At 34.1% G+C, this 522,581-nt stretch overlaps 2 protein-coding genes across 3 annotated transcripts; both read left to right on the top strand.

Annotated features, from left to right (window-relative positions):
• Positions 1–78,453: 78,453 nt before the first annotated feature.
• Positions 78,454–79,875, top strand: LOC126919989 (calphotin-like). The gene is made up of 2 exons (XM_050729772.1): positions 78,454–78,565; positions 78,859–79,875. The coding sequence occupies exons 1-2, from the start codon at positions 78,551–78,553 to the stop codon at positions 79,741–79,743; spliced, it is 900 nt and encodes a 299-aa protein (XP_050585729.1). The 5' UTR covers positions 78,454–78,550; the 3' UTR covers positions 79,744–79,875.
• Positions 79,876–90,255: 10,380 nt separating this feature from the next.
• Positions 90,256–467,341, top strand: LOC126920560 (SAM and SH3 domain-containing protein 1-like). 2 transcript variants are annotated; one of them, XM_050731139.1, is made up of 16 exons: positions 90,256–91,510; positions 91,541–92,561; positions 378,500–378,688; positions 382,869–383,029; positions 390,016–390,062; positions 412,457–412,596; positions 442,988–443,149; positions 443,506–443,562; positions 447,325–447,391; positions 449,789–449,954; positions 450,908–451,136; positions 455,716–455,814; positions 458,285–458,623; positions 460,521–460,736; positions 461,737–461,887; positions 462,381–467,341. In XM_050731139.1, exons 2-16 carry the CDS (start codon positions 92,064–92,066, stop codon positions 463,115–463,117), a joined length of 3,258 nt encoding a protein of 1,085 aa, XP_050587096.1. In that variant the 5' UTR covers positions 90,256–91,510; positions 91,541–92,063; the 3' UTR covers positions 463,118–467,341. The 2 variants fall into 2 exon arrangements, with proteins under 2 accessions (XP_050587096.1, XP_050587097.1); XM_050731140.1 differs by lacking the exon at positions 455,716–455,814 and having other exon boundaries at positions 90,256–92,561.
• The last annotated feature ends 55,240 nt before the right edge of the window (positions 467,342–522,581 follow it).

Below are 522,581 nucleotides of genomic sequence, written 5' to 3'. Positions count from 1 at the left end.
GGCCTACTGGCTATGCTAAGAGAAATATTATGTCGGGTTGTGTAACTAGTGCTTTCGAATTGATAATTGACAGATACATAATGGAACACATAAAAGATTGCGCTGAAACCGAGCCGCATCGAGTTTTGGAAAAAGCCTGGTCAATCACATTTATTGAGTTACGTAGTTTTCTAGGAATTCTATATGCTCGGGACGTATATGAAGCGAGATCATTGAAAGCTTCCGAAAGATTACAAACAGATAAATTTGCGCTGATATCCGAAATATGGAACAGATTTATAAGTAATAGCCAGGCTTGTTACAAGCCATATGAAAATAGCTCAATAGATGAACAATTATTTCCAACGAAAGCCCGATGCAGGTTTACGCAATATATACCGAGTAAGCCTTATAAATTTGGCATTAAGTTTTGGTTAGCAGTTGACGTCCAAACAAAATATATTTTGAATGGTTTTCCTTATATGGGGAAAGATGAAACTCGATGCTCAAGGAAAAAAAGGACAAGACAACTTTGTTTTCCTTACATGTATATAAATTAGAAAACTGCACGCTTACTGTGTATAAAAGTAAATCTAACGTAAAAATCCTTCTTCTAAGCACTAAACATACAAGTGTACAAGTAGAAGACAATTATAAACATGTTCCAGAAGGCACTGCTTTTTATAATAAAACAAAGTGTGGTGTGGACGTCGTTGACCAGATGGCACGCAAATATAGTGTGAAAGCAGGGAGTTTCCGATGGCTCAAGTTTTTTTCAATATTTTAGATTTGGCAGCGATAAACGCGTGGATATTATGTAAAGAGTGCACCGGATCGAAAATATTCAGAAAGGAGTTCATATTTTGTTTAGCCGAGGAATTAGCTAGAGAACACAAGGAGAACATTTGCCAAAGATCAGATGCTTCATTTCTGTCACCTTCATTGTCAGAAGTGCGAAAAAGTTGCCAAGTGGGCTACTGCAAAAAAAAAAAATAGAAGCAATAATTGTTGTATATATTGCAAAAAAAGATAAAGATTTCAATAAATATAATTACCCTATACCGTTAATATTATTATTATCATTTCCGTGATAATTAAAAAAAAGACTTTTTACTTATGAATAATTTATTTAAACGTCAAGTCCAATATTGTTCAATTCAGACTTAATTTGAAGAAATCGATTTTTTATAGAAAATGCGTATTTCCGTTTACCCGTCAATTTGACGGGTGCTCGTAGAGATAGGTATATAAGAAACGTCCGTAAATCTAGTGTTAAGTTCGAGTATATTTTCACGCGTATTTTAATTCTATCATGTCTATCACGTCAGCTTTGACCGAACAGTGTTTCTCTATCGTTAGAAAACTTAAGCTTGAGGAACATATCGCTTGAGGAAAGAGTCATTATTGATATATGTGATTTCTCGCTATTCAGTTCGCTGTTAAATTTTAAGCTAAATAGTTTCTTAAGTCGTCGTAAACCTCTTGTTCTATTAAAATAAAGCTGAGATTGAGTCCTATAGATATAACATATATATGTTACTATATATATATGTAACTATACATGCTACAATTCGACGACCACAGCAGGATTAAACAGTTGAAATACGAATAAGTTTTTACAAATGTTTGAATTTTATTAATCGAGTGCATGATTAGTATGGAACTTTTAAAAACTGTCAAATAAAAACGATTAGAGGCATATATCTCCACATATTGCAATCAAAAGGAACCATTTTGAAACCATTCACGAATTGCCTGTCGAGCACACACTTCCTCTAGGGATAGTAGAATGAAGAAATGCTTGAAACGATAAAAAAGCTTTCGGTGCGCCGCTCGAATAGATGTACGCGTAGCGCGAAAATCGCTCGTTTTTTTCCTGCGACTTTATATTATAGATGGAGGATGATATATTGACTCAACCGAAACTGTTTCGTGTATTACTGATCTAAGGCGGATCGAGATCAAATACACTGTATTATACCACTTTACATTATACAGTGTGAAATGTTAGATTTTCGTTGTATTCGAGAGTATTCGAATGTAGGTTTTCTCATTTCCTTTTGGTACGTGTCAAATTATGGTTTGTGGAAATATTGGGGCACTTGTCTGTATGATATGCGTTATATAAAATATTTTATAATTTGATTATTTCCACGCACATGTTATTTTATTGGTACAATTTGAAAGTAATTTCGAAGCAATTGGAAAATGTATATGGAAATTATAAGATATTTATTGGAAACATATATTTAGTAAAAAATTAGTATACACTGTAAATCACTGCCATCTTAAGTATATTATAAGTGTTAAATATGAATATTGAATATTGAGGTTTATTAGTATAATGGATAATTGATTGTTTAAATACTTTTATGATTTCTGCAACATATATACTTGTATTAAATATATCTTGCAATTTCTATATATTTTTACATTGGTTCCAAACTTTGTCGATACAATCATGAAAGTCGAAACTTGTAACAGCGTTAATGAAATTTCAAAAAATATGTATATCACATATAATATATTTGAAGTGTTTTAATACTTTCATGAGCTTGTGCATATGTATATATCATAAATCTATAGTTTTGAGGATTGAATTAATTGGAATGATCAAAGAGTTGAGCCTAGAAGAAATTTTGTATCGTAGCTCAATTTCATTTAAAAAATAACGGAATTTATATTTTTCATGTTCTTTGAGTTTTCTATGGATAAAGTGTGAAATCATTTTATAATACAGGTGAGTTAAAACTTTTGTACATCGCGTTGCACTGTATGCCTGCTCTGAATCTTCGGCTTAACAATTGCTCTGTTTGCCTGTTTCATATTGAACATAAAACACGTTATGTTTATACTTTTCTATGGCGGAGAATCTTTTATTCTTATCATATGTGTCATATCAAAATTAATATTGAAATATAAATATTCGTACGTATAAATCCCTAAGAAATATATTTCTATATATAATGAATCAAAATATAACTTTTGAATTATGAAATTTACAATGTACGTCAAGTAATTTATCTCCTCTCGCAATAATGGGTTTGGATATATTGGAAGTTGTAGAAAGTCATCAAGGAACTCCATTGAAAAATAAATAAAAGTTTATATATAAGTGCTCCGCAATTCACTGTTGTAATATATTGGAAGTATTGATCTCATGGTATACGGCGTCTCGCTTATTCCCTAAGGTCACATTTCGAAATGCGTTTCATCAGCTTCGCCATTTTATGATTTACTGCCTCGTTCTCTCGAAAACTACTTGTACCAGAATAAAAGAAAATACGCACGCGTGTTAACAGATAATAGTTGCGTGATACAATATTTATAGCATTTCTTAGTTATCGCAGGTTGAACGTTTTAAAATTTATATTCGGAGAAACATTAATCGTTCCATAGACGTCAATTCTATGCTTTATACTGCGAGATGAAAGAAATTATATTTTATTATATATAAGAAATTATAAAACAATTCAAAATGACTACTTTAACGAGAATTCAACTTTAGAATTACGACATCTAGCAATAATTTACAGGCAGAATGTTCTTAAACAAATGTTAAAAAATTTTGTTAAATTGTAAATTCGCACCATTAAAAGCAAGTTAAAGCGGAAAAACGCGGTGGTGTTTAAATATTTAATCGCGTTAATAGTGATATGAATAATTAAGTAATTGTGTGTCGACGAACAATGTACAAAGATAGACAAGAGAAACTAGAAATGTTGGTTCAACTTGACGACGGTTATAAAAGCTTGATTAATTAGCCATGCCGTGACGACAGACCTTTCGTGACGTGACCCAATCCACAGCTTGCGAACGAATACCAACATTCCACCCTCGCTCGTACCATTTTAATGACTCTTCTCAAACCGAACAAAAATGAAGGTATAGAACTGAGTGAAAAATTCTGAACGTTATTGATCGCGGAAATTACGCGTTCGAAAGAAACTGGAGCATTACCCGTGTGTTTTTCGAACGCGAAAAATTGTTCATACAAAGAAGATATCGCCAATTATTATTAGCGAAATGATCGCTTCTAAGTAAAAATACGTATTTCTGTGTAAATATTTTCGTGTAACAAAAATTTTGAATCTTCTGTTTTCATGATTATTCGGGTAACAATTTTCTATTTGTGAAATTTATCTTTCTATAAATCTCATAATTTTGTAAGGGGCGTTATTTTTTATAACAAAGAAAAGATCTATCAAACAATTCTGATGTATATCTTTGAGTGCAAAACACAACGAGGTACTAGTAGATTACATTTAAAAAGTAGAATTTTATAAGGGTTGTTTATTGTTGCGTGTACGAAACACTTATAGTTATGTGTTTTTTATTTTATTATGTATATGCTACCTGGGCGCTCTCTGATTGATTATTTCGTTATTCACTCGGTAATAAGTAACCATTACCGCGAAAGTGTTTTTTAATGACGATGCAGTATAAGATTGTAAGATTCCGAGAATACATGACTAAATATTTTTCATAAACGCCATAGTGCAACATGTCGAAAGGAAATTATAATAAAATGCAATGTTCGAAAATAAGCTATTTCCTAACTATTTATGTTATTAATTTACTTAATCACTACCTATATATTTAAAGAACTCTTAAAAATATAAGCCTCATTTACTACTTTCTCGTTAATTAAGAAAATCGCCTATACTAAAACTTTATTTTTAGCATTTAGGTTTATCAATAAATGTAGATGTTCTTATTTATCTCTGTAATTAGTTATTACATGTATTACATGTATTATATGTTACATTTTCTTAAATGTTTACGTCGTATACATCGTATAATAAGAATTTATGTATACAGTTAGGGGGTGAAATTTATTTTTCCAATTTGATACGTTTCCATTTGTGCCATTTACTCCGTTATGAAAACGAATCAAGTAAGTATCATACACATACATATATTCGTATAGGTATATAGCGTACTCGGTGCCTTATGTAAATGCCGACGCATATGTACAGAGAGGCACCATGTCCGTAGGGACGAACAAGCAAATTGAGATTCACGCGTCTGCCGACTTTGCGAGTGGAACTCAATCGATGTTTCTCCTCGTAAACGTTCATTTGTGTTGCCAAACACATTCCACGCAACTAAAAGGCGACAAATTAAAGATCTCTGCTTGGCATAATCCATTAGAAAGTGTATTTATTAGGCATTGTCATAAAATTTATCTTATTGTATGTATTATAAAATAGGCAAACAGATGAAAAAGCTGAAAAGAAATCTCTAGGGGAAAATATGTACCTATTCGCTATTAATTTTTTATTAAATGCTAAACGATATTTTATACATATGAAATTTAATAACAAATGTAAAATAGAATTGAGAATCCATTATTCGTTAAGCTTATTAATTATATGAGCAAATTAAATTAATTATTTGAAACAATGAATCTATAAAATTTTGAATAATCAATAACGGAATATATATAAAAGAATATTCAATTATAATTTTAAAATATTTGTAATTGAAATTTTGCAGATGGCTGCGTTATGCGATTAACGAAATTTTCTACTTTTCAGGTAATGAATTGTTCGATATGTCCATCAGAAAATTCGTCCACACTGTAACGAGTTTCAAGTGTATTCATTCGGTTTAATGATTTATTTTATCCTTTATTCAATCGACGGAACATTGCTGGACCAAATCGTACAATGTTATATTCGCGTTTATGAATTTACAAAGAGGAGAGAAAATTTCATTGAGAATACTAGAGAAGCATGTAATTCATTGGAAACTAGTTTATATATCTCTGTATCGATGTTAATCAATATACGATAAATACTTGATTAAATTTCATTTGTTAAAGGGTATACACACAAACGTGTGTAAAGTAATATCAAGCGAAGAAAGTTTTATCCCTGACTGTACATTAGTATACATGTAATTAATGTTTTATTTAGAAAAACAGAGTGTTTCATATTCATCGATCTACTACAAACGCGCTCCATAATCTACTTTCATCAACGCAATTCTGGTTAGTGCGCTATTTAACCGCGCGAAGAAATTAATCGTTCGAGTAGTCACGCCCTTCGTCTGTAAGTAACAGAGAATTTAGTTAGGTCGTTAGACGTTGCATAGAAGTAAGCGGTTATTTAGCGGACGCTGACGGCGAGTCCTTCCGAAAACTTTATAACTTTATCACTGATATTCCGGAGTACCTCGAAAGAATTCTCTGATGCGAAAGTTTGAATGAGTCCTCATGCTTTTCGGTGGCCACTTTGTGATTCGACTTTCTCTTCTTTCCTTTCCTTCCGCAAAGGCAAAGGAATGTTCGCCAATTTCCTTTTCTCTTGTCTTCGTTTCTCTTTCCTCTTTGTTCGTTCGCACCTTCCGGTTTTTACGCCAAATCCATTTGTACCATTCTCTTGTCACTTGTATAAAAGTCAAAAATTGTTGGGTAACGGTGAACGAAAAGTGAAAGAGGATCGTTTGCGTGGATCTTGATACTCCCTCGCGCCGTAGTCGAAAATTACTCGGGCGTCAGTCCCTCGCTGGTAGTTGGATTGCGACTGTAAATTGAGCGAAACAAAGTTACGTGCGAACAGTCTGGGACTGTTTGTTACCAATTAACTGGTGCGAAGGGAAACTCGTCCAACGTGCAAATGGATGGAACGGTGTACGGGATACAAGCTTATCATTAAGTTACTTTTCATTCAAATTTTTCTGCATTATATTTTAGCCGCTTATTTACCCAACTTTTGTATTTTTTAATAGTTTTTGAAATAGGCTGATACGTTAGTAATTTTTTTTTCTTTTTTTGAAATAAATTACTATAACTTGTATTGATATGTACTAATTAAAGATATAACTATATTCAATAGAACAGAATAAATGAAATTTAACATGAATATATTAAATTGTACTAAATTATAGTATTTATTTAAAACATTCGTTTTTAAATTTAATGTAAACTTATTGCAGGTAAATCAACATTCGTACGATGTGAAATGAATTTGGTGTTTGTATAGAAACAAATTAAAAGTTTGCAGAGTGTATTTAAGAGTGTAAGTTCATTTTTTACGAGAACATTCTGATATCGATGCTCCTCGTATCTTCGATTATGATATTAACTTAGTAAATTAAGATACATATTATATGCGTGAAACGATGCATTCTTTATACTTTTATCTCCTTTTTATGTTTGATGTCATCCTATTGTCACTTGCGCTGCAATTTTTCTGACTACGTACATTTTCTGGGTAGGATGTTTTTATTATTTTTGAAATATTTCTTTATGTGTAATAAAGTATTGTTGAAATGGGAATTTAAATAGAAAAATGTTTCGAACGAAAGTTGTAGGATGCTAAATATGAAAATAAAAGTTTTCGTTTCTTATTGAAATAATTGAATTTATGACGTTGTTACATTTTTGATTTCTTCATAGATCGTACGAGATCTTAGATTTCTCTCTTCGGTTTTTTTTTGTATCATCCTATAGGAAGTTGAAATATATAATAAAAGATATATATTGTAAAAATTTCAAAATGCACTCACATGAGTGAAAAGTTCATCCAGCTGCAGATAATCCCACCTTTGTTCCAAAGAATTTCATATTAGCCATACTTTATACGGCTGCATCAACGAAATATGAGGCTAGGAGAAGTGCGGTGCGAAAGATATCCATTACGAAATTAATATTTCTATAAATTTTTCAAATATATCGGGCTGCATTTTTCTGCGTCAATGATAAAAAGGGGTAGAGATATCTCGTTGGCCCAGTGAGGAAACTGAGCCGCGAAGACGGCGAGCTGTCGTTCCACCCAAGAATATTACGGTATTATTGAGAATAATAAATCCCCCGAGGATGAGCCGGAATTAATTGCAAGGGCGATTGCAAGCAATTTACGACACTGATTGCAGCTGAGATGAGAACCATCTTGGGAGAACCTTTCGGACGACTGAAGAAAAGGAACCGTCTCTTCCTCTCTCCTTATTTCTTTCTCTTCTTTCTTTCTATTTCATTCGGTTGCGCTAGTCTCTTCTCTCCCTTTTCCTTTTTTCTTTCCGCTCTTTCCTTCTCCTTTCGAGCACGGATTTGAATCTACGTTTTACGGCGCAATTAATTCCCTAAGGAGAGTTGCATTTCTTGCTCCGTCAAGGCACGGAAAGGGATTTGCAAACGGGAAGATTCGCGAACTTCCCATAGGGAGTCGGATGTTGGATAGAGATAGAAGATAGTGAAGAAAGAAATAGCGACGAGGAGTCGAGGAACGAAGGGAAAGGCCGGTAAGTCGATGGCAAATCGTCTGTACAAGCCAAAGGATATATGAGGACTGCACTGGCATTATCCACGACCACGAACCATTTCGAGCTTATCCCTGTTTCTTCCCTCAACTTCGTCACTTAGTGCATCGTCTCGTTTCTGAGAAATTAAATTTACTCCGGTTTACGATTTTATCTGTAGGATCTAAGTCTATCAGTCTTGCAAAAATAACAGAAAACTGGAGAATTTTATATTTACATATGTGAGGAACGTATCTTCTTTGGATATTGTAGGAATATATGGAAATAAGGGGAAACGTTTTATCTTAAAGGAATTATTCAGTCTTGCGTCTTTTTATTCTTTTACTTTTTGATCATCCTGATTTAGGTCGACGGTGATAAGAGATTTGCACGCAAGGAATATTTATATTGAGAATATATCTGTATTTCCAATTTGTGTCTTCTTATAATCGTATCGATAAACCAATCCATTTGATGACCACATTAATACAAACCAAATTTAATTGCCTGTAGACAACAAACAAACTAATTAGTAACTGTCGATATCAAGCTTTAGGTACTAACGTCTCCACAACATAATATGATAATAATATAATAATAACATAAAGTATAAATATGTATAGTATGAAATATAATAATATAATATATAAACTGATGATAAACACATTATTACTTATATGAAATAAATTAAACACTAGAAAACTGATTGTCGTTGTAACTTTTAACAATCTTATACATTATTTTAGTGGAATTTAAAAAATTTAGAACGCTTGCATATTCTATCTCGACATCACTTAGACATTACCGATTTATATAAAGTGAAACATTATAAAATTTAAACAATATAAAGTTGATTATTCTACTTCGAAAAATTCATACATTACTTTATTTTAATTCTACAAATTTATAACACTGTTTGCATGTTTCATATTTATTTGACCGTTATTCTTTCCTTGCCTACCCATGTGCAAATATTTTGTTTATGTAAGATAGAACAAGCAGATGGAAACCGTTGGCGGCAACATGCTTAAATTATTGAATCACATTTACTGGAAAGTATCTCTCTAGTGTTGGCTTCGCCAGCGAAAACATCATTCACAAGGGAGTCGCGGGCGACGATGCCAGTGCAATTTGAATTTCAGGAGATTTTTATATCCGTGAGAATTCGAAGGCACGCCAGAGACCTATATCGCGTAGCACGGATCATTCCCGCCTCTCTGCCAGCCTTTTGCCAACCTTAGTTTTACAGAATACACGTTTGAACCGAACAAACGTTGGCGTACCTGGAAGACACGTCTGCAAAGGAGCTTCTTATTCGCTTGACGCAAACCCCCATCGTTGGTACCGCTTCTGCTGTCCGCTAGGGAAATTCGATATGAAGTCTACCTATGTATATTTGAGAATCTTCCTTGGATGCCGCTAGCTAAAGTAAGCTGAGCTTTCTTAACCTTTCCATGAATCCGCCTCGTTTATTAAGAATCTCCTTAACATAGCTTTGGTGTAATTGTATATATTCAAACTTGATCTTATGTTTGATTAGATTCATTATGATACAGTAGCTACGATTATCATATACATGGCTGTGCATGTTTGTGCATTTAAGATGTGAAGAATTATACGAATAAAATGTGTTGGATTTGAAAATGCAATAGATACATGGACATGTGCATAGAAATATTGTATATCAGATGCACGATAAATATACATAAAATATACTTAGTATAATAATCCTATATTATTATGGTTATAGCAGCACATTTATGTTATGTAGACATTATGGCTGCTATTTAAATTACTATCAATTGTGAACATTATTTGCTGTATTAGCAGCGGTTAATTGATAAGCTTCATAAGGAACGATTACTTTATAATACGACATCACATGATACGATGGACTACCTTTTTTGAGTTATTTCAGAATGCTGCTTTAAAGAAAGATAATAGTCTATGACGTTTATTGGCTCCTCAATACTTGATCGTACTATTTAAAATCTTATCAACCACGTAATATAGATTTAAAATTGGAATTTCTCTTTGAAAGAAAGGAAATTTCTTATAAATGCAGTAAAAGTTCTTTACATAGTTCAGCAAATTTAAAAATTACAAAGAGTATTAAAAGAAACCCCTTTTGTCTAACAAGATACGTTAGATAACAGGAATTAATTTAAAGCTTATTGTAACTTTTCCATATGTAATGAGAAATTTCTTATACAGAGGTGTAATTACAGAAGAGTACGTAATTACAGAAGGTAACATATTACAGTTACATTTCATGAACTATTTTTATATATCTCATATCATATTTTAAAGAAACTTTTTTTAGTTTAAATAGCATTATAATTAACTTACTATAAAAGATTTCCTACTAGAAATTTATAACTTTAATGAATAGTGAGATAACTTATTTTTCTTATCGTGCTCTTTCGGCGATTTCATTAGTAACTTTCTACGAATCTTGTTCACTGTGCAAAAACGTCATTTAATTAAAAATGTCACTCGACTTAATCAGACGGACTAACAATCTTTCGCTCAAGATCTTTACATGGTTCATAAAACCTTCTGATCTGTTCCCTTCTAAAATTATTTAGTGAAATTAATTATCTATATCGTTGGATTTCTAAAAATAAATTTTGCATGATATCGTTCTGAACTTGAAAATTTGAAACAGGTCAATTAATTATGTAAACTATTTAGCAAAAAGATATTCTTTTTACAATTTAATCAAAAGTATTACACAAGCGAACTAAAGGAAATTCCTCACGAAGAAATGGATCAAAGGAGCAGAATAAAACTTTTATATTCCAGGTTTAGCTTTCGAGAAAATAAATTTTAAACACTCTTCGCGTACATCTATCCGTTTATGGCTAAAATACATTTCGTTGAGCAACAATATAATTCTTATTCCTTTTAGCTATATCTAGACAACTTTTATGAACAATTGGATTCGAGGAAACATAATGAATATTTTATCACGAATATCCTATTTATAAAATTGCATTTCATATGTAATGCATCTTCAAAATCGGCTTTCTAAAAAAATGAACGAATCTTACTCTATATTATGAGTATATTTTTATATAAGGAATCACCTTATTCATCTATTATTTGTGCAATATTTCGAGTCATGGTATGTTAACGATATCGACAAATAAATGAGATATTATAATAATATTAGCAAATTAGTCGTATATATAATGTTAATTAACAAATAATAATCACTCATCTACAACTTCGTCCCCGAAAATTCATGTTAGATCTTTAAGAAAGTTTCTAATTAATTTTCTAGCTAGGCAAACACATGTACACCGAGGCTATGCGTTAAGCCAAAATCTTAATTAGATGTACCTCGAAGGGGAAGTTGAGCCACAAATTTATCGAAGTCAGGCATATCTCTGACCCGAAACTTCTATCTTAGGATACATTCGCTCGCTCTTTCTCAACGGAGCACGCTCACGAGCATCGAACTTTCTCCTACTGTTGGTGCAGCCTGCTTGTTTACACGAATCCGATTTAATCGAATTCGCCTGATTCACCGATGCACCCCCGAAATTCTAAGTCGATCCTGACGCGATCGCGCTAGTCTACCACAGTGTTCTGTGTCTTTTGCCGCTGGCGTAGTTTGTTGAACAACGAAGATTGGCTAGATCGAGCAAATTCGTCCCGAATTTGCATGCTGTGGACTTAGGTCCGATAGGCAGGAGGTGGCACGATACGGAGAAGTGGGAGAATGGGCGCGTTTAACTAAACTATACCGGTAACGATGGAGTAGTTCGGACTCATACAGTCGGGGACAAAAATAAGTGGACGGGTAATGGAAATAGGTACCAATAAAGTTTATTAAATTTTAGACACGGATTAAAAGATGGGCTAGGCAGTGGCTATAGTATCGGGCCTCGCTATTTTGGAAGAATACATCTTATTTTATGAGTATAGCGTGCGAGTACTCCCATAAAAATAAAAAAGAAAAACTGCATATTAAAAATGTCTACTAAACAGTTTATATAAAGGGGGTTAAAATAAAAAAAATCAGTTGAATACAAAATGAAATTTATTACCAAATAAATTGTGATATTTATTTCAATAAATTGTTAAATTTCTTTTAAGAAATTATTATGATCATCTATGTACATTTATTTCATTGAACCCTCTCCTCGTTAAGGCTCGTTAGTCTGGAGTTTCAAAAAATTTAATCCGTCCCTGAATATGACTTGTCCGTACACGTTGCACGACTTTACAAAAATGTAATTTCGATTATTTACTGAATAGCTTATGTACTATAAAGGTATATAATAAATACAACTTAAGTATGTAATGCTAATACTAATTCGATTAGGCTTCATTAATACCTATTTCCACTAGGTATCTATCCACTTATTTCTGCCCTCGACTGTAGTTCGCAAAAGGCGACGCTGTACTTTGCTAGAGAAGACAAGACGAAAGACAAAGAGACGAGCATAACATAAACCGAGAGAATTATATCGAATACGTTTGATGAACAGAGAGAGAGAGAGAGAATCAATCGTGGTCTTGCAGAAGAGATAAAGAGAGGAAGAGAGGAAGGATGAGAATTTGCGTTAGTAAAGGAGACTATAATAGAAACCTTTTGTTGCCTGTGTGCTAAAACAACGCATCCTCGTCGATTTGCACGCACCAACTGCCTTTTCATCTGGAAAGCTCGAGCAAGTTGCATGTCATTAGCTGGTCATATTCTGAGCTTAATTTTGTGTATAATGGATATACAACATGTGATTGGAACTATTATATAAGTATGGAGAAGGTGACTTCTTATGTAAAAATGTATAAAATAATATTAAATAATAGTATATAAATGAATAATAATGTATAAAATAATGTTTGCATCTGAGATTTAGTTTTTGACAAAATCTTGGAATTCGATATATGTATGTAAATACATTCATATGTATCTACAACTGTCAAGAAAGAATTGGACATGTATCTTTGTTGATAGAAACAAATTGAATAAAATTAAAGGTAACGAAGCTGCAGTGAGTTTAATCGTTTATTGTCAATATAATTGGAGAGTACACGAAAAGAACATGTTACGTTCATTTTTGCTAATGTTTTGATTTCGAATAATTTATTAGATTCGCAAACATAAGTTTCTGGAAAATAGGTGATCAATTTTTGAAATTTTTTAGATTAAAGAGTCACTTTTAAAATGTTTACTAGAGTACAAACATACACACTCAAGTAAAATGCCACATTCAAGTAAAAAGACAGTTTTGGTAATAATAAGATTGATTATTAAATCTCAAAATTGTTTATCATGTTTTTCGTCTGTAGTCTTCAATTACATTTAATTCAGATTGAGTTTTAAAAGTTCAATCCGCAAGAGGAGTTGTCAAATCTTGCCCAATTATTTTATTGTTTGGAAAGATTATAATAATCTTCGAGTTGTATAATTTTCAAATTATAAGTAATTTAGCTAAGAAAGAAATTGAAATCATTTTAGAAATTAAAATACACAGCTGATGAAATATATAATTCGTTAAAAATACAAATGTAATAATAGAGAAATTCTTTTGGTAATGGAAACATTGTGTCGAGCATGATTATAAAAACAGATCTAATAGGTTTTGTAAGTACGGTAGTGTTGTTATAGACGGACGTGTGCTTTTACGAGACAAACGATCCTTTGATATGCAAAATATTGATGATCCCCTTCGACTGATAATGTCACATTTGAAATTTCCATCAAGCACTTAAGAGTAATCTCATTACTAGAGTATCTGATATGCAAATCATTTGGTTTTTCGATAATTATTTGTTTATCGTTTCCCATTTCAATTTGTTTTTCAATGTTTATCCTTAATGTTATCGTCACATTCAAAAACGTTATTCATTATTTTGTGAATGAACAACAGAAAGAAAAACAAAAAAATATATAGAATAAAAGAGATATATATATGTCGGAGATGAAAGGGACACCGGGGCCTTCCCTTCGGAATTCTTCGGAATCCCCAATACTTTATCCTGTATAATTTAACTCAATTATAATTGTCCGAGACTTGTGATAATGAGCTTGGGCTCGAGGCGACAACTAGTTGCCGAACGTAGCCGCGGTCACGAGATGAACGTTTTTATCTAACAGAGGTATAGAATAATTCTGTAGCTCTCCTTAAAAGAAATAGTTGTAGTTGTCGACACGTGACATTAAACATTCCAACGGTTTCTGTCCCGTGACTCGCCACACACAGATGCAAGATAAGTACCAGATGTCGATGCATCTCCACAGTACATGTTCAGCTAGCCTGAGGACCTTCTATAAATCTTAGGATTTAGTTAACTAAGATCCTCCAAACGGACAAACAGTATTTATCCTAACAGTCCCTAAATCTACCACCTACTACGGAAAGATACGGGAAATCTGCTTTTCTCACGAACTACGCTTCCCGCTAGCAACTTTCTCTCAAGGGTGGTTAGCATCCTTCTTCAACCACCAACATAGAAATTAACCAATTAACAGGAACGTCCATTTCCATCACTTTCCGAACGAAGGCTTTCCTCGACGAATCCGATGATCTCGCGTCCTTAGACACACCCCATCATAGTTTTCCTCTGCAGCATCATCGTGACGGAAATTCATTCTCTCGTGAGGTCTCATTAGCGAGTTACATAGCGTCTTTACGCTCGGTGGATATTCTACGTTCTAACAAAGAGTTAGTCCAGTAATACTTGTAGCGTAGATAAGCAAGTTGAGTACAACTTGGACTTTGGAAGAAAGCGCATTTTGTTATCCCGTTGATCGCGGATTCGTTATTGAACCTAGGATCATTATCATTAGCATCTCTAGTATCTAATTACCACGGTTACTTGTTAAATTCTGTGATAATCATATTTGCACTGGCCAATATCTTCTCTATTGCATAACAATAATGTCTAATCAAAATGAAGATTCGTTTCACGCCCCTAACCCAAATTATAATGCGAGCCCGACATATATATAAATGCAAGTTTCGCTATTCACCGTGCACCAACTAGAACAGAAAATACTAATAAATAGAAACTCAGTAAATATGACTATAAATGGACAGAATGTGTTTAATATACAAAAATATATAAAATTCGTAAAACAGAATACTCTACTCTTCTGACGAGTAAAGTGAATTTTTATTTAAATTCTGTTTCCTTACTTAAGCTAAGATATAAATTTCCATATAAATTTGCGTTCTACTTATGATATACCTAATTTCTTTTATTTATGACATTTTAGCAAAATGAAATGCAGCAATCTGAGAGAATCCAGTGGGGCGACAGTTATTCTCAATGCCTATAACTATCAACCTAACTTGGTAGTACTTCCTAGACAGATCAATTTGTACGTCTCCTGGATCCCGGATCGGAGATGAGCACATAATTGGGTGGTCTAGATCGGCTATGGTATAGTATAGTAGGAGGCCAGTAGGGCGAGGTAGAAGAGGCATGGTTCATCGATATCTATGATGTTAACCGAGCCGTGCTTCCTCGCTGATAGGCTGCATAATTACCCGAGGCGTGCGTTCAGCTTAACAGTCGCATCATCATCTGATAAACACGTTATTACTGGACGATCCAACATGCATCGTTACGATGAAGCGCGAGCTATGGTTTCCTTGCAAATTAATGACTATCTATCAAAACGATACTTTTAGCCGTGTGGTTGTTACTTCCAGGTATACCGGATAATTTATTTAAATTTAAGCGTTTCAGAGATAGGGATAAAGATAGTAAGAGAGAGAGAGAGAGAGAGAGAGAGAGAGAGAGAGAGAGAGAGAGAGAGAGAGAGAGAAAGGGAGCAAAATAGCAACTTCATAAAGTCAATTGGTATTCTTATTAATTTTATTGCTAAAAATTATATTTTATGATATACATATAAGTAGGGTTAGGTGTCTGAGATAATTTATTTAAATTTAAGTGTTTTAGAGAGAGAACTAAAATAACAGCTTCATAAAGTCATACAATGTCACCAGTTTCGTTGTTAAAAAATATACTTTATGATGTTGTAAATAACTAAAAAAGCTTTAAGTAGTCTAATATCTTATATTATAAATGTTATTGTATATATACTGGATTAAGTGTATGAGATGCAATTTATTTAGTATTTCAGTCAATTTTGTTCTTACAAAATATATTATATGACCTTATAAATAGCTAAGAAAATCCTAAGTGATCTAATGTCCTTATGCTATAAATTTTATTATACATTTGTTGGATTTGTTTCATATGATTTTAGTATTCATGAAGTATTATGAGTATGTACACATATAGATTATATGTATCGTAATGTGTGAAATTTGTATTCACGATATTCGAAGATTTAAATCTGCTAAACTATGAGACAAGATTACTCATCGCTGTATAATGAATTAAACAAAACCTTTGAGCAATAAAATATCACTTTTGGCCAACTAATTTATTATTATTACTGTTGTTTTCAAGGGTCAGTACGTTTTAAAATCTTGATTTGAGACTCCTAATACTTCTAGTTGGAGATCAAAAATTTTTATGTTACGCTAAAAATTCAATTGCAATATTTTTCCTCCGCAAACATTTACGGAAATTTTATAGAAATGATGCACGGAATCAGCGATTTTTATGCGCCATTTCAATCTCTATTGTTGCAAAAATGAAGCAAAATTCAACACATTGATCAATAGTTCCGAAATACTTTGTATAAAATTTCAATATCAAAGGTTTAAGTTGGGCAATCATACAGAATTGTTATTTTATCGTTTAAATCGGCGAGTTACGCAAATTGATACAATAGCGCGTGAAGGTATATGTAAATAATACGCGAACGAATTAAATGGAAATAATATACAAAAAATTAAATACGTATATGCAATCGACGATTGTACGTTCCTCCATAATTCTGCTTTTATCTTAGTTTTTCTTGTGTGCCCTTTCGCTTATTCGCGACATCCTGTTTTAATTACTTTTTGTCTCAAGAGGTTTTTAACCTATGCTTTTGCCTTAGTATGGTTCCACCGAGTCGTTGCTCGTTATTGTTTCACTTCTTCTTTTGATGCTCTGCCTAATTGTTGCGTTTAACCAATAAGGCAATCAAGTGTAGTTATTTTCACTGCACACACCATGTTGTCAATTATTATTATATCAGAGAGAACTTCTTTTTAAAATAAAAATCACTGATTCTTTTCTACTCGACGTTACAATATTGTACTTTAATAAGCTGCTAATTAACTAAACAATAAATGCATTCTTGTAGGGAAACTGACTTCAAATTTTAGTGTATTATATTTTCTTCACAAAACTGTCCGAAAAAATGAGATTTTGTTGTTCCTGATTATCAGAAAACAATTTCTCTTTTCTTCAAAGTTAAAAAATTTGATGCTGAAGGAGTTAATTAGACATTTGATAATAGGGAAGAAGTTAAATAATGTTATAACGAAGTCGCGTTAAATAAAATTTAGTACCATATCAAAAGAATGAAAATAATGTTGAAAAAGATATTTTTTATTTTAATCGACGTAATCTTTTCTTCATTCATATTATGGGAAAAATATAACGTATAACCAGTAAAGGTTGGTTTTCTTTTCGGCTCATCTCACTTGTTGAACTAGCTATAGAAACGTGACGATATCAAAGTATGGTGGATAACGCGATAACGAGTGGATAATCTCGTACAGTGTGCTGGCTAAACAACGATTACATCCTCGGCTTCTTGCCTTTCTCCTGCTTGAGACTTCTACACGATTTATTTCAAGTTTAATAACAACGAAGCAATCAGTTTATTAATTTCAATTTCCTTTTCTAATCGATATTATTCAGTTCTATAAAGTAAAATGTAACTGGTTCATTGCCTAAAACATGGCCGACGGTGTATTAATTATTCTCTAAAACTGTAAAAAATGGTCACAGGTAGCTAGAGCGAAAAAGTTTGAGAGATAGTTGAACCGATACGAAATCAATAGAGACCGCATATAAAACCGATACAGAAAAAGTTATCGAATCGATACGTCTACCAATTTCAATTCTTTATAACTGTTACACGATATAACGATTTTATAAAATGGTTTCTGGAATATATAGTATATATATAACAATATATGTATAATATAGCATAACTATTCTCGATTTTTCATTGCAAATGTTACACCGTATGTTATACGTGCCTTCATTTCACATAGTATAGGATATTCGGAGCGGTATATTTATAAGTTATAAGATACTTTGAAATTTGTACTGCAATTTTCAAGGTATAAATATTTGTAAATTTATAAACGTATAAAATTATTTTTCGTTTGTCAAATATTTTTAGAGCTATTTTCTTCATTTCATGGCGATTGTACTTCAATAATCCAATGGTTATATCAATAATTTATATTAAAATTGTTTGAACAGGTATTCAGAATCATATCTATAGTTTCTTCGTAAATACATAATAGATTTAAATTAAATCCATGAGAGTTACGCTCTGCACATTTCAACATTTCTCCTTCTGTTTGCTTAACAAAATACCCTAGTCATTAAATTGTTAATTTAATACGACTAATTCTGAATTTCCATTCACGGCTCTATCGCACAATTGAACTAATATTATTAGTGAAATTTCAAAAGTCACAAGATAAAACTTATTAATAAACTCTGCTGCATAAACGTAACAGTTTCCATAAATAATGATGCAAAGTGATGATGCAGCAGATATAATTTAAGAAAAATAATTCATATAGATTATGACTCGTTTGATTATCCTATTTGATCTAAAATTGAAAAACTACGAACGAGAAGTCTGTACGTAACGACGGATTTTTACGCAAATTCATATTTTTGAGAATATAATTAAAAGAATAGAGCTTTGGTAGTTTTATATCATATTTTTATATCTGTGCATTTTGTACAATACTGCACACTTAAATTCCTCATAAAGGCATAAAAATCCGCAGTCTATGATCTATGATTTCTAACTTGTCAATTTACCAACGTCGTTAGCTGCATAAATTATATCGTATTGTATACAGGTAGCAACTGTTCCCAATCCAATTCTTCGCTGAGATAATGAATCAACGTCCACGTTAAATCGTAAGGCATTGTTCCATTGCCAAATCTGTAGGAGAAACTGCGGTTGGTTACGAAGTACGAAGGGGTTAAAGTTTCCAGTACGCGATTAAGGTACATTTATACCCTCGCTGGTTTTTTGAGTTGGCGTCACGCCGAGGGACATCAAAACTGGTGGAAATACGTTTGCAGTGTAACGAAGGTGAAAATCATAGGCAGATAGGGGATAGAGGAAAGAAAAGGAACAAGAAACGTTTCTCGCATGACCAGAAGGGAACGTTTCATTTCATATCATTACGCATATTTATAGGCAGCTTGCGAAACTGCTGGTAACCTGGCTGTAGCCATTGGGTCTCGGTAAATAACAGCTTTTGAGCCCGAACCTACATGCCAGTCGTCCCAGTTACCCAACGTTGTGCGAACAACAAATAAATATATCGGCGAAAAGTAGTTGCGGGTAAGTTACGCGGCTCACCTAACCATAAATAAACAAAGTTGTGGCATTTATGGGAGCATACTTGTACGAACAACGTAGACCTATGACTCACCCGATCTGTTCTAGCATGTTCTTGGCGAAGGAGGTGTACAAGCACGACTCTGAATCGTTACCCTCGTCTCTTCAGCTATGGAGATTCCACGGGTCGTTCAGGAAATGCCGATGGATTTCCGAAATATTTTACACGGTTTCGCGGGAATCTGGTAACAATACGACGGTGATACAGCACTGGGTCAAAGGTTTCACTAGGTTATAATATTCCGACATGGTGATAGACTTGATTGGATATGCTGTAGAATGTGTTGGAGAAGAGGGTTGTTTGGATGTATGGTCCCTTTGCAAGGTAAACCGGTCGACTTTATTTTTTTTATTAATTTCGAAATTTCGTTATACAAGTCGATGATTAATATTCATTTTTTAAGAAACAAGTGACCTACTTCGATAAGTTGATTCGTTGCAGGAAGATAACGTGAATGATGGTGATTTCGAAGATAAACTTAAAGATTGGTTTGTAACATCGTTACTATCTTATGTTTTCTGTTCTATAAAGATGTGATTTTTCATATTCTGAAGAATGTGGCTTTTGTGAGCCACAATCTGTGGCTCACAAAAGATTATGCCTCAACGGTTAACAACTAATAGGTAAATTTTGAAATATTATGTACAGTTATAAGCATGGAATATTATTTCATCATCGAAGAAGAATGTATTCTAAATTATGTAAAATTTATTGATAATGTGTATATGATTAATTCTGATACACAAGAAGAAATGTTTTAATCAAGGTAGACGTATAAGATTGATTATGCTTATAATGCATTGCAACACGTATAAGTAGATATTTTTATATAATATTCACGCTTCCGTTTTTTACGCCCTTTTTACCGAGCCAGCTACCTCTCTTATTTTATCTCAAGCCTGTTTTAGTACGGTTTTCAAATTCGTAAAGTGAGATTTTAATACTGGCGCCTTATTGCATTCTATCATTATATTTTATGTGAATTTATGTGAATTTTATCGAATTATTAGATGTTGTAAAATATCATAAATTGTAAAGTCATAAAAGTGTATCAACAGTAAGTTATCTATTACGTTAGTAAACTTTAATATATATTTAATTAAACCAGTTCTCATTCATATTATATTACAAAAAGATATCTTCTTCAGTAAGAAATAGGTGTCTCGTATCTTCATACCAATTTCCTTTAAACTTAAACAACAGAATTATGATAATCGTGTGCCATTATGCTAATAAACTTCAAACAATTATCATACACAAATATGTTCGCGAGCCACTACATTCATTTTATTCATTTCGAAATCATTTTAATTTCTAGAAAACTGTTATATTATATCCTTACTAGCGTAATTACACTTTTGCTTGCATCAAATTATAGTTTCGAAGCAAGAAGAAAAGTTCACGATGAAATATGAAAATTCCAGAATATTACGAGTAGGACGGAAGATTGCTGAAATTCCACGGGTGATCAATCCGTATTAACTTCATGGGTCACGCACGATCTAGGAAAATCGAGAAAGTTAAGTTCAGCAAATATTTCCGCGGCTGGTTGAAACACCCTGTTTCGGCCGTAAGTAAATAGAAACTCCTTACTTCGGTCAAGGGGAGAAGAGGCTTCATGCAGCAAGGGCGGAAGTTCGGCTAGCAACTTGCCCAACGAATGTATATACCATCCGTGGCCAACTAAATGAAGCGACTTAAGTAAAAAGTTTGTTCGCATTTGGTGAAAATACTGCAGTGTTTACGTATTGAAAATACGGCCGAAATACCTAGCGAAACTCGTTGCCGCAAGCAGAAAATTGGCGACGCCACTTTGAACGAACAGGTCATGTTAGAATTTGCATCTTTTACTCTGTAGAATACGAAACGACCGAGGCATGGATAGAAGACGGTCTGAAATCGTGATCGGTAATTCTAATGAGAGATATTTTATGAATTTCTGTTTTTTAATATAATTATAACTTACGATTAGATGCAATTAGACGTTATTCTGAATCGTTGCCATCTAAATTTCGTTTCTTCCTATTGAAAAAGTATTCTTTTGGATATATATGTATATGTATGTAGTTATTTCTTGGCTCTTCGAAAAATAAATGATTCAAAAGTTGAAAAAGAATGTCTGAAGAAATTTTAAGCGACACGATGCGACGATACGATGCCATAGAATATTTGGGCCAATATGACATACTTTTCTACTCCGTAATGACTAATTTGGACAAGTAAGCGACCATTACTTGATACGTTGTACTATTTAAATTTTTATTCATTTGAAAATATCCCTTTGTGTGAAACATAATTGTATTTATATGGTTAGTAGTGTTACTACAGTAATGAACTGTCCAAAGAAAAAATTCTTTAAAACTTAAAATTCTGTCGCAATTTGTGGTGGCTTAAATTTGCTTTTAAGGCTAAAATAAATAAAATGAATAATATCAAATTTCAAGAATATATAAAACTATATCATATTTGCGTAATGAGAGTAATTAAAGTATTTCTACTAGCAATGGATCGTAAAGCAGCAATGCAAGTTTGTACAGTGTTTAGAGGCATAATTCAGCAATTACGTGAGAATTGACAGATTGGAAAATCCTATTATACGACTACAATCGCAGAAGCGGTAATGAAGGTGCAGCCGTCGCATTATAGTTTACAGTACACTAAACTAACGTATCTCTTCCTTGTTTTATGAGGTGTATATACCTTACGATAAGACTTTGTAGTTATAGGTCGTTCTCGCGAAAAGGAAGATACACGATTTGCTGGTTAGAGAAGGAGGATGTAGAACTTACAAGTCGTACACCTGGATGCAGATTAATTTTGCTGACGAGTACAAATGCATCGGTCGAAAGTTCATAGCGTGTATTCCTTGTAATTTAGTGATTACGAGTAAAACGTAGTTTGAATAGGGAAATTGTTACCAATTTCGATCATTTTGACGAAACGTCGAAGCGAAATTAAATCGATTATTTAAGATTCTAATTTACATGAGAAGAAATCAAATCAAAAGATACAAAACTTTATTTGAAATAAAATTAAATACAATTTTTAATGTTCTATCAGTACTATTGGTAGCAACACATAGAGAACCTCTTTCTCAAGTCTTTTGTGGAATAATAAATAAATTCAAATTAAATAAATGAAATAAATTCAAATTATAATTCAAGACATATATCTTTCTTTTATCAGTATTGTAAAAAACATATGCAAGATTAATATATACTTCAAACATGTTCGATTTCTTTCACATTATTACAATTCATAAAGTTCAATACCATTAAATTAGGTCTAAAATAGTTCTCAAATCATATAAAAATTTTTATAAGAAAACACACGTTCAATGTAATTCTCTTTCGAAGTTGAAACCAATTTTATGTTACAGGAAATCGTATTTAGTTATCTCTACAACAGGTGTTCAAACCAGATGCCCCTAATATAAACTGATAAACTAGTTATTGATTTCTTCATTCTTTCAACTACTGCTATCGTATTATATGTTATTGGATGAGTTCTCGTATTTCCAAGCCAATCATACTTAAACTTTATCAATAGATTTTATTAAGCACTCTGTAAAGAAAATATATACAAAAAGATTTTGATAGCAGTTCTATGAATAAAAAGCACTATTTAAAAAATATATATTTTAAAGAATTGATTCATCTATATTTGGAAAACTAACTTGCTCGAATTCTTCCAACAAGGTTGTATACTTCCCTACGTCATATATAGTATAGAATGAAATGAACATTTCGTATATTCGAAAGCAAAAATCTGTACACATTATATGCCTTATGAACGTACAAAAACTAAAGTTGGTAGAAAATACAACAAGAAAGTAATACGCGAACCTTCGTCGTACACAATTAGTTTCATAAAAAATAATATTACGTATGTATATGCTTGGCCAGAGAGAAAATAATATAGCCGGAAATCGTTGTTGATTTGAGTATACGCGTTGAATCAAAAGATAAAATTAATAACCAAGGCAATATTCACGGAACACAAAAGCTCCTCTGGTAAAAGAGGAACAATCGTCCGGGGCAGCAAGGGGCTGCGCTTTATGACCGCAACTCGTTTATCAGAATCGGATAACCGTGCGAAGATATTTCTCTGGTTCGAGCGTGCACGTATGAATATAACATTCATTTAGTCGTGCGGCCATGTGTCCGGTGTAGACCAGTAATCCGGCAATACTGCGGGAATTTCTCGAAACAAGAGCAAGCGTCGTGCGGCTAATATCGGTACGCTAGTAACTGCGAAATGGGGAGCATAGATCAGGTTAGCTATAGCGGCAATTCAAAGACAGAATTTCGCGGCTATTGCGTTTTTACACCGTCGACGGTATCTTGCACGTGCACAACCAACCGCGATAAACACGTACATAATACAGAGGCATACGTACATGTACTTTCTTTCCCCGTGTTTCTTCGTTTTTCTCGATATAAATCAACTGCACCGCTACCGTAAACTTTATTTGAAAGTACCGGGCGAAGATTTAAAGCCGTAGACAAAAATAATCCCGAGAAGAAAGAAGAAGGAGAATGGTCATGTAAACGGTGGTAGAAGTAGGACGGGAATAAAGAAAGGGTGGGTCAGCAGAGAAAGAAAGAGAGGGGCCGAAAGAATGAGAGTTTTCCCACGTAGATGGGATAGGAAGTAAAGTCGATAAGATGTATTGGACCGTGAACAACATTGGTCGCAGGGCTAACACTTCTTTACGTCCAGCGAAGGGTCGAAATTGCTGTGCCCACTGTTACAACGGGCCACCCCTGTATCCAACATTGGTTCTCGTAAACGAAAGTGAAAAGAAATTTTTGTTTGCTGACGTAATGCGACTTTGGAACAGACGTTTCGTGAAATCATCCTTAGATAGTCATTTTCTTCCTTTTCGGTATGTACGAGGGTTTCAGGTAGCTTGGTACTTTATGTCTATAAAGCTGCAATTTTATAGGAAATATTATTTAAGACATTATTTGGGTATTATATTGACCGAAACTGTTCTTTTTTTTGTATTAATTTGTATTTAAGTATTTAAAATAAAATACTTAAAATATACGGCAGGTTAAGAGCCATAATGATGTAAGTCAAGACTTTGAAAATTTGAATTTAGTCAAGTATTTCAACTTTTGAAAGCATCATCCCTTTAGTTTCGCAATTAATTAAATTTGAAGTTTATTCTCTGCCGCGGAAGATACATTTTCATGATTTGGATATAATGAGTTCTTTAGAGCAGATAATAAATGCGGAACACTGCCTTATGATCACTATGGTTCTCAGTGCTTTATATGCTATTAACTCTGCAGTAGAGATCTTAATTCTTTCAAAAGAATTAATTGTTCGTATCAATTGTTAATCTTTTTTCGTTTGCGGAAGAATGAAAGAGAATTTTCGTACCTCTAATTACATTTAACAGATTTCCAGCTCTTGTAACAAAATGTTTAATATATTATAATTGCTGTAGATATAATTGTATTGCAGAAGAACTATATCCGAATGAATTATAAAATTCTTGAATGAGATACGTAATTCTATTTGTTATGCATTGACCGTTACAATTATAATTCTGAAAACATTCAGAAACATATTTTACGTAAAAAAAATTTGGATACACATATATGTTTACTTACGTAAACATACAACGTGTTAATGTCTACAAGTTACGCGACCCAAGTTATGCAAATTGACAATATCCCTGTATCGATTAAATATTTATCGGAGATCTTAAATTTCCTAAGCGATTCCTGTTTGTCGATGTAACAGTCTTTTAATGATTATAAACATTATGCAATACTACGACATTAAGAAATACATGAAAAAGAAAAAATAATCTAATTTTGTAAAACATAGCTGTTTTATTTCTATGTGGTTATTGCTTATTTGATAAATTATTTATGTATTAATATAATCGTTCAAAATGCTATCAATGATTACTGCAGATTATGTGCAACTATTACTCAATCTTTTGACAATGTATAAACCAACGAAGAATTCAGGACGAAGGATTTTATTGCCCAGACTTCTTATATGTCTGATACATAAAAAAATACGTCAGATAGAAAAAATATGTATTATCAACATTTTCAATTTTAAGAAACACATATTAATAATTGGATTATGTACGAGGACATTTAAAGTGTTATAATATTAAAATAAAATATTAAATTTTAATGATTTAAGTGAAATTAATTAAGATTAGACCCAATTTACCAATTTATTCAAATTTATTTATTCAAATTTTTTACTAAATCACTAAATCAACTGCTATAACAGAAGATCTTATAGATCAGCCCTCAACTGAGGTAAGTAGTTTATGTGCATTTATACGTTAATAACGTCATCGAATATGACGTAAATGTGCTTATAGGATTTTGGGGTTCCCCTTAAATGAGTACAGTGTATACGCGATATAGAGTCCTTTTATTGCGTATGTAGTATGGTTTAACTAAATTACTTTTCACATAACCACTAGAGCGGTATGATACAACCACATAGTTCACAGATCAAAGGTTCCTGCTGAACATTTTCTGCCTTTCATCCACTGTGGCGACTTTTTGTCACGTAAACCAATTTCGTAGTAATCAATGAAATCATTAATACTTCAGCCTTCTCGTTGGGTTCATACAATTAATTTCTCCGTGGCGTTCCCCTTTTCACATATATCCATGCAATTTCATTGGTCGTCAAGCAAACTAATGAATAGTGCATAAAACATTGAATAACGTGATACAGAAAATATCATATAGAAACCTGTAGATAACGCGAGATAAACTTAGAAATTGTACAGCTCGAATCACAAAGATACCTTCATTTAAAATTAATGACCATCTGATTGAAAATTCGTGCAGATAGAATCCCTCGTGAAAATTGAAAGACGTCGGTATTATTGAATCAACGGCTGAGTGGTTACATTAAGAAGAGTTGCAGTAACTGGGTAGTATTACAAAGTCATAAGATCGTGGATCTATAGAAAAACTTGATGCGCATACTAAGAGCATCCAACTATGTTGCTGCTTTAATGCTAGTCCCAATGGGAGTACCGCAAGTCCCAGTTCCATCTGAGAACCAAACCACAATCTCCGGAGAATCATCCGCAAGATACTGCTTGTTAAGAATTTTACATCGTTTCAAACCGTAATGGTTAAATACCACAGATGTTCCGACTTATATTCATCTTGGCGAAAGATAAATAATACATGCATAAGGCGAATGTTTTCTACGGTTGAATACCAAAATATTCACAAGTGGATAGGGAAGCATGGTTGAAAGATTACCTTCAGATCAAAAGATTTGTGTATCGAGACTTTTTCATATTGAATGCGTAATTATATATATATATATATATAATTGTGGGGAAGAGAATATTTATAAAATAAGAAATATAAAATGCCACTATAATTTTACAAAATTGATTCATATTTGATAAGAGCAATGTATAAATGTAATATATACCTACTCACACCCTTTTATATGTAAATCACATATATTTCCAATATCGTAGAAAATTGTTAATACAAAGTTACTAAAATTCATTATGTATCAATCGCAAACTATCTTTTATCCGCCGCTGTATATACAATGATTAGGAAAGACATTTACACGTATCTTTATTTTCTAACGAAAACATTTGTCTTTTATCAGGTGCTGCATTTCATTGACACAGTATCAAATTTTTCTACCAATATGAAAGTTCGTATCTCCTATATCAATTCTCAAAATATTTTGTTCATTAAATTCTATGATTATATATTATTATTGACAATTCTGAAAAGTAAATATAATTCTTTTCTAAAGTATTCGTAAATAATCTAACAGTAAGGGAGCCATGGTGTGAACTTCTCTTTGACGTTTCACATGACGGCATGACGTTCGACTGAATACATCTTTTGGAAGAACGCAGACGACATAGATTCCATTCATTTTGGCTAGCTTCCTTTTCAGTAGCCAAGGAGTAGGAAGTACATTCGGAGAAAGCTTCGTTCATCGAGCCTATCTTCCCACTTAGAGAGAAACCTAACCACAACTAGTGAGAACTTTTTCAACGCGCCAGAAAAAAGTTATGTTTTTAAATGCTAAATAGTATTCTCCGTCCACCGTTTGGAGAGCATGGAAGCACGGGAGGCTTTTTAAAGGCAAAGATCAAGCCGGTTCAACTCGCCCCTTTTTAAATTTCAAAGTTTCTATATGTTCTTAGTAAAATTAATCGTACTCGGAACGTTCGTTTCACGTGGGTATTCAATTAAAACCTCGTATATGCGAAGAGCTCATTTTTTAATGGACTTTTGTACTGATCTTTCGCTTCTTTTGCTCCACGACTATACCACTAATTGAAATTCTTGCAAACAGATTTAACAGCATTACGATTTTAAATAACCTTAATGCCGAATCCAATATACAAGCTGGAACGAACATAATTTTACCTTTGTCGTACGAGAGTTTTCAACGTTTTTATTCTTTGAGTCGTAGCATAGCTAATTAGACAGTCGCGTTTAAAATATTTTCAATGCTCGTTACGCTTGTTTCTAGAATTTTACAACATTTTATATGATATATATACTTATCTTTAGATATAGAGCATTATTTTAAAATTAAATTTCTAAATATATGAATATTGAAAACGTATTCTGGGAACAGTCTAAAGACGCTTGATGAACTTTGTAATTAAATCTATGGCAATTATCAATTTTTCCTGTTGACCGAAATGCTATTAACATGCGTGCGAAATCAATCGAAATTATTTGCGGTGAAACGCGGAGACCGAATTCAACGTTCTGTTTGACAACTAAACAAACTGAACAAACCCCGTTCCCATTGATATGCGTACAAGACAATTAGTTTGTCCGAAATTAAGTGAATTTGTTATACGAAATTATGACAAAAATACAATGCAAATGGAAGGAAAATTTTCAAATAACACCTTAGATAATATCCATCCAATTTAAATGGCTATTTAAATATACTTAAATTTTCCTACAAACTACCGGTACAGTTCAAAATTTCTAAAAATTCCCTAGATTCATGAAATGAATTACTTGTTAAGAATGAGAGTAAATTAGGAGAACAATTATAAATTAAATTAAACGTTTTATACGAAGACAACTGGAAACTAACATAATAAGTCATACTTTCCATATTTTATAGAGAAACAATTTTAAAAATCAATATGTTGTCAATCAATTTTATATTTTCAATTTCTCTCTCTTTATATGATTTCGATATTAAATATATCCATTTCTTTGCCACTTTTTTGAACATTTCAAGAACGATAATTGTCACAATATTATGTGATCAAATCGTTAGAAAATTTCGTATATTTATCAACTATTTCTAAAACAATTTTCTTTCAAATTGTGTAAGTATATTAAAATATGCCCTTCTAACCACCAAGTAGCATCGAAATTAAAAAATAAAGAGAAACAGACTTGTCATATCTTTCCCGCGTGTGGTTCATGTATTGTATGTACAAAGTATGACAGAGTATGAATATTGTTACAATCTACATTGTGATTCCATGAGCGATTTAGGAATATAAGATCAGTGCATTAAGGGCTGGAAAAATGAAGTCTATTCATCATTTGCTAAGTTTGACAGATAGTTCGAAAGGCATATCAACACCGACGAACTATTACGCGATAGTGTTAAGTCATATCGTTTTCGAGCTCGGCACATTACACGAAATTTCGCTAATAATCCCGGCAAATGGCCGTATTCGTGCGCCGGCTTCAAGTATTCGCGGTAATGAATTTAACGTCGTTGTCGAAAAGTAGAGCCATAAAATAAATCTTGCCGGTAGCGAGGGCCATCCGAAGCATTTCACAGACGTTTATTACGTACTTTCATTAAAATCTTTATGAAATAGTGCTGCTTGCCTGTGCGAGAAGATGCTGCGAATTACGACGAACCTTTATCATGGCAATAATAATCGAACACGCAGAAACTAAAGCGTTTCGTCAATTCCTTGCAACTACTGTATTATTACATATACAATTAAATATTTGCATTTCTAATTATATTTAATAATTGAATGTTAAGCTTCATAACGTATATAATCTAATACATATGTTTTTTTTATTTAAATTTAAGTAACCTTGAAGTCATCTGATTTAACTAATAATGATGAGAATAGGAACTTGATAAATATATTTTATATCAAATAAGTGATATGCAAATGTGATTTCTCGTTGCTTCAATTCCAGTAACTTGAGTGATATAAATCAAGCTATAGATGAGCACTGTATATTAAAAAGGTTTATGTTATATTATTATCGTACTAGAATTTATTATTGTTAATATCTTGTTGTAGCTAATTTATAAATTAAGTAGTATAATAGATAGAATTGCAGAATATATGGTTGGCTATTTTCTGCGGTTTCGAATATCCACGAGGGAAGCCTGGAACATATCCCTCGCGGAGATTGGGACCTCAACTGTATTTCAACGCGGCACTATTATATTAATTTATAATAGAGGCAGCATATAATGGACCTTCCGCGATTTACTGTAGGGTTCGTCAAATTATTCGAAAACATCCAAGGAAGTATACATAAATCAATTATAATTCACATACAGTAGAATATTTAAATATTGAACCTATTTAAAGAATATCTATAAAAAATAATAAAATTATTTTTTACTTTTTAAACCTAAGAAATACATTTATTAACGCTGATTTCATTGAATAAATTATTATTATTTTAATTAAATGCGCAAAAGTAAGTATCAAATATTTTTGTTGCTACAAGAATAATTTTTCCTGAAAATTTTTAGTAATATAAATCCCGAAAGATCGATAGATTTAATAAATTTATACAATAATTTATACAATTTTATATAATTTATACAATTTAAAATTGTAACAATATTCATTGTTACAATTTTAAATATATAAACATATTAGAAGTACGTGGTACTACTTTTAATTACGTTCATACGTCCGTTTTCTTACGTAACTAATGACGTGCCGTAAATATTTATAAACATTATCATAAACTGAAAAGCGGTAAGTTAAAAGAAAGCGCATACGGCGAACCTTTATTAAACACGCTATACTGTGCAAATTTTACTCTGCGTGTGACACGTTTATGTAAAACAGCAAGGTCTTTTTTATGTCGCAAATGATGTTGCATCCTGTATAAACTCCTGCCCTGTGGTCATAATAAAACTGATCCTTTCGTTCATAATAAAATGTTTCATACCTTCGGTCCTTTTCTTCGCTTGTGTCCTATATACTTCGCTCTTGTATCCTACTTTGACTTTCCTTGAAGGAGATATTATACTACGCTTTGACTTTTCTCGATTACAAAATTGAAATGATAAATCAACAAATCTGAGATTTATAGCAAGCATCCGACCGAAATTGACAATTTTCAAAATTTCTATTTCCTTACATTTCAATATTTATCAAATCCCCTGTAACGATATTTATACCTCGCTCTTGTATCCTACTTTGTATTCCACGAACAGAATATCATACTGCGCTTTGACTTTTCACGATTAAGTATTTATACACTAAATTAACAAATCCAGAATCAATAGAATGTAACTAAGAAAAATTTCAAAACTTATTTCTCTGTATTTGCATATGTATTAAATTCTCTATGATAATATTTGTACTTTGTTTTTACTTTCGCTTTCCTTGATTACAAAATTTAAATAATAGTCTAACAAGCCTGGAATTAATTAGAAGGCAGCTGTGTAAAGAAACTTTCAATATATCTCCATATCTATTAAATTCTTCGCAATAATATTTCACGGCGAAAGAAATTTGTCATAGGCTTCACACCGACGGTTCGCGCGAAACCCATCGGCGATAGAGAATTTTCGAAGTTAGAGGAATCGTGATCGCAATAATAGATAGGTATCTATTGGAAGCGTCCAGTGTTTCGGAATGTAACATCAATGGGGTACATGAAAAATATGACTCGTATATACCAAACCACTTCTGTATATGGGATCGTAGGTGGTAAACGGCGATGTAGAAGTATGCTGCATGCTTCCAGCTAGTGTACAACCCCTATTTCTGTAATGTCATTACCCAGGCGAAGTGCCTTCGAACATCAAAAGGTGGAATATTTCCTGATGGAAAAGCACGCCTTTCCGCTTGTGAGGGCTTGCAAGAGGAACATGCGTGCACCGCATAAAAGAAGGACTCCTAATAAAAATAAACCCTGACCATTCATATTTCCATAAAGTTTTCTGCAGAACGTTAGCCGCTAGCTGGCATATTTACGCCTCGTTGTGAATACGAATATACGAAGCATATACGTTAAAAGCGCGTGTTTTACATCCGCGGCTTCTGTTAAGTAAAATATACATACGAAATACTCTAACGCACAAAGTTTTTACCAGCGATTTTTAAGGCTGATAGCTGGGAAACGAGAAAGACGCTGCTTTCTGCGGGACCACATCAAAACGAATTCATCCCCTGATATCATCTTTGGTTCTATGTGGTGAATGTGTACAGTACAAAACGCGAAATCGCCACGTTTCACCGTAAAAGGATAATGGACATGAGAAAATGTAGAGGAACGCTATACGAAGTGACGAATCGAAATTTTTAGTTTCTTTCGTTTCTATTAAGCGTTTGATAGCTTTCTCTTTATTAAGTATTCGTAACATTTCGTACAGAAGAACAGTCACTTAGACAAGTATATACGAAGGAGGATGTATAAGGGTTTCGCCATGGGCGGTGAATTTACTAGAGTAATGAAACTATCAGGTGGCCTGAGTTATATTAGAGCTTTGCCGCAAGCCCGCTCGCCAATAGCCTGTGGCCACTATTTGTCTGCTTGCCGACTGCACCGATTAAGATACTTAAACGATTAAATACCATTTCCAAGGTGCATGTGCACCAATACGTAAGAATCTGATAATTCTTAATATGTAATTGTATTAATTTCTATAATTACAAAAGGAGAACATCAACTCTCAATAGTATATATTTTGCATTTAGAATAGCATATTAATTTATGAAAGCATTATGAAAATTTATGGATTGATCACCTTGACCGTTTTGGTAATTCTAATGGATAGTATTAATGGAGAAGATGGATGTATATTTGAAATCAGTGTGAACGCTGGTATCGAGTAATCACTGTAATGTTAGCAAATCGAATGATTCCGCAATAGTAGCCAGAAGGATGGTCGATTCGGATGAGGAAGCAATCGAACTGTCGTCGGATGTTCGTGAACGTTAGGATGGCCTGTTACGTCAGAGGAAGTAGGCCGTAAATTTCATGATCTTATTCAGGGTAACGGGTAGAACATCGACAGAAAGATGTAGACTGGCAGCACGATGCTCGTTCTTTTACGAAACGCTGCTTCGTCGAATCTCCTTTAGTGTGACACTTCAGCGATCGCTGAAGTGAGAAGGAATAAGAAAACGCTGAACCGATCGGTTCGTCGCGTCCAGTTTATACGAGTTGTGCCTCAGATTTCATTGCTCTCTTTTTATGACCATCTCCATGGCGTATCATCGTTCAGTGAACCTAGATTTTTCATATCTGTACCAAAGTTTATAAACACGATAATCTGAAGAAGCATAGCTTGAAATTTTGTTACGTGGACGAAAACACAAAGAATGTTTATTCTAGAATGTTGAATTATCAAAAATTATAGAAAAAGAAACTCAAATTTTGTTGGATTTCATATAGATAAATTCTTTCTACGTGTATATCTTTTAGACTTAGTAGAATAATTTTTAGTAGTTAAATTCACGATTAAACCGTGGATTTTTATGCATTTATGAGAAAAAAGGCGTTGAAGTGTACAAAATGCACATCATATGCAAAAATATATAAAATATCCAAAGTAAAGTACTTGCTATAAAAAGATCAAATATCCAAAATTACATTCAATTAATATTCAATTAACATCGATTAATATTGTATAATATTCTATTCAGGTTCCATTTTCTTACATTCATACTAAGTTCGAAATTGCATAAGATATAAGTAATCTACTTTCAATATGTATTTTATGATTGTCATTGTGTTTCTGAGAAACATATATATAAAATATCATACACTATGAATTAAAAGAAATGTACCACCAATTTTTTGGAGAGAGAGAGGGAGAGAGAGAGAGAGAGAGAGAGAGAGAGGGAGGGAGGGAGAAAGAGAGAGAGAGAGAGAGAGAGAGAGAGAGAGAGAGAGAAGGAGAATTTCATTTCATAACTGTGAAATATCTTTTGCTTCTTATCAATTACATGAAATTAAGTTTCATTTGTAATAATAAGAAAAATGTGCAGATAAATAAATAATGAATGGATATAAATTAGATGTACGTATATATATGTAATATAATATGATATGCAACGTACAGATATAATAGCACATTGAAGATGCAGACGAATGTTATGCACATAAATGCTATGTATGGGATCATATTCATAAGAAAGCGTTTCGAGATGACCTGTGCTAGCTCGTACATTATAACTTGCTGATAAGGTGAGTTTGAGACAACCCTATTACTTTACTCCTCCACTGCTTTCCATAACAAATTTCGTCTATCTACGATATTTTTTAAACTACGATAAGAATTTCGTGTATTTGCATAACAGATAAATCATAAAAATTATGAGAATCAAGATGTTCAACTGTAACCTTCACAGATCTAAAAATATAAAAACATGTAAAATGTAATTCGAATTATTTTGAGAGATTATTATAGTTTATATATTCTTTTTCTTTTCAACGTTTAACTTATTTGTATTCATTTAGACATAATTAGATATTTTATCTCCTGTGTTACATTTAGTTTCGAATTCTTAAAACATAGAATGTAATATTATAATATAAATGAAATATGTTTGTAAAAAATTAATTATGAAAAATAAATTTTTATTCACATTTAGTGTAAAGAAATATTTCTACAAAGAAACTGTAGCTGCTTCGTATAAAGCAGAATATTGTTTTAATTCTCTTCTTTACCTTAAGGAAAACAATGTTATGTTTGCACGGATGAAATTTTATCTATTTCATTTTCCTACCTTTACTTCTAGTGTTCACGTTTATTAAGGACGCAGTTATGAACATACCGTTATACACCATTATTTCCAGGAACTCTATTAAGAAAGTAATTAATATTTGCAATTAAGCAATTAACAAATTCATATGAAACGAAGGAACGAACGTAAATGCAGGGAAGGCAATTATATTCTTTTATTCCATCGGATGAAATAGAATTACATGAGGATTTTCATTGGCAGCTTTATGACATTTTCGTGAATAAAAAGTGATATTTCTGAGTAGGAAAGTTAACGTATTATCGTTAATGCCAATTTATCTCTTGCAACAAAAGATTTAAGATTTTTTATGATAATCGTGCTCGATAGCTTCAAACGCGTCGTCGTTTGGTATTTCAAATGGATTAAATAAAAATTGTGTTAAAAATTAAAAAAAAATAAAAAATCTTCTAAATTTAATAAGAATATTATAAAATTAGAATGAAAACTGTTATGTATATTGTTAAGAAAATTGTTTCAATCACGCAAATTAAGACTAGTATAAAAAATCACTAGATTTTTTACTGATGGATGGGTCAAATTTAAGAAACACAATGCTTTAAGAAATATTACTGAAAATAATTCAGATAAAACAAGTTCTATATTTAAAAAAAAATTCAATTAAAAGTAAAAATTACCACTTATAAGAGGCTATTATTTTTTGCAAGAATACGACGATGTAGAATTTATTTAGAAACAAATAAAAAATAGCTATGCAGTGAAGTTTCGATGCAGGATTATTAAGTTTATTACCATTCATTATTTCAAAGTTTCCTCCAAACGCTGTAGAACGGTACGTTTTCGGGAGAACCGCTAACGACTCGAATTTACGCACAAACGTTAAACCCACATAGAAGTTTGTACATGCTAGGCGCAAGCAGTTGTCAGGATCATTTATTACAATTAAGGCACTATTTGACCGACTTAATATATTGTTTAACTGACAATAAAGCCAAGCTATTTTAGTATTCGAATTCCTGAATAAACACGAATATGAAATTAACAAAATATTATTCAATATTTTAGATTGACTCATGCTTATTTTAAGAAACGATATTCTTATATAATAATTCTTAATCGGCAAAAAATAAAATAAAAGTAAAGTGAAGAAGAAAATAAATTGCGCGTTCAAAGGAAAATTAATAAATTTCGAAACTTAAAATATTCATAGGAAATTTTTCGCGATGTGGAGAATTTTCGCCCAATTTAATATTTGCAGTTAATCTACTACTATCATGATATACAATTTAATTTCTAAAGCATCACTTCTTCCAAAAAAAGAAATTTTGTTTTCATGGTAAAGGACCATTCAAATAAATGTTATTCGCAAAATATTTTACTTTGACTGGGTCGTAAAAACTTTATGAACTAGGCACGTCAATTCCATTCCCCCCGCAGAGTTTATTATCGTAGCATTCGCTGGCTGAAAATTATATGTGCCTGCCGAAAATTGATTACCGAATTTTCCACGGCAGAAGTTTTCCATTCAGGCTTGGAGACTGTTAGCGCACAAAGCATGGATAGCTACGTCTCGATACTTCTATTCGCTTGGAAGTCCAGAAATGTTTCTCTATAAACTTGGCAATGACCCGATAAACTTCCTTGCCATATTACGAATTTCAAGTATTTTTCTAAAACTTTTGGTTACGTATCTCCAGTCATTCTAAATTTCCCGAGACATTCTCCGATATTGCACTCTGATTTTTGAAGATGCGACTTCTTCTAACAGTGGAAATCTATTTATTGTTCTTAATATTTATTGTTAGATATAGTATAATTGTTGAAATTGGGTTAATTTTTTTCTTGAAGATACCTCATTGAGTTCTTCTGGCTTATAATTATATATATTCTTTAAAACTGCCAATTTGTGAAATTTTAGCGTTTTATTATTTTACAAAAAGAAAGAGTGACCTTCGTTATAAAAAATGCTATATAATTAATAAATAAACTGCGGATTTATATAATTTGCCTGGTGAAAATCTAATTCGCTTGAATTGATCAGAATTTTATTAAATAATGAAAAAATATACACGATAATTGTTCTCTATTGGAACAGTATTGGAAAAATTAAAAATTTTTTGTCTGCATTTATGTCTCAATGAATATTTTCGATATAAACATTTATGTCTCGATGAATCGTTTAAATATTTGAGATTAACTATTTGCATACGAAATATGACTGGTCGTAGATATATCAAATGAAAAAATTGTTTCTCGGTGATTATTTGAAATATTTCATAATTTTAATGGAAAACTCATTATCTTTATCAAAAACGCTATTTGATTGACACAGGTAAAAGTCTTTTGTTTAAAATACAAATATCCTATAGTGTTTATTATATTTGATATACAAGCTTCCAAAATGTTTAAGGGAAATTCTATTTATACTCAAATTGTTACTTAACACGCGAAACAAATCTTAATATTAATTGATATCATGGTATTCAAGAGGCTTAGATAAATTGCAGGATTCTGAGATTATATTTAGAAACAGTCGAGGACGACTATTACTATTGCATAAATAGTTTTGTTTAATTAATTTCTGATTTGGGAGTTCATCTCCTAAAACGGACTTTGTAAATATCTAGTCTCTGAAACGTCAAACTGGTGTTCTCTGCCCCTTTTTCTCTCAACTTGTTTCACAATTTATTTAGTAAATTTTTGCTGATAGAAATAGTTGACATATAATTATTTTCTATATTATTATCTTTAATAGAAGCTTATTTCTCACATCTATCAAAAATATTAATATCAAATGTTTACTGAACAATGGCTACAAAAAATATTTTTACTCAGTCGTATTTATTACATGTAACGAGTGTATTAAATTTTGTACTACTCAGTAACACTTTCATATGGCTAAATAAATTTCATCCTTGAAATGAAATGTGATAGAAAACTCTTTACTGAGAAACAGGAGTATGTAAATACACAAACTTACAAATAATATTAGTAGATATCACTATCACATTATTTTTAAATAAACTTCCAAGCATTAGTTAATGATATTACCCTACTGACAAAAAAGAAACACCAATAAACTATCACAAAATTATCTACATTTACAAAACGATATTACTAGGCATCACTGTCACATTGTTATCACATTTATCTTGTTGTTGTAATTAACGAAAGACACCAAACAAGCTACCATTATAACTACCACCATCTAAATGAAATTATATGCGCATACCATTCGAAATGCAGTCTATCCACTTATTTGGCCCGATGCGTCTAAGGGCAAGGAAGATGTATATAAGTACACCAGCAACTTATCGTCCGCTTAGCAGTTAATAGATGGAACAATTAGCTTGCTCTTCTACTCGACTGTTGTACGACATTTCGGAGAATTGGCTCTCTCCAGTGGCGAAATGTAGTGGCAACGTAACTCTAGGGTCGATGCAAAACGGAATAAAGTATCCTCTGTTTCCGCGGTATTCCCAAGGAAACTTATTACCGTACAATCGTGTGCCCGTGGATACAATTCATACAATATCCTACCGTAGTGGAACACAAATGCTGCCAGCGTACGGCTTGTCTCGTACACCACACCTTGGCTGGCGCATAAAAGCGGCACGTGTACGTCTATCGTGTATCGTACGAGTAAGTGGCATACTTACATAAATTGAGGGACACCGGGAGGAAAACCGGCGACCTCTCTCTTTTCCGCGTTTGCACATTCTTCTCTCTATCCCTCTATCTCCCTCTCTCTTTCTCTTTCTATCCACGGTTCGTTTCCACGTAGAATACTTTTGTAACATGTTTGCGAATAAACAAAACGACGGTAATCCCAGTGAACCGCTCGTGCGTGCAGTTCTCCTTTGTCGTTGGAACACCGTTTACCCGTTTCAATATCAGTCCGTAAACGAGATCCCGAGGGATCCGCGGGGCTCTGAATTTTTCCACAGCCGCTCGCAGAATTCCATTATGAGATGACTTCGAACAAGTACCGTTTTCACGTAGATTCCAGAAATCCGCGCGGCCTATGCTAAATTAATATCGCCTAACTAGGGTAGAACTAGCTGAATTCTCGGCAAACAGCGGCCAACCTGTCCACCCGGATAAGATAAATTTTATTCTTCGTTAATACGAGGGTTGTGAACGTTTCGTTTAAATTAAAAATACAAGAAATTGGCGCCCTGAGGTGCAAATTGAGAGCTTGTTTGATGTTATACGTATAAATTGTAGCGAATTGCGGAGAACTTGGGTTAAACTCGAGTTGAATTAATCGAGGCATATTAAAAAGTATAGCGGGCAATTTTTATTTGCCGCAAGCTGTTTTCATGGGTTTAATGGAGAATACTTTATGGACCAAAGTAAGGAGACAGGTAGTGGCTAGTTCGCGAACGAGTTAATGGAGTTGTGTGTGGCATTTTTAAAACTTAGTTCAGATGCCAAAGTGAATCTGATTAATATTTCTCTATTTATCAACCAGTTAACAGATTTGTTTCGTGTATTTTTTGTATTTCTTAATGATTTGAAACAAATTTATTAAAGATGTAAAGTTAATAATATTTTAATAATACAGGGTATTTTTATTTAGTTTTGAAGTATAAACATATTTGAGAGGCAACAGAATATTTTCACAAAATTAATTAAATCAAATTATTCTAATTATGAAGAACATAATAAGAATGGTTTAACTGCATTCATCATTCCTATTGTATTTACTTTCCTGTCTTTTAGTTATATAAATTTAATTTGTTTTTTAAATAAATTAATTATAGAGCACATGCACCGTTTCTTATTATCAAGCTTTTCATTTAAATACAAAGATACAAATATTGGCTTTAAATTATGCATGAAACATAAATTAAGCTCTACATACATCTGTTAAATCGTTCCACAATTACTGTCTCACGTATCATTCAGTAAATTTCCTCTAATAATATAATTTTTACTAATTTTAGTTTTTATATTTTTTATTAATTTTTTAAATTTTTGGCTTGTAAAAGATCTTCTCAAATTTTGTATCATCTGTTATCGTATATCCTTCACAAATTATAGCTGACTTTTTCTTTTCATGTTTCACAATATATTTATTTCTAAATATATTACATTTCTTTCTTTATAATCAATTGTTGATAGTCGATACATAATTGATAGAATGTACCAGTATATTAATTGACAGTTCTTTGCATTTCTAGATGAATTGTAAATATAATAATAATAAATATAATAATAATAAATATAATAATAAATCAACCCTGAGATTGAAAAATTATATTAACCGTTATTACGAAATGCTAAATTCTTATCATATCAAACAAATTTTTGCATTCTTTCAACTCTTCAGATTTAATATAATATAATATAATATAATTTTCTTTATAATTTTCACTATTTTAATGGATTACAATTTTTCCAAAAATTAAAGCAATTTTCATACATCTGACACCTCAAGTTCGTTCAGACCAGCAATCCCATAAGCCCAACAGAAATCACTTTCAGAGAATTTGATTACAGCCTGTGAGAAATGTCTTTGAAAGTGTTAACCGCTTTTTGTTCCTTTCTTTCGCGTCCCTTTGTCGATCATTTGTAGATCAAAAGGTTGATCCATGAACCCAACACCCAATGTGAATAACCTTGTCACACCCAATCTACGGCAAGGATGCCTATACTCTAAAAAATTCTTTTTCGTCCGAAATTGCTGTATATTACTCATCCTGCTAACTATAAGATACCGATTATCGTGATCAAAGATCGACAATAGGAAATAACGAACCTTCTGACTGTTAGAAAGATTGCTTTTCTAAACAAAATTAATTTTCGAATTTAAATTAATTAATTTGAATGAATCCTTTTAGATTAAGTTTTTAAATAAACTAACTAAATTAATGTAATGAAAGCATAAGTAAAATTATTCATAACGTTGTAAATAAGTGTTAAGACCTTTAGTTTTAGTTTAGTTTAATAGTTTAGTAGTGATCAAATAATAAAAATAAACATTTTATATATGATTTCTTCCACAAATTTGTTTTCGTGTTTTCCTTAAGTTCTGCAGTTCATATCGATCGTTTATTAGAATTACGTTTCGCGATCTGAAAAATTTTGATAGTAGGTCTCTTAAGTTTTGATGGCAACTTTAAACTTCCTCTTACTGCTGGCTCGCCCGTTATTTGTAGCATCCCTAAATCACCGAGCTGCACCTTCCCTACGTATCCGGCCATAATAAACTGTTCCTCGCTTCTGATCTATGACAACATGTTCCACGACATATTGTCTAAATGATGCTAACAATAAGCCCAACCGATTTAATTCTTGCACTACATTTTTAAAAACATACGATAAATATGATGTCAACATTTTCCTCTTTTCATACGCTGAATTTTATGCGTTACTTCTTTTCGACTATTACAAATAGTTTGAAGATAATGAATATTCCAATTCGCAAATGAGAGTGCGCATTAAAATATTAAAATTATATTCGTTTTATATAAATTTTGTTCATATTCGGCGCACAATTACGCAGGATCTATGTAACATTGATAAAAATCCCTTTCCATCTCCTTCCACATAAGGACACATTTATTATTAAGTAAGAGAAACTTCGAGTTTGTTACGAGATTATGTCTATTATACATATAAATCAGTTAAAAAATTTTCGTCTGCACGTAACACGAATAAAATAGTTGTTATGTTATATAGTACGATGATCGATGTCATCACACAGTTCTACAAAATGTTAATTAAACGATGTTCAAAAGAATCGCGATAAGGTAACGATAAATTTCATGAAAATACTTGAAATCCAGATAATGTGAAATAAATACTGTTAAGAAAAGCTTACTTGAAAATCATTGATTAATTGATTACGTGTATATAATTAATATCTAATTTACGCTTACACATCCATCGTGATCCACAGTGTATCCAAAGTATTTAATAGAATGTTAGATGGGAAAAATTTAAAAATGTAAATGGCCTCACGTCGGATATCTCTCAGAAAATTTCCTTCAACTTACAAAATCTCTTTCCTTCTTGGTGGTATTAAACGCGTACTGACAACCGAGGGATCTCCGTTCCTTCGACGAAATACGAGAAATTAGAGAACTGACCACGCTGATCACGTACAGTGGCCGGGACAATCTGTTCGTTCACGTTTGACAGTTTATGTCAGCCGCGTCATGTGTCTACGCGTGATCTTTCCTACTAACTTCGACACGATGTCAATCATGCTTGCTCACCGGGAATTCGTTTCCCAATTTCAAATCTCTTTATCGAATGTACCTTTAACGTTAAATCAAATGTAGAGATTTCAGATTAAAACCTTTAAGTCACCTTACGATTGTGTTATTAATTATTATAAATCGCTAAGAGTGTGTATATTAAAGAGTGAACATAATTTATACACATATAAATAGATATATAGACTGAAACATATTAATTACATATCAAATTGTGACATATATTGTCCGTGTATATAATAAATATAAAACCGAAGAAATTTATATTACAGTCCAATACATAACATAAGCCTTACATTAATCTTTCTTGTTTTTAATTAATATTTTACTAGAAATTTATTTTTATACAATTTTGTGATTATGCCATATAGTGTTCGCTTTGATAATTGAAATAATATAATTGAAATAATATAATAGTAATTGAAATAAACACATATATAGTTTTATAGTTAATGTATATGTATTAAAGCTATCGTATTAACATATTAACTAGGAAAGACGAATTAAATCGTCGATCATAACAATATATTTTATTACTATTACTTTTTTTTTATTATTACAACATTTTATTACTATATGATTATTTAAACATAATTTATTTAGAAATTATCAATCATAATATTTTTATGTGCGAATCCTGTATTTTTCATACATGTCACTTAATTCCTTTTTCATTTGTAGAAATTAAACTTTAATAGTAATTGGAAACCATTGTCTGACCGTCAAGGCCCAAGCACCGTTGGAGAAACCCTCAATAAACCTAAGGCCCCACCATAAACCGAGTCTTATTAGTTGGCAGGAAGCTTCAATCCTATAAGTATTTTCGGTTTATTACTGGTACTTAAAAAGTCCTTAGGTCTATTGTACATTCTTCCAAATTACGGAGAAAGAAAATAGTTACCTAATGGGAAAAACGAAATAGTTGCCTAACGGAAAAACTGATTTTTCCCATAAATAATGTCGCCCATGAACCACGTTGATAGGAGGCTTCTTCCTCACATCCTCATTCCCAACTGTAGTCATAACCAATCGGCATCACGTATCATTGCCCTCACTTTCCTAACTAAAAATGTGAGCAACGAATCCGCGTTCTTGGTTCAAATGGCACATCGATACCGAGCTTTCTTCCATAATCACAGCAGACCGAAATTCAGATTCCCTATACCTCTCACAGTGCCTACAGGTCTGAGAATTCCTTCGGCTCTCACGGTGCCTAGAGTTCCTACAGTTCCTTCATCTCTCAGACTGTTCCTACTGCTCCGACTGCTCCTACTTCTACTGTTTCTACGCCATCAGGAGAGTCACTATATTGGTTCTCATAACCAACGAACAGTCGAGGTCAACATATATACGGATTCTCTCATCTAAGAATAATCCTTCTCTTCGTTACCTATATCTTAATCAACGGGGTTACTACTTTGTGTGATTGTATAAAGTGTTAGAAATACATAATTTATAATTCTGTGAATTACAGTGTTATACTAACTGAATCACCCCTTTTATCCTAACCGAAATCAGGGGATCGAACTATTCGTGGTGTCGATTATTATAATCGTAACGGGAATTTACGACTCCCGTTGACGCGTATTCTCGCAACCGCGTCTCCCCGCGATAGCTCGAAAATACATGGCCCTTCGAGCCGGATTACGTGCCATTAAAAAAGTGCACTGACCAGTGACTATACAGTGTCACGTGAAATCCACATTCCAACACCTTAGTCAACTGACCAAAGGAGCCGCTATCGAAGAGGAACACCTCCTTCGCTCAGCATCTACACGAGCCCACGCCGAACTGTAACGAGTAGCAACCGATTCCCAGATCAACGTCCATTTGATTAAGGTAAAATCGTTCCTACTATTAAAATTAAATATGGCTCACGCTGAATCGATCAGCACATTGCGGCGGATACGAAACGGCTTAGCCAGTCGATTTGCAAACACGAAGCGTCAACTCGACGAATATGAAGAGTCTGGACGTATAAACCAAAACTTTTTGATGTCTTGCTGCAAATCGTTCGACGAGAATTGGAGGAAAATCAGCGCGGTTCAAGACGAGTTAGAAGTGTTAGATGAGGGGGAAATTGCTTGTACAGCCTCTTTATTGCAAGATAAGCTGGAGATTGACATACGGTTCCTAGATCTCTTTGACCAAATACTAGCAACGAGCCCCTCGACAACAAAAACACACGATTCATGCGTGAAACCAGAGCCGACACCAATCACTTTACCAAAGGTCCACTTGCCTCAGTTCGACGGCGCCTTCGAGAACTGGACCTATTTCTATGACACGTTCTCATCCACAGTGGATCGAAATGAAAATTTAACAAAGGTCCAGAAATTCCAATATCTACGCTCATCTATAACTGGACGGGCCGCACGGAGTATCCAATCATTGGAACTCACAGAGGCCAATTACTCCATCGCGCTTAACACATTGAAGGAGAAATTTAATTGCCCCCTCAGGATCTGTATGCATCATTGGGAATTGATGCGCAGTTATCCCGAAATCAAAAGGGAAACTCCAGAAGCCATAGAGGATTTGCTGAAAACCATCAGCGTAAATCTCAAAGCGCTCGAAAAATTAGGACAGCCTGTAACATCAGATGTAGTGCTTATCGAGTTGCTCGCGTCGAAATTACCTTCGTCCAGCATGCGTAAATGGGAACGTACGTTGCCAAACCAGGAAGTACCTTCCTATCATCAGCTGATGGAATTCCTGAAAACACGGGCCAACAGGAATCTCTCTAAAGCAAAGGAAACAAAAGGGTCAACCCACAAACATCATCGTCATCGATAAAACCTACCGCATGGGCGAACCTATACCACAACCAGCAGGACGCTGGTGTGTCCGACCTGCAACGACCCCACGAACTCAGATATTATAAGATCTTCAAAGCCAAATCAGCTACAAAAGGCTTTCAACTCGTAAAAAAGGCATCGCTATGTACAAACTGTCTAGGCAGAGGACATTCGATGACACAGTGCACAGCGCGTTCGTGTCATATCTGCGGGCAACGACACCATACGTACCTACACCGAGAACAAGCACAGGCAGTTTCACGGTCGTCGAGCGGTCGGTCGTCGGGCAGTCGTTCATCGCACAAACGATCCTCTTATGGACAATCGCCATCTAGATCATCGAAGTCGCGTTCGTTCCACAATTCGAGATGGACCCCCAAATCTTCACAGAAACATACACCTTCGGCTCCAAGAGATACGAAAGTTCATGCTTCATATGAGTCACGCTCATCGCGGACTAAGGGCACTGCCTCAAACTCCTCGCCCAAATCCCAACCGGAGCCAAACTGACTAAAGAAACAGATCACAAAAAGAGGGATCGAGTTGACAAACATATCTCCAGACGTCACACTGCATCATGATCTGCTGGTCACTGCACAGATCGATGTGCTGGACCGAAAGGAACTGAATCACGTCCAGGACAAAAACGGTTATACTCCGCCGACGGAGAACACCACTGTACATGTTACACCTGACATGGACATCATATCGGAGAGTTTTTCTCCGGGACCTAATGTGAAGAATTCTCCATCGCCATGGCCAAGAGTAGCCACGCCTGCGACTGACCAAATCGAAATAATCTCCACGTTATTACCACCATGACTAATCATTTAATTGTCATTAGTTTTCAGAACGCACCAGCTGATCATAACACTTGTCCACTAAGCCCACAGATCACTACGTCGGACAAATCTCTGATTTTGTCTTTTGCGGATTGTTGGACCACGTCGGTACAACCACTAGATATCAGCGAGAAGGCGCAATCCGGATGCTCGATAGCTCGAAAATACAATTTATTTTCCCTCTAAATCCACAAATATAGCAGACACCGATAGTCCATAGCGTTCAAGCGATAAGATAAGTGTCAAAATGAATAAAAATGAATAAAAATGAATTTTTATTGAAGATCTTCGCTTGATATTTCCATCGTTTATCATCTCAGTCCTTCAACTCCAGTCAAAGCTCGAAGAAATTTGATAACTCCGACAGTCCTTTAGTTGTATATTTACACGAGTATGCAAAAGCCTCCGAAATGTAGAATGATATCAATAAAAGAATGTAAAATTTTTTTCATCGTACCAGGCTCATGCTTTTCAGGTTTACTCATGAAATTCAGGTCCACTTGTGATGAAATATTGGTATTGTCTGTTTGGTGCGCAGCAGGCGAACGTTTTCTGCCCTTCCTACCCATTCTGTTGCCTTATCCCCTTCTCCCTCTGTATTTTCCCTGTAGAATCGGTAAACGTGATAGACAATTGGGGGGATGCTAGTTTCAAAAACGTTCTCTGCATCGCGTTCCAGTATAATCGAGCGAACGACAAATACAAAACAATGATGCATTCTGTTGAAGAGCCGCCCGTGATTTTTGAAGCATTTACAACGGATGCCCCGTTGAGCAACGCCGATACGAGAATGCCAACAGATTAATGCTAATTTACTCAATATTTACGTTCCTCCTCGACATTGCTGGCCACGCAACATATTTCCATTGTTTCACTCAGCGGCGTGTCAATATTGGATGGAGTCGGAATGGACTATTCGGATGTTTGCTACGGTAGTCCGCGTATATGCCTCAAAACCTGACCCAATACATACCTACGAAACCTTCGCTTCCATGTTTTTTTCTCTCGTCATACGATGTTCAGTTCCTATCGAAACGTTGCATTGGCCGAGCCAATCGAAATCACTCGGTCGATCATTTTTTAAACTACTATCTCGTCCATTTTATTCATGAGGGCTCTAAAACATTTTACAATTAAAAATTTTGTATGTTGTTATTGAGAACGTATCTTGATGAAAAGAGATTATCTTTTCCTCTATTTTAGTATATATATATTAATTATATAATACGTTACATTACGTTACGTTATATTAATTATATAATATATATATTATTAATTATAGTTTTACAAAATGAAAGTTAAACTATTCACTAAAGTAAAAGTTCTTAGACATAAGTGGGTTTATAATTTTCTCTAGAGAATCTCGAGCTTAATGTACTGAAATATATGTATGATCTCATTTAAAACAACGAAGTTGATTTCCACATGATCTCTACGCGCCCACCAACAGAAAAATTAATAACATCAGTATATAACACATTTGAAGCCATTCAATATTTATTTGAGACATTTTCCGATATAAGTAATATTTGGTATCGAAAATATTTCAGCTTAAACTCTTAGGTGATTCACCTTGTATATTGAAATACTTCTTTTGTCGTAAGAAGTGTCACCTGGATTTTGAAACATAAGTATAATGCTTGAAACGTTTATTTTGTAATGTTTTAAATACTGTGTTATATATACATATTATCAGCTGTCGTTTTATTTACGATTATTCTTCGAATATTTACCTTCCAATATAAAAAATACATTACCTGGGAAAATTAAAAAGTTAATTTAATAGTATTAAGAAGCAATACGTTAAATGAAACGGGATATGACGAAACTAAAAACGCAATTGTACTAACTTCTTTCTAAAATTTTATTCGAGATTTAATTTCTGTGCTATCCTACGCAGAGAATAAAAGTAGTCATCTTCACTGACGAATCCACCAAATTCTAAACATTTAACCCGGCTAGTATTCTGTAGGAAAAAGGAGTACACCTATCTTAACCATATGTTCTATGTGGCATGCTCTCTGCAATAATTTATTCCACTTCACAACAGAATAAAATGTTATTCAGGCGATGTGGTCTTACCTATCATAAAGAATCTCCCCCAATATACGCGGAGAAAACGAAGAGGAAATTTTTTGTCTAGGTCGGCAAACTTTATTACCTGTAAACAAAACGGTGAGACAACTCGTTTTAACGCTCGGATACTACATTGAAAGCAGGTAAGCGAAGGTAGAGTATGGCACAGACGTATAAGATACTTGAACGTCAGAGATATGGTAAGCAATAAAAAGGGAATCATCATAAGTACGAACCCTACAAAGCTTTAGATGCGAGATTTGCATTCGCAGAAAAACGTAACAATCGTTTTCAAAGACATCGAACGAAATCTTCAAGCTACTAAAATTAATCCGTACAGACGCGACGTATGTATGCGATTCCATGAGTGTTCATAGAAATGACAGAAAAGATGGGAGGAGCATTACCGTCTGTTGCAGGATACACTGCATACAAGATACAACTCCCGAGAGCCAAGTCTTCGATGCGCTCGAATAATTCAGTATCACTATTAACACGCGGTTCCCATTCCAGCTACTGATGTGTGCAAAATAAGTGACAGTGACCATCACGTAGCCAGACGCAAATAGATTAAGCCTCGTTCAGAATAATCATGTTGCTTGACTATAAGACACTTCTATTTAAACACTTTGAATACATAACACGTTATATTATGATACGTTATATGATATTATGTTATACTATATTACGTTATATTATACCACATTAAATTATATTACGTTATGTTATATGATGATATATATGTAATATATTGATATATATGTAATGTAACATATTAATATTACATTACATTACCTTATATTATATCATTTTATATTATACTATGTTATATTATATTACGTTATATTATATTACGGTGTATTATATTACGACATATTATATTACGTTACATTATATTGCCTTATATTATAACACGTTATATTATACTACGTTACATTACATTACCTTATATCATAACTCGTTATATCGTACCACGCTATGTTATATTACGTTATATGATATTATGTTATATTATACTACATTACATGATATTACATTATATGATATTACGTTATATTATATTACGTTATAATACATCACCTTATATCGTAACACGTTATATTATATGTATAAATTATTCTGCTTCTTAGATTTATTAATGTTATTTCCCGTCATTAACATTTAGACGTTGTTATTTATACAAAAATTAAAATACATAAAAAATTTGGATCCGGTATAACAGTCCCGTTTATTCATATACACGCTATTATGTACTTAAATTACTAAAAATATGAAGAACTGTATCAAACGAAAGCTCTTCTCATTCGAGGGACAACTAACTTAGCGCAATTAATCAATTTATAGACTATAACATAAAGAACATAAGAAAGTAAGCAGTGTTTTCATTTCAAAATTCCCTACAAAATGATATTTAAGCCAATTATATCGAGAAACCATTAGTTTAGGAGATATTTCGCTTTGAAAAGTACGAACTCGTAGTATTAGTGCACGAATATGACAATATATCTGACATGGATATCTCCGTGGATTGGTATCGTATTGCGCAGCAGCACAGGAAAGTATCTTTGTACGTTGTAGTACTTTATTTCGCTTTAAAACATTTAGTGGTAGTCTAAATTAGTTAGTGATAATGTTATTTACAACTAACAAGAAGGTAGAGTTTGTACACTATTGTTGTGATGAATGTTAATCTCATTTTGAAGACTGTGACAAATTTTATGAACGCCATTCTATTAGACCAAAGTCGTTTATGATACTGGGAAGACATTTATAATTTCTCTTTACAATTAGTAGATATCTAATATTCGTCTACATTCCAACGTGATATAATATAACGTAATTTAACATAACGTAATGCAATATATCGTAACAGAATATAACGTATTACTGTATAACGTAATACGCTATAATGTAATACCATATAACATAATACTGTATAACGTATTACTATATATCTAAATACATTGTAACGTAATACTATATGACGTAATACGTTATAACGTTACACTATATAATGTAATACTAGACAACATAATACGTTATAACGTAATACTATATATAACATAATACTATGTAACGCAATACTATATAACATAGTAGGTTATAACGTAATACTATATATTGTAATGATATGTAATGTAGAATATTATATCGTAATAAATATATCGTGATATAATATAACGTAATACATTGTAGAATATTTGATTACATCTTACCGCGATACGAGTCTACGGTTTTTCGTATATGCCAACTTTATATGATATTAATTCGCTCTCCGAGAAATTGGGGGAACTTCCTTATTTCATGTAGTAATGTCGTCGTGCGTGAAAGTTCGTAAATTAATTGCGCGTGGCAATAGATCTCTGGGAAAATGCACGGCGTTACCCCTGAATGACAACTGTACCTCGTTGGTAATCTTTTAAAGCTGAATAAATAAGCACACATTCCGGTCGGAAGCGGTGTGTAAGTGCGTCAGGGATTCCCTCTATATTTTACAATTCCAAAAATGCGGGAATTTGTTCCAGGAACAGAGCAATTATCATAATTTCAATAATAGGAAACATACGTTTACGATCGATGCTACGATCCATAGTAGACAACTGGAACTGCGTTCCACTTTCTTTAATTTTACGAGTATTCATTAATTACTATTTTGCTAGGTAAAATTTCTTAACTTTCAGGATCATAAAACAACTGAATTTCCCTTTAATTAATTTTTTATGGATAATTATCTTAGCAAATATCGCAACTACCGTGCTACGGGTCTGTGATTTTTTTACATACTTCAACTTTATGCGAGATTAATTCCTTGTCTATGGAACTGAGGAAGCTTCCTTCTTCGTGTATAAAAGTTCGTGTAAAAAAAATTTATTACGCTTGGCGACAAATCTCTCGCGAAAATTCGCGGCGTCGGTCCTGAGTGATGAGGGGACACTTCCTCGCGTTCGTTTCCTCTATTTTTATTTCCTTCATTATTCTCTTCCTCTTCATTCATCGGTACAACATCCATCCCGCCGTCGTCATCGCGTTCGCCATCGGCACGGCGACGGTGACTGGCGGAGGCTGAGGCCGATCGTGATCCCTGATGTCAAAGATGATGATGATGGTATCAAAGATGACGATGGAACGACCGTGTGCTGTTGGAGTTCAGTGCTGGCCGCCATAACTTCTCGCGACGCCAGCTTCAGCCTCCGTAGGAACGTGCTTTTTAAGATCTTGAATCTTACCAGAAATGAATTTGCAATTAATAATGATGATTGTAGGAAATCAATGGTATCCTTAATTTCGTCATCACAGTTATTCATATACTACCGATGTTGGGTGGTCATGCATTAATTTTGCTATCAACAAGGAGATTTTCTATTCCTCTTCATCTTGAAGAAAAAGAATACTGAAACGTGATGATGGTGACCATAATGATGATGATATCGATGACGATCGGTTTGATCATTTTTGAAGATATCTTGCGAACTTTCGATATTTCAAGACAGTTGTTGAGCGAAACTGTGGACACCAAGTAACTAAGTAACCAACAATTAAATTGTATATATCGAATTGGGAATAAGTGTAAGAAATTTATCAACTATGTATTGTGAGTAAGGGCAATAGTTACTATACAGCTTCGGTGTATCGATATAAAGAGGGTATATACACAGTCCTGAGAACGATGATGATGATGATAATCGAAATCGGTGTTTGATACAACATTCAGTCGTATGAATATTTTTCTGATACAGTTGTACAGCTGTTGAATAATAATAACAATCCTATCTATCGATTCACACAATCTAATTGTAAAAGGGATCGGCGTTGGGTTAGGACTAGAATTTGAGAAGCGAGCGTAGCGAGCGAACAATATTGGAACGATGACGATGACACTGATGACAATCAATTTGATAATTTTATAAGTATCTTACAATCTTTTGATATTTTCAGACAGTTGTCGAGCGAAACTGTAGAAACCAAATAGTAGTAACCCCAAGTGACTAACCCTTGATTAAATCGTACGCGAGCAGACCTTCTCCTTACATGCGAACGAAAGGAGATCATCAGCCTAACGACTTCGCGCAAAGTTTTGCGAAAGAAATGGTACAGATAATTATTGAAACTGCTTCAGTTCATGGAAATTCACCAAATCCAGATGATTAATATGTTTCCTCTAATCGTTTGCCTCCATAATTCATAAATAAAAAAGCGTATTTTCAATGTTTATAAAAGTTTTTTACATAGATGCACTGATATGAACATCTAGTCAAGTTTGTCGCAGCCTATTAGCTCATATTACTTGCCGTATAATTAATAATTATACCAGTTATACAGTTAATTGTTTTACTAAACTGTACAGTAATACAATTAGTAATTATATATATCAAATAATATTGATTGCCCAAGTCTCACCGCGAGGAGGTGCTGCGAATGGGGACCCACCCTATCCGCGACCCATCCACTCTCCTTTTACGCAAAAAATTTAAAATTTATTTATTCAGTCGCATAAATGCTCCTTTTGGTTTGCACAAACAGTTCAAAACAAACAACAAAAGGAGCTTTAAGAAGAAACAAGGCGATGCGAAAACTAGAAACCTGACTAGTATTCATGAAAACGTGAAATCTAAAAATTAAATTAAATCTTAAGACTAATCTGATACTTAAACAAAAAGGACAAGACAATAAGATAAAATATATGTCATATAAGATTAACTAATACACAATATATACATTCTACAATGCCACGCTTTTACTACCATACCATGTTTTTACTACGATACTTCCATACTTCTTACTACTACTATATAAACCTATTTACTACCCGCACCTTACCTACTTACTTATTTGGATTACAACCTCGAAGTAGTCTACCTACCTACTACCATGAATGGCACTTACGTAAAAATCTAAATACCTGCTTACTCTCTAAGTACGCAATAATCTAAATGTAATAAAGGAAAAGGGAAGGGAAATTCAACCGAAGAAACAAATTCAATCGAAAAAACAAATTCAATCGGAGAAAGCTTAGTAAAATTCTATAAAATATGTGTAATTACTCCCTGATTGGTAAGGTCCAAACATTATTTCGTAATATTAGCTTCTTTTATTTGTTCTTTATTTCTCTCATTCGTTTGTATCTTAAGCATACTACATATTTAAGATGCTATGAAATATTCAAGTATGTAATTGAACTATGTTACTTTTTCTAAATTGATAAATCGAAGGCAAACTCATTTATTGGATTTGGTATATAAAATAAACAGGCATATCTAAAACAAGAACATTTCACACATGAAAAATAAACTACTAATAATGGTCAATTATAGATCAAATTATTATTGATTAAATTTTAGCAAAAATATAGAATCATTTGTATCTTTTTAGTCAAAACTAGGGTAACTTTGAAAACAAGAATTTTAAGTAATTGAATTTAAACTGAATTAAAACTTGAAAATTTCATTTGAAATAACTAAGATGAGAGAAAATGCGATTATTATAAGATCACTTGCTTTGTCTTTTAACTTTTAACAGTATCTGTTATTTCCTACAACAACATAGTGAATCGAAAGATATGCGCATAAATCATTTTTGCGAAATTTTTGTTACAAACATGACGATGATCGCGAATGTACTTTTGTTACATGCAAATAAAATTCGAATATTTATAAAATTCTACATACCTGTTAGAAGATTAAAAATATCATGGTCGAAAAGATTCTAAAAGTTACGGTTCTAAGAACGAACAATCACCAGCATTAATTCTAATAGCAATGAATTAAATTTTAGAAAATATTTCAAGCCTTCATAGCAACATTAAGATATTTCATTATAATATTTTGCTATGCATGAAATCGCTCACAATTTCATACATGTATATATATACTACATTCGTAACAAAGTTCTGTATTTTAGCAGTCATGGTAACGTTAACGTTGGCAAAGCTATATGTCTTATAGCAGTATTTTCAGCAATAAACGTAGTAAAAAGGGGCGTATTAATAAGGGGCGCTGAAAAAGAAACAAAGCAGTAACCAGAAGGGCTACTAAAATTCAATCGTCTTCCGCTCTATATAAACCCGATCAACAAACCGTGAGTGGAATGGAATATTCTTGTTTCGCAACGCTAATTTACTACGAATATTTTTGATGCAGAAAATTCTCAAAATAAAACGCAACGAGTGTTTTGTTATATCTGCAATATCAATTAATCAATCATTAAAAAAAAAACAAAATTGTGAGAATTCCCGAAATTTGATACGCAACGCTAATAAATATAAATCTACGCACTCGTATTTAAACAATACGCAACACTAATAGCGAGGGATCGCAGTGGAACCATTTAAGAGGTTGCTGATGAACGATCACACTTGTACAGCTTTTGCAGCTGTACGTGTGATCCAGGAACAGTAATCGACAAATGCAGTCGGGGGGTTTGGGCATTTTGTAAACGCAACTCTACTTAACAAAACGCGATCATTCATTAACGCGATACTACAGGGAAAAATTAGTAGAAATCGCGATGAAATAATATCGCAATGCTAATTTTTACAGTGAATTCAATGAAAATTACTATTTACTACATGAAAAAGCTACTTCAAAAAGCTACTTTTTCATATAAATTTCCAGAAACAGGTTGGTCACACGAAAACGCGCCGACCCGACCAGAGACTGTGCCAACCTGCCCGGCCCTACCTACTTATAATTAACAGACACCAGAAAGTATACTACCTATCCTTCCTAGCCCTATATTTAAAAAATGGCAAAACAGACACACCAACACACTCACACTACACCAACAACTACACTAGAGAGGACGTCCTGGGACGCCTCTGACACCCGAGCTTAATACGCAACATGCAGTTCTAAGGTATGTACCTTTTTCCTGAAATCGACTGACGGAGGCTAGTGACCATTGCGTAAAACGTGATAAAACACATCTAAAGAAATTATATTTTTAGAATAAACATAAGTAAACTTGGAATTATAATTGCAATTGATAGCAATATTAAGAATGTGATTATACTTAATCGCGTGGATGATATTATCACAAATTGTGATTGTATCGAGACGTAAATTGAATCTATATATATCTTGGCACTTTTAGTACTTGAAGTTGTAATGAATGAGAAAAAGAGATGCAACACGACCTAACAACACACACACAATATGGAAAATACGTCGTGCACGATACACTAACACATCGTCGGTCACTGAGAAATTATTACATTAGCAATGATCATCGTGTCCAATGTCTTTTTCCCATTCAAGTAGCACCTGGACACGTGAATGGGGCCCTGACAATGGGCACGGAAAGTGTTAAATCTGAAAATCTTGATCTAAAAAGATGGTTAGTTTGTCTAATTTTTATAACGGACTAACTTTCTTTGATTTTATGTTTTATCACTTTGTTTCATATTGTAATAACTCTACTTTGTTAATTTCATAAATAAGAACAAAATTTTAATATTGCTTAAAAGGTGGCGTTAATTGAAAAAAGATTAAGACTCAATCCAATGGAATAATTGACTCTAAATATATTACTAAGAAAGAAATAATCTCAGGCGATCTCTTTATCAAAGCATATACTCGAAAATGCAGAAGCAGTGTTCAAAATTATTACTTTGATTAAAAAATCTGCCTATCGCGAAGTGTCTTGTATGTAAAATTTCACACATTCTTGTACGAAAAAAAAAATGAATTTTAACTCATATTTTAAATTCTAGCCGAAGTGAAATAAACGAACGTGACTTAATATTCTCACGATCAATTCATTGCTTAAGATCAAGTATATTTATGTCATACAGGTATATTCGTGTAGATATTTGCCATTTCCAAATATTTATATGGAATATTAATAAGCATATTTATAAATAACACGAATATATTCTCAAGCGTATATGTTTAACTTAATTATTAAAAAACTAATTACTATAATCGCGCTGTGAAAGAAGACCTATCTTAAACTAATAAATTTGAAAAAAAGAATGTTACTATTCACGGGTATAAAAAATACCCGCGGTCACTATGCTCGCAAAAGTTCTACATAATACAGCCAGTCACCCGTGCCGATTCGAACCTTTCATCCTACGACATGATTGAGTGACCAAAGGAACAGAAATGCATGCGACTCACCGTTCGAAGCAAAGAAACAGAGGACGTTACCGCTATCCCAGCGAATATCATCAGGCAGACTAACATCAGGCAGGAACCGTTAAAAGGCCAATGGTAGAAATGGAGGTTGCGAAAAATCTGTTACAAAACAAAACACGATGAATGATCGCTGATTGTTTAAAATTTCGAGATAATGAAAAATGGAAGTTTATTAAATTTGTGTCTTTAGTAATGATAAAGATTTAAGTTCTAATAAACTGTAATATGTATGTAGCAAAATGAAACTCTGATATACAATAGAAGTTTGAAATGAAAAAATTGAGAATTCAGTGATTTTCAATGCATATTAGAGACAGTTTTATTGTAATTGAATGTTAACACTTTAACACTTTATTTCAATAAAAAGAAACATTTATAGCTTTTTGAATTATCGATAATTTGTATTTTCTAATTAACAATAATTAAAAAAAAAAAAAATACAAAGAAGTGGACATATTGAAATACGATATGTCAAACCACTTACAGTCTTCAGCTTCTGGAGAGATTTTATTATCCTCTTCTCGCGATCGCTAAAATTATAATTGGCGAACAAATACTCTAATATCGCGTACAAATTTCTTTGATAAAACTTTATTGCTTTCGCGTGTGATTATTCGATCGAATTTTATCAAAACTATCGTGATTTTAAAATATTGAAAGGAAACTATTGCGTAGGAAACACACTGACTCTATAAACCGCATTGCGCGCGGTCACAAATATTCCCTGAAAATAAAGCTTGAGGGCAGGGTGGATGGGGGTGGTAGGGGGAGGGGTGGAAAAGCGAATCATCGTTTCGACAATTTTATTCTTTTCGCTATAGAACATCTATTAAGAAAATACTATTTTTTTACACTTAGAAAATTATTATTAAGAAGTTGGGACAAGCATGACAAATATTAGTTGAAAATTATGAGATATTTCTCGATAGCAAACAAATGCTTACGAATACCGTGAAGGCAATGCAATCGTTTGCAAGAATTATACTGTTCGCTATTAGAATATATACTGTAAATTTTCGTTCTTAGAATATGAAAATGTCACAAATCAATGGTTTAATTGTTATAAATTAATGGTTTACATGTTATTAATTAATGGTTCAATTGTTATAAATTAATGGCTTAAATGTTGTTTATTAATAGTTTAAATGTTGTTAGTTAATGGTTTAATTGTTTTAAATAAATATTTTAAATGTTGTTAATTAATGGTTTAATTGTTATAAATTAATGGCTTAAATGTTGTTAATTAATAGTTGAAATGTTGTTTATTAATAGTTTAAATGTTACAATTTAATAACGCGAATGTTATAAGTTCATAATTTAATTCGTAAAATTTCAATTCTCCGAACTTCACGGTACGATGGTTGAAATACAAATGACATCGCGCGCGGGTTATGAATTCCTTACATACCTGTTGGTATATCTTTGGAAAGGTGCCAGCAGTCGATCAAACAGAAACGGTTTACTGATGTCATAAATGTGGTTTTTTTTAATGTTATAAATTAATGTTCCAAATGTGTTTTCAATTAATATTTGAAATGTTGCTAACTCTTGCTTTAAATGTTATAAGTTAATACATTCAATGTAAAATTAATCTCAAATTTAGAAATTCTTTTCTGTTCTCTAGTCTTTAATTATTTAGTTATGCACAATTATCGTACCAAATATCGCGGCTAACGCGATATGGGTCTGCGATTTTTCATGTGTGAAAATTCTTTGCGATATTAATTCACTCTCTAAGGAATTGTCGAAGCTTCCTTAGATTCTGCACTCGATTCTTCACAAATGTTCATAAATTAATTACGTGTGGCGAAAATGGCACCTGGACGACGAGGCGGCGTCGCGGATAATCGTTAAAAATTGAACAATTAGGCACAAATTCCAGTCAAGATCCACATAAAAATATTCTCAAGGATCTCCTCTATATTGTTCGATTCAGAAATAGGGGATTTTGTCCCAGAAACGGAGCAACAATTGAAAATTCGATGAATTAGAAAGAGACGTATGTCTGTTCTTGTCGCACACTAGTGCGCTCCTTACTACGATCGATGCTGCCATCTGTCCGATCCGGCTGGAACTGCGATAAAATAACAGCAGTATAGAATGTGTGTGGAGGTATTTACCTCAACTCCTATTAGACAAGGAGGACTACACTGTGCGACAAGGACAGATGTACTTCTCCCTCTAATTTTAAAATTATTCATTAATTACGCATCTTCCTGATAAAAGTAAAGAACTTTCAGGATCGCAAGACGAAAATAGAACCTCTGCTAAGATTCGCACACCGATTTCGACTGGAATTTCCCTGTAGTTATTTAGTTATGGTCAATTATCGTAGCAAATGTCATGGTCACCGCAGTACGCACCTGCAATTTTTCATATATAACAACTGTTTGGAAAATTAAGTCACTCTCTAAAGGATTGAAGAAGCTTCTCCAATTCCTGTACTCAATTCTTCGTGCATAGAAGTTATTGAAATAATTACGTGTGGCGTAAATTGTACGCAAATTCGGGGCGTCCCCCGTGGGTGACGAGGCCACCACGGTAAGTATCTGTGATTATGGATATGTAACAACTGTTTGCGAAATTAAGTCACACAATAAGGAACAGAAGAAGCTTCCTTAGATCCTGTACTAAATGCTACGTGCATAAAAGATCGTACATTAACTACGTGTGATGAAATTTAAGCGATATAATATAACGCGATACAATATAACGTAATATGTTATAATGAAATAGAACATAACGTAATATAATATAACGTAATATAATATAACGCTATGTGACATAATGTAACGTAATATAATTAATATAACGTAATATAATACAAAGTATTAGAATACCACGTAATATAACATAACTAGATACAATACAACGTAAAACTACACAACGAAATACTATACAACGTAATACAATATAACGTAAAACCATATAGCGTATCACTATATAACGTAACACAATATAACGTAATACTATATAACGGTCTACTATATAACGTAATGCAATATAAGGTAATACTGTATAACGTAATGTTATATAATGTAATATAATATAACATAATACTATATAACGTAATGTGTTACGGTATATTGTATTACATTATATAGTATTACGTTACAATGTATTACGATATAGTGTATTATGTTATATATTATTACGTTATATAGTATGACGTTTGAAAGTATTACGTTATAATGTGTTACGTTAGATTGTATTACGTTATATAGTATTGCGTTATATTATATTACCTTACATTATATCATTTTATATTATACTATGTTATATTATATTACATTATATTATATAACGTTGTTTGGTAATATGTTATATCATGTAACGTTATATTGTATTACGTTGTATCGTAAGTCTTTATATTATAGCACGTTATAATATACCACGTTGTGTTATATTACGTTATATTGTTTTACGTTATATTGTATTACGTTATGTTGTTTTACGTTATATTATATTACGTTATATTGTATTACATTATATTATATTATGTTATATCATATCAGGTTTCATAATTCCTCATATAAAAATCTTGATCCTGAAATCTCTGTTTTAATGGGAAACTCCATAATATTCTGAAATGTTGAAAAATGATTAGTTTCTGTGTATGTATATTTGAAATGTATATTCTAAATGACCTTATGTATATTTTATATTTTATAAATTTGTGTTATATTCATTAATATATCCGATATCAAATATATATTTAATATTACAATATTAAGTATATGCGTTTGTTTACTATTCGAAGATCGTTAGATATTCTACTTTTATCCTATTCCATGAACCGGTAAGCATTATTGTTACAAAGGTATCATCATAAAATATATAAAATCTACAAAAATGTTGTTTGTGAGAAAACATAGTTCCGATGCAATGAAATAATTTGGAAGTAAAGAGGTGAAAGTCTTGCGGTATTAAAAATGCAATCTTTCTCCGTTACTTTGCTAATCAATTTTGCTATTCCTTTCAAAATACATCATTCTCTTTTTGATTGCTTTTCATTAGAGCTCTTTGCTACTTTTATTAGAATTTCGACTATCTCATTAACTATCTAGTTAATACAAAATAATGGAAGCTACGTATGCTTGGTTATATCAGTTCATATTATCTTCTAATTTTTAATTTGTTAGAATTAACGAATGGATATTATATAATAATTTTTTCCCTTTTCTATGTAAAGGAACGTGTCTTGGAATTTAAATAAAAATTTCATGTCTTTCTCCCAGTCAATGTACTTAACGTAGAAATTTCAGCATGAAGAGAATGAAATGTGTTGCACATTCGGGCTCGCTTGAGAGAAATTTTTATGTCTTGGTCAATTTGCATTGTAAATTCGACCGCAGAAAACCCGCAGTCAGTTGCTAAATGAGATTTTAATGTCATAATGCAAGGCTAACATGCGATTTATTTCTTAGAAATAGTGAATCTTTTAATAATATATCAAAGTTGTTTATAATAAACTGCTAAACTTCCACAAATGTCCGTAAACTAATATTTTTAATAGCATTAGAAATTTTTTAGAATAATATCGTTCTTATGTAACATAAAAATATATGAATTGTATTATAAATAAACGTAAAGATATCATACATAAATTAATGGCAAGATGATTTATAAAAAATTTATTTATAAAAAAAAAAACGTGAGGAAAGTGAAAAGCAAAGATGGCGTGAATAATGAAATTTTACATTTAAATTAACGCAAAATCTATTAAGAATCACACGAAGCAATCACATCCGATTTTATGTATATTTAAAGCAAATGCAATGCAAATCAGCACTGCAGACACATCAAATGCTTTAAATTCATAACAACAACTTAATATGTGTCAAATATCTGGTCTTTTTTTATCAAGATAATGCGTAAACTGAGAAAATGAATATTGAAAGAAAATTTTAACAAACTGACACAATAATAATTCTTATAAATAAACTAGGACAACGGTGGAAATTACACTTGCAATTAGAAGGTGTTGAAAGTGTCACTTTTTGATGAGACAACGTCTTCTCTTCATTCTTCTTTTATTCTTTCTCTTGTGCCTTACGGCTTTGTCTCGTGCAGTCTCGTTGTTCTGATAATAATTAAGACGTGTACTGGAAAAGTAACGATTGTATTACAGTAACATACAACTAAATTTAGAGAGCATTAAAGATATCCAAAGTACTTTATCTTGATACGCTATTATGTCTTAATTTTTATAAAACTGCTTGTTGAAAAACAGGTAAATTAAACTTTGCAACTTAACTTCACTACTGTCAATTAGTGCTCGTTGTGTTTCGATCGATATTTTAATAGATATTAATGATTATGTCATAAACAGTTGTCAGAACTTGGCAACACTAATCAGAGTTCCTTGCAGCAATCTAGGTAAGCTCATAAATCATCTTCCAAAATATCAAGTTTATCTTACTTTCCACGTGAATACACCTATACTCAGTAATAATAAAGCTCACATAATTATAAAATCACATCTTAACCGTCTAATTCTCGAACTTTATATTGCGACATGATACAGGTAATTTGATGAATTTTTATCTCTATTGATACAAAATAATGGGCTTCAAGAGTTTATCTTGAAATATCTTTTTGAACATAAAATATCTTTTGCTTATATCAGAAATTATCAAATTACTTTTAGTGTATTTCATAATTTTACTAGACGATAGAGCAGTTTAATTTCGCAACGCTGTTCTTCGTTAAGTCGAAAAGCAGGAAATCTTTAAGACGACATTGTGTTGAAGACGCTTCTCCAAAATTAGTACAAAAGATCGACAAACGTAAACTGAAAACAGAGTTTAGACTCAACAAGGATACTATCGAAGCAGACGGAACAGATTCAACTAAAGGTTCGTTACAGTAGTATAACGATAAACCAACAATCATCCGAAGATCAGAATTATTCCAATCTCAGCCAAAACACAACTCGCAGCATCAATTTGTGACAGAGATAGCGTATCAGAATTATCTCTTGCTTTAGCACGCTGCCAATATTGGTCGAGTTTACAACTTGCTACCTCTCAAGACGTACATACTTACAACACGATAGTTACAGATTATACGTTAATTGTATATTATAACTTTGGAAGGAGTGAAGAGACAATCATAGAAAAGTATGTACCAAATATGTATGATGGATTATAATTCAATATTATTATAATTTGGCGCACAACATACGTATACGAAGATATATGCGCATATGCAGTTAATCGAGTGCTGGAAGTTTATCCACAGACTTGTTGACATTTTATTTAGGTATTTGATTATGCATCGTACGTTATATCGATAAATATATTATGATAAGGTTGAGAAAAATACAACTCTATATATACGTCCTTTATTTTTCGAAATTATCGGAACAGGTTCTTTGTTAATTCTTATAATCATGAAATAGAAGGTTAATTGATAAATTGAACAATATGTTTCACATTTTTATCGATTGCTCTATAAAAATAATGTTATGAATACAGAATGTATTGTAAAAATTGTAACCTTAAGAAAAGTAGAGTCTGAAGATAGTTCGATGCATGAATTCATATAAAAATATAAATAAATGTATTACACGCACACGAAAATCTCTAGATATACAACCGAATAGAACAATACGAGTCAACACACAACACGAAACGACTATTCCAATTCCAATTCCAATTCGCTACTTCAATCCATATTCCAATTCCAATCAACTACTACCCCGCATACGCATCTTCCACACAATACATACGTAGTACTTTGCGCCCCCCCCCATATGCTGTGTTTCTCTATTTTACAATCTCTTTTAGTCAATCCAGACAAACTGTGGAATTATTCTCAAAACATATTCGATCCTATCCATTCAAAATCTTACTCTTTCATCGCGCTTTAATCTCTGGTATTCGTTGTTAATAGTTGCTCGTATTTTTATTACTTGAAACGAGATCGATAGACCGTGGATATTTATAGAATATAAACTCGTATGTTCATTTTTATGTTCATTTTTATGTTCATTCTTATGAACCTCTGAAATCTTATAACTCATAATACGAGTGAATGTTTGGGAAATATATGTATATTATGTATATTCTGCGAATTTTCGGGTATTTTTCCCGCAACTGCACAAATATCCATAATAAAAAATGATATATTCTCCGTTCACACATGATATGAAACATGAACGAAGTGTGAAAAAGTAAATTCTGAAAAATGTTGCGCACTTACCATTTGTACCAGGCTGAATAAGTACATGGAACATTACTAATTATTAATTATTTAATACATCTATTCACGAATATTTCGTTCGTAATGATATCATACATCATCTTTAAATTTTCTGGTCGGTAATAAAATATGTAATCAAACAGGTTTGGAAATATTAACACGAAATATTTGAATGTATTAATGTCACGAAATACAGAATAACGCTAATATAAGAAATTATTTAATTTAAGTTGCTTTTATGTACTCTACGCTTACACGTAATTCAGTTTACATGCTTATGTTTATGCTGAATTATTTTCTACAATTTATACGGTTTTTATTGTGTAAAATTTATTTTATTTATCAATCATATCGAAGATTGTAATATTACAATATGCGATGCAATAAAAGTTATAAAAGAAATAAGTTCTAAACTTTATATCTGTCAAAAATCTCTATATTTTGTATAATGAATATTTTTTCGATATTGTATATTTATCTTATAGTAAACTCTGTTTCGATTCCCTCTAGTACAGCTATTATGTATAAAAAATAGCAGTAAGTGAATGATAAATTTCCTTGATCCAACTTACGAAAGATTTTAATCTAACACCTTTTATCATTTTAAATTAATAAATCCTATTGATCATTCATGAATCACGATACATCCTCCCGAAGCGAAGTTTCCTACACGTACATACAATAAAAGTCAGTATGATTTATCAAACAGTATTGCCAACAATTCTTTAGAATACAGGATGAATATTTATTGGTTATATTTTTGGTACCTTCCACTTAAATATTTCAGTATACGATAAATTATTTACAAAATCTCAGGCAAACATACATTTTGTATCTTTTTCGAATGTTTCCATATTCTTTTCACAAATATAGAATCGATCAAATTTATTTGTACACGTTGTAAACGTGACAAGTGATTACGGAGAAATATTCGCCACATCCTAAAACCGTAAAACGGAGATTTAAAAATTATGTTATCCACGAGTATTATTACTTTAACTTTCAAAGGTAAAATAATTAACAAATATTACGACTGTATACATATAATGCGTCTAGGGAATGGATATGTAAGGATTAATAAAATACTTGAGAACTTTTTCCTCTATCATGACATTTTTTACTGTCAAAAGAGCAACTTATAACTTCGTCCATTCATTGTGAAAAATTTTAATTTAATAATTCAACAAAGAATGCTGTGTCATTAATTTTATCATTTAAGAATTAAATCATCTATCAATATATTATTAATTTAAGTTACAAGATATTATTCAATAAAGCACAAAGAACCCTTATAAACTGATATTACACTGAATCTGCTAATCATTAGGCGTACTTATTGATTAATGTATTAGTGATAACGATTTAATGATCATATATATTATTAGCTAAATTAATTAGATAATGATCAATCAAACACATCGATCATTTTACATATTACCTAGTTTGGATTTCAGTCTGTAGTACATCTACGTTTAACATATTCCACAAGTTATAGCAGCATTTTCTGCTCTAAGCACTAAATATGATACATTGAAGTGTGATATACGTGTCATGTATAAATTGAAACATATTTCAACAAAATATACTGGGAATACGCAATAGATACCCAAAATATCATTTTAAGATTACAAAAAGACAATACTAGATATCAGTTTTATCTAATATTGGATCAGGCAACAGCAAATTTGTAAATGGTCAATCTATTTTTAGAGGTTTACCTATTAAATTTCAATGCATGGAGTACGCCAAAAAAATTGTTTACCACGAAAACAGAGAACAAAACATAAAATTTTACTCTGGCGTGTGCAATCACGTTATAGAAAGTAAAACATTTATGCAGACTGTTTGTTGAAAAAAGATCCAATTTCTCGTATGTACTATTCGAAATTCATTAACTGATGACTCTTAACGAGTTTAGTTTCCGCGAAGCAATTAATCTAGTGGCACCTGCGCGTTAAGTATTTGCATGACACTGACTTCGAAATATGCTAGCGTAAACTTAACGTTTTTTTCATTTCCATTGTATAAAATATTCATCGCGTACAAATTGCAACTGCAGAGGACAAATAATCACGTGAGAAGTTATTTACACTAGCTGAGGATTTTCCAACAATAATATATTCCTTTTCTCTTTTCAATTTATACCGGACTTATTTAAGAAGTTTCACAGCATCGCGTTAATGATGAGAATATGCCGCGCGTGAGCTGGCAATCCGAAAATTTGACGAGGAGCAAAGACGACGTCGATTCATTTGCAGAGAGAGAACGATAGGGAACTCGGTGCTTATAAGCACCTAGATCCTCGAACACCTTCAGACGAGAAAAAAGAATACTTAACAAAGTTCAGCTGGTCCCGAATTTTTTTTCGACTTCGTAGTATAACGCTCCTCGGGGGAGCCGTGGTAATTAGCGGGAAACGCAATTACGGGCATTTAATTAAAGCAAGTCGTCGTCGTCGTCGTCGTCGTCGTCGTCGTCGTCGTCGTTCTCTCTTACAACCTCACCCCTTCCGACCCACCCCCAGAACCCTTCAACCCCCACCTCCGTCGAGTCGTTGGAGGTCGCGCCCTTAGAGGCCACTACCGAAATTTTAGCATTTTTTCAGTAAACGATATCTCGAGTTACGAGACGTTCATGCCAGCTCTCTAATTATGCGTCTGCGACCTTTTCTTCTCCTACTTTTAACATTTCCTTGTTTTTCTTCGTTTTCTATATCGTTTGTTTTTGTTTTTTTTTTCACTTTGCCCGAGGTGAACACACGATGAAGTGAAAGCGACACTGGCACAACTAGTCTCTAAATTCACTCTAAACAAGTATTTTGCTTAAAACGCTGCTCTACCCAGTTTTATCCTTCACCCGCCACCCCGCGCGGCGAAGGGGAACATAGCGCAATTGATTTTTAACCGAGCTGCAATGTTTGTTTTCCCGAAAAAAACCACAGCTTTGTTATTTGCTCTTCGAGTGGCATGTTTACGCGTGATTAATCGCCCGGATAAAATTTAACCAATCATAAATTTAAAGGCATGTACACCACCGTTCGCGTATGCCTCCACGCTTTCGTCGATTTGACGTTACGATATATGGATTTTATTAAACTGTATTTAATAATGAGAAATTAATGATTACAAGTGATATTTATCATGATTTTATGGTACTAACGCATTGTAAATTTTATTTATGTAATAAGAAGCTTGCGAATATACGAATTCTTCCGAACTTTAGCATTTAATATATCTTATCCTTTGGCATTTAATTTATTACAATAGTATTAAAATTAGATATTTGTGTAAAAAGTAAGATAGAAAGAAATATAGTATAGAAATAGTGTATTAGGACTAAATAATTCATTTTTTACTAAAATAATCACGATGAAAATATGATGTATTACGTATATTGTGTATGAATCTGGTCTAATTTTTAATTAAAAATCAGCGAATTGGTTTACTCTTATTCCATAGAATTGTTTTAATCTATGAAAAAGTAATATCTAGCAGCTAGTGTGGATAAGAATAATTGAATAACAGTAAAACGTGCCCTAGAGCATTTAAAATTTTTTTTAAATATAACAGGCATGGCTTCGTCGTTATTTCATATCCCATATCAAAAATTTTCCATTTTCCTAGTTGTTAGTTGAGTTCTCGAATCTGTTGGTGAATAGCGAACTTTTCAAAACTCTCGTTTGTCAAAGTTAATTTGAACTAGTATAACTTCTGTAATTGTTTCGCTTTTGGTTACCTAATTGGATTAGGTCAGATGACATATTTTATTTTCAAGTTTGGAGGACTTTGATCCAATTTTTGTATGGTCGCTCCAAAAAATATTTAAACACTAATTTAAGTTTGAGTTTCCTGGTAATGTATCTTAGTTTATTCGTTAATATTATTAACCCATTAAGCACGAGTATATTTTTATAAATAGTTTTCTAGCATAAAAATGTGGCAAATACAATGCAATTATCAATACATTGACGATAACCGTATTTAAAGGATTAAGTCACCTTCTGGTTGTATTTCGAAATTGAGATAAAATAACAGCAGAATATGTTACGTTTGAACAGTATACACGTTTCATAGAAAATCTGCCGCATATTACGTATAAAACATAAATGTTGCGGATATACTACGTATATATTACTATACTATTAAACAAGTTAGTGAAGCAAATTATCGTGTGAAACGTTAAAAATTCTATAATACTTTATAATATATAAAATAAGTATAAAATGATATATACATGTATTTTATTTATAACTACGCTCACTTTACGTTTTTAATATCAAATGCAAACAAAATGAGGTTAATAAAATATGGGCGTTGAATATTAAAGTGTATTGTATATTTGGTTTTTCAGTCACGATGGGAATAACTTCCCACATGAATACACTTTTGTATACAGAAACGTATTTATAATTTCATGTTACTATATTCTCATCAGAGCAATTCCTGGGAAAGAATAAAATATCTGTTGTTCGGTTTTTCTAACGCGGATTCCTAAAATTTATCGAAGCTTTTTAGTAACGCTAATGTCCAAAGTCACGATAAATTGTCATTTACCGACCGAGATTATGGATACGAGCATGCAAACACCGGGATAATAGAGTATTACGATAATTACGAATGTTATTCATGTTGTTAAGCTCGTGTTAAGCTTTCTCTTTGTTCTCAGGTTGAAAGGTACGAGTAAAAAGCGATTACTATCCCACGCTGTGTAAATGTGAACTGTACGCTTAATTGAGCGATACTGATATATGTTTTTACACATCAAATATTCTATTTATATAAATTATACGCGTGGGAAATTGACACGTTTATACGAAATCACGTATATCTGAAGATACTTTTACCAAAGTTAAGTGAAAAATACACGAGCAAAATGAAAATAATTTCTTTGGTACTGTTTTTATGGTAGTAATATTATTATATTAAAGTAGTATTATATTAAAGATTTTGACTATTATTTCTATATTAATTGCTTAAAATTAGTCAAATTACATATTATTTAAAATATTTGTATCCGATGCCTACATTTTGCGATATAAATATTTCACACGAACCGAAGTGTCAAAATCATAGAAGACAATTAAACATACGATCAGTGATTCCAGTTTAAGTATACGATCTCTACAAACAAATTTACGTGGAAACTGAAAATTATTTACAAGGAAAATTAGTTCAAAACTTATAATGTTCGTTTCATTACTTAAAGAAATTCTTATTACAAAAATCGGTTATTAATAAAAAAAATATATAGGTAAAATATTTTGTTAAAAACTACACAAGCTTCATCAACATCAACTGTTCGAGAAACTTCCTTACAGGATATCAAAATGGTGATCGGTAATAATTTGTCATCATGAGAAATGAAAGTCACATCGCAGAAGTAAGAAACGAAACGAAATAAAGGCAGCTACTTATGCATAAATATTCATAATCTAGATGTTCTAATGTGTTAATTAACCAGCCAAGTGAGCGGTGACTTAAAAATATAAAGCAGATTATTGTCCACGAACATTGTCCTAGTTCATCGAACTGTCGTAATTAAGATGACTGAATGAAAATGCATCGTCACATTGGTAACAAATTCAGTAGTAAGCACCAGCATAGTCTCCTACTTATAACGCTAACGGAGAAGTGGGAAGCTGAGGGAAAACGGAGTATGTAACACTCCAATTAAGCTGAGGCATCAGTCTACAATGTCTAGAGTACTGAGCTTCACAATGAAGTCCTCCTGATGCCAGACACTGTAACGAGTTATAACGTTATAATGCCAAATACCATATGCGGGTTCTCGCAACGTTTTCCTCGTTTTCCCATGGATCCTCCTTTGATCTTCTTACGTCCGATGAGAAATCAACAGAGGTACGCAAATACAGCTAATTACCGAACGATAATCTTGTTTTAAGAGACTATTGATTCAAATACTACATCACAGGTTCAGATACTAGATCAGTTTCCCTTTGACTCGTCTGGATAAATCGCAAATTACTATACGTCACGTATAACATGTGATGTAACATCACGTGCGAAACTTATTCACTGTAATTTCTGTGCATATATCTTCTGGTATAAATGAGTGGAATTTTGATAAAATGGTACACGTAGGTGCAATTTTACTGCGTAGTTATACATATACTTTCGGTTTTCATAAAACGTACGCTGTTCAAAAGCACAATACCGTTTGGGAGGTATAAAGTTTTTATTGTTAAAGAAAGTAAAAGAATTTTTAGTACTTTGTACTGCCGAAGCTTCATTTCAAGATCTGAGCGATTAAAATTTTTAGACTGAATTTCTGACACGAAGCGCTTAAACTCTACGTGATTGAATACTAGTAACATATTTAGAATATAATATTTGTGGTGTCATCATTTTTCTTATAGCAATGATACACTCTAAAATTTTTGGTACACTATCTAATATTTCGTTTCACACTGTCAAACAAAGCAACAGGTTAAGATAAAAAAATCATCTAAAATATTCTTCATTTAACTTTATAAATTATTTATTTAGTGTTAAGTGTTTTAATTATTTTGTATTTTAATATTGAAATAATTGCATTATAATGCAAATTCCTTAGAAAATAACAATGAATTAATCTACTAGCGCCATGATTCTTAAACAATCAATTAATAATTGATAAAGTATATTTATAAACATAAAGGCAACTATGTACGGCTATGTTATTGAAAACAAAATATTCAGTTATATTAAAAAGAAAAAAGAAAAAATGTTCGATTGGATTGCTTGGAAGATTCCATAAAAGCTTAGTTTGTCCTTGTTCTGTACAAAGGAAAATCCGCTCAAATTGTCAAAGCGACGAGACATTCGTCAGCGGCTGGTTGGGCGTTCATCAGCGCTTCTTATCTTGCAGAAGAAGAAAATTTTCGAGGAGGTAGGGAGACAAAGTGCTTTTTAGTGAGTCGTTTCGAGGATTAACGCTTCGTCAATCACGATGGTTTCGCTGAGACGAAATTTTTCCAAGGACTCTTAGCACGAAATCCAAACCAGCTACTTGAACAGGCCCAGGAATTTGTTTCCCCTTTTTGATTTTCTTCTCTCCATCGTGTTCATCGTATCAAAAAGTTGTAGTGTAATGTTTCAATATATACCTCAACCATATTTTAAATTCTTCTTTTACATCATTATGCGAAATAACGTGCAAGTGGAATTATAAAGTGTATCCATACGATAATATTACAATTTATTTCTACTAGTTCTATTGTATTTTGAAATTTCTACTTTCTTCTAAGAATGTAGCAATTAAATGAACATCGAAAAATATTTAACATTTGTAATCGTTTGAAATATCATAAAATCGTTTATGACCAGCATGAATGTAAGAATATTCTTGTAAAATTATCAATTTCGTCATCGACATCTCAATATTGTTGAAGGTACAATTTAATTAATCCCTGGAACTAACAACTAGCTTGCATTCGTCGAAGTTTCGGATTCGGGAAAGTTCGTACTTTTTAAAGCGATTGCGAACCGATACAAGTTTGCGAATCGCGTTTTATGCCGGGCTCCTTCGTTTTCCACTCGGAATTCATTTCGGTTATGGAGCAATTCCAGGAATTGTTGGCAATTTACGGAAACTTGTCGTTGTTCCCAGGAGAGGAGGGGTACATCGAGCCGTGAAAGAGAACTGATAAAAACTAGAGCTAAAACATTCGCAAATGCCACTTGCACCGAATTGTTGGATGGCGCCACACATTTTTATATCTGAAAACAGTCCACATGCTTTGGTACATATGGAATTAAACAGCGGTGCAAACAGTTGGATTAATATTGTAAATTACTTTCTCTGTTATTAGTCTCTTTATATTTTTCGTGTTGAAAGTGAATTCGTGTATATTGGAGTAATTCCATAACGTAGATTGTTATTTCATTTAAAAAATAAATACGTAAAGTAAGTAAACATTAAAATTGTATCTTAATTAATGGATATAAGAATTTTTTGTACATTTATTTGGCCTGGCATAACAATTTTTACGTTATGAATGTGAATCTAATTTATGCCAAATGTAACAGAAATGCAAGAAAGTACTGCAAATTCTTCAAATCCTTCAAAGATGGACCAGTAGTTACTATTATAAGTCTCTCGAATAAAAGAGTTAAAACAGATACTTATAGTAGTTATTTCTGGATATCCAGAGCATATACATACAATATACATAAGTATACAAAAGAAATTTGTTATCTTATGTAGGTATTACTGAAAATACTATTATATATATTTTAACATTTATATATTTTATATATTAGATTACTTTATTTATATATTTTTTAGCATTTTATAAATGCTATTATACATATTCTACGAAAGCCGATAACACGCATTGTTACGAATAATAATGTACCATTGTCATGTTTCGTATTATTATATATAAATTATCGATAAACACATTAATTTCACAAACATTTTACTTTCGTTCTTTTATTGTAAACACGTAATTCGATACTATAAAATGTTCGGTATTAAAATATATTATAAAATATATTTTTCCTTTCGTCTTAATTAATGAAATCACTTCTCCGCTAATTAATAATAATGTCGGCATCTTTTTTTTTACAAATGTTCCCACGTATGATAAGTTTTTATTTTTTAATTCGATTATGAATCCATTCGGTGGTAGTTCTACTTTCTTAAAACGTTAATAAAGATCTGTTTAGTTTCTTGACTCCATGATGAGTCATCATCTAGAATCCAAAAAGATTCTACGATTACGTGACCCGTTTGGTTGCTTATGATTCAACAAATTTGATGACTTTCTACTGTAATAAATCGCGTTGACGCTATCTATTTCACATTACATACGTAGAATATCATATGCATACACTATATATTTAACTTTGATATTTATTGACATTACTTGAGTAATCAAGAGGCTCATTAGAACGATATTACTTATCATATGTATACACTATATATTTAACTTTGATATTTATTAACATTATTTGAGTAATCAAGAGGCTCATTAGAACGATATTACTTATACAGTTAAAACTACCTAACAAAAAAATCGACTAACAGAAATACGTGTTTTATTACTATAGCAAATCAAATACTGCTAAGTAACAGTTATAAAGCGGAACATTACAGTATCAATTAATTTTTTTCCATCAAAGTTTGAATTGCTGTAATATATCTACTTTGAGCCGTGCAACTTATAGAATATTAATTTAATTTCGCAACGTCACAAAAAGCTATTTCAATAAAACTCATAATTATTTTATTTTAGCAATACGAATTTATATTTTAACAGCGCCGAATATTTAATGACACTGTTATTAAAAATAACTAGTAATATAAAAATAAAGTGGAAATCTGCTCGCATATTTGAGCGCTATAATTGGAATCAATTTTAATGAATCAAAAGCTTTGGAATAAATTTAAAGTCGAAGTACTTTTTACCGGCAAACCGCTTACTTCGATTCCAATTCAACGACTGCAGAGCAGTTCCCTGACGAGAGCTGATCAGAAATTCACCCGGTGTTTGTTTGTCAGCGAAACTTTTTAAGCAAAACGATCCTGACAAGGGATTCTCGAAACTACTAGGACTTTGGTCCTTTCTCGTCGTATTTCAACATACGATCATATTCGTGGCGAATATACATTCTCTGTTCCGTCTCGTTCCAAGTCTCACGACTTTGAGACTTTCTCGCGAATAACTTTGATTGTCGATAGTCCCAATTTTCCTACTATCTCATGGACAAAAGTATCGATGTAAAAACGTATCTCGATGTTGGTAACTTTGTGGAGAAACTTTTTTTATTTTGTTTTTCCGAGGGAAATCGTTTTCATACCTGTTTAGTACTTTCCACTGTCTTAAATATATTAAAGCAACGTAGAGGGTGAAACTGACAAAAGTTATAGTTACGTGGTTGGCGAATTTTAGAATTAACTGCTTATTGCTTTTTACAGTTACAGTATAGTACTAATATGTTGTCTCAAAGTGTCTCTTGGTTGTTTTTTATTTCATTATTAAGTAAATGCACTTGATAAACTTAAATAAATTCGCTTTTTTCAGAAATTAATACTTATTTTTCAATTCTTTTTTATTTGTTACTTCAAGTTTGTCGTTAATCGTAATTACATCATTTGGTGAACGAGTTCTATGCTCTTGAAAAGTATTACTTGCTATCGATATTTGAGAGGATTTATTTCTTGATGGGAAATCAACCTCTTTCTGCTACGATAATTGCAACGATGTCTTATGGAAAATAAAAATATATTTGAAATGCTTAAAAATATGATACGTATGATAATAGTACATATGTATCATTTATAGAAATATGTTAATAAGTTTCCACTTGAAATAATTATCTTTTTTGAGAATTTAATATACAATGTTTCTTTATCTAACAAAGAAGTTCATATTTTTTAGGCTGGTTTCTATAATAATTCATTCTGATTCGATCACGTAATATCGTCAATGCAAATGACATTTTTGTATTTGATTTACAGTACAAAATTATTATCACATTTCCATATTACAGGAGAAAGTAGTCCTAGATTACGCAGTCAGTTAGGAAATATCTATCTTAATTACATGCGGAGCAATAATTTTCGAAATTTTCAGAATACCAAATGATAGCTATTATCTTCCGTAATCAGCTATTGACATTCGAAATTCACCAATTAAATTCGCTGCTTGATATCTCATTTCTATATGTACTTTCTCTAAACTGGTTGACACGCAGTTTCAAAATATACAGACTCGTCTTGTATGAAACGCATGAATAATTAACTCAGATGTTTTTTCTTCGGTACACTTTGATCTCATAAATTTGATACAATCTACAATGAAACACGAACCCGATTTCACTCGTCCGAAATAAATCGTGACGGTATTGGCTCGATCTAGAAGATGTCTGAATATTAACTTACTTTTTTACATTGATACAATTTCAAAGATTTGCCATATTTATTTGTATTTAATTAGAAATTTTAATATTTATAATTTAACCACGAACTAAATTTAACCGCCTTCACACGATTCCTCTTGTTCCAGCTGTGTTTTTATATTAAATCGTATATGCATAATTTATTTAAAAAAAATTGAAGTTATCAAGGCGGAATAATTCTTCGACGTAATTTTAAAGAAAGAAAATGTACTATTATATAACACAATTTTGCAAGATTGAAATTAATATATCTTGTGAACTAATAATTCTTTTACCATAAATAGCTTAATATTTTTTATAGTGAACGATGGTCTATCTCGAGTAATCCATTGAAAAGATATATGATTCCATTAACAAAAAAAAGTGGCCTTCATATATCCTCTACGCATTCAATTTTTATCTGAAAAATTTTTCATACAAAAAACAGTTTATGAGTAATTTAAGCTATACGGGTTAAGTGATTCACTCCATAAACTTCATATAGTATCAATTAAATCTCAGTTAGCCTCAAAAACAAAATTAATATTACACGCAACGTCGTTTTGTAAATATCAGCCTTCAAACTTATCCCAAAAATTTTAGTATAAGAGCACATCTTTTGCAGAACTACAGGTAGTCAGTAAATATACAAAAAACTTGGAGGGTTGTTCTTTTCAATTTTTCTCAAAGATCGCTAGGGGAAAGGAAACAAAAGCTGAAGTATTTATAAAAAAATCTTAACGAGTCTGTAATTAGTGTAATTACCGTTGCCACCATGCACTTAAGAGTTTGCGCAGTCTTAATGTCTCTGTCACTCGAAACGCTGCCCATAATTCCTTTTAATATATCCTGTCTAGGAAAAGGGAGAAAAGGGGTAGAAATGTAAAAAGTGGCAGTGCCGGTGCAGTATCTAGATCGAAGCTGTGAACGAGGGTCCTCTTCGGCGATTGCCAGCCAGAACGGATTACCTCTAATCTCTGACATTAGCTCCCTTTCTGCATCGACCGTGCTTTACACGTTTCTATGGGAATATGTCTCAATTTACTTTCTGCCTCCTTCTCTTCTCTTTTTTTTTCCTTCTTGCCTACAGACGTTCGTCCGTGAATACCTGAATATAGAATGGAGGAAATAAATCTTTGTAACGCCTGTAAACGAGAATTCTTTGGAAGCTGCTAACTAGAAAATCGTATTAAAATAGGGTCTGAAGTTCTTGCACCCTCCTTCCCAGCGTATCCCATTATTTCATAACAAATTATGCTCTACTTTAAGTAACGCGTTTCGTATAAACTAATGCATTTGAAACAAGTTGGAAAGATAAATTGCTTCTTTAATTCAAACATAGTTTTTAATTCATCATAGTTTTGATAATAATTTTAATTAATTGATTAATTAATTATTTAAAATCCAGCGAATTACATACGCAACTGATTGCTTAAATTTATGAAGAAGAGAAAATATGGTATTGGTATGAAATATTAATTTTGAAATTTATCTTTCCTTTTCTTAAATAATGAAGGTAGGTGACGAATATGTTCAAAATTTGAAAATTTGTCGATATCGATCGAAACTAAGTGTTATCGATTTTGCAGGAAACCAATTTCGGAGGAAAGCGGATAAGACCAAGCGATTCATTATCAAACGTAGTTATTACTGATTTGATAATCCAGGCTGTCGTAACGATAAGCATCAATCACGAAGTCGAGCCTTCTGTGTTTGTACAATTGACAAATTTATTCTGACAAGGATTGAAAACGCGTTTATACTGTCGTGGTTTACTTCGCATCTTTATTTAGTATATTACAAATTTTATAATTGTTTCGTAATATTTGTTTATCTATATTATTTTTTCATATAAATTTCAATATTATTCTCATTAAATTAAATTATATTGTACAATCAATTATTTTATATTCTAAATTGGTCGCAGCTATTACAAATGTTCACAGTTCGTTATATTAAGTTATGTAACATTCCATTAAACTTAAATAATACGATCATTAAACTTAACATTTTCAAATTCATTATAATTAATTAAGAATGTGATATGGAATATTATGAAATATACCCCTACGATACCCTATACGAAATATCTCTATATTCTTCATATTGATTGATGCAACTTATAATATTATAATATTAATTTATATACAAACTATGTTGGTCATTTAAACTTGTTAATTCACTGAAAATTGACTTAGTAAGAAACAGCTCCGAAAATCTTGCCACATTGCAAGGAATTAACAAAGTTTCAAAGCGTGTTGTTATCAAAGACAGTTGATACACGTGAGTCCTACGTACTACGTGAGAGGGATGAAAGAAACTACGTGTCTGAAACAGTGTAAGCAAGTTAATGCAAGAAAATGTGATGCAAATACAAACGACGTTAGAAATATAGATAGAATCCAAGATAAATCTGAAACTTCTAATGGTAATCTTCTTTATAGAAATATGAATATATGATAATTATGGATAATTAATGGTTTATATGATATTTCGTTTGCTTTCTCCAAATAATTAAATTTAACAATGTCATTTTGTACTTTCTTTCATCTCGTTCCTAGTATTTCAAGTTTCTAATTTCCTCTCTCGTCTCATCATAAATGACTGAATGTGAGTCTTCTAAGATTTAGGTCACGGGCCTATTTATTACAGCATTTAGAACAAATTTCTAAACTAGGAAGAGTCATAGTCATAAAACTTTTACAAATTTCGTTCTATATAACATATGTAATAATATATATATATATGTGTGTGTGTAATATATATGTAATAATATATATTTAACATGAATTGCCAATTTTACGTATCACAATACCTTGGATGCAATGGCACATAAAGATTAAAATATATTTCGAACTTTTATTTTTCTGAAATCATTCGCAAATTCCAAACAGTATTTATAATATCTCATAATATACAGTATGCTAATATCATTATAATGTTTTGCAAAATATATATTTTACCAAAAAAATTCTACATAATGAAATAATTACACCTTAAAAAAATTAGCCTTGACCTATGAAATATTTTTTTCGCGACCTCTCGCTTGTGTCGTGAGGACGTCTAAATGTATATGAGAAATTTTGGATGGCCGTCCACTAATTTTATTTAATGAAATGGAAAAGATCGTGATGAAACGAGGTTAATACAACGCGAAACGTTGCGTAATTGGAAATATTAGAGCGTAAAAGATGATAGAGAAACTTTTACGGCTAATTATGGCAAATGACATTGGCGAAACATAGATTTGGACAATATACCTGTCATTGGGTAATCGCTTGTTGTTCTTTTTAGAAAGATACATATGTGAGGACGATCTCAATCGTTAAAAAATTTGCATACCATCTTCAATCTGCGATAAATTTCGAATAAAGAACACGACAGCAAAGGAGCTGAATCATTTTTCACGACTTTTGCGTTTATGTAACAAGTTTCACACATAAAGATGCGAATACCTGATCGCTTAGTATTACGTGGAACACGTGGAACTTCCTGTAGGTGACCGATTTACATAATTTAGTAAAACGTATGTTTCTATTCTCTACGAACTGTACGCAATTTTAGGTATATTAACATGATCCTGTGTTTGTGTTGATTAAATAATCGAATAACAGAGTTACCAATTTTGCTTGACTATTAATCAAGGAAAAAGATTTGGACAGTTACACGAATATTAACTTACAGTATTACAATAACAGTATTGCAAGCAGACGAATTATATAGGCAGATATTCGAAATTTCTTATATGATAATATCTATTGGATGGAAGAATCGTGGACTGGATAAATTTCCTTGAGATAGCGATAAGTATATTATAGATTTCTTAATATCACTAAAGTATATGCTCTGTGAATATTGGATACAATTTTACGTAAATTATAACTTATAAATATAAATAAAATCATATCTAACCATAATAATCATTACTGTTATAATTGTTTTATGAACAAATTATCAGCGATTTCCGATGCTTCGGTGCACATTGCGTTTTATGTCAAAATTTATAGAATTAATATAAGCTTTTGCAGATTAAACCATAGTAATAAATATTTCTCTTTCCTTTACGAGTGAGTTGACAAGTCGATTGAATTGTTGGAGTAATTATGGTACGTGTGTATGACATTTCCAGCTATTGGAAACGGTACGTCATCATTGATGACATTGATTGTTTCCTATACAGATATTAAATTTGGAAGAAACATGTTAAAGTATATCAAAAAGTTGAAAATTATATTCTTTCATAGAAATTGAGTGCAATATCAGTAATGTTTATTTGAAACCTTTAACCATCATTCTTTTTCTTTCATTTAACAATCATAATTTTGAACAAAGAGTACAATTTTGTTATCGAGCAAAGCAGCAGGTTTGCACATAGAAATTCTCATAAACGGCAAAAGAATATATGCTTAAGTTTAATTATTTATCGTTTACTAAACAATTATGCAAAATCTATTTTCAACCATTGACATCGTAAATATTGAACAAAACATAATTTTCTCAATTTGATAAACCTTTGAAATATTTTTACAATATATTACGTCAGTATAAAAGTTTGGGGGATTTTGTATCTTACAAGTGAAAGGAGTTCTCGCGTGGCGTGTCACCGTATAAATACCGACAAAGTTTTCCTCTAAGCCACAGTTCGATTCCATTCCTTAACCCAAATACACCATGAAGACCTTCGTAGTAAGTAACATCTTTATCCACATAATGAAACTAATCTAATCTAATCGAAACTAATCCAAACAATCATTTTCTAATACACTTTCAAACTTGCATTAATTACAAAATTAATTTTCAATTCCTTGTTCTCTTCCATGTTTCCATTTAACTTTCCGTTAATCAACCGTTAAACACTTATTCGTTTTCATTAATAATTTAATCCTTTATTACTCACACGCATTACATTCATTTCATCACACAAAATTTCATCACACACTATTTAGATAAAAAATGCGACAACATGTATTTCCTTTCAGGCTTCTTTACTCGTCGCTTCACTCATCGCTATTAGCGCAAGTGAATCCGTAAAGAAGGTGCAGAAACGTGGTCTCATCGGTGGCAACCATGGCTTTGGCGTATCGGGCGAAGTAGCTTCAGCTGACTCCGGATACCTCCCACCTATATCTTCCGTAACATCTGTCAAGAAACCCTACGTAGTGCCCTCCGCTCCAGCCTCATCCTATGGTGTCCCAGCGTCAGTGTCATCTTACTCTGTTCCAGCGCCAGTTTATAAAGTTCCAGTCTCTGCACCAGTTCCGTCCTATAGCAGCTCTATTTCATCAGCAGTTCCATCCTACACCGCTTCTGTCTCCGCTCCTGTTTCTGTTCCAGTCCAGGCACCTGTTTCTATTCCATTCCACGCTCCCGTCTCTGCTCCAGTCGCATCTTATAGTGCCCCTGTTGCTGCACCTCTTCCATCGTACAGCGCTTCTGTCTCAGTACCAAGTTCAAGTTATGGTGTCCCTAGTCTGTCACCAGCACCAGTTCACAGCAGCCCTGCTCTAACTGCTTCGGTACCTTTGTCCGTGGGATCCGTCAGTGTACCTAGCACTTCTTATGGTGTACCAAGTGCCGTTGTTCATTCCGTGCCCTCTGTGGGAGTTTCATACAACTCAGCCAATTATCCAAGTAAAAATTATGGAGTCCCGTCAAGCTACGTTTCTGGAGGTGGACTTTCATTGGATTCTTTCAACGTGCCCAGCAAAGTTTATGGAGTACCTAGCTCAGGTAGCTATAGCAGTGGATACTCTAGTGGATCAGTATCAATTTTATCGTCAGGCAGCTTGGCATCGAGCTCTGGTCACGCAGCTTCCAATGATGGATATTCGTACCCTGTACCGTCGAAACAATTACTTTTCTAAATTGAAATTATATTGTCATGTGAAGTCAAAATGCAATGCAAAAGAAAAGTTTTATGAAGTTTTATATTGCGTTTAATTGGTCGCGAGAAGCTCCACAATATGCAGTGTTATATATTTCACAATTAGAGATGAATTGTTGAGTTCCTTTACAAAATTACGATCGTAGTTTATAAATTTGATAAATAAATTGATTGTTTACATGAAATTGTATTCTTCGTAAACTTTCGATACACGTGGTTTACGAAAACCATTGTACAATTCTTTATATATTTGAATAAAAAAGTTGTACTATTTTCAATTTATGTTTCAATACTTTCCTGATCCTTAAATATAGTTTCCGTGTGTTCATTTTGAACGAGGAAGAACGTTTTACTCTATTACGTTATTTTTTATAACTTCCTCGTTGCTTGTCATTCACATATTATGATATAATATAACGTATAACTTACACGTTTATGCATTACCTTAATTTTCATCTCGCTCTTAAATCTTTAGACATAAAGATGCAAATAAGTTCTAACTTTCTTAATACAAATTTGAATGCTAAAAACGATGATCAAAAGATGAAAACGATGAAAAAAAGATGATCAAAGAAATATGAAATCCGTAAGACTCGTTGAAGTTTTTAGTATGATTTCATATGATCAAATATCCTTTTTGGAAACACTCAACACGTGTGAAAATTTTGTCTCACAAAATCGTAATAAATAAGATTATTACTAATAGGATTATTGTTGATTCTATAATCTTCTTGGAAGGGATATAAATTTTGTATGCTCAAAAATTCCATGACATAAATTTTTATACAATCTTACATTACAGACCTTCTCAAGTAAACGGGCTTCATTTTTAAACTTTAAATCATTAAAGATAGCTATAATTGTGCGTCCACTAAACCTGAGTATAGTCGATGAAATTTCAAATTAGCTAACCCTCATCACTCCAATACTGTCAGTTGGAGTAGCAAACTTGCGTTTGGCAACATCGCTGCCAGTTCGAGTGATAAGGGTTAACAACCCTACTCGAACATAGCATACTTTAGTAACCTTAGGCTAACTAAAATATTTTTCTACGATTATTTTGTCCACTTCGCATATTATTACAGCCTGTTTACTGCAAAATGCAAACTGACGACTCAACTGTCCTTTACAGTGCTAGCATACTGACAACCAGCTTCATCGTACCAAAAAAGTTAAACCGCAGACGATAATGGCTGGAACATTTCTGAGTTATATGTATAATTTTTGGTTTACGTTTGTATCATTATTTTATTCAATTATATATACGATTTTATTTTTTAAAAGACAGATACGGTTAGGAATAATTTGTAGCTACGAGTTCTATTTAAAAAATATAATTTATATGTGTAGTTTCTCTTCTGCCCTAATGTCAAAAACTGCAATTATTTATGTATTTTTGTGTATCTAATAAACAAATCTTATAAAATATAAACCATAGAAACAGAAAAATGTGACCCAGTCACCTATCATCCATGATTCTCTATACAAAAAATACGAATAGTCAGAAAGCAATCTAGAGTTCAACAATCGTAATCAGAATTCGCACAAAGTTAGATTTTAGACGCGTAAATTCACGACGAAACAAGGCGAAATATAACATCAGTTGGAAGTTTCAATTCAGTTTATATTAACTAGTTTATGCGTACATTAGATATGCCATTACAAACTATTTCAAGTCACCCTTAGTTCTTCGTCCCCACTTCTGGCAATCACCCTTCGTGTCCCATTGGAAAGCCCGCGGTTGTGTACTTTTTCAGTTGCCTACCGCCATCTTCGTAATAGTATCTGTAGTCGTAGGTGATGTATGCGTCACGCTCGTGCTTCACCAACTTCTGCGAGTTGCCTTCTCCGCGAAGCTCTCGCGCGCACTCACACGAATGAACCCGCGTGTGCACGCGCGAACGTCGAGCCAAAAGCACGCGAATATACTTGTCGTGTATACTCCTGTCCACTTTTTGCCAGAAAACTGGCAGTCACGCACTATTTTACGATTTCTGCCGGGCCTCTGAATTAACCGGAGCTTTTCCAGCTACGAGGCCAGCCTTTTATGCATCCCTTCCAGAAACGAAGAACATACCTTGTATGTTGCTCCCGGGTTTATAATGTCGTTAAACTACCGTCTCTGATATCACTTCGTGCGCTCGTACACACGCGAAACTGGCTCTATCCAAGCTTCGACCGAAGAAATTGCGAGATTAGACGTAGAAGCCGGAAGTTTGTTTATAAACTGACCTGAGACGAGAAACCCAGCGGGAGACATTCTCCTAGAACGGTGTACTTCTGTTTGCACAATTTTAAATAAATCTGTTACAGATACGCTATACGTAGATATGAATTATTACCATACATTTCTAAATGCAGGCATTAAATGTCAGATATTTAAACATTTTTGAAAGAATTTATATTTTTAAATTTGACTATTTTTTGTACGAAGATATTAAAAAATTCGATAAATTCTTGTCCATTATACATATTGATTAGCTATTAGAAGTTTGGTGAACATAATGAAAGAAAAGTTGCCATTTGGATCATTTATTTTTAGTATTTATATACATACGTACATACATAATACAGTAACAATAATGTGTTATTATGTTAATGATTAATGTCTGCATATTCAACCACTAATTATTGAGTATAACTAAGATATGGTTGTAAGGATTGAAATAACGGTTGAAGAGAGAAGGCTACTTTATTACAGATTCATTAATATGTGCTCATTAAAATAAAGCCTTCCCTCTTTCCTTACAAATATTTGTACGTCATTTCCAATTCGTCTGCGATATTTGCAGCAGTAGTTATAATTAAGAGAACCTGTATGTAGAAGGTTCGAAAACAGGTATCCGGCTATAGTATATGTATAATGTATATAGTATATAGTATACGTAATATATAAAATACACGACATTAGCTGACAATTATCCTCAGCAGTTTTTGTTCAATTTGTTTCCTTTTTCTTTTTTTTTTTTTGAAAAACCTCGATGAAGGTTTATATATATATGTATTTTCATATACATTACAGAAGTTGTAAATTGCAATTTAATTATTGAAATAAACATACATTTCCCCATCGTAATACAAATTATTATAATGGTTTACGGTAATCAATGAATTTTTTCTATCCTCGAAAGTATTTAGTGTCTTATTTACATTAATATCCTTAATGTCTATTACGCAGCAAATTTTACTTTAATTATATTACTATTAATACATTCTCTTTTGACGTGTCTCCTTTGATAATTCAGTTCGTCAAATTCTTCTATGTATGTCCTTCGTTGATCAGTCCGTATCTTTCTCTTGTAATATTTTTAATAAAACACGTATATTCCATGTTTCTGTATTATGTGCTCTTTAAATGATCATTTGCAACCTTCTAATCGACATAAACATTTCACTTTCAGTGATTAAAGGGGCACTACGTAATCTAGTTAAAGATTAGAGATAACTACATACCCAATGGTAATGAATAAATACTTCGCTAACAATATTTGCAAAGGCATTATTTTATTACTTAGATGGAACAGACATTGGCAATTTGAAATGCGTACATCGTAGAAGCTAATTGTAAACATTTATCTAACGTGAAGGATTTAGGGCCACTGTAAATTTATTCGCAAGACCCCTGCTTAATTACACAGATTCCAAAGCATCATTAGCACCCTCAGTATTTAAGCTACACTGGAGAAGGCGAAAGTTTCTACTTCGGTCTAAGTTTTACAGATTTAGCTATATAAGTTGTCGAGCGAAATACTTTCAATATAATAAAGTTTAATTATTAATCCATCTATTTTATTTAAATTCAATCTTTTCTATAGATAAATGAATTGTACTTTCGAAATTTGAACGCGTTTGGATCGGGATGATGCTTCTCAAATGATAATAGCAATAGTACGGAAATTATTAGATTCGTAATCAGACTAATCGAAAGATCAAACACGAAGAAAAAGGACTGTAATTTCGGAACAAGTTAATATTAATTAAATTACCTGTGATAAAGATACAGATTTGACTCTTATTATTATATTCTAAAAATATGTGAATATTAGATTTTAATCTCTCTTTTTAAACGAAAGCATTACTTCAAAATTTCATTAATTTAATTTCAACTCAAAAAATTTCTAAGATACATACATTCCTTGGCCATTTACGTATACATAGCTTATTAAAGGATCCATTTTGATCTGCATGTAACGCACGAAATTAAAAAATTCCGTATATCAAGCGGGAAAATTTGAAATGATATGTAATGTAGCAGAACGAAGGTGAAAAATTGTTACGGTAACGAGCTTGAGCTGATACAGCGAACTGTGCAGTGTAAAGTGTTAATGACACGAAATGAAAACGATTCGTCTGAGACTAGTAAATCACACCGGTGAAATACACTAACCGCCTGGCCATTTAATTACATACAACGTTGCCGTAGCATCGCAGCATCAAACAGCCTGGCACAGTGGATCGTGCATCTAAATTTTTGCTTTGGACTTTATATCGGCAGTTAACGCGGATGATATACACGCATAACGCTCATCCAACGATGCCCACTAGCTTTTTGTAACCGGCCACCGGCTTAAGCTGTAACTACTCGCTCAACTTTTATACTGGTCCACGAACCTGCTATTTACGATCGCTATTTCGCAGCATCGCTAAGCGCGTTATTCTATGCTTCATTCGGACAAATCGCCAGTTAATGTCGATTTTTCTGACGTTCTTGTTATTCCATGATCGAAGTTACAGCACAATAAATATCCAGCAGAAGACATTCTCTGAATGGTCATCATTGATTTTTATGAAAGTTTCAAGATTTATATATCAAACTGGCAAGAATCGGAGGTGCACTTTTTCAGTTGTGATAACTTGAGCTTATAAAATGAAACTTGTTAATCCTTGATTCATGGATATTCTGATTTTTGTTTCTGAAGGTAGCAGAAATAATATACGTAAAGAGGTCTAGCAAGATTATGATGCAAAAGGTAATAGTTCCTGCCCTAACGAAGAATTTTAAGTAATTTTTTGTTTCGCCCAGATTGCTAAGTTATTACTATTATACAAGTCATGGTTTCGAACGTGTATTGAAAACTTAGGTGCATGAAACATATATAACTTAGGTGCATGAAATATATATATACTCGAATTCGTTGAATTTTTAGTTCATGCATAGCTACATATTAACGTATCCGTATTTTAATATCCATAACTTTTAGTAGATGAATGATATACATACGTACATAAGTATAAAAGTTAAAATAACACGAATCAGAATAAGGATATGTTAATAGACGTGTATTTAATATGCATTTAAGTGGACTTTATTAGTTCTTTTGTTCTTAGTTCAAGCATTGGTTCATTCCTCGTCTTGCAACATTTGTGCGTAATTTTTACGTTTATATCAATTTATTTTCTCATTAAGTACGAACGAACAACGTGAAGTAGATTAAAGGCAAGTAGAAATACAAACTAACAAGATAGTTGCTTGTAGGATAATTGCCTTGTAGATTGTAAACTAATGAACTAAATTACTTCTGAAATGCAGTTAGATCGCTTAACTTTTACTTAAGAAAACTCATTTTTTATGGCCCCTGTTCTTCCCCAGCTTGTTTTCTAAGTTTGTTTTAGTTGGCGACAGCGTGAATCACTTTCCTTGGAGATGTTGTCTGTTTACATCCTAAGGAGAGTAAGAGCGTTGAAATGAATTAGCTAATTACTATACCCCGCTACGACATCGAATTAATGAGGTATTGGCTGTTACTTCATCGTCATAGGAATAGGCAAACAGACAAACATAAATTTCATTACGGATGGATATCTAATTAATTCTGTCTAAGAATTGAGTACAACATTTCCATACGTACTATATAAATAAAAAATATTTTTGAAGATATGATTCAAGGGAAACTTTAAACACAGATAGTATCTAATTGTAAGATACCACTGGAGATTTATAAAATGTGATTTTCAATCCGTGATGAGTTTCTGGAAGAAAAATAGAATCTAATTGTTGTACAAAAATTTAACAGCTCGTGAAAGTGAATAACAGATCAGATACGCAACAATTCAATAAAATATATATCAATTCATGAGGTCATGAGTATTCCGTGAAGCTGTAAGGAGTAAGAATATATCGAATTTCTCTTGTGAAAACGAAAATAAATTTCTGCATTTCAAACTAAAACTACTGATTTCCAGTTCTATCTTTATTAAGCATTTTTCATTACTACCAGTTAATATCACATGATTCCAAGATTCTGAATCTTTTCTTATTGAATGAATTTGTACTTTCATTATTCTTTCCGAAAAGTCGGAAAATGGATATTCATAAAATTTATTTACAACACCTCGTGTTATATAATAAATTATAAGCTCAATAGTATACAAATATTGTAAGTATAAGATATGAATGAGTTACTATTATAGATCAATAAAAATTATGTTAATACATCTTAAATAATAATTTGAATAAAATATAACGTATCATCCATTAAAGTTCTATTTCGTGATCGATTCTTTTTCATTGATGGATATGATTGCATGTAACTTGTTCTGACCTTTTAAACGTAGATCCTCGACCAATAGATGTCGCCACCTGTACACAGGAGTACAGCGATCCAGAAGAGTTCGATAAAAAAATTGAAAAATGCGTGTGTATAAAACCACATTTTATTAAGTGAAAGTGACGAATCCTTTTAACATATTAACGGTTATCATTAAACCAGAACAAAAATCACTATAACTTGGAAAATATGTCGTGCAATCAATAGCTCTTAATACATAAACATAATTTATAAAGTAATACATATGTGAGGATGTTGAAATTATTAGATCTTTAGCTTTAAGACAAAAGTATATTATCGAAAACATATTGTAGCTTTAATTCTTAATAAACTTATTTTCCATGTTATCGTTATCTAATATCTGCCCAAATGCTGACATCTAAATGGTGTTATTGATAAACTATTACTGCCTAATAAAAAGCTGTTTTTTACTATTATTGGCTTACATGTAAGGCTGTAGATCTAGTTGCAGGGACACAGGCGTTTTCGAGCGACATAACGCCACATGGGAACAGGACGCATGGTTTTATTGATTGTTTTGAAACAGTAAAACACACCGTAAACACCACGTCACCGTACTCGTAAACAATAGATCGGTATTCGTATAAGAGTTGCAAGATAGAACGACTGACGAACCAATCTGTTTAAATTTATTTTCGAATGGAATCAGCGTGGTGCGGAATGCGTGAACGTGACAGGTAACGTGATACAAATTCAGAATGGTAAGTGCACTTGAAAAAATCTGCCGGAAAAATTGATTTCAATCGCACAGGGAGAAATGAGCACGTACATGAAATATCGACGAAATTATGTCACTGCTTATCACCTTTCAATTTTCTGCTCTCTGTCCTGATACGTGAAAACGTAAAAGTAATATTAATATCTTATATTATCTATATTTTAATTATGTACTATTTTATACGTATTAAATTTAATGTAATGTGAAAGAGATGTAGATGATTTATTAAACATGGGGACGAGTAGAGAAATGGATGTTGTTTCTCGTTATTATCGTTTCTGGCAAATTTAATTTATTATTGTACTATGATTTTGCTATTAAACTTCTCCCGTATAAGCTTTTATTTCCACTACGCTCCATCATTGTACAGATTAGAGATAAAACAAGCATTTAACTAGAATCCACGGGGAATATATAAGTTTTACCCTACTCCATACGTATGTAGTGATTGCTTAAGTTCAGAGGTCACATTTTATCATACGCAGTCAACTATAACAGCGCACGAATTCTATATATTCAAAAGGAAATCTCGAGAACACTTAAACAGAGATATTGCATTAAACCATCTATTTGTGCAAAAATGATTTAACATTTGGCAATCATATCGTTCAATTTAATTTACATAATCCGCTTTATAATTTTTATAACTTAACACAGAATAGTCAATAAATTTATAGCATTAAGTCTAATGTAAACCTATCTAACTTTCAATAGAAACACTGAAAAAGTACTTACGATAATTGTGGATTTTACTATAAGTTATACTGTTACGATTTTTAACATAAATTTTATTTTTTTTTTTTTCGCGTAGTGAATAATCAGCGAACATTTCAGTTTCGAAATTACAACAAGAATCATTGTTTAAAATTATAATCATTAAATATTTAGACCAGTGGAATTCTATAAATTCTAAGTTGCTTAGTTAATTTTTTTGGAAGTTTAATATATTAGACGTCATCACAGGATCATATAAGCACATCGAAGGTGTCACACGAAGCAAATCCATTGTCTGTCTCGTAGTAATTTCCCATATTGCGGAAACGAGTTAATATATTGACAGGTAACTCATCTTTCAATCTCATCCCTGGTCCAAAAGCAAATTACTCGACCGAAGCGAGGAAATAGCGAGGTCTGCATTGAGGGGGTCCTTCGTGTCCATGGCACGCGATGTCATATCACGTTATTGAGAGCTACTTGTCACTCCCTGCTTTGGCGTCATAACAGGACAGGACGTCCATGCGGATCATTCAATTAATTCCATCTTTACTCGCATAAATACCGACGATAACCGTAGGAAAGTTCTGTACGTCTACCATTGTCACTTGTCATTTGAGCACCATGTTATGAATGTGAACGGCGAGACATCTAAACACGAATGCATCTAATTATATCTGATATTTAGAAATCACCTACATCAGTTGTGTTAATGGATCACTACTCACACGACTGCATTCATTAATTATATGTAAAATGAAAACAAATTATATGTAATGTTTTAGAAACTAGTAATTAGTCCATTTTCTATTTATATTTTTTCTTAAAAATAACAAATATAGATAACTGATGTACACAACAATTATAATATTTATAATTTGCAGAAATTTGTCGTGTGTGATGTATAACATAGGATGTTCTTAAGAATAATTTTAAATAAAATTAATATAATTTTCTAAACGTTAGTATACACTTAAAAAGCAATATGACTTCAATCCCCTTAAATTCACTACGCCACACATGTAATTTTTCTATGTATATGTTTGATATGCAATATGAAACATGAAAATCAGCAAAGCAGAATCTTTGACATTCTATCAGTTCATTTTTATGAAAAAGTTTCTATTAAAAGGCTTTCCTAGATTTTCGAAGTAGCAAGTTACTTTCATACATTTTATAAACTGAATATTGTATTAAATATGATAACTATATTATTATTAGTAATACCATGCTCTTGTCCTATAATGTTACGTATTATAACAATTTAATTCACAAAGGAATTTTTGTGAACTGTATCAATAATACAAATTCTGAATATCATTCATCATCAATAGATAATTTTGAGAAAGAAAGAATCTATATTTCTATGCAGTGGAACGTTGGATAATGGGCTCTTTCCCTGTCACATTCACTGCTTGATGCAATTTAATTTTGTTTGAACGTAATATAATAGGCAGTGTGCGAGCCATTTATGTGGCAGGGTGTTATAGATTATTGGCTCGACGGGTCGTGAGTCTCATACCATTTCTGTTAGGTATTCATTTATAAATGCCACAATTCTAACAAAGACCCTGATTGCGATGTTCGTAGATAGTCATCGATGCTAACTCTCCTTCTCCCTAGCGTAATGCGTTCTGGGCGTGTGCACGGCACGAACATCGCTACTTGAAATCAACTTACCGCTCTATCTGTTCAGCGCCCTCGTTAAATTCAAACAATAGCCTTTCTTTTATTCGTATACGAATACGAATTTTGGAGTCGTACATATACGAAGATCCCACAAATGAGAAAATGATTTTTACCGAATACTTCCTACCGTATCAATTTTATAATATAAATAATATTGTATATAATTCTGAAAAATTACCTTAGAATTATTCACCTATGTTGTTTTCTAATATTATTACGCGATCTATTGGGTGTGACATAAATCAGAAATCAATTCCACTGTTTATTAATTTCATAATTTCATTATACAAGTATATGATTAATATACAATTCACAAGAAACAAATGGCCATTCTATTCCTACATTGACCCTGTTACGAAATTATTAATCACACGGTGCTCAATAGCTAACAAAGTTACAAACTACTAAGAACCATTAATACTAATTTTATTACTTATCTATATTGCGTTTAATTTGACCCTAGTCCATAACTAACTTTCCAAAATGATCCAATATTATTCCCTGAAATTTCATCGTTCAAATTATAGAATTCTTACAGATCGAATATATTTTAAAGCAACGTCTTCTGCTGGACTATAAAGCTACCGTTTTTGCAGTGTAATGTACCCGTGTCGAACTAGAGAAAGAACGAGCAGGAGAAAAGAAAAGAAAGAGAGGAAGAAGGACACGGCTGTTGCATCGTGGCAGCGCAGGAGCGCATCAACAGGATCTCGCTGGACCAAGTTGCTTCAACTACCAGTAGTGGGGATGATAGAACACGTGGTGGGGATATGCCGGTTAATGGAGTGGGGACACGGCACGAAGAAGAGACGAGTGGAGCTCCCTCTGGCGAATGTCTCGCGTCAGTCGAGCCGTGTATCGCGTCGCGGTAATGTCGTGTTGTAGTTGCGTGTTTCGCGTATCTCGTTTCGAGCACTGATGACGCTTTGCTTACCGTGATTATGAGCGACGTGAATTCAGTGAAATCAAGTTCGGCATATTGTTCCCGATATGTTTTGAAAGCAGTGAGAAGGAGCAGCGCGCGATAGATATAACACGCAGGTTTTATTGTGAACGCTGGACCGCGTGCTTTCCGGCCGTGTCGGTCTTTCCTCTTTCGGAGTTTTCAAGGTTACGGTTTCAATACCGGCACGAACGATCCCGGAGACCGCCGTTTCTGTCTGCGGTTTCGGTCGTCCTCTCTCTATCACTCACGTGTCCCTGTCGCCCCTTCTAAAAAGAATAAAGAAACTGGAATACACTAACTCGTGTAATTTTAACGTTCGTCGATTTCTATTTCATGAGCGTAACTTGATATTTTCATGAATTTGTATCGTTTTTTCCCACCTGTACATACGTGGTGTGTTTCTTGTTTACTGCTCCATTCAATTAGCTCCTCGTTAAATTTCATCGGAAACAGTGAAGTTTTACTTGTAAGCAAACGAAAGTATTTCTAACAGAAAATTGAAGAGAGGTTACGTTAACGATATAACATTACTGGAGCGAAATTGTTGGTAGTTTCGCGAGAAGAGACTTCAAGGTCAGAAAGGAATAACTACAAGAAGTAGTGTCGGTATCATAACAGTGTTGGAAGAAAAGTATTCTTACGATTCGACTGAACGTAGATTAGTGTATGTTCTGTGATTAAACTATATTGTTTGTTTGACGTCTTCCATCCTTCTGTGAAAGGTACGCCAGTATACATTGAAAACGTGCAAGTTTGTATTATCCTTCGAACAAAAGTGCTACAAAAATCCCTAGCATTCGAAGTACGTATAAAGTAATAGTGGTAAATATCTGATAAATAAAAGATTTCTTATTGCGCGTGCTACATTATAGAGGCTATAAACAAAGCCAATACCTAGCAGGTCGCGCGCAATAACATTCGTCGGTTGTAATTTGGTGTTCCGAATCGACACACGTGCGTTTGAATCGATCGCGTTTAAAAGGATTAATACCTTGGATCGGTTGAATTTCTCTGTTATTCTCTCTTACCGACCGAGAAGCGTGTTTCGTGAAATAGAACGAGGCAGGGACACGGAGTATAATTACCCGCGTTTTTCTTTTAATTCTTAACTGTGCACCGAGAGAGAGATAGAGAGAGAGAGAGAGAGAGAAAGAGAGAGAGAGAAAGAGACTCGTAGCAAAGCAGTGGCTCGCTTAGAAGCGTTCGAAACGAGAGAGAGATCGTATCGGCGCGTCGAACCAGTTCGATCGTCCGCGCCTCGTAATGAGCCGGGGCACCGCACGTTGAAGATCGAACGTGACCAGTGCAGTAACCCTCCTCCCCCTCGCGCGCGTAGTCGATCGGTATTCTCGAAGGAGCCGTTAATCGAGGGTACCGCCCATTACAAGAAAAAGCAATCGGACCCGGGATCGGTTTCAGGCCGATTCGATAGCGAATATCATACGTGACTTCGTTCTTTCCCTGAAGACGTCGTCGTCGATCCGCATTCTTTCGAAGATGTCGCGGCGCGTAGTTTCGAGACAGAGCGCATAGGCTAGGAGGAGACAAGGACAGAACGGGACGAGATCTCGGAAAGGAAGTCGAAGGGAGAGACACGTGTACACGAGAAGAGAGAGAGCGGCGGGGGCGTGATAAAGCCCTCGCACTCCTCGCCAACGACAGACATGACGATGGCTAGCAACATTGTGGTTGAGTGGCTGCGCTCGCTTCACTTAGGCCAATATTCCGAGTCGTTCATCGACAATGGCTACGACGATCTTGAGATTTGCAAGCAAATCGGTGATCCTGATCTGGATGCAATTGGAGTCTTCAATCAAACGCATAGAGCTAGATTACTTCAATCGGTGAAGACACTGAGAGAAGAGGGTGCTGCGAGCGTTTACTTTACCTTGGAAGAAAGCAACGATTGTTTGTGCGACAATGTCAGCTCGAAATCTTCTAGAACGTCTTCTGAGAGACCGCTCAGCGATAAAGAAGCGCAGAGGGCTTCGCCAACTGCCAGCTCTTCGAGCGGTGGTCAGGAATTAACCAAGTTCGCGGACGAGTACGAGGAGGGAAAGGCGGAGCTCGTCAGAATCCCAAGGATGCAGCTACGGGTGCTGCTGCAGGAGAAGCTGAGGCACGACGGCATCAGGCTGGCTTGTCAACCTTACACAACACCGGTAAGTCAGCTTGTCCTTTTTCCTTTTTGTTCGTTTTTCTTACCCTTTCTCTCGCTCTTTCTTTCTCTTTATGGACGTAAATTTTCTTCATCGCTATACCTGACTATTACGTTTAAGACAAAGTTAGTTATTTGCTTGCTATGGTAAAAAATGCCGCGAAAAAATTTACGGCTAGAAGCTCGGTACGATATAAGATGAGTTACATGGAATTCATGGAACTTTATCATCCTCGGAAGTATTTCGCTTTTTGATTTCTTTCCCCTTTTTCCTGAAATTTCTTTCACGTTTTTATTTTTAATTCCAACCTATCATTGACTAGCTCATCTACCCATTTGTTGTAATAATAACGATTGCGAATTTTTTCATAGACGTTTATGAGGTAGTTTATTTCTTTTCTAGTTTCTTTTTTATGTGTTATTTTATTTTAGATTAGATTATTATGATACGCATTGTAATCTCGTATCAGAGATATTCTGTTACAAATGGATAAAATAGAATTTGACGTATTCTTTAGAAACAGAGTATGTTGAGCGAAAGAAGTAAATTTATAAGGGAAAGCCGAATTTGTCATCCTTATTAATTGTACGGAAATAATAAATTATATTTTTGAATGGATTGAAATGAATAATTCTAACAATAAATATAATTTATGGGATAAAATAATAAATTTAACGTATATATCTATGATTCTATGATCGAAGTTAATAGAAAAGGCAGATTTATAAATTATCGTTAATTATATTAGCGCCATAATATTTTTGGTTATTTATGATCAATATCGGGAATACGAATCGAATTATCAAATTGCGAAATAACTATATGAATCAGGAGGATATTTCAGAAGAAAAGCAAGATAATGCAAAAAAACTCATAACCCTTGTAGAGACACGCCTTGAGAATGTAGATAATTCTCTGATTCATTATTTCGTTACAGTAACCCCACTGCTTCAGATAAGACGCGTACTATAATTTTATACGTTCTACGATGTATATATGTATTCATTATATCTTTCCGAAGACAACGTGTAGTTTATACATTTTAACGAAACGTTTCATCATACTTTTGTTTTATGTTTTTTATGAAAACGATGAATCAAAATAACAATGATTAGAAATAAATAAATATATATATTTCATTAAAGAAATTCTTCGTTTTTGAAGTTCGAATCGTTTATGTACTTTTAATATATGATAAATAATATGTGTAGCTTTCAAGCTCGATTGATTAGCGATAAAAGCCTGTCTCAAATTTCTTGAAATTGAAATATAATAAAATTAAATATAATGAAATAAATATAAATGCGCGCAGCCGCCCTAAATACTGTATCAAAATTATATATTTATTTTGATAACTAGTACAAATTTTATTGAACGTTGGAGAAGATTCATTTGCATAAGTCGATTCCAATTAATATTTATAATCGGTTCATTTTTAACTATTTAACTGAATCACTCGATAGTCTACATTCGATCTTAGCGAATATGGATTTTATAGCGAATATAGATTTTATAGCGAATGCTGGAATTAAAAGTGAAATAAGATAGCACGAAATAAAGTTTGAAAAATGTAATCGTTTTAATTTTTAAACTTTTATTCGTGACTTGTATATTTGTGTTATGTAAATTGTAAGTAGAAAAAAAGTAGAAAAGTGTGTGGTTCGATAATATTGTTTCAAAAATTGAAGTTATGCGACGATAAAGACAAATAACCGCATCTCATGCGTAATTACATTTTTTGTTTGTGAATACAAACCACCCGGAATAACCACAGGCTTTACGTTTTAAAAAGCAAACAATTTTAAAAAAGCGCATCATATTTTCATGTAGCAGTAGTTGGGAACGGTATTTTTGAAGTTTCAATTGAAAAACAGCTAACGAATATGAAACATATTTTCTTATCTAAAAACCGCATTGGGCGTTATCAGGTTCATATACATGACGTCCGATTAAATTGCACCAATTTGAATGAAACTTTCGATGTTTTAATCGTCCCTTCTTCTAATTTTTAGATTAACAAACATAGATAATTATAAATCTGTACTTTTGTCGTAACCAAAAATGTATATATGTAAGTTATAGTTGTGTAGGTATCGTTTCCTTAAAATTATTCTTATTATTTCATAAACTTTCATAGGACAAAATGACTGGAACTCGTAAATTTTTCAATTAAAATGAGTTATACATTTTGTTTACCTAAAATGTACTTAAAATTCGCTTGTTATTTTTTTATAAAACTTTTTCTTGTCCTGATAATATGAGGAACAATGTAAAAGAGTACTAGTAAACGTAGCGACATATGTATACTTACAAAATGGACGTTAATGTTATAGCTACTTGTATAAACGTACAAAACTTCTTTGCGCGAAGATTCAGAAGCTTTTGTTACCACGATTGAAAAAGGAAGGGAAATAAATAACAGATTCATCCGACAATCACGGTAACAGAAGTTACGTCGATCATAGTGTCGTAAACTAATAAATTGTATTGTCATATCACGTATTACCAATCTGACTACTAATGAAACTGAAATTGAGCTAAAGATAAAGTACACAATTGAAATGATTATTAGAACGTCACTGTACCAACGCGTTGTATCTCTGTCATGAATATGAAGCCTAGCCACATTATCGATTTGAAATAGCTTTAAATATGTTCGTAGTTGCTAATGATTCACATGGCTGGACAACGTCTTTCCAGTATCTGCTTGTGTTAATTAATCGCGCGAGGAGCTGAGTGCACTTTGAAAAAAGAAATGCACGTCTGATATTGGTATATACTGTATAAGCATGTGGGTAATTCTATCGTCGAGGATAAGTCTGCCATTACTTACGTCCGTTTCTTGACATTATGACCTCGTATTTAAACGGCTGGGGCCCTATTTTACTGGTTTATGGTCATGATGCTTAGCGCATTGGTAAAGGTACCGCGTAAACAAATCGTGGCAGCCGTCGAATTTGAATGACAAAAGGCCAGCTTTTGCGGAGACTGTAAATTACGTAGCAATTACGATTGTACCACGGTCGAAAATTTACGAGCACGTATGCTACGTTTCGCATCCGCACTCTCTCCTATTGGTTTCCGAATTTTAATTCAATCCCATCGCAATGGATTAACCGCTGTTATTCCAGTATTATAATCAATTTTACGAGTTTACGAAAAAATATTTGGGAGTTCTATGAGATGGATTTTATTATTCGAGACTGTAAAAAGATTATCTGTACTATCCGGCCATTAATAAAGCTCCTAGCTCGTAGAGTTCCCTGAGTGCAGACTGATCGATAGATAGATATACGAATAAATTATTGATAGGAACATCACAAAAAGTTTGTTAGCTGAGAATATTTGTGATAATATTCGTACGAATATTCAGATAGGAAAAGTTTCGCAGATTGCGTGTTTTGTAATTAGTAGTATATTTTGTAATGTAATATTGATTTTGATGTGAGCAAGTGTCGGTTTAAAACAAATTTGACAGTATTGCAAATATGCATATTTAAATATACACAGAGTTACAAATATTTATTACGCATAGTGCAAACACAAATATTTTGATATTAGTTTGATGAGAAATAAAACAGAATAAGTGTGTAAATTCTAAACTACATAGATTAATATCAAATTGGTCAAATGTTCTTTACATGATACGTATACAAAATTTGATACACTACGAGGATGTGAGACAAATAAATATTATTTTCGAAAAGAATTCGAGAACGCAAGTTTATCTTTAAAATATAAAATATACGTGAAAAACATTTTACTCCTGTTCAAAGGAGCAAACGAAAAGTGTTCTAAACATTCTTTTTCGTTTCCCTGTACCATTTTTAGAGAGAATTCATTTTCTACATTAATATAACGTAAATGTTATCGAAAATAGTACTTGAATAAGTTGTTTCGAAATATTAAAAAAATATTACAAAATAATAAAAAATAACAAAAATTTAATAAATATAAATAGTTAAATAACGTTGAACAATAAGGAAAAACACACTTTATATTAAATTTTCCCTTGTGGAAGTGCTGGTGCTTGCGCGCAAATGATTGCAAAAGGGAAAGGAACGCAATAAAAATACCTGTTCTCTCTCAGAGCACGGTGGTCCGGTCGTCATCTGCTCCTTGTTCCCTCTCGATGCAGAACGCACATGTTCCTGTGGGCGTGCGTGCACGCATGTAACCAAGGCTCTCTCGCGAATATATCGACCTTCGGCCAAGTGATATGTAGGTACTACCTCCGGCTTGGAAGCATACTTTCGTATTTATTGGTCCAATCCGGAAGGTCCGATTTGTTCGACGCCTCAACTGGGTATCTGGTCAATCAACATTCCAAGTATAGGGACCACGTAGTCAATCACAGCACCCGCGATACGATCAGTGCCACTATGCGCCTATTTATTTGTTGTTAGCTGCTCTTTCATGGTACAACTAGCAGCTACAGTCGAGAGCACCGCAAGGCAATTTAAGAAAACTTTATTCTCAGAGAATAATGCAAAAGTGTGCAGTACAATTGTAGAGGTCACGAACGAAATACGTACTTCCTTCAGAGTTAGTGAAAATTGCGAGACTCTGGAATGAAATTTATTTTGTTTTTGAAAGTTCTGTTTATCTTGTGCTTTTTGCATATTTGTTTAAGCAACATAGATGCAGAAGAGTTTATTTTATTTTTATTTGTATAAGTTTACTGCATGTCAAAAATTGTTTAGGAGAACCGAAGTCAAGGTACCATTTTCTGTAAATAAATGTATCTAGCACGATTAATAGTGTAGGATTTGATTCATTGTTTTATATAGTATAAGATCGTTTTCATGAAAAATATTGTCGTTTAAATCAGAACTTATCTTCATTAAATCCATACTTGAACGTTATACAAAAACTATGAATGTTCGATCAAATTTGAGAATTGCAAACAAGAAATATTTTCTGTTTCATTTTAACCAAATATTATAAACATTCCTCTAAGATCTAGTCTTCTACGTCTCTTAGGATCTGAACGAAGAATAAATCCAAATAACAAATTGTAAAAAGTCGAAACATGGATTTAATACAATTAATTTCTAACTAAATGAAAATCATCTATTTATTATGAATTATTCATTGTTTGCCTGCAAGCACAAAGAGAGCTTTCATTGAAATCCAGCTTTGTTGTCTCAGCTTGTATTAATGCATAATCCAAACATGGAATAATCAAGTGGTTGAAGTGTCATGTTGAATTGTATGGTGGGATAGCATAACGCGTGATTGTTGCTGAGACGCGAAACAGGAGAAACGCGCTATGATCGAGCAATTTAGTAGTTTCAGCTATTCCAGACAAGAGGAGAGAGTACGGCGACCGAGTTCATCGTATAGTATAACTGTACGCAGACCAGCAGTAATAGCGTTTAAATATTTGAGCAAATGTTCAATCGATATACGTATCCCTTAGCCAACCCCGTCACAGCTCTTTCTGAACCGTCCGTTTCCAGCTCCTTTCCTCTTTCTAACCCGTTCTACCTTGTAGGCGGCCGATCGAATACGTTTCCATGAAATATCAAACGCGACGAATGAGATTCTCTTATTCTATGTAGAAATAGGGCTGTGGAAGGAAGGGAGCATTATGTTTTAGACTTTGGACGATGAAAATATATCCGTATACTGCGTAATTGTCCGAATATAGGCACGGTTAGCGATATACTTCGATTATTCTACCAATAATTCAGTTGCTCTTGATAATGAATGCCAGTTTTCATCGCAATATAGCTATCTTTGAATAGAGACACAGAGAATTTTCGAATTATTTCTCTTATTTTTCTCTGAAGTAATCTCTTAATGTTGTTTGCGTTAGAATTTAGGTAAGGCATGATTTGTCGTTTCCAAATATCGATATTCATTATTTTTCTTTTGTATTGAAAATGCAAATATAGATATCCCAAAGTAGAGATACGAGAAATTGTCGGATTTTTTTAAATGTTGTAATGTAGCCTGTTCCGATTGCTTACGTTAGAATTAATTTGGGTAGGATACGATTGACCATTTTTTAAAGAAGTCCTTTTTATGAACATGTGGAATTATTTCATTATTTTTAGGATATTATGATAGTTATACTAATTTTGCATTGACATTTTCTAACACTTATTTTAATATATATGCTCTTTTTTATGGGGTGTATGAAGCTTTTGTAGATAACTGTATATGTATATGGCGTTGCCTTACCTCATCATAAGAAGTAGATAACAATCCATTGCTACACATTGATAAGCGTTCTACTTTAGAACACTACAATTTAACGGTACTCTCCTTTCATTAAAAAATTTAATGACGCTCTTATTACATTCTGTAGTGCACGAGAGAAACCATTCTATTCCAATCTTGGAAGGAGAAAGATATATTTCGTGTGATGAAATATAAATGAATATTTCCATGGTATATCACCCGAAGCATACATAACACACATCTAGATCAGGAAAGTAATCAGGAAAATCTTGGATATTTGATAGGGCATACTGTACGTGTAAGAAATTTATGGTTTTCGTAGAAAGAGCCATTAATAATCTTTCGTTTCTTTCTCGATCTTCGCCTTCCTTCTTCCGCCTCCGTTTCTTTCCACGATTTAACGATAAGATTTCTTCTTCTTCAGCTCGTATACGCGCAATTCTCCTGCATCTCTTCCCTCTTTTCCTTTCTTCTGTCGAAAGGAAGAAACATAGCTTTCCTCGACACCTGCGAAAGGCCAAGTTTGCCAAAACGTTAATGAAGTAGCATCGCTGCAAAGCGTCCTAATAAAGCACCAAGCCGTTCCGTTTCATTATAACTAACATTGTCCTCTTTGCATCTTAATGGTGCATAAAGAAAAGTATTAAGCATGATATTGCCTTCCAGCAGTACGTACACTATGCTTAGCAGAGAATTTAGTTTCAAACTAGATGCTGGATTTCTATGGTGTTTATAGCGTTGCATGAAACGTTTTTTATTTTCATTAGGACGCGTTAAGAGAAATCTATGGGAATGTTACAATAATCCAATAGTTACAATATTACGATAGGTCAGCGGAAACGTAGTATTTTTTTTTTATTATCATATCAGCTATACAAATTTGAGTATTGGTAAAAGAGTTGTAAGGTGGTTTTACTTTGAGAAATTAGATTCTGTTAGATAGCTGGGTACCTTAAGAATGGACATACTTATGATGTTTATGCAAAACCACCATAATTTTCGTTTAATTTAGATTTTGAAATGATAGTAGTTCTTCCAAGGTACTTCCTGTAGTCTTAAATTCATGATTTAGCAATTATCTTGAAAAATTGGATGATTCATTTTAAAGATCAATATGTATTCATTTTTATTATTTTTTTTTAATTTTCCATGTGTAGATTTAACAAAACATATTTTACATTTATATCATGCCATTAAGAAAGTGCAGCTATAAATTAAGATATGAATAATAGAATCGTTGCTTTAATCAAGTCAAACATAAAGTAAGCAGATACAGCGATTGAATTTAATCAGATATTAATCTATAAGTATTAGATTCGACTAGGAAACTAACAGAAATTGAGATTCGAAGAAGCACGAAATTGAACTTCGATCAGTGGCTCGAATCTTCAGCAGAGTGGTTCAGATCTTGATTAAAGCACCTGTAATTTAAATGTATAGACTTCGTTATTTTTCGTGCTGCTGAGAACATCAGAGAGACACGGTAGAAAGAATGTAGCAGTAAAATTGATCTTTTTTATCTCTATCTTTTTCAAACGATGTCAGTCTATTTTAAATGAAATTTATCTTATTATATATGTTAATGAAATAAATATTCAATTATCGGGACAAAATTGCTTCCTCGCTCATAAATATAAGAATCTCCGATTACACACCCTGATAATCATTGATCAGGAAATCAATGTCTGTGCAATCGGGAGATCAGATAATTGGCGCCTGGATAATTGATCTTTAGATCACTAACCTTCTGGTACAATCAGTCCAACGTATTATACTATCTCATTAGCAAATAATTAATAACGTTCATTCTACGTTATTTTAATATTAAAGAAATTTCGTACGTGGTACGAAGCGTCGCGTTGTTTAAAATAATATTAGTACAATAATATTTGTAAGGGATCCAAGCATTTGAAGTAATTTCATTTGTAACAGCTGTAGGTAATTGTAATTTGTATAAGCAGTAAGGTAGTAAATTACTCTAAAAGTTAAAGACCGTATTATAAGGAACATCAACAGCTGTAAATTATTAATAATTCTTATTACTGAAAAATACGTTTGTAAGAAATATTAGTAAATATCCTCGCAAAAAACAAAATGAATATCCTTGAATTTATAGGAAATCTGTTCTTAATTTACGATAGAGTAGTTTTTCCATGAAATGAGAATTGAGTTCGAACATTATTTGTATTATCAACGAAATTAGGAAAATATGTATCAACATGAATAATTTTAACACTACTATATCCATAGTGCTACATCAGCATTATACGAGTATTAATTATTACTATACGGCATCGATATGTACTATTGAATTTTCTAATAACCACGTTTTATTAATTCCCGACGCGGTCGAAACTAGCCAGTCGTCGTGGTATTGAGATTATATATTCTCTAACTTAAAAAATATCCGGATAGTCGTAATAAAATGCAAAAAAATGGACGAGCAACGTTATGGAGACGGGATGGTGAAATTTTTGTTTAAGACGAGCATTACTTGGTATTTTAAAAATCTGTTGTATTTCGAGGTAATTTAATTGCGTGATAAAACGTTTTCCCCAAGCAAGTGTATGCGCTGTTTGTTGGTGATGCTTTCAATGCACTTCTCATTGCCATTTTCTTCCTTTTATTCGTGCGTATGACAACGACACAAGTTTCGCACGAGTGTCTGAAAAATGTTTAACATCGTAATGTCATTCTGCCTCGTTCTCATGATAATCCAGCCGCGAAGTAGTGCATACACACAAGCATTTCGCATGCTGAAGCGAGACATAGGAAGAAGGGAGATGAGAACAGGATTACGTTAGGTCAACCGTGTATATACACACATATACATCGAGCGTGCTTTACCAGAGTTGCGCGTATATCTCTGAATGTCCACGATGAGAGTAGAAATCCCTTTGGACAGAGAGCCCTCTTTGATGTTTCTTTTTTGAATCCTCTTTCTCTTTCTCTTTATCTCTCTGTCTTTTTCATTTGCTTTTCACTCGAGTGTGGTCGATGTCCATCTTGCCGGTTTAATCTCCAGTAAAGATTCCTTCTCACCTATGCGCCGTTTAAACCACTCGATTTAAATAGACATTCAGGTAGTAATTTATATCTATTAGAATGAGTTAATCATTCCTCCATTCATGCATTCGGATACCTGTTTTCACGCTTCACCCTTAAAGTATTTCAATCTTATTCGGTTCTAACAACATAAAATTTTAAGACACGTTTGTATGATGATATTTGTTACATGTTTCTTTAACTTCATTTCTGTCAATTATGTAGTTACTGTCAGATACATGTTCGATGTTTTATATATATGGTACATGTAGAAGCAGTTAAATTACACTTTTCTTATAATTGAAAAATATTTTTTCCGAATTATAGACGTTTCGATTACAAGGAATATAATCTGATGAAAGAAACGGATCTTTTGGGTGGAATAGAGGTTTTTTTTAAAAAGATCTAAACATGTCAATTTTTTTGGTAATTTGATTATCATATCAACACTGCACAAGTGTAGTTGTGATGATAAATTTGACAAATACATGATATATTATTTATTAATCCATAAATCTCGGAGCGAATTACTGTCCACATGATGTATCATGGCATATTGAAGTTGCAAATTGAAAATTAATTCACGAGTATTGTATGACGCACAATAATTATAAATACTGCCTAGATATACAATATGATTTAAAAATGTTAGCCAGTTTTTCTGCGTATAAATAAAACGCGTAATCCATCTCGTTAGAAATTCAAAAGGTTTAATTAAAAATAGCTGTATAAATTTCCAATTCCATTTTATCTGGAACAATTTCACTGGGATTTGTTTTCGACGATGAATCAAAATCCGTATATCGAAGTAGCACGATGCTCATCAGTTCTGGGTAGGCTATACCTTCTTCTAACAATTTGCTCACTCCGCAAATTGGGTGCAGTGACTACTTATAGAATCGTGGTTTACTATCCGTTGGATATTCCGATATTGGGCTCTGCGGCAATTAGAAAATCAGATAGGACTGAAAATAAGACAGGGAAAACATTAGACGGATAATAAGAGGGAAAGGTAGGGGACAAAGGGAAGGAAATGAAGAGGAAAGAGCGCGTAAACGTACTGTAAGAACGGAACGCTTATTTACGAATGCATTATCTCGTCAGTAATAACCTGAGGTATATTAAATTGCATTATGCGCAATCACTGAGGGAGATAGAGGAAGTTTGTCCTTCCGTGTATGTCGTCTTTGTGCATTAATAGAATTTATTCGTTTCCTAGCTATTCTTTCACCCATTTTCTTTGTTAACTAACGATGACATAGGAAATAATTATGCCAAAGTAGAAAGCAACAAACCGTTTCTTAACTGTTACTTAAAGTTCATTAATAAATGACATTGTGTAATTTTATATCGTGGTTTTTGAAGCTTTATGTTTAAAACAACAATAAAGGGATTGCAATGCATTCACGTTTCTCTATTTAATAATTATAAAATGGAGTAGGTTGAAAAATTCCGTTAATTAACAATTCTCAAATCATACGTAAGCCTGCGTTCGCTCTAACTAACTTTATCATTTAAATTGCTATAGGGAAGCATAGAAATTCGAGTGCAAACGTATGGTTACATTTTTTTTCGCTTGCATACATCTACGAAGCTGAAACACCGTAAAAGCATTTTATCTGTAGTGTTATATTAAGAATATTTCACCTCTAACAAAAAAAAAAAAAAAAGAGAGAAAAGGCTTATCAATAAGGTAAATATCACAGCTGATCGAATGAACAATCCACAAGACATGCATATGTAGAATATAACTAGGTTCGTGTCCCGGTCTACTAACTTTAACCACCTAAATCACCATACTAATACGTAGAGCATTCACAATAGTACCTATACAGAAAGACGAATCTGATGTCTGATAACCATGGGATAACATCAAAATTTAAGTGTAAATGTACGAGAACATTTTTTCCACCTGCATGGATCTACATGAGTGTAGCTAACTAACAATAAGTAGAAGCATTACCGTACGGACTATTCCCTCATCGAGTTGGTAGGCTGGCACGCAATGCATGCAGCGCTATCTAGGCAACATTAAGGACTCGCCGGGTTGTATTACGGTTGCCTGGTAATAAACATGTTTAATTGCAACGCTAATGGTGCAGGCGGGGAGCGTAGCCCAGTCTCTTGTCCCTGTAACAGTCTAAAGCCATTGCGTCGGCTTTGCTTTCCGCCAGAATGCCATCGTTATTGGTAAAAGGAAAGGAGGAGAGAGGGACATCGTTTGTCGATGTTTCTATGGGCGATCGATCGCACCGGAAAATACGATCAAACCGATCGGTGCACTGCGTTCTTGTTCTAAAAGCTTCACTACCACGACGTTTGCTCGGTTATCGAGGGGGTTTATGGTTCGTCGAGTGTTTGTATTCGTGGATCGTTACCAACACCGGAAGTTTCCTGTAACGATGGCAATAATTGTTTCGATAGAAGCTGTGGTGAACTTGGTGGCCACGCTGAAAGTGAAAGGTGTTCCTCAACTACGGTTAACTTTAAGTTAATTTCCTTGCTAATACGTTATCGATATTCGTTAACGGTACTTGACTCCTCGCTTCTTCGTTTTTCCTTGTTAAACGCTTTATTAGGCTAGACTTAGAACGTAGCCATCGAGTTTTCAACGTTTTATCGGCTATGATCGTCTTTATTAGAAATAACGGCTACTAGCGGAATTTTGTAAAACGAGAGAGAAGTCGAGAAAACGTTAGTCGGTTTCTTCGAATTATTGTTTCTTTTAGACCTATTAATATGTTATAGAGGCACCTTTTAACTTGCTATTTATCGTGAGTACCTATGAATTGCATTACTTATTTGCTTTTAGCTTTTACACAGACATTATTTAAATAGGGTCAGTACTTTTCTAAATCTGAGTGGTACACGTCTCTACACAGGAGTATATTCATGAAAGCAAGTTAGGCAATTTGAAATGAATTTCTCTTTTAGAATAAATTAAACCAGATTTTTTCTGCGAAAAATAATTTTGCATAATGTATCTGCATGCTGCATTAAAAATATTAGCGCTGGGAAAGATACAAATATAGCAGTGCATACTGTACTCACAGTTGTGCTCAGTGAAGTGGAAGAAATGCGATCTTAAGTGATTTGGCTTCATAGTGGTCGACTGTTATCGGGTCCGGTATATCAGTAGCGTTACGCACCGAATGCTGATAAAATCAGTAGCAGACATGGCGCTCTTATCAGCAATGACCGATCGATCGTCCAAGAGGGTAGGATAGTCTGAGGTCTGGATCCACTGTGAAACAAAAGCATAGTCTCGTTAGTGGGGATTAAGCGAGACCCAAAGTAAGGAAGCAAAAAGCTCGGTGGACTAATGCCGAAAAAGGGGAAAACGGAACGAAAGGGGATCTTATGGCCAATGGATAGATCTTTTTGCAACAAAGATTCCAAGTTTCGAGCGTGATTGCGATATATAGCGAAGAAGAGATGACAAAGAGTCGACTAATAGCCGAGTCTGTAACTTTTTGCAACCTGTAAGAGATTCAACATATAGTTTAAACTATTCGATAATTAAATATAAATATTTAGAATTAACGCATAAAATATATTAAATTTTAATTTAGAAATTAGAATAGTTCTAATTTGGAATTTTGAAATATTTATGATTAATTTATATTGTGCTCTACGCGAAAAATAATATAGATGACCTTTATCACGTAAAACACAAAATATGGCGTAAAATAAAATATTCTAGAGTTCTAGATATGAAATATAAGATTTTGAAATATCAATTATGACATTTTTATGGAAATTTTTACTTATAACGCAATAATATATAATAATATTAGTTGAGACTTAATATGAAGGCAGCGCACATTTACCTTAATTTCAGTATAGATGATCGATAATTTTCAAACAATTGTTTCGAGTATTTGATCAGAGTTTTGTATTATGATCTGCTAACGATGTGTTTCATACATATCATTTGTATGCTGATATGATTGATTCAGAACTCCGGAAGAATAATTTCCTCTATCACATTGATGTTTTATGTATGAAGAAATGTCTGCTAAATCAACTCGTTGCCTGTTTTCATTGTAATCAAAGATCATCTTCGATCATTCTTCTTGCTGAGTATTTTCAGTATAAAATTCTCAGTAAGAAATCCAGAGAATTGTAAAAACTGCAGTCTACTATTATTTCAATACAACACGCTGCTATTCACATTGAGGTATGAAATGAAGACAAAGAGTGCACGTTATATTTCACAAATATGCAATGTAGTATTAGAAATATCCATGTCAAGTACAGCTCTACATCCGAGAACAAAGGATTAATTTACCTTTGATATAAGACCGTTTTACTGTCATAAAATTCAAAAGGCATTTCTGGTTGAAGTCAAGCCCATGGAAATGAAATGTAAAACCTAAGCTGAGATTGGTATCATTAGAAATTAAATATTTTTGCGAAGAAACTGTAGTTTAAAAGAAATTACAAATTTATTAACTAATTTTATAGTTAGGCAAGTAGAAATATAAATATATTTCTTATATATTTCAAGGTAATAAATATTTATAATGATTGCAAAATTTTATTCAGATCGTGCAAATTTTAAAAATGTTAAGACAATTAGTCATTAATTCAGAAAATATATACCGAATATATTTACAATACAGAGGACGTTTAGAACCAAAATAGATGCAAAACTGACCACATTTCACTTAATAAAAATAAAACCGAAAGATATCTATATATACACGAAACTTTATAATCGTGCTTTGTTACGATATATTGGTAGAAATGCTAAATTAAAAGCGTTTAAAGTATTTTAAATAAATGTACGAGATGTACGTACAGCCGTAAATACGTATCAGAGATTAAACTGTAATTAAATTATACACTCGCAAACATTTTACATTTTCTTTCCTAAATCTTTCTACTTCTGTATAGCTTCTCATAGTTATTTGTTTAAGCCTTATGTAGATTATTCCAATCTTACCCAAACTCTGTCTCTTTACGTGTATAAACTCGTTTGTGCAAAAGAGATGGGGGTTGGTTGTAGAAGCGAAATTAGACATTGCTTAGAAAACCTAAATAGTTTGACCCAGATACGGAATGCCTGGTGGCAATTCGTGCGGGATATGAAGTCAGATTATGTACTCTGAAAATTTTGCCTCGTTCGAGGCGTATCGAGATATACGTGTAATGGCTCCATTGTGAGGAGGATCGAATTGGCGCGTAACGGTGTAAGAATAGTAGCAAGTCGGGAATCTTTAATGCCATTCCGTTAACTGGCCATGAATTATTACCGTTTCCGGGATAGTTTCGTACGAGGCTGCACACAATATATCAAGCTCCTTTAACTTCGTTTCGCGGGCAAAGCATCGACCAAAGACTCAGCTGCTACTGCCTGGATATCTCTCTTACCAAGCAAGATTTCCCCCGATTTGCGAACGAGGCAGATTTACTTCCGCCTGCCGAGCCATGGCCCGCCAGAAAAATGGCAGTGTGGAAATCGGCGCAACTGCACAACCCCCGTCAGTCTATGCAATTTTTATCGCTCCAACAACCAGAGGAAGACGAAGCAGAGCTATTACTCGACTTCTGGCGAGCGAGGTTCTCCGGCTGTTTAATTACTTCCGTCAGGTTTTTTTTTGTCGTCCTCATAGTCAATCGCCTTTTCGTCTTTAACGAAGGAGAAAGAAATTTCTTTAGCTCTTAGAATACGGAACCTCAAAGGCTGTATACAGGGTGGTGTTGAAATAAATGGAGGACGATCTCTGATGTTGTATTCTGCTCTTCAGGGATGAGGAAAGGTTAACATCTTCAATGCTAAGATCTCCGACGATCTGGTTACTTACTGTACATTTTATTGTATCGTATATTGGTTAATAAACTTTAATGTTGTTACAAGATATATCGATCGCGCCAGAAATTATTTTGGAATCAAAAAATGAAACTATTTATTCGTCACTTCTATATTATTTATCATAGACATTAAAATATAACCAGTTATATATCTGTGGCGGCACTCGACCACGGAAATTTCCAACGGCTTCGCGACACAAAGCGCTATACCTTCAAAGCGTAAGGCTGACAGGCCTAATGTACTATCATATCCCTACGGTTCTTTCGCTGAATATTCGGAAGAATGCATATGTGGCAACCGTCGTGGACTTTTACTAAACGCGGGCGTAGTGAGGATATCGAGGGGCAACAAAGAAAAGAATCTGTTTGGTTTGCAACCAGAAGATTCATTTTGCCCCGAGCTGCGAAGTGCAAAAGGTTAAGGGTCATAGCGAAGCAAACACAATTAGAGAAACGGGTTATTGATTCTTGATAGTTCAGTGTTAATCGTTATTTGTTATTACCTATATAGACACATGAACGTTCATTGCGTGTAATGAAGAATTTTTTAAAGCTTATACATATATGGGTTTATTAACGCTGAAAGAGTTAAACGATTATTTTGTAGTTTTGGAGTGAATTGACTATAAACTTTCACATAAACATAAAATTACAAACAAAGAACAACCTAACATAAAATTTGCACATTTTAATACGCTCACTGTAATCAGCATCATTATATGTTTTATGAAAATGTGTTCTTTTTTACCTATAGAAAAAATAGAATATACATAGTATGGAAGTTTGTTCACCTATTTTTATGTCACAGCGTATAAATTGTATTTGCATTTTAGCGCGACAGGAAACTGAATGAAGTGTACGTTCGATGTCCAAACAAAATACGAATTACCGCGAATTTTCGATTCGTTCAATCGAATAATATACGAGCGGCACGATTTCGCCATTACGCGAACGTGGTTTGATTATATCTATCGCCTGCTATCGATCCTGCCTGATAATCTTCTTCACTGGAAGATCGTAAGGCACAGGGAATACGTATTGCTGGCACGCGTGAGTTCTCCCTGCGGCTCACAGCGGAAAGCTTTCAGTTAAAAGATCGTTTTTTCTACACTCTTCGATTCTACTATCTCGTTTCTTTTAAGTGCTTCATCTCTACGAAAATATGTCGTTGAAAGTTCGTACATTTGACAAATTTTCAAACCCCAAATCATAATTATAATGCTATTTCGGTCAGCTAAATATCCTAAATTTATTTTTATTCGTTTAAATTACTGTTGCTGTTTATTTACATTCGATTACTTGACAGAGTTGATTATTGAGTAATTGAAATTCCTCTGGTAGTCTTCAAATAAAGTTATTCTAGTTTTTCAGTAAGCTTTGCGAAGTTGAGATTAGTAATTTATTAAGTATAGTTAAACTAAAATATTTCGTTTTGACGATCAAGATTGGATAGACGGATGGTTAAACTCGTTAATTTCATGTATATTCGTAAAATATTTTTGGTAACCTGTAACGGAGTTGTCCTATACCAAGCGGTATAAGCGCGGAGATGGTGATTCTACATGAAAAAGCAAAGCGAAAACGCGAAATAAAATTTGTTCGTTTGGCGCTTCGCTTCCGAGAAAATCGAGTTTCAGAATTTGTTGGATACACGTGCATTTGATCGTCTATATGTTACGGTAATCGAATACATACAATGTAGTTAACATACGGTGAAATTCGTCAAGCAGGTGTACATGCGAATGTGTATGAATATTCAAGTTCAATTTTTTCAGAGAATCAAAAACTTTAATGATAAAATTTTATTGTACATTTTTTGTTTGTTTTTTTATATAAATTTATTCATTTGTTAGTTTTATCACCAATGTATTGACCAAAACAGTAATATACCTACTGTATATTAGATTACTATATCTGCGGTAATACGAAAGTCGTTACATCTTATAGAAAAAAAACATCTTTTTGGACATTTATTTGTTGATATATCAAGCGATAATAAAAAAGGTAGATCGTAGTAATCATATACAAATTTTATTTTATTAAAAATAGCCTCTTTACAAGATGTACGAAGAATTTTATCTGCAGTTATATATTTTCTACATGTTCAATTTTTATCATTTATCTATCTAATTTTATCAATTGAAGTATTTAATTGTAAAACGCTCTGAACACACACATTGTCATAATTCTATTTATAGTCATAATTTTCTATTTATTTATAGTCATAATTTTCTATCTATTTATTGTCATAATTCTATTGTAATAATGTCTTCAATTATGTTGTACCATATAATTACAGTGGTTATATATTATTATATTAGAAAAATTATCGTCACATATATCCTTATTTGCAAATGAATCATTCTTTTATCAGGTTCCACATTTCATTTTCATAAATACTTATAGTCATATAAAAATATATATCGACCGATTTGATTAGTATGCAAATACCATAACGAAGGCAATGATGTGCCAATACCGTTTCTAGCCGCTGTATAATTCAGCCAGTATGAACCAGACTTTACATAAAGTATGCATGTCACAGCTTACCTGTACGAGAAATATAGATATCTGAGAAGTTTGACGCATGAAAGTTGGCGAGTTCGTTGAGAGAATAGAAAGCCACAAACGCGCGAATTCTAGCTGCAAAACTTCTAAGTACCATTCTGCGCACGTAGAAATTCGTTTTATACCGTTTCATTCTTCGCCTTACAAACGAGTTTGTATAGTAAGGACATAATTAATTCTCGTGGATCGCGTTCACAGCTTCCGAGTCGAATTGATGTCGTTCATATCACCGGTGCGCTTAATTTCAACGATATGACGAAATGGCGAATGACTAATTAGCGTGAAATACTTTATAGATTATTCTATGGGAAGAATGAGAGACATAACCGTGGAAAAAAATAAATCGTTCACCATCGAACGTGATCCTTTTGTATTTATGCAGCTTATGACGATGATACACAAAACGCGAACGATGTTATATAATTTCTTTTTGTATAAAAACCTGTAGAATCGTCGCAACGACGATACGGCAGCTAACAATAGTAGCATTGCAATAACAGCCATATAAACTTTTGTGATTTCAAGCTTTATTATCTGGTTTTCGTTCAAGTTCTTAAGCTTAACAAAGATAGGGAGGTTCCACTAGCATTTTCATATTGATCCCGTTCTTTCTTCTTGTCGTTTTTTATCCTTTCAGTCATTCGGAAACAATCGCCTTTTCTTCCATTTTGATTAACTTTGCTTTCCTGCCGTTGCCCCTTAGATTATCTTGTTTGCCTCCGAATAAATTCCCGACGTTGAATAAAATTTAATGTACGTAAAAATGGATAATGTGCTTGTTCAATTATCTTACGCGCTACAATGCTGATTACTTGATAATGAATACACTTGAAGTTTATTTTCTAATTATTTATATTTAAAAGTCCCGCGTCGAGTATGCCTAAATTGATTTGAAGAATTTTACTTTTCAATTATACATATAATACAGAGATTTTTTAGTCTACTTTTACTGAAACGCGTCATACATAAAATGATACGATTTTCTTACAATAATAGAGTAACAGGAAAAAACATCTGTTACTAGCAGACATCTGTTAAGATAACAGAATAATCGAATCGTAGAATTAATATTCAGATAGTAGGTTGTTCTAATAGTAGAGGTTCGTATAAGGGAGGCTCCACTATATTTGTTGAAAGCTAAGGAGAAAAGCCAGAAATGTCACAAAACAGCTTTATTGGGAAAATTAAATTTTGATATTCCAGTCCATTAGAAAAGGAACAAGATCTAACGAATCTAACTGTATCGTTCATAAAACGAACTTCATATCTTACTTATCGTAAAAAAGAATAGCTAATAAAATATTCATTGTTTTACGGTAATTGTATTCTGTGCTTTATTTCAGTACAGAATAGACATTCTATTGTTTTTAATCAACGCGCAAAATCGTTAACGCTATCATCTTGCGCAGACATATTGAACATTATAATCGTCGTGATTGATAATTCTGCAGTCCCAGTTCTCAAAAAAAATATGTTGTAAAATGGAAATGTTACCACGAAAAAATGGACGTTCCTCGTTTTCTCCTTTATTCTCTGAAAAGCGTAGTACTATTGCGAAATAAATGAAGCAGAGTGATTTAAATAGGCTTTCCATAAGTGGTGAGGATAATCTATACGGCGGCAGGTGTTGATTGTGCTCTCGGCATAGGAACGTGGAGACTGGTTTCACGCGTTATTGTGCCCGCGAGGAAACGATAATGGTCCTTTAACCTGTAACCTCAAGTAATTACGGAGTTAACTGATGCAAATTACAATAATTTGCGCTAAAGAAGTAGCGGTTCCTCTGCCTTAGATCAGGCCTCGATGGCTTGGCCCTCTTGTACTCTTGCCACGCTTTTGTGTCAGTTGTAGTCGTTAACCGAGTCGCTTCCGGCACGGTTCAAACGTTATCTGCATTCTTTATGTGGTTCGAAGCTTCACCTATCGCCTCCAGCTGAAAACTCTTCCCTAACCATCCTCTATCGCGTTTCACATATTTCCCATATTTTTAACTACACGTTGTTTTAGTATATCTCCTTCCGAATCTGATAAAAGCAATTCAAGTTGCTTCTTTGAATATATTGATTTCATCTATGCTGATTTACATTTATATGACATGTTTGTATTGTGTGACATATATTTAATCCCTTTTTTTTGTATAAGTTCTTTGTATTTCTGAGAATTTTCTGTCGCTATCTTTTACTAACATATTTCTATACTGTGAATTGGATCCCCTCTTAAAAGGAAGTTTATATTATTTCTCACTATTAGATAGTAAATTTTAGAATGTATTCAATGCTTGATTTTCGTGCAATACAATGTCGATACACAGTATCTAATGTGTACGTAATTTCAGACATACCTATGACTATTTATGGGAATCCTATCCTATAAATATATCCTATCGTACGCTATAAATTATTTTGAGGAAATTACTTGATCGATGAGAGCTTTCTCAAGAACATTCGCATACAACTGAAACCATGTTATTCTAATCTATGTTGTGCAAAGATCAACTGTACGTTCGAATTATCAAATGTATTTCTTAAAAGATGTATTAACTAGGTCTGTTATATATCTAAGTCCATTAGCTAGGTCTGTCATAGTTTTGAATATTGGATTGCTGGAGAAACAATGTTGACTTTTGATCATATTAAGGAAGTCAGACACAGATGAATCATAATCACAGTTTACGATCAGTTCATTCCACATCGAACAATGTCCTGTATTTATGAAACACTTGGTTCTTGTCAGACATTGGTATTAATACTGATTGAAAGTCTCGGTATGCCAGATCAACTAAGCACATACTCTTTGAGCAATGAATTACGCGAACGGAATGTGGATAGAAGGGATGTTATCGCGATAAAACGTTTCGCAGGCGATAACTTTTGGCTCGATGGTTGCTGAATAGTGGCTACGATGCGTATCTTAAGAACAATGGCCTAATATATCTGGTTACGTATGCGTAAACACTTTTCTGCGTTTCCGGAGGGTACTTAGCATGCTCGATATCGCCGTGCTGGAGACGTGCAACGATAAATTGCGTTTTATAGCCACTGTGTACGTCACGATCGCTCCAACCGTCTTACCGATACGTGAAAAATGCTTGTTAAATAGCTTGTTGCAATTCTTGTAATGATTTCTCGCGCGAAGTAACCGTTTAGCTATCTCTGCACGCAGATAAAATGTCTATATTGATCTTATTTCAATTATTATTAACATTATACTTTTATAACGAATTAATTTACATATATTCATTTGTTTATATTCATATTCATTTGTAATATCATGAATTATGTACGCAATTACGATCGAGCATTAAATGTTGAATTAAAAAAATATTTGTTAGGTGAGTATCAAGTATTTGAGTATCAAGACGTGACATAAATTGTGATTCTATTACTTCGATAGTTAAAAATGTATTATATTTTTAAACCATCGAAGTGACGTAGTAACAAAAGCTTTTATCCAGCAGAACAAACAACGATTTAGTTACGCGTTGAATCTACAGGCGAACAAGTCTGTGCTTTTCACGTTTGATTCGTAAATCGTATCGTGAGTTTCAGAGGATGTTATCAGCTAAGGGTTAATCTGGTAGGCAACCTTCACGAGAAAATCATACACCATGTGCGCTGCACTTAAAATTTACACGAGAAGGGATTAATTCGCGTGATTCGCTCACAATATCATCGAAAATTTTCAGAAATATAATATTTCGATGCTGCCGAATTAAAAGAATATAATTATATAAATTATAGCTCCCAATTTAAATAAAAATAATTATATTCAAGTAATCATAATTTCCCGATTCAAATTATAGTGAATAAATTATAGCGAATGAATTGATATGATGAATGTGTTGTGAATATAATGTGCTGATAAAGTGATGAATTATAGCGAATAAATTATAGCTTCTCAGTTCCTGATTATGAATTTTGATATGCCAGAAGAGTATGGTTATTTGAACGAATCATTACAATCTTTTTCTTTTGTCAGTTAGTACCGATTTTTTTTTTCATGTTACCAATCTTTTCAACTTTTGACGGTGCACTGTATATTTTTCGTAATTTTTCGATCGATAGAACAATAGCTTACAATGGATAATTCATTCGTATTCTACCGAGAAACTAGATCTCCTTTGGATGGAGTTCTTGCTTTGGTTATGGAATTGATATCTCGTTGCTGTCAACCTATTGTCCGTGCCGCATAACATTCTCGTACGCGATCCATTTCTCATTTTGTCCAACAATTCAATTGAGAAATGATACTTTCCCCAATTGACAGAGATGAAAGGAGCTGCAAATTGCCGATGCTCCATTCTCTTCGAACTTTTTTCGTGAAAATGACAAATACCGTATTGTCTATGGAATGATCCAATACTAGAATAATTAGAATTCTAATAATTTAGCTTCCATGAAGCGAGCCACTCGATATCGATATGGTCGAATATTCAGCGAATTTAGTTTAATTAGCTAATTAATAGCCGTAGAACCTTCAAAATATTCTGCTTCACGAAGAAACAATGTTTGTTCAGCCCGTTACTGCTGCAGCGAAATAGAAGTATACATTAATTTTCTGTGGGGTCACGAGAAAGAGTAATATAACATTGGGTTTGATGCAAATGAAATGGAAGAAGAATAAGTAAGACTTTGTTAGTGAATATCATCGTTGAAAAATAAAATCCGCTTACAATCCAATTTTTTAAATTTACTGTCTTAATAATGAGTGCATCGCCGATTCAAACATATTTACCAAATTATTTGTCAAAGATACGCGTTATACCGTTGGCAAACGAAATTATTTATGAAAAATATGCATTATACTGTTGCAAACAAATACAGTGTTCGTTAAAGCAAGGAATAACTATATAATTGTGGAGGCATACATACGGAATGCTCGAGAAGATAGATATTAGAATAATATCGTATCCCAGGCTCTGAAGTTCAGCTGTCCAGTGAACTTTGCACTTCATACACAGGATTCAGCAGGCCACGGGGGTAATTAAGGTATACGGTCGATATAAATCACGGAGGAAAAGGGTAGTAAGGTCCCGCAGACCGTTTATTAATTTGTAATTGCAAGAGCTCCGCGTGTAGCTTTCCGAAAATTACAGGTCTGTCGGGACTCATTGCTACCACGAAGATTTAGTACTAACTAGATAGCTTCTTCCGGTCTCCGCTACCTGCGATGTAACCAAGTACACTGTACCCGGGTTAATATCAATACAACGAACTGATCCGTTGATGCTTTCGCACGCTATGTTGTAACAACCTTTTGTGCTACCTGTCGATCCCGTTCCCATGTCGTTATCGTTCTCGTGCTACATCATCGAACCCGATTAACCGAACCACTCGAACGTGACGACTTTTATGTTTCCCGATCGCTACACTTACCACAGGGGTGGAGCAACGAAACAAGCTGAAGTCATTATGCAAGATGACCCGTCGTGACTCTCGATACGAACAGCTGACTAGTGTTCTAGTATTTTCATTGTAGAACGAGTGTAATTTCGATGAGTCGTAAGTCACGAGATTGATACTTCAATTTTATGTTCTACAGTGTGAAAGCTTTGAAAGGTTTCGATTAAAGCGATTGCCATTCTCTTTTCTATATATCGGATACGACTTTCCTTTCTTATTGTTAATTATTTTTCATATGGCAGAAAAGTGAGATTGTGAAAGACAGCTTTACACGCGCCATTCAAAGCAATTAAGGGACTGCTATTAACAAATTTCACTTTTTTAACTGCAATATTATGTCGTAAATAGCAAATTGTCCTTGACTGTTTAAATTATTATTCAATGGATAGATAATCGAGTACCATAACAATTAATTTATCCCTGCATCACGTCACAAGGCCAAATCAGTTACAGAGGTGCTTTCATCCAAGAACATCCTCGTATTCCCATGGCTATGCAATTCATCGGATTTGAATGCCATTGAAAATCCGTGCAGCTTGATCAAATCTCTTGTATACATACATATCCTTAATCATCGCGTGTTATCCGATTTAAAGGTAAAAATTCAAACGGGAATAATTGTTTGGAAAAATAGTAAAGACATACCTAAAGTGTATGATAGAACACTGCGTACAGGCTATATCGAAAAGTTTCGGTTGTTTTTTCACTGTACATATTATTGTCAAATATTGAGGTTAGTAAATAATTGCTTTTACAAATGAATAAGACGTATATACAGTAATTTTAACGACGAAAAACAAACGAGAATGTACTTTCATTAATTTTCTTTCACCGTGTATAATTATATAGCGAAGCGAGAGGCCGAAATGAGGTTTTGAAACAGGGTCAAGACAAGAAAATGTCATTAGATGAGTCGAGTATCTTCCATACTAATGATTGTACAACTATACAATGCTATGCAATTTCAATCCGGCACGACACAGCGAGTCTTGTATCGATTTCTCTTAGTAATCGAAACGTTTCGCAGAATTTCAATTTGTCGAGCGAAATAGACGAGTGACATATTCTTCGTGATTTTTTAAACATATTAACCTTTCCTCTAATTGCTCGAGCGTGATAACTGTGATAAATAGTAAATAAATAGGAAAAGAAATAATATTTTCAAAGATAGATACTGCCGATATTGTATTCTCAAATCAATGAAAGCATTAATTATTATTTTATTCCTTTTGTTATTAAGCGAATAATGAAGGATCGTGGCAATCAATTTTAATGGAGATTTCTTCTTATATTTTTGCGAATGTTTATTTGTTACATGGCAGGTATATAGAATCAATACTTGTTTGAAATACCAGTCTTGTCATTAACTTAGAAGAAGAATATTTTCTGACTGTTCAAGAAACGAGATACTTGAATCGAATACGAAATGTCCAAGTATCGTTCTTTTTGCTTTATTTATTTTCTCTTTCAATCTTCGTACTGTTTAAAAAGTTAAATATTTAGCCTGCTGGTACGAATAGATTCTCAGAGTTATCTTGACTCTAAGATTTCAAGCTTTCGTGAATGTCGTAAACATTACTACGAGCACTATTATTTTTGAGATAGGACTGTGAGTTTATGTCGATGTTTCTGACTGTATGGGTTGTTTGAACGGGTACGGAGATTGATACTCATTGTTTGCGAAACGTCGTCATAAAATCGGCATAAAACAAAAAGGCCTATTTCATGTATCAGTGTTACTGGTACAGTGTCTATGAGAATTGTTTACGAATATAATGGTTGTATCTTCTGTCATTAATATTATGATTACTTATTTAACAAGTCCATTTATTAAAATGACGATTAAAGGAATATTTGTAACTTTATAATTTTATGTTTATGGAATTTGCTTTATTGGAATAATTAAATTGCATATAAAATGAATTTACTCAATATAATATGTTCAACTCTATATATTATTGCAAATGTACTTATTGTTGTTGAACTTACAGCTTCGAACGAATTAATCTTGCAATTAGAATAAAAAATTCATCATGTTGTGTGAATAATATTTTCATATGCAACAAAAATATATGAAAGAAAAACAATCAAGTTAATTAATTATTGATAAAGAGAACATAAATTTAATTTATTCGTATGAATATTACTCGATTCTGGTTTCAGACGTTTAATCGAACATAATATTCACATATATTATTGACCTGAATTTTAAGCAGCTTTTAAGTGCAATTGATTCTTTAGGAACAAATAATACCGTATTATTTGCTATTTGCTTATCACAATATTCTGCCCTTTATTCCTTCTTTCCATATTTATTCCACTTCAATTTCCTTTTTTAAAGAAGGAATAAAAATCTGTGAGCGCTATTTTATTTCTAAAACTCTGTATCAGATAACACTTGAATCGTACATCGAGATTGTAAACGGAGGAACAGTTCGTTCACTGTTAGGTAAATGTTTTGGAATAGTCAATTGATTTTGGACATAGAATGTACGAAAGTATAGAATTTCTAAAAGATACTTCACATTTTATCAAACACTCTTTGTCCTACGATTTATAAATTTGTAAAACTATTTATAATTGAAGTAAATAATTTTCATATATCAGGTATTGCCTGATTAATTTAATTAATAGCAGTGTAACTTTACATGAAAAATAATTCGTAAATATGGAATAAGATTATTTTCGTATGAACATTTGTTTTCAAAAGAATTAATTTTAAATATTTATATAGTCCCTTTGCTTCTTATACTAATTAATTACAAGCCAGTAAATTATTAACTACAGAATATTCTATACAACTAATATGAAAGAAAGATCTTTTTTTTCGTCTTTAGTACGATATTTTTACAAAAGGTACTTTGTGAATGGAGTACGTCGATCACTGTACTTTGATCAACGTGTATAGTGGTGAAAGCAGTTGTTTGAATACCGTAGTGGTAGCCGATAATGCAATGAAATCTAGAAATTTAATTAAGCACCGGCATAATTTCTCGTTAGATGGGAACGTTAACAACGTTCTCGACTGCGTTTTCGCCCTTTCATTATTCACCGTCGTATCAGCGGCGACGCCTCGAATGAAAATGTCACCGACCTCTTCACCCTTCGCTTACCACGCCTCTATCCTTCATCCTGTTCTCGAGTTTTACTATTCGCATCCTTAATTTCTTTACGACCACTCGTTCCTCTCTGCTTTTATATCATGATAACCGCAGGTCACTCGTTTTAACGACTTAAAGGACTTGATTATCGATTAAGGTGCCTCTTCGAATCATATTTTTTATTCGTTGTGCTTTTTGATTAAATATACCTACCCTCTTTTTAATCACGTTCCCAACTGTTATGACGATTGGCAATCTTAATGGAAAATTTAATCAACTCGGAGATGAGATCAGCTTTTAATGTCTGATTAATTAAAAAATTTGTTCAGCTATGATACCTATAGGTTAATGTATTTGTATAATTATAGATTTAATGTTTAACTCCATTTTATGTGAGAAAACAAATTGTGTGATTAGGATCTTGTGTGATTGTAAGGCTAACGCATAAAGTAAAAGATTTGGATGAGAAAAAGTATAATGAAAGCCATACAAAAGAATATATAACGCAAGCAGACGAAGAAGATTTTATCTGCATATTTTACAAAAAATCACTCAAATCCTCAGAAATGCATCGTTTGATAGTTCAACATTAATTGATGAAATTCGACGCTAACATTCAATTATTGAATATACCTAGTTCAGAACGAATTTTAGAAGAATATCATTTAAACTAAGAATAGATCGCTTTATCGTTATTCGCCATTTCAGTTACATAGGCGAAATAAAGAAAATAAGCAAATGGATCTCGCGTGACTTAAACAATACCATAAAAGCTTTAGACTAATGACCAATCGATATATGTAAAATTGAGAATTTAATAGATTCGCTAAACTGATAATTTAACGTATTTACAATTTTGAAATTTTTAGTGTAACGTTGTAGTGGAATTTATGATCTTAGATTACAACTTTACAGTACTCAAATTTGTTATTGGCGAGAAACATTATTATGAATTGTAGACCATAGAATGTACTGGAATGAAGTGTAATATAGTCGTATCACATGATCATTACTTATTATCATTTTCCAATGGGTGCACAGAATCTGTAATTTAGTTGGACATTCTTGTTCGTTGTAATGGTAGCTTCTATAAAGCAGATTGATTGATAGTCCAATTTCTCGCAATAAATGGTAATCTATGTTTAACAACGTCTCTCGTTATCTATTTAATAACTATAACTGAAGTCGATTGGTCGACGTAGTGTATCTACATCAAAATATCATAGTTGATTTTGCGCTATTGTACAGAAGCCAAAAGCTAAATAACTATCCAATATGGTTATACTTGCAAGATCGTAATTATGAAATAACAATACCCTCTGAAGTTAGATGCATTCAGATTAATACTTTCCACTTGAATTTATCTATAATCATACATTTTCAAAGCAATATTTGGAAAACGATACTAATTACGGACTACTAAGCAGAAAAAGTAAAGACGTTGAAACGTGTCTCAATAATAGAAGTACTATAAATAAAGATATTCTTTAGAACTTACTACATTCAGACTTTTATATTTTTAAATGATATCTTATACAATATTTACAAGCCGGTACCAGGAAAGCAGGAAGTATCAGAATAATAGAAGTATTAATAATAAGAGATTATTATTTCCATTCGAATTTCTTTGATAATAATATCATAAGCAATATACAAGGTGCTTCAGAAATTTTCCATTTCGTATCGGCATGGCTTACTGGTAAAAAGATAAGAAAAAATAAAGTCCAGATTGGAAACAATATTTTATAAAAAGACTGTGAGTGTTTACGTTGGATAGTTTCAACGATTTCACGCCTATGGTTTTCGCGAATGTCGTTATCAATGTTTGTTTTTTATTTTCTCTTTTGCTTTCTCCTCATCGTTAGTCTAAGCTGAAGCTTCCGTTTCCGCGGTGTTCATACATCCCTATTATAATATACGTCTCTATACGTACAATAGCGTACATCATGTTTATTATCTTACTTTTCTTTCTTTCTTTATCACATATGTGTATACATATTCACTTTAAAATTAGTTATCCTATTGAATAAATTAATTGACAGGAACTAACAGTATACGATTATACAAATTCATATTTTTATAAGCATTAGCAGAGTAATTTTCTATATGTCTGCGTACTATGTATACTCTACGTATATAAATTTTTTATAGACGCACTATTAGGAAATTGGAAAAGAAATTTTTGTGTATAGAGATACAGAAGGAGAAAAACTTTGTTCTATTTGACGATCAAGTCCTTAGAAAAGGCTGTAGATATATAGCGAAGCAGGTGCAAGTAAGCAGCTTGCACGATTCGCCGGTATACCCGACAGATGTTACGGTTATGCAGCCAGCTCATCAAAGCATTACGTGCTTTACTGCACAAACTTCGTAAGAAAAGATGGAAGAATTCGGTACAGGCGAAAAAGCCATCTTCCTTCTTACGTTTTTGTAACTTGCCATCCTGTCTTAATTGAGATCATGATGAAGCATCAGAGAAAAATGCACCAGCTGCATTGTACGTTACCTTTATGTCTCCTCGCCATGGTTGTTTATAAAAAGTTATTAAAATAAAAACTCGCTTGTCACGCCAATGTTTTATTTGTACGTGTAATATGTTTTACTTTCGGCTATTTATGCGTTTTTAATTTGTACGTGGTTTGTCAAGAAATATTCCTGTGGGAATAGAACACAGCTATACGTGTGGTTCTTCTGCGGTTTACTTTCGATCAAATATACGAAGTACAAAAAGAAATTTTAATTAACGAACGTTGTATAATTTTATCTGAATATATTCTCAGATTATACTTTATTTAATGTAAAATGGAAAAATACTGGAGGAATGTTTAAATTTCGAAATTTCTTGCCAATTAGAAACGAAAAGAAGAGATAAAAGGTGGCTCTTAAACCGAATAAAACGATTTCTTTACATTCATTCCTTAACTGTATTTGATATAAAATGAAAAGATATTGCAGATATGTTAAAAATGTTCGTATTTATTGTCAATTAAAAGGGAGGAAGAAGGAGACAACAGATATCGTTGCATCTTAAATTGCACGAAATAAAAAATTGTAGTACACACGCAGACACACACACACACATATGTAGTATGCAATTAATTCATTCTTTTTTAAAATGCATGTCTCAGTAATTGGAGTAAGCAATTTCGATATGATTTCAACCGCTTGACTTGAATTCTCCATTTTCATTAAATTTTTACGAAATAAAACGATGTGATAAAATTTTACCTCCTATATTTGGATTATTATTTGGATAATTATATCGAAGGCAAAGATACATATATATTGAATCGATTTGGGAGCAGAATGTTATCTGTTGTACTGAAAATTTTCTTGGCACGCTAAAAAACAAATTGAAATTGGATTTTTATACTTTTTATTTTGTACCACTAGCTTGTTAATTACAGAGTGACCGTCATGCATGTAAATCTCGCAATCTACAAGAGAATTTCACAAATTATTGCTTGATATATTTTACTAGATTTAAGCCATCTGTTGAATATAAATAAAATTATTTATCTGAATCACAAGTGATAAAATCACATAAATATTTATATCATATTTATGGAATATCGCACTAATATTCGGATTCTTTACGAAATACAATAGCTTTGTACAATGTGCAATTTTCCTTTAACTATATTGTTCTACTTCTCAATTTAGATCTGATATAAATTTCCAATGATATCTAAATTCATCCTGTCATCGAACTATCCGAAACTTATTTCGAATTGCTGCTATATGAATTTTTCGTTTTATTAAATATCTCTAAAAACGAGATGTTTATTTTTATTAAAAATTTCATCAATATTTAGTAGACGTTATGAAATTTTTTGAGCTATATTGTCGAACGTGGTTTTATATTTTATTTTAATTTTTTTTTTATTTACGTTGCTCTACGATATTTTTTGCTCGTTAGGTTTACAAACGCGCGCTATTTGTTGTTAGCTGTAAGAACACTATTCTGCTACATTTGTTATTTACATTTTTGTTGACTATCATATATCTCTTTCCTCGACGAAGAATTCAATGAAGAACTGTTTGCATTTTGTAATAATTTCTTAAAACAATATTACAACTTATTTTAAAATCCTTTATGAATTTTTCCGTCTAAAAAAATGTCCGTCTAAATATTTTTGTCAATTCTGAAGAATAACATTTAATTCAATACAAATTTTTTTTGTAATTTCTTATTAAATATTTTATTATGTTATTTTATATATTTCTTCACAATTTTGGTAATCTGTATTTTCAAATACAATTTGAGTTAAAGGGCTAACTTTTTATAGCAATGTGTTTCTTGAGATTCTCGATAAATAGCAGACTCCAATTTTATGGGATCGGGTATGGGATAGCCCATACGTGACTTGTTGCTCGATGGTTATCCTAAGTGACCATGCAACACTTTTGCAATTTTAACGAGATCCACGTATCTTCAATTATTGATATTAAAATGCGTTTCCTGGAAATTTGTATTTTCTAAACGATAATTAAACCTTCACGTTCTTAACAATTTGGAAAGAATTTTTAAATTGCGACTTATTTTTTTATATTCTAATGACTATTTCCGTTCCAGTCCCATTCACACTCGATATTTCATCCTGATTAAGCCATACTCGCTAAGATCAAAGACTGTTTATAATTTCGTTACAACCATATATTTCCATAATCTATAACACGTCCGCGTTCACGTTTCTGTTAAGTTAAATTTTGATATAAAAGAGCTTATTTCATGTGCTGAAAGTAAAAGGAATGGAACGAAATACAAAAACTCGTCATTGGAATCGTATTCTTTTCGGTTCAAAAGGAAATTTTTGACTTCGTTAGACTTTCACCTTTCGGATCGCCTTGAGCGCGCATCGATGCGATTAGTAAGTGTAGTTACCAGCTGGCAGACAGATACTTTATCGAGCAGGTGGAAGATTGTTTCGGGGGCCGCACGTGCGTAAATGGTTAGGACAAGCCGCATCTCATCGTGGACCTGGAAAACACCTGAGCCGTGAGCTCGCTGTCCGGGGACATTAGTCACGCTTAAAAGGAACGCCCCAAGAGCCCCTTGCAACCGAGTAATCTGTGATCTTCCTTTGTCTCGAAATGCTCTTTGTTCTTAGTAAACTGACGTAATCAATGTCGTTGACCAGTGATGATAGAATTGCTCGTCACTGGTGCATGCAGATTTCCTACAGGGTGGCCCCATCTCTTTGAAATCTCTTTGACAAGCCTGTCAGCACAAATCTTTCGCAACAATTCCAAACCCTCCAGTTCTTTTCAGTTCTTTTCACCAATCTCAATCTTTTTTACTTGATACGAAATATCAGTGGTATTTAAGAGACATTAATCAAAGAATGTGTTAATTTAATCGAGCTAAAAGAAAATACATACTTTTTCCTATTTACGAATTTTCGAATTAGGAATATTTTTGTAATAGATTCCACTTCAAATACACGACAAACTATGTCGAACGCGCAGTAACACTTTCGTCAATGTTAAGTTAATTGATTCATACGAATTATTTCAAATAATTTGAAAGGTATTTTGTAATGATGAAAGATATATCTTTTATTTAGAAATTAAATCGTGCGTCATAAGCATGGCAAAGCAAGGTGAAAAATACGTATTGACATAGCTCGTCATCATGATGTCATGAAATCGAATATCGATATTACTTATATGATAAAAAAGAATTATAAGCTTTTATACCATTATGGGCAACAAATCGAAACAAGGATTATTCAGTTGGTAAATTAAGAACCGTGGATATTTTATTCTCGTAAATACGATAAAAAATTCCAATTTAGCATTCAACGTAAATCATACGAAATTATTCTCAAATGTTAATATTCCAACAAGCTGATTAACTTTTAATCGTACAATGAAAAACACGAATATTTCTCATTTTGTTAAATCGTTTGGATCCAAATAGACCACCCTGTATTGTCGAAGCAATGCAAGTAATATCTTCTGGCATTCTGTCTTATTAGCTACCATGGAACACGCGATAACACAATTGATTCGAGCGCTAAGTGATATTTATTGAAGAAAGCGCTTACTGTCTTTTCTATGGGGTCTTGAAATCCGCAGACTGCACTGAAACCTTTTTCAACGTTGTTCTCCTTTTTTGTTCAAGATTCGTTCGTTTGCTTCTTTTTCATTCAAAGATTGACCTGCTTTTTTTCGTTACGCCTACGAGCAGGAGAAAGCTTGTGCATTAAACACGCGTCAGAACGTTTCCTCATAATAAAACGATTGTTTTTTTTCCACCACTAACCTGTTTTTTTCAGTTGAAAGGTATAAAGTACGAGAGGATGGAAACCTGTGTTAGTCGAATCGACATTCAGACAGGTGGGAGCGATTCTTTTGAGAATGCAATGCCTAATGAAGCATTTGCATCCTGTCGGGCTGTTTCGTGTACACGCTGACCCGTTTCTTTTAGCCGCAAAATTTACCGACAATTCTCAGTACGTATTTCACGCGCGTTGCAAGCAAGATTTTTAACTCCGCGTTAATAACGTTCACGTAAAGTGAAGATGGCCGAAGCAGAGTGTTGCTGCTTTTGACGATCGCTAGTAAAATTTATGAAAAAGACGACGAAAATATTGCGTAAGAAAAATTTCGATGCTTATAATTGATATAACAGCTATGAATGTTATACACAGGCTCGTAAATGTGAGAAATTCATTCACGTAAGATTTTTAATGATTTAGGAAAATTGATTATGTATGTAAATTGATATTTATCCAATAAATTTTAATAAAATCTCTGCGTAGCTCAATCTCTATCTATGTTTGGACTTATTATATATGCTGAATAATGGAGAACACATAATGAAACAGGTAAATATTACTTTATAATAACGAATTTCATCGAAACTCAATATGGGGAATAAAATTATCTATTCAAATTACAATGAGGAACATTTTCAAAAATTTCTAAAGTAGTAAAATTTATGAATATCCTGTTTCATTGTGTGCCCATCATTATTCAATACACATGATACGCGAAAGATCATCAAGATTAGATTTTCATTCAGCAGTATAACGTTAACAAACTTTATTTTAAATATTCGATTCTACAACTTTTACTTTTAATATAGTGTCTGCCGATTCATAATCATCAATTAAAACCTCAGCTCCCTTTGATAGCATGCTAATAAATTCTTTTTTACGAACTATTTTCTGCATAGAATATATTTCTAGTAGTTTCCTCGATATTTTGTTCTTTAATACGCAGTAACCCAGATAATGAAGCAGGTGAACACTTTGTAAAATATGTTATAAAAGCGTAGTAAAACCAAGCAATATTACGCACGATGTATTTCACATGAAACGCTCTATTGCTCTCTAAAAAGCTTGAAATTAAATTTCACCGTGGTTGGTTAACTGGCGTTTTCAGTTAAAGAAACCTTAGATCTCCTTTGTTTTGTATGGTAGAAAACTTTATCAGCGTTACATCTAACGTGACTCACGTTGTCGTCACGTAACAACATTAATGAGAGTTCTTGCTACTTAAACGCACGAGCAACGTTTACCTGGTGTGTTGGCTCGTATTATTTTTTTAACTAGACGTAGAACTTTTTCTACCTCCTTCTTCTTTACGATCCCTTGATGCAAAGAACGATTGCGTGGCATAAGGATAGTTAGAGGGTGAAGTGGTTTCGCTCACGGAGCCAGGGAATGAGGACGAACGAGAAAAGGGCGAAGATACGTGTACAAGGAGCATGCAAACATGCAGAAACCTCTCGTGCGGATGCCTTGGGGACCAGGTCGGATCACACTAATTAAATCATAGTCGTCGCTATCGTGCTAGCGAATTTCGACCTGTGTGTCATGTTTTCCGATCCTTTTATCTTTCCCCTGTTTAAACTCCTCTTTTTCAAATCCCTTTCGTTCATTTCCACGAATATTCTTAGCAAAATCTGTGAAATTAAACGTATCTCTATATCGAAATACTGTTATGCTAGGTCATAGGCAGGTACTATGCTTCGTGAATATATTTGAACGCCTATCATGGAAAACTGTTACGCACACATCGTGTTCGTATGTACAATATCTTGGAATTTCATTAGTACTGTAATGAGATACGACTATCATAACTATATTGGTAAACTAATACAATAATTATATCGGTAAATTGTTTTTTTTTTTTTTTTTTTTGCGGCCAAACATTCGTGAATTTTCGTAAAAAGAACGCGCCTTTCAAGAAATTATTATTTCCGTTTTATCTTCATTTAATTATACGCATTTAATTACGAAATATAAAATATATCGCATCATCTCATAACCGAGCACAATTAGTTTCATTAATTATCTTTTTTCGCTTGCTTCGATTTAAAAAGAAATAAAAGAAATTAAAGTTCATTACTCTCGCATTCTGTGCATAAAAATCTCCCTTGTCTATTTTTTCTCCCGTTATAAGACTATTTCAAAGAGGCGCATTTAATATTCTAATAGCTGACACTTGGGAAAAAAGCTATGGAAGGAAGGAGGTTGTGCTAGCGAATACGTCAGAAGCAAAGTAAATAAGCTAGCAAAGCGGAAAAAGTAAAATCCTCATTGGTGAATCACGTCTGTGTCACCGTGTATATATATTCGTGCCCTGTGACTTTTTCAATTAAACCATCGCTACAGCTAGCGGTTAAATAAGCCCAGTAGTTGCCCTCTCGTGTATCTAGCTTCTTCCCTTTTGGCTCACGGTGGATTCTGCCAGAATCAACTAACCCAAATTAATTAGTTTTAATAATTCATGAATCGCGTTCAAATGATACATCTCTCTGTTCCACGGTTCGTTTCCGTTCCTGTAACTGAACACGGTATACAGGCATTGAAACTAGTACATTTTTCTCTTGATTGACTATTCATTTCGCCCTGGCTTTTTCACCGTTCTTTGCTCCCATTTCTACTTCCTCTCTCTCTCTCTCTTCCTCTTTCTCTCTCCAGTTCCGCCTTCTGAAGTGCATGTTACGCGGACTTGTCACGAAGCATTAATGGAACACGAGTCACTGGGACCGCACAACCTCGAAAAAAATAATCCCTTGAAAATCCTGGCGCAGTGCGTCTGTACAAAAATTACGCGGCCAACGGGCCGTGCCGAACGCACTCCACACTCGTATATTCATTCAATGTCCGAGTTCCAATTACGGTCGCAATTGCACGTGCCAGCTCCTGCTAACCAAAAGAATCTTCTTTCCCTCACTCTTCTGCCTGTTAAAGATTTTCTCCTGCTTTGCTTTCCCGCGGCAATCCTCTACAAAGTTATCTATTGGACTGTTGTACGAGACATGTCATTTCTTAGTTAACAGTTTCGATTTTTACAGATAAATAGAGTGCAAATTTTCAAAATTTACAATCGACGATAATTCAAAGGATTAGAAGGAATATGACAAGTCGCGTTCCCCGTGTCTTACTGTAGAGCAGTTTGAAGATTCAATATATTGTCAACCAATCTTAATTTTAGTTTACTAATTTATCTTAAATCGGTAACCTTACAATTTGCTAATATTGTTAATTAGTAGTTATTGCGCAAGCAGGTGCTTTTAGATTTCCAGTGTTTAATTTTCTAATTCATACATTGAAATTAGCATCTTGTATAGGTTATCAGTATTCCATCTTTTACCTATTGCACAACTCATACAACTTACAAATGCTTCTTTTATAACTTCGCTTTTCAAGATACCGCTTATGTATACAGTTCATTTCTGCCCCTTGATTCGGGTTGATTTTTCTCATTTTCTCAACGTTTGCCGGATTCAGAATTCTGTTTGTACCTGTACACGTATATATGTTTAGGACTTACGTGGGACTTTACAGAACGAAGCTAAAAGCATCTTGCTCTTCGAAACGTTTTTATTAAAAACAAGCACGTAGGTAAAGCTATAACTTGTAGATTTTAATGCCTCGCAATATCCCTCGTTCGAATTTCACTTTCATGTCGCTTTTTTCTCGCTTTTGGCCAACATTCTTATTCTGTTCTCGCAACGGTGATTCGTTAAAAATGGAAAAACATGTATACCCGCCCCGGTCCAAAAATACCTAGCTGCCTATGCTCGAGTCTGCGGCGATATATCGTTCGACCGATGTGTACGTGCCTTCACGTACGTGCACACATGAATATCGAGAAGCCACGGTATGCGCCGGGGATTTGGTAGCCTGGTTAAATGTCTGCCATCAGTGACGTGCGTGTGGAATCGGCAATAAAAGGCTCGATGGAAAGAGAAAGGATATTTTGAAGAACTACCGAAAACCGGAAGAAACGCGTGAAAAGATTAAGCTTTTTCATGATATTGCTGAACGGTTCAGTATTTCGAAAAATACGTGCTTTGGAAAATAGCGTTGTCCGATTTTTCGCGAATCTCGTTGAAATATATGGAATAGCGAAGGTTGTAAGAGGTTTTTTGGTATTTTAACCAGTTAGCTGTTACGATCTCTTTAAAAAGTATGTACCTAAAATATGTCGCAAAAAGTAAGCGATGACGAGTATACTCGTAAAACACAGAGTTTGTGCGACTGTTGTAACATAAAATTAAACTGTAATGAACTAAGTTGAAATGGCTGTTTTATTTTTTAATTTTATTACTGACGGGGCTCGTCATAACATAAAATATTGCCATTTCCTCATGACGAGTATACTCGAGAAATTGAGCTAACCGGTCAATTCGAATGTCACAAGACATTCAGAGTGAATGTGGATTTTGATATTCTTCATAATAAATTTAGATAATCGATCCGATACGATAAATCGAGTAAATTTGCTATTTAAAATAGGTGTGAGAAAAAATGTTCAATGCAGCTGATTTCTTTGTAGTATCTGGCTTTAATTTGGAAAAGGTGAATTTAGTCACGTCTGTATGGTTAGCACGATTTATCAATGCTATAAATTCATACTCTGAAAAAATATGAGTTAAGTTACTTTTCTTCTCATTGCTTCGATTAAATAGTAGAATTTTATTGCAAGAGGCAGAATTGTTTTAAATAAATGAACACAGGTTGATAAAGGGCTTGAAAACTGAAATAAAACAGAATTTCGTACCTTGTATCTTCCAACTCTTGGACAATACTATTGCGAATAATCCCCAGGCAGATTTAGAAAAATTTTATTTGGAATAATGAATAACCGTTTTATTCGGTGAAAGCTGATTCGTTATTCGAGAATAAATCTTTATTCGCTGTTGATTGTCCGAAATATCTCCGCGACAAATAAATTGTAGGATTAAACGACACAACGCTTTCGGTATCTGTGTGTTGAACTTGGTACATAAACAGAAATAAACATGTCTCGAATCGAGACTTCAAACGGTTGAAGAAGACGCCACATTTTTACGTGGATAGCGTTGGTCGCGTCAAATGTAATGTCGATGGCAAACGGTATATTTATTTGCAGTCTTATTCGAATCAATTTTTAACTGGCTAAGTCTTTATTCTAGTAAAGAACTATTCATTATCCTGAAATAAGCTCGTTTTATTAATTTAAAGTTACATCTCCTGTTAAAATATTATCTTGATCTTTATGTACGCTACATACATATGTATTTAAAACTGCATTAAACTTTCTGTCATTTAGTAGCATTTTCATATAATTATAGAAATTTAGCATTACGAAAATGAAACGTATAACAGAATCTGACAAGAAAAAATTTCATCGGAAAATGAGCGTGTGCAAAATATACACAATATTATTTTAGTATATGAATATTCTTTTATTTGAAGAATTTATTCAAAATATTATTTGCTTTAACGCCTTTTCTTTTATCGCAGAAGGAAATTTAACTGATGAAAAATGATGTACTTCTCATTTCTACTTTTCTCTTTATCGTAAAATTAGCCATAAAATAAATTAACGGAGAAAAATCACAGTATTGGATGATCTTTAATTCTATCGAACACTTGGGAGGTTAATCGACTTTGGAACGATGGTAATCAGTTTAATAGAAACTTCTACGGGCGTCAATTTACTTTTGTCATTCGACAACGAAGATGGTAAACGAAATGGTATTCGGACCGGGCCACGCTTCGAATTCCAGTTGCAGTCAGGCTTCTCGTGAAACACATGGATCGGAGCGGAGTCTCGTCGACTCACAATACACTTAATTGGTCGCCAAGCTCGCGGTGCACCTTGGAACGCTTCCTCGAAGAACTTGCAACTCGTTTCGGTGTGATCGCTTCTTTTGCCCTTCTTCCCTCTTTTCTTTTAGCTTGGTTGCTCCCGGTATCGCGATTTTTCTTTCCGGATCTTCGGATCTACAGGCTCGACGGTATGCGCCGACGCGTGAGAACAAACGGGCTCCAACTGTCGCAGCTTAAGGTTCAAGCTTATTTACGCACGCTGGATTTTCGTGAATGTGATGGATGTAACGAAATATTGGACTAAGGGCGCTGGTTTGTTTGCAATTTTCGTGAATTCGCCTTTGCAATGAAATAATAAACAAGAAGCAGTATTTGGGTAACCGTTGCTGAAATATGACATGCCCTAATGCTAGTAGAAATAGATATTATTTTCTTAATAAACATTTCCAGTGCTGATAACTTTAGCATTTTTCTTTTATATTGTGTCTTTTCGTTTCAAAGTTACTCATTGTTGTGTACAATTAAGAGTCTAGAAACAGCTTCTGTTCCACGGTAGTCCAGATAAAATTTACTTTGAAGTATAAATTTTCTGCGCTATTCGTTATTATTAACAGATATTCATCTTTTCATGAACACTAAAATATTAATATTAAAAAAATGTAACCAGTTTATTTTACGTATTAAATATTCTGATCTGTACTTTAGATGATTTATATATCCATGCATGTTATATACATCCTGTGTATTTTTGCGGCTTCAGATTTCTCATGAATAAATAAAAATTCGCAGCCTAATTATTAATATAGACAGATTTCTCTTAATAACGCTTTTGTAACTGATACACGTATCTAAATAAAGAAAGTAGCGTCTACGATAATTTGATTTAAATTGCATTGTGAACTTGGGACGCGTCAAAAAAGATTTACTTATGATTTACGTAGCTTGGGGGGAGACCTGGAATACGAACTCCGAACTTTGAAGGGCAAGACCAGACTTATTTTTTGTTAAAAGGAGTGACATACTATGAATAATGATACGTGCGATAAGATTGCCACATGGAGTAAAAGTGTTTCGTTACGTAAGATGAAAATTAGCTAAGTCATCTTGTAGATCAGAGTTTTATAGTTTGAAAGACATTCTAATTTATAGTTTTAAAGTCGCTGAAAAGGTTAAACGAGAGATAACATATGCAGCAAAACTAAATATAAGATTCTAGGAAACCAACAGATTCAGAAACAAAAGCTTTTAAAAGAACGCATATTGAAAGAATAGTTGATTTTCATCGTTCCACAGAAAGTATGCTTTCACGTTTCCATTAGGAAATCTCAGGATAAAGTTTCGAAAAGATCAAAAAGGTGCATTTATTCTTCCGTGGAAAGGGATCACTTATTTCGGCCAAGGATATAAAGCAGCGATTCACCGCGAGCGAATTCTAAGTTACATCATTATCCTGTCAAGGTTACCGTTTCACATGAATCAGTTGGCGAAAATACAGTGACAGTGTCTCGTGATAGATGACATTGTACAAGGGGTGTACGCTCGATTCAACGTGGCAATAGTCACGCACCGTAGCGAGCTATCACGCCACGTTTTACTTTGAACTATGGTCTCGTTCCTTTCCGCCGCGGATGAGTCGTTACCACTATCCCCCTTGCCACCCCTTTTCCTCGTTTACGATCGAGTCTCTCAGCAGCAACCGCGGAGAACCCTCGCTTCTCGTTGCCACTCCCGACTCTGCTTCGAATAAATCACTGGACGCCTAAAGAATCGCGCTTACGATCTCGCTTCGATGCAAAGAATTGCTCTTTCTCTCTCTCTCTATCTCTCTTTCTCTCTTTCTCTTCTATCGTCTTTCTTTTCCCTTCGCTGTGCACGAAACTTTATCTTTTTTCCTCTCGTTCTCGAGACAGTATTTTCATCAGTTGGCTGAGAAAGAAAGATAAGGTGCTAATGTTACAGAACGTTCAAACTTCCAACGTAACACGGTCAGCCTGTTTTTTTCTTTTCTTTTCTTTTTTCTTGAATGGATTTAAGAAATGGTAATTGAGCGCTTAGCCCTTTGCGAGATGTTTTATTATTAGCTTTCTTAATGGTTGCATGGGTTGGGAGTAAAATTAATTTTAGCTTGTAACTGGTTCGTTGTAGGTCAAACGACAGACGTAATACTTCTTCCATATGGCTTTCATTTTCTGATTTGTCGTTAATCCCCTTAGCTGATTGTTTATAATATGATATCGTTTCTTGAATCTTGAACTCTTTGATGGCATCTGCAACAAGTACATACTTCCGAATTCTATCGATCTTTAATTTTCTTTTCATTTTTCTCATTTGACGTTGTCCAGGAGAGTATGTATGAGTGCATGTATATTCATTGATATATTAAACTTTTGGTAATTCTATCCAATAAAATAAACAATTCTCATGGATATTTTACATATATATCATCTAGTGCAACTACATGAAAGAATGACTTGGCCTAGTAGTTTCACTATAGCTATGTACCCTGATTTAAGTCGTATAATTGCATTTAAATAGACAATAACTAATACAGTTACTGACACGATAATATACTTTTCGATAACTCTTTAATAATTCATGTAGAATATACAATCGCATAGTAATCCATAGTAATTCCAAATGAATAACGACAAACGAAAATAAAATATGATCTGGTAACGGTAACATCAATTTCCTACTGCAAACCACAAAGCAACAAATATCTACAAAAAGTTTCATAATGCAAGAGGTTGATCAATGCTCAGAACTTCTCCACGATTTCACCATCTGAAACAACCAACTCCTTCTATCTGCCCTGGAAACAATGTTCGTTTAAAATTCGATCGTTTAGCATCTTGAAACAATCAGGCTTCGACAGCCGGTTCTGATCGAGTTAGTTAATTAGTATTTGAAGCAAACAGGTTCGAAGTCGCATTTGCATGACAATCAGAGCCGACGTGAGGCGGTATAAACGCGATTGTATATCCGTGTTTTGTCCGGGCCGAAGTAAGTTGCGAATTTTGACTAGTTCATAGCTGTGGAGTGAATATTGGATTGCAAACTCTGTCTATGTCTATATCATGGTTGGGCGGGAAGGGCTAAGAAGAAAAGAGAAACTAATAGGAAGCTCTAAATCGGGGCAAGTTAGGTCGTAAACGCGCGTCTGTTCGCTGCCGTAAATGGGGAACGGGTTGGCTGAATGTTCGGTGGGCGAGTCAACGAGATACCTGGTTTTGCGCGCGTATACACATGGAGGAGCGAGCGCGCGGCATCGTCGTCGACGTCGTCTTCATCCTCTTCTTCCTTCGTTCAGGCCGGCCACGTTCTTCTTTTTCCTCTTTCTGGTTGCCTCGTTCCAGAGTGTTCTGGCTCGGCTCGTTTCTCACGCTCGCCGATGGGTAGGCTGATCGCAACATCGGCCGATTCGGCCTCTTTCTTCCAGTATATACCTACTCGTATTCCCGATCCACTTGGCCAACGAAAGGGGAGAGCCAGACTTAAGCCCGTTAAATGGAATTAATAAGCTTTACTATGCATGCACCAGCCCGTGAAATACGATACCGGTTGGTGTGCTCGTTAGGACGACCAGGGGAAGGCTTTGTGCCTTCAAGGCTAACTCGCGCTCTCCCGTCTCACCGAAACTACATTTTCGTGTCTCCTGTTCCACCCTCCGTGTGTGACTATGTGCAAAAATGTAAATTCCCTTGCTCCACGCGTGATTATTTTCGGATAGCGGACATGCAACGAATAAGTTTCCCGTTACAATAATATCAATCGTGTCATTATATGTGCATGATGATTTATCTTTTTCTTTTTCTTTTTTTTTTTTTTGCGAATTACGAGCTGTTTAACTTCTCACTTTTATATCGCTGTTTGAAAAACCTTCTGTCTCATCGTTCGTCAGATACATTTTTCACTTATCGTGATGCAGTCCGATGCAGTATCGTTTTGAATTAATAGAGTAAATCAATGTTTCTCTCTTCTTTTTTTTATGATGACTTCAATAAAGTATTAAATTAATGAAAATATTTTTTCCCGTAAATTTTCATTCATAGATATGGGTCTTGGAAGGTAATTACTTTTTAGAGAGAGCATAATTCTCACATTTCTGAAGATTCTGCAGAATTAAAGGCGAGGAACGGTCCGATCACGGTACAAGATACTCCGTGTCCGTTCCAGCACATTTGAGAAACTCTTCATGGGACTCATTTCTTGCAACCCAACGAATAATGTACGGAACATCCATCATCTTGATGTTTCATTACTTTTTGTATATGTAGAAGCAGGTTTTTTAGATTACGATATATACGTAGCGTTGCAGTACTTAACATTGTTTTTTTCAAATTACGCCGCTGCATTAACAAGAGAGAGTCTTTTTAGATACACTAAATGTCCGTGTTACGTGATTCTGAAAAATATTTCTTTTGTCATCATGGCTCGTCAATGTCTTTCAGACACTTACTGTGATTTCCTTTGATGACTAACAGAAACGTCTTATAACCCCTAGTTAGAGTAGTTTTAACGTGTAACAGGTAAGAAAGAAACGTATCATTATATGAAAATTATAATAAAAAGTGTACTTAATATCGTCCTTTCAATTAGGACGATGCATTAACAAGCAAGAAAAATTCTTTACGTACACTAAATATCTGTTATGCGATTTTATAGTATTATTTATATTTATAATATCTGTTTTTTAAATTTGAGGAAAGTATGGAAAGATCGTTACTGTGCATGATTTTTCATCTCTCAAGTTCGAAAACAATGTGAAAAATTTCTTATTAATACGCACGACGTCACGTTAAATATCTTCCTTTTACACATTGTAAATCATTTTCGTTTGCTGAAATAAAAGTAAGATCGAGATATGATAGTTAAAAAGTCCTTACAAGGGTTAAAAACATTGAAAATCTGCTTGTTGAAAGAAGAACGGGATTGAAGCGACGACAGAGTTAAAAACCTCCAAAAGCTTTTACAATATCCATTAAAAGTAACCTAACACGTAACAGATAAAACAAGACATATGGTTGCATAGGAATAAAAAACAGATTCGTCGATTAAAACAGAATTAGCGTGTAACTTTCGTCAAGTAAAGCGAGAAGGTTTTTAAAGTTCAGGAAATTAAAGTTAGTGGAACAAGCAGCGTAGAATATTAACTAAGCTTAATTGATTTGAGAAAGTACACGTTGCCAGGTCCTGACTGGCGAAGACAATTGGGTCACACTCGAATGACTCGCATTAACAAGGGATTACGGGCACGGCCAGATGACTTTTACCTCTAACCAGCTTAGAAACTTTTCTCATTCCATAGAACCGCGAAAACTGCGGTCCAGTTTTTGTCTGACAGTTTCATTCGCTATGCAACTGACGTATTTCAGTTATCCAAGCTCCTAGCGTAGGGTGTGTAGGATCTTGTACGTTGGCATGGCGTCGATCGGACCTAAGAATTTTCGTCTTTTAGTCAGCCGCGAACTTCTCGCTGGGTTCTTCGCCTTCGCGAACCCACGTAACGAGAAAAGTCAAGAAAGTTCGGCCGCGATTCAGAGTCACGTTGCGATCGTATCTCGCCGAAAGATAAATCGCTTTTTGGGCTTTTTACGCGTCGCCTCGCTTCGCCTCGTCTTGTCTCGTCTTGTCTCGTCTGAGCTCACCTCGAGAATCAACTCCGAGACTCGACTCGATCCAACTCGACTCCCTCAACCAGCTTTCTAGCCGGCCCTCCTCTCTATCGTTACCGCCACGTGCGTTTCGTTAAAACTCGCGCCACTGAATTCGCCAAGTTTCTCCTACTTCGATTTAAAAGAAAATAGAAATGGAAATATACGAAAATACAGAGAGAAAAACTCGCGAGTACCGTGGATGGATATATGGAACGAATTGTGTGTAGGAAAGGAGCAAAGAGCTTTATCCTCTCAACGTTTTACCTTAAATTTATGTAGGGTGACATAAAAAGGCACCTGAGAGTTTAAAGGATTGTAGCAGCAAGATAAAAAAGTGTTTAATTAATCTAGGTTCTAAAGCCGATACTTTCAGCATAAATCGTAATTTGCATGTATATTTTTGTAACGCTTAATTAGCTAGTTCAATACGCACGTGATTGAATTACGACATTAAGTAGAAAATGTAGATAGACGTTAGAAAATACGAAACATGGTAGGAATATCCCAAGATATATATAGAGGGTGATTCATAATTTACATATACATGAATATTGTATTCAAATGCAAGAAAGGCATAAAATTCATTTCTTACGAAAGTGGAGATAAAGTTTCGTACCTTATACTATGGTTTCGTGTTAGCTTCAATATTCTGTCCCGACAAGATATCGTTAATTAAATAGAAACCAAAAGATGGAATCCAACCATGAATAACAAAATTATATTTTGCTCCTGCAAGATTAATTTTCGATTCTATGATCGATTAAGCATTTTTCAACTCTCTAAGTATTGCAAACTCCTAAGCGTTTACGCCCTTATCTTCATTAAACAAAATTAAAATAATAATTCAGTTTCCATCATCACGAATAAACAAGTTTAAACAATAATGATCATTTTTAGCTACCTTAAACAATAAAATGTTCACGCTCGGACTAAAATTGAAAAACATTTTACGGATGACGATGGGACAATATAAATGCGCATCTTTCCCATTCTGAATTCTGGCGGAGAACACTACGTTAAAGTTGCCACAAACAAGTGCGTAAATTATCGGTGAGATGTGCTCGCGTTGTGTAAATCTTTCCGCGTGTACACGCCGAAACATTTATCTGTCCGTGGCACGAAAAACCTTTAATCTGATAGATTAAAGTTTCTTTGGGGAGGAAGCGCGAAGTCACGCGGAAAGCAGCCACGAGTGAAAGACGAGAGGGGGAGGGGACAGGATGGCGACGTTGCAAAAATATCACTGGCGACTCTCAGCCACACTCGCCTTCCTCGATACTATCGATTTCACCCCTGCACGCTCGTACGTTTTACATATCCCCGCGTGAACGTCGTGTTTTTCTTCCCCTTGAGAGAATTATTTCTTTTGCTTCGAGTGGTAATGCCATGGTTTAAAATCATGGCGCTACTTGCAAAAAGGTCTGCCGGAGAAATTCACGATCTACATCCGTGTGTCCTGGATTTTTTCTCTGTACCGAATTTTCGATGCTTTCTTCCTTTTTCGCGACGATTTAATTTTGCGATAATTTTTTTCTATCTTATTGACTGTTTTCGTTCGAAGTTACAGCTTTCGGCAAAGACCAAGTGCATATAACTCGACCGTTCATAATCTACGTTAGATACCGATGTTCTATTTACCGAGCTTAAGTCACAAACCCATTCGGATTTTGTTAAATAAATATACTAAAATCTACTTTACTTATCTCGTTTATTTATAAATACGTATCTTCTAGCAAAAAAAGTCAGGCAAGCGTATTTTCACATTTTTCGATTGATTTTTATAACATTCTTCGAAATTCGTACACTAACGAAAGAAGATCGAATTTATTACTCCAGTCAATACATAAAGAGTCAAGAGAAATATTCACAATTCGATTACGCTAATCGTTTCCCCAAAGAGATACCGCCAAGATGGAAATCTTCCAATTTTATACGGACCAAGCGCGTTACGATCCTGTACCAAACTCTTTAACGAGGCGCAACGAGCAAAATTTAAATATCACGGGCCGTAACATCGTCAGTGAAATAACAATAATTCGAGATCCGCATCTGGTCAGTTTACATACTCGAATAATCCAATACCGGTTTCTGGTCGCGATGTTCGCCTCTCTGGTCCGCCGGAGGGCCAAGCACCGCTTGGCAACTTACCAGAAATTTATTTGCTTGCCCGACCAACTCGTCTAAGTACATCGATTCCACTTTCGACGCGAAACCTTGGGGAACCGTGAGATTTACGTAGCCAATTCGTAGTTGCTTTTGATGTTGCCACTATTGATCGACGTTTTGAGCTTCGTATCGTTCTGATGGAGATATCGTGTATGTGTGCATGTGTATGAGGTCGTAATTGATGATTTCATAACTTTGGTATCCATGCCGGGCATAATGCGATTATGTGCCTTAACGTGCGCGTTAGAAGTTTCACCCGAAACGCTTATCCCGATAAAATGCAAATTTTCTCTTTTCCTCTCTCTCTCTCTCTCTCTCTCTCCCCCTCTCCCTCTCTCAATCTCCCTCTGTCTGTCTATTGGCCTCTCTCTCTCTCTCTCTTTCTTTCTTTCTCTTTCTCTCTTTGTATAGATATATGCGTTGGAAATTAATTATTCGTAACAGCTACAGCGTTGGAAGGCAGCACCTTTTCCCGCGAGCTGATATTACGTTCGCTATAAACCAACATTGTCGGATCAAGGATCAAAGTCACGACTCGGAAATCGTTCTTCCACTGCCATAACGCGATGCTACACAGAGATGGAAAGTCGTAGTCACGAAGTTATCGACACGGTCACACCACGATGAATCCTCCTTGAGAGGAGCTTCCAGTAAAATAATTTAAGGTCTCGCGGGCACTCAGCCAAATGAGAATATATTTGGAATTTTCACGGTTCGAAGTTTTGTGGAATCTTTGATCTTTCTGTTTGAGAGAGTTTGGTTGATATATCGTACATTAGAATTGAATTCTACGGGAATAAATGTTTATTCGAGCAATTATTTAAACACATATCTACTTCGTTTCTTTCCAATAACACTATTCGATTAATAATGTATATGGCAATTAAATTAATCTGTAACTTATAAAATTCCTAACAAAATTACTTTGTAATTATCCTTCTGGAAAGATGATAAGTATAGATATGAGTTGCTCGGTAGACAGGCTACTTACTTAACGGTAAATTGAGATCTAGAGAAGAATGACGACTACGTACATTATTTCTTTTTACGCTCACCTTAGAATCTTAGTTTGCTGTTCAAGACATTGAATACTAATCGTGCATTGGAATAATGTAATTGGGAAATTCACAAAAAGTGAAATTGATTAATTTCACTTCGTATCTGTACACGTAATTTGGTACGGAACTGTACAAATATCGTAATATATCGTTCTTATACGATTCTTATTGTAAGTTGCACTTCTGAGACTTCAATGTACATACGTACGAAGAGACCGGAAATAGCACGTTTAATACGTGTACGCACGTGCGTTACCAGTTGAACGTTGCGCGCTAATTACGCACTGACAACGTTCGCACAAATTTATACGAATTCTAATTAAAATTTCATTTCAACATAGCGAGGTGTAATAACCCCGGATCCGTATCACCGTGGCGTTTTTTAAGCTGATGGCGGCAGCTGCCGGCGAAAACTAATTAAGCTCTCGTTTAACTACAAACACGAGTCGCGCTTCAAGCGATCGCTACCGCATCCCTTCCCGTTCACTCGGTAATTTCTCAAATTATCGAACGGTGAGCCCAGGTTCTTGGCACATTCGGCTCAACAAGCTGTTCTTCGATCAACATTGTATTATTACTCATTTCGTTTATCCATCTCATTTCAAGTTTTAATGTAATCAATCGTGAAAATTCCATGATTTATTGTATATTCGAAATTCTCATGTGAACGCTTAGTTAGTTAATTAATTCATTAATTTCAAAGACGTAACAAAGACGTAAGATCGTGTCGTAAGCACAGAATTCATAAAATATATCGTAAAATTATTCGCACGTGTATGTAAATTTTGCAAATCTTAAAATTTTCGTTAAGAAGATTATGATAATAAAAAATTTTACTAACGTAATCAGCTAATATCTATGTCTCTTTCAAAATAGCATATCTTTCCGTGTTTGACGTGCTTAGTCGCTTAGGCTGTTCAAGTGTTAAACAAATTTTACGCATAATTTTCTACAATTTACGGCAAAATATTTTCTATTAAAAACGAGATGTGACATATATTTGCGTTATAATATTCTATTGAAATTAATCAAGCAGTTTATGTTGCAAGAATTACTATATATGGTAATGAAACGATGGCTGCACTGTGGGAGGGCTTCCTTAGGATAGCTCTAAAGGCCTCTATGCTATAATTTCAGTCTTTGGTTCTCAGCTTTGGTATTCCTGTTGTGTTTATATACACGAGAATGCTTTAGAAACATGTTTTAAAATCATATTTTATCGCATACGTTATATAAAATAATGTGGGATCGAGTGAAAGGTAAGAAAATAAAACATATTTTTATTTTACCAAGGTATAATTTCGTCTGCTTGTCTACGTGTTTTTCTTTTACGCACACCGTTTCCTTACGAAAAAGTAAGCTACATTATATCCATCTGGCTATTTCAGGTACACACATAGGTACGCGTATAAATATTTAATACATACGAGGTTACTCATTTCTCTTGTAACATACTGTTAGAGATCTAGGTCTATGAAGAGGCATAAAGAAAGCTTTATCCGATAAGAACGACAATACACAGGAAGTTATCAATATATGGAAATTAGCAAAAGTAATACACGAGATATAACAAAATCGTTCATTAGCCATACATACGAAAAACAGCAAATGTGTAGCAGTAAATGTAAGTATTGTAGTAAATGTGTAGCAGCGAATGTATTTATCCGAATCCATTGGGATATGTACAAGTATTAAAAATACAATACAAATCGGCCTTATAATATGGTGTCCGTATAATGGAAATTCATTAATTCTCTCCAATACCCGTAATGTTTCGTTCCTATAATAGGGTGTTCACATTCAGATAAGTGAAGTTAATACGCGGAAGTTCATTTAATCTGTTATTGCGATAATAATCTGTTATTGCTAATAAAAATTTCACGTTATAAGCTGCAAAATAGAGCGACATACATTCCATCGATTAAAGTACCAAATTTGTTTGGGGCGGGATTAAATCGGTGAAAAATAATTCTGCAGTGGGACCTTTCTTAAAGTGTCAAAACACAAACAATCGCTTTTCAATGGAGCGGCGTCTCTTAATAAGATTAACGTTTCCACATTAGCAGGAACGAAGGGGAGAAAGATATTCGAGGGGTTGGATGATGCTTTTGTCGAAGCTTTTTGACAGCGATAAATAATCGGATCAAGCGTGATCAGGGATTTTCTGAGTCATTCCGACCACTCTCGCATCCCGGGCAATCATAGTCCCGGTCCATGTCGCGTTTTCATCGTTATTTCCCTATAATCTCCGTCCTTGTTCTGCGTGCGTGTGCGTCCTTTTTTCTCTCTCAACGCATAGGAAAATAAGCCGGAATCGTTGCATACATTTACTACGCGTGTCAAGACATTTCTATAACTTTTGACAGCCGTCGTCGAAACGTTTTCCAAATCGAGTTTATTCCAACGACTGTTTGCTTTGCTTTTTTAAATTCGCGCAATGCAAATGTACGTAACTGAAGCTACGTTTCGACGTAACTTCGATTTCCGTCGGTTGCTGACGAAACATTTCTAGCAAAAGGAGATATGTCCGAATTTATTCAAATATTTATCGCTCCATTTTTCTCCTATCGTGTTTTTAAATACACGTTTGACTTCGATTGAGCGCAATTGCTGTTTATCGCTGGTAAACGTATTTTTGTATAAATTTCTTTGGAAATATAGTAAATTCCTTGTTTCTTGGATACACATGCGTTATTAGAGTGTTTTACTATTGAAATGTATGTAAACGTCCTACGTTATCAGGTTGTTGACTGAAAGTCGCTTTCGAGATAAAAGATTTTAATAAAAACAACTTGTTTTGAAATGGGAATTTTTAATCCGAAGCAGTATTATCCTTATTTAATTGCATTCTTTTTCTGATTGTAATATAAACTATTGATTTTTGTAGAATCTTTTGCGATACAAGAGATAAAGAATTACAAAGATATTATTTTCGTAGTTATTCAATTGGAATTTAAAAAAAGCAATGCATTTGTGTCTTTGTCGTTTCGGTGATAGTTTACACAAATGGTATATTCATAAGAGGAAATGATCCAAATATTTCTTGTGGAAAAATATAACTTTGTTATTTGAAAAAGATGATCGAACTATCCTTTAGAGTTTCTTACATAAATATTATGTATAGCAAGCAAGCGCTATCTTGTATATGCCATCTTTTGGATATATGTAGCCCTGTAGAAACCCTGGCGGATATAGGATCCCGAGAAGAAATATTAACGAAATAAACTGAATTAAGTGGTGTAAACACGACACTATTTGTCACCACAATCTGATTACACGAAATTAAGTACGACGCTTCTCATTCGAATGGCGTGCCGCATCGTCATGAAATACCTTTTTAAATCTTTTCTCCTTTTTTTAAATTCTTTACGACACCTTTGCTGCTTGTTAGACTTCGTGTGCCAAGATCGATATAATAAATTTAGCTTAGATGCTCTGTAAAAAAATATTCGTTCATGATGAATATAGTATTCATAACTTTTATAAAGTTATCTATTTTCCACAAATTTGCATTATTTTGTAAATATAAATATTGAGATATCGGTGCATTTAGAGAAAAATAATCGAAGAATATTGTCTGTTGGTATTGTTTATATTTCGTTTTATTACTATTTCTTTTTTGTCGACGGTTCTTTGCAATAATCTTTTCGAAGAATTTTTCTAAACGAATATGCGAATATAAACGTCTCTTCGTGGAAGAATATCGCGCGGATATTGTGGAGTTCAACGTGTCGATTAATCGAGACGATCGTACATCGCATTTCGGTTTTATCGTGCTCGAGATACATTCGCACTGTGGTGGACCGCGGTCGATATTTGTAAGGGATTGCTCTGTATTTCATGGACAATGGGCATGTGGCAAGGGTGAATTAGGCGGTCACGTCGTTATCGGTGCGTTTCTGTAACACTTTGTGCGTTCAGTACCTGCACAGAGTTGTACCAGGATTAGAAGACTTCGAAAAAGATACGGTACGAACCAGAAATTAACAGAGACACGTCATTCAGATAATCAATTACAACAATTACACAGTAAATAATAGATAGAATAGCAGAGCGAATAATAATAACAATAAAACATAAAATACGATATAACATCAAATAAGTGTACAAAATGTAAAATAAAATGTATAAAATAATAATATTTAATGTATAGTGAATAATATATTTAATATATATTTATGATTGTCAATAATGTTAACAGTCTGGACCTACCTTTCATGTAAACAATATAGATCCGGAAATCAACTTCAGCCGTAAATATCAAATATTTTCTAAATATCAAATGTTTGCTATGATAATTATTCCAATAATTATGAATTGTTATTTGCTATTTGATTATTCGCCTAATCTATTTGCGATGATGTTATACACGGTATAAATAAATTCAGAATAGATCACGTGAACTTTACACGCTGATACTTGTTTAAAATCAATCATTCAATTTCGAACATATACAGGGTGGTCCGGTACAATTGAGTACGAGGAAAAGTAAGGCGAAAATAGAGAATAAAATTCTTTCATGTGGCGCTTCGTTTTCGAGAAAATCTAGTTTGAAAATTTGACAAGTGCACTTAAACTTGACTAATTCCGGACTGAAGAAGAATAAAGAATCGACAAAAATTAAATTACATGTAAAAATAAATAAGAAATGTAGAATAACATTTTTGACGATGTTGAACGGAAAAATTTTATTTTACATCTTTTACTTATTTTCGCATGTATAATAACCTCCCACTGATTGGTATAAATACTTGATAAATTTTCAAACTCGATTTTCTCAGAATCAAAGCATCATATCAACAAATTCTATTCTATATTTTTTACTCATTTTTTTCACATAGAATCACCTTGTACTCAATTGTACCATCAGTTACGGACCACTCTGTATATGTAGCAAATAACGACGAGGTATATTTTATAAATCTTCTGCACTCTGAAAATGTTTAAAAGTTCCTGAAACCTAAACGAACTAAATTGTAAAGGAAAAAAATTTATTAATGGTCACAAGTAATCGAATAACTAAATAATTTTCTATTTCGACATTTCTGTCTCAACGATCTCTTCTTGTTAGTTGCGTCGCTCTTCTGGCAAACTGACGATATAAAAAGGAAAATAACAGTATGCAAGGAAACCACGTGGACGGGAAGAAGAAGAATAATTGTAGAGGACGCGGATTTCTCGAAGGAGAATCAAATACACAACGATCTAAAGCAGGAAAAACGAAGTTGTATGGGATGTCACCGAATCGTCGCGTCACTGCTACGTGTTTTAATTTGACGTCACTCAGCACGTCAGTACCATCTGGTGTTGCGAGGCTTCTCGTCACCTCTCGTCTCGTCTAGGCCGCGCCAGTCACCAGGATTTAATATCAAACCACCCCGATCTGATCCTCCTCTCGCACGCTCGCCACGGACCCTTCTCGCTTCCCTGTTTCTGTCTCCGTACCGACAACGGCCGTTGGATTTTCTACTACTGCACATGGATGCTGCTTCCATGTACCCTCTGCTAAGCCGGATATGCATAATCGAACTATCGAAAGTGACGTTTATGAAAACCCGATCAAACGACACTTGCCCTCTCACACTTTCTGTCAATGTATCACGTTGTACGCGAGCCTTTTAAATTTTACTTATTCAAAACGAATGTTTAACACCGTGAAATCACGTGTGCGCTATAGTTTGTGATTATTCAAATGACTTGATATGTTCATGAACGTTGCTTGAATAATTTAGATTCAAGACACGTATGATTTTTAAACAATTACACTATTAAAACATTATTCATCGTTGCATTGAGTCGTTAACAATAGCAAGAAACGCTTACTTAGCTTTTGTATAATAGTAGAAATCATACAACAAAAAATATGAGAAAATTACGAAGATAAAGTTAAGTATAGAAAGTTTATCCTTCGAATAATTATGACAAGTGTTGTATCTAATTGCGATGAAAAGCTCGATATGTTTTATCGTAGTTCATCACCCCCTTCTTCTTGTTTAGCTTTACCGATGGAGAAACAGACTCGATGCTTTTTCTTTTTTCTTCCAAACTTTTCATTAGAATTTCGGCAATGGTCAATCAAATCGGCTGAATGAAACCTGTTTTTTTCGATGTCACTCATTCGAAAAGTCTTTGGTTGATCAAGGTAGGTACTCGTTCGACATCAGTCACAGAAACCAATCGTTTGAAAATAGTCTCTCGACAGCAATCCGGTATTCGGAGATACAAGTCTTTCGAGAGCGATCATTCGAAACAATGCAGTACAACGACGCTTATAGTTCATCGTTTGCAACGAAACACATTGCCAAGCGATCATTGTCAGTTTCTCTTCAATTCCAACCGGTTGCCTAATATTGATTTGTGGAACAACCTCCCAGCGAGAGAATCTCATATCAGATTGATTAAATTTTGAGTTACAATTCTGAGAAGGAAACAATCCACGCGGCACCATACTGGTTGAGAGATTGATTTAAACCCTTGGAGACGTTTTGAACAGGAATTTTAACTCGTCTATTTGCAATACGAATAATTTAAGCAACGAAACTTTCGATATTCGTTTAATGTAAAATATAACATTACTTTATACGAAATTGATAAATCGAAATTTCCTAATAGCTAATAACGTCGCACGATTATTATATTATCCGCAAACAAATGTCGTGATTCCTTCTTTTTTAATATCCTTTGATACAGAGATAACATTTTCTTAGAACTGAACATGCAATAAATTGAAATTCAATCGTATTTCGAATGATATTTTTGCTGGAGAATAAATCGCTTCGAAGCTGAAAACTCATTATGCATCGCGGTCACATTCAACGATGCTAAAATACAAACTTTCTTACATTCCTCTATTCCTTGGAATGCATTCGACGTCTGCAGGTTCTCGGTGAAAGAATGATTCCAGCACGTGACTTCGATAAATCGTCCATTCCGAGCCAAATACCGTCAATATTCTTTCCCGGTTGAACGAGTATATTCGGACGAATATGAACTACTGCAGATTCCTCTTATGTGAAATTCTTCGAGATTGTATTCTGATCCAAAGAAAATATTTTTGGACATCGTCGTGATCGTATCTCTCGTTATTTTTTGGCAAATGTTATCGTTATAAAATATTTAGATACTTTAATACCCGTAGAGAAAGAACCATTCATCGTTCGAACATCTACTATCCTAAATGTCCTATTGTTCCAATCATCTATTATTCGAACATTCAAACTTTGTAATAATTGTTGTAGTAGAAAGTGATGCAGAAATTGCAAAAATGTACGATATCTTCGGAGTTCTATGAACGTAGTTCGATACGTATTAACCTATTAAAATATAAATATAAAGTAACCTATTTATGCGATTTTGCAGCAAAGATCTGAGACCTAAAAAATTATTAGACCGAAAATGGGTAGGCTGAAAAATGCAGAATTCATATCTTTGTTTTAATTTGAATAAAGATTCCATCCTCTAAAACTCCAAATGCTAAAACAAACGTTTTATTTAGGACTCGTTACATATTCAACTTTAACAGAATGTCCGTTATATTTAGGATATTTTTTTCGAGTCAGAACGATAATTGTACAGTGCTATTAGTTATTGTATTTCCGCGGAGTTTATAATATTATTCCGGTGGGCGTTAAACCATCGAAGTCTCCGTCGGACGGAACGCAAATGGAATTCAAATATTTTTCCAGTGGTTGCGCTCTGCCGAAAAAAGCCGTGATACGCGGTCTCTTATGCAACAACGAACCGTAAAACGTGGGTGGCAAACGGGCAGACCGTAACGAATGAAGTGCGCCGCTGTAAAAATGTGGTTTTATAGATGCAGCTCCACATAATGTTCAAGTAACCGGCAGAGGATGGACCTTCCGCGAGAAAGACGCTGCGCGCTGTAGCTAAAAAGAGGAAGATGTACTGGTCGAAGAAAAAATGACGAAAAAGAAAAAAGAAGGAAGAGGAGGAAGAAGAAACTCGTGTGGGTGCGCCTGTAAAAAGGAACATCGTGCACGCGCCTGCACGTCGTAATATCTGACTCTTAAGCGTCTATACACTCGGTCGAGTTCGTTTTCTTCTCTGGTACCGACGTCTGCTTCACCTCTTTTCCTTCCTTGTGTTGTCCCTTCTCTTTCCCTCTCTCCTTCCCCCCTCCTCTTCTCTCTCTCTCTCTCTCTCTCTCTCTCTCTCTCTTACTCTCTCCTTTGCTTTCTCCTTTTTCGCAGCGTCTTGACTCCGTAAACCGACCATAAACCCTCGACGACAGCTTGGAATTTCTTGGCGTCACGACTTTACCAAACCGTATCGATCACCATTCTTGAGAAGCGTGGCAACAACCGGCATATATGTATTCCTTATACACCTCTGGCTATCGTGTAAACCCTTCATGTCCCTATTTTGAATGCTTTTCCATCTCGGGTGACTGCTAGGAACTTTCAATGGATCTTGTACTATAAATCCTTTGAACTTTTTCTAATGACCAGTGTGAGTTTTCTTGGGCATGATACACTGTTTAATGGAGTTTGAACGTTGTTGGACCGATTGGAACTTGAATATAAACGATAACAGGTTTCGAAATGTCGATCGGATTGTAATTCACATCTGCGAAGATGGATTTTACAAGGCTGATCAATAATCTTATCCCATTTAATTTGAAGAAATTGCAAAAAGGGAATCTATAAATTATTATTAGCATAAAAGGCTTGGAGTTAACCTGGCTTCTAAGAGTGATTAATCTCGTTGTTCAAAGGTCAACTTTACATTTGGTGCTCTTTGTAACCACACCTACCAATATCACGCAATCGAGTCGACGCCTTTCATTTGACCATTTCAAAGGTTCCTCTTGAAATTTCGCGTGATCAGCGACGGACGTGATGTTTATCGGGAATCAAGTGGTATTTCAGTTCGATCGCAATTATATCCAACTATAAATTACGAGGGTGATGAAAATTACGTCTGACGTCTGATGCCGCAGCTGCGTGTGGTCAGAGGTGCGAATTATTTGGGAAAATTAGGGTCATCGATGCGGTCAGTTGGCCGATTTTGGATGCAACGATAGCAAACGCGTGAGATCCGCGTATACGTACCTAATCCAGCCGCAACGAGAACAGTGGTCGAACAGTCGTGGACCGTTCTCTTGCATTCCCGTCGAATGCGCAATTATTCACGGAGCGATGCATGGCCTGAAAACAATGCTCTTGCCTCGAGTCGGTACCAGTGCCAGCTCAGTATCTGAAACTGAATCGCGATCCTCAAAATCGACAATTCGAATAAAATCCTTCGCTGTCAATTGCTCGAGCGTACAGTGCGGCATTTGAATGAAGACTCGGGGCAAAAATCAAAATTCGCTGGACACGTTCACGGACAACGTTCGTACGTTCCGTAGGCTAGGATCGTAGTTCACGTTCATAGATCAGGTTCGCAGTCCATGTTCGCACATTCGCTGACCACGTTCGCACGTTCCACAGTACGATATTTGAATGAGGATTCGAGAAAAAGATTAAAATATGTTTGCAATGTACAGTTTTCCTGAAACTTGATATCAGCAGATCCGACGCGAAGTGTGTTTACCAAGTCTTTGTTAATATTTAATATCTTGATTTCTTGTTTCTTCGTGTGACCACACACGGTAACGTTTAAGTAAAAAGGACCGATGCCAGGAACAACTTTCTTGCTTTTTCGTATCATGCAGAAATCGTTTATCCTCCCTTCAAAAATCCGCTCTTCAAGCAAGTCGCGAATACGAGTACATTTCACTAAAAAAGTAGAGTGTAGCAGTTAATAGTAGATAAAAATTATATAGCAATGTAAATTGTAAAAAGGAAGAATATTTTCTTGCTACAGAATGATCAAAATTACAGAATGGTTAACAATTTCTTTTTTTTTTTTCAAATTACTCTTTAAAGAAAGAAAGAAATTTTTTACTTGGATACTGAAATGATACGTATCTTTGCCCAAATTTTCCATGTTTAGGTAAGCATAATAGCAAACAGCACTAAACAAAAATTGACAAACAAGAATGTGTAATGAACAAGTGAGCTAATTTTCAAGCAATGTTGATGTATAAACAATTTTTATTATCTCTCTATCGATTTTTGGAGAAATTATTATTTACATTTAGGTTACTTACCTACAGACCGATAATATTATCGGACAATATGATCGATATAATCGAGCAATGATTATTTCGATTTTTGTCCATTGCACACCGCATTGTGGAGCAGCGTGTTCGCTCCTCAGGTAAACACTCAGGAAGCCTTGACCTCCTGAGAACAATATTACATTCTGTGCTTGCTTATTAACCCTCTGGCACGAAATAACAATTTTGGCTTGTCATGGCAATTTAACTCCTTGCCATTAAATGACGAGTGTTACTCGTTATGGTAATTTAATTTATACAAATTATGATATCTAATAATCAGGTTGTCGATACTTACGCAAATTTGTATTTTCATGAATATATTTCAACCATGCTCTATTCGTCGAATTTTTATATCCCAAACTTATCGTTATTTCAAACAGCAAAAAAAGTTATTAAGACCTATAAGTATTAGCAGCCGTTTTTTCATATTTTCTTTAAAATTAAGACACTTTTAGTAATATGAAAACATGATTGACAATGTCACGAAAGGGACAAAAACGCAGTAGAGTTAAAAAATGTAATCTAAGTAGAAAATCATTTTACCCATTAAAAATTATAACGAATATTATACTTTCGATGTTGTAGTGTGTATTTTTGCATCATTAGAATTTTTACATATATATAAACACGCAGTTTAGTAATAACATTGTGCACAAAAAGTATGATGACGTGCTAATCTCAATTAAATCGTACATCAAGCTGTTAACTTTTATCTAATCTGGTATAGATATGATCGTGCGCTGTGCAGTTAAAAATTCTAAAAGGCTTTGGGCTCCAACATCGGTGAAAGTAACGAGAAACATATGTTACAATTTCCATACATTGATACACGAAAGCTTTCGAATACGCGTAGACATCTTTTACAAATACATTATGTGTGTCACGTGAAATATTTTGGGAAATATACACACATAATTCTAAATGTAATTCTTGTAAATGTTTATTGACATAAAGACGCATAATTATTATATATTTAATGAGAGAAAAAGACGCAGATTCGTCACAAATAAAAATCTGATTTTACTGATTTTTATTGATTGATAATGTGTGATTGCGAAATGTTACGACGAATTCTACGAACAGCATTTAAATATTAATTCACATTATACAGGTCGTCGTAGCTGCGGTTTAAGAAGTATTAGTCCCACCTGCTAGTAAGCGGCTTAGCTAAAGCTTACCTGCTAATTAAGCGGTTTAACAAAGGCTACGTTAAATACAAAGAATACTTTGTACTCTTTTGGCTTTTGAGGCAATAAACGCTTCAAAACGGTTAAGTTAAATTTATATTTGCACCGGAATTTTACTTGAATGATTCATGACAGTACGCAGTATGAATGACTGCGTATTATAAACAAAGTGATTATATGCACGATAACGAGAATTTAATGGAATTATCTCATTAACTATTTTCTACGTGCGTAACGATCAAATTAATTACTGGTTGACGCGACGATTCCACTATACTTGTAACCAACTATGCAGTGGCGCGCTATTTATCGATAAAATAGTTTCGTGCGTAATACGGGCAACCAAATACGCATCTAACGACACTTAGGATTTTCCATTAGAATGCCTCCTCTTTGACTATTAATCGAACAATGCGTTTGAGAAATTAATTCTTATTATAGTGATGGAAGATTTTCTTAATTTTTGAAATTGATGCATTTTTTAATAAAATATAATCAATCGAAGGCCGTAGGTTACATGACAAACATATTAAAGTCACGTTTCTCGTCTTTTATGGAAGGTTAAAATTCCAGATCATACCATCTTTTGATTCATTTGATGTTAACATTAAATATGTTATTCCCATTCCCTTGGACACTTGAAAAATATCAACGAGATCGATTATACAAAATATCAATTAAGTTAAATAAAATTAATAAGTAACAATTAACTTAATATTATTCGTTTCTTACAAAACGTCCTGAATGTATTACCTATTTTCAAAAGGCTTGAATCCATCAAGTTATTCTTCTTGAATTATATCATATTAGAATAATTTTATTTAGTTATCGAATGCCGTAATAGCAGGTATATACGATAAGAATGTAACAAAGTGTTTAGTTGTTTTATATAAATATATTTGTCCAATTTGCTTATAGCCAGTTCATTGCTACGAGAGAATCGGAAGACACACCTATTTTATGCTATCGATTAGTATTCTCAGCAAAACACATGCCGTCTCTACATTCATGAATACTTAATGACAATGAATAATTTCTAATAATTTATATCGCTTATTATCGAAGAAAGCGTCTAAATAATTTTTAAATTTTATCCTTCTTATGAAATAATATGTTCGTATCTAAAGTTAATTTTTGCAAATACTTGAAAATTGATGAGTTCTATTCTCGCGAACTTCGGTGTAAATAAATATAAATAAAAATAATTTTAAAGTTCGATTCGAAGTGAAATATAATACAAAATGCAACGTTGTTCTGTGATATCACGTTACTGTAGGCAACCAAGTTTGCGTGGGTGTCATGGAAAATAGGCTTAATGCGTGCACGGATATCGCGTGTACCTGAGAGGTATACATGCAGTTGAATTTCGAATTATGTCGTACAATTGAAAGCGCCACATTGAGAAACGATCGGTCACTTTACATGTTATGTAGCACGTGTTCGCGGCGACACACGTGTTACAGCTCACAGCCACGATCTAACTGCTCTGGCTCTAGTAATCGTGCGTATAATTACGCGTTTCAGAGGAATGCGAATAACCTGTAACTACTCGACCGTAGACAATCGTAAATTTCCTTATATTTCCGGGCATAACTCGTTACAGATATCTGCAGATTAATCGTTATCCGTTCATTTATTTAAAACGCGTGGGTAAAATAAATTTTCTTCTCTCCGTTGTATGGGAAATTGTAAAATTTTACAGTTGAAAGCAAGAAATTCCAATTGACAAACGGAAGGAAATTTAATTACAAATCTGTTGGTGCGGATCTTTTGTAACCATATCTACCGGGGAAAATAAAACTTGTTTTGTATATTCTTTTTTATTTACAACCTCAAAGTTTACACTGACAATAAAAATCTATCGATATCGGAAAAATGAAATTAATCTCGTGTCTCTTTTGGACATTATTTTTTTAATGATTTTTTATTATAGTTTTCTTTTTTATGATAAGAGAAATGTGATATCGACTCGCTTTCTCTTAATTAATTCGACGCCTTTTCAAACAGCATTCAAATTTTGTTTATAGCTCGAGTAATGTATAAATGTAATTGGAAAAATAATTTTCCCTGTTCAACAAATTCGTCCAAAATTACTTAGAAAACAGATAGTATTTTTTATGACAGTAAAATTATTTAAAATATAGGTCTTATATTGGAAGAATAAAAATGGGAACTACATCAAAAATATACATAAACAGAAAAAAGTATGTGACGATGTACTTGCATTTTTGTAAAAAAACATTCAAATTCCTCAAAATGCAAAATCTATCAAATTTCTATTAAATATTATGAATTTTCCATTAAATATTAGTTGCTAATTATTTGCTAGTTAATTAATTTTCGGGCTTAACAATTATGGAATCTTCCTCCTTGTCGACAATTAAAAATAGCACGGAATATGAGAAAAGAATTCTTCTTCGAGCGCAGCGCTCATGGCGAGAAAACGATGAGTCATAATCTTAATATGTATATGAGAAGTTAATAGTTAATTTTATCTTACTTGATCCTTTCAGTAGATTATCCGAATGAAACTTCTGAATGATCTAGGCAGTAATCCCTTTTAATACTGCAACGAGTTCTTCTGATACTTCTTAAGAAGCTCATAAAGAAATAATGGATTTATGTAAAAAGTTAGTGTCTAGGCTAAGAGGTTCTAAGAGAGGATGTTAGTCGTAAATACGAAGTTATTTTTAGAAGGTGATCGTATTAATCTTCATCATTTTATTTTTTAACCAACTTCTTGAGCTTTCCCTCTTTTTGAGGGTAGTTTATGGAGATAGACATTAAACGGTCATTATTTTTGCCGGTTTTAGCGTTTGGGTTCCACGAAAGTCGCAAAAACATCAATACCTATGCGGTAGAAATGTAATTACTCGAATTAATCGCGACATTAGCCGCTTCAATAATTGAACTCTTCAGATAATCGAGTAGCTTTCTTTTGATAAGAGAAAGAGCATCGGTCATTTTCAACTATTTTATCACTATTTATATCAAATGGTAATAACAATTTTTGAATGAAAACGTAGTATAGTGTACAGTTTCTTTTAACTTCTGTTCTCACTTTTTTTTCTATAAGAAACCATCCCCAATTTTTCTATTAATCGATATTTCATTAGTTAGAGGGTTTCATAATCTATTGTATCTATATCTAATAAAAGTCAGTTTGTATATCTTTTAAATATTGGCTCCACTCGTATTGATTGATTAATAATCATTTTACAATATTTCCCATAAATAAATTACGTTTGTGACAAATTTAAAATTGCAAAGATATATACCTACGATGCACATGATATGCAAAAAATTTCAAAAGTAAACGAATATTCGCTATAATATATTCAGTAGCTGAAACGTGTCTCAGTTTCTTTAGTTTTATCCTAATGCACATAAAAATAAGGATTTGCATAAACACACTCAGTCTAGCGATGGCTATCGGCAGAAATATGTGTGCTATCATCTCGAGAATTTTTCTTCGTGAGAATTGCATGCCTACAACTAGGCATTTTAATTTAGTTCACGCCATGGTCACGCCATTCGGTGAACCAATTAATGACAATAACAGCACTCAGCTCCCCTTCGGCATCCCCCACTTTTATTCTGCAAAAGAAAGGCCGACCATTATCTCGAGACCAATCATGCATCGGAACATGTTCAATTGACATCGCGGCTTTTTTTACAGGAAGTTCGTTATCGTGCAATTTGCCATTAAGATGATTCACCGTTATGAATGTCAACTGAAATTCAGACAAATGGAAAGCACTAATCATCGTTTTTTAATCATCACGATTTATCCATTATTATATATGCTAATTGCCAAAAGTTTGGAATCGATTTTCCAATTATAATGTTGAAGCATGATCGAGAGTAATCGACATAAGCGATCGTATTTAGATCTTTTCTTCTCGATTCAGTTTTTTAATATATATATTTATATATTTACTTTTATAGATAATACATTATTTTCGAATCTATAGAATCGAATCGCGTCTCTCCTTAATTTTTTTACGTATTCTTTCGAAAATTTTTATGACGCGATCGACCTTTTCAAACCGGATCGAGCGGGCTTTCGACATCAAAAAAAGGTTACACCTAAATATTTTACAATTTATTTAAACGATAGTTTTGTTCCTCTTCTCAATTTTTATTTCCAATTTTTATGGAACGCCTATTGATTCTGAAATTTCTGGCTGACGGTGTATAGATTTTCATTGTAGGTAATTGTCAAACTATGTGATACGGTATTAATGGTTTATTATCTAATATTTAAGCAGTCATTTCTAATTAATAATTACTGTTTCGTTCTAACAAACCATAAAATTGGCAATTTCATGTATCTATATGTTTAATTGACTTTACGCAATATGAAGATACACGTACTTGGTATTTTTAATGCAGGAATTTAATCGTATTCCGATTAACAAAACTCGTTGGTCAGGTTTGTGGTATCTTTTTATAGCGATCAATTCGCCTTCTACATGGTTTCCTTGTAACTAATTGACATGTTTCTCTTCGTTCGCGGCAAGCTAATATTTTGTGATAGTAAATTATTGAAGGCAATTCATTAAATTACTAAAACGACTTGGCATCAGACACGCACTTAACTTAATGACTTAATGTCGATTATTATAAAATTGTACGAAAGCTTGATGATTTATGATCTCATTAATTCGAACCTCAAGGCTGCGTTAGATGTTCGATGTTTTCTTGAACTGTTGCTTTAGGTGATATTTAAATTGTTTTGCACGTCGATAATTAATTCCCATGCTTTGAGATTCATCGCAACATTTTTAGAAATATCATTATCTACAACTCTTTTCATAAAAAAAATATGAATAGACTATAGTATGATGTACAAAAGTGTCGTATTTAATAATTTACTAATTTGAAATAATTTAAAATTGCCTAATTTTACGAGTTTTCTATTATTTGTTGTAAATTATAGTAATACGAAAATGCTTATAAATATCCTCGTTTGTTTCAGGTAAGTTGCAACAGCTTCCAATATCTATTTATCCACCCAATTTTCGAGAACTGCGGTAAGTCAAGATACAATTGTTCTTCAATCTTAGGCTTTGGCTACGAAGTTCACGAAGTTACATGACATAATCAATACTTTTCACGCTTGCGAAGTCCATCTATCGTTTTATTATATTCGATGTTTACCAGAACTATTGACGATAATGGCGTAAAACTTCTACCAGAGAAATTAATATGAAAATATACACGGTACAAGGAACAAGGTATTTGAAACAGATATTAAATAATAAAGTGAAAAATAAGTATTAAAAATGTTAAAAAGCTGTCTGAAAGAAGGTAAAGCTATGCTTTTCGCAAGACAGCCATAGAGGAGAAATTAAAATCAATAGCAACAGAAGACTTCGTATTTTATGGTTTGTCAGTTTATGTGTCCGTGAACTAGTCGTCGTAGTACTGCTTCCTTAACAACCGAAGCCTTATCGGTCATGGATCAGCCCGGCAAGGTCTAATTAATATTCATGACTCACTCGCGAAGGACAGTGTGGTTAATGTACGTTTGATTGGCGACAGTCTGCGAAACCAGTCAAGGCTTTCCTCGAAGGACACTATCCTTGTTCGAATTATCCACGTACAACGAAATTAATAACTATATAACACTTGTCAGTATTGAGATTTAAAATCACTTAATATTTGTTGTATTATTTATAGCATATAGTTCAAAATTATTACAAAAAAACTTGTGACCTGCTTTAACATTTTTTAGCGATAATTTTAAAAAAGATTCAGCATTACATTATTTGCAATAGTATTGTAAAGTCGAATATTATAGGAGAGAAAAATCATTAATGAATCCGAATGCACGGCAGGGAATTCGTTTGTATTCGTCGTTTTCCCTTAAAATTACGAAACGTAGTAAATTTATTACACCGTCATTAAATTCGCAACATGAATTTATAGGTACTCATTTACATCTGTATTGCAATTTTTAACGTGCGGTAGTGACGTTACTCGCAGTAGTAAAATTAAAATTCACAAGATTATGTCATTGGAAAGACGAAGGAGTCACGTTAATGCGGCCTTCTATAAATATAGTTGAGAACGGGAATATTTTGGATAAGGCTATCATTCTCATGCGAGAAAAAATTAAATTTGGTTGTAAAATATCGTTTGTAGTTGTAGATCCGAATTGAAAATTTTTTGATTAAATGTCGCGAGTATTGTAACAATATTGGGAAGATCTATACAAAATTCGTTTTCCAGAACAAAACTGTAGCAGATACGCCATACCAATTTGTATAACTAATTCAAAAAATCCCTCGGGCATTCGGGAATCACATTTCCCTGTATTGAAATGTTTGCCAGTAGAGATTTATCACGAAACACGCTTTAATGAATTGTCGAATTCATTTTGTTTTTAAGTATTTTCATTTTATTTTCGATTCACTCGAAAGTGAATTATAATATATTGAATTATTAGAAATAAAAATGTATATTAATATTATATGTTAGATTTCGAATATTGCCGATTATTTGCATCTTAATATTTAATTGTAATATATAATTAGAATACAATACATTAGGTAAGGGGCACGAATTTCGTCTTATGAACATTTTTTTAGTACATACTCAAAACCAAATCAATTTCGTAGCCTAAAAAGATTGGTATAGTTATATTGGAAGCTTAGTAACGAAGATATATAATGAATGTTTTATAAAACTTCATACGAATAGAGTAAATAATATATATATATATACGATAAAAGAATACGTTTTTCAGTTGTTAATAAAAGAATTTCTAATTTTGTTTCCTTAGTTTTAGTGAAAAAATGTTCATATTATTTGCTTTTTATGTGCTTGAAATATGTTTTTGTTACAAGATATATATATATATATATATATATATAAGACAAATCATGAATCTATAGAAAAATCAAACATATATCATTTGTGATATAGATGTGCCAGCTCATGGCATCATTTGAAGCACGCGGTGCATCCAACACACTTTTCTCCCCTCACATTGTTCGAAAATTGATTGCCACGTATAAAACAGGCCAGATCTTGATCTTCTAAATCCTTATCATCTGTTGAAGGGATGCCTTCTTCACTTTCACTTGATGACTCTATTTCGAATTTCTTTCTGGAAAATATGTTCCTAATTTCGTCTCTGGCGACGTACGTAGAAGAGCATAATTAGGCACAATGCCATTTTTTTAACGTAATTCACAGGACGAGATTGCCACTTTCGAACATGAAAATAAAAGCAATATACTACACATCGTCAAAAATAATTTACATACCGTAGATTTTAAAATGCTACTTCAAATATTAAGAAATAACACAGTGCACTACTCGCGAGAAGACAAAACGTTACAGAAGACTTTGCAAACGACGAATTCTTTTGTTTTCTATTTCACTTTTAACTAGCGGCGTGTCAATTTTAAATTTCAACTGCCGTTTAGGTTCGAGTATTTTACAACACTGCTTGATCAGGCCACGAAATTTGGACCCTTTATTTGACGTTTGAACTTTTTTTAATTTTTTTGCAATAATAACTAATAAGCGAAGATTGGTAACTAAATAAACCAGACTAGATGGATTCGAAGAAAATAATCTCACAATCTTTGCGAATAAAATAGGAAATTATTTAGACGTAGAATCATAACTATACAAATTTGTACAAATTTCTCCTACATAAAATTAAAAATAGTTATACGACAAAGACCACAAGACCCTAATTCAATGCATAAACGTAAACATGTTTTCACGCAGGAGAGAATAGAAGTAAATACCTTGAGTGGTGTAGAATTTACGTTTATGCGTTTCAATGAAATTAGTTACGGAAATTGGTCCATCGAATGGATCGGAATGATTATACCAAGCACGTCATTCTTAGAGGACAATGTTTTCAATGTCATTGCTTTTAATACATTCATGTATACGATGGATTATCTTTCGTCGATCGTTTTAATTTGCGGGGGCGTTTATGAGGCGCGACCACCTTCGAGTAGTATAGTAAGCGGCTAAACGAAATCTCTTACGTGCTGCCATTTGATACGCTCGATTTCAAACGTTCTACGATGGAGCGAAGGTTCAGTATAGCCGCTCATACCATCGTATAAAACGATTATTACTCGTCGTTCCTGTACTTTCATTGCTCCATTACAACCTCATGTTAAATGGGGAATGCTGATACGCGAGTGAAATGCAACTTCTTACTTAGACCAAAGAACCGAATAATGGTTTCTAATTACGCCGTTCCACGATATCGATGCATACGTTTAGACGAACAAAAACTTTCCTATTTCTGCTCCTATCGATGACTAAATAATCGCAAATTGCGATTACGTATAATTACTTCGAATATAACGCTAAATTATCAAAGTACTTTTCCGTTATAAAATGTGCGTGGAAAATGGCAGAACAATGTGTACATAAATAAGCGGTTTATGAGCAATAAGGCAGGAATGTAATGAGGTAATCCTTTGTCTTCAAAGCACATGAAACGAATAAAAACGAAAGCTTGGAATTGCATTTGTGTCTCATTTAACAGAATTCGGTTTTTGCCCCGTGTTCGTTGAATGTCCCTCCTTTATTCTCGTTAAAACATTATTTATATCGTGCGTCTTAAATCCTTTCAGAATGCGTACAACGAGTTTAAGCAAGAAGAATAATTAGACAGTAATAATTAGACAATAAGTAGACAGTTATCGATTGTAATCGGAATTGGGTTTAGAATGAAACGACCGATGAACGTTGATTAATCAAGAACACAGTTTGAAATTGAGACATTAAAAATTTTAAACGGTCATATCGATTTTATGACAATATTAATTATTAGTATCATATTAAAATAAGTAGGAATCCGTGAACGTAAGAGAGCCATCAGACGTTCAAAGATACAGTTTTAAACAGATATCATTCAAGATAATCTTTCTTTACAGTAACAATTCACAACGTTATATCAACTTTGTAAGAGTTAAATATTAATATAGTAGTTATGAGAGTAGAAATGCTCTTTCCTATATTCGACGATTTGTTCTAAGAATTGATGCTACTAGTCGAGCTATAACTCGATAAAACATCTTAAATAAAAAATAACGTCACATCCATGAAGTGTACTTTACACAATAGACACGACACGTTTCACTTGATGAACTAGAATTAGTCTAATGCACTGCACAGGGTCTTTTAAGTGTAAAGTTGAAGATAGAAGGACTTGACGTTTCATCAAAAGGATGACTCATCTTAACGCGTGTCTTATCGTTTTCGGATGGCGACTGCCGCTCACCCTCTCGAGACCTTTTCAGATGGGTGACACTTATTTTCAGTTGCCGGTGACTACTACGCCCAGACATATTCGTTCGATCGAAACAGCAATGTCATTGAATGTCACTGAAGTAGAACAAACGGTAATGGCTTCAGAATAGAATGGCAATGATGATGTTAATTTAAAAGAAAAAAAGAAAATTATTATTTCTCTCCTAATAATCTCCCGTTCCTAACTAGTTTTTCGTTTTGTAATAGATAATTCGTGAAAATTTCGTAAATTGTAGTTTTCAACTCAAGATTTTTATTTCAATTCCATGTGAATAATCTGTTGACAAATATTTTGGAAATAAATAGATCGTAAATACTTAGGCGTAAAATATAAAAGTGCAAAATTATTCAGAATATACGTGTTCCGAAATATATTAAAATATGAACTTCTATAAACCTTTACAATCTAGCTATATTACGCGAGAAGTAAATTCTATTGGGCTTTTCATATTTCCTGAAAAGCAACGAACTGTCAGAAAAATATGACTAACTCATTACAGGGATTATTTGATGGATATGCCTCGCAAAACGAACTCGCTTTTCCTTTCGTAGACACCACACTCACAGCATACACGTAAACGTATGGTTGCTTGTATTCTTTTAATTTGTACATCATGCGTCAATGTCAGCTTCTTAGCTATCCGCCTCGGTTGCTGCTGCTTTTGCGCCAGTGGACACTTCTCAGGCTCTTTAGTCTGGTGGACCAGCCAGTCTGCCTGCATACCATCCTAATAACGGGATTCACCAGTGCTAACGACACGTTTCTCGATCCATCAATGGCTGTCGTGTTCTCCTTTAAGGCGATACTCTTAAGGATCGCTCAAGTGACCACAATTAAGATGATATCTTGCAAAGCTTCTGAAATCAAGCAAAAATATTTTCCCACAGTACTTGATGTTCCTTCACCATGAATACCTTATCTTCTACCTTAATGCGATGGATGTGCTTTTATGATGTTTGAAATAATTTTCACATAACTTTACAACAAAATTTCTGCAGTCGAAATAAATACGTAAATTCTGAATGCAATGACATATAATTCGTATAATATTGGTTTTGGTTTTCGATCAAAATAAAAGCGTGTATTCTTATATGGGTGATTCTAGAAAAGTGGGAATTTTTCGTGGCTCTCATTTTTATTTTTAAACCTTTTTTAAGGCTTTATTGACAGGATTGACAGCTAATTCGTTTATAGTTCTGTTTCTTAGATTTAATTATTATTATTTTCATTTTGATGTTCAAGTGACAATTATCAAGACTGGTATTGAGTTCGTTTATAATCTACGCGATTAGAAATTATTATTAGACGTACGATGTTGGATGTTTAAATATTGTAAATAATCCTTGAGAAAACTAATTGTCTTTTAACTAATTCTTTGTGATAAAAGGCGTGAGGAAACGTTTACTTTTTCAATTAAAAGGTTTAAATATATTTGAATGCACGAGACGTTTATTGAAATCTCAGTCCTCTGTACATAGTCTTTAAAGATATTCCAATAAATCATATATAGTTATTTATTTGTCTTGCTGCTTTCGTAGCAATACCAATATGTTTCCCGCCATACTTGATGTTTGTTACAGTTCATAAATTAAATGAAAAAGTATATGTATAAAATCGCTGCCAGATATTTCCCAGTATAGAATCACCTACATGTATAGCTAATTTGTTCAAGTAATTTAAATTTTTTTAATAATTTAAAATAAAATGCCTTAGGTGAAAAGGTTACTGTAGAGATTGTACTATAGTAATAGAAAGGTAACAATCATATATTAGGAATTTTCTTGATGTGACTAATAAAAATGTGGATTTAAAATTATTTGATGTAACAGGGATATAATGAACAAGGATAATTATACACGAAATTGTCGAAGAAATTTAATTAAAAATTCTCGAAGATGTCGAAAGTTACGCAAATTTAGGATAATAATCTCCCTTCAGAAGCTATTCATGTTCAGAATGAAAGTGCCGAATATAATCAGTCTTAGAAGCTGTTTCAAACTATCTTTCGTTCTACGTATAATATTTTTATTTCTACGTACATATAAGACTACATATTTTTAATCACATATAATTTGATTATTAATTTTCATACAAAAACAAAGAGTTGTTTTTAACTGTTATTAAAATGTTTATATTTTTATATTGGCGTAAAGCAATATTTTCCTATAAATATTGTTTATTTTTATAAAATACTAATTGTTAATTTTTGGTAAAAATCTGACACCTACCGAGAGGCAGATCGGAAATTACTTAATCGATGATACAACTAACCCTAATGTCCAACCATAATTACTAGGTTGCTTAATCGAGGATACGCGTTGAGTCACGTTATTACGTGCGACAATGGGGTGTTCCAAAATGGGCCGAGGAGCATGGTTGTTAGGATTAGGTAATTAGTACGAATTAGTACAATCGATCAAAACCTACTATCGTAGAGTTCTTATGCGTGAACGAGGGGCGTTATTGGGTCGACCTAATTATATCAAGTGTATAATTTGCTAGACAACTTAATTGAGAACGATTAGAAAATGTAAATAAAAATGAAATACAAACTTTCACTAATTACGATCTTAACACTTATAACTATTATACTTATTATATTAATCGTGTCCGACTATTATTTCTCTATCTAATATTAACATTAAACTAACGTTAAATCTTCCTGATAAATTTCAATAATCACATATGAAATTCAGTTATAACAATAATGAGAAAAGACAGTTAAAAAGTTTAGTAATTTACCATGATGGTATTACAAAGCCTGTAAATTGAAAAGATTGTCAATAAAATTCATATAATGACAATGAAGATAATTTCTGATACCGTAATAAATTTTTATTGCGTCCATAACACCATACGTACTCTTGATTTGTATTCTATAAGTACTATTTTATTATGTCGTATACCCATTACTATAATATTTTGCTTTATCACAACATCATTACGTCGCCACCAACCGCTCATTTATATCAATTATTACTTCCCACTTCTCCACTCGGAGCGAAGAACTACAATTTCTTGTAATCAACTGCAATTTCTTTCAAACGAGAAAAGATCCAAGTATAAAGGATTAAATCGCTGAGACACTTCAATAATAGAAAATAAAAGGCAACGTGATATAAAAGAATCACACCATATCTAGTACTGGGTACATCGATAGAATTTCTTTGTGCACTTTCTTGAGTTCCTTTTCTTTCTTGATTCACAATCAGCGACTTCGCCTTCTTGTTTCTGAACATCTTTCCACCATTTGATTCTCTTTATTTTCGCAAATCCTTTTAACCTGTTAAGCGTCAACGTTGCGTTAATGCGTGTTTCATTTATAATTTCATTTTACTCAATAAACACACAGTGAGTTCTATTCAATCATTGAGTTTTATTGAATTCACATTGTGATCATGAGAATAAATTCCAAAAACTTGCCCCACATTTTCCTCTAACTGTTTCTTATTTTTCTATTACTATTTCTCCTCCCACCTGGATCCCCAAATTTTATAAAGCCTGGAGAAATTTAAGTATTTTATAACACTATGATACTGATTATCGCTTCATAAAATTATAGTACCTTTATACCTCTGGTTTATATTGTACGCTTTTATAACACATTTATTATTCTAACATATTTTTTGCATTTTGACAACTCATTTTATCTACATTCACTCGGCCTTTAATGGATTCAGAAATTAGTCACTCGTTGATTCACGTGGCACGTGGGTGGCATTATGATTTTCACGATGACAAAACCGCAAATCGCTTTTTTCTTCATTTATTTTACTTTATTTTATTTTATTTTTGTAACGTCGTAGTGGGAGCTCTTGATATCCTTTCGAAAGATCGATTAGTCGAAAATGAAGAAATATAAGCTGTACAGTCATCGGTGAAGCTTATTATTAATTTTCTCTGACAAGCAATGAAATGGTCAGCCGCATTTCCGAAAAAATACGTACCTCCATCTTATTTATTATGATTTATTGCGAAATACGCGTAAAGATAATTTATAGGCATCGCTACGGGCAATTTATGACGACGTCCGCTAGTACCGACTGTCATTAACATTCTCGGTTAGATTGTAAATATGCTGAAGAAAATTTACAGAAATTGTTTACCGCGAGATGTGCTTGCGATTTGTGTACGTGTGCCTCGTGTAATATATCACGTTTGTGTTTTTAGAACCGTGAAAGCCAACATTTATTGCTTAAAATCAATATATGTATGCTATAATGTAACGTTACTAATAAGTACCTACGTGATTATCATTTGTATTATCGTCGTATTATTTCGAGTTTGTACTTTATAGTATTCCTGCAATTTGCTGGAACACGAGCGTCATGAAACTAATTGTTAAATTATTAATAAGATTATTTATAAAATGTATTAAGAGTCAAAGGAGACATAATGCATTAAAATTTTACCGGAAACGAATGCCATCATCGTTTACTTAAAAGGATCAACAAGTTGGCTTGAAATTCTAAATGCCAAATACAACACTGAAAGATAAGGCACTTCGTATTCGAATTTTTCCTCTTACTTTCAAGAAGTACAAATAGTCATTTCTTCGTTATAACGTACACAGAAAAAAAGCATTTCTGTAATGTATTACTAAGATCATTTTAATACTTACAAGTATACAACCATAACCGCACAATAAAATTTGTATCGTGTCAATTATAATACACCAATTGTAACCATATTTATTTCAGTTTTGCAACGTTTCTGCCGTTATAAGCTTTAGAAGGGCGTTTAAAATTTCCAAGAAACTGCATATATATGTATTTTATACTCAACCAGGCCACAGCCTTTGCAGGCTCGTTACAACGTATCGAATTTCTGTTGTAAAAGTATCAAAGTATAAATAGAAACAAGATACTGTTATAACTTGCCTAAACTAGAAGCATCAGTGTCGGGGGATTCTTTTTGAAAAATAAAACAACGGCTATTTGAATTTAACCGAGGCAACACAATAGGCCACAATCTTTATTGCCTTTCATCTTCATACAGTATAAAATATCCGGCGCACAATAGCAAGCCATCTAGAGGGCCGGCGCTGCGTGAAATGCGAATCTAAACGACTGGCGATCTGTGGACTGGTGCGCGCGCCTTATCGTTCCCTGAATTTTCTCCGGATCCATTTTCGAAGCCTCTGCCGCTCTCATCGTCAGCTTAATTCTCCCCCCCCCCCCCCCTGTTCCAATCTGGTCCCCTTTTCTTTTCCCATTCTTTTCCTCTCGATACACGAACATTTTCTTCCGCGTGATTGTAACATCATAATGGACGGGCTGCCTTCAACCATCGTCCCTCGATTTACTCCAACCTCGCTTATTCGTGTCACGCGATCCCGCTTTATTTGTTCTCGATGATTTGTTATTATTGTTATTATTATACGATATTTCGATACAACGTTTGAGGAGTTTTAGTTTTCCTATAGGCTACGTAAAGAAATTTTCGTGGAATTGGTCGTTGGGATTTAATTTCCACCAAGACTGCAAATATCTATTTATCTGCTGCTTGTGGAAAAATAACTTATTTGAATACACCAAGTTAATAAAATATACACGTATCCTTAAATAAATAAACATCGCGTCTACAATTATAAGATGGCAAGGTATAATGGCTCTTTAATACGTATGTAGTACGAGAAGATCGAGAAAGTACATCGATTAAACATAATTACACATAATACGTATAGATTGTGATAGTAATGGCCATGCGGTTTATACTACATATTATAGGGCTGAACGTAGAACAAATTTTGACAAACAGGCTAAGCAAATACCTTAATGGTTCTCTGTATTGGAGGACATAAAGTTCACGTTGAATTTAATTCTGACGTTTGACATAAAATTTATTTCCAATTTGGAAAACTTATAGTAGAATATAAAAGTACTAAAATATATGTAGATACATTTGTCATATTGTTTTCTGCATTTCGTAGAATGTTTAATGCTACATACATTTGTCAGGAATGATTGCGGTTATTTTGACTTTTGATCTATAAAATAATACTTTGTTTGAATTATGACGAGAACAGCTGTATACCTATACAATTACAACAATCGTCGTTACAACAATAAATTTCTCTGTACATAACAACTTTGTTAATCTAGACAATGGAAACTAAATAATCGTTAGAACAATGTAGTAGAGTGTGCGAGTAGATTAATCAAACTGTTGTAATTTGAAAACTGGTTAACTACTTTATACTCGCTTTCATGATGTCCGTCGTGTTACACCATGAGTTGTGTTCTAATGGCTGTTGTTGGAAAACGAGAAACCCGTAGCTTAAATCATTAATCAACCGATACGTCGCGCCGTGAGTAGCAATATGCATTTCATCCCTTAACTAGTTGCACTACCCCGTATTTCAATACGTATTACGCTATACGCATAATCGAGCATAAGTAATCCTAAACTGCAGCATAATAACATGAAATCTAATCATGCGTTTTGTTTAGGAAAAGATAGACGCGTATAGCACAGTTAAACATTCTGATGTAATCGATATTTTGCGCGTTGCAGAAAAAGAATAATATATAACATTCACGTTCCTTTTTTTGTTTCTTTTATTCAACATCTTGAATTCCTATGGAGAATATTTTCAGATATATTGCACATTTTTCGCTACAAAATTTTCGTCAAAGTATAAGATTACAACAAAGTATAAGATCTTTTGTAAACCGAATACAAAAATCGCTAATGTGGTTTTTGATAGATGAAACATTGTATAACAATGGAGAAGCAAGAAATCCAATTATTGTAATTATTTAATTAATTCTTTGCTCCTCGAAAACAGAACATTCCTATAGTATCATATATAGTTAATATTCTGCATTTCATTAAATTTATATTGCTTACGTTTGTATTGTAGTTTCGATAGTAGTTTCGCAATCGCGTTTTCCCACGTTCAATGTGATAAGAGAAAAAGAAAATCGTGGCCACATGCTTTCCTTCTATTTTTCTTATAAACATGCAGGAAAAAGTTACTTCCTTGTGTAATGATATTGTTCGGGACATTCGATAATTACAGCGTGTAATACCAAAGCCTGCCTTGCTTATATGGTCGAAATTCAAAAGATGGATCAGTCTCTATCGATTTCCGAAATATTAATTAAATAAAGAAAACAGACAGTCATTCCCGAAACGTTCTATTGAGCAAACAGATCGAAGGGATTATCCTAATAATAATTCATATTCTATAATTATACACATAGTGATATAGCTCCATTTCGCAATAGTATGAATATGTACATAGCAATATAATAATTTTAATAGATATAATCTGGGAAATTTGAAAACCAGATTTTGTATAGATTGAGCAAGTATAAGAGCGATATGCTTGCGCACGAAACCAGTCTGGCTATGTTTTCGTCGTAATGAAATGTTTTGCACGCCGGTACAATTCTCAATGAGTGGACCATCGCGGTGAAACGTTTAATCGATTCAGTATCTCGCGTTATTTCATACAGACTCCAATTGCGATTAATTTCGAACAGTAAATCGGATTACCAACCATATTGCTTACATGCAATTATGTGGTGTACTGAGTATACCAATTGGAAAATCGAATCTTGATGACAACCATTGCTTTGTTGGTTAAACTTTTCTTTAGTCACTCATTACGAAACTGGGGAACTTAAGAACTTAAAATATTAGATTGACCCAAAAGTTTCTTTGGTTTTATAAGGAAATAATAGATGCACAATATTGTTGGTTTTATATTATTTTATTGAATTTTATATATGATCTGATTTTGTCCTATTACTACAAAATGGATCATACATAATTTAATAAAATAATATAAAACAAAGTGTGCTTCTATTATTTCCTTATAAAACCAAAAAACTTTTGGGACCACCTAATATACACGTTTAAATATAATCACATAATATAATGATCCTATTCAGTGGAAATTTAACTTAAGAAAGTTATCGAAGCGTTTCATCAACAATTCAGGAAATATTTATTTTACTGTACAATTATGAAAATATTTCGTTCAAACTCTGTATAAGGAGATTATATTTTTCCATTTTCGAGATTATACTATTCTTTATGTTCTCGAGATTAACATTACAAATTATACAAATTTTAACGTATATTAATCTCGTGACTGTAATATTCTTTATATTTGTCACATTAACATTCTATCAGAACTTATATAATTTTTCAACGTATCTTGTATACTCCAGACTATGACATTATTTATATTTGCAAAACTAATATTCTACCACAAGTTGCATAATTGTTTAAAGTATATAAACGAGCGAAAAACGCAATATCTATATAAAAGGCGAAAAATTTAACTAAGATATTGGATACATCCTGTCCACGTATATGGCTGTACGGGATGAATATAGTTACCAGCAGACATAATTATGGTACGCCAGTGTGTAATTCCTGCATACTCCTCCGTGTCCCGTTCTTGCAACTCTTCCTTCCCTTTTTTTGCACGCTCCTATAATTGCCTCGGCAAGCCGATAGAGCAGAGGTTCTTGTAATCACAATAGCACCGTCGCAAAGGACTGAGCCTTGGCCGGGGGCCCTTTCATTAAGAAACAAGCGGATCTTCTGTCTAAGCTGCTATTCCGGCCACGTAGGAAACGAAAGTTTTGCCGCTCTTTGTCCCTGTGCTTTCCTTCCGCAAAAGAAATTAAGTAGCTTACATCGACGACATTAACCGTGCGTCTGTTCAAATATTTGATATCTACAGCAGTTTTTGATTTTCTTCCTAAATCAATTCGCATCAGAGATCACGATATGTACTAGAAGATTTGAGTCTCGTTTTTTACTGTTTAGAATTTCTGTAAATTAAATTACGTAGTTATTTCTATTCGAATGGTATAACTTTCGTCATTTGTCTTCCGTCAATATGCGTATCTGTTACATTCTTTTCTTTTTCGGTCAAACATGCTGCTTAACATACTGAAACAATTGGAATAGCGAGTAAAAAGAATAATAATATTAATCGAATATTCAGAATAAAAAAAGGATCTAATTTTAGTTACAGATATCTTGATAATTAATTAACTAAATATTTAATTTATATACGTGTAGAGTAATACTGGAAAAATATGACGGAAGTCTTGTAACATAGAAAATTGATTTTCTTAGGAATTCTTTATCTTAACTCAATTACGAAGATTTAATTAGTTTAAACTGGCAAGATGTAATTAAGCGATAAATGAACTCTTTTCTACATGAAAGGGGGCTCCAAACTGGGCAATTTTCAGAGATAATATTGATTCGTTTAAAGTGATTATGTTTAAACAGGTCCTGCAAAAAATGTACTGAAACTTGTACAAAGAAGGTCTCCCTTTTTTTCTATCTCTATCACAGATAGTTTCAAATTCGTATATATACATTATGATTATATAAATATTAATAAATAAAATAAAATAAAAATAAATATATATATAGTATATTCATTTAATCAAATAATTATAAATATATATTATATATTTTTTTTATTTATTTAAAAGAGAATATGGTCTCAGCCAAAAAATACAACCTCTACAATTACCAAAATTTCGATACATTTCACTTCGTTGTGTAAAAATTTTATTTTCTGTTTGTCGAAAGCATTTCGAACGTCTGAAGAGAGATAAGTCGTGTTAGCATACTATCTTCACGACGAAAGACATTAGTCTGTATATAAATAAGCTGGTGTAAATTTAGAAGGATTCTCGGACGAACACGTGTTACGCAGTGCACACAAAGAAGACGCTGTTGGACCACCTGCTTCCATAGGCAAGAGCCATTGCGGGAAAGACTAGCTCTCCATTATGTATACTAAGGATACTAGGGACTTTTTCTTTGGATGCTGTTTTGTCGTCTACCTGTTCGCCTCTTTCGACCTGTCTAATGCTCCCATTACGTGTATCCAGACAATACTACTCTACATGGAATACACACTTGAATACGATGTCTACTGGGCCAATATTTTAATGTGAATACTGTTTGCGTTTATACGTAGAAAGGGATGAAGAGATCAGTGATAGGGATTCAGTCTTGACCGTCAGAACGTGATCAAGATCTTCCCGTATTCTCTTACGATATATGTACTTCCGTTTTCTGCTTTTTTAAATCAGAGGTTACTTGTCCTTAGATTTACAAGTATTATGGATCGTTTATTTATGAAGTATGGTTCTGTGTTTCTTAGTCAGGACAAGTGAGTGTTCAGCAACAATAGCCTTTAACGAAGGTGTTTTTATAGAGATAAATTTTAATAATGTTTATTACGTTTCGTTTGAAAGTACAAATGGATTATACAAATATTTTATATATCTACAAATACGGTGAATTATTACAGTACGGTATATAGATGTCATAATACAAAATAAGTTATATAAGGTATAATCTTTAATCTGAAACGATATATGTTTAAGTCTTAATAACAGTAGTAGTATTTACAGTCATTTGTTTACGATGCCACAGTCGTTATACCTAGTTATAGCTTGTATGTAAATTCCAGAACATTCATGTTTACCTTCGCTTGTTGTAAGTAGCAGACGAATAACTGTGGCGATATTGTAAATATCAATGAAGGCTTGACGTAACAAGAAATTAATTAAGGAAATTGTTTTCACTGTCGTGCTTCGTTTGTTTTACACACACTGCTGACTAATTAAACATTAACATATAAGTAACTATTTATATAGTTGAATAAACCGCTCTGAGTCGAATTTCCAGGACAAATAACAGGACTGTAACATAACGTTTAAAGCTCTACGTAATTTTGGTTATTATAAAACACCATTTATTAGCAAATTATTAAAAATAAACCTACCAATGTAACAGTCTAACTAATAATCGCGTAGAATATAATAAACTATTCTTTAACGCTAAAATATGAAAAAACCTTTCTCACAGGGGTAAATCCCCAACCCAAAAATCCAAAAAATTATATTTTAGCTATTATTAAACTTGGGGTATATGTAGAGGATATGTAGGTATGTACTACGCAATTTTTTTTCCTACCCAAATTCACTCTAAGGGGGTGAAATTGATCCTTGAAAATCCTGCTATTTACCAAGTTTGAATTATGACTCGTGAACTATAAAAGACAGAGAGAAGTTTTCAGACGAAAGTTGCTTCTTTCAATTAGGACCATCATTTCGTGAAAAATATATCAATTTCGTAGCGAGCTATAAGGCAAAATCGGAAAATAACTAGATTTTCTGGAGTCAATTTCATTTCCTTGGAGTGATTTCAGGCAGCAAAGAAAATTGCGTAATGCATATCTCTATATACGTATGCTCAAAATTGGCACGTGCGACCCAATTCAACGATCAACCGAATCGAATCGAAGAAAAATTTTCACCGTCGGAACGTTATTTAAACTTGGCTGTGGAGTACGAAATTATTTATAAAGCGGAATTACAATCATAGGTCGGAAAATGGGAACGCGAAACAATCCCCCCCTCTTTCGCCGTAGAGAGGTAACGTAATAAAGTGAATTAGCCATTCGAACTGGGCAGCATTTTCTGGTGGCCCACCTTTTGTTACAATTCGATACGATGCATAGTGAAACTCGTAAAAAATGCATCGTTGCCTCTTGCCGCGGTATATCGCGTTCATCGCGTCACGGCTAGTAAGTCGATTAGAGGCAAGCGTTCGACGTTTCTTTTGTCCAAAACAGCTGATTCGTTCGACTCGATTTTACCCTCTGAATTCCAGCCGTACCATCGCAAACCACGTTCCTCTCTTCTCTCGTGACGCCTGCCGTATTGGTGGTAGTTTCTTTCCGCCCCTCTGACAACCCAACCCTCCTCTCCCTTCGAAACAGAATGATTCGCACCAGCAGAGGAACCCCTCCCCCCTCCCCGACCGACCTTCCGGAAATCAATAGTTACGCGAAGGACGAGTTCGCTAGGGGTACGCTCTCTCCCTTTGCTCTGTCAAGTTCTTAGGAAAGTTGCTTCAACAATTGCGCAGCATCAAAGAATTCGGAACAGGAAAATCGTGAACGATTCTCCGCCTTCTTCTTTCCCTTCTCTCTCTCTCTCTCTCTCTCTCTCTCTCTCACACACACACACACACTCTCACTCTCATTATCTCTATCTCTCTCTCTCTATCCGTCCTCTCTCTTTGATGGAAACTGAACGTTAATTGTGGGTGTAGAGAGGGTGAAATTAGAGAATCGTGTATGTAATCGATTTTTTTTTTATTCTATGGATTTGTGGTATTGATTCTTTTTCTTTGTCGTGGATTGAATCAATTTTAAATTATCGATTGTTTAAAGTAGCATAAGGATTATATATAGAAATGTCTTTGATCGAAATTGAATTTTAATCGAGGAGGTAGAGAGAGTAAAATTAGAGAGTTGTGCATATAATTTTCTTTTTACGTTTGCTGTAAAATTGATCGGTTTTACATTCGCTTAATAGTCGCTTTCATGAATAAAAATACTGTAATACTCCAATAGACTTAGCAAACAATTCGAAACAACAAAAGATTCCAACTATCAACAGCATTTTCTCACTTCAATATACAACATCGATATTTCATAGTCTCAAGTTATCGTGTGCTTATAACGATTACATTTTGATATCTGCTATAGTAAATGCACCGATATATGTATCCACCATATTTGTAACTTTGTAGAAAAAGCAAAACATGTTATTATAATAAATATTTATTTGAAAGAAGGCGCATTGAATTCGAAGTACAAGTCCTGTCATTTTTATCAACTCTAAATCTAATTATCAACGAAATATTCTAAATGAGACTTCTTATAATTGTGCACGCGCTTTATGACCAGAAGTACTATTTACTGAATTCATAAAGATGAGATGATTTTGGTGTAGGACGTGTAGGGTGTCAAAGAAATAGTCGGCAGTGTTTAACAGTATATTTATTAACAATTCTCGCTTTCGATTGTTTACGTACAATTCTCGATTCCAACTGACGATTCTCACTTCTCGGTTACAACTCAACTGTTTTCTTCATCCAATTCGTTTCTTTTTGTCGCCCCTCAATATCCCCACTACGCCTTCTTCCAAATATTCGGCGGAAGGACCGTAGGGATATCGAGGGATTATTAGGCCTGTCGGTACTTACGCTTCGGTGATATACTTTGTACCGACGAAACCGTTGGAAAGTTTTGTTGTCGACTGCCGCTACAAAGATATTTAGACTCAAAGATGTCAACGACGATTTTTTACATTCGACAAATACGAAACACGTTATCGAAATAAGAAATAAATAAAATAATGGGAATGAAAATATATCTAAGCAGGAAACATAGACGTAGCAAATGTATCGTTCAGGTTGAAGATAAAATTGGACTATTTCCAATAGTGTTGGAAGTAATCACGAAAAGGATCATGAAAGGGCCGTGTCCATCATTTTCAACTTCCAAGGGAGATTTACTTCGTTAAGAGATTAGTACAGTTCTGCGTCTTGCCTTCGATCTCCTTTAAGACGGTACAATTAATGATGTTTAAACTTTTCTAACTGCCGTCGGAACTTTACGTTAGAGAAAACGTCCGAGGAACTTTAATTAAACTTTCTCGGAGGACGGAATACCTTGAATTAAAATGTGATAGCGCGTAAAAACTCGGTTAAGTAATTAAACGTCCGGACAAATTTGCAAAGGGATTGCCGTCTGTTCTGCCGATAACCTTAATAACGTCTAAAGTATAACGTCTAAAGTGTAACGTCTAAGTATCAAGGATGATCTTGTTCGAATAGAATAAATTACAGGAATTTTTCATCTTGCCCTTTACGCCCGAGAAATAGAACATAATTGAGTTACAGTATTTCTACCACAAAGAATTCACTTCGTTGAAGCATTCCTTATTTGAATGTCAAGGAAGGTTTATATGTAGTTCGTTTCATCCTTTAAAATGAGTTTTCATGCAAATGATTTTTATTATCATTACAAGTAATGTTACAATTCATATTTCCAATACAATAGATATACAGTTGATAAATTACCATTTTATTCGCATGTTTATACATTGACATATTTTGTTATTACCAGTATTTCCGGTAAAACAAGCATGTCGCGCATTATTAAAGTGATATCTCGTAATATCGAATTGTCGTCGTTGTAGCTTGTAGAACTTGTTTGGAATAAGGAATTTATAGTAGTTTACAATCAATTCCGGAATGAGAATTAACCGACTTTTTATAGACGTAAAATCTGTTTAAACTTGGAAATTGAACTGATAGAATTTTCGTACTTGGAACTTTCGTACTTTTGAATCGATCGAACTTTCGAACTAACTGAACTTTTCTGCTAGAAACTCTGATATTTCTCGATTTCTCGTACCTTGTATTTTTCTGACTTATGAAATCTTGTAACTTGCAATCTGCAGATCGTTCTTGTGGAAAATCAATAAATTACACAAAGGTATAATCATTCAACTCGGTTTCATGCAAATTTTGATAAAATGTTAAGAATATATATATATTCTTAAACTACTAAACTAGATATACGTAGGTTTATTTCCTTTTCATTTCTGCATGAACATAATGAAACTTCTTTATCATATAAAAGAAAAAAAATACATCTTATCGGGCTATTTACTTTATCCCCGTTCCTTTTCAATTTTTTAATAAAAGAATTTGCTTTTATCCTTAATATTCATGCAAACACTGGAGGTAGTAATTCACTTAAATACAACGAAATTACGTTTTTCTCATTAACCACTGATTTCTTTGGTATTTCAAGAATAAACATGAAATGCTTATGTTTTTTCTCATTCATGGAAACCAATGTCGTAAAACATTCAAAGCGTACTCATAAAATACTTCTGTAGATGTTACGTTGTTAAAACATTTTTCCATCTTTCTTTTACCTACCGGGAAACTCAGGTCAACTTATATAAGCCTTTCATCCTTTTGCGTATGCGCAATATTATACTTTCACAACTTCCAAACTATAATAATTTATACATATTTAAACTATAATAATTTATATATATATATCTTTCTAAACCTATAAATTTTTGCAATATTTGCAAAAAATAAATAATTCTACGATACTTACATGATAAAACTGTGATAAAATTCTTTCACGAGATAATCTTTGCTAGAAGGCGTTGAAAATAGTTTTTAAAGGATCAAAAAGGATGTTGCATAAAGTCACACTTTTTACATAAAATATTTTGTAAACAAAGTATGCGATTCCCTTCGAGCTATCAGATAACATTCCATTCATCTGGTATTCTGAATATTTTTAAATTATTCGTGTCGCATAGAAAGGAGCCAGGATAAAGGATGGTATTTACTTTCTTGTTTCAACAAATCCTTGAGATTCTCGCTTATTACACTTGAAATTATCTCGCTTCTATAATTTTTTCACGTTCTTCCCGTTCTTGGTGCTCGTCCATGCTGAGTAATTCTTTGAAGAAAAAGAACGGCTTTATTATCATATTTTTCCGACAAATACGAACATGTGGAATTTCATGTTCGAGGGATGATTCTTTGTGTAGTGTACACTTTACAATTGGAAATATATTACTGCAAAATTTAATCTATTCGAAGTGAAAGAAATTTAATAAATATTGATGAACCAATTTAATTAACTTGAAAAATTATGATGAAATCATAAATTATGAATACATGTAATATATATATATATAAAAACATCGAATATAGAAAAAATATTTCAAATATTTAATTCGACATCGATGCTATTTTTTATAATTGCGTTTACGTAATTATTTGGAGATATAGCACCTTGATTACCAGAAGGACGGTCGAGTTATCGATTGAATAAATTTGAATCTTTTCCATTGTAAGAAGTATCATTAACCAAGAATAGTAGCTGAAAGAAATTAATACATTTCTATTCAAATATTTTTGCTTCCACCTAATAAACTACATTTATAAAATAGTTAAAAATGAATGATTTCGTATGAAACTAGAATTATTTCTATATTCCAAGAACATACGCACACAATATGAATTTTGCAAACAACGTGTGTTATAATTTGTGTAATTAATATATCGTAGAATTTCATGCTTACGGGGTTATTCGTCACTTTGATTCGACAGAGTAGAGAAATGCTTATCCCATGGTTTCATATTCGCGTGGCAGTGTTCATTTGCGAAGGACCTGCATAACACACGTTTCTCCTTCTTGGGAAATGCGCCCACGTATTGTACAGGTCGAGATGGCAAGGCAGGATTTTTCTCCCTCGTTCCTGACAGAAGGTTCATGATCCGAGATAGAGCGGTGTAATGTGACGTTCGTATGGGTGGTCTGCGACGAGAGAACGATGAGACTTATGCCCAAGAGCATCGTCACGTCCTGACATTTACAAACATTACATTCTCATTTGAGCTTGATGTTTAAAGCTGCGCCATTTGCATCGCGATATTTCTTCAATTCTTGCCTCGCCTCAAAGGTGAGAGGTGATGTGAAGCGAAACTAACGACGGCTACTTATAAAAAAAAAAAAGCACCTCGTTGGTACCTGTAGATACGAGATATGCAATCAGTCAAAGTCACGTACTCGAAATATACATGGCGAAGCTGCCTAATTAAATGGAAGTTTCAAACGCGAAAACGTGGAAAGGAATAATTCATGCTCATTTCTGGAAGAAAGTTTCCCGTAGATTTCGTAACAGTGTCTCATTTATTCCAATCTCTAATTCGATATATTATAGCGTTAGACAGTAACGTATCGTATTTGATAGAATCTTCTATTTTCTATTATATCGCTGCGTCAATTTATCGCTTTCCACGAATTAAATAAAATTATTTATTTCACGTGGATGTTTGCATTTTCGTGTAAGTGTAATTCTATGTGTCACGGAGGCATTATTTTTATTAAGAGGCAGATATGAACCGTGAATATTTGAAACACCATTTTATTCAACTCTATTTTCTCAGTATTTTATGCAATCAGAAGCTGTGGGTACGTTTATATTAGAATATCGATAACGAGTGAAGAGTGATTCGTGGAACGCGTGTGGAAATTGACGAATACGTGCACCACGTGGGGCTTTGGAAGCACAAGACAAGAATATATGTATGATATGACGTATCTAGTATCTATAAGAATTGTTGCATCATTGAAAATTGAGAAGAAAGTAGATAGTTCAGCAATAGAATCGTTTTTGAATCGTAATTTTTGAATATCTTCTTCACATTGCATCTATAATTTTATATTCAAGTACATTCCACCTACCCGAAGCCATAAATTCTACAAAATATAAAAAATTTGATTGACAAGTAAATGAAAAAAATTACAATAGCTATCTATTTGCAAATAATAATAGTTGGGAAATAAAAGAAAGGTTAACATGGTACACACACACAGTATGAATTCGGCTCCTCAATAAACAAACGCAGAGCTTCTCATTGTCTTAAAATTCCTCTTCCAACACCGTGCCAACCACTTTTTCATTTAACGCATCAATATTATCATTATGTGTCTTCAAACGACCACGCGCACACTCTTTCCTTTTGTTCTTATAATATATGCGCCATTAACGATCTATAAATTATCTGCAGAATTCAAGCTTCGCTATCCATTTTACAATTCAAATGCGTCCGTTCACAAGGGAAATTTCTAATCGAAGTAGTTGTCCGTAAATTGGCTACGTTTTCGGATTACTTACATAAAACTTCCAATGGCATCGAATAAATCTTGTCCCCTCTGTTCTAGTTGGCTCGATAAAAGCGGGACTGAGGGGAAATTCGCGTAATAAAAGTCGATGCTTATCCGTGCATATTTTTCCTCGATTTCGCCAAATCAAAACAAATCCAATCATACGAAAAAAATCTCGTTCTTCTTGGAGCACCACTCGATCCGCCGTAAAACAACAACGAACCCCGGTGGTGGGTGGCTAAAGGGGTTCTTCTCTCCGCCCTTCGCTTGCCGCGAAGGAGGAAGTCGCGTGAGCGTAAAAACGTGTTTTGCAAATGTGGAACTGTCGGTGAGATTTCAATAACCATCCCATAAATAGAGTGCAGGATTTCGAGATCTTTGGTAAAAACCTCCCTCGATTTACTCTCCTTCCGCACGTACGTTTTCCCTGCGTCCCATTTTGGCATCGCGCCCATGTAAATGAAAACAAATACTTTCCCTGCGTGCGCCGCTTTTATTGCCTTCTTGATGCATGCCTTTATAAGCAGAACGAATGGTTATCATTTCACCAACTAGATCTGTATGTTTATATATATATACACATACGTACATAACGTATATTTATAATTACGCTCTCGCGTGTCACCGACCTAGGCGCTCAGACTTCATTCCTACGCGGATTCGACTATGTAACCTGTTTAGTTGAATTATTATCGATTAGACTTTTCGGTATGGATTGTATTTTATGTCATGTGCGTTTCTCACGATGGTGAAGGAACAATGCAAAAACTGAGAAAAATGTGCCAGGAACAATGCAAGGCTACGGAAAACATTGGTAATTGGTAGCTACAATTATTCAATCTTACTTTTTTATGAAACAATTTTTTATCAGGTTCTATACATTTCATTTTCATAGTACCAGATTTTTGTTGTCATGTGAAAACTACTAATAACATGACACGAAATTTAATATAAATCTAATTCATTAGGAGATATATAAATTCTATGATAAATACAATGATGTACGAGGCCTGAAATGAAATGTGCTCTTTGCAATCGGTATAAGATTACTAAATTATAAAAAATCTATTCGGTTTACCATTTGTAAATAAAATCCTATTTCTACATTCATTTTTTTCAAAAAGAAAAAAGATGGATATCGATGTTGTTTAATGAAATGTTCGTAGATCATTACAATGGGATTTTTTTTCTTGCATATACTTACAGTATATCCAGTTTATCCGGAAACGTGTAAATATCTCAAAAAATGTGAAAAAGAGGAACATTTCAGGCGAATATTGTAGGGTATGTTGCTGATATTTAGCTGGTACTGTGATGTACATTTTTGGATTTTGTTGGAAGGACGAATTTTTGCCCAGCAAGACTCAGAATCTAATTCTCTTTATGTGTATGGCAAAAACTCGGTTATGAAAATATCAACTGAAAAAAATTAGGAATGTTGGAAAGCAAGGATGTACTGAAAAAGATTATTACGAAGTTTATTTGTTTGGTAGGTTATTCTTCGGTGATATAGCTGGGGTTAAACCGGATATATATTCCAGATATATTCCAAATTTAAGCACACCGTGCATCACCCCTTGGTCTTTTATGCTACAGCAGGAAGTAATGCGGGGAGAGTTAATGTTCGACGGGCCAAGAAAATTTTATTGGAAAACCCACGAAGCGTTTCAAACTATGGAAATCCATCACTCTCAGTGAATTTTCCTGTATTTCTGTGCTCTTTTCGGAACATTTGCTTTGATCCATCCTTTCCCCTTCTTGCATTTTCGGTGTGCCGGAACGAGGGGATATTTATGCATACTATGTTATTCCAACTTTTGCGGTTATGTCGATAAAAGTCGGTTATTTAGGGGTCAGATATTTCTTCTCTTTCTTACAGATGCTAAGGTATAATATGGGTCGTAATATCGCGAAATTGAAATTACCATTTATTCTCAAGAAATTGTAATATTGTCTCTCATCCAACATGTAAGAACATTCAGAGTTCTCATACGATAAAAAACATTTTATATCGTTACAATGAAAATTTGATTTTCGTCCGATACTAATAAACGAATTCACTCTTACAATGATATCTTAGTTAACGTTTATTTATTTTTTACTATTTATTTTTAACTAGGTGAACACCATTGCCTTTTACTTTGTTACATTATATAAGATAGAGAATTTAAGCGATATCACTAAATTGACAAGTTTATTATAAAATACAGATTATCTTAAACTGTATAACTTATCTCAAAATTCTTATGCAGTCTTACATGGTATCCTATTATTCACTGCTTGTCGTTAGTGCTATGTTAATACCACTTTAGTCTCTAAAGCCTCTAAAGTGAAACAATACTCTCAGATACTTGTTCCCCTCGGTTCTAGCTAGTCCTTTATAGTTGGGTACTTCAATCTGTACTGCGAATACTGGCATTCCAAAATTTAGTTAAACGGTTTAGCTATGGAATGTCGACAACGTCCTTCTATACATATATGTACGGAGTCAATGCGTAAATTATGTGAACGGATAATTATATAGTATTACCCTGTATTACGAACAAATTCCTATAGAAATTTTGGTATTACATATGACACTAAGGATATGAAACTACAACGTGATTCTCTAGCGTGGCATATTGATATTTATTTAATATGAAATTTAAAATATATAAATTTCTAATAGGTTCGAGAAATTGAATAAATTAATTTATAAAAATTGAATACAATCCTTATCTTTAATTCACTTGGGCTTTAAGTTTCTCTTTGTGGACTGGTGTAATAGATATTCAAAGGAATTTTTTAATGTACATAATGTTAAAATTTCTTTTATTATTTTTGTAATATAACTGTTAATGAAATGATTGGTTTCTATGCTGCTACTATTGTATTAATTATTATACAGATTTTATGACATTAAATGAAATTTGTTATCATTAGGTACATATTTTATATAGTTTGAGCGTATTTGTTGAAGAGACTCAACACAGTGGTACATGCGCCATATTATGTGTCTGTCGTCCATTGATCGTACGTGTCACTAATTGTTTTTTATTCTATACCATGCACGAGTCATTTATAAATAGATATATATCTCTTCCATAACCATATAATGATCGGGTCATACCTAGAATATTAATCGTGGTGTTGATCGAACTTATTATAAAAGATAAATTGTACTTGACTTTACTAACAAAAAGAATTGACATATCGTTTAACACCTTCCTATTTTTATACGTTGAACGTTGGCTGTTTGTTACGTTGGCTGTTTATACGTTGAACTAAGCCATGGACTTTTATTCTTCCAAATAAGAACATTTCATTCGTGGTTCCCTTAAGTTGATAAACGACACCCATAAAACGTCGCTACGTTCGCTACTGTTCTTTAAAATAGCCGTTGGAAGAAAACAACCGCATCTTCTTGGAATCAGTTTCTCTCGTAAATACAGGAACGTTACAAGAACAAAAACGCGCAAGAAACATGGCTCAGCCTACGTTTGTATCACGTGAGGTAAACCGCCAGAATACCCAACATGTTTAGTACATTTTAGTATTTTCCTATTTCGTACGTTTCCTGCGGCAAAAATATTTACGTGTTTTTCCGTCATTGCTAACTTTTGCAATAAAATAAATAGGAAGGAATTACCACGAAATTTCAATAAATATAATTTTTGTCTCTTTTGTATCGAATATTTGAAATTCAAACGAAGATTTATTTTTGGTTATTTTCAAGAAAGTAAAAAGGCTTATCGAAGTCTTTATGAGAGTATAAAGAGGTTAACTTGACAAATCTAATTTTCTAATTCGATAAATATGAAATAATATTGCAAAAATGAATTGACGCGATTATTATACGGAAAATGGCATTAAGCTGAAGATTGTCTATTAAAAAAAAAAAATTAAGCGCCACAGAAAGGTAAAAGAAGAGCTTAATGTCAATTGGATATGCGCATTATCAAAATAATTTATTAATGATCTTATTTATTTCAACTACGAGATATTGAATTTGAGGCTGTGTCTGGGACCAGCAGCCATGGCAATGTTACTCCAATAAGGCAAACGGTTTTTGAAGCTATTATTTCTCTCAGAACACGATATCTTCTATTTCGTTTCAAAGGAAATACCGATAGAGCATCATTATTCTTGTTTGTGTTTACGTTTCATTATCCTTTATCAAACTGGTAACGAGCAGCTTTCTGTAACGAGCATTATTATCGCCTACTTTTCATACAAATACGGTGCATAAATCTAGAATACGCGAAAGCACGTTTGTATACCTTCAATTCCTATACTTCTCTTGTTCATTTCAGATTAACCAATACAATTCGATACTTATATAATATGATGACAAACAAATTATGTATTTCGAAATATGGAACCTATCAATGTTACAATTAAGAGAACTAATTTTGTAATTCTCTGTGAAATACTTCTACATTGATTAACTCAATACGAACTATTTCAAATTTATAGTAGTTTATAAACGTTTATATAGAGAGAAGTTTATAAATGTAAATTTACGATAAACTTTAAGAAAAAAAATGAAATGTGAAAATGGAGTCGTATATACGATGAATAAATAATTCATATACATTTTATATATTAGTTTGTTTTTAGTCTGATCGTATACCTAACAATAATAAAAAAAAAAACGCTTGTGAATGATACGTCTGAAGAGAAATAAGATTTTGTACGATTTTAGTAATTCCACAGAGACGTCATTTTAAAACTCCGGAAGATTTAAAAGTGAGGAAGATTGCAATGGATCGTAGATAATCACAGACATTATTTTTCAAGATAGTATAATATCGAAACGTATTTTCTCCGTAACTTTGCTTTCATATAGCTCGATTCTAGAAGAGCAAAACTTTCCACTATATCTAATATTTTTCTTAACTTGTATAGCAGACATGTATAGAACATGGTATATTGTGCAGAAAGCGTATAAAGTACAACAAATAAGTTGCAAACATGTGGTGTGTGCTTATATCTGTGACGCTTTCGAACGTTCAAGTACCCGCAGGCAAACTCTGAGCAAAGTCATCATGCTGTAGCTGTTATCATACTCGCTGTAGGCAACTGCGGTTTAACGGGTAAAGGATAGCAATCGTAGTATTGCTGCCTGAATGTGCTTCTATTTGAAGATCCGACCGTTCTTGGTGTTATCTGTGAATGAAAGTTGCTGTGCAAACTGAATAACAGATAAGTGGTAATTTCATTTTCCATCGGATCGCCTCGTCTTTATCTAAAGCCATAGATTTAAAAGAACACTTTAACGATGATATTATTATGGTTTACTGCAGGTGAAATTGTTTTCTTCTGCAAAGCGTCGATCTGTCTTTTTTAAATTTTATATAAGTTACCAGCTGCAAGGACACGTCGTTACGTTTACCCTGACACAAACACATCTTATTTGATATTTTACATTATGAGAAATATTATCACGCATATATCGAAAAATATCAGATTTATTATAAAATAATCAGAAAGTAAAAGTAATAAAAGGCGTTTAATTTGTATTAAATATCAGCAGATTTTCCAATATGTATTTATGCGTGCCAGTGTAAGTAATATATATCGTATAAGTAAAGTTTGAGATTCTATATCAATGGCTGTTTAAATAATCTAAGTGCAGCAATGTAACGTATAATGCAGAATTAAATTTTTAACGTAACCGAAATAGAACTAATACTTGATATAAAACTAAATCAATTCCTCAGATATCTTAGTACGTGTTACGCGTTCATAATTTTTGATTGCGCATGAAATTCTTCATTCGATTGATGTTAATGACGCGGAGATACGCGAAAGGAAACACTTTCGATATGGCGGCGAAGAATTCAATTTGACCGTGGTGCTCGAACTTCCAGATGGCTCCTTCAGTCTGGTCTCTCTTTCTTTTTTCATCGTTTTTCCTTGAACTCGTTTTTAATATTGCCCTTCTCCCGCTCCATTTATACATATGTATGAAGAAATTTTAATGTTCTTCCAGCGTATAGGGCATCCGCACGGCAAGCCGACATTATTGCATCTAACGCGTTTCGGTCCCCTGCACGTGGCACTGCCTCTCTCGAACAACCTGCAAGAATTTTTCCGCAAATATCTATTAACCTCGCCTTTAGAATCTTTCGTTTTATTATGCCACATCGTGGTTCGCGAATTTCAAATTAGTTCTTTCTGTTTTTCCTTTCTTTAGAACATTCTCCAGTCCAGTTAAAAAAGCTGTTCGCGTAATTGTACAGTCGTGAACAATTTCAACAGTTACAGGCTTTCTCGAGCTTGTAATTCAAGACTCGTTTGAATTGCAAAATGGGTTACGTCGTTAGGTAGTGGTAGCTGATCTATCGATGTTATCAGAGTAACAATTCTACGCGTAAATGTTCGTTCGTAATTACGGATTTTGTTTAGCTGCCTTCACTTTTCCCACTTTCTGCATTCTGACGTTTTTCCCGTGAATTTATAACCTGTATCGTGTCTGGTAAAATTATAGAGTGTTAGATATAAAAAAGGTAGAGTAATTTTGGCGCAAGGTTCATTTCGTCAGGATGTTAATACTAACTAGGTTAATGGAAAGTCGAGGAGAAAATGTTTAAAGAAAATGTATACGTAGGATTATTCTCTGATTTGGAAGGGTCGCAAATTGTTTTTCTCCATCAAAAGTATTTAAAATTACGAATATTTTAAGTTGAAAGTACTTTGAATTAAACGAGAAAAAACAGACACGGAACAAAAAAAAAAAAAAAGATAAAACTTCAACTTCCTTCAGTTTCAAGGTGATAGAACATTTTAACGAAAGAGGAGCTACTGCCCTGTACCGAATAAAAAATTGCAAGCTGACCTCTTTCATTCCCATCTTTCAGCTAATATTTTCTATCAAAATATCACTCGTCTGCCGACTGAAACGAAATTATAGTACGTTAATCGTAAGATCGATAAGGTTCGGCGCACCGTGCCGAAAAATAATTAATCACGATGAAAAGTTGGCTGAAAGTTGCGCGTGCCGGAGTAAATCGCCAAAAGGGAGAAGCTTATCTGTGGAAAAGACGCACGAAAGTTCTCGGTATGCAGATGGTTAAGTGGTGTCACAACCCAGTCGTGATTTATGTAGCGGTGTAAGTCGTTGAGCATTATGTAATTAGCAGTAAATCTGGTAATGCGCCGTACGCTACTCGACTGTTGCAGTAGTCGCTCTAATTCCTATGTTGCGAACCAATCGCATTAGTACGACGCAGCTGTGCTTATGTTCGCCGTTTTCTCCAGATACTCTCTTCCTCGACCTTACGCGTTCACCATATTTAACTGGCCAAACAGTTACACGCATCATTTAACCCTCCCTTATTCTTCGGACGTATCGAATCCTTTCGTTTTTTAAGATTCTATGTAATAAATAGATCCTTGTCGATCGCCAAGCTTGATGTATCTTAATTCTTATAGATCGAAAATCTTGTAACCGTGTAATATTGTACGCAGTATATAAGATTGTAATAAAGAATGAATGTTCTTAATTGGATTGCGAATGTTTATGTGTTTCAGAGAAATTTCAATATGGGGAAATGTATATGGTATGCATATTATGTAAAAATAAACAACGTATTAAATGACCAAAATAAATATAGTAGTTATAATATTTAGAGGCGAATAATAGAAATTTTGAGCAGTGAAATGACCAACTAGAGATATGGCAAAAATAGATGCATCGTACTATTGGTTTTATATATCAAAACGGTTTGGTAATAAGTCGTTCATGGCAATATCAATTTTATATAATAATGCAATTTAATAATGAAACGTATTGAGCCAGGGTATGGTCGACATAAAAGCTGCTCTTGTTTGCAGTACAGTAATTTATATCATACACCTAGTTAACTTTATAATGACACAGAATTAATAATAATTTTACGTTAGCAAATTACGTTAATATAAATTTTGTAAAAGCGAGCAATTAAACAGGTTAACGATACTGTTTGACGGGCGATGGTAATTGTAGGAAATACATATATCTACTGCGGAAGTATTTTCAACGGTATTATATTAATTGCGTTTCATTTGAATATCGTTTCGTAATGAAAGTATATTTCGCACGAGAAAAGCTAAAGCTGGAGAAAATGAAGTCTACATTTTGGCTTCTCAATCGTGTACAAATCGAGTCCATTTAGTAAACAGTTTGTTTCAAGCATCTCGGATATATGTGCAAAATTATTTCTTTAATCAAACATCGGTAACGGAGTTATAACCTGAAACAATTACATACTCTATCCTGTATGTAATACTGTAAAAATATTACATTTATAACGTTTCGTATATCTCGTAACCCTATAACCGAATATTTATTAATAAACTACTGATATTTATACAAATTTATATTTTTATGAACACAACCAAATACGTTTTATCTATTTACCAAATATCACAATATTGTATACATTTTATACATCTTTAAATCTCTCCCGTATTCTATTTGTTAAACTTATCCAGATTGCAACGCGTATATGTCTATGCATTGAAGCTCATTCCATTGAACGAATTTAAATTCATATGAGCAAGTGGCATCTTTATTTGTTAAGTAACCATCTGATGTGCTTTATAGACGTTGAACAACGTTATTCGAATTAATTGAATTCTCGAATACTCAACAGCACGGCTGGATAAACACTGGTGGACAACCATACAAAGAGAATACGAATCCATTCCACAGGTAATTTATCGTTATCTAGCTTCTTCTTCGAGCATCGTTTTCGCCATAGCGATCGGCCCGACGTTTTCTTCTGAATCACCTGCACCGGCGCGCTCATTTCTCGCGCACGGACGATTTATTGGATTCTCATTCGGCGAACGTGGCTCCGCGAGAAACGCTGTCTAATTCGAATCGTTTCCGACGCACGAACGGCTGCCACGATTAATCGCTTTCATGAACAGGTGGATGTGGTCTCCGAGGCTACCAACAGCTTCCCCCGGCTTTTGTTTTCTCTTTCACTCTCTTCCTTTGTCGCATTAAGCCTGTCGACAGGTTTAATGGACGTGCTAGGACAATTCGATCCCCACCGCTATCGGAAAATGAGTTGCACGCCTTTACAACATTCTGCTTTAAACTCTTTCAACGATTAACCTTTTACTCCTCTTGATAGCTGCTTTCTCTTTGTAAAACGTTTAAATGCGTATTATCGTTCATTATTATTTAACAGTCACGAACATTCGTCCGTAATTTTTCTGCCTGGTATAAGATGACTAAATGATTCAGAAATATAATAGCGGACAAAAGGAAAGTTAAAAATTCATATTTGCGTATAATAATTAAATGACACATATACTTACTACACTGAATATCTCTCACCATGTTGAAGATAAACATGCGTGTTATATTTATTCATAATCTAATTCGTCTTATCAATTGTAATCGCTTCTTTTTCCAAAATGGTGACGTTAAACTTGTGTCTGTGTGACTGTAAACTTTCTTTTGTCCTTCGCTGTATTTTGATGTTTATAGTGCATATTTATTATATTTAGTATAATGTATATTTCGGATATTTAGAAATGCATTACAGTTTATCCGTAATTATATTGGGTTTGCTATGGAGCTTAATTAACAATTAACAATTGTTCTTTAATAGTCAAAGACATTTTCCTGTTGCTATAATTTTTCTGTTTGCTATAAGATAATTAAATATAGTTCATACATATTCATAAATGTAATATTCTTGATATTTAGTGTGTGAGGATTGTTTAAAAGTGGAACGATGCTTATTTTTAATTCTATTATGTTGTTGTATAATAAATTCTGTTTTTGAGACAGTAATCGGGATTAATTGCTTTCGTGAACAGGTGGATCAAATAGCATTCACCCGTTATGAATTTTTTAAAATGTATAATAAATACAATTCGTTTTAACATGGAAATTTTCAATGAAAGTAGAATCGGAACGTGTAACAAGCAGAACCAGAAGAAGTTTATTTTTATATATGTTTATGGATATCATCTTCATAAAAGTGTGGTGTAAAAATTAGGCTAATAATGAAAAAGAAAAGTGATCCGAAGATACACACTAATCAAGCAATACACAAGCATGATTCGCAAGCTGCCAGTTTTTAAAGAAATAATTAACAGAACATCGATCACGCTGTGTCCGACTACCTTCAACATTTAAATCGATGTAAAATATTTAGTGTTATACTCGTATGTACGAGCTTGTATTAAATAATTTACATTCAGATCAGTATCAGATTGTCCAAATATTTCCCACGCTATATAAAATCGAGAAGTCAAATTTAGGTTACGCACATTTGTCTTATTTTTAAAATAAATTAAGTTCACTCGTTTGAGTAATTAATGGCTTCAACGATTAGAAATGACCCAATTACTTACCATACTTATAAATTCATAATAAATTTACATCGTGCATCGGAATATTAAAATATCTTTTACTCTCTACAAAATAGATAAGTATAATTTAAGATTTAAATCCTATTCATTCGTTTCATCCGTACAATAACTAAGATTCAAGTCGAACGTCTCGTTTAAGTAATCGGTGATTAGAATAATTAGAAGTCATGCTGTTAATTTGTATATTTATAAGTTCATATATCACATATGTATATATTCAAATTGTTTCTAATTCGAATTCAATCGATTTATAGGTATCGTGTGGAATTGTATTTAAATAGTTGTAGAACGCTGAACGTGTAGCTGGCATTTTCATATAATAACGAGCCAAGGTAGGTTCGTGTAACCATATCGTCAGTGCAGCGCTCTAAACACCAGCAAGTCGTCAAATTATCGCAACTGCGAGCTGTAATACCACGGTGTTCCGAGTAAACGTTTAATATACAAGTAAAACATGCGCGTGCTTTAATAGCGCAACAAAGGTTAATTAGTGCCCCCACAGTTTTCATAACCACGCTCGTGTGGCTACAATTTGCAATTACCAAGTGTGCACGTATATGCGATATTCGAAAGTAGCGCGCGTCGTGCTCGTCGCCGTCGTCTCCGCTTTGATCGGTAAGTCTTAAAACCAAGAAATGAAACGGAGAAGTTTCACGCGATACTAAGGTATCGCTTCACACCAACGCATCAGAAGCACAGCGGTGAATTTCTCACTCTTGGAGAATAAACTGTTGCAAGAGGAAGCTGATGGTTCAAGAGAATACGATGTTCTATAGGGTACCTACGACTAAATATGGGTTTCCGTCCTTGCCGTGAAGATTGAAAGCCCGCCCTGGAAACACTAACACTGCGACGCATCTCTCTCCTTTTCCTTACTAATGATATAGGACTTAATTGGTGCAGCACTCAACACCGTCGAATTAACGTAGAACCCAGCACCGTCATTAATATGATGTATTGCCAGCGCCCGGTTGCTCCTCCCCACACCTCTCTCTCCTTCACTTCACTTGACTCGACACAACACGACTTGACTTCACTTGATTCCACTTCGTACACAGCTCTGCGCATTGGTATTCATTGCGTTCTTCTTTCCTCGATCCACAAGAAACACGATTTCAACCGAAAACTGTTCCCAATCTCTTTTACAAATCTCCTCTCCGATTGAGATTCTACTTCGATATATGTTACTTCGCTGTATTCAGCGACACTGGCACGATTCTCGACACGCTTGATACTGCTTGCACAATCAGACGCGTTACATTGATTCGGTAATCCATTGAATATCTATTTGGAGTAGCTTAGAGGTGCAGTGCACTCAGGTATTTATTTCTTCTTTCAATTGGATGTATCTTAAAGTAATTTTTACAGATGGTAGAGGTTTATTATTAGATTCTAGATGTTTATACACTTTTGGGGAATTTAAACGTAGAAAAATTGGACGAATGCATGTGATGTGTGAAAATATATGAAATATCCAAAGTCGAATACTTATTGTAATGTACGAAGCGTATCCGGAATATAAGACTGGCTGTTAGAGAAAAGCAGAAGCGTCTTTCCAAAACGTTTCGTGTTCATTGCATTCTGCATACTTCGAGTTACTTTGCTACATAGTTTTTACCAGTATTGAGGCTTGTCATAACGGGACACCAGTTTTTGTATCCCTTATAATTTCATAGAACAGTGCCGTCTAAAGTGGTACCCAGTGTGAACATGACTTCCGAAATTCCAAACGGTTCTAAACACAATTTCGTGGAGCAATAACCGTAAAATTTGTGGAGAATGAATGAATAGTAACGGAGTTGTGTTAGATTGTTTAGAATTTCGGAAGATACGCTCACGTTGGGTGCCGCCTTATCCCAGATCCTAGCTACACGTTTAGGAGGCATCATTCTATGAGGCGGGAATACGAAATCTGGTGCTCAAAACCTGGTTACGACAAGTATCTTAATAGCAAAAATTACGTAGCAAAGGAGTTTAATGCATAGAGAATGCAATGAACGTCTAAGCATTTGGCAATAAATTTCTGATTTTCTTTAATAACTAATCGGATATCACTTTTTGAATGCGCCTTGCATAAATAATGAAATCAATACGTATTTAGTTTCTTTTTTTTTTTAATGGCCTTTATAAATGCGAATTTGCATAAATAATCTAATTATTATATTGAATGTTGTAATCTACCAAGTTTTAAATGTACATTGTCTCAGTCTCACCGAAAATCTCAAATTTTTAACTATATATAATTACATATATATAACTATAGTCAGAAACCTGATTTTTGCAGGTGGTCGTAATTTGATGGCCGGAATTCACATATTTAATGTGTTAAGTTATTAACTGGATAATAATGGCTATTTCTGAACGAATAATTTCTTGTATACCGATAAGTAGGATTGATCATAGCTATTGTTTATTTGTATAGAATGACTCGTTTGTATTATACTTATAATCACTTAATATAAAAACGAGCAAGTAAATTTAATTGTCTAATATTATTCAAGTGGTGAATTACAATTCATTTTATTACGGTGAGTCTCGTCATTTTTATATATTATTATACAATTACATTATTCATTTAATTTATTTTTTTTTTTTCATAGATTCCAATTTATCTCTCTCTGTAATATAAAATGTTAAAATACTATGCATATATTCTGTATAGAGCTTCCAATTTTCATTTCGAGTAATAATTACAAACTAAATGAGATTAAATTTGGAATTAAAATTTATATATGTGCAATCCTAATCCAAACTAATATGCACGCCTTGTACATTAAGTTATGCACAAGTAACTATCGTTAATCATAATTTTGTACTCTTTTCTTCATGAACTTCTCTATTTTCGATACGAAATAATTTTTCACTTCTGGAGTTTTTCCATTTCTCACGGTACTTCATCGCTTTTCAAAGTTGGTTCCTTTGGAAATTGATCTGAACCATAATAGATTACAACACGGATTTGCTTTTATCGACTTTAATACGGCTGTATTTGACTTCATTCGTACTTGCATATTCGGTAGCTGGCGTTCCCCTGCAAATTCGCTCTTTATCGATTCGACGAAGGTCGTCGAGGTGCGTACCGTAGCTAGATTTGCGGTTTACCGCAGGACCGCAGTTCCATCACGATTTTTATCATGACGATTGCCACACTTCGCGGTGTTTAATTATCCTTTAAAGCGGTCCGATAAGCAATTATTATCTAAATACTCTCGCTTTAATTACGCCGCGGTAATAGTTCTCTGTGGAACCTATTATTCGTGCTTACTCTATGCACCCTTTCTTTTATTAATTTTCATTTTATATTTAATAAAAAATAGCCTTTTTAACGTAACGTAATTTAATGAATTTAATATTGAATATTACATATCAATTATTAATGTAAAAATATCACATAAGAGGATGCAATGTTGAAAATTGGAAATTAAAATGGTTAATTATTGGAAAATATTTTATATTAGAAACATTTCGACGTATAAAACGAGTTCTAGAATTTTCAAAAATATTTTTCGGATTTAAAAGTTTGGTTTTAAGGTAATAGGTTTATTATAGACGTTACTTTACTCGAATTTAAAGCTTATTAATTCTAATATAATTAACAATTTATTCGATTATAAAATTTGACGTTTTAAAAACGAAATATAAAGATCTTATTTTTTTTATTTTTCTTTGATATTACAGTTATATGATTGAAAATGCTTATCATAGCTGTGATAAAGCTTGAAATTCATCGAATAATTAAATTTTATTAACTCGAAATAAATCTAAGTTCCGAAGACTTTGTGCGGTAAGCTGCGATAAAATTTGCTTATTTTATCGTTTCTATCATAAGGAGATAAAACAAAACTTTATTATAAAGGTAATTAAACGGGGAAAAAGTTAATTGCCAGGCGATTTAAAGCATTCTGCTTTGGAGTGATTCTCGCAGAGCAAATATACGATAGAGAATGGTTCTAGAATTGGTGGAATTTAATTTAGATAAGTTACGAATGTGTTCGCATTACATCTTTGATAATCACCGCGTGCTTGTGTGGCTCTGTAAATCAGATTAAATTGAAATGGTTATATGCGCACAAACGAAACTTCATAACAGAAATTCGCTTTCCTCGTTTGAACATCGAGCTGTAAATTGAAAACGAACGTCGTTGCATCCGTAGGATTCGAAGTGTGTTATAATCGAGCTTGGTGAATTAAATTAGATAGCCGATAAAATTACACCACGGTCGAAACGTGCAGGCCGTATTTTATGTTCGGAGAAATTAAAACGAACCAATTCTTCGATAACGCGTTTAATGGACACGAGAAACGCGAATGGATATACATTTCATATTAATTAATAAAATATGTTAACATTTGTCATTTAAAGCAATGATATTGACTTATCGAGGAAATTTCTTGTTTACATCTTGAACATAGTATTACATCATTTTCTATATGAAATATAGTAATGTTTCTTATCTTGTACATTAAATTTTCATGGTAAAATCGAATAGTAATTACTAATGTTCGTAGTTATCAATGCAGTTATCAGCAAAGTTGTAAATTAATATAGAAATGATTTATGCTAATGAAATAGAAAGAAAAGGAATGTACGCAATGAAACGATATTGAATAAAATTAAAGAATACAAATAGAAATTGTTTTATACGTGTACTTTATTCCCTAAACTTAGCCCGGACAAACTTCCATTTACCTTGATCATTAGAAAATTCTACAAGATTTTATTAACATAGAAGAGTTACTCGAAACATGAAACTACTCTAATCAAAACCTTAAGAATACTTTAAGAGGAAAATTAAAAAATTTCTAAAAAATTGAAATATCGTACAACAAATCCTACTACATTACTAGTTAATAAAAACAGTTAGTTCCTTATACCTTAAAATTCAGCAAATTTTTCGATATAGCGCGTTACTTACAAAATAATGTAATAATAAAAATATCAAGAATTTGTATAAAATGTTACAAGGCAATATTTTATACAAATAATAAATAGATGACTGATCTAAGGGTGGAAAACCAGTCAAGAAATATTAACTGATCTGAAGATGATGAACCAGTGAAGTTCGGTGACGATGCTGTCGCAGAGGAAAGCTATTGCTGGGTGTTGGTCGCCCCACCACCGGTCGCTTACAGGTGGAAATGACCATTGAACATGGGAAAAACTCGACTTTCCCATTTTTTACCTGAAGGAGCAATAACCATAAGGAACGTCTCAACTTAAATATATTTTATAACGATTAAGGGCTTTAATGATAAAATACAAATGCTTAGTTTTATTACAGTTCTTTAGGATTATTGCGGTCCGACTAATTATATTTACACAGCTAGTGATCGCCTTGATCGAGGGATAGATTCTGGATTACGCACAGAATCATCGGGCCTAACAACAATTAAATTGCAATATAAAACAACTGTAGATGATGTTTGTGTGTGAAGAGGACGAAGGTCGTGAGGATTAATGACGAGACACTTGTTGTCGTAACCGTCGAATGTATTTGAGACAAATAAGTTAAATATAAACGTAGACGTTAATCGTTAATACGAAGTATAAATCGCAACATAAAATTGCGGGATAAATACTCGCAAATGCTTATCACGTACTTGATATGCGCTCGTTAGATATTCAAAGTCACTCCGGATGCCGCCAAATACTTGCTATGAACTCTATATGTACTCGGTAAGAACTATCGCTCGCGATCACGTCGGATTATTTATATTAGTTCGGGGGGAATCAGAGAATTCGAATTTGCCTTCCTACGACGGTTGCTGGTAGCGGTGACATCGTTTTTACATTACTTGTAGCCTAGTGGTCTTGATGCTTCGAGGCAACTACATGATTAGCTTTGTCCTATGATTCGTGTACCGCTACACAACTTTCAAAGTAAATCTCAAACCATCCAATATATCTACTTAATAGCCTCCAATCGAAGGAAATTTCCATATTTTATTCTTCTGGCATCCATCTCTCGCTATCGTTCGTTTTTACGTGAGCAAAGTAGATTTTTCAATTTGTCGCAAAAATTGCTCGATATTTTGTATTTTCGATGGAGGAATTCTTGTTCCGCCATAAATCCATAAATGCAGTTTAGAAAGAGGAACATTCTCGAAATCGTATTCATTGGAATGTCGTCCCTTTATTTGCAATATCAGTTTGGTGCACGAGTACCGTCTATCGTTGACCAAGCCCAGAGGCAAGCGACATTCATTCTCAGCTTCGGGGAACCCTTGCAACATTCGCGAAGCCCACCCTTGTCAGGATGAAGTCGACCCTCGATACGTCCGATGAATTTATACGAGTGCTCGGCCCGACTCTCTTCCATGTCTCTTATTCCCTTTCCGACTTCTTCCTCTCTCTTGTTCTCTCTCTCTCTCTCTCTCTCGCTCTTTCTTTCTCCTTCTCTCGTTCTTTCTTTCTCCTTCTCTCGCTCTCTTTCTTTGTCCCCCTCTTCCTTTACTCTTATTCTCCATTTGCTTTCCTTCCGATCCTACATCTCGGTGACCCGAACGGTCGAACGTCTTTTAGAATTCCTTCTTCGTTCCCAACACCGATGCTTGTTTGTTCGCTTGTCAAGAGAAATGGACAGGCCATGTCGGTTGCTCCTCAGGATCTATGGAATTTGTGCTACGGAACTCGATCGCAGCTGTTACAGAAGCGTAATGCGTCGAGATCCCTTTGTCGTAACGATTTCATTGATTTCAACGGCAATTCGCCATACATAAGAATAATGTCTTTCTTATCCTTTCTCAAATTAGTTTTAACGTGGCTTCAATATCGAAGCTCGTTAGTAGATTGCTAATTTTCACACAAGATTCGTATTTTTGATACAGTAAATTCTCGGTAGAAAATCGTTTTATCTACTTTGGAAAAAACATTAAACTTTGGACATGTTATATATCTGCTCATTCTACATATCTGTTGCGTGTAGTGCGTGCATTTCAGTATCCGTAAATTTCTTGTAAATGCATAGAAATTCACAGTCGACTCGTTAACATTGTTATACAGTTATTCGTTTATGTCTACATCGTTGAATAAAACTTTGACAATGTACAACCTTTAGTACAGTGTTGTGTAGTCGAATTTGGAGAAGAAAGGAATTTTAAAAATAATGAAATCTATCTGTTTCAATGAGCATAAAGTATTTTTGTTCGCGAGACTTGTCAGATTTTTGGGCTATTATGCTTTTGTTATTTAATGTAATTTTAAAAAGAAGGAAGTATTTTGTACGGAGCAAATGATAAGTATATCGTTCGGTTAATATACGTGGACGACATACATCATTCGGTAACTTATTATATATTTCGATACATACGTCGATTACATAAAAGATATTTTTCTTTTTTAATTTGAATTTTACCTCGTATCAACTCCTTGCTAATTAATTTGCTTTTATTTTCCTGTCAATTGGATTACGCAAAGGGAATTTATTCCGATAAAATCAATAATTTATACACGGCCAATGCAAACAGTATATTTCTCATAGTAGAACCAGCACACGAACGACTTAATATTTCTCACAAACGCGATATACAAACTATATCAGTTGTATAACAGGCGAGCAAGGTAATAATTTAAGCGTTTCGTTTGGAATTATTTTGCTAAGAGGCACATTAATTTGGATTGCGAAAAGATTTATAGAGCGAGGAACACACGGCATCCTGTTGGGTAGAAATTGGCGAAAGTTTTCGACACGTTTAAAATGAAACTCGAATGCTAGAGAGCAACCTTTCCGCCGAAGAGTTACGCGTGCCCTAAAGCCACGCCGTATACGCTTGGTTAGATATCAGATCGAAAGTTCGTGTCTCTCCTATTTTCCGCGAGAATTTTCGGCGTGGATCACGGCTGCGAAATCCTCGGAGATTTCTGCGAGGTTACGGAACTGATCTCCTCGAGCGGAAAATTCGACACGGTTGCTCGATCAAGCAGACCGTCCGTAGACGATTAGGGAAAGCTCTGCCAGATAAACTGAGGGCAATTAAGCTTCCTTCTCTCAACCCCGCTCGCAGCTTTTCTTCTTTGTTCCGTGTGTTTAAATAAAATGCACAAAGAAAATAACGTAGTTGCCAAGATTACCGCTCGAAAGCATCGGAACAGATTGCACACTCAATTGATAAAGCGATCTGGATTATCTTCAACTATATGTGCAAATAAATAAATTGCAGAGAAATTTAAGAATGACACGTTGAAAAGTTGTAATTCCTTGCGAAGCTAGTCAGCCAATTTGAAAATGTAGGAAAAAATACATTGTGTTTGCGCAGTCTTATTTTATGGATTACAGATTATATTGACATTATGCGAAGATCTAAGTTGTTTCTAAAACAGCTCTTAAGTGTCCTTCTACGTCATTAGAGCGTCGTTACAGGCTGAACGTAGTTTGTCGTGACTGTCTGTATCTATTTACGATTGATATACTAACAGGGCCGAGTACTTGGTCGCTACACAAATACAAATTCATTGTATTTAAGAGGGCTTCTCAAACAATTTGAACGCTATTACGCTAAGACGTTGTGGGATGAGGTGAAAGTGGATAGGAAGAGAAAGGGAGAGAGAGAGGGAGAGAGAGATGGCTCTGGCAAATCTGACGTCTAAGTGTTTCTTCGAAGGGAGGAGGAAGTTTGCAGAGTTTGGAGACATTGGCGCGCCTGCAATGAGTCTTGAATAGTTTTATGGCTCGTGCCGCTCGTAATGTTATCCTCGGCCCGTTTCTCTCTATCTGCTCTCGTCTTCCAATCCTTCCGGCTGTTTTCTCCGCGCGTGGATTTTCGTTGCTCCGCTCGCCTCCCATTCTTCGTTCGGTATCTCTTGCCTTTCAGCGACAGCGGGCCCGAACGAGAACGAGGAGAAAAGATGGTAGTAACAAGGGAAGAGAGGAGTCGAGAGTACGTGCGTCGCCTCGTCGCACAAATCCGCGATAACGAAACCCGCTACTGCTATCTCGAAGCAACTTCCCTTCCTGGTAATAAACTCGCCTAATTCCTGACCGCAACATCAACTCGAGTGCCTCGAGCACGGTCATTTCTTACTTCGCTGATTCTCACTCCGTTTCCGCCCGGTATCTCTTGCATGGCTACCTCTTCGTTTCCTATCTGCAAACGATCGTCGTCGTTCTCTGCTCAACAGACATGGTCGATTTCTTACTCGACGATGTGTTAGGTATTCGAGTTGGAATGGAAGAATCGGTTATATATGATGACTACAAAGGAAGAAGTCTGTTTTGCTCTGAGGCATATTTAATCCCTTAGCAAAGATTCGAGCAAGTTGTCGGATACTATTTATTTTATTATTTATGTATTTATTTACTATAACGATTGACTTTTGGCCTTGGGGTGTGTTGAGATTATTAGATGTATAAAGAGAGAAAAACGCGTGGATAAAGTGCAAGATACAAAATATATATATTTAATTTAATAGAGAAGTGTAATAATAAGTAGGAATACAATTCCTGATGGTCCAAATCCGCACGCTAGGGGTGTTACCTTATAACTGAAAAACCCCGAAGCCAACGTCGCTTGTCTATTGTTTATGGTCTGCTTTTATGCTAGTCTTTTGTCTATATGCTGTCGATGGCTTTAGCGCTTGAGAAAACTAAAAAGACCAGATGTAGAGTTTTCGTAGAAGTGGTGACTACTTCAACAGGGTGGATTACGGCCTACATCGTAATTGCTTATTACTATCTTACCTACTAATATACCAGTTATCAAATATAGTATTCCTAGTTTCATATCTCAAATGTCATCGTACGTAACCCAATTATAATATTTCTCAAAAAAAAAAAAAAAAAAAAAAAGAAAAGGAAGAAGTATGTATTTTTTGTATGTGATACTGTAGAAATGCAGGGAATTTTGAGACAATTATTTCTTAATTCGTTTATTCTGAATTTTTAGTCATTTTATTGTATCGTCAAATAGTTAATTGCTTTCACTAGTATTCGATTCATTGATGCGCGTAAATCGTTCCACGATTAATTCGAAGTAATTCGAAGCCACAATTTGAAATCTGGCGCCAAGAATTCGTGTTTTAAACAGAGGTGTACTTTTTATTAATAATTCTGTACAGAATTGAGAAAATTTTCTAATAAATACAATTATTTCTATGCGAGGCTGTATCACTCATCTACTTGAAACGCGGTTTATATTTAAGATTTCTATATTTTTCGATCTTTAAAGTTGATCAATATAGTCTTGAAATGGCTCATACGTGAGATCAATGTGTTCTGATATACCGTTTCTATAGTTTATATCGCTAATAGCCTTTTTGATATAAAGAGGTAATACCTTTTTTATAGCAAATACCGAGCTGAATCGATTTACGTAATAAAAATTATATGATTCTATTAAAAGGAACAAGTTTAATCTTCATATGTTCTCCGCGTGGCCACGTATAAGAAAAGGGTAAAAATTATGTTCAAAATCATTAAATTTTTATCTGAAATATTTTTCATTAAAACCTTTCCATTATTTGAAGTGTGCTCTACATGATATGTGCTCTACTTTATATAGCAATTGACAAAGCTTAATCAAGTGAATTTTACTATATTCAACAAATGAGAAAGCTAGATTTTAATTCTTCGAATTTCAAACGTTGTAATTGATGCGACGCTGTCTTAGAACATAGATTCAATATTAGAAACTATCTAATTTCATCTAGTTAAAGGGATCGCTGATAATAGATTTATGAAACTCACGATAATTAGGAAGTTGGTAATAAAGGAATCCCTTTGAGCAGCTGTAACATTCCTGGTTTCAGATTAGCACCATCATCGTTAGCTTCTATTTTCTAATTAAAATGTTTATTGAAAACCGAATTCAATAGAAATATATTAAATGTCTGTTCAACGTTTAATTAAAACCTGAATACAATAGAAAGTAGCCTTTGTAGAAAATACAATACAGTAGCTGTCGTAATACAGTGCCTGTAATAGATTGATTTTCAAAATTGGCTGATTAGATTCGCTTTTTTGAAAGCAAAGTTTCTCACTACCAAGGACATTCTGACATATTTTGACGCGAGGAATCATCAGTCTAGTTCTGTCACGACAGCTGGTACAAATACATCGGAAAAGAAAAACTTTTCATAAATATTATGTGCAGAGAAACTTCGTCTCTACTTTCAAAGCATTTTAATTACCTGATCATTAATTAAATTTCCACACCAATGTGATTTGACTACTGCTATTTAACACGTATTCTGCGTTTGATTATTATTTGCGACCAGGTAAACATCATCTAGCCTTTCTCAGTCTCCTGATTCTCTTCGTCGTTAAATCAAATACCCTGTTTTGCATAACTGTGCTGAATAATCGCGGCACCTTAACGATCAAATTATAACGATTTGCATTTCCTTTGTTTCAGGTAAGTAGAACGAACTGTCGCTCAGTGAACCTTCTCCCGGTGAGTTCTCAACCTTCATTCCCCGTGCTCGCGTGAGAAATTATCGAATTTTAATTACCACCGATGAATACGCGAATGAAAGTTGCCAGTCGAGAATCATCGTATTATTAGAGAATCTCTTTCGATGTTCTTCTATTCTGGCAAAGAGGGTTAATATCGTCGACGAGATTCTTTATTGGAACGTCGAAGGAGATTGTTCGGATTTCATGCGACGGGACGTGTGTTTCCTGGTAAATCTAAAATATTCAGGGAAATGATAGAATTTTTACTGAGCTTAGAAACCTCTTATCTGAGTGGAAGCTTTTAATTTCTACGTTAAGATATTCGATGTGTAGGAAGAATGAAATTTCAATATAGGTACATTGCACTGGCTTTCAATTTTCTTCCCGTGTCTTGTTGATTTTTGGTAAAATCTTCTAGTAAAATAATGGTTAATGAAATAACGATAAAAATATTAAACATCTAAAATAGCGGTGGAATATTTATACTACTTTGCAAATGCCTATATCGATATTTCTCAAGGATAACACTTAAGTTAATTAAATCCAATAATAGTGAACTTAATGAACTCTAAAATCCAAATATTACTTTTCTGTGTTTCTCTTTCTCGTAATATTTTAAAGAATAATATAAAGTCGATTTAAAAAAAATGGTGGGTGTTTTTCTTTATTAGAATATGAAAGTAGGCATAACGAAACAACAATTTAGGGATTTTTAATACAAACTAATTTCAAAGAAAAATAATTAAATCGCGGATTTTCATGCATTTATAGAAAATTGAAGAGTAAAAACTGTACAAAGTGCACATAACGTGAAAAAATATACTAACTAAATAGAACGTTTAATGTGTGAAATAAATCTTATATTTCATGCTCTTAGTTACATTAACAGGGATGTGAAACCGCAATAAAAACCGCAATGTAGAAACGATTAATCGAAGAATTCAGAAACGCGAACAATGTAATTCGAATGAGACGTGAAACTTTCTATCGACATACTATCTACGTACATTAGTTACAGAGACAATGACGGCCGAATTTGGGATAGAAGAGAGATTATAGACTGGAAACTGTTAAACGTTCACGAACGATTTCAATTGAAGTTTCACAAAGGTTAGTTCAGTTATTACCGAAATTGTGCCAAGTGCAAACATTATCTCTTGACCCTCGAACGCTTCGTGCTAATTGGCAACATCCAGGGATGAATGCCACCCCCTGATCAGGCGCTGCCTATGCTGGGGTTTCGAGGATAATAATCGAGAGGCACACAAACTGCACCGGACAGCTCGTGTACTCGCCCTTTTCTCTACGAGCCTCTGTGTTTGCAGCAGCCATGTATTTCCCATGTGACCAGTGTGCATTTCGTGAATAGGTCACCCTACAAATCGTCGATCGTGTTGCTCGCGAGAGTCTGAAAAGTACCGATCTCTCGAATCACCTCTATTTTTTTGTTTTTGTTTTTGTTTTTTTTTTTTTTGTTTCGTTTTCACCGTGCTTATAAATAGAACAGATCGGTTATCAAAAAACCTTTTTTGGCTGTTTTGATGTTTAAATAACTTTAGCAAATTATTGCTTTAATACATCTGTGGCTAATTTACAATAAAAATAAACAAGCTATATGTTATATAATAAATAATTGTTTTATTAATTATTATTAATCGAAGTATTATATCATATGTGTAATTCGCAAACCAGAGACGTTCGTGTATACTCGTAGAGAATTTAAATATGCGGAAATGTACAAAATATCGTAAAGTTTATAATATTTAGAGAATGAAATAAATTTCTAAGCGTAATGAAAAAAATATACTTTATATATATAAAAGAGTGCGCAGTCTAGTAATCTATAGTTATTACGCTACTTACAGCACGAACTCACGACATCTATTAAGGATAGAGTATCAGGGATACAAAAAATTGATTTTATATGTAGTACAATAATTTGCATATAGAATGGTAATATAATATAACATATGCAATATAACGGAAACTAAAGTGATTAAAAAACAACACGAACTCCGTTGCAAGCATAATGATCGTTAAACATAATTATCAGAGAGAGATTATTTCCTGGCGGAATGAATATTCCGGCAGATTGGCACTTGGAGGACCAGAGAGATTGCCAAATTCCCATAGGTGGTGTAACTCGTGATCAATAATAATTATGCGAAGTATTGTCGCACCGGGTCCATCCTGGTCTACGTGTGTATGCACGGTAATGTAATCTTTCCCTCTTTCTCTATCGTTTCGAATGCTGTTTCGACGAAGAGTATAGATATAACGATCAAGGGGATCGGTGGATGAAAGGGAATTTCCACTCCCCTTTTTCGTCGAGGGTAAACTGGGTTAATTTCACACATAACAGGACCTAGCCATTGAGCTTGCTCGGCGAAAAGCAATTAAAACCTGGGAAGCGTGGATATGCATTTATGGGAAACGACTGCTTCCATTTCCTCCTTTTTCCTCTATAATTTCTTCCCTTTTCGAATTGTATAGAAAACTTATGGTTTGGAAATATTGTTAGATATTTTCAAAATTATTTGATATATGTAATTGTTAATCCTTCTTTGACAGTGTAAGGAAATTATAGAAAAATTGGAATGATCCGTTTAAATTAGAAAGTTATTATTTCTTTATCCTTAGATTTTCCTATATTTTTGTTATTAGATATCGTTATAAGATATGTTATAGTTTCGAATAAGAAAATTAGATATGGGAAACACGTATCTATTTTCGATTTTTGATAGAAAATAGATGTTAACGATTGCACTACGTACGATCAAATTTAACATGTTAAATTTGTAGTATTATAGTTACGCTGTTAAAGGTTTGGACGTTCAATGGAACATGATATTCTACTTTGGATGAGTAAATTTTATTACTGATTTTCGATTTTCATATTTTATTATTCTCGTGTCAATTATGAATATAATAATTGTGCACTTATATATCTTTTGATTGGGTTTCTGACGAATAGATTTCATATGCGTCAATATCTTAATTCAGTTGATTCTGAATGAAGTCATATCATGCTTAATACGTATTTATTAATAACCGTACAGGTGTATCGATTACGCGTGGAGAAAAATTGTAACTTCTTATTGGTAGATACCATTTTGTTTGTACACGTCACAATTTGTACATCTCACCTATCTCTGTCAATCTTTCCTTGTTATAAAATAGGTCACCTGAAAAATTCGCCAAGTATTCGACAGCCAGATCAATTACCACTTATCGTCAGCAGCTTTTTGTGCAGAATATTTTCACGTAGATACAAGCACTTCGCAACGTAAATGTGTAGCAGTTTTTAAAGTGTTTTATGAAAAATCCATATCCCAGTTGCGATACTGAAAAAAAAAAGAAACGCTTAACTACATATTAATGACTTTTTAAAAATATATGATTAATTAATACACTGTCTGTCACATTACAAACGGACGAATTTAATTTTATTAACTTCAAAAATTTACAAAGGTAGTTTTCAATCACTATAGTTTCATATAGATTTTGTTCTTTAAATGATAACATAGTTAATCGTTGAAACTTCGAATTAGGAAGGAAAAGCTACACAAGACATTGTTGAATTATTCGAATAAGAAAATTCTTTAGAAATTGGGAATTTTTTGAAATTACAAGCTGAATGTTCGAAAATTATTTGAACTGTATAATTATAAGACGTAGTCGGCATGACAAATTTTTGAAAAATAGCTTTTTGAAGTGGCGCATGGAAAATAGAGAAATATATCATGAATTATCAAGAACACGATCAAGCATCGCTTTTTCCTATACTTGCTCTGAAAATGAATAGAAATAAATGTACAATTTACAATCATCTCAAGAATGCAAATTGTATTTTGCAATTCATGGTGTGAAATTTGTAAGAAGAAATTGTATCTCTTGTACAGAATCGGGCTAACTAATGTTTTATGCACGAATGCTGTGTTCTACTTTTAAATTTACAAAAATTCTTTGTTTCTCGTTCTCTGTGCAATATCTATCAATCTCGCGGCTCACTCAAAATATCATATTACATTTTAAAACGTAATTGCTATTAAATATAATCATTAAGAAATTAATTAACGAAATTAATAACATATTGATCATATAAGATTTTCGAAATATTGTCAATTTTGTGGCACGTAAGCTTTCCAATTTCAAATTAATTATGTTCAAAAATAATTGAATACTATGTGTTAATTTTATCATTGAAATTTAGATATTCGGGCGAAGATACTTCGTACATGCGTTTCAAATAAATTGCAGCAATTCTCCTAAAATTGATAAGCAATAAAACCTCGTTAGATGTTATACATGATTCGATTATCAATATTAGCAGAGATGCTATCAAATGCATTTCCTTCCTTCTTTCTGTCCTACATCAAATCTGACTTCAATCATTGCAATGGAAATCAAACACGAAAATCCAATTTGCGGATATTGGAATTAGAATGGTGTTTTCATATTTGTTAGAGCAAACATTTGATAAAAGGAAGTTCGGCGAATAAAAATCGTCTTTGGTGTATTGAATACGGTTGAAAACTGGTCCGATGAAAGCGCAAAGTTAATAGCAGCCATGTTCGCGGTGCAATCGAATAAGAGCCGAGCACGAAGATATAATCGTATTGCCCAATTCCCATCCGTAGCGGTGCTGACAAATGACTCGTCGACCTGATTACTGTTGGGATTTTAACGCGAGCTTAATTAGACGCTGTACCTCCCATGACTGATCGAACGTAGCACGAAACGTGCAGTCTGCTATTTTTCCTCTGTTTCATGTTTCATCTCTTTAACACTACCAATCGTTCCCTGTTTTTCACTTCTTCCTTCCATGTCTCTCTTCCAACTTTGACATTAGTACTGTAATACTATAAATATTTGAACACGTAGCGAAATTTGATTAAAGGATTTATATTTTGTCATATCGTTAGTGTTATGGTAGAAGATTGTCTCTTTACTGTTAATTTTCTTTTTACTTTCAACCATAACAGGACATCAAATGTATTACTAATTTTAAACTAAAATGTCGAACCTTGTCTGTATTCGTCTAGCCTCCTGTTTATTTTTAGTGAATGATAGATGTGTTTCAGTGGGTCTGTGTAGATTTTAGAAACTATTTTTCGTTCTTTAGAAGATTCTAGCATTGAAGAGGTGCGGGAACAATTCTCATGCAACTTCAGTTGTTACAATTTCATTTATACTAATTGATATTATCAGAGATGAAAATTAGATTAAAAAGTTTCATTTGAAGTATGTTTTATACATTTATAATAATGTAGAGGTGTCCGAATATTTATGAATCTGCAATACAAACAGTGTATCCGTAGCCATACATAGTTTGCAACATTATCGAAAATAATAAAAAGCGATTGTCCGTAGAAGAATAAATTTTGTGTTGCGCGAAAATGGGAAATGAAATGTTTTTAAACGAATTTTCTATCATTTACTGGTATTTTACAATTTGGATGATAAATAAAACGTACATGTGCGTCGAAATTATTAACGATTTTATTCGTCACATGATCTGTGAAACTTCAGAAGGGCTTTTGGTCAGATATCATCTACGATCCGTCATCGAAATCAGATTGCTTGGCTGATCATTCGCGTATGACGGTATCATCCAATTTTTCTTTTGTTTCATACACAACACTGAAGATTCAGTATAGTACGTACACAGCCATGAGTCACTGGACGTTATTCGTATTTAATTAATCTAAATCTGTTATGTTTGCTATTTTAAAGTAACAACGCCATTTTTTAAAGTAAAATCTCAAATCGCCCGTTAAATTTGTATATAAATGACATTGGTCTCTTAAACGTCATTCTGTTGTCTACATTTCTTTGTATCTCTATTATACGTATATTTAGTAATAGATGTATTTTGTTGACTAATTATGTCAACGTATAATACCGTTGAATAATTCACAATATATTCGTTTAATTGGAAATATTTCCTTCTTGTTACAATATCCCAATATACCGTTTTTTACGCATTGGTACAGTCATACTAAACCAGAGAATTTTACGCTCTATTTCGACAACTTTACCAGGCGCAAAATATTGAGTTATATACTGCCATACGGTTCGATACTTTTCGTCGTGTGCGAGATGAACGATTCGTTCGACGATAAATCTAAACGACATGACAGATCAAATCGCGTACAGGGAATGTTAAAGATATATATGTACGTATTCCTAGTTCTTTCATTAATATTTTCATATTAATATTATCTTCAGTATTAATGTCTTTTTATTATTATTTTTTTAATAAATATAAGTAATAAATTAATACACGAACTTTTTCAGCACACTACGTGCCTAAAGTAGTTATTGTCCAGTTAACAACCGGAATTCCTTCTCGACAGTTAATTTTATTGTTACATATACACATTCCATGACGTACCCTCTTCCTGTATTTTCATTGTTATTATCGTTTATCCCGTATTATAACCTACGAACATTGAAATTCGGGGAAATCCGTTCTAAAACAAATTGTGCCTGCGGGTTTGAATACAAGTTGCACAGGATCAAGGAATAATTTATTTCACGTACGATTCCTATTCAGTTCCTCCAAACATGATATCGTGTCTTGCATATTGTAGTGGTATTCCTATGAAATATCTCGTTTCATTCGTTTACTATAGTTACTCTTAGAACTATATTCACAGAGAATATGCTGCGATTCGTGCAATCTTCGGTGACTTCAGATATACGATCGCTTTATTGAAAATTTTTGTAATTGAAATACGTCGAGATGTAATATCTCTGTCTAAAGACATCCGACTTGTTTCATATTAATGATTTTAACAGATTGTTTTAAATGCTTTATTTTTTTTATTTCTTAATCAAAGATTGTTGGTAGGCAATATTGTAACTGCAAAAATTAAAAAAATGTTTTTTTATATGTCTACATGCTGCTTTGTATGTCCTACATGCTAATGGGTGCACTGTGGTAATTTAAGTGCAATTCGCATTTGTAAATTATTGCTAATAGCGTTAGAAAATGATGCCGGCATCACCTTTATATAAAACATTGCAAGCGTCATTAAGCGATGAATATACTTGAACACATAGATAATAAATATCATTAATTTTATAACAATTCTTACTCCAAACATTATGAAGTATATTTTTATAATAAAAACAAAATGGGTATCTTGAAAAAATATATTTTTTGCTTTGATACAAGTTATCTAGAGACAAACAGGATTGATACTTACAAATTTACTTGCAAATTTACAAGAAAGAGTAAGTCAGAGTAAGAAACTGATAAGCATTTTATCGTATTCATTCATGTTGAATTTTCAAGAAACACATTACTTAGGTACTTCCATAAGTTTATTATAGCAAAAACATGACATATGTATACAGTAAGTAATTTCTAAGGCAAATGAAAAAGGAAGTGTTCGTAACATCATCACTTTTCTGTATTTCTCGATTGATAGATGAATATGTAGGATCCAATTTACAGATTTGAACAATTTAACTTCTAAGTTACTCAATTAGCCTCAAATTGTATCAGATGAAAAATACAACACTCTGACAGGAAAAGAGTAAAGTGTATGAAAAATACACGCTATATCTGTGTCGTACTGCATCGCTCAAATGTCAAAGTTTCATTTCGTTAGTTCGTAATAAGTTAGCGGATGTTCAATGAAATAAACGCGACCTGCTATTTATCTTGCGACCGACGCGACGCGGCCCGGTGGCTTCTGTTGAATTCGTTGTAAAAAAAAAAAAAAGAAAAAGAAAAAGAAAAAACAAGAAAAAGGAAAGAGAAAGTTAGGAGGAGCCGTTTCGAATTTAGCGAGAACTTTTTCTATTCCAAAAGCCAAGGGGCTCGGGCTCTCAGTAGGAGAAGTTGACCAAAAGTTTCTAGCTCACGTGCGAGGAGACTTCAAGTGGAAAGGACGAGTCGTTAATTTCGTCATTCGTCGCATCCCGCGGGCTCTGGCACGTTGTTCCTTCAGGTTTACAGGTCCTAACTTTTCGTCCTTAACTCGTTAATTAAGGACGAAAGCATGGCGGTGCACGAGAGATGGCTGGGATGGAGCCGAAGAAGCGAAGTTTTAATAACATTACCGTAATAATACCATCCGCCCCCTTGCTATTCCTTCTTGCAACGTGCCCTAAATTATCAAAGGATTCTCCGTCTCCACCCGTTTTCTGTACTCCACCCCCTCATCCATTTGTTTCACTCTCCCTTTCGACGAATGTGCCGCGCTCGCCTGGTTCCGCGCTCGTTCGAACTTCAAGCCTACCTTTGATTTTACAGAACGCCAGCGCATGGCTCACTCGGAAGGGTTTGATAGTCGACCAAAACGAGGAGAAACTCGCGACTCTCTGTTGGAGATTTCGAAATTTTCTGTCCCTTCGAACGAGAAAGTTATTTCAGGCAGGTGCTCCTAATGGGAATTTATAACATCGGTTCTCGATTGCGCGAAATTCGTCGAACGTGAAATTTCTATTGTGACTCCGCCCGACCCACTGCAATAGTTTGAAACTGATCTACCTATCGAACCCGCCCAATATCCGATTAACAAATGTACCCTATATTTACGACGAATTTCGTGCGTCGGAATTGGCAGTGAAAGGGAGAAACGTTGATTGTTTTTGTTCGATTTGGGTAGCAAATGAAGTGGCGTAATTTACTATTCGAGTAAACAACAGGTAATTTCTTTCAATGTAAGTAGACGGCGGTAGAAATTATTTTCGTTTTCGTGTTCGTGTTACGTGAATGCAAAGATATCATGACATTTCCGACTGTGCGAAGTCACTGTTTCAATTTTATTGTCGTAAATCGTTTCATTTGAAATTTTATGATAAAAGGTATATTATTACCAATTGACGTATGTGTATCCCTTAACTTGTCAAAATAATCGACGTTCTATTATTATATTATTTCCATATTTAATAAAATATATTAAAAAATGTCAGTTCATATACATTACAAAACTGCAGAAAAATAACCTGAACGATTTATTTCATTCTTCTTGCATGTTTCTTGCTCGGGAAATGGGTTCTAAATGGACAAATAGCTGTACATTTTTACTCCGATTCGCCATATGTAGCTAGCTTTACTACCACATTTGAAACTGACCATTATAAACAACTTCAATACCATTCATCAATCACATCCGCCTCACATCGTACCGACTCCGTGTAAACAGGAAGTTCCAATACATGATCGATAGACTCAAGTTTCAACCAAGCGAGATTTAACATACTTCTGAACCAAAGATATTGAAATTCGAGATCAGTGCACATCGAAACGTTCGTAGAAGTTATTTTGTAACTTCAAGCAATATTTGAATACATTTTACGTTGATCTATAGCAGATTTATCGGTTATCGAACGTTTCAAGGTCGAAAATTTTGTTTACGTTAATTTTATCTTCTCTGTTATTCTCTCTAGATTCAAAGTCGTTCTTACGTTTTTCTAAATCTTCTTTTATTTACAAAAGAAAAGTGTAATTGTGATACTCTGCTATTCTCGCGTTTAAAAGTTCCTATTTTTATTCGTGAACAAAATAATACGATGTCACGTATGAATTTCTGCATACTTCAATATTCGTTTATTAGATTATTGCTCGTCACAGAACTATCATCGTCTTTCCAAATGTTTCGCAACTGAAATTCGTCAGTCCATTAGACAAATCTGAATCATTGATAACCATAGACTGCGGATATTCATGCAAACAAATACTTTTACCAACGTGGCTAAGAAAAGTGAAACTAAATGCTAGTGAAAAATTATAACATGCACCTCGCATTCGATGTTTTATACATTTTTTCGGGTTGCGTGCATTCTGCAAATATTTGCATCTCTAAATTTTCTAAAAATAAACATAAACATCCACAGTCTATTAATAAACCATTACAGTACTCGATGCAACTCCAAACAATCCTTTTAAAAGATACTAAGATTAATATATGCTCGACAACGTCAAGTGGAACATGCAAACCTTGACTGTGTCTTGACCAAAGTAAAATCAAAAATCATATCATACAACAACTGTCTTTGAAAGCCACCACGAGCGATATAAAAGAACACCAGATATTATACCATACCTCCATTCAATTCTCCCCTTTTAAAAAGGAAGCGAGAAGAAGTGCCAATAGAAAAAGGGAGAGAGAGAAGGAGAGGGAGAAAAGGAAAGAGACGAAAAGGGGTAGCATTTGGCACCATGGAGAGATCTGGTGGAGGCGGCATACGCTATCAAGGATCATTGGTAAAAAAAAAAGAGAAACGTAAACGCCATTTCGAGATTGTCGTGTTTCGCAGCTGCAACCTCTGTCACAGCTGCAAACCTTGCATCTGGGCCAGGTGATGTCGCGCGAAGGCCCCGGGCGCTCGCTGTTTCGAGCCTTTATTGTCCCACTTTTGCAATTAGCCACGCCGAAAGGAAAGCCATCTCGTATCAACAGGTAACTTCCTGGTATTGCACCTCCCTTGGTCGGTATCTTTGATAGGAACAAAAACGGCCAGAGTTAATTGCACCTTTCGCAACGGAACAACGGTTACTTTGTTACTCGACCTTTGCCCTCTGCCTACTTTCTTCCTAATTGAAAATCCTCGTTTCGCGAAATTCGATAGTATGTTGTGCTGCAACGTGAAATCCCGTTGCGTGTTCTAGAAATCGATAGCATGGAAGATTAAAAGTGTCTGCGAGTTTACTATTTTGTGAGTAAAATGTAATTAATTTTATGAAAAGATTTCGGAACGTCTGATGAAGTACAGGAAAGAAAGAAAAATTTCATGAGTAGTACCCGTGCAATATCGCTTCTCACCTAACAGAAGTTGCCTCTCTATTTGAGAGACGAGTCTCAGCTACAGTTTACGCAAGAACTATCGACATTTGCCGTTAAGCGTGTATAACTAATTATGAGTAAAGTTTGGCTTTCTCCACGTACGTACAGCTTAATGGAATCCGATAAATTTATATATTTACATAGTTGAGTCGCGTTACCTGAGAATTGGCAAATAAATTTAATTACACGATTGTTAAACTTAATTCATCTCTGTACGGATATTGATTTTGATAGATCAGTCTATTTAATTTAGAAAAATATGTATATATGTAAGACCTATTGTTGATAATAAGCAATAGTAAGTTGATTCTCTCAGCAAAAAATGAACTTTGCCTATCAATATTACTTGACAGTAATATCTCTCTGCAGTAATAATTTTTAATCATCGTTGGTACTTTAAAAATACAATGATATGATCTTTTACATAAACATATATTTCAAAATACTAAAGATCTCCGTATGAATTAATTCTTAATTAATTATCAAGATATTGGCAAAACGGAAAACTCGTTAAACCGTTCTTTACGGTTAATGGACCGAATAACTGAAAGTACTTGTGAATTTATTGTTATGTTTTTTCGTTTCACATTCCAATAAAACCGTATTTCCAGCATTATTGTACAATATTTCACGTTTCAATTTATGAAAATAGTATACATAATATCGTAATGATTTTATTGTAACGGTATAAATAATATATAAAAATCAATTACCGTTTTTGTAAGGATATCAATGTGAATGTACAACGATTTTATTTTCGTTAAACATCGAGCGGTGCGACGAGTCTAGATTAATTTATGATGTACATAGGAGTTATACATTGTCACATACAGAAATATTTGCAGAAGAATGAAAACGTTTTGTTTTAATGTAATTAAAATTTTATAAATTTAAAAAGACACAGTAATTAAACACGTGTTGTTAAGTAATTCTTTGGCCAAACATTCATATTTTCATCGTCATATGAATCTTCGTCAATTTGTCAATTATCATTTAATTTTCATTTAATGCATATCGGATTGTAAGTAAACAAACAAAATTTATGATAAATTCTCGAAACAGTGTTACAATATAAAATAAACTAAAAAATCAGTTCTGAATATTTTCCCATTACCTTTGCCAATACTTCTACGATTTATATTCTCATCTCATACATATTCTATACAATAAAAGAATATGCATGTATATCGTATTTTTGCAGGGCTCCTTTCACTCAAAGTTCTATCTCCCTTTGTAAAAGATATTCCACCGATACTTAGACAAATATCTACCAATATATTATCCAACATTCGACAAAGAAACATTCGAAAGTAGACAACGCGTCAAGTATTTTTACGTTGTTGCGAATGTTATTTATTACGCGCATCCACATGATTTATTATATTATTACACTTATTACGAAAATGTATGACGCCTTTTTAACCTAGTGTTTCCTACGGATACGTCTAAAGAATGGGACACGTAGGAGGATGACTGGTACCAGGACAAATCTCCTCTTGTCTCCGCCTCCCTTCCCTTGAAATTACTTTAGTAGCGTAATAAAGAATTCCTCACTCGTCAGACATCCAGACAGCTATATTCTTTCCCTTTGTGAAACGATAATGAAGGCTTTCCGAGATTCTACGTGGCAAGACGGAGGTTAAAACGTGTGGGCGCGCTCGTTTCAGCCCCAGTGTACCTTAGAACCCGAGTCTGGAATTGAATTCAAATTCTCGAGTGGCTCGTGTTTGCACTGTAAACATTGTCTCACGATGTAACAGGCGTTGTTGTGTGTACGTGTGGCGCAACCTCGCAAGAAAGGGAGTTGATAATTGCGTCGAAGGTGCACGGGTCTGCTGCCATCGTCGAGGACAAGACCCTGCTACCAGCTTAAGTAATAAAGATAAACAGGATCGTGCGAACCAACTAATGGATGAACGATAGAGATGTGCTAAGTAAAGAGACGAACGAGAGAGGAACGCAGATTTTTGCCGCAGTAACTACTGGTTGCTCGAACAGGTGAGACGAGCTGCATTTGAAAGAATTCTTCGAGGTTAATATCCTTAGAGAAGAGGCAAGTCCAGTTTCCTTTTGGATTAAGTTTTTTAACGTATGTATATGTGGATCTTTAGTATATATAGCAACTATATTTTCCTCCTTGAATTAAGTTGTTTAATATATGTAAATGTGAGTCTTTAATGTATATAGAAACTAGACTTTCCATTTTGAATTAATCTTTTTATTGTATGTATATGTATTTAGTATGTATGGAAACTAGGCTTTCCTCAATTATGTTGTTTAATGTTTGTGTATGGATTTTTAATATACAGGATATCGTTATTTTTGACACTCGCATATATGAAATGTACGTGTCAGTGAATTATCTCTACGTATCAGTTGATGTGAGAAATGTGCTTGTAATATATTTTAGTTGTCGGTGGATAAGTTACATAGAAGATTGTAATTTAATAATGCTTATTTATGTACATTACATTTCACTGTCAATTTGCATTGCATAAAAATGATAAAGAGGAGAATGATGAAATCAGTTCTTTTTGTACTACCTCAAAATGATGTTTGTATCGTTTTTAGCTGTAAACAAATGTTCGTGTGTGTATGTCTCTCAGGGCACAACATAAAAACGATATACACACATATCTGCTCTCCTATGATCTGTAAACAATTGGAGTACAAATAATTAAAGTACAAAGCCATGATAAATAAGACATAGAAGATTGTTTCCGTAGAAACTTACCTTCTGAAGAAGAAAGTAAAGAAAGAAATGGCTATATTGATGGAACAATAAGAGACAATTGCTCGAGAAAGGCAAAGGAACAGTGGAATATCGTCTTTATCACCTTGTTTCAATCGAAGCTATCGGCTTTTTGCTTCGCAATGCTTGTTTGATGATACACCACTCCACGTTGTTGTATTTCGCTACTTTTCTTCGATCGTGCAAATCGTCTCCTTTCTCGAAATCGTCATACTAAATGGGTTGTCCGCTACTTAATTCCAGTTATAGAATTATTAGATTTTTATTTTATAAATGAAATTGTATTAAAACTAAATTCAAAAGAAATGTCAGACTCTGATAAATCGGGATATTTCAATCGTCAAGTTCTTTAAAATTTGATCAAAGTATATTTCACATATTAAATTTGAAATATAATATATACCATATGATAATATATAATATAAGACACATAAACTGTAGTAGTGATTTTCCGCTACAATATTATCAACATAGTAATCTCGTTAAAGTAAATAAATTTATAGCAATCAGACACATTGTACTGGTCCAATTTTTACATACGGTTATTCACGTAAAAATTTTTCAAACATAAGTTACTCTGTTGCGCGAAAGACAATTTATAATGGATGCAAAGTTTGTCTAACAGGTTTGTAAGTTTGTTTAAGAAGTTTGTCCGAAGTTTGTGGGGCTTTCCTTCGAGATTTCAAGAAAACCTTTGTCATGTATCTTTCTTTAGTCAAACATTCAGCCCGATCTCATGCGAGTTCATTGTCCTAGAACGAGGTCATCCAAGGTCGTTTGTTCATATCATTCAAGGTTATATATTCATGTTCATTTATACCAATATAAAATCAAAATAGGAAGGAAATTATTTTAACAATTTGTCAAATCTATGAAATCTCATTGATTCGTCAAAATGTAAAACGATAAAATTGGATAAAATTTATAACTAAGGATTAAGGATTGCTACGATCCTTTAATGCTACGCTAACGATATCGTAATTGTAATTATCTTTTGAAAAGTGAATATCCTCTTAGAATCAGGGAAAAGCTACATTTCCCTCAAAACACACATTTATCCATTATTAAAAAAACTTTGAATAGCCACTAACAAAACAGTACATGGTACAGATAAAACTGAACTTTAAAATATACTCTTCAATTTAAATTTCCCTCGGGCATCAATTAAGGGTCGATACTAACATTTATATTGGTTATTTCCCGATTAATTAACATAAATCTAAGAACTTTACTATCACGCTACATGTATACTTTCTATAATTATCTATTCATGTACACGGTCATGTGAAATTCTGCGTAGTAACTCGTCCAATTAAGGTTGGATGTTTTTTCTAGGGTTAACCACGAGCAGCTAATTCCGTTAGCTAAAATTGAATACCGGCATCGCTCTTGGCAACCAACGAACGTTCCTTCAAACGAGAACCTGAACTTGATTTATTAGGAAAATCCATGGGTGCAGAGCGTATGAACGGAAGGAAGCGTCAGTTTGGTTTATCTTGCCCGATAAAATTGATTAACGTCGACACGACGGTAAATTAAAGTCGATACACAGCTCGCTATTATTAGTGATAAATTGCTGGTGGCCCTCTCGTTTACGGGACGCAGCGTAGCCACTTAAGTGGTGTCACGGCGGTGCTGTTTTCACGTAAACTTTAAGTTCTCATCTTCCTGTTTCTTGGTACTCGCCATTGGTTCTCGAACGGGGAATAAATGAGCTAGAGCTCGCGACAAGACAAGCCGCATGCCTCTTTCAGGTTATAAAACACTTGGCCGTGCGTTAACACCTAACCCTGCGCCATTAATCCTCCTGTTTGCGGCCGTGAGCTCATGTTAGAATAATCGGTTTGGCTTTCCTTCGCTGTATTATAGGAATTCCCGGAATTGCAAAAATATATAATAAAATTATATGCACGTAGTAAAGCATTCTTGTTGCATTAGTTGTGCAGCTATGTTCAAACGTAATTTAGATTATTTATTGTAGAAATAAAGCTTGGTATTAGAATAATGTCATACTTTTATTACTTTATTGCTAGATGAAGCATATGTAGAATATATGTGTAGTAACAAGTAGATGAATAATCTTGTTAAGCTACTTATCGTAATATGAGATAACAGTTTTAAGCTGTTTATAAATAACGTATTCTAATATAAATAATATATTTAAATTCATATATATTTTTATATATGAATTTATGTATTGTAAGAGCGTTCAAACGATAAATATTATTGCCAATATTTAAGGTTCTCAACATTATCGTGGTTAAGAGACACTCTAAACGATCAATAGGTATACGTATATTGTCATTGCAATGTTACGAATCTTGAATATCGACAATGATATTGATCGTTCGAACGTTTCTTGAAAGTACTTATCTATTAAGTATTAAAAGACATATATGACTATTATAATATTAATAGAATTTTTTATGTTGATTTTTATCAAATTGAATTTGTAGATACATACTTATATTATTAGGAAAATCTACGTAGGCACATAAACACACACACACATAAGATAATTTTATAATATGAGTATACCAAATATAACGCGCTAGTTTTACAGAACTGGTTCAAAAATTCATGAAAGTAATTTTTGGTAAAAACAGTTACCTAACTTTTGACTATCTCGGTTAGCTAAATAGGCAAAGTTTCCTTCAAAATCCACGATGTAGCGAAACTTTACGTTACTTTGGTCATAGTCCACAGATTTCATCAGATTGCTTTTGGACCTACGTATTTAATATCGAATCACTATGTATGTATTTAGTGCAGAATGTCATGTCTTATAATTAACCGTATCTTATAATTAGATGTCTTATTGTCTCTTAGAAAAATTAAATGAATCAACTTTATAAATAATCTCTCTTTTTCTCTTTCTCGTTCGATTTCTATTGGAATAATCACTATTTGACGCTGATAAAAAGCACAAGGTATCACACTTCCTAATTTGAGGGTTCTTCGAATGCTTGGAAGAGTCGCTTGCGCATGCGATAAAGGTCGATCGAACAAATCTGAAGACGTGCGCTTGAAATGCACGATAAACGATTCCTCTAGTACGATAGATTCTCCTAGCACTCGATTGAAAATTTACGGCGGCGTTCGAAGAATACGAAAAAAATTCACATCGGTAGTCTACCAACAGCGACAGGCCGATCTTCTTTCTTTCTTTCTTTCTTTCTGCCTTCTCTTTTTTTCTTTTATAGGAATTATAATATTCTAATTTTACGAGGACTCTTTCCTTTACGACGAATTTTTCTTTCGCACGTTTATGCCAAAAGTAAGCTTTTATTTTCCATAAACCTTAGCTGCACGAAAGTGGACGCGTAAGATCGTAAAAGTGAAGTAGATATATCCAGAGCGTTAAACTTTTTCTTCTTCTGCATACGCCGATAGGACCTCGAACTCCAACTTCCGTCTAAATTTCTTACGTGAGATGTTTTTTTCTTCTCTCGAGCACGAAGCCTCTTTCTGAAGAGTTTTAAACAACGGGATGAAGATGGAAAAGGGAACTCTGTGTATGTGTGTTGTATGTGTGTACGTGTTCAAATCTCGGTTAAAACTGACTTCGTTCTTCATTAATTTACAGTTTTCTTTCTAAGTGTATGCCCACGAAGAATGTAGTTTCAAAATAAGAAGAATTTCGAGCATACTCTTGAGCTACTACGCTTTGAGCAATTCTTACAAACGCTTTTTATTCGAAGACGCTGTTAAATCTTGCATAAGACCTTACAAAGAGCGATAGTATCTTAAAAATTTTATTTATGTGCCGTTTCTTCCTCGAATAGCTTGCCTTATTTCAAGTCTTCGTTGAGTGCATCTTTCCTGGAAAGATCTTGCATTTGTACCTTTTATTATACTTCTATATTTTCTTCAAGTTTGAACAAATTTAGGTAATCATTAATTTCTTCTTCATAGTTCATAGAATCAAGAAGAGTGACACTATTAAGAGAAGCAAAATTAAAAGGACTAGAAACTGGTATCTAACACACTAAAAGTAGTTCTTTTCACAGGCTAAAAAAGAAAGCAATTTTACGAGACATGAAATGGATTTTTACAAATGTCTCAAAATCGACGTTTTTCTAGACGTGTCGAAATTATAATGTAAATCTACGATAAAATTCACTAAAATAAACTGAATTTAGCCGAGTCTCAATTACAGAAAGAGATAAAACGTCACTTTTTATTTCACTCCCAGCTCCTAGTTGTTGAATTAATTTCATTATTAATATCTGAATTGCAATATGATTCGTGCTGCGATAAAATTCAGAAAAAGAAGTTAAATTTGTATGCGCATATTTATTACGAAAGTATATTAAACGTCACCTTTCAATCCATTTACAACTTCTGCTTGTTGAATTAATTTCATCCTACAAACACTGACATTTCTAAAAAAAAATTCCGAATCTCCGATGTGTCCTGAATAGACAAACAACCAAGAAGACCACATATTTTCCCAATGTCTGCATATGCATCTACGACAAGGAGATAGGATTGGAAAACAGGAGGCGCAGCGGTCATTCGATTATGCGCATAAATTAGTAGGCACTCTTATCGGACGGCGACATGCGGTGTAATCCGGCATCAGAAACGCATTAACAAATGTCAAATCAATGGCTGGGAGAAACTGCGAGTAATCCTCGCAACAGCGGCACGCTTTAGATGCCACAAATCAAGTTTCAACCTCCTATCTCGCCGCAGCGATTTCTGCCGGTTTGATTCTCCTCCTTCCTGCCTTTCCTTTTCCCCTTAGGCTTTTGCAAACGATCATCGGCAACGGTTTGTTTCTTCGCTGCCAACTGGTCTCCGATTTACTCGTGCAACGTTTGTTTTATGTCTCATTCGAAACTGAAAATAGGTAGATTTGGTTCTATTCGAATATCGAAGTGAAATTTTGGTTCTATTCGAATATAGAAGTGAAATGCGCGCGTTTGCTTCGAATGTGAAGCGATTCGAAGATATTAATTTTCGAAAGACCTAGCTAAAAATAAAAAATTATCTACAAAATAGGACGGTTTATTGTCAATCGAGTCGCTCATTTACCAAATCGGTTGACTCCACGATACGAGAGGCAGAAAAAATTGTTAAAGCTATACGGAATAATTAACAACACAACTGTTGATGGCCTAAATGAATTGCAACAGAAAGATTAATTAAAATGAAACAAGAAAATCAAATAAAAAAGAAAGGAGCGTCCATTTCAAAAAGTAGAATTATAACCACTTTGGTTTGTGAACGACTTCATCTTGAATTAGTGATTCTATACAGAAGATTTTGTAAACATACCTGTTTTTATGACATGTTTTTCGAGTTATGTCACTCGAACTTGGACGTCAGCAACTGTTTTCCCATTACCAACTACATATAAAATTATTAGTATTTTGTAATTTTCGATAAATCGATCAAATAAACGTTTCGGTAAAGGTTATTGAATTTCTTCCTTTTTAACGCGAGGTCGAAACACAGCCGAGTCAGATGACTTGCGATAAACGCTCTTAACTGCCTGGTCGAAACTATTCGCGGAACGTATTTCAATCCGTTTGGCGAAGAATGTAATCGAAAGTTGCTTTGAAACGCGATGTCATCAAGGCTGGCGCGAGTTCACGAACTAACTGAAAAGATACAAGTGAGTCACGCGGACTAGTATCTTTAACTGACGCGTGAGGATTCTCATGGTCAGGATAAATGTTCGTAAGCGGATTTCGACGTACGGTGAAATACGCCTGTTATCACGGTAAACATTGCAAAACGTTCATTCATATTAGCAGGTCGAAAAATATGACTTTTCCTGTAAATATTGGTCAGCAACGGGTTCCTCGTAATATCGCAAACTATAACGCGTCGATAGATAGACGTTAAAATCCCAATATAGGGCATATTTTCATCGCTGAAAGTAACGAGCCGAACCCGTATCTCTGCACTGACATTTAATCTAGTCCTGATATATGGATAAAATTTTATTATACCAATCGACCTCCCCCCTCCCTTTCCCTCCCTCTCACTATATCTCTTTCTCTCTCGAACGTAACCGATTACTCATTCCGAGCGTATTTCTCGCGTGTCAGCCTTGCACGGTTCTATCGATCGCGACTCAGCCAGCAATTTCATAGATTTAGTGGTCTGAGCTTAACACATTGTCCGTAACAGACTGTAATGGCGTTACTCATAAAATATTCACGGATCGCAGCTTATAATACGGGGAAAGCTGGCCGCGAAGATACACGAACGAGTACTTACACGCGGCTACGTCCGATTCTCTGTCAAAATCGCATTAATAATACATCAATTAATTATCCGCTTACATCGGTGTACATACGTGGGCTCGTCTAACGATTCCACAAACGTGATCAATTTTCATCGTGAACGCCGTGGTGCCTGGGCCTCGTCTACCGGAAACCTACCATTCATGCTGGCCAATACCCAATTCCTTCCTTCAAATATTAATGGACCGAGGATTTTTAGGCATGTACAGGGAATTTTCAACTCCAAGATTGTACGGAACGCGCAAAGTAGAAAGAAATGTATGAAATATTCAAGGTACAGCGTCTTCTACGATACTTGGTGAGTAAAACAATTTTCTGCCGAGATACTAGTTTCTTAACTATGTTCTCGGAAACGCGAATTTGGATATAAAGTCCACGGTCTAATTATTAATTACGACTCACTTGGAAATCTATTCTCACTTTTTCTGCATTTCCCGCGGCGATGGAGCGTAACCAGACGCGTGAACGTAACAAGTACACGATGAGTTTTCCGATAAATTTCAGTCAGACACTAGAATGGAATTAAATAGGATCGTAGAGCAGATACAAATAGTTATAAAAATAGCATTATCTGTAAAACAGTGTTGCTTAATAGGTTTATCCAGAAAGCTTATTGTGACATTTGAAAAAAAATTCATACAACGTTTCGTCAAATATCTTTTATTAAATTTCGTACATCTATTGGTTTTTACGGATATTGCTTTCCTGCAGTATGGCCGTTTAACTGGAAACGTTCAAATATCTGGAAAAATACGAATGATACGCAAAAATGTTTCAGACAAAAATTGTATGATATCAAGAGGACGTACTGTAGTTTTATCCATTTGACCTCGCGATGCCCTTGGATCGTCTTGTAAAAGTGACATTAAAATTTTTAATCGGACACTGCCTTTTCTTGTTACATTATTACACATCTTATTGCTGTCATTCGGACGTTTCGAAACGCTATAAACTTATATCTTTCGCACCACTCGCATTATCGAGATAGGAACTTTCAAATTTGACAGAGCAATACGAGGAATTACCTAAAAGTGACAGCTAGAAACTGACTGACAGTTTTAGAAATATTAAAAATCGGGACCTTGCAATTTCGGCAATGTCACATCAGTATAGTAGTGTTATGAAAAACATTTTTATGTGTCCCCGTGGATACATCGTGGATACATCGGATAAAGGGTAATACGCACCGAATTTTAAAGTTCGTATCTCGATAGCGGATGATGCAAAAGACACGAGTCTCTAGTGTTTTGAAAACATCTGAGTGTCAGTCACAAAAATATGGAACAAAGGATGAAGGTATCTATTTGAAAATTTTAAAATTGAAAATAATGACTTTTGTTTGAAATTTTGTTTACCATATCTTTCGTATTTTCCCATCCATTTGAACATTTTCAATTAAACAGGACATACTTAATAAGTATGTACATTAAAAAAATATATATATATTTATTTGGAATATCAAATATACATGTGACGAGTTAAAAAATGTCTTCATACGAGGTTCACAACTTTCCTTTTATGGTCAACGATTTCATGGTAACTAACGTTAAGAGGAAAGATTAAGAAACGAAATTTTTCTTATTGACGATTTCTGAATATTTTTCCTCTATTACTGCCTTTAATGATCAATTAGTAGCGATATTTCTTATATTCAAATTAAAAATTGTATTATTAAACAGAGATTTATATTGCTATCTAAATATACAATACATAACAACCATACTTTCTTGAAATAAATCATAAATTTTGTTTGCTTGAAAATAACGCAATATTTTATAGAGAGATATATTCGAAGCGCAGAGTAAATTTTTCTTCCTGATATTTCTACGTTTGCCAAACTAAATCTGTACGTTCGTTTTGTTGGAGATGAGGTTTGAAAATTTGATGAATGGAAGCATGCCCGATCCATAGCTTGAGAACTCTTTCTCGTCGCTTGTTATATTAATATTACACGGGGTTAGGTGTACATAACGAATACTAAGAATGATTAAGTTATCAAGAAGTACGCGAAGCTTAACTAGAAAACAGCTTATGTGTAAAGTTGTTCGGATTTCAGTTTTCAAGCTGGATAACGGAACAAAAATGAACTAGACTGACTGTTGTTGCGGAAACTGTTTAAAATTTTCTCTTCCGGTGAGAACCAGTTGTACCGAATATCGCGAGGGAACCGTCTGTTTTCTGTCCGTGAAACATGCGGATTTGTTAATATGTAAAACGTTTGCAAAACTAGGAACAAAAAACGAAAATATTGATACTCTTTGAGACAAATTATTACATATTCGAAATTGTTTGAATTAGTTGTACGACGTTTTTAGTTATTTTTGCGATCAGTGTTGGGAATTATGAATGCACAGAACTGTGAATATCACCGAATATGTTCATGTTAGATAATACTCAAAATTATAGTTTGTCGAGAACTTCCATTGTATGGGATTATAAACTAATATTTGAAATTTCCACGTACGGTAGCAACAACTGTATCTGTTTGCTTTGCAAAGTTATTATTATACCGCAATGAAGTGTGCGGCTTAAATTGCGAGCTTTAAAGATTATAAATGAATAACAATACCTACATACAAAATATCTGATAAATTGTGTTTTTAGGATACATTTGTTGTAATATTTCTTTGTTGCTTTATTTTAATTATTTGAAGAAATTTATCTGTTGGAAAATTACGGTTTCCCCGTAATTGATACAGATGGAGATGTATGTATGCATGTGTGTATATATATACAATTATATATATAATACAATAAAAATGTAATACGATACAATATACACACACACACACAATGCGAGGCCACTTCAAATGTTACAAGATATTTTTCCTCAAATCGTTGTAAACAGAAAAATATCGATTTTCCCTTGTTTGAATGCAGCAAACTTTTCTAAGTACTCTTTATGAAAGATAACGTTTAGAAGATACTTTCTTTTTAGGGGCCAAGATCACTTGGAATATTTTAAACGAATATGATCTTTCTTTATCGCGTTAAGAATCAAAGTGAATTTATTAAATAGAAAAAATGATACTTTTGTTAATACAGTATCAAATTCACATAAGCAAAAATACCATAGATTAAATTCGTGCAATAAGTTTCATGCCACTATATGTTTATTTGTTTATTCTTCTTTCTTACACCTTAGGATCATTCTTCGTAATAAATCCTTTGGATACAGAGCGATAAGCGTGATCAAAATTAATCGTATATTATCAAGCTTAATTTAAAACCGACATATAAGGTACATCTTTTTGTATCTTAGTAAGTTAAGAAAAACGTAGAGGCATCATTTACAAACAAGATATATTTTTCAAGTCATATTCTTGAATAGCGAACCCTTGTAGTATGCTGATTAATTATTTCCAATTACAAGTGCTCGAATAAATGAGAGGAAAATTCATCCTTTTTCCCCAACGTATTCTTTCTTCAATTAAAAAATGTTTTCACCATGAGGGCAAGGCAAAGTCAGCAGCCAAACTAGATTATTTGCTTCCTCTACGGGGTGGCCGTTTTCCCGTGTGCATAATGGAAACAAATTGTCCTTGGCTGGAGAATCACGTCTGTTCGCGTTTCGTACTCTTGTCTCTCTCTCTCTCTCTCTCTCTCTCTCTCTTTCCCTTTCTCTCTCTCTCTCTCTCTGATTCTGCTCATCGTTTTCTTCTGTCACCTCTCCTTCTGGCCGCGTGTCGCATTTGATTTCGTCTGAATTGATGAAATAGGGGATGCGGGTAATGGATGCTCTTAATGAGAAAGGAAGATACCATAAAGAAAGGGGAGCCCAAGAAGGGGTTGCATGATTTTTATGTTTGACGACTGAGGGATCATTAAAAACTTGACAGAAGGGAATGCTCAAATAAAATTAGGAAAAACGCTTAAACGCTCCGAGATTTAATGCCGGTTGCTCGATAAGGGTTTATCTTTCGTACGTGCAACATCTTGTTAAGGTATATATGAATAGAAGTTTAAGTCTCAGTGGAAATTATTTATAATCCTTAGCATGATTTCATAATGAATCGAACTACGAAATACAAACAAATAAAAAAGTTATAACAATTTAACGGTAGTTCGTTGAAAAATTGCGAATTAGTTATAAGAAACACATCACTGTTCGTTCCTCTATTATATTTTCTACATCACTATATATTCATAATATTATTATTTATTTTTATATAAAAAATTATGGTACATACAAAGCACTAAAACACAGTGAAAACTTTTATAATAATTTATTTATGTCCTTATGCAAAATATAAATTCAGATCTTATATAATATTAAACGATATATTTCTCTCAAGTTTTGTATTGAGAATATTTAAATCACGATGCGAGTGTGATATATATACATTTATATAAGCAGTATATCGCGTGCGAGGTACAGTTGGTCAAAGTAACGAAATCGTAGAACAGAACAAAGCAAGATGTTTGTTGTCGATGAATCCCCAAGTGTTTTACATTTGCTTTGTCTAGTTGGTCTTCGCAATGACGGATTAAATTCTGCTGTCAAGAATGCGGTCTGATATTTAAAAAAATAGTCTGGACGTCAAACTTATCTGTTATTATAATCAAAAATCGCAAGTATCTCCTGTTTCTTCTGTGATTGTTTCTTTTCTGAAATATAAATGTTATTCTGGTGTATCGATGACATCTGGCCGCAGATACATACAGAAAGTAATCATCTTCAATATTACATGAGATACATGAAAGGAAATTTACTAATACGATTATTGTCTCGATTTGTGTTGTTTTTTGATACGATACATTAAATAATTAAAATATAGGTAATGCAAATCTTAATAATATTATATCAAAAGTATGATGTTTCAATATAATATAAGGTATGAATTTTCATGAGACATGTAATTCGCAATTGGATACATTTTAATCTATTCAATAATTAACGAATGTCCAGTAAAATTAGTAAACAAGTTTAAGTATCTGTCAGTGATTAAATTGATCGATGAACTTTATCCATCATCTTCAATGATATTAGCAAATGTGACTTTCCCTTTTATATTATTTGTTATTTACATCAAAATCTCTTTAATCTTCCTTTTCAATTATATTTAATACCTTTGAAAAAAATACTTTTCTGCTGTACTTTGATTTTATTTTACGATTTTAGATCGTAGATAATTAAGTAGATTGAATAGTCATAATCAGATGACCGTCTATTTATTCTATTTAATAAATTCTTTCTTCCTACAGTAATGAACTTTTCTTCTACCTGTGTAGCTATACTACCAGATTAATTTTATTCGTTAAAAGTGAGAAAACTTTCTTAACAAAATTCTACCTGGAAGAATCTTCGCGCTACGGCACTGAATAATAACTGGAAGTTGTTGGGAGACGAAACAATGTTTATGTGATTCGAATGTCTTGTTATTCGTTAGTGCTTGGCAGAAAAATGCTTCGTTAATTACATCATGGCGGCAGTAGCGCCTTCTTTCCCGTAACGAAGTCAATTTGCAATGTAGTTACAGTAAGACGACAAATCCAATTATTCGTACCGGCTTTTTGCACGGTCGAAGTTATGCTAATTCGTTGCATCTCTTACAGTTCACATTTCATATTCAAATTGACTAAATGAATTTCCAATTGACGGCGATAATTTATTTGCTAAAATTGCATCCCATAGACTGCATTTACGAATCAGAAACAATGTTGTAGTATTTAGACAAATTGTAAAATGTTCAGGAATTAGATATTTCTAAGCATAAGTAAATATCTATATCAGCTTTTTATATCTATTTTTGTAACTATACAAAAGATTCACATATTTTCAAAAATATATTATATAATATATAATATTATTAAAAATTTAAGAAATTCTCTTCCATAATTTAATCTTTCAACGAACATATAACAATTTCCAATGGATTTGGTTAAAGGGCAAAATATGAATAATTTTATCATATTAATGATGCAATTTTTATATTTAAACTTCGAAGTTTTGATACTTAGGCAATTAAATTTTGCAATCTGCTTGTACGTTACACATAACTCTATTATGTCTCTACGTGTTAAATTCTTCATTTATCACTGTTCTCTCGATATTTCAATTATCCTCACGAGTTCTTTCAAAATCATGTTTTTTTTTGGTACAGAAAGTTAAGAAAGTTACCACCGATCGACTAGGGAACTTGGTAATGCGAATACACGCAACTAGCATAGCACGCAGTCGAATGTGGGAATGTGGTCTGTGTTTGTACGTAGCTGACGAAGAGAAATGACCGGCCAGGCCAAACCATAAATCCGCGTGCGCTGGATTAATCGTGGCATGGAGGTGTTGGCGAAACTCGTTGCCAACTAAACTAAACTAATTTAAACTCGTTCAAAACTGCCGCCAAGACTAACTGTGAGCCTAAGGTGGCGCGAATTTCAATAAGCTATATTTTCGAGCGCGACTGCTATCATTCGAACATCTTCACCTTGATAAGTACAATTTCGATTTCCCTGCAATATAAATTTTAGCATCTATTATAGGGTAGATTTATTTCCCCTTTATTTTCAACGTAAAAGGAACAATTTTTTAAACATAATTTTAACATTCGGTGATGCGTTTCTTAATTTACAATTTCGTATAATAATGCTTTTGAAGAATTAAAAAGAAAGAAAATTATTTCTTTGGATTGGGCAAGAATTCTATTTTGAGTGATAATAGTTTATGATTTTTATAATTTATTTTAGCTAATCTAGTTAAATTTGGTCTCACAATGAATTCTTACTCGTCAGATTGAAATGAAAGAAATTATTTTAAAAAATGAAGATACTATTCACAACAATATTTTAGAAAATTACAATAATTTACGAAACACAGCAAGAAAAATGGAGTTTCAAATAAAGATAGATCATTCTACCATCATTCGTCGCTTGGCGTAAGTACCAAAAGTAAGAAAAATGGACAAATGGACTTTTCATGAGTTAAACGGTATACAAAAGTTTAGACGAATGAAGGCAGCCGGCAAAGTTACTTCAAAGAAATAAGTATTCAGAGTTTCTGAAAATTTCACTGTTAATAAATAAACATTTGTAGCTTAATAGTCGTTTTATATACATATGTAGGAAATTATAAAATAGGAGTACAATTGTCATATAATTTAAATTGCAAGCTATTTAATCTAACAAAGTAAGTAAAGTCAATTTCAGTCGAATAAAATTATAAATGTTGAAGTAATTACTTCAAGAAAAACTCTACATTGTATATCCGTGATCTGGAGACCGCTGTTACGAAGAGAATAGAATTTAGTGAAATAAAAATATTCGAAATAAGGAGAGGTCCATATTATTGTGCCCTTGAATATAAATTATGTTTTAGATTACGAGATTTAGAAATAAAAGAGCTATAAGTAGATTTCTATTGCTGTTTCTTGTAGCCTTCAGCTAGAGCTACAAGGTTAACTTTTTTGATAATGTCCTTTGCTATAAATATATGAACGTGCTCTCTATCGCTTCTATTGTATTGTAACACTATAAAAGTGAAGATCTGGATCAGCATACATTATATTTATAATTATACCTTTATTTATTTCAATATATTTTTCTATTACAAATTCATCCACTCGTTCTTCTAACAGTCAACTTCAACAATAAACAGTCTTTGAATATTTATAATGTAACTTAATGATAAATTTACCTCATAGTGTTCGAAACATTCACACATAATTCGTTCATAAATTTTATCTTCGCAATAAAAACTTTTAAGACACCATTCAGCAACTTGTTCGATTATTTTCTAGAAAAATGTTAGTATTAGATCATAGAAATGAACTTGCTTTGATTTTTATATTATCCATAGCTTCCAAACAAAGTAATGATCGAAATTCAAAATGAAATTGAATAATTAAATTGCAAAGCATAAAACATATAGTAGGAGTATATCATTTTATGACAGGTACTAGGAATTCAAGTGACATTTGAAGAGACGACACGAAAAACGAAGGTCAATTCATCTTTCAGAAAACGCATCGTCATAGTGGCGCTTGGTCTGAAAGAAACCACTATATTTCATTCATGAAATAAGGTGATAACAGAAGATCGAAAATGACTGCAGCATGTATTTTTAATGGAGATATATACGAAGAAAAGGGAGATGTAATAGCATCGACGACGTAGAGATGCTATAATTCAATAGCGCAGAAAAGTCATCCCTCGACCATTTTAATATGGGAAACGGTGCGTTTTCCTATGGGACTTTATTACATCTCCCCTATGTGAAGAATACTTTTTCCATGATAATATGATGGCATGAGATGGCTCTTGGATTCCCGAACACCTTGATTATTATCTATTGCACAACTACATATTCTAAAAGCCAAAAAGGTATATTTCAGTATTTTCAGATCACGATTTAAATATTTTAATCAATTATTATGTCGAATATTTTTATTCGCAGATGTGTAATTAAAAAGTTTCTGGTTTTATTGATGTCACGGCAGAAAATTTGTATCCAATAAGTTTCCCAATTGAGAAGCATTTAATAGGAAAGCCTGCCTGCTAGCTCTTTAATAAGCTTTGGTATTTTCTTGTCTAAAACACGAAATTCTTTTATCTATGTCACATTTCACATAAACAACATAAAAAAAAAATAAGAAGAGAAATGGAATCTTTTCTAACTTTTCTAACTTCTAAAAAGTTTACCATTTTAACCTCTCAATTTTTAATATTAATTCTATTTTTTTTATCGTAATTTATCTACCATGAATAATCCATTCCACTTCGTGAAGAATTGCTACGGTGCTTTAAATTTATGAAAAAAATCCACCTAAAGGGGGTTAGTAAAAAATTTTTTTTTTAATTTTTACATAAATTCAAGAATTTTCAGTACGTACGGTTAGTGGCGCGCTTTTTGGCACACTCAACTATCCATGGATTAAAAGCTTTTTGATGGAGTTATCGAGGCATAAGGGACTGCTGGCAACTTCGGTAGCGCGAAGTTTCAAGTGTTTTGAGCGGAAGGATTTCGGAGGATCGAGCTGTTACCCCTTTTAATTTCGTAGGCTTCGACGCCTTCGCCTAAAACACGCGATAAAGGGGCTCGTGTCGCATTTCCTTCACGGTTACTCTCATTTCACTCTGTTTATTTTAGTATTTTCATTATGTAGGTTATTTCGTTTAACTACGTGCCAACATTTTCTTTTTATTTCCTAAGACTGTTAACAATTCTTCGCAGACGTCGTTACGCCTCTTTTATTCATTTTTATTTATGATTCACTGACATGGTTTTTATTGTAACGCTTCGTTTAACCTACATCTTAAATGAAAAGTTGAAAATAATCCTCTGCGAATGAAACATCCATTTTCTTAAATTATGAATGTTATCATATGAAAGGCATAAGCATAATAGGTGAATGATTAATATCTCCTTCTTTTTTATTCGAACGATTATTCTATCAGATTTGTCGAAAATATAACAATATAATGGATTTCCTTGAGCAATCTGGAAGGTCTAACTTCTGGCGGAATTCTGTGATTACGAAAGTTCCCAAAATCTAGGTTTAGCTTAGGTCGTTAAGCGACTTGTTGTATCGCACTGATTAAAGGTGAATTCGAAACAACATTTTCGGTCAGACAAGTTGATTGTCGACTATTGGCCGTTAGAGGTTAATGTTCTCTCGCAATTTGGCACGGGTAGAGCAACCTTCTCGGGAACAAAGTACATTTGATCCGGTAACATCGTTTAACCTTCCGCCGAGAGAAAGTTGTGAAAAAAAATACAGAGCAAAGAATTTGAAATAACAGCACGAAGATTTTTAGTCATCGCATAGGGAGCTTAAAATTAAAAAATAACGAAATTTTGTTATGTTTTCCAACGAAATCCAAATCTTTTTCCTCCTCCGTTTTTAAACTGCAATTTGATGTCGTAATTGAAATTCTTATTTATTAAACTATTGTTACTTTGTGTGTCGTTGAGATTCTTATCTAAACTTTGTCTTTATGCTTATATATTTACATTCATCTCCGAGATTTCAATCTCTTTCCTTCCCTGCTTTTTAAATTTACTACCGTAATGGAAATTCTTATTTATTAATGTTTTTATTTTGTGTATTGTTGACATTGTTACTTAAATTTTATATATATATTTGTATACTTACATTCATCCAAAAATACATATTTAATATTAAATTATTTGTGTGTTACAGGTAAGTCGCAGCGCCTGATCATACTTTAGAGGCAAATAGCAGCGGGTAAACGTAATTAAAATTTTACATATAAATTTAAACACTTATGTTTAATATATCGCAGTTTCTGTTGATTTGCATACTTGATTACTATGGAATCATCCCTACCCATTGGTGAAATTGCTTGTACAAATATACTGCTTGGACATACAAACTTTCCGTTTCTTATCATTTCAAATCAACGATTAATTACCAATGACTTTATTCATGGGACAATTAGAAGGAAATTTATATTTTGTACTTAATTATAATCCTTAAAAAAGCCTCATACTTAGCAATATTACTATATATTATTAGATATGACGAATAATTAAAATTCATTCACCAGTTGTTAACAGATCTAAGAAATGTATATATAATAGATACAAGCAACAATTTATGAATATTTAACATAATCTTATCCAAAGATACATATTTTTTTGTTCGTAATGATATTATTTAATTCATATAAAAACATCTTATGCTAGCTAGCATAAGCCAAGTATCTGTGCTAATTAATTATAACCACCAATGAGAACAATACAACTTTAGATACCAGTATCACATAAAATCATCCACAATAAAGAGTTTCGAATTTCAAAAAACGTGCCCAAGAAGCTTGCAGCCAACAAAGTAACAGTTTCTCCGTGTTGAAACTTCCGAGGCATATGTTGTTATATATTCTAATTTATTCTTGTGGGACGGTTACGTTTAACTACAAGCTTATCTGTAGCGGCGAAGCCTACGAAAGTCGTTATCCCGTAAGCTCTGGGTATCGTCGAAGCGTTTTAATCGTTTCATGGTCGCCGAATCAACCTTGGAAACAGCCACAGCGTTTCTTATCCAAGGTTTCTGCGGCGTCTTCGGATGGTTAAGCGGCAAATAACTGTCTGAACCGACAGTTAAAGCAACGGCTGGTGGTCCCAGTCTCTCCTATAAGGACTCCAAGATCGGGTACCTGGTGAAAATGGCTCGGTTGTGCCTGTGCACCGAGTAAACGGCTCCTGGCTGCTAACTTTATTCCCAACACGTGAGATTAACTCGACTCCAGGGCCTGGTGACTTGCGCTTACGCCCTTCCCCCCCTCTTCCTGTAACCCCTTAACCTTATTAAGCCTGAAGCCGAGCTAGTATCCTTTCGAGACCGTTCGAGAAATTGGGACGGTGGTGAGTTCGCTTCCGGAGGTTCGTTAAGCTGAAACCACTGCGAAACCACCTACAACCACACCAGCTATAATCTTCTTGCTTCTTCGACTTCTTCGTTCTTCTTCACTTCCCCTCTCCTCCTTTCTCTTTTTCCACTTTCGTCGACCTGTTCTTTTCTTTTTTTCGTTGGGGCTCGTGGTGCGCGCTTCTCCCTACTTAAAAACGATTCGACCGGATAGGACGTCGTCGACGACGACCTTTCCAACAGCAAATGCAAACAGCAGCGAAGCCTGGCTTCCCGTGAAACGATCAGGTAAATTAGATCATCGAAATGTGGGACAGAGCAAGAAGACGACGAGCTGAGTCGCCATGTAAAATGGAAATTTTCTTATGGTCAATGAACGAGTCAAACAAAGTCGAGAGATTTTTGTTCAACCGAATGATGTATTTACCGAATATTAAGGTGGAAATGCAAAAATGAAAGGTTTCTGGGAGGAGGTATTATTCTTCTGTTCAATTTCAGAAAGTTTACTATTTTTTAAATATGCACACCATCCTATTTATTTTAACATTTGCATAGTAATTAATTTGGTTCAAGTATATTTTGTTCAAAATATATTTGGTTCAAGCATACTATTTTCATATCATTATAAAATTTAATACTACGAGAATGAAACTTGGAACCTGATTAAAAAAACCATACAAATACATACCCTTCAATCTACGATAATATGGGTATGTACAATTACTTTTTGCAGTCACTGCATAATAATTAACAGATACGTGTACAACTGAAATAAACCTGACAGAAATTTTCAAAGGCTTAATAAGAAAAAGAAATCTCGATTTAGTATCTATATCTTTACACGTACTATTCGTAAAATTATAAAAACGCAAAGATATTCGCAGTATACTAATAGCCCACTGCTTGATGCCATGTCGATATTATAATAAAAAATTGGTTGGTATTCACTGTCAGTTAGTTGTAACTACTTCCTTGGCTAACAAGTGAAGAATCATAAATTCCATCGTTAACCTATAAATCGCTATAACATTTCTTCGCGTGCATCATGAATATCTCCGTCATAGACGTCAAGCAGGAACGTCATATATTAATCGATCGAGGTCGTTCAAGCGTGGACATACCATAGGGAACACGTTTCATCGTGTTGCCTTTCACTTCGGGTCTCGGACCTAATGTCCCTCCCCTGTGTCTGATAGTCTCTCGCAATTCGAAAAATCGATCGTTATCACGAAGGAATCGCGATAACGCAATTAAGTTGCCTGGACCGAAGGCACCTTTCTGCTCTCATACTTGGCATTTAAATAAAATCAATTTGCAGGAGCGTAGGCAAATGTTGACTCAAGGCATTTCAATGTGGCTAACTGCACGAGTGGAGGGGCGAGAGCTCTCCTGCCGCAAAATGGAGGGAAATTGTAGGTAGGAACGGGCTCTGCCCGGCGTTTCGAGCCATTTGCAAACCAAATTGCCATTATTGATGGTAATAACCATACAGTCGAGACCATCTCTCCCCTGGTCTGGTTTCTTCCCCTGGCGATCCCCTTACGCTCTTCAGATCTATCGCCAGTTGAAATGTTAACAATATTCTTTTCTGTCAATACTCCCTCTGCTAATTCATTTGTCCATACGTTACGTCCACTTCCAATTTTCCAGGATTTTTCAGTTTCCCCACCGTTTCGCGTTACGAATTCGTAATATCCGCTGCAATGACGGTGTATTAATTTTGCAGTTCGTTCGGTAAACAATTTAGTAACAATCAGAGCCTGTAATGGACTTCAGACATTGTCGGTGGCCTACAGAGCTGCAGCGGTATTCTACATTTCTTCTCTTTGATCAGATAATTGTGCAATTTGTTCAAAAGCTAATTTAATAACGATCATAGTCTGCGATAGATCTCAGGGTCTGTTGATAAGGTGCAGAAGTACAATGGTATTTGAAATTTTTCCTCTTTAAACGAATAAACAGGTTAAATAAGAGAAGCTATTATATAGAAATGATAAAATGATCAAACGACAAAGATAATTTATATTAAAATTTATATTAAAAATATAAAGAAGTTTCGTTTGTGTATAAAGTTTCGGTTGTGAATAGATATCAATGTTGAAAAAATCACGGCAGTAGCCAACATAGAATGTTTATTTCGAGAAATTTAACAAACTCAAATTTGAAAGGGAGGAATGCTGGAAACGCTTAAAATCTTTGAAACTGTCTGATTGTACCGACAACGAGAAGTCCCAGAAGATGTATCGAAGCATTAAGCTCGTTATATTCGAGCTGTTATGCAGTAATACAGCTTAAAATATTGAAGCGCTAATGGTATATGTATGACTTTACATACTGGTGGTTAATAGTCTAAAAGCTACTTAACATTTCAGTTTCAGAAAACATACACGTATAGATAATGAGCACGTTTATTTTTGCTGCTGATGGAAGTGTTGCAAAATCATCGAGATTATTTATGTTTTTGTTTTCGATAGGATTATATGTTTTTTAGATATTTTACATAAATATAGCTGGCCTGTTTGAAGAGAAAAAGAAGCGGCTTCAAGTGATAAATATGTTAAGCCAGTTAAGTCATTTTTACTGTAATAAGAGTAACAAAAAAGGTATAAGAAACTCTTATACAGAATTCTTTAACTATTTTAATTCTACTTAACAAATTTCATGACTGTTGCTTACTACAATGGTATAGCTTGACCAAATATATACTTTGGAAATACAATAACAAGTAACAAACGGTAAATATAGTATATATATATATATATCTTTTTTTTAGTCTGTCTTTTCCTAAATCAACTTGTTAAATAAAGTAACGTATTTAAATATAAATTTATTTGCATAGTATCATTTATATTTCACTCCATAAATTTTGCAACAATTCACAAGATTTCGCTCCACATACCTGTTACCTGTTTCTTACACTTTATTCTAACGTTCAAGTTTCTCGTAGAATTTTTATAAGAATACATATAACATACGGAGTTATATATTTTATTATTTACGGATTATAACGCACATGGATACGAGAGGAGCAATGATCCGTTTCAAGTAAAATGAATCAGGTTATAGCTCTGTTCCAAATAAAATAAAGAAAAATTCATAAAAGAAAACTTTGCATGATTTAACGAGCTCCACTATCCTGTCACAGAGTATTTTTTTCGTAAGTATCGATGTACCTGTAAAGAATACCATCTTTTTTTCTTTTTTTTTTTTTTTGTAGTGATATAACACTGATGAATACCAATGAATACAATTTTTCTTCACGAATCGATTTTTCGATTTATTCCATGTATAAAAAGCGCGAGGCGATGTTATTGAAAATTAATTTTTTTTCGAGAATGAGGCATTACGCGAGAAAATATTATTCTATGTTTTCGAAATATTTTTCTTGCGAATTGCTCACATTTCTCCATTTGGGTATTAGCCAAGTTCACGTATACACTTGACACATTTTCAAGCTCGATTTCCTCAAATATGAAACTCTCGATGAAATTTTATAATTCTTGATTTTTCTCTTATTTCTAGGTCTGATTTTAGTTACTAAATTCAAGTGCACTCTACGAACATTCTTGTTAAAATGTAAAACATGTTAAGATCTCAAAAGAAATGATGAATTTTTAAAGTAAATGAATATTTTATTCTTCTATATGTGTGATATTCTTGTCTCTTAGAAAAATGAATAAAAAAGTTTTTTTCGCCTAAAATACAAAAGATTCTTCAAACTTTGAACCTTCGAGTATGTTGTACTATATATAGTACTGTAATAAGTTCTTCTCGTTGGAATTTCGGAATTTCGCTGAAATTCCTTTGAGTCTTGACGATGATGTATCCTACGAAAAATACTTAATTACTTCTCAGATGAAGTAACAAATAGATCTCTTAACAAATAGATCTCCTTTAATATAAATGTTATTATGAAACAACCCTAGAATCTCTTTTGAGGTAATACACTTTGAACGACTCTTCACAATCTTGCTTTCATGACATCTAATCAATATCTGTCTCTCTTGTTTTTATCGTCTCGCTACCTTAATGACGATCCTAAACCATCTTCAAATTGATAGCAGAAACACCCTGAACCATTTTCAATTTAGAAACGTTTCAAATCAAATGAAATGTCAAACACCAATATACTAGAGAATTCCAAGTATTTTCACACGAGAAATCATCTAGATCACATTTTCTGTCTTTTCGAGACAAGTTTTAGTGGACTTTTTTTTAGATAGGCATCATAGAAAACAAAAGGTCAAAACGATCAGGCGATAACGTCAGGTTTTCATAGAAAATTTGACGTTTGCATTAATCACGAGTATCGTTAACGAGCTCGAACGTCATTGTAGCCGTCAGTAAAACATTTATCGTTTCCATCCGGCCACGATCATAGGTTATTAAATGACGATTTATTATTAACGATGAATTTATTTCCTAGTAACTGTACGCATTAATGCTAATTATACGTAATTGATCGACGCAGCTGTATTAGTTTTACGTCTGCCTCGACCACGTAAATTCGGACGACAAGCTCTGTTTGCTATTTAATCGATAAACACGATTCCATGATCAAAACAGAACAGCAAGAATTTGTTCGATTCGCGTATTGCTCAATGCATTGACTGCTTTCAGTTTACATTGTTGCGTGAATCAGAATTGAATCTCTAAATGTCGCCAATTTCTCACGCGTAGTTACTACGAAATAGAGTTATAACCTGAAATAGATATTGGAACACAGGACAATTCAATTTTTGAACATTGTTCCGCTAGAATATCATAGTAATCGCTAATTCTATGGATGTAAGTCTTGAAACTACGTGTTGAAAAGCTTTTTGTTCGCCATACCGCCTATCGAAGATTCCATTTCGAAATAACCAAGAAAAGTTTTATTATATTTTTGCATCGCCTCTGATTTTGATCTTAATTATCCTATGATTACTTTACTCGTATGTAAAAGAGCCCGGTGCAATTCAAATATTTCAAGGTATTTTGAGAAACGAAAACATGTTAAACATTTTAACTAAGGAGGAAAGTTTACGTGTCTATTGACATTTTAACTGCTGAAATATAAGAGCGTGTGTTTAACTGCAATTTTTTGATCACACCGCTAAGTTAACAAACAACAATTTAAAACCTTTAATATTTTAATCGAGCAATATTTTGAACATTCTGAGGAGCATGAAACTATATGTTCAGCTTCAGAGTTGAATAAAAATAAAAAGATATTCGTAGGTCGAGGTTCATTGACGTGCCGAATATTAAAACTCCGAAGGATAAAAGAACATGACTTACTATGCTCATCCTCTATTTATCTTAAGCGTAACATTGATACACGATTCGTTCCTTTCCTTTTTACAAAAGAAAACAAAAATATTTTTTCAATCATATACGATAACATGAAATTACCCAAAGAAATAAAACGCCCCAACAGCTAAACTTCCGTAACAGGCGGCATTTTATCGGTCTGGACGTAACAATCTTAAAGCGCTTCCTTTCGACAAATCGGAAACACGGAGTTTCTTGGTGTCGGTACATCCGGTTACCGTCTAAAGAAGCGTAGGGACACGTGACCGTGGCCACAAAGAAAATGGTTAAAAACGAGAGAAGGAGAGAGAGTTGTCTCTCGCGTTCGTATATATCGGGCGCGATTTCCAAGCGCAAAAAGCTGAAATGGAGTTTGCGTGAAAAGGTAGAAGGGGTGTAGGACTGTCGACGATCCATATTTTACGAGAGCAAATAGGAAACGCTTGAGCGGGAGATCTCTCTCTAAGGGAGGTCTCTCTCTCTCTCTCTCTCTTTTTTATACGCACATATACAGATCATTTCCTCTACACACTCACTTTCTCTTGATCTCACAGCAATATGCTGTGATTTTTCGCTTTGCTCTCTTATACTCTCTCTCTCTCTCTCTCTCTTTTTTCTCTTTCTCTTTCGCCTCTTTCCCTCGTATCAATATCTTTTCCCGGCCCTCAGAGTCCGATTCCTTTCTGATCCTCGCGCTCGTGCTTCTATGACTTTTGGTATCGCGAGTAAGCTCGCCGCAAACCCGTATCGTGTTGACTCGAAGATTGAATACACGAAAAGAGCGACAAGCACGAGCACACCACTGTAGCTGCATTTTCTACTAGACCATCGAAGAAGCAACACAGGCTGCTGTTATATACTAACTATATTTTCCTGGCTTTGAAGATGTGATTTTATGGATAAAATATGGTTAAGGTGTATTGGCGTAGTATTATGGTTCTTTCCTTTAATACAGATAAGCAAGAAGACTTAAATTTTTCTTCACATTGTCGAAATAGTAACGCTTTAGCGATATGATACGTTGATATTCTCTATCATGATTCGAGTCGATCAATCTTTTTCTCTTGTTTATTTATTTATTTACGCGGAATGAACTCATTAATGAAATATGTACATGTACGAGATAGAGAGTAGTGTAATCATAAATATTAACAGTGATAAGACACATATTATATAGATAGGATAAAACATATCAGTAGACTTCGTGAGCATTATGATTATTTATGTTCGTTCGATTAATTGGAATAACCACGTGAAATACGATGATATACAACACATGATAATTCAGAATGGTGTAAGTTTCTGGATGGAACATTAAATATAAATTTATCATTAATAGTTATTACGCCAAAATACGTGATACGACTTCAGCCACGGATTCCACCACATCAGGATGTTCAAGGACGAAGAGGAAATGAAACGAACTGCAAGAATATTCATCCATAATTCTCGAAATAATCAACCCTACGTTTATACATATAACATGTTTTTCTTACTTAGTTTCAGAGAAGCTCTTTACAAAATTTTGCGCTTCGACTATAAGCTAACTATATTTTAATCGTTGTATATCATATACCTGCTGTATATCACTCGAAAGTATATGTTAAACTTGTTCATTAAGGTATTATCATCCACAAAATTGCGTTAAAAATCTCAAGCGACTACATTTAATAAAGCATTGGCAATTTTCGCACAGCATACGGCTAGATCTCGGCAAAAGTCGAAGCCGACAATGGCGTTCGAAAGGATCTTATTCCCTAAATATCTTTTCATCCGATTGTATCACGTATCCGATATAGTTCTGCGCTTTTCAAGAACCCATCTCGGTCTAGTTAAAAGATTAAAAGGCAGAGAGTCGAAAGTTGTAGAATGGAATAAGCGAAAATTCTATTATGGTATTAGCCTGGCCTGGTTCGAGAGCCAAAGGCAAATTGATCTTGCAAGTTGTCCATTTCGGTTGTGGAAGCGCAGGCAACGATGATGGGCGATGTGATCGATCTACTCTCCCGGCTATTCGTAAAGAGAGATTCGGAACGTCGGAAGAATTAACAGTCAGAATGCGAAACCACCTGTATCCGGACGCTAATCTAGATCCGAGGGCTAAATTGCCGGCCACCGATATATTCTGCCACGCAATCGGCCGGCTCGAGAGAAGAGTATTGCGTCCTGAGCCATCTAAACGTAATCTAAACCCGGCATTCGAGTACAGCCGTTAAACCCGCGGTAATCAAACGCGCCTCTGGCTGTGTCGGCCAGCATGGGTGAAACGAATCAGTGACTTGAGTTCCTGGTACCAATACTATTATCGACGATTCGAATATAACCTCGCTGATCGTCCTGGTAAAAGAGGAAAGAGCTAGACTGGACTGTGGAAATCGAATCGACAAATCTCTTCTTCTCTCTCGGCCTCATTCTATTCCTATACCTCCTCTGTTGGCTTTACTCAGCAGGAAATTTGAGATTCAGTCGAATTTGAATGAATCCCAATCCCAAAATTGTCGGAAATTAACAATAGATAGAATATTCGTGGCAAAACTCTGGCGAATAATGAACTTTCGGTTAAATGCTGATTCTTCCTGGCAAATAGCTAAGTTCTGTTTTTAATTAGTGGTTGCACTGTTGTGTGTAGTGGAGATGATATTTTTCTTTTAATTTGAACGGGATTGTTTCGTAGTTTTGATATGTCGCATATTTTCGATACATTCGTAGATATTATAGTTGCTATTTGTTGAGTAATCACTTGTTATTTTTTTTATCAGAATATATTTTTCGATACAGATGTTACGATATGTATGTATTAGATTATTCCGAAAGTTTTTTCGTTTTTATTGAGTTATGTATAATCCATTTTCTCCTGAATAAATTATTTCTCTATAGAACGAAAGAAACTTTTGGGATAAACTTATAACCTAAAACTTTCAGTCATATTTAAGCTTCTGGAATCTTTAATGTAATTTTGTCAATAGTGTTGATATTGTGTATAACATATGCGATAATATGCACACGCATAGAATTAAAAATGTTCAGTAAATCCTGAGTATATCTTTTTTAATTTTTATCGTAATATTTATAGTAATAAAATATCAATAGTGTTATTGTTTCTTTCTTCCTGTTTTGTCCTTCGTTGTCTGTTACAGTTCCTTTCCTAGCTTTTCATAGATTGGAAATTTATTTTAGAATTTCCGATACCTGCATAATCCAGAGGTGCCCTCAGACAATCAATAGTGTTATCAATATTTAAAGGTTTTCAACATCATTGTACAATATTAACAAAATTGTGTCGATAATATCTCATATCGATCTGTTTAGCCGAGTACCTTGAAGCATTGAAAATATCCATAGTCTGAGGTCAGGCGAACAACAAATTAGTATAAAAAAGATCCTTGCACTTAAAAATTCTTCTAGTCTGCCTTTTAATTCTTTGTTCGTTAAAGGATCAATATTTTCATTGATTGTTTAATATTTTTGACATATTTTACAACAAATTTTGAGCTTAATATACAATGTAAAAGGTCCATGTGCTTAAAAAATTCTTTTACGTTTACAACCTACCAAAACTTTTAAAAACTGAATTATATATACACATCCTGATAAATCCATCGATAGGGTACGGTATAGAACTACGTACGTAGTTCTTGCCAGTTAATACGTTCATCGCATGCGATACCTACGTGGAATTTCTAAAGCCTGCCGCAACATAAACCGGATTCCAAAAGTAACTAATAAAAAGAGTACGTGGCCTATTGATGATCGTGCTTCACCGATCATATCGTATATCACAAACTGTCTTCAGAGATCGACCAACCCCTTTGTCATGCCAAGTAGTCGGCCCCTCCTTGGGAGTCTCTCATATCAGCGTTGCAATGTTGCGAACGATAACCATGAATAATCTCTGCTTCGTAGGCGACAGAGATATCACGTTTCGCCTCGATTCATCTCCTGTTCCTGTTTGAACTCTAGAGGGATCAGTCGAGTGACACTGAAGAACTGTTTCACTCTCCAATGCGCTTCGAACAACGCGCTTCGACGATTGCCTGGAAAATTACCTACCACCTTTTATCCCCTGCTTCCCCTTCCTTCTCACCTGATTTTTCTTTTATGCTTTGGCAGAGGATAGAAAACTTTGGCAGAGTCATTGATTGATGAGGATATCACCGGTGAGAAACCTGGTTTTTTCATACTTTGAAACTTAAATTATAGATGGAAGCGAACTGGCCGAGAAAATTCTTGGTTTCTTTTAATTATTCGTGGCCACACATTTTTGAAAAATTTCATAATCGCCGCGATAATGGGATAGCTTCCCGGAAAATGGACCCATACGACAAAATGATGAATCGAGCAAATTGCTTGGGAACTTTTAGTTATGTAATATTGATGATTATCTCTTAAAAAATTTTGTTTTTTTGCGTTTACAAAATGAATAATAAATTCAACCACTTGACTTTACAATTACAGTTTTTGCAATTTCGCAAAATTTATGGCCACCTTTTTTGGTTATTTCAACGAGCACTCGAAACATTAAAAGCTTCTATTTTAAAAAGTGGATTGTAACAAATGTAGCTGTTGTAATTGTTTTATTTTTGGCTACTTCGCCAAATCGAGTTGAAATGCGCGTTTAAATTTTGCTACAGTTAGAAATAATGGAATGGAATATAAAATTCTTAGTACGATTTAAACACACGGTATTTCTTTGGGAAAAATGTTTAACAAATACAGAAAATTATATCTTTCAAACTAATATCTAGCATTAGTTACAAAAATACTCACTTTCTTACCACAACCATGAAAAAGCAACGTGAACAATTTTTCATAACAAGTTAATTTAACATCTGTACCTGCTTTTTGCCGTTATTGTTTTCTCAAAATCCTTCTTAAATTCCTTTTAGCCAAATTAAGAAACGTTGATAAAAATTTATTTATCATTAAAGAAGGCTTCTACAATAATATCTTGGAGAAATTCTAAAAAGTTAGAGCAAAGAACGAACAGGATAAGATTTTTAAAACTAAATAATATATTCGAACGTATACCTTGTCAAGTATTGGTGGATCATTGACAGGTACAGGTGTACTTGGAACGATGGTGCAAAAGCACAATGTAGTTGGCCATTTCGACGATTTAGCCCGCTGATTGCAAAATCGGAATCGGCTAGTGGATTCTCCTCGATTGGCCCCTTCGTTGTAACGTACGATGGAAATCGGCCCGAAATTGCCGCTTGCCAATCTTCGTCCTACGGCTGGAACGAACCAGAGAAATTGAACGTGTTCGCGTTGACGAACGACTTCTCCGCGTTTGGAAAATGAGTTGCCTCGCTCCTACTTGCGATTGTGTCACCGATCTTCCTTTGATAGCCGTCCTCGAAATTGGAATATAGCCGTGATAAATCGTCCTGTAAAAATCTAGTTCTACGTTTAACTTCGACCAGTGTTATATTTTATTTTTCGCTATAAAGAGGAACAAGTCGTAAAGTAGAAAAGTAAATAAACATATAGCGATAGATCTTTCTATAAAATTTGATACATGTCTGTAAAATTTACTGTTTTTTTATTATTTTCTTTTTCTGTAAAATATTACTTTACAGTCAAGTTAAAGTTTAAATAAAAAAAGAAAGAAATTTAAATTTTCTTCTTTGTTCTTTTTTTTTATAAAAGATTGAGACAGTGAAGGGTGAAAAATAGTGGAAATATTTCTATCTTATCGTTAGATGAAAGATTCAAGGAAAGGCTTATGTACCTAGAAATTCTATAGAAGTAGGGTGAACTAAATCTCCGATTTCTTTCACCACCTGCTACTCACAGGATTCATTTCCGTGTTTATCGTCGGTTATTCGTAATTCCTAGTAGAATTTTCATCTGGAAATTTCATTTCTTTTCTCGTGTTGCAATTATTTCAGAGAAAATTATAAATAAACATATTATACCGTTTAAGAAGGAATTGATACTTTTTTAGAGATATGTGCATTAATTCGAAATGTACTATTTTATTATTCATACCTGTCCTTCTTTTATTTCTTCTATTATATTTGTTCATATTTATTCGTTTATAACTAAAGCGATCGAGCTTATAAACTTAACATAAATACATAGTAGAACAAACAAATTTGTCTTACTTATTTTATTCGATGAATTCTCTTACGTGAAATATCCAAATTAAATGTCAATAAATTAAAATGTTGATTCACTTTTGATCATTTTACGCATTCAAAGATCGAACGATTGTAAAGATGTCCAAGCGCAGTCACGTTTCAAGCAAAATAATTTAGAACCTGCTTGTGAATGTTCCCGCAAAAGGACTAAACCGAGAATGAACAGCTTGTACGAGATGCGGTAACACGAACGTTGTTACACCGTGACTGTACCAAACCAGAGGAACAAAACTTAGTGACAATCATGAACGGCCCACTGAATTTGTACACTTATCCAATCCAACCGCTTATGCCCATTGTGCTTGTTTCGTCTACCATTATCATATATTTCGAATGGTATCGAACTTCCTCGATAACTGACCGTGCGCAATATCTACGATATTCGCGCCATTGTTTCTCTGCAATCTTTACTTCCGTTGCAATTTCTTCTAACAATAGAAACATAGCTGTTAACATAGCTAACTTTATATGTCCGTACGATTGGGGACAGAAGTAAGCGGACAGTGACAATGGACAATGAAGCTTAATCGAACTGGTACTAGTGTTATGTATTTAAATTTTATTTGCTATACACATTCTTTTAGTACATAGATTATTTAGTAAATAACTGAAATTAATATTGCACATTTTTGTGTGAACAAATCATGTTTAACGAAACTTAAGGGCGAGAATTATAAGAATGGTCAAACTCAAGATGTTAAGATATAGAACATGATGACTCAAGAATTGTAAGATAAAGATAACACCGGTTGAAGGATAGAATAGTAGGATGGTGACTCAATTGTTGAAGAAGTATGTTACAAAGTAATAACTGAAAGTACAGAAATGCATTACAAAGTAATGACAGAAAGTGCAGAATAGATTAAAGTAAAATAAAATAGCTTGTACTTGGAATAAGATCATTTTTCATCGCATATGTAACTGGAATTCGGAGTAAGATCTTTTTTAGTATATTTTTATTGCAAATCTATAGGAATTCCTATATGGTGGTATTGTAGAACAATTCTGGAAGTAACATAAAATCTTTTTTATTGCAAATTTGTAAGAATTTGTATATGCTTAATATCGTAGAACGATTTTGGAGATGGCATAAAAAGGATGAAAAAATGGGAAAGGACGCAATGGATGTAAAATAATATTCGACTAGCTAGTGCAATTGACTGCAGCATCGGATCTCATTTATAAGGTCCTATGTTGCCAAGTGTTTGCAATATGTGTTCAAATTATAATTAAATTTATAATTATACGAACTACAACAGGTACACAGTAAAAGCTTAAATACTTAAAACCGAATGATATAGATTGATATCATCGCGCAATATCCTGTATGCCAACAAGATCCGACTTTCTAGTGTACGAAGAGCATGGGAAACTAATGAATGTTAATCGCAATGCAATGCGGCTGTTTGGTGCTCAAATTAATAATACCTATCGTTCTGGTCTTAAAGTATAATTACCAGTATCCGGCCATTGTATACGCTTAACTAACTCGATAACTGTTAACGACTAAAACAATTCAAACACGAGGAAATTTCAGCCATTTTTCAATAAAATACGTCTACTAAATGCTTCAGTTCCTCATATAAAATTCACTTAGATATCAGCTTCATTTTTTTCTTTTTGTATATATGTATATTCAAATATATCCTTTCTACGAAAAGCTCTCTAAAACGTATGCTAATTAATAATTAAGGATATAATTACATACATATTAACGAAACTGTAACGAATTTTATTCAAATTACTTGGTTAACGTTTTCTTTTTAAATAATACAATTCTGCGTGTGAGATATTGTAAATAAAGTAATAGGTATTTCCTAACAATTAGCGAAGTCATTTGTCAAATGTACAAGCATACAGTGCACGCTTGTTGGATACGTATTTGTAATATTTGTGTTGCGTTTATAATAGTAATGGTTGCTTGAAAAGGAATTCGTCGTTATTATTGCGTGCATGAAATAAAATAAATCGTTCGTGAAAGAGAAAGAGAGAAACTACGTATTTCCAGAATTATTTTATGGAAATGCTAATGCAGATAAGCAGAGATCGAGAAGAATGTTAAACGTTTGGTGAATCGAAATGGACGAAACGATAGAAAACGTTGGTGCCAAAACAGAAGTCTATATACTGATGTCGATCGAACCATGAGTTTCGATACGTTTACGTATGTAGACATCGTACATATCTTCGCCGGTAGTCTCGTGTTATCGTAACCGCACAGCTTGCTCTATTCCACGGCTACGAATACCTAGTATCTGGTATGCAAATTTATCGGCGAACCCGCATAAGTTTAGCATACATTTCTTGTTTTGGCCGAAAGACAAAGAAATACGACGAAAAGAAGCGGCTGCTGAACAGAAAGGAATGACGAAGGAACTAGAAAATGATGATACATAGTAGATACACACACTTTCTAATTCCTAAAATGTTCCACAAAAATGTAACTTTAATCCTCAATTACGAAGACTTGAGAATTCACCCTTAATAATAGAAAGAGTACGTGTCACATATATCGACGCAACTAGAACTATATCTGGCATATGATCGAAATCAGCGTAAGACACTTCGGCAATGTCTCTTTATTAGAACATTTCTTCTATAAATCTCCCTTATTGCTATTTCATGCTGCTATTTGCCAAATTAAAATCTTCCAGTAGACCTGAGTGAGATTTCAAATGTGTCATTCGTCTCTGACGAAATTCTATTTTCTCCACGACCAAATCTTGAAACCGAGAAGAAAATTTAGCGCGCACCAGTCAAGTCAAAAATTCCACTGGAGTAACGAAATGCTTTATCGCGAAGCTCATTGAAACTAGTGCACTTAATTTGCATGATGACGGAGAATAAGAAAGAAACGTTGCATCAAATGGTACACGTATCCTCGAGCTGTGTTTCTTCCTTTTGTCTGCGCTGGTCTCTCCCTGTCACTCGTTCGTAAGAGAGGGCGGGGAAACATCGTGAGAAGAAAAAAGGGCCGAGTCGAGAGTCTCATTTGCAGTTTTGTTTATTATGCGGTCTCCGCGAGAGTGGTTCGTAACAGGTCAACGATGCGTTCAAACACAAAGTCCAGAGGAACGATGCTCGCCGAATGAAAAATACAAACTCGCATCTCTTTCCACTATTTTCACGAGGCCTTTGTTCGCGGATAATTTTCAGAGTGGACATTTAAAAAGAGCACACACGAACGACGGCTATTAGCAGGCTATGTTTGTTCTATACATTTTCATCGTTCTGCGGAAACAATGGACAACGAAAAAATTTCGCTCCGGGAATATTATAGGCTAACGATGTTTCACGTCCGTTTAATCCAAACCAAAATAAATACTGCTCGCAAAAATATCGCGGGATATAGATATTCTGCGTAGATATGGAAAAGCTTCAGGTATCTGTGTATCCATTTTTTAAATAAAGATTAAATTAAGTATATAATGATATATTAAAATATGTGTATTCGTTACATACAAATTTGTTGCTTCTCAATGGTGATTATTCTAAAATGTTTGCAGTTATGTATTCAATGGACGTTTTCAATTTCGATCAAGTATTACAAACATTTCGAAGTTCCTGTTACTTTCCATATTTTATAAAGTCTAAAAAAAAAAAAAAAAAAAAAAAAAAATTAAATAAAGCGTTCATCTCTCTAATATAATATCGAAAGGTTAAGTAAACGTTAAGTTAAAATTTATCACGGGTGACAATGCATCTCCTGCGAATTTTGTTTCAATCATTGAAAACAACAACTTTCTTACTTTTCATTGAATATTGCATATAGTGATAATAAAAATTGTATTTGTTTGAATTTAGTGATTTCTAAAATAAGAAAATAAAATATTTTCGTCTTTGACAGTATTAAGGTGACTTTCTTTCGTCATATCTTTTAAGGGTTCATGGAAATATTTTTTGCGAATTGTAATTTCTACGAACATGTATATTAGACTGTAGTGTAGAAAAAGGGTACATTTGACATAATTAATCTACTCACGAATCAAAAATATTATTCATGGCATAAGTTTTAAACGCAGGTTTTAACAAGTGAAATCAGACGACATATAAAAAACTAATGACGAGCTCAAGTTCGGTGTAAACCTCATTGAAAAACGAAGCATACGCCAGACATACTTGCACAAAACACGCGCGTTTGCTGTCGTTCTATCGCGAATCCTCGCATGATCGCGGCTCATAAATCGGTTCAGTGATTAAAGCGCGCTTGCACATACACCAGCTGATAATCAACCGATCGAAATGGCAAGAAGAGTTATCCTGGCGAATAAGCAGCTTCACCGTGATGCGTTTTGCGCGCTTTCTTCATTTCTGTATGTGCATCCAGCCGTATTTTTCTAATAAACCAACAGAGAAGTAAAGAGAAGCTGAAGGATATGTTCGAGAGATCATTTAATCTTTCGTTTTTTCGTAATAATGTAACACGATGACTTTCTGTGGTTATACTGTAATTTAAAAAAAGGAGAGACTTGCTGTAATTAACCTACTTACGGATTAAAAATGTTATTCGTCATTACGAAGTTTAAATACGCTTTCTAGCAAGTAGAACTCTACCACGATTAATTTTCATAGCTTGGAAAACATAATTAATTCTTTATAATAATTAACAGGGAATATTGTTTTACGAAAAATAGCAGTGGACTAACTTACACCATTATGATTCTCAGTTTTCCGTATGTTCCAAATACAGTAGAATTAGAAATACGTGATCAGACAACATCTCTTACGTAGGTTCGTAGGTTCTTACGTAGACCTTAAGGTTTAATATTTTCATATTTATCAATCCTAAAAAGGAAATGGTATTTCGCGTACCTTCTGTATGATCATTACGAGATCAAGTCCTTTTAAAGTATCGTTTCACCTGGATTTTTAACATCCTATTTACCTCATAAACCAAGCAATCGTCCACAATTAGTACGAAAAATTACACGAATAATGTTCTCCTGGACCAGAACCGCTCCCTCGTTGCATCATATTAATTCCACTAGATTAATTTATTTACTGCAACATGAAGTAGAACTCCAGGCACGAATGGAGAAATATTAGAGGAGAATTAATTTACAATTAAAATTTACTCTAGAATAACCCGTTCGAAATAAAAATATATAATTCACGTCAATTATTTCCAATCGTAAGCGTGATTCTGTGTTACGTTTTCACTTCCTTTATTCTCATTCTACGGAGCTTGACGTTCCTTTCAAATATTAATTCAGTTCAGGATGTTGGTGTCATGACTGGTGGAATGATATCCCTTGAAATCTCTGTAGGCAGTTCTGACTGTTCTGCAACCACTGTCTACAGTGAAATACTATTCGTGGTTAGAAAATTCACCACTATGAGAAATATGTGCCTAATTCATAGTGCAAATAACAGAATCAATTTCCATGTCACAATTTTAGAAATAGACTATACCCTTTTTAATTGATCGAGATGATCGCATGTAGAAATCTAAAATCAATATAGAAATTGCGTCGACCACAGGAACAATTACGAGGTGTCAAAAGGGACCCAGGTGCCTATGTGACTAACGCGTTCGTTAATTACCGTGACATAACCTCACGTTTATGATATGCCAATGAGGAAGGTAGCACATGCTTGCTAAATATACAATGATCTATAATATCGAAGCTCCTGATATTATCAGGACAGTGCCTCTTTCTTGATACTTCTAGAAGCCAATTGATTTTATCTCTCCATATTATCATCCAAGCTGGACTTTAAAATGTTCTAATAAAATTTAATCGTGCCAACTTTGATTAATAGATTAGCTGTCTCGATCATGCACGAACGATGGATTGGGTACACGTAACACTAAAGCGTGTGTTTTATAGTATGTAACAGAATCGGTAATGTGCTGTAGAGATAATTGAGGGCGTAATGCTACTTGATTATGCGTATTGAATCAAATATTAACGAGACTGTTAGAGGTACTTGGTAAATCAAGCTAACAGAAATCAACAAATAGAAATCAAGCTAATAGAAATTCAGGAAGATGGAATATTAGTTAGAACGCTATTAACTAGTGAAATGAAATGAATAAAATCAAAGGAATAAAGTATAGATTTTATTATTTCACATGAAGTAACCTATAAAAGATATAAGAGTAAGCATAACAAATTGTAAGACTTAAAATGGTTTTAAATTGGTAATAATTTTAAATAATTATTAAGTATATCACCTATTAATTCGCTTATAATAAAATTACTTCACTTATAATACACACTTATAATAATATATAAACTACATCACTTATAATAATATTAAAATGATATGCATACCATTGTGGAAAATAAATTAAAAAACGACAAGATACGGAAAACTGCCGTGGAAATAGCGACGGCAGATTCAGTGTAGCACGTCTGCGACTCCCAGCTTCCTGTCTCGAGGAGCAATCTTTTCGAGATACCGGCGCAAACGCGGAAAGTCACGTGCGTATGCGAGCAGGTAGAACCGAGTTCATTAAAATTTACGACACTTAATTTTAAAGTTGCAACCTCTGTGCTAATTATTGTTCACCGAATACCACCACGAATTTTCGTTACTGATAGCTTTTTGTTGTAGCAAGATTAAAATCTGTCTCGTGTTGCTTTACTATCAGATACTTCATTATTTAAAACATTCTGCTCTTTTTTTTATATATCTTCGATTCTATGCAGTAGTTATATTATTTGAATATAGAATTAAATTGGCAAGTTGAAGAAATGAGATAAACTTTATATATATACGCATGAAAAAATAACTTAGATTTTTAATAACTTCAAATATTTTTCATCGCAATGTTAGACTTCTGTGATTTTTTAATTCGTAAAGTTGCTAAGTAGAATTTTTAATATTTAATAATTTAATATGTATTGATTTCCATATAAACGATAAAAATGACAGATTTTTGTGGATTATAAAATGTAATAAATAGAAATATCATATTCCTAGATTAATATTACAATAATTTACTAATATAATTGGTTTGAAAGTTTACATTTAAGTTCATATTATATCAAATATCTATAGACAAAGGTTAAATGAATATTTTAAACAGCAAGATTGGCTAATTGATCATCATTTGGCTTCAGCCATCTCAAACGAACAGTTTTTCTAAATATCTTTATATTTCATTTCATACGCTGCTAAACAATAAGATCAGTCGGATCGGTTGCTATTCAATTTCGAATAAAGCAGCGTACATGCTAAGAAACGGAGAATGAGACGGAGAATCATTAAATGAGATATTTATTTACTTCTTGCGTAGCTATGCAACATTATCGTCTTCTCTTTTTTGATTAATGCTTTCTGTCGTCCATTTTATTCCACGTAACGTACTGTTCCTTATATCTGCTTCCTTTGTCTGTCTCTTTCTCTCTGTCTTACTTATAACTTTCCGTTTATCACATTCTGCCTTCTCTGTCTGGCTGACTAGATGTATCTATTTTTCACGATTCTTTTCCTTTCTCATCGTCTCTGTTTGGTTGTCAAATTGGCGAACGTGCACCTTCGAGGTTGAAAGTCGCACATTTTTGAAAGAACGTCACGAATAACAGGAAGACAATTGTTCCAATACGAGCTCATTGCGAAAGTTTCATTTATGATTCGGTGAAATACGGAGAATGTTGCATTGAGTCGTCGATTTGCTATATTCTTTGACGATATGCTCGTACAGTGTAGTGAAGCACACTTGGAGGCTTTGTCTCCAAGTAACACAGATCGATAAATCGATCTTAAATAAATTAAATTTTTGTGTAAATTTAATTATAAGATACAGAGAAATTGTTTTATACCGTAATTGGTGGGACTTGATAGAATACTTTTTCGATAGAATACGTTATATGGAATTTTTTTAGTTTTTTCAAAATTGTCTTAGATCTATCAGACATCTTTATTTTAGGTTTATGGATTAAGCGAAATGAATATTTCTTTGCATTTTTGTCAACTATAAACTTTCATTGTTAAACACGATTTACGGAAAATATTGAATATTTTATTTTCTAATTTGCCGTGATTTTTCATGTTGCTCGACGAAGGTTTTCAACTCTTCTTATTGCGAACTAATGTATTAAGAAGCAAGAAATTAAATTGGCAATCCTTTCGTGTAATTAAAACAACATTACATAAATCATGTTAAAAAGAATTACCACGATTTCTGTCAGAATTTTAATCATACGCAAACGAGGAACTATAATTCGATAATAAGCAAGTTCATTTGTTAAAACGCAATCTGAGGAAAAATGTTGAGACGATTGTTTCCATTGAGCGAAAAATTGCATGAAGTTGTCTGTTAAAAAATGAAAAAAAGAAAAATAAAGGAAACAAAACTGCACGACGATATAGTTTCAACTGAATGCACCAGACGTATAACACGACGCGTCGATGACACTTGGTCTAGGTGCGATGCGCATCTCTGACGCGTGGAGTGCACATACTATGCAGCGTGAAAGCTCACTCACGTCTGAGATTTTAATTCACGGAAGGACCAGGCTGTACGTGATAGTGGTACGTTGAAAAAACTTTTATGTCACTGACGTGTGCTATCGTCCCGTCAAGATTTAATATCGTGCAACTATACTGTATATTTTTAGTTTTCGTTTCCTGCCTAGAAAAACGATCGTTGTGCAGCCATGAACATAAAAATTTTGATATGTACATATTTAACAAATATACGTTTTTTCGGAGGATAATATTCCTTTTGATTGAAACGATATATATAATCAATGTTATAAACAAACAGAAATTGTATTATTATTAATGATACTTAAGAGAGATAGTAACAAATTTGAAATGGTATTTCTCTGGGAGTATTGTAAATCTTCTTTCTTTTACTTTTCATATTCTCAGTGTATCCATAAAATAAATCAAACGCATTAATCTAATACAGATAATTCATCGTACCTTGTATTTTTGTTAAATTTATGATTTCATTGCATTTTTATATCATGATGTATCTCGGTCCGTTATTTTATTGTTTCATATCTCCCGTGTTTCTATATCTCATATATCTCGTATCTTCTATATCACATTCCTCATTGTATATATAACGCTAAAATTTAATATATATACCTTATTTTAAATACTCAATCCAATGAAATCAAATATAACAAATATATCTACCTGTACCGGTGTACTTTCTTTTTAACTTTATCACAGAAATTCTCCTGTAGTAGTTGCCACGTCGTTCAAATAATAACCAAGGTTGGTGATAAATTTCAATAATGTTATAATATATGCACGTACTAGTACCTGTCTGTATAAAGATATATTCTTACACGCGTAAGGAAAACGATATATTTTATGCGATAAACGTAGAGCTAGTTAAAGGAAGGTGGTCGATTGTAGGAGGCAGCGAGCAAATCGGATTCAACCGTTATTGCTCTTTTGAATCGAAATGCCACGGTGATATCTCTTCTCTCGGCTGCTCTACGCTTCCTCCACTGTACCTCTCTTTTTAGTATTCTGACTTTTCGCCCCTCTTTTCTCGCCCCTCCGTATCTTCTTCTCTTACTTGCCGAGGTTCGTCTTTAAATCTAGGAACGAATGCGTCTCTGTCCGGATTACAAATCGAAAGCGGTTTAGCTACTCGCCTTTCATAAAGAGCAAACCAACACGTACGCACTAGGACGCACTCTCGATCCAATCTCTGTATTCCTAGGCTTTCTCTCTTTCCACTTTGTTTTCCTTCCACCTGTATATTCGTCCTTCACCGTTCCGTCTTCTTCTTCCCTCCGTTGCACTTTTACATGCTAGCAGCAACCTCGCGGCTCGATTATATGAGAGAAATAAATCGAGTTCTACGTGAAGCGACTTGACGATTCCCTAGGAATTCCGACGCTAACCGCGGCCTCGTAAAGTCAACTTCGAAGAATGTTAAGTGGGTCTTTCCTAGTGACGAATACTTCCTTCTTATTTATATTCATCTGTTAGGTTCTGGTCTATGACGTTCCACACAATCGCCCAATTTCTTTTTCTTTTTTCTTTTGGAAAACCAGGGTTTTCTTAGAATACAGTAATTTCTTATCTAATAATATTAACCTATTAAACAGGATTTTGTTTCAATTTTTCACAATCAACTTGTATCATTTAAGATTGTGACTGCTACAGAGAGTTCCGAGGATTCGCCTTATAGTTTCTTCGTCTCTATTTTTACAAGACTTTTGCGACTTTATCCTACGATTTAATTTATTGAAATAAACTATTGTATTACCTGGCCTTCAATGGGTTAATGAATCGACGAATGACGAGCTGTAGGTAGTAGACTTTCGTTTCATATTTTTGCAATTTTTAAATACGTTGTAATACTGTGTAAAAAATGTCGTTTGTTTTATTATTAAATTTTTTCCAATCGTGTAAGGGAATTTGTAGGTACTTCGTAATAATTTGTAAAATTTCATCAATAATTCGATCGTATATAGAGATCAAGAATTTCATGTCACGTACTAAGTTATTGGATTTAGGTTTGGTTTATTTAGATACTTGAGAGTTGACGATGATATATTTTTATCGAATTTGCATTTTCTTATGTAATACCTAAAAAGGAAAACGTGTAACTGTTGTATAAAAATCGATTCTCTGCAATTTGTACGTATACTAAGCTATTATATATAATAGTATGATACTTACGGTCCAAACGTAATAACTAGAAAATATTGGAAATTACGGTGGAAAGGATTCTCGGAAGAAAGTAATAGTGGTATCTTTTCTTCTTCTAACGAAACGAAATACTAGTAGGTAGATCAATGAAATAAATTGTTGAACTGCAATGCAACAGAGCGGCAAAACAAAGCACTCGGTGATTTCTGAAGTACCGCGTAACGTGACTCGGGTGATTCAACGAGCTCATAACATTATTCAACACTCATCGTCTTCTCGTTTTGAGAAGCGAACGTTGGTGGATAATAATCCTTGTACGAAACGAAACATGTACCGGTATGAACGTAACGAAGAGCCTGGGTCTCTCGAGATAAGTGGAAAGATAAGCGGGCAAATTGTGGTATAGAATAACTAGAGACGTGGAACGTATGGTGCAATTCATATTATTTTATTAAAGGAAACTTGTTCAACTTGATACAGATAAACGCAATCTGTACCAAAGGAAACATAGCGCCTAACAGGTAGAAAGATTTTCCTTCCCTGATGTAATATTCATTTCGTATTAATCAATTTGGAACGCTTGTAATAATTTCAAGTTTGAGTACAATCATTTTCTCAGATAACAATTGTAAAATTGCAAGGATTTTATAAACTACTGAACCAGGAATTTTACGGACAAATTTGACGGGATGAGATAATTTCTCAAATATTTTCGTCGGCAAAAGCAAAGAAAAGGTATTCTTCCTTGACATAGTATTCAGTTCGTACTAATCAATTTATAATGATCGTAATATAATTATACAACTGCAAGAATTTTATAAAGTAGTGAACCAGAAATGTTATAAACAAAGTTCAAAGAACTTGTCGATAATATGAAACTATTTGCGAGGAGGAGACAATTTCTCGAATATTTTCATGGATGGAAATGAAGTACAGAAGCAAGCAAGAAACAAAGAGAAAAAAGATAAAGTATAAGCTACTTGAAGTGTTTCATGTGTTGCTGATAACACTTGGAAGAATAGAGATGGAATGTATAGCTTCAAATAATGGGACATACCTTTCAAGAAATTAGGAAAAAATGTATGTTTTTTTATCTTGTAGTGATCAAGTCTAGCGAAGGAAAAACTGCTATGTTCTACGTGTTTTCATTATACTTCATACAATTATTTCAAAATTACAGTCCGAGTATAAATTTTGTAAGACACTAAAAGTATCAAGGCAAGCAATACGTACTTCTAAAATAATTTCATTTTGTTATCGGTTCTTCCAAAGCGCCACTTCGAACGTATCGGTCCTCGAGCTTCCCTATAAGCTCGTAGCGACTTACACTCAGAACCCGCACGTATTGCCGTAATAATGGGAAAAATCGAACGAACACATGACATTACGAAATTGCATAGAGCAAAGGAGCGAAGGTCAAAACCGCGAGATATCAAGTAGCGAATATATATGAAAATAAAGATCGTCGAGTATGCAATCCAGATAAATAATGGAACAAAGCAGCGTCAGGAGTCGGTTGGTAGCGGCCATAATATGACTCAGGTGCTCCAATGAAACTATAATATTATCCCGCGCTCTTCATCTTCGCGCTTCAGGCGAGCATAGATTACGTGGGTGCTAGGCATTCGTGGTTTCACTGCAGCGCAGTGTGTGCATCGCAGAAAGAGAGATCTACATCGCATCCCGCGACACATTAAACGCTACCGATCTAAGAAGACGGAGGGTTGCCCTCGGAGCTTCCTGTGCAGCCTGCAATATTGCCAGTGACTTAAGCCTTGGAAAATTGGCTCATTTATCTCGCTCGTGGCGACACCAAGCGACGCGGGATCACGCTTGGAAAAACATTTCCGGAAAGATGCTTCCTATCCGCGCGTTACTTCCTTCACTTTCCCTTATCCAACTATGTAGACTATTTTGCATTATACCGGGCAACCAACACAATTAGATTTCCTGTTAAATTGCTGATTTCTTCGACCTTTGCCAGGGGCCGAATAAATCAGCTGGCGAAAATATGCATCTGCAGCTTGACTTGCGGCGATTTAACTGCTGCAGGCGGTGTAATTAGATTTCGTTTTTTGTAGAATGATCGTTAGAATGTCATTTTTTTTTACTAATATCCCGAAGTGCAAGATGTTTAGGTTTTGAAGCGAGTTGCGATCGTTTAAATCATTTTCAACGCTACTGAACTTTTTTGAGGATCATATTGAAGTTTTATATCGCTGTTGAAATGTTATAAAGGAGATTAATTAGATTAATAGAATTTGGTTCGTCGTTAATTCATAATTTTTAAATACTAATACCTTTGCATTCGTGAACAAGGTGTTTTACAATACACGATTTCGTTTACATGACGCCATAAACGAGAATTCTTACGTTAGTCTCTATATTTTTACATGATACGCGTATATTTTAATAAAAAATCCAGTGTTGGGTTTCGTCCTATCGTTTAGATTACTTTTTGGAGAAATTCAACTTTGTTAAATGTCTCTTTGCTGGGTGATAAATGTTTTTCGAAATGAAAGATCTTGATTTTGTTGATTAAGAAAAATGTAGATTACTAACGTTATAATATTGAGATAATTTTAGCTTGCCATAACGAGTATGCATTAATCGTAAAACTAAATCCTTATACGTACAAGAATAGCTGCATTTCGTGATTGTAGCTTCAAGCTGCATTATAGATTCAAGAAAACTGTGGTCGTAATATGAATTACAAAGTGAATTTAATCCTTTTACTGCAATCGAATATTAATAGTGGTTTTAAATTACATTAACGTTCAGCTTTATTATCACAGGGCTGTACTTCATTAACGCTCACGCGAATTCCTTTACCGTGAAACGATTCATATTTCACTGTGAAATCATATCTGAAAGAAAAGATTCTTGGCTCATCTATTTCATTTGTTTGCAATTCATCATCAACCATTGTGATAGATTGTCATCCATGACTTATATTCAGTTGAAATTATAGATCGAATTTTCTATCATTTCTAAAAGAGATTTGTTTGTTTGAAAAATTATAGCATTCGTTATATTTGCTTCAAATTTGTTATATCGAAAGAAGAGATTTGCAAAAATGATAATAAAACCGAACGTCTAATACATCACAAACCTGCTAATATTTACTGTACGAAGGTACAAGATTGTACTCTAACGCGCAAATAATCCCTTACTTTCGTCGTACAAGACCAAGATTCTACCATTTAATAGAGACTCGAGTATATCCAGCATTAGTTTTCCAGTTGTTACCAAATAAATCGAATTGCTCGTTTACCGTTACGAGAAGCACAGGTTTTAGTCCAGGAAGCAGCATCGTTCGTCCCTTTTTTTTGTCTCTCGAGCGTTCTTTTTCTGACCGCAAATTCTGCGAGCGGTTAACGGTATAAATGAAAACCAGAGACCAGTGAGTGGTCTTTTTTCGTGGCAGGGGGATGGAAAGCCTCCAGTCAAGTCCGTAACGCGACGAAATATCGGATTCGAGAGTTCGCGAGCTCATTCTCGAGTTCGAGAATGCGTGGCGAGTTTGATGAAGCGAAAAGGATGGTTAAGGACAACCGAGTGAGCGGAAACGCGAAACGGGATGAGTTACCTCTCTGGGAGCTTTCAACTTTCATCTTGCCTCTTCCTCTTCGCCTCCCATCGCAATGCAATTTTCGTCCCGCGATGTAAAAGTTTTTACAAGGTTTTCATTCCAATCCTTTCCCAAAGTTACCTAGAAATCATATTCTTTTTCTCTTTCTTCTGTCCTTCTTCCGAAACAGCGTGACTTCCACTTTGACAAATTTTCGAGTCCCTGGCGTCTAGTATGAATGTTCTATACGAATCGGTCACAAGCCATTTCTTTTTTTATTGACTTAAAGTATTTGTAATCGATTCATCCAGTTGAATCTTAAGTAAATTTATTGATCGTATCGAGGCGTGCGAAGTAACTTATAATGATTATCTCAGATAATTGTATTTATACATAAAGTTGTATGTGATCATAGCTTGATACATATTAGATTTAATTAGTATATTTGTGACCAGAACCCATGCTGGATCGACTCTATAGATTAGAATGCTTAAAAGAATGACATTTATACACATTTTTTTTTAAATTCCCTTTGCAATTTATAATTGTTTATGCTATTTCCTTGTAATAAATAAACTTATAAAGATAAGATTTCTTTATTAAGATGTTGATTATTAATTATGTAGATATACGAATACGTGTTTTACATACTCTAGAATCAAAAATAAGAACAATTTTGGTAATCTGGGATTGATTGACAACGTATTGAATCTTGAAATTGTTTTCCTGTACAGAGCAGGAAATGTGACTTCTTGTGTCCATTTTTATCGTCAAAGGGCAGAAATAAGATTCAATTGGATTAGTACGTAGCATTACGTAGCGCGTACCGTAAAATATGTATATTCACTGCGAGAATATACATATTTTAACATCAAAAAGATTAATTCCTCTACGTCTCGGGTAACAATGAAATAAATTAAAATTGTGTACGAAATTCGACCCTATTCTTCAGATGCTGTTTAATTTCTAAATATTTAAACTTTCCAGCTTTGGAATCACACAATTCTTTTACAGAAATAGTGTGTGAAATGAACCTACAATAGTTTGATACAAACCATTCAAACACCATATTGATCGATTTTATAAGTTGAAAAGTAGAGAAAACTGATAATGTTACGAACACTATGGTTTAAATTTATCGTAGAATTGACTACTAGTTATATCACCCTCTCATGACAAATGAACTGATAGAAGTAAGTTAATTATTCTTTTATGACCAAAGATTAAATTGAACAGTTACTTATGAGATGAAATTCAGGAATTAATGAAGAATCGAATTGATTAGCTTGATTTCATTTCATATATAATTCAGCTTTTATTAAGCCATTCCCCTCATTGTCCTTATTAGATACAAATATTTTCATGTTTAAGAAAAGCGTTCGTAACAAACTTCGTTTCGGTTTTGCGAGATATAATACAACTATAGTATAGAGTTGATTAAAAAAAAAATATGGCTGAAACATTATTGGCGGAAGTGACGAACAAGAGAACAGCCGAGTTCACGAGTTTTCACTGATCAGAACTGTTGAGGGGTAACCGCTACTGTTTCGTTTGTCTCAGTGCTCTTTTTTTCAACTTTGTGTATCTAGTCGAGGAGCATTCCATTTAGCTCATCATGCCCCTCGGGAATTCTGCAACTGTATACGGCAAATGGCCGAGCAGCTGTAAGGGGGTTGATTTCTCCTTCACCATTACTTCTGGAATGACCCTGAACGGTCAAAACTCGTAAACTTTATAACACTGCCGGGAAAAAAGTTTCGAACAATGATACAAATTCGAAGTTTTGTACAAGTTTTGCAACAATAGTTTGTACTTTCTTTGCACTTGCTACTTTTTCTTGTTATTTTTCAATGTGCAGAAATACTTACGGACTTAAAAATGTAGTTTACGCAAAGATGTTGGGAAAGATATTAATTCAATGGACAAATTGTTCCTTACGGGTTGAAAGATTTTAAAATTTATGTTTCACATTTCTATTGTTAAAGTCATTTATGAATTCTTCGAATAAAAAATGTAATTTACAAAATATTTCCTTATTTCTTTAACTACTTGAAAGATATTAATCTTCGTTACATCTTTATGAATCATGATCAATTTGAGATCAGATATATCAGAATCATATGTGTGTATGTTTACTTTTTTTAAAATTTAGGGATGATTCAAAAGTATGCGCTAATCATAGTTGTAAATAAATGTATGAAATCTCTTTAATAAATTATTTTTAATTATTTAGTTAACCTCACCGCTCAGTATCCAACGATTCTTTCAGAATACTACTAAATAATTATCTTTTCATCTTGGCTCAGGAAATTCGTTTCTGAACAGTATATAATAACATCTCTTCACTATCGTCATTTACAATTATGTATAACAATTTTTTCGAGAATAATTATATCTGATATTGACGTAAATTTAATTCACAGAACAATGGATTAAGCGATAGGAATTATATATAATAATAATAATAACAATAATAATACAGCACAACAGATAAAGTATTGTAGATTAAAAATAACAAAATAGTGTTCAATATTAGTAAAAAGCAAGCGGAAGTTCAAATACCGAAGAATCTAGATCAACACCGAGTATAGAAGTAATTCAATAAATAAACTTCTTCCTCGGACTCATTCTACCCTATTGAATGATTAATTGACAATTCTTTCGGGTTCCTTATCTGAAATAGATTCGAAAATCTGTACCATCAGACGACCGATTTTAATTGAATTCTCATGAAAAATGGATAATTTAACTCTACCAGCGAGTTCGATGGCGTGTCGATTAACTTTCTCGTTCGTCCATTCGTTTTAGGCTTTCGTACCGGAACCATCTATAAAGTTATTTCGGTCGAGAGCAATCGCATTAAAAGCGTTTCTCTTCCTAGTTTTCCAGGTATTCTATTCAATAAAAATTGAACTTCAAGGATAGGCTATTTACGATTTTCAATTTTAGGTTTTTGTACCATTCGAAGGGTTATTTAAATGCATCAAATAACAAATATTTATTGGTATTTCACATGTTTTATATTTATTATAGTTAAAGTTATAAGATAGAATATTATACTGTCGAACATGTGTTCTGTATCGGATCCCGAGATATAAAATGAAAATTCAAAATCCAATATGTTTGAAGTTAACTAAATACATGTTACTAAAGCTTTCAGAAAGTATTTAATTTATCTTCCCTTCGCATGATTATGCGTCTCTCTTAATATTTTCTTCGCATTTTCATCAGAAGAATTTGAAATTTCGTGAACCGAGCATGAAATTATTTACTTTATAGTGATGAAAGAAGCAGTATTGAGAAATATAATACAAGAGAAAGTTCCTCGTTATTTCTTTTCAGATATTGTACCATTATTAACCACCATATGTCGTCCATAATCTTTTAAATATATGTCATCCTACTGTTTGTCTCCATATTTTTCCCCGAAAACATTTTAATTCCATTTAATCTTGTTTTCTTCGTGTCTCCTTGTATTACTACATTAAACAAATCACAATTAAACGTACATTGGAATCCAGCTCCACTATATTTTCACGTAAGCTTTCGCAACTTTATAAAATATGTAGCGGCACATGAGTCAGAGAACAATTCAAATCATGTTGTTGTTTTGCCTCGGAGTATCAAGACCGTTAGATTACAAGTAATGTAAGAACAAATAAACTCCGGGCAAAACAATGTCGCCGCTACATGCAACCGTCGAATGAAAACGAATTTGAATTTTCCGACTCTCCCCTGACCAGTATAAATAAACGGACGCGATCGCGAGTGACAGAACATAGCGAGGCATAGCGAGTACATAGTGAATTCATATACAGGGCATATCGAGTATCTAACAGCATCTAGAGTATCTTCGAGTGTCTAACGAGCGTCTATCAAGTCACACAACGAGCATTTACGAGTATTTATTCCGTGATTTTATTTTGCGATTTATACTTCGTACTGACGGCTAACGTCTACGTTTGTATATTAATTTATTGTCTTAAATATACTCGGCGGTTACAACAACAAGTAATCTCGTCATTAATCCTCACGACCTACGTCCTCTTCACACAAACATCTACAAATATAAGCTGCAAAATCTTTTGTTCTGGATTTACCTAAAAGTAAATCCTGCGCGTATATGATTCTACGTGATCACGTTTGTTCCGAACAAAAATAGGCATTCGTTCTTCGTCCCTTATTCGCGTAGTCGGCGGAAGTTTATGAGGACTAAAGCTTGCTTTGACAACCTGAGAGCAGAGACTTATCAGCGAATCGTTAAAACTGCAAAAGTAACTCCATAGATACCTAGTGTCGATAACTTTGTGCCGCTGCTCGTGCAAGCAAGTACATGGTACTACGAGCATAAAATTTTAATTAATAGGAATGTCTTAATTAAGTGATAAGGAACTATATCCGTGCTCGACTAGCTTCTTGACGTAGCTGCGCCTTAAGTAACCGAAAGAGTAGATATTTTAAGACTGAATTGGGCCTCACAGTTCTTTGATGTTAAATCTTGCACGATCCATTAAAACTGAGCACTTTGTAGACAAGAAAGTATAGATAGAGCAAAAAATTAGTTCTCTCTCTTTCTCTCCCTCTCTTTCTTTCTCTCTCTTGAATAGAAGTTGTATGTGCTTAAATTTCTTTTAAATTCATTAAAATAGAAAATCTATCTTCTGCTATAGAAAACCATTATTCGTAGTTTTTTTTAATCAACGGATAGCTAAGGAAAATTAAATTGAAAAAAACTACAATATTATACAGTTACTGAATTTTATTAATTTCTCTGTATGTCAAACAAATTTGCAGTACAATGTGAAATATATAATACTAAGTGTCATTTACAATGCGGACTGAAATTGTATAGTGATTTTTGATAAAATCTATGTATTATACAGTAGAGTATTACAAACGGTATTGAATTTTAATAATTATAATGTTTTTAACACTTCCTTTTTACTTTTTCGCGCTTGATTTAGCATGTTCTCTTAATCATATACTAAAGACTAAAGTATATAGTAAACTAATCGACAAGTTTATTTGTTTCCAGTAAAACTTGTCTAGAATTGGAATACCATATGTTCTTTTTACAAAACCATCTAAATGGCACGTTACCGCTATTAATGAAATAAAAAATCATTTTTCTCACAGACTAGAAACGAAAAATTTGATCCTGAAAGCGTCGAATGTGACCATCTTAGTTTCTCTCCTTACAAAGTTATTAGAATAAAAGAAATTTGATCCTAAACAGAACGCATTGAATAAAACAATAGTAGAGAAAAATGTGAATTAACCCAAAGATATCAAGTTATTCCATGTTGAATAAGAGTTGTTAATTAACGTGAAATATTAATGTCTACGGTAACTTTACTTGGTATAGTTGTCTTTGGCATACGGTAAATGTTTGACTTTATGTAACTACATTCACCTATACGTCAGAAGAATTATGAATGTCGTTACTAATATAATAAAACGTTTTCGTTAGAATCTTTTCATAATAATAAGAAATATTGCTGTAGCATCTGTATACAATTATATAACCAAATTTCACCGAATAGAAAATTTATTTAATAATTGATACGATGTTTCATATAATTATTGTATTTGCTGGATGAATTTCGTATAAATATAGCGTTGCATATTTTTGATTCACATAGGAATGGGTTATGTTATAAAATTCCAGGAAGCAATATCTAAACAGTTTGATTAATCCCAAGGAAGGAATGCGTTATATTGGCAGTCTTATGTGCGTTCTCTGAAAGGAACGATTATGTTTCTTAAACATCAAAGGCTGTATATACTAGTGACGTTTTGCATTATCGAATTACGTTTCAATCGATAATAAAAAGAAAAGATGAAAGTATTGAAAGTGTAGTTAATGTATGAATTTTCAATGTTTCTTTATCTCTATAATTATTTTAGGATTACATAATTCTAGAATCGATACTTATCCGCTTTGCTGCAACTGGAATGCTGTGTTTCAGTAAAAACAATTCATCGTATAACTGTTTAATGATAACAAATAATAATGGACAGATACATTTATTTATCTATACATATATTATGTACGAAGTACGTACATATTTTATATATTCATGTGTGTTCATATTTCAACTTTTGTATCGAGAATTATACCTCACGAGAACCTTTAGCAAGGAATCATAAATTTTGCGGATCTATCGGAAATGTTAACAGTCGCTATTTTTTATTCAACATTTCCATATTTATCGTTTCCACAAGATTTTAAAGTACATGACTTTGCGTCGCATGTGATTCCTCGCAGAGCATACACGCGGTTCGTCCACGGATGAAATCGCATGAATTCAAAATGACGAGGAAATTACATAGATTGCAAAGTCTTGGGACGTAATGCCCTTAGAAATTTCTTTGATCGCTTAGCCATAAAAGTGTAGTGGAGCTACGCAGGCAGCGTGAGAGAGAAGATCGAGAAATAGGAGTAAAAAGGAATGTCATAATCTCGAGCGAGCAGGAAGAATGTAATATAAGGAAAGGAGCGACTAGGCCAGAGGAGAAAAAAAAGGACACGATATCATTGCCGGCGGCATCAATTAACGTCGATTGCGATCGGTTATAAATGCGTTTATAATATGCGCCTCACGCCCAATGCCGTGTGGGATATTTTACGTGGAACGCAGGAAATTATACAGGTGGCTGCCTCGTCTCGCCTCTCTTTTCAGCCCTTCTCTTGCGAACTTCTGTTTTCCACTTTCTATCTCTCTTTGTCTCTTGTAGTCCACGATGTCACGTATGCTACGACAGCCCTATAGAGAGATGGAGAAAAACAGTGAGGGTGCGAAGGAACGATGAAGGGAGAAAGAACAAGGGAGGAGGATAGAAACGAACGAGAATAGGAAGGAACGAGCGAGAGAGAGGAATAAAGCACGGAAGGGATGGTCACTGCCTCACGGTCTACATTTTACATAATTTCACATGAGCGTGTGTGTAATGAAACAGTAAAACGCCTGTTCTGAGTAACGCGCAGTAATAATGTATCGTTGGTTTGCCTGATCGTTCTTTTTCCATTGCTGGTCTAGCATTAAACTTACAAAATTCGGGTCATATTTAAATAAAAAATGCGTGACTTTCGCATGAGCCTCGTGTACTGATTATACGCGTGATATTATGTGTATATAGAAAACATAATAATCTGAGAACCAGTTCAGATGTGTTCCTTTATGTTTTCTTTTTTTCAGTACATTGTAATTTAATCCTTCATTGGAAACTTCCTTTTGTTGCAATCTTTTCATACGGGAAATATCAAAGAATTATAAAACTTATATGGATGATTCGTTTTATATCTGACACGAACTCTCACTATTTAACGATTCTTCATTAAATATCGATATCTCCGAACCTAGGAAACAATAAAAATTCTCTTTGAAGTCTGGTCGGTACAAGCGTTGTCTGATTTCCCAATAGACGGCGGCAAAAGTGCAATCGCTCGTAAACTGTTAGCCTGAGAGTGGAAATAGAATTCAAGAAAAGCTGTGCTATTATAGGATTGTCTTGCAGACAAAGGAAGCATATCGTGCATGTGATTGTGATGAAATATAAATCAAATCGTATTTAATTAAATTGAACGAAATTACTTGTGTACTTTTTTTATTTTACCCTTAAGATTTTCTTTTCCCTCTTACACATCTAAAGACGTTTACAAATCTAAGACGTTTTTACTAAAAATTTCCATATAAGGGAAATTTCTGATAAACTAAAAGAGATTTAGAAAAAAGTACAATGATACATATATACATATTTGTATATACGTTATACCGAAATTTTTATGGATATTAATATATCAGATACAGATTGGTAAATAAGTATTTAAATAGTTCCCAACGTTAGAGTAAATTCTGTACAAATACCGAGCGACATACTTACTTACATTTGATGCTTCCAAAATCTTCATTCGTTTAAGATTTATCAATTTGTTCGTATTTGTTCATATCTGTACGTTTTTCCATCCAACTATCCGCTTATTTCTCAATCTGTTTTCCATCCTTTTTTCTTTCTTCTCGCGTATATTTCCCAGCCGCGGAAAGTCTTCTATCACCGAGATTAATTCTTCACCGGCTGTCCTCATCGTTGACGCGTTGCATCAGACAACAATGCGCGTCGCGCGTTTTCAGAATCTATACCAGTGGTCTACGTATACAAGTTGAAAACTATCGATCGATATTCATACACACGGCATTCAACTTTTATTTTATTCTTTCTCTTTTTTTCTTTTTTTGGTTTCACCCATGGCAAACACACGTTCGTTTCTCAAACAATATTGCTTTCTTCTGACTGGGAATGAAACCGAGCCACCGCCACCGCCATTAGATCGATCCCTATAGCGAAACTACGAATGCCTGTAACGTGCAATCGCGCGTAAATATCTAACACAGATACCGCTGTTACTATTGGGAAATTTACTTAACGGTTTGCACGGTTTTTTCGGCCTCATTGTCGCGAACAATCGAGATTACCGGGCTGAACAATTAGCAGTTAACGGGAGTATGCCGTTAGCTATTAATGCTGCCGGTTAATCGATAGCCTATCTGCGATTCATGGCTCACCGAAGGTGCGGTTCTCACACGCACGCCTCGTATTTTCACTCTAAATGCGCGATAACGTGAACCAGCGTTGAATTTTTAATTGCAGCGTCGCAAATAAATCGTGATAGGTACGTTTCAAACAATTTCGCGTCCTCCTGATTACCTGTTTACTAATCGTAAATTTACGTTTCCCGTTAGTCGACGCCATCTGTCACGTTATTCCATATTGTTGTACTTTGTTAACATGATATAATTGGTTGCGATAAAATCTTTTATAAACGCCGATGTGTCGTGACTAGTTAATTTCAATTAATTCAATTAACAATAAAGATTACATTATTATCCGTGTCGAGTAATCTTTATGATCAAATCAATCATCAGGAACATTTGTTTCTTTCGTAGTTTCTTCCGTTCATACGTTTCGCAAACAAATATGAATCCCTTGAAACGTAATAAAAAAGCTAGGAGATTAAACATTGAATAAAGAACTAAATATTAATTTGATAAACAGTTGATAAATAATAAGAATTTGTAATCATCGAACTGGTTTAATGAAAATAATATATCTCTTTAATAAAAATAACACGCCTATCTCGAATGTATAAGCTCCCAAGAACGTAATTTAATAAGGACAATATATATCTTTAATGAAAGTAACATAGATTATCTCTATCAAAGTTAGTGTATAAGTTTTCAAATATACCTAAGAAAATAATTCAATAGAAACAACATATTTCTAATAAAAGTAACATAGATTACCACCAGTATCAGAGTTAATGTATAATAGGTTTCCATATATAATTAAGAAAGCAATTTAATAAAAATAACATACCCCTTTCCGGAAAATACACAGGAATTAACACGTTATTACCGAGCAACAACTGTCGAAGACAGCTTCTTGACCCGAAGCTACTTAGATCGCGTCTCGGTTTTCTAATGGAAATACCACTGGGTTTAATGCTTAGTGGATCTGATTCCATTTAAATCGTCGCCGTGCCAGGCAATTTCTCGAAGAAGAGGGGGACAAGTGGTTTAACTTTATTTTCAGAAATTCAACAAGATGATGTCTCAAAATATAGGGATGAGGGATATCGTTGTACCCCGTTGAGAGGGTGGAATCTCTCTCTCGTCTGGGTGACGCGGCTTCTGATGTGGTTGCATTGTCGTTGAAATTGATTTGGGAATAGGTTGTCGCCAACCTTTAAACTGATACGTTCAGGCATCAAGCTACGCGCAGAAGGAAAATATAGCCTGGATTTATCGTTTGTCTTGTCTGTTTCGTTCAGTCGTCTATTTTGACGTAGTACACTTAATTTTCAGAGATTTAGACATTTGTCGTGTTTATTGCGTGTATTGTGTTAGCGTGATCATGCGAAGTGAATTTTTCATATTAAATATTTGGTAAAAGATACTCTAATATAGATACAATAACATCTGATTAAGAAATACATCAGAAATAAATATGAAAGAAATTTATTGTATATATATGTATAATGTTATTTAAATCTAGATATAAATGGATTACAAAAGTATGATTTTTGTTTTTTTGAAAGTAAAGGAAAATGAGAACAGAGAAAATGAAATGGAAAAGATATGAAAAACGGGTTGAGATAGTAACTGAGATTTTCGAGGGCTTTGTAGTCAAATATATGCGAAAATTGGCCACGCTTATATGAAATTGTGAAAAATGTAGATAGAGAATAGAGAGATACGAAGGAACGTATAAATATAAAATATTATAGGATAGGGTATAGCACAATACAACGTTAGAATAGAAATAACAAAGACGTACTTAAATACTTATTTCTTTATTTGTTTCAGGTAAGTGTCTTCCACGTTAATAGATGAATTTTATAGTGGTAAGTAACTTTGAAATAATATTTAGTAGAACATTATTTATCGACTTTACGTTTCATTTGCTTGATATTAATAAATGTGTATTTTTTATTTTGAACTAGTAATAGAATTGGTAAAAAGAATTATTACGTGAATTGTTTATATTAAACCCAAGAAGAATGTCATAATCTTCGATTAATTTAAAAATTATCTACATTTTCATTAAAAAATGCTACAAGCTTTTTAGACAACGTAACATTTTCTCTATAAGTCATTTTATAATTTTACATTATGAATCGCAAAGCTTCTATTCGATTCCTTAAACACGAATTGCAACTTTCGTTTATCAAAATCGTTACAAGTTTCTTCGATACAGTCACGTTTTGAACCAGATGACAATTAGTATTGTCTAACCCTCGTAACAAATGAGTTTAAAACAGTTCTGTTAATTGAAATGTTTTCCATGAAACATTAAGAAGAAACTTCTCTTTACAATATGTATAACGAAATTCTCTCTTAGCAGTAATACTACGTTCCAACATTATATAATGCAGTTTCCATATTTTATTCAACATTCATTAAGCTATGTTCACCAGACCGTAATATTACGGTTGTGTGCGTAAGATATTATACAATTTTGTGGTACAATTAATTGTAGAGGCTTGTGACGTGTACAGTGCGTGAACATTTGTTGCGCTTAAGATGAAAAGTGGAGAGAAGACAAAAAAAAACGAGAATAAGAAAGGTGAGGAAGGATGGCAAAGGGGGATTCCCAAAAGAATGCACGATTTTTTTTAGTTGTAAAAGCAATGTTTGTAAAAAAAAGACACTTTCCATGTAAAAAGGAGAAACGTTTGAATTAGGTAAAAAATATATTTGCCTCGAAAATTTGTTCAAAAAACGCGAATTTGTCGCGAAATTAATCTAGAATATTTTCGTTTTTTTCTTTTTAATGATAGATTTAAATATGGAATTAACTTCAAATCTTCCACTTTGTTCATATATATCTTTAACAATATAAAATTATTGAAAATAAATTTTTTAAAAATTATATCGATTTTGTGAGATACGAAGTTGAAACGTGAGAATGAAATGCTCAATTAGAGCCGACCATGGTAGGATATAGAAGCAGTTACTGCATCTGTAAAACACATTTGGAGAACTATTACGAAACAATTAACTCGGTATAGGAGTAGCAATTGATTCTGCGTACAGTTATCGAATATCGAACTTTTTAACTGCGTTTAATGCTTCGAACAGCGATGCGAAACATGTAACTGAAGTAAAAACAGTGTAATTTATTTTACCTATTAGATGTACCAGAAAATAAGACAGCGACTATAATTGGCAGATATACAGATTGTGATCGAAAGAGCTAAAATATAACTAAATAGATAGTTTGAAATTATTAGGTACATTAGAGATTCTAAATGCTGAAAATTCATGGTGTTCGAGTGACAAATGACGTAAATGGTGAAATTAGCAGAAACAAGTTTTCTTATTTTCGTTATAAATTTTCACTTGTAATGCTTAAGTCGTTTTATCATTTTAGTTTCTTAATTTGCAAGAGCGTTAAACGCAAAAACACGAATCGAATTACCGATGTATTACGCGACCCAACGATATTCTCGATACATTGCACTTCAAACTAGTGAAGTGCACCTGATATTTGGCGCGTTGGATGGTTATTAAAGCTAAGATAACCGTGCATTGGCTGGATTTAAAGGTAATTACAAGTTCCGTGTTAGTTGGTTAATGAGGAAGAATTTACGGTTTAAAACTACTATTTATAAGTAATAATAACGTGGTATTGACAACACTAATCGCGAAATAAATGGCGTATGTTTAAAGTTGTAAATAATAATACAGTTATTACAGAGAGAAATTGGCGATCAGTTTTAACAAGCTTTGAGTAATTAAATTTGTCTGAATTGAGCTTCTAATGTATACTATGATAGAAACTTCTTCATTATTTCTCGCTTACAATTTAAAAATTGTACAAATACGAATGACTATGTGAAAACAATCGTTGGACGAAAGGAAATGACTCTAGATCGTATGTATTGGCATGTTTCAAGTGGAATTGAAAATTCAAAATTGAATTTCATTTTACATTTGTTCTAACATTTACGTTATAATCGGTCAAATTTTCGATATTTAAAAGACGAATACAACTGACAATACGCCATTTAGCATCAAAATTGCAATGCAATTTCTTAACTAAGAATCGGTATCTTAAAAACTGAAATTGGTCAAAACCTACAAATTCAAGATTGTGCTAACTTTTCTTATTACTTTTTCCTTTACCTTTTTCACCTTCTTCGCTTGACTCTAGCAATCTGTAGAAATTTTCAAAAGACATTTGATCAAATATTCTAGATCAAGTATTACATATTGTGTTTTCTGAAACACATTTTTCTTATATTGATCGAAGCTCTATCACTCAGCGATATATAATATATTCGTACAAACTTTTCGTTTCAAAACCTTTCCATAAAAAACGAGAAACACTGGCTGAAATCATCAATAACGAGCAGCTCTGTTTATTAGACGCAATGGAAATCATCGCCAACACCGACGATATATACCATATACCGGTATTAATTTGCAATTTAAACGACGCATTTTCTCCTCGATTTTTTAACCGGAAGCAAATTCCCTCTGTGGCACGATAAATCTGCTCGTTATTCAAATTTCCCTGAATGTTACTCGCATCGACAAAAGCCGATTGCGTGATTTAATTCTAGATCGGGGTCAAGGTACATAATAAAAATTGATAACGATTCATGCTCGTTACAAATTCCCAGTCTGTGAATATAAATGAAAATACGCGTGCACGGCCGAACAATCTCGTTTCAGAATTCCGTCGAGAAAAAGAAAGGTGTTTGAACCGTGATCGCGTCGAAACACGGATTCATGTAATTCTGAAAATTAGCTTCGGTTATAAGTACTATTTTCGGTCGTTTAATCCGTTTCGTAATACCGCGAAAAATCTTCTAAACGAGTATTTTTGCTGATTGGACGATCGACGTGGAGCGATCAAGCCCAAAGTATTTAGCACCCAGCAGCAGTTAAACGAGGAGAGACACCTATGCGTGTTTCGCGGCCATTAATGCCGCCACTCCTCTCCGCCTTCGTGTATCGATACACACACCAGGGTAGGATCAGCCGCGAGCGATGGTAATTCTAGGATAATTCCAATTTCGAGTGGTGATTTTGTTGCGCAATTCGTGTCGAGGAAGGAATACGATATCACGAGCTGCAATGGTAGATCGTCATGCAAGCCGCTCACCGTTCTTCCGCCTCGTTAACGACGTAACTGAATTTTTATCCTCCATTTTTCCACTGCCGAGTTTCTCTCCTCTGCTCCTGGTCCGTACAAGATGCTGCTCTAGTGTCATAGAAACGTGCTTTATCCTGATAAAAAAAGTCGCGTGAATATAGTCTCGTGAGTATGTGTACGTTGGAATATCTCAGAGTTGGAGAATTTTTAGATGAAGATATACGGTGGCGAGAAAAAGTACATAATTGTATTTACATAGCCTTATTCTCGAATGAAATTTAATTTATTAGTATCCAGTCATTGTATGTACTGTATAAGACTAGGAAGTGGTACGGGAATGTACGTTATCAGACAGATCCTTAGATTTATTTCTTTGGTTATTGACCTATATCTTTGCCAATTTTGTTATTAATCAGAAATTATTGTTATTAGTAGTAATTGACTCTATCTGATGAATTTTTAGTTAACGAGTTTCTTAAAGTAACAAAATTGCGAACTGCCATTTTCTCTCGGTAGGATCCTTTTTAATAAATATAGTACAAAAAGGCTTATACCTATAACTTTTCATGTAACCAAGTTATTAAATGGTGTACTAGATAATGAAGAGTGCAATTGTTTCCGTAATAAGAATAAGAAAATGAGCTTCACTACAGAATAAATTGCATAGACGAGCTGTGTAATAAGGAACTAAACTGTTAAGTAAATGCAAACTTTAAGTAATTTTACTTTTTGCAAAAAATTTAATACAATATATTTTTGTCTATTATTTCTATCTTCATTTATATCTTCTTTTTTCAAGTAATCAATATCTTAGTTAAATTAATTCTCTTAGTAATATCCTAGTTAATAAATATATAAATCTATCTTGAATCTATCTTAAATAAAGATATGTTTTATTCTTCAAAATATTCTATTTTTCCATACGCTGTATACTTACAATGCAGATTTAGGCAGATCTTTCCTAAATTTTTCTAGATTTATAAGAAAGCGTCGTAAATCCATTTTGCCCTGATTAATCATATATTTTTATGTACTTTTACTTTGTTTGCTAAGTAATTATATATAACCATGGCATTTATAAGTTAATTCGAAACACGTTAACCCAAAAATGTGTCATAGTTTGAGAGATATAAAATCATAGGATGAAAATCACAGTATGAAGATATCGGAAGATCTTCAATACTCGTAGATCTGTCGCGGGACTTATTTGTAGGAAAGCAGCGCGGATTCGACAACTTCCTGTCCCGCCGGAAAAGAGCTGCTTCCCATTCTGAGATATCCTGACAGTTTTACAGTCGACACTTTCCACGTACGAAATAGCGTTTTGTTGGAAGAACGTGCTCGGAACTCAGCATCGTGATATCGAACGGAATTCAGTGTCCAACGGGGGACCCTGTGTCCTCTACAATTGTAACCTATTTTAGTCTAGCACTATGACCCTCTTCTCCACGTGGAGAATTTAGAGAAGCTATTCCAACGACACGATTTTCCGTCTAAGTATCCATCCTTTTGTACCAACGAGATTCATAGCATTTTGATGGAAGAAATGTCTATTTCATTTGCGATAATAAGATAAAATAAGTCAGGTTAGGATTTAAAAATTTATACTACTCCTTAATTATCTTATCGTTCGTGCATCTTTCAAAACGTTCTGTTTATATCATCGAACGAACATTAACGAAGTTTCGCGAGGAACGTTTTATCTATTTATTTTAAGTGGAGTATGTCAATCTTCATTTGTACGCTTTAGCAAAATACCTGTTTCAAGTTCGATATTTAAAGAATTGCATGCGATAAATAAACAGATGTCATATTCGTACAAAGTATAGTTATAACATAACCTACAAGTGTTTTTAATTGTATTTAATTTAATTAAGATATGAAGCGAAATATACGGAACATCGTATTTTCCAAATATTTTCGCGACAGACCGTATAAGAATATTTAAGGCGGAAATTTCAAGATGACGGGATTGTTTGTGTAGTACATTGAGATATACAAGGAGCTTGAAGATTTTCCGGCCAAACTTTATGAAGATATTCTACGGCCATACATAAGAAAAACATGTTACATAAGTGTTGTATAGATCGTTTGAAATTTTATTAGAAAGTTATGATATAGACACTTGGTAGATGTCCATTACGTTAGATAAATCTAACTTTTTATACATCTTTAAAAATAACGAATATATTCAGGGTTAAAAGGATTTAGAAACAAGGCGGAAATAAATTGTACGAAAATATTTAAAGAACGTATAATTAATTAACAAAATGTCTTAACAAACTTCGAATTTTTGTTCATAATAAATGTCCAAAGTAATTGTTTATTTCAACCTCTTTCTCAACAAACATAAAGAACTTCAAATACAAATTAGGACCAGCAGTCGATTGTCAAGTATCAAACAGTCTGAAACTTTTGATAATCAATTCCATATATTCCATAATTCTATAAATATAATTCCATATATCCATTAATTTTCTTCGTTTTAATTTAAACGTAAGCCTAATACACAACCACGTAACCACATATACTAGTGTTTCGTTTATAAATTGTGAAATACATCGTATAGACAGACCTACAAATTGTCAATACGACACATCTATTGGAGAATGTACGTATATCAAGAACCCTCGATGTCGACTCGATATTAGGCCATATTTCCTCGATCCAGGTGGCGGTTGCCCAAAGTCAATTTAATCGAGGAATCGTGTACAGGTACGAGCATTCAACGGCCGACGTCCTCAGTAAGCCAGTTTGCAATAGCATATCCAGTCTATCTAATTCTGCTCTCAGCAGAAAAAAATGCTGTATATCTAAAGTTGAAACCGAAACTGTTCTTCTACGACGTGGTCTGTATATCTCGCCACAATTGAAAAATATATCAAGGTATTTTAGTTGAGCACGATTTTTCTTCTTGGATATTTTATCATAATTTTATCATCTTATTTTTTGATTTTTTGGAATTGTGAGATTTTAATACATATTATGACTATATTAATTATACGCACTCTTCGTATAATATAAAATCCCCGTCAATTTTTCCAAATTTTGCATTTTGAAGATGATATTTGTGTTATTTCTAATTTTTCATTTATGTATCGATACCATTTTTTCTATCTTTTTTTTCGCACAGTGCTCTATGTTGTTTAATTTACCTAGTTTATTAAGATAGAAATTAATTTCACGTAAATTCAAATTCTTTAAAAGAAGTTTCTCATAAACTTAGCGGTGAAGAAATTGCTTGCCATGTTAATCTCTATCCATAATTTATGTTAATCCCTATCTCAATTCCATATCTGCGTGTTAATGTTTGAATTTAAAGGTTCGACAGACGTAAAAAGGAAACCTTTGGTTCTGTACTGGGATGGTGGTGAAGTATAATCGTGCAGAAGAGAAAAAGGAAATCACTTTAGACCTGACGACTAGTTCACGGACTTCCTTAATTACAAAAGAAAGCAGATGAAAAAGTCGTGGAAGTTGAAGAGAACGAAAGAAAACGTAAAACTTTCGTTCAAACGTGAGAAGTGTCGATACTTATCCGGTGGAAAGGATTCTGAGAACTTTTCTTTTCAATTTTCATTGTGCTGATATAGCTTATTGCTCCACTTTCGTTATTGCTCTCGTTCCATCCACTTTGTTGACCTACCGCTCGTGATTATTTATCGAATGAGAAGTAACGAGAAAAGTGAATTTTGTTTACTGTTAACATTGTATCGACGTTCTGATCTAATAAAAATCTAAATCCATTCCGGCGTCACAAAATCGATAAAAAACTCGTATTTTGATTTTCTTTTCCATTCTTTAATATTGTAAAGTTTCTGATCTTTACATTTATTCTTTCTTCCTTTTTTTGTTTTTCTTCTACTCTGTATATTGACACATTAATTGATTTCACGCATCTTTAATACCAATTAATTATAGAATATAAAATATTTAGCTAACATTCTGTTTATAAATTTAACATTAATTATATTCGTTTATATAGCTTTTGTTAAATATTATATTTGGGACTTTGCACAGTTACTTGAAGTTTAATGAATAGATTATAGAGTATGAATAGCAAGTTCAGTATATACATAGTTCTTATTTCATATTGGCTAGACATAGTAATCGTTCGAGACTTTTGTGACATAGCAGCCATAGTAGAGGTATTCCTGCAATCAACGTAAGGACTGTTTCTATAGCAGTTCAGGAATGTCGATTCCACAAATCGTCAAGGCGCTCCCTGTAGCAGTGCCTCCTGCAGCAGCTGGCGAATTCCTTTGCCAGAATATCTGTCTCCATTCAATAGCCAGCAAAAATTATAAAAATTAAAAAATGTTTTGCAAATACTGTTTACATTACTCTATATATCATACTATTTTCCATAAATATTAGAACACTTGCTGTCTTTACAGAAAATATTATTCCTAATATCTATCTTTTTATATTTATTTTACTACATACGATTAATTTCTAAATTTGTTTCGTTTCATTCATTGAAAATGTTCATCACATCATACATGTATAATTTCTAAAGATAGATTTTTTAAATATATAAAATTTTATTATCAGAGTCAAATTTCTACTAAAATCGTAAAATTTATATTACGTTTTCTCTAGTGTATGTATCGTTGCAAATTCGTAATTTTTATAATTAGATATTAAGTTATGATAGCTTGAATTATACGCAATGCGTATAAGTGTCCTTATCGTTTAGTTCATATTGTAGGATTCATTCAAATGAGATCAGTGTAATGTATGCACAAAATTTAACATACCTATATATGTTATGTACAATACCTATTGTTATGTGTATAATTAAACGTAAACCGATTATTTCACAGTAATGTATCATATTATCAATGTTAAGCAACATCCACTGAATTGTATTCAGCCCGTATTAATGTGAAAAATATGGAAGATTCCCTAAACTTGTTACAGCATTTAATACTTCAATAACACATAAAAATTAGAAAAATAATTGCGTTATTAGAAATACATAGAAATGATTAAATTATTTTATTCTATCGTATTACACATTTTCCTTTTGTAAAATGCATGATACAAAATCAGGCTTTTTAAAATTAGACAAAATATATCTCTAAAAAATCTGTTATCACTTTTTCGTTTTATGCCATTAACGAGGAGAAATGAGATCTACGTAGGAGCAAAGTGAAAAAGAAGTCACAAACTAAATACGCGAGGAAAGATCAAGAATTTTAACTAAATTTTGTTTTTGGTCAAAGCATTTTAAAAGACGACTTTAATTAAAACAATATTAAAATTTATCTAAAACACGTAAAGAGAAATAACATCCCATAACCTGGATAAAGTTATAGAAAAAAACACAGAGTGATTTAGTGCATTATTAGTTAAATTTCATATTAAATTCGACTTTGTTTCTTTTTTTTTTTTCATTCTGGCCCCTGGCACAGTTAAGAGATACATGTAAATTCCGTGAAAAATATATGTGGTATATAAAATAATGCTAATTTAACGTACTTTTATATAATCTAAAAAAACGTGTTAAAAAATCAACACTTGTGCAAATAAGATATTACTCCCCTGACTTTAGAAATAGTAATTTCATTTATAAAATTTTGAAATTTTAAAGAATAGCTTTAAACGTATTACTTTATCAATATCAGATATTTTCTTTTCTGCTCAGGCAATTTAAATTTTTCTGAAGAAATTATTTTGCAAAAATAATATTTTAGTTTGCCTCGATTTCCGTTACTGATGTTTTCTGCTGTCAAATTTATATCAATGATTTATTTCTGTATTATTAAAGGATTTTTAAAAAGTATATCTAATATGCATACATACAGGCCAACAGTCCACGAAACTGGAACAAATCATAAATCTTTCCTGGTTGCAATTAGAAAAAAATATTACAGAAGAAAGATGAATGATTCGAAAATGGCAACATTTTCAGAACCATATTTTTTTTGCAAGTGCATGTGCATTTTAACTGTTACACCGTTTTTTGAATGACGTATTTTTGTTTGTAATACGTAGAACAAATACACTCTTCGTTCTTACAGAAATATTGGATAAAAATATTAGATCTGATTAATCAGAAATAATTGATTTATAACCAATTTTCATTAAAACAATGGTGTTAATAACACTGTAAATAGAATATGATCCTTATCATCACCCTATTGTAGTATAAATAAAAATCTATAATTACTATAAAAACATAGGGTGAATTAATAGATAAGATAAAGGTTCCCTAGTTAGTCATAGTGAAATATTACAATTGTTTCAACAGCTACGAACATGTTTGTGTATCGTATATTTACATTATTTATGCAGTGATACTGAAAACGGATTCTTCATAACTGATACCGAAACCAGGAAGTAAGGCTCAGAAAGCACGCGGACTTCTTGAATTTATTAGCCAAAAGATTAACATTTTTGCATGACTGATTAATTATAGTCATAAATTGATTTCGAAATTTTCTACCAATACTTTCACCAATAAAATAAAAATGCCTTTTTTTATTTGATAAATATCATATGATATATGATATGTGCATTCTCAATCGTTTTTAAAATTAATTTTGCAGATCTTGTATATTCTTGTCTTATGTGTGCTTGCCATTAAATTCTAATGAAGTCGATAAGTATGAGACACAATATATACCTATGTATCGACTCGAAACTTATTAACATAACTTCAAAACTGAAAAAAATAAGTTCACGATAAAGACACCAAGAAGCCGTATTTAAATAAAAATCGCTAATATAGTAGAGATCATATTTAAAAATTCAAAATGTATAATCCTTAAATATCATATGAACCCTCGCTAAATATTAAAATTTTTTCAAAGATACAGAAAGTCTTCCAATTTCTCAGTAAGGGTGCAACTACGCATTTAGAATACACTATATCCAATTACGCATGAGTCTGCGAGGTTCTGAATAGAATCAACTTTGAAAAGAAGCGTTCTTTTCAAGTGAAAATTCGGTTGTTCTTAAAAAGAGCAGGACCTGTACTTAACGAATGGTTCGTAGATGGATGAGAGAAAATGGGCTTCGGGTGGAACCATGATACATTGCTTACCCTATGCTGTTGCAGATAATCGCGGCTCATTAGGTTGGGTATTAGCTCATTAAGCAATAAACCTACCTAGCCGGCTAATTGGCGACAGCCCCACTCTCTTCCGGTTCGGTCGCTAGCGATCAGAGAGGAGCCCAACCGCCGTCGATCTCGCCAATCCCCAAACTGTATCGTCCGTCGTAAACGGGTTCCTCATTAACTTCTCCTCCCGTATTGCTATCCCTTGCTCTCCTTTCCTTCGTTGTACCTCTCTTCTTCGATATCATTCGATCATGTTTCCTTTTTCCTTCCTTTTTCGTTTATTTATTACGTCTGCCGCATCTGCTACACTCTGATCTTCTTTGCTACAATGTTTCCATGTTCGAATTTATAGGAGTAAAACGAGGCACTAGGTTTGAACAATTTTTCGTTGAGTAAATATTTGGATTACATGTGTCTAAACATATTATTTTAAACACGTATTGAGCATTTGCGATCGTATGTCGAGTTGGACAGAATATTGTGCTTTGATCTTTGTCAGTTTTAATTTATTAAAAATGTTCCATACACGTATGCGTCGTACAATTGTGAGATTATGAAAAGTATGAAAATAAAGCCAAATTAAGAACAGTTTCTGAAATAGCTTACCGAATACACTATCGAATCAGTTAGGATTAAATATCGAATGGTTGATAAATTTGAGAAAGGTTGATAAAAATATACATCTTTAGAAAGTCATTTTCTCTCATGCTTTGAGACATGTAAAACAATGAACAATTGATTTTTTTGTTTTTAAACGAATGCATTATATACGAACGTTCTTATATTACGATGTTGTAGTACAAAAATTTAATTGAATGGTTACGTTAAAAGTTTCATTCTTGTATCATTATACGATTTTTCAATTGATTTTACTTTATTGTATTCCTCTGTATAACTTGTTAGTTATATGTTCTATATTAATATAAAAAGTTTCATTAAAACAAAATTTCTTTTCCCTTGGAATTGATATAGTGTTTATAGCAAGATATAGCTTTTAGAGGCCGCTTTTAATTAAGTAATTAAATTGATAAATCAATTTGATCCCCTTAATTTCCGACTAATTAGAACCCACTAAAGGTTAGCTCACTGATTATTAAATGTCAACCGATTAATTATCTAATGCCGATTGAGTATCTAATTCTACTACTAACTACACAATTACTGGTTGCTATTTAAACCACTTAATAACCAATCACGGTTCTCGCGACCGCCCTATCATTACAGTGTCTGTCCATTGTATCTGCATCTTCTGAGGAGTACAGCACTGGTTATCCCAAGTTTAGTCCTAATATCGAATTAACCGAATTTGTTATACATTTTTATATCACTGAAAACGCTATATTTCTAACATATCGTTAAGATAAATTTGAAATCTTGAAATCTTAAATTATGTACGGCCTGCAATGTTTCTACCATTATTTCTTCATGATGATTATTTATGACATTCTTTCTTACCTGAATTACTTTAAAAAAGAAAGAAATGGCGACTCTTCTTCTTTCGTCGAAGGGAATTAGATTTACGAGATGATAAGAATTGAAATATTAAAAATATCAAATTCTAGATTTTAAATAATTTTATAAAGTTCCAGTGTGTGAAACTTTAAAGTTTACGGCGGAACTAGTTCCAAAGGTCTGCTTTTCCGACTAGGTCAAAAAGCAAAGTTCCTGGAAAAATGTGTTTAACGTTGTAAGTGAGCAGTAATACCGGACTTAACGTGTAGTCATTTTCAGGCTGTGTAACACCGCCATTTATAAGAATTTCAAAAAATCCCCCTGCCACAATATTTTAGACGCATGAAGCTTAAACTTAGAAAGCAACACATCGAAGAAATTTATTCGATCTTTTTTTCTAACCAACAAAGTCGCGCGCTTCTTTATAAAATTATAGTAGTAATAATAACAGTAAATCTGCGGCATTGTGTGACGCGGTTTAAACCAGTTCCATATTGCTATATATATTCCGGTAAGGAGCAACCAAGAAAACGGATTCAACGGAGAAAATAGAAAGTCAAATATGCAGCGGTGATGCAATTGTTTTTCCAATATCTCGTGAAGGGAAAGACAAATGTCTGGTTCCTTTTCCTTTTCGAATCTATACGCCACAGGCTGGAATATTCCAGCGTATATCTTAAAAGAAACTTGTTTCTTTGACTTGGTTGTGCATGCATCGGTAAACATCCTACGAGGAATGCAAAAGAAAAGACGAACACGCGAACGAATCGAGTAGTAGGATTCGACCGTTCCTTGGTATAAGTATTGAAAGTCAAATCAAAATAAAAATGTTTCTTAAAAAGATATTCTTAACTAGTGGCTATTATTCTGCAATAGAACACGTTTATGGTTCGTCCATAATAGAAAATTAAATTGCGACGGCCTAAGAACAGAACGTTATATTAGTGTCATAGAATAAGATTCATGAACCATTAGTAAGTAACATAAATCCAATTTTATTTTATATATACTGTAATAAACGTTGTATGTATATAATTAAATATTGTTAATTATTGGCATAGTGATTAAAGTGTAATCTACATCTTGTGGTTATGACATTTATGGCTTGGTGATAATATAATAGAAAATTAAGTTAAAAAGATCAAGATTTAATTTTTGTTTGCCAGTGATTGTGAATTTGCCGAGTGAATTCCTACTCATGCAGATACTTCATATTTATTATATATCTTAAGTCACGTTTGTATGTTATTAGTCTATAAAACTTCTATTTCTTACGCAAATTTTATTATCATATATTTTTAGCTTTATGAATATAAAGTAAGATATTTCACGCTCGTGACAACAATGATCCAGCCTTTCATGGGTGAAAGTTAAAATCACTTTCTCGCGATTGCTACAAGGTAACAAGTCAAGTTAAGGATATTAATTTATGCGACAAGACTAACATAATTCAGAGATTAATTTATGTGACAACAAATCGTGCCCCGTGCAGCCCAGAAAATTTAGAGATAGTTTTTCATTTCCTTCGAGAGGACTCGAAAGAAGAATTACAATCATACAGTATAAAATATGAAAATAGAAGACCCCAACACGTGCACGCTGTCTTTCTCTGCGACTATATGACTTTCATATGTAATATTGGACAACTAAATTACTAAGTCAAAGATATGACTTAAGCGAATTTTGTCCTCGATGAGAAATAAATTAACAAAAACAGCGGTCTACGATCAGTTATGTCTACGATACTACGATACAGGTGAACGCCGCACTGCAGCTGTCTTTACCAGCCTTGCATTTCATTTATACTTCCTGCAATATGCTCGTGTACTCGTTTTTCCCTTCTCGAAATTTGCTGCTACAGCACAGACGCGTTGTCTGTGTACCGAGAAACGTTTTGCTAAAATCCTGATTTAAGGTAAACAGCAGCGTATTTCAATTAAGGTTATGTTAATTTGCAGGTGAAATTATTCACTCTAAATTCTTCTTTCGTACATTTTATTTATATTCGATTTTATCACTTTCAGTTCGTTTTATTTCCAACATGACGGTCAGTCAAAAAATTACGTTCGTTTAAATATCGATATCTTTGGAATTTCTATTTGTAACGTTTGTAGGTCTATTAGGTCTGAAACGTAGTGAAAAAATATTGCTTTTGATGTCACGACTGTTGCTCAACTTTCACGTTTCTGTCAATCACGTACTCTAGCAACGTCATGCTCTTTCATTTCCGACAGCTATTGATGTATTATAGACTCGAGACGCAATACGTGCAGTTTACAGGCTTAAGAGGCGTATAACCCGTGTACCTAATTTTCTTGTTGATTTTTCACTGTGTCTTTGCGTCTAAGCTTAAATAACAGAATATATTAGATCGTCCGAACTGTTTCTTTCGTTTTATAAGGAAATAATGGATACACAACTTTTTCCGTTTTATATTATTTTATTGAATTACGTATGATCCATTTTGTTCTATCAAGATAAAGATCACAACGTTTAACAGATTAGGTTTCATGTTTGTATAAAGATGCGTCGTTGTAAAAGCCGTGTCTGTAAAAGAAAGACACATTTCGGACAACCTAATATTTTGAACAATTCTTAGTTAGAAAAATAGTAGTTAGTATACAATATTATATTAAGAAATCTTACATTAATTATACATCTTTAGTTATTTGATCACTTCAATTAAATAAGACGTTTAACTTAAAAATTGTTCAACTAACAAGAGAATTTATGATCTGCTCTATCTGCCGATTTCAAACGAATTCTTACGATGGAAAAAGTGCAGCTATGAGGAAGGCTACAGCCAAGATCGCCATAAAAAGAACTGGATTAATTAACGTGGAAGTTTGTAGTCTCTGTTCTTTGTTCGCTTACCTAGCATGACCCTCATCTTGTTCGCCGTCCGGCTCTCCTGCTGTGATGTTCACACGGGCGACCGCTTTTTACAAGGACCTCTATCTTAGGAAAGGTAACTTCGATTCTTATCATTGAACGGAGATTTGCTGTCGTTTTTATTAACACTAATGGAATATTCTCGCGTGATTAATTACGTAATTAGCCATCTAATTAATTATTGCTTAATTAATGCTTAAAAGCATTCAGAACAAGTATACATCTTGCTTTCGCAAGTTTAGCTATTAGTAATTCCACGTATCTTTTCAAATTAATATATTATATGATAGTATACATCCTATGAAATATAGAAAATATTTTTTATTCAACTAATGATTATTTATTATTTTGGAACGAAAACGTTAATATGTATAAAAGTTGAGTCAGCTAATCTTCAATATCCTTAAAATCGACCCCAAATTTCGCACGGAATAATCAAACTTGTTTTTATATGAGACCTATTATGAGATATAATATAATATTACATTCTATTATTATATTTGACGAAAGAATAAACAGTAAGTAAGTACAGTACAGTACATTACAGTAAGAAAAGCTATTAGAAACGAGAAAGTAGCTAAAATAATCCCAAATGAGTCCAAATAGTCTGTCTTCGAATATACCTACATAGCTACATAGTTCAGAAGCGAATTTTAGGGCAGACTTTTTTCAGTTCTTCGAACCTTTTTTCAGGAAGTAAACTATTAGGTCATCCCATAAGTTCGAGCCGACCTTTGTGTATACATTTCATGTATCGATTTATAAACATGCGGCGATAAGGGACCAATGCACTTGAAAAATGGGAAGAAGTTGTACAACGAGAGGGGGATTACATTTTTTCATGAAACTGAAAGGCATATAAACAATCTTAACATATATAACCGCTCAAAAAACGGAACGAACTTATGGGATGACCTAATATAATGCTCATGAAACGTTCAACGAATGTTCGAACGTTACAATTTACTAATAAAAACGTGACTAAAATCCACAGAATCACAACTATATCGTCCAATCATTTTGAGAATTTAATATCTAAAATACACAATTATTATCAAGTAAAATTACGAGATGCACCGATAGAATGTAGCAATAGGATGCAAGGAGAGATTTGCATTCGTCGAGTGTGACAGTATCGAGAAATTTTGCGAAACGATGACGCGTAGGTAAGCGGCAAGTAGAAACAAACGAGGATTCTGTCAGCGACGTTTACAGCCGTAGGGAAAAGCCCCAGAAGACGACGTCTCTGCCAGCTCTCCGACCTCTCGACCTCTCGAGAGGTCTTTCCAACATTGCCAACACCACTGTTGTTCGTCGCCGCGGTGAAAGTATTTCCATACTTCGCAAAACGTATATTCAGCCTGAAAAGATATCAGCAAACTTTTTGATTTCGTCTCGGCGCCGCGGACTGGGATTAACTCTCGTAAAAGTGCAATTTGTATTCCCACTAGGAAATCTTTCCATCCTATTCTAGAGCTTTTTCTTCATCGTACTCCTTTTCAGGGGGGGGGGGGGGGTTATATGGTCAGACAGTTTCCGAACTCCAGTTCCTTTCTGTTTCACGAAATTCGTTTTACCAACGCAATTTGATCTTTTAAGAAGAGTGATAAATACTGATGCAAATCCGATCAAAGTATAGAGAATGACAGGAATACAAAGTTTCTTCGACTATATAATTTTAAAAGTATCCTATACACTTGCTTTTGTAAATGGATTTTTACGTATTTGATAATATGCAGGAATATATGAAATATTCAAAATTTAATATCTACTCATTATAATGCTTGGTAAGTGAAATAGATCGCTGTCTACGTTCTACTCTTTTAGTTACCTTCATAAAGATATGAATTTGCATAAATATTAGTATCTGTTTCTGGTATTTCATTAGCATAACAAGTATCGCGATTATAATTGATAGGTTTTGGAACTAATCTGAATATAAAAATTACAAAAAATTTACTATAAATATAGAATAATATACAAAAATTAATATATTATATGAACAGTTATTGTTAAATACTAAATGTCGTCTGATCGAATATCGTGACTTATTAGCAAAAATGAATATAGACAAATAATTAACAGGTATGTTTTATATAATACATACAAAAGGTTGTATCGTATATATTACTTTCTACTGGAAATACGAGGAACATATTAGTTCCTTTTAACACAGATTCGATTAACATAACGACGGAATTGCGACAGTGCTTCGAAATAAAATACATTATCCAAATCGACATGTTTTGTTATTCATATTAAAGTTGATTCGAGTTCGCGCACATAGAGCAATGAAAATGTGTAAGGTATAAACTGTTGCACAGCAAAGACACAGACGCGAACAAAAATTATTTGACATGAAAGTAAATCCAGGATCGTATAACAGTATGCGTGTGTTTGTCGGTATTATTCAACGGAATTTCTGCGAGATTCTCCGTAACAATAGACTATTTTCAGCGTAATACAAATAAGTACATATAGAAGGATTAATATTTTGGGACTGAAAGATTCAAGAACGATACGAATAAAATATAGACTACTTTATTCTAAACAAAAAAAACATCGTTATCAGAAAACAATATGAATGTGTTTAGAACGGGTGAAACATCGAAAAAGGAATGAACAATCGATAACGAATAATCGTTTAAAGAAATGATACAGTCGATTGTGTTTCAGGAACCATTATTAGATTTTGCACGGGCGAGTATCTGAAAATCCGCGAATGCCTCGACATTTATATCCTCTGATCGATTGAACAGTTCCGATCATTTCCGTATTTGTTATCGGGCTCATGTGTATACGTATGTTCTCAAATCGCTGTTGCATTGAAACCGGCTGTTAGTACGACATTCAGATTGAAAGAGGGGAAAAGAGCCGGACTAGGACGAACAACCGAGAACTAGCGCAGACGTGAAGAGAGGAAGAGAGACGAGGAGGTTAGGTGCACCTGCGCATTTTTCAGCACTACTATGGCAATTAATTAGCCCTTTCTCTTTTCTACCGGTATTTTCACGCGTACACTTTTTACTCCTCTCCTTCTTTCCCGGTTCTTTCCACTCCATTCGACTAGCTAGCCTGACCCATAAATCAGCACATGTTTGCACGCTCCCTGTTTGTCGCATAGGTACACGGCTGACCCGAAATTCCAGTTTAAACCATTTGTGCAACCTTTCCGCTCCTCTCAGTCACTCTTCGCTTCAATCGTACGCGTACATTGTTTGTGCCACTCCTTTCTATTTTTCTCTGGCTGCAGTTCTCTCTTTTTTTTTCATACACAATCAATTTCCTCATTTTCTTCGCTTTTTCCTATTCGATTTTCTATTTGACAAGTCTCTCGTCGCGAACCGAGACGACGTGGTAGCGATCGAAGAGTCTTTCAGATGAATTGCTCCGTTTCTGGAAGCTGTTCTGCTATAATTCTTCAGCAAATTAACTCGCGCAGAGCGTAATCGATTCGCATCCTGTGGGGGAATCGGCACAATAGAGTCGGAAAAAGGATTGGTTTACGCTCGTGCGAATTAATATCGCGGCCAAGCTACGGTGTAATTTGATTATTATCGCTGATTATTTGTTACCACAGGTCGTCTATTATTTATTGCCGTGGATGGATTGTAGATGTTTGTGCGTTTGTGGGATATTTAAAAGTGTGAAATATATAGAGTGCATATAATGTACGAATATATGCAAGATATTTAATAATTAATTAATCGTTGTAATATTTGGAGAGCGAAATAAATTTGTATTAAGATTCTGTCTTTTGTAATCGTATTGATAAAAACGTGAATTTACAGAAATGCTTGGAATCTATTCCCAGATCACTAGACTCTTAGGAGATTTACAATGGAATTCATTCTTTGAAATTATTTAATTTTTGAAGAAAGATAAATTTGCAAAATCTGCATATTTCTATATTTTAATATTACGGTATCGATAATCACATGGATTTTTGCATAAACATCTGCAGTCCAATTATAAATCACTAAGCATTTAACAAATTTAAAGTGAATTAGTACTTGCAAATTATGTAAAGCCTGAAAAAGATAAATTTATGTGTATAAGATCTTTCTCTGTCCTTTTGCATATTATTATACCATTATATTATTACATATTTCTACACATTCCTCTATACATTTTCTGCAAAACCTTTTATACGTAACGTAATGCGAATCGCTAACAACCAGTAGAATAAGACTCTAGCGACAGCCTATAATAGACTTACTTCACTCGCACAGAATCTAGAAAGAAGCAGAACTTGACGATGTCAAATGAGGTAAGCTTCTTACTACATTCGACGCATACACTTAAACTGCTTACCACAGTAAAGCCTGTTTCCGCATACAGTTTAAATCTCCTGGATGTCTAGCTTTTTACCACATTCAACATAGAAGTCAAACTTCTTACTACAAAAAGTCAAACATCTTGTAACATATACAGGGTGTGGCCTGTTAGAAAGAGCATACTCTGCTTGCAGAGCACGTCAAAATTATAGAATGAAATTGTTTCATTCGTAGCATCGTTATCAAGAAAATGGAACTCTGAACATTTGTTAAATACTGAATTTAAATAAGAATATTGACATGGGCATGGTAAGAATGTTTAAACGAATTAAAATGAAGGATCCATCCTACAGAATGGTTGACTTAATTATATTGAAATGTATACATACAACGAATGAATGTTGAAATAATTTTCAATATTAGAAAGAAAAGATAAATCATTGTATACAACAATTGTGAGCGACTGATATCTTTTTACAACACACTTTTCAACGTTCTTACGTGAAATGTATTGATATCGTGTCAATTAAACTTAATTATCATTAGCACGAATTTTAAATGCTGTATTGTAAGAAACAAGAATTTTGAATTTTGTGTTATAAAAATATATCAATCGTACAAAATCTGCAATTGAGAGACACGAATATTTATGGGACTCGTTCTGTGTTATGAATTTTATAAGATAATTATATTAAAAGATGTTGGATCTCTAAAAGATGAAAATCTCTGAAGAAACAGGAAAGCGTATTTTCAAACAATCCAGCAGACACTGAAAGGAAACTGGTATAATGACGCAATTTCTAGGAAAAGAACCATTCATCATTGAAGCGAATAGTGTGAATTTTACGATGCAGCTTAGCTGTAAAGTGAAATGATGGAAAGATTTAATTTTCGCTGACGAAAGTAAATTTAATATTTTTAGCTTGAATGAACGAGCTCTGGTATGACAAAAGCGAAACACTGAAATAAATTAAAGAAATTTTCGAGCTACTTTTACACGCGATGAAGAAAGCGTGCTCGTTTGGAGCTGCATTTAAACGTCTGCTGTTGGAACCTGGCCGTTAGCTCAGAATATTTTGGACAAAGCAACTATTCCTACAGGCTACTTAGATATAATTTAACACAAAGTGTTATGCAAATGGAGAATTAGTCAACACTAAAATAATTTCAAAGTTACTGTAACAAATTCATTCGATCTCTTCATATTGATTAACTTTCGCTGAGGTGTTTACAATATGTATATGTTCCAAACAATTATGTTCATGTTTTTTGTAAAGCAAAACGAAGCTTAAAGTCAAAAAATTGTATTTAAACATATAGTTGGATTCACGTTGTCTGAAATAATGAAACAAAAAAGTCAACACAAATTCATGAAAAGCGAAACTTAATGAACGTGAATTGAAATCGTAATTTATTCACAGCTCTATTGTGGAACTATGTAAAAAGACGTTGAAAGTTTAGCATTGTACGGTGGTACGAACATTAACATTGGCCCTGAAAAAATGATTATTTGTACATCGATCTTTGATATACATATTTTTCTTTCTGAAAAAATCATCTTCTTTATGACGTGATAATAGCAACTTCCAAGTTACTTGTGCGTTAGAACATACACGTTTAAAAATAACAGACTATAATATATTCGCAGGAAAATTACTTTTCTATCGTTTATAAAATTGTGTTTTTCCCGCATTAACATTCGAAATAAATATATTTCGAAGCATGACCCAATAAAGTGTCTACGTTAAAATTACCATACATGCAATTCTATAGCCTCGTTCTCAGGATCATAATTTTACGTTCCCAAGGTACTACCCCATAATTTCCGGCGTAACGAATATTCCGTGCCCTGGTCGAACTGATCGAAATCAGCGTGTGCAGCGTTTCCTGCAACGCGGACCTAAGCGATACTGACTTACCACACACGCGAAACCACGTATATAGGGAAGCAACGATGAGTTGGAGCCACCTCTTCGAAACTTATGTTTACTAATCGAGAAATAACACTTGTTCAACCTTATTTAGTTAATTAACTAATTTTCTGTACGTACACGTCGAAATTACTTGCACATCCATAGTAATGTATCATAACAATTTCCGGAATTGTTTTGAATTACAGCTATGTTTAGAGATATTCAACGAATCTGGAAAATGTATTCGAAGGATGTTCCTATATTTTCCATTCTATAAGTATCTTATATTATACCTTTTGTATGTTAATCATTGTATTGGTTCAAATGTTAGTTAAGGAAATAACCAGAATTAATTGAAATGATCAAAACAACCAGTTTATAATTTTCCACAAATCTTATTGATTTACTATATAATCCACGTCGGAGGATTTGAGTAATTTCGTCTAAAGTATGTGGAAAAAGAATTGTTTTTTCCCATGTCTTTCTAGCTTTAGATTCTTAATTCGATAAGTATAAACGAATATTTAGCAATATTGTTCACTAAGAATGCGTTATACGTTTGAAGAACGATTAATTGGAGTGGGGAATTACGAGGAGTGTGAACCGTTTACTATTAATTTATGTGCACGCGAACGTGTTTGTTTAAAGACCTATTAAATCGTACGGAATATTCATAAAGTTACGGGGAAATTGCAGAGGTATCGAACCAGGTTATTCTTTTTTTCTTCGTAGACGTTCCGCGAATACATCGACTGTTAAATGATTTATGTAAACTCGCTGTCGGCCTGAAAAAATTCCAATAGACTAGAAATTGATTTAAAAGTAATTTGAAAGTAAAACAGGAAAGATACGATCGAATATGCAATTCGCTCGATTAGAACGTGTACAGTTAATTACTTCTTAGAATATTGTACGCTCTCTCAAAGCTGATAGTGTTATATAGATTCAAGAGAAAAAGAGTATAACGTGAATATGATATCACATCTGGTCTTGCATGTAAAATAAGCTAAACTCTATTATACATGAATATAATTTTTTTTTACAAAGAGAAAGGTTCCTTATTGTAACATTTTAGTCTTAAGAAAAAAATAATTAATTTTTCAATTCTTTAATCCTTCGTGATTTATTTGAATGGAGTGTATCAAATTCTTCCAACGATTTTACCATACTATTAAAATGTAAAGTAGCATGTATCAATATTAGTTAAAAACATATAAAATTTCCAATTGTGTTTAATTGAAAATTGTACTTTTTTTACACACGAATAGATTTAATAATTTTTCATTTTGTTAATGAAACATCTGCAATATAGCTCGCTGAAAACATATTTATACGTTCAGAAATTTAGATACAGGAATTTATATTTGGTATTGTTTGCTGTTGAGACGATGTTTCGCGCAAAGAAATGATATAGTCTAATTATTCGCTAATAAACGTTGTTAGTATGTTCGTGGTGCTTAGATTGTGTGAAGAATTATTCCCCAGCGATGAGATTGTATCGGGAGAAATATTTTTAAGAAAGTATAGGACAAATGAGTACATGGTATGTATCAGAATGGAGAATTTTCGTAGCGTGGCAATTACGTAAGAGAGAAGGAAGACAGAAGGCCCGGCTAATAGTAAATACAGGCAGCGATGCAAAGTTTGCATGCCTACAAAGCTATCGCGTGAGACTCATTTGCATTGCACCTAGACTCTCGGTATCTATCATCTGAAATTAACACTGTCAGCCATGCTTTCCCAGATTAGCTTGCTTTTATGTACACACACTAGGTTACAATTAAGTCACTAATAGTAATGTGTGCGCGCCTATACACTTGAGCCCGTGTGTAAGAATTCATGAGCCGTGTACTTAACAGGAGAACTTCTGCAATCAGAGGATTTTGTTTTGTTAGTTTTCGTAGCTTTTATATAGTGTACACTAAATTTAAATTTATCGGTGTATACCATTTTCTTCTTGAATTTTGCATTTGAAAGAATATTTGAAAGTGGTGTTCATATTAAAAAATTATAATACTGCATGACCGCGTTATTTGCAATCTTTTGATTTATCTGTATATTTAATTGAAAATTTTCTGTATTTTCATAGATAAATTCAATCGATTTTGTTATCAATAGAGCGCACATAGTGACTCGTCGAACTATTTGAACATTTGTAAAAACTTTTTACAAATACATGTATGCATAACATTAAGCAGTTAGAAGTTCGATTAACAATGTAATGAAACACGATTCTCATGATTCTATTGACAAAATTTGAAACGAACATAAAAATTAGAAAATATTTATTGCAAGCATACATTTCGCGAAGATCAGCCAGATATTTGAACGATCAATTATTCAGTATATTAATAAATCACAAAATTTATTGAGACTATCTTTAGCACTAATTATATGTTTCAGACTATTATTCGTACTATATAATAATTTTTTAAAAAGTGTACGCTCGCAATAAATGCCCTGTAACTCTTTTCGTACTCGCTTTAAATTTTATCAAAAATATCACGATGGTCTCGTTATAATGTTAATGGAATTCTAAAAAGCTTCGTGCAACGCACATGATATATTCATAAAAATGTTCAGTGGTAAATCTTCCAATACTTTCGTTAGTCATTCCGAATTAAGCATCTGTTAAATATTTTTCCAACGCAAAATCATTTAGTATTGAGGAAATGACGCAGAAAGAGGCGGAGGTGTGGTGGCACGTAATTTTCAATCCTCCGCAAAATGAGCCACTAACGAGTTACTGGGCTTGTATTAACATAGGGCACGTTTCACTGAGGGATTTGATTCCGCAAGGTAATAACCTCGACACGTTCGCCCTGCCAAAGCTTGCCACTTACTTCTTGCGCGTTTCATATAAGCTCGTTAGGTGTGTGGTATTGTGAAGTATATACAAGTGCATGATGTATATAGATATATATATCTATATATGTACGTGTGTCACACTTCGGGCTAACAACTCTGTTGGCGCGATCATAAAGCAAAGTAAACAGCACACCATCCTAAGTAAATGGAATAGCCTTCGTGTGTCCCCGAAACACAAGAGCATCGTAAAGTTTCCGCGTTTCGTTCTTATTAATCTGGAAAACAAAATTGTCGCCGGCAATGAGTTCGAGACCCGGGGATCGCCTCATACAGCTGTTGCCCTCGATTTTGACACGAATTCGCGTTACTCTTTTTTTTTTTTAAATTAATCGGTTAACGGAAACGCGAGAAATTTTTAACGATTTGCTATAAAACCGTACAACGTGCACACGGCTGCCGTGTGAATTTACGATTCCTGGTGCACCAGCGTTCATTCCGTTCCATATCGCATTATCCGGTGCAACTTTAATAATTTTGTGGAACACGTTCGGTTTAGTGTATTGTTTGTAATGTAATAAAACTCTCTTTTTCGCTGGGCATGCTACGTTATGAGCCCGTTAGCCGTGTTTACTTGGTCAAGCGATTTGTGAGAAATAAAAAACATTATTCCACGCGAAACGTCGTTATGGTAATGATAAAAATAACGATGATTATTGAAAAGGGGATATTTTATATGGAAATGAAGTTGATATTGCTGGTTTTCGCAGTCAGCACAGAATCGTATATACGTATACAAAATACACATATGTGGTTTATCGATTTCAAATGTATTATCGTTGTTTCTATTTTTCGACATATTAAATCTTTTCTATATGAGATTACATTTATTGATTTTTCTAAATTTATGAAAAGAATAATGTTTTTCCAATAACCTGAAACAACGTACAGAACAATGGAGAGATAGCTTCAGGTGCGCGTAAGTAGAATGAGAGACTACAGTCAGACAGACAAAGTTTATTTTCATTGAAGCGATTAAAATCTATTGAATTAATAAGCAGATATTATTTCTCAGTACATTCCACGTTATATATTATCAGACTAATTAGAACAACAATTAGAATACATTATTTTCTTATCCTGTTAAATCACTCAAACTTTTAAGAAGCGAATGAGTAAATCGCATAAATCGATATAGTAAATTCACTGAATAAAATGATGATAAAAAAGAAGACTAAAGTTCTTGTTATTGTTAGACAATTAATTTAAATCTCTTCCTCGTTTCAAGTAACCTGTTGATTAACCTAATTCTAGACCATACTTCAAGTAACATTTGTTATGCTATTAACAATTTCCCAAATTTGATATCGTTGAGGTTATTAGATGTATAAACAGAGAAACGTGTGAATAAATTGTAAAGTAGAAAATATATTTTAATACAGAAGTGTAAGTACAACTAGGAATATAATTTGAGCTGGTCCAGATCCGTACGCTAGCAGTGTTACCCTATAACTGAAAACCCCGAAGCTATCGTCGCGTGTCTACTATCTATGGTCTGCCTTCGTCCCAGTCTTTTGTCTATACGCTGTCGATGGCTTCAATGCTTGAGAAAACTAAAAAGGCTAGATGTAGAGTTTTCTTAGAAATGGTGACCACTTCAACAAATATTATATAGTTATACATATTAAATGTTAAACAGAATGTCCAAAAAACAATTTTAGTAATTCCTCCAATATTTTGAACAGGATATGTACATGTTAAATTGTTAAATATATTATTTCGTTTCTGATAATTAGGGGTTCTAAATCTTGCTCTTTGAACAAGTAAACCATCCAACTTGTTTTACCACTACCACAGGCACTGCAGTGAGTACTGCGCTGTTTTCTATTTACTACTCGCAATTCGCATCTATAAAATAAAAAAATAAATCTAAATAGAGGTTATCCCCAAAATTAATCGATTTTGTAGTTGAGTTGAGACACTAGATTTGTTTAGTTATAGATATGAACATCTTTTAATAACAGGATCTATTTTTTTCTTTCCAATATCTGTAGGATTAGAATATATAAACAACCGCCAATTAAAATTTATGATATAAATTAAATATAGTATAAATATGGAATATCAATGTAATGTTTTCATATGTTACTAATAGATGGGTAAAAAGTATATGATCTATTAACCATTGTAGATTATTTTCAATAATTTCTACACCATGATCGTGAGTATTATAAATAGAATATTATATATTTTACAAAATGTTGAGAATGCATCCTAAATAAATTTCTATTTGAAAGACAAATTTCCTTACTACGCGCTACTGAAATCTTCGCGCTTATTTAAACAATTAAAATTTCTTTCTTTCTATATGTAATATAAAGCAAATATAACGTTTGTATTATAAAGCCGAGCCAACGATTTTAATTTCCATATCGGAAAAAGCATCGTAAGAAGAGTTAAAATTAATAGAAGTTCGTTAATTTGCATAGAAGTGGAATTACACCGTAATCGCGTAAATTTAAATACATATTCATAAAAACGTAATATTTGATACGTAATTAGAAAATTTGATAGGGTGCTTCTGTTGGATATATTCTCGTACAATTACGAAACCGCGGAATCTCAGTAATTATGTTTACCTTAACGAACGAAATTCGACGTAATGCATCCCTGTAAATCGGCGTGCTGCAGCATTAAATTAAGCCGCGAGGCTGTGGCTCTGTCCGTCACCGCCGATATATCGATGTCGAGTAAAATGATCTTCCATGCCCGATTTCACGTATCCTATCATGCAGCTAGAACTCGTTTCTTCCGCGATATTTGCCGATTAGAGCTCGATATATCACCGTGTTAAACCGCATCCATAACGTTTATGGATGTCCAATTCTCCCTGCGATTAGCGTATTGCAGATAATCGACGTTCATTTCCCGATTGTCGAAAACAATGAACGACAAATTAGGAGACGTTAATGTCCGATTAGGATTGCATGATGTTTAGTACTTGTACTATTGAACGTATCCTGCACCGGATGCTTTCAGAGGAAGCTTGAATATCATGCTATGAATAATTAAAGTTAAACAAGCAAAAAAGTGATATTCTCTGCCTGGAATTTTTATATTTGGGATTTGTGTTTTTAACTCATAAACATTTAGTAAAAGACAAGCTGATTGATAATTTTTTTTAACTTTAGTGTGACAATAATCATAGCTGTATTGTTTTAAAATATAAACGACTTCAACAAAATCAACAAGATTAGTTAATTTTACCAGGCAATTACATAACGATTTTAAAATTCCTATTTCTGCATTGTTTTGTAATATTTTTGCTGTGAATTAATATAAAAAAAAATGAAAGTATCCAATTTCAGCAAAAGAAATCCTTTAAACACTCGAAGAATTATCATATATCGGTTAATGGCGCGTTATGTGAGATTCTGATAGATTCTTTTAAGTTTTTGCTACTAGAACTAGTCAAAGAAGAGATAAAGAATATAGCCGGGATATATTGAGTGAGTGAAATATCTCTTAGAGACCTACGGAATAAGTGTATCGAATAGAAGTAAGCGAATCTTCCAGGGAGGACGCTGCGCTCGTAGATTGGAACCTAAGCTCGTAATCGCACCAATTTTACGGATATTTGCTCGATCAATTTCTGAATCGTGAGAAGATATATTTATCGTATCTTGGGATTCTTACAGTTTGATAAAATCAAGAGCGAAAGGGAATTATTCAAAAAGCGACGATTACGTGTACCTACCTATTCTCAGAATTTTTGCACTTATCTGTTGAGTTTATTAATTCACAGGATTTCAGAAATTAAATTTTATTATCTTAGACAGTGAACTTAGTTGGTTCTACTTACGCATTATATTTTATTATTAAAGAGAGTTTTATGACGACATTTTAGGCTTAGACATCGTATAATTTATACAGAAAATTATTGATAACTATTCTGTTGAAAATCATGGCTTATAAAAAGATACTGTTTATTATTAAAATATTCTTTAAAAATACCAAATTTGTATCTTAATTGATTTATTATATATACAGAGTGTTTATATAAATATGTAAGTGTACTGTAATATATACTATGTGGCTTTATTATAAATATGTGTGCTTATATAGTTGATTTAAGATACCAACAAAATAAAAAATGTTTATAGGTACAAGTATCGTATTAAGGCTCGTTCTTCGAATTACAAACAATTAAAATTTGCCCTAGGAATGCCTAAATTCGTACACTTACCTATGGAGGAATCTATATAGGTAGCTAAAATAACGAAAAACCAAGATTTAAACAACGATAAAAATACAAGCTCAAGAGAAGAATAAATTTCTTTGTTGAATGTAAAATTACTGATACTTACTCGTGATAGCTGTCTCAGTCACCGGTGTGTAATTGAAGCAATTTCACGGATACTTCTCCGTAGCTAAGTTGAGTCCCTTTTCCAAAGATAATGACTAAGCCACAGCTGGGTAATCGATCTCCGTCAGATTGTCTATGCCGTCCTGTCGCTCACCAGTGTGCTCGAAATCGTTCAGTCGAGTACACAAAAGAAGCCACGTAGGTTTTCCGTTTTCTGGCCACGGTCAGGTTAAACGTCTTTCAATTTGAAATGTTCCTCCTTTTCTCGTCGAAGCGAATTGCGCTTCTAAGTGACGAACGGATAATTAACAGTTCTTTTACAAATTGACGCCAGACCTTTCTACACTTCTTGATGTTTTCTCGTAACTAACGAGAAACAGTAGAATAGCAAGTCTCAGAAAAATTGAAGAAAGAAGACTATTATTGTCAATTGCGATTTAATTACGTTGAAACTATTATGTCCAAATTCGTTTAAAAAAAATATTTGTATACCGACACAGAAACTTATTCGATTCTTTTCTTGCCTATTTAAATTGTAGATTGCCATTCTTTTTATTTATTCTTCTAAACGTAAAACATAATTGGTTTTATAATCGATGTTATAATAATGAATAATTTTGATAATATGTTTAAGTTCAATAATATATTAATTAATATAAACCAATCTATTTTTTTATATTACAGGTAAGTTGTATTCTCTTGATCGACATTTGACAACGACTTTTCGGATGACAACAAATAGAAGGTAAAATAATTTAGTTGAGAACTCAATTTTGATTCTCCAGCGTATTTCTGTACACCATCTTCACTTCGTACTACAGAATCTACGATATACAGTATTTATGAATTCATCAATTTAATAATCAAGCTTTTCGTTATAATAAGACAATTTCTGATTAATATTTCATCATAGTTAAAATTTGTATGGTGTTGATAATTTTACATAATTCGGTATAACTTCAAAAAATTGTTCTATACTCCTTATAATATCGACATTATATTATTACGTAGTCACTATATCACTTTCAAACAAAGTATATAATACCGTAAGTACTACATTAATCGAAATAACGTCATTGGGATCCTCTACTAATAAAATTCTTTGACATAAAAAAAAGAATGATATCCAACATCAGACGGTAGAAACGATCGCGTCCATGCCAATACTTGGCCTATGAAGAGAAATAATATTGTTTCTGTCGGTGGCATTTCTTCTTGGAAGAATAGATAGAAGCGTGAATTCCTTTGCCAAGAAGAAGGAAATAAACCAAACCGTGAGCCAATACGATGAAGCCTGACAATACAAAGAATGTTCCTGGAAGAACAAGGGAAATGTCTCTTGGGCTCCTTTGGCTAAGAAGAAACTATTAATCCATTTGCAGCGGTATCAGCGCGATACCGGCTGCTTCTAAGCACGGAAATAATCCAGCTGGTATTATCGTCTACAACGGCGCCATAGACGACTTTTTCCAGGCGTTCAATGCGTAGTCCTTGTCTATGTATAGCGCATGCAATCTTCCACGTTTTATACCGGAATTCATGAAATTGGTTTGGTACTAACAGTTAAAAGGAAAATATGGTGGAACCTCGAGTGCTTAGCCGTTCTACAGGATAATATTAAGATATCGGAATTGGTATCGTATTTGGAGGATATCTGCTTAAAATTAGAATTTACGACTTTACTTTTTAAATTATTCCTCGATTACTTCTGTTTGCATTTATCGTTATTTATATGTTTATATGTTTATACGTTTCTTCGATACAAACGGAACGTCCATTTCATTTTATTCGTTCAAATTGGTTTCTGTTGTGGCAATAGGTATTTAAAAATATTTATTCCCGTAATTCGATCAAATTACGATACATTTTAATTATTAGAATATTATTACGATATAATTATACGATACAATGATCTATTTATATGGCATTGTATACTAAAGATCTGATGCAGTAGACATGTTTATCATTTCAAACGGACATTCAGAGTTTTTAAACTTTCGTTGAACTTTGCTAATAGTTAACAATTGAGCTCCATTAATATTTAACTATGAATGTCATTCGCAACCTAGTAAATAATACATTTGAATGATTCTCGACACAATCTATAAAATATAAAAAATTCATTCCCTATTGCGGTCAAAGGATTTATCTTAAACGTCACCTGACATTATAAGTACAATGAATACAATAAATATCTTATACGTGCATAGAAACCCGCGTATATCCTTGAATACGTAAAAGTCCTCGATTCAATAATTGACATATCGGTTTTATTTCTAAAATATCCGTAGCTTCCCTAGAACGCAGAAAGTAACATCCCTCCCATCTGAATCCAAGGATTTATCCTAAACACCTTTGTCTGGGGTTGGAAGAAGTAGCAGCCGGGTCTATACTACTCCATCTTCAACATCCAGACTAATTGTCGTCTTAGCATTATCCGGAAGATCCTCGACTGGTACATGTCCAAAAAATCTTTTCAGTGCGTATATACCTATGTATACATGCATATACATATATACAGAACGAAATACATATATACGTGTTCGTATACAGATATATAGACTGTCTCGAGCAGCCACTCCGCTTTTTTCTCTTCCCTGAGAAGGCAGCTTCGGCACCGACAGCACCGTAGCAGCGCCGGTAGCAGTAACATAGAGAGACGACGTCGGCGTCGGCGTCGGGCGGCATCTCTCGAGGAAGGGCATTGTTTTATTCCGACCGCGTAGCAGACACTCCTCACACCCCCGCGCCCATGCTTTCCTACCCCTGACTGCCACTCTCGACAATTTACCCCCGTCTCGACCCCCTCTTCGCTTTTCCACTCTCTCCTCCAATTCCATCGCCTACCTCCCCCGCCTTGGCCACCCTTCCGATAACGCCATGGCTTAATGACGCCGTGCTCGCCTCAATATCGCATTGCGTATACCCCAGAACCTAACCGAACTTCTCTCTCTCTCATTGCTCCCGATGCGTTTTCTTTTCCTCCTTTCCTCGCTGGCTTTCTGTCCCTTGTTCTACTTCTCGTTGCTGTGTCCCTTGCTCTCTTCCTCTTGTTATGGAACTACACCCTCGTCTCCATCAATGGAGACCGGATCTCCTCCCCCTCTTTCTCTCTCTCCTTTTTTTTTCGCGCTGCCCGGCAAATATTTCGGTAAAGCCAGGTTTAATATGTGGAAAAGCTAGACCGGATATAGCAACGGCTTATTGCCAGTTGTTATTTTCGGTCGGGGTTATAACGGGATGGCCGATCGCTGAAAGGATAGTCGCGACAGGGTGATAGCCGAATAAGGATCGCGGCTCCAATCCCCGATACACTAGGATAGATCGTAAGCCGAGGTAAGCAAGCTAATTTCAGCCATTGGAAAGATCTGGTTTAATGAGAATTGGATTTTGCGACGGATCTGTGAGTCTGTGGATATCTATATATAGATTTACACGGTTACGAATTGGCTGTGTGATTTTTATGTAAATTCGCGAGTTTACAGGCTCAGTCGAAGACATTGAAATTGTGGGAGGATTCGTTTCATGTGCTAAATATTCTAACAAGTATTGTACTTTGGATAGTTTATATACCTTTTGCATATTATATATATTCTACGCATATTTGCATTTTAAAGAAGGAAGATCAGGTTTGATGAGAATTTAGTTTTAATGTAAGCTGTGGGTTTGTTGTTATAAGTAGATTGTACATGTTTATGTAAATTTAGACGGATTCTTATGCAAATTGATACGTTTATGAACACAATAAAAGATTGAAATTTTGTGTACAGGAGCTAGGAAAATTGTAGGCAAATGTGGTTCTTAAATAATTTGATATCACACACGTCACACGAAGAACACTACACACATTATTACTATATTAACTATTTACTTTACAATCGTATGAACACATCTTTCAATTTACGAAGACTATATCATTTTCATTCGATGACAGTGTTTCTTATTACAACGTTATATAGTTTTGCTAAAAACAAAGTAAATCACGTACATTGTTATTAAATTAACCAATTAGTGTACCAAATATTCATTCTCGCTGTTATTTGTCGACAACATATGTGAATCAATAAGAACGGGTTAAAGTATCTGCTAGTGTCGAATGGTGAGCAACAAAGCGTGAATAGATGCCAGGAGAAAATGGTCCATCAGCGCGAGGTAGAAAGCTTCTTGCCAGCCGATTTTGTCGAAATACACACGAGCATCGTTTGTTTCGTGACCCGATCCGCTTGCATCCGTTTCGAAAGCTCTCTTCCAGCCCCTGTCGCCATCATCGCCACCTGCTCACTCGGGAATAACCGTTTTACGAGCGTATCCACGCGGAACTCGTGTATACGCGCCGGCGAAAAAAAGCGGTAAACCGCTTTCACTGCTTGCGGATTGAAATGTCGTGTCCGCCACTGAGCCGACTACGCCCAGATGCTACCGGATTCCCGATAACACGAATTAGCGTACGGCTTCGCCTTCCGTACATTTTTTTTCCTCGGAAACAGTGCCTCATCGCTGGTATAGAAAAGGGGATTTGTCACGCGAGACAAATTGACAGTTCCGTTCTGATCGAAATGATATGCCTTACAAGCTCTTGCATCCTGATCTCCCTACAGATTGAAACTATTCATTTCCTTGTATTCTTTTTTTTTTTCTAATCGTACTAGCGAATATAGATAAAATACAAAAATATCCTGTCAAAAAATATGGTTATATCGAAAACGTACGTTACATTACGTATTTCCTGTTATTTCACTGATTATTTATTTTAATATAATACATCAACACGATTTATCTTCCCCTCATATAATATTTATATGTAATTTCCAGGCTAATTGATAAATAGAATTTTATTATTATTTTCTCTAGCAAAACTAATTCTATTTCATTCTAATTAATTCTGATCAAATATTATATAGCATAGACACGGAATTTCGAATTTCTCCATTCCTATGCCCGCGTCGACGTATTTAATTTGCGAGAGTTTGGCCCCCGTTGCAATCGCACGCGATATTCTCGCGATGAGGTTTGCGAGTCTTCGCATCGAAAAGGATTTACACACAAAGGAACTTTACGTATCTATTCTCTTGTGCTTCGTGCGTTCTTCATCTTCTTCCTACCTTCTTAAATCGAGCCAGCAAAGGAGGGAATGAATTAATTAGGTCGAAAATACTCGAGAAATGACCATCCACGAAATTCAGTCGGCTTCACTTGTGAAAACCATTAGCGCGAAACAAATTTTAGCCTTTCTCACTTGGAAACTTACGAAATGTTTCAGGCGTGAATTATAACGAACAATAAAAGAGAATCTGGAAAGAATAATACCTAGCTGAATATGTAGTTGGTATGTTTTTTAATGCGTTGAAGATTCTTTAATTAAAAACCACAAATGAGAGTTCTATAGTTAAATATAATAGAAATATAATGCAGAAAGTAGTTATTTACGTGTAGAATAATAAAGGTGAATAGTTGTTAATATAATATAATATTATTAAGGTTTTAAACGTATTGAAGCGTGATCCAAGATATATATTAGTAAATATCAGTCAATATTGGGACAATATTCTATATAAAAGTGTTTTACGAATGTTACTCAGCCACGTAGCACTGCCACAAATCGCAACCCAAAATGAAGGATATAATTAATGAGAGTTTCATGAAGACGGTGATATATGACGTACACAGACATTTTGTTGGTTTAGACATTTTCAAAATGTCGAGAATGGGCGTTCAAAATGGACAGTCACGTTAAATAGTGAAGTCACTCAAAAGTTATCTTGCACATTTGGTATGACATTTAAACGACAGTCCTTTGATAGCCAGAATGAAATTCTTATTTATTAGTTGTTGCGTATTTATCAATGAAATAAATATCAATAAAATGCATATATGCTACGAGTTAAATTCTGTATATTTTTTAAAGTCCACAATTAATTTCTTCGTTGATTTTGTTTACGCGATGGATATTGTTTGAAAAAAGATTTTGAAGGTACAAAATGTACCATCCCCGAGTCATGTTCTTTAATTTGTTCAAATGAATGAGAAAATGAGGAACATTACGTTGTGTAATTCTACTACCAATCAAAGAATATTCTCTTGATATATGTATAGCATAGTCAATTTTGTCAATTATTAATTTCAAAAACATTTGAGCCGAAAACAAATCTAAAATTTCGACGGAATCCTTAATGGCAGAATGTTCTGTGAAATTTATAAATAGATAAATGTTCCTCTTTGCTCAATGCATTCAAATGACACGAAAGCGTAATCAACGGAAATGCTTCAAATGACGCATTCAATCAATGACTTCTTTTAATCGATTTGAGCATTTGCATTTCTCTGTACTATTTATATTTGTAATATTTTCAAGAACAATATTTCATTCGAGGAACGTGTTTCAGCATTTGAGAAATATGAAGCAGTGACATGTTCGTTAATGTCATGATCAAACTTCTATATTATTATTATAAATATTTTATATAATCACATAACAACGCAAGTTATTTAATACGTCGTTATTAAAGTAGGTAATCAATTTTTTAGTCTAGGCATCAATTAATTAATAATGTTCTGTGTAATATTGTTTGTAAGAATAAAAGACAAAATGGACACAGCATTGTGTTTCATACAAATTACATTTGGAAGAGCGTAAAAGAAGAAATTTGAAAATAATATCAAAATTTTACAAAATATTTAGTACTGAAAAAGAACTATATTCATTTATCTATCATATTAATCATGAGCTTTTGATAGTTTACGAAACGAAAGCGATCTGTCAACAGGTGATAGCAGATTAATATCATATATCTTTCCCTTGATAATATACGAAGCTTCTTTCCCTCTATTGCTCTTTTTGTGGGAAAAACAATAGGGCAGAATTTCATACAAGAAAATCCTGAGAATAATTGCGTTCGCCCATGGTATTAAATATTCTCGCCTGACGTCTTTGTTATAATTAATCTCCTAATTAAATGAGAGAGCACCGCGGAAATCGGCAAAAATGACGGAACAGAGAAAGCCTTCGCTATCCTAGAGATACGGTTATCTTGATAACCTTTCGTTTCGTTAGAGGATTGTGTTTATAAATTATTATTAGCGGAAATTACGAGCGCAGATTTATCCCGCCAACGTTAACGTTATGCAAGCGTAATGTGCCGTGTTATAACATTTTCATCAGTTTTCGAGACTAATAGCTCGCTTCAACGTGCATTTTTAACGAGCGATAGTGTTTGGTCAAAGTCTGTTTGTTGATTGGATGCCAAATGTATCTTATTCGTGTATGTATAATCGTTAATTTTATCAATAAAATGATAAAATAATTACGAACTAAAGAATCATTTACGAAGAGTTTTGAAACTACCGATACTTTGAAATATTCTCTAGATTAAGTTTTCAGATTCTAATTAAGTGGAAAATTAATATACAATAAAATATTTGATATATATATTATTACTGAGGATATAAATTAATATTATATGATAATTTTATCAGCATCTTGGCTGTTATAATTACTATTTACCAGTGTACGTATTAGTGAACCTATTAATGTAATCAGATTAAAATTTGTGCTATTTTTATATGTTTCAACAATGCTGTAGTTCTGCTATTATTATATGCTACAATCAAATACACGGGATAACAGACAAATTGCGATTCATATTTTTTAAATTTGACGACTTAGAACAATAGAATTAGCCAGCAAGTATATTTCAATAACGTAGTATGCGTTACGTGGCTGTTAAACTAATCGGCAAAATATCAAAAGTAAAAAAACGAGTTTTCATCTTCAAAATGTTTCAATCTTTAAAGAATATAACGACTACTTGTGTATTCTACTTGGTTCTAATTGAATATCGAACATTAAAAGATAAAATGTTATCAATCAAAAGTACAAAACGGGTCGTCCAAAAAGTGTTCGCAAAACACAATATCCATAGGAGAGGTTTTTTTTTATTTGCCAGTCACGTGGTGGTGTCATTCGATGAAGTGCAGTGTCATGGACATGTCCAGCACGACTGTATCTTTCCAGTGGCTGCGTCGAAAAGCGCTGCCCTCAGCTTTCTTGTGTTCTCGTGGCACGTTGATCCTCGACGTGATGTCGACGCGGCTGATTCTCCTTTCCTCCCTCAGCCAGTCTCGTCTCTTCCCTTTCCTCCGTCTTCTATGTACACTTTGTCCAGGTGATGGACTGAAATAGGTCTCATTCGAAACCTCGGCAGAAAGTTAAGAGTGTACATACACCGGCAACTTCGTCGTTGCTTTTCCAACCATTCCCTCCCCTCTGTTCCTAACAGGGCTAGGCTACGAGATCTTCGACCCATCCCAGTTTCAACCTGTTCGTACAGTGGCGAACTCCAACGTGATCGTTGCTACCGCGATCTTTTTCTCTAGCTTCGCTATCAGGACCAACGAGACTCTTATTCTCCGCAACTGATGCCATCGCTGGTTCGTACGTTTAGCCAACTTTGTCGAGCGAAAGGTGTATGTAAGGGAGGAGTAGGGGGACAAAAGTACGAGAAAAGGAGAAAAAGTAGCTGGGTCAATAAGAGAGAAAGAAACAGAGAGAAAGGGATAAAGCGAGTAAAACCGTGCAATGTGCATTGCTTATTCGCGACGTGCAGTGTATATGCGCCGCAGCTGCCATGGATCCCGGCAAGCAGTAGCAAAGTTAGCTGGGTCTAGCCATTTTTCCATGCCATTAACAACCGACTGAAATGACCCCTATCAATGGCTTTATAGCGGTTGCCTTTTATTCCCTTTTTGTACGCTACTAGTCCTTGCATCTTGTGCACACCCTCCTCCTTCTTTCCTCAAGAACCTGCCAACTGTGTGTCACTACATCTATGCCACTTCTTCGCTGTATTTGCCTTTTCAATTTCTCCGTTCACGTTTCTGTCTTTTAGAGGAATTTATTAAGAAATTCTCGTTCAAGGGGAGATCGTGTCGGATGCTTTAGATAGGAGGGTTTGATCGTACGAATGGGTTAGATGATTTATTTTTGAAATGGAATTTTACTTCTACCGATAGACTTTATGGTTTACATTATAGTGAAATTAATCGAGGCTCCTCAATTTCTGCATTTTGTCAAGATTATCGTGGTTGAAAGTTTTGTTTCTTTTCCATTCAAACTTTCTGTTTCCTGATTTCCTCAAGTATTTCCAGTTTCCTGTTTATTGACCTCTCTACTTTGTAGGATTTTTTCTTTACCTTTACATTGAGTCGCCTCGAAAGTACAAATGTGATGTCGCAGGAGTAGGAATGGATTTTCTCTCGATTTTTCTTTCTTAGTGCCTTTGCCGCCTTTATACTTATCTATCATTGTTAGAGTTCGCTTTTTATCAAACTCTAGTTAAAATCAACGATGGCAGTGTAATATTTTGTATTCTGTTTAATGCTACTATGCTACTATTTCGTTATCATATATTCATACAAAAATTAAATAGAACAAATATTTGGTGGGTATTTAAGTTCCTTGATACTTTAGTTTATTTCTTCATGAAAGATTGAATTTTGTCGGAATTCCGTATACTCTTGTACAAAAACGGAAAGAAGTGGAAAAGTGGAAACGTAATACAACGACATACAATTTTTTAATTACGTACACGGTAAAAGTATGTAATATACATATTCTTGCATCAAGCTTCTATCCGATGCAATTTATATGAAAAAGTAGGAGCTGTGGGAAATAACTCGCAGGTCAAGCAAAGGTGGTTATTCCTAGGATGTATAAATAAATGATATAAATTTAAACATATTTGAGAAAATTTCTGGTATAATTATCTTCCATTACGATAAACTATATGCAACAGCAATGGAAAAATTTGCGTATTTGTAGCTTGTAACCATCGTTATCTTGTTATTACTGTTGATTTACATTTGTGTCTTAAATTATCTGCTTGGAAAACATCTAGAAAACTACATTAAGTATATTATATAAATATATTTAGTTGTCCTATATAATTCAAGGTAGGTACAATCGTAATTTATGGTAATACATTTGTATGCAAATATGTAAGTTGAAAATACAATAAAATTGTGTCGTACAATATTTTGTTCGTATCATGTAAAATTGTAATGTAATAGTCAAAGTGACTTCAAATAAAATAAATAAAAATAGCTATTATTATTATTATTAAAGTTTTATACTATAACTTTATAAATATCCATAAATTTTATAAGTGTATTTATAAACGTAAAACTTAATATTTCAAATAATGTGATTATCTATATAGTTGGTTACATTGATACAACAGTAGCAACTTTAACAAATTTGAAAAATTTGAGGTAGAGGAAATTGTATTACATAACACTTAATACGATTCTTCAAACCCTATTTTAATTGGTATTAATAATATTATTTGATTTTTACTTGCATGAAACGTGAAATATCTAACTGAATAAATCTTTTACGTATAAGATTGTTTTACAGTACATGCAGGATATGTTATTCGATATGTTTCTATGTAATTATCTTATTCGGATTAATTTTTCATAAAATATACTTTTCCCTATAATATATTCTTTGACGGATGAATTAATTATTATATACTTTTTTAATAGATGTATCCGATGGAAATCATATTTAAATCATATCTAAATGTATTTCCTTCAAGCAAATTTTTAACGAACCTTCAATAATAGTTTTAGTATATTTAATATAAAATATGAAAATTCCAAACCTCATCAGTAGATGACTGATGGGATGATGGAAATTATGGTTATTACCTACTTGTTATCGAATGGTTATGGTTATATGAAACTCGAATGTCATACATTTGTCTCGCTTGCTCGCATCATAGCATGATCACTCTCTTCATTGCACCAAATCTCATTAAGACAATACCATCCCCCGGGTTAAGTAATCACGTACAGACCTGTACTGTGTTCACTAATGCGAAACTATCGTACATTGGAATTCTCTGAACAACCATGTTGTGTATGTAATTAATCTCAACGTTAACAATTTTTCACGTGTTTTGTCGACTCATCGAATATTTAACAAAACAGAACTTGAAAACGTATACCAAGAGAAATGAAATAAATAAATAAAACAAAACTAAAAATTAATGTCTAACTTTTCGAAGAAATTCAGATATAGGTTTTCGCTTTCCAGATTTGACAAATTGACGTAGTAAAACATAAAATTTCAAACGTTTGGCTTTGTAGCCAGAAATGGAATGTTTTAATATTTTGCCTCCATTGGTGATTATATGATACCCTATATACATATGTCTTGTATTTTATCGGGCGTCATTTTCTGTTATCGTGCATTTCATACAACTTTTATTTGATTCCCTTAGATATAAAACACTGTAGCTAAATAATTTATATTGATCCTTTTCTGTTTTTATAAAACAGCTATAGATCGAAAACTATATCTCATAGCAACAATATGACTCTAAAATTTAATTAATCATATCATCTTTAATGCAAATTTTTAATAAGTAGGTTACTGATTTTTATGCATTTATAGGAAATTTGAAAATGTGAAATTCCGCAGAATGCACATAATATGAAAAAATATATATGCCCGAAGTATATCTACCATCTATAATATTTAATAAATTAAACAATTTCTGAAAGAAGAAGCTACGTTTTATTTTTTCAATTATACTCTCAAAGATATAAATTTGCATAAAACTTCAATAATTTTGACAATATCCCTTGCAGTATCAAATTAAATTTTATTTTTAAAGAAGCCATCCCAATTCCTCTCCATCGCTAAATGAGTTTTATTTCGGTAATTTATACTTGTAACGCGAAGTCGTTACCTTCGCCAATTCTCCAGATACTAATGCACGTGATAAAATGTTTTTCTCCGACACAATTTAGGAGAAGCAGTCGTAAATCTAAATGCAGAGAGAAGACGACGCGACGCGCGCGTTCAAAAGGAGTAGAAAGAAAATGGTGATGAGTGATAGCTCGCGGCGGAACTCGTAACGATTATTTCTGATGCGAAATTTTAGATGGCAACTGGAGATGATCGCATCGAGCCCGCAGCATCGCATAACTTGCCAATAGGAACACTTCTAACTGTCGTTGAAACACGAATACACAAGTTGAAGCATTACGTGGTGGCAAGACCGATTGTGCCTCGCTTTAAGCTACTCCCGATAAAGTGCGTGTAATTTGTGGTCGACCAGTTTCGCCAAATTACTGGAAACTGTTCGAGCATCGAAAACAAGCCTATCAACATCGAGGGGAAAGTCTCTGATCTCCAGTTGTTCGATGTTTCGGTTCCAGATTTGTTCATCAAAGTCCGCTTTGAGTTTCGAGTTTCCTCTATTTCCAGATTTCACTCGGATTACCATTTGTGGTTTTCGCCATCGATAGTATTTTTATTTAACTCGCTGCTGTGCAACGACACATATTGATTTTTAACAATACGTCAGGTTGTTGTATGTAAAATATTGCTTCTAGTCGAATCAACTTTATGATTTACAAATGGTTCTACCCAATGGATTCTATGCAAATTTATTTCTTGCGAAATAACCGCTTACATTTTTCGAAATTTAGGTTCTGGAATTAAAAAGTTTCTTCATTTTAAAATGATTAAGTTGTTGGAAAAATCTGGCAACACGTGATATTTGTAAAAATAAAAATGAGGGCATGATAAAGTGAATAGGAAAAATAGCAAAATTTCGTGTTTAATTCTTATGATTAATTTTAATTGTAATTATTTCTATACAAAAATTTAATATCCTAACTAATATCCTAGTAATATCCTACTAATTTGTAACATCGATTTTGAATTGGAAAAAATTACGTTCTAGAATACATATCGTACATAATTTATAAATGCATATACGATAAATTTTATGACCATTAACTAAAAGAGAACTCGTAATTCGACAATGTACCTCTTTATCAACAATAAGCAATAAATTCGTTAAAATTTTAGCTACTGTAAATTAAATGTTAAATATAAATACAAAGTGCTTTATATAATTTATAGTTAATATGTATCAACAGTTATCAATCCCAATTATTTATTACACCTACGAACAATTTTATTTCCTGTAAAATATTTTTATCAAATCTCGTTTATAAAGAGATATTTTATTATATTGCCAGTGGTTCGTAAAATAGTAAAATATATACGTAACGTATTTTAAAATCGATTGATAAACTGTAAATACACACACATATATATATATATATATATATATATATATATTGTTACTTGACAATGGTAGATCGATGTAAGAGCGGATTAACTTGGTTAACCATGAGGACGCCTACGTCACGCTTCGTGAAATTCTACGAGGTTGCACCTGTGCTTCCTCTAACTGTGACCACAAGTGTAAACCCGCCTGCGGATACGTGGAAGTCCTACTAACAACCATGCAAACGAATCGTGGTCAACATTCGTCGTCACGTTTGGAGCGATGGCTAGATTACCAAACGAACAATCCGATTTCAAGAAAATCATGTGCTACAAATAAACGTATTATTCAACTATTTTATTTTTCTTTGAATAAAAAATTCAGTATTTGATTAGTAAATTATCATAATGCTTTCTAGATTATTTTATTTACTTTGCAGTTAGTTCTGTCTTAATTTTATCTTTAACCTTATTGGATAATCTTCATTTTCTGTTATAATTATAGTGGATATACAAATTCATATTCTACTATTTTCTATATGTACATAATAATAATATTAGTTCATGTTCACTGGTATTATTATATTTTTTGAACAATCATTTTTTTCTATATTTTTACAACCCCTCCACGTATCTTTTTAAATTAAATTATCTTGCATTGCTCAGTTTCACACATTGTTAAATCACAAAGCCATTGTGAATGTTTCTTTCTGCGGCTTTTAACATTTCGTTTACAAGAATTTGTATAAAATCCGCACACTTGAAAAGCTTAATGTGCTAAAATTCTCAAAAAATTAAAATTCCTATCCACGCTACGGAATTACATTTTTATCTTTCAAATTCCCATCTATTACAAATCTACTGTACCAAGTCATAAAATTTCAATTCATTATCGATGAATTCCGAGTGGTAAAGAGGGCGTAAATTTCAATTGCGTTCCGAGGTTTGCCAGGTTGAACTGTGAATTCGTTTAGCGCAGGAAGTCAAGAACCAGCTTGTAAATCCGTTTCCTCAGCTGGAGGTTTCCTCACGACCGTGGCTTTTTCTAAGGCTAAAGTTTCTAATCCAGACTACCCCTGAGGAAAGTGTATGCATAATGGCAACACGTGTAAAAGCCTCGAGCACCCTCATCGGCCATTCCTTCTACAATTCCCCCTACGATCGTTTTTTCCCTTGTTCAACGGTGTATCTTTCTCTCCTTTCTCGCTTGAAGTGGAAAACAAATTCACGCAAATTCTTGCTTTGAGATGTTTTTACATCCTAATCCTGGTTAGTCCGCGAATCACACGATCGTCGGTTTACCACTTCATCCGTAGGATCGAGTTACTCTCCTGCAATCTCGCATTTAATCGCTGATGTTCCATGGGTTAGCGTAATAATTGATTAAGAAGTTTCCAAAGAATATTTTTTATTAACCTAATTGGTTAAGTTTGGAAGAAAATTCTGAATGTATTTCTGTACAGTTTCTTCTTATTAATAGTACATCTTTTATTCGTTACATATGATTATGTTATAATACAAAGAGATTTCCAAAAAATATTTATCAACTTAATTATTAATCCATAAATAATTAATTGTAAAATGTTAATTTTAGAAGAACATTCCGAGTTCATATATGTATATGAGTTTTTCTTGTTATCTAATATTTGTTTTAATGTCTGAAACATCTGAATAAATATGTTTATCTGTCTAGTGCAGTCCTTATCTACTTTGAATCGTTTGACTCAATCGATTGTACGTTTTGCGGATTCGATTTTGAACAATTTCAAAGTGATCTACATTTGGAAGTAGACTATCTAACTCATTATTAATCACGTAATAAACACGAAATATATCATGTGCATTTATAGTTCGACGAGATATAACTTCTACTCGGCAAAAATTAGGAAGTTTGTTCAATTAACGTTAACATTCCCAATTGTAATTATCATAATTCTGTAGCGTGTATAGAGCTTTATTTGATACCATTTACATTATTAGTTTTCTGTAACGCTAATCCCTATCACGCGATTATTCGACTTATATTCTTATTTCTGATATTGTTTCCCATCGAACCTATAATACACGACACTCTTTTCCATTTTCTCGTTACTACTTTAAAGATTTATAATGTCTTGCGATATAAGACACGTTTGGTTATTCTGTGCAAAATGCAAAATTGAATATGTAAATGTTGAAGCTTGAGAGAAGCGAATAATCCTATCTAAACTGTATAATATTAATCCTCGAAACGGATTTAACGATGGTAACTGCATCGGTGCGATGAGTCGGTTGATTGACGTAGTTTTCCTAAAACCGATTCGTAGCTGCGATTCATAGAGCACGTACACCCGAGAATAATCATTAAAGCACGCGGAAAGCATATATAGAAATACGGGCGCATAACGTGAGCGCGGTAACAGATGTAGTAATTCACCAGGTTGTACACGTTCACATAGAGGCCGTTAAAGGAGAACTTGTGCAAACGAGCAGCAACTCGCGCTTTCTCCGCCATCGCTGGTTATATCGTGCGTTTCCTTCCCTCCGCTATCTCATCGTATTTTTCTCATTTCTTTTTCCTTTTTTTTTCTTACGCCTTATTTGTTCCTTTCGTCGCGTTTCCACTCATCCACTGCCTGTACTAGGCATCCTGCTTTTCCTCCGGTTTCTTCCATTATCCCGACACGTAATACAGTTTGATTTATTCGACCTCTTTGCACTTCTCACTCAACTACTATGTTAGATAGCGAAAATTTTCTTTTTTGGTTCGAAGAAGAAGAAGAGAACGGCGCTATTTGTCTTCTTCTGTTTTCTGCCACTTTGCTTTCCTTTCGTTTCCTTTTTTTTTTTTTTTTTTTTATCACGAGAGCATTGCCATGCCCAGCAATATTTCACAATTACGCGGGTTTATGGGCCACCATAAAGATACGGGGTGCGTGTCGGTCGCGTGATGGCTGACCTGACTGAATTTTTATTGCAGCCCTGTTCATGTTAGACTTATCCTTCGAGGACGCGCTTTATTTTCGACTTATGCGGTTAACTTACGCGAATTTTTCTGTTAAAGGAGAATATTGAAGCATGTTTCGTGTTATTACGCGAAAAGTATTCGAGAATTCATAAAGTTGAAGTTACGATGGATTGTTAGGAGTTTTCAGTAATAATTCTTTATTGTGGAAGTAATAAGAATTGACGTTACTCTAGTATATGACGCTGAAGTCGTAGAACTTAGCCTCCATTACTTACATTAAATATATAATAATATTTTTAGTGGTTATTAAATTCTTAGTGCTAGTAGTTAAACTAAACTATGATTTATTACTTTTATCAGTGCCACTAAAGTTTCAAGTATTCTTAATAACATCTCGATAATATCTACAAACACTCGAATATTAAAAATATACAAGTCATTTCTCTAAGGATCGATTACAAACTTAAAACGCAATTTATGTTTGCCTCTCTTCGAAATTCCAACAGCAAAATTAAATTAAAACACTCTTCGAAAAAGCTACAAAAATGTACAAAATGAACGCAACCAAAGATCCCACCATCCACATGCTACATAAATTCGTATACTGGAATACGTACTAAACTATGCAGTCGTTAAAATGCATTAGAACCAACACGCTATCGATTTGCTCACATTACACAACGAACGAAAGGTAGTACCTGTAGGTGCCCATGGGAATCGGAGGGTCAATACGAAACGCAATCCCATAACATACGATAATCCTAAGAATATATGTACGTACGTGTATACCTGTACGTCCATCGTTCCTTCTGTTTTCTCTTTCGCCACCCGCTCGCGTCTCTTTGCGAGACTCATGAAGAGCCGACATTTACCGGCGAGATGCACGTTCGCGACATGAGAAATTTAGATTACCGGCCCGACCCACTCCATTACCTTCATTCAGAGGCGGTCGTAGCTTAACGAACTACCGGTATACCTACAGACCTACCAGTCAGCCGGTAGAAAGGTCTGTCGCACTTCCCTCTTTCGCCTTCAAAGGGACGCATTCGGTCGCATCACTCTTCCCTTTCTCCCTCTTACTTTCTCTCTTTCTCTCTTCCAAACATTCTACAGGGTGTTTCATGTAGGATAAATAGGATCATCTAAGAAGAAAAAAGGAAGAATGTTTGAAGTTAATGTGGCATCATATCAGAAGATACATGTAACAGTGGAAAAAATTTGTTAAGATAATTTTTTTTATCAGATTCTCAAGACATTGGTAGTCTTTTATATGGAGTCTTATATTTCTTTGTACTCAATCGGTGCACATTTTATTTTCCGTATAAAATCAAGTCTCGTGGCCATTGTATATGTTGTATGGATTATATAAAATAGTTTGAAGTTTCATTAGTATCGAGTGGAAGATGTATATAAAAATTGCAAGATACTTCTTGCATCATACATTGAATAAGAAATTAGTATCCAGTATAGACATTCATCTTGAACATTTAATAAGCGTCAAATGTGGTTCCAATGAATATTCAGGCTTATTAATACAATAGAAAATTAACTATTTAAATATATGCTCTGCGAAACATGCGCTGAATATTTTGTAGCTTGCATGTACATTTTCAAATTGGTTTCAAATTTTAACAATATGTTCGTTGCAATAGTCTCTCTACAGCTCTAATGAAATTGTGAAATATTTTAATACACATAATATATTCATAAAGGCTTTCTACAAGTGTTTGAATATTTTTGTGAGCAACGGTGTATGATCTACTTCGCGTATTGAAAATTTAGTAAGTTTATAGAGCCGGGTATAAAATTAAAAGTAACGTAGTTTATCTATCCACAAATATAATTTATAATTATAAATGAGTTTAGAAAATAACGCAACTTATTTTAAATAAAACAAATGAAACAAAATAAAAAAATTAAGTGGAAATTTCATCTTATTTCAATATATTATTTTAACTGACACAGCCTGTATATCTCTTCTTTCCTCCCCGCTTTCTCTATTCTTATCAGCATGTCCTCTCTATCTCTATCCCTCCTTTTAGGGCTATCTCTTTCCAGCGAAAAATCTGAGGCAATTCGCGCGTGAAATCGAGTTCTATCTGCAGTCAATGGCTGGATGGGAGAACGAGCGGTTTTAGTTCTTCGGTTTGAAAATTTAATTTTCGATTAAGTGCCGCACCGCGCGAGCTTCGCGACGGAACGGCCGATAATGAACGACCTGATATATTGAACGTAGGCTATAGGAAGCGGTCAATAGAAATTTATTTCGCCTCTCTTGTCCCAAGAATGATCATTTCGTTTGAGTATATTAGTCGTTAATATGAACCGGATGAAGATTAATTATTATCGGATAGGAAAGTATCAGGTTTACGAGGGTTAAACGTTCGTTGAACGTTCGATCGATAGTCTATCTGGAATATTATTTAATGTATACGTTGATTAATCTTGGGAAAAAAGATTTATTTCTAGATGTGATTACGAAAATAGTGGTTCTTCATTAAATAAATCGGAGTATAATTTTCTTATTCTAGGACAACACATGGACAATTACTCTTATTTGCATGGGTAACGTAAAGGTAAAAAATAGGTAAATGGATACACTATGTTTTTTAAAATATTGAATCGGGAAAGCAAAAAATAACATTTTGTGTTTGCTTTTAATTTAAATATCCGGCGTGTTTACCAGACTAGTCGATGATTATTGTAATTAACAAATGATGTTTAATAAAGACTAAAAGAACAAGATATTTTGTGAAATATTTGCATACATATATCTATTAATTAAAAGCTGAAGAGAAAATAGAATGTTCAGATTATCAATTTGATCCAGATTTATTTTTTCGTATATATCATAAATTTGCGGCGTTCAAAATTTTCAGACGAAAATCTACAGAGTTTTAAATAATAAATGTACTGCAACATTTCTGTAAAAAATGAAAAATTACTTTGATATAAGGGCACACGAAATATTTTATTGCAATATTACGTTGATATGCAGAGTGTTTCATAAAATAAGATTTCTTTAAAATAACATTCTCTAAGAATTATCAGATTAAAAGAACGTTTGAATGTAAGATTTCTAGAAAACAACGTTAACAAGTAGCTCATTTTGTAGGTTTACAAAAAGAAGATTACGAAAAGCAAATTATTTTCTATAATACGATACGTAATATCATTATCAGGTTAATAGTAAAATTAACTGTGACAGTATTGACACAGTATAAAAGATAAGAAATAAAAGAGTTAGACAAACAGGCTATATTTTCTGATAAATAATCTTGCTAGATAACATAGCTACGGCAAATATTCTTACTCCGGTTTCAGAGACAGAGTAAAAGTCTAAGCGCTATCGATATGCAAAGCTGACTGATAAAGTGTTTATACGCCCTAGGGGAACTTTATTCATAAAACAACTGGATATTGGTTAAGCATCTTGTGCAAAGTGGAAAATCGTTTTACCTGTCAGAGATTAACTTGGCGAGGCATTCGAAGCCTTGGGGTAAAGCAGCAAGAACACTCGAGCCGCGACTTAACGATTGCCGATTCTCGAATGGACGATCTTCCCTATAGAATAATCGGTGATACAGCCATCGCGGGACACGTATTAGCCGCAAGCATCTGCATGTTTAGTACGCATAGGCATCATATTTCCCGATCATTATTGCTTACTCTCGTTCCTCCCTGTCTCTTATCTTTTAAATATTGCCTGTGCGATAACTAGTGTCGACAAAATGCAGTAGCGATGCGCTATTCATGCGCTGAATTGCAACAGTGGAACGCGGTGGAGTTGTAAAGAGATACCAGGTAAAAAGTGTAGCGGAATGTAAAGAGAACTTTGGCGAATTTTTGAATGAAACGCGTGGAACACAGACATTTTGAAATTAGAGTGGTCACATTTTTATTTCATTTATTTATTTCAAATTTCTCGTCATTGGCAAAAAGGAATGTATTAAACAAGAAAATTTTCTGCTTTTCGTAAAAATAAAATTTGTCTTATATTCTTGAAAAATTTCAAAGAGATCGTCCTTCTATTAGGTATTTCCTTGGTTTCTTACGAAACTTGATGGACCAATCAGTATCTTTTTTAATAATCAATTTTTACTTTAAAGTTTGAAGTATTATTTAATTGTTTACGCTGATTATTAAATTATGTTACGTTCAATTATTTGATTCCGTGTTATTCAACGGACTATTCTACTTTCTGCATACACAATGGTGAACAGAAGAAGGATTAAAAAATATGCGGTATGAAAAAGATCTATAAAACAAAATTATATTTAACAAGAATAATGAATAAATATAGGTAATATATATTCCAGAATAGATGGGTGTTATCAATATGTTTGATATTTATCGTTAATATAAATGTCATCAATGTTCATAATATACCGATTCCAAGCTGTCTTTTCTCTGCTATTGTGGATAATGCCAATGCGTGAATAAACTACACGCGTCATCACCAGATGCATCCTACATTGAATACATATGTGTACATAATACGCATTTATAGAATCTTATTCAACAAAATCATATTATGGATATTTTTTCAGATTGGATAAATGTGACATATTGTAACGTCATATGACAGATAATTAAGTCGTTCTGCATTACACGTTTCACGTTAACTCGATCTATATCGTATTGTGTATATAGAGCACTATAAAATGGCACGGTGCTTTTATCCATGACAAAAGGGTTAAAAGTCTCGTAATCTTCACTTTGATATTCACGATGAAGGGGTCGTAGGGGTTCATCAGCGAGACGAATTTACAAAAATGTTGCAGAGAAAGCTAGGCGTATAAAAGAGAAGGATAATTGTTCTCAATTTACGGGCATCTAAAGAGATTTTCGTAAAAAAGTAAATGTTGTCCGCCAGGTTAAAGCGCCATTTTCGTGCTCGCGCCGCGGCTGACAGTGATTTAAAAGTGTGGCTTTTTAATAACGTCCACGTTAATGTACAAGAGCGTGACGCCCTTTGCTGGATTAATTGAGTTTATAGTTAATTTTCGACGGACCTACCTCTCCACTTTAATGGCCGTGCTACGCCCCTTTTGCGGCCTCGTGTGTGCTGAGTTCGCACTTAGCTTCTGCCGTCTATGAACTACCCTCTGCTCCGCGTTGTCCGCGTGATATCGTATGCACACTGCCGCATGAAACTTTAATTGTATCATTATGCGTTGAAAATTTGTTCGCAACCTCGGCTCTAACCGATACTCCATCCCATGAGCCTCGCAAACTTCTACATTTTCGTTTCGTGTATCTTCGCACGCAACAATAAGACAAGAACTCCACACAGCGTTATACGTCGTTTTCTTCTCTTCTTTTATGTTTCCTTTTATTCTCCGAATACTATTAATTCTTGCTGTAATCGAGAGAAGCATCAAAGGAGATGGGCGATTTAAATGATATTTTTAAAACGTTGCGAAAACGTTTAAGTGGATTGATAATTGATAAAGAATTTTCTTAACAACGGTGAAAACTTTCAGGTAATTAAGTTGGGTATACTATGAGCGTAAAACGTATTCATATAGCAGGCAGTTTCAACGATAACTTTGTGGAACTTTGTTTGTTTAAGCTTTTTTAAGAAACAAAATATGTGTACAGTTTAGAAATCTCCAGAATAGACTTCCAGAAATAGATTTCCAGAAAGATACTAATTGCGTTAATATAACATTAAGCGATGAGAAAAATTTACTTATATTTTTCTCTTGTGATCTTAAATAACAGCAAAATATAGCATGTTATTTGAAAATAAGGTGTAAGAAGTAATCACTTAACGTTACGCAAATACGATAAGTGTCGGCAAGACCGTTCCACTCATCACCTTGTCTAATTAAACATGATTTCAGATTACAGGTAATACCTCTCTTCGTTTCAAAGTAACTCGGAAGCAGCCAACAAAGTATGTTACGATACCGAATCAATTCAGGCCATCTCTGCTTTTGCAGCAGTAGTTATAGCTCTATTGCCCGGCACTGTAACTTGCAACTCGATCTGTATCTTATATGCAAGATCGAGGGAAGAGGTTCGCGAAGGAAAGTATATTTATTGCAGTGTCTTATCATTAAATGAAAAAAAGCGAGCAGCAACAAACATAAGAGAAAATTTCTTATTCGAATATATGTGTGCATTTTTCCTTCAATTTCTTCGTGCACCTTCTAGTTTTTCTTATTATCATCTTTTATCTTTACCTAGATGTACACCCCATTGTAATGATTCATTTTTGCCACGCTATAATTTCCGTTGCAAGATATGACGTCTTTTGACGAGAGATATGCAGGACAATGACGATACTCGTTACATGCAGTGATAATAAGACAAAAGAATAACTATTCTTAATATAAACATTTACTACAGTTAAATTAATATCATTAAGTAAAAATAAATGTTTGAAAATAGATGAATTGAGAAAGACGTTAAAATCAGTCAATAATATAAAGGGTCAAATTATGCTTTAATATAAGTAAGAAAGACTGTAGCCGATGCGAACATGAATTATTATACAACCATGTTAAGAGCTGCATAAATTATCAAATATGCTGTGCGATAACCTAGGAATAATTTGAGAAGTTAACAAATGACCGTAGATATCAACGTCAACATGACATTCGAAGTTCGTCAGTGTTCCCTTTGCAGTAGTATAATAAATCTTCCTTTACGAGTTTAAACTTGTTATTAGTTATTTTACAAGGTGTTGCCAATGAATATATTACTCGTCGTACGTTTCTAAATTTTCTTCAACCAATGTTAGCCTTGGAAATGAAGTTAAAGTGATTTCACAAAATCTAATATAGAAACATGTTTCGACAATCTACTGTGCTTTGTTAACGAATTTCATTTTATTACAACCAAAGTTTTATTTATTACAACATTAAATATAATCAAACACTGTTTCCATTAACAAACCTATCCTTTTTTTAAAAAAGAAAAGAAAACGAAGGTACGTCTATTGTAATCAAAGAAAACAAGACTTCAGTTTTTCATTCCATATTAATTAAACTCAAATGTTCAAAAATTAAGAATCGAAAGTTAGACTGAAAAAGAGAAAAGAGAAAAGGGGGTGAACAATATAACTCTATCGTAGAATCTTGAGGAACGGTGGTGACCAACGTGAGTTAACTGAGAGTTTCAGCTAATAACAGAGGAAAAAAGCGGTAGCAGGCAATTTCGCATTCATCTGGGTAAATTACACACCCCGCAAGATTGCACAGGCTCGTTCCTTCATGCCGTATTCGACTTCCTACGTTCCTCCTTTTCTATTCCCGCTTTTGACTGGGCTAGCAAGGACCGGAAGCCGTGTTCCACACGGACGTCCGTCCCTTGGTCGGCTCGCGGCCGAAATGCCATGAATTATAACCACGGCATAACAGCGTGGCTTTCAGAAAATCTAGCAGGAGGAAGAGGGTGAAATGGCTACGAGAATATTCCCTGTTGCGGTTGAAGTCGCGAATCCTACGGTGACAGCGCCTGTCGTCTTTTTCTTATACTAGACGCAAACTAGCGAAACAATTTAGCGGTCGCGGACTCGTACAAGCTAACTTTTGATATGTCGCGTTAGGGGTTGACAAGATCCATTGAACCACACGACAACCACTGTACAAATAATAAACGACACGTCTTTCATGTTTAAGAAATATATGTTGCATCGCTTTTAAATGAAATCATTTCATTTCAGTCGATTTATGTTGTGATGTAATTATATATACTTGTAATATTTAAACGATAATTCCTTGTTTCAATCAATTTATCTTGAAGAAGCCGAGATGGTATTACTTGAATCAGTGCATGTTGTTTCTACATATCTACACGCTCAAAAATTATCGGACACCTCTTATTTTTAGTAGGAAATCAGTTTTTCATGTAAGTTTTATCCAATTGCACGCATTTTTTTAATAAACTTATTATACACGAGCTTTGTCATATAAGGCGTCATATTTCTTCACATCTTTTAATTATCGCGTAACATTTTCCAGTTTCGAGACAAATATGTAATAGTAATTGTCGCTAATTTTCCAGGTTTAACAACTACAAAACATACTTCATAATAATTCGTTAAAATATTTGCAAGGATGTGTGTTTAACGTTATGAAATTGAAATGTTCGCAAAAGTTGAAAGAATTTTTTCATTTTCGATGATTTTACGATACAGTAATCAAATCGGTGTTCTGTTGGACTCATGGAATATGTTAGTGTGTTAATACGAAATTTATAAACATTTTTTCAGACAAACAAAGAAAACATTTTGAAAGAATTAATTGCCAACGAAAGGAAGAATTGCGCTTGTGTTTCAACGAAGTTGACCAAGAATAGATACACCGCGTAACGATAAAGGGAAGAGATATCGGACAAAAGAGAGACGAAAGTTAGGAAACGTCGAAATGCTAGAAGATTTAGCGTCCAAAGGGCATGGAATGGACGTCAACGGCAGCGAGCGAAGAAGGCAAAAGAGAAATCCTTCAATAGCTTATCCGCTCGACCAGCCAGCTGTCCATCTTCCTCCTTCCCTTTCTTCCGCTTCCTTTTCCTTTCCGTGGTTGCTGCTGCTTTTCTCTTGGCCTCTTGTGCCTCTTCCATTCCGCTGTCTGAACCCACATCGTTATCTCGATGGACGTACGAAGGCGGCCAATCGTAAACCTAATAATCTTGGTCACTTCTGACAAACGATGCCGTCAAAATGTAATTCCAACGCGCTCACTCACTCGCTCGGTCACCCTCGCCTGGAATTCCAAGTGGCAAACCCGGCCGATGCTTTCCTTCGCGATCCGTGTCCCCCTCGTCGTTCTTCTTATTCGGATTTTCTCCTCGTTCGCAGTTTTCGTCTGCACCCGTCTCGGTATCCCTTCCTCCCTTTCTCTTTCTCTCTTTCTCTCACCGTTTTCTACGCTATTTCTTCGTGGCTCGTTTTTACCAGGGCGAGATTTGACAAGCGAACGTGACTCTTACACGCTTTACTTTCTATCTCTTCGTGTTGGTAATCGTTGATTTCACCTCATATAGAAAAGTTCCCGATTACATTTCCACTTACTTCGTTCAGCTATTCGAACAATGCCTTGCATTCGTTATGAGAATCTGGGTACATATGTAGATATCTGATTTGCGTATGGAAGGTTTACATGTTTGCACAGTCGGGTATAGAATTAGATGACTGTTGTGAAGATGAAAAGGTTGCAATAACAATGAGACTTTTTTTATTTATTATTGTACTACAGCTTATATTTATAAACAGATTTTAAATGAAATAAACGAGAAAGGATAAACAAAATTGAGTAGACGTTTTATCTGGTTTGAGTACATTAACTTTAGTTATAGCTGTTGTAACAGCTTTTAATTCATACAATCAATACATACAATCCTACAATTCAATCCTACATTTATACAATCAATACAATTTTATTGTATATATTTCATAGATTAATGAGAAATAATACCGAGAATATATGATTTTGCCCATAATAATTATTTTTTCAATAATGTAAAATACAAAATAAAAAATATGATTTCTTATAATCTGTTATATTATAACCATTTATTAGAGTATGCCTGAGAAAATTGAGAATTACTATTTTGTTCTTGAAAATGGACTTAGCCGCGAATGTTGGCTCTAGCTGTGAAAGGATGAAAGTCATGCAACAGAAACAGAATAAAAAGAAGAAATAGTTCAAGTCACGTCCCAGGTTACGGTAAAGAAGGCATTCCACTGGCATACGAATGTCACGACTCACGACCACCAAAATTATAACGATTCCCCATTTTCTTCCTGCTCTATCTCTCGGTGCCAGAGTCAGCCTGAATAATGTAGAGTCGCCCTCTTTATGAATTTTTATGCATACCAGCAATTGGAATACATCCGAGTTTGTATTCTTCAGCTATGGATTTCAACTTCTATGTATATCAATTCACAATGAACATCCAACATGTCTCTATGAAAGTTTGACATCGTATTGAACTTCTCGTGGTTTAATTGACCAGATAATATTAACCAATTCGGGTGAAAACAGTCGGTTAATAAATGTGTGAGAAAATCTGAAGATAGTAAGATATAATTTCCCAATTGAGGATAAAAATTGTAAATAATTAGTCTATTAAATAGTAATTCTTTATATACTAAGATTGTTAATTTGTTCCTTGTAAACAATCAAAAGGAAGACACAAAACTCATGTTCTTATATTTTTCCTGCCTTCCAAACGATGAATTTTGCAAAATTAAGATTAGAATTTTAAATTAACCGTTTTCTAAATGCCATAACATATAACGCCATCATTACGCTATATCTCCATTCAATAGAAAGCCGGAAAGATATCTTTCTCTTGTACTATATTTTTCTTGCATTTGCTAGAAATGCAAAAAAATATTGATAATTTCTAAATGCGTGATTATTTTTTAAATTGTTGGTTCTAGATTCTTCGTAATTTTATCAAAGGTTTAATTATTATCCATCTCCATAGCTCTTTCTATAAAGGATAAAAGATCGCGTTGATTGGTCTATTAAAAATATACAGTTTAATTAAAAAAGCTAAAGATGACTTTAAAATTTTTTAGTTCGCCTACATTTCTGAAGCAAAAGTATGAATCACGTGACGCATCACTTGAAACCACTTAATTTTGCTTAGTAAAATTTTTCTCTATTTCGTAGCGTTTTAACGCTGCCCCAATTGCGAGAAACGCTTTCTGTACTGCTATAGAACGTAACGCTCACATGACGATCACGTTAGTTGTCAGTAAAAAATTTTTGCATTGTTTTAAATGCACTGAAGCATATTATGAACGATGCATTCCTCTGCTCATTGTCACGCTGGAAGCCCGTACATTTTAACAGAACGACCTTTGACTATCGTTAAACAGGAATGTCACTCGTTACGCGTTCGTGTGAATTGAGCCTTAGATAATCATTTCCGACGAGTTTCGGCGATATTCAAATATTATATTTTATATTCACGTTAATTTGATATTCGCGTTTTTATTGCGGATGAAATATTTTAAAAGTCTGTTTATTTATAAAATTGGTGTAGTATTTGGATATTTTAACGAATACTATACATAGTGTCGCGAAATGAAATTCAAGAGCGGGTGATTTTATATGAAAAAGTAAGATGAAAATATGGGCTTGCGTTTTTTATATGAAAATTTATTTCTGAATAAATTTATGTCGAAATTAATTATGTGCCAGTGCTCGCACTTTATTTATCTCACAAATTAATAAATATTCTGCAGAAATTTGACATCTATACAAGGTGTTCAGCGAAACAAGGAGCACGACTTTTCAAACATTTCTGAAAATCTAACGAAACAATATTTTAAAGAAAAGTTGATCTGTTTCGAATCAGCTATAAATTGAAATACTTAAAAACTATCAAAACATTCCTTCTTATGCAAGATCAAGATCACCTTGATTTTTTTAAATAGCATTATGTATTTATGATTTTATAGAATCGTAGTTAATGTCAAGATGATTTTAACGGCCTATAGTAAATCTATGAGCTTCAGATGACCATGAATTTAACAATATTGAATTACATTGATACGATTTGTTAACTGTACAAATTTTATTGGTTCATAGTCATCTGAAGGTTATAGTATTGTTATAGATCATTGAACTCGTCTTAACATTAACTACAATGCTATGAAAACAAAAACACATCATGCCATTTGAAAAAATCAAGGTTGGTTTTATATAGACAGAAGCATTTTTTTGGCGATTTTAAGTATTGCAATTTATAGCTAATCCAAGACAGATCAACTTTCTTTTGAAATATTTTTTGTTACTTTATCACAGGTGCTTGGAAAACCGTGCGCACCATTTCATTGAACGTCTTTTATAAACTTTTAGAATATTATTATATTGAAACACATACAAGCAGTTACGAAAATCGAATTTTATGTATCTGATTTACCAATAAAACGAAGAACGCACTTCGTCATTCTGTTACAGGGAATATTAACAACAACAAAAATATGTAAATAATGTTGATTGGAACAATCACTTGTGCGAGTGAATTACAAATAGTTTTGATATCGGTGATTAATAATCTTGTAGAATGTCGAAACTTTATGGAGAGGAAGGGGTGTGTGCTCGTGAAATTACATTTCCCCGTACACGGAGAAATTTGGAGAAAATATACTTGTTCGATGGAAGCCGCATTGGAACGTGTTATTGACCGTAACCACGATAACGTACCGTGTTTAATCGCGGCCACCTCGGTAATTTGTTTACGATATGCGCGCTCCACTCACCTGAATACGTCCATCGAAATTGTATTCCAGTGTCAAAGCAATGTTTGCGGAAAATTCGTGTGCGAAAACCACAGATAATTATTCATCAACCTCTCTCCTTTCTATTATTGACTAAAATTTATTTCTCATCGAATTTTTATTGCTTGTCCACATAAGAAACTACACGCTTCTTATTACTCAACAACATATTATTTCATTGTAAATTTAAATTCCGACAGATGCCCGTAGAAAAATTAGCTTATAATGTGCATAACTAATACAACAATATCCTCTTGATTTAAGGTGTTTTTAAGAAATCTTAGAATCTTTAAAAACTAGCAGAATGAAATTGAAATTGAATTAAAATAAACCGAACAAATAAAAATAAAAGGAGGTAGACTAATAACAAATATAATGTATACATATAATAGAACGGTAGAAGACTGTCTCTTCTGAATAAAAATGTATAAAACAGTCATCCATGTAGAAAAAATTAGTTTTTGGAATTTTTGTCTGTCTGTTTGTCTGTTCATACTAGCGTAACGTAAAAATTATTGAACGGATTTTGATGGAGCTTTCTGTGTTGCATAGCTTAGTGTTGGGGCAAGAAAATAGGCAATGTTTCATCTCGGTCTGTTTTGTAGACACTGAGAAGTAGTCCAACATCTGAGTTACATACACTTCTATATTTAGTAGAGGTCAGGCAACGATGGTTATTGTTTACGTTGTGTTTGTTTTGAAATGGAACTTTTTTATAATATAATCTGATATAATATAACCCACATGTTTTTTATACTGACAGTTTTCATTTATTTTCCGTAGTAAAGAAATGTAAATACAAAGTAAATACAATATTAATATATAATTGATAATTTTAATTATTTCGACAACGGTATAATTAGCCCTCAAAAATATACGTAGAAGAAAACGTAGACTTTCTTGTTGAAAGCCATACGTATCTCGGCAGAATTCGTTCAAGCAGTTTCAAGATATTTCAACGGGAATCTCTTCTGCGCTAGCATAAGTGGATCGAGCAGGAAAATCTTTTCTCGAGATCGTGTCCCGTTTCCTTGCGATTGTCGTAACCAATAAACTCTAACTGCACCTTTTACACGGAGTTTGCGATAGCGGCAGCTCCGTAAGTCCTCGCAGTAGGCAGTAGAACGATTTGGAAAAGCTCGGTAAGAGTTCTTATCTGTCCACCACTTTCAGGCTCTCTCTCTCTCTCTCTCTCTCTCTCTCTCTCTCTCTCTTACTTTCTTTCTTTCTCTTCTTTCCCTTTTCATACGTTTCGTCTTTCCTTGTTCTCGTTTCGCAGCTATTGTGATAACCATTTACATAAGGAATCCCGGAACTATGGGAGCCAGTTACCGCAGACGGTATACCCGAAAGACAGGAGACAGAGAGAAAAGGTTGGCTCTCTCTATGGAGAACAAAGTCGCTGCTTTCCTGGCATCTGAATCTTAACCTTTGGCCAAAATACAGGAAGGTTGAATTCTGCCTCTCTGTAACCGCGGGTACCACTTTCCTGCCTGAACTGTTCTTGGCTACCCGTTTCATTGGGAAATCCTCTTAGCTCCGGTCTTAACGAGGCCACCGCTGACCGGGATTTTAAGCTAATTGAATAATTTTAGTTTTCGTCTGTACCAAATTGACCCCCGTGTTTTGCGTTACGAATCAACTCCAAAATGTACATATACACGGATGAAGGCTTCTTTCAAGATGAAAGTTAATCTAATCGGGGTGTGGATATGAGGGTTTACAGCTTAAGGTCTTTCATGTATATACAGCTACTTATATTAATTTGGACACAGCATTATCTCGCTATTTGTTGCTTTGCAACAGGGGATGATATGAATACCGTGTTGTTTTAAATATCGTATTATTTGAAATCTATTGTACAATTAAATATTATTGTTAGAAAGAGGAAATCATTTAGGTATTTTCAAGCTGCAATAAGTGGTTCATAATTCTGTGGAATATGCAACACGATATTTAAATCACCCTCTCTTGTATAAAGCAACGAATACCGGGGTAGTACTGCATTTGAATATGAATGTGAGTGACCGCAAGTACTTATTCGTGATTATACTGCTTGGAAAAATTATTGATGAGAAAAGAAAAAATTCTCAATTTTTGTGTTTATATCTGATTGTCAATATTTTTACATATTGGAGATTTTGTATTATCGAGCAGAATTTAAGATCTAAATCAAATGTAAAATAAAATCTAATAAAAATATGAAATAATGAAAGAAAGAAACAATGTTTAATAATTTTTTAAATATTAAAGTAACGTTAGATGGTTGATGTATTACTGGCAATAACTTATCCAAGGCTGAAGTAAGAGAGATATGAAAGGTCTGTATCTGTGACATCTTTATGTAGAACGTAGATGGATTCCAGCAGTCGTACCTTGACCAAACCTTCAATAGGTTTTCATTCGAATGAAATGGCGCAATGTGTGTGAGAAGCGTGGCTGTTTGATACGGATTGATGGAGATACGCATGATGGAGATAGTAGCATCAAAATGCGAAGTGCACTTTACTCGATAACTCTTGACCTAGGAGGCAAGAGAAAAAAATTGGAATTCAGAACACGTTGTTAGGTTTACGTGGTCTCCGCTTCAAATGTTTTTCTTACATATTACGTAACATTTAAGCGTCTTTTATAAATTATATATATATATGCATTTGTTATTAAGCTTTATAATACTTATAAGGTGATTCAAGTAAAATTAGAAATTTCTACGACATTCAGAAACAGAGATTCAAGAAAAGAATGTAATTGACATTATTAATAATATTGAAATTAGTTAGTTATCCACACTTTTAAATTCACATAAGTTCGCTTCAACTCCAAATTCTAAAGTTGATATTCTTGGTACGAATTAAAGGAATTATAATAATCAAATTAAAACTTTCAAAGAATTTCTAATTCCAGAATTATGCAAGCATTTGTACGAATACTACATTACGTATATATAGTCCAAATCTATCTAAATCTGTTAGCTTCTTTGCATCTGGAACTCTTATCAAACATTCATAATCACTATAACCTAGATATCTCAAATTTCCTAAAATTTACCAAATAAAGATATCTCGGATTTCAAATAGCTTTTTGGTTTTTTATAATTTCAATCTTTCAATTTATGACTCTTATTAGAATATCATTATACGTTATTTAATTATTGTTGCAGCTTAATTTCTGTTATATGATCAATTTTGCAATAACGAGGCCCAACGTAACTACTTGTTACATAATCAGTCTCAAGAAGCTTAAACAAGCTTTAGCAGCTTTCTGGGGCGATTTTCCACTTCGGACCAGATCCAGTCACGGTGATTGCGTTTCCTCCCTCGCTTCGTTCTTCTAGCTCCTCTTTCGAATCCGTCGATTCAGTCAATGTTTATTTAGCTTCCCCTGTATACCAATCGAGGGCTACAAATTAAAAGCAACGCCGCCGATGATTCAGAAGAGAGTTCCCCTCGATGTTCGATTTTGCTTTTCCTATACAGCTGTGCCCAATATTCGTTTTCTTCTTAACTTCTACGTTTTCTTCATTGAGACATTTCCTTCGACCGACACTGTTTCGCATAACCGAAGAATTGGAAAAATTCTCTCGATGAAAGCAAGTATACCGATATGGAATTTTTGAAATTGTATTTTATAAGAATGGATCTCTAAGAATGAAACTTTCTGTGCATCAGCGAAAAATTCTAGCAAAGTTATGAATTGATTTCTATTTATGTTCTTAGAGGCATACTTTAGGTTAAGACACTGAATTTTCGTAAGAAATTTGTTCATTAGGTAGCACGCACTCAGTTAGTTAATTATCAATACGATTCATTCGTTCAATCATTTAAACTAGCTTTAAGAAGCTGCATTCGAATATCTTTCACAATTTTCAATCGATTTTCGCGTCTCTTTAAATGAAGTAACATAAATGTTCTATTTCAAACGTTTCTCACTTTTATTTTTAATTTCAATTTTCTAATCTTCTTCAACCTGTAGGTACTACAAGAATTTGTGTCTAATTTGAGTTAAATTAATTAAATTAACAAATTTAAAGTAGTAAATTTTAATTTTTATTATATATTTAAATTAATTGTCATTGTTCGTACGAAACGTACAACAAAAAAGATATGTTCTAGAAAATGTAAAAATATACAAATAAAAATTACTGTAAAATTAAGTACTTTATCTACAAATTCCAGTAGAGATTGACTTATTTCGTTTATTTCTTTAACATACTGACAAATACATTTTATTCGAATGATAATAGCTCTGATCTACTTTTGAAGTAAAGAAAACGTTAGAGAAAGTTGTATATTTTCTGATCACCAAGATATTGTCAGTGCTCGAAATAATCTCGTAGGAGAAAACGCGATGCATTCTGGTTTTCCTTTTGCATAACCTATGGACATAGCTTATACGTTTCACCTGTCATTATACGCGTCTATCCTCATATATCCAGTGGCATGATGTACATTTTGTTGCTTGGTGAATACTTCTGTAATAGTAAGATACGCTGGTATTCAGGCATTCATCCGCGTGCCTCGATTCTGACAATGATCGCAGCTAGTATACAATCGGGATGCGATGTGTAACGATAACAGGTCCACGCACCACTGGCAATTTACCTTGCGAAGAAATATTACGACCCGCTCAGTGTGATTGCCAATACGCGAAGTATGTCATGTGCGAAGATTCAACCTGCAGATATTCATCTATACTTTTCATACAGCATTCGTTATGTTCGATACTTGTACTGCTGATCAAGAATTGTTTCCGAGCGTGCAAAATAATAGACACACTGGTGTATAGTAATTTTAATTTCTGGAAAGAATTCAATAAAGTTTTGTAGGCAAAAATTTCCACATGAAATACGTTTTAAATAACACATTCTTGTTTTATATCATAATTAAGTAACATTTTAGTTTCATTCGCGCGAGAAATTCGAAAATAATAAAAAAACAATTTTAGAGTTCTCCTGAAGTTATCTTGAAGCGACTAGTTCAAAAATTAAATGAATCTTGGGAAGAACTTGTAAATGATGGTGAATGATACTTAGTTGATTAAATCATATTAGATGAGAGGAGAATAATTATAGAAATTTATAGATTTACATTGATAGATGTTGAAATTATGAGGAACGTTGTAAAAGTGTTGCTGAATCGTTTTGCCATGTTTAGGTTGCTATAGCTATACAACTTTATCTACTGTTAACATTTAAACGACTAGACGACGAAACAGCACAAACGCACAACACGTTACAACTTGCTACATAAAACTTCATTAAAATCTCGTAAAAAATTTCAACATATAACCAACAGCCCATAAAGATAATGTATATTTTAAAAAATTCGTTATTAAAAAGCAAAACTCACTTCAATAAATTTGAGTAGATTTTTACCGAGGAAAAAAATAATTACAACCACATTTTATATATTCTACATTTTTAATTGTTTGTTAGGTGACATATTCGTACTTTTTCTGATTTTAATCATGTTTTAAATACTACGTTGCGTTTCGTTCCTACCTTTCATGAATATTTCAATTCGCTACTTTATGGCAAATCTGAAATTCTATATCTTCTATACTTTTCATTGTCTTATACTTATGGATGATAATATGTTACCTATCTTCGACTTACAATCTGAAATGTAAATTGGAACAAACTTTCCGACCCACACAGTATAATACATATCGCAAAAAAATTTTCAATCTTAACAGTCGCTACAATTCTATAGACTCTTCCGCTAATCTTCCAAAAAGATTCTGAATAAAAGTTTGTGAATAGTGAATCGACAATAGCCTATGTTATACAAAATTACCGAAAATCTTTCATTGTGAAAAACATTTCATGCATTGATTCTTACAGGGAAAATATGTGCTTGTCCTTTGGTTTCTGATATATGTTAGCATGACGATGCGAGTAATAATTCGTCGTAGGATGGTAGGACGTCGCACCCATTTGCTTCGAGGAAGCGTTGACGTGCATGATAGTGGTCAGCCAACGTGTACGGGTGGTCCAGAGAGTACGGCGAAGTTTCCGTTTTCCATATAAACAGGTTGCGGTGGTTCTACTCGCGGCGGTGACTCCGCTGTAACCTAGACACAGGGTAAGCGTTAAAGCGGTATCAGTAATTACCAGCGTGTTGGCAAACAGCTAGGCCAGGAGCTGCTGTGCTTCAGGAACATGTACGCGCAGACATCCTTCCCTGGTGACGTCAGGAAACTTTAAGTGCTGCCCTTGCGGCTCGATTTTAACGATGTCCACTCGCCACCGCTGATATTTACTGCCTTGATTTTGAATGAACGACCCTCGAGTGAAAATCACCTTCCTTTTCTACGAGCTTTTGTTAAAAAAACACAGCAATGGCATAATATCATGACAATATTTAGGAAATGTTTAAAAAACTGATAAAAATACGCGTATGTTCTAATATCAAAATCAAATAAGAAGAGAGCATCCGTTAATAAAAAATTGATTAACTTATTGACTTTTAAAATTGTTTCTCTGTAAAGCATGAAACGTGCGACTTATTATGTTCGTCTCATAGATTGTCAGTATGATTTTCATTTAAAATCATACTTTAGAAATGTTCAATTCTACTTGATTAATTACTAAAGATATTCTCACTTCGTGCAACAGTCACACGAGTAATATAAATTATTTATGAATGGAGCCACCGAATACTCAAACGAAACCCGGTATAATAAATGAAAACAGGCATAGACAATCGGGCGAAGGTGGGACCGATTGAAAGGAGTTTTACGAAATCGAAAGATTCGCCGGTAGTATGCAATATTGAAGTAGTTAGAAAGTCTGAGGGTTTGGCAGAGCGAAATGCGAGGGGGGATGAAAGTTTAAACCGGTGACCGCGACGTTTGCACCCGTAAAGATCCCTCGACTCTGGAAGCGGGCCGCTCCGTTTCCGAGGCCTCATGTATGATAGATGATCGTCCGGCCTTGATCACCGTCACCCTCGCAGTCTCGATGCATTGTTAATGTCGATGGTGTCCCCGTCCTGTCTATTTTCTGCTCACGATGCACACCTTTACCTACGCAACGTTGCCCTACAACGAGAGCAGAAAGCATTTGTCCATAGGTCGCGCGAGCAGGCCCAGCTTTTCGCGTATAATACACGTGTAGACGAGCGCGACAACCGCTCCGCGACGTCTTTGTGCTTTCGAAAGCTTGCCCGGAGGCTTTTTCCGAAAGAGGGGTGCTCTATGAAATATCGTATTCATCGTTACACCGACCTTTGCTTCCTCTCTGGCCCCCTCGTCCTCCTTTCCAGCCAGCACCCACTTCTCTCCTATGTTTCACCCCACGAGGGAGACGCCCTATAGTGCGACTGAGACAGACAGGAGTCGGCCATGTGAAGGTAAAGTACAACAGACGCGACAGGGTACACGGTGACTAGCGTGTAGGGAAAATCGATTGCGAGTGCTACTCGGATAGAGGCCTCTCCACCGTCTGATATCGCTCTGTAGCTTCTATAGACGGACAGTTCCTGTAATGAGCATACATGGTTAGACCTGCTGAATGATAGATGCGGAGTTAGACCTTACGCGTGGAATAATTACTATACGCAGTCATGTTTGCCTTTCGTGATTGTCTGAAAGTTTCGGGTAGCAATACATAGTTCGAATAAGAGAAAGATGAAAGTAGTGGATGATAGTTGGAAGATTTGTTCGTAATAGGAAATGATTGATCAAGAAAGCTTTTGCAGGGCAAATAGATTATGTGTCGCAGTAGAATACAAACTATAAACGAAAAACGAGGATTAAGTTTGTATACATTTACTAATCAGTGTATACTTTACTGCGCTTTTACTTTAACATATATAGCGATAAACTTATTAAAAAATAAAATGCTTAGAGATGTATGCCGAGAGAATCGTCTGTCAGCTTACTAGAAGATAAACGATTAAACAGTGAATTAAGAAAATGTATTTCGTGAAGGGAAACGGGAAATTGTAGTTAGACGTAAAAAGATGCGATTGAATGGATATCGAGTGAAGCTCCGGTAGAGGTTTCCGTAGGTGAAAAACTGGAATGACGTTATCGCTCTTTCAACGAGTGTGTTTTCAAACTGGTGCGCATCAAACGCATCTATCATGTCCCCGTAAACGAAGGATTTCACGGGCAGGGACATTCGTTTCAATGGCAACGAGTTCGAGGACGAACGCCTGCCCCTCTATCCTCGCCGATTTTCACGAGACCTGCTGGCTGTTGCAATCTTTCCCCCTCGTTTTTTTATTGACGCATCACTTTCGAAAGCGATAAAACGAGTCTTTCAAGGAGCTTTAAAACTTCCTGTACGGATCACGTTAACGATATCTGTAAAAGAAAAACGATGCAGTTTTCCGTTATATATGCAGTAATTCATGGAAATGAAGCACATGCTATACGTTCTTGGTACAATTGGCACATGGTGTAGTAAGAAGTTAAATAATTTTCTTAATGGGATTGCATATTCTATTTCGTAGACAAATTGATCACACGTATCATGATACATACGTTATTACAGTATACTAGCGTTTAATAGTTTCACAATACTTGCTTACTTTGGACAGAAACTTATTCAATTATAAGAAAACGGATAAATGAATTTACAAATATTGTATTCTTTGTGATCATGATATTTATATATGGAAGAATATTACTGGAGGCTAATATACACTGACAAAATTCATGTACTTAAATGTCAAATTTTCTGGAACTATAATATATTTTTATTTGAACAGTTGATTATCTTCAAATCCTTTTTAATTTTTAGGATAAAAAGCGGATAATAAAAGGCTCTTGTGAATTGGTAGAAAAACTTCTACCACTAATTCAAATAGTCGTATTTGAAACTGACGGATTAATTAAATTTTTTAACAAATAATAATGTACCGTCTATGCTATAAGTTATAAGAGATAGCTTACATTATAGGGAGACGAAGAATTAATATTTATCACAATATTCTGTTTCCATAAATATTTTCCAGAAATACTTCAACCATTCTATCATAAAATTTCAACTATTGTACTTTTAGCAACAGCAGGAAAAAGACTCAGAATCGTTTCCAACCCCTCATAAGCTACCTTTAGGTACGACTCTTTCCTCGTAACTTCCCGCTATCGTTGGCTGGCGATCCCAAAAATCGAAAGAACGATTACGTGCCGCGTCAGCGCGACGCAGGAACAAAAATAGAAAGATAGCTAAGTTTGCTGAGCCAAGTTGGCCTCTGCCGGCTGTCCCGTTCCGAATAATTGATCGAACTAATTGTATTCTCAGAGAGGGAGTCGGCCTTTCGAAGTCTCTCTACTAGATCCATTAAGAAATGGGAGAAGTCTTGGATGCAACGATTATGTCCACGAGGCTTTGTGACAGACAGAGACAAAAGGAAACGAGTGGAAGCGGAAAAGAGGCAAGGAGAGATATGTAAGGAAGGAGAGAAGGATGGAATAAGGAGCAGAAGTGGCAGGCACATTGCCAGCCAACCAGCCATCCAGTAGACCCAATCTTTTTTAAACGCCCCACTCATTCATCGCGGCCAGACAGTCTCACGATTATAAAGCGCAAATCCTTTTATTCCGCAGTTTCGTTCCGCCTCTGCTCTTATTTTTTGCCACCAGCTTCCGCTTCTTCCTCGTCCTGGCCTTTTCCTCCCTCGTCTCCTTCTACCTTCTCCCGTTCCGGGCCTCTGTCCTTTTTCCTCCGCCGATATTGTCCCCAGTCGCGAAGGTTATTTTATTATCCAATTACTCTCATTTGCTTGGCAAAAGGCACCACCATCGCTTACGAAGGGAACGAGCGCAAAACGTTAGCCACTTAATTAGTAGTCCGCTGACAGATTCGGGTACCACGTCGTTGCTCGGTCACGGGATGCAAGGAGAGGAGAAAAGAATTCAGAGAAGCGAAAGGTGCGTACGCTTGGAAAAACGATAAAGGAGATAATGAATTCTTCTTGACGCTACCGTGGCATTCAGTTGGGAATTAAGAGATTACGTTTCGACGACGACAATTCTGTGCGTGTCTTTTAAGGTAAATTAAAATGACGTTTCCTCTATTTATATTTCAGCATCGGCTAGAGATTATTCGTTGATTACGATAGGCTTGCTTCCTTCTCTGCGGATAGGTAATTCATGGTTATTTTATATCTTTTCTATTATCCTTATTTATTGCCAGTTACATCTGTTAATAATTTTTTACATTTACCTTGTTGTTAGATAGAGGTTCTTATTGGTCAGGCTGTGAATATTTATGCATCTGTTGGAAATTTAAAGGTGCAAAAATTTACAAAATATACATAATGTGCAACTATTGCAAGAATATATAAAATATCTGAAGTAAAATTGAAGTAACATTTAATAGATAAAACTATTACTAGATAGCTATACTATTAAACTATGATGTCTTGATTTAATTAATTAAATCTTCTACACCAGATTAACGAATTGCGATGCACGCTATATGGGATATAATATGATCTTTAAGTTCTAAAAAGTTTTATACTATATTATCAAAAGCTTATCTATAACAAATAAACAACTGGAAAACAAATATCAACTAGTAATTTGAACAGAATAAGAGAAAATTACTTTCCGAACTTCTGTATCTAATTACTCGAACAAATTAACTTTTTCTAGACGATTCAACTCTTTCTCTCTGTATTAAAGAAACATGTAAATTTTTGTTACATAATATGCAATTACGTGAAATGAAAGTTGCAAAGAATCGATACAAGTAAAACGTTTCACAGGTGTGACTGGTTCCTGTCAACAGAGCACAGAAATTTAGTTTATTCTTCTTGCTCCTGTTTCCTTCTTGTTTAAAAGTTGAACTCTGTGGGCGAGAAGATCTTGGGAGGAGAGAGAAGAGACTCTTTATATATCGTTAGAGATTCAGCATATTTCGTCTATCCATTATTCATTGTCGGTTGGCTTGCCTTGTTCTTTTGTTACGTATTTCCTGCATCAGGAGTCTACGGTGTACCAACTGTGTTTTTGTCCGCTTCTGAAGTCTTCTTAACGCGTACATATGTATACATACAACCGACAGTTGCAAGAGAGAGTATCGTTTATTGAATGAAGTCCTTACGTCCGCAATTTTTTCTGCGAAAGAAAAAGTTTCTTTTCCCACTAACGTCTAGTTGCAGCAAACGATATGAAATTCATTGCAAGCGGACTGAACTACCTTCGACGTTGCAAGAATCGTTTCCGATTACTTGCAGCCAGTTATTCGCTATCAACATCTTCCCGAGTTTCTCAAATTCATCGTTTCTTTATTTCGACGAATTGAAATTTCTACGGTATTGAACATTGCGAATGTTTTTCTATAGGAAATTCAATTTCTACCATTTTTATGCATTTATGGGAAATCTGAAGATGTGAAAGCGCATAAAATGCAAAAATATATAGAATATAGATTTTTATAGCGTTTTCTATACTGTCTAATAGTTAAACGATTTCCTATTTAGGTGCCTCTGTCTTTTCAGTTATATAAGAATATGAATTTATACGAAAATAATAAATCTTGTTATAAATACTAATTATGTTAAAATTTATTAATTCGATATTACTTAAACCTATATCGGTTCATTACATTAAAGTATGCTATTTAGAAATACAAATTTTATTACATATATAATAAAAACATTAGAAATTGTAGAAATACAATAAAACATTCTCTTTCTTTATTATGTTTTCATTTAACATCGTAATTTTTTAAAGGATCAATAAATTTTACAGGTTATAATTAACTTTGTAATCGATAAACCGAAATTGAATAATAAAATATTCTTTCCTGCTAAAGTATTTAGCTCCTGTTAAAGAATTAACTGTGGAGTCAAACAGGGAGTGTGAATTGTTATAGAAAAATAATAACAGTAAATTATAACAATTAATTACATCACTTGAAACATTATTAATGTTAATAAAATAATAAAATAACTGATCTAACTGAAAATACGATGTTTGCTCGAAACATATCTTTTAAATATAAAATTTAATGAAGGATTAAAATGTTTGATATTAAATGATTTTTATAAACCAAAGATATAGCACACTTACCGAATTTATTATATTTGAACTAATCATTGTCAAACGATAATTGTTCATTCCTTAATGTACGAAATTGAAAACGTTAAATTAAATAGAATTATAAGGAATTATTGAATTACTAAAAATATAAAATATTATTAGGACATTGTGTTACTATTATAAGAGTATGTTTTCGTTCATATCTGGACATTTTACTTTCATGTTTTTCCATTCTTTCTACACGTTATACAACGCTCACATAGCAGAACCTAAAATATAAATGAACTCTGCCGTTTTCTTTCCTCGCGAGTAGATTGCATCGAAAATTTAAAATTGAACAGTCGGAGGACATGCAAGGACGATTTTCCTTTACCATTGAAATTGACTTGAATCGGATTCTGTTTCGAAACCTGGCCGAATACGTGCACCTATACCAGTTCATGTCTACTAGATCAACGCTGCAATGAAATGATTTTCTAGCACGTGGAAATCTTTTCGCCAGTGTGATTGCTGTTCTCAATCTGCGGTAGATCGGACCGATAAAAGTTTAACGAGAACCGCCGCCTTCTCGCCGATTTTATTTCTTCTGTGCCGTCATAAATATGTCCTGCGACACTTTCTTTGCAATTTTTCCTAAATATATTGTTTCATTATTTCAAACATTTGGATGTAGAATGCTGTAGTTTCAATATTTTGAATAGTTATTTTTATACATTTTTGTAGTTTAGTATATTACTATTATACTTTTTTATAATGTATAATAATGTTATACTTTGATATATTGTACAGTGACTACAAAAGATAGATATTTGTATACCATTGCATTTACTATAGCATCTGCAGACTATTAATTAGACCAAAGTATAATAAATTTCGTATCGTCTGGTAATAGGGCTACAAAATATCTCGTATACCTCACAAAAATTCATTTCGTAAAGAAATGATAGTATGTACAAGTATTTTTTGTAAGCACTGTACGTCGTTTTCATTTTAACAGTCAATTTATTAAATGATTATTTATTAATAAAATTCAATATTCGATCAGATTTTTAACATTTACTATATACTTAAAATAGATCACGCTGTATACCAACTTTAATATATATTTAATAATAAATATGTTTTAACTTCTATATAAATGTACATATTGCCTTCAAAATTGGCCAATATAATCATGACATTTGTATTTCATTATAGTGCTAATGAAATTTCAATATATTTTATATAATAGAATATATACGTAAAGTTTATTCATGTACAGTAAATATTTCAAATACATTCGTGAGCTATTCTACGTCATTACATGAAACGGCGGTGAAAATAATCGGATCGTAGAAAGGAATGGTACAAATCCAGTCTCGATAACGGTCAGGTAGAGCAAACTCCGAAAAAGAGTCGCCGGTCAGCCGTGAAATAATTACACCACTATACCGGCTGCAGAAATCGAACGCCGATGCAAAAATGATTTATCGGTCTTAACTGAACGGCCAGTTCCAACACATGATCGCGATTACATGCGTGTACGTAGCTTCAACGATTGTTTCCCTCGGTCCATGGCAATTTCCATTGTTCGTTGGGGCAGGCGTAGCGTTGCGTATCGCGCGAATCCGCGCGCTCGTGGTAAATAACAAATGGGTCACGTCTACCGCGTAACCATGATCCATGGAAGTAGTCAGAACGAGAGAAAGGGGGGGAGAGAGAGAGAGAGAAAGAGAGGGACAGCTACGATAATGCCATGTGCAAAGCGTGTTGATGTAGTCGCATTTAGAACGCAGCGGAAGAACATGCGCGTGCAGCGGAACTGCATTCCATTCTATGGCATCATTCAAAATTTAATACGGTCCTATAGGGACTCGCTCTTGGAAAATCCTATAAGGATTTTCGATCTAATGATCTTCCGTTCGAAAGGATTCGCGACTCGTGTCAACGTCCCTCGAAATATATACAGGATGATTCCGAAATCGTGTTACAACTCGTAAAAAATAAATTGAATATACAATCGGGGACAAAAATAAGTGGACAGATAGTGGAAATAGCGAAGATTCGTATGACTTGTTTGTTATAGACAAATATAAATATTAATTTGAATTGTTTATTACATAATCTATGTGATACACGGATATATAATGAATAAAACTTGAATATATAACGTTAATAGATACTAGCTCGATTAAACTCTATGCTTTATTCATTATATTTATTTTAGTGAAACATTGAAATTACACTCCACAGAAGTAAACGGAATGTGTCTTGAAAATCATTTATACGTAGATTGTAAATAAAGAGGAATTCGGCAGTTTCATAAAAAATTATCGAATTTCTAGACAGTTTGTGCAGTTCACTCGACGCAAAATAGAGAATTGAAGTGCGATACGGAGGCCTGGCACGCTCGCTTTTGAATAATTAAAATAAATGTTTCACGCGCTGACGCGTATAATGTCTGTATCTTTTTCCGCGGATTCTGCAATATTATTTTGTGTTCTACGCACGCTAGCGCTTGATAAAACCTCAGTCAATTTATTCTTCCCGCGTTGACTCCATTAAATTTATTTTATAAAAAGGGCCGACTTTTCAGTGCGAGTGACCGGTGACGAACTCGAAGAACAGCGTGAATTTATAATGATACTACGCACATCCTAACCCCAATCCATTTAGAAAATATGAGATACACGCGTGCACAAAGATGTTTGATCTGTTCGAATAAATTGCGGGATTCTTCATTAAGTGATTAATGAACTAATTTGTTTGGAATTAATAAAAACTCTGCACTATTCAGAATGTTGAATCGATAAAACAGCATGCTCGGAAAAAAAAATCGCTGTATTTTTTCAGACAGTGCAATCTAAAATATCTAGCTTTTATCGGTATTTTATTTATTCTACACTTTGAAGTAATATAATAAAGTAATATACCTATATATTAGACATCACACACTTTCCATTACATATACGCAAATAATAATAATTTCAGTGATTTTCAAAGACATTCTTTTTAGTCTTCATTTTAACAAATTTAAGAAAGTATAGAAACAGTTTCATATTGATTTAATCCTTTGATGCTTACATTTCTCTTTAAGAATTTTGACATAAATACGTTAAAACAAACTTACAATGGACTATAAATTAACATTTTGCTTTTGTATATATGATAATATTTTTTAATACAGTTAAAAATATAAATATACCAAAATACATGTCTACTTTGTCGGCTTACTTTTTTTATTCCGATTCTCTATTCCATTGTGTCCTCGATAGTTTCTCTACTAGAGAAAGCAAATCGGGACAATCGAGTTTCAGAGCACACAAAAAGGTGTGTAAAAATCATAAATCGGAACAATAGTTTTCAAATAACGATATCTCCTTGGTTAGTACTATTTCAAATTGTATAGCCTCGATACCTTCTCTCTCTCTCTCTCTCTCTCCATGCTCTTTCTTGAAAAACAAGCGGCTGAAATTCGAAAAATTTCATATTCACTAGATGGCGCGAATCCCAGTGTACCTTTGAAATTCGATTTCCAGTGTTCGTCCACGGGGTTAAAGAGGAGGTAGGCGATGAAAGAGATGAAAAGGGTGGTTGAGTCAGAAAGGAGAGGTGTGAATTTTGGCGGCTGCGGTAGTTATAGCATTAATGACTGTCTAGTTCAAAGGGAATTTGAAGATGAATTCAGGGAGCCGTGTAACGAGAACACCACGAACGAGGTAGACGCGGGACTATGTATATTAATGCATCCGTCCCAACAAACTACCAACGATTTTCAAATGCTAAACACGGTTTTAATTCATCCTTCTTAAGTTCTTTTTCTGTTCTTTTCACGACGTACCTGGAGATAAAAGGAAAACTGCAACGCGAATAATTAGTTGGACGATGTTTTACTAACGACGAATGTCTCGATCAGACGTGAACAGTTCGGTAATGATCTTAGGTTTGCAATTCAGCATTCGAAACGTGTGGTTTGATTTCCTTTGGATTAAGTTCTGAAACTTGTGTTTTCTTGTTCCATGTCTACATTTGATTAGTTTTCGTACTGTTCGTTATTTCGGAATGCATACTTTCAAACAAAGAAATACGTCTAGTACGTTCTGTAAATTTTATGGATTTGACATCATGTGTGCACGTAATTCTTAATAATAATTTGTTTCCGTATGAAAATAGCAGATTGATGTTAGAAATTCAAGAACACCAAAATGATACATATATCTCATTTTGTATCATTATTATTATTATCTTTTTTCTAGACCTCGGATAATAATTTTTTCATATACAAGTCTCTCTTCCTCCACGTTAAAAATAAATTACAAGGACGAAAATCGATCAGCCTGAAACTAATTTATCTTCATTATCTTTTATTTCCGTGACTATAGAAATTTCTGACGAAAGAACGCTTCAGTTAACAGCTTGAGAAATCTCATAAAAATAACAAATTGAAAAAATATATTGAAAGGAGTGAATAAACCGAAAGGGAGAAGATCCAATGAGAATTTCTTGCGATATACACGTACATATGAAAAACGATCAAGCCAGCACGATCGGTGCACTCGTTACCGTGAAGCATCGTAAAACGCACCGCGTGACGATGAAAAGATCGTTAACACACAGCCGAACATTTTATTAGCACTTCGTTCCGGATCAAAGCCATTAATGGCCGTCTATCGATTCCATGGTCCCTGGTGTCAATCGACTGGAACTGGCCGATGTTGAAAAACGCGTAAAACTGCAACCAATACTATCCATGCGCCAAGTAATTATTTCTCGTTTCACGAATTTGCGCAGGCACACTATGAGTTTACATATCATATCGATAGAATTACATTTTAATTAAGTAAATATTTACCACCCGTGTTATTTTTTACGTTAAAATTGCTGTTTTTTCAATAGTAAACTGATACGTATGATTTCTATTTAAATATCATTGTGAAATAAAATGTTTCCAAATATCTAAAAATACGCAAATATTTGCATTAAACTATTATAGATATTTAAAGCCGTTGTTAAAGGGTTTTTTAACTGGTGTATAGTTTTCGAGAGAATTAAATAATAGAAGATAAAAAGTAATATTAAAATGTGAATACCTAATGTATGTGGGTTATGTCTGACTATAGATAATCTTATATCACTTAGACCGCGTCTTCTGCGTTTCTACGTAAAATAATTTTAAATTATTGTTGTAGATATTTTTAGTTAAAAACACTTGTTTAATTTACATTCAATATTGTGTTCGACGTAATGAAATCAATATAAAATAGGAAGCAGTATTAGAAACCAGTGCTTAACGTTTGTGAAATGCGTTTAACTATACACAAGGCTATATCACTTAATTTCTGTCTTTTACATTTCTTACACCAGTATCTACATTAAGATATTATAGATATCTAAAGTTAATGCTAAAGTATTTTTTAATTAATACAAAGTTGAAATTAAATACAAAGTACAATTCTTAAAGAAATATATTAAAAAATACAGAGTAGTATGTCTGATTATAAATAATGCTCTATTACTTAATGGAAAGTATCGAAATTAGTGTATGTGGAATACAATATGCGTCTGCTTATAGACAGTCTTTTATCACTTAATAGAAAGTAGCATGAAATCAAAGCGTAGCGAATTCGTTATATGTCTAACTATAGATAATCCCCTGCTACTTGCTAGAAAACGTTGAATTCGCTTCATAGAAAATACATAGTACGAGTATATATTCGACTATATACGATCTTCTACTACTTAAACTCTATCTCCTACATACTTTTTCACATGCCTCTATGGTTGAATCGAAAACGAATTCCAAGGTTCCCATGCAGGATCGTATGAACAGGGATAACATAGTATTCAATTCACAGGTCGCTACGTGTGTCAAGACCATAACTCCACATTAAGATAATTAAACGAATTAGAGCGTGCAGCTTGAGACCTCGAATTTCCAAACTTAACTTTGTGCGGTCACTTTGCAAGTTCTAAGCTAATATTTGGGATGCAATTTGAAAATGTGTTGCATCTACTCGCATTACATGCAACATTCAGTGAACTTTGTATAAAATAATGCAATTAGAAAAGTGTATAATTCCTCACAAACTTTATTATCTTGTACGAGTTTAAAAATATATTGTATCAATATTTTATGCTTTAATATGATAATATTTTTTGATAAAAAGAGTTACGCAGTGTTGATAATCTTTTAGCAGTTGATTAGGTAGTTGTGTTTACTTATTGCAAAAAAATATTTTATAGTCCTGAGGGTTTTCTATCTGCAAATTTTCTATGAAATATAAATTAGCAAACTATAACGTAAACCATGTAATCCTAGTACATTGATACAGTATGGGTATTAAGTAACTGGAAGCATTTTTTTAATGATTTAATTTCATTTAATGTATCAATTATTATGTCATTTTGAAATATATAGAATTAGATACATAAAGATTCGGTGAATTCGTAATTTATGATATGTATCATATGAGATTAATATTCCGAAAGAACAATTTTCTACAATTTTGCAAAATTGTGATTAAACAAGTACAAGTTTCCAAAAAATAAAATTCGATCTTTGTATAGCGTGACTAAATGAATAGTTATTTCGTAGTGTATGCGATTTCATTTTGGTGGAACAATCGTTACGAATTGCTCGTCGAGCAGTAGAGCACTAAAACTGTTTACTTGGATGGAAAAGTTCGCGTCACGGGTATGCATTTACTGTAAAACGATATTGCGAGAGGAAACAAACAATTCCATATAGATTTCTACTCCCATGTTTTGGCAAAATTGATTGGAAATCGAATGATAAAATCCACAGTTGGAGTGGAACGCTGTAATCTTCGAGGATCTTGCTTTTTTACGAATTCTTTACTCTCTACACGAATAATGGAATGTAATATCATGAAAATGTCGAAGTAATTAAATGAGATGTAATTCAATTTTTTTCTCTTTTGTAAAACTCTCATTTCGGGATGGTTTCATAATTATTTTATGGAACAATTACTTCTCGTCATATTTTTTCAATGACTCTTTGTCTTTTTTCATTGTTATACCTTGCAATAAGTTTTACCTTGCAAAGAGAAAATTCACTATAGGTAGGATTTCTTTAACGTTGTTTTCAAGATTAATAATTTTTATGCATAACATTCGGTTTCGTATAAATCTTATTTACAAGTAGAATAAATGTAATTTAAAGTTTTAAGAAGAAAATCTTTTGGTGTATTTTTTTAATTGAAATCTTTGCGTAATTTTCAATACAACATAAGGACGTACTTATTTAAAGAACTTATTAAAATTAAATTTACTTATGTTTGTATTGCGACAATAAAGATATTCTTGCTTGATATAATTTTTCTATATTATTAAAAAAAATAAGAACGGAATAAAAACAATTATCAAATATTCATGAAGAATAATTGGAACATATTTGATTTAGTATCTTCCTGACATTTTACTATCATAAAGGATAGGGAAGTACATCCGTTTAAACAGAGGCGTATAAACAGAGTTTACGTGTAAGAGTGATAATGAAACACTCTGCATCGTGTTCGATAGTGTAGCTCGTGTTTCGGGGGCGTGAATCAGCATCAAAGGTACAGGCCCAGAATTTAATGTTACCTTCGGTGAAACGGAACATGAAATCTTTAACCTAGATTCTTTGAAGTCGCATTTCAACACACAGCTCATACCTCAGCTAAATTAATATCTCATTAGAAAAATTGCTAAAACGCCGCGATTACTATTTTGCCGTAATCACTTTGCAACAAAATATAATTACTATTAATATACTATATATAATCCCGAAAATTAAGATCTAATTCTGTATGGAAGTTATAAAATTGAAGAGTATAACCGAGGAGTTGAAATGTAAGGTAAACGATGTAAGTGGCAAAGGACGAAGACTTGCTATAGGAATAAAAACGAATCTACCTCGATCTTTCCTACATCTTACATTTCCTTCCTCCTACATGTTTTTATGCATATATCTTTTCGCACGTTTTTCCAGTTAAAATATTATAGATACAGAAAATTGCTGCTAGAGAATCTTTTAATCAAATACTTTCCTATTTTCCACGAAAAATTTGTAAAAATGAAATAATATAAAATAAGAAGTTGTATTGGAAATTATTATATTCTGTATTATCATATGATACATATTTTTACGTGACACGCAAAATATAATTGCCATTTATCCAATTTTGATTTTAAACATTACATTTTAATAAATTCAGTTCAAGTGAACGTTCAAATTTTATTAAAACAATGAAAAACGCGTTCTATAAATTAAATGTCATCGCTAGGGAGGTTGGACATGGACAAAACACGGTTGCGTTGACCGGTTTATGAATAAGCTAGGATTGTAGCGGAGGATCGTACGGACCGGTGCATGGCTAACGATGGAAGCCGAATGATAGACTAACGTGGATGTACCCGTGGCACACGATCACTGGGAGCCACAAGGTAAGCTTCCGTCGACGAACCGGTGTATGGCTAACACTGGGGACCACTGAGGAAAACGTGGGCCAACCCCATGGCACACGTTCACTAGGAGCAATTTGGATTAAGGATGGTGGACCTTGTAACCTCCTATCAGCTAGCACATCTCCACTGGCAAAGGTATACCATCATGGAATACCCGTTAGTTTACCTAACGAAAACTTTCAGATTTAATACGATTTACGCGAAGTAAAAATCAACAAAAATACATAGACCATCTAAAAAAATAACGAGAATCATTTATTATTAAATCGTTGTGTAAATCCGATTTAGTAATTAGTGTCAGTAGCTGTTTTAGGACTTGTGTGTTTAATACACGGATACAAATGAGAATATTGCATGAGTATTATATATAAATCATAAAAATATTTGAATGTTTACTATAGAAATATTTTACGGATATATTGCGCGTGTTATAAATATTTTGAAGTTTTATTGTATAAAATAAAAATATATTATATTAAATAAGAATTGTAAATGTATGAAATACATATGAAAAATTATTTAATTCGAATTATTCTACGCATATCCTTGTTAAAGCAAAATAAGCAGAACAGAAAATTTCTAATACAAAATTTCCCAATACATAAGTACAAGTTTCAGACTTTCTTTTACCCGCTACTGTACAAATAACATTCGACAGGAATTTGTCTTTTCTTCATATGGATTGTTTATTATCGCCGAAAACTACGTAGTATGTGTAGCCGAGGGAAAAATTTTGACAGCGTGACACAATCCTGTGAGACGAAGGAGGGATCACCGGAGGCGAAGTAGGGTCGTTGCCGAATTACTACAGTCATTTTTGCTGGTGGCGAAGCGATTTGCATTTAAACAAGCCAGGCATGTCCCTCGGGATTGTGTCGAGGCAGTCGGGTGATGGGGACGTCGTTGGATCCGTCTGTCGTCACCTCGAAACCAAAAGCAGGATCAATTTACCAAGTATCGACTTTACTGCGGTTTTATTATCCTGTTTACTGTCTTCTTCGTACCGTTTACTTCGCCACGACCACACGGCGACCTGTTAATCTATGTACCCGCGCACAGACAAAGACGAGCAAGAAGTTGCCTCCTTATACATTTTTATTGAGCTATTATTCTACCGTAATGTGAATCCATCGATAGAGACCCACCGGTATAACGCGAGACATCGGGGAGGATAAAGAGGCCTGTCGTTTCCTGCTTAGCTGAACAATAGAAGGAAGAGAAACCTATGGATAGTTAAATAGATTCGATTGTAACTGGAATAGAAGGTAGAAGGAAGAATGGGAGGAAGAACGAATGCACGCGCGGATAAAAATCACATTACAATCAAACATCTGGAACTGTACGGCTCGTTAAGCATATGTGGGCAATATTAACCCTGTTGTGCTCCTTTCTTCTTTGTGTTTGTATTTCTTTAGATGTCTTCTTTCTTTGGAATACGGTAAAAACGAATACAGGTGATGCGATACGAATATCCCAGGTGATGTGCACCGGGTCTATCACGAATAGTCGAAAATTCCGGTAATACGGAAAGGTCTACTAGTGTTCGTAGATCGTATAATAGATTATTAAGAACTTTCGATAGCGTCATGTTGTACATGTATTTAGATTTAATTAATTATCTAGTCGCTTGAAAATCTGATTAATTGTTTTATCAATACCAGACCTTATACTTTCGCACTCCTCATGTTAGAATTTCGAAAAAGAAAGCTCGGATAATACTCGATAAAATTATATTGAATACCAGATATTTATACATTGTCTGTATTCTATGATAATATCTGTTGCAATATATTTGGGGTTGTACAGACACGAAGGAATAGCAAAGAACATTTTAAACTAAAGGCAAGATGGTTAAGATGTCCGCCTTTATCATAAATATGTACTCTTTCAGATTATTTGGTAATTTTATTTATTAAATTGTAATTTTTTTTCAAATTAATTTAAATTGTATTAAGCTTTATTTTGTGTAATAATATGCATTCAGATATTATGTTTACTATTAATATTTATATACATCTATAAGTGAAGATACCTACTCATATTACTGGAGGTTCTAAAATTGAAATAAGAATTCAAATTTGGTACCCATTGTCAGAGAAGACTGCACCATAATTAAGTATATATCTCTGAGTTTAGTTAAACAAATAATTTTAAAATAAAAGTAATTAAAATAATTTTGTTCAATATAAATTACTCGAGTAATAATTTAAACAATTACTGTAATCTTCCGTTCTTTTGCTTGAAAATATTAGCAAACATTTTGTTTTACCTCGTTTGGTGGAAAAGCGTAAAAAAGATATTGACTGTACGTAAATAACATTTTTTTGTTGATCGTATTAATAGGAAAAATAAGTGATACGTATGTTTTCTGCGTATTTACAAATAAATTAGAAATAATAGCTCGATATAAGCTGTGAAAACTCATTATATGCTAATGTTCGCTTAAATTTTACGTGTTCCGAGGAATTACGGTAAAACCTGTAAAATAGTGTTGCAGTAATTTACAGATAGTCATGGGTCGTTAAAACACGTGGGAAACTTGCAATGTACGAACAAAAGATTTTTTCACGGTATATGGTAACTTAGTGACATTGTGCTTCGTATCATTTGCGTTGTTGGGAGAGAATGAAAAAGGAAATCATTGTAAAAACTAAAATACGTAAAACGCGTATAAAAAGTATTGAATAGTATCTATCATGAAAATAATTTGAGCGTTGTATGCATACAAGACGATTACGAATGTCGTAGTTGTTCTGTTTGAATTGGAAACACATTATAACTACAAAATAATAAAGACGACATAATTACAAAATTTAAGAAAATCGGTTGAAATAAATATTAAACATGATAATTAAACCGCTGATTTTTGTGCGGAATTTCATATTTCTGTGAAACATAATAATTTGTTTCACTTACTGAAAGCTATGACAAGTGCTGCACTTTGAATATTTTATATATTTTTCTATATTATTTGCATTCTCTAGATTTTTGTGCTTTTATATTTATTATAAATGCATAAAAATCCGCAGCATAATGACGCTGCATTAGAGATATCCTGACGATCGTATACAAATTTCACTGTCTCACTTTCCACTGCTATTGACATCCCTGCTCGTAAGTTGACCTGGAAACGTCACTTGTCTCTATACGACAATTCGCGACACGGAAAGATTGGTTACTGTCGAAATACACATGGTGGTTTCTATTCAGAGCGAAGACAGTTTACTTATTACATTTACTACCGTCGCAAACTTTACGTGACGAACTTCTTCGCGCCCAGAGATACTCAACACGATAAAACTCTTGGACCGAGCGCGAGATTACAGGGATTCCACTACTGGGACTTCATGGACAGTTGACACATATAAACGACTAACACGTTAGAATTTTTTCTTTTTCTAGCACTTACTCGCGCTGTTTTATATTTTCTGATATAGAAGTTTCTATTTGTAATAACAGAAAATAATGTATAATAATTTCTCTTGGTTTCTTCCACTTTGTGAATGAATCCGTTCTACTGTTGTGTATATTGAAAAAATTTTCAACAAAAATGATTTAGAAGAAAAATTTCTTACGGCTACATAAACGTGGAATCTTAATATTTATTGAATCTTGATATTCCACGGTGTATGATGACGCGAATGAAATACGAGTGAGAGAACAGATTTATAATAAAATGTTTGGAAAATGGAAGCAGAGAAAAGTGTATAACTTGTACCAAATATCAACTGGTGTCGTAACACTTATGACTAGCGGTATATGCCACGAAATAATCGTCGTGAAAATTTAAAATCTAAAAAAGCAGTTCACTGAAAAAAGTTATTGAAAAACTCGGCGTTGGATGAATTTCCTAGGTGACTAAATAATTTCTTGGCAGGAGTTACTTGACCTGTATCACGTTACGTTGTAGTCAGTTTATTTTGAAGGGCCGAGAAACCAAGAACCAAGTGCACTTTCCGTAAAAGTATGAATTATCACGAGGCAGGCAATTCGCAGAAATTCTAAGTGTGGCTATAACAAATTAGCTTGAAATAAAAATTGCGGCAACATGACCTACCGTACTATGTATTACGTTAACGCGTGCCGCGAAGAACTGAAAATTGGAGCTTCGGAAGCATCAAAGGTGGAGTCAGAGTTGAGTAGAGTACCACTCTACTTTCTTCTGTTCCGCTAGCTAACTTCTCGTCTCTGAACACTGCTAACCCTCCGCTTCTATCTTGTTAATACAGTAGCGTAATAGCACGTGTTCTTCAGATTTTCAAACCTATTTTCATTATTCAAACGTTTTAAATAAAAAATTTAAAAAATCTTTGAAACGGGGCTGTCACAGTTTCCCTTAAAATAGTCGATGCATTAAAAAACTGGTTAAATGGAGTAAAATATTTTCCAAATGCTAAATTTATGTTTTCAGAAACTTTGGTGATAGAGAGGAAATTATTATGCTATTATATTTCATATTTTTTTCATGAGAGAATTTGTAGATTAGTTCGAATTACACAAAAGAATAAAAGAATTAAATATATCTTCGAAGCAAGTTATTTATTATTGGTTATGCTTACTAGTTATGTAATACTCTGAAATCAGTAGTATATTTATATATTTATCTGTATATTTCTGTTTGTACGATTAACTAGGAGTTGGAGGTGTCAAAACTATCTGTAAATAACGACAATGAAGGCTATTATTATTAAATAAAACGAAGACTATTGTTACGTCATATTTTGTGCTTTCTTTTTATAAAATGGAATGCTGTAATTGAGCTAATTTAAAGCGAATCCAATCAACTTGCTCCAAGTCGGAAACGTAACGAGAATAAACAGCATGGTCCGAGGTAAGAAGAGATTCCAGTTAATACGAAGCGTCGTTGTCGTTTTCGTTTTAATGTTCGACTCTGTAATTTCTGAGGTGGTTATGCAAATCGGGACGGAGAAGAGACCGGGCATAAAGCAACAGTCACGAGCTGGGAGCACAAAACGACGGTCAGGATTCTCCCTTTGCTCCAGTTAATTATTATAATGAAGCGTCGTGCACAATTTGTGTACACAATGTATTGTCCTCAATAAATTGTCGGATCTACGATACACCTAGTTTATATGCATACATCGTCGACAGCTAGACAGCTGAACTATATTCAATATATATATATATATATATATATATATGTATATCACTTTCCGACTAAATAAATGCTTTTATTTGATAGCCTGACTACACAAAATCAAATATAGCAATTAGATCGTTTAATATCCCTTACGTTGGAAAGTAACATGGAGTAAATCGTGTTTAGAAATTGAACAATTTTTGTTCTACCCCTAAAAGCAAATTGAGGGAAAACAGTAATTTTTGGACTTCGTCTTAGATTGGGGTTAGATTAGTAGATGAAAGAAAACCTTGTGTGTTTGATTGATTTTAAACTCGATGTTAGAAATAATTTGTGTATATAAATTTTTCAAAACTAAATAAAAAATGCAGGTATCTAGATAAATTACTCTGAGAAATAATCCGAGGAAAAATGAAATTTCTAGGGTTATATATAAGGTAAAGATATAGAAAATAATGGTGTTGGGTGGTAGAATAGTGAAATTCTTTCTAGCTATTACGATTTATGGACATTTATTTCAGTCAACTGCTAAAAAATATTTCTTCCAGTAACACAAAATATTTGCCGAATAGTCCGACGTAAAATAAATTAGCAACTTCGTTCTGAGAGTATTTTTTTCAGTTTTAACATGTATTCCCCTTTTCAGTGTTGTCGTTAAGTTGACCGTCGTTCAGTTGCAGCTGCATTCAAATGAACGAATATTTCGACTTAATTAGTATCTCTCGGTGAATATTCGGCCAGGCCCGTGTAACGTTTGGTGGAGCATCGTACGCATTTACATCGACCCGCTGCTGTACGCAGCTCGAAATATGCAAAACAGATTATCTAGGCGACTCGGTTGCGGCCAGAATGGATAGCACGTATCTACGTGCTTACGGCGAAGTCGTTAGATTATTCATTAAATTCTCCCTTATATATGTATATTTTGATAGTTATTCCAGTTTAATAGGGAAGCAATCGTTAAATAAACTCGGGAGTTGATATTATAATTTGCAGAAAAATGACACGGCGCTTGTTAGAAGTTAGTACATCTGACAATGGATCAATGTTATTGTAGTTATACTGTTTGTAATAAGAAACAAATAATTTAACAAAAACAACATCAATGTGAAAATATGGATATGAATGTTCCAGCTTTTCTTTTTTTTCGATTAAACGCTGTTATTGTGATATTCTGCGGATACGGTAGCTTAAAGTTTCCTGATAACAAGAATATTTAATAAGTGGTAAATTTTCTAATACTAAAAGATGATATTATTATGATTAAATAAATGGTGTTCAAACGAGAGAGTATAAGTTTTTCGAAAGCACCGAATATTGATGATGTAAGCGTAGAAAATGAATGGCTTTAATGTAGACCTGTTTTAAATTTCACGAAAGCTTCTATTCGAAATATCTCCTTTGCCTTTTCATACAACAATATGTTATTAAATCATCAATCGATATGATTGCATTTTTATCATATTTTGTTATTAAACAATCCTTCACTCTTTGAACTAAACATTTCTTAATCTTATAATTCATAATTTACATTTAAAAATTGACTTTTAATTCTGTATTAATTAAGCATCCCTTGTCATTCTTTCTAAGCTACTAAATTCTTTACTCAAGTCTTAAACTGTTTTCGCTAACGTATTATTATTATATATATATATTACACATTGTATATTCAGCTACTACTCGATGAGCGTATTAAAAATGTATTACACGTAATGCGTTGAAAGACGTTAATTTACTGCAAACGAAAACAGGGATACTTTAAGGGCAAAAGTCCCTTTGGAGATATTTCACGGAAGAAATTCTCTTTTGATCGTAATTTCTTTTGAAAGTGCTCAATGGTATCTTTACCTGAATATCCAATTTCTCTGTTTTTTTAGTAAAAGAGAGAAACTTTCACCTTTGGAGATGAAACGAACGTTTCCACTTCTCTAGATAGATTTCGTTGCGAAGTATCGATGACATGGTTACCGTTTCCTTCACTACTGTTTACCGGTTGGCAAGATGGAAAGGCAGAAGGAAGGTGATCCATTTTATCTCTCAGAAACACGGCCATCTTCCCTCTTCCTACCTTTTTCCTTACCCAGCGAGGCGTTATTGAAATTTCATTTAGAAAGTATTGACAATTTTCACGATGGCCTGCAGCCTGATGCTATTTAAGCAAAAATCAAAGCCCGACCGAACAAGGTCATTCATTCTGTGCTTAACAAAAATATGTCGACGCGAGAACGTTTTATATTTTTTTCATCGTTTATATCTCATGCCTTATATATCCTCTTTAATTTTCTTTGAAAATTTGATTCGAAATTTTTGCAATTACATTTTTCAAGGCACAAGTTTTCAACTTTCGAGTTACGAGTCTAAGGTCTAAGGTTTTAAATAAAATAGACTAGTTGTATAACGTTATAGAAAAAATAGAAGAGATGGTGATTATAAATCGTAGGATATGGTTGAATTGATCCTAATAAGATACGATGTAGTAGCGGATATGCATTTCTCTGAAACAAAGTGAACAGATCGGTATAATTGCTTGCGAATGAATGAATGAAAATGGATTATCAATCCCGCTTATACAGAGCATCAGACTTTCCTTATTCTTCACAGCACCAGATTTGATTCCAGTTGAATCACTGACCTGACACTTCCATACTGTCTCTAGGGGATCAGCTCAGTAACGTACACGTACTTTCGCGCAATTCGCTGGGGAAATTCAACCATCTATTCCGACGGTGCGTAAACTTTTGCGAAGGATCCCTCGATTCGTCGATAGACGAGCCGAAAAGAGGATAGCTACCCCGTTGGATGACCCTACAGGGTTCCACAGGCTTGCACGAGATACCTATCAGGGACAATGGAGATTGCAAAACCGGCGGAATACTGCATTTGCAATCGGTAAATGCATTTTATAGTAAAACGGCTACATTCGCCGAAACGAATTTGAAACGTAAAAGGCAGATATTGCTTGCGTATATGTTTTTACCATCATTCATCCTGACCGTACACCGTTTGCAGGTGACGGCGTTTATGATATGGTTGTGGCAGAGTATCCGTTATTTTTTAGTCGAAAGAATTTTTAGCTTCACCCTGTGTGTACTTGGTTAACAGAAATAAAATATATTTCATACAAAAAAGGAATCCAATCCGATTTACTTTAAACATCTCCGTTTTCTAAACCACTATTTTTCAAATTCAACTTTTCAAAAATAGTCTTTAATATAGTTTTTAAGAATCTTATATTTTCGACATTCCGTTCTTTTTAATTATAACCTGGAATTTTGAATTTACTCGTTAGATGTTGAGAGAAGAAATACAATGTTTTCGTACGTATGCAAACATTTAAAACTACCTTCTGAATTTCATCTATAATGTATATAATATAATATTTTACTAATCTTAGTATTGACCCGAAATTAACTATTGCAGATATCGTTAATAATTTTTTACACCGATATATTTCTTACCAAAGAAGTTTCTGAGGTAACAAACTGATATTATTTAAAAATTCGTAGATTCTATTGAACTTATAGTGACTCGAAATTTTTGATTCGTAATGTATAATATGGTTGTTGTTAACTGATCTTCATCAACACTATGTTTAAATGTAACGCGAATTTGATAACTTATAAAGAGCATGTTTATAATATTTTCAAGCGCAATACTATGTAGGTAATTTGCAATTTAACTTTTGAAGCATCGGATTTCTCTAAGAGAATTTCAAGTTGTTAAGCAGAATTAGTTGAAATCGAAATCAATTAGACTTCCAAAGTCAGTTCCACAAGGGGCAGCCAGGTTTCGAATAATCTCTAGTTAATCATTCTATTTCCAAAGCACTTAGACTACTCTCGGATTAGCGAGTAATTAGGGAGAAATATCATAGTTACAAGAAACAGTTCGTTTATTTTTAACCGACTACGAATAATGCATGCTTCATCATCTACGTCAATCTAAATTTAGCTATCTTGAAATAAAGTTTCACCAGTAACTTCTGAATATTATTCTATTTCTGATAGCAAAAGTGATAACTCTGTTATTAATATTAGTAATAACTAGTGACGACTTCCTATAATTTGATCGTTTTCTTCACTTTTGAAGCATTTATTGTTACTAAAATATAGCTACTTTCTTCTCGCCTATTTTTCTTTTTTATTCAGAATATTTTTATATCAAGTAATAATGATTGATTTAGCATACTGCTTATTGTTTTTTTTCTTTTCAAACGATTCTATTGAAATGTTTATTAGAACTCACATTATAATACAAAAGTAAGATAACGGAATGAGCGTTAATAATAAATAAAAGTTTCTAAGAACGTTATAGAATGAAATGAAGATATCTATTGAAATATATTTTAAAATTTGTTTATCATCAACTCGTATCTAGTAGAGTCTCAGATCTCTACTCATCTGTAAAACGTTACAGCCATCAAACAATTTAATTCATTATCAATCTGTCTTTATATCTTCTATTGAAATCAGTCTTTCGATTAAAAATCTGTTCAAACTAGGACAATATAAATCTTTAATAACGCGACGTATGTACGTGATCTGTATTTTTACTGGAAAACGATCACCAAGAACGTCAAATAGAAAGCATACGTACGACGCGGTCGTCGTGGATTTTCCACAGGTACTCGAGGAAGCTCGTGACTAGCACGACATCGACTTCGAGTGTATATTTTGAGACCATGTTTACTCGGTCATCAAGCCAAACTCCCTTGACGGCACTTGCCACCACGATTTCCTGATTTCCCCAGAAATCTTGTCATGAAGCAGTATACCTACTGAATCTACTTGCGTTGGATTACCTCCCCTTATCTTTTCCCTCCTCGACGCACTCGCAATATGTAGAACGTACGAATTTTATTAAATTTTATATAATAGAACTGTATGAAATTATTTACGCTTTATAATTATATCATAGACATTTTCAGCAATACATATATCTGAACAAAAGTGCTATAGAAATTGAAGTAAAAATTTCAAACAATTGAAATAAAGTATTACTATTAGTTTTTTTCGTTATAAATTTAATTAAAAGGTCCTTGTCCAAGTTTGCAGTTGTTCATTGATTATGTTCTTTCGTAAAATATTTATCTGCCTTTTTGGATATTACTTTTTTAAAATTTTTTAAAGAAATTGTCATACATTTACTTCTTCGATATTCGCAACAGAATTTACGTTATATCTAATGAAAATGTTCTTTTAAGAAATATTAAATGAATCTAACCTTCCACTAGTTAAATATGACTAAAATAAATAATAGAATTTTATCAATCATTCAGATATTCATTTAAATAACAATAACGTGTACTCTTTCATAAAGACTTTTCATATTTTCACCTATTCATTTCCACTTAAAAATTTTATCAATTTTCCAAAGATAACGAATAAACTGCAATGCTATTGGCACAAATAGTACTTACGTAGAGAGTTGTTCCGCCCACTGAATATTATAGCAAGTACTTTACTTTTTTCTATACATTTACTCACACTTGTTTAAAATTTTTCACAAATGTTCATAAAAATAAATTTATAAAAATCCGTGTCTAATAATGAGCGTTCAGAATGCATTCGATTCAACCGAAGTCCGAAACAGATTGTCAAGCTTCGATGTTTGAGCGCAAATATTTTTCCGCAATGTGACGAATGTCCGAAACGGTGGATCATGTTTGAGGACGAAGCACGCAGTTCCAATATTTATAGTTTTATATCACGTGTCAGAGACGATGGCATTACGAAGATTCGTGAATTCAACAAACACGCGATACAAAAAAGTTCGTTGAAGTTCTCGAGTGCACGTTAAAAAACCTGGGTAAACATGGTAACATGGCAATCTGCAAATAAGTGTCACGTTGAAACCCATTGATTGTTTGGAAGAGTATTTTCGTTGGCTGAATCCGCGCCTGTAAAAAGTTATGTTCGTATAAGCGGCTTATATCTTTATCCGTTGTGATGTATTCAATTTTCTATACATATTTCCATGTATTCGTAACATACGCTCTTTCCATATTTTAATATCAATGAATCTGGAATCCAGCAGCTTTCGAAAGCGTTAGCCGATATGGAACACTGCCTAGAACACTGTCTCTGATAAAAGTTAAATATCACCATCAACTACAAATACTTCGCTGTTTTCCTTTCTCTTCTTTCGCTCGTTCCCATGGAGACACTAAAACTGTTGTTTGCTAGAAAATTTCGATATTTAACAATTCGAAAATCCACTATAATACGATAAAGAAAGAAGACAATTTAGACGATCATAAATCAAATACGATAATTATACTTATATATAACTTACTTGACTCGGTTTTAAAATTGTTATTCCCGAGTAATTTTTCTTCAATGCAAATAAAAGATAAAATCAAGTTGGAAAGAATTTCTTCAATGCGAATACGTGCACGCAATTTCTACGTCGTTTTAAACGCCGCGTCTCGCTTAACAGACTTTTTTTTGAACGTTCTTAATTACTTGGCCAAAAAAGAGACGAAGCAAAGGGTCGTTAGCCACCATACCTTGGACGCAATCCTCAAGAAACCAGCCGAAAATGTGTTTCGACTGAAGTTGGAAACTACGAAGGGAAAAGTGGCGAAGAAAACGGTTGGATATAAAAAAACAAAATGGACTCGCAGAGTTCGCAGTGGAAACGACATAGCTCAGATGATATTTCAAGATAGTTGCATGTTTTTAAGAATGAAAAGAATGTGACAAAGAAAATATCGAGTTATTCCTAAGAACTCTTTTGAATATTTACTCGCAAAACTAATTAAATTAATACGCAGAAATTGATTTATGAATCATAAGTTGTTGAATGGGAATTTTTATTATGTTTGCGGTTTTAACAATATCCAAAAAGATTCCAGTCTGTAAATAATAATAGAAAAAGAACAAATATTCTATATAAGTTTCTCCAGTGAAATTGAACAATGATTCTGTGCTTTTTTTCACACAGTACACATGCATTTTTCAAACTCGTTTTATTTACAGTTCTTTTATAACAAACTTTCAGTGTTAATCTTCTTGAACCGATTACTTGAAAAGCCGTTTAGCAAACCGGATTTGTATTCCTGTTAGGTAATCGATGGTTTTCCCCTGCCGATGTAATAATTTGTCATAAAGATATACAAGAAAAATCATATAGATACCTAAACCCTGGTAAGTTCCATTATATCTGTCTCTCAACAATATCTGTTAAAATTAATAAAATGAAAAGTTAATAAGTTTACGAGTTAACCTCAGAAAGTTCGTAATATGTCATCCTTGCACACAACACCATTTCCACGATAAAGAAATAATCATGTAAATAATTCTCTTCTAAGCGTTTATTCTAAATTCTCCAGTATTTTATTGCACCAAGAAACAGTAAACCTTATTCATAGTATGCATATATTATTTATATATTATATATTTTTATGATGCATATATATGCGTATATCAATCCATTGAACACTACACGTGCTTGTGAACTACCTCCGTAGTTTTTCCGTCTTTATCTCCGTAATTTACTCTCCTTTGCATAGGCGCCTTGCAAAAAGACGAAAATTATCAGGAAGCGACTTCTTTTAAAGAAATCGAAGATGTTTGAGAAGGAGAAACGCAAGAAAGGAAGAAAGGAGAAGGATAGTAGAAGAAGGTAAAGAGAAGGCAGCCTTTGCTTGGTAAACCAAATCTCTGAGGAGTTGAAAACACCGAGGCTATTCCACGCACGTATCATCGCTCCCGTCTGCAACCGGGTTCGACCCTCTTCAACTCTGTTCGCCCCCTGTCTTCTAAACCCCTTCCCAAGGAACAGCCAAAAGAGACGGGCCTCTCGTTCCCCTGGCCTCGTCATATTTTCATCTTTTTCCACTCTTTTACTATCTTGTTCGTCCTTTCTCGCCACGGTATCGCGTCTCAGATGCGAAAATGGCCGGTCGGCGCAGGCCGAAACGGCTTCAGCCTTTCTGAAAAATGCACCAACGTCGTGGACCAACGTGTACATGCACAGGATCACACACGTGCATGTTTCCTCTCCTGGGAAAGTATTTTAGACCTTGAAAATGCATGATATCCGCCAGCGAAGAAGAGAGACTCGACGAATCGATAACCGCGTACACAATGGCCAGACTCTGCTTATCGGCGCTGTTACACGTGCACCATTCGTGAGTGATGGGAATTTCTTTATGAAAGAGCTAGCAGAACCTTCGAGCGGGATCGAAATATAAGATCGCCACATTTTCTATGCTTCTGTACGTAACCGGCTTCTTTGAATTTTCAGGGAAATATGCAGGTCCGAAACATACTGCGATTCCGCGTTTTATATTTGATGTTTGACGTGATTGGACGTGGATTTTTATGCATTTATGGGAACCTTAAAGGTGGAAAAATCTACAGGATGTAAAAAAGCGTCTAAATTATTCAAAGTAGAGTTATTTTCTAGAAAACAATCTTTTATCATTTGAATAAGTTAGAACTGCTTTGATAACTAATAAATTTGAAAGGAGGCAATGGATTAATTGTTGAGGTTTACTGATAGAATGACGAATGGTTGAATTTGTAATATAAAAATATATTGAAATAAATAAAGGTATAGGTATAAATATAAGTATATGCTGATCCAGATCCTCACTCTTACAGTGTTACAATACAATAGAAGAAGCTATGATATGGAGCTTATTCATATATTTATAGCAAAGGACATTGTCAAAAAGTTAACCTTGTAGCTCTAGCTGAGGGCTGTAACAAGAAGCAGCAATAGAAATCAACTTATAGCTCTTTTGTTGCTTGATCTTGTAATCCGAAACATAATTTATATTCAAGGGCACAATAATATGAATCTCTCCTTATTTCGAATTTTTTTATTTCACTAAATTCTATTCTCTTCGTAACAGCGGTCTCCAGGTCACGGATATACAATGTAGAGTTTTTCTTGAAGTCATTACTTCAACATTAATTTCGACATCTAGTATTATTTACTAGGTAAAACAAATCTGTGTTTAAGTCTTATGTTAATTATGTTCATAAAATATGAATTTACATGAATATATTTCTAAAAAGGTTCAATTGATTTATATTCTCGGTGTCTCAATTTATAATATGAAATAGTTTGTATTAGATTTTATATGAATATTTATTGCGAAAGAGAAAATCATATATTAGCGTATATTGGTAACCAAGTACAAACAATATCGATTGTATCACAATAGTATTGATTGGTTTACGAACAGTTTCATTGATATAAACTTATGTTTCAGGCAAGGTGCAACAAATGGTTGATTGTACAAAATTAAACAAACCGTGATTATTTTCAATTGCACGCAAGATATATGTCTCCGTTGTGTGCATTGTTACGAGAGCGTTACTTTAGCCAGTTCGTTCCATTGATTCTGTCGTAGGGAATAAAGACAAATGACCGTAGAAGAGACGCGTCGAAACATTACCTAAGTGCATCACGTCAACCGAGCTAATTTGTAATTATTCATTGTGAAGCTATTGTTTGACGAAGAACTTTTACACCATTATAACGAAGAACAACGAAATTATCTAAATATCTTACAAGAAAAATCGCTGAAAATGTTCCTTTTCTATGTTATCTAGTGTACACCTTTTTTGTACATTTTTGTCGATTAAAAATCGACATTTTGACTTTTCTATTTAAATACCATTTACTTTTAAACTAATTTCAATTTAAACTAAATTAAGATTGGAAGATGAAAGTCAAATTTGATTAATACATATATTTTCTATAGTTCTAGTTTAGTATATTCTAATAAATTGAGATTTTGTCAGAATCATGACAACAGATTGATTTTGAGTATTATTAAATTCAGTTTTGAGAGCATGTTAAAATAACAGTTTCTTTAGGAACGTAAGAATTAATTATTGAAAACATACAATATAATTAAGAGACATTTTTCAATTAGCTACTAAATATTTTTTAAAACAAAAAAAAAAAAAAAATACAGAATTGACGAAACCAATATAATTTCAAATCAATGATTTATTCTTGTCATAAAATAATAATAGCTGCTAAACGAGAAAAAGATTTTAATTTAAAAGATATGGTAAAAAATTACATATTAATAAGTTTTCGAAAGAAACGATCTTTGTTTTTTACTGTGAGAATGAATAGCATTTCCTTGACAGTGGAAAGAATTCATCGAGCGAAGAGTCTCGCCCTCCGCGTAGTACTTTAGACTTTTCTCTTAACAAACTTCCGGAAAGCAATAATTTCATAATTCTTACGTACGGATTAATTCAGTGAGAAAGTTCACGAGAACAAGTCTGGGAAAGAGAGATAGACAGATAAAGAGAGAGAAAGAGAGAGAGAAAGAGAAAGAGGCTGGTATGCTGTACTGAACGACAGAGAAAAAATTGTTAGCTGGTCCACTAATTGGCCAATCCAGTAAATCTTTGGCGAATCTTAAAATTTCGTAAGAAGGACCGTGAAAAGTCTTTCTTTTTGGCCGGTAAGAACAGGAGAAAAGGGCATGAAAAGAAGTTTAAGGCGAACCCGTGGGAAAGTTGGGAAACGGAAGTTGGATGGCCGGACTCAGGGTTGTACGAGCGAACGAAGTTGAGCAAAAATTAGTGTCGCGTAATTAACTCGGAGGAATAAATTCGCATTAAAACGGCGGCTAGGGACGCAATGGGAAGAACGAACACCAGTGCAAAGCAAAAATCGCGGCCGTAAAAATTAACCGTTTTAAACGTCCCGTCGTGTAACAAATGAACCTTCAGACACACTCGTTTCTTCTGGAAAAACAGAAAGAAATGCCTGTTCAACCGCTCGTTCTGCTCTTTACTGTCCCTCTTCTTGGTTTTTCGCCCCTTCGTTCGACTTTGCGTGAAATACCTTAAATCATGGTCATTGTAGTTTTGTCATTTATATGGTATCCTATTATACGTCATCACTAGACCGTGCATTTTTATGAAAATTATATAATATTTTTCTAGACGCAACTGAAAGAATGGAACATAAATAGAAATTTATTTTATCCCATTAATATTGTACTTTCTTTAATATAAAAATTAATACAAATTAACATAAATATGACCTAGAATGGATTATTATTAAATGTATTTATTGGTGCGTTGAATATTTTAATATTTTATTTGGTTGATATCCATCCGTTGTTCCATTATTATGCCTTCTTTATTTCTTGCATATATATAATTTATCATAACGTAACATTGTGTCGTAAAATATTCGAAGTTATACTTTAATTCATTTGTATAATTCCATTTATTATAAGCGCTTCTCATTCAAGAGTATCTTCACATTGTTATCGTAACGTACTACATACTACGCACATCACGTGACTAGTTCATTCATACGTATGCTCTGTTTCAGCCATTCAGTTAAATTTCTCGTGCCTAGTCCTCTTCGCTCATTCAGTCAATTCGCCAAGCAACTTCTGAATTGCACTTCTAACATAATCGTCCGTCATCCAAAGCAATTGTATTAATTTATAAATGCAGATACAAGTATCAATTTGATTAGGTGATACATATATCACCCTCACATTTTATCGTCATTGTTCGAATGTTATATTATTTTTAACAGATTTAAGCTTCTTTTGAAGGAATATAAATTGATGTGAAATTATTAAAACCATGCCAGTATTTAAAGGAGATATTACTTTCCAATATGCTCGACGTACAAAATGCACACAATTGGTTCAATATATTGGGTATTGGTTAAAAATATCTGTCATGCAACGACCAGTTGAAAAATATTGAACGAATGCAAGATTCGTTTATTCAGTTTATCGTGAATTTGTAATACATCGACGTATTCGGTTGTTGAATTATACGTCACAGGTGAACCCTTTGGAATTGAACGCTATTCGTCTGACCCAATAACGTAAAAATATATAATTTAATTTTAGCCATTAATTCAATCATCAATAAAACTCAGCGTTCTTATTATAATAAAATATCCTAGAAATTGAAAGCTATGCTCATTATCCATATTTAATATTCATATAGATGCTTTTATTCATTTTAATTGTTATTCATAGGCTGGTAGATTAATTCATCAATAAAATTTGACTCGTTCATTGCAATTCTGCTATTCAAAAGAGAATACATAGAATTTTACTATTGAAAAATAAGTATGTAGGTACATAGAAGGTTTCATGAATAAGCTTCAGTTCGTTAGAATTAAAGCATCCCCTGGAAACTCTATTGCTATATCTACTCACAATTCATATTTAGTCTTCATATACATAAATTCATCATCCAAAAGAGAGTAAAAGTAGATATGCATAATGCACATACATACAAGGTTTCACATTTTGTGGTCTGGTTATTCGCGCCTTCGCGTTAAAATCCTGGCGATGTTGCTGTTGTAAATACATTGTCTGAGCGCAACACCAACAGGAAAACGGATTCCAGGCCGTGGTAATGGCATTACGTGCACAATCAACAGGACCGAGCTGCAAATTGAATAACGCTGCAGTGTCGACTGATATGTATCGCGTCTCAGGCCAAACCCAAACATCTTCGTCGCGTACACGCTTCCTCTATCTTCCTATTTTCCTTCTCCCTTCGATTCTAATGTTCTATCGTCCTATCTTCTCTTCTTCGGTTGGTCTACTACCTTGATCTTATTCTCTTTACACAAGGATCGTGATACGAGAATACCTACGTGTCGCAGACATTGACTCGCAACAACTCCACTCACACTACTTGTATTCCGTGACCCGTAATCGGACTGGAAAAATTTTTCCCTATCGAATTTCGCGTTCATGAAATTCTTTCTACTCAATTCCAACAAAAGTTCAATTTGCGAAGAAGAAAAATAATCGCGAATTGAATCTTAAATCACCTTATTTGATTATTAATTTTCTGTTTATCTGAACGTGTTGTTAACACTTTAAAGTGTTTTGCGAAGGGAATTGTAAAATTACTAAATGTATTCTTTTAGCAAATTTCTCAATTTTATTAACCAGATACATGATTAATATTCAATTTAACATAAATGAAATATATTATCAGTATAAGCTTATTTATAAAAAAATGTCACAAGTAATCGTCTAATTCTAATATGAAATTGAAAGTAAAATGATTTATTTGCAGACTTGATTGGCATGGCTTTTGAGTGACCGATATATCAAAGCGAGACAAAAATAAAGTTTGGCTGAACATCAATCGATAATATTTTGTCGCGTCTGTTTCTCTTAATACTTCAATTGTAACACGAACTTGTCAATATTGAAGCTAGCTGATTACGTTCAATCACGATATAATTGTCAATTAGGAAAGACTGACGATTAACGAGTAGTAGTTCAGTTTAATGGAAACAAACATTTTAATTTTAATCGCGTGGTATTTGCGCAATATATTGTTTGAATGTTTGGAAGCGAATGATTTATATGTATCGTCATTTTTTATCGTACAATCTCAAGATCTACTCCACAATCCATCACGTCCCATCGATAATAAAAATCCTATGAATAAGAAGGAAAAATAAAAATCGCACTAATATCCACCAAAAATTTTAACGATTTATCTATTCAATAAAATATATCCGAATCCTTTTACAAATATCGGACACGTTAATTTATACTTTTTAAGGTAATAATTTTTCAGACGGCTTAACAGAAGCGGCCAGATAGTTGGATGTCGTTTCTTCCTTTTGCTCGATCGTATCAAACGTGTCGGCAAGTAAATTTCAACGAGTAGGCACGCGCGCGAAATTACTTTGTGTGACTAACACCGTTTCCATCTTCCTCTCTTTCCGTACTTTGTCCCTTGCGCCGCCGCTTTTCCCTCGATCCCCTTTTTTCTCGGGCGGCAATGTGTAACCCGCACCCGTGAGAATAATGAGAGAGAAACCCACGGCCAGACGGCGTCTCATTAAAGACGGCACATTCAGGTGTCAAGTTTGAAATTTTAATTAGTAAAAAACCAATCCAATTCCACGTCGCGTCTAGCTCAACCCTTTCTCGTTCCTCTGCTTCTTCTCTCGCTCCTGCGAAGCGACCGACGACTGCTCTACCTCAAGCTCTCCAAACCATCGAACGTTTCAATTACCACTGGATCTGATCAGTTTTTCCTGCAAGCTTACAACTTCATGTTTTAACGCTCGCACGTCTATGATCCGAGACGTCTCTGACACATTTTCAACTACTTATGACTTACCTCAGGTAAAACGATGTTTTTATGGATCTGCCGCGAGTCTTGAAATTTTTAATTTCGACGTTATTCTCATTTCAGCGAACGAAATATATTTTGTATTACTGTATCTCAAGAAGATGTCTGAGACAGAAAATTCATATGAGACACGATGCGTGTTAGAAGATTTTTTATATTTTGTTCAACTTTGATATATTTCTTATCGTTAGTAAACTACAGTTGTCTAATTGCAGTAATATTTTAATTTATACATATTTATATCTTTAGAAAAGAAGTAGTGAATTATACATACGTACAAATCTGTATCAAGGTTAACAATTAAGCTAACATCATTTGCATCTATAAATTCGTCTCTTAATAGCTTATCTGAATAAAAATATCAATATAATTCGATTAAAAAAGCAAAGAACAGATTATATTAACCTCTACAAACGAAACCAATTAAACTAACCAATATATAAATAAACGTTATATTAATCATCATAAAAAATTATACTTATTACAAAATGTCCTCCTGACAACAGAGTAAATTCTACTCAAAATAACGTTTTTTTTTTTAATAATGAATAACTCAGAAAATAATTACATGAAGAGTTTCCAATGTTGACATAAAAAAACGTCAGCTTTTTAAAAAAGACGCTTCAACAATCAGAATAAGGGAATAATTCTTGAAAGAGAACAGAAGAGTAGGTTTAAATATGCCTAGAATTACGTGATGTGACTCGTTAGCGATTTATATTTGTTCTTAAGTGAACTTATTCCAGAAGGAAACGACTCTATTGTCAGGGCTGAAATGTGCAATCTAGTCGCAAGATTGCAGTAACACTTGAAGGTCTGTCGTGTAAACGGTAATGACGCGTATTCTCGTTGTGTAGGTTAATTAATGTTTGCGTTACTCGCGTCTGTAGCTAATTATCTGGCCGGCACTCGTAATCCCATCTTATTACCTGGATACGAATGACGTAAGTCTACGCCCGATTCGAATCTCAAGAGTCTTTTAATGACTCTTCCTCGTCGTTACGAGTCAATCGTTTTTCCAATCGAAAGTGCTTTGTTATCTTCGGTTAAACCAGAGAAATATTCCTCTTCTAATAGTTATCGATTCTCTCATCTTTTCGATTTCATCCTTAAAAGATATGCACGAAATATTGTAACGACTATCATATTCAGGATATTTTATATGTATTTTATATATATTTCTCTAGCATATTATGTACATTTTTACACTTTTTAATTTCTCATAAACGTATAAAAACCTGCAGTAATTATATTATTTTTTAATTGTAATTGTTTCTACTTTAATAGGAATCGTTAAAAGTTATTGCAGGAAATAAACCATTGCTTGGTTTTTGATGTGTTAAGGATAAATACAGTGGAACGTTTATAGAATCAATACGTCGTCCATCCCTTTCCTCATTTATTCCTTATATTTTTCTTATTTTAGTGGATCTATTGGCTATTATTTTTCCCTATTTTATCGGATTCATGGATTATTCCTTTTTTTCTTACTCTATTGGATTATTGGATTCATGAAGTGATATACATATTCAGAAACAATGTATAATATAATAGAAGCTTTTATACTCGATATTGTATAACTTTTGTAAATGTTTTTCAACGCCTCTAACGGTAATAGATATATTCCATGTGGTCAAATTTATTATTCTCTTCTGTGTTATGTATATTAATATAGCGGCAATGGGAATACAATTCTGGATTAAGCAGTGGAAACACAAATTAACGTTTTCATTGACGTTGTCAGGCTAACGACAGCGTCGAAACGCCTTGTTTCATTACTCATTCAATAAAATTGCTGGTGTATACCAACCACAGAACAACAGTAACACTGTCAGGGTGCACCGTTGTCCTCTATTGTGCATCCCCATATCCTTTGATGGCGCCGTCCGTGCATTGTGGATTGCTTTCGTTTCACACAATATGTGACGGAACGTGTGGTCAACTTGTATACAAGTCAATTTTGTTTTGCACGTGGACTCTGATATTGAGTAAAAAAATTTGCTTGCACTAAAATTTACGCCGCATCTTCTGATATTCCGCTCCGATATTGATAATTTTCCAAACTGAAAGTTGTATAATCATGAAATAACGTTTTACTTCTTCCCCTTAACGATTCGGTTTTATAAAAGATATTCGATTTGTGAAATTTCTACAGTTTCAATAAGTCGAAATTTTGATTTTATAATTAAGAGAAGTTTGAATATTTAATTATAAAGCATATTTATGACCAACATTATGCTTAAGTTAGTAGAAGGTTTCGTTTCAATTGAAGCTAAAATCATTGTCGATATAATTTAATGCACAATCAATTATTCAATGAAATTGCGTGAATGAAAAAAAGGAATTACAATTCTGATTTGTGTCATATGTATCATTTCTTCTCCTTTTATAAACTTATGATTAACTTCCTCATAGTTTACGTTTCTACGTAATAATATATTACAATTGATTAATTATAGTAATTACTGTTAACCAACAAATTTACTCTTTGTAACTGACAGGGGAAGTTAATCGAATTTTTATAACTTGCGTAATATGTAATTTTACAGTTTCGCTTTGCGGCAGAATTAATTGTAATTATATGATTTAATGACCGGGAGTCATAGAAATTGTTCAATGGGTCTCTTAAACTGTGAAGTAATGTGCGTATATCCTCCTGTAGGCCTGACATGGATCTTACGCTAATCCAGTAGTGGATTATACGTGACCATATACAAAACACATTAAATACTCTCGCTTAAATTGATATTTAACGTTCAATTTTGTATTTCATGATGTAGTTCAAAATTTTCAAAATATAATTTGCATGCTTTAAGTGTGTATAATAGGTACATTAAATATAGTCGAATTTCTATTATATAAATTAATAAAAACATTACCCGATAAGAAAATTTTTTATCATACATTAATCTTTTAGAAACAAAGTTATGCAATTAAATATCTAATGAAGAAAATAATGTTAGAAATAGATAAAAAAGATATCTTCTTTATTTATAAATGAGACAGGGATTCATGCAGTGTCCAAATTAACGTGAAATCTGTGACTAACTTATAAACATTATTAAAATTTAGAACTCGATCCTTAATTAAAAAGAATATTTTCTGAACAAATAACTGTTATTAGTGAAAAAGGATATTAAATTTCGATAGGATTTTGCACAAAATAAAAAATGTCATAGTTTTTGAAAATTTTTTAATTAGTATATAAACATTTGCAGTTTACTTCCTATTTTTTGTAATAATGGATATTGCTACGTGTAGATTTGCCTACGCAGAGAGTGGTAATTTTGAAATTCTGCAACATTCCAGGCAAGCTAGATAAAAGTTTTAATTTTGCCTAGTGAATAAAAATTCGAGTCTACGATTGCCATACACGTTCCTAGTATTACGATCGTTAAATCGTTTTGAAGAAATTTGTATAATACATAACTAACGTTATACAATAGAAAATATTTTAAATAATTCAGTAGATAAAACTCAGATATTATAATGACGTATTAAATTCGACAATTTTACTTTGACGTTATATATTCTTCTGTATTACCGAAAATAAAGCCACTATAAATTTGTTATTTTATTTTATTGTCTACACATATATTCTACACGTCACCGATGCATTTCTTGAAATTTCAATTATTTTTCTAAAATATATGTACATATAACTGCGAACTCCTTTCTTTCCCCTTCAGGTTTTTGATCTTCCAGTTTGGCTTCTTTGGTGTAAATTCTAAACCTTAATCGTTAATAGTTCCAATACTAAGATAATAATAAAAATATATGACACTGCATTTCGCTTTTTAGAATACGAGTCGGTTTGCATGTAATCTTTAACATGGTTGAGGAACAACTGCATCGAATTGCGCATTTAGTCAGGTGAAGGCGAAAAGTTCTCGTAAAACTACCACTTTCATAAAACTCGAAGATGTAATAGAATATATTAAGGAAGCCATTCGGATTAGTTCCAGGCATCGAACCAGGTCTCGCAGTAATATTGGCTGCTCGGAGCGAAGGAAGATTATTGAAATGGCACATTTCGCAAGAATTAATATAAATTCATGCATAGGTTTAACGACACTCCGAGGCCAGAAGAAATGCTCGCTGGCTGCTTCGAACAATATCTGCATAATTAACGCAATCAATTTCTGAGCGCTAGACGGGCTTGCGACTAATTTCATATTCCGCCCGAGAATTAAAAGCAGAAGAATAAGGGAAGAAGGGCATTTAACTGCGAACAAGTCGACGCTGGTTCAATTTTCATTTCTATTTCGTAGAATTACATTTTCGCCTGATCTTATCTGCTTTTACGACCTTTAATCATCCACATCCTCAACACAAGGGGAAAAAGAATTCTTATTAATGCTTCAATGAAACAATTCATTGCCATGAAACGTTGCTCTTGAACGAATTTGCCGTATATTTGAAAATTATAGCGTAAATGTCGGTAAACTGTAAGAAAGAAACATAATATTTCTCTGTTTAAAGTAGTATCTTCGTCACTAGAAAAAATGCAAATCTATTCTCAAAATATTCGAATTGCTAAATGAGTCTCTCAGAAGTCGAACTTATACAACCCCACTTTTTGTTCATTTTTTTAATTTCACTATACGAGTACACGATTAATATTTGATACACGAAAGAAAAATAGTTTCCTTCCATAAATTCACGCGCGACGAAAAAATGATACGATATATATAAAATAAATTCCAAGATACGTAAAAAAAAGACAGAAATCTTTATAATATCATTGCTTTTTTATATTTGTATGAAATTTATGAAATTTGTCAATGTGGCTTCTGAACAATTCAAATAGGACAGATTAAAACTAAAAAGAAACTATTAAAAAATTTTCATTCGTAAAGATAAGAAGAATCAAGATATATTTTAATACATTTATAGTTAAATAATTAACGTGAGTAAAAATCACAAAATCTGAGAAGGAAAAGGTAACTAATTTCAAGACTAAACTGTTTTTGACACTTACATCTTTTTAATATGTACAGTACACCATTTCTTTTTATCTTCACGATTGTGAATTCATAACATATGCAAGAGGCGTTGTGCATTAGTAATATGACAAACGCAGGCAGTAGTCTTCCTTAACAACGTCTCCTTCGCGCGAGACACAGCTATACACTAAAATAAACAGAAGCAAAAACGCTTTCATCACGTCTACAAACACAGTGATGAGAGAAAGAAGTCGAATCGCCGAAAAGTTTCAAAATTTTCGTCCATCTCGATCTTGTCGTTGCCACTTATAAAAATTAAAAAGCTTCTTTGTTCAAGAATCGCATCGTGAAGGCACGGTGATGTTTTGATCAGACGGCCGAGAAGGAAAAATCTGGAGGAGCAGAGCGAAGAAAGACGACGACGGACAAGAAAGTGGGAAGGAAAATCGAGGTCCAGAAATCTGACAGCGTCTTTTCTGAACGTAGAGAACCGCGTCGCTTTTAGTTGGTATTAACGGGCTTTGAGCGTGTGGACCAGTCGCATGGAACTATCGTGTCGCGACAGGACACTCTCTACCGAAGAAGTTACAATGGCGGAAATCTCGCGCGAGAAGCCGGAAGGAAAAGAATAGAAGAAACTGGCGAAAGAGACAACTGAGAGACGAAACAGAGATAGAAAGGAACGAAGCTGTTAGGCAAAGAGGGACGGGGGGAAAAAAGGGATTTTTCCGGGCTATACGTAGACTTTAGCACGGTTAGAATAGGGGAACGAGCGCTAAACTGACAATAGCACTTTTTTAAAGGTGCGCTGCTACATTTAACAATGATACGATCCACGCCTGCACGATGCCGCTTTCTCTACCAGTTCAGTACTTTTCATTTTCACCGCTGTCTTTTCCTTTTCTTAACCGTTCTTCGCAGTCGTATACACTCAAACGACTCATCCAAACTATCCTCTCGCGCCGCATCCCTTCTATGTATACTCATTCGCGTTTTCACTCGGTGGATCATCCATTCGCCGCTCGGAGAAACCCCGTGACAGTTTCTCGGGACCACGGGACTCAGCCTATCTTCGAAACGGCTCTCCAAACAATGGGCAATGCATTTTTCTGATTAAAATTTAACGATGCGACCGCGGTGTGTCGAGATGTGGTGAAAGTATCGCTGACACAATGAAATATCGTGATAGACTTTCAATCCAATAGGATTAGGGTATCTGTGGTATTGACAATTTTGAAATATAGCGAAAAATTTGCTAGTCGTTATATAATTGTGAAAAGTTTCTTGTATAGCTATAGTTACATATATATTTTAATATCTATTTATTAAATAATTTGTCAACAAATCATGACAAAACGAATTCTCCTCGTCGTTCTTCTGTATCAATCGTTTCTTCTGTACTAGAGTTCTGTACTAGAGAGTTCTGTACTAGTACTTCTGTAATAGATTTTTCGATATTGCTTCTACTATTGCTATACATTATGTGTGTTTATCGTTTTATAGTTAATGTTTTGTCTCATTATTGTTTTGACGATTTAGTAACATCGATATTTTGATTTCATATTTTCTAAATATTTTAGGTACCTATAGAAGTTTCATCAATGCGATTCTTTGTACCTGTCCGTAATTCAGAACAATGTAATTACAGCTTCAGCTTTCCGATGAAATACGATAATCCTCTTATTTAACGTAACATTCTTTCTCTGTTATTAATATTCGTGTATCTGATACTACTGCAAAATTTTGCATTAATTCAATGTTCCATCGGTATCACAGATATATTGTGACACAAAAAGAATCATTTTACGTGGTACGGTGGTACGTTATACATTTTTAGAAAAGAAGCGAAAATCCATAAGATATACGTTTTCAGTATTCTCAAAGAATCGCAAGATGATACCCGAGACTTTGATTAAAATGCAAGTGTCAGCGAGCATGTTTAGAGCGAAGAGAAGAAGGTTCTATCGCATCGCAGCATCAGCAAACTTTCTTCTTTGCTTCTCTGTTTTTGCGAAATCTTTTTTTCGAACATCCTTAACTTCCAGGTTTCGCAAACATGCCACGCAGCTTCTATGGACAGAAAGCTCGAGGAAAGGAGGAATAGAGGCCTCGAGCTTTGTGAAGGGTACGAAACACGAAAGGAGCCACGAGTAAAGGCGAGTAGAGACAGGGGAAGACGAGAACACAGGAACAAGAGGTCAAAGAGGAGAGAAGGACCTAAGAAGGAAAAGAAGGAAGACAGATTGCGAAGAATAGAGGGTTGGGCAAGAGATTAAGGTGGCCACTCCTAAGCCTGGCGCCAAAAATCCTGACGGCACAAGCTTTTCGCGGAGCTCGAAAGGAATGAAATACCTACCACCTTTTTCCCTTGTATGCCTTTCCTAGGCCAGTCTCTGCTTCTTCGCATTACTCGCCGACCTCTGCCCTCTTAACTCGTCGTACCCTTCCGACTTTACTTTTACCTTGTGTCACCTTGCTGCCAAAAATCACGATTCAGGCCGTTCTCGTTTGGACTAATGGTCTTCGTGCCTGAAATATCACGTCGCAGAGTAATCCAGAAATTTTATACAATAATATATATCTTTGGAAATATAGCGTTTTTAACGTAAATATTTATTTTATTAAGTTCCGTTAGGAAAAACTGAAATGATGATAATGGATCACTGATTGTAATGTTAATTATGTTGGATTAGATTACCTTCTGTGTAAGAATTGGTGAGCTGACTGTGATGGTGGTGTAGATCAAAACTTTGAGAACTTGGATTTTTTGCTTTAAACATTATTACAAATCTTTAAAGCATTATTTTCTATGCACGTATATAAATTGTGGTTTATTTATTAATTTAAAAAGATATATATTCTTTGATACACATACATATACATATAACTTAGGTAAATATGGTAACAGGATGTGAGTTAGATTCTAGTACAATAAAAGGTTCAGGATAGCGTGGAAGATAAAATTTATTATGTGCCGAGTATGAGATTTATATAATTTTTTCATCAGCTTAAAGTAACAGATATAAATCTCTAAAAGCTTTTTGTTAATCATTTCATACCGTTAATACTATATTCTCTGCAAGATATTGATTTTCGTAACTGGAAGCATTTGTACGAATATCCGCGGAATTTTTAATATTTAAAATTTTTTCAAATCCGAATGCGTTTGATAGATCGAAAAAAATGTGCCATGGTAAAATTAATACCGTGAAATTTGATACCAGCAATTTTTCTGTTAATTACGTGCTCCAGTGTATACATAGAACTGAAACAGCTCCTTAAGGAACCGAATAAATAAATTTTAAATCAACTAATCTCATCGTGACGAGAGTTTTCAAGCTTAACGTGATATTATCGTTCTATTATTAATAACGGAGATACACCGAGAAGTGTCGTAACCCTGAAATAGCCAAAAAGTTTCTGAAAGAAAAGTTGACAGATTTTTGACACGTGGCGTACAGTTTACGATTCATAAAAGAGAAATAACCGGCTTGGAAGTTCGAAACAAGTTTCTCCGGTATTCATAAAGTTGGCCACACGTATCAGCGATCTCGATTTTCCACCTGTCTCGTCCCGTTAAAACATTTCCTGTCTCTGGTACCGTGCAATAAAATCGGGAAAAAAGAGAGACCGAAAAAGAGGGAAATAATAAATGCACGGTTCGTTGAAGTCCGTTGTTTACACGTTTCGGGCTGGTGGTACTCGATTAACGATGAATTTGAATGACGTCTGGCGGCAGAAGATCCCGATTTTCGGCTCACCTCGATTTTCGCGAATTACATTTCGTAATTGAGGAGAGAGGACGGGAGAGAGAAAGAGTCAAGCAGAGTAGAGCAAATGAAGTATATGTAAATAATGAGGGTGGGAATGAATACGTTGGAGGGACTGTGGCTGCACTAATGGCGGGTGCAACGGCCGTTGAAGGGCCACCCGAAAATAATTCCGTCCTCTATCCTACCAAGAGAATCCCCCTCAGGCCGCCCAATTATCGTGAAACGCCTACCTACTATTTCGCGCTTCAGGCTTAAGCAAATGAAAAGCGACGCTTGTCCCTAGACAATGCGACCAACGATAAATCTTGGCTAAAACAAAGCAAAAAGGATCGATGTTTTCTTCGCCAAACCTTTGTCTTGATCTTTCTTAATATCTTTTATTTCTCGTATTTCATTTTTATTTTAATTTCTTTTTTGTCTTTGCAATTATTGTTATTCGGCATATTTACACACTGCTCGGGAATTGTTGTATACAGATTTTTGGTTGCAAAATTTTACACGAGAATTTATACACGGTTTTAGTAACATTTATATGGGAGGTAATTTTTTGAAAAATATTTGACACATGCTTTTTTTTATCGTTTACATCGGTCGGATGAAAACAACCATCAAAATTGGGGATTGAAACTATTTTTTTTAAATACCTTGGAAACTCGTGGATGCAGAAACATTTCCCTTTCGAATTACGCGTTAAATAGAGAATTCGGTCGTATAAAGATCGTAAATTCGATCGTCAAGTAAGTTATATGGAAAATTGTAAATTAATTATCGTATAGATTAAACCAACCAACGTTTATAATTGTTTCAAATTCTATTACTTATTTCTGGTTATAATTAATCATAGACTAAAGTTATTATTAGTTCCCAAACTCATAATCTGGGTAGTCCTTAGGTTTCTATTTGTTGATGTACTACGCAACTGTTGCAAACTGAACCGTCTTGCGAGCGGTAACATTATATATGTATTTTATACGTTATATATTATATTATATTCGCTTAACACTGTAATAGAATTATTAATTTCTATTTCTATAATAAATGTAGAAATATTTATACACACAAAAAGACACATACAATAGAACGCTTTTCTATAGTAACTGTTCCAAAACTTCCGTCAGCTAGTGTATCTAAACGTAACAAGTAATACGGTGACTGTCACCTTTTCTTGTTCCGATTTCTTCTTTTCACGTGATTCATTATCAGTGGAAACTTGTATTGGAGTGTACAGAAAGGCAACAGTAGAAGGATTTCTCGAGGATTGAATCAGCAGAAGTTTAACGGAAACAGTATTTCGTGGTACTTTGCGCGCAATCACTACTGCATATATAAATGCGATGGAACTTTTTGAAGCGAGTCAGCCTTGGAACGTGCATGACGATCCAGCAAGACCGTGAAAAGGAGATGTAAAGATAGAGAAACTTGGGCAAGGAGAAGCAAAGGAAGGATGAAGAAACGATGAAAGAGAAGATGGGTAAAGTCGGTCTTACAGTGCGCGGTTAAACTTCGTGAGCGAGGGAATGGTAGATGGCAGAGGGGTAGCTTCTTGACTTTTCAATTTTCTTCCACTTTTCTCTCGTATCTATTTCCCAAGTTCTTAGCAACCAGCCGATTTAAGCGATCACAACTAGTCAATAGAGTTTGATTTGCCTGCAGACAAGTAATATCTGGAAAAATTCTGACAGCATTTGAGAAGGTTATCGTGATCAGCTTAGATTTGCTCCGTTTCATTGAAACAATTTGATATCATTCAGACGTATTGTAATCAATGTCATCTTTCATATTTGGCCCTTACATTTCCGATTTTTCTTTATTTTCATAGATAAAAGTAAACTGCTTTTGAAACATATAAGAGTTAAATTAAGTGAACTGCATATTTTAAGAATTTTTCAATATTAGTAGCATAATTTTTTAAAAACCAAATAATTAATCTTGATGGAATTGATAATTTTATATTTCGTATGGCTCACATTATAATTTACTAAATTTCTAATAAATTCGTTTATCATTATTAACTGTATTTTCTATAAGAATTAAACGTAATTATAATCAGTGCATTTGATAAAGTTATCTGTCGCGTACATTTATCGCTTTGGTTATGGCAGGAAATAGTTTATTCAATTTACGCCTGAAGACAGCCTTGAGGTATGAAATCCGGATCGGTCGAATACAAAGCTGGGCTTGTCGAACAGTAATTACGTTGCTTAATGCTAATCGACTGGTTTGGTTGTAAACAGGACATGTTCGTTTGTCATTTGTAACGATTGGGATTTAAAATAAGACTATTAGTCCCTGGAGAAAATGAAACTCAACAGAAAATTATCATTCCAGTACCTTGTCTTGCACACATACATACACGTACATACATTTCTGATACGGACTCACATTTATCCATTATTTATGTAACCATTAGTTTGTCTGAAGAGTCTACAATTTTTATTACTAATTACCGATGATGATTTTGTTATCCAATTAGTAAATTTATTATAATACTATATAATTAGAAATAATTAGTCTATATAATTAGAAATTCCAGGTACATATCTACAACTAGAAAATTAGATAGATCGACTGCAGTGTAATTAGAACTTCAGGTAAAGCTGTAGTATTTATAATTAAAAATTAGGTAAATGGGAATTAAGTTATTATATAGTTATTTTATTTGAAAGTGTCATATTATGAAGCTTTTTGAAAGATGGTCGTAGGAAATGGAAAAAATCTTTAAGATGGCATTCGTTCTATCGCCATATTGCTAAAAATGTTTCCAAGGATCTAGCCACGAAGTAGAGATGGCAACGATATGGCTTCTGGATAAGAGGATTCTGAGGGATAGCACGACATTTACCTCGAAAGCTTCCTCATGATATTATTTCTAACATAGCGGAGCTTCGAGTAGGAATCTGTTGCCAAAATTGTGATGGAACTAAATGGAAATGATTATATTGAATGAATATTATTAATCTTATCATTAGAATGCGGATATTTATAAACTTACGGGAAATTTGAAAGTAAGAAAATGTACAGAACACAAATACTATACGAAAATTAAAATTTATTCAAAGTGCAGCATGCTTTATAATACAGTTCACATTTCTTTTTATTATTTTCATGAAAATATGAATTAAAACATTATTTCCGCTATAATCGTAGCACCGAAGGAGAAGAATAAACGAAATAATGAATTCATCAGTTGTCGCTATTAAGATCCATTCATGGAAACAGGTGAAAAAAAATTTCTAAAGAATTTGTTTGATATATCTACATGTAATTTCGCCTACCTTATACATCTTATCGGAAAGACAATATTTGTAATAGCTGAAATACTTTTCAAAATTCGTATTTACTTTCGTCCTTTTCAACTCCTCGCCGAGCACTTTTAAAAGGTTATTTTAAAAATATTCCTTGAAGAGGAGCATAGTCGGAGAATCGGTTCTTCCTGCTCAGTAATGAAGAGTATCAACGATAAACTTATCAAAGACTGTTCAAATACCAGATCGACGTGAAACAGAATCGAATGATTCGTATCCCGGGGAAGATCGGCCGAGTTGATAAACGAATGAATGTTTTAATCACCCCTCGATTATCCGTTCATGGATGAAATTTTAATTTACGAGGCAGGAAAGTTCTAAAGAGTTACGCTCTCCGCGGAAAATTCGTTCGCTTTATGTGCTCGCGCCTCGAAAGTTTCAGTTTGACCGTTAAGCCCCCGAAGGAGAACGACGGGGACTGAATGGGAAACAGAGAAAAACCAAAGGGGAGTGAAAAGAGGAACGGGGACTGGAACAAGAGTCCGGAGAGAAGTACGAGGCAATGGGTTCGTCGTATCAAACTGGTAGATTGGAATTCTAATTAATACTCGCAGATTATAGATAAGGACGCGAAAAGAGAGGAATCGAGGTGAAATAGGAAGGAAAGATGGTACAACTATGATTCGTTCCTCGTCCCTTTTATCTTTCACGCCTCTTCGTCGTCCCTTTAATACATTCTTCAACTTGCCAACTTAATCCTCCGGATGAATCACTGTTTCACAAATCTTCTATTTTCTGCAAGATATTTCTCTCTATCTACATACTTTTATAAATAATTATAAATTATAAGTTTGATTTTGCTTAGCAATCTTCCGTGACAATATTCTAACCGTTCAATTGAATACTAAAATAAATTAAAAGTCATTTTACTGTAAATTATCTACTTCTATATCCTGTATTTTTATTGTCTGGCCACTTGGACTCATCATCTTTTAATATCTTAATTGTATCAAATTTTTAAAGTAATGGTTATTTCAAGAATTATTTAATCGTATGAAACTACCATTTAAAGAAACTACCATTTAAGAAATAAAACATATTATCACTTTCTGAAATCAATTTTGTACAAAGTATCTTTTAATAACCTGATTTACATTAATCTTAATTATTTTCGTCTTTGAAGATACGCATCTTTATGTTCTGAGCATTACCACTACAGATTTTTATTTTTCATTAGATTTTAGTTATTACATTCGAGTTTAGTGATAGCAACATTGACAATAGCCTTCAATTTCAATCAACACCTTTCTTGATAGGTACTAGGATTAAATAAAACGAATAGTTGTCCCAATAGAAACTTAAAATACTCCGATAAGCACGTTTTGAGGAACATTGTGAATAAATTGTACTGCAGTGAAAAATCTTGACACTTGACACTCTTGTGTTTGACGAGTTCATTCCGCTCTCGATTCATCGAACGTCCATAAGCCAATACGTATTGCATGGTATATACCAATGTACGCTCTGCAGATCCCATTGTATGCATTATTGACACCTGCGTTTATCTGACAGTACAGTAACGATCGTAAATATTGAAGAGGCTAGATCTTGATATTTTGATCTCTCGTTTTGATTGATTCAGCATCCGAGTAAAACGAAACGTGCTCGAAACTACTTATACAATTTTGTATCTGGTATTTTTATCGCGAGTAGTATCGTCTGGCTCGTCAGCCAAATATATTTGTAGCGAATTTTTATTTGAATAACTATTTTCCGTAATTTTGAGTCACACTATAAACTTATTTATCGATCACAATTTTTATGGGAAGATGATATATTTATTAATTAGATCAATGTAAAAATAAAATAGTTTTTGTCATATATGTCAACGTTTTAGAATGGGATTAAAAAACATATAAAAGGATAACAGCTGATAAATTTGATTAGTTTTTAGATGCTATACTTATACAAAGATGTTTTAGATTTCTAACAAATATCAAAATGTAGTGATTTCATAAAAAAATTCGCATAACAAAATTAATGATTGCATATAAACTCTCTTCATCTTTGCAGATAATACAAATTCTAAAATTTCAAAATGTTTCGTAGAAATATTTACGATCAATATCATTTACTAAATATTTCTCAATTCCAATTTCATATTATCAACAGTTCTCTCAATATGGCTACAATCTTCGAAGTATCCATTGAATCGATCCGAACAGATTTAATATAAAACCAGGAACAGTATACGAAAAAAGACGATGGCAATTTTACGATATTCTTAATACGTACAAATTGTAGTATTTAAATGTAGAGAATATCCGCAATAACGGAAGAATATTTGACAGTCTGCAAGATAGCCGACAACGTCAAGCATATGGATGGCGACGCTCCGAGTGTAAATAAAAGGAGACTCACGCCAGACAAAGTATTCTCCTTCATCTCTTTCTCCGCGTTTTCAGTCCCTCTTCCGTCTTCCTCTCTTTCTTAAACTTATGAAAGGAAAGAACATAGCCAACCCTTCAATGGACGGTACCAAGCCAAATCGAGAGCCAGCAAAAGTGGAATTGTGAAATATTAATGCGACTTCCTCCAGCGTTGTACGTTGATCCTCTGCTCTTCTTCTTCTCCTTTTACTTCCTCCTCTTCTTCATCTCCCTCTGTTACTTTTTCTTTCTGCTCTCTCTCTCTCTCTTTCTCTACCTCTCTCTTCCTCCGCTCTGTTTTCCTCCTTTCCTTCGTACCTTAGCATTTCCGTGCACACACGACTACCTTTTCCACCTTATCATATAACATGCCGACACACATAACAACGAATATCACCGGTTTTCCGTGTGCACCAGGTAGTACATAGGTCTTCAGAAAGCTCCGTCTGGAGAAATGAATTTGTAAATCGATCGTCTTGGAAAAGAAATTTAAAGATTTCTATGTTCTAGGGATATAGTTGAAACTCGTACTTTACTGTATTTTTGCGCGTATGTCATAAAATTTTCAAATATATCAATATACAATTAAAGCGTATTTTTGTAATTCGTAGCACAACAGAGTTCAGGGAGATTCTATGGTCCAAAATAAGGAGAAAATTAAGAGTAATACAAGCACATTAGAAGTTTTATTTTTTGAAAATTTGTTGGATATACGTGAATTAGATTAATTTCGAATTAGATAAGAGTGAACAGTTTGCAGAAGGAAAAAGGTATCTTTATTCGAAGTTCCGGGAATTATGAACCATGGTGTATAAATCAAAACTTCCAGAATTCATGCTCTCAGGTGTAAACCGTGTCATTTAAGAAGGTACATTTTTATGTTTCACCAGCGTTGTTCACCTTACTTCATCAACGGTCGAGTGACACATTAATAATGACTGTGGTAATTATAAGATATGATATCAATGTGTCTTCCGACTCTTGAGAAAGATAACGAAATATTAGGATATACTCTGTCAGCAATAAATATTAAGATACTTGTCCTCGCTATCTTTATTTTCTAATTATTTCATTATAAATCTGCAATTTCATTCCCATCGTATGTATCGTATAATATAAGATACTAAGTAAAATAAAATTTGCTACACGTTGCCAATAAACGTAACGATGAGATGTCTTGATATTCTACTTATGACAGTATATATAATGTCCATCAAACGTAGTTTATAAATTTAAAAGACCATAAAAGCTTGATATTCTCGATTGCAACAAATCGTGAGAAAATTCATATTGTACTACGAAAATATCCTTCGAAAGGTACTTTGCTAGTTAACATTGCTAGATTCGACGAAATTAAGTTCGTAGCAATTAGCGTATCATATAGATACATTTGAAAGACACGCTCCTTGATGTTTCTTCTTTTTCGAATGGCTGTTTCAGGAAGGTGAGAGGGGATACTTAGAAGGACTGGCTTCAAGGTATGCAGACCTCTTCAGAACGCATTACGGAGACGTCCTGGAACCGCTTGAGGAGCTACGCCGCCGTGAAACAAATGCTTCTCCCAGAATGCCCAACACTCAACTCACTACCAGTCATTCACAGCCCATTTACGTGCCCGGAAAATACTCGGTGAGTAAATCCGTCTCTTTCTTTCGCTTCTTGATTTTCATCCTGTCCTTTCTATTTATCTTTTACGACTCTCTCTTCCTTTTCCGCTTTCGTTTCTTCGCTTTGTACGAATTCCCCCGTTACATATGCCACTATAATTACGCCTATTTTTCCGTTTCACCGTTAATTATAGCTCGTTCTAAAGTGCATAATAGTTTTTAGTCGTGTAAGATCACGCGATAAACACGGGGCATTCCGTTTCTGTAGGAAGAGAAAGAAAATGTTACGGTTGACTTAGCTTTTCTCAACTTCACGTAGTTTCGTAGGAATGTATATTTTCTAATTGCATTTAATTATTAGGTCGCGAATATTTATGCGAATTCGTATTTTTGTAATTGAAAAAATGGAATCTAAGTAGAAAATTGTCGTACGAAATATAATATAATTATTGTATTAAATGTAATACATAAATTAAATATCATAACAAATGCTGTATTTTGCATATTTTATATATCTTTGCATTTTCAAATTTTCCATAAATACATGAAAGTCAGTAGTACATTAATTATATCCTGTAATTATAGTTATTTCCATTTTTATAAGAATCTGTGAAAGTTGTTGCGCGAGTTATCGTAATTGAAAGAAATTAATTAAGAAGGAAACGGGAAAACTTATGAGGTTCTTTATAATATAAAATACTAGTTCCTTTATGAAATATATGAATTTGTATCTTGTAATAGAAAATAATAAAAGAAGCTATCTGATTTTTCAAAATTATGAGATTTTATTGCATAGATAATTTTGTGTCGATTTAATATCAACACCGTTATTATATTATATTCTGTTTTCAAGAAAAGGGATAAAAAAGAATTAAAGAAATTGTTTCGACCACTCGCGGAGAGACGCGATCGCGAGGAAGCACATCAACAGAAATCGTAAATTCCCGTTACGATTAGATAATCGACGCTACGAAATGATCGATTCCTTATTTCGGTTAGGATAATAGAGGTAGTTAAATTAAATATGGTACTGATATAACAAGTTATAAATCACAGTTTCTTCCAACAACATTGTAAAGAAGACAGAAGATACGCTGGTGCGTATGTATAAGTTAAGTAAGTGACTGATCTAAGGGTGGAAACCCGGTCAAAAGATGTTGACTGTTTGAAAGATGGAAAATCAGTGAAGTTCGGTGACGATGCTGTGGCGGAGGAAAGCTAAGGATGGGTGTGTCTAGCGCACAGGACCATCAGATTTGTTGATGATAATTTTGGCTAGGAGAGTGAGGGAAATAGGCTTCGTTGTTAATTGGTTATTTGCTATGTTGATGCCCTCGAGATAAAGTTGCTAGTGGGAGGTCTCATAAGTGAGAAAAACCAACTTCCTCGTGTCAACCCGTGGTGGACAATAAAATTTAGAAAACAATTCCGTGAAAGAATATTTGTTCGGTCTGAAGGACCTTAAGTAGAAAATTCCTGAGATTTATTGAGAGTACGCAGCAAGGATCTGAAGACTGGCTACCATCTTGCCCGCGGTGTGTGACCTGGTTTAGGTAAAAAGTCGGCCGACGTAACAGAAACTATAAAAATTCTAAACACCGCTCTCAAAAGTTACTTAGTGTAGTTATCCAAATATCTTCAAGTAGTATACACGCGTTTTATCCAAATTCATATGATATAAATCAAGTATAAGTCAGACGCTGATCTTGAAGATACGGAAATCTTAAAGGGCTCGATCCTTAATTCGAAGTGTCGTTTATATTTCTAGCGTTTTCCCATGTCACTAGGATTGAAAATACCTGGATTTATTAAACACGTATCACTTGATAGGGAATAATCTACTGATATTACATACCTTCTCTTTTGCTCTTCAACTAGAATAATGTTAACAGAGATCAAAGATTTCTCAGCATAAAATAATAATAGAAATACATATGAAGTTTGACAAATCAAAAAATTTCACTATATTTAGCGTAAACACGTTTAGCGAATTCGTTGATCTACTAAGGAATGAAAAATACGCGTTTTAGCGTAACTACCGCATGCTAGGATAAATTCCTTAAATAGTTTCATCTGAAACGAAGGACATATAGTAAATTGTTGCAGAAATACGCAACAGGTGGATTTTCCGGTGAATGACTGTAATTCGACCGAATTGCTTATTGAATTTTGACATTACTGCATAATGTAACGCATCGCCAGGGAATATACGGTGTTTGTATTAAGGTATCGCTAATATACGCTCGATTAGGCTTAGCATTGCGTGTTAAATACATGTATAATATCGTAGTATTACATTACTTAGCTTTTCTCGACTTCACGTGTATGTATAATATCATGTATAATAATTCATGTATAATTTCATGTACGATATCGTAGTATTTAATTGCGTACACCATTAGTTGAATGCGTCATTCAAGAGAGAGATTATGTTTGAGTTATCGTTATGATTCTTATGTGACATGAGATTAAAAATGTCATTCAATATTTGTTTAATATAAATCTTAATAAAATTAACATTTGTTCCGTAGAACTTACGTATTAGCTTTTTTAAAAGAGATAGAGAGATGTTAATCATAAAATCAGAACAAAGTAAACAAAAATTCTAAACGATATTTAAGTAATGTTGTTTTTTATTTGGTAATAGCGTTTTTCTTTATCGAATTTTACAGCATGCGCATACAGTATAAGTAGCAGTTATTTCATGTAACAAATAATAGCAAAATGAGTAAAACTTGTAAGCAAAATTTATATGAGGTTGTTTTCCATCTCAGAACGTACAATTAATTCTCTTGTTACTCTTCTAGTTGTTATGGCTATACAGGTGGGAATTATGCTTTAAACGTTTACGATCCTTCTTATGAAGAAAATTGATTCAAACGCAGTCATTGATAAATGTATGTAGAAATTGGGGCTCTCTTTGTAAAATTACAAGCCAAATGGTACGTATTGCTTGCTCACTGGAATTGTGAATCCCAAGTTGTGAACGGCAAGTAGTGTGCCATTCTAATTGCGAATATTGCGAATATTGTTAAATTAACACTTTTGCTATGAAAAGCTAACCGTTACATCTCTCGTACTTTGTTGTACTAGTTTTACATGATATGCCGCACAATTTCACTTGTGCACATGCAAAGTGAACTAACAATTAATGGATAAGGTGAATGTTTTATATAACGCTTAACATCGATGTAGTCTTATTTGGTTATTTATCGTAATTAATATATCCAGGGATTTTCCTATTTAGATTTTCTTATTAATGTGATCAAGAAGTAAGAATACTTGCTGTTAAATAAGATATAAGAAATCAGTTTAAATATGTAGATTTCTTCTATAGATGAAATTTATCTTTCGCAACAAAAATACAATTACCACTTAGCTAATTTGCGACTCCTTTTTTATTACAATTGACTGATATGTTGCGTAACTTGTCATTAGCTACTGTACAATTTTAAATATTAATTTCTTAATTGACGAACAATTTTTATTTATTAAATTTCTTCGATTCACTGTAACAAAAAAGAAGAATTACATAAGAATACTTAAAGGAAAGAAGCAAAGGTTTGGAAGAAAAATAAATCACTTACCGAGCACTTAAGTTCTGTTCTTTGTAAGAGGGATTTAGCGGTAAGTAGTTCACAAGAACTAAACACTTTCCATCGTGGAATTGAAAGTCCTCCGGGGGCAACTTGCCGAACTGGTTTAAGGGGATTAACCGTGTAGATCCATTGATCCTGTTTTAAATCAGTTATTGCTCGATGCTCAGGGTTTCCACGTGGTTAATCGAGTTTTCTATCGATTATCGATTAAGGCTAATCTTTTCAGAGATCTATGGAGTTATGATCTCAAGGATTAATTAAGTATTCCGTAATAAAATCTTTGTGTATTCGAAAACGTGCTCTAATAATGGAGATCTATTGCACTTTCTTTTATTTGTCTTTCAAATTATTATTAAACTGTAGTAAATATTTGTACCTCTATGAGAAACTTAAATATACCCGAACATACAGAATTATTAATTTAAAGGAAATATTTGGAAAATTTGAAAGCAATTTCTAACTAAATATTAAAGAATTATAACAAGAATCATTGAATGACACTATTCCTTTTTTTCTTTCCACTATAAATTCTAGTATCGCGCAAGCAAAAATTCTTTCAGTAGAAAAAGCCAGAACTAAAGAATGTCCCCTATTTTTGTCCAGCCCTCGAGCTGTCTGAGCGATAAGGAAGAGGACGAAATCTATGGCTTTGGATACGGAGTATTCAGCAGGCAGATGCTTCAACAACGACAACAGAAACTTGCTCTTGCCGCACAAAACACCACTGCAGTAACGTCAGGTGGACATCAACAGCCTTATCAAAGGTAAGCTACGATTATTCTACATTTGAGAGATACCATTCTTATCTATAATATATTCTGAAAGGAAAAGGGATAGAAAGACTTTTGTCTTAGCGATATGTTAAAGCGATAATTAAACATCGAATGTAAGTTTGTAGCAAATTCTAGTAAATAGTAAAGTATATTATTGCTATATTTTTTAATAAAAAAATTCAATTTCCGTCTTAGCAACTACATAAAAAGATAGTAAATGTTAATTCTAATTACTAATTCGTCACCAATTTGTAGACTTTTGATAAAATTCACATACTGCTACAGTTTCGAATCGACCAAAGTGTCCGAATACTTACAAACGATAACGTATATGGATTTTCGATGAAATTTGGAAATTGTATGTTTGTGAGCTCTGTTTACAAGCTACGGTTAGATTGAATTAGCCGAATACTCATCCAAGCAACTAATCACGAACAATGCTTAACTGGTATGGCCTCTTTATTATACATAATTGCCCATTGTTAAGTGGCTTACCTGATCCAAAATACCATCTGTGCGCACCTTTACGCCAGCTGCTTGATATTTAATTGCTAATTAACCAACAGACTGCTGCGTACACTCTCCATTTTCTGTAGTTCAGAATCGTGAATAGAGAAAGAGACAAAGGAGGTCGTTATTAAATTCCATTATCTTGCCGCTGGCATTATCTGTTTTCGTGCACGCGCGAATAACCATGGTCCTGAGCCTGTGAACCTGTATTATTCTCTTCTTGCAGCCACGATAAGCGTGTTTTTGTGACTCTCTCAGCTACACTTACCTCAGGCAGTTCTCTGACTTTGCTAAACCACGATAAGCTCGGACGATTTGCTCTCCTGAAGATTCCACACTTTATTTACTTCATAAATACATTGACATTCACTACCGAATCAATTACTGTGCATACCGAATTAATTCCCGCATTTTCATAATCCTTTGATATAATTGCCTCGTTTCTTTCATTGTAGAAAAATATATAAGGGAAAGAATTTAGATCTATTATATAAACTCCCACGTGACGATTTATTGCATTTTAATCTAAAAGTAATTACTACAGAAAAATACCAAAAAAGAATTTAGGCAATTTATCGCATTTTAATTTAGAATTAATTAGCAAAATAAATTTAGATTTATAAATAATTCACTGTGATTTATTGCAGTTTTATTTGTAATTAGTTGTTATATTAATGTTACATATTAAAGTTATATTGTACAATTGTTTCATGGAAAGGAATTGTAATTTTTAATCTTGAAAATTAACTTCTTTAATAAACATATCGTACTAAATAGCTTCGTTCATAATGATTTTTATTTACCAGCTTCAACAAATTGATACATTGATTAGATATTTCACAAATATTAAAGTGTCTATAGTATAGTTTTATCTATGTATCTAGTTGCATTGTAAATTGTAACGAAAAATGAAGTTGCTGTGAAAATAAATTCCTATATTTCAAAGATAAAAAAATTTATATAATATTACATGAAGGTTATACACAAGTCTTGTTTGAAAGCAAGAATGTTATTGTTTATACAGTGTCCGTGGAATCTGTAGATTTTAATTTAAAATTAATTAATGTCTGATGTAGTCTCGAGAATTTTCCATAACTTTGCCTGAGCGTATTTTTAATTTAAGGAGTTAATGAAATATAAACCTGCACGAGATGCTATTTCGTAGACTAATTATATAAGTGGGCATCGGAGTTCATCCAGTTCCTCGGTGTAATTAATTATTCGTTGGTGACGATCGATTGACGAGCATTTTACTGAATTAATTATATAATTCTGTACCTTAGTTACAGGAGTGTTGTGTGATATGCTATTATTATATATACGATAATGAAGTATAGATCGATCATTTTATTGTTCACAAGATGCGTTAGATATTTTAAAATTTTATTTTAATACTTCCAAATATAAAAAAGCTGCAATAAATTGCTTTTTCTACTATAACTAGTTTGTATAAAGAAATATCTTTCATATTTCTTCTTTTCTATTCGTTAATCGATTATAAAACATTACAAAATTTTATAGAAATTATATTTTAAGCTTAATATATTGAAATATATTGAAATTCTTGAATTCAAGAATTCTTGAATATTAAATATTTATAATTGCTTATAGAGCAGTTTTTGTATACCATTTAGAAAAATAATGAAGAATAATGAAGAATATGAAGTTTCAAATATAATGTAATTTGTCATAAGATATTATTCGCAGTCTGTATAATTCTTTGTCAAATCAAATGATTGGAGTTGTTCAATAGCATAAACAAATGGAGCATAAAATACTCCAACCACTGAGCATCACATACCTAATGATCCATGCCGTGTTATACAGCACTCGTATAATTATAAATTCACCTAAAACGCGTAAACTTTCACCTAAATCTGAATATAAATTAATTGTCAAGTACCAACTAGTCTCTGGTTGCTAATTCCTGAATCCTTTTAACTATAACAATATAAATTAATGTAATGAAACTGTAATAATACACAGTAATTACAAATAGATTTCGTTGTTACAGTACTTAATTATTTATTTCTTAAGTAGATGAAGCATTGTACAATGTCTTGTACGTTATTATTAGATTCAGTGTAACACAAACGATGATCATAGAATTCATTAACGTCAAGATACACGTGTCCGATTGACGGATGAATCCTGTTTACTAATTTATAGTTGTAGATACGAGCGTGGGATCTTCGTTTGTCACACGGTTAATGATGCATTCCGCGATTGCACACCAGCTACTTCATCATGTTTAAAAGATTAAGTTTCGTTAAAGCCTTTTTCGCAGTTAGATTTATAACCGTTATTAAATCGCGATGTTTCCATGTTCCATTTCTAAAACCGTCTACGATAAAAATTAGGCGAAAGCGTAGTGTTTTTAACTTTCTGCTTTGTAATATCCGATCTTCGATTTAGATTAATGACGATAATATTGAAAATCAGAAATAATATCTTTTTACTAATAATCAAATCTCCACATGAAATCCATGAAATCAAACGATCTTTATATCAAACGTTTCTTCGTGTCTCAATAGCTAAAGGTAGATCTAACACATTTAAAGTTTTGAAAGTAAGAATTCTAAAGTTTTAAAGGTCTTTAAAGTACAAAAAATTGTTAAAAAAAATTCGAAATATTCCGGAAAAATGTAATATCTAAAAGCCTGGACCACAGAGTCCCAATAAATTCTTCTCTTTTTCTAACTGTCTCGACGTTATGTAATTTGTTCTCCCGCTTTGGATGTGTTCTTGTAAAAGTTTTATTAAGTGGAGAAATTCACTCCAGAAAAGTTATGAATTTTCGGACGATGTCTCTTAGGGCATTATCTACGCCCTCTGGGACCATCTATCCATTAAAGTTCAGGTATGCATTGTGTTCAAATGCTGATAGTTATGAAGTTCTCTACTGGAGATCGTCCATTATCGTCGCCATGTGTGTTCAGTTCTTGCTTGCAACTATAACAGTACTATTCATAATTGCTGTTCAATTGGGAGATATACACGCCTGTTCTTATTGCTACTGATTGCAAGAACTTCCTTTTGATTTTCTTTTTCCTGTTTTTTATATGTGGCTCTCAAAAACCAAATTGATCAAATCTACTAGTGCTGAATTTTTGTATTCCATTACACAGATGATATATACATAGATACAAGATTTATATTCAGTCTTTAAAGAACAAATTGTTTACTTCTACAGTTTCATTTATCTCAAGAGAATGTCATAAATAATAATAAATTAAATAATTTAATAAGGTAAATCTAAGAAGATGTTGTTTGTAATATTATTATTTTTTAAATAATTTCTATTATAATTTATGTTAAATCGATCATTATGGTTTTTGACCAGCTCATTCATAGAAGGATTCCAATTTAACGAATTTTGTACCTTCAAAAAGTTTATACATGTGTGTAGCAGAATTTGGTTTCAATGTTAAATTTAATTTAAATTCTTTAGATTCAATATCACTTATTACAAATGAAAACCACAAACGAAAAACCTGTTACTGAATTTCGAAGCTGTTCTCTTGTAAAAAGCGGAAAACGTGACTTACCGTATTTTTCTCCTATATTTCAAATATGTATGATATTTTAATATTTTGTATTTCTCACTATATTATTGCAGCACGGAATTAATACTGACTTCGGTGACTATTAAAAACGTCATACAAGAAGTTGATAAACCGTTATGATTTAATGTCAATAATTAGGCATTGAAGCCTAAGTGATATAAGAAAATCATTATTTTAGAACAGTGGTGAATATACATAATGATATAGTAATGATCTTGATCTTATTAAAGGTTACAATTATCTACGAATATTATTCTTTCATTAGTCAGGTTGTCGTGACTGAAACTATGATATCGTCAGGAATTCCATGGACGATCGTCTGCTTTCGACGAAGTAATGATGGAAGCTACGATTTATGCGTAAATTCATCCGTTATTACAAATGTATCGCGCGTGATTATACTCGAATCACGTTAATGCAGCATATTGAATACGTGCCGTTTCTACGTCTCTATCCAAATGTCCTCTGCACTGTTAACCATATACGTGGCTTTTCTCTGAAAAAATTAAAAGTACGTCCATTAAAAAATTTTATTCAACAAATTATGCTATAACGAATAAAATATTAATTACTGAACGAAAATCTATTTGTCCTTCTTTTTTTAATTAATATTCGTATATACGTATTTTCTATGTCTATATATTATTGTATAAGGAAATTGTATAGGAAAAAGAAAATTTCAATGTGAATTTCTAATTAAATTTCAGCTTAAAGTAAATTTTAGGAAATGAGTGTAATCACAGATATGAAATTAACGTGCGACTTTTAGAATGAAAATTTCCTTTTTCGAAATCTATATGTGATATAAATATAATATGTATTTAAAAAATATTACTATTTTCAAGTAATTACGATCATATCGTTGAGGATTAACGATCTTTTACAAATTCGTATTTTTATTTGTACGTCTAAAAGAATAGAACTTAGAAGTAAAAATTTCTTTTGCCTATTAACTATTACACTAAACCGCAGATGTTTCTGTATGTATAAAATAATTTGGGAGTTCAAAAATACAGAAAATTCGCACGATATGTAAAAATATATAATATATGCAAAGTATGAAACTCATTACAATACTTCATGGATGAATCATTATTAGATTCCGTCAGTCTAGTTCCATTCATCGAAATATAAATTTACATAAACATCTACAGTCCAATTACTTTTTGAATATTTTACATATTTCTGCATATTACGTGTATTCTATAAATCGCTGTACTTTCAAATTCCCCAGAAACACCAAAAAATCTGTAGTACAGTGATCAGATACCAGCAATAAACTAGATGGTGTAACGAACATTGTCCGCTCGCACATAAGCGATTCAGGGACAGTTCGGACAAGGGGTCACTCGAGGTAATCGTCACCTCTTGCTCGACTCAAAAGGGAAGAGAACGGTAGAGTTAGTAGAGCTAGTGAGCGAGCGAGAAAGGAGACGCGAGAGGAAGAGAGAATCATAGAGTGGTTCGAAGAGGGGTTGAACAGGAATCGCAACATGGTTTGTTTGTTGAGATGTTAGCTTTTCGTCAAAGGGCGCTATTAGTATGCGGTTAGTATTACAGAACGTTGTATCGGGACACATAGATACCATGTTGCCATCTATTACCAATTCTCTGGCATGTGGACTGTCGATCTAGCCGATGCTCTCCACCTTCTCCCTTTCCTTTAGCCATACGCATACGTTCGTGCCCTCTACGAGACTTGGCTTGTGTTCCCAACGATAGATCTCTTTGTAGAACGATCGATAGAATCGGGGACCAGTTTTGTCGATCAGACCAATAAGACGATTAGTCTTGCTGAACACAATCCTTGGTGCTAGCAGGAAATCATTGTGTGCGCATTCCAGTATGATCTACCGTTCGAGATCACCGAGACCCCTTTACTCTGCTGAGTACTTGGAATACTTGGACAAATACCGTGGCTTAAGAGGACAAGATGGCCTGTACCTTGGCTACAGCCGCCATTGCCATTTGTTGTTTCTCGCGCCATGTCATTTGCTCAGTCAGCGCGGAATATTTTATGACGTGTGGTTACGCATCGAGGTACATACGGTTGTTTTATTGAATAATCGAAGTGGTTTCATAGAACCGAAATTAGCATAGGGCTTTGGAAAATTTCTTTTAATATTTTATTCGTAGATGTTTTTTCATGCACTTGTGAAAGAACTTAAATTTGGAGACTTGGAGTAAAAGATATGATAAGCAATGTTGAAATTCGTTAATCGATCTAGTTTTGGAGCTAAATATGTGTTTTTTGTATTCTTTAAAATTCTGAATATATTGTAATATTGCATATATAATATATCGAATATATTGTAATATATTGTAATATTAGAACGTTGAAAATATTAAGATACAATGTTTATCCTCATAATTACGTTTTCAACTTTTAAAAAAGTTCATGTCAACTTACTAGATATTTTTGTATCTTGTATCTTTTCAGTTAACAGGTTGTTTATTCTCAATTACGTCATATTAGAATCCTACTGTTCGATCATAAAGTAACATTTAAACCAGAAAATTAGTAAAAATGTACTCATCATATTTCCCTCTTGTGGTCTGTAAATATTTACATATTTATTTTCATCATATTACTTTGGCCATGTATAGTGATATTCATATCCATATTAAAGTCGATAGTGTTCTAGTGTTAATATATGTATAATTAATCTCTGACTATGTACAGACAATTCAAAATAAGAGAAATTGACCGGAAAAAATTGGTATACTATACCTAACTTAGAAATGGCCAAAGTTTCTTTCTATGTTTGTAATTTTCGATCGCTTCTTCGCTTTTAAAATGAAAATTGCGGAACTTTGGTTAGTAACCAACAAATTAGGACGCAAATAGTATCGCTGCTTTAATTGTTAGCATATTTTAACCGTAATTTTCCTCTGTTCCAGTTGTCTGAGCCCAAGGTCTGCGCTGTTCTACGAGTTCCCGCCTAACGGTAAGTCGCTTGGTTGCATGGACTTCGTAGGTTCATTTGTCACTGTTTAAGATTTAAAAGAGACTTGGAGAAAACTCCAGTTCAGTAATTCTACGAGTGCCTTTCATTTGCCAAGTAAAAGTAGGACGTATTCATTGTTTCAACCGGCAAAGACAAGCAATTGGATGAGAGTACCATATTATTAACAGACTGGCCCTATTCGTGTTGCATAAATTTCAAACGAATCTTAGTTCAGGATGTTGTTAGACTGAGATATCTCAAGGAACAGGAAATTTGAGAATGTATATGTGAAAGGATAACATCTTACTCCCTTGATGTTTATAGAAATTCTTGTCAAAACTCCAATGATAATAACAAACTTTTAGGAAGTTAGTCTATCTTTTTTGATAACGTATAGGTGCTCTAAGATATTTCGTCGATTTATGTTTCAGAAACTTGTTAAGTAGTTGGTTAAGCATAATATGTTCATAAGTAACTGGTTTGGAGCTATATTCTGAGAGCCATATTTATTTTTAATTAAAGTAAGGAGAAACTACGTTAATTGTATATATCTATTAAAAACAACCAGACAACGAATTGTAGAAATATCAGATTCAAATATATGTTCGTCTCGTTTTCTCCGATTAATATAATAGAGTAATGCAAATAGGACGAATGTATATTACAACCTAATATTTATGAAGTAAGAAACTTCTTAAAGTTTTCATAGCAAGAAAAGGTAGGAAATGTTTTAATATTTTTCTGAATTGAAATGTGGTACATGCATTAGCATTTACGTTTGAGGTAGCAATCGATTCGATGATTATACAAAAACATTTCTGTTACAATTCATCGTTTTGATTCGATTTTCAAACGACGCATTTTAAAATTCGTTGGGCTTTATATTTCACAACCGAAGCAACAAAAAATGCATATATGTTTTTATGAACCGTTTCCCTTGTTTCGATTGCCTCTGCGTGATTTCGAAATATGTTTGTCAAAACTTGGGATCATTGTTTGATGAATACGACTCACAGATTTAAATATCAGGATTAAAGCGATATATTTCTAACTTTTTTTATCTTATTGCCTGCATCCTTGTTTTTAATTCTTCCCTTATATTTAAAGATATATCTAGTTTATTATATTCTATATGTAACACTTGCATGGAAAATAAGAAAGAAATATAATAATTTCATACAAAGAAATATTAAATTCATTTTGGTTGGTGTATAAAACATTTCAAATTGGCACACCATTCTAATACTCGTATATTCATATAAACAATGACTTTCGAAATAATTTGAAATGCGAACAGTCATTGTAACGATTCATATGTATGTATTATTCTCTTAAATGTGTTGTTTTTTACATCTATCAATCTGTTTAACGTACATCATGTCCCAAACCTTTTATGAGTACCTAATATGCAACATTGTACAAAAACTGAAAATCAAACAGAGAAGGAAATTGAAGAACAAAAATATAGCCAATACTTTGTCAAGTACGCAAGAAGTTTCTCCAGAATACGTACATACAAACAATTTACATATATTACACATTAGAAAGATAAACAGTTTTCGTTGAACTTGTAGGTCTATTGTCCAAAATCGGTTATATCGAACTATTAAATACCTTCGTTCGAAATAAAAAGAACAAATTCATAATCAGTTTTAGATCCATATATACTTAATTACTTCGTATAGAACAGAATAACAGAGATACACGCTGCAACCTTTATTTAAAAAAAAAACTAATTTTCATCTTATTCAGAATTCCTACAATGAAAAGTATTCACGCAGAAATATGTTCACCATTTAAAGTAAATTATAATTGAATATAGGCATTTAAATAGAATTGCAATTATTTCACGAAGTTGTCCGTTCTGGTTGACCTTTCAATTTAGTTTTGCGATGTTCTTTAATGGAACAGCATAATCCGTATCGTATTATCAAATGCGGTGGCATTGTAAAGCAAACAGTTATGGATATCAGTAGGTACAATAAGTGGTTGCGAAACAGAGTTTTCATCCGCAAGAGAAAAGGAGAGAGAGGGAGGGGGGACAGAGAGAGGGGAAATATTTGGTCTGAATACAGTCCCGGAGTTATTTAATGCGTTGACTAAGATTCTACACGGTGCATGCATTCACCGAAGCGATATAGAGGCTTATTCCAAGAAGGAACGTTGCTCGTTCGTGCACGTCACTCCCAATGAAATATATCTAAATGGTGCAACAATGGGCTAGCGCGCTCACGATGGTACTCGGCCATCTTCTTTCCGTGCTACCATTCCAGGGAGACTGCATCGTTATGCGAAGTTCGCCACGCGCCTTTGAAATTCTCCGCTTGGCGGAGATCGGTCCATTTTATGCGTGCAGCTGCCTCCGCATATGCCTACCCTTGCGTGTCTTTACTCTATACAACAATGATGTCCTGTATCTTATCTGTTCGCGGATTATGCGAATAGCAATAGCCACGGACCTACGTGTTTATAACGGTGCGCACGAATTGCGTCTAACAGACAAAGCACTACGATATAATTTTACCGTGAACCACAAAAATGTTCTTATACGTTCTTCTTTTTTGAAATATCTTTTGACGCTGATGTGATGCACTGTAAGTCACAGTGTTGTATTCGATACGGGTATGCTAATTATAAAAATTACTCTTAATTCTTTCCTTACGTCCGTAATTTTTCTGCATTTCATCAGGTACTTTTTCGTTTCACAATCGAAACATAAAATAGAAATATCAGAATAGACTCATAGGTGACAGTTAGAACTAAATCAGAAGTAAATCTTTGATAAATGTTAAATTCACTACTTAAAATTCGAAATAATTCATGAAAACTTTAAAGTGTGACACTTTCTGGCCACTATGGAAATATCGGACTCCTGACCTATCTTACCACGATTTAAAAGTGGATCGATCGATGAAAATAGAAGAAAAAAGAGCGGAAGAAACGTCTTATCATCATCCTAGGTGTATAAAAACACTTCAATCCACAGTCGATTTCCACGGCTGCAGCGGTGCAGCAGGAACGCTCTGGAACGTAGTAATATCGAAGGTAGACATCGAGCACGAGAAATAAAATCAAGAAGAAGGGCCGAAATGGCCGCGTCGTATCATTGGAATTTTTCAAGATATCGAAAAACACTTTAGATCCCATATTGGAGAGGCAGTTGGCGCGCAAGCCAAGGAGGTTAGCATTGATATTTCATTTCTATTGACTTTACTTTCTATCCTCGCTCCTTCGGCCTCACCATTTCCATTGCTATGAATATATAATTAAGAGGAACGTCCTCTCGTACTATTCGTGAACGTACAATGGCTCACGAAGGTATTTCAACACTTGCCACAGAAAACGTTTATCTACACATATATATATTGTACGTGTTATATAAAAGATTTAAAAATTTCATTGGATCAATAATAAGGCACGACTGTTATGATTATATTGGAAAGTATTGGGTTAAATGTTGGACTGAATATTTGCCGGCTTTATCGGAGTCCGTGAATAGATATGCGTCGAAATAATTTGAAATTTTTCATGAGATGTACATCGAGTAATTGATTATTAATCAATATCTGTTTATATTGTTTAATGATATTCAATCCAAATATTTTAATTTCATTAGCAGTTGATGTATATTAAGGTGACTTTCCATTAAATATACATACAGTAGAACTATTTTGAATATTTGCATAATATGCATCAAAAATAAATATCCAGATACATAAATGCCCTCACGAAGTTTTCGCTTATTCCTCCAGAAATATTTCAGTATATTGTCGTCAAATAAATAATAAGTAATTCCAAAGTCTCTGAAGAAACGTGTGATCTAGCAGTTCTGTTTTACTCTCACGTAGACAGTACGACAGAGATAAATCAGATTAGATCAAGAACGTACTCTAAATGGTATGCGTTTAACAGTAATTTCATGTAAGAGGCGTCGATGTCGGATTGTTACAGGCCTTAGATGCTGTCACCGAATACAGCCAGCTACCGAATTCAAGCATAGACCAAAACTTGCGAAGCTTGCCGGAGTACGCAAACACGTTCGTTCAGCTTGCTTGCTTGTTGAGCGAAATGCTTCAACTGCGACAAAGCAAGTGTTTGTTTTAACTGGAATCCAAGAGATGGTTATTTGCAACAACACTGTGCAGGGAAAGACTGAGAACAATCGATTGGATTGATTTTTCATAGAATTTAATATATTTTATAGAAGCTACACTGCACGGAATAATCGAAGAATCGTTACTTTGAACGGTTTCATTGTATTAATCAGGTTTCAATATGTTTGCGTTTGATTACATTTATTTACGTTGCAATTATTCACAATATATTACAAATTTATTCGTATATATCAACTTTGTACGTAAAAAAGATAGATTTTAAAAACAATCATTTTAAAAAAGGACAGATACAAGAAGTTGATATAAAAATTTCAGTGAGATGGAAAACGATCCTCTAATCATTTTGAGCAGTGTACTGTTCGTGAATAATCTAAAAAATTTCAATGAGCAATGAATTCTTACAGATGAAATTGTGCAGGTGGTATAGTCTTGTCGCGGAAGCAAGTCTGATGAACTGCTTATTCTTACATGTGTGTTTTAGTAGTGAACACATCAATGCTCTTTGGGGCTATTAATTTCTGCACCTGCTCAAGAAAGTTCAGCTGTTCAAATAAGGAATGAAATAGCCAACATGTATTTCCTCGAGAACCATAATTTCCCTATAACAAATACATTATAGAATCGTCACGTATACTGTATACAAAAATTACACTGTAGCTTGAATTTTCACTTTATACATTTAATTTATAACTACGTGTTTGTAATTTTAATGATAACTTGTTACATAAATGATAAACTCGTTTGAAAATGTAACCGGGAAATATTTATTGTTGCTTATGTATTTATAATACTTCCTTACTTGCACCCTGAAAAATACGTGCAACTACAATGATTTTTGTTTAATTTGTAATATTAATTGTCATGTTCGAAAAAATTTTTCTATATTTATTTATTGTACGTATACACATACATATGCAGTGTTGCGTGAGATATAATATTCGTTGTAACTTTGTAAAGACGCGTTATAAAATATGGTCCCTCTGTTTGTTGAAGAAAGTAGAAAAGCCCGCCTTGTATCTATATATAGGACAAACTATTTTATACCAGTGAGCGTGAGCGTACGTCTGAAAGTTTCGGAGAGAAGAGAATTCGCTTGCAAACTCGTTATCTTAGCAATCATATACAGGATATACAAAAAAATTCACCGAAAGTCGATAGAATCGTTATTGCGAGTGTAATTTCTTTGTTCTCTGTTATTTCTGTCTCAAACTTATATCGAATTGATCGGAAGCTTCATCGTCTCTACAGAACGATCCATTGAAAACCACTCAACCGGTTATATATTTCTCTTCATTGGTAAAGGCCCCTTTTCGATTATTTTCTCGTCTTCGGCTTTCCTCGTTTACTCCACAGGAAGTACCATCAACCTTTGATCTATCTTTGATGCAATCAGCTTTCGTTTTAAATAAAATAAATTATTCATCTTTTCGTTGGCAAAGCATCGATATATATGAGCGATTTCGAAATCAAATTCTTCTATTTCATTTCTTGGAAGTTTGTTAAATTAGATTATCAGAGTACATAATTATTGCTTAATTCGTCCAAAACGATTAATCTCGATCGAACCGATCCATTTCTCTTCAAGAGGAAATGCCAAGGAATGTTGTAATATTTTCTCCAGGCTTTTAAAAATATTTTACCGAAGCAATTACGAAATAAAAGTTAAAAAATCTTAATTTATGTCTTTACTTGTTATTTAGAATGATCTGCAATTATACTAACTGATAGAGGAGTAAATGTCTGTAAAGCTTAATTTGAGTTTTTGGCACCCAACGCGGCGTGAATATCTGCACGCCCAAATTAAGGGAAATTCCAACTTGTTCCATAGTCGCTTGGCACGCTAGGCAATCACGGGTACCACTACGTACAACTAACTGGTAGAACAATGCTGTCATAAACCACCTCCCTCCCTTGAGGAACATTTTCAAAATTCAATACAACCTCATCCCGGTCAGTGTGACCGTGTCAATCAAAAAAACGATTAGGTGCTTTTTTTTGAAGAAATTTTCACCTCTATGACAAACGTGCGCAGAAAAAGAAATGTCATGTAGTCAGTCATATAGTCATGATTAATCACTAATAAACGCGGAAATATATATATACTTTTTAATTAATATTCAGTACTCCTTTGAATTACGGAGTCGAATGTCACACGTTGTATTTATAAGATTCAAGATAACCTTCGTATCTTGATGAAATAGTAAAACAAGAAACTAGTTGTTACACTGTATCTATGTCTTGATATCATGCTACATTTGAAACAAAAGGATTTCATATAACGAGGGATTATACAAGTAGGCAACATACTACGATTATCCAACTAATGTTGAAATAAGTGTAAAGTTTCAATATTTGAAATTTTTGCTTAAAATCACTGTAAAATATTAAAAAATTAGAGAACACGAAAAAAAATATCCAATCGTTCTATGATATTTGCGCCAGAAAATAAAAAAATGTTTATATCTAGATACTCATTTGTGCACGCTATAGTTAAGAAAGTAATCGGTCACGCGAATTTTATATATTTTGCCCTGGAAGTCATGATAGATTGAAATACACTACACCATACATTTAATTTCTGCAAAATATTATATCGCATTTGCGCGCTTGTTTTCTGACAATAATTACCAAAGTCATTTTCACTGTTAAAAAATCGGTAGTCCATGAAATTTTATCAGTTGTAAAAGTTTAGTAACGTGGGTCACGGATGATTACCGTGCGAATCAACGTGTTAAACGAATGCGGATACGAATATTTCAGAAATCGTTCATTTCAAGGTTCAACTGTTATTTACAGTGTCGCAAATAATCGAATGAATCGGAGTTGGCCGCAACATCGCTGTCCATTAATGGATAATTCAGGCGTGCCGTTAGTTACTCTACCTACCCGATCCTCTCGCTCTATGCTGCGACAGTATATTGTATTAGCGTCAACACATCCGTTTATTAGCACCGACAACAGCACCACCTAATTAGCTGCCTTTGCGCCATGAACGTTAGCTGGAACGAATTATCATGCTTCCAACTCAATGCTTATCGTCAAGCTAACTCACCAGATCCGCCAGATACACCTCTGATACTGGTGGTTGCTTCTCTTACGACACACCTAACGTCTATTACTTCACTTGATTACCTAATCGACATAATTATCTGTTTCGGTCAAATGGTCAAATACGTTAGTAGTAATTGGTTGTCATGTAGCAGTCGCTGCGCAATTAGGTAATGCCCTAGCCATTGTCATTGCATATTCTGATCATCTGATCATCTAAAATCCTTGATTCTATATGGATGTATGAGAAACTTGGCTAAACAGCGTGGCAAATATTTAAATCGGTAACAATATCTGCGTTTGGTATCAATCTGCTTGACTCTTTCGACTTTGATAATGTATCTATAAGTAGTAATCTTTGGATTAATCAATTTTGGGATACCGGAGTAGTAAAGTTATCATCATATAATTATACCTATATAATTTTTCTTATGACTTCGTAAAAATATACAACTATTAATGCAATTAATGTACTGAAATATCTAGATAGCGAATATATTCTAATTTTCTAAATTTCCCGCGTAATATACAGTTCATACGTTCATTTAAACAGCGTGATACGATAATTAACGCGTGCTCGCGTTTTGTTGGAAATTATTTGCATAAGGCGAGAAAACAAATGAGTTTTCCGTGTAATAATCAAGGCGTGTATTTCGTGAATTGCAAGTTACCACTGTACCAACACGAATGACGGTTTGGCGAGTGTATGAGTCTCACTGCAAATCATAAAGAACTTTTAAGTCAGACTTTATGCTTCTTAAAACGCCTGTTCCCAGCTGTTGCAAACTTGTCGGCCGGTTATAATTCCATAACAAATGTCTCTAGCTTCATTTCGAGGATCATTTAGTCAAAGTAAAAATAATATTTGATTTAACGAACCTGCGAGACTAAATAAACAATCCAATTTATGTGCATTTCGTCGAGCACAGTTAGAAAATATTGTTTCCTCTGGCTACGAAAAAGTATAGAAAGCTAGATTTACATCGAACTGTAATCTCTTTTTGCAGTTCTTTTTTCACGTAACTATTTTAGAGAAAGAGTTTCTCTATCTTGAATAAAATTTCAAAGAATATTAATAATTTTTATGATGTGAAAATTTTATGTAAAAACTAATATAATATGACCATATAACTTTCTACGAGGAGCTTTTTTCTTTTGTATTTAATGAAAAAAATAATTATGTCTGCAAATAATACATCAACATCTTATAAACTGTACGCTTAGAACAATCTCGAAATTTTTAAATATTACTTATCCAGATGATAGTCAAAAATTTTACCATCGATAATGCATTCTGATCTAAATCGATATCAAAATTTGTGCTGAAGATACTTTAATACTTTAAAGTATAACTGCAAGTCTATAGAACTATGAATGATAGACCGCAGTAGTTTGACCAACATCTTTTACAGGAAACGTGTATGTTTAATAGTAGCGATAGTAAAAAAAAAAAAAAAAAAAAACAACGTAGACGCTGTCTGTCACTGACCAACGCACTGTTAACCAAGTTGTGATTGGTTAATGATGCGGCACGAGTGAAAGGTCCGCGCATGTGAGAGAGACAACGATAGAGAATTGTTGAACAATTCGGCACTCTTTTAACGACGATATCTCAACAACGGAAAGTATGATCGAAAAGAAACAAAAAGCATTTTGCAGAGGAAGGTTTACTATTTTTGATGATTTTAATTTGATTCATAAAATTTTCATTAGTTTTGTAACAGTAATTGTTTGAACCTTTAGTAATTCTAATAGGTGTTACTTGTGTGTTTAAGGTTTATTGGAATAAATATGTATATTTCTTGGACAATGTCGTTCATAATGTTATTAGAGAGCTATGTGAATATTGAAAAATTTCGAATAAAATATCAATAAGGTTAGTTTTAAATTTTTTAGACAATTGGAAGATCAATTAACGAAAGTGAGTGCTTCTTTACTTATTCGCGAAAAATTTAATAGCAATTTAATAACAATTGAAATTTGACCGGAAAAATAAGAATATTTTATTAGAAAACTAAATGCTTTATCATACTTTTAACAATAATTTTTATTCTTACTTTGACAATCAATGGAAAACTTTTCAAGGAACTATAATTTATAATAAACGTGTCGTTCGTATCTGTTGTAGAAAACATATATTAATTTTTTAAATGAACTAGACTGCGAAAAATCGTCTGACCTATCCTCGATACCGCCTACTGGGCTACGAATCCACCAGAAGCCACTACTATTCCAAGGAGGATCGTTCCTATTTTACCAAAGTGGATAGCGAACAGGCAGGCAAGAACGATACATGTAAAGAATACAAGAGACTCGCGGGACTATGGGGTCGGAATGTCGACTCGTAATATCGAAAATATATAGCCGTGCCTGTAACCACAAGTCATGTTCAATCGAATGAATCGTATGGAATAAAAATAAACCTGCCCATCGGAAACGAAAGGTCCAATACCGTTTTCTTTATCGCAGGGGGCCACCGGAACGGGAAGCAACACAGCGAAGGAAGAAGAGACATCGAGGAACAGAGTAAAATGTAAAAGGCAAAATGAAAGGTCGAGAAGAGAAAGAAGGAAAAAGCTAAGAGAAGCCGTAGAGGGTCTCGAACAAATGTTCCTCTCCGACACATGCATCAAATCTTAAAATTGCGTGAGAAATAAAGCCTGCTTGCTCAGCGATAAGCAACGACAGAATCATTCAATTTTGTCTTTTATCGAATTTCTGTTATCTGTTAATTCTCTATAAAAGAATAATCTTTTATAGTTTTATTTTCTACTTTTTTTTTTATATTTATATTCGAATGATTTGTATTGTATTTCTAGAATAGTAAAGATTTCCTTTTTCTTTTTTTTCCTTTTTTGAGTAAAGGTAGAAATGTGTTGGTCATTTTAACTACTTCTCAAATCGTTGATAGTAAGTAATGAATAGAAACTTAATTGGTACGAAACTCGATCAATAATTTTAATATTCCTGCATTGTAAGGCAGTCGTCTGATAGGAAAATTGAAAAATACGTGAAATAAAATATATTATATGTGTCAACGATATATAATCTGAAACGAAAATTAAAATATGAAAATTAAGATTAAATAATTTAGTCGAAACCGTTATGAATCATTTATAATTAAGTAAAAATAAAAATATTTATTATACCATTAGAGGTAATTTATTATCTATATAAATAGAAAGTAGACTTTTTAACGTTAAGTAACAATTAATACGTAGAAATAGAAATTTTACGAAACATCAAAATTGAAAGAAGCCCTTAAACCAAGCGAAAGAAAAGGAATTAAGGTAAATGAAAGCAGAAAATGAGAGAAACGAGCAGTGGATGATGCTGCCTTACAGTCTGACGGAATTTTTTTCTAGCAGAGCGTTCATCACAGTGTATTCTTTGCAACGCTCTCATTATACCTTTCTTTTCGGTAATGCAGCAGAAACTGGTAAACGGCTAGGTGAGAACACTTGCTCTTACGTACACGTATGCTAGGTGAGAACAGATAGTGAAATGGACCAATGCTCTTTTTAAAGCTACTTGACTGAAATGATAGGGTTCAGAAAATACAATAAAATTATAGGATGTTAAATGTTACATGCATGTTGTAATTTTATGCAGAAACATTATAGTGTGTCGAATGATTATCATTCACAAATTTAATCTTTTATCAATATCATTCTCTATTTTCAATCGTCCGTCTCTATTCTCATAAAATAAATTACACCACGTCGTATAGAATATTCTTAATCCACCAGAAGCTCGAATATCAGAAATTATGTAATAATGTAATGAATGTCGTTGTTACAAACTTTTCATTTTATTGTAGAATAGGAAATAAAATTAAATTAAGGTGTGCGAATTGTAATAACATTACGATATTGTAGAATGAAATTATATACTTCCAAGTAACTGTAAGAATTCCCACTTTTTGCAATAAAAGATGGTAATTTAGAAACTTCTATGCCCGATTATTTATTCAGTCTACTGAGACTGAGCGATCTTTATCTTTAAACTTCTGAGCAAGCCCATATTATACATTTAATCATAAGAAATGAAACTTTTCAAATGAACTAATTTCAATTTGGACAAGTAGAAAATAAAATTAACATAATTCGCAATGCTTACAATTCAAAGATAAAATCTAATTCTTACAAATACTACAATCAGTACTAAACAAAAATAAATAGATCGTCATTTATCCTTATAAAATATAAAAACTACTTGTATCTCAGCTAAACCTTTTCAGTTGTTAAATTAGTATCATAAATTCTAAAACGCAAGTAGAAATCGAGATGGAGAATGGAAGGCAAGTAAGACACCATAGAATGGCCGCGTAAGAAGACAAATACAGCGGAAGAGTTGGTTGCGTTACAGCTGGTTGCATTCGTGACATCCTGACGTCCCTGAATTTCGACTTCATATTCCTCTGTTGTTCGTGGCTGTTTCGACCTTTCGCCTTATCTCACCTTGGCCCTCGCCGAACTTTCTACCTTACCGCATCTTAAAATACCTGGGTGTAGCTGAGTGAAAAATTATCCAATTCCCAGAGATTCCTTACCAGAGGTGCGAAATGCATTTTCTTGAGTAATGGTCAAAGAAATTTCCTATAATTCACGCATGGCGTACCTTAGTATTGTTTCGCATATATGACATCCGCGAACTGCGCTATAATAACTATAACAATAAAGAACTATAAATGAACGAAATAAGAATTCAAAAATGTTTTGATATATTTTCGAGAGCAATACGATTTTCATAAATACATGATCTCTCCATTGAAAAATAAACAAAATCTACTACCTCGTGCATAAATCTGCATAAAATTTCGAATAATTGGAATGAATTTCGTGTTCTATGTAAAAATCGCTGTATATCATTTGAAAAAAAGATGATCAGAAACTAATAAGTAAATAATATTATAGTCAATAAATCTGTTGAGTCTTTAAAATGTTAATAAATATCGCGTCTAGTCACTAATTTATCACTAATTGGTATAATTATGTGAAATTCACACACTACTTTTATGAATCGGCCAAAATGTTGGAATACCTATGTGAAATAAGGTATATTGAAATCTTTCATGAATCCATTTATACATTTATTGAATATTTAACAAATTAACGGTTTGTACAGAAAGAATGTACTATTTGTCTTACATATTGATAGCTTATATATACAAGCACATAGCATGATGCATTTGAGATAGTTAAAATTCGGTTTGTTATGACACCGAACGATCAAATTAAATTTTTCGCAGTTTGGAAAGACTCATCCGGTGTTGTGGCGCGATTGGTTTTTCATTTAGTCGGCAATAAAAGTTTAGACAGTAACCGCACGTGTAACGGAGACTCCGATAATTAGTTCATCGGGAGGAAGACAGAGAACAGAAAATGGTAGGAACGGTGGCCAACAAATTCAATTGCTTCCTCACGGGTATACCCTTGATTATAACTGGACCACCGGGGAAAAAGAAGCTGGCAATGATATTTGCTCCCGATTTTCGACCCCCAGCACGTTCTTCCGTAAATTACGGGCAGAGTTTCGTACGCCCTTTTCACCGCTATGTTCTCGATTTTCTGCGTTGTACCTCAACGCGAGAAGAATTCTCCGAGCTGACGAAAACGGGTTATTAAACCTTATTCCCTGACTCTCTACTCTTTTACCATCTTTCTTTCTTTCCCCCTCACACACGCATACACATACGCTATTCCTCGCGTCTTTTTGCTATCGAACTTTTGCGTTTACTCGACTTTTCTGAATTATTTTAGAGTAACTTGCAGCTAAGAAAGTTTCCAGCCGTTTCCAAACTTACGTGCCACCACGAGATCATGAGAAGGACGAGGTCAAGAAGCTTTCCTATGTATTCTGCAAACTCAGGTTTATACACGTGTGGTCAGAAAATTTCCAAGTCCGCTTAGCTAACCCTTTGACAGTGTAATAAAGCAACGAAGAATTCAGAATATAAAAAACAAATATTTCTTTATGGAAAAGATTTCTTGCGTTTCTGTTATTAAGTACAAAAAACAATTTCAACTTTTTATAGGATCCTAGACACAAATCAAAGAATTTATTTATTTAAGATTTAAGAACTCGCTGTTTATGTGCGCGTTAGAAAATGAATTGTATACTTGGAATTTAATAATTATAAAACAAAGCATCTAAAATGTCATATTGTATATATGAAATGCCTATTTTAATAATTTTTACTTTACTGAAGTCTGGAGAAAATGTGTTTATATACGTAAAAGCTAAAAAATTTAAATCGTACCTAAAAGAAACAATTAGCAGTTTTAAGATGTTAAAGATATTTGTTGAAAATTAATACGATCTAACCTAATACTCTAGACATTTCGTACTATTATTATACTTATTAATTATACCTAATAAGTAGACTTATTCCTCCAATATACATAATGAGTTTTTTAAAATATTCCAGATACTCTGTTAATTAGTATTTGAAAACAAACTTACTTTTTTAAGAATAACTCTTCTCACGTAACTTGAACGCACTGTATATACATTAGAACATAGCTCAAGCTTTCTCGGATCAAATTTCTTTTGTTCGCGAAAAGGGGTAATATCCATTTGGTGTTAGCTTGAATAATGTCTAGGAAAAAATGAGCAAAAATGAAGGAGTAGCCCGAGGTTCTGATAAAGGTGCGCCGCGAAACGAAGTAAATTGTTGAGGAAGAAGAAGAGAAAGGAGAAGAGGAATGGCATTACACCAACCGTGAAGTAATAGAACTTTGTGTCTACATAAGAAGAAAGCGTTGCGACGAAGGGAAGAAAAAAGGAAGTGAATCTTAATATCGCTTATTTATTCATACTTATAACCCCGCTTTCGCCGCTCGAGGATTTTCATAACAGGTTTGTTCTCCTTCCCTGTAGAGTCTGCATTATCAGCGCGCACGTTTTGAGATTGTTCATGTTCCGCTTATGCAAATTTAGCAAATTGTGTCCTGTTCGTGTGGGATAAAGTATGCCATACCAGTGAGTCATTTCGACTGCTTCATTATTATCAATATTTCTTCTTTTTCTTCCCCATTCCTCATACTTGATGTAATACTCTTATTAAATAATCGTATACTATGAACAAATTACACTGTGAAATTTGGTAATTTAGTGACATCAACATTGAACGTTTAGAATTTTAATGAAACAATAAGTGGAAAAGAAAAATGCAAAATTGCTAGGAAATCTGTTTTATGAAATCTTTTTTCTAAAAAGATATTTATTAACCATCAAGATAATATTCTTTGTTTAATTAATCTGATGTGTTTCAAGATTCAATCCTTCTTTTTCAAATAAAATTCTTGGTTTTACATAATTTTATTATAAAAATGTATTAGAATTCTTAATCGAGAGTATGATGAAAATTTTCGAAGTGCAGAAAATTAACAAAATATATATCCTTTCGGTTCGTTACTACGAGGAAAAGTTATATAAGGATAAAGATCCTCTTGATTTAGTAGAATAATGCCAATCAGTTTTAACTCGGTTGCTTCACGGAACTTAAATTTAAAAATTATCTTGCAGTAATGGGAAAGATGCATTGATATCGAAAAAGTAACCTTAGCAGTTTATAATGTGGCTTTTTTAAGAACTTCATCGAGCCGCGCCGTAGCGAGAGTCAGATTAATACCGGCTTAAAATGGGCCACCTTTAACGACATCGAATAAATGAACAGAGAGATAAATGACGAGAGTATGTCGATATTATCGGACTATCCATTTTTCACTTTCTCGATATCGCACCAGTGGTACGGTAGCTGAGTGGAAATCGTGCTATTAATTATAACGCGATAATGAGTAGAAATATACGACGACGGTCGATAGATTTCATGGAAAACTATTCGAGCTTTAAGAAGATGAGCAAAGAGTATCAATTGAATTAGCATGAACTTATAATAAATCTCTCTCGTTTAATGAATAGTTTACTTTAGAAAATGCAAAGCTAGAAGCTTTGGTATACCTTTCAGTTGAGTTAACATGCCTATATGTAGGCTGGATATTCATGCAAAATCATGTTTTTGTAAAAATAAATAAAAGAATAGAACCTAGGCAGAAATTTGTTTTGCCTACTAAATATCATAACAACTGTTAGACTTTGCATACTTTATGTACTTTTGCATATTATGCGAATTCTGTGCATTTTTAAATTTCCCACAAATGCATAAAAATCCTCGGTCTACAGACGCGCAGGAGCTTTTGAATATATTCCATCCCTTCATGGTGTATGTTCCCTTTTGACTCTCACTGTATATACATATGTGTCGCGTTTAGTTAATATTGGATGCTTCCTTCTGTGACCACTTGTACTTTAGAGAAGTTCATGGAACTCCAACAAATAATACTTCCGTGATCTACTGTAGACAGTTGTATGTATATCGTAGTATTGAATCCGCAATTTATTTTCGGTTGATCTAGCAACTATTAGCAAAATAGTTTGGATTGCGAGTGGGTATATGGCAAGTTCGCAGCGTGGGTGTCACAGCACGTGACACTTAGGATGCAAGAGCTGTAGAAGTTGAGAGGGGAGGATGGAGTATAGAAGGAGGGTGTGAAAGCTGGATGAGTTCCAAGGCAGGCAGGGAAATAGTTTTAGTTACGTTATTGCTTTAAACTAACACGTAGGCACAACAAAGAAACTAATCTTTCCGTTTTTTATTTAAGACACGTTTTTGAGAAACCAATGGTTTTTATTTCCTCGTGTAATAATTTATAGTAGAAATTATGACATATATATATTGAAAAATATTTCATTGTTTTGTTATTGAAATTTGAAATTACGTGGTTATAAATTTTGATTTCTGTGACAATTTTTCAGAATAGAATGTTACAATTCGTCCGAAAGGTTTGATAAAAATTTACTATTTCATATTTTATTTCATCGTTAATAAATTGAAATTGTAATATTTGGAATTATACTGTATACTAATAATACATTTTCATGCGTTGTAGTGATGTATTATACTTTGAATTCAAAATCGCTTGTTTGATTACTAATTGAAAAATACACAACTGCTCGTGTGCAGGTGTTGAGAATAAAGCACACAATTTGCAAGGCACACAGAACGTGAAATGAAAAAAGAGATAAGAGTAGTGGGTGTAAAGTCTGGATGAGCTCCAAGGTGCATGCTTGAAGAGCGTGACATATATGGACAATCGCCAGTGTGATCAAGCTTGACTTTTCTCACCTCTCCTGTCATCAAAAACTACGTTTAGAATTCTTATATTTATCATTCTGAATAATTGACTTGTTTCACTTTTCTTCATTTACAATATATCCAATTTTCTTTTATGCTTCACTAACAAAGCTTCGTTTCCTCTAATACTGACCCAAATCATCAAGTTTCTTAAATAATTTTTAATTACTTTATTCCAAATATTTCTTACAATATTTCTTTGCTAATTATTATAGATACTTTTTTTTAATCCTTTGATACTAAACTGACTAATACCAACTTCAATCCAAATTTATACAAAAATAGGTTTTACGATCTTCGCTAGGGGAAAGTCTGAATTTCATAGCTATAGAGGTTTATCGGCGTGCTATGGCTCCATTTCCTTCTCCTCTTCTATTTTCTAGGTTCTCGGTAATTTCAAAATTTTATGACTAATCATGCCACCTGACGTTTAACTTTCCACGCACCAAAAAGTAACATAAGGGTTGGAAAGGGATGTGAGATGAGACGAGGGTGAAACCTGGATGAACTCCAAAGCGTGCGAACGGATAATGTTACAGGCACGAACGATCTCAGTTCGGTGAAGCTGAGAGTCCCGTCGAGAGACTGGAACATCGTCATTGTCTATTCTTCTCCCTATTTGTCACGCCTTTGCTTTTGCGGCTGATACCACGCGTAAACCAGTGTTGTTGCCATGGCGACACCACGCCGTGTGCTCCTATCTACGTATACAGTGGGTCAAAAAAATGTTTGTGTAATATATTACACGAATGTAGATATATCATTTCCCAATATTATATAACTAAATATATAGAACTAAATTAGAAAATATCGGAAAACTCTGTGAAAGCTTGAATTGGAATAGTTTTAAGAGATAAATCGAACGTTAGATATTACACAGGAAAAAATATTTCAATTCTTCTTGTTTGATAGGAAATATCATATCTCGTTGAATAGGAAATATGTAAAAAATAAAATGAAACGTATCCAAATATTCTATCAAGCAATTTGCAAAATGTAATTTTAATATGAAGTTAAAATTATATCTACGTAAGAAATTTATTGAAAGACTATTTTTCTCCCATTAGCGTTGAAAGTTTTCAATATTCGTCAATAAGTTGACAATTTATGATACTTTAATTGGCAACTTGCGAAATTTCGCTGAATTATAATTTTCGTTTATATTTCTTAATATTTATCTTGATATCAGACATAAATATGTAAACATATCTCCACATTAGACTTCATCCAATTGTCAGTCGAAGAAACATTATTTTCTATAATATCATTCTTTTACATTCATCTTATGTGTATTATATTTTAATTACAGTACAGTATATATACAGTATATATATATATATATATATATATATATATATATATGTATATCAATTATTTACCAAGTCCTTCAAAATTAATTTCACGTTTTAGTTAACTATCCCACTAACTATCCTACTGACTAACTCAATTAATTGCTTAATCGATTATTCTCGATTTAAAGCTCACCGTGCAACACGTAAAGAAACTTTTTTGACCCATTGTATGTATGTACATAGCCATGAACGGCGTTTTTTCATCCCCCATTCTCGCACGAGCGAGGGAGTCGGCTCGGGGGAAGAAGCACTTGTGAGCTATGCGGAAGTGTAACGTCACGAGTTCGCACGAAGTGAAAAGCGTCTAGTTCTCATTCTCTTTATTGCTGTCTCGGTTTTGTTCCATCGCTCGTTCTATTCTCTTTCCTCCTCTCTTGTGTTTCTTTCTATTTAATAGCCACTTTGAGCTCTCGCGCGACTCGTCGCAAAAGCTGTTACGTGATTAGTAGCGGATCAACGTTTCATATCCTGGGAATTATACGTTTGCAGAATACATCGAAGGATGGATGGCTTAAGCAATTCACTGTATATTCGATTTGATGAACATCTATATTAGTTTTCTAAAATTATCCAGATCTTTTTTTTAGATTTAAAGCGTGAAAGAATACGTATAGCGTGGGAATCATTAAAAGAGAATATTCGTGTTGAGATGCTCCTTACACATAGAGTGTTGAGGATATTAATTCTCAACGTAAATTGACAAGTTGTGGATTATAAATTTCTTCTATACAATTTGGTAATTCTCTATTAAATATTACAGTCACAAAACTCGCAACATTTAAAACTATCTTATAAAATACTATGTTTTATTATTACTAAACTTGTTACTATTATCTCAATGTATTTAATTTGCAAAAATTACGTCATTAATACTCTTATCGTACGAAAAAATCCACACAACTCATATGGAAATATACGTCACGAGATCGTAACAAACGGTAACAAACGTACGTAGATATGCCACAATTTAGTTTTAGTAGAAGCGAAACGAGTCATTAAAAGCCAGAAGATCGCTAGATAAGTGAGTTATTATATCTGTAACGTTGACAGATATCTTTATTACCAGAGGAAAATGTCTTGAAACGGTGCACATTGCGCTTATCTAATATTAATTGAAACCAATGACGTGCAAACAAAGATCGCTGGTTGTGCGATCTACCCCCGCGTCACCCTAATTAGTTCTCTAACCGTACAATTACGTAAAGACTCGAGTTACTTATCTCACTCTTCAGTTCGTTCTATCCTTTTCCCCTAGTAGAGTCACGCGAGGAGATGAAAAATTGCGCGGAATGCAGATATGTGCCTACGGTTGCAAACGATATCACGCGCGATCGCGATACGACGATTGTCACCCGGATGTCCCACGCATGCAAAACAGTCGCAATTAAGCTGGCACGATTTGCATACGTGTATTGTTATGCCGGCCAAGGGACGGACAATGGGAAAAGAGAAACGTAGAAGAAGGAGAATAGAGAAATTACGGTACGCCAGAGATAAAATGTCACTCGATGTGCAGACATTAATTATGAATTCATGATAATTGGACGCCGTTCTTTCCACGCTACGCGAGAAAAAGTAATACCTGCTATCTGTTGTATAAAATGATAGAACAGATTTGTTGTTTAATTTAGTTAATCATACTATTATCATATTTTAAAACAGGCTAGTGATATAATTTTAATGATTGAAAACGAAATTGTAGTATTATATATCACAATTAAATTGCTTGTCCCTGTTTATTGGGAATATTGTTCGTGATTTATTTAGAAAATCAAAGGGCGAGTAAAAATATTTTTGTTCTTAAATAACTGAATAAAAAAAAAAGGAATCAGTTTTATTTGTAATAGGAGACGGATATTTGCGACAATGAATCAAATCGCTTTATCCTATTCATTGTGAATATCATTCGCGATTTACATTTAGGAAATTGAAGTTCAATAAGAATAGTTTTATTCATTCATTCGCACGTAGAAAATCGAAGACAAAATAAAAGTATCTTTGTCCTTTTTTAAACCAACAAGAAGAAGAGTGAATTTTACTTGCGATACAAGGAACGTATTTAATGATTGCTCAATGTAAACATCGAAAAATGAATTTAATCAGTGGAAGGAATACTACATTTATAATAATCGTGAATTTCATAGACATTTTATTGCAATATTCTGGTAACAGCAGTCTAGACAGAACTCTATTTGGTGTTTCTATAGGGCGTAAAAATATGTCATAGCTCGTTTCTTTACCATGGAAGAAGTTCTCTCAAATCTCACGAGGGTCGCAGCGAAGAACCAGTATTACTTGCAAAGTAAAATTTACTAGAACATCGAAAAGTTCCAAGTTTTCTCATTTGTGGTGCTTTGTTTTATGATTCTTACGTGAGAGGCGAGCGACACGAGCTGTAAAGTGGCAAAGAATGATGTTAAAAGCATATACTCGTATCTTTTTATTACCACCATCTTCGATTGATGCACCCCTAAGAAAGTTAAGCTGAGACCGCTTTATCGTCTCCATCGTGTTATGGATTGTGTCTTTTCTTCAATATAGCAGACTTAATTTTTTACTTGCTTCAGAGTACTTACGCTATAAAATATCGCGGCTATGCATTTATGATTCGAATTACCATTAATAATTCTATACGATACTCAAAATCTTCTATGATCCTGCATATCTCATATGCATCAAGGGAATAAATAAAGTTTCTAATTACAAAAAATATTCCGAACAAGTACAGTTTGGTTTTTTATTTATGGCTTTGACAAATAACAAACAACAAAAAGAAATTGGACAACTTTTTTAAATTTAATTACTCTATATTTAGACTAAATTAAATATTTTAAACTATTATGTAATTTAACGTAAAACGTGACTGCAATTTTATTGCAATATCGTAATCATTGTAACATCTGATTATGATATATAAATAATATTTAATATAATATTTATAATATTTATCATTCCTACTTGTTTGAAAAGAAAAATGCGATCAATTGATTCATTCTCAATTAATAACAATATAAAAATGCTGAATTTGTTACAAACAGTATCACAAATGATACATTTAGAAAATTTGAAATGTAACCCAGAACATTTACGATATCGATTTATAATTTTAAGTTCTAAAATACAACATAATGAATTTTTTTTGTTTCCGTGCTTGATAAAATATAAAATAATTCCTTCTATTCATATAATACGTTCATTGACGCCTCGACGGCGTTCATGGACGCCGTCACTAACGTCACTGACATGTAGTGTATATATAATATTATATACACTATTCGGTATTTGATAGTGCAATTTTATATTCGACAAATTATTAATTAGCTAAGAGATTAATGCATTTGTTCTCGATATAGCTTATACTATTAGTGGCATTTAATTAAAACAAAAATTTTACCGGCACTTAAAACAAAATTCGGCTGTAAGAGGATTAATAAGATTAGACGACTGAACACTATTATGTAACAGTATTACATTGTATTTTTTGGAAAGTAATTACAATAAGAATAAAAATGAATGGTTTGCTACAGCGTCACCAACAGTACGATAACAGAACTGTGAATCGCACTCGGTAAATCGCGTTACAGTGGCCGCTCCATAATGGTATGCAAGTCGATTTTTCTTTTTTCTAGTGGAATTCCACTTGATTGCAGCCGGTAATTCAATTGCGCGTTGAGAAATACAAGCAGAACGTGCCGTCGCGTTAAAAGTATACAAACTCAAGTGCTTGGAATTACCATCTCAAATTATATCAATATTATTACCCTTACAATAGCAAAGAACTGAATGGAAGCGAAAGATGCTTAACTTTGAAAGATAAGAGACTATGCAGAAAACGAGGAATTCCAAGACGAAGGTGTTACAACTTATAAATCTTCATTTTATCGCGAGCAGATTACGAACGTTTATTTACGAATGAATTCCTGAAAAATTGAGAAATGTAAAAACGCGTTTCTATTACAGATATAGTATTCGTTATAATTAACAGGTGACATGAATCTGTATTTCATTTCTTTAGCTGTATTAAAATCCGTAATCTAGCGCAGAAATTATGAATTAGTGATTTTATGGAGAGAAGACGGAGAAGTTTTATCGAAACTATTCGCCCTTTTTGAAGTTTTATTTCGTAAATAAGAGATCCTGCTTTCGCGAGGGGCATTGCTTGTTGGAAAAAGAAGTTCTCTTGGTATATTGGAAGTTTTGTCACAATTTATTACTCAACGTCAAGTTCAATTTTCTGTATGACCATCTTTCTGATTGATGAAAAATTCGTACAGCAGACTCGAGGATGGTTAGTATCTTTCCAAGTGTGTGATCAAATTTTCACAAAAGTGTTTTATTTCTTAGAAATTCATAAACTTATCTTCCTGAAAATTGTAAATGAAAAATTTGTATAAGATTGGAAGAGGAGTTCTGAATCTGGAGATATTATAAAGAAAAATAAAAAACTTGCTAGATTATCGATATTATGATATACGCAATATAATTCATGGCTACAGATAGTAGAAGAAATGTGAAGCTTTATGCTATTATAAAACAAATAAACGATTATATTATTATTAAAATAAATAATTACATGAAGTTGTCACACATTTTCTTAAATATTTGTATATTAAATATTTTCGTATTGTATACTAAAATATTGTATAACGATGTTTATGTTTGCTTTTCTTATCGTTACAGAACAAGGACAAACTACGAGCAAGAAGAAAACAACATTTTCGCGACTACTTCGAGGACTAAAGACGCACAGAAAGGAGAAACAAGCACAAGCTCAAGGTTCCCCGAGGCATGGACGCGCAAGAATAGGAGTACCACAAAGAGTAAGTGTGTATCTATGTAGAGAACCTTAATCCCACTTCACGGCTAGGGATGCACAGGAGCAGCTATTTACTACTGTCGATTCAGATTTCCTGCGTATTCTTCATCTAACTACAATTTCACCCTTTGTTCGCAATTTAAACTTCGTTATCTTGCTGTATACGCGAAATTTGGAATTTCACCGAAAATGTGTAGCAAATAATAGGGTTCAGAAAAATATTCATGCGTTTCTAGCTGAATAATTAATTTTTAAATTACTTTAAATATTAACAAATTTTGTTTCATCTGAGAGAAATATATTATTCTTTTTCTTAACTGAAATGATATAAATGCATATTTATCTTCTTAATCCTACTCTATCTTACTCTTTAAGTTTTCTTATAACAGAATTATTATATTTCCATATTTCCAGTGTTCTCTATTATATACTTGTTACCATTTCTGTGGATAATAAAATTCGCATAGTAAAATGAATCATTGATAGAATCATCTAAGAATGCCTTACGTAATCATAGAAGATTAATAATAATGATATAGTATTAAGAATCATGATCACGTGAATACTCCTCTCCATTTATTCGTTTCTATGATTAAATATATTAGATATTAATAAAATATTTTTAAAAGCAATGAAGTTTTATAAGAAATGTAATACACTTGAAAATAAATGAATATCAACTAGTAAAGGTTACTTAACAGGTAATTCCGATCATTTTTTAACAATAAAATTATATTATACCTTAAATCAAATCTTTATCAGATAATTACTTTATTAAAAACTGAAAACAACTATTAAAATATCACTTAAATATTTCATTGGTGTATACGAATCGTATTACATATTTAAAAAAAAATTTTCTTCTTTGATGCTCACCACCGAATTTTGATCGTCAGTTTTGTTTAAAGCGATAGCTTGCATGAAGTACGTAAAATTTCCTCGCGAAAATTTTGTTTTTTATTTTCATTTTCTTTTTTTTCTTTTCTTTTGTTAAGTTACTATTTGTAATTCTACCTACGAAGCCGTGGCAGAGAAACACGGAACACGATCTGTCGGCTCTCTTTTAATTTTATTTCACGGGTAACTTATATTTACGCAACCGTAAAATTGAATTCATATATCTATCCTAACTGCAATGCGTCGGAATCTCCTCACTGAAACTGAAATGTTACTTCTCGACTATTTAAAATCATTTTACCAATTTATCTTTGTCTGAACAATATTGCTTATTATTACTTACTATATAGATATGTGTGTGTGTTGGTGCCACTGATTATTCTCATCGTGGTCACTAATAACCTTGGAAGGTGTATGTGATTTTAAATTTGTCATAAAAAAAAGAGAAAAACGCTTGTATATACTAGATTCGATTTTTTACTTTACACAACAGGGACCACAACTCGCATTTTTTGAAAAACAGAATACCTACATCGACACGAATATCATATGAAGCTTCTGGAACAGGAATATCGACAACTGATATCAATACACTGAAACACGATATATGACGATATTCTCGGCATTGCACGTCAAGCTAATGACATTTAGTTGCTTTTTTTTTTTTGTTTAGGACACGGTTATTGATGTTGAGATAACCGTAAATTGATCAAGTTAACAGATAATCGCTAGATCGGATGTCAGGTAGTTGACATGGAAGAGCTTCGTATAGTTGAAAGGACTTGTGTGTTCATGTTAATGCCATGATACGAGGATAAATATAGCGTATAACACTGTAAAGCTGTAATTATGATATTCTGATCTTGGTTTCTAATTTATATCCTTTGGAAAGTTAAAACAGAAACTTTCAACTCTTATTATCCAATCAATGAGAACCTTCGTAATATTGTAGATTCTAGGATATAGTTTCTGGTATCGGTGTTTGATAAATGTATAGAAACAAGGACAAAACGTGTCAACTTATGTCAACGGCACTTAAATAACAATGTCCATAATTTATATGACTTATCATTTCATAAAGTTGTCAATATATCTACTGATAATAACTGCTTTATACCAGACTATATTAATATACGACCTGTGGATCGTATTATATATTAAATTATATAATATCCTTCCACAAAAAAAAAAAAAAAAAATATTGAAAGTATATAAAAATATCGAAATTCTTGTAATTTTTTATTCACAAAGCAGAGAGATTAATTCTTTACGACTTATAAGTAAATATTTAGTCTAATGTTGTAATAGATTAGAAGATAAAAAATTTGATTGTACTATATATTTTGGAAAGAATTTGAAAGACTTTATTTTAAAGAATACTATATTTTGTACACGGAAAGCGTTAAACGTTTTATCGCTGGAACCAGTAATTTTCATCGTCATCCCTTTCATTAATCAAACGTTGGAAAATTACTGTGCAAGTAATTTGGCTCCCGTGCTGAAACTTGTAATTTTTTGATTCACTTTCAGAACCGATTGCCTCTACAATTAAAGCCTACGCCTGCGCGATGTAGTTATTCTCTTTCTGTCGTATCCTTTCCGCTCTCTACTTTAACCAATTTTCAGTTATTTACTTGTCTTCTCTTCTAGATTCTACGATTATTTTCTTCCATATTATTAAAATCAGTACAAATGCTGAATATTCTATTAAGATAAGGATTCAAAGAAGATTAGTTCAGAATTATTTCAACAACAGAATGAAATCCCTATAAATTTATTATTCCTATAAATTGTTATATTATTTTGTGATTTTTTAAAATACACGTGGTTTAGTAGTTTTGTTATGTATGATAATTTCATTCATCAAATTCTCTCCGTTTACAAAATGTGATTAAAAGCCGATGTCAACGTCAGACGAGAGAATTATGCACTAACACATGGGAGAACCGAATAATCGTTACTTCCGGTTCATTGATAAAGAGATCGGTGCCCATCAACGGAGTGAATCAGCTCCGAAGCCTCAGAGAATAAAAAATTTCCAAGATTTCCCATGTGCCGCCGATTTACTAAATTCTTCGACGCTGACAATTTAGACTCTTGAGAATACAATTCATCAATACGACACTGACATTTAATTTTATTTAATACCTTTTAAATTATGCTTCTTCAAAAGATTATATAAAATCTTTTCTTTTTCTAAGTATAAGTTGATTTAAATGAAGCATTAAATATACTTACGTAATTCTTTTATGATTCTAAAATTTTATTACGAAAGTTTTATTACGGAGGTAATAAAATTAACATAGTTAAAATAGTAAATGAAGTTTCAATTATAATCTTTTTTCATAAATAGATAACCGAGCATAAAAGATTACAATAGAATAATATATGCTTGAAACTGCATGATATTGTATTACATATGAAATTCCATGCGCGCTCTTCGCCAGAAACGCAAACTGGGTCAAAGAACTGGAAAAAATGGGAATCATATTACTCAAACGGCTATAAAACTTGTCTATTTCGTTCTTTATACTTTATTCGAGCGTTACTAGCATTGTTTTCATTTCTCTCTAAACGGTTAAATTTGAATTTAATAGTGCACTCTTATACAATACTATTAGATTTTACTGTATGTTCTTAATAGTTTATTTTCAACTATGTATGTACAAATAGAGAATTTTCTGTTGTTATTTTTATGTTCAGAGGTAGGATCACATTAGTTATTATTACGTTTCACGGATAAATCTATCGCACCGCACTAAGCCGAATGCTCGTCAAACCAATGGTCTCTAGATGAGCATTGTGACTTGGCTTGCCCAAACTTTTCGTTAGTAAATCAGCTGGCATCTCATTTGTGGGCATGTAACAAATTTCGATGATTCCCTTTTGGAAATTCTCACGAACATAACGATGGCGAATGTCTATATGTTTCGTGCGATCGTGAAACACTGGATTTTTGACCAATTTAGCTGCACTCTGGTTGTCGCAATATATTTCGGTTGCTCTTTCCTCAGCCATTACATCGAATCTGCTTAGAAATCGTTGTAAGTATACGGCTTCTCTAGCGGCTTCTGTTAGCGCCATGTATTCGGCCTCGGTGCTGGAAGTAGCCATACTTTTTTGCTTTCTGGATTCCCATGATACAGCACCGTTCGATAGTTTGAATACGAAGCCCGTTCTACATTTCCTATCGTCAAAATCACCTCCCCAGCCGGAATCGGCATATCCTGTTAGATCATCACCAATATCTCTGAAACATAGACCAATGTTAGATGTTCCTTTAAGATAACGTAAGGCCCTTTTGGCGGATGACCAATGGCTCTTCTTTGGGTTGTTATTAAAACAACTTAGTGCGCTCACAGCATACATTATATCGGGTCTGGTAGCTGTGGCGGCATACATTAATGATTCTATCAATGATTGATAGACGTTCGAATCAATTTCAGGTAAGTTGTCATTTTTGCTTCCAATGGGGTAATTGCGATTTTAGCGTTTTCAAGACCAAATTTTCTCATCATATCTGTAATATATTTCTCTTGACTAATTTTTACCTGTTTGGTCTCTTCATTTTGGTAAAATTGCAGGCCTAAACAAAGATTCAACTTTCCAAGATCCCTTATTTCGAACTTTCTCATTAAGTTCTTCTTTAAGTTAGTAAACAGCTTATGGTTATTAGTGGCTATTATTAGGTCATCCACATAAACTGCCAGTATGAGGATTTTGTTTCCATCCTTTATTGAATAGATACAAGGGTCCTCTTCAATTTGTTTAAGGTTAAGTTCCTTCAAGTAACAATTTAATTTGTCAAACCATTGTTTGCCAGATTGCTTTAATCCATATAAGGATTTCTTCAGATGGTATACATAATTTTCTTTACCCGGTGCTTCAAAATATTTGGCTTGACGCATATAAATGTCTTCGTTCAAGTCATAGGTGTATGCCATGGTTATATCCAATTGATATAAATCCAATTTCAATTTAGCAGCTAGCGCCATTATAACTCTAATGGAAGTTAATCGTGCCACAGGCGCAAAGGTTTCGTTATATTCAATGCCTGATTTTTTAGCAAAACCTCTTGCCACTAATCTAGCTTTCCTGCGCTCAACTTCTCCATTTTCTTTGTATTTGGTCTTAAAAACCTATTTTGATCCGATTGGAGATCTATTCACGGGGCATTTCACTAATTCCTAAACGTTATTTTTGATCAAGCCTTCATATTCCTTTTTCATGGATTCGTTCCATTCTTCTGCGTGAGATCCAGATAATAATTCATCTACTTCCTCAGTCGAATTATCATTGACCAATTGTACCGTTTTTTGATCATTTGGGACAGTTTTGTAAGTTTTCCTTGGTCTGCCAACATTTCCTGTTCGTATTATTTTTGGTCTTCCTCGCCCCCTCTTGACCACAAATCTATCTTGAGCATAATTTTCATTTTGACTCATGTTTTCACCATCATCATGTTCTTCCTCATGAGTTTTTTCTGTGATTTCTTCGTCAGATTCTTGATCTATTAATTCATATTCAAACAGCTCAAGTTTATTTTTATTTTCATTATTGTGGTACTCAGTATTTTATCAGTATTTTATGAGATCAAATTTGTCTTTAATTCTGGTACATACAACGTGTTTTCTAGTCGAAATTTCTCAAGTTTATTTTTCGTATAGCTAAATAATATTGCAGTGCCTTTACCTTTGGTTTCTGTTAACTTGTCATTCGCTAATTTCACTTTTTGGTTTTTGATTGGCTCTATGGATTTAAAACAGTTTATGTCACAGCACATATGTGACGTAGCACTACTGTCAATGCAGCATTCCGTTGGTGGTTCCATGTTTATATTCAATGAAACATCAGTGACAATACTATCATCCTGATTATCTTCATCCTGAATATTGGAAGCATGTAAGCATTGTTCAGTTTTGGGTATTCCAGGAACCTGTGCTAATTGAGCTAATTGATCATCCCTTTTTTTCTTCAAGCATTGATTTGCTTTGTGTCCACGTTTGTGGCAATAAAAACATTCAATGTGTTTTACTTTATTTGCTTTAATAAATTTTTATTTGAAGAATTTCTATTTTTATCATACCTCGTATGTTTATTTGGATTTTCCACTTGTAAAGCCTCCTGGTGATCATGCACAGCATTTGAATTATGACAAGAATTAGCTTCTTCTAGTAGTTTTATTTTAAGCACGTCTGGGGTAGGTAATTGATTCCGCGATTCGATCGCATATTTAAAATTTTCGTACGCATTCGGGATACTATATAATAAAAGGACCGATAATAAGTCATCAGTGACTACAATATCCATTTCTTTTAATTTATCCACGAGACTGAAAAAATTGTTTAAGTGATCGGACATATTTTCACTACCGGACATTTTCGTGAATAATAATTGCTTTAGGAGCGTAGCCTTTCTTGCGGGTCCTTTGGATTCGTAAACCTCCTTCAATTTATTCCATATTCATGTGAAGTTTTACAATGCTTCACATGACATAGCTCACTCGAACTCATGGCAAAAATAATATCGGCTCTGGCTTTACCATCCTTTTTATCCCATAAAGAGGCTTCATTCGCTAGTTTAGGTTTAATTATTGAACCGTTTGCATATTCTCACAATTCACCTTTGATGAGTATTGCTTCCATTTGCAATTTCCACGTGTCGTAATTTTCTTTGTTTAGTTTCTCAATACTTGAACTCGCTCCGCTCGATATTTTTATGTTCTTTTGATAACTTTATTATCACACAAGCGATTATTGTATATTTGATAAAGCGCCCTTACGATATTCAACACTGAATCATCGATCACGCGACCACCTTTTTCTTTTTTTTGTTTTTAGGTTGACTTCCGCGCTCCTCAATATTATAACTATTAATAATATTTTCAACGAAAATAATAACCAATTGTTAAACCTGGGCCCATAACCTGTTGTTATTTTTATGTTCAGAGGTAGGATCACATTAGTTATTATTACGTTTCACGGATAAATCTATCGCACCGCACTGAGCCGAAAAGAACCTTTTTGCACGCGCTTACATACTAAAGGAAAAAAGAAACAAAGGAAACAAAAGAAGTATCTGGAACTATCGATCGATTCTATTGATTGCCTCTAGAGCAATCTTCTAGTTACTCCCTTTTGTAACTAGCGCATCCGTATGTGAAGGGCGAGCACGAACTCACGTTGCTATCTTCAACATTTTCATTAAAAGCTTCGAAATATTTTTTCCAGCAATAAAATTAACACTACTTTGGGAAACAATTTTGGAAATTAATTGTAATGTGGATATGATTAATTGGAATTGAGGAAATGTATTCTATATTTAAATTTTGATTCGTTATAATTAGTTATTACTATGTGTATTACTATAGTTAGACAATAATGCCAACCAAATAGCTGCCGTGTTTTTTTATAATAGACTGTCATTCCTTTTTCAAAATACTCCACGATGTTTAAGGAGAATTATTATTGGATCTTTTAAATAATGTGCAGAATTTTCATTTAAAATTCGTACTCTGTTGGAGGACTTAGTTCTCATACACCTTAGTTCTCATTAATAATACTATAGAAAATAATCCAATAGCATGGAATTATTTTATTAAAGTCAAAATTTACTGACAGGTACATCTCACGAAATAAGAATCTTGTGTTTTCACGCGAGTAGATTATCTTAAATTACAAAGAACAAGGTGCTCCTATCTGATATGATATGAAACCAAATATTAACCAAGTTTCAAATAATTCCAAATTTTAAAAAATCTTAGACTCTTCAAAACTCTAAATTTAGTTCTAATAAATTCTAATAACTAACTAGCTTTAAAACTGTAGCTTCTGCCGAAGAATTTGTAGGTCATTTTTTTGTCAATATCTCTCTGTAAGTAGGCTCCTCTTATCCAGGAAGCAAAGTACGACAGGTACATCGTGTGGTTCACACACAGAGATCGCTCGCACATCTCCTAGCGAGCACTCAAAGACATTCCTTTCGCTTTGACCTTGGTACAAAGTATCACGAACCATGATAGTACTTGGAATGAAATTTCCTCGAGAGCCCTCGATAAAGCACTTGTACGCGAACAGAGGCTCGTTTTGGACTCTCAGCTCCAAAACCACTGACCATCGTACGATCAGCAGACTACTCTACACTAGGCCACAAATTCCACGACTTAGCACAGTGAAGAACTTGTCTATGATGATTATGCATTACCGCAAAGATTGAATCATGCTCGGATGATAAAAGGAATCACGATATAAGCCGCGCCGGGGATGTGGTTTCTATCAGATGGCCAAAGGAGACGGCGCATTAGAGTTGGTCATACCATTTCTCCATCGTAGAAGCACTTTATCGTTTAATTCATCTATTATCTACTTCCTTTTGAATTTATTTTACATTTTTGTTTATCTTTACATTATTTTTCTATTTTACCGAGTATACTTTAGGCGTAGTTATGTCTGAGCATTTATTATTTTGCATTTTTATTAATTTGCCATAAAATAGATTGAAAGACAGAGGAAGATTATAAATCTAATTACATAGGATTAATGTTGATTAAACGTGATTGCCTTTAATTTAACAAAAAATTTCATTAAACGAATAATAAGCTATAATTCCCCTTTTGATCTTATCTTATATTATATATAGCATATTGAATTTTCAGATAGTCGTACGTGTATGTGTTCGTCATTATTAAAACAGTTCAAACTTAATTTTAAAATTCAGACATCGTGCAACTATCATAAATTGATCATCAATATCAATTGAATGAAATTGGAGATACATTGAATAAAATTGAATGAAAAGTTAATAGAAGAAAGACAATAAAACAAATCACGTATTATATTTTAATCTTGCATTAATTTCACAAGAGTATACTTTACAATTTTTAAAATTAAAAATATTTCTATAGTATAGAGCGCAGAATATTTGTTACATGAAACTCATTCGAAATAGTTTTTAGTATTTTAAAAATTACTTTCGTATCATGGAGCACTTCTTATCTACTAAAGCAAAACCTCGTCCTAAGTATTCTAATAAATAAATAAATGTATATATCTTATATATATTAAATGTAGCTTTCAGCTTGTTTTATACATTTATACAGTCTGCATTATTATCATAAATAGCATATAGACAAGACAACCACAACCCGTGTATGAATTCGCTATCGTAACCACAGTCCACGCTACGTCTCGCTGGCTGGCAGGATGTCCTGGTAGCTGCAATGGAAGGCAACCGACGAGTTCTCGGAGGATACGTGCAGAACCGTGATTCTGACCCCAGAGCAGAATATCGTGGACTGTCAACAGTAATACGCCTGTCTCTTGTCCACGCCACTGACCACACATTGCTATTCGTCTTGTTTTGGCCTGACTGCTGCCAGTAACTCAATGACGCACATGCAAATCCAATGATAAAATGTACATTTACTTTCATAGACATTGTAAATACATCTATCCATTGCGGAAGATTCCCTTGACATTACTACACAGCCCTGCCTAATAAAAAACGTTAATTTGATAGTAAAAAATAAAATAATTTTATAAATTCTGGTCTGGTTTTAAAAAAAGGATAAAATCTTATGGAACTTAATATTCATAAAATTGTTTTCCTCTAAAATCTAAATGAAAATAAAGTTATTATGTTTCGACTTCTTCTTGGAAATCACTTTAATCGCGTTAATTCTTATGCTTCTTTTTAACAGCCCATCCATAAAAGGGGAAATTGCAAGATTAGCCTGATGATAACAGAGGCTCTTTTAATATTTCACAGGATAATTTCAGTTGCAATTGTAAATTGTAACCGCAATAATGGTTTCTATAAATTTTTAACGCGTAACCCAAGCCGATATGACATGGTTTTCATAAAACTTGAAACACAGGTTTACCATTGAGAAGAAAGTGCTTAATATTTTACGTCTGCGTAAAGCACCTCTGAAAGCCAGTAATATCGAGCCATTGCGAATTCGTAAAATTCTACGCAACCGTGAATTCCCCTTTGAATACTTCTAAATTTATAAGGTATTGTTGAAGTCGCAATCTGCTGTGCGAAGAATAACTTTTGTGGCGATTTGTGCTTGTTCAACGATGTACAAAATCTACAGACGTAAGAAGTAAAAACAAAATCGTAGAAACTGATTAATATTTTGCAATTATGCAACATTTTATTTCATTTATATTAACTCGAAAATAATTGAAATATATTATTATAAAGATATCGATTATTATTCAGCAATATTATTTAGTAAATAAAATTAGTTTTAGCAACATGACAGTCTCATAACATCATAGCTACACTAGCGTCATGTTAATGTCAACCTGGTAACCAGAGTTTTCTATAAATAGAAAATTAAATATTAATCCCTTAACTTACGATTTACGTTCGAGAATTTTGGGCCGAAAATGTAAACCAGTTCGCGCAGACTTCGAGTCATTCGCACGACTTGTATAGTACATACTACGGGCTATACCCGTAATATTTACGTTTGGCCCGATCATCGTGCTACGGACTATGCCCGTAGTTGTAGGTTAAGGGGTTAATATGGATAAATTAATTTCAATTGTTACAAATGTTACGTAATATAGTTTATTTTTAATGAAATGAAATGACACGTAGAGGTTTTCTAAAAGAAGAAGATATTATGTCCAAAGGAATTAACTCGTGGTTAACAGGTGAACTATCAATGGACGATGTATATCCATTTGCCTATTTATGTGTTTGTTTATTTACTTATTACTTTCACATTTTTACTTTTCGAATACTCAAAGTTATCGACTTTTACGACAAATATGACATAGATTATATTTTTAATGCTTTATTCTTAAGGAAATGAATCAAGTAAATCCTTTAAGAATAGAGGTAAACGCGGAATTTACAGTTGTTAAAAATACAAGCTTATTATTATTTACAGTTTGTTAAAATGTACACATGTAAGTGGCACCCTTGTGCGCACTAGCTTACCTCCAACATAAAATTAACTCTGAAAACGACGGAACAGCTTCACCAGGGGACGCACTGTGCGGACGGAGAAATTTTAGAAGTGGAAATTATTTCAAACTTTCGATGTCTACATTTCGCGGAGGAACATTTAAACAAAATTTAAACTATATGATTAAAGAGAAACCTCATTTTCTGATTATTAATATATATATTTCGGAATTGTAGAAAAATTATTTATAAATGCATTATTTACTTTATTCTAAAATGAAAAATATTTTTACTATGATAATTCCAGTGTGTCATGTCATGTCGAGTAAAATAAATGTTTTCTAAAACATGCTTTTATCGAGGATTATTTGTTTAAAACTTGTATTTAAAAAAAAAATAATAAAAAGATTTACATGAAAGGTCGTACAAACGAAAAAATTTATGGAAGAGTGTACTTAAACATAAATAAAATGCACTAGATCGCTTTATATGCTAATACTAAAGTTCGTAAGGGCGTAAAATACACTCAGTTGTTGACCTGTTACCCAAGCCATTGCATTAAAAGAATCGTTTCTGTATTCGATACCCCCGTTCAAAATACAGAGAGGAATAACTTGAATAGCAAAGGAAGTGTATCTTTGATTTTCGTAATGTAAATTATGCTGTATTATTTAAAATCCAAATAAAATATTATTAGATTGAGTAAAGGACTTTTTGTTGCTTTCTATCGTTTTATTGTACGTAGTATACATTCGTGTAACTGACCACAAAATAATTGAGCTTTTGCGTTTTCATAATTTTGGTTATTGTTAGTGTTTTAATTCCTTCTTTTTCAAATTTATATTAGAATTCCTGACTAAATTCTTGGAAGTATTAGTGCGTAATTAGGAAAATTATTGAAAAGTATTACGGGATAATTAATAAAGTATTATACCGCTTTATAAGTTTTAAAGAAATACTTTTAAATAAGTCACATATAATAAACAACATTCGTAAAATGTATGAGGGAAACATTGTTAATAAAATAAGCATATTATGACAATAATGTCACCAGATAAATCAGAGATCTCTGCTTTTTCCTCAGTTTGTTAGAAATTTTTATACCAGAGGAGAGATTTACATAAAACAAAAAAAGACAAGGCATCACAAAGAATAAAAATATTTGCCAATGGAAAAGAAAACTATAACTTGAAAATATGGGGATATTTTTTAATCGATATATTTAATTCGACTCAACTGTTACTTCTCATGATGATTTCATTGATTGTTAACTGTGAACCGTAGTAGCAAATCGATGAATTCGGCTCGAATCGAAGGACTGCTATCATGTACATTTCATTAGTTCGTAGAACATCGTTTAACTTAGGGCAAGAGAATTTGGAATGACTATGAAGCCAGGAGGGAGCGCCGAGTTCCAAACGATAGTTTGTTGAAATAACAAAACTTGGATTGATACTCAAACAGTGCTTAGACCGTCTTAAGGACCTGTTGTCGATCCCCATTGAATCGCCGCTAAATATCCCATGTGCTAAATTCCAGTGCAAGACTGTTGTAGTCCGGTGTGAAACAATCGTTAACTGAGATTGATGATTAAATTTTAGCTTATTTCTGTCCTTGCATCAAATCCAGTTTATTTGCGTAGACAACATTTCGTAAACATTTAAAAAGTCTAGTAGCGTTTAATTAGTGTTCTGATCAATTTAAAATCAAATCAAATTGTAAAAGCTACAAATAATTTGTCATTTCATGAAATAAAATATAGTCATACGTAATCGTACATTTAATGACATTTTGTAATTTCAACGAAGTCTAAAAATGAATAAATTCGGTTATAAAATTTGTCACTAACTTTAGCAAGTATAACAACTTTGTTAGGAGCTTCATATACTTAAGTTTTATTAATTCTTACTTTACTGCCAATCTTAAAAGTTTCTACTTAAACGTTCTTCGAGGACAATGGAACTAAATTCTGAATAAATAAATAAATAAATAAATATTCTTACAAAAAAATAGATTCGAAATATAGGTATTTTATGTAATATGGTACTAGCATCATTCGATTGCTTGAGTGAAAATTTACACTTTTACTGATATTTAAATTGCACAGATTATGTGGATGAGAATGAAGACTGAGAAGTCGGAGGATGAAATTCAATGATTTCTATTGTTCATTGATATCACTTATTATACATCTTAATAATGGTTGAATGGGATCTCTTTATAACTGGTTTCTGACGTCCAGCTGTGCTTGACGTATTTGCATCATTTTTAAGATAAAAGTCCATCAATTTTCCCATTAAAATTATCTGTACGTTCTTTGTATGGTATTTCCAACAAATTATCTGAGTGTAAAACTGTGTAACGTCATTAAAATAAAAGCCCGTTTGTTTGTGCCTCCTTATATACACTAATGAGAACCTTCATTGAAACGTATTTTCCATGATACTATAGCTTATGCTTTGTACTTCAACTTCTTTTCTTTGCCTTCTTGACATGTATATGTTATCTTGGTTCTCTTACGTTTCAGTTAAGTGGCCGATATGCACGAAATAGCGCCATGAGGCTGCTGCACACCAGCTGCCACTGTATCACAATTACCAGATAGTAGGAATTATTTAGCGATGTCATTCGTCTCCCCGCCCCCTTTCTTCTTTCTTTTTCCCTCAAATATTATTTTAGGTTATTGTAGTCGTTTGACGATTTTTATTGTAGGCGTTTTAATCAAACGCGTTCTTATACTACATTTCTTGTACACGAAAATATAACTTTATATTTGATATTAGTTAAAATTACTTTAATTTCTATTTTTAAAAGGAAAACTATAAGATTTATTCGGTCAGAAATTTTTATAAAATGTATATATATAATGTATATATATAAATATTGTGTGTATATATATACACAATATATATACACGCTTATTCTAACGAGGAATATATTTTTTTCACAGAAGAATTCGTAAGTTGTGTTATACAATTTTATTTCAATTCTTATTTATTCTATTTGCTTTATAAGAAAAAAATCTTTTAAAAGATCTCCAACAAATGATTGAAAATTATAAAAATAATTCTTCCATCCTATAAACATTAAATTCTATATTTACTTTTCTCTGCAATAATCGCTGCAAATCCCGAATCCCCAAAATACTATGTTCTATTTTGAGCTAATTGTATAATTCATATTGATTCTATTTCCTATAATAATTCAATATCCTAAATCGCATAGTTGACGGAAATGATTAAAATTCCTTGCAAAATCAAAGTTCGTCTATTCTATAAGCGTACTCTGTATCCCGAATTCACTTCGATCTGCAACCATCATTACATTCAAACCCGTAAGATACGAATCAAACAATTTCCGTCCACCGGGACCGTTTTTATTGCGAAGTTGGCATTTTCTACTCGTAAAACGAAATTGTTTAACCAAATGGTATAGCGTGGAAACGTACAGGCAGCGAGAGTTCCATTTATCCCTTGATCAGCTCTTGAAAGCACTCGATACGCATGCTCGAAACGGCTTCACGCAACAACGGCGAGATGCGCTTTACGGCCGTGGCACAATCTTGCGTTATCACTGTTATCAGTGATCCACAACTGGCCAATAAAGTGGACGAACGCGCGAATGCAGCCGTCGATTTTATCGCTCGAGAGATCGTCCTAGCGTCCTAGTGGCAGAATATGTTCCTGTACCAGGTTTGCTCGTATTCCTAGGATACGATAATCACACGAATACCAGCCTCTAATGTCTACGAACGACCTCGAGGCAATGCATTTCAATGCACCGACAACCTCTACGCTTGATTCCCTGTCTGCCGACTGCTGCGCGTTTCTAAGTGATTCCGGATTGGCGAGCTAATGACTGTTTCATATTCATTGGCCGTGCACCGTTACCACCCTGCTGCGATTACACATCGCATCCTCGTAACGCTTTATCGCTTCTGCTTCGTCTTCCTAATCTTTCACGCTGTTTCTAGACTAATCTTACATCCTCGGGATGGTTAAATTGTGGTTACGATCGGTTACATCAAGCCAGCTGTTTATTGCCATAATTGAACTTGCTCAAATGCTATATTGCCATATACAAATAACATACGTTAACTTCATGAATTCAAAAGTAACGAAATATATCGCGTCGAATGTTCCGTCATCGTTTCCAAGATCAAATTTCTTAAAGCCATTTATGGAAAATGTAAACATACTCTACGTCTCAATCCATTCAATGGTTACTCCGTGGTTGTTTCTTCCCAATAATCCTAAAACTACGGTGTATCGAAAAATGTTGCGGAGAGCGCTAAGAGGATTCGGTGCCCTCCAGTGTTTTTTATCGATGCACATTGCACAGGGTGGGAAATAAAAAGAAAAAAACAGAAAAAAAGGAAAGGACAAAGGCAAAAAAAAGAGAGACGATGGAAAGGAAAGCGACGCAACCAGACCGCGACAGCAAAAGGTGGGTGTTTCAGGTGCGATCGATATAGTATATCACCCTCGTCGTCTCTTGAACTCTTTTTCCTTTCTCTGCATCTGTCTCTCTCTCCCCTAGATCTGCGCGTCTTCGTCACCTTTTTCGAGCCTACGGAATGGCCGTCGTTCAGCCTCTCTTTTCAGCCTCGGCGTGAATCCTTCCTCCGTCCTTTCCCGTGCAGCAGCACGCCCTCTTTGTCTTCGCCTGCTGCGTCCCACTGAAAGTCTCAATGTCACGGTCCCTGTAATTTTCTTGTCTGAGCAGTAGCGCGTACAGCTGAAACCGGAGGCGTATCCAACGTGCTTTTCGAGCAGCCTCGTTCTAATTAGTAAATGTACACGACCAGATGAAACATCAATAAAGGAAAAGAAAGAAAACAAAAAAGAAGGAAGATAGAAGAAAGAAACGTCAGAATTGTGCCGCCTTGTGCGTGGAGACTCGTGCCGTATCTAGTGTTCTCGCGGTGTGGAGTTGCGCACCGTTCCACAGAATCGCACGCACGCGGCACGCAGTTCATACGACGTCGTCGTCGTTTCCACGGCGAGATTTCTCTAAAGTGGGGTTGATCGATTGCGGACTGTCTAGACGGTTCGTTTGAACGCGTTCGTGCTCTTTTCAACGCGCGTCACCGTCGAATCGCATCAGCGAAACAAATTGGTGGCCGCCGTTAAAGGCGAATTTTCCTAAATTAGTTAAGCCGGACAACAAAGCCTCCTAATGACCAGAAAACCCGTTTATGCGGCGTTTCGGCCGTTCTTCTTAATTCGGTTGCGATCATGAATATACAATGGCTGCGCGAAAGTATTTGGACCTTCTATGAATATATTACAAATTTCATTAGCACTGTAATGGGACAAGCATGATTATCGTGATTATATTGGTAAAGTTTGAAACAGGTTTGGAAATTTGATGCGAATCTATATTTCGCAGCGATCACAAAAGTATTTGATCAATTATCAGTCAATAATAAATTTTGACCTGTCGCTGTTGCCATAGTCAATTGATATCTTTTATTTGATCCTTATTATTCTATCACGTAAAGTATCGTTTAGAAAGTATGTTATGGAAGCATGAGAAAATTTATACTGGAATTTGCAAAATTTCTCTGGTAGAGATATAGTAGAGTAAAATTTCTGAGAGTTATAATATGCAGCCACTTTTAATATATAATACTTATTATATGTTTAAAATGATTGTTCGTATTGTATACTAATTTTTTTTTACTAAATATATGTTTGTAGTAAATATCTCGTAATTTCTAAGTACATTTTCAGATTGGTTTCAAATTTTACTTATATAATCATGGCAACCATGTCTCGCCATGTTGCTAATGAAATTTCAAAATGTTTTATATAACACACACATGTGTTCGAATTTGAAAATTCGAAAAGGTGGTCTTGAATGAACTAAGCAACTTTACTTTGACGCAGTTTTTTGTATCGATAAGAGTAAATAATTTTGAGAGAAGCAATCTAAGATAAATAAAACACTTTACATAAGTAAGGTATTCTTCTAGTCCGAAGAAACAAACTTAGCTAGTTTAATTTTTGTTTACTCGTATTTACAAACGTAGTATTGTTCCGTTTCACTCGGTAAAGAAATTTCCAGCAGATCCCTCTTCTTTCATGAGGTGTGTAAACGTTACGATTGTACAACATATTTATACAATTTGCCGGAGCAGGGACGATTTGCTTTGTTAAAAGGAAAAGTTCCGGCGGTATTTATTTCGTTGCTGCATAAAAAGCGGGACTCGTTAGGACAGAATTGCTTACATAAAACTCAAGAATCTAACATTTTGAGTTACTCGGCTACGGCTACATATCTCCTTGCTGTATCTGTATAATAATTCATCTCTGCGTAGAACTTCTTCATTCTAATCTCGAGCAAACTAGTATCGTCATAAAGTCCAATAGAGCGGAGAGACGTTTTCTCGTTCAATTTTAAAACTATTTTCCAAATTTCATGAAGACGCTTCTAAAAAGAAATAACATTGTTATTAAAAAGTTTACTCTCTAGGCGATATTATAACGAACGAGGTAGTCCTAAACAAAAAACTGTTATTTTTTATTTTTTAAATTCTTCTATCAAAAATTACCCTTTTGACGATGGTGCTCAAATCTAAATGAACAAATATATACGAAAGATATATAGAAAAGAAACGATAGTCGCAAAAAAAGAAAAAAATGGTAGAAAAGATCATTATTGGAAATGATAAAAATAGAAGAATAAGTAATCGAAAGAAAATCAGGCACATTGTGTTCTAATTGCGATAGTATAGACATTGTTGTCTTTGGTGTTAACATCTGCAGACAGCAGAATGGCAAGGCTAAAACGACTAACGAAAAGCGTAAGCGCTAATGACCAATATGGTTCGCCGGTCAGTTTGTTAGGACGTGTGCAAGGATAAGTGTCGATCCTTGATTACGTGTCGGAGATGGAGCACGAGCAATTGAGAAAAGTGTGGGATAAACGGTTTTTCTGCGGGGAAAATGGACAGCCAGAAAGCACCGCGCCGATAAGCAATTTCCGTGAGAGTTGCAGAGAAATCCGAGCTTCCAATCTTCCCTATTTTCTAGCACGTTCGCGGTTAAGTTTACAAGGATGCTTTTAATGAACTACTTTTAACAATTCGCGCATTGAAAACAAAGCATTGTAAAAGCAAGCATTATAAATAAGTACTTTATAAGAAAATGTACATTAGATTTTAGGATTTTTAACAAATGAAGATTCCTCTATCATTTTCTCTTTTTTCAAAAGAGATTGACAAATATATTGGCAAATACAAATATTTGTATATTTCGCTATTTGATTCCTTATGCTAATCATTTTCTGACATAAGTTCGCTCTGGTTGATAAATCTTAAAAAACATCTTTCATTTATCAAGATCCTATATGTATAATCTTTTTTAATAATGTGGCTGACGATTTCGTGAATTTCGATCGACTCGATAAACGTGCTGGAATCCGTAACATGGTGCCGATTGTCAAACAACGAGGTTGTTAAGCTCCTAACATGCCGCAAGCCGAAAAGGGAAAGATATAGTTCGTAGGGATTATAAACAAAACACGACAGTAGGAAAAAAATCGCCCGAGCGAATATCCTGTTTCTTGTTCGTATTTTCGGTTCCTGCTCAGCCCCCTGTGGTCATATCGTAGTGATCCATGGTTTAAAACCGCCCCAAAGTCACGCACGTAAATCTTATTCGAGAAATGCTCTTTAAAATCTCTGCGATGAAAACCGCATGAAAATCCGTCCAGTGGTTCTCGTGATTAGCCCGAACACACAGATGCTTACCGAGAGCTTTATTTTACGGTATGTATAAAAGATAAATGAAGTTATGATATTTGTTGCAAATTATAAATTTTAAATCGCACACATTTTTCTAAATAAAATTCTTAATACTCCACTTTTATCGCACAAAATGTTACATTAAATGAGTTCTTATAGTATAATCCATCCATGATTTTTTCCAATTATTTATATATATTTTTCATATGTTGTTTTTTATCGCTATTACTATGTTTATTATCTACATGTATAAATATAATAAAAAACGTGAAAACCATCATGATTACGCGGATGTATATTTACACATGCAAAATTCAGCGTCGGTATTCGTCAGTAAGATGACCAAGAGCAGCTAAAGGAGAGGCCACGAAAGAAGAGGGTAGTTTGGTTTCTTTAGTGGCGAGTGCCGTCCGATGGAAGCTTTGAGTTTCACAATAGGTCGGCTTCTTACCACGACAAGACGCCGGGCCACACTTTCGAGTCTGCTTAATTAAACAAGATATCAGTGCTGGCCTTCAGGGTCTCTGGCGAAGGTCCTTTTCAATCCTTTCGTTTCCTTCCCCTTTTTCTCGCCCTTTTTCTTGCGCTACCCCTTGCTTTCTGCCACTCTTCTCTATCGAACTCTTCAACCCGAACTCTCAGTCAGCTCTTTCCACGTGTTCGTTTCCTTAATGACGACTTCTTTCTTTTCCTTCAATATTTTTCTCTCTATTCCCTTCCCTTTTTTTCATTCGCTTTAAGCTCGATTTTAATTTTTGCTTGCGCTCTTCTTCCAACTTGGCGTAATTTTCGTTATGTTTATCTCTTTCCCTTTACTTACGCTTATATTAATTTTACTATGAATACAATTCATACCGATGATATTTTATGCAGTTGTCTTCTATCAGTGTTTCTACATATTCAATAATTTTTATTTATTTTTGCACTTACTAATACAATTCATTGTGTGAAATGTATGAATTACGATGTCTAATTACGTGCGTATCATAAATATGCGATACAAATTAGAATATTGGATCATTGAACGTAAAACATTTTAAGCGTATTTGTTATGGCACGAAATAACAATCATTTCAAATCAACAACCATTTGGAAGCAGTTGCAACCTTCGAATAAAGTTGATCATTTTATTGTGAATTAAAATTACCGTGTGCTGCGCAACTTATTAAGTACTAATAATAAGTTACATGATGTGAATTTATTAAGAAATATTTATGGAGCTCCGTTCGTTTCTCTGAAAATATCTTATGTCTTATGTCAATGTTAGTCTATTTGTATCGGTGAGTTTGTGCTGTCATAGATTTTTGTTCGATGTATTTGCGAGGGTGCAATTTTTTGATGCGCAAATGGAAGAAGACAAAATGCACTTTCTTGCCCTTCTGAGTCGCTTCAGTAACTTAGTGGCGAACAATGGATACAATTTAGTTGGTAACTGCACGTGACAAACACGTGCTGTTCCAGGACATGACTTCCAGGATTATTGCTGGTCCTTTATAAATCCAACTTTCTACGACTAAAAGCAATCTATAAAGTCGTTCTATTTCTAAAATTACGTGTCCAAAAAATACTGCACTGCTCAATGTTATTGTAATAAAAGACGATATCAACTACTCGCAAAACATTTCATGTGTACTTGAATATTTAGTTGACTACAATTGAAAATTCCGAAAATGTAAGTTAACGAGTGCCTTCAATTCATTTAACTGGATTATGACTTTACGTTCGGTCAAGTTATGTAATTTGAAGAAATATATCGAATCTTCTGTGATAAGAAATACAAGACACCATTTTATGAAAAATGTCAATACAACTCAATTATAGTATATCATAATACAATTCAAGTTATTTTGAACTAGCAACAAGTCACAGCACCATGATTCTCAACTGGACACTTAATAATCAACATCGTCCTTAATAAACTAGCTCTTTTAACATTTTGACAATAATTGCGCGAACCATCAAGAGAATGTAATAAGAAAATTATCATGAGAAACGTCTAAACCATATAACGGTCGGTCTATAAATCTGAGATGACTCATTGTCAGATAAGTGGTAAAATATTGCTTTTAAACGAAAGTAACCGAATTTATCAGATACCTCAGTAAGCAAATTTATTTCAGAAATATAAATTAAACTGTGTTTATTTGATAAGGGAATCTACTGTACGTTTACGATTAAGAGAATCGCAATTAAATACTAAACCGTTATCGAAATAAATCAATGCTCACGATTAACATGTAAAAAACAATACATTTTGGATGAATAATTCGTTGATTGTGCATTTCCTGTGTCTCGCGTTTAAAATCGCCGATTCCCGATAAAAGCGTGGAACGAAAATGAACCGCTGCGCGTAAATTATACGGTCGATATTCAACGCGTTAATTCATTACTGAATTACGTGCAATTTAAATGTTACGCGTCGATCAGGCGCGCATGGACAGCCAGGTTTAGAATTGATCTCTGAAAACTGCTGCCAGCGCACGTTGATAAATTATAGACTATCGAACTCAGAAAATATATTTGTGATTTGAATTTTTTAAAAATGTTTTAGGGATTACTTGGCACTAGTGGATTTTAAAAAAGCACCAATAAATTGCAGGCTATTTAGATTTCTAACTTTTAGTTGATCTTTTTTTAAAAATAGTTTCAAAAAATTGCGTTTTTAAAATATTTAAAAAGAAAAATGAACAGATATTAAAATACAGCATCATGAGAATAATATAAATCATTATTGATTAAACCTTACGTCTCTGAAGCAATAAATATACGAGAAATAAGTATACTAATTGAATGAGTAATGGGAATAAATAGATTTGTCTACAAGACATGAAATACAATTTACATCATTATAATATCGTTGGTTACTGAAATTCACAAAAATATATTTATTGGACTTTTTCAATTATTTTCTTGATACTATTATTTCCTACGTAGTAATTATGTTTTTTTTTTCAAACTATCTTGCTAATATGTATTTCCTTCAATTATACTTTGATTGTAGGTTTCGAGCTTTGTAATTCCTGTTATTTCAAACAATATAATAATTCTGTCTAACTATCTGATTAATATCTTCTAAAGTGTTAATACTTTATTTCTATAATTCTTAATTCTATATTTCAGGCAAATTCGCAATAATATAAAATTGCAATCATATTGCGTGTGAAAAACTATTGAAACTGAAGACATTCTATCTCTCAAAATGTTTGTTAACATGCATTTATATGAAGTATATTAAGTAATTCACAAACTAAGTTCACACATTGGTATAGAGTATCTAATTATGTGCTTTTGACTCGAGAATCAAAGTTCCGCAGTGTTTACCACATTATGCAGTTATGGTTATAAAGAATCTAAACGATAATATGCTTAGTCATCCAACTGCTTGGTTAACTATGTTCTCGCTTATCTGAAGTTTCATAGAGGAAAGCGTGCCGTTTAAACGGTTTAACTTTAATTAAATCGGTTACAACCAATTACGCGTATATTATTCCAAAAGAGCTGTTTTGCCAACAGAAATAACCTCGAAACGAGTTGCAGTTACTGCGGCAACCCATATTACAATCTGAAAGTTCTATTATGCGATCTAAACTAATTATTTATGTAGATTGTGAGGTAGAAATAATAATGAACAATACAGTTGAAACAAAAAAGTGTATCGGCGTTATATTTCGTATTTTACTTGTGTCAGTCGCGAACAAAGCTGTTATCAAATTTTACTTTATGATATAAAATTAACAATAATACAATAGCATAGCTTATTCTATATTTATTTAATCTCTGATCACTCATGGATAAATCTACTTATTCTATCGCTTATTTGATATATTTTATATCTCTTTAGTTTTATATCTGATGATTCATCGACAAATCTACGTATTTCATCGCTCATGCATTATTAAAACAATCCATCTTCCTTTCCATAAAATGTACGTTGCCTCGATAAATATAGTCTCAAAAATTCAACCTTTTGTAATTATAGTATACTATATTTAGTATTAACAAGTAATCTATTTAAAAAGAACCTATCAAAGTTGAAGTCAGGAAGAATCAATCCAAATATTGAACATCAGTAAGATTAAACAAATTTCAAAATTCTATCCTAGCTATATTCTGTGTTTAATCTATACCATACAATATTTATTATAATTTTGTTAGGATAATTTTTTAATTGCAGAGACAAAGGAAGACAGAAAAAATATGTTTAATATTATTTTGTAAAAATTTCGTTAATAAAAGCTTAAAATAACATCTAATAAAAATATGCAAACAGGAATATATTAACAAATTCATTGATAGCGGGACAGATAGAAGAATGAAGAGCGACAAAATGGATATATGTACCATCTGTTCAATTGTCGTGACAAAACGTACTGAAATCGGCATTGTGAGCTACTTGTCGCAAGACAGCTTACTAAATTTGCATGAAATATGATTGCATACTCATGACATATATCTTCCATATCGCGTAAAACATTTTGACGAGAACCATAGCTCTTTCCGTGACCATGCCGTTTCATTTGCATTGATGTATCCTGAACGATTTTCTGTATCGGTCGAAAGATACCTAGATGTATATATGTGTGTGATATTTCTATGTCCAGATATTACCCATAGTAAAGTACTATTGCGCACAAAAAATTTGCTTCACTTTTTCGAAAATGCACGGAAAAATATTTCATACTTATCTGTAGACTGCGGATTCTTATTCATTTGTGGGTAATTTGAAAATGCGAAAATTTCTTTTTAATTACATCCAACAGTTTCCATTCACATTCATATTTTTAAATTTCTCCTTTATATTCTATTTCTTAAAATTTGTCAGCTATACATTATCGTAAATTATACTCAAACAATTCTTTTCTCTATTCTTTTCATTTCTACAAATTGTATTCATAGGGACACAAATTTCTAAAAATATTGGTAATCTATTTATTAATGGGGACAGTGTTTTGATGAATGTATAAGACATTTAATACCATGAATGACACAAACGTGACACAAATGTGACAATAGAAGGATGAATAATAGACGTCGAGTCAACCACCTTGCAAGAAATCTTATACCTTCCAAAGAATTTAATTTTCCGTAGAAACGAATGTTAAGATTACTTTTCTACGAAAGAAAATAAAATTTTTACTGTTCAATAAGGATTTGTTTCGGTGTGGTGTAGCACACGTTTTATCACGTGGAAATCCGCGTTACCACGTCAACAATTTTCCCCGCAGCGTGTCAACGTCACATGGCCTAACTCGTTGCCTGTCTCGCGAGACATTAACGCGAGCCGTCGCGACGCCACGTCGTAGATTCGAGTTTTATTAGGTAGTTACGATATACACACATAGTCCTCGACGTGTACGTAGTTTTGGTGACGTTTGCAGAGATTACCCCCATCCTTTCAGTAAACAGAAACCACTGTCACGGTTTTGGCTTCACATACTATCTAGCTTCTTTATAACTCGTACACCTTATGTTCCACGTGCCACTTTTATTTCCTAACATCTGGCTTGTGTAACTATTTATTTTTTATCATTTTTGTTTATGGAACGTATGTATTTGTTTCTTTTTCTTTATAATATGATAGTCCCATATAACTAGAAGTTGCACGATACATTTTAATTATTAACAGAATCGTATTTTAGGAAAAAATAAATACTGTTTAAATGAGACTATCTTATTTGCTCAATTTTCTGGAATGTGCATAATCAAGTCGTGAAAACATTTCTGAATTTCATCGATTTTCAGATTCACCAGTCTTTAATATAGTTCATTCTTTTTAGAAATTCATGCAGGATAAAATCAAAAAATTAAGACGGGGTAAATTCATACTATTTACAAACAAATTTATATAGGTTCTCCCATTTGAAATTTCTAAGTCGACCCTCGTTTCAACCCCTACGGGGTATGAATATGAATCAACTCTGACACATATGTAAAGGCTCCTAGGACCTATAAAATTTGAGCCCAGAAAGATTAAAGTCAGTGGCGTAGTTTCCGAATTATTGAACTGTTTCCAGTTATGCGAGCAACCTTGTAGGATACAGCCGAATTCACAAGAGGTGATCGATATTTTATACTGAAGCAAATTACTAAATCATACAATAGACAAACAGCTAAATCAAAAACGATATATGATAAACTAAATGATCATTATTAATGTTCTAACAGATTAAGAATTTCCCGATGAACCTAAGAACTGGTAAAATTCTAAACTGATTGATGTAAAAAGAGAGCTGAAAAGTTTTCGATAAGATAACATTATCGATATATAAGAATTGTAGATCTATTATTATAGATCTATATTAGATCTATATAGATCTATATTATATTAGACGAAATGTTTCTTTCGTCTTATAAGCAGATAACGGATGCACAACATTTTTCGTTTTATATTATTTTATCGAATTACGTATGATCCATTTTGTTCTATCAAAATAAAAATCACAACAAGTTTTCACTATTTTCCTGTTCTTTCAAAAATAACGAGTTTCTTCGCGAATTTTCTCATAAGAAACAAAATAAAGAATGAAATATACCTTATATTATCGTATCGGTCAATTATTTGTTTAGTTCATTAATTTTTGTTTAAGTAAATAAAATGATAAATATAAAATATGTAAAATTTCAATGTCTTATAAAAGAATATATTAACATAAAATCTTGATATAAAAATATTTATATTATATATGTATCTTACATGTATCTCTTTTATATGTATCTGAATGTTATATTATATATACATTATCATTTTTTAAAAAATTAAACAAGTAAGAAACATTTTACATTTAGTTGCAATTTCAAGTAAAATTTACAACATTGTCGCAATACCTTCATCAGATTTAAGGAAGCCACAGATTTCTTCGCTGCAAAACGCTTTTACCTGAGTGACATGTCGGGGCTCGTGACTAGAATCTCTTTGCAATACCTGCCTGGGATATCGAAGAACGTGCATTTCGTGCGGTCGCTGCTTTTGTAATTTTGAACTGGAAACCGCGTGCCTCGAATAACGTGTTCCTTTAAGAAAATTTTCATGTAGTAACATTCTATTCTATAGCGTTTTTGAATAGAACGATTCACCTTAATTGCTTCATAACAATCAAATATCATAACTATCACATGTATTGTCATTATTTTTATTTCAATGTTCCAGATATATTCTTGGCAGTATTATTTTTATAATATTACAACATTATATAAATTTTTTATATAATATCGAAAAATGAATATTATATACTGATTTCGTTAGAATATAATAAGATTATTTTTTTAACAATTTAGAGTGCTGTTTTAAATGTCCTAAATAATAAAATAATTTTATATTTATTGAAAGATGATAAACGTTACTAAACGCACTAAAAATGTTATGATAATACTATTTAATATATCGTACAAATAAATTATTGTTCAGCTATTTTCTTTGTGAAATTATTGTATTGTATAGGAACGATACCCAATACCCATGAAAGACCTTACTGGATTCTTTATTGACAAGCACTTTTATTTTAGAGCCCTGACTAGAATTTTTGCGGTGCCAGCTTCCAATATTGAAGAATACACGTTTAGACCTAGGTGTACGTTTGGTGGAACTCCCTCTTGAATTTGATACTCCCGCTGTTTTCAAAACTTTGCCCTATCTGATTTTTTTCGTTCCATTTATTATACTTACCATGATTTCAATTTAATTTTATGAAATCTAAATTAATTTTTTTTCCATAAAAATACACATGGATACAATGAATTTTGAATTAGAAGAACTGAAAAAAATTTGGTAATCATTACGTTTATTGATTTTATTTGATTTTTATTATTTACTGATAAGTTCAATTTTATTGTGTGATTTGATTGCAGAATTTATTTCTATCGCTTCAGTCTACTCGACACTTTTCAGAAATAGAACTTCTTTATTGCAATAACGTATTGTACATTTACTTCTGACGAAAAGAATAGCAAGTGTTATATACGCATGTATTGTCCAGCTAAAATTACTCGTTAAATATACTGCAGGAAATTAGCTATTTTTCGTATTGCAGTGGTCTTAGGATTAATATCATGGCATTAGATACTGTACAATTACACTAATTATTGTAAATTGGAGCGAAGGAAATTGTCGCCACTTTCATTAATTTATCATTTCTTGGTGTAGTCTCGTAAAAGATACTGCGAAAAGAAATGAGATAAAAATGTGAGTTGTAACTATAAATTTATTTTACAAACTTCAACATCGAATTTATAATCCAATAATATTTCCAAAAGGGATCTTTTTCCTCGTTAATTGGAAAATTAACAATTTGAACGGGTCAAATTAATTAATTATTTCTTAATACTGTATTAATTTTAATATAAAAATACTAGTGATCTGTTTTCAAACTTCAGTAAAGCTTTACATAAAAATATGATAGTCCATTATTAACATAGTGACGAGAAGAATGCACTATATAGTACATAAATAACTTATTTATCTCGCTTTTAGTTTTATACACATTTCACTTCACAACTAATTAATTAGTGTTATATTGCAAGACTTGTTCCTTAAAAATTTCTTTTATACGAAATGAATGAATAATTTAGAAGTTTGTTGCGAAGTAAAAAGTACGAAGACCGTTGGATGGACTGATGGTAGAAGATTAATTAATCTATTCTATTTAAATGATTAAAATGCTCTCAATATACCTTTTGTGAAAATTTCAAGCGATTTTATTCTTTACTTACCTTCTTATTTCCAATCCTTTTTTAAATATAAGTGAGCCCGAGAAAAACGGAATACGTATCTAATTTAAAAAATATCCGTTAGGCGTGCGTTTTTTGAATTGATTTAATTAGAGCTATTTTAATTAAATTTAATTAAACATTTAATCAAACAAAACAACAAATTGATGATGATTTTGAGAACTGGAATGAAGATGTATGCATCGGATACGGTGAAAACTATAATGATTCGACGAAAGAAGATGACTTTACTAAATATGTTGTCTTTTCTCGATGTATTCATGAAGGATGTCCGATATTTAAAATCATGTCTGAGCATTGTGGCCAAAAAAGGAAAAGAAAAAGTGTTTAATAAATTACTTTCATAGTATCTAAAAATGTTTTTTATATATTTCTATAAGTAGATTATTTTGTACTTCTGTAATAATAGTAGTTGTGATAGTAGATAATAATAGAGAGTCTTCTTTTCTCATTATTAAAAAAAGTTTTCCCAATAAAAGTAGTTACCGCAAATCAATTTCATGAGCGATTATAACTTACGTGAAAATGGCCCATCTCATCCGTAGTGCTAGGAATAGCCTAGCAGCTAAAATTTTATTTTCCTCTTTCTGTAGTTATTTATGAAAATATTATGCTGCGATTCTTACATACTTCAAGAAGGATCGTTCACCATATAAACCCACGAGTGAAAAATATATAATATTCCTAAAACGCTCGATTTTTGAGCGTTTCTGAAAACCTGATCCATCTCTACCATGTTTACTCTAAATAATAGAAAATTTTAATTTTTAGAAATAAAATTCGAGATCCAAGGACGACAAGAACTAATGAAACACAGAATGACTGAAAAGGCAGTCGTTGAAATTAATAAAAGATACTTCAGTGACTATAAATATCTTAATTTTAATTTTTGTTAGAATCATACACTTTGTATACAAATTTTAATATTTATAACATAACATGCTACAGTGTCTTCGCTTAGCCTCTATATTTATCCCAGCAATTTAATTTAACAATAAGCTAAGGAAATTCCAGGAATCGAAAGTTGCCAAGTATTTGTTAATATCAACTTTACGAACCAAAATGTTTCAATATTACGTAACCGACTATTACTGCACTTTTACGGTTCAATAATAAAATTTCGCCGGAAGAATTTTGGGTGTGCTATAAACTCGTAACACACAGAGTTTGTTGGTTTACACGAGTCAAAGCTCATTGGCCATACTGTGTCTAATAGCGAGTTCTAAAAGTTAAACAGATTTTCCAGTGCTGGGTAAGACAAGCCCTCTTTTAATATACAGATTTCTCCGTGGTTTTCATCCGTTGCGGCTCGAATTCCTAGAATTAAATGCTCGTTAATGGTGCATGTCTATGACGGATTTATACGGGCATTATCCTGTTGATGGATTTGAACTGCATGATAAAACTGTCGTTGTCCACTGGCGTCTAGTTTTTATTCATCTCCAAGAACCGAAAACTCATAAATTGCAAGGTGACCCGTAAAAGTTTCGCTTAAACGTGAAAATTCACGAATGAATAAGTGATTTCTTTAATTAATTAATATTATAGTTTTGTTTAGGCCGAGTTCAGACAACAGAATTTATTATTGAGCATTTTATATTTATTATAATTAATCTCAGAAATCTATGGACTTTATAAAAAGACCATTTGTATTTGAATAAGGCATATTTATATAAAGTCTTATAATAATATATATTTCCTACCATACTAAATAACAAAAATTTAATAAAACAGAATTTTAGTTATCTCGGTATAAAGCACATTAATTTTGTAACACTTCTCATTACAATAAAAATGACTTTTTTGGGACGAATAAAATTAATGACAGTAAAAAATGTAGCGAATACTATACCTTTATGAAACGCATAGAATATGAATTTATATATTAGCTTTATAAAATAAAAATAAATTAAGTAAAATTTATAGATGATATATAAAAAAATATATAGAATGTAGATATTAATGAAAGAATGTAAATTTTAATGAAGTATATTGTAGAATAGTACTTATGTAAAATTCGTTTTGTCGTGTTCTGATTTTTATCGCTGTTTTTGACAAGAGTTGACAGATTTTTCAAAAGTAGCTTCTATGTTGGTTTGAATAATATATTCACTTTTCCTTCACCTTAGCTAAACATATGGCGTAGTATGGTAAAAGTCAACATGGTGCCAGTAAACAGGGAACAATCACGTAAATTCCCAGTCTTGTCTCTTGGAATTATTCAGTCTTAGGGATTGTACCTCTACCGTTGTATTTGCGAAGTTCAGCCTGTGAACGCAAACAAATGGTTTTAATCCGTTTAACATAAATGCCACGCGGTTTAATTAAATTTCGGCCAGGAGATAATAACCTTTGCGTTCGCGAAAATGTTTTTTTTCTCTGTCCATGTCACACCTCACGAATTTTGATTCCCTGTTTTGCAATTGTCATTTGTTCCTTTTTGTTCAACCTTGCTCAATTATATTCCATTCGTAATTATTACCGTTTTTGGATTTTTTAATTCTATTACTAAAATATTTATGGTATTTTTCACTGTCAAATTAAGATGAAGAAAGTGTTCTATCATTGATAATTATTAATCATTATTATTATGTTCGTCATGATATTTCATTACCCTTTCTTTTTTAAAATATTCTGTATATGACATTTATTATTTAATGTCCCATATAATTTCGCGGCAGAGATGAATTTTCTAGTTAAAATCACGTTCGCAGTAGAACGCTCTTTACAAACGCCTAGAACGTTTTGCCTCAAGTTGTCACTGTCAAAATACTCCAGTCTCTGTCTTAATTATTCGGCTAATGATGTGCAAAACGAAACACAATTTCATACTTTCATTATGATTCCTAATTCCACGCTCCTTAAATAATTTCGTACCCAGTATTTTGGTTTCATTCGGTTATTGCTGGAATTTACCATTCTGTAGCGTAATGAAGTAAAACGATTATATCCTCTCATAGTTTATTTTTTACTTACACTATCACAAATGTCGTAGAATAATTCATATTTAAATAAAGACAAAGTTATAAAAATCTATATGCAAGAAAATGTTGTTGTATGTAAACTTTAAATAATTTTGTATTGTTTGATTTGTTAATGATAGGTGGATACACCAGATAGTGTTCTGCAAAGTGGATTAGGCTTGGGACCAGATATGGGACATACAATTTTACGTTCTATGGTGGATCCAAGAGATTACGATCGATTAAGATATTTGCAAATGAACGGTGGTCAGCCAAATAGCTTCGAGGAAACCATACATAGGGTATGATTTTCATTTATATGTATCATTTATATTTTATAAATATTAAATGATAATTTATAAGTTACAGTTTTCATTTTATCAGAGATAATGGAAAATTGAAATATAAAATTTAATTAATAATTTTGTCTAATTTGTTCATTTTATTAAACATTATAATTTTTTTTAAAAAATGGGTTGCGAGTTTTTTGTTATCTTAATTATCCACATCTTTTGTTATCTTAATTGAAATTGATTCATCTAGGTACGTTTGTTTTATATAAAATTCTTCAAAAGTTTTGAAATATTTCTTCGTATTATCATTGAATTTTTGGTCAATACGGTATATAGAGAAGACTTTACTGGTTTATATTTTCCAGTTGAAGGTTCAGGAGGCGCTGAGAAAGAAGGAACGATTTCATAAAGAACATGAAGAGGTGAGTGCAATTTAAATTAAAGTTCACTCTTCCTTTTTTTATATACTAATAAATTTTTGTTTGTACGAATACCAAAGAAAGGAAGTGAGTTGGACTCAATTCATAAGAGAAGCGAATAAAAGCAATTTAATGGTGCATTGGTTTCGCTTTTAGTTTTGTTATTGTTCTTATCAAAAGTTTATCAACCTTTATAACTTGAAAATTATGTTATTTTGCTCAAGATATGTTATATATTTTGATATTATTATTATCTGTAAGATATAATTAATTGTAATGATTAATGAGCAATTGATAATTAAAGCGCAATCGTATAAGTGATATAACAAAGCATTATATAAAGACAATTATTTTATCGAATCACAGCATATTACGAATGCAACGTATGTATATATCTTTCTCAAAATTTCATCGAATAAATTTTGGGAATAATATAGAGACAATTAAAACGAGGATAATTTAATTGTCGAATAATTTAAGAACAGGATAAATTTAAAAATAATTTACACAATAAATGGCGGCAGAGGGTGACAGAACTTATTAAAAACCCAATCTGCCCTCTGCAATTATCTACTAATTTTATTTGAAATTGATTGTGAGAAATAATCCAGCTGAGTTTTTAGACTTGAAATCCTGCATAAACATATTGATGTTTAAATACTTCGATTCTACTTTAATACAATAATGAATCTTGAATCATGAAGATTTTTCAAAATATAACATATTTTCGCAAATATTGAGTATACTCCTATAATAATACTATAACGGGCTATTTTTGTATAAAAAGAGTGCGAGTATGTAAAATTTCAATTAAATTGGTGATGAAAATATTGTGATATATCTTGATTAATTATATTATTATATATAATATATTATACGTAATATATTACATATTATATACAATACATATATACATAATATATATAATGTTATGTGCAATAATATAATAAGCAGTAAGTGGTGTGATAATTGTATCAAAATTATTACATAGAGATAAGATTGGTGTACACCTTGAGTAATAAGGCCAGTTTCGCAGAAGATTACTGATAACTTTTTAAAAGCACTAATCCCCTTTTCCTCTTGTTCGAGTGAGATGGACGAAACACATGTGGAAAGAAGTTGAAACTCGTAAAGGAGCTCGTTGCTCGAGAGGGAAGTCGGAATGGTATCGTTGAAGTTTGCGGAAAGGACTGGTCAAGATTTGGAACGGGCAACGTGAGGGACCAACTGGATCATCTGAGATTATTTGACAAAAGTTTCTAAGCTGCTTCGTAATAGCAGAGTTTGTCATCCAATTTACTGACTAAAATTCAGTACGAAGTTTATCGACATTTCTTTATTATATTAGCTCATTTTATTACTATTGATTCATCTGAGAAACAAATTCTCAGAACTGATTGATTTTGCTTTTTAAACATTTTTTTCATCACTCTTATACCTATACATTTTCAGATTGGTTTGATATTCTATCTCGCTTTTCGATATTGCCCAGCTGTTTTTTATACATGTTAGTTATTTTTAAAAGTAGATTCGTCATTCATTTCAATAATAGATTACGAAATAATGGAACTGTTTCTGGTATGGACTGGGAGTTGCATGCATAGGGGTTGTTTCTGATCAAGTAATTCTCGAGTTAACAGGTTAATTATGTTTCAACACCTCAATTCCTACACAGGTGTGAATTCGATGCGTCCGACCATAACCATCACGCTTGCGAATCACATATGTATGATCGATGCTGTAGCATTATCATCAAGTGCTACCCTCGTGGGTTCTTAGTGTTTCTCATGTCCATTTACGTTATAACTATTCATTTAATTTGTATTAAAATATTTATAATAAAAATAATTGTACTTATTACTATGAAACATATAATAAATCCAGGTATATTTTTTGTAGTTCCATTTGACATAGAAAAATATTTGAGTATTTATTACATATTCTGTTACTTATAATAATTATAGCTATCAGAGAACATAAAAATAGAAACGGAGCTAAGATACTAATCAGCGTTTGTGAATACTAACATATCTTCGTCGAATATAATACCGTTAAATATATATTTTGCTATGAATAGTACTCAAACAATAAATGACATTAGTAGGGAGATTAACAGAAATGCTTTATTTTTATTGGAAATCTTAACTTCTGTCACTTATCTCGTTTTAATCGTTTGTCATCTTAACTCCGTCTAGCGATCATCCACTATTTGTCATCCGCAAGTATTATAAGAAAATAACATTATGATCCAACTTCGCTCTTCTCACTGAATTACTATCCGGAAGGTCGTCTATAGTAATGTAACTCTATACTATGTATGTACTATATAATAGCAAATAACCCTGAAATAAGAAATAGCTTCTCACACTAAATAAATGACACGAATTATCCGCGTAAAAGTTGAACTTACGCGCCTAAAATGTCATATCAATGACGTGTATAATACTTGGAACAAGAAAAAGAGCAGAAAGTGGAGAAAGGAGAGAATGATGACGAGGATAGTTGACGAGGTGGTCGCCCACGGGATTATCCCGCAGTTTCTCGCGTGGCAAAGGAGAAGTCAACCGGTTGGTGGAGAAAATAGAAGGTAGGGAATAGGGAGGGAAGAAAAGAAGATCCTCCCTAGGGAGCAGTAAACCTTCGAAGGTAGAAGTGACACTAAAACTTTTACATGGATACAGACCTTTATTTCCATATTGTTCGCAACCTCAAAGGAAACTCTCCGCTTTATTTCTTCCTATTTTTTTCTGCCTGTTTGAGTAGCCTAGGGCCAAGAGAAGCCAGTTTGGGCTAATTTCTGGGGGGGCCCCTTTTCAATCCCCTCAATTCTCTGAAAGGACCAAGCTAACTTTTCTCGCATATGCGTGTATGGAATCGTTAGTTTCGCGTAATTAAAATTCGGACCCCGCATGCCGTTACTATAAACTGTACATGTAGACGCGATACAACGACTACCCTTCGTTCTTTCTCCGTTACAAACTTCCTGATGAACGTTGGCAATGTTTCGTTGCAACAATGTATCCTCTGGGATGGACTATTGTACACGGAACTTTATATTTTTTATAATATTATATTTTGTTTCTGTGCTTCTTTTAACTTATTTATTTTAATCTTTCGCGTGATATAGGAAAACAGCGTAGGAAAATAAATAAAAAAATAATAAAATATATAAATTACGATTATCTACAATTTTACAATTTGACGGATTTGTAGATTTTAAACCCTATGTAATGTATATCAATGAATCGTATTTGAACACTTTCTTTTCTATAATACGAGGAACAACCATCTAGTAACCATAGAAAGGCAAAAAATTTATATAATAAGAATTCGCTGATTTCTTCGTGGCCTATGAGGAAAGTTTCGTTCGCATAATACAATAATAAATGTGGTTCGAATTCAACCAATTTCAAAAAATTCCAATAGATGGAATCGTCTATAGATGATTCAGATTCAATCAATTTAAAGAAATTCCAACAAATGAAATCGCTCGTGATTAAATCAGATTTAATCAAGTTCAAAAATTAAAAAAAGAATGAAGTTCAGATAAAGAACGTTCTATTATAAATAAATAAATATATTTTCATAATCGTGCAGTGGCAAACCAAGATTTATAAATAAGAGTTCAGAGTAGTGGGGTCACCGTGCTGCAGGTTCAATCTATTTCAAAATATTCCAACAAATATTCCATTGTAAATTAATGTATATTCTAATCACGTAGTCGAACGGAGATTCATTCACGCTCTCGTTATTGTCCTGTTTCAGATACTGAGGGACATCCGGCAGGGTTTAATGCAGCTTGGCCGAGACGGACGGGGTCAGCTCCCTGGAGGTAAGTACGTCAAGGAGTGTAACCTCTAGCTAGTTGTCGCCTTGTCTCTCTGCAACTTATAGCCCAGTCTCCTCGAACCAACCAGGCCACGTCCTTGGTACGTTCCTGTGTGCGTGCTTCTGTTATAGTACACGACCAGTGTGTCTACCTTGAGCAGAACTTGCACGTGCCAGCCAGTCTGAGAATCGACTCCCAAACGCCTGACACTTCGTACGTTTCACCCGCACCCTCTAGAGACTCATTTAACGCGTTCGTTCTACGATGCCTCTTCTTCTGTCCCTTACCCGCTTTCTTTTTCTTTTCAAGAAATCTCGGTGCACTGAAACGAAATTGCCGCCGTAGACAAAAATTCTCTTAAACGGAAAAACTTTTGAAGGAATATCTTCTGCTTGTTTTAAGATCCGAATGAAAGTTTAGGTTAATCTTGTTGTGAGATGTCGAAGACGATATGTATATCTTTTTTCTCGTTCTACTTGAATCTTTTGTAAGATACCTTGTAACTCTTCTAGGATTCTCAATCTGTTTTTATTCGTATTATAAATGAATATTAAGAATCAAAATTAGTGTGCACATCTAGGATTTTATTGACTTTTAATAGTTTTCAATCAGGTAACACGCTGTAATTATTTTCAGTAAAGTACTAGCATAAATATTGAGTAGCTCACGTGTGTGAAACATGAAGAATCCACTATCAATGCGAAGATTTATAACGTTGCATTAATTTTTTGGTATCATTTTTTTCAGACAAATTACATCATTGAATACTTTTTTGTTTATGAAAACAAATTTCAAAGATATTCTTAACAGGTCTTCGTCGTTATTTCTTCTTTCCCCTAGCTCTTATACTTTCATAAAGTTTATATGAAATCTAAGTATTGCTGGCATTATGTTAAACCTTCTTATTTACATTCATATTCCTTTTTAAATCACAAAAATCTTTTTTACGTTTGATCTCTAGTTATGTAGTAATTGTCAGTATATTTATTATATCTATAAATTGTTTGTAGCTAAATCGACGTTATTTCTAACTATCCAATTATCTTACAATAATACTCTGTTTAAGCGATTCTATTTATTCCTACTTATATGCATTATTTTACTACTTGATCCTATAAATCCTATAAATCAACCTATCTTCTCCATTATGAAGGTATATGAAAAAAAGTACTTGATCAAATATAATAACATATATCGGGTGTCATAAAGAAGATCGAATAAAGTATCGAGAGTAATGTTTCCAGGATCCTTTAAATTTCCTATTACCGATTTATCACTGACTCGGGGAGTTTTATTCGCGATCACGTAGTCGAGGAAGGCAATAGTACCAAGCCACGAAGCCCCTTCTATGTTCTGGCTAATCTCGTTATCGTCAACAACCGTCGACTGCTTTCTCCGCGGCTCGCTTTCCCGATCCCCTCATTTTTTCTCGCGCCCACACGCACGTGCACGATCCTCAGACGCTTGATTTCGCTCAGTCTTTCGCACCAGCAACGGCACTCGAGGTCTTCTCGCGTCTCGAATTACCACGCATTAGCGCCATGCTACACTTTACCAAACGAAACACCGTGCAATTTCTCCGAGAAGAATTTTTACCATCCACTATTGCTGCGCGAAACGATAAAAACCGTTTGATAAGTTGATCCCGATAGAATTTCTCTTTAGGAGTAAGAATAAAATAGGAAGAAACAGAATGGAGGTTCAAATTGCTTGAGAGGAAGAGAACAGTAAGACTGGCTTTATTAAATTGCATATTTGTTTTCAATTCGTTTTTAATATTATTGTTGAATTATTAATTTCATACGTTATTTTTTTTATATGTCGGTCGAACTGATCACCTCTACTTCTTATCAATTTTTCAATTTTTTGTATATAAGTGCACGATTGACGTTCAATTTTGAGAAAATGAATTATTTATTTTCGTGAGATCGTTTTTTAAAAACGTATGACGTAAATAATAGCAAATTATGAGATAAATTAAGAATTTACGAAATTGATCAATGTGGCTTGTGAATGATTTATATGGTTAATAAATGTTTAAAGTACGCTCAAGATTTGATATAGATGGTAGTAGAGACAGACTTATTTTTCTATGTTTAAAGTTAATTAAAATTTTGTATTTTCATTGAACAGATCGAAATTCTAAAATTTTTATATTATTATATATCTAAAATTTTATTTTATTTGTATATTTGTATTTTAAACGTAATAAATATTTTTTAAATGAAGTTTGGCCAGTGCTACGTTCGATATCAGCGAACATGTGTCGTTTAACTTACATGTTGTCGTCGTTTAACTTCACATTCACTGATATTAATATTAAGAAATTAGTAAAAGGATTTATCGTAATATTGCTGCTTTGTATTTCAATGTAATGATAAATGTATTTTTAATGTTCAGATGACACTTACATGTACGACGAGGATGCACGTTGCGGAGGTGGACTGGGTTTGGGTCCTGGAGGTCAACACTGGTATGACGAACCTCCATATGAGTCAGACCCTGAAGACTTCCTCATGGGAGCCAGCGGTGGTCCTGTACCAACAGCGACTATTCAAAATGGAAGGTGAAGCCCGCAAACATATTTTTAATCATATATAACAAAAAATATAAAATTTATAAATAGTACTTTTCTTATAGTTTAATAACAAAACGAATAAGAACCATACATGCTTATAAAACGTACTTGCAGATTATTTCACGATATTGAAAATTTTAATGTAAATTTCTCATAATATTTAATTCAACTAAGTATTAGTTCTTCAATATTAACGTATACATAACATCAAGTATTATTACGCGAAATCAAAGGAAGTTAATATTAGGTCATCCCATAAGTTCGTTCCGTTTTTCGAGCGGTTGTATATGTTAAGATTGTTTACATACCTTTTAGTTTCATGAAAAAGTGTAATCCCCCTCTCGTTGTACAACTTCTTCCCATTTTTCAAGTGCATTGGTCCCTTATCACCGTATGTTTATAAATCGACACATGAAATGTATACACAAAAGTCGGCACGAACTTATGGGATGATCTAATAAAAAGTTAGAAAGTAAGTATTTTCTCCAGATTGCCTTTATGTTTCTTGTTCAAATATAAAACGTAAATTTTAATGAAAACGGTCTTTTCCAACTTTTCTTCTTTAACGTTCGCGTCATATTTTATAAATTATTTTTAAATATAATACAATTTTTGTATGATGTTGAATATTGCAACACCTTTGTTAAATAATATAAGCTTCAAATAATATTTTACTTGTTTTCTTTCATTCTTCATTTTGAAAAGTTTCGACGTATTGAATAATATAATTTTTTTATGTAAGTAAAGTGCTTTTAATTTCACAATATATTACTTTTATATATTAGTTTTTCTAAATGGACACGTAATAAATGATTAGCGATTAATGACAGCATAAAGCATAAAATTTTAGTATAGTTCATTTTTAAGGATACACTTTTGAAACTAATCGTATGTAGAAGAAATTTTCGAGAGCTTGAAAAAATGCTTATATTTTATTTCAGAGTATGTTTCACACTGAATTTAAGGCCAGAAAACAGAGGTGAGGGAATTATTTCGCTTCGAACTGCCGGAGACATCAGTCTCCCGCGAGATCGTTCCAGGAAAGGTGCAACTTCGACAATGCGAGGTCTTATTGTGCCACAAGGTCATAATAATCCACCAGCTATCATACCACTTACGCACTCGAGAGCTTCTCGAGAAAGTGGAGACTACGCAAGTAGCGACGTCCAGGTAAGTTCGCATAAAGAAATCCCTTTTGAAAGATACTGCATATAGTCTTATCACAGCAACAAATGGTGTGAACTCTAAGGCGACATTCAAGCACTTTATGCATATATGTAGCTCGCGATAACGCAAATGGTCTTCTTAAGCACTCTTCGTGAAACAGTTCATGGAATGTTTATTTTAGAGGCAAATTCAAAGGATTCTGGTAAAATATTGTACAAGAAATTTTTTTCTATATTATAGTATTTTAAACAATATAAAATTTATATATTTGTGTTACAATTGGTTTAATGTCATCAAAAATATTGTATATGTTCCTCTTGTACTTTATTACATACTATGAAAAATGTATTATTAACATATTGGTAAAAATATGACATAGAAATATAACGCTTTAAAATAAAATATTGCTAGAACATTAAGTAAAATGAAGAAAATTTTTATCAGTTATGAACAGATACGTAAATCGAATAAGACACGTATCAAACGATAGAGATTTATCTATTAAATTTGCTGTTTTACATACGAGTATATACGATTCGATAAATTTTCCTGTAGTAGCTTACTACGTATGTTAAATTTACTTTGCATTTATTTCCAAATATTGACATCGTAGATATGTTGGAAATCTATCATAAGACAGAAATAAATCCACGTTTCAATATCACGTTCAATTCAAATTTCACGTGTCAGGGGAAATTATACGTCTAATAATATTATCTTTATCCTGTCTTTGTCATTGCGAGGAGATGTCAGAATCATTAATAGTTACGCCACATACTGTTACATGATTCGTTCAGTCTTTAGAATGCAGCGTATGAATTTAAAACTGTCGACTGTGTCGGTGGACACGAGAAACGAACAATACTTATAAGAATGAAAATCAATATATTACATGTCAATTTTCAATTTCATCTAAATAGAGACACAAAATGGTGAAAAAATTCAGTTCCACACAAGATCATTCCAATATTCGCCAATTTCTAATATCGAGGTGTGATTACATTTTCCAAATCACTACCTTCTCGTTTACTTAATGAAACCGAACCAGAACTGCATACCGTTCCATTTACTTCGTATACGCAATACTATTGTCGAAACTTACGGGTAGGTTTCGAGCGTGGTGCTTTTACGCGGGTAGTACGTACACATACAGGGAACAAGCATCAACATCTTCGAGTCTAGAATCGGAGATTTCTGCAGATTAGACGCATAGCTAAGTAGACGGGTCTAGTATTCATGAATATGGATTTTTCCTACCGGTTAGCTGTGCACCATCGAGGCTTTCGTCTTTAGTATGGTCTCGCTGGTACTATCTATTAACAAAGCTGCCTTTCTCTCTCTCCCTCTCTCTCTCTCTCGCTCTCGCGCTCTCTCTCTCGCTCTCGCATTCACGTACAAATAGATAACTGTGTAAACTAACACAGTTATATGTGTATCTATGCGAATCAAACGATACGTCCCGTCCTCGCAACACTCTTTTCGTTGAGTTCGCTTAACGAACCGAACATAACGAATTGGATGTTCTGAAATTTTGCAAATCGAATATTCCAGAACTGCAGATACCACTGTTTAAGTCAAAAATGAATTTAACGAAAAACATTTTTTTTCAGTAGGGTTTGGTACCTTTTGTGCGTATTTATTTTTACACGACTAAAACTATGTTGGAATATTTTTCTTTGAATAAATTTCAGACTTTTTATACTCGGTATTTTTGGTTATTATTGAATGTGGAATATTAAATATTGGGATTTGTGTAAAAGTAGAAAGGTGTTTTACAATATAATTAATTTTTACAATAACCTTGTAGAGATTGTAGCTTTACAAATTTAATTCGTTGCAAAAAATTTGATGTACACAGTTTCTTAGATTTCCCTCAAATTGTATTAACATATGAAATTTAATTTAAAGTGTTACCTATTCTTATGAATTTATCGTTAATTTTCTTCCATTTCAATGAATACATTACGAATTATGAATTTCAATCTTTTATTTTCATTTCAACCTAACTGTTTCCCAACAAACTTTTTGCTGGTAAAGTTCATTCACAAGTGGTTCATCTTGACCTCCTTATTGTTGACGTCCATCGCTGCATTTGTACAGCACAATATTCTAATTAAAAAAACCCACTTTATTGATATTGTTTAATATTATTAGTATTATAATAAAAAATCTAATTTTTTTATTGCTAATACAGATCAATTATCTATTTATCGTCGTAACTAATTTATAAGTTTATACTATTAAATTAACGAATTTGAGTTGTGATTAACTTTAAGCAGAATTCTTGGAATGAATAATCTGACCGTGGAAGCGGAATATGTAGCTCCTGTTTCCTATTCTGACATCTAGGCAGAACTGACAACCTCATTCTCTACTTCTTTCCATACATATACTCATACATTGACACGTCGAATACTAATTGTATCATTAACTCATGTAGATATGCGTAGCCTGCAGTTGCTATCTACTTGTGTAACATGCAATTTCTTTTTATTAGTGTATTAAATCGCCACGGTTTTACTGCTTTAAACAATGCAACTACACTTTCTTATAAGCAACTTCGGTAAATCATGCAAATTAGAGGTATTAAGTAAAAATGCAACGAACCATTAGGAATCATTTTCTCACTTCATAATCATTTATACAAAATGGATTTCTCATCTGTGTAATTGTTTATCTTTTCCTGTAAGAAAATATTATTTTTATTTAATTCAAACGTTCTAGAAGTTACTTATGCTAATCATTTAAACAAAATATCAAGATTCCCCATATCCTTTTTAGAATTAAAACAATCTCTTAACATACTGTAATTGTTCCATGCTCCTGGAAATTGTTTTCGAACTTAATTTAGCTTTAAAAAAGATTAATTTTGTCGTTTGTTCAGTGAACTCTTCGAATAGCATCTAAGTATTTAAAAGTTTGACATATTCGAAATCCAAACATTCGATTGCCGTGTGATTTCTTAATAATTCTGTTACTGTCAAAGTATTGGATGTTTATCGAATCATCGCAATAATTAGTGCTGTGTATAGTACTAGTATTATTGTTATAAACAATAGAAGTATTATACGAAGACAAGAATAACGCACGAAACATATGATGATGATTATTAAATTGGCTTAATCTATCAAGAATGATAATTCTATATCATGTTTACAGCTACTTACGATTTATCAAGAACTTATGCAGCGCCTGTAAGATCTCTTTTCATATTAAATTTAACGTTTTTAGTTTTTACCAACGAGATAAAGTAAAATTTGAGTGTGTTTCAATGGAAAAGAAAGTTTTTTCATACAAAGACTAATTGACAGCCGTGCTTCATGAACTTCACAGTGAATGGCTGAGAATGCAATTTTCAGAAATTTAATTCAAAGTTTTGGAACATCTAGTGCGCTGCTCTCAGTTTCTGCTACGTATTAAGGTGTCTTATCGTAAGTTGTACGGCCCTACAATATTAACAATATATCAGGAGTTTGTACATAAAGGCATACTTTCAATTCACAAGAGAATGCTTTATCTCAAGTTTTCCTTGGGGCATGTTTCGATGGAAATTTGATACATTTTATTTTTTGATATTATAATACTTTAACGTGATTAGGTTCTCACGCTTCTACATGTACAAGTAATACGTCAATTATGTTTTTACACGAAGATTATTTTAATAAAAAACAGTTATCTCTAAAAGTGTTTTGCGGTTTGAAATAATGTTTTAATAAAATAAAATATTTTCATGTAATTGAAGGAATTAAAATATTGAATAATTTGTATAAATATCAAAATATCAAAATGCTGGATGAATTTTATACAACTGCAATTCAAAAAGTCAAGAGTCCGATCGTTCTAAAAATCTATAAAACGTTTATTGGCGTTATCAGCGCAGTTTTACGTTCTCTCGCCGAATTTAAAACATTCAATTCAGGTCTACCAATCCCTTCCATTTTCTTCTTTAAAATCACAACAGTGTCGCTTAAATATTGAGCCAACTTATGTTTCAAATAATGTTTTGATTCTATTGAATAGTTAGTACTTCTATAATTCTAAATAAAATTGATGACGATTAATTTAAATCGATTAAAATAATTCACGAAATAATATTAAATGGTTAGTTTAAATAAAACTCTTCTTAAAAGCAATAAATAAATTCAAAGATAATAAAAGAAATCTCCAAGAGAATAGGTAACTTACTAAAATCGAAAAATTTCAATATTAATACTAATCAGGATACATCGAATGGATAAAATAAACCGACACAAACAATTTAAATGTGACCTAACTTCATCTTCTACGAAGCTCATGGCATGCACATCTTTTGGGCTGACCCTCGTATATGCACGTATAGCAACTATATTATATTCACAACACATACTGTAACACGTTTTGCTGTACTACTCGATCTACATTTATACATTACATGGTATCTTTTCACGTTTGATTTTGAACTAGCATTTTTTCTTTCCATAACGACTCTTGATCTCCTCTTTCTCTAACGAGCATTTTACGTGCTACTAGACAAAAATAGAGCCCGCTTCTCCTTTTACATATCCATAAATTAGAACTGTCTCTGCGAGTATCAACATTTTAGAGCCGGAGTAGCGGCGAGGAAGGACTATCGCCGAGCCAAAGCAGCGACTACGAGGATCAAGAAGAACTCGAGAATCAACACTCGGCCGCCGTACACACAGTACGTGACATATACAAGTCCTCCTTTCACAAAAGTGTCTCCTTTCTCTCGAATTTTCTGTCCTTTGTTGTTTCATTTTTTTTTCTTGCATCAGTATGTTTGCATGATTCGTGGCTGTACTTAGAACGAGTATTTAAATGTACGATACATAACACTAACCAGCGATGTTTATTCTTGCTGAACTGATGCATGTTCGAGGGGTTTGTAGTAAAGTTACGTCGGTTTTGTATGAGATGCGATAAACGTGAGATGATATTTTCGTTATCTGTTTTTAGTTATTTTGGGGAAGATTATTTTGCAGTAATTGTTCTTTCTTTCTTGTTTGGTTTTATATTGGTTAATGGACTGTGATTAATTATTTGGATTCATGTATTTATGAATATGATTAACACTAGAACTACCAAAATAGCGAGGAGGTTTAATACGTAATTATATTTTAGATTTTTGTGTAAAGAATTATAGAAGTGTATGTTTGGGGATTCGAGTAATTTTTGGTAAAATATACGGATTTCGATTACTTTGATACAAATTTAATCGTTAGTTCTAGTGTTAAAAACATTATAATAAGCATTTAACATTGAATGTTTTATATATTTATACATTATGTATATTTTTGCATTTTTAAATTTCTTATGAATGCATAAAAATCCGCGATCTACTGATTAATAAGGGGATCAATGACGCGAAGTACTCTCCAGAAGATAATTAAACATTATATATAATCAAATAATATTTAAATAAATATTAAATTATTTGTTATAATATGTTTAAAAATATAAATTGTTATTATGTCGTAAGTAATTTAGAAGAAAATTCTCATTGAACAAGTTGAAATAAATTTTGAATTTTGAAATCCAACCATATCACCAATATGAAACTTGGTTATTTTTAAGATTCAACAATTAAGAATCAATTGAATGGGTCAACACATCTATAAAAATGAAAATGAAACCGACATTATTTTTCTTTTAACTCAACATACTATAATTGTGGTTATTCTAATGTTTACTATACATAGACATCTAGGATAGTTCTTTCCTTAATTTCTTGTATCTTACCTATCCTCTGGGGTAAGTAATTTATTCACATTATTAATATACATTTTCACTCATCTGGTTGATCTTTCGTACAAAGCTTACATGGCAATAACATTTAGTCACGTTTGACTTCTCTGCAATAATTTTTGTAAAACACACGATCAGTTTACTTTCTCCAAAAACGTCACTCCCTTTTAAATCTCAAACCAGATCAGTGAAGTCGATATCAGTTCAAAGTGGAATCGATTGCATGCATGCTTTTGTCATTCGAATTCGTACTGTTTCATTGAATTACTTGCCAGATACACTTTAACCGAGTAGCTAGCGTTAAAGACATACACATATCGAAAAACACAAAAGTAGACGCTTTTGTACATTATCACCAAGGTATACAGTTACACAAGTGCGTCTACTCCACCGACAAGTCGACAACGACGTCAGCTCGAGGTCCGTCAGACTCTGTGAATCTTCCACGGTCATGCCTTACGCATAATCGTTGCATGTTCTCAGTACCACAGAACGATCTCGTTCGAATTACGAAAAAGGATCCAGATTTCAATCCCTGTTGTAAAAAGATTTCATTGACAGACTTTGCATCGATCATCGAGGAATTACGCGAAACGAACGGCCTAGAATTCGTAACGTATGGCCGAGTAAGGTGCGTTTAGACCAAACGAGTAAAGACATAGAGCGAGAGCGTTTGATTGTGCTCGTTTAGTTAAACGGTCATCGAGCAATCTGCTCGTAAACTGATTTACACCAGAAGAGCTAAGAATATGTTTTTTTCATATTATTATTCGACCACTGGTTATATAAAAGTACACGTGTCTTTTTTTTTCTATTGATATGTTATGTGCTCCTTCGGGTATAGAATTTTTTGTGAAAAGTAATTATAAATCGAAATATAGAAATTTGATATATATGTGTACATAAAAATAGCGTTCGCTAGTACTTCGACAAGAGATGTAACTCTAAATAAATAAATAAATCTCCAAGTAAGTGTAAAGAGTAAAGAGTTTATATAATTCAAAATAATCATATAAAATGTATACGGGCATTTTCGTGCAATCTGAAATGAAGTGGAAAAGTAAAAATATGGAAAAGACACATCTTTATGCGATCTATACAAAATATGTTAATATGGATGCTAATATGCTGCCATACGTTACCATATCATAAGAAAATCAAAATGCTAAAATTAATCTTCGTTTCTCCATAACTCCAAAAGTACGCCATTTAATATCTCATATCCGATAAAAGGAAGAAAAAAAAAAAAAAAAAAAGAAACGGGCATTCGTTGCGTGTAAGTCTTCGACCTAATTCACGTATTACCATTGTGAAGTTCCTCTTTTCATCTCCATCGATACAAGCAAATAGTCGGAACGATGTTCGTTATTTTTCAATATTATGCAATCGTTCGTTAAAATTTCCAGTCGGAAGCTAGCGCTTTACTTGAGGGCGATACGAGGGCGGGGATCGCAGGACGAGCACGAAATTTGAGGCACGACGTGCAACGGAAGATTTCAAGGCTGCGTCAGGATCGCACATCATCCGAGGCGTTCCCGTGCAGCGCGAGCAGCGTGGAAAGTCTCCCAAGCGGAAGTGGCTCGAGCACGCAGGCACTTGTGCGTGCAGGAAGCAATCACAGCTCGATATCCTGCGAAGACAGGGATGCTATCAGCCCAACGTCTATCGGGCCTGTACTTTGCAGAGCCAGGGCTCTGGTCGATTATACGCCTAGCCCTTATGACAAGGAAGCACTAAAGTTTAAGGTTTGTTTACAAACTATTATCACAAATGACTTGGCCGTTACAGAACTTTACATTGCTTATTTCTATATTATAGTATAATTTCTAAACAGGTAGCTTTTATAATCTTACGCTAGTAATTTTTCAAATATAAAATGTATTCATGTCATTATATTTTGGACTGTGGATGTTCATGAATTTTTAGGAACAAAATTCTTTACACAACGTATATAATTTGCAAAAATGTATAAAATGTCTAAAGTAGAGCTTTTAATATGGTATTTATAGGTTTTATTATGCTAACACCTCAATTATATTTGTCATTTTATTGTAATAAAAATTCGAGCATATCTGGGGTTATTTAAGAGAAAAAGAAATTTACAGCTGAGTGACTTTGTAGGAATACATCATAATATTCATTCTATATACACGCAAATATTCATGATACACAATAGCTCTCAGATTAGTTTAATCACAGACATGTTTGCATGTGCGCTCCTGTATGTCTGTGATTGATACAAATCCTTGAACAAGCACGTATTCATGAATTATATCTCAATTAATTTGTTTGATTTAAATGGCTTTCAAGTAATCAATTATTGCGTGATCAAAGTATTATAACGTATTATGTTAAATCGCCATATATATTAAATAATATTATTGTTCAAAATCTTGACATTTGACACTTTCGTGACGCAAACGTACAATATTTTAATGCAAATAATAGATTAGACTCAATTAAAACTAAAATGGACATTTCAAATGAGAGGTTTATTACTTGTTCCTTATTTTGTTCATTATGTTCATTCCCACGCCCTAAGAACGTATTAATGGGTAAGTATTGATAATAAATAAACCCAAAAATTGCATTCGGTATAAAACTCACAATAATTATTTGTAACTGTCAAATGCACACATTGGATAGTAAAACCTCCAACACTGTTTTACTATCCTCGATTTTTCTCTTATTTTGAATTGTAGAATCTCCGTCACTCTACTTGTACCACGATTTAGAATCCACGATATATATTTTTATTTTTATATCTTTATATCATAAAACACCGAATCGATGATAACGTATAATGTAGAACTCAACTTTTTATGAGACGAAAATATTCTTGAAACTCTTTTTATGATAATACATACGTTCTTTACGAATAAACTTTCGTATAGAACATATGAAATAACTACTTCAATATGAATAAACTTACAGTCGAATTCCATTTATTCCAACGAAATTTTGATTCGTCTCCAATTAAATGATCTTTTATTTATTGCACCCAATTATCCAAATGTGAACTATTATTATGCATATAAAGAAAAAAGTCATAGATACTTAGTTGCAATCAGGTATATTTGTCCGCCGATGGTTTCGTCTTATATACAGTGACTATATAAAGTATTTATACATACTTTTACTTTCTAATGAAGTTTATTTTAGGTTCCACATATCATTTTCATAACATCAAATATTTGTAATGATCCAAAGGTACTACTAACCGATATGAAATTTATTATAATCGGATCGAATTAATTAGCAAATAACTGCAATAATAAATGCACTGGGGGGGGGGGGGATATTTTTTGCAACCACTGTAGATACGGAACATATTTTTTTACCAAAGTAGCAAACCCAGCTGAAACATGCATATTGATCAACTATAGATCGCACGATATACGTACACCCTTGAAAAGAATCTCTGCCAGAACTCGACGTTTACCTCCTCGTGAAAACAAACCCTTATTTCTCTTTTCCTCGATATTCCTTAATCCTACATGACTTCACAATAATACCAACTAGTGCGAACAGAAATATAAAGCGTCGAATCTGTTGGTTTCTTCGAATTAAACGGCGCAAGAGTTTTCAATGTTTTCTCACGTGGAAAGCACCAAGCAAATTGTAACATGGTTTATGTTGCAGAAGGGAGACATCATCGACGTGGTACAAATGAACAAGAGCGGCTTGTGGAAGGGTGTTTTGCACAACAGGATAGGCCACTTCAAGTTCATAAACGTCGAGATACTAAACGACAGGGTTCCAAGGCGCGGCGAACCCGAAGGCCGGGGGAAGTGGGGTCAGAGGTATAGGCAGAAGCCTGGTTCCGTTCAAGAGCTCTTGCAGAGAATGAATCTTCAGGTAGAGAGCAATATCTTGCCACGGCTCGAACAAACTGATTCGCATTTGCATCGCTTCGAATGCAAAGCAGGGAACCTTGCTTTTATACGTTTCTTTATTTCCTGGACTTCTCTCTTTTCATCCATATCCAACCTTCGCCCGCCCGTTCCTCTCGTTTCTTGCGTGCACCTTTTATACCGCATACAATACACAGCACCACTGAAACGTCGCGTGTTCCTTTTTTTTCGTCGACACTTCCCTTTTTTATATCCATCTGTTTCTTTCCATCCTTATCTTACCTCATCGATTCCATGTTTTCTCCCATTTCCTTGTTCCTCCTTTTTTATTGGTCGGTGTGTTTAGTGATAAATGTGTAGGTTCTTTCCTCGTAAATGGTGATATGGCGGGTGTTAGGAGATTTGTATTGGCTTCGAGATTTAAATCTGGTACATTTTTAAGAGGATGTTACATTGATTTTTAAAAAAATAAACGAGATGATTCAGATATAGTGGTTTTGTTTGGCAAAGAGTATAGTAGTATATCGCAAGGAGAATATGTGTGATTAAAACGTATTACATTCGCGAATATAGTAATTTGTTGATGAATTGGATGTAGGAAGATTTATATTGGCTTCGAATTTCAAGTCCGGTCCATCTCAAAGATGTCACGTTTGGTTTACGAAATGATCAAGATATAATATTTTTAATGAAAACAGTATAGTGCATCGCAATAAGAATATATGTGATTAAAATATAAATATATATAATATATATGGGCTGGTAGCATTATCTACCATTTAATGGAAAAAGTATATGTAAAATATCAAAACATGTATATGGTATAGTAATAATAATAGTAATAATAGTAATAGTAGTATAGTATGCATATCATAAATCTTATAATAACTTAATTTTTAAATGTAAATAGCTTAAAGTAACAATAGTGTTCTGTTTCAGACAAAGACATTGATTAAATAAGACAAACTAAAAATATTGAAATGTTGAATAACGTGTTTTTCCAGGAACATATTCCTGTATTTGTATTTAACGGATACGAGGATTTGGAGCTCTTCAGGGAAATTGAGGCTGCGGATCTTGATTACTTGCGCATACATCAGCCAGAACATCGCGCGAAGATACTCACAGCTGTGCAACTATTAAATGACCTTCAATGTGAGTTATTATATCAGATCGTTTAAATTCTTTATTTTTGTAGATCGTGTTTCTATTTTATATTTATTTATTTATTTATTTATTTATTTATACAAAGACACGCACCATTATTTTCCAATGAAGCGTTTCATTATCATCAGGCTTTATATACTTCATTTTCGTAGTACGAAATTTTTCTAGCCATACTGAATGATACAAAACTTAATATACGCTTCGACTTAAATGTAAATCCTACAATAAATACTTTTCGTAGCTGCTGTATAATAGATAACAAAATACACCATCGCCACATCTCTCACAGGATAATTTACTTCTCCTCGCTAACTCATCATTAATTCATACACTTCGTCCAAAATCAGACATTACTCCGACCTAATCCAAAGTCACTTACTCCGATCACTTACGACTACATCCGTACCCCGACCACTTCTAAACGCGCAAAACCAAAGGTAAAATCCGAAACTGTAAGTTGGTTTTTGTTCTGTCCTAATAGCCGGAAGCGAAGGCGATTTAGCTTCGAGTTCGGAGGGCGACGAGGTGAGTCGACTGGTCTTAACCTCTGGCCAGACATCCGGCCATTGTTCACCGTTTAATCGCCGCCAGTTCCCGCGGGACTCCGGTTGTTACGACGCTCACAAGAATTCTACCAGTCGACGAACCGTAAGCCCGGAATCGACTACGACTACCAAGCTGCCCAGAGAGAACAATCTCGACGCTACAGCATCTACGAAGAACGTCAGCGGTGTCAGCACAGAAGGGAGCACTGTTTCCGATAGCAAGGACGACTTTCATCCTAACATACCAATTACTGGCAATGTAACTGGTCAGAAGGAGGGCCAGTTCGACAAATCGCCGTTGCTCCGTAGTGGCAACGTCCGGTTCATCGCGAAGAGAGGGAATTTCGGCGAAACGGTGGTGATAGAGGATACTTGCGAGAGCGGGCAGAAACTCGGCGGCATGGTGAAGTATGTGGTTGGCAGCGGTGACCTTGGCCTCGAAGGTACCGGCAATATCACCGGTTTGGGCCAGAGGGGTTGCCTCAGTGAGAAATCCAGCGATTCCGGTGTTAGCTCATCCAGCATCAGCTCGGCTCCGCCACCAAGAGATAAAGTTCTCGCCAATGTTGCGTCGGACTCACCTACCAAGAATTTTAGTAATTTCACCAGGGCATCACCGACTTCCCAGCCAGCTACTAATAAGAGTCAAAGCGGTGAGACTAGTTACCAGTAAAGAGAAATACGAGTGAAGTTCGGACGAGACTTATAAAAATTCCCTTTTGCCTTCATACTTTGCACCCTTATGTGTTTCTGTAAATTTCCATTTGCAAATTATTGGTGCACTTACGCGCCGTTTCCCGCGGAATTTGGACGAATTTTATACATCAACGCGACTGTACAATGACGACTGGAGAGAATTCTTCTGCTGCGTCATAAGTACTATACACTTAATAGGGGTTAGGATATTCAACGCGAGTTTGGTGGACTGATAGCAAATATATCATAGAAAACAATTTTGGTATCAGAATTCTTTGTAGGTTCGAATGTTCTGATGAGTATTCGAAGATATATGGAGATAATTATTGAAAGTATGTGGAGTAAGTACAATGTATCAGTAGAATACAATAGAAAGATTGGCATATCGGTACGTCTTGTTTTAGCTCGTTTGATAAGTTGTAGCTATCTTGTAATATACCGAAGTTATTGTAAAAGATAATTATCTATCTAAAATCCGGTTTCAATTAATCGACCTGCTTGTAAGGAAGCTACCCGATGCAAATGATTTCACTTGAAAAGGGATTTTAAGTCAAACAAAAATTCACATTGATTAAAAGATTTCAAGTTACTACTTATATGTCAGGTAACTGGATGTTACAACTTGAATTTAAACAACTCGACTAATCTCATCGAAGCTTAAAGAAGGAATCTTTGCAGAAAGGTGAATTGTTGAAACTTATTGAATATAACTGATTGATTATGATCTGAATGATTGAATATGACTAATTGATGATGAGATTGATTATGTAATAATATTTAACATTTTAATTGATTTATCAAGCGAAGATTTATATCAGTAAAGCATAAAAATGGTTGTAATTGAACAACGAGCTTAAACGCAAGATGTATGATTCGTATATGAATCTTTTTATTGTTTTGCGCCTTGAAATCAGCGATACAGTGCTGCTCGACGTCCAATATATTCCGCGAATGATGCAGTGCAGGGTTTCTTTCGTTTTCATTCGAGCTTCGAGTTGAAAGAAATAGCACGGTGCTTCGCTAACTTTTATTGCCTTATCGATTCTTTGTCCTCGTTACTTTATAATCAAAAGTCTGCCGCACTGCTCGCCTTCTTAAATCAGAATTTCAGCTTTGTTTCAATATTAGATTAGAATATTACGTGATTATTCTCGTTCTGAATTTTCATAACTCTCATTATCGACGAAAGAGATATAAAAAGACAAAATGAGACAGAAAGAAAACTTAAGCATCTTTGACGAGAAAAGCGAGCAAAGTGTTTCGACGTTTGTACTTGTACGTGAATGGAAAGAATTTGGCAGTAATGTTCGACAGGAAACAAATGAAATGCTTGCCATGTCACTGCCAGTCATTTCATGATCTCGTCTATCGTTTTCGACGCTCGTATAATTACTAATAATAATATTGTGATAAGATTGCATTTACGTCTAAATAATTTGTAAATAGGTAAAAATACGCAATAGAAAGATTCGTCTTTGCAATTTGTATACAATACTAAGCTACGAGAACAGAGACTAATGGAGATGTTTAAACGAGAAAAGACACGTTGATCCGTCGATTCTACTCGACGTTGGGCTTTAGACAGCTATTTAATCTTTTTCTATAAGAAGTGGCTGATTATTAGCCAGAAACTTCTAGATTAAAGACTGCCAACACAATTTAAACTTTTCCATGGGGTATGGTGTTCATTCATTTTTTTCTATGTTTGAGTCTGACTTACTTTAATGCCATAAGAAATACATGCGTAATTTGCAAATTGAACATCGAATGCAAATATGAAAGCTAAGTGATAATCGTAATGATCTGTCGTTAAATGTTATAATTTAGAAACTTTTTTCTTATTGCCAGTTATATATATTGCAGCTTTTTTTTAACTAGAAAATATTTGAAATTCGAGTGTAATCAAGTTGGGTAAAATAGTGGAGTATTAGGTACTTACAAAATTTAAATAACATTTTTTCTTCCTCCAATTAAATTTTCTAAATTTTATAATAATGATAATAATAATAATAATATTTTGTTCTAAATTGTATAGCTTCTTCTTCATTTTATCTCAAACAAATAATCAATTTTATTTAGAGGTACTGACTCGAATCTTTGGAAAAAGATAGTCAATCCACGTGAAATTGTAGAACGAGTTATTAAACAATTCATTATCGAAATTCCTTTTACAATATTATTTTGTCCAATCTTGTAACACAATTGACTTCATCGATGTTTTCTATTCTTTTGATGCTAATATTTTATTTGAAAGAACTACATTATTAGTACATGATCGACAATCCCCATCATCGATGCAACTTGGTTCTTCGACAAGATGGTAAATCTGTACATGTGTATATTGACTATACCTGCAAAAGAGAGAAAAAAAGACGTTCAAAGTTATAAAGTTTTTGTATGTACATATACAGCACGCATAGAAACCTAACGATGTTTTATATTGATCCAATCCTTTGCCAAAACTTTAGACTATACAAATCTCTATACATAAATATACATATGTTACATATATCATACCGTTGGTTCTTATGTATATCTTTTGTATAGTGTAAAATGATAGACGAATTTAAAAAAAGTATAAAGCGACGCAGTACGAGATCAGGAATGAAAACCGATGGGAACTCGTGAATAAAAAGAAAACAACAAGAAATTATCAAAATGGCACGATTATCAAAATACGGTCTAAGAACTCTATTATACTGTAAATAGAATATATAAAAATATATATTCGTTTCGAAAGGATAAAAGAAACACACAAAAGCGATTCGATGACTATCCAAAATAGCGGACTGATGAGCAAATGTTAGGAAATCTTTATATAGGCTTTTAAGATGCATGTTTATCTTCTTCATTATTATCGATTTACAAGGTAGTTGTTAGAAGGTTTATCCCTTTTTGTAACAAGTCTGTTACGCTTTTTCGTACGACCATTGACGAATAGAGCATCAATTCTACGTAGAAACGAAATTTTCTAGGAATATGTGAAACTCTAAACCGTGATTTGACTCGGGGATATCCCGGAGAATAAATAAGTTGACACACGCTGCTTCCATAATAATAGCGATTGTTTAAATACGTACTTTATCAATATACCGCATTAAGTGATTTGTATTGCAAGGTTCGATCGTGTCCAAGCGACGAGACGAAAGTTGATTTATGTTGATCTTGAACATGACATCAAGTGAGGTTGATATTTCCAACGGGGACGCTATACGAAGAAAGAGAGAACAATTTTACGAATTTTTGCAGAACGAATTATGAAGCCACAATCCTCGTTACTTCTTGTACACAAATTACGGTAATGGTACAGTTTGTCCGTTCCATCGAGAATAATATTACGTGTAGAGGACGAATCAAAAAAAAAAAAAGAAAAAAATATATAAAAAAATAAAAAATGTAAGAACGAAACAGTAAAGCAGAATGAATAGTGGCGACGAGCGAGACTAAATGGAAAGAGAGAGAGAGAAAGAGAGAGAGAGAGAGAGTGAGGAAGGAAGAGAGAATGGGAGAGTGCATGGAAAAAATGTTAAAATTAGTAACGTTTTGAGAGTATGATTAGATGCAACACAAATAATTTTATTAGTTCGAGAAAAAGTACGCAACATTTGATGTAAAAAAAGTCAGATTCGTTATAAAAATAGATGCAGTGAATTATAATCGAAATAAGTAATTTGAAGAGATAGATATGTGAGGGTAAAGGTGTCTTAGTAAAAGCATTAAGTGTGTTTGCGATTCGGATTTCGTGCGAATGTGAAGTGAAACGAACGGACGGTATCCATCTTGATCTAAACGATCGATTAATCAAGAAAAATGTGTGGTCACCGTGAGGAAATTCGACGAAAGCACGGTGGTTTAAGAGAGTCGCTAAATCGCTAGTGAAAATGAAAATAAAAATTATTAAGCATCTACTTAGCGGTCTAGTCCATTTTTTCTTGCAAAGTTTACAATTTGATGCGATATATGTATAATGTACATAAAGTAAGGAAGTAAATGAAAAAAGGAAACAGAATTAGGAAATGGCAATCGCGTCAGCGTGAGTTGCTGAAACCTTTTTATAAGCTGATTTTATATTTATTGATTAATTGCGGGTTTTATAGAGGTAACAAATTCGTAATTCTTATCGTCTCTCAGTTCTTGTATGGTTTCCAACAAGTGTTAATTTATTGACTGTGAATAGAAATAAAATGACGGAAGATTCAAACGAACGACGTTGTTTTTGCTCCCCAATCTCTTATCGTTTCTATATGTGATAATTATTATAATTAGTTTGTGGATGTTCATGCATTTATAGGAAATTTAATTGGAAAAATATGGAAAAATATATAAGATATCCAAAGTGGAGTGCTTCTTATATTTAAAGAATGAAACAAATTTTTATCTAGCGATATATTCATGAAAATATGATTTTGCAGAAACATCCACAGACTACAGAGTATATAACAGTATAATTCTATGTAATTCAATATTTATAGGTACAATCACACATGTAAGTATATTATTAATTCCTAATCTATTGCCAACCAAATGACAATGAATCAGAATTCTATGTTCAGAAAATAATGTTTCAAACAGCTAGATATTGAGTCGTATTATAAATTATATCAGCAATTGGGCCAACAATGAAGAAGAACGCTTTGAGTAATAAATGACTCATCCTTTACTGGTCCTTTACTGGCAACTCTAGAAACTTTATACATTGGTTATTTGCCTCGATCTTTACAAGGGGTTCTCTCTAAGTGGAAACTCTTGAAAATGAAGTTGTTTCTTGCATTACACTCGACAGTGGCAATTCGATTATCAACCATCTTATAATTAAGACGTAATATGCTTATACTTGCTGGAAGTTGATCAATGCACTTTCCTCTTTCGAGTATAAAACCACTTGAACTTATCATATCAGTTTACTGTAATTTTGTATATTTAGACTAAAGTTATAATATATTGTTCAATAATAATAATATATTCATAACTTTGGTTAATTCGATTGTTTATTAAAAATATCAAAAAGCGATAACACTTACATTTATTCCATTGATTAAAACTGACAGTTAAAGTATACCATGAAAAATAAAGAACGTATTTAATTGGGATAATAGAGAGGTTTTCCAAGAGTGATATAACAATGGCACGAAACGGAGGAGACAATAAGTTCATAATTCATTGAAAAAGCATTAGATCAAATGGAGAATGGAGAGATGAACAAGTGAAAATGTACCAATACGTAGGTAGTTCGTTCCGGTAGAACGGTTTAAAACAAATGAAAATAAAATAATCAAAGCTGTGTAATATTCCCTGGGATATTCTAGTACCTTTACGGGTTTATGGTTTTTCGTGGATAAACCCATATTTATATTTGTTATCAGAAATATTGATAAAACGTGAAATATCACAGAATGTCACTGCGCAAGGTGGGTAGGACTGATTTTGCAAAAGGTCAGTTGCATTTAATCCATTATCAGAATACATTATGGAATTCATTATTAGAATTTCGTGTAAAATATGCCGCACAAATCATAATGTAGTGGACATTATGAAAATTATGAATTTTTCTACTATTTTATGGAATATTAAGAACTGACAACTTTGTAATCGCATAAATGATCACGTAATATAACTTTGGAGCAAATTCTTTTGGAGCAAAGATAGGAAGATACTGCCAAAAATGCAAAAATTCGAAACTCAGATGAAAACAGAGTACACGGAGTAGAGTAAATTAGGAACAGACGATGTCAAAGTTAATCAGAAGAATTTAGTCGCAGTGTTTCCATTCGTTATTCACTCGGTTGTGAAAAGACATTTCTCAGATTATACGTGCGAGCTTTTAGAGATGAAAAATGCAGAAAATACGGTGTCAGAGTGCACAGTTGGTCTTTTGAATGGGGGCTCGTTCACCGAAAAGTGTGTCATAAAAGGGATGCTCGTCAGTCGAATGAACTTTCAAAGAAAATGCGATAAAAAGCGTTTAGTAATGTATGTAAATGCACCCTCCGAGAATCATTTCGAACGTAACGGCATGTACGTGTCTATTCGTAACCTTTATTTGAGACCCGTAAGAGAACTCGAGTTACTTTTAGTATAGTAGATTATGGCGGTAATAACCCGACAAGTTTCTTTTCCACGCTAACGGTGGCTACCGCGTAAGTAAATTCGTTGCCCGTTGGGGTTGAAATCTAATTTAACTTTTAAAGTCACCCGGCGAAATTACAATGATTTCCGACAATACCGGATTGCCGCGTGTGTGTAACTTTCTTAACTTCCCTCTATTCGCCAATTTTCTTCGAACGACGAGACGAATAATTGGAAATATCTTCAGCCTTTTCCGAGATTTTCTCGGAAAAACGGAATTTCATTTTTAAATATTTGGTATATAACTTCAGAACTGATTATTGTTCTTGCTGATATGTAAAAGAATATGTTAATAACAAATCTGCGATTCTTAACTGCGATTTTCGTCCCTATAAATACGCGATAGTATAAAATTCTTAAAAAAGCTGATGCTTGACAAAAATTTTGATTCGCGATGTTTGGAGTCTCGCATTGATAAAGGGTGTAGATAAAGTGTGTCTAAAATACTCTTGTAAATATACATGTTTGTTTCAATTTTTAGCTATAAAACGGGGGAAAAAATTGTTGTTGCTTTAAACTTCGGAAGCGCAATGCTTCATCTGACTATTTCTGGAATGCAATTATTAAATTTCATGTATTCTGGTTTATTTCAGTAGTCTTTATAGAATCCTGAGTTCAAAACTGCATTCTTTTAAAACGAGAGTTCATGCGCCGCATCGTTTCAATCAGGATTATTGCAAATATCGTAAAATGTAATATTTTACACTAAAACTATCCACAATCCATGTTCAATTTACTCTAAATCAAACTGGGCGCTGTAGAAATTAATAAAAATGAGATTCTCTAGCTAGAAATAACGAATAATATTTTTCGTTAAATATCGTTACTTCAAGACAAACTCTTGAAAATCTTACACGATTACCAGCAAAGTCGAGTTTCTTTCCACGTATTACCTTCTACTGTATATTGCATCATTTTACATTATTTAAAAACATAATACATAAACGTTCACCTCTTAACGAAAAGGATTGTTTTATTTTACTGGATTTTTATTTTAAGTATTAATTTTTAACTTAATATTGAAGAAAGTACAGACACTAATTTTGCTACACACAATGAAATACAGTTAAGTACAAATTATGTATTCGCAATATAATTCTATTTTCAATTTAAGAAAGGAGACAATAACAATTTATGAACATAATCGTCTCGGTCCTTTTTTCATCTATTAATAAAGCATCGTTCAAAAGATGACATGTTAATGTAACGAAAATAAGTGAACATTTTATATTATTTCATTCGAGTCAGTATAAAGTGTATTTATTGACGCACCACTATATATTTTATTTCGTAAATTGAAAGTCAGCATATAACGTTTGTTGCTAATGCATTAATACTTTATTTATTGATTCGTCTAAAACATTCATTGTATTATAGTGCCCGCATAAAATGCTTAACTTCATTCTGTGATTACCTGATCTTAATTTCATGTGTAATATTTTCATGCTGTTACTTTTACACCACCAAAATAATTGAAAAACATAACTTTGGATAATCATCTTCTACTATGCTTTATGCATAAGAGAAAGATATTCACCCTCTATTTCGTTTCCTATGATTTATTTTTTATGACTTTAAGAATTATCTTCGATGATGATCTTTCTCGTTATATGCTCTAATAGCGTACAGTAATATGTTATGGAAACATCCTACTTTATAAAACATTTAAGCTTAACACTAATATCTTAGTTATTAGTGCAATTTCTTAACTCAAAGCAATGTAAATACTCACCCCCCATTACCTCAAGCTTTTTACATATTTCAGTCCCTTTCAGCCAAGAAAAATTGTATTCAAAGAAAAATCAAAGAGCCTCGTAAGATTTTCCTGTTTTTCCATTTGAAACAAAAGACAATACCCGCAAGTGGTAACAGCCGATTCGTGTGCCTAAAATTTGAATAGCACTAACAGCAGTAAGACTGGGACATGTCTGGAGAACTGAGTTCTGCCGGACACTAGCACCGACCATCGCTTGTAGCTAGAATTAGGTAAAGCCGCGGTCAAGTGACATCGTCAACCATAAAACAGATGTGCAGAACAACAATAGTAGTGCAGTCTCAAGCGTTCCTAAGACTTAAAGCCGCGCTCCACGGACCATGTAAGTGGTTCACGGCGTCCGTACAATTTGCGAGCCTTCTGTATAGTCGATGGAAATGCAGACGTACGTATAAATGCTTTCTAACGTTAACGAGTGTTTCCGAGAAGTTTCCGTACTTCAAACGATATTTGTTGTTGATAGCGTTTGGTAGAAACTGAAGACCATCGTCTGTCTATCGATCGACGACAAATGTTTGTAAAAGAGTTCACCCTGAGAACGCTAAAAGAGATTCATCAGGAGCGTTTAGTAATATTTTCAATAGTTATGAATTCGTATTAGACTATCACAGATCAATACAAATGCTTATTAATGTCCGTGAATAGTTTTATACCGGCTTCGAAAAAGAAGAAAGCCATCTTAATTCGATGAGGATATATTTTTTCCTTTTTTCAGTAGAATTTGTATTTTGCCTGTAAGTCTTTTAAAGTTTGTAAGTTGTTTTAATGAAGATACAGTGAAGTAGACATTCAGTGAAGATAAAAACTATCGGTATTCGAATTATCTCAAATTTTATTGTGATTATAGGATTCCAAATAATTTGTGGAATGTTCTGTAACAGATTGTAAGAAACTGATAATATTCGCTTTCGACGATTAATGACTGTAAATTTTAATAAAAACTTTTTAAAGAATAATATTGTCGAACATCTACGCTGGAAGATGAATCGGTTTAATAGTCACTTTGAAATCTCAAGAATACTTAGAAAAAATATTCCTGTCGAAACATCTTTTCAAATAACGAGATATAATTCCACAAAAGGATTGGATAAACTTCTACACATATAGCTGTGAGTTTTCAAGAAATATCTACGCAAGGTCGATGTGTCTTGAAAAATAAGGAACGTTAAATACTGCATTATAAATCGAGGAAAATGGATATGTAGAGTAGAGTAAAAGGAACAGTATTTCAAATTAAATATTTAAGCGTAGTTTTTGAGGCTTGCACACAATTTCATAAGGAACTATATTTATTTTTATAATTTAAAATACGCTTCATATTATCTTCGTAGTGAATTTCACTCCCGTTACAACGTCAAACGAATTCATATTACAGCAAATCTACTTGTCTTGTCAATTAATTGGATACTCAAAGGCAGAATCCTGTTAAAGTTTAACAACAAACCACAGCCTGTTGAATAACGATTGTCCTGTCCAGTTTACGCGCAACAAGTTCACTATCGATAATTATTCAAGTTAAGAGGAGTTTGATCACCAACAAGTATCCTTTAACAGTATCCTCAAACATGTTCTACCAGCGGTCAATAGAACATGAAATAATAAGCAACTAGACACAACAAAGCGAAAAGTAAGACGATTGGTCTGTTATAAAATAGATTATACCAAATAATTTCGTCAAATTATGTGTTACGATTTCAATTCATTTCCAATCACCAACTAACGTAAAAAGGAGAAATAAAGAAACACGGATTTGTTATGGCTTTTATGTTAAATGCGTGTCATTCGAATAATTATGAGTATGGTTCAAAGTATCATATATGTCGGGTTGACGTTAAGATTAGAGTTAAGGTTAAAGGCGTGAAACGAATTCTCATTGGCATTAGATGTAATCATTATGCAATAGAGGAGATATTTACTAGTGCAAATATTATTATGATAGAATTTGACAAGTAATCGCGATAATTAGATACTCGAGAAGCTAATGACAATGATCCTAGGCTCAATAACGAATCCGCGGTCAACGGGATGACTCAGTTTGCTGGTGAGTGCCGAAGCGTGCAGACGTGCGTCCAGTGCCTTGTGAAGTTCACAAAACTACACGTGACGCCCATCTGTCGAAAGCGAATCCAACAAACCTAGCTAAGTGTTCACACAGCCTCTCGACTAGTTTTTCATATTGAATTAACTAGCTCGATGATGGCCCAAACATCCCAAACAGGCTCTCCGGAGCTAAGTTATAACACCGCCGTTCTTCCTCCCCCGTGGCAAAGGGGCAATATATCTCTTTGCAAACGACCAGCACACGAAAAAACGCAAGCTGGAAACAATCAAGACAAACGTGAACAAGAGTCAAATTAAACCACCAGCTAGTCAAGTGGCCACCTACAACAGGTTCTCAATACTTGAGACAACCGAAACGGCAAATAAACTACATAACAAAAGAATTCCCCCTCCCCCGCCAATATTCATTGACGATGTCATCAACATTCAAACAATAATAAAGTCCATCGAGAAAGATATCAGCAAAGAGGACTACAAGTTAAAAATTAATAATAACCACGTAAAAATTCTGCTGACTAACCCAGACGCCTATTGTTTCAACCGTTCGCGGAGAGGCGCGATCGCTAGATAACGCGTCAACGAGAGTCGTAAATTCTCGTTACGATTAAACAATCGATGCCACGAACTGATTGATCCCCTATTTCTATTACGAGAATAGAGGTGGTTAGGTTTGAGTGTATATGAACAACTATACTGGGTTAGTTGATAAAAGTTTAATAAAAATAACGAAACAACAAATTCAGTCAAAGATCAACAATTAAAAACGAAAAAGATAACAGTCAAGGTTTGTTTAGCGGTTTGCTTATAACGAGACCTATCGCACTTCGCAGCTTGAGACAGACGTTATGTGTTAGATTCGATTCAATGTGTAACGTTCGACGTATCACAAGGAACTAACTGACTTTAGATGATTTCTTTGTCTCATTTTTAAGACGACCCCCACTATACTTAGGTCGCGCCACCGTTCGCGCCTATGATCACGTATGTCTGTTCTTGCGTGGAAAACGTAACGGACAAAATTCGACGTTTCGAGAACTCGCTGCTTGGCGACAGCTATGCGCTCGTCGATACATTGTATATGATCCGGCGGTCAGATAAGACGATCTGACTGCGACACTGTAGGGCCGCGAGCGACGGTTAGAAAATACAGCCTGTGGTAAGCCTCGTGGCGTAACATCCTCCCCCCGTTGAGAGGGTACCGATCAAATTGTTGAGGTGGCCGTGAGTGAGTTATAGTTGTTGAGCCTGGTCCGCTGTAATTGTCACTGGGGGCTGTAGATGTCGCTGCCGGGGTACTGCTGATTTTTCCTCCGTTTTTTGGTGCGTGGGAGTAAAATCGGACTCCGGTCGCCGGGATTCGAACCCGGGTTCCGAACGTTCGCAACCTAAGACGTTAACCACTTTTTTTTTTTTTAACTTTGTTTATTAATTCCAGGTTTTTTACATATTTTTTTTTACATGATTTTTTTTCCAGAATAAACGCTGAATTCTAATTGTAGGGTGGTACAGGCAAAAGTACCGATACGCGACGGTACGACGTAGCCATGCATTATTAAATTCTTTTCTCTTTTTTTTTTTTTGAGATTATTAATGTTAAATAAAATAAAATTAAGCCGCTGTTGCGCTGTGCTTATGTACGATATTTTAATTTATGTCTTGAAAGCCTGGACGCAAAAACAGGACAGTTCGCTAGCCTATTAGGGAGGGGCTGGGAGGGGATGGACTGGGAGGGTGGGGAGGGGTGGGGAGGGGTGTTCTGTGGGATTAGTATAATATTTGTTTATCTATTTACATATTTACATATTTACATATTTACACTTTTATTCGGTGAGCGTTGCCGTTCTGTGGCTCTTTATCTTGTTGTTTTTTGTTGTGGATTCCGTATCCACCAATATTTTTTTGTGTTTTTTCTGTGTTTGTCTTCTGTATCCTTTTGGGGGAGGGCCATGTTGTATCTCCACCTAGTGTCTGTCGTGCGGCCATCTAGGTTTTCCTCGTATTGAATAGATTTCGTTCCTATTTTCCTTTGCATATGATAAATTATGGGTATGTTGTTTTGGTCTTGGAGATAGTTTCTTTCGTCTAGGTATAGAAAGGCTTCGGGGGGGATGTAGCCTGTTAACAGAGTGTTTTTGAAGTATGCGTCGTTTGGGTATAAGCAGCCGAAGATTAGGCTGTTTTCTTTGATCTTCGCGGCTTGCGAGAAGTGATTTCTCGTTAGTTTTAGGATGTGGCAGTCGATGCGGTGGATGTTGGCTAAGTCGTATATTTTTTTGTTTTTTACGTATTTTTTGTATCCGCTGTGTTCTGATCTGTAAATGCTCAGGCAAGCTCTGATGCATTTTCTTTCAAATATGCGAATTTTTTCCATTATTGACGCTGGTATGTTGTACCATATTGGGCAGCCGTAGGTTATAATGGGTCTTATTAGCGATTGGTAGCACATGATTTTTACTTTGCTATCGAGAATTCTGGAATAAAACAGCCTTTTTGTATTCCAAAAAGCTTTGCTGGCTTTGGAGAGTTGGATTTCGATGTGTTGTTTATAATTTAGTTTTTCATCTATGTTTATTCCTAGGTATTTTACGCAATTTTTGTGTGGTATGAGGTTCTCTTCGTTTGCTTTTTCTTTTAGGCGGAATTTCCTGACTTGTTCCCTTTCAGCTGGGCCGATTTTGCTTGTCATGGGTCTGAATATGGTTTCGCATTTGCTTGCGTTAATTTTTAGTTTCCATGTATGATAGTAATCGCTGATTTTGTTAAAGAGTTCTTGCAGTTCTGTTCTTATCGTTTTGGTTTTGCGGCCTGTTACGTAGATGATTAGGTCATCCGCGAAGGCTATGGAGCGTTTGTGTGTGGATGTGTTGAGGTTAAAGAGGTTTAGTAAGTCGTTATTGTAGATGCTGAAGAGTAGCGGGGAATTTACTGTTCCTTGTTGCAGGTCGTTCTCTATGGAGAATTCTTTGCTTGAAGTGTGCGAGCCGTCGGTCATTATGAAAGTTTTGTTTGTTATCATGTCCCATACTATTTTGATTAGGTATTCGGGGAAGTTCTTTTTAATCATTTTATAAATGAGTCCTGGGATCCAGACGGTGTCGAAGGCTTTTTCGATGTCTATTAGGCAGGCGGCTACTCGCTGATTTGCGTTAAGTGCCCAGCAGATATCCGACGTAAGTTTATTTATTGCGTGGATTGTGGAGTGTTTGTGGCGGAAGCCGAATTGGTTTTCCGGGATTATCCTATTTTTTGAGCAGAAGGCTGCTAGGGGGTTGTTTATGATCATTTCGTATACTTTGCTTATGTTGGGGAGGAGGCTTATGGGTCGTAGGTTTGCAGGTGATGAGCCGTCTTTATTTTTTTTTGTAATGGCTATGAGTTTGGCTTTTTTCCATTTTTTGGGGAAGTACGTGTTGTTTAGTGCATTATTAAACAGTACTGTGTAGTACCATTTTATTTTGTTTGGTAGGAGTTTGAGCGAGATGTTTGGGATGCCATCGAAGCCGGCGGATTTTTTGTTGTTTAGCGTGGAGAAGATTGTACTTAGTTGATTGAAGTTTGTAAAGTAGTTTATTTCTGGGTCGGGCTGTTTGGGGTCGTCCGATGTGTTTTCGTTTGAGAATGTGCAGACTGTTTTGTTTAGCGCTATGTCTTGTTTTATTTTATTTTTTATGTTTTATGTTTGTTTCGGCGATGATAATTCTGTTTAGTTGTTCTCGGCTCATGTGTTCGTTTTGTGTGTGAGTTTTGACGAAGTGGGTGCCGATAATGTCTAGTTTTTCCGTTGTTTTTGATATTATGAAGTTGCCCTCTGTGTCTTTGTTGGTGTTGTGTATCTCGATGCCTGCTTCTTGGATGAGGGAGGCTTTTTCTGGAGGCAGTTTGAGGGGCGGGATGGAGTTTTGTTCCTTTGGTCTGAAAATTTGATTTATCTGCGGGAACATGCTAGCAGAGTCTTTTTTGGAGATATTTTTTATTTTATTTGTCCAGTATTGATTTATAGAGTTTGCGAATTCTTGTTTTAGTTGTGATTTTATTTCGTGTAGCAGGTACTTTAGGAATTCTATGTCTTCTCTTTTGTCGTAGAAGTAGTTGAATCTTAGGTTGTTTAATTTCGATAGTATGTAGCTTTTATCTCGTTGTAGATTTTTTATTTTATAGTTTATATATGGCTCGCACGAGTCTTTTTTTTAAAATGTCGGTACGGATTCTTGTAGGGCGATTTGTATATGTTTTTCTATTTCGTCTATGAACGAGTCGATTTGTCTGTCTGTTAGGTTGACATTGTTGTAGATTTTTAGGTCGCAGTTCTGTTCGAGCAGGTTTTGGAACTTTTTCCAGTCTGTCTTTTTGTAGTTTTTTTTTTTTTTTAATTTATTTATTTAAATTCACTATTTGTCCAATTTGGACATTTGGTGGAATTTTTTTAGCGGTTACATTAGCATGTTGGTGGCTACCCCCAGCGGGGTACCATCCTCGTGTTTGTTAGGTTATGTCCTTTATAAGGTCTGCTGGGTGCTTCCTTTTTAGTCTTCTGTCCATATTTGTGATTTTGTATGTTTCCGCAGCTAGCCGGTTTATGTGTGTTGCTATTCTTGATTTGTATTTCTCGGAGTATCTGCTGATTTCTTCCTTGACCGTTGGCATTCCCAGGTCCCTTCGTATATCTTCGTTTCTGACGTACCAAGGTCCGTTTACTATTGTTCTGAGTATTTTAGCCTGTATTACCTCTATTTTGTTTATATGGCTCATTGCTGCCGTCCCCCATAGTGGTATTCCGTACGTCCAGATTGGTTTTATGATCGTTTTATATATTTTTACTTTATTTTCTGTGCTTAGTTTGGATTTTCGGCTTGTTAGCCAATACATTTGTCTCCTTGTTTTCTGTATTTTTCTACTATTGATTTGATGTGTAGTTTCCAGGTAAGTTTTTGATCTAAGTGGAGTCCTAGGTATTTGACATGCTTTGTTTGCGTTATATGCGTACCGTTCAATAGGATGTTTGGTAGTATCTTTTTCCGTAGCGTGAATGTAATATGGTTGCATTTATTGGGGTTTGCTTTTATTTGTTTTTCTTGTAGCCAATTTTCTATTTTTACGATATGTTCTTGTAGTATTTTGACTGCCGTTTCTGGGTTAGTATGCCTGACTAGTATAGCTGTGTCGTCCGCGAATGTCAATACTGTGCTGTTGGTAGTTGTTGGTATGTTCGCCGTGTATAATGTGTATAGTATTGGGCCTAGGACGCTTCCTTGTGGTACCCCGGCCTTGATGTCTTTAACTTGAGAATGTGTGTCCTTGATTTTTATTACGAAGGTTTTGCTGCTTAGGTAGGATTTTATTAAGTGGTGTATTTGCTCCGGGAATTGTTTCCTAATTGTTTGTAGTAGACTTTCATGGTTAATTTTATCGAATGCTTTCTCTATGTCTATAAAGAGGGCTGTGCAGTTTTCCTTGTTTTCTAGTGCTACTATTATTTCGTTTATAAGCCTGTGCATTTGCTCTATCGTGGAGTGTTTGTTTCTGAAACCAAATTGGTGATCCGGTATTAGTTTTTTTTGTCTCTATTATTGGTTTTATGCGGTCGTATATTATCTTTTCCAGTATTTTGGAAAATACTGGGAGCAGTGATATTGGTCTGTAAGATGCAGTTTGGTGCGGGTCTTTGCCTGGTTTATGTAACATTTTGATTTGTGCTAATTTCCATGGTTTGGGGAAGTATTGTAGTATCGGAAAAGGATGGGATTAGGATAATTTAGGTTTGTAAAATTCTCCTAATACTATTTATTAAGATAAATAAAAATAACAAGGATTAATTGGACAGAGAACGATAAATGTTCAACTTGAACTAAAACACAAAAGTCTTATTTCGCTCAAATCACTCTCTATAACTCTCGTCTTCGGCATCCGCACTCGCACGCTCCCGATTCTCAACTCATACTGCACTCCTTTTTCATTCGTTCTCGCCTGCGTCTTAACTAACATTGTCTTTAGCGTCTCTTTTGTTTTTTCCCCGCCCTATAGCGCACGTGTCCCGAAAACGCTCGTGGCCAGGGTCACGTAGGCCTTTTCGACGAAACTGTTCAGTTGAAAAGATCGACGATACATTGTTGTACCCAACGACACCGCGGTTCTCGCAACATTGTATACGGTTCGGCCGATATCTTAGGCCTTTTGTCCACGATACTACACTCGGCCATTCCTGACAAATCACATCTGCCCTCAGATGTGCTCATCACTGTTCTCACTATCATCACTAACACCAATGTTCCACCACTTCATGTGGTCGGCTGCGGTGGAAGTCGTGCGCGGTCCCTCGTGTTCGCCTTCTCGTTGCACTACGTAACGGTCATTTCGCAGGACTTTCACCACACGGTACGGCCCAAGGAACTTTGAATGCAGCTTTAACCCAGGACCGCCTTGCGTCCTCTCGATCGCCACCAGATCTCCTGTTTTGTAGACTGTCGCCTTCTTGCGTCTCTTGTTGAACGTTTGTCTATTGCGGGTTTGAAGCTCCTCGATCCGTCTCTTTGCTATTTCACGCAATTGATCCCGTTCTTCCTGGAACATCGCGGCCCATTCATCCTCAACTAACCACCTCATCTGCGGATCGTTCCGCATTCTCATCCGCGTGCCAAACAGCAACTGGAACGGAGTAACGCTAGTGCTTCTGCTGGGAGTTGCGTTGAGGTATTTTTGAGTTTTCTCCAAGTGCTTGAACCACTCGCCTGGCGTTGGTGCAGATAACTTCGTCAACAACGGGATAAGTATCCGATTTACTCTTTCCACCTGACCATTGGCCCGCGAAATTCCAGTTGTAGTTCGCACGTGCTCTATGCCTTCCTCACTACAATAGTCCTCGAAAGCACCAGCTGTGAACGCCGTCCCACGGTCAGAGATGATCCTTCGCGGATTCCCGAAACAAACAGACTGTTTTTCCAAGCGGCTGATAACCTCTGCAGAACCCGTTGATTTGGTAGGGTACAACCAGACGAACTTGGTGAAAGCATCGACCACTACGAAGATATGCCGGTAGCTTTTCTTTGTGGTGGGTAACGGCCCAATATGATCGACGTGATACGTGTCGAACGGCAATTCTCCCTTGTCGATGGTATTTAGCAACCCTTCCTTCTTCCCTTGCTTTCTCTCCGCAAGGATACAGTCGATGCAGCTCCGCACCACCCTTTCCACTTTCTCGCGCATTCCCCGGAACCAGTAGTCCCTTTTTACCAACGCCTCTGTTTTGGTAACGCCGAAATGGCCACGTTCGTGAGCTCGTCGGACCACTTGGGTTTGCATCGACTTCGGCACGACCAATAGCGGTGCGTCTTCTACTTCTCGATACAAAAGTTCGTTTCTTAAGATGTACCCGTCGGCCTCGTACTGCTTTATGTTGTCTCGGATCTGTCGCAGGTCATCCTCTTGCAACTGCGCTTCTCTCAAACGTACGACTATCCCTCGTTCGTCTTCGTCTATTAGCATGACCTCGGGTAGGGGATTTCGACTCAATGCGTCGACATGCATCATACTGGTCCCGGGCCTATGCTCCACCTTATAATCGAACTCCTCTAGGAGGATTGCCCACCTCGCGACGCGCACGCACAAGTCCTTTTTCCGCATTGTTAATGCGAATGCCTGACAATCTGTAACGATTTTGAATGGAATGCCGAGCAAGTAGACACGGAATTTCTTCAGCGCTTTCACGATGGCCAAAACCTCAAGCTCGTAACTGGTGTACTTCTCTTCAGCCGGTGAAGTCTTTCCGCTCGAGTAATACACGGGGTGAAAAGCGTTGTCCTCGCTGTCGCGTTGCAGTAAGATCGCTCCGTATCCCCCGCTGCACGCATCCGTATGCAGCTGAGTCTCCGCTCCAACGCGATACAGCTTCAACAGTGGCTTCTCGCTTAACGCGGTTTTTAGGCTTCCGAACGCTTCGCGCTCGCGCGATTCGAACCTGAACGGGACATTTTTCCTTAATAGATCTGTTAATGGTCTCGCGATGACAGAATACCGGGGCACAAACTTCCTAAAGTATCCCGCTAAGCCCAGGAAACTCTGAACATCTCTAGCCGATCGGGGCTCCGGGAAATTAGCGACGGCCTTGGTTTTGCATTCAGATGGTTGAATATTACCGCCCTCGATGATGTGGCCCAAATATTCTATTCTCGTTTGTAGGAATCGACATTTACTCCAGTTTACGAGTAGTCCGTGTTCACTAGCGACACGCAGCACTGTGCTTAGTTTCTCTATTCCACTCGAAAAGTCAGTCGACGGCACGATCAGATCGTCCATGTACGTCAGCACCACCCCTGTCGCGATCAACTCTTTAAAAACTGCGTTTATATATTTCTGAAAGACGGCTGGCGAATTGCACAATCCAAAAGGCATTTTGAGGAATTCGTACTGGCCTGTGGGGACTACGAACGCTGTATACTTCCTGCTACTTTCCCCAACAGGAACATGAAAAAATCCGTTCTTAAGATCCAACGTGCTAAATACCCTCGAGCCCTGTAGCGAATCTAGTTGGTCTTCGACCAAGGGCAGTGGGTATCTATCTTTTACTACCTTTTTATTTAATTGTCTATAATCGACGCAAATTCTAGTCGAGCCGTCTTTCTTTTTGACCAAAACGATCGGACTGGCATAGTCGGAATGTGATTGGCGTATTATTCCATCCTCCAGCCACATTTTGATCTGTTTGTCGACCTCGACCTTGTCTTGTGGAGATAGTCTTCGCGGCCTTTCGTAAACCGGAACATCGTCATGCAATATTATATTCATTTTGATTCCTACTTCGCGCGTTTTCTGTGGCCTATAACTTCGGATTAAACTCTCTACTGCCTGCTTATAGTGCATGTTTTCGATATGGGATAAATCTACTCCACGCGCCCCCGTCTCTATGTCTACTTTAAAAACTTCCGGAATCCCATCGGAGTTTTCGTCTTTTAATCTGAAAATGGAGATATCTCCCCTCCTCCTGTTCATCTCAACGGTATCCAGGAAGTCTGTGCCTATTATCAACGAACGGTGCATCATAGTGTTCGGAACTACATGCACCGTTATATGATATAACTCATCATCTATGACAATATCCGTTGAAAATTTCCCGAGCGTAAGATTGTTCTCGGATCCGATACTGCGAAACTCGATAATTTCCCGAATTAATTTGGGCGCTCCAATTTTGGCATGTTGATCCGCCCGCATCAGGGTTAATTCGCTACCGGTATCTATCAACGCGCTCAGTTCGCAATTTCCAATTCTAACACTTTTACAACCCGCTCGCAGCGACTTTTGTGTATTACAAACCTCTTTAGGGGACTTACCCAGATCGCTGCATTTCGATGCGACGTGTCCGTACTCTCTACACTTGAAACACTTAGGACCTCTCGATCCGTTCGGGCAATCCGCGCTTATATGTGCTTTATCGCCGCAATTGTAGCAACGCGTCTTTCTCGCACTTCCACATTGACTGGGACTGTTGTTTCTCTCAACTCTGGCCGACTTTGCAACCGACTTCGTCCTTCGGCTCTTCTGCTCCTCGTACGCGATGAGCCTCTTCCTTAGCTCCTTGATGGATGCAGCACCATACAGCATAGATTTATGGACTTCTTCGTCTATTATCCCGTCTATGATGTACTCTACTTTGACTTCTTCCTCTATATCGGCATGACTGGCTATTTCCAGCATGCGATACATGTAGGCCAAGCACGCCTCGTCGCTTTTCTTTCTCGTCCCACTAAGCTTTTGGTGTACCTGCCTACTGTTGGACTTTTTGGGGAACTCTCCGATTAGTCCCTTCTTCAGCTCATGCCAAGTCCTGGCATGGCACTCGAAGCTTGCGAATATTTTCGCCGATCCCCTCAGCAGCTTCCTCGCGTAGACTGCCTTCTGACCGTCGGACCACATACACGTGTCCGCGACTTCTTCGAATGATTCGAACCATCGCTCCACGTTTTCACCTTTGTCGCCGCTAAACAATTCTAATGCGTCTTCGACGTCTTTAAAGCTTAACACCGAAACGGTACCTGCCTTTTGGCGATGTTCATCACGGTCCGAGCACATCGCTCGCGTACCTCCTTCGTGTTTCATCACGTCTCTCTCATCTTTTTCATTGTCACTTTCGTCGTCGCTTTCTTCTTCCGACGATACGTTGTCTCCTTCCAGGGCCGCCTGTAGCCGTGCGCGTAGTTCAGATTTTCTCCCTGTGACCTTTAACCCCAAGCTAGCGAGGCGCGCTCTCAACTCCTTCGTCCTCAGCTTCTCGAGGTCTTCGTCTCCATCCTGATCGCGCTCAGCTCTCTGTCCACTCCTTAGGTTTCGCTGATTTACCGATTCCTCATCGCGCTTCGATTCCTTCGAAGTTGATTGACCAGCCTTATACGCTCGGTTCAGCCTGGCCATCAGCACTGACTTCGAGCCTGATATCGGCAGATTCAGACTTGCGAGCTTATTTCTTAGCTCCTCCAGCGTCGAAACCTCTTCAGTTGAAAACTGTTCCTCTTCACAATTTGCCATTTTCAACTCTTTTTTTTTCAGCACAATTAGTTCCGTTAAACGTGTCGTTCTCTGTCTGGTTTCAATCCCGGCTCGAGCCCCCAATTTGTAGTATCGGAAAAGGATGGGATTAGGATAATTTAGGTTTGTAAAATTCTCCTAATACTATTTATTAAGATAAATAAAAATAACAAGGATTAATTGGACAGAGAACGATAAATGTTCAACTTGAACTAAAACACAAAAGTCTTATTTCGCTCAAATCACTCTCTATAACTCTCGTCTTCGGCATCCGCACTCGCACGCTCCCGATTCTCAACTCATACTGCACTCCTTTTTCATTCGTTCTCGCCTGCGTCTTAACTAACATTGTCTTTAGCGTCTCTTTTGTTTTTTCCCCGCCCTATAGCGCACGTGTCCCGAAAACGCTCGTGGCCAGGGTCACGTAGGCCTTTTCGACGAAACTGTTCAGTTGAAAAGATCGACGATACATTGTTGTACCCAACGACACCGCGGTTCTCGCAACATTGTATACGGTTCGGCCGATATCTTAGGCCTTTTGTCCACGATACTACAGTATTGAATTCTTAGAATTGCATTGAATATTATTGTAATTAGTCTTATTGCTTTTGGCGGAAGGTTTTTCAAGATTTTACCATTGATTAGGTCGATTCCTGGCGCTTTGTTGTTTTTTGTTTTATCAATTATGTTTCTAATTTCTTGTGCCGATGTTTTAGGTATGGTGTATTCCTTGTCGGCTGTGGTAGTAGTGGTTTGTGGATCCTCCTCCGTATGACTTTTGAGGTTGCTGTTGTTGATAATGTGTGGTGTGAATGTGTTGCAGAGGTGGTTGGAGAATTCTTCAGCTTGTTCTTCGTTGCTTCTTGCCCATGTGTTATCTGCTTTTCTGATTGCCGGGACGGGTATTATTGGCTTCCTTATTTTTTTCGTGGCTTTCCATAGTGAGTAGTTGGTGTTCTCGTGTGTGGAGAGTGTCCCTATGAACTTTGCGAATTCGTTATCGTTGTGCTCCTTTATTTTGTTTTTTATTTCCTTTGCAAGTTTGTTTAAGTGTTTTTTGTTTTCTCGGGTTCTGTATTTTTGCCATTTTGCTTTTGCTTTTCTTTTTTCTTTGATTTTGTCGAGTATTTCTTGCGGGATTGTTATTGTTTGTCTGCTGGTTGGTTCGGGAGTAGTGGTTGTCCTTGCTGCTGTCAATGTTGCTACTGCCTGTTCTATGTGTTCAGGAGTTTTTAACGGGATGTTGCAGTTTATTTTGCTTTCTATTATTTCCTTGAAAGTTTGCCATTTGGTGGTTTTGTTGCATAGTGTTTCTGGTTTGCTATAGTGAATTGGTTTGTTTCTGTATTCAATTATTATGGGTGTATGATCGGAGCTGAGCTCGAGGTTGGGTGTTATTTTTAGTTTATTTGTGTTTAGTCCCCTTGTAACTGCAAAGTCCAGAAGATCTGGTTTTTTGTTCAGGTCAGTCGGCCAATGTGTCGGTGTTCCTGTGGATAATATATTGAGGTTATTATTTCTTATGTATTTTTCCAGTGTTCTACCTCGAGGTGTAATGTTTCTTGACCCCCAAAGCGTGTGCTTTGAGTTGTAGTCTCCCGCTGCGATGTACTTGTCCCCTAGGTCCTGGAAGTATTCTTCCCACATTTGTGTTGTTATTTTGTGTCGCGGAGGCACATATACTGCTGATAACTGGAAGTAGTTGCTGCTAGTTTGAACTGTAACAGTGGTTGCTTGTAAATATTCTTTGTTAACTTGGCTGTGTAGATAATGTTTGATATCGTTTCTGACTATCACTGCTGTCCCTCCGTGAGCTTTTCCTGAGGGGTGTTTGGTATCATATATGGTGTAGTATGGTATTTTCAAGTAGCTTTTTGTAGTGAAGTGTGTTTCTGAGACAAGTAGTATGTCTATATTGTTATTGTATATGAATGTTTTAATTTCGAGGGCCCGTTGTTGCAGGCCATTTGAGTTCCAGGCTGCTATTTTTAGAGTGTCCGTTTTTATTTTTTGCTTAGCACGTTTGTAATTAGTTGTAGCATGACTGTGATTTGTTGAGTTTGCTGTTTTAGTACTGCATTTTGTTCGCTTATCATTCTGGTTAGCATTTCGGTGTTCTTTATGGATTGTTTGAGTAGTTCTTTGATTTCTGCAGTGTCATTGTTACTATTGCTGTGGTATTGGTTGTGTGTATGTGTTGATTGGCTGGTTATTTGAGCATAGCTTAGACCACCAATGGTGTTGGTGCTGATAGGTTTGGTGTTTGTTGCTTGCTCTGTACTTGGAATTATTTCAGGATTTGTGCTGTCCTGTTGGGCTTGTGTGTTAGTGATTGTTCTGCTTCGTATGGGCGGGAACAGTTTACGTTGTAATTGTTTTCTTACTTCACATCCTTTATAGCTGGCTGGGTGGTTTCCGTTACAGTTGTAGCATTTAACCTCCTCAATTTTTCCCGTGGATGGGCAGTGTGTCGTGAGATGATTTTTTGCGCATTTAACGCATGCCGGGGTTCTATTACAATAGTTTTTGGTGTGTCCGTATTGTTGGCATCTTATGCATTGTGGGATTTCTTTTTTATGTCTGGGTGGCTCCACTTTTACTATTGTGTTTAGTAATTTTTCTATATCGTATATTTCCTTATTGTTGTTTTTAGGTTCTAGTTCAACTAGGAATAGCGGTAGTGGTTGTTTGGTATCGTATTTGTTTATGTTATTTATTGACCTTACTTGGTGTCCGATTTTTGCCAGTTCTTCACTTATTTTTCCAGTATTTGTTTTTGGGTGTAGTCCCCTGATTACTGCTTTGTAGCTTTTGTCTGTTTTGAGCTGAAAAGTGTGATATGCTGCATTTTTTTCCTTTAGTGATCTTGTAATTTTTCTGAATGTTTCTGGGGTGTTGGTTTGTACTTTAACCTGGTCTATTTTTATCTGTTTGATGATGTAGTTGTCTTTCCCTGCGATGTTGTTTAGCAGTTCGATGAGGGGGTCAATTATTTTTGCGTCTACGTATATTGGTGGTGGTTTGGGTGTACGGTTTGTCGGACTTTCCGTTGGGTCCGTTGCTGCCTCTTCTGGCAGTGCGCTGAATGGATTGTGCAGTTTGATATCTTGTAGCCATTGTTTTTTTTCATATGTATCAATTTTCCTCGCGCTTGCGAGCGGGGTTACCTTCCGTTTTTTGCTGGAGTTTGCCACCGTCCAGCTTTCTTCCTGGTGTATTGGTATGTTTTGCTCTTCGTCGGATTGTGTTGTTTCCATAATATCATCATTTTTCTCTACATATGTAGAGTCTGTAGCTTTATTTATGAAAAATGTTTCACCGGAGTTAATTATTTTTATTGGTGGAATCTGCATGATTCCACGTTTTGTCTATTTTTGGCTTTAACTTTGTCCCTATCTCTTCTCTCTTGCCGCACTTTCACTGGAGCACTGTTTCGCACGTCCGTTTAGGTCGCCTGCTCAGGCGGAACTGATTTTTGTAGTTGTACCTGGGTGTTTCGGTCTGCGTTTCGAGTGTTAGGTAGTCGGATGTGCTTTTGCTTATCTGAAATACTATGGCGTTATGGTCGCTGTCGTAGTCTATGGTTTTGAAAGTGTTATTTGGTCGTAAGTTTTGGAATTTTATTCGGGCGTCTGCTAGGCATATGTCTAGGTAGGAGCGTCCTTTTGGGTAAGAGGGTAGCTCGGAGCCATAGAGGTTTGTTTTGTAGAAAATGCTTTTATTGTCTAGCCAGGTTTTGACGGCGTTTCCTCTCGTGTTGTTTATTTCGTTTTTCCAGCTGGTATGTTTGGCGTTAAGGTCACCGGCTATTATGTAGTAGTTTTCCTGTTTGTCGAGCTGTAAAAGTTGGAAGAGATTGTCGAATTCGTCGTTAAATTGTTTCTGGTTTCCGTAGGCTGCGTAGGCTGCGGAGATAAATAAGTTTTCCTTATTGTTTATTTTTATTTTTATGATCGTCGTCTCTAGGATTTTGAAGTTTGTTATTTTGTCGTTTTGTATTGTTTTGAACTTCAGGGGGTTTTTTATGAGGATTGCCGTTCCTCCTCCTTGGGTAGCGTTTGGTCTGTCGTGTCTTATTATAGAGTAGTTTTTGTATTGCACCTTATGTCTATAGTTCAATTTGGTTTCTGAGATAAGTACTATGTCGGGGGTTTCCTTCTTAATTAGTGTTAGCAAGCTGTATCTTTTTTGGTTTGAGATTAGTGAGTTGGCGTTTATTGATATGATTTTCAGATGTTTAACTTTTATCTGGTTTATTTTCTGCTGTGATTGGTGGGCGGGTGTGTTTTGGCTAATCTTCGTCTATATTTTCGATGATGTTGAAGATGGAATCGATTCTTTCTTCATGCGTATTTAGTGCTTTTTTGATTTCGTTTAGTTGTGTTTGTTGGTCGCTTAGAGCTTTTAGTATGCTTTTTTTGAAGTCTTCAATGACATTTATTATGCTTATTTGGGGTGAGTCTATTGTTGGGTTAGGGTTTTGTTTGACTTGTGCCGCTATGTTTGTTACTTGCGGACTTGTCTCGTTTATACTTGTTCTTTGTTTTACTATGTCCGCGAACTTTAGCTCGGGGACGTACTTACGGCTTATTTTGGCGATTCTTTCGATTTTTGTTGTTTTTGCTTTGGTGATTTTTTCATTAATCTTTTTCCGTAATTCGACGAGTTTTGGACATCCTTTGTATGATGCAGGATGTCCGTAGTTTTTGCAGTTTACGCAGTAGATTTTTTCTTTGCTTACTGCTGCTTCTTTTTTTATTTTGCACTCGCCTGGCCCGTGCGGTTCAGTGCATTTTACACAGCGATAGTTTAGGTTACAGTTTTGTGCTGTGTAGCCTATTCGCTGGCATTTGTAGCACTGCGTGATATCGATTTTTTTAATTTTTTCCCAGGCTATTTTCAGATAGTTAAGTCTGTTTATTTTTAGTAGGTTCCCAATGTTGCTATCGGGGGAGACTTGGATTATATAGATTGGGAGCAATGTGTTGTTCTCCCTTGATTTTCTTGTTGTGAATCGCGTTACTTTGGTGAAGTTAACTTCTTCTATTTTCAGGGCTTTTAGGTCTTCTAGGATTTCCGCTTCTGTGTAGCTGTTTCCTAGCCCTTTTAGTAGGTATGTGTGGGGTTTTTGAGATTTTGGGGTATATGTGAAATAGGCCGTGTTGGCTCCGGTCAGTATTTTTTTTGCGTTCGCGTGGTCATTTAGGTTTTGCAGATAAAGTACGTGCTTACCTGAGTGGATTCTTTTGATATGGAAGTTCTTGATTTTGAGGGACTTTTCCATGAGTGCTATTGTGTCTTTCGGGTCTTGTAACGTTATATTGATGGGGGGTGGCCTGGCCCCTTTTGCCGATGTGGGGGGGTCTGCCTGGTCTTCAGCGGGGTGGCTGGGTGGCAGGCCCTTGTGCGTTTGGTTTTTCAGTACTGATGAAGGTTGCGGTGTTGTTTTTTTCTGCGGGGCGGCGGGGCGGGGGTGCTTGTCCGGGCGGTATGGCTTTTGCTTGTGGTTATTGGTGACGTGACCGGGGGAGTGGGCTGTCTGGTTGCCTTTTCCCTTAATACGTCGTTTTTTTTTTTAATGTTATCGATGATGTTTTCATGCGGTTGCGGTGTGCTGGGGTCTTGGGCTTGGAGGGCATCGAATCTGTTTTTTAATGTGATAGTCATTGGTTGAGGTTGTGGGCTTCTTCTTTGTTTCATATTTTCGTTTTTATCGTCGCGCTCTTCTTGTGAGTCGCTTTCTTCTCCTTTTAAATTTTCTAGTTTGGGGTTTATTTTGTTCCTGGTTACCAGGTTTGGGGGCGGATTGAGTTTCCGCGTCTTTTATGTAGCAGTTCTTATGCTGCTATCTTTAATTATTTGTTGTTTTTCTATTTTTCTTTTGATTCTTTTTTTTGACGAGTTTATGGCGGATTCCGCCTCCTTGGTTTCGAATTCATTCCTTTCTTCTTCTATTTTTAAATTGATTCTAGAGTGGTTGATGTTATCACTATTTTTTCACTGTTTAGCACTCTTTTTGTTTTTCCTTTTTTTTTTTTTGCTCTCTCACTGTCTACTGTGCACTGTATAGTTTGCCGCGCTCTGTTAGGGCCTACGCCTGTTTATCCCTTAGGGCCGAGAGGTCCGACCTGCTCGGAGGATTACGGTCAACTGAGACGTTAACCACTGCGCTGCCGTCGTCCGACACTAGTTAGTGTCGAGTGGTGGTATTTGGCTTGTCGAGTGCCGCCACAGTACCCCCTTACCAGTGATAGCGTTAGAATCTTAGTGTAATAAAGCGTCAGCCGACTGTTGTCCAATTCGTGCGGATGTTGCGCGAAGTCTTCAATGTGGCGGTGGATACCTGTCAATACGGTGTGGGCGTTCTGCGTACGGGTGTGGGAGCCTCTGTTCCTCATTTTAATATGACGTGCTGGTGGTGATGCCCATGAACTTTGTGATGGCTACATCACTCCTGGCTTGGTCATCGTCTCGTATCCTGTCACCTGCTTTTGCGCGCGATCGGAGGTGAGGAGGTGTCGAGGTTCGCTGAAGGAAAGGCTGCTGCTGCTCCGTGTTCGTCGTAGCGGTAGGGTCCAGCTTGCCACAGGTCTAGATTCGCGATTATGAAAGCTCTCAGTAGTGCTATCACGGTCACACCTCAGTTTTTGCTGTCGATCACGTCGGGGTCACCAATGTTGAGGTGGCCGTGAGTGATTTATAGTTGTTGGGCCTGGTCCGCTGTAATTGTCACTGGGGGCTGTAGATGTCGCTGCCGGGGTACTGCTGATTTTTCCTCCGTTTTTTGGTGCGTGGGAGTAAAATCGGACTCCGGTCGCCGGGATTCGAATCCGGGTTCCGAACGTTCGCAACCTAAGACGTTAACCACTGCGCTGCCGTTGTCCGACACTAGTTAGTGTCGAGTGGTGGTATTTGGCTTGTCGAGTGCCGCCACAAATGATATGGTGTGGAGTCAGGTACGTCGCTGGCGGATCTCCTTGGTCCGTGTGGGTGATCGGACTCGTCTGGATCTGGGTGAATGGGTAAGGGGACCAGACTTTTGACGCCACGATCCAGGGTAGTTGTTGCCGTCTGCACGGTAGCGGTCCGTATGATTCCGTCGACTCCTGGATGGACTTTGATCACGCGGCCCAAAGGCCATTGCATGGATGGTACGTTATCCTCCCTGAGGACTACTAAGGTGCCTTCTCGGATGTCGTGACTGCCCTTGCTCCATTTGTTTCGGATGTTCAGCTCGTTCAGGTACTCTCGATGCCAGCGGCGCCAGAAATGTTGTTTGACCCTTTGAATGTGTTGCCAGCTGGAGAGACGATTGGATGGAGTGTCCCGGAAATCTCGTTCTCGAAAGCTTGTTAATGCATCTCCGATGAGGAAGTGACCGGGAGTAAGGACAAGAAGATCGTTTGGGTCAGATGATATTGGAGTCAGAGGACGGGAGTTGAGGATAGACTCGATTTCAATGATCAGTGTGTTCAAGTTTTCGAATGTTAAGAGCTTGTTACCTGCGACACGTCTGAGATGTCGTTTGAAGGACTTCACCGCAGCCTCCCACAACCCGCCAAAGTGAGGTGAGTTGGGAGGAATGAAGTGCCATTCGATCCGTCGATCGGCTAAAAAGGACTAAACCTTTACCTTATGATCGTCGGACTGCAGGAGGTTTCGGAGCTCTCGTAATTCGTTGTTGGCGCCAACGAAGTTGGTACCGTTGTCAGAATAAATTGTTACACAGAATCCTCGGCGAGCGATGAATCTTCGCAGAGCAGCAATGAAGGCCTCGCTAGTGAGATCGGTGACCAGCTCGAGGTGGACTGCTTTAACTGCAAGACATACGAAGATTGCTACATATACCTTGATTTTGCGTCGGTTGCTATCCTTTCGTTCCTTGATGTAGAACGGTCCGCAATAATCAATTCCGACGTTGGTAAATGGACGAGATTCCGTTATCCGTGCAGCTGGAAGGTCGCCCATTACGTAATCCACTGGAGGTGGATTGGCTCGGCAGAAACGTACGCACTTCTTCAGCGTGCTCCAAACTTGACTACGGCTGTCGATAGGCCAATAAGATCTCCTTAAGACATATAAGGTAGCTTGAGTTCCGGAGTGGAGATTTAGGAGGTGTTCATGCTCGATAATGAGTGCTGTAACTGAGGATTTGGGTAGAATGATTGGGTGTTTCTGAGTGAAGGGCATTGGTGAGTGACTGAGTCGGCCTCCGACTCGCAATATCTCGTCCTTGTCCAGAAATGGATTGAGTCGTTGCAGCTTCCCCTTCACTGCAGAATTTCGATCTGTTCGGAGAGTACGTATTTCATCTGGAAAATAGCAGAGCTGTAACAATTTGACCAATTTGTTATGCGCATTGGTTAAATCATGTGTGGTTAGAGGTCCCCCCCGATCCTGTTTTTGTCTCCATCGGAGGCAACGAGCGGCAATTCTTATCAGCTTGGGCCAAGAAGAAAATCTCTCCAGTAGACTGTGGTCAGGCGGAATCACGGACAGACATGTTGCCTTCTACTGCTCTGGTATTTCAGCTAATGGTACCGGGTTCTACGTCGGCCAGTATTTTTCAGGTTGTTGGAGCCATTCCGGTCCATGTTGCCAAATGGTTGATCGCAGGAAGTCTTCGGGTGATTGGCCTCGAGATATGAGATCTGCAGGATTATCGGTAGTGGGAATGTGGCGCCAATCGGAGGTGTGAGTCTTCTGTTGAATCTCTGTCACACGATTCACGACGAAGGTTTTCAGCGTATGGGGTGATGTATTAATCCAATGTAGAACGATTGTAGTATCAGTCCAGTAAACGGTCCGAGAAATGTTGCTTGGTAAGGCTTGAAGGACTGTAGTGGCCAATGATGTGAGAAGAAGTGCTCCACTCAGTTCCAGCCTTGGAATGGTTTGTGATTTGAGTTGAGCCACCTTTGACCTTGCAGTGAGGAGTTGTGTCCAGACATGACCATCCGGAGTGATGGTGCGAAGGTAGACGCATGCCCCATACGCCCTTTCGCTGGCGTCGCAGAATCCGTGTAATTCAATTTCCGCTGCAGTCTTGATTATAGTTTTACGTGGGAACTTCACGTTATTTAGCAAAGGTAGCTGTGAATAATATTTGCTCCATTCTGTGTGTACGTCAGCCGGAAGAGATTCGTCCCAGTCAATTTTTAAAGTCCAAAGTCGTTGGAGCAACATCTTAGCGCGAACAATCACTGGTGCTAGTAATCCAAGAGGGTCGTAGATCTTGGCAATTTCGGAGCTGATTGTTCTCTTCGTAATTTGAGAGGCGGTAGGATTGATTTTGACGGAATATAGGATCAAATCGTCAAAGGAATTCCAAACAACACCCAGAGTTTTGAAAGTTTGCGATTCGCCTAGTAGCAGCTTATCGTTTATGTCCTGCTCGGAAAGTCCTCGTAGCAGTTCCCGGTCGTTTGCTGCCCATTTTCGAATGTTTAAGCCGGCCAGTTTAAGCAATTCTATGAGCTCCGTTCTCAGTGATTGTGCCTCGTCCTTTGTATCAGCTCCTGTGAGAACATCGTCGACGTAGAAGTCTCGCTGTAAGACCATCGCTGCTCGTGGGTATCGATGTCCCTCGTCGTCTGCCAGTTGTTTGAGGCACCGAATGGCTAGATAGGGGGCCGCTGACAGCCCGAATGTCACTGTGTTAAGTTGATAGGTGTCAACTTCTCCATCAGAGTTGCGCCACAAAATTTGTTGGAATTTCCGATCCTCTGGACGCACAAGAAATTGTCGATACATCTTTTCGACACCGCCTGAAATGACGTACTGATGAGAACGAAATCTTAAAAGGATAAGAAATATGTCGTCTTGTAGTTTCGGTCCCGTATGAAGTACGTCGTTTAATGAAACTCCGGTGGTGGTTGGTGCAGATCTGTCAAACACAACTCGGAGTTTTGTAGTCCGGCTGGATTCTTTGATCACGCCGTGATGTGGCAGAAAATATCCGTCGTCCGTGCAGTGGTCCGTGGTAATCTTCGTCATATGTCCTAATTCCAAGTATTCTTCTATTACGGCGTGATAGTCGGCTTCTAATTGTTTGTCTCGTTGGAATCGACGGCAGAGGGAAGTGAGTCGCTTCATTGCCATGGCTTTCGTGGATCCAAGCGGAGGAGTTGTTTCGTTGAATGGGAGAGCGACAACGTATCGCCCTTCGTTTGTGCGTTGAACGTGATTTCGAAAGTGCTCCTCGCACTGTCGTTCCGCTTCCGAAATGTGTGCGGTGGGCGGTCCTTCATCGATTTCCCAAAAACGGGCGAGGTCCGCCTTTAAAGTCGTCGTGGAGGCGTGAAATGCGTATGCTAATGATTGCGAGGTTGGGCTCCCTCCGATGACCCATCCGAATCGCGTTTTTTGCAGACGCAAGTCGGGCCCGTTTGCTTGACTGATATCAAGTTGGCCGACACAGAGTGATGCTAGTGTTGGTCCGGCGCTCAACAATATTTCGATCGGAGCAGGTCTATGGAATCTTGGATCGGCTAATTGGAGATTCCTAGGTATCTGTATCGTTGAGCGATCTACGGGTTGATTTGGGACCCAAGACGCGATAGTCGGTATGATTAGAAACGTCAAGTTGCGTTCGTATGTGCCGTCAATAGAGGTGATCGTGGCCGTGATGTAGCGTTTCGAGGTCGTCGATAACGTGTTGAGTGTTCCGATTGGGACCGAACATTTCCGTTGGTTGAGATTTAATGATTTAGCGAGCTTTTCGGTGATAAAGTTCATGCTAGAGCCGGTGTCTAGCAGAGCTCAACAACGAAATGGTTGAATTTCATTGTTCAAGATGTTGACCTGCGCTGTGACTAACAAGTCGTGCTGTAATGGTTCAAAAGGAGGCGAGATCAATGAGTCCGTTTTCTGTGGTTCGGTCCCTAGCAGAGTCGTCTGATGCCGTCATTGTTTTCCTTGTCGTTTATGACTGGACGATATAGTCGATCCCGATGCCGCCGTTCGCGATAACCGAGATTCGCGTTTCGGAGATGTTCGCGGAGACGTTCGGGGAGACGCTCGGCGAGACGCTCGGGGAGATGCTCGGGGAGACGTTCGGGGAGACGAGGATGTGCGTCTCGAACGATATGAGGAACGCGGGGTCGGTGAACTAGGCGAAGATCGACCGTTGGATGATCGGTCGCTCGACGATCGACCGCTCGATGTTCGGTTGACACGTGTTCGTGGTTTGCTATGCCCATGGTCTTGATGCAGATACGTGTGGTGTCGCTGTCTACAGATGCGACATGACCCCGCGGAGCATTGAGTAAGAGCGTGTCCCTTGCCTAAACAATTGGTACAGAGCGACGCCCTTTTGGCGATTTCCAGGCGTTCTTTGGGCGACTTCGCTTTGAAGACATGACAATTCCATAATTCGTGTTGTCCGTGGCAGTTCGGACAAACCAACGTATTATGTGCAGTTATGAATGTATAACTTCGCGGCGCGTTCGGTCGCCGATGGTCGTGTTGATCGGACGCCCTTTTTTTGACGGTTGATGCTGAACACGTTCTATCGCCATTCGTCCGTGTTTTCAGAAAATCTACCAAGTGCGTGTATGACGGCAGTTTCTTGTCCGGTAGTGTACGTTGCCATTTGCGAATGATGGCTGAGGGTAGCTTCGACGTGAAAAGGTTTAAGAGAACGGCGTTTGACGAGACTGAGTCCCCGAGTTTTTCTAACGTTTGGAGATTTACCTTGACCGCCTTGATCGTCTCAAGATCGTCTATAGCTTCGGGTGTTTCTTTAATTATTTTCGGATAGTCGAAAATCAAGCCCCAGTGACGCATGCAGATTTGACGGTGGCAGTCGAATTTTTCTTTAAGAACGTCAATGGCGATTGCGTAATTTGACTCGGTGATGGCTAATGACTGTATGCTTCGCGCAGCCCATCCAGTCAGGGCTGATCGGAGATGATAAAATTTCTGAACCGGTGTTAAATGTTCATTTTGATCTATCGTTGACGAGAAGGAATCGTAAAATGACTGCCAATCCTCGAGGGCGCCATCAAATGTAGGTATCCGAACCTCCAGTAGTTTAAGCGAAGCAGACTCGCGACCGGCGGCTGATTCGCCGCTTGTCGATTGTGACGGCGTACTTCGTCGTATATTGATCAATTGTTTAGTTATTCGGCATTGTAGTTTTTCGTATTCTTCCGCTAGTTCAATGCCGCGCGCGGTCTCTCCCTCGTCTATAGCTACGATCTCGTTTTGTATGGCACGGAGTTCCGTCTCGTAGGTTTCTAGACGATCTTTAATTTGGATTAAGTCGATATCTTCCGGACAGCCTGATTGTTCGATGCCGTCCAGTTTTTTTTGCGAAGTGTGTAAACTGGGCGATATAGTAGCCCCGGCGTCGACGCAAGGTGGCGAGTTCGTTTCTGGTTGCCATTATTTGTTATGTAATTGAGAGTGAAATCGTTTGAACTTACTTCTGTTGGCGATTGTCCACTTTGCGGCAAGAGGCAGTGTGGTTGCGTTTCAACCACCGAATTATACCTCTTCAAAGGTGACGACCCTTTACGTTACTGACCTCGCTGGGGTAGTAACGCTTCCGCTGCTGGTTGTGTTGGGTTCACGTGGCACTGTTTGGTAGTGGGTGTCACTGGCGTGCACCTTTCACTTGACACTGAATCCGGCTCGAAGGACCAAATGTTTCAACCGTTCGCGGAGAGACGCGATCGCTAGATAACGCGTCAACGAGAGTCGTAAATTCTCGTTACGATTAAACAATCGATGCCACGAACTGATTGATCCCCTATTTCTATTACGAGAATAGAGGTGGTTAGGTTTGAGTGTATATGAACAACTATACTGGGTTGGTTGATAAAAGTTTAATAAAAATAATGAAACAACAAGTTCAGTCAAAGATCAACAATTAAAAACGAAAAAGATAACAGTCAAGGTTTGTTTAGCGGTTTGCTTATAACGAGACCTATCGCACTTCGCAGCTTGAGACAGACGTTATGTGTTAGATTCGATTCAATGTGTAACGTTCGACGTGTCACAAGGAACTAACTGACTTTAGATGATTTCTTTGTCTTATTTTTAAGACGACCCCCACTATACTTAGGTCACGCCACCGTTCGCGCCTATGATCACGTATGTCTGTTCTTGCGTGGAAAACGTAACGGACAAAATTCGACGTTTCGAGAACTCGCTGCTTGGCGACAGCTATGCGCTCGTCGATACATTGTATATGATCCGGCGGTCAGATAAGACGATCTGACTGCGACATTGTAGGGCCGCGAGCGACGGTTAGAAAATACAGCCTGTGGTAAGCCTCGTGGCGTAACACCTATAGAAATTTAACTAAGTTGCTAAAAACCTTGAATGCAAACTTCCACACATACCAGCTCAAGCAAGAAAGACCTTTTCGTGTGGTGCTACGCAATACCCACCACTCAGTCGATCTAGACGAACTAAAGTTCGAACTTCTAAAGCTTGGCCACGAGGTAACTAACATCAGCAACATAAGACATAGAATCACAAAAAATCCACCATCGCTATTTTTCATAGATATAAAACAAAAAGAAAATAACAAAGAAATCTACAACGTCAACCGGCTGATGAACTCCATAGTTAAGATCGAACCACCTCTTGTAAAGAAAGAGATAGTATAATTCAAAAGGTGTCAAAGGTACGGCCACACGCAGAAATACTGCAACCATAATTTCCGGTGCGTAAAATGTGCAGGTAGTCACCTCACTGACCAATGCACTAAATCCGCAGAAAGCTCCGCGAAGTGCATCCACTGTCAAGGAGAGCATCCTGCGAATTACAAAGGATGCTCAGCCTATAAAACACTACACAACAAGTATCCAAAACTGAGACCCAAGGAGATAACCAAACAAGAACCTAGACCCCAAAAATTCACCTCACCATCAATGTCCTATGCCTAGGCAGCACAAGAAAACATAAATAACTCGAAAACCCACACTGGACACTCAGAAAATAGTGTTCCCACCCCACAAAACACACACAACTTCATCAGTCTCGAAAAACTAATCGAGAAGCTAACAGAGAAAATTAACAACTTGCTGTCACTACTTACACTTTTCATGGATAAATTAATACGTACAAAAGCAAAATAAAACCAATGCGTATAGCTCTGTGGAACGCCAACGGTCTAGCTCAGCACAAATTTGAACTAGAACTCTTCTTAAAACAACAGCAAATCGACGTAATGCTTATATCTGAAACCCACTTCACCGACAAAGCTACCTCAAAATTCACGGCTACAACTTCTACCACACCCAACACTCCAGTGGAAAGGCACACAGCGGCACCGGAATCATCATCAAATCCAGCATTAAGCATTACGAGCTTCCATCATTCCAGAAAGACTACCTTCAAGCCACAAGCGTAGCAATAGAAGACCGCCATGGTACAATCACCACTTCAGCAGTATACTGCTCTCCCAGACACTCGATTGCTAAAGAGAACTTCGACAGCCTCTTTGACGCCCTAGGCAATAGATTCATAGCTGGAGGAGACTATAACGCCAAACATACCCAATGGGGTAGCAGACTTGTCACAGCAAGAGGCAAAAACCTCTTGAAAAGCATAAACACCAACAATCTCAACTACTTCACCACATATGAACCCACATACTGGCCCACTGACACTAACAAAATCCCCGATTTACTCGACTTCTTCATAACCGAAAATATCTCGCCTAGATATGTCCAAATCAACTCCTCGACTGAACTCTCTTCCGACCACTCCCCCGTAATAGCAACAGTCGTTTCAGCATTAATCGAGAACCCACCTAATGGCCCCATTCACAACCAACTCATCAACTGGCAGCTCTTTAGAGAAGTCTTTAATCACTCGACCTCTGCCTCAATCTCACTAAAAACTGTTAAAGTGGTCACCAATTCTAGGAAAACTCCACATCTGGTCTTTTTAACTTTCTCAAGCGCTGAAGCCATCGACAGCATATAGACAAAAGAATAGCAGGGAGGCAGACCATAAACAGTAGACAGGCGACGTTGGCTTCGGGGTTTTCAGTTATAAAGTAACACTGCTAGCGTGCGGATCTGGACCAGCTCAAATTGTATTCCTGTATTCCACTATCAAGTTAAATATATATTTTGTATCTTACACTTTATCCACGCGTTTTTCTCTCTTTATATACCGAATAACCTCAACAAAAACAAAGGAAGATATCGAAACAGCCACAGAATACTTAAACACGAGCATAATAAACGCTATTCGCTCCTCAACACCTACTAAGACTTCTATCAGTAAACACGAATATCCCCATTACATATTAAACAAAATTACAGAAAAACGAAGACTAAGAAGAGTATGGCAAACCCAGAGAACACCGGACGACAAACGCAAACTAAACAACGCAACCAGGAAGTTAACCAAAATCATTAAAAAATAAAAAAATGACTGTTTCCAAAAGTACCTCGTCAATTTGTCCCCCTCTGCCGATTCCAACTACTCACTATGGAAGCTTTCAGGAAACTCACGCGTCCCCCGCAAATAATCCCTCCAATTCGCTGTCCGCAAGGCGGATGGGCACGAAGTCCTATAGAAAGAGCCAACCTGTTCGCCAACTACCTATCCAACGTTTTTAAACCTCATTCCTCCAGTACCGCTCCAGAAATAACAGAATACTTGCATTCTCCCTTTCAAATGTCTCTCCCCATTAAACCTTTCACTTCTTTAGAGGTTACTGAATTAATCCATCGTCTGAACCCCAGGAAAGCACCGGGACATGATCAAATAAGTAACAAGGCAATTAAGGAACTACCTGTAAAAGGGATTGCTCTCATTTCTTCAATCTTCAACGCAATTCTTCGCCTTGAATACTATCCCAAAACCTGGAAAACGTCACAAATTACGCTCATCCCTAAACCTGGAAAACGAATACACGAAACTAGCTCCTATCACCCAATTAGTCTTCTACCCATTTTGTCAAAACTATTCGAAAAGTTGCTAACGAATCGATTTCTTCCACTCCTAGAGGATCTGAAAACCCTGCCAGATCATCAATTCGGTTTTCGGAAGCAGCATTCCACAATAGAGCAAATCCACCGAATAACACACAATATCAGCCAAACCCTCAAAAAGAAAAAATACTGCTCAGCGGTATTCCTTGATATTCAACAGGCATTCGACAAAGTATGGCATGAAGGGCTTCTTTACAAACTTAAAAAAGTCCTACCACACACTTACTACTCCATCCTAAAGTCCTACCTAACCAAAAGGCAATTCATGGTTAAATACGTAGACCCAGTTGCTGCTGAGTGCCGAGACGTGCAGACGTGTGTCCAGTGCCCTGTGAAGTTCACAAAACTCCACGTGACGCCCAGCTGACGAAAGCGAATCCAACTAACCTAGCCAGGGGTTAACAGCCTCTCGACTAGTTCTTTCACACAGAATTAACTAGCTCGATGATGGCTTTATCATTTCCAACAGGCTCCCCGGAGCAAAATTATAACACCGCCATGTTTCCTCCCCCGTGGCAAGAGGGCAACGCAATTATCCTGGTAAATGACCACCACACGAAAAAACGAAAGCTCGAACCGACCAAGACAAATGTAAACAAGATTCAAACCAAACCATCAGCCAGCCAAGTGACTACCTACAATAGATTCTCAATTCTGGAGTCCACGGAAGACTCCATGATTACAACCGAAAAGGTAAATAATCTCCATACTCAAAGAACTCCCCCTCCCCCACCGATATTCATTAACGACGTAATCGACATACAGTCAATGATTAAAACTATCGAAAAAGACATCAGCAAAGAAGACTACAAGCTAAAGATTAACAACAACCAAGTGAAAATACTGCCGTCCCACCCAGACGCCTATAGAAAGTTAACCAAGCTATTAAAAACGTTAAACGCCAAATTCCACACATACCAGCTCAAACAAGAAAGACCATTTCGAGTGGTGCTACGCAATATCCATCACTCAGTCGATCTAGACGAACTAAAATGCGAACTGTCAAATCACGGCCACGAAGTAACTAACATCAGTAACATTAGGCATAGAATCACAAAAAACCCACTACCCTTATTTTTTATAGACCTAAAACAAAAAACAAACAATAAAGAAATCTACAATATCAATCGGCTGATGAACTCCATAGTTAAGTTCGAGCCACCTCTTGTAAAGAAAGAAATAATACAATGCAAGAGGTGCCAAAGGTACGGCCACACGCAGAAATACTGCAATCACAACTTCCGGTGCGTAAAATGTGCAGGTAATCACCCCACTGACCAATGCACTAAATCCCCGGAAACCCCCGCCAAGTGTATCCACTGTCAAGGAGAGCATCCTGCGAACTACAAAGGATGCTCAGCCTACAAATCACTACATAATATAAAGTATCCAAAACTGAGACCCAAGGACATAAACATACAAGAACCTAAACCCCAAAAACTCACCACACCAACAGTATCCTATGCGCAGGCAACGCAAGGAAACGCATACAACTCGAAAACACACAGTGTACACACAGAAAATAGAATTCCCACCCCACAAAGCACAGACAACTTTACCAGACTCGAAAAACTTATCGAGAAGCAAACTGAGCAAATTAACAACTTGCTGTCCCTACTCACACGCTTCATGGACAAATTCATAAGCACAGAAGCAAAATAAAACCAATGCGAATAGCCCTGTGGAACGCCAACGGTCTAGCTCAGCACAAAGCCGAACTAGAACTATTCTTAAAACAACAGCAAATCGATGTGATGCTCATATCCGAAACCCACTTCACCGACAAAAACTATCTCAAAATACACGGCTACAACTTCTACCACACCCAACACCCCAGCGGAAAGGCTCACGGCGGCACCGGAATCATAATCAAATCAAACATCAAGCACTACGAACTTCAACCATTCCAGAAAGACTACCTCCAAGCAACAAACGTAGCAATAGAAGACTGTCATGGTACAATCACCACCTCAGCTGTATACTGCCCTCCCAGACACCCCATCGCCAAAGAAGACTTTGACCACTTCCTGGACACCCTGGGCAGCAAATTCATAGCCGGAGGAGACTACAACGCTAAACACACCCAATGGGGCAGCAGACTGGTTACAGTAAGAGGCAAAAACCTCCTCAACAGCATATTAACCAACAACCTCAACTACCTTACCACATACGAACCCACACACTGGCCCACCGACACAAACAAAATACCCGATCTCCTTGATTTCTTCATAACTAAAAATATCTCGTCAGGACACGTCCAAATCAATTCCTCGGCTGATCTCTCCTCTGATCATTCCCCCGTTATAGTAACAGTCAGTTCAACTATCATCGAGAATACACCTAACGGCTCCATTCATAACCAACACACCAACTGGCAGCTCTTTAGAGAAGTCTTTACCCACACAACTTCAGCCTCAACCTCACTAAAAACCAATGATGAAATCGAAGCAGCCACGGAATACCTAAATGCGAGCATAATAAACGCTATCCGCGTCTCCACACCGGCAAAAACGTCCACCAGCAACCACGAATACCCCCAGTACATACTAAAAAAAATAGCAGAAAAACGTAGACTAAGAAGGATATGGCAGACCCATAGAACACCGGAGGACAAACGCAAACTAAACAACGCAACTAGAAAACTATCCAAAACCATAAAGAACTACAATAATGACCGTTTTCACAAATACCTCGCCAGCCTGTCCCCCACAGCCGACTCAAACTACTCACTATGGAAAGCCTCCAGGAAACTCACGCGCCCCCCACAAATAATACCCCCAATCCGCCGCCCGCAGGGTGGATGGGCGCGTAGCCCTATAGAAAAAGCCAACCTATTTGCCAAACATTTGACTGAAGTATTCCAACCCCATTCCTCCATAGCCGCAGCGGACGTCACCGAATACCTGCACACTCCCTTCCAAATGTCCCCTCCTATTCAACCCTTCACTTCTGCAGAGATCATAGAAGCAATCAGTCGCCTAAACCCCAAGAAAGCAGCAGGTCACGACCTAATAGGAAACAAAGCAATCAAGGAACTCCCCATAAAAGGGATTGCACTCATCGCATCAATCTTTAACGCCATCCTCCGCCTTGAACACTTTCCTAAGGCGTGGAAAATCTCACTAATCACCCTCATCCCCAAACCCGGTAAACCAATATATGAAACCAGCTCCTATCGCCCAATCAGTCTCTTACCTACCCTGTCTAAACTATTCGAGAGGATGCTCACGAATCGCCTCCTTCCACTCCTAGAAGAATTGAAGACCCTCCCAGATCACCAATTCGGCTTCCGAAAACAACACTCAACAGTAGAGCAAATCCACCGCATAACCCACATGATCAGCCAAACCCTTGAAAAGAAAAAATACTGCTCAGCCGTATTCCTAGACATCCAACAGGCATTCGATAAAGTATGGCATGAAGGGCTACTCTACAAGCTTAAAAAAATCCTACCCCACCCATACTACTCCATCTTAAAATCCTACCTAACCAACAGACAATTCATAGTTAAATGTATAGGCGCCACTTCCGCAACATTCCCAATAAAATCCGGCATACCGCAAGGTAGTGTCCTCGGACCCCTACTATTCTCCATCTACACTGCCGACTTACCCATATCAAACGAGGTAACAATAGCAACATTTGCCGACGACACAGCACTATTAGCTACCCACGCAGACCCGGCAATTGCGTCATCCACTCTCCAGCGAAGTCTCGACTCCATGGAAAAGTGGTTCCAAAAATGGGGTTTTAAAATAAACGAAAAAAAATCCTCCCATGTAACCTTCACGCTCCGAAAACAAACCTGCCCCCAGGTCACCATTAACAACACAATAATCCCAAGCAAGGACTCCGTAAGATACCTGGGCATGACCCTGGACAGGAGGCTAACTTGGGAAAAACATATCTCCGAAAAAACAAAGCAACTAAAGGAAAAACTAAGAAAATTCTATTGGCTCACGGGCCGACGCTCCAAACTAAACATACAGAACAAAATAACCCTCTACAAGGCCGTAATAAAACCTGTCTGGACCTACGGAATCCAACTATGGGGAACAGCAAGTAACTCCAACATTGAAATACTCCAACGCTTCCAATCGAAAACGCTAAGATCCCTATTAAATGCACCCTGGTATGTTACCAACGAAACAATCCACCGAGACCTCAAGATACCTACAGTCAAAGATGAAATACACAAGTCCAGAAGCAGATATAGCACAAGAGTCAACAACCACCACAACCCACTAGTCACCCAACTACTGGACACGACGGACCAGATCCGCAGACTAAAAAGAAAATACCCACTAGATTAAACCATTAGTCCTACTAGAATCAACAATATAAAACTATTATAATCCATGTCACTGTATCACGCCAAACTAAGTTACTGAAAATTCTCAACGAGAATTGATTGTAAATATTCTAATAAATAAAAAAAAAAAAAAAAAAAAAAAAAAATACGTAGACGCCATTACCACAACTTTCCCAATAGAAGCGGGCATACCCCAAGGCAGTGTCCTCGGACCCCTTCTGTTCTCCATCTACACTGCCGATTTACCAATATCGACAGAAATAACCATAGCAACATTTGCTGACGACACGGCGCTATTAGCGTCCCACGCCAACCCGATAATGGCCTCATCCACTCTCCAGCGAGGTCTCGACTCTATGGAAAAGTGGTTCCATAAATGAGGCTTCAAAATTAATGAAAAAAATCCACACATGTAACCTTCACGCTGCGAAAACAAACCTGTCCACAGGTCTCCATTAACAATATAACAGTTCCTAACAAGGACACAGTCAGATACCTGGGCATGACTCTGGACAGGAGATTAACCTGGAAACAACATATCGTAGACAAATCTAAACAACTCAGGGACAAACTCAAAAAATTTTATTGGCTCATTGGCCGTCGCTCCAACCTAAGCACGCAGAACAAAATTACGCTCTGTAAGATCGTAATAAAACCTGTCTGGACCTACGGAATCCAACTATGGGGAACAGCAAGTAATTCCAACATTGAAATACTCCAACGCTTCCAGTCGAAAACGCTAAGATCCCTAATAAATGCACCCTGGTATGTTACAAACGAAACAATCCACCGCGACCTCAAGATACCTACAGTCCAAGATGAAATACACAAGTCCAGAAGCAGATATAAGACAAGAGTCAACAACCACCACAACCCATTAGTCACCCAACTACTAGACACGACGGACCAGATCCGCAGACTAAAAAGAAAATACCCTCTAGATTAAATCTTTAGATTCTACTAGGACCAACAATATAAAACTATTATAAGCCAAGTTACTGAAAATTCTCAACGAGAATTGATTGTAAATATTCTAATAAAAAAAAAAAAAAAAAAAAAAAAAAACGGTGTTAAGCCACGAGGCTTACTACAGGCTGTATTTTCTAACCGTCCCTCGCGGCCCTACAGTGTCGCAGGCAGATCGTCTTATTTGACCGCCGGATCATATACAATGTATCGACGAGCGCATAGTTGTCGCCAAGCAGCGAGCTCTTGAAACGTCGAATTTTGTCCGTTACGTTTTCCACACAAGAACGGACATACGTGATCATAGGGGCGAACGGTGGCGTGACCCGAGCATACTGGGGTTCGTCTTCAAAATGAGACAAAGGAATCATCGAAAGACGAGCAGTTCCTTCTGACGAATCGAACGTTACGCATCAAGAGGTCTGACGATCAAATTCAAACCGATTACATCGAATAATCTCGCAAAGCATTGAGTCAATTTTCTGTACTACATTCACCACATTATTGTTAAATATATTATTTTACATTAACCTGTTAATACAGTGTTACATTCAGTTGAACCACCTCTGTTATCTCAACCGAAACAGGGGGACGACTATTTGGCGGCGTCGATTAACAGAATCGTAGCGAGAAGTTACGTCTCTCGCTGACGCGTTTTCCTAGCGACCGCGTCTCTCCGCGAACGGTCGTAACAAATGGGATGACGAACTCTACTCTTCTTCAGCGTCTAAGTTGTACTCAATGTTAATGCATGGGGCGATTAATACGTATCTAAGAGTTACTTGAATCGTCGTTGAGATCGTACGGGAGAGTAGCTCTCTATCACGGTAACGCTGTCGAGGAAAACTATGATGGGTGTGTCCAAGGGCACGAGATCATCGGATTCGCAGAGAAAAGTCTTCGTTCGAAGGGTGAGGGAAATTGTCGTTACTGTTAATTGGTCAATTTCCATGTTAGTGGTTAGAGAAGGATGTTAACCGTACTTGGGGAAAATTGCTAGTGGGATGCGTCGTTCCTGGAAGATAGATTTCTCTTATCATCCCGTAATTGGGACACAGGCTATTTGTCTATTTGAACGACTTTGTATGACTGAAACTTAATATTCGTAACGGGTCCTCGGCCAGCTAAACATATACTGTGAAGATGCGTTGACATCTGGCAATCATCTTACCCGAAGGACAAAGTCTGCGTGTGGCGAGCCACAGGACAGAAATCGTTGAAATGTTTACCTTCGTGCCCCGGCCCAAGTATTTCTTTTAAGAAGAGCTATAGAGTTACTTCATGCCCTTGTTAGACAAAACGTTCATCCCTTGACCGCGGCTACGTTCGGCGACTGGTTGTCGCCTCGAGCCCGAGCTCACCATCATAAATCTTAGATAATACAGTCAGATCTAATGACAATTTCTTAATACGGCTATGGTAGAATTAAGATTACAGTACTAAGGGATCTTCACCACGTTCCAAAGGGAAGGCTTCGGTGTTCTTTCATCTCCGACATATATATATGCCGGGTTGGCGTTACGATTAGAGTTAGGGTTAAGGGCGTGAAACGAATCCCTATTGACACTAGACGTGATCATTATGCAATAGAGGAGATATTTACCAGTGCAAACATGACCATGATGGAATTGGACAAGTAATCGCGATAATTTGATACTCGAGAAGCTAATAACGATGATTCTAGGCTCAATAACGAATCCACGGTCAACGGGATGACGAACTCTACTCTTCTTTAGCGTCTAAGTTGTACTCAATGTTAATGCATAGGGCAATCACTACGTATCCGAGAGTTACTTGAATCGTCGTCGAGATCGTACCGGAGAGTAACTCTCCGTCTCGACGATGCCGTCGAGGAAAACTATAGTGGGTGGGTCTAAGGACATAAGATCCTCGGATTCGTCAAAGAAAGCTTTCGTTCCAAAGGTGAGGGAAATTAGCGCTGTTGCTAATTGGTCGATCTCCATATCGGCGTTTTGACAGAGATGCTGACCGCCCTTGAGGTTGTTGACGGGGGGCATCGTTCGAGGAAGGTAGGTTTCTCCTATCTTCCCGTAGTTACAACAAAGACTGCTTGTCTATATGAAGGACTTTGCTTGACTAAATCTTAAGATCTATTGCGGGTCCTCACGTTAGCTAAACATATACTGCGGAGGTATGTTGACATCTGGAGATCATCTTACCCGGAGTATAGAATCTGCGTGTGGCGAGCCACGGGACAGAAACCATTGAAATATTTACTGCCGCGTGTCGCTACGACTATTTCTTTTAAGGTGAGGTATAGAGTTACTCTGTGCCTTTGTTAGATAAAACGTTCATCCCTTGACCGCGGCTACGTTCGGCAACTGGTTGTCGCCTCGAGCCCAAGCTCACTATCATAAATCTCGAACAATCGGGGTGACATTTGTTTAATCTAAATTACGACATTACGGTATTCCCGAGAATTCAAGGAGAGGTTCCGGTGTTTTTCCATCTCCGACATATATATAGGCAAGTGGAATGTATACATTATAATATAATATAATATGCAGTATTATGATGTAAAGCTATGATGTAATAATACTATCACGTTATAACTATTACGTTTGTTACGTCGCGTGAAGAGGTCCGCGCGACGTCTTCTATTGTCTAACCGTAAAGGCCCAAGCGTCGTTAGAGAAACCCTCAATAAACCTAAGGCCCACCATAAATCGAGTCTCATTAGCTTGCAGGAACCTTGAATCCTGCAAGTATTTTGGGTTTATCTGTGGTACTTAAACAAGTCATTAGGTTTATTGAGAGTGTTTAAAGATTACGGAGAAAGCTGGTATTTATAACGGGAAAAACTGGTAATTATCTGATAGGGAAAACCAGGCATTTATAGAATAGAAATGTCTGGATTTTCCCACGAGTCATGCCGATGGGAAGCTTACATCTCCCATCTTCAAGCGTTAACGTCTTAGCCAATGGATAGCGCGGATCCTTGTCCACACCTTTCCTAACTAAACATGTAAGCAACGAATCCGCGTTCTTCGTTTAAAGGGCACACCCATACCGAGCTTTCCTCCGTAATCACATCAGAACGAACTTTAGAGTATTTCTTCGGCTCTCACGGTGCCTAGAGTTCCTGCATTTCCTATAACTCTCACCGTTCCTATATCTCTCAGAGTTTCCTACCATTCTCAAAGTGTCTACACGGTCTAAAGCTCCTATCATTCTCTCATCTAAGAATAATCCTTCTCTTTATTATCTGTATCTTAATCAACGGCGTTACTAATTTGTGTGATTGTATAAAGTGTCGGAAATATACATACTTTAACTCTATGAACCACAGTGTTATACTAATTGAATCACCCCTATTATCCTAACCGAAATCAGGGGATCGAACTATTCGTGGTGTCGAATATTGCAATCGTAACGGGAATTTACGACTCCCGTTGACGCGTATTCTAACGACCGCGTCCCCCGCGATAGCTCGAAAATACATGGTCCTTCGAGCCGGATCACGCGTCAGTGAAAAATGCACTTACCAGTGATCACAGAGTGCCACGTGAATACATGAACCCAGCCGCGAAAGCGTTATCACTACAGCGAAGCCAGTGACGTCAGGAGCGTCACCTTCCAAGAAGCATAACCTACTGGTCGAGGAACACCATCACGCAGCCTCCCGCCGCAGCTGCACAATCATCAATTCAGAGCAGTCCAACAATTTCAATCACACAATCAACCGAGTGGGCGAGGGGTAGAAACGCCTTTTTTGCTGAGTATCCACGCGACCTAACGCCAACAACTAAAGGGTCAACTTCCGCAAGGACACATCTTACACATCATACGATACACACACAGAGACGAGCAACATTTAAACTCACAACCACAAGGTAAGCTCGTACCGTATATTATCTCTACAATCCGCCATACACGGAGAACACGGATAAAATTACCTCCTTGCATCAGAAACGAAGCATTCAAATCGGCCGATTTACTCTCTTATCGAAACGGCTCGATGAATATGAACAATCCAACCAACCGAATAAGAAGGCCTCTTTAACGGCCCATATGACATAACGATATATACTCTTACGATATAATGTGTAACGTTATATAGAATTACGCTATAACGTATATCGTTATATAGTATTACGTTATAACGAATAACGTTATATACAATTACGATATAACGTGTAAAGTTATATACAACTATACAGCGTGTAACGTTATATAGTATAACGTTATAACGTATAACGTATAACGTTATAGAGTGTTACGTTATAACGTGTAACAGTATATACTATTACGACATAACGTGTAACGTTATATACTATTATTATACAACGTGTAGCGTTATATAGTATTGCGATATAACGTAAAACGTTATGTACTATTACGACATAACGTGTAACGTTATATACTATTACTATACAACGTGTAACGTTATATAGTGTTACGATATAACGTAAAACGTTATGTACTATAACGGTATAACGTATAACGTTACATAGTACTACGTTATAACGTATAAGGTCATATACTATTACAATACAACGTGTAACGTTATATAGTATTACGTTATAACGTATAACATTATAGAGTATTACGTTATAACGTGTAACGCTACATAGAAATACGTTATAACATATAACGTTAAATAGTGTTACGTTATAACGTATAACGTTATGCAGTATTACGTTATATAGTATTACGATATAACGTAAAACGTTATTTAGTATTACGTTATAACGTATAACGTTATATAATATTACTATACAAAGTGTAACGTTATGTAATTTTACGTTATAACGTATAACGTTATATCGTTTACGTTATAACATATAACGATATATATTATTACGTTATTTAGTGTTACGTTATAACATATAACGATATATATTATTACGTTATATAGTGTTACGTTATAACATATAACGATATATAGTATTACGTTATATCGTATAACGTTATATTCTAATACAATACAACGTGTAACGTTATATAGTATTACGTTATAACGTATAACGTTATAGAGTATTACGTTATAACGCGTAACGTTATATAGAATTACGTTATAACATATAACGTTAAATAGTGTTACGTTATAACGTATAACGTTATGCAGTATTACGTTATATAGTATTACGATATAACGTAAAACGTTATAGACTACTACGACATAACGCGTAACGTTATATACTATTACTATAAAACGTGTAACGTTATATAGTATTACGTTATAACGTATAACGTTATATACTATCACGAAATAACGTGTAACGTTATATACTATTCCTATAAAACGTGTCACATTATATACTATTACTATAAAACATGTAACATTATATAGTATTACGTTATAACGTATTACGTTATATACTATTACGAAATAACGTGTAACGTTATATACTATTACGATATAAAGTGTAACGTTATATGCTATTACTATAAAACGTGTAACGTTATATAGTATTACTATATAACGTATAACGTTATATACTATTACGATAGAACGTGTAACGTTATATACTATTACGATGTAACGTGTAACGTTATACACTATTACGATATAACGTGTATCGTCATATAATAATACGTCATAAAGTATAACGTTATACACTATTACGAGAAAACGTATAACGTTATAGACTATTACAACACCAATTGTAACGTTATATAGTATTACGTTATAACGTTTAACGTTATGTAGCAGTACGCTATAACATATTACGTTATACAGAATAACGTTATAACGTATAACGGTACATACTATTAGGATATAACGTATAACGTTATATACTATTGCGACATAACGTGTAACGTTATATACTATTGCTGTACAACGTGTATCGTTATATAGTATTGCGATATAATGTAAAACGTTATGAACTATTACGACATAACGCGTAACGTTATAGACTATCACAATACAACGTGTAACGTTATATAGTATTTCGTTATTACTGATAACTTTATATAGTATTACGTTCTAACGTATAACGTTATATAGTATTACGTTATAACGTATAACGTTATATACTATCACGAAATAACGTGTATCGTTATAGACCATTACTGTACAACGTGTAACGTTATTTGGTATTACGTTATTACTGATAACTTTATATAGTATTACGTTCTAACGTATAACGTTATATAGAATTACGTTATAACGTATAACGTTATATACTATCACGAAATAACGTGTAACGCTATATATACTATTCCTATAAAACGTGTAACATTATATAGTATTACTATAAAACATGTTACGTTATATAGTATTACGTTATAACGTATACCGTTATATACTATTACGAAACAACGTGTAACGTTATATACTATTACGACATAACGTGTAACGTTATATACTATTACTATAAAACATGTAACGTTATATAGTATTACGTTATAACGCATATCGTTATATAGTATCACGAAATAACGTGTAACGTTATATACTATTCCTATAAAACGTGTACCATTATATACTATCACTATAATACATGTTACGTTATTTAGTATTACGTTATAACGTATACCGTTATGTACTATTACGAAATAACGTGTAACGTTATATACTATTACGACATAACGTGTACCGTTATATACTATTACGACATAACGTGTAACGTTATATACTATTACTATAAAACGTGTAACGTTATATAGTATTACGTTATAACGTATACCGTTATATACTATTACGAAATAACGTGTAACGTTATAGACTATTACGACATAACGCGTAACGTTATAGACTATTACAATACAACGTGTAACGTTACATAGTATTTCGTTATTACTGATAACTTTATATAGTATTACGTTCTATCGTTTAACGTTATATACTATTACTATAAAACGTGTAACGTTATATAGCATTGCGTTATAACGTATAACGTTATATACTATCACGAAATAACGTGTATCGTTATAGACTATTACTATACAACGTGTAACGTTATGTAGTACTACGTTATTACTGATAACTTTATATAGTATTACGTTCTAACGTATAACGTTATATAGTATTACGTTATAACGTATAACGTTATATACTATCACGAAATAACGCGTAACGCTCTATATACTATGCCTATAAAACGTGTAACATTATATAGTATTACTATAAAACATATAACGTTATATAGTGTTACGTTATAACGTATTACGTTATATACTATTACGAAATAACGTGTAACGTTATATACTATTACGATATAAAGTGTAACGTTATATACTATTACTATAAAACGTGTAATGTTATATAGTATTACGTTATAACTTATAACGTTATATATTATTACGATATAACGTAAAACGTTATATAGTATTACGCTATAACGTATTACCTTATATGGTATTACGTTATAACGTATAACGTTATATACTATTACGACATAACGTGTAAAGTTATATACTATTACTATAAAACGTGTAACGTTATATAGTATTACGTTATAACGTATAACGTTATATACTATCACGAAATAACGTGTAACGTTATATACTATTCCTATAAAACGTGTCACATTATATACTATTACTATAAAACATGTAACATTATATAGTATTACGTTATAACGTATTACGTTATATACTATTACGAAATAACGTGTAACGTTATATACTATTACGATATAAAGTGTAACGTTATATGCTATTACTATAAAACGTGTAACGTTATATAGTATTACGTTATAACGTATAACGTTATATATTATTATGATATAACGTAAAACGTAATATAGTATTACGCTATAACGTATTACGTTATATGGTATTACGTTATAACGTATAATGTTATATACTATTACGACATAACGTGTAAAGTTATATACTATTACTATAAAACATGTAACATTATATAGTATTACGTTATAACGTATTACGTTATATACTATTACGAAATAACGTGTAACGTTATATACTATTACGATATAAAGTGTAACGTTATATACCATTACGATATAAAGTGTAACGTTATATGCTATTACTATAAAACGTGTAACGTTATATAGTGTTACGTTACAACGTATAACGTTATATACTATTACGACATAACGTGTAACGTTATATACTATTACTATAAAACGTGTAACGCTATATAGTATTACGTTATAACGTATAACGTTATATACTATCACGAAATAACGTGTAATGTTATAGACTATTACAATACTACGTGTAACGTTATATAGTATTACGGTATAACGTAAAACGTTATGTACTAAACGGTATAACGTAAAACGTTATGTACTAAACGGTATAACGTAAAACGTTATATATTATTACGCTATAACGTATAACGTTATATAGTATTACGTTATAACGTATAACGTTATATACTATCACGAAATAACGTGTAACGCTATATATACTATTCCTATAAAACGTGTAACATTATATAGTATTACTATAAAACATGTTACGTTATATAGTATTACGTTATAACGTATACCGTTATATACTATTACGAAACAACGTGTAACGTTATATACTATTACGACATAACGTGTTACGTTATATACTATTACTATAAAACATGTAACGTTATATAGTATTACGTTATAACGCATATCGTTATATAGTATCACGAAATAACGTGTAACGTTATATAGTATTCCTATAAAACGTGTACCATTATATACTATTACTATAAAACGTGTAACGTTATGTAGTATTACGTTATAACGCATAACGTTATATACTATCACGAAATAACGTGTAACGTTATATACTATTCCTATAAAACGTGTACCATTATATACTATTACTATAAAACATGTTACGTTATATAGTATTACGTTATAACGTATACCGTTATATACTACTTCGAAATAACGTGTAACGTTATATAGTATTACGTTATAACGCATATCGTTATATAGTATCACGAAATAACGTGTAACGTTATATACTATTCCTATAAAACGTGTACCATTATATACTATTACTATAAAACATGTTACGTTATACAGTATTACGTTATAACGAATACCGTTATATACTGTTACGAAATAACGTGTAACGTTATATACTATTACTATAAAAAGTGTAACGTTATATAGTATTACGTTATAACGCATAACGTTATATAGTATTACGTTATAACGTATAACGTTATATACTATCACGAAATAACGTGTAACGCAATATATACTATTCCTATAAAACGTGTAACATTATATAGTATTACTATAAAACATGATAAGTTATATAGTATTACGTTATAACGTATAACGTTATATAGTATTACGTTATAACGTATAACGTTATATACTATTACGTTATAACGTATAACGTTATATAGTATTACGTTATAACGTATAACGTTATATAGTATTGCGTTATAACGTATTACGTTATATAGTATTACATTATAACGTATAACGTTATATAGTATTACGTTATAACGTATAACGTTATATAGTATTACGTTATAACGTATAACGTTATATAGTATTGCGTTATAACGTATAACGTTATATACTATCACGAAATAACGTGTAACGTTATATACTATTCTTATAAAACGTGTACCATTATATACTATTACTATAAAACATGTTACGTTATAGAGTATTACGTTATAACGTATACCGTTATATACTATTACGACATAACGTGTAACGTTATATGCTATTACTATAAAATATGTAACGTTATATAGTATTACGTTATAACGTATACTGTTATATACTGTTACGAAATAACGTGTAACGTTATAGACTATTACGACATAACGCGTAACGTTATACACTATTACAGTACAATGTGTAACGTTATATAGAATTTCGTTATTACTGATAACTTTATATAGTATTACGTTGTATTGTATAACGTTAAATAGTATTACGTTATAACGAATAAAGTTATATAGTATTACGCTATAACGTATTACCTTATATAGTTTTACGTTATAACGTATGGCGTTATATAGTATTACTATATAACTTTATAACTGTGTAACTTTATATACTATTACTATAAAACGTGTAACGTTATATAGTATTACGTTATAACGCATAACGTTATATACTATCACGAAATAACGTGTAACGTTATATACTATTCTTATAAAGCGTGTACCATTATATACAAGGAAAACAATGACGTCATCAGACGAACCTGTTAGGGACCGAACCACAGAAAACGGACTCATCGACCCCGCTTCCTTTTGAGCCATTGCAACACGACTTGTTAGTCACAGCGCAGGTCAACATCTTGAATAATGAACTTCAACCAGTTCGTTGTAGAGCTCTGCTAGATACCGGCTCTAGCATGAACTTTCTCAGCGAAAGGCTCGCTAACTCATTAAAACTCAATCAACAGAAATGTTCGGTCCCGATCGGAGCACTCAACACGTTATCGACGACCTCGAAACGCTACATCACGGCCACGATCACCTCTATTGACGGCACATACGAACGCAACTTGACGTTTCTGATCATACCGACTATCGCGTCTTGGGTCCCAAACCAACCCGTGGATCGCTCAACGATACAGATACCTAGGAATCTCCAATTAGCCGATCCAAGATTCCATAGACCTGCTCCGATCGAAATATTGTTGAGCGCCGGACCAACACTAGCATCACTCTGTGTCGGCCAACTTGATATCAGTCAAGCAAACGGGCCCGACTTGCGTCTGCAAAAGACGAGATCATGTTTTTTCGAGCTATCGCGGGGAGACGCGGTCGTTAGAATACGCGTCAACAGGAGTCGTAAATTCCCGTTACGATTAGAATAATCGACACCACGAATAGTTCGATCCCCGTATTTCGGTTAGGATAATCGGCGTGGTTAATGCGGTATAACACTGGGAGTCAGAGTTATAATAATGTATATTTCCAACACTTTATACAATCACACAAAGTAGTAACGCCGTTGATTAAGATACAGATAACGAGAGAAGGGTTAGTCTTGGATGAGAGAAGGAGAGCTTTAGGCGCTCTAGGCCCTTGAGAGTTATAGGAACTGTCGGAGTTCTGGATAAGTGAGAGCCTTAGAAGACTCTAGACCGTGTAGGCACCTTGAGGAATGATGAAGGAACTCAGCAAGATACAGGAACGGTGAGAGTTGTAGGAAATGCAGGAACTCTGGGCACCGTGAGAGACGATCAAACTCTAAAGTTTTATTCTAATGTGAATGCGGAGGAAAGCTTGGTATGGGTGTGCCCTTTGAACGAAGAACGCGGATTCGTTGCTTACATTTTCAGTTAGGAAAGTGAGGGCAATGATCCGCGATGCTGATTGGTTATAACCAATGTTGGGAAGGAAGATAGGAGGAAGAAGCCTCCCACTAACTTGGGTCCTAGACGACATTGTTTATGGGGAAACTCGGATTTTCCGTTAGGGAGATCTCCGCTTTTTTCGTTAGGCCACTACCTGCTTTCTCCGCAATTCTTAAGAGTACGTAATAAACCCAAGGACCCTTCTAAAAAACCAGCTGAAAACACTTCTGGAATAAGAAAGTCCTTTCTGGCAAACAGATTGACTTAAACCATGTGTGCGAACAATGCAGTTAGAATTTCGACTTTATGGTGGGTCCTTAGGCCTGTGGAGGGTTCGAAGGACGGCACGTAGACCGTTGGCTGTTACGCCGCGCGGGATGGAATGCAGATGTGTTGCGCGGCGTAACAATTACTATAAAACATGTTACGTTATATTATTACGTTATAACGTATACCGTTATATACTATTACGAAATAACGTGTAACGTTATATACTATTACGACATAACGTGTAACGTTATATAGTATTACGTTATAACGCATAACGTTATATACTATCACGAAATAACGTGTAACGTTATATACTATTCCTATAAAACGTGTACCATTATATACTATTACTATAAAACATGTTACGTTATATAGTATTACGTTATAACGAATACCGTTATATCCTATTACGAAATAACGTGTAACGTTATATACTATTACAACATAACGTGTAACGTTATATACTATTACGTTATAACGTATAACGTTATATAGTATTACGTTATAACGTATAACGTTATATACTATCACGAAATAACGTGTAACGTTATATACTATTACGACATAACGTGAAACGTTATATGCTATTACTATAAAACATGTAACGTTATATAGTATTACGTTATAACGTATACCGTTATATACTGTTACGAAATAACGTGTAACGTTATAGACTATTACGACATAACGCGTAACGTTATACACTATTACAGTACAACGTGTAACGTTATATAGAATTTCGTTATTACTGATAACTTTATATAGTATTACGTTCTATCGTATAACGTTAAATAGTATTACGTTATAACGAATAAAGTTAAATAGTATTACGCTATAACGTATTACCTTATATAGTATTACGTTATAACGTATGGCGTTATATAGTATTACTATATAACGTGTAACGTTATATAGTATTACGTTATATAGTATTACGTTATATAGTATTACGTTATAACGTATGGCGTTATATAGTATTACGACATAATGTGTAACTTTATATACTATTACTATAAAACGTGTAACGTTATATAGTATTACGTTATAACGCATAACGTTATATACTATCACGAAATAACGTGTAACGTTATATATTATTCTTATAAAACGTGTACCATTATATACTATTACTATAAAACATGTTACGTTATATTATTACGTTATAACGTATACCGTTATATACTATTACGCAATAACGTGTAACGTTATATACTATTACGACATAACGTGTAACGTTATATAGTATTACGTTATAACGCATAACGTTATAGACTATTACGACATAACGCGTAACGTTATAGACTATTACAATACAACGTGTAACGTTACATAGTATTTCGTTAATACTGATAACTTTATATAGTATTACGTTCTATCGTATAACGTTATATACTATCACGAAATAACGTGTATCGTTATAGACTATTACTATACAACGTGTAACGTTATGTAGTACTACGTTATTACTGATAACATAATATAGTATTACGTTCTAACGTATAACATTATATATTATTACGTTATAACGTATAAAGTTATATACTATCACGAAATAACGTGTAACGCTCTATATACTATACCTATAAAACGTGTAACATTATATAGTATTAATATAAAACATATAACGTTATATAGTGTTACGTTGTAACGTATTACGTTATATACTATCACGAAATATCGTGTAATGTTATAGACTATTACAATACTACGTGTAACGTTATATAGTATTACGGTATAACGTAAAACGTTATGTCCTAAACGGTATAACGTAAAACGTTATATATTATTACGCTATAACGTATAACGTTATAGACTATTACAATAAGGTGTAACGTTATGAAGTATTACGTTATATCTTATCACTTTATATAGTATTACGTTCTAACATCTAATGTTATATACAATTACGTTATAACGAATTACGTTATATACTATCACGAAATAACGTGTATCGTTATAGACTATTACTATACAACGTGTTACGTTATATAGTATTACGTTATAACTTATAACGTTATATATTATTACGATATAACGTAAAACGTTATATAGTATTACGCTATAACGTATTACGTTATATGGTATTACGTTATAACGTATAACGTTATATACTATTACTAGAAAACATATAACGTTATATAGTATTACGATATAACGTATGGCGTTATATAGTATTACTTACAACGTGTAACGTTATATAGTATTACGACATAACGTGTAACGTTACATACTATTCCTATAAAACGTGTAATATTATATAGTATTACGTTATAACGTATAACGTTATATACTATTACGAAATAACGTGTATCGTTATAGAGCATTACTATACAACGTGTAACGTTATTTGGTATTACGTTATTACTGAAAACTTTATATAGTATTACGTTCTAACGTATAACGTTATATAGTATTACGTTATAACGTATAACGTTATATACTATCACGAAATAACGCGTAACGTTATGTACCATTCCTATAAAACGTGTACCATTATATACTATTACTATAAAACATGTATCGTTATATAGTATTACGTTATAACGTATACCGTTATATACTATTACGAAATAACGTGTATCGTTATAGACTATTACGACATAACGCGTAACGTTATAGGCTATAACAATACAACGTGTAACGTTATATAGTATTTCGTTATTACTGATAACTTTATATAGTATTATGTTCTATCGTATAACGTTATATACTATTACTATAAAACGTTTAACGTTATATAGTATTGCGTTATAACGTATAACGTTATATACTATCACGAAATAACGTGTATCGTTATAGACTATTACTATACAACGTGTAACGTTATATAGTATTACGTTATTACTGATAACTTTATATAGTATTACGTTCTAACGTATAACGTTATATACTATCACGAAATAACGTGTAACGTTATATACTATTCCTATAAAACGTGTACCATTATATACTAATACTATAAAACATGTTACGTTATATAGTATTACGTTATAACGTATAAAGTTATATAGTATTACGTTATAACGTATAACGTTATATAGTATTACGTTATAGCGTACAGCGTTATATAGTATTACGTTATAACGTGTAACGTTATATAGTATTACATTATAACGTATAACGTTATATAGTATTACGTTATAACGTATAGCGTTCTATACTATTACGATATAACGTATAACGTTATATAGTATTACGTTATAATGTATAGCGTTATATAGTATTACGTTATAACGTATAGCGTTCTATGCTATTACGATATAACGTATAACGTTAGATAGTATTACGTTATAACGTGTAACGTCATATACTATTACGATATAAGCTATATCGTTATATACTATAACTATACAACGTGTAACGTTATATAGTATTACGTTATAACGTATAACCTTATATAGTATTACGTTATAACGTGTAAAGTTACATAGTATTGCAATACAACGTGTAATGTTGTATAGTAATACACTATAACGTATAACGTTATATAGTATTACGTTATAACGTATTGCGTTCTATACTATTACGATATAACGTATAACGTTATATAGTATTACGTTATAACGTATTGCGTTATATAGTATTACGATATAACGTATAACGTTATATAGTATTACGATATAACGTATAACGTTATATAGTATTACGATATAACGTATAGCGTTGTATACTATTACGATATAACCTATAACGTTAGATAGTATTACGTTATAACGTATAACGTTAAACAGTATTACGTTATAGCGTACAACGTATAATGTTATATAGTATTACGTTATAACGTATAACAGTATATAGTATTACGTTATAACGTATAACCTTATATAGTATTACGTTATAACGTATAGCGTTCTATACTATTACGATATAACGTATAACGTTATATAGTATTACGTTATAATGTATAGCGTTATATAGTATTACGTTATAACGTATAGCGTTCTATGCTATTACGATATAACGTATAACGTTGTATAGTATTACGTTATAACGTATAGCGTTATATACTATTACCATACAACGTATAACGTTATATAGTATTACGTTATAACGAATAAAGATATATAGTATTACGATATAACGTAAAACGTTATATAGTATTACGTTATAACGTATAAAGTTATATAGTATTACGTTATAACGTATAACGTTATATAGTATTACGTTATAGCGTACAGCGTTATATAGTATTACGTTATAACGTGTAACGTTATATAGTATTACATTATAACGTATAACGTTATATAGTATTACGTTATAACGTATAGCGTTCTATACTATTACGATATAACGTATAACGTTATATAGTATTACGTTATAATGTATAGCGTTATATAGTATTACGTTATAACGTATAGCGTTCTATGCTATTACGATATAACGTATAACGTTAGATAGTATTACGTTATAACGTATAACGTTATATAGTATTACGTTATAACGTATAGCGTTCTATACTATTACGATATAACGTATAACGTTATATAGTATTACGTTATAACGTATAGCGTTATATAGTATTACGATATAACGTATAACGTTATATAGTATTACGATATAACGTATAACGTTATATAGTATTACGATATAACGTATAGCGTTGTATACTATTACGATATAACGTATAACGTTAGATAGTAATACGTTATAACGTGTAACGTTATATACTAGTACCATACAACGTATAACGTTATATAGTATTACGTTATAACGTATAACGTTATATAGTATTACGTTATAACGTATAGCGTTATATAGTATTACGTTATAACGTATAACGTTATATAGTACTACGTTATAACGTATAGCGTTCTATGCTATTACGATATAACGCATAACGTTATATAGTATTACGTTATAACGTATAGCGTTATATACTATTACGATATAACGTATGACGTTATATAGTATTACGATATAACGTATAGCGTTCTATACTATTACGATATAACGTATAACGTTATATAGTATTACGTTATAACGTGTAACGTTATATACTATTACCATACAACGTATAACGTTATTAAGTATTACGTTATAACGAATAAAGATATATAGTATTACGATATAACGTAAAACGTTATATAGTATTATGTTATAACGTATAAAGTTATATAGTATTACGTTATAACGTATAACGTTATATAGTATTACGTTATAGCGTACAGCGTTATATAGTATTACGTTATAACGAATAACGTTATATAGTATTACGATATAACGTAAAACGTTATATAGTATTACGTTATAACGTATAGCGTTATATAGTATTACGGTATAACGTATAGCGTTGTATACTATTACGATATAACGTATAGCGTTGTATACTATTACCATATAACGTATAACGTTAGATAGTATTACTATATAACCTGTAACGTTATATACTATTACGATATAAGGTATAACGTCAGATACTATAACTATACTACGTGTAACGTTATATAGTATTACGTTATAACGTATAACGTTAAACAGTATTACGTTATAGCGTACAACGTTATATACTATTACAATACAACGTATAATGTTATATAGTATTACGTTATAACGTATAACAGTATATAGTATTACGTTATAACGTATAACGTTATACAGTATTACGTTATAACGTATAGCGTTCTATACTATTACGATATAACGTATAACGTTATATAGTATTACGTTATAGCGTACAGCGTTATATAGTATTACGTTATAACGTGTAACGTTATATAGTATTACGTTATAACGTATAACGTTATATAGTATTACGTTATAAGGTGTAACGTTATATACTATTACCATACAACGTATAACGTTATTAAGTATTACGTTATAACGAATAAAGATATATAGTATTACGTTATAACGTATAGCGTTCTATACTATTACGATATAACGTATAACGTTATATAGTATTACGTTATAACGTATAGCGTTATATAGTATTACGTTATAGCGTACAGCGTTATATAGTATTACGTTATAACGTGTAACGTTATATAGTATTACGTTATAACGTATAACGTTATATAGTATTACGTTATAAGGTGTAACGTTATATACTATTACCATACAACGTATAACGTTATTAAGTATTACGTTATAACGAATAAAGATATATAGTATTACGTTATAACGTATAGCGTTCTATACTATTACGATATAACGTATAACGTTATATAGTATTACGTTATAGCGTACAACGTTATATACTATTACAATACAACGTATAATGTTATATAGTATTACGTTATAACGTATAACAGTATAT

Source organism: Bombus affinis, chromosome 9 (genome assembly GCF_024516045.1).
Source record: "Bombus affinis isolate iyBomAffi1 chromosome 9, iyBomAffi1.2, whole genome shotgun sequence".
NCBI lineage: Eukaryota > Metazoa > Arthropoda > Insecta > Hymenoptera > Apidae > Bombus > Bombus affinis.
The sequence above is the reverse complement of the archived record's forward strand: the minus strand, read 5'-3'. Positions and strand labels throughout refer to the sequence as shown.

What these genes read in the sequence shown, in the direction of transcription:
- LOC126920560 (XM_050731139.1), top strand. Translation starts at nt 92,064, where the DNA reads ATGACGATGGCTAGCAACATTGTGGTTGAGTGGCTGCGCTCGCTTCAC. An exon ending in ACGTGCCCGGAAAATACTCG is followed by an intron (nt 378,689 to 382,868) that starts GTGAGTAAATCC and finishes ATTTTTGTCCAG; the next exon opens with CCCTCGAGCTGTCTGAGCGA. An exon ending in GCGACTATTCAAAATGGAAG is followed by an intron (nt 449,955 to 450,907) that starts GTGAAGCCCGCA and finishes ATTTTATTTCAG; the next exon opens with AGTATGTTTCACACTGAATT.